Source organism: Corythoichthys intestinalis, chromosome 15 (assembly GCF_030265065.1).
Source record: "Corythoichthys intestinalis isolate RoL2023-P3 chromosome 15, ASM3026506v1, whole genome shotgun sequence".
In the NCBI taxonomy this organism is placed as follows: Eukaryota; Metazoa; Chordata; class Actinopteri; order Syngnathiformes; family Syngnathidae; genus Corythoichthys; species Corythoichthys intestinalis.
In genome coordinates, this window is record NC_080409.1 from 8,344,426 (window position 1) to 8,839,585 (window position 495,160).

A 495,160-nucleotide genomic window follows, 5' to 3' on the forward strand; every position below is an offset into this window, starting at 1 on the left:
ACTCTTTCTCTTAAAGATCTGATCAATTTCCCGTTGCATTGCCCTTTTAACTCAACCAACTCAAACCATTTTTTGGTTCTATTTGAAGAGTGTTTTGAGTGATTGTCCTGTTGGAAGACTCATGACCTCTGAGGGAGACCCAGCTTTCTCACACAAACATTATGCTGCAAAAGTTTGCCATGTACATGGCATAAACTGAGTTTAAACGGCGGGTCCAGCCCCCCCGGTGGCCGAAAAGTGTCATTGCATGTAATTCACTTTCCTCTGTATATACCGTAAAAGTTGTAAAACAAACAACAAAAATGAATGAAATGAACCAGAATTTTTTTTTTTTAATATATATAATGGGTCAAAATGATTTTTCGAACAGATCATGTGACGAGCACCGTAGACGGTCATTTGCTTTAAATATTATTTAAAAAAAAATTTTTTTTTTTTTTTTAAATTAGGGGAGGGAAATTTTATTTTTCAAATGATTTTTTGATTTTGATTGAAGCAACTTTTTGGGGGATTGAATGATTTACACACAAATGTCACACAAAAAGGATTGCTCAAATCAAATATTTTTTTAAAATGAAAAATTAAGTGTTAAAATGCAAATATTTGAGTCTCATATTTTTTTCGCATTGAAAAACTTTTCTGATTGAAATTTTTTTTTGATTGAGGTGATTTTTCTTTTGAAAATATATTTTTTGTTTGAAGCAACTTATTTTTGATCGAATAATAAAGACACAAATGTCCTAGCCAAAATGCGGCCCAAACCCACATTACTTCAATCAAAAAAAGTTGCTTCAACCTAAAAAAATTGACTTCAATCAAAAAAAAAAAAAGCTTTCAAATGAAATTTTTTTTTAGTTTCAAATTTATTTTTGCATTCACATTTTTTTGACTGAAGTGACTTTTTTATTGAAAATACATATTTTGATTGAACTTTTTTTTTTTTAATCGCATAATGAAGACACAACTACCTCCATGTGGCTCTGCCCAGGTGATACAATTTTTGACTGGGGTAACTACATTGGCACGACACCGGCGGTCGTACCATATTCAATGGATTACGATCTTGTCCTAAGCAGCCCGATTTAGAATTCCTCTCAAGAATGACGGGAAACAAAAAAAACTCATTTTCAACTTATTATAAATAGTCCTGTAAGTTAATTTTATTGCTGACACTGCGTTTTGGAGTCATCAACAAGTTGTGCCTCCCCCTGCCCCAAAAGTCAAACTCCGCTTATGGTACACGGTCAAGTAGTTCAGTGCCAGTGGCAGCAACACAACCCCAAAAAATTAGGGAACCTCCGCCATGTTTGACTGTGGGGACCATGTTCTTTTCTTTGAAGGCTTCGTTTTTTTGCCTTTTCCCAAAAAGCTCTTGTCTCATCTGACCGGAGAACATTCTTCCAAAACGTTTTTGGCTTTCTCAGGCAAGTTTTGGCAAACTCCAGCCTGGCTTTTTTATGTCTCTGGATCAGAAGTGGGGTCTTCCTGGGTATCATACCATAGAGTCCCTTTTCATTCAGACACCGATGGATAGTACGGGTTGACAGTGTTGTACCCTCGGACTGCAGGACGGCTTGAACTTGTTTGGATGTTAGTCGAGGTTCTTTATCCACCATCCGCACAATCTTTCGTTTAAATCTCTAGTCAATTATTCTTTTCCGTCCACATCTGGGAAGGTTAGCCGCAGTGCCATGGGCTTTCTACTTATTGATGACACTGCGCACGATAGACACAGGAACATTCAGGTCTTTGGAGATGGGCTTGTAGCCTTGAGATTGCCCATGCTTCCTCGCAATTTTGCTTCTCAAGTCCTCAGACAGTTCTTTGGTCTTCTTTTTCTCCATGCTCAATGTGGTACACACAAGGAGACAGGACAGAGGTTGAGTCAACTTTAATCCACTTTAACTGGCTGCATATGTGTGATTCAGTTATTGCCACCACCTGTTATGTGCCACAGGTAAGTGACAGTTTCTGTTAATTACACAAATTAGAGAAGCATCACCATTTTTCAAAGGGTGCCAATACCTGTGTCCGGCCCATTTATGGAGTTTTGCGTAAGATAATGATTTTTTTTTTTCATTCTCTTTTGCGTTTTTTTCCATTGCAAGCAAAATAAATGAAGATATTACCACCAAAGCATTTGTAATTGCAATCATTTTCTGGGAGAAATTGAGCATTATCTGACAGAATTGCAGAGGTGCCAGCACTGTAGTACGACATTTTTCTCGTAACAACTGGACTTTTCTCATAGTAATAGTATGACTTTTTTCTCATACGATTACTACGTGAATCAAAGTCGTATTGTTTCTTTGGGCTAATGTAGGTGAATAAGGAAATGAGGCATAGCCTTCATATTTTGGCTCATCTACAAATTATAAGCAATAGATGGCTTTATATTGATACTTCGCCGTAGCTCCCAGCTAAGGTACATGTACGTAAAGTGCATAGCGGTTTACCCTACGTAACAATACGTTTTTTTTTTCTCGTACCAGTATGACTTTAATCTCGTAGTCATTTTTTTAGTTTTCTTATTTATTTGGCCTTAATCCTCCGTTGTAAATTGTGACCCGAGAAACAAAATGATTACAAGTCAGGAAGAAAATTTTATTTTTCCTTAACACTGTGATATCGGTCCCACCAGCGCCTCTGCTGTCATGACGACGCAGAACTTTAACCCATTAAAACTTTGATGTTTCTGGTAAAAGTACATCTTTATTTTTTTTAAAGAAAAGGCAGCATCACAGTAAGGCGCAAAATTCTATCCCAAAAAAAACAAAAAAGCATGAACGATAGAGGAGAAAAGCTGGTATATTTACAATAGAAGGCATGACTATGGGCACTTATACATTATGTACATATTAGTTTGAGTAGTTACAAGGCAGTGCTCACAACACAAAGCAATTGGGTTAGCGCGATGACTCGTTAGGTAGGAACAAAAAGAAAAACGTGAAAATTTAGTCTCCCTCCAAAATGACACTTATTCCTGCCTTTTCCTGATTAGGCAAGAAGGATCAGGTTATGACGCCTTCTTTTTCATTGTTAAAAAACAAAAACCAAAAAAAAAATCAAGTTTAACCCCTTGATGCCTGAATTTGCATTGAACAAATATGGGGGGGGGGAAACAACTAAATACATAAAAATAGGAATTATATATAATTACACTGAAAAATACAAAAAAAATTGGGAAAATCCTAAAAGATACATACATTTAAAAAAAATAAAATACTTGAAAATGTCATTTAAAAAGAATTCATTTTTAACATAGTTTTTCATTTATTTATTTTTAATTTTGGGGATTCACTCATTTTTATTTTTTATGACTCTTATTTTGATGTAATTATGTTCAGTTGTGTTCAAAATTATTCATCCCCCACACTAAAGTGGTTTTGCAAGTTTGACGTTTATAAAATGACATGTCAAATAGACAAATACCACTGAAAAAAGAAAATTATTGGGAATATTCCAAATAATAGCCTTTCACGTTAACAAAACTATTCAACCAAATACAAATATGTTTGTATTGTAATCTATACAAGGTGGTCCACATGATCCGCTCAGCTCCGATCCAGAACCACCCGAGTCCGGCCTCTCCAGTCCGTCAATTCTAAAATACGGATGTCCATTAGTCCGTCAACCAGCGGCTGGATTAAGCCCTGCTGTTTAGCACGCACCAAATAGGAAATAGAACGTCTGCAATGTCCGGTCTTTCTAAGTAAGTAATGTTTATAGAAGTATTGTGCATCTAATTTTTACTATATTTTATTACAACTTACACAAAACAAAATACAGCGAGCAGCAATAGTATTTGCACTTGTTGTGATTTTGCAAGTTTGCAACTTAGAAAATAAAGGTTCGAAATTTCAATCAAATGCATTTCCACTCATAGAGACATAATTTAAAAGAAAATCCTAGAAATCAAATTGTATGATTTTTAAAATAACCTATTTGTAATTTACTAGGGTTCATAAGTATTTGTACCCCTGAGAAAATCAGTGCTAATATTTAGTGCAGAAGCTTTTGTTTGCAATTACAGAGGTCAGACGCTTTCTGTAGTTCTTCACCAGGTTTTCTCAGATGGAAACAGGAATTTTGATCCATTCCTCCACACAAATCTTCTCGAGATCTGTCAGGTTTCTGGGTTGTCGTTAAGAAACAAAGTTTCAGCTCCATCAAAAGATTTTCTATTGGATTGAGGTCGAGACTGGCTAGGCCACTCCAGAACCTCGATATGCTTTTTGCGCAGCCACTCCTTGTTCAATTTGACTGTGTGCTTCGGATCATTGTCATGTTGGAAGATCCAGCCACGACTCATCTTCGGGTCTCTGATTGAGGGAAGGAGGTTGTGGCTCAAAATCTGACGATCGCCCTATCCCCTTTGCCGAAAAGCAACCCCAAAGCACAATGTTTAACCCCCATACTTCACAGTGGGGATGGTGTTCTTGGGATTGTACTCATCCCTCTTTTTTTCTCCACACATGATGTGTAAAGTTGCACCAAAAAGTTCTACTTTGGTCTCATCCGACCACATGACTTTCTCTTTTGACCACTCTGCATCATTCAGATGGTCCCTAGCAAACTTCAGACGGGCCTTCACATGTACTGGCTTCAACAGATTCTCAGCCGATTCTCAGGGGTACAAATACTTATGAACCCCAGTAAATTGCAAATAAATTATTAATTTTTAGATTATGTCTCTATAAGTGGATATGAATCTATGATTGCAATTTCAGACCTCTACCTATTTTCTAAGTGGCTGAACTTGCAAAATCACAAGGGGTGCAAATACTTCTGCTCCGCACTGTATATAGGTCAGCTGCATGGGATGTACAGTGCTTGTGTATTCCAAACAATAAAATATATTTTAAAATGACTAAAGGAAATGACATTCTTCCTAAAACTATTGTGGCGTCTTTAGGAATACTGTCAGCGCTGCAATGATGCGACGGCGCGACCCTCCATTCGTGGGTTACCGACATCACGATTGAGTGTGGAGAAAAATAAACAGTAAAAAATGAGCTAGACTTTTGTGTTGATTTACTGAGGCTAATTTCCGCTGCCAATTCTTGCAAGTGCTACACTATGTGTGCGTGCGTGCATTTGTAGGGGTGCGTCTGCAGGTTGTTGTGTGCCTTTGTGTGTGTTGAACGGAATTTAAAAGTAGCGGGCTCCGGGGTTAAGAACAGGTGTTGTCAAAAAGCTGATGAAACCCCCTGTAGATGCGGAAGGAAGCCTATTGAGCAGCAATCAAGCAGATTTTGAAGGACTGTGACAAATGGCTATTTTTGCAACATGGTAAAGTCCAAGGGATGGTCCAAAAAATTTCAGAGAGGAGGTCATTTCACTTCAAAAGCAATGATATAAAAAGATAGCAAAGAGGCTAAACATTTCAAGAGACAATTGGGAGCATAGTCCACAACTTTAAAGCTAAAGGCACAGTGGGCCACGCTACCTGGGCGTGGTAGGAGGTTACTGTCTGCAACTGCTGTGCGATACATGAGGTGAAAAATCCTCGGGTGACAGCTGAGGAACTACAGCAGGACATATCAGAGGGAGGTATTCAGGTTTCATCCCAGACAATAAGACACGCTGCGAAATGATGGCTCGCATGCAAGAACTCCCAGGTGCATCCCCCTGCTGACTCCAAAGCACAAGAAGAGTCGACTGTAGTTTGCAAAAAAACATGTGAACAAACCATTAAAGTTTTGTAGTACTGTTCTCTGGAGTGATGAGGCCAAAGTGCAACTTTTTGGTCCAATGGTTCAGCGGTGCGTGTGGAGGAGAAAGACTGATGCCTATAAAGCAAAGAACACCTTGCCTACTGTGAAGCATGGCGGGGGAGGGTGATGTCAGTCATGCTCTGAGGTTGTTTTGCTTCTTCAGGTACAGGGAATCTTCAGCGTGTGCAAGGCATTATGAATTCAGTTTACGAACAGGAAATCTTGGATGCAAATTTCATGCAAGACAATGATCCTAAGCATACCTTAACATCTACTACATCTTGGTTGCAAAAAAAGAAGGGCTGTTAGATTCTTGAGTGGCCATCGCAATCACCAGCCTTAAATCCCATTGAAAATCTCTGGTGGGAGCACGCAAGCCAAAAAAAGTTAATGAACTGGAGGCCTGTGAAGATACCTGTGGATCGCTGCAAGAAACTTGTGTCAAACTATGCTCCACGTCTAAAGGATGTTATACTAAGTACTAAGAGTGTGACAATATCTCGATACAGCGATATATCGCGATATTTTGCAACCCGATGGGTTATCGATATGCTCCCGCCAAGAATCGATACTTTTATTGAACATATTTGCCATACAATGGAGTATGGATGCTGTAAACTGCTCAATGTTTGTTGAGCAATTCCTTGGCGGTCCACAAGGGGCGCTCGGGAGTGGCGGTGAGGGTAAAGTGCGCACAAGTTGTCTAGAGAAGAAGAGAGGCAGCTCCAAGTGGGTTGAAAAAATAAAAAAGCTCCGTGAGAACGGTGGAGGAAAAAATGAGAAAAATATTGCCACAAATCACACATGGGGACACACTTTAGATTTTACACCAACAAGAAAGGAAGTAAGGTGAACAAGGACTTTGCTGTATGCAACAATTGTCTAACAAAAATAAGGTTCACTGGGAGCTGGTGACGAAGGGCACACCTGATTTCTTCCCTGCTTCGCATTCATCACTTGAGGTAAGAAAGTTTTGCAATGTAATTGACTTTTTAATTTACATGTATTATTTTGATGACATTTGGTGTTGAATGATATAAAATAAACCAGGACCCTAAACTGGATGAAAATGAATATCGAACAAGCCCACATGAATTTACCGATTTATTTGATAACCAATTTCCATCTAGTTTACTACACAAACTGTTATTACTGTCATTTTGATACAATAAGCTATAAAAATGGTTTGAATAGGTTCCAAGATATATAAAGTGATGTGCATGATAATTAATGTAGCCTACATATTAAAAATAGGTAATTATTGATGTAGCCTACATATTAAAAATAGGTAATTATTGAATTTTTAATTTCTATACATTCAATTCATATTTTTTTTAATTCAATACTTCCAACACACACAAAAAATCAGGAATTCAACTCAAACGCTAAGAAGTAGCTAATATTTTTGTTTTATTTTGTTGTTTTTAAGGTGAGGAAGACTGTGACTGAGCAAGTCTGACATCTTAAATGCTGAAGCAGATAGCGGAAGTGCTCAAACCAAGCAACAAAGTTCATATACGAAGAAAAGACCCACCAATTTTATCATTGCCCCACTCCAAGCTCAACTGCTGACACCTACGGCACTTTTTTTAAATTTATTTTTTTAAAGATTTAAAACTTTAAAGAAATTAAGGGTGCCATTCATCATGATCTCTCCAAGCGATATCAGTGGTGGTGGTTGGTTTCCTCTATATGTGCAGGGGCACAATTTGCAGTAGATTTATATTTTACAGCAATGTTGCACAGAAAAGGTGTCACTGTTTAATAAATGACCTAAACAGTATTTTTTCTATTTTCAAATATCTTTTTTTTTTTTTTCCCGTTTCAACAGTTGTATCGTAGAATGTCATGTATCTAATTTCTGACCAATGTATCGATAATCGCTGTATCGTGATATAATCGTTATCGTGAGCCTTGTATCGCGAATCGTATCGTATCGTGAGGTGCCCTGAGGTTCCCACTCCTACTAAGTACTTAAGTTCTCCATATCTAAGGGGTTGAATAATTTTGTCAACGAAGTAATCACAGAAAGACCATTGATTGGTATGGTATAAACATGTTTGTTGAAATTTCATTTGGATTTGTCCATTTGACATTATTTAATGTGATTATAAAAAAGATGAAAAAAAAAAAGTCAAACTTGCAAAGCCACTGATCTACTGTGGGGGTTGAATAATTTTGAACACAACTGTATTTCTCCCAAAGCGTTTTTTCTGTATCATTGTTCAATGCAAATTCAGTCATTAAGCACTATTTCACAAAAAACAAACAAACAAACAAACACAAAAACAACAAAGTGTCTCTATTGTGCTTGGAGCTTTTCAACATCTCAGTAGTGTTATTTATTTACTCCCCCCCTCCAAACACAATCTATTATTAATAAGTTTGTCTCTCATGTACAGGGCAAGACGTCCGTTCTGTTCGAAGCCCTTCAAAATAAACTCGTTTTCGGGCGCTTACACACTAGCACCATTTGGTCCATTCTAAATGGACCAGAGTTCGTTTTCCCAGATAGTCTGTTTCATTTTCTAAATGCGAACGCGCATCCGACCTTTGGTTCGGACCACACAAACGAACTCTGGTCCGCTCAAAAATCGTAAGTCGCGGTCCGCTTTAAGCGCACCTTGCTTCACTTGTGAATGCAACCGGAGCAGGGTGCGCTTTTTGCTACTTTATGTGCAGCTGTGATGCTCCAAGCTGTTACGCTACATACAGAGCATCCTTGGAGGCGAAAGTACAGCGCGCATATCATTCAAAATCAAAAAATGGCAAGATCACAGATTAACCATGGCCAAATGTTGTTGTGCTGAGCTAAGCAGTTGCATTTGCGAGAGCCACGGTCACGGCTAAGCAAACAAAACAAAGGATTCTAGTCCACTAATAAGTTGGTCATTCCTGTCATATATGCAGTGGTACCTCTACATACGAATGTAATTCGTTCCAGGACCTGGGTTGCATGTCGTGCAGGATTTTCCCATAAGAATACATTGTAATTTGATTAATTTGTTCCACAGCCCAAAAACCAATACCAAATCCTTAATAAATACTGCAGGTACAATTACAAAAAGCCATTACACATAGCAAAACAAATAAATTACAAATACAAATCGGAATAATAATAATGTAACGAATCGGGTTTTAATATTGCGGTTCTGTTTTGCATGCTGTTCCTGAACACAATCACGCGACTGTCGTGAGAAGATGTGCGGCAGAGATTTTACTTTTTCCATGTTCGGTTGTTGTTGGCGTCAACTTTAAGGACAGTATCCGTGTTCTGTTACACAATTTCTGAAATAAATGATTAAAAACCTGACGAAGCTGGTAACTTCCTTGCCAATGTTATCATAACTAGACCTGCAAGCAGGAGTGAATCGGCCCTCGCAGTTTGGCACAACTTGGACGTGATGCAACTGACAGGACGCTGCTCAGGGTGGTGGCAGATCGTCCCCCTCTCATCATCTCATGAGGAATTAACAAGTGCTTGAAACTCACCTCTATTGCTTTGTGGGCATGGCTGACAGATGTTTTTATATATCCTGAGTTGAGAAATACATTCACACACCTAGGTGAAGAACACCCTATTGAAGAGGGTCCTAAAAAGGAGGCGCTACGGAGCTGTTCAGCCATGACCTTATTCAAAACCAAAATGAATCTTGTAATTGACCCAGTTCAACCAAGTGTGCCAAATTCCATGGCTCTATAAACTGCGTAAGTCCCTGAAGAAATCTACATCCTTTTAATGGCAAACAAAGGGTCGTCACAGTGACAGACAGACTTTGGAGATGGGCCTTAAAATGGAGTATTACAAAAGGTTTTATAACTACAATGACCAAGCTGATAGCAACTGGACCAGTACAAGTAAAATGATTGACTTTCTGTTGCCACTGGTTGGCACTGTAGGGTTGATACAAATGACCCCTACAGGAACCTTCAGGGTACAACTTTCACCAAGCATGGGATGTGTGGTGCAGATATGTTGTATGTCCGCCAAGTTATGACTTCAAAATTTTTGGGTGAAAGAAAATGTCGACGGACTGTTTCACTTTCCTGTTTGGACTGCTATGCTTCAACGAAACCAAATTTTTCATCGCGCACCTGAACACATGTTTTAAAGCCTCCCTGATGCAGGTTTGAGGTCATTTGATTTTTTTCCCTTGGAGGAGCCCGTCTCAGGAAAAAGAGGCGTTTCCTGTTCCCTGGGGCGCCAGGCCTAATGGGTAATATTTCAATGCAGTCGTGTTCAGGCAGGGATAACCTCTCATACATGCCATATATGAAAAAGACAACCTTCGATCAATCACTGAGTTGTCATTTATTGAATTTGGCTCATTGCTCTCCGTTGGAAAAAAACTAAAAAGAGGCCGTTTTGAAAAATTCAAGGGGGCGTCATTGAGCCATTTTGTTGCGTTTTTTCATAAGGTTGCAAAACAATCTAAATTTACACCAAGATGCAAATATCTGCAAAGTTTGGTGAGTTTTTGAGCATGTTAAAGCCTCCAAATTGTCCATTAACATTTACCCACAATAATAATGCCTTGCATTCCAATAGGGCTCTCGCACCACTCTTTGCTCGGGCCCCAATAATGAGTCGTCCTGGAGATTGTAGACATATTCCGGCCGGATTGTCAAGCCAGCTCACTGACGTGCACACCTCATATTCTTCCATCATTTCCTTCTTAATTTCAATGGTAAGAGTCACCTTTTTTCAGCACCTGCACTAACCTTCTTGAGACCCATGATGATTTCTCTCATGAGCGCATCCGTCTTGCGGGAAAACAAAATTGCAACGCTGTCATAAATGGTCATATGTCGAGACAAATGACGAGTAAAATTTTACGACGAATGTCGAAAGGATTGGATGTCCATGCAATAGTATGTCGAGGTACCACTGTCTGTACTATTTCAAGTCTATATATTTAAAAAATAAAAAAACATTTTGGCAAATGCGTCCACTATTTTTTATTTTTGGTCTGGATGGGAAAAACTACAGTACACAAAAAGGAGGTGGCCAAAAGTATTGCAATCTCCCCAAAATTAAAAAAAAAAAAAAAAAAAAAAAAAAAAAAAAAAAAAAAAAACCCTCTCTTGAATCTTTGAAAATATCAAACCGTTTTTTCAGGTTCAAATGTTTGGATTCATTTTCTCCCCCGCCCCCACTTACAGATATATCTCAGTTTAAAACCTGGCTGTGGCGGCGTGGCCTCGACTGAAAGTTGTGATAAAAATCTGGAGGTTAAAAAAAAATAAAATAAAAAAATAAAAATAAAAATCAACCCTAAGTGGAAAAAAAAACAAGTGCGTTTTTGATGTTTTCAAAGATCGAAAAACATTTGAGATTGCAATACCTATGGCGAGCGAGGCGGAGGGTTTACGTCTCGTTTTCCGGCTTTTTAGGACGGCCTGCCAGCGTTTTTGAGCTGGCGGGGTCGGGCTGGGACGTCCTCGGCGTCGTGCTCCAGGCAGCGCAGCTGGCCGTCGGGTGGGCAGGCCCGCAGCGCCCCCTCCCGGTGGGCCTTGCAGAAGGAGTTTGGGCAGAGTTGGCAGAAGGCCTCAGAGTTCTTGCCGCAGACGTCGCAGTGGTGCCACGGGCAGTCCCAGCGACCTGATCGACCAGAACACATAACTCATACGTTCATTTGTTTCCATAGCCCGTTTTTATAGCATTATTGTACACTTTTTATCTACATTGTATTTTATTTTTTAACTGTATGTACATAGTTTGATGGTGACAAATTAATAAATGTCAGTTGTCAGAAGAACTATGGTGTGATTGATGTTACCGGAAAAAAGTAATATTTATCTTATTTTATCAATATGATGCATAATACATGTTTTTGTTTAGTTATTTGAGGATTTTGGAGGTATTTAGGGATATTTTAAGTGTTAATTCCAACTTGCGCGGAAATTTTTGGTTTCGTCTCCAGCGTAGGAACAGAGCTCGTTCGTAACCAGGGGACTACCTATACTGTACACTTTCAAACAAACCATTGCAACACCACTGTAATTAAACGAGTAATCGAAGCAGCAAAATTGATTTTGAGTTTTTTTTCCGAATTGAATAATTCAATTTAATCGAGTAATCTGTGCAGCACTAGCCACCAATGAGGTAAAATATATTTTTCCGTTCTTCGCAGATATTTACAGTCCCCCTCCCTTAAATTTTTTTTTTCTCTCCCATAGTTTCCCTACCCTTTCAGTTTTAAACATGTTACTGTCCCACCTAATTATTTTTAAACAAGAATAACATAGAAAAATACTTGTCTTTATTAAATGCTTCATTGAGTGAGTCCACTCAAATTCACTCAGGCTGCTAAAAGCACACACACCTAATGAGTTGGCACAGCACGCCACCGGTAGTGTTTAGCCCCTGGGTGTTATTTGTCCATTTTTTGGCTTTTTTCGTTTTTTTCTGTGTTTAAAAGGAAAAAAAGCATATGAAAAAATACACTAGGGAGCTGATATTTCCTGCAGGATACTAAATCATGTAGAAGTTCAAAATGGCACCATCCGGGAATTTCTAACTTATTGCAAACAGGCTGGGAAGATTTGCACTAAACTCTTGTTATTTTGCCATTTTTTGGCTCATTGACTCCCGTTATAAATCATGATTTTTGATATGCTGTAAACCTGATGTGTTATAATGCATTTTCCGTGATTATTGATGCAATCGCTTCTTTGGCGAGTCAAAAACATGCAAAAAGAGGAATTTGTGTGTTGTCACCCAAAAGTCACTAGTTGGAGCCATAGGCCAATACATGAATTTGCTTGCGAAACTCAATACAGATTGGTAAAAAATTAAAGCGATAAAAACGGTTGGCATTACAAAAAAATTGGTGTTTATGTGTCTGAGCTCACTTTCAGTCTATTTGGGCATGCATATTTGCAATTTTGCACGTGTGCACGAGACAATAAACCGGTACTTCCCGGAAATGCAAAAAAAAAAAAAAAAAAAAACAACAACAAAAAAAAACACGTGTTTATTGTTGTCGTTTGAACTTCAACTCTTATTGGTTGGGTGTTTGAATTTCTTTACTCTCATTGGTTCTGGGCATTTTGGGAGTCTCTGTTCTCGCGAGGATCACCATTTTGCATTTTTTCCAACACAACTGTGATCGATGGCGGCGAGAAGTATTTCACTGCAGAACACGATTCGGATGGTGTTAGAAAATCCTGATTCCGACGACGACCTTCGTTCGGACGCTTCTTCGGCGAGCCCAGAAGACATTGAAGAAATTCTTCCGGACTTTCGATGCCGGAGGAGGACGACTTTGATGACGAGAAATGGGAAATGGTTGACAATATAATGACGAGATGAAAGCGGGGAGCGGAAGGCGGGGGCACGGTGTTCTGCCAAAATATGCTACATCGGCGAAACGTCCTACATTAGTCGAATTTGACACCTAAAGTACTACCGTGCGCTCTAAACTCGTTTTGTTTAGATGCATACAGGAATAAGGTACTAAAAAAATGCCTGCAGAAAATACTTAAATGTAGTTATATCAAATAAGGACGGTTTAAACACGCTACGTGACTAATGTGGTCAACTGCTTCAAATCTAACACAAAAAAACACAATGGTTAAAAGTATGAGAGGGTAATACATGCAAAAAGTATCTTTGAGGCTGTGAAAAGGTTCTAAATAACTAAATAAAAACAAAAATAGTAATCGCCGCCTCTAACCGATGTGCGCATGCGTGTGAATGCATGCGCAAGCGCCCTGAGCATTTTCGCCGCGTAGTAAGGAACAGCCGAACACCGGACATGACCACGTTGAGGCGCATGCCGAAAATGACGGCGATCGAGGCGATGACGAAAGTGAGTAAGCACATGTTTTGCATATCAAGGTTTGTCTTGTAAAAGCTGATCAAAGATCAAAGCTGTTATTGTTGTGCGTGCTTGTGATTTGCAGGCCTGTGCCACATACTCCTGCTGCCGGCGCGTACTCAGGTGGCCAATGTGTGAGTTTTTTCACATGCTGGACATTTCGTTCTTCAGCGCATTTGTGCTGTTCACGGAGATCTACCCTGAGTGGAACGTGAAGAAAAGCTACAAGCGCCGACTATTTCTTGAGGAACTTGGCAAGGCTCTAATTCGGCCAGAAGTTCTAAAACGGGAACCACCGCCTTTTGCCGAAGGCTTGGGAGAGCAGCGAGCTGGACCCCCCGTCCAAGCGCAAACAATGTGGCCTTTGCACAAAGCCACTTCGGGCTTCGAACATAATAATAAATAATAATACATTTTATTTATAACGCACTTTACATTTAAAAAACAAATCTCAAAGTGCACATCATGAATTCTGTATATTGTTATTATGTTAACTGTTATATTGTATATGTGTTTTGTAAAATTGTTAACATAAATTCTATCAAATCAGTTGTTGTCACTTTGTCACAGTCTTGTTCTTAAAAAATCTACTTTTACTTTTTATTATCCAATGATGTAATTATGTAATATAAAATACTTTAGTTTGATTTATGTATACCCCATATAGCATAGTTAGTTTTGCTATTAGGATAATGCTATTATTGTCCATTGGAGGCAAAAAAAAAAAAAAAACCTTTATATGTGTAGATAGGTCTGATGCCACTGAATATTGTGAGTGGTTGAAAGTGAAAAAATATTCAGAAATGACTTAGTTATCACACTTCAAAGGAAAAGCCATTTTTTGGACAAAATCACAAGGGTTTAGTGTAAATGAGAAAACTGCAATTGTGTAAAAACTGGGCATGCATAAAAAATTTGGTTGTTACGACTTGTGGACTTATTCAAGCCTCTAACTATGTCATATGGAATATTCAAATTAGACTTTTGTTTTTTATATATATACAGCATAGTTACTTTTGCTATTAGGATAATGCTGCTATTATTGTCCATAGGGGGCATTAAAAAATAAAAAATATAAAAAACTATATATGTGTAGATAGGTCTGATGCCACTGAACATTTTGAGTGGTTGAAAGTGAAAAAATATTCAGAAATGACTCTTCACATTTCAAAGGAAAAGCCATTTTTTGGACAAAATCACAAGAGTTTAGTGTAAATGAGAAAACTGCAAATGTGTAAAAACTGGGCATGCATAAAAAATCGGTTGTTATGCCTTAAGGACTTATTCAAGCCTCTAACTATGTGATATGTAATATTCAAATTAGACTTTTGTTTTTTATATATATACAGCATAATTATTTTTGCTATTTGGATAATGCTACTATTATTGTCCATAGGGTTAGGGTTAGGTCTGATGGCACTGAACATTTTGAGTGGTTGAAAGTGAAAAAATATTCAGAAATGACTAAGTTATCACACTTCAAAGGAAAAGCCATTTTTTGGACAAAATCACAATAATTTAGTCAAAATAAAATAACGCCCAAGGGTTAACAAGCTCAACGATGATTGACACATGCGGCGTCTTTCAAGTTAGCGCTCCCACTCTTCTCTGGCAAGATCAAAGCTTCAACGCATGTCACTTAACTTTAACTGAAAAATGATGTGATCGGCTTGATTTCTGATCACGTGATCGGGACATCTAAAGCAACGAATACATTTTTAAAAAATGCAATAAAAATAAATGAATTAAAAGTTTAGTGGAACACTGGCGCTAGTATGCTTACCAAAGGGCCTCTTAGTGAGGTTGAGGCAGGAGAGGTGGAAGGCTTTGGTGCACGTCTTCTTTCCGCAGATGACCAGCTGCCCACCATCGCCACAGCGGAAACACTCGTCGTCTGACTTCTTCCCTTCCGTCCGCCGCTTCCTGTACTTGCGCTTGGGCCGCTTGGCCGCCTGACCGTTGGCGTTCTGCCGCCGGCCGAGAGGAGACTGTATTAGGGCAGGCCGGGCTTTTGTCGGCGGGTGCCACTTTTTACCTTGGGGCGATCTCCCAGGAAGCCGCTGCAGTTGGGGGCGCCACAGCGGCACACAGTCTTCTCGTTGCCCAAACAATCCAAGTTGTAGTTGAAAGTCAGCTCCGTACCTGCCCGCACCGAAACCACCCCCAAAAATTTGGATCGGCTGTCGACGACGGCAAAAGATGACAATGACGTACCTGATGGGATGTCGCAGACGGCAAATAGTCCGACGCGCGTGTCCCCGTTGACGGTCCACTTCTGCGTCTCGCAGTTGGGTTGACAGCTGTGGTTCATGAAGCGGGAGAAGTTCCCCTTTGGACCAGCGTCGATGATTCGGTCCTGGGAGGGAAACTGACCCTTAGCGATTTGGCTTGCCAACACAAAACACATTTGTAGTATTGACAACTGTGCTGATACGCTAGCTGTCACGTATCATTCCCAATGCAATACTGTGCTGTTGCTGTGGCTCCCGGCGGAAGTGCGACCGCTAAACGAGCGGCACGCCGGTGCGCCGAAGAGCGGCATGTTTAGAGACTGCGGTACAAACTAAAAATTCGCCGATCAATGGACTTTTTTTCAGGATTGACCGATATATTAGGATAACCGTTCTATTCACTGTTAGGATGATAATATTTCTCATAAAGGTTGACTGAAAAAAGTAGAATGGCTAACAAAATCGGCTTTTAAACAACAACGAGCTGAATTTTTTAAAAAATCAGGATTGGCCTTTGAGAATACGATACGAGCGGACCTCTCGTTCCCACAAACCTTGTCGATGGTGAGCATGTAGAAGTCTGTGATGTTGTTCTCGTGAGCGTGCTTGATCCTGGCCCGGCATTCGTCCTCGTCGATCAGCTCGCCAACGTACTCGTTGACGAACTCTCCCTGATGGGGGAACGTCTTGATATTTCAGTTAAAATGACTACAAGTTGGCATTTTAGTGGCATACAAAAGCTCCCCGCAATCAGATTTTTTTTAGCACCCACATTTCGTTCACCGATTCACAACATTCCAACGTTAACATGTTCCAAACGGACACTTTCGCTTGACCTTTTTGATGTCTCGCAGCGCGACGAGTCCCCAGCCCTTGCCGGGGGTCTTGATAATCTGGGTGTCCGGGTAGCGGCGCTCGCTAAAGTCCCGGTTGCAGCAGCGCTCGCCACTGGGACACACCTCCGGGTGGCACTCGTACTGAAGCATGCGGTTCAGGCACTCCGACTCGAAGCCACAAGGGCGCTCCACTGACGGCTTGCAGTTGCACTTTGGGATCTCCGACACGTCGGCGGCATACACCTGCACCTTGCCCACCGGTTTGTTCACCTGAAGGCCAAGAGAGGCCGGCATCAACTTAAAAACCAACTTGCGTAGCAAAGCCTGCTCGCTTAAATGCTATAAAAGGCTAACTTTTTTTGTTTTTTTTCAATGGTCTTAACAAATCGTTCAGACACATTCCCACAAAAAACTGCCAAATATACCTCTAAACTAAATTACGAATGCATAAAACAAACTTATTAGCTTCGACAAAAACCTACAACCTTCTGTTGGTATTAACAAGGAGCAGCCGGATTCAGCTACTGTATGTTAGACAAGTACCATCATATTCCCTGTTGCCACTAGAGGGCAGTGTACCCACCCAAATCAATAAAACTAAATGCAATACTTTCAAAAAAAAAAATTATTACACCACTGTAATTAAACGAGTCATCGAAACAGCAAAATTTGAGTGGAAGCTTTTTCCTAATGGAATTACTCAATTTAATCGATTCCGACAAGTGATAACGGCCATGCCGATAAGAATTCAAACAGAGAATATTTAGTTTTTTTTCTAAAAAGATTTAAAATATTTGCTATTGAGAGGCTCAAAAAATAGTTCATATTAAGTTTTGGCTTTTTGAGAATTTTTTTAGGACCCGGCAAGAGTCGGCACACCTTGATGAACTTGTACGGGGGCGGTTTCCGGTTTTTCTCCTGTGCTTCCTTGGCCTCCCGCTTCATCTTCACCTCCTTGAAACGAGCTTCGGCCTCAAGAAGAGCTGAATAAAGAAAAAAAAAAAAACTAGTAGAAATGACCTCCACACGAAAGATTCTTTCCCTCAGTCTTTGGCCTCGCAGTTCTTTACCAGTCTTGAAGACCTTCCCGATTCCGGTCCGTTGGTACTTGCTACCCCGGTCACCCTCCACGTAAGGGAAGACGCGGCCCTGGTGGGTCCAGAAGTAGTCCTTGGAGCCGAAGAAGAAGACTGGGAACTCTCCGATCTCGTGACGAAGGTGCTGGATGTTGGTGGGGATTTTGCTTGGGTGCTGGATCTCCGCGGGCCACCATCTGAGAGAAAAACATCCGTTAGGAGAAGTTTCGGACAGAAAACGATGGCGGCGGCGGCGGTCCGAGGCTCACCGGTACGTTCCTAGTTTGACCCAGATGATGTCTCTGTATTTGGGCTTCTTGCCGGCACGGCAGTCGTTGCAGAACCAGCTGCCGTCGGGCATGGCCATGTTGAGGCAGTCCGGGTGGAAGGCGGCCGGGCAAGACTCGCAACACAGCAGCTGACCTCCTGCCAGACAAAAGTCAAAAATGCTTTACGAAGAGTACAGTTAATTCACATGTTAAAACTATCATTTTAACTCAGTTGGAGTTCATATAGATTAATATGACTGTACATTAAAAGACCTCTTGAATTTATTATTATACATAATGCGATTCATCGCAATCAATCTCTCAGTTAATTATTTTAACTACACAATAACTCATCATCTACCGATTGCGCATTCGTCACTGTAGACGTCCAATTCATTTTCAGCCAATAAGTAAATAGCAGAGTTGATCAAATTATCTTTAAAAAGCCACTTGAGAAATAAGATAGTTATGACTTTATTTTATGTCGATGCATTGACTTTGATGGGAACGTCACCCCTACCGACACGGCCGATCGGTAGGGGCAATAAAAGGTCTTTTAATCCTTCAACCACCGTTGAAATGAGTTATCAATAGAAGACGTCCAACCCAGTTGAAGCGGGAGGGAAGAGTCGTTCATTCACAGCCATCCGTCCAGCTTTAAACGGATTGGATGTCTATCGCCGTTATTTTGTTTTTTTCCGACCTTTGGAGCAGACGAAGCACCAGCTGACGTTGACGTGACTGTGGTGGCTATATCCTTTCTTTGCGCTGAAGTGGTTGGTGCAGACGATGGCCGTGCCGGTGACGATCTGGCTGCCCGCCGCAACGCATTGGTCGCCCACGTGGTAGGCCACGGGGCATCGCAGGCATCGCATCAGGCGGCCTGCCGGAGAACGACGTCAGGCCGGACTGGGCAGAGTCAAGTCCAGCCCCCGGGTGATGGCGCGGCCTTACCTTTGGTGGACCTGTGCTGGGTGCGGCAGCCATAATGGCAGCTGAGGCAGGCGTGCAGCGGGCAACGGAAACCCTTGTTGTCAAAGACTGTGAGTGGGCTGAGGCGGGCGCACGCCTCATGGTAGAACTTCCCGCAGTGGGCCACGTAGCAGCGTCGCAGCTCGCCATCCAACCGCTTGCAGGCGAAACAGGAGCGAAGCCCTGGCAGAGTGGAGAAGGGATCTTCAGATGGGACCGAGAGGAGTCGACGGCACCTGGCCGGACGGTGCTTACCAGTGCTGCACGAGCGGCACTGTAGCTTGTCGCCGGGCCGGAAGCTCTCTCCTAGACAAAGAAGGTGGAACATTCCGCAACACTGACCTTCGCAGGGAACCAGGTCTTCACCGGACTGCTCGCACACCTGCGCCAAAAAGTCAATGTGTCTTAGTCTTTGTCTCCGACTGGCGCACAGCCCTCAATAGTATGCGACGCACCTGACAGACAAATTCTTTCTTGCGTTCGCCCTTCTTCATCTCGTCCAGGCTGTCGCTAGGAGAAGCTGGACATCCTTCACTACCGGAAACCTGGACAGAATGTGGCCATCCGTCTTTATCATATGTGGAAAATTCAAAAGTGGAAGAAAAGGGGGAGAAAAAAAAATCAAGCTCCCTCACGTAAGGTTCATGACAAAGGGACGAGCGCCTCTTTTTAGCGTTGAAGGGCTCCTGGAAGTTTTCTCCATCCCGCTTCCGCTTCCTTTTGCGTTTCGGTTCCGCTGCTTCTCGCTCATCTGGGGAAAGAAATGTGCTTTCAACCCTTTGTAGTAATAAACAGAAGAACAAGCTTCTGCTGTGAATTGGAATGAGTTTATCCATAGTAGACGTCCATCTACTAGGGATAAAAGGCATCTATAGCCGTCAGTGGCAGCCAATGCCAGGCAATGAGTAATTTTGGGCCATTTAAGGTAATTTACTAAAGATACACGATAATATCGGTGGCCGATAATTATCGGCCGATAATGGCAATTATGACGTCACACAGATAATCCAGATAATAAAAAATTCAACCGATAATGTAATCCGATAATTATATACTTGATTTAGCCTCCAAATGTGCACAACCGAAGAATTCAGCACGCCGCCTCCTCAACCCCTCCCCTCTCTGAAGCCCCTGAGGGAGGAGGGGTTGAGGAGGTGGAGTTACACGACAAGAAATAGTTGAATATTATGGCGGCTGTTATTAAAAAAACGACGCTCTCGCTATTTGCGAAACATGTACCGCAGAAGTTCCAAGAGGCCGAAAGAAAGTGTCCTCATTCAAAATCACTAACCCAGCATCCATTTAAAACTGCATCACAAAGATTTTTGGAACGAATGCCAGGCTGCTGCTGCTGCTAGCGGGAATGCTAAAGCTATTGTAAACACTAAGTTAAACTAGGGGCTTGTGACGATTCAGAGTCGGGTTGTTTGGGAAAGCAGCCCAAGGCGGGTGGTAAACTCGCATCTAAGGCTAAACACCGGCACGACTGGAGACCGATAGTCGGCAAGTAGCAGTCTTCCGACGGAGCCCGCCACTCTGGCCGGTCCGGCAGGCCGCCTCGCCATCGGTTCCCCGGCTTCAGGACCTCCGGCGAACACCCCGGTTTCTCGAGCGTTCCCTCACGGCGTGTGAGCAGAGCCAGGCCCCGAATACGCCACGGCAAACCGGCCGGTGCGGGCGGATTATCCGGTACGAACGTAGCCGCCGCCGAGACGAGACACGATTTTTTTTTTTTAACGAAATGACCCGAGAGCCAAAGCCCTGAATAAAAAAATAATGCAGTTTATACGACCACCATTCTTCATGAAAAACATGCCAATCACATTTTCACCACTACATTTGGAAAAGTGATGTCCAGTAAGCAAGCTTATCATGACGGCACAGTGTTTAGATGATAATTTAAACATGGAGAAAACGAAGTCAGCCCGTCAATAATACATACAGTATGTAAAATGACGAGCGGTCAGATGACTTTGTAACGCCGCCTTTATTTTCGGTTTAACAAAACTCAGGCACAAAACAACACGCACGGAGATGCGAGCTCCAACTGCATCCAAATAGTACTGCCGTTTATCAGTTTAGCTGCTGTAAAGCGAATGTCGCAACTCGTGAGTGCCGCAAATGTAAACAAAGCGCTGCAGAATGGGTACATGACATCTCGCTCTTTTGAGTTAATTATTTTCACAGTGTGCAACAAAGCATATAACATTAGCAATCACTTTTCAAATTAATTTAACTTATTTGTCTGCTCAATTACAGTCACAGTAGGGGTGGGCGATATGGCCTTAAACATGTATCACGATAAATGGAGCAGATTTATCTCGATAACGATAAATGACAATAAAGTCGTCCAAGCGGACTGTTATATAATTTGAAAATCTGAATCAATGCATGAAATACAGATTAACAGTTTCTTGTTGATTTAGTTACCAGCATTCAATTTGATATATTTAACAAATGTACATGCAGTCTAGACATTAGGTTTATACAAATGAGTTGTAAACAATAAGAATTCAAGTATGAGCATTTATAACAGAGTGTATGGCTTGAACAATGTACATTGTCAAAATCGATATGCCTGTGCAAACATGTCATTGTAACACAAATGACTTGCAGCTCGAACAGTACACTTCAAAAAGACAATTTATTGTTAATGGCTGCTGTGACATAATTATTCAATACAAGTGTTTACCTTATGGTTTCAGGGTCTCCCCCCAGTGCATTTTTTAATAAATGCACACATACATGAACCCCCAAACAGACAGACAGACAGACACACATTAAAGCTATATTGATCTTCTGCAAATGAAACACTTAAGATTTTATGATAGCAATAATGACACAGAATTAAGCACATACAGAAAAATAGCTGGGGCCATTTGTGCTTTATGCTGAATGCTTTACCATCACAAAAGCTATCAGAGAAATCACACACAGTCAGATACAAAATAACGCGACATAGTAATTGCTAGATGCAGTCCATGCCCAATCCACTCATTAAATTCAGCCGTTTCGACAAGGTTAGAGCCGCTATCCGACTCCATCACGTTCATTTGTAGCGTTAGCCGCTAGCGGCCGCTAGCGTTAGCGGCTAGCGTTAGCCTGTGGCCTGGCTACCGGTAGAAAGCACTGAAAGCACCATCTCCGGAAATTGTGAGAACAAGGGAGGACAGCTGGTGAAAGCCCGTCTGGATGCCACCAAGAGTCTATTAAATGTCGGGTGAAAGTTTGGCGAACCTCCCTTAAGCCACACTCCATCACGTTTTGCTTGTAGCATTAGCTGCTAGCGTTAGCTTACCGGGCTTCTGTTTGATTGGCTTCCTGATGATCACGTGACTCCCTACGTAAGTACATTCACTGCTTTCTTAAAGGGGAATGAGCATAGACGAACAACAGAGTCAAAGCGGGATGAAAAGACTATTTTCTTGTTTTATTAATTTACCGAATTTACCGACATGGTCAAAATTACGTCGGTCATCGTGAAGAATTTCGGTGACGGTAAATTTTCGGTTTACCGCCCAGCTCTAAGTCACAGTAGATAATCTAAACTTATTGGCACTTATTAACACTTATAATTTAAAATGAATGAATGAATTTAAATATGCACATTCCTGTTGTAATGAAATAACAATAATATTCTGTAGCCACAAATATTCAAAATCTTTTCTTCTTCCAAGTTTTTTTTAGGATTAAGTATAATAATGTATTGCTTAAAATAAGGCTGTTAAGATTATTTTCAGCTAGCTATTTTTCTTCCAAGAAATCTGAGAGAAATACACATGAAGTGCTGGCAGATAATTTCACTTATTTCCAATAGATTTACACTTAAAACTGACTAGTTTTAAGGAAGTGTGTTTTGCAGTGTATTAATGTTATGTTAGGAATGGCTTACTTTTAAAGGCATTTTTGTGCAACTTAGGTATTTACTCTGTAAGTAATTGTTGCCAAAAGTTTACCATTACACAATGTCAGACAATGTCATTATCTAGATGTTGGAATTGACGACTTGTTCATATTTTATGTTGGAAAAAAAAAAAAAAAAGCAATAAATTATATTTTTGCACAGTAATATTTTCTTTTGTTTAAAATTTTACATAAATCTTTTAATAGAATTATCGGCTTGACATTATCGGTTATCGGTAGGAATGAGGTAGCCTGGTACACCAGACTCAACGCTGTTCCAGCTATTGAGTCTGGCCACCCTTCCCACGGAAACAATTTCCAGGGCGGAGCAAGCCACAGCATACAGACAGCGGAGTGGACCAATCAGCGACGGGCAGACGTGACGTTAGTAAAATGGCGACTTCAGGATGACGGACTTGCGCGCGGAAGTAAACATATGAAGAGAGCGGCGTTTATTCGACATGGCTAGCGCGAGACAGATTGTTGTCAGTGACTCGTGTCGATGTGTTTTTGGTCATTTAAAACTGATTTTACCGTGGATTGGAACATATTCTCGGCTCTGCCGTTCACCGTCTGTGTTGCTGAAGGGACGACTTTCGACGCGCAAGAGTGACGTTGCTCGTGAAGAACACGTCACGCAAATAAACAAATCTGATTTGTCGATTGATTTTGTATCTGCTCGAAAAGGCCGTCAATGGGATGGGTCCCAGACTATTTCTCTCTGTTTGAAAAATACAGGGAGAATAGTCTGGCAGAGCCAGGCTAGGAATGAGGAGGAAATTATCGGTTATCGGTATCGGTTGAAAAATGTATTATCGTGCATCACTATAATTTACCTGTTGATTATCAGTTACTTCCTGTTGATTTTGGGGTATTTTATGGGTCACTTGCTGTTTATTTTGCGTTACAGAACAGAAATTGACCTGGGAATCACCCAAATGAATAGGCAGTGACTCAAACTCAACAGGAAATGACCTGTAAATGCCCTAAAATGAAAAGCAAGTGACCTGTAAATGCCCCGAAAATCTGACCGAATGACTATGAATGCTCTGGTTTTGAATGAATGAAGGTTCCCAGTCTAAATGGATTGGGCGTCGAGCACCGTCAATGGCAGCCTTTTTTTCTTTTTTTTAATTGACAACATTTTAAAACGATATCTCGATTCTTGACAGGAGCATACTGATAACCTTTTGGGACACAAAGTATCACGATATATCACCATTTCGATATTTTGTCACACCCCTACTAAAGACGCCTTTATAAAATACCTTTAGAAAATACTTAAACGTAGTAATATAAGATAAGGGTGGTTTAAATGTGCTACGTGACCATTGTGGTCAACAGATCAACAATAGGCTTTAAAGCTACCACAAGAAAACACAATGCTTCAAAGTATGAGAGGGAAACACATGCAAAAAGTATTTTGAGACAATAAAAGGTCAGAAAAGACTCAATAAAAACAGCATAGAAGGAATTGCAGAACACCGGTAGTGTTCGTCTAGTAACAGTGACAAACTACATCATCACCAGCATCCGTTGCACGTGTAAAGCATGGCGCCCTCCGTAGGTCAAAACATGTACTAAATACAGTGGTACCTCTACATACGATCGCTTCGACACACGAACTTTTCGACATCCGACGTAAAATTTGACTCGCCATTTGTTTCTACATCCGACGACATGCTCGAAATACGACGACAATGGCAGCACCGCAAACGAATGCACGGCGGATTTTCTTGTGTGACAAATCAACACATGTTTCAGAAAAGGTTGGTACAGGTGGTGAAACAAGGAAAAAGTTGAAGCTTACCTTCTAAATGAAGATGCAAATGACAGAAAAATATGAGCGTAGGGTGGGCATCCGTGAAATGGCTCAACAATACATCTCCACTTTCCTCCTCCGACCATCGTTCGCCAGTCTTTATAAGTTAAGCTGACAATTCTTATTGTGGTAACATCTCCAGAGAAATCGCCAGCTTCGCCACGTTTTCATCATTTCTTTCACAACTTATTCAACACAAAACGCCTGCTGTCTGCCACAATTGACGATGTTCTCAAGAAAGCATTGAAAGCGAAAGTAAACTTTCACCCGCTCCCCTCCCTCTTTGTCACGTCAGCGCCGCGGTGCCTTCAGGTACAGAAAAAAACGTCCGCCTTATTAGAACCCGTTTCGTTACACTATTACAGGAATTATTATTATTATTATTATATTATTAATCCGATTTTTAGTTATTATTTTTTTGTTTTGCTATATGTAATTGCCATTTGTAATAGTACCAGCAGTATTTTTTAAGGATTTAGTGCAGGTTTTTGGGCTGTGGAACGAATTAATGGAATTATAATGTATTCCTATGGGAAAATCCTGCTCGACATACGACCATTTCGACTTACAAACAAGCTCCTGGAACGGATTAACTTCGTATGTAGAGGTACCACTGTATTAGAGGTGTGCAGAATTTCCGATTTTTAGATTATTTGCAATTCGGCTGTGGAAGATTCGAGAACGATTCACAAACATCCAAATTCCGATTATTGAAATATGCCAAGTAAAGCGAAACTAAAACACAGTCAGCGCGGTCTTCGGGACGCAATGAGGAACGGACCGAGAGTAAACATCATGCTTGTCATTACCCGGGTAATAACAATGCTCAACTCACTGCTCTGGCTCAACTCATTCTGCTAGATAAAAAAAAATAATAATAATAATACCCGAGTGCTGCCGACAGCCACTACAAACTACATCCACATTATGCTATGATAGATATCACGTATAAAAAACTGGATGCAAAATGAAAGACTTGCCGGCGTTAGTAAACAGCCGCCATCTTAAAGCAGTAGACTTCCCTGGAAGGATGTTGTAGTGAACCTTCCAAGCGAACCTAATTAACTTTTTATCTAAAATACTCCTAAAAATCTGGCAAAATCTGGACTATTTTTAAAATAGTTTAAAAACTTTTACATGTCGAAAGTAGACAGAAGGGAAATTATGAAATAACAGGAGTGATTTTAACAACTTTAACAGTTGATTCACAACATTAAATCAATTGAATGTAGCTTAAAGCTGCTGATACAGAATGGGGATTTGAGTATTTTATTTACTGTTTTGAACTGTTAACGTGATACTGAAATACCGTAATTTCCCGAATATAAGGCGCACCCGTTTATAATGCGCACCCCAAATTTACTTGTAAAATCTAGGGAAAAATATTGTACCCGTTTATAACGCGCACCCTAATTTTAGCACCAATAAATAGAAGAATACAAGAAAACAGAGCTCGTGTACAGATCCAGAAATGTAATTTTACTGACTGGTGAAACACAGCACAAGCATAGCATATTGGTAGTTCAAAACATTACCATAAACTGACAATATGTACGGTAATAATACGATTTGACAACTTCTCCAGCTTACCAGAATCTAGGAGAAAACAAAACAGATGTGACTTTTCTTTTAAAGGCTGCTGTATAACTTGCTCGTTTCATCATGATGAATAAATGTTTCTTCCATGGATTGATACGGTAAAATGAAAGTGAGAACGTAAGTCGGAAATCCGTGAGAGCTCATCGCTATGACCACGACAGTATTAGGAACTATTGTTATTTGGGATTGAGTTTCCTGAGGGACAGTTATAGTTGACGGACACAGGAAGTCTGTGTGCTTACATTATGGTCAGAGTTGCGGAGCTGCAATAAACGTTGACTCAAATGAGTTCAAGAAACTAAATTCCGTGCTTTATGAAGAGTAAAAAAAGCAGAATTTAACACAGACGAAATCATTCGGCCGATTAGAGTGAAGTATTACCGAAACAAAATGGTGACGTCATGTACCGTAATGGTCGGCAACGGGTCGCCGCATACGTTTCTTCAACACAACGTGGCCGTGTCAATAAAAAAAATAATCGTATATATGTAATATATATATTTTTCTGTCTCCATCCATGTACCCGTTTATAATGCGCACCATGATTTTACAAGTTGATTTTGGGGAAAAAAAGTGCGTTATATTCGGGAAATTACGGTAGTCGTTTAAGCCTTAGACGCTTTTGGTACAATTTTGTAACTAATGTTCGAAACATTAAAAGTAGCTAATAGCTTGGGACGGGGGGGTCATCCATAATCGAATCGTAGCCTCTGAATCGTCATCGAATCGTTAGGTGCCCAAAGATTCCCACCTCTACTAAAAATTATAGATTTCGAAAGCAATGGCAATATTTAATGTGTTTCTAATAACATATTTTAGTAAAAGAGAACAATTGTGGCTTATTAGAGCCTACGAGTGTAATTCCGGGGCTCTCTTTAAATGAATGGAATTTCTATAAATAAAAACATAAAGGCCTACTTTTGTGCATTATTAGGGACCAAAGTCAGTTATTTCTCACAGAAATGCCCCAAAAGCACCAGAAAGCGACCCTGAAACGCCTAAATTGTAACAGGGAGTGACCTGAAAATGCCCCAAAATCAACACGAATTGACCAATATCAACAGGAAGTCACCGAGAATTGAACCAAAACCAACATAAAGGAAGTGACCCAAAACTGCCCCGAAATCAGTACCAAGTGAAGTGACCAAAATAAACAAAGTTACATGCCCCGAAATAGAGAGTAAGTGACCCATAAATTCCCCAAAATGAACAGGGAGTGACCTGGAATTGAACACAAATAAACATAAAGTGACCTGCAGGAGTTTGCTGACAAGCAGAAAAGAGCATCCCCAAGGAATTTCTTCAGAAACGTCTTTTTTTTTTTTATAGTTAATTTGTCATTTAAAAAGTTGCCACGGAGGACTGTGTGATAAAGTGATTTGAACTGTACCTGAAAGTAGTCGCTTCTTGGTTTCCTTGACTTCCCGGTCAGCCTTCCGCCTCCTCTTCTTGGGTTCCTGGCGAGTTCCCACCGACGTCCCGGCCTGTGATGGTTGATAAATCAAGCTCATGGTATGCCGTTCCTGACTTGATGTATGAAACGTTCAGCATCCTGGTGGTAAAACTCACATTTTTCCGCCTCTTTTTAGGGTGCTGGTCTACCGCTACGTCGAGCAAACTTGTCCTTTTGGAGTTTTGCTTTTGTCTTCTCTTCGCTAAAAATATCAAAATAATAAACATACGTGTTTGATTTACTTTATGAAAAGCAGTACTAACTAATGTTGGACTGGTACAAATACTTCACTTAAACTACGAAATCATTGGTATCGCATAGTACTAAGAAATAATGCTTATCTACCCTTTGAGATCTAATTCCCAACTGCCACTTGCCCTACTCAAGATGGCCGCCAGCTAGGCACGCTGCCACAAAAAAGGAGCCCTTATCACCCTTCCTAAGATGATTGAGATCCCATCATGTGGTGTCCAATCATCCTTCTACTCTGAATTTCAATGACTTTATCATCAATAGAAATCCAATCCATATGCCAGACGGCGGCCATGTTGGTAGGTGCGACAAAATGTCTTTTTGCGTTTGTGCCATTAATTGAATTGAGTTTGTCACTAGCAGACGTCCAATTTATTTGAAGTGGGAGGGCAAACAGCGAAAGAATATTCGTTCATTTGCTGCCATCTCCCCCCGCATCAAATGGATCATTTGACATAGTTTGATGTCAATAGCAGCCAGTGAGTGAAGCATTATCTGACATAATCTTGATAGTAATATCTTTACATCCAAGTCAGTATGGAGTCATTTAGTTAAAAAAGGCAAAATGTTTAGTTTAAAAAGGTATCAGTATCGGCCGTGTGTCGGAATCGGGAGCCAAATAATGGTATTGGTGCAACACTAGTGCTAAATTTAGAAATTAGGTACGACTTGTTTTGATAGAACCTGTATTTTCTTTTCAACTTCTCCACTGACCTGAAGCTGCTGCATCTCCCGATGTGGTTTTCTTGGTTGAACCCGTCAATGTTTTTCTCCGCCCGTCTGTCTTTAGGGAGGAACTGGGGGCTTTGAGTGTTCGCTTCTTTAGAGGTACCGTCACTTCCACGCAGAGGGAATCCTGATATTGGTCACACCCAAACAGATTGTATTTAAGCGACTGAGAAAAAGTCAAGTTCAAAAGTGTGTCCCGACCTGTGGTAGAGCATTGGCGTTTTTCTTCTCCCTCTTCTTCAGACGGTCCCCGTCGAGGCGTTTGGCCGCTCCGATCAGCAGCCGGGCCTCCGCTTCCGCGCCAGGCTCTGGCTTCAGTTTGTCCAGGATGCAGGGGTTGAGGCGGGGCCCGTCGCAGTCGTACGCAAAGGTGAAGTTGGCCAAGCGCTCGTCGGGCGACATGGCCAGCGCCTCCGTGGCCTGGATCACACCCATCTTCCACTGGGGCCGTAATTTACGGGGCACGGTTTGAAGGGTCTGTGGGGGACAAGCGCACGGTGTGAAATTTGATTTAAAAGAGAAATCAATTAACGGTAATGAGAGGCTACCCAATTAACTGAGAAATGTTTGCTCCAAAAAGCTACTTTTTTTTTAAATGAATGAGTCAAATACTATTAGGGGGGTAACGGCACACAAAAATCTCGGTTCGGTATGTACCTCGGTTTTGAGGTCACGGTTCGGTTCATTTTCACAGAAAACAAAATGTAAAATATAAATGTGCTAGTTGTTTATTACTAGCCTATAATAAGCTAGAATTCTGCTCAAAAAGTAGCGGGTATTTAAAGATAATCCAACAACAATTTGCCTTTCAGACCCCGCGTATTGGTCAGCTTTATTTCTGAAAGAAAGAAGATAAAAGAAGTCCTGTGCTAAAGAGAAAAGCAATCCCAATGAAGAAGATTTTAATTACAGGAGTTTTAGCTCATTTCACATTATTTTATTTAAATGGGCAATTATTTATTTTATTATGTTTATATTTTACAAATATGATGTAGTATTCATTTATATTGTATATTTTATGTTGTATAACTTTAGTTCCTATGTGAATATTAGTTCCTACTTGTTTTGCTGTGGTAGGAGGGTTTTGTATTGAACACGGGGCCGTGTTGGTGATTATTATAGCAGAGAAGACAGCAGTAGATCAACAAAGACAAGTCAACTGTGACCCGATCTACCACTCAAGAGATCTGATGGACTCAAAAAGTCAGTTACGATTGCATATTAGTTTGAAAATCGATTGGATCCACCGTATTTTTACACGAGTGACTTCCGGTCTGCCCGATCCTAGCTACCGGTAGTAGTATTGACGCAGGAGGGTCGCGTCTAGCGTCAAATAATAAACTCTGCCAATTCTTTTCGCGTGCGTCATGTTGAGCCGCTTCTGGGACGCATCTAACACGCGGCCGCACTGCGACTGGTGTGCATTGGCTGATTGACTTTAACGCCCGCATTTCACTGCGACTCGCGGCGGCCACGTTGTCGCGCCGTTGACATTTCTGGGTTATACTGTCCTACCGTGTTGGTCCTCATTATAGTAGACCAGTGCTTCTCAATTATTTTGTTACGCCCCCCCCAAGGAATACGTAAATGTTTCGCCCCCCCCAACTCTCTGCCACCACTGTAAATAGTATCATTTGTCTATAATATTACTATTATAAGTACGCCTCAGCCTAACATTGTGTCCTTTTTTTCTATTAAAGAAAAAAAGTAACATAGATCAACTTATAATAAAGTATAACTTTATTAACATTGTTTTGCTTGTAACAGAAAAGACTTAACGCGTATCAATTTGCCTGAAGTAAAAAAAAAAAAAATTAAAAAAAAGTCACATCCAAACTGTAAAAATACACTCAAGGTATATTTTTGACCATTTGATACTGAAAAATAAAATGTAATAAAATCAGTATATAATAACAAATTCAAATTGATTAGAAACATTTACTCTTCAAGACAACATGCCAAAAAAATTTGACCGAAAAAAACAAAACTGAATAGAAGGGGGAAAAAAAGTGTCTTTGGACAGAAGGAAAGTTTTTATTTTCGCTGATTCACCACAGTGCTCACTGGTTTACTGATATAACACTGACAAAGCGGGACGATTGTGACAATTGGCAATATTCGGCACGTTTTCGCTGAAAAACAATCAAGCGGCTTATCAATGAGATTGAGGTCTAATATCTTTACGTGGCGTCTTAACTGATTTGGCTTCAGACTCTCCGCTATAATCATTTTTAGACTCAGCAAACAGTGGTCTTTCCTCATTTCCCACTGTATTAAAAGTCAAAGCCAAAAGGCAAACGGCCCGAAAAAAGCGCATTCTCTGCGGCCGAGGGAGAACCATAGGTGAGGGCGGTGGTCGTGACGATCCCAAGCCGAAAACGGCACTTCTCGGCCAGACACGTGAGAACCGGTGTACCTACACCCGAGAAGACAGTGGGTCGCTGCGCGAGTCCAGCTGTACATGAGTCTCTTCCGTGTGCTCTTGCTTACCTTCAAAAATACCGCCACTGCCACCCACGGACTGGATGTGCAAGCACACTTTATTCCAGTACGGCCAAAAAAAAAAAAAAAAAAAAAAAAGCATGTTCCCTGAGGTCACTCGCGCCACCCCTGGCATCGCTCTGCGCCCCCCTGGGGGGGGGGGGCACCATTTGAGAAGTACTGTAGTAGACGGAGTAAATATAATCTACACAAAGAAACTGTAACCCGATCGACTCATAGCCTCGAAAAGTAAGGGTTACATTACGTCAGAAACTCGTTCGGTACGCCTCCGTTCCGTACCGAGCACCACGTACCGAAACGGTTCAATACAAATACATGTACCATTACACCCTTAAATACCATACTCTGGAAGAATTCAATTAACATATTTTTCGGACTATAAGCCACTACTTTTCCCCCCCGATATTCGTACCCTGAGACTTTTAAAACGAGGCGGATTGTGAAATTTGGCCAGCGCAGCTTCTCGTCAGGGGCGCTTCATAATCCGGAAATGGCGGTAATCCGTTCAAATCCCACCGCTAGTTTTTCCTTTCCATCTTTTACTTGTCAGGAAAGTCTCTTTACCTTTTTGTGGAGAACGCGTGAAGCCGGCTGCTTTTTGTGCAGACTGAGCTCCTGGTACTGGCTCTCCCGGGAAAAGGACACCATGTTCTTCTCAAAAATGTAGCCCCTCTCAGGAGAGTCTCCAAAGTACTGGACGTGGTAAAGGAGGCCCGATCTGCTTTTAGCTGTTGGAAAAGGACAGACGCGTATCAGAGGGAACGACTATTCGAAGTCCTTTTACCAAGGCACTCACCATTGGGTTTGACGTGGAGGTGGAGTTCAGGGTCGGTGGTGACAATGCAGGGCCACCAAGGGTACCCCGAAACCTTGGTCCAGACCACATCTCCGACAGAGAAACTGCTTGGCGAAAGCGGCGCGTCGACCGTCGGCTCGGAAACCACTTTCGGCTAGAAGGAAAAGGAGGTTCTTTCAAGCTAGTGCCATCATGGCCTACTCGTTACGATATTCAACTCCATAGCAAAACTCAATACAAGGGCTGAATGAGATTGGAAAAAACCGAAATTGCGATTTTTGTGGGGGGTTGCGATATATATACAGGCAGTCCCCGTGTGATTTCAACTTTACGATGCTGAAGTCTTCTTTTTTTTTTTTTTTTTTTTTTTTTTTTTAAAAACAATGTTGACTTTTGTTTTGTGATGCATGCTTTTATTTTGGCGCTTACACACGAGTAAGAGCGCATGTACACACGAAGAACAGCACATGCACGAGGAAGAGCAATTTGCTGCCACGAAGAAGGGGGGGGGGGGGGGGGGGGGGAAGCTGCAAGCCAGCGCTCACATTTGTTGCTTGTGAAGAATCCGCAGAGGCAACACCTGTATATAACACCTTGTGTACTGTTTATTGTGCGTTTTAAATTGTGATCGAATACTAGGGGCAAGTTGATGTGATTGTTTTTGATGACGTGCGGACGCTAACTGATACATGCTCGTCGTTTGTGTGGATTCTTATTGCTGTATCAGCAGCTAGTTATAAATGCAAATTTGAATTGCTGTTATTGAAGATGAAACGGATTTCATTTTTATTTTAGTTTCATTCTGCAAGTGTTGATGTCATGAGCAGCTGAATAAAGTCAACAAACAATACGGCCGTCTGACATCGCCATTTTGGAGCTTAGCTCGCTGTCTCTCAAGGACTTAGCTCCAGCATCTTGGCAAGGACAGCAAAATGACGTACAATACATGTTTTTGGATACTTAAATGTTGAAAATTAAATGATTATGATTAAATTTATTACTTAAATGATTTTGGGTACTTAAATGTTTATTCCGACTTACACCGAAATTCGGGTTACGTCGCCAGCGTAGGAACAGAACGCGTTCGTAACCCGGGGACTACCTGCATTGCGATATTAAAACTAGAAAAATTGAGCAGCTCTGTTTGGAAAGACTTTGGTTGACTCCGTTTGACCACATTTTATGTATTAGAGATGTTCCGTTCCGATCACATGATCGGCAATTGGGCCTATCGCGCTATTTTTCAGGGGATCGGGTTTTTAGTCTAAAAGAATATATTTATGTTTTTATGCTTCATGCTCTAACAGCACCACACTTCTCACCCTCCCTCTGAAAAGCAGGGCAACAAAACTGTTTTTCTTGGTCACCAGTGCAGCTGGTGTTTGGTACTTAAAGTTAACTATGATTGACAAGTTTGTAGCTTTGATCTGGCCAGAGACACCTCTGTAGCGCTACAATCAAAGGCAAAAATAATCATCATTAAGCTTGGTACACAGTCTGAAGTGTGCCTTGGCAACTCATTCATTGTGTAAGGGAGAGGCTGTTCTCAGCAGCGTGGGCGTCAAAGCAAACAAAAAAAAATTTGGCATCGGCAGATTCTCAAAATCAGGAGACTTGGATGCAAAAATATCAGGACATCCCTAGTATTCATGTAATACAGTTTAATTCAGGCCAAGTGGTTTATCTGTGAATAATGAAGATTGGTGTATATAAAGGGGATCTAGGAATCCCCGTCTCTGCACAATTGCTGCTTTTGAAAAAAAAATTAAAGTTTACATAAAAAAAAAAAAAAGAAAACAAAAAACAATCGCTCGTCCTGCGATGGGACTGTTGCGCTTGCTCAAAATGAACAGACAGTGGCCAAACCCAACATGCGCAGAAAGTGATACGGGAATGCCCCAAAATGATCAAAACGTAACCCAAAATGGGACAAAAATGCCCCATAATCAAAAGGGGCCGACACAGAAATGGCCCAAAATCAACAGACTGTGACCTAAAATGCCAAGGAAATGACCCGTAAATATCCTTAAATGAACAGGAATTGATCCATAAACAGGAAGAGAGCTGGAAATATCCCAAATGACTCTACAACAAGGAAGTAACCCAAAATTCATTCATTTTTTTCAATTGACAACAACATATCTCATTCATTTAAACTAGTGGCTCATCGACGGCGATAGGTGTCCAATTCATTCGGACCGGGAGAGCCGAATAAGGAATGTTATGAACTAATGTCCCAATCCGATCATGTGACCACGCCATTTTTCAGGGGGATTGGAATATGGTGAAATGGGTTGGGTTTTAAATTTTAAAAAATATTTCTCTTTTTCTGCTTCATGCTCGTACTCACTCTCCCTCCTGCTGCTTTTCTTGGTCCGCAGGCAGCTGGAGTTTGCTGGTTAAAGTTAACGATGATTGACAGGCGTTGAAACTTTGATCTTGCCAGAGAAGCTTGGGAGTAGAGCTGTGCCGACTAGTCGACGTCATCGATGACGTAAATGCGTCGACGGGCAAAACATACCGTCGACGGGTTAAAAAAAAAAAAAAAAAAAAAAAAAATCACATGCGGATAAAGTTTAGAATTGCGGGCGCTGGCGATGCAAGCGGTTGTTACTGGCACCCCCAAGGGGGCCGCTGTTATTTCAATGTGACCGTCATTGTCAGATTGAGCAAAGAGGAAGAAAGTGGGCAAGCGAGAGAGAGAGGGCGCGAGATCGGTGAGTTGGGAAAGTGCGCGGGTAGCGCGGAGTTGCCAACCCCCGCGTTTTTGTTATGGTCAATCAAAGTATCCATAAAGAGCCATCCGACGCCTCTCGGTGGTTTTATGCACGCCGCTACCTTCCTGAGGGGGAAATCGAACGAACCAACGACAAGGAGCCAAGTGAATCGCAGGTTCACTCCTCACTACGGCAAGGAGTTGAAAACACCGCCAATTACCAAAAAGGGCAAAATTCGTAACAGTGAAAGCGGCATAAAGCCAAAAAACGGACCAGAATAGCCAGAGCCTGAAATTATTTCAAGGAAAATATGGAGGGTGCCACTGTGTGTACTCTTTGCTAAGCTGAGCTCGCATACCACGGTGGCACGTCGGCTATGAACGAACACTTGAAACGCCGTCACCAAAGTGTAATTTCCGAAGACGACAAGAAACAACAAGCTAGCGGATTGTAAATCCATACAACTTTCTCATGATTTTTTTTTTTTTTTGGATGGAAGTTGCCTTTATGTGCGTCGTATCAGCGTGCATTTTTATTTAATGAAATAATTAATATATATATATTACATAATTAAAAAAAAAATTTTATTAAATTTATTAGGATCATGGAAGCTCCCACTTGAGGAAAATATATACATATATCCTGTATATACATAATATAATAAAAATATATTATGAAAAAAGCACCGGCGTGCTTACCGTAATCCATGACTGCACTAATGTTAGTTACTTTATATTATAAAGTATTACTGTGTATAAACATATAGTAGTATACTATAAAATTAATACTATATATTTAATTTTTGTTACTGTGAGTATGTGTGCCTTTCATTCAAAATAATTGTGGTAATATTTCAGTGTGCCCTCTACTTTATCTATTTTCAGGTTAAAACAAACAAAAGTTGAACAGTTTTTCCTCTCTCCCAAAAATGCGGAATGCACACCAGAAAAAGCATCCGAACTCACACAAAGTATTCTGAAAATGGTTGTCCGGGACATTGCATTTTATTTTAACATTTAGAACAATATAGACAATGACTTACCACAAAAAGAGTAAGAATTGTTTCGACTCCTGTTAAAAAGGTGAAGTCACAGTATTTCCGTTTACACTTTTTTTTGCACTAGTTAATGCCAGCAGCATTTGACCTCATTGTTTGTGATTTATTATTGATTTTTATGTTATTTATTAATACGTTAATAAAGAATTTAGGTGTTCCAAAATGTTTTTTGTGGATTAATAAGCTTCAACAAAAATTTCATTATTAAAATAGTAAAAACAAAAAAATATATAAATAAATGATTAGATTAGTCGACTAATCGTAAAAATAGTCGGTTGACTAATCAGGAGGAAATTAGTCGTTTGGGACAGCCCTACTTGGGAGGGCTACATTCAAGGCGCCACATGTGTCAATCATTGTTTAGCTTGTTAAACACTAGCTGTAGTGTGTGTGTTTGTGTGTGTGTAAGTGAGCAGCGTGAGCGGATTTGAGTGGACTCACTCAATGAAGTATTTAATAAAGCAAGCATTTTCTATGTTATTCTTGTTTAAAAATAATTCACATTATGAAGGTGGCACAGTGGGACGGCAACATGTTTAATACTTTTTTTTCTTTCTTTTTTTTTTTTTAAACAGTTTTTTTTCCGGTATCGGACTCTGATTTGGACTATCGGCAGATTCTCAAAATCAGGCAACTCTGTTGCAAAAACGTGATCGGGACATCCCTATTATGAACCAATGCCACTGCCAGTTAAAATTAATTTGGCACCTAACGCCGTCATTTAAATATAACGAATTAACAAAGAAAATGCCGTAATGATAATATTCTTCATTACTATCAAGAGTAGTCCATAATCCAATTTAACCAATGCCAATAAACTGAACACAACTGAATACTGATAATTCTGCAATCAAATATAATTCCAGAATGGCTACTTGGACACTTTTCCATATTTCGACAAGCTTGTCAGTTGTCACAAGTACTTGCCAAAAGTTCCAGAAGCTCGGTCGAGGTCGTCACGTGTCTTCTTCCAGTCCCGTCATCCATTTTGGGGGGACGTCCGGTTCTGGGCAAAGTGGCGGTGGTGCCGTATTTCCTCCACTTGGTAATGACGCCCTTGACCGTGTTCCAAGGGATATTTAGCGCCTTGGAAATTCTTTTGTAGCCTTCTCCTGACAGATATCTCTGGACAATCAGGTGCTTCTGATGCTGTGGAAGTTCTCTGCGGACCACGGCTTGTTGCGACTACAACGACGTTAGGAGACGCCCGTTATATCATCTGAATTTGATTTGGGATTTATCAGAGGTATGACGGCAAATGCAGTGGCGCTCATGTCACTCGTAGGCTGCCATTGACGGCGCTAGATGTCCAATCCATTTGGACAGGAGTCTGGCAGTGATGTTTTGGTCTCCCACAGGTCACTTCCTGTACATTTTTGGTCACTTTCTATTAATTAGGGGGCATTTTCAGGGCACTTCCTTGCTAACTCATTGTCCACCATTGACAGTGCTAGACGTTCAGTCCATTTTAACTGGGGGTGGGGGAGCCAAATAGATCGGACGTCCTGCCCCGTCAATGCCACTGAAACATGAGCATTCACAAGCAGCCCTTCCAGTTTAATAAATTTGACGTCTGTTGTTGTCCATGGCCAGCTATGAGCCAAATACTATGAAATATTAAAAAAGTATTTGAAATAAAAAAATAAAGACTTCAAAGTGTTGTTATTGAGGGTCATAACCAAGGGGTATTTGTTTTTTTTAATATACATTTTTAATTCATTAATTTTGATTTTATTAATATGTATATTAAAACATCAAAATAAGGTCTGCTATCATTTAAAGTCACTTATAGTATTTCATAGCACCTTTATTTTCTACCTGATGTCCACTTATTCTGGGTCATGTAGGCCAGTGTTTTTCAACCGGTGTGCCGCGAGAAATTATCAGAAATCGCATTTTTGCTAAACTTGTTAAATTCAAAAAGTCCCACACAGTGGCAGAGAAATTAATACTTCCTGCCTGCAAAGCCATTGTCAGTGAGATGCTCGGCCCTGATGCGGTTAAAGACATTGCTTCAGTCCCCCTGCCTGATCATTCTGAGCTTTTCAAGCCTGACTGCTATAAAAAATAAAAACAGACAGAGCTGTTGAAGAAAATTCCTGCCAGATGCTTTGTGTTCATCTAAACAGGCTCAAGTTTCCCACTGTGTAAGTATAAATACTGAGATTTTTTCATTAAATCAAATTACTGTACAAAAAGTAATATTGGAACATATTTAATTTGTGGTGTGCCGCAAATTTTTTTTCCAATGTAAAAACTTGCCATGACTCAGAAAAGGTTGAAAAACACTGATGTAGGCCACAAATGTTCACCAAATGTTGACAGTGTGGCCTAAGTGACCCAACATGTCTTCGTGTTTTTTTTTTTTTTTTTTTTTTTAAACAACCAAAAAGTCACATATGTCCAGAAGTAAAAACTAACCTCATCTGCTGCCTCCAGAAGAACAGATTCGGGGCTGCCGAGAGCATCTTCACGTGAGGCGGAGGAACCGAGATTGGGTTGATGTTTGGGAGGCCTACCCCGCCGCTTCTTCACTTCCCGCAGTCCCTCGGGCGCCGATGCCGCCCCTTCCGCCACGGCAGGACGCGACTCGAAGAGGGGGCGGGGCACGCTGGCTTTTAGTTCAGGCCGGCGGGCGCCGTCGGAGGCGGGGGCTTCGGCGCCCTGGACGACGGGCGGTTCGGGGGCGCAGGCGTCCCGCTCGCCATTGAGCACCAGTGACGTGAGGTCCTCGAGCCTCCGGTGGCCCGACATGGTCTGCAGCACGCCGTCCTGTAAGGTGGCGGCAAGCTGGGCAGCGGCCCGGTCCATGAGCAGGGACGGGTCGCCCCGGGGCTCGGGTGGCTGCTTGACGCTGACGGGCTCGGCCAGCTCGGGCATCGAAGGTAAAGAGCTCCCTTTGCCGTCCATTCTGTTGGTGCGCTCTGAACAAAATAGCAGAGGTTGGATCGAGTCAAACATCTGCAAGACTTCACATTCAAGTCTCCTCCAAGTGCTGTTGTCACCATACTTAACTCCACATCAATAGGTACTTGGAACACAATTTCAACACTGCTTAAATATATCATCACTAACTCCTTTAATGTTTTGTCATCGGCGGGCCATTGTCCCAAAACGGACAGGAAGTGATCAAAAAAGTATTGGAAATGAGCCGGGAATGCTCCAAAATCAACTGAAAGTGGCCTTTAAGTGTCCTAAAACAAACAGGAAGTTACTAATGAACAAGAAGCTACTCAGAAATGCCCTAAAATCAATATGAAATTATGTCAAATGTACAAGTGAGCCCAGAATGCCCCAAAATGCACAGGAAGTGATGCATAAAAATGCCCAAAATTCAATAAGAAGTGACTCAAAGTTCAAGATTAAAAACATTTTATTAAAAAAACATAAAAACCACGTGGAAATTATCAGAAGAACCTAGATTAAATGATATGAAAACGAACGTTTATTCGTTGAGACTCCTCCAACTTGACGGATTGGACATCTCTTGGCCCCGATGCCATGGTGGTGGGGGCTAAAAGTTATTTTCATGCTTCTGCTGTGAATTGAAACGAGTTCATCAATAGTAGACGTCCAATCCATTCGAAGTGAGAGGCATGGCAACGAATGAACCCTCCTACTTCAAATAGATTGGACGTATATCGCTGTCAATGGCAGCTAATGGGTTAAACATTGCAATTTACATCCAGACAAACTTCCATATGTCCAGCAGAGGAGGAGACTCAACCCCAGTTGGTCGACTCTTGCAGAAAGCTGAGTTAGCAGCTAGCTGCAGCGGTTCGGTGGTGGTGGTGGGGGTTCGGAGTGGGCCCAGAACCGCGTCAGGTGATGCCCAGTGAGCGCATCGCAGTCCATAAAAAGCCGCGGAAATGAGAACAGCTGACAATGTACGAGCACCCAATCCGTGACATTTATTACCCAGGTTGGCGTGTCATCGTGAATCGATTAGTCTTGCCTGGGGAGCGCGTAGCGATTGTTCCAACTTCATGTCACTCTTTCTACGTACTTTTTCCAAACACAAACTTTTGTAGACTGAGTGTACAATTTAAACATCTTTTGCAATAATGCTGTATATATGTTTGACATGTACGGTGGCATTTTGAACGACTAGCAACGCCAGCAATTAGACAAAGCCGCCAAACAAAGGACAAACCCGCCAATAACTCGAAATTTATACCGCAGCAATAACAACTAAACATGTTACTGACTAGAATTGGAGGTTGTTAAACGACTGCGGTTGTCTGGGATAAATGTTCGGCCTTGACGCGGTGAGGGGAGTCACTTTGTCGGCGCCATGACAGCTCATTTCGAAAAAATGCTAAGCGGCGAAGTTCATTGAAAACCTATTGAACAGTAGCAGCAACGATTAGCATCGGCTAACTAGCCGCCTCTCGCTTAAAATGGATGCTCGGGCCCCAGACAAGTGTACACTTTTCCCAGGGAAAAAAAAAGTCCACGGCCAGTCCGTCCTTGACAACGAGGCGAGCGGAGGGGTTTGAGTGTTTTACCTCCTGGCTGGACGACCCGGTGGCTGTTTACGAGGAAGCGGGAAGTTTATCCATGGCGTAAAACGCAGAATTTCATTCAAGTGGAGCTAAAGGCTTTTGCGGGGAACTCAAACTGTGAGGCCGACCAGCGCGAAAAATACTCGACTGTGATTGGTCGACATCACAACTACAAGACCGGTCCTTTCAACGACAAAATAAAATTAAATAAATAAATAAAACAAAACTAATCAAACCCTGTTGCATCACTTTATGCTTCATTTTTGGTAACCTTTTATTTTCTTTGTTATTTTTTTCGTTTTAAAAACATTCGCTAAAATTTAGTGTATGGAAACACTGCCCAACAACACGGAGGCAGCAGCCATGTTGTCTTCCTAAAAAAAAAAAAACTTCATCAGTTCCACAATGTCAGATTTTTTTAATTTAGCCGTTTTTCTCTCTAGCATATAATAGAATGTTACTTGAACACATTTTAGCCATGTACAACCGATGTTCATATTTGAATTCAATTCATTCAAACAGTCTTTTACAGTGTAATCTACGAAATTAAATTCAAAATATGTTGATAGGTCAGTAAAATGGGGTTTAAAGTGATTCTATCAATTAGAGAAGCCATAATACACTTAACTAGTCTTAGCTATAGTGAATTTGGTTACGTTTACAACAGTTTTGGTCTGGAAATAATAATTAAAAAACAAACAAACAGATATCTTATTTTTGCTTTATTTTGTTGAGTTGCAATCTCCTCTTCCGGTTGGCAGATTCCGGTAATCCCGCCTGTTATGACTCATACATCGTCGGTGTGAAAATTTGGAACGATAAACTAAGAAAAAAAAGACGAATCTGCAGCCTTAGACAAGATTATCTTTTTTTAAAGAAGGAAAAAAAACATACATGCATCGCAAACAGTCACATGGTATTAAAGGGAACAATGAAAATAAATTAATATTTTTTTTCCTACAATTCTTTACAAATACCGTCATGAAATGTATCTTTTTACATTGTCAGCAGCCGTAATCTGAACCCCACCACCGAAAAAAATTCAGTCTTTCATTTATCAACCTCACACACCAGATATGACTTTCGCCTCGATTTTCAAAATTTTTGAGTGACATGACAAGAGGTAATACTTGTACATAGTCAGAGAAGGCCCAGCTCTGGGAAATTCTTGCAGTCATATCTGGTTCTAGGCTTTATTATTTTTTAAGAAGTTGTTTTTTTTATTTGCGACCAAAATTCGCAAATATAGGTATATTTATTTTCTTTTATTAAGACGGACGGATATCACATAAATAAAAGTTGGTGGAATTGGCGGTGTAAATTACTGGCAGCCATTTTCCGTCAGAAGACTTCGCAACTAAAATACTCTTAACATCTTGAATTCTTTAGAGATTTAAAAACTGTATGGTTTATAACAAAGTGTAATAACGAGGCTATGATTCAGGCTGGATTTTAGAAAATTTTTAATATTATTTTGAATTCTTTCACTGCCATTGCTGATGATAGACGTTCAATCACGTGGCATCCAACCTTCCGTCTGCGATGAGTTTATCGCTAGTAAACGTCCAATCCAGTTGAAGTCCTGCGTGCTACCGCCGTCCTACGTCAAATGGATTGGACATTTATCACGGTCAATGGCAGCCAACGAGGTGAAATATAAAATTGGCTCTTCCTCTGGCAAAGATGCACCCTCCTGATCAACACAGGCTCAACTTCTTGAACCATATTTGGATGCATTGGAAACCATCGGAATTTTGAATTGATAGTTGTTAAATAAATGAATTTTTGCATAAAACGACTTGTTAGCAGACTCTATAGACTATATTGGTTTTGTGGACAAATGACTAAAGGAATAAACAAATGCAGTTCTCAAACATCGAAAGAAACTCGCATGGGAAATGATCATTTCCGAGCGACACGTGGATGTATCATCAGCAGCAACCTCCAGGATCCTGGGTCAGTTTTGCAAGTTTGGCCGTGTTCCCACCCAACTGGGTAATTTTCAAAGAGAAAAGTGCATTGGGCGGATTGATCAAATGCCGGTTGCATTGGGCAAAATTTGGCGCCTTTTGGAAGGAGCCGTAGTGATGAGTTTGAAAAGTTCGATTTGTTAGTCTCCACCTCAGCTACATTGCATCGTCTTTGCTCTAATTATATCTGGTATTTTAGCGCCTCACAGTGCGTGAAGCCGTAAACTGCAATCGTGTATACAGTCTTGTCAAAGTTCTATTTTGACAGTCATTTCTGTTGACAAACGTGTATTTTGACGCATAAAAATGAATAAATATATCATTAAAATAATATTAATTTTAAGAGGAACTACATCTCCCATAATTCTTATCGGCAGAATCGCATGCTTCCTTTCTACAATGTGTCTCACACTATTGATTTTTTTGGGGGGGTGGGGGGTTACAATATCAAAATATAAAAGGAAAAACATCTTATCTTGAATGGAAGGGCTGCTTTTTACTGGCCTTGGCGGGTTTTACATTAGAGGTGGGAACCTCTGGGTACCTCACGATACGATTTCCGATACAAGCCTCACGATAACGATTTCACGATATGGCGATGCATTGATTATCGATACAAAAAGTATTGGCACCCTGCAATTCTGTCAGATAATGCTCAATGTTTCCCAGAAAATGATTGCCAATTACAAATGCTTTGGTAGTAATAGCTTCACTTATTTTGCTTGCAATAAAAAAACGCATAAGAGAATGGACATTTAAAAAAAAAAAAAAAAAAATCTTTATCATTTTACACAAAACCCCGGAAATGGGCCCGACAAAAGTATTGGCACCCTCAGCCTAATACTTGGTAGCACAACCTAAATAAACACAAAATAAGTGCGAACAAACGCTTCCGGTATCCACCAACGAGATTTTTACAATAATCTGCTGGAATTTTAGACCATTCTTCTTTGGCCAACAGCTCCAGGTCTCTGAGATTTGAAGGGTGCCTTCTCCAAACTGCCATTTTAGGATCTCTCCGCAGGTGTTCTATGGGATTCAGGTCAGGAAACATTGCTGGCCACTTTAGAAGTCTCCAGTGCTTTCTATCAAACCATTTTCTAGTGCTTTTTCAAGTGTTTTGAGTCATTGTCCTGCTGGAAATCCATGACCTCTGAGGAAGACCCAGCTTTCTCACACTGGTCCCTACATTATGCTGCAAAATTTGTCGATAGTCTTCAGACTTCATAATGCCATGCACCCGGTCAAGCAGTCCAGTGCCAGAGGTAGCAAAGGAAACCCCAAAACATCAGGGAACCTCCGCCATGTTTGACTGTGGGGACCGTGTTCTTTTCTTTGAAGGCATCGTTTTTTTCCCTTGTAAACTCTTATGTTGATGCCTTTTCCCAAAAAGCTCTACTTTTGTCTCATCTGACCAGGGAACATTGTTCCAAAACGTTTTGGCTTTCTCAGGTAGGTTTTGGCAAACTCCAGCCTGGGTTTTTTTATGTCTGTGGGTCAGTAGTGGGGTCTTCACAGGTATCCTACCATAAAGTTCCTTTTCATTCAGACTCCGACGGACAGTACGGGTTGACACTGTTGTACCCTCGGACTGTTGGACAGCTTGAACTTGTTTGGATGTTAGTCGAGGTTCTTTATCCATCATCCGTACAATCTTTTGTTGAAATCTCTCTTCAACTTTTCTTTTCCGTCCACATCTATTGAGGTTAGCCACAGTGCCATGGGCTTTACACTTATTGATGACACTGCGCAGTGCGCACGGTAGACACAGGAACATTCAGGTCTTTGGAGATGGACTTGTAGCCTTGAGATTGCCTATGCTTCCTCACAATTTTGCTTCTCAAGTCCTCAGGGAGTTCTTTGGTCTTCTTTCTTTTCTCCATGCTCAATATGGTACACACAAAGACACAGGACAGAGGTTGAGTCAACTTTAATCCATTTTAACTGGCTGCAAGTGTGATTTAGTTATTGCCACCACCTGCCATGTGCCACATGTAAGTAACAGATGCTGTTAATTACACAAATTAGAGAAGCATAACGTGATTTTTCCAAGGGTGCCAATACTTTTGTCCGGCCCATTTTGGAGTTTTGTGTAAAATGATAATTATTTCATTTTTTTTCCATTCTTTTTTTTTGTTTTTTTTATTGCAAGCAAAATAAAAGAAGGTACTACTGCCAAGTCATTTGTAATTGCCATCATTTTCTGGGAGAAATTGAGCATTATCTGACAGAATTGCAGGGGTGCCAATACTTTTGGCCAGCACTGTATATGGGTCAGGAAATCATTTTACAATAATCTACAATAAAACAAATGCAACAGAAAAACAAGCTCTTCTCATCCTTCAGCTGTGAATTTAAACGGGTTTGACACTAGTAGATGTCCAATCCATTTGAAGTGGGAGGGTGTCAGCGAATGAACATTCGCTGCCATCCCTCCCACTTCAAATGGATCGGACGTGTATGGCCGTCAATGGCGGCCGATGAGTAAATTTTGGGGCATTTCAGGTTATTTGCTGTTGATTTTCAATCACTTGCTGTTGATTTTTAGGACATTTATAGGTCACATCCTGTTGTTTTATTGAGCATTTATATGTCACTTGCTGCTGATTTTGTGTTACAGAACAAGAAGTGACTTGAGAATATCCCCAAATAAATAGGTAGTGATGGAAACTCAAATGGGAGTGACCTGTAAATACCCTAAAATGAATAGAAAGTGACTTGTAAATGCTCTGAAAATCAATAGAAAGTGATTTGTAAATGCTCTGAAAATCAGAAAGACTGGTTGCGAATGCTCTGGTCTGGTCCGAGTTTAAATGGATTGAGTGTCTACCACCGTCAATGGCAGCCATTGAGGTAACAGAGACACTACAGGTAGTCTCCGGGATTATGACGTACCTGGTTTATGTGATTTCGACTTTACGTCCCAAAAATGCATGCAGAAATCCTTCGCTTGCATCTGCAAAGCTCAACCCTCTCCTACCGGTTGTTGCTCAGTGTCAGTGAGTCAGCTGTGCTACACAATGGCTGGAGGAGGTGAAACTCCTGAACTTTTTCCCCCATCGAAGAAAGCAAAATCGCTGGTATGGGAATACCTCGGCTACAGAAAACTTGCAGACGGCCACGGTTTAGAGGAGGACTGCCAACCGACATGATACGATTTGCGATACAAAGCTTACTATAACGATGATCTCACGTTATGGCGATACAACGATGATCAATACATTGGTCGGGAAATCGTCCTAAGATACAGAGCAACTAATAAAAATAAAAACAAGCTTCTTCTGTGAACTGGAGTGAGTTTATCACTAGTAGACGTCCAATCCGTTTTAACTGGGAGGGTGGCAGCAAATAGACGGTCGTTCATTCGCTGCCATCCCTCCCACTTCAAACGAATTGAACGTCTGTGGCCGTCAGTGGCAGCTAATGCCAGGCCATGAGGTAATTTTGGGGCGTTTCAGGTCATTATTGGACATGTGTTGATTACGTATGAAAACATCAAGGTTTTAAAACCGCAAAAAAAAATCGTCATACCGTCCCTACGGTATTATCGAAGAAAACAACATCGCTGGTATGGTAATACCTCGGCTACAGAAAAGTTACAGATGGTCGCAGCTTAGAGGAGGAGTGCCAACCGACATGTAAAACATGTTTGCGGAGGCCGGCCGCCGAGGAGGCAATACCTCTAATATGATTTTGCATTCATACAAAATTAAAGGTTAGTAAACACTGTCATGAACGTTTGCCACCAGCTACAAGAGTTAACTTCAGTGTGTTTAATGTGTCTAGCGGTGGTATTTCTTTCTCTCCAGCAAATGTCTGTGTTGAGAAAGAGAGTCTGTGTATAGTCTAAACATGATACAAGTCATACACACGTGCTTTTATGGAAAATAATTGAATTATTTTTGTACTGATGGTAATAATGTTGAGCTGTGGCTGTGGGTCTAGGCTTAAGGACTGCATTTATTTTCATTTTATTTCGAATATATTTATATGTTTTCATTTATTTTAACTTTACATTATATTTATGTTTCAATTTGCTAATATGTTTTGAAAAATAAAAATCCTGTTTTTGTTTTAATTAATCATTTATTTATTTATTTTTTAATTTTTAATTTAAAAAAAAAAAAAAAAAAAAAAACATATCCAGACACGGCGCTCCCTATACGCATAACACGCACTGCGCGTAGGGCACCAACTCGGCCTGAAGGGGCACCAAAAAAAAAAAAAATTTGTAAAAAAATCCTAAAAAATAGTAATTGTAATAATAACAACAATATATAGTATTTAAAATAAAACTTTTTAAAGCCTGATAAATGCAAGTAATACAAATATAAGTAATATAGGCTCATTATTTACACAAAAAAAGAATCTCCTGTGCGGCTCTCTCGTCAGTCTACCTTTGGTGCCCCCCCCTCCCCCCATTCCCTAGTGGTTTGCTCCATTATGCTTCAGTCGCAAATTTGGCAGAAGTTTATTCTTGAAAGGAAATGTCATCGAAAAGACAAGAGTCGGGGGCGGAAAAAAGGAAGAGGAAAAAGCAGCGAGATGATGCCCGCGCATCACTTGTAGGTAAGAATGTTTTTTTTTTTTTTTTTTTTTTTTAAATAATTGTTTATTTATTATCAGCTACGTTTACATGACTACAATAAAAACTAAATGTCTTGAATTTGGAAAAAAAAACACATTTTATTTAACACTAAAGTTGGGTTCGGTGAATGTACATATGAAACTGGTGGGGTTCTGTAGCACCAACAAGGTTAAGAATCACTGCTCTAAGTCATTCATTATGGTATTTGCTTTGAGAATATTTGTAATAAAAATATATTTAGATTGTAAAAGATGGCCTTCAGTACATCTCTTATAGATGATATCAGCCTATTCATTATTGCTCAATACACTGTATGTTTACATAAATATATTTTCATCTTATATTAATGCAGAAAATGCACAAATTGGTGTGTAAAGATTCACCAGAATGCAGGAAATTACGTAGTTGATACTCTAAATGTCTATGTGTCCCCATTGGCGGATCTACTATTCAGGCGAAGTAGGCGATCGCCTTAGGCCCCCAACCAGTAGGGGGCTCCCAACCAGCTGCCCTTGCGAGCAAGGTCTTGGGCCACGGGAGCCAGCAGCACCCCCAACAATTCGTCATGTATAATTATGTCAGCATACCAAACAAACAAATAACAAAACAAACAAAAAAGCCATTTGAATGCTGCATTTATCTCTCCCCCATACACACGCACTACAATGGACTGTTCCACGACGACAGACTGAGTATCAGTCGCTGAGCTTCATTTAGCACCGTTTAGCTTCGTTTAGCTCCGTTCAGCATCGCTTAGCTCCGCTTAGCTGTTCGTTAGCTTCACTTAGCTCTCCCGCGTTTTTTATGCCACTAACCTCGCTATTTTTACAGCTCACTTGCTACTTTGCACGTCGGCTATCGTTTATTTCGAACACATGAGCGAACGTGCTCTCTATGACAGCCAAAGTGCAGTGAGGGAGAAGTTGAGAACAGGCTGCTAATGCTCTTTTAACTTTCTTCTTCTTCACAGCGAACATAAAATACAAGGCAGCACACCCTGTGGCGAAACAATAACACAATAACACTCAACAGCTGGTTAACAGCATTTGCTAACGAAAAAAATACCCCAAAACATCTATTAGTGACACCACAAGCAATGACGAAGAATGTTTTTTTAACGAAGTGTAAAGCTTTTGGTTAGCGGTTTAGCGACGTACCTCCGGTGAACATTTCAAAATAAAAGCACGTCATGTTCGTCATATAAATAACGATTTCTGGAGTTAATCCCACATACTCCAGAATTAATATTGTAATATGAAGAGTAAATACTACAGAATACAGATTCTACACTAAGAATAGCTTTCAAATGACACTCGTTATGACAAATATGATTGGCAATGAATAATTATTATAATTATTATACCACTATTAAATATAATAGTATACTATAATAATAATGCTAGAATTTTTTTAAAGAATTGCTTTGAATAATGTTGGAAAGGCAAAGTCAGTGTTCTGAATCTGTTTACTTTCCATTCTTTTGCACTAGTAATGCTATTAGCATTTAACCTCATTCTTTATTTGTGATTAATTATTGTTATTTACATGATTATTTGTACTTTAATAAAGAATTTAAGTGTTCCAATTAGGGCTGTCAAATGATTAAAATTTTTAATCGATTTAATCACTGCTTAAAAATTCATTAATCGTAATTAATCGCAATTCAAACCATCTCTAAAATATGCCATATTTTTCTGTAAATTATTGTTGGAATGGAAAGATAAGACACAAGACGGATATATACATACAACATACTGTACATAAGTACTGTATTTGTTTATTATAACAATAAATCCACAAATGGCATTATTAACATTCTTTCTGTTAAAGTGATCCACGGATAGAAAGACTTGTAGTTCTTAAAAGATAAATGTTATAGTTACAAGTTCTAGTAATTTTATATTAAAACTAGGGCTGTCAAAATTATCGCGTTAACTGGTGTTAATTAATTTTTTAAATTAATCACGTTAAAATATTTGACGCAATTCACGCAGATGGCCCGCTCAGACAGATTTAAATGACGGTACAGTGAAACGCTCCCTTTTTAATTGTGTTTTATGGAGTTTTGCCGCCCTCTGCTGGCGCTTGGGTGCGACTGATTTTATAGGCTTCAGCACACATGAGCATTGCGTAAGTAATTATTGACATCAACAATGGCGGGTTACTAGTTTATTTTTTGATTGAAAATTTTACAAATTTTATTAAAACGAAAACATTAAGAGGGGTTTTAATATAACATTTCTATAACTTGTACTAACATTTTTCAAGTCTTTCTAGCCATGGATCGCTTTAACAGAATGTTAATAATGTTAATGCCATCTTGTTGATTTATTGTTATAATAAACAAATACAGTCCTTACGTACCGTATGTTGAATGCATACTGTATATCCATCTTGTGTCTTATCTTTCCATTCCAACAATAATTTACAGAAAAATATGGCATATTTTATAGATGGTTTGAATTGCGATTAATTGCGATTAATTACAATTAATTGATTTTTAAGCTGTAATTAACTCGATTAAAATTTTTAATCGTTTGACAGCCCTAATTAAAACCCCTCTTCATGTTTTCGTTTTAATAAAATTTGTAAAAATCCCTGGCAGCGCCCCTGGTATCACGATATATATCACCATTTCGATGTTATGGCACACCCCTATTTTACATTGCGATTGGACTGGAAAGTGTCTTACCTATCTGGCAACCCTGGCTGGGTGTGTGCTGTGCACTCGCTCGCTCACTCACTTACTCACTCAGTCAGAGTCAGTCAGTCAGCAGAGAGGGCGAAAACACCAGCAACATCTCCACGGGACGGGACGGGAGTCCAGCTGTGCCTGTCAACTGTCACCTTCTCTGGAAACTTCTCCCTTTGCTCGAGAATGAGAAAGTAACCCGAGCTAGTTCCTGAAGAGGACCTCCATTCAGGGGCGGACTGCCAAAGTGCCAGATCGGGTAAGTTAGCTCTCCTCGGCGCCTCGTCGCACCGCGGTTTTCGCAGTTTTTGCGGCGAGCACGCTTCGAAATGCTGGAAATGCGACCTTTTCAGCCCGGCTACGCATTTCCTAGCTTACTGGCGGTCTCGTCTCGTGCCATCGTTTTGATTGCGCACGCTAGCCAGCTAACATTAGCAAGTGAAGTTAGCTCGGGGGGTGGGAGCGCGTGCACGAGTTTGACTGATGCTCCTCGTAATCTGTCATGCTGCCAGGTTGTTTTTCTTTGCTTGTCATTTTATGGGGCTTGAAACAAGGCGACATAAACCGTTCGGATGGGTGTGATGAAAGACATTCCGTAATAGCTTTGCTGTTTTGCTTTGGGGTTTTTTTGTAGGTCGATCCCTCATCCAGTCAGCCCTGCTCGGCTGTGAGTCGGTCACATCATTCGCCTTTCCTCCCGAGAGCCTCGCTGGAGATGCAGACCTTCCTAAAAGGCCGGAGAGTCGGCTACTGGCTCAGCGAAAAGAAGATGAAGAAGCTGAATTTTCAAGCTTTTGCGGATTTGTGCAGGTAGGAGACAGAATTTGGAGTGTCAAATTCCAACACCGTCATACCTGCTGGCTTCCAAATTGTCCAAAATAGCAATTGAAAAGTTGTCAGTTAAAGTGCGTATGACACCAAAAAGCATGTTTATTTCATATTTCACGCGGTGTTTAATGCTCCTGAATGAAATGGACCGTTTGGATGTGTGGTGAAGCGATCGTTTTAAATATTCAATTTTTGAATCCCGCGCCATGACAATGAGTGACTTCCGGCTTCAGTCTTGGGTTTAGGACGAATGCGAATGTGACCCGGGTCAGCATCTCCCAATACAGCATTGCTTTATAGCGTGCAGATGGACTGCGGATTCAGCTGATTTTGCGGATTAATTCATTTATTTTTCATATCACGTCAGCCAAACGGCTGCAAAAAATTGTTGCTGCACCAGGGAGAGGCGTGTGAGCCTTTTTGGGTTTCAAAAGTTTCCCGTTCACCGCGTATATTGGTCAAAACAAGCCCTACTACTGTGGTACCATTGGACGTACGAGGAAGTGAGGAAACATCGTATTTTGTATTATGTCAAATACTGGGATCCTGGCACACGTTTTAATACGGAGGTGGCTTGCATTTTGTGGTTGATTGTCCACCAAAAATGCCACTCAGCCGACAACCAGCGGCTTGTCGCACACCTCCCCGCCGGGAGAGCGCTATACTAGGCTTATTACCCTCTTCGTGTGCCCGGTGTTCTGTCAAATTTTCAAACCCATCAGAAATTGCAACTTTGTGTTAAAAAAGGGCGCAAATACAGTGATTACAAAGTAAACACTACAAACTTTATTTGAATAAAGGACTATTTTCTTACGTTTGATCATGGACGGAAATGTAGAAAAGTTCTCCTCAGACACATCCTGCCATGTTAGCTGCACAACAACTGTACGCCGCTCTCTGTTTACGTCTTTGCCGTGTAGTAAAGCATGATTTTACGCCATAAATGTGTTGACCATGTGGCAGCTATGCGCTCCACCGGCGTCAGCCGGTTTGTCCGGCGGTACTCTCCAGCTGCTTCCCCGTCAAGCTCTCCTGTAGCAGGGGAATGAGCTGTAACTTGCTCGCCGCCGGGCGGGTTGCCGATCGACGAAGACAATCGACAACCCCGCCGCCGTGTGATATGACCCGGGCTAGTTTTGTGGAATTTTTCGCTTCGAAATGGGAAAATAAGACTTTGAGACGTCAATCGTTTCGGGTTAGCATACCGGTTAGCTGTCACACCTCTTGGTTTGTTTACATTCTCTGAAGCCGGGGCAGGGAAATGACAAAAGCCTGACTAACTACGGTGGCATAAAATATTGTTCGGGAGGTGCAACAGTAAAGGTGAAGTCGACAGTTTTGACCATTATGGAGTAATTTTGCCATGTCGTACTGAATAAATGCATTTTTATTATTTCATATTTCGTTTAGCACAAGACTGTTATTTGTCATGACCATACCATTTATTTAGCAATTGTGGAAAAATACTTCGATAAAAAGAATATCCTGTAAAAATATTGGAGAAGACAGACTGAAACAATGAGATTTTGTGGCTCTCTTTGTCGCATTTTCTTCGTTCTGAATAATTCCCCCTCAATGGGTTGAATTCTAAATCAGATGAAACCATGACCCTGCTGACGTCATCCTCCTGTTGGGGACACTAGAGCCCTATAATGAAAGGCATAGCTAAACGGCGGATTAAAAGACTAATTTATCATCATCTGCGCTTTGCCAAATATTTGTATGTAGTCGGATCGTCTCAAAATATGATTTTAATTCGCATAATAATGCTCTTTGAGACTTTTTTTTATCCTGTCGTACGTACATTAAGATATATAACCCTGAAGTGAATACTTTTGTTCATTCCAAAGAAATTTTTTATACTTTCGAGCACTTATTGTTTTCGCCAATAATGTCGATAATGAAAATATTTCGTCGACGAACCATTTTTTTCATGTCGATGACGAGCTAAAAATGTGTCCTGGAAGACTAAAACATAACGAGACCAATGCCACTTTTTGTCTGATGAGACGAAAAAGTGTCATAGTTTTTGTCAGATATTAACGATGCGTAACATTTTGCTATTGGATGTGGAGTGCGTATGCCCTCATCGTAGCAGTGTTCGGGTCGTGGTTGGCTCATGTGACATGTCTTGCGCCCCCCTTGCACCCTGACATTGTTTAGGATTCTTGGCTGCGCTCCAGGCTCGCTTGTTTTGAAACACATGGAAAGATTTGTTTTCTTGTCGTGGCAAGCGAGCATATGGAGTGTTGCTTTAGCCTTTAAAGGTCTGTTGTGAGAGACTATCACATAGTAACCTCTGTGAAGTTGGCCTCCCTTCAGACAAAAATTTGTATAAAAATTATGGCTGCAGATATCGATTATTTTAGTAGTCGATTAATCTGTCAACTAGTTGGTTCAAATAATCGAGTAATCGGATTATGAACATTTAGTGTAATGCAGAATAAATTTTAGGAGATGTCAAACAAAGGCTTGCACTTTCAAAAGGGCATTAAATGAGAACACAAAATAAGATTCCGAAGTGTCTCTTCAAACTATGCAGAATTGTACTTTCATTTAAAAATGGAAATACTTGAGTATAGCCTTAAACATATTAAGAAAATTAATAAATGAGTATCTAAGTACAACAAAAGAACACTTGTCTATCTTGCACAGCAAAGGTTCGCTAGCTTAAGTGCTATAAAATGCTAACTTATTTTTATATTTTATTTTACAATACTCTCAACAAATCGTTCAAACATAAACTCTCAACAAATCGTTTAAAGATGTTGCCACAGCTAAATATACCTGTAAACTAAATTACAAATGAATAAAAAACATATTAGCTTATTTTGGTCTTAACAGGGAGCACCTGGATTTAGCCATGTTAAATGGGTTATGCCATATTCACTGTTGCCACTAGAGGGCAGCGTATCCACCAAAATCAATAAAACTACATGCAAACATTTTCAAAACAAACCATTACAACCCCACTCAAATTAAACGAATACTCGAAGCAGCAAAATTTGATTCGAAGCTTTTTTCTAATCGAATTACTCGAGTTAATTAACTGTTGCAGCACAAATAGTGCCCCCCCCCCCCGTTGTCGAAAGAGTTGGTACGCTCCGTCAGCCCCGGCAGTCAGGATATGGAAGCGCTGTGAGTGACATAAACACTCGAAATGAATATTTCAACATCTATAAAATAATAGCAGCTAAGGGTGTAATGGTAAATGTATTTGTATTTAACCGTTTCGGTACGTGGTGCTCGGTTTGGAACGGAGGCGTACCGAACGAGTTTCTGACGTCATGTAACCCTTACTTTTCGAGGCTGTGAGTCGATCGGGTTACAGTTTCTTTGTGTAGATTAAATGTACTCAGTCTTCTGTACTATAATGAGGACCAACATGGTAGGACAGTATAACCCAGAAACGTCAACGGCGCGACAACGTGGCCGCCGCGAGAACGCAGTGAAACGCGGGCGTAAAGTCAGTCAGCCAATGCACACCAGTTGCAGTGCGGCCGTGTGTTAGACGCGTCCCAGAAGGGGCTCAACACTACGCACGCGAAAAGAACGGCAGAGTTTATTAATTGACGCAAAACGCGACCCTCCTGCATCAATACTACTACCGGTAGCTGGGATCGGGCAGACCGGAAGTCATTTGTGTAAAAATACGGTGGATCCGGTCGATTTTCAAGCTAATATGCAATCGTAACCCACTTTTTGAGTCCATCAGATCTCGAGTGGTAGATCAGGGCACAGTTGACTTGTCCTTGTTGATTTACTACTGTCTTCTCTGCTATAATAATAACGGCCCAGTGTTCAATACAAAACCCTCCTACTACAACAAAACAAGTAGGAACTAATATTCACATAGGAACTAAAGTTATACAACATAAAATATACAATATAAATGAATACTACATCACATTTGTAAAATATAAACACATAATAAAATAAATAATAGCCCATTTAAATAAAATAAATTGAAATGAGCTAAAACACCTGTAATTAAATAATAAGAATAATACACAGATCCTGCTTTACACAATTAAATTTATTAATTTCTGTGTAGTGCTTTAACTTGAGAAAATCCACTAATAAAGCTTTTGAAAACCGTTCATAAGAAAAAAAAAAGATTCATTGAGGCATTTCATTTGTAAAATACATTTTAAAATCTTTGTCATTGGGATTGCTTTTCTCTTTAGCACAGGACTTCTTACACGGGGTCTGAAAGGCAAATTGTTGTTGGATTATCTTTAAATTAGGGATGTCCCGATCCAGGTTTTTGCACATCCGATCTGATACCGCTATTGTTTTGCACTTCCGATCTGATACCGATACTGGCTGATACCGGCCTATCTGAGCATGTGTTAAAGTTTAAAGTTATTTATCCTCCTTACTTAGTTGTCAGACTCATGTTGAAAAATATTTTAGTACTCTTGATAACAACTAGCCAGCTGAATTAGGTGAGTTTGAATAACACACAACGGTTGGTAACAAGAAACTGACCTGTTTATTCAGTGACAAACACAAAACATTATAAATAACAAACAGAAATGGCATAGTCAGTCAGTAAAACGTGCAAATAATATTGTAAACTGTCTTAAAAAAGCAAAACACACAAACAACCTCAGTGGAAAATCCCACAAACCCCCCAAGCTATTAGATGCTTTTAATGTTTCGTGCATTAGTTACAAAAATTGTATAAAAAGCCTCTCAGGTTTAAATAAACGACTATTTCAGTATCAAGTTAACATTTTAAAACAGTAAATAAAATACTCAAGTCCCCATTCTGTATCAGCAGCTTTAAACTACATTCAATTAATTTAATTTTGCGAATCAACTGTTAAAGTTGTTAAAATTGCTCCCGTTATTCCATAATTTCCCTTCTGTCTACTTTCGACATGTGAAAGTTTTAAAACTGTTTTGAAGATAGATTCAAGTCATGATTTTGCCGATTTAGGAGTATTTTAGATAAAAAGTTAATTAGGTTCGCTTGGAAGGTTCACAACAGCCTACAAGGGAAGTCTCCTGCTTTAAGATGGCGGCTGTTTACTAACGCAACTAGTTTTCAATACTTCAGTGTTCCTAACGCTGTCAAGTCTGTCATTTTGCATCTAATTCTATATACATATTATATCTATTATCTACAGTAAAACGATGTTGACGTAGTTTGTAGCGGCTGTAGGCAGCAGTCAGGTATTCTTGTGTTTTTTTTATCCAACGGCATGAGTTGAGCTAAAGCCATTAGTTGAGTATTGGCATTACCCGGGTCTTACCCGGGTCTATGACAAGCATGATGTTTACTCTCGGGACGCAATGTGGTCCGTTTCTCATTGCGTCCCGAAGACCGCGCTGTGTATTAGTTCCGCTTTACTTGACATATTTCAATAATCGGAATTTGGATGTTTGTGAATCGTTCTCGAATCTTCCACGGCCGAATCGCTCAAGGATGTAATGACGGCTGGGCATGTTGTACCGTGGTTCTAAGTGTTGGATGGTGCGTCTTTACTCACGAAAGAAAATGGCTCGTCATCCAGAATGAATTCTTCGGCAATGACTCTTGTTATTCCCTGGGCTTTGGGACTGTCGAGGGCCAGTTTGTCACGCATAGCAAAAGTTTCTGCCAGTTTTAGTTGCGTTTCTTTTTGTCTTCGGTTTTCTTAACATACTCCTTATATTGTTTGTGGTGGTATTTCGCTAAATGCTTGATTAGGTTGGTTGTATTAAAACTTCTTACAGCTTTACCACCACGCTTGACTTTATTGTGGCATATGTTGCACTCTGCCTCTTCGTCTTTGTCGTCCTTTAAGGTGAAATGATCCCACACTGCTGACATTTTTACCGATAGTCTTTCGGTAAATTGGGAGACGGTAATGTAAATGTAGTGTGTTGAAGGTGTGCCGTAAAATGCGGATCAGATTTTGGGGAAACCGAAGCAAAAACTTGAATGGATTATGTAAATCGGTGCACTGAAAACCCGGACCGGACTTAAAAAAAAAAAAACTGGATCGGAAGTGTGGATCGGAATTTTTCCGTGTTGGCCGATTCAATACCGATGCGCATTTTTTTGCCCATAGCGGCGTCCGATCCGATCCAAATATCGGCTCGGGACATCTCTACTATAAATACCCGCTACTTTTTGAGCAGAATTCTAGCTTTGTATAGGCTAATGTTCCTATTGTTGAAAGGTGTGTAATAAACAACTAGCACATTTATATTTTGCATTTTGTTTTATTACTGTACCGAAAATGAACCGAACCATGACCTCAAAACCGAGGTACGTACCGAACCGAAATTTTGCGGTTCCGTTCCACCATAGATGGCAAATTAAGAGCATAATATCTACAAAACCGTTGTAGCACGCACAAACAAATTTTTTTACAGCACAAGGCAGCACAAATGAAACACAAATGATTGACAAGATTTTTAGCTATTTTTAATCAAAATGGAGGGCTTGTTGACCTCAGATTGACGTATAAAAGAATTGTAAATATCTTTATAACAGTGCAGCACAAACAGAACTTTTTAGAGCACAAACATAGCAGAAAAGATTGACATGATTTTTATATAAATTTGTGTGTGGTATGGGGCCAACTTCGCAGAGGTCACACACTCAATGTACCTCGTCGCGTCAGCATAGCATTCTCGTTCGTGTTAGGTTTAGCTTGCCTGGCACTGCCAGACTATTCTCCCTGTATTTTTCAAACACTGTGAGAAATAGTCTGGGACCCAGCCCATTAACGGCCTCTCGAGCAAGTACAAAATCAACCGTCCAATCAGATTCGTTTATTTGCGTGACATGTTCTTAACGGGTAACGTCACTCTTGCGCGCCGAAAGTCGTCTCTACAACAATACAGATGGCGAATGGGAGAGCCAAGAATATGTTCCAATCCGAGGTAAAACCAGTTTTAAATGACCAAAACCACATCGACACAAGTCATTGACAACAGTCAACATGGCTCGCGCTAGCCATGTTGAATAAACTTCTCCATTCTCCGCTCACGCTAATTACTTGTCACTTTAACAACGTCACGTCTGCTCGTCGCTGATTGGTCCACTCCGCTGTCTGTTTGCTGTGGCTTGCTCCGCCCTCGGAATTTGATCCACCGGATGGTCGCCAGACTCAATTGCTGGAACAGCGGTGAGTCTGGTATACCAGGCAAAGGTTTAGCATTTAGCGTGGCGAGCGTCGTCTTAAACTCTCGGACAAGTCTTTTTACATACAGGCTGTGCTTGTAGACGCTACATAATGTGCTCGTCTGTCAATGTTTATTCCAAAATATTGGAAGCCTTTATTTATTTATTTTTCGAGTAAAAGTTTTGAATTTCACAAAAACATTTTGAGTCATCGTCAGCTAAACTACACAAAATTTGTCAGTGATTTTGTCACCTAGAACTAGACGAAGACGTACCCATTTTGAAAAGGCTAAAATATGACTAGGACTTAAAAGTATTTTTGGCCAAAAGACGAAAATTAAAAGGTCTACCAAAACAACAGTTTTTAACACTTAACTTTAACCTTTTATAGTGATTTAATTTGGTCATTTAAAAAAAAAAAACTTTAAATAGTAGCAAATATTATTGTATATACCTGTATATTTTTCATCATTATTATGTTTCTATATCATTTTTATAGAATAATACGATGTTTAAAACTGAAAAAAATTGAAATGAATACAAACAACAATTCACACTGGTTACGGCGCCAAGTGACACTCTAAAGTTGCATTTTTTTTCATTGCATTTAACTCATTGCATGCCGTTGATGACAATAAGGGCATAAGACGTTCCCAGTTCTCGGTCAAAGTTGATCTGACCTTTTACGCCGTCAATTGCAGCTAATGAGTGCCCTGTAAGGGTTTAAAAAAATAAAATAAAATGTTAATTGGTGCATTCAGTGGCATTTGCATGTTTTTTTTTTGTGCTCGTGTGATCTTTCCTACTCCATTCTCAAAACATGCTTTTAAAATTTCCGCCTCTTGTAGGTGTGAATGCTCGTCGGTCTAGATTTGCAATGCAGTTCGGTGGCAACCAGTTGAGCAATTTACTAATTATGCAAAACTATTTTGATAACTGATTATTTGTTCAGAGACCTTGTTGAACTTAAACTTGTCCAAATCCTCCTTAGACTGATTTTCTTTTTTGGTTTAATTTTGAAATTAAAAAGAAATTACTGCAAATATTTGCTTTTACTTTGCAAATAATTGATCAACTATTTTGCCTATTACCTGACACGTTATGGACCTAAACAATAATTCATTGAGTGAGTGGATAGCTCGTCCGCCTCATAATTCTGAGATCAAGGGTTCAATACCGACCTTGCCTGCGTGGGTATTCTACGGCTACGCCAGTTTCCTCCCACGTTCCAAAAACATGGATGATCCAACACTCCAAATTAGTTTTAGTACTTGTTTGTCTCATTGTGCCCTGCGATTGGCTGGCAACCAATTCAGGGTGTGTACCCTGCCTACTGCCTGTAGTTGGCTGGAATAGGCTCCGGCACCCCCGCGACATTAGTGAGAATGAACAGAACGGAAGATGAATGAATGAATGTGATGCAACAATTAGTAAATATAATGGACATCAGGGGCGTCACAAAATATCGACCTGGTGATATACCGTGATACTTTGTATTCCAAAAGGTTATCGATATGCTCCTGCCAAGAATTGAGATATCGTTTCTAATAAAAAGGAACCAACAAGTTGCTACCAAAATCCGACTTTCACTATAGCAGTGTGTCAGTTAACCAGAGGTGGGTAGAGTAGCCAAAATTTTTACTCAAGTAAGAGTAGTATGACTTGAAAATAATATTACTCAAGTAAGAGTAAAAGTAGCCATCCAAAAATGCACTAGTACAAGTAAAAAAGTATCCAGTTAAAAGAATACTTAAGTAATGAGTAACATTTTGAGTAACTGCTTATTTTTGTTAGATTTTTTTATTTTAAACAATGGTATTTTTTTTTCTTAGCACAAACGTATTTACCGGTATATGAACTGTTGTTCAAATGTTACTGTACAAGAGCCCATTACATAACACAATCAAGCCAAAGGAAAAAAAAATCTTTAAATTAAAGAGAGAGAGAAAAAAGACCGTAATGAAGCATTATTCGTCCATGGAGCATGAGTGCCCTGCCATCTAGTGGAGAAAATAGTTGGTAGTTTGAATTGTGAATACTGTTCTTTCATACGTACTATTATGAATTTAAAAGGATCATATCTGTGGTTTTCCGTGGCCAATCTGTGCCAAATAAAAACTGGGAGAAAGTTTTTAATCCGCGCTTTTATTCATGTTGAGAGCAGGGCTCCAGGTCAAATACTTCATTTGTTACAGTGCTTTAAAAACACGTGATCGAACAGGCTTGCGTGATCATAGAACGCAAGCTAGCGTCTGATTAGTGTAATGGAGTCATGTAATTAGTAGTAGCGCTACCCCTGGCTATAGCATCGCTAGCAAAAAAATAAAATAAAATAAATCGAATAAAAAGGAAAAATGTAACGACTCTTAGTGTAGCCAAAGTAGCGGAGTAAGAGTAGCGTTTTTAAGTAAAAGTAAAAAGTACGGCTTGGTAAAACTACTCTTAGAAGTACATTATTCTCAAAAAGTTACTCAAGTACATGTAACGGAGTTAATGTAACGCGTTACTACTAGGGTTGGGCATCGTTTGAAATTGAACGATTCCGGTTCCGATTCCGGTTCAATGCTTCGATTCCGGTTCCGAACGATTCTGGATTAGATTCTTTTAGAAGGCAGGGTAAAAAAAAAAAAAATAAATAAATAAAAAAAAATGCCAGGGTAAAAAAATCTTTAGTTTAAAATTGTATAAGTTTATATTAATGTCTTCTCGATATTTTAAAAATTATATAAATTTTAAATTTATTATAAATATTTATATGAATTTAAAATGTATTATTATTATTTATTATTAATACAATTGATTTGAAATCTATGAATTATATGAACTTCTCACAGGGTTATTTTCAACTTGTATATAAATGTCAGTCTTTGAACTCGAATGTGATGAAATTTCTTTCCACAGGAAGTACTTTCACAAAGATGTTTATTTTTCAAAAGCTCACGGAGAAAACATTTACTTACCGTATTGGCCCGAATATAAGGCGGCCCTGATTACAAGACGACCCCCTCTTTTTCATGGCTCAAGTCTGAAAAAACACTTTTTGAACACCAAAGTAATTTTTATACAGAAAATAATTACAGTACATCCGAAACAAATGATTATAACAATATATTTGAGAGAAAAAGCATATTATTTTGCCTCATTCAAATCTTAATATATGAACATTTAAATATGTAAACTAAAGTGCAATCACATTCGTAAATGGTTTTTGAAATGTAAATAAACCAATCTATTGTGATTAAACAACAGGATTGCAATAACTGCATTAACCATCAAAGTGAAGTTTAACTGTAACTGTAGTCTTGAAACAAATCTGAATAAAGAAAAACATTGCAATAAAATGATGCAAACTGGTTAAACCTGAGAGTAGCTGAGATCTGTCATGACAGAACATCGCTTCAATGATATCTGGCGCCATCTAGCGTCGTGAATGGGTATAACGTCTAGACCGTGAATATAAGATGACCCCCTCTTTTTCAGTCTTATTTCAATGCAATAAACACCGTCTTATATTCAGGCCACTACAGTATATTCTTTTGCCACACATACCTTAGCTGGGAGCTACAACGAAGCATTAGTATAACTTCTTCTATTGATTATAATTTGATGTAGATGAGGCAAAATAATAAGGTTTCATTATTTGTAAAACCGATTCTGTTGTGTTTACAGACACATGAAAATTTTATGTTGTGACAATACCAGTTAGGTCAGTGCACTGTAGTGGTGTGTACATATAATGCGGAGAAGAAGAGAGGAGAGCGCCTGGCTAGGATGCTTTGTGATGTGAAGCTATGTTTTCACTACTACGAGTTCATTAAAAAAGTAATCTAATGTTTCATATGGCTGCTTCTTTCTAAATAAGCAACATAACAGATTCCAAAACAAAAATCCTTTTAATACTGTTGATTTTAACGGAGGCGTCTACTGCTTTAAGATGGTGGCTGTTTACTAACGCCAGCGAGTCTGTCATTTCGCATCTAGTTCTCTTTATATGTTCTAACGCCGCCGAGTCTGTCATTTGCATCTAGTTCTATTTACATGTGATATCGATAATAGCCCACGTAATAATACGATTTATTCTCATACTATTCCATCCATCCATCATCTACTGCTTAATCCGGGGTTGGGTCGCTGGGACAGCAGAAAACAGACATAATGTATTGTTTTTAGGGCTGTCAAACGATTAAAATTTTTAATCGAGTTAATTACAGCTTGAAAATGAATTAATCGTAATTAATCGCAATTTAAACCATCTATAAAATATGCCATATTTTTCTGTAAATTATTGTTGGAATGGAAAGATAAGACACAAGACGGATATATATATTCATTATACGGTACATAAGTACTGTATTAATTTATTAGAACAATAAATCAACAAGATGGCATTAACATTATTAACATTCTCTTAAAGCAATCCATGGATAGAAAGACTTGTAGTTCTTAAAAGATAAATGTTAGTATAAGTTATAGAAATTTTATATTAAAACCACTCTTAATGTTTTCATTTTATAAAAATTTGTAAAATTTTCAATCAAAAAATAAACTAATAGCTCGCCATTGTTGATGTCAATAATTACACCATGCTCACTCATGGTGTTGAAAGCCATAAAATCAGTTTGACCCAAGCGCCAGCAGAGGGCGCTAAACACCAAAAAACAACTAACAAGCGGACATTACACTCTGCTGTCATTTTAATCTGGTTGAGCGGGGCATATGCGTTAATTGGGTCAAATATTTTAACGTGATTAATTAAAAAAAAAAAAAAAAACCGCCCGTTAACGCGATCATTTTTACAGCCCTAATTGTTTTACTTACCTGTTTCTGACGGCGCAGCGTGTCAACTACGTAGCACTCAGCTAGCTTTGCACTTGGCACTTAGGCTATATTCCATGAAGCCGGTTGTGCATAATTAGTCATGCAGCAACCTTCGGATGATATAGTTTTGTTGCAAATGTTGCACTGAGCTGACTGGTCTTTTTTAAAAAAATTTTTATGTAAAGTCAAGCCAAACCTTTGAGCACCACAGCCACACAGTGTCCATGGCTGTCATCAAGCAATGCACAAACACGTGCTTCTTGTGGCTTCTTCTTGGTGGTTTTCGGAAGCATTTTTTTCCCGCTTGGCGGTCAGGGCATCGAAACATGGAATTTAAAAATTCGAACGGTTTTGGGAGAACCGGAGTGTTAGAATCGCGTCCCATCGATGCTCAGTGCTCGATGCCCGACCCTAGTTACTACCCACCTCTGCAGTTAACTCTATGGCTGCCATTGATGGTGCTTGACGCCCAATCCATTTAGATTGGGAGAGGCGAATGAACGTCCATTCTGTCGAAACCAGAGCATTCACAGTCACTCTTTCCAATTTTCAGGCCATTTACAGGTCACTTTTTGTTCACTTTTAAGGCATTTGCAGGTCAATTCGTGTTGAGTTTCAGTCACTGCCTAATCATTTGAGAGATTCCCGGGTCACTTCCTGTTCTGTAACACAAATTCAACTGGAAGTGACCTATAAAATGCTCCAAAATCAATAGGAAGTGACTGAAAATCAACAGGTAAAGAACTGAAATGCCCCAAAATTGCCTAATTGGCTTGCACTGGCTGCCACTGACGGCCATAGACGTTCAATTTGTTTGAAGTGGGAGGGATGGTAGCCTGCCACCCTCCCAATTCAAATGGATTGGACGTCTACTAGTGATAAACGCATTCCAATTCACAGAAGAAGCTTGTTTTTCTGTTTATTAGTTGCTCTGTATCTTCGGATGATTTCCAGACCAATGTATTGATAATCATTGTTTCACCATATCGTGAGGTCATCGTAAGCTCTGTATTACGAATCGTATCGTATCGTATCGTGAGGTACCCAGAGGTTCCCACCCTTAATGGACATATTCATCGATATCAAAACAACCATGAGTTTTAACACTTACTCATCACACTAGAAATAGGTTAAGGGTCCACTGAGTCCCACTGATGTCCTCGCAACTTTAAAAGTTTCATTTTGAAAAATGATATAATAATGTGTCGACGCACGCCTCCTGTTAGAGCAGAACATTTTTTTGAGGTTTGCATGAATGCACAGGTGGAATACTAGAGTTGGCAAAGGTTGTGTTTGTTATGTCTTAAGTGGAAGCTTGTTGAGACATGGCACTCAGCGCAAGGGAACTGTGTGTGTGTGTGTGTGTGTGTGTGTGTGTGTGTGTGTGTGTCGAGTGCTTAAGACAGAAACGACCATATGTGTGAATATCATGGAAATTGTCTTTACTTCTTCAACTATAACATTTTTCAGTATACAGTCTTATGAAAATGTATCTGAACCTTTTGGAATTTTTCACATTTCTGCATAAAATCACCATCAAATGTGATCTGATCTTTGTCAAAATCACACAGATGAAAATACAGTGTCTGCTTTAACTAAAACCACCCAAACATGTATTGGTTTTCATATTTTAATGAGGATAGCATGCAAACAATGACAGAAGGGGGGAAAATAAGTAAGTGCCTAAGGAGATTTAAAGAGCAATTGAAACCAATTTTTACCCAAAAATTTAGGTCAGGTGTGTGCCCAATCACTGATGAGTGGTTTAAAGCTGCCCTGCCCACTTTAAAACACACACCTGGTAAGAAATGCCTTGATGAGAAGCATTGTCTGATGTGCATCATGGCTCGGTCAAAAGAGATGTCTGAAGACCTGCGTTCAACGATTGTTGATTTATATAAAGCTGGGAAAGGATACAAAACAATCTCTAAAAGTCTGGACGTTCATCAATCGAGAGAGTTTGGCACTGTTGCTTCTCTCCCAAGGAGTGACCGTCCACCAAAGATGATGCCAAGAGTTTAGCGCAGAATACTCAGAAAGCTTTAAAAAAAAAAAAAAAAAAAAAAAAAAAGAACCCTAGAGTGTCTGCTAAAGACTTACAGAAATCACTGGCACAGTCCGATATCTTTGTGCATACATCGACTATATGTAAAACTATGGCCAAGAATGGTGTTCATGGGAGGATTCCACGGAGGAAGCCACTGCTGTCTAAAAAAACATAGCTGCTCGTTTAATGTTCGCAAAAAGGCACTTGGACACTCCACATAAGTTTTGGCAAAATATTTTGTGGACTGATGAAACCAAAGTTGAATTGTTTGGGAGTAACACACAGCAACATGTATGGAGGAAGAATGGAACAGCTCACCTACATCAACACCTCATCCCCACCGTGAAGCATGGTGGAGGGAGCATCATGATTTGGGGCTGTTTTGCTACCTTAGGGCCTGGACAACTTGCAATCATTAATGGAAGAATTAATTCAAAGGTTTATCAGGATGTTTTGCAGGAAAACCTGAGGCCGTCTGTCAGATATTTGAAGCTAAAGAGGATGGATGCTGCAACAAGACAATGATCCAAAACACAGAAAAATCAACTTCAGAATGGTTTCAGAAGATGTTCTGGAGTGGCTAAGTCAAAGTCCAGACTTGAACTCAGTTGAGTTGCTGTGGCATGACCTAAAGACAGCAATTCATGCCAGACATCCCAGGAATCTAGCAGAACTACATCAGTTTTGTAGAGAAGAATGGGCCAGGTTTAGTCCTGATAGATGTGCCAGACTGATCTGCAGCTACAGGAAGCGTCTGGTTGAAGTTATTGCTGCCAAAGGAGGGGGGGGCACAAAATATTAAATACGATGGTTCACTAACTTACTTTTGCCCCCTCTGTCATTGTTTGCATACTATCCTCATTAAAATATGAAAACCTTTAAATGTTTGGGTGGTTTTAGTTAAAGCAGACACTGTTTTTTAATCTGTGTGATTTTAACAACAATCAGATCATATTTGATGGTGATTTTATGCAGAAATGTGAGAAATTCCAAAAGGTTCAGATACTTTTTAAAACCACTGTATACTAATAAATGTTATAGTTGAAGAAATAAAAATTGTTTCCATAATATTCACACATATGGTCATTTTTTTTCATACCACTGTAAGTGGTTATATGATAGGTAGCTGGCCGGGCGTTTTTATTAAAAAATGTTCATGCCTGGCCATAATTATGATTTTTTTGGTCTTTCCCTCCCACTTCAAGTGATTGCTGTTCATAATCTGCAAAATCCTGGATTTTAAAATTCTATTTATATGTGTCATCTAAAAAATCCACATTTCTATTGACTCTCTTGAAGCAACCGAATGCGCTACTGTGATTGCAGGCTTGTTGTCTAAAGAACAGGAACATTCATTGAACTATTGCACAACTGTTCAAAGGGGCGTTTTTCTCATCATTGCATTAGAATCTAGGAAAGGGTTTTGTTTGAATCAGTGAAAGGTAGGTGGCCTTGGGGACGACTCCTGAAGTATTCCTGATTTTTGTGCCCGATGCTGCAATGCGAGCTGTAAGAAATGCCTGTTATCTTATCCATCGTCAACAGTATAAAGAGTTATGTAAGTTGTCAGAAGTAGGGCGTGATTTTCTCGAGCATTGTGATAAGATTACCTACAATTTATTACATAGTTAGAACTTAGAAAATGCAATGGTTTTTCAACTACTACTAATACATATGCTGAACTCCGGTTAAATACAGGGATTTAAACGGTTAGCCCTTATGCCTGAAAGCAATTTCCCAGGTCGACTGACGCGGACATAAACCAATCACGTCCTAGTATAATGTCCGGGACTTACCTGGGACGCGGCATTTGTGAAAGTAGCCGTTTAATTCCCGGGTTACAGCACAAAGGGTGATGATGTAAATATCATGGCGGGCCGATCGCCATTTCTTTTTTTTTCGCAATAAGACGAAAAGCGGTAAACAAAAATCACAATCATCAACATGGCAAACTGGAAAATAGCAAAATTAAACTGGAAACATAACGAAATGAAATTGCTACTGGATCTTAGAGCCAGGGACGGGACAGTCCATCGTCCATATTTGGAGATGTGTGGTATATTTTGCTGTCAATGCAGAGCAAAAATGACGTAATGTCCGAGTTATAAAAAGAAAAAGTTGATTTTTGGTCACTTACTTTTCCATTTGGGGCATTTACAGGTCACTTCCTGTTCATTTTGGAGCATTTCACGTAATTTCCTGCTGATTTTCAGTCACTTCCTGTTCATTTTGGGGCATTTACAGGACACTTCCTGTTAATTGTGGGTTACTGAAAAGGACGTGACTCAAAAATGTTCTTTTAGGGGCATTTACAGGTCACTTCCTGTTAATTTTGGCTCATTTCACATCATTTCCTGCTGGTTTTCGGTCACTTCCTGTTGATTTTGGGGCATTTATGGGTAACTCTCTATTGATTTTGGGGCATTTGCAGCTCACTTCCTTTTGATTGTAGTTTACTGAAACAGAAGTGACACAAGAATGTTCCTTTCAGAGCATTTCACTGCTGATTTTCGGTCACTTCTCATGGTTTTCCCTAAGATTTTTTGAAGCCGTGGTGGTGGGCTGTATCGGATTCGGACAGCCTCACCATGTCGCGCCACGGCGAAATTGCGTCATATCATGACAAATGAGAATTTTTTTTTTCACGTTTTTTTTTTTCCCCAAGAAGGACCATAACAAAGATATATACATTCGTTAATTCGCTGCCACCCTCCCACTTCAAATGGATTGGACGTCTATGGCAGTCAGTGGCAGATATTTTTTGGGCATTTCAGGTCATTACTAGACATGTGTCGATTACCATTTTCAAGGTATACCATGGTATGACAACATTAAGGTTTTAAAACTGCAAAAAAAATTGTCATACCGTCCCTACGGTATTATCGAAGAAAACAACATCGCTGGTATGGAAATACCTCGGCTACAGAAAAGTTACAGATGATCGGAGCTTAGAAGAGGAGTGCCAACAGACATGTAAAACATGTTTGCGGAGGCCGGCCGCCGAGGAGGCAATACCTCTAATATGATTTTGCATTCATACAAAATTAAAGGTTAGTAAACACTGTCATGAACGTTTCCCACCAGCTACGAGAGTTACCTCCAAAATTAAAAAACAAATAAATAAATAAAATAAAACAAAAAAATAAAAAATAAAATAAAATATTTTTTTAAAAAAATATTTTAAAAAATAAAAGTAATAAAATAAATGGAAAAGAGCGTTAACTCCAAAAATCGCGAATTTTTTTCGTCATACCGCCCCTACGCTATTATCGAATATCTATGGCCGTCAGTGGCAGCAAATGAATTTATTTGGGGGTAATTCAGGTCATTTCCTGTTGAGTTTTGGTCATTCCCTTTTCCCTTTGAGGCATTTACAGGTCACTTCCTGTTGATTTTGGGTTACTGAGAAAGAAAGTTACTTCCTATTCATTTGGGTACATTCTTGAGTGTCTCAAATTGAACATGACCTAACCTATTATTGCCCTAAAATGAACCTGTAAATGCCCACAAGACATGCTCTGGTTTCAGTGCTATTGGCGGCACTCAATGTCCAAACCAGTCAAAATGATTTGGACGGCCAGTGAGCTAACGTATTCTAATGGAAGATTTTGGTAGCAAGATGTTGGTTCCTTTTTTTTCTTTTAAAATATCGATTCTTGGTGGGAACATATTGTAACCTTTTGGCTACAAAGTATATCGATATCGATCACCTCTTTGATATATTGTCACAACCCTAGCAGAATGAATGCTGCTCGATCTAGTTTTTACAGGGGCAAGAGGGTGGTTGCCTCACAAAGTGACCTGATTGAGCCACTGCAGATTACAACACTGTAATCCTCAAAACATTTTTAATCTCTTCAAAACTGCCGCCAGCTCCCGCTCTAGATCCAACCTCGGTTTACCACGGAGGGTTAAGAAAGAGTGAGAATAAGACGAGAAAGAATGAATTTGAAGGGAATCCCCCACTCCCCTGACATGCGATTGCCTCTGCTTAGGGACGCCGTTTACCGTAGTTCTCTTTTTTTACTGACATTTATTTCCCCCGTCACTGTTTGAGAAATGAAAAGTCATTTTCAAGAGGAAGGAAAAGATGGAAGTCAGAGTTGGTAGGGCCCCCATGTGCCGACATCAGCTGCATTTTGTATTATCAGGAGGTCGTTACTCAACTATTTCTGGAGTTGCCGTCTTGTAATATGCAGGTTTCAGCCAAACAATGACGTCATGTTCATTTTGTGATGAGAGAATGGCACATTTTCTGAATTCTTTCCTAGAAAACACACACAAAAAAAGCGGCACAATGAAACCCCCCGCAGGTGGTTTGTCCCTGTTTTCGTCATGTGGCAATAGAATCTGGCCGCTCAGGTGCAAGCCACTTAAGCTTAAAGTGGCGTCATTGCGTGCGGCCGTTTGAAAACCTCCCCCAGCTCATAACTAGTTTGTAAAATAGCTGATCCATTAAGGCTGAGCTGCCCGCCCAAAATTCTGGTTGCCAAATTTTCAGGACGCAAAACACAACATGAAGTGCTTTCACTATTTCATTTGACTTTCTGTCAGCCAACCAATGAGTCCAATGGACTCACATACAGTGTGTGCTTTCAATAATTTGTTATTATTCCATTTGCCAGAGGATAACCACCTGTAGTTAAGTTAGTTGATCATCCACCAAGCTCAAAACACGTGACCGTAACCAGTTCGTTAGGATGCAGATTTACCTGAAAAACGTCTGAAGTTAAAACACAGTGCAGCCCTGAAAAGGCCCATCAATGGACTTTCGGTTCACTAAGAAACTATATCCTCTGGAATATTTCAACTAGAACTAACTCTAATGGGCTCAAACTGTGTACATCATAAAACATTTTTTAATCCGATTTGAACAATTAACTTGAAGCTGAAGAACAAAAAAAAACAAATCACTCACTGGACCCTCTGAAGTCATTTGACTTCATGGGCAATATGATTGGACCCAGGAAAAAACACTTCCTATTCACTTCAGTTCAAATTGAACTCCAGCACCCCCAAAATCACTATTTTTATTCCCTTTAGCTAGCATTGACCCACAAAAATAATCAATCAGCGCTCAATCGGCGGTCAATTTTTGGACCAAAAGTTTCACCTCCGTGAAGTTGTCCCCCGAACAGACGCAAATTTCTACAAAGATGATGTCAATCGTTTGTGCTATGTTTGTGCGGTAAAACGCTTTATTTGTGCTGCTATCATTTTTAAGATATTTACAATTATTTTATAGGTCAATATGAGGTCAACCAGCCCCACATTTTGATTAAAAATGGTGTCAATCGTTATGCTTTGTTTGTGCTGGTTTGTGCTGTAAAAAAAGTTTCGTTTGTGCTGCTATCGTTTTTTAGATACAAGTGGTCCCCGGGTTATAATGTACCCAACTTAAGTGATTTCAACTTTACGATGTGCGTCTCATCAGCTGTTTTTTCTCCAGTCGGTTTTATTTTTTTTTTGTCGCATAAACAATACCTTATTGTACCTCAGAGTATCTTATGTTATACTTTACTTTATAAATATGACGTGTTCTGTCATCACTTAACGTGAGGTTGTTCAGTTTGACAGACATCAAACAAGGCCATTGTGCTTTTTGAAGCTTTTTACTTCCTTCACTTTTGACAATTTGTAAAGCTGTAACACACAGATGTACACTTATGTTCAAAACGACACAAATTTTAACAGTAAAACACTTGACACAAAACAATTGGTGTTCAAACATCCATCTAAGTTGGCTTAATTTTCCTAATAAAAGTCTGCTATCTAAGGCAAGGCAAGGCAAATTAATTTTTATAGCACAATTCAACACAAGGCAATTCAAAGGGCTTTACATCACATGAAGGTCATAAAAATCACATTAAATCAAAAGAACGTGAAAATTATTTGTGAAAATCACATTAAATTGAAATCAGAAATAGAAATAAAGCAGAAAAAGAATAAAAAGCAATTAGCTAACGTATTTACAATTCTCATAGCAAATCGCTCACACATAACTCCACAAACTGTAGCTCTAAACTTAATTACAAATGCATACACAAACATATATTAGCGGAAACAACTTACAGCCTTAGGTGGGCTAAACCAGAGCGCAGCTGTCCTTTATCCATGACAGACAAGAGTCTGCTCCTCAGTCATAAGCCAGTCCAGCCAGACCCAATGCTGCCACCAGAGGGCAGTGTATCCTCCATCACTAAACAAAATAAAATACTTTTACTTTAAGATAAATCTTAGTACGATTTATAAAAATTTGATATTAAAACCCCATCTTATTATTTTCGTTTCAATAAAATTTGTAAAATTATTTTAACCAGTAAGTTGCCATTGTTGTAGACATAGCAGGGCGGTGACGTCACATGGCCACGCAGCCGGAATTCCACATGTCAATCTAAAAAAAAAAACAAAAAAAACGAATCACTCTTCAATTATGTAAGGGAATGATTTAGGGCTGTCCCAAACGACTAATTTTCTCCCGATTAGTCAGCCGACTATTTTTACGATTAGTCGACTAATCTAATAATTAAAAAAAATTTTTTTTTTTTTTTTTTTTTACTAATTTAGCAATGAAATTTTTGTTGACGCTTATCAATTCACAAAAAACATATTGGAACACTCAAATTATTTATTAAAGTACAAATAAACACGTAAATAACAATAATAAATCACAAATAAACTATGAGTTCAAATGCTGATAGAATTAACTAGTGTAGCATCCCGATTGAAAAGATGGTCTCTTAAACTGATGGTTTACAACTTTTATTCCATCCTTGATGTAAACACACTGTAAGAGCTACGGTGCACACAAATAAAGCAACACAATTAGAAATTAACAAAAACTTTTCACCTTTTTCCTTTTAAACCTTATTTATATATCAATGAATTGCCTATATGAATTGCCTTTACCTTAATTTATTACTTTATCATTGACAATCTCTCCCTTGAGTGCAATCACTGTATATACTGTATATATTTATGACCTTTTAATCTTATATAATTTTCTATACCATAAAATAAACCTTTCAATTAGCATTAAGAACAATACTAATAGCACTTATAGGCCCATTGTCAATGAAACATTATTATTTAGTAAAGCGACAGCACCCTCTGGTGTACAAAAAAAAAAATTAACAACTGCGTGAAGGCGCTTGAGGTGTTTATTCACGGCCGACGTGCAGCCGAGCTTGGCATTGAAGAGACAGGACAGAAGAGTGTACTCTCCTTTGTTTCTTTGAAATAAGTCAATGTTTTGGACACTCTGGTGCGCTTTTTTGGCTTTGTGCCGCTTTCCCCGCTTGCAAACAGAGCATCCGACATTCTAACTTTCCACGCATATATTTTTTTAACCCTTCATTAACCGTCGACGGGATGTTGTCCTCGTCGACGGATTTACGTCATCGATGACGTCGACTATGTCGACTAGTCGGGACAGCTCTAGAATGATTTAAGGCACAAGGTGTCAATGGCGAGTTTTAAATTAATTAGGAATCAAGCCGATGAGTGTGTTTTGTCCCTTGACTGACGCTGTAGTTTTCCTTTAATCCACAGTGGGGTGTAAGGCAGAGAGAAAGGAGAGTGGACACAGGCATTCAGATTCGTAGCTCGTGCCGTTTGTTGGCTTAAGCTTTGGCAACTCCTTCACAACAAACATAAGTATCATGTATTGAAAATACAACAAAAATAATAGATTTTATTAACAGACTCAATGTCCAAATCACAACAACACAACACAAGCAAGAGATTAAAAACAAGGTAATAAAAACAATTAAACAATAACAAATGGACTTCTGTACATGACACTAGGTCTCCTTGCGACGAACTTTTCATATTCATAATATTCATATCTCTCAAAACATAATGTCCACAAAAAGAAAAGTGCTTCAATCTGTATTAATGAAGCCTTATTCTCACACAGTTAAACAACAATGCAAAGACAACTGGCATTCACAAATTCACAATCAAAATAGATATGCAAAATACACATAAGACTTACTCAGACTATGGTCAAACTCTATTTAAACATTTTAGTAACTCGTTTAGCTCAAGAAATACACTGTATGGCAATATTTTTCAGTCACAATATAAAAACTATGATGGCGGGAGTCATTATCAGGAGTCTTGTTTGTTGTGAAGACAACACTTAAGTGAACGTAAATCACAATGGACCCAGACTAAACAGGAAACTACGGCGTCAGTCGAGGGACAAAACGCACTCATTGGCTTGATCTTTTAGTAATTTAAAACTCGCCATTGACACCTTGTGGTGTATTTAAATCCCTACCTTACCTAGTTAAAGAGTGAACTGTGAAGTACGGCACCGTGGCCATGTGACGTCACCGCCCTGCGTCGTGAACAACAATGGCGAGCTACTAGTTTATTTATTTAATTTTACAGCGCGTACCAACTCTTTCAATAACAGAGGGGTGTCCTAACAACTAGTGCAAACGTAGTACAAACAAATGGTACCCCTTTGGGTCCATTTTGCAGTAAATGGGGGATTAGAAAATATTAAATTAGATGTCATGTCATGCAGACCCCCATTTATTGCAAAATGGACCCGAAACGGTGCCACGTTTATGCTACGTTTGTGCTCCTTTGTGCTGTAAAAAAATTTGTTTGTGCTGCTATCGTTTTATCGATATTGAGATGTCAATTTCAAATGAAGACGTCACTCGCAGCTATTCCATATCCAACTCCCGCGGCTGACGGAGCGTACCAACTCTCCCAATAACAGATGGGTGTGCCAAAAACTAACGAGAACGTAGCACAAACAAATGGCACCACAGAGAAATAAGACATCTAATTGCCATAAATGAGTTTGACACTAAGTGACTGTAGCCACTACAGAAAAGGGCAAAGTCCCTGTCATATTTTGGTCGTTGAAGGAAACTGATCAGGCGCATTTAGTGTGGAATTACCATAACAGGCGCTCTTTGTTATCTCTATGGGGTTACTTCAGGCTACTGACACACCCACATACATTTGTAACCTGTCTACATGTAGTGTCAGGCAGCTGCACCTTTTACCCTACGCCAAAGTCAAGAGTTGATAGATACCATCTATGACAATCAAATCTTGCCTGCTCCTTCACATTCTCGTGCCGTCCCGCCGGATTCTTTTGGTTCGTTCTGGACGACCTCCATATCTAAGTGCTTGAAATGAGCCAGCAGCTGCAGTATTAAATGTCTACATTGTTGTGTAGTGGCGAATAGCCGTGCTTCTGTTGTCATGGGGATGTAACCCAAAAAAAATTACTAGGATGTACAAGGCTGAGCACGAAAAGTTTTTTTTTTTGTTTTTTGGTCCTTGTGTAAAAATACTGGAGGCATAAGTTTTTATTTATTTACTTTCCTGTCCTTTACAACCGTAATTTCCGGACTACTTTTTTCCTTCATTCTAAATCCTACAGCTTATAGTCCAATGCGGCTTAGTTGTTGATTTTTTGGGGGTTTATAGGTAACACTTTATTTGACAGCGGCATCATATGACTGTCATAATTATGACATGACACTATCATGGGCATTACTGAATGCTTATGACAGATGTCATTAAGTGTCATCCGGCAAATTATGTTGCTAACTCCATTTATGTCCAGCTTGGATCTTTTACATCCATTCACAAGTGCGATAATTTGCCAAATGACACAAAGTGATATCTGTCATAAGCATTTTCTCATGCTCATGACGGTGTCATGTCATAATTATGATTGTCTAATGAGTCTTATGGCACCACTGTCAATTAAACTGTTACCAAATACCATAACTAGCAATTGATGAAACAACCGGAACAGTACCCGAAGAAATAATTAGCACAGAACATGAATTTTGATTGTTATTTACATCTGTAGGGCTGCAATGCGTGCTAGGAGGCATGTTGGACAACAACAGTGTTGACAGCAGGTGGCGGCAGAGGTTGACTGTCTCTCCCAAGGGAGCAGTGATGGCCAAATGAAGCTTCTTGAAGCAAGGAAGCCAATTGGTTGAAGGCTTCATGGTGGCTAATTTCCTGTAGTCTTATGACAGTTGTATGATGCCGCTGTCAAATAAAGTGTTAGTGGTTAATATCTTTCGGTGTAAATATCCCATAATACAATGAGGACAGCTGCGGTTTATAGTCCAGTGCAGCTTATCTATGAACAAATGCTGTTTTCGTGCCAAATTTTGTGGGTGGCGGCTTATAGTCTTATAATGCGAAAATTATGGTAATTTATACACAGCTTTGATGTGGCTTGTCTAGTGATATAATTATTTGTCAAAATTCTTCCCTTATAGTTATCATAACGACAAAGCTTTTCTATAACAATAATATACAGAACCAGGAAACACTTGACCCGGCTGTATTGATCCATAGTGAGACATCACCCAACATATCTCTTTATCGATAGTACTAATGCATCCACCAAATTCCACATGATCATCAACTATCTTCATATGACCAGTTATGTGTTATTGACTGGGCTTTTATCTCACTCATACTTTGCCTTGTTTGTTTTGCAGGAAAAGAGGGATAGAGGTTATTCAGGTAAGTTGATATATATTATATTTGATGTTGTTGTTATAAGAGATTTGCCCTGCCAGCAAGAAAAAGTTCAGTGTTGTTGCATTGATACCGATACTAGCGTAAGTACCGATACGGCATTAATATGACGTCATCGGTATCGGCGGGTTGCTAAGAAATAAGGCGCTGAGCCTGCGCAAAATGTACTCTGTGAGATCTAGTTTACAACACTAACAGAGATGGCCGCCATAAAAAAAGGAGCACTTGTTGCCCTTCCCAATATGATGATAGGCGTCCAGTCATCCTTCTGCTGTAAATTGAAATGAGTTTATCGCGAGTAGACATCCAGTCCGTTTGAAGTAACGTTCGTCCATTCGCTGCCAACCCTCCTACCTCTAATGGATTGGATGTCTAGCACTGTCAATGCCCACCAAGCAGTGTCTGACGAAGCCATGATAGCAATATTTAAGTGAGTATGTAGTAATGAAAATGGATTTTTTTTTTCCCCAAAAGATGTGGTATCAGTACAGTGAGGACATTGGCCGATATCACACAGGCAATTATTGGCTTTTGTTTTTGTCTACGATGACGACAACAACAATTTTTTTTCGACAAACAATTTTTTTCTGGCGATGACGATCTAAAAATGTGTCTTAGGAGACGAAAACATAACGAGACAAATGTCAGTTTTCGTTTCATGAGATGAAAGTTGTTTCCGTTATATGTTCACAACGTGTGACATTTTACCGGTGTTCTCTTCAGCCTTGCTTGTTTTGAAACACATGATAAGGTTTGTTTTCTTACCTTGGCAAGGGAGAATATGCAATGTTGCTTTAAGTTTTGAATGTCTGTGCTGAGTTATCATCACAACCTCCTTGAAGTTGGCCCCCCATCAGACACGAATTTATAGAAAAATGATGTGAATCGTTTGAACTATGTTTGTGCTGGAAAAAGTTTTGTTTGTGCTGCTATCGTTTTTGAGATATTTACAATTCTGTCATAGGACAATTTGAGGTCAACCAGCCCCCTATTTGAATAAAAAATGGCTAAAAATGGCTTCAATCGTTTTTGCTTTGTTTGTGCTGTAAACATTTTTGTTTGTGCTGCAATGGTTTGTAGATATTATGCTTTCAATTTGTAGTGATGACGTCACGCAGCCCCCCCATCTACGGCGGAACGGAAAGCAATGGTGCCATTTGTTAATGCTAGGTTTGTGCTGTAAAAATCTTTGTGCTGCTATCACTTTATAGATATTGACATATTAATTTCACGTGATGACGTCACTCGCAGCCGTTCCGTATCCTAACTCCAGTGGCTCATGGAGCGTACCAACTTTCTCAATAACAGAGAGGTGTCCTAACAACTAGCGCAAATATAACACAACAAATGGCACCATTTCGGGTCCATTTTGCAGTAAATGGGATACTGCGAGTGACAACATCACTTGAAATTAATATCTCATGTCTGCCATTTACGGCAAAATGGACCCAAAGTGGTGCAATTTGTTTGTGCTAGTTGTTGGGACACCCCTCTGTTAAGAAAGAGTTGGTATGCTCCGTCGCCCGCGAGAGTTAGGATACGGAAGAGCTGCGGGTGAAGATATCACTCGAAATTAATATCTCAATATCTATGAAACGATAGCAGAACAAACAAAACTTTTAACAGCACAAACGAGCACAAACCTAGCACAAATGATTGACATTATTTTAATATAAATTTGATGGGGGGCCAACTTCACGGAGGTATCGTCACAAACTAAATGTAACTCGTAGCATTTGGTCTAAAAGACAGACAAAAATTAAAACGACACACATTCTAACGTCAATTTAAGCGTGATCACTTTGACGTTCTCATAAGGCAAGACAAAAGAAAGCAATTCCTTCTGGCTAAGAACAATGGTCCTTGCAGGTTTTTAATCTTCAATCTTTCGGAACACTTGCCCTTTTTTTCTCACAGTATCGTAAAAGAACATTGTAATTACACAACTAATAATGTGGCTTCATAAAACACAAAAAAGAAGGCACACATACCGACCAATGAGCTCTGCCAAAAACAAACTGGATGGCATCTCTTTGTTTTGTTTAGCCCAACACGGAACTGAACTCATCACAATAAAAACTGTAAAACGATCTTATTAAAATGTAACATTTGTCACACTTGTGGCATCAAACCTATCAAGCTAAAATGTATCAAATAAGGACGTGACACCAAGCCTTTTTCCTGGCTTCGCAGCAATATATGCTTGTGTAAGTTGCTGTCAATGTTAAATCTTTTCTGCGACGCGCTCTACAAATGGCTGAGCTTTGATTTAACACACTTTAAACACCTGGGGCTGTGTGTAAAAATCATTTCTATTCTAAGTGTGAAAAAACAGGTTTTTTTCATGCCGTTGCTGCGCATGGAAATTTCAGTTGTTGACATTCGTTTAAAGAGTAAGGCGCTTTTATACATCTTTGAAAGCAGGCCAGCAAGCCAGTCAGCTTTGTTCTCCTGGGCACAATTCTCTTCTCGCGGTGTTGTGAAAAGCAGGCACTTGCTATTCAGGTTTTTCTCCTTTTTTGATTCTGGTACTTTTTTGTTTTTCTTTTTTTTCCATTAGCACATCTATTCACTTGCACTTTAAACCGTGTTGATTCATGTTAGAAGAAATGACGTCCAAAGACGGGAGTCGATTTTGGTTTGTGCATACCTATTTTTTTAGGTAGGTAGGTTTAAGTAGGGACAAACCACCGTTTGTCCCTACCGTTTGTCCCTAATAGGAAATGAATAGAAATTGTGTACGAAGGAGATGTTTACAGAGCTAAACCTACCAATTCTCTCCGAAAATGATGTGCCTGGTGCCAAATTGACTGGCAAAGATGTGGAAGAACATAAAAATGTTCAGTTAAAGAGATGGCTTTAGTGTCGAAGGCTGAAAAAGACTAAAAAAACGAGCCGACCTAAGCATAGCTTTAGCTTTTTTATCGACGCGACTGACAATGACATTCTCCTGTTTCAACAAGCTATCCTTTACCATCAGCCCTGTCCTTCTTATATATCCTCTGGTTGTCCTACGTCTCTTACCGTTCTTGGGGGTAATTTAGTTAGCTTTGTGTAGCGATCGCAAATGCTACTCAGTGACAGCCAACGAACACTTTTAATTTTTTCATTGATAACACATCTTAATTCTATAATTTATTTACACTTCCCCCTTACTAAAGTTTTTTTTATATATATATATATATATATAACAGAAATGGTAACAGTGGCAGTAAGATACCATTGTAATTCTTTTAAGGTCATTCATTGTCAGACAGAAGCAATAGGGCACAACGTTACGCTAAAAAAATAAGTTAAAAATATAAAAATGGCTTACCTCTTTGTCCTCTGAAAGACCATGCCAACCCAACATAATGTTTACTGCATATGAAATGTGAATGGATTCACCTAGCTGGTGTTAAAGTCCGCGCAAGTTGATTCGGTCTTCACATTTTTTCCTCCCGAGTTTTTAGTTTCCGGAAACGTATGAAGAAAACATCTTTCATGTGTCGTAATGTCTAGAGTCGTTTCTACAAGTTCCAAAAAAGCAATGCGTGATCGGTATGTTCGTTTTTGAAAGATTACCGGAGAAATGTAGCACAAATTACGTTGCGTCTATGCGAGGGCGGGTCTATAATGTCCCACTTCGGCTTTACTTCCGCTTTACGATGCGAAGTCACGGTCTAAAAATAGCCTGCGTGCGGTACGCCATTAATTAGGTTCATATTGGTGAGAAATTAAGCCCTGATCCCCGTTCACCTAATCAGTTTGGTTTTATTAATTTCCTGTTCCCAGCAAAAAGTGTACATGCAGGTTATGCTGTTATATTGTCCCCACCAATATTAAGACCAAACCTATGTCCTTGTAATGGAGCCATTTCAAGGTGTAGAGGGAAATTCTAATTGCCGTGTAAAGAGTTTTACTAGTTTCGGTGATTTTAGCTTAGCTTTAGCTTAGACCATTTAGCTTAGCAAGGAGAGGTATAAGAGACCTTTTTCGAGTGTCTCAGAGCTCGTGAAACTTGGGGGGAAAAAGCGCATTAATTAAGGGTTCGTCAGCCGTGATTGCATATATCCGTCTGCTGTAACAGCCCTGCATTTTCTGCTATTGAATGCGTTGTTGACACATTAGCGCGGCGGCACTCTGACCCGCCGCTCAGCGCAAATTCATTCAAACTTGCCTGTTGCAATATGCAATAATTCCATTTATCGCACAATAAATAAAAATGAAGGCGGTCATTTTTCCGCTGCGATTTATCGCATCGCGTGCACGTGTGTGCGCGCGTGCGGCAGACATGCTGTTAAAAGTTCGTATCCTGCGCGAAATGCATCTTCGTTCCAGGTCCGGCAAAAAATAGAGCCGGACCTAATCTTTCCAATTATACCCTATTGTTCAAGGTATACTCGCCGCGTCAGTGCTCTGGATTGACTGTGGACCATCTCCAGCGTGCCGGTGTTGTTGACGTGTGGGCGCTCCCGTCAGGGGTGACATTTCACGCGGGGCGGCTATTTTTTGGCACAACAACGGATATTTACAACGAAGTCCGCCAAAATATAGTTATCGACTTGGCTGCTACGAACAACCTCGCTTTGACAACGGACAGCTGAATGGACATTAACATTGAGTCACAAATTAAGAACACTGTGCTTCAAACTCGTCCCGTTTATGAAAGTCGATTGTCATATGCTGGTGTTGTGCAGTAATGAGCAGACGTGACTTCTGTGACGTTTGCTAACTTTTTTTTTAATGCGCACACACACTAGATATCATGAAATGGCAAACTAGATGTGCTACTTCCCATGCCATTGGCTACGTGAGCCCAGAGTGATTATGGGACACATAGTCCATATACTACATCGATGAATTATAAACCGCCATGATGAATGGAAGTTTAGAAGGCCAAATCAATCCAGACCAGTGACTGTAGATAATGCTGCAAATATTGTTATTTCAGTTCGTGACACAGATGGATTCGAGCCACAAATAGGACATCTTGCTCATGTAGTTAAACCTAGCCGCTAAGAGAGCTGTAGCAAAATAAATTATCGCACACTAAAATTCTTTATCGCGACAGGCCTAATCGTATTAAAACGTTCTAAATTTGCAGTGTGAAAGTTGGTACGTCAATACAGATATATTTTTGCATTGATCATTAGCCTATCAATTAATTCGGTTCAAATTGGTGGTGAGAATTGTAGCCCTGACCCCCGTTCACCCAATCTGTTGGGTCTTATGACGGTAATGTCCGTCCCCAGCAAAAGTGTACATGCAGGTTATGCTGTTATATTGTCCCTACCAATATTGAGACCAAACCTACGCCCTTGTAATGGATCCATTTCAAGGAGTAGGGGGAAATTCTACTTGCCGTGTAAAGAGATGTACTAGTTTCGATGAGAAGGTGAATATTTTTTTGTTGTTGCTGTCCGTGAACTCCCATTTCCACACAAACGCACATTGAGGTACCGATTAGCTCAGCAAGGAGAAGTATGAGAGTAATTTTTCGAGTGTCCCCGAGCTCGTGAAACTTGGATAAAAAGAGCGCATTTATCAAGGTTTCGTCAGCCGTGATTGCGTATATCCGTCCGCTGAAACAGCCTGTGGCCTATACTACGAACGGAGTTCAACCTCCCCAGAAGTAATCCTGCTTACCAGCGGGTAACCGGAGTTGACAAAACCTGGTTATCTAGTTTGTGGTCAATTGGTGCTACGACGCTGATTATGAGGTCGATTAGTCGAACCTGTGTCACCCCAGTCAGAGTTAGTGCGTGTTCAAATAAAAGGGGGCGGAGATCAGAGTCAAACACTACTTGTGACGATGGCCCGGGCACCTTACTTCACGGAGGAGGAATGCGCGATAATCATGCGGAGTTATGAGGAATTAAAATCCACCTGCACCGCGAAATCCAACACCGCTTCAGCTGGTATAGCGAGACTGGTTTGTTGGCAGCGGATTACAGATCGTGTGATTTGTGAATGCGTCAATATGCCGGTTTACTTATGTCCATGAAAAGAAATAAAGCCTGCTGTCAGGACAATAAAATAAGATTTGGTACGTTAACTGTAAGAAATAATTTATCGTGCATCACTACATGAAGCAGGATGATTGTATGTTTAGTCGCGCTGACTATGAATATGTATGTCCTACGAACATCTTCAGAGTAGATTGTTCCTCAAAAAATCCAGCCCGGCCCGAGCCCGATCAATTAACTTGATTTGCAGGCCTGAGCTCCCCCCCCACCCCCGAAATTTATTTGAATCTCTTAGAGTTGGCAGGAAAAAAAACCGCACGTTTTCTCAATGTTTAAATAGTCTACATATTTTTATGATTATTATAAATGCATTTACAGAACGAAATAACGATGGAAAAGTTTATTAAATATATTTATTGTATGAGAGCAAAGCTCCACATTCGTTTACATTCAGCCGGCACAAGTTTCAGTATAGCATTTTCAACAATCAATTTGAAGCGTTTCCATACCCCACTCTGAATCGCACGGCATACAGTGTTCTTACTCAGATATTCAGCGTCACCGATGGAAAACATTTACTGTCCGCTGACGAAAGAGCGCAAGGACAGGCACACAATTACAAATTCTTTGGTAGTAATATCTTCATTTATTTTGCTTGCAATGAACAAACACAAAAGAGCATTGTCTTTTATGTTTTTTTTGTGATTTTGTTTTTTTTTTTTAAATCATTATCATTTTACACAAAACTCCAAAAATGGGCCAGACAAAAGTATCGGCACCCTTTGAAAAATCATGTGATGCTTCTCTAATTTGTATAATTAACAGCACCTGTTACTTACCTGTGGCACATAACAGGTAGTGGCAATAACTAAATCACACTTGCAACCAGTTAAAATGGATTAAAGTTGACTCAACCTCTGTCCTGTGTCCTTGTGTGTGTACCACATTGAGCATGGAGAAAAGAAGACCAAAGAACTGTCTGAGAACCTGAGAAGCAAAATTGTGAGGAAGCATGGGGAATCTCAAGGCTACAAGTCCATCTCCAAAGACCTGTGTCTACCGTGCGCAGTGTCGTCAATAAGTGTAAAGCTATTAATAAGCTAATAAGTGTAAAGTTTTGTTTGCCAAAACTTACCTGAGTAAGCCAAAAACGTTTTGGAAGAATGTTCTCTGGTGAGATGAGAGAAAAGTAGAGCTTTTTGGGAAAAGGCATCAACATAGAGTTACAGGAAAAAAACGAGGCCTTCAAAGAAAAGAACATGTCAGAACTGTCAAGCATGGCAGATGTTCCCAGATGTTTTGGGGTTGCTTTGCTGCCTCTGGCACTGGATTGCTTGACCGTGTGCATGGCATTATGAAGTCTGAAGACTACCAACAAATTTAGCAGCATAATGTAGGGCCCAGTGTAAGAAAGCTGGGTCTCCCTCAGAGGTCATGGATCTTCCAGCAGAACAATGACCCAAAACACACTTCAAAAAGCACTAGAAAATGGTTTGAGAGAAAGTACTGGAGACTTCTAAAGTGGCCAGCAATGAGTCCAGACCTGAATCCCATAGAACACCCGTGGAGAGACCTGAAAATGGCAGTTTGGAGAAGGCACCCTTCAAATCTCAGAGACCTGGTGCAGTTGGCTAAATAAGAATGGTCTAAAATTTCCAGCAGAACATTGTTAGAAACTCATTGATGGATACCGGAAGCAGTTGTTCACAGTTATTTTGTCTAAAGGTTGTGCTAGCAAATATTAGGCTGAGGGTGCCAATACTTTTGTCCGGCCCATTTTTTTGAGTTTTGTATAAAATTATAATGATTTAATTTTTTTTCCCTTTCTCTTTTGTGTTTTTTCATTGCAAGCAAAATAAATGAAGATATTACTACCAAAGCATTTGTAATTGCAGTCATTTTATATGAGAAATTGAGCATTATCTGACAGAATTGTAGGCGTGCCAATACTTTTGGTCAGCACTGTACACAAACATATATTAGCTGAAACAACTTACAGCCCTATGTGGGCCTAACCAGAGCGCAGCTATTCTTTATCCATGTCCGACGTCTCAGTCTCCTTCTCACTCGTACAAGGCGACAGTCCAGCAAGACCCAACGCCGCAACTAGAGGGCAGAGTATCCTCCATCATTAAACAAAATACAATACTGCGCTCACCTAATGTGACGTGTGCGAGTGCTGACGTTATCGGCGTGGGAACTTTCCATTGATATGGATGCGGAACAAGCCCCCCCATCCCCTTTCAATTGGATCCTTCCACTTTGGAGCCCGGATTCAGTGGTTTGTGTCTTCGCCTTCCGTTTTTGCTGACACCATATGAAGGCGAGGCCATTCCGCAACACAGTCATTGCGTCTTGGCGTCGCAGAGTCGCCATGTAAACTGACCCTTAGTCATTTATAAATGGCTTCATTTTCGTCGACGAATACTCAAGCAGTTTTGCTCTAGTTTTCGTTGACGAATTCTGAAATTAACAACGTTGTTTATCAGTAATATTACACTGCATACGTTTTGAAAAATGTATGCAAACTATTATCATCAAAACCAAAAAATCTGTGTAAACTCCAATGATTAAAAACCAGATGTACCAAACTGCTACCAAATTATGTCCAAACCACCGAACGTGTGTAGCACTTCTTCCCATAATAATACACACTCAGCAGGAAATCAAGTACATTATTTTCAAAGAATTATACCCACCTATAAACCACAGGCTGTAAACGTTAAGAAGATGCTCATTAGCTAATTTAGTGTGTGATGATCACTCAGCACAGACATTTTAAGGCTAAAGCAACATTGCATAATCTCTCTTGCCAAGATAAGAAAACAAATCTTACCATGTGTTTCAAAACAAACAAGTCTGGAGCAGAGCCTAGCTTGAAGGTCACCTTAAACACCAGTGCTGGGGAGGGGTGGCGGGATGCAGGACATGTCACATAAGTAACACAACTAAACACGGCGAGGATGTAAGTTGACTAACTAGAGGGTGAATTATTAGAAAATGGAAGACATACAAGACCACTGATAATCTCTCTTGATCTGGGGCTCCATGCAAGATCTCACGCCGTGGCATCAAAATGATAACAAGAACGGAGAGCAAAAATCACAGAACCACATGTGGGGACCTTGTGAATGACCTACAGAGAGCTGGGACCACAGTAACAAAGGCTATTATCAGTAACAATGCGCCGCCAGGGACTCAAATCCTGCACTGCCAGACGTGTCCCCCTGCTGAAGCCAGTACACGTCCAGGCACGTCTGCGGTTCGCTAGAGAGCATTTGGATGATCCAGAAGAGGACTGGGAGAATGTGTTATGGTCAGATGAAACCAAAATATAAAGTTTTGGTAGAAACGCACGTTCTCGTGTTCGGAGGAGAAAGAATACTGAATTGCATCCACAGAACACCATACCCACTGTGAAGCATGGAGGTGGAAACATCATACTTTTGGGCTGTTTTTCTGCAAAGGGACCAGGACGACTGATCTGTGTATAGGAAAGAATGAATGGGGCCATGTATCAAGAGATTTTGAGTGAAAATCTCCTTCCATCAGCAAGGGCATTGAAGATGAGACGTGGCTGGGTCTTTCAGCATGACAATGATCCCAAACACACCGCCAGGGCAACAAAGTAGTGGCTTCGTAAGAAGCATTTCAAGGTCCTGGAGTGGCCTAGCCAGTCTTCAGATCTCAACCCCATAGAAAATCTGTGGACAGAGTTGAAAGTCCGTGTTGCCCAACGACAGCCCCAAAACATCACTGCTCTAGAGGAGATCTGCATGGAGGACTGGGCCAAAATACCAGTAACAGTGTGTGAAAAGCTTGTGAAGAGTTACAGAAAACGTTTGGCCTCCGTTATTGCCAACAAAGCGTACATAACAAAGTATTGAGATGAACTTTTGGTATTGACCAAATACTTATTTTCCACCATGATTTGCAAATAAATTCTTTAAAAATCAAACAATGTGATTTTCTGTTTTTTTCCCCACATTCTGTCTCTCATGGTTGAGGTTCACCCATGCTGACAATTACAGGCCTCTCTAATATTTTCAAGTGGGAGAACTTACATAATTAGTGGTTGACTAAATACTTATTTGCCCCACTGTACCTGACTTACGTGATTTCGACTTTACGACGCCGCAGTCTCGTTTTTTCTTTTTTTTTATATAATGTTGACTTTTGGTTTGTGATGCGTACTTTTATCTTGGCGAGGGAAGCGTACAGCAGGTAGTACCAATGGCACGCGAGTAAGAGCGCGTGTACACACGAAGAAGAGCACACGGGCAGGCGCACACACAAGTATTTGTTCCAACGAAGAATTCGCGCAGCAGAGTAAGAGAGAGGCGAAAACCTGTGTGCAAATTTGTTGCTTGTGAAACATCCACGGAGGCAACACCTGTGTATAACACTGTTTGTACTGTTTATCGTGCGTTTTCTATTGTGGTCGAATACTTGGGGCAAGTTGATGTGATTGTTTTTGATGATGTGCGCTAACTGATACATGCTAATTGTACTTGTGGATTTTTATTGCTGAATCAGAAGCCAGTTATAAACGCAAATTTGAATTGCTGTTATTGAAGATGAAACGGATTTAATTTTTAGTTTCATTCCGCAAATGTTGATGTCATGAGCAGCTGAATAATGTCAGAAAACCACACGGACGTCTGTCATCGTCATTTCGGAGCTTAGCTCACTGTCTAGCTAGGACTTAGCTTCAACATCTTGGCGAGGACGGTACAATGACGGTATTTAGGGGTACTTAAAGGATTAATTCCAATTTACGCGGAAATTTGGTTGACATCGCCAGCGTAGGAACGGAACTCATTTGTAACCCGGGGACTACCTGTACACATACAATAAGCAAGTGTCACGCGTTGTGGGCATATGACAGAAACTAATTGTCACATTTTCGTCTCGTCAGACAAAAAGTGGCAATCGTCTTGTTATGTTGCAGTCATCTAAGACAGTGTTTTTCAACCAGTGTGCCGGGAGAGATCGTCAGATGTGCCGCGACAAATTATCCAATATCGCTTTTTTTATCTTCTGTGTGCGTTTTTATGACGTCGAGCGGAGTTGCAGTAGGAAGGAAGGAGTAGGTAGAAAGTTCTCGGTCGTGTGCAAATTAGCGAGGTTTTGCGCATGTCTCGTTCAAAAACTGCTCGGTTTTCTAGCCGTTAGCCACCTTGCTGTCCGCGACAATGTGGATCCCAGCATGTCTACTGTACATCATTTGATTTGACTCATTAAGTGACAATATACACAAAACTGTTCTTTCCATTTTATCCATATGTGACGACCATCAATCCTCACCCTTTGTTTTATTCCAACACATTGTCGAGGACAGCAAGGTGGCTAATGGCTGGAATTCCGAGCAGTTATTGAACGCGACACGGCCAGCACTCCAACAGCGCCATTGTGTCATGCAAGCTTAAACATAATCTTCAAACGAAACACCCGTCGCTTCAAACTATGGACTATTTTGTTCGCCTTCGCCAAAACACAGAGAAACAGGCTACTTTTTTGAGAAAAAATACAAAGTTAAATGAGAAAGCCCTCAAAGCCAATTAGCCTGTTGCACAATCCAAAAAGTACCACATTGTGGCAGGGACATTAATACTACCTGTCTGCAAAGCCATTGTTAGCGAGATACTCGGTCCAGATGTGGTTCAAGACATTGCTAAAGTCCTCCTGTCTGATAATTCTGAGTTTCTCAAGCCTAACTGCTATAAAAAATTAAAACAGCGAGACTGAGAGCTGTTGAAAGAGATTCCTGCCAGGATATCGGCTTTGTGTTCATCTAAACCAGGGGTGGGCAAACTGGTCCTCGAGGGCCGCAGTGGGTCCTGGTCTTTGTTCCAACTGACCCAGCACAGATAGTTTAACCAATGCGGTTTCAGCAGAAATGAGAAGCACCTGACTGCAATCGACTGATTGCACTTCAGATTGGTGAAAAGGTGTCCTCTTAATGGTGCAACAAAAACCTGCACCCACTGTGGCCCTTTGTGGAATAGTTTGCCCACCCCTGATCTAAACCATAGGCGGAGTTTGACTTTTGGGGCAGGGGAGCTTAGTGCGGGAAGTTGCTAGTCAAATGAAAGAGAATTTTTTTTTTTTTTTTTGGGTACCGTCAGTTGCGGAACACCCAGTTAGAAGTTGGTCACTGGATAATCCCAATACTATATAAGCATGCTTTTACTCCCACTGTGCTTTCAGTTACTCAGACACTCACAGCAGCTCACAGATCCTTAAACAGCTCTGCGTTTATTTATCCTGCTTGCAAAAAAGAAAAAAATTGTCTGCGCCAATTAAAAAAGCTACACAGATACCCATTGACACCAGTGTTTGCACTATCTGTAATGTACTCAATGCCAGTCAGCGCCCTGTACTGTCACGGCCACATCACAAGGGAAGATAATGACAGGCATTGTAATTCCTCAGCCCTGTTATACAAGTCTGTGTACAGAGCTGTCTTCTCCTATTTCCCTGGTGAATGATGTGCTCTACAAGTTTTTTTTTAATCAATGCTGCATTTTCTTTCCCTTTTTGTGGCTTTGTGCACAACTGTGACTTAAGGGGTGATGATAAATGTCCTTGCTATATAAAAACTCCCTGGAGGAGAAGAAAATACAATTTTATTTACGCAACCTTGTCTGGGAGGTCAGACTGACTAATCCCAGTAATAACAAGTCAGTCTTGTATATTTTTGGATGAATTAATTGTATTTGTGACTAGATGCCTGGTGACTAGTTCAGACCAGACCTGTTGTAGAAAATATATGCATAGAACTCAGAGGTGGGTGGTAGGTATTACATTACATTATTACGCATTACATTTATTTGCGTAGCTTTTTGAGAAAAATGTACTTCTTAGAGTAGTTTTACCACACAATACTTTTTACTTCAGAAGATTTGTGAAGAAGAAACACTACTCTTACTCTGCTACTTTGGGCTACGCTACAGTCATTACATTTTTCCTCTTTATTCTACATATTGACTTCATTTTTTCTAGAGATGCTGAGAGTGGCTGTCTCAGTTTCACCAATACCATACCAATCAGAGGTAACAATGTTTTTCTCCACTAGAGGCCACTTATGCTTTTTGGACGGGTGATGTTTCATAGTGTTGTTCTGTTCTGAATTTGATGGTTTTTGTGTCATCTTTTTGCTTAACATGGTCATGCAATAGGTTTTAGCACAGTATAATAATAACAGTTCATTTGGATAAGTTGTGCTGAAAAAATACTATTAATTAGAACTACCAAGGGTGGATCAGTTGATACAAATAACTTTTGTTACCAGTGAAGGGTCATCTGACTCTAATCAGCATATCTTTTGTGAACATTGAGGTCCTCATTAGTGATTCCCATTCACACTCGAAAACCACAGGGCTGGACTGCTCCAATTAGCATCTTGATTGTTTGCAGGTCAGGACTGCCTTGGCTTTGTTGGACAGTGGACCGCCCAGGCAGGCAATCGAGCGGACAACCTTTTTACTGTATGTTTTAGTGTTTGATGACTGCTCAGTATAGTTGTCTAATGTGATCGAATTTTGCACGATTTGACAAAATTGGGAAGATATCGAAGCACTTTTTTTTTTTTTTTTTTTGCTGGGGATTTGTTGTGGAGGACTGTCTGACATTACAGCTTTGAGAAAGAACTGCTGTCTCAATCTCTCTGAATATTTAGTTGCGCTGTTTCTTGTATGTGGGGCTATAATTGTCATATTGCTGATGATGGATGGCTGATGATGCACAACACAAGTCATTTTTTGCACAAAAAAGCTTTTTATTCAATAAAGAAACATATGTGAAAAGCACAACAAAAGAAGCTATATACTAGGGATGGTGTAGTAAAAAACAAAACCATTTTAATGTGGTGATATATGACACTTAGCCCTTTTCCTGGAGCTAGGTGTTGTAGGTTGTTGCCGAAACAATTTTTCCTTCTGCACCTTTTTTGCGCCCACATGAGAGTGAGCCAATTTCTTTGCAAGACCCACCAAGAAGTCCACCCTTCTCTCTTGCCTTCCGGTGCATGCCTGATACAACATACAGTGGGGAGAACAAGTATTTGATACACTGCCAATGGGTTTTCCCATTGGCAGTGTATCAAATACTTGTTCTCCCCACTGTAAATGCATTCAGTGCTGCCATGTCAATCATATTATAGAACAACGGCGACTGGCCATCTCCCTGTTTGACAAAGCCAAGGGAGGCCTGGATTTGCAAATATTCAAGATGCTAACTGCAACTATCCAGAGTAACCCCCCCCCCCCCTTCACACCAAGACAGCAACTCCACAGGGGTGTGTAGGGGAGTCGTCTGCTTGATTGTTTGTTTGAGTGGTCTTTTGTTTGACAAAGCCAAGTAGTCAGTTTGGTATCGGAGTCATCTGACGGCGTTCTGGTCTTGCTTTATTGCCAAAAAAACCCCTGTGACTTCCAGTGTTAGTTAAAAAAAAACAATCATTATAAGCAGTTACTCACAATGTTACTCATTACTTTAGTATTATTTTCAATGAATGATTTTTTACTTGTACTTTAATACATTTTTGGATGACTACTTTTACTTGAGTAATATTATTTAGAAGTAGCGCTACTCTTACCGAGTCAAATTTTTGGCCACTCTGCCCACCTCTGATAGAATCAAAACATTCTTCAATCTCTGGTTAAATTTGTCACCACTGCATATTTATAAGCTGTACAGGCCTTTTTAGTTATGAACATTTTTAAATGTGAAATAAACGCAATACAACAAATAAAGTGATTAAAAATGAAAACAGTTATGTAACTTTGATGGTAAAATAACACTTCCACTTGGGAGGTGAGTCACGAGATGCAGCTTGCTTGTAATTGTAAAGTCCTTTCTTACTATTCTACCTTTATTGCTGTACTTTATTGAATGGCACTTGACGGCCTCACGTGAGTCTTTATTTACTTCTATGGTTGTCTTCACATTTGTGAACCGTTCCTTGAAACCAGACACTCGGGTCAATAATTTAAATATCAAGGTTTGCAAAACTGCAAGTAAACATTAAATTGCAAATCTGTTTAAAAGTGTTTGTGTCATCACAGTGAAAGTTTCTGGAGGTAAGCGTTTATGTGTAAATATTTTGGGCAATATATGTATATATCTATATATCGGTTTTTAATCATAAAACGCAGTCGTGCTGCGAAGATAAATCGATTAACTCGAGTAATTCAATTAAAAAAAGCTTTGAATCAAATTTTGCTGTTTCGACGATTCGTTTGATTACCGTAATTTTCGGACTATAAGCTGCTACTTTTTCCCCTCATTTTGAATCCTGCTGCTTGTAGTCCAGTGCAGCTTATTTGTTGATTTATTGCGTTAATAGATAGCATTTCATTTGACAACGGTGTCATAAGACTGCCATATAACCGTCATACTTATGACATGACACTATCATGGGCATTAATGAATGCATATGACAGATGTCATTAACTGTCATCTGGCAAATTATATCACTAACTCCATTTATGTCCAGCTGGGATCTTTTACATCCATTCAAAAGTGAGATAATTTGCCGGATGACATGGCAGTGTCATGTCATAATTATCATGGTCTTATGACAGTCTTATGGCGCCACTGTCAAATAAAGTGTTACCAAATACCATAACTAGCAAATAATCAAACAACTGGAACAGTAACTGAAGAAAAAATTAGCACAGAACATGGATTGTTAGTTACTGTACACATGCAGCGCTGCAATGCATGCTAGGAGGCATGTTGGACAACAACAGTGTTGACAGCAGGTGGCAGCAGAGGTTGACTGTCTCCCTCAAGGGAGCAGTGATGGCCAAATGAAGCTTGTAGAAGCAATGAAGCTTTGCAGCCAATTGGTTCAACGTTTCATGGTGGTTCATTTTGTCTTATGATGCCGCTGTCAAAAAAAAGTGTTACCAGTAAATATCTTTTGGTGTAAATATCCCATAATACAATGAGGACGGCTGCGGCTTATAGTCCAGTGCGGCTTATCTATGAACAAATGCCGTTTTTGTGGCAAATTTGGTGGGTGGCGGCTCATAGTCAGGTGCACCTTATAGTCCGAAAATAACGGTAGTGTGGCGTTGTAATGGTTTGTTTTGAATGTGGTTGCATTTAGTTTCATTCATTTTGGTGGATATACTGCCCTCTAGTGGCAACAGTGAATATGAAATACAGTAACTCATCTAACATGGCTGGATCCAGCTGCTCCCTGTTAAGACCAACATAAGGTTGTAAGTTTTTTGAGCTCATATGATTGTTTATGAATTCGTAATTTTAGATTAAGGGTGTATTTAGCAGTTTTTTGAGGGCATATGTGTTTGAATAACTTGTTAAGAGCATTTTATAGCATTCATGCTAACTGGACTTTTGCGATGCAAGCTAGCCAATAGTTCTTGTACTTTGATCGTCATTTATTAATTGTTTTTATACCGTTTGAGGCTAAGCTCAGGTAGTTAAATTTTTGCTCTTGTGTAATGAAAGTCTAATTCTGCATAGTTTGAAAAAACAATCGGGAATTTTATTTTGTACTAGCATTTAATGCTCTTTTGAAAGTGCAATCTTAGCAAGTCTTTGTTTTACATCTCCTAAAATTGATTCTGCAACACATTAAATGTTCCTAATCCGATTACTTGATTGTTCGAACTAACTAATTGATAAATTAATTTGCTACTCAAATAATCGATAGCTGCAGCCTTAATACACAGTTTGACATTTTGCGAACGATCGCTGTCAGGCCTCCCAGTTGGATGGATTGGATGTCCGTGGCAGCCGATGAGTTAAAGGAAACCTTACAAAAAGACGTTAAACTCTCTAGAGATTTGATGTTGACGTCCTCCTGTGCGAAAGGAAGTTTTATTTAAAAGGAAAAAAATGGAACCCTTGGGACTATATTTTCTATTTTCTAGTTTGCACGTGGGAAAAGCCTACTCTTTTTATGACATACAACCAGGATTGTCACAACTGAAAACAGAGCCTTTCTTTGTTGTTTTTGCACTGTTACGTCATTGTCCCCTCAGGCTGGCGCTAGTCATTCATCCATTATTCCATTTTACGCCGCCTGCGATTTTTCACCAGCTAATCAATACTGCTCCCAAGGCCTATCGTGATACAAACCTGTACATTAGCCTGTCTGCATCTCAGTGCACTTGCTTTAGAAAGCCAGTTGCAATAGATCAATTTCTTTCGACCTGCCTGCCCAAAGAATGTTACTGAGTTACTGGTTTTATTATACAGCAAAACTGTTAAGAAATGCAAAGGTCATTTCATATGTCAACACTATAATGACTTTGCGGTTGAGGCACGAACAAGAGTTCATCTTAAGTGGATATTTGCAGGCTTCATGAGATAACGGTCAGTATTACAAAGATGATGTTACCCAGGCGCTTATTAATAATTAGCATGTACAAAGATGGATATTTTTAGTGTTGCTAAGTATCTGTACCGATGCCGCACTAAAAAAAACGGCCTCCTTAAAATCACTAATGACCTCTTTCATGCCTCAGACTCTGGCCTCCTTTCGATCCTCAATCTTCTTGATCTCACTGCCACGTTTGATACCGTCAACTATTCCATCCTACTCTCACTGACTCGCCTGGTTACAGTCCTGTCTTTCATATAGACAGCAATATATTTACATCAACAACTGGTCCTCCTCAACATGACCCAGGGAGTCCCTCAGGGATCTGTGCTCGGTCCCCTCCTCTTCATCCTCTACCTCCTCCCTATTGGTCAAATCGTCCGTCGCCACAACCTACGTTTTCACTGCTATACTGATGATGTCCAATTATACATCTCCACAAACTCCCATCACCCCTTAACTTATTGCCTGCTATTGACAAGGTAAACTTTCTAAAACCCAACTGCAACAAATCAGATACAGTGGTATCTCAACATACGATCTCTTCGACACACGATCTTTTCGACATCCACGTAAAATTTGACTCGTCATTTGTTTCTACATCTGACGATTTATGACAGTGTATGGTTTCTTTGTTTTACCGCAAGAAGGACGCACGTCGGATTTTCTTGTGAGAGAAATCAACACAGGTTCCAAGAAGATACGTGTCGGAGGTAAAAAAAAGGAAAAAGGTAATGCTTACCATTAAAATGAAGATGGAAATGATAGAAAAATATGAGCGTGTGGTACGCATCCGTGAAATGGCTCGACAATATGGCCTTAGAATGTCTACGAACTCACGGTCCTCCTCCGACCTCCGTTCGCAATCTTTATAAGTTAAAGTGTAGAGGTGTGCATCGGCACTGCCCTCACGATTCGATTCGATTACGATTCGGAGGGCCATGATTCGATTCGATTCAGAGGGCTACGATTCGATTCGGCAATGCATCGCGATGCATTAAAGCTTGGGATGTATTAAAATTCTAAAGCAAAGCATATTTTTCATGGATCATGAGGCAACACAAGCGGTCAGACATTAAACAACTTTTTATTGGCTCTTGTGTCACTCCTGGTTGAAGTCAAATGAAAATAGTATACTTTCAGATATACGTATATTTAAAAAAAACAAAAACAACAAAAAAACAGATCACAGCATTTAATTAGTGCTTTGAATGAGACCAGGGCTTTCTCTTTTTTTTTTTACACTCAGTAACAGCCTTTCACACATACAGTAAGTGCAACATCTGAACTCCTGCGCAAAATCAGTAATAACAGTCACTGTATTTTAGTCACAACGACCCATCAATAAAAATATTCAAGTAAATATTAAAGAAAACGACGAAGAAAATATTGTAGTGCAGCAGCATCTTTATCGCAAAATGTCAATCATTTACGTGCGGGTTGGGTTGGACTTCTCTCTCGCTAACTTTTAAAAAATATATATATATATTTGTAAACTAAAACGATGTATGGATGTCAAACTAAGGAATATTTGTTAATAAAATGAATACATTGAAAAAAACAGAGAAAAGGCGCTTTGGTAATCCCAAACATGAGCCGCAGTTGAACCAGTGCATAGGTTGCGCACATGAACGCCGTGGCCCCGCCCTCCTTTTAATCTTCCCCTCGCGCTCTAGTGCTCTCCACGAGTCTGCAAATCTGCATCCTGGTATTTCCTTTTCGAATTTCGATATAGAGCACCAAGAGGTGAAAAGCAAACTAAAGACGGGGGGATTGAAAAGGCAAGAATCCACGAGTGGTTTGTGGAAAGGATTTAAATTGATAGTGAAAGATGCATACAGAAAATTGTGTCGGCCTTGCCGAATGCAACAAATGTGGCGCACGCTTTGCTCTCGTACGAGAGCAGAAAGACTGGCACCTTCACGCTGAGCAGGCATTTTAAAAACTGTACTGGTCTAAAAGATGATATTAGTCACACATCGTTATTATCATTTGTTTCGAAGGCTGCACCTCTTCGTGCTAAGCAGGACATCGTGGAGTTCGTGCATGGTGTTCCTTAAAATGTTATTATTTGTTTTGTTTCAGTGCTCCTTAAGGGAGCTTGTTCTTTTGTGTGTTCTGATGCGAGTCATTAAAATAAAGAATGTTATTTAAAAGTTTTTTAGTTTATTTTTGTATATGCAGCTGTTCCTCTCCTTGTCAGAGAGGCGCGTCCATGCATGTGAGCACAATATCCCAAACAGAAATATATTTAACATACATTTCCAGCGTTATTTCGTTGTGTACGTGCGTTTATTATGATCATTAAAATATGTAGACTTTTTAAACATTAAGAAAACTCGTTTTTTTCTGCCAACTCGAAGAATTTAAAATAAATGTCTGTTGCTGCATTTTGCCAAGTAAATGAGCATGAACTATCCAACTGATAGAACAGACACAGAAATATAAACGATATAAATGTTTATTGAATATGCATCTTACAGTCTTGTTTATCTGGGAGAATTTGTTACAAAAGACAGGTTTTAATTTGTCATTATGCACATAAGCATCGTCCCAATTGTGATCACACAAAACGCAACCACGCATTGCATCCCCGCATTTGCTCCTCCTGCTGAGTCCTCACAAATAAAACGGGCTCGGGCCTACAAATGAAACGTACATTTTCGGGGGGTTTTCGGGCTCGAGCCTACAAATAAAACGGAAAATTTCGCGCTCTCGGCCTTCAATACACGCGGGCCGGGTTGGGTCGGGCTGGATTTTTTTAGGCCCGAACTAAGCTCTAATCGAGAGAGCAGAGAGATAGGACATAACATAACAATGGCTGAAGCGGAGAAAGTGGGAGCGAGAAAGATTATTGATGCACCTAACACATTGAAAGCAGACATCTGGAGACATTTTGGCTTCTACGAGGTTGGTGGGAAACTTGACCAGAGTTATGCGGTGTTTAAAAAATGAAACATGAGAATAATCATACAAATGGGGAAACCAAATCCGTTGCATCACCGGAACTGCGCAGGGAAGGTTTTTGAACGTATTTATATATTTCAAAATGCGCTGAATCGATTCGGCTTGTTGCCAGCATCGAATCAAATCGTCCATTCCCCGCATCAGGATGCATCGCCGCATCGATTATTGTTGACACCCTTACTAAAGTGCCTATGACAGGATTAAAAAAGTGTTAAATAGCATTATTATGTGAATTAGAATCATATTTTGAGACAATTCGACTATATACAACAATTTGGCAAAAAGCAGATGACGAGACATTAGTCTTTTAATCTGCCGTTTAGCCACGCCTGTCATTATAGCGCTCTAGCGTCCCCAGCTTTCCATTGGAAGGGAAGATTCAGAACGAGGAAAGTAAGACACAGAGCAGCAAAATGTCATCATTGTTTCAATCTCTACTCCAATATTTTTACAGGATATTCTTTTTATCCAAATATTTCCCCCCCCAATTGGTAAACAAATGGTATGGTCATGACAAATAACAGTCTTGTGCTAAATGGAATATGAACTATTAAAATTGCATTTATTCAGTATGACATGGCAAAATTACTAATTACTGTCGACTTCTTGCACCTCCCGAATGATATTTAATGCCACTGGAGTTAGTCTGGCTTTTGTCATTTCCCTGCCCCGGCTTCGTAAAGCGTAAACAAACCAGGAGGCGTGACAGCTAGTCGACATGCTAACCCTAACCGAGCGGCGTTTCCACGTTTTATTCTCACCTTTTGAAGTGAAAAATCACACAAAACTAGCCTGGCTCATATCACACGGTGGTGGGGTTGTCTATTGTCTGCGCCGATCGGCAATTGCAAGGCTTTGCGTAAATTTTGATAATTTTGCAATATTGCGAAAAAATGTAGCAAAATTACTCAGTGCCGCCCCCCTGAATTTTTCAAAAAGGCCTCTCCTATTAGGTTTTTTCAACGTAGAGTGATGAAATTTGGGAAGTTGATACCTTGTGCAAAACTGCTCCAAAAAGTCTCTTGCACCAATGTTCCAAACTCAACAGGAAATCGGGTATTTTGGATTGAATGTGAAATTTTTATCGATTTACAGGGTGCACATTTGAGACCTTGGCGTCTAGGGAGTTAATTGGATCCTCCTAAAAATTGGTGAGACTGTGCAGGAGACATATGAGATCTTAATTGATCAAAATGGGGAGTTTTCATTGACGGGCCTGACCTGGGCGGGGTGCCAAAGTCGGCCATTTTTATGGCAACACGCCATATTAGGTAAATGACTAATAACTCCCTGATACAAGGTATCTTTTTCATAGCTGCCATGTATGAAAGGTATCCCAGCCTGAACACGACTGCATTGAAAAATTTCTCCATTAGGCCTGGCACCCCCTAGTGGGAACAGGAAACTGGCCTGTTTTTAAGAAACAGGCTCCTCTTCCAAGGGAAAGAAATCAATTGACCTCAAATCTGCATCAGAGGAGCCTTAAGGCATGTATTCAGGTGCCTGATAAAAAAATACTAAGGTTACGTTGAAGCTGACGTCAGGAAACAGGAAAGTGAAAATGACCGTTGCCATTTTGTCTCGCCACAAACTTTGAACATTAATAAATTGGCAGATATAAAACATATCCGCGCCAAACTTCCAGTGCTTGGTGAGAGTTGTACCCTGAAGGGTATTGCAGGGGTCATTTGCATCAACCCTAAAGCGCCAACTAGTGGCAACAGAAAGTCACTCATTTTGCTTATACATGTCCAGTTCTTTTCAGGTTGGTCATTGTAGTTTCAAGACCTTTTGTAATACTAACATTTTAAGGCCCATGTCCACATGTCTCTGTCTGTTGCCATGACGACCCTTTGTTCGCCATTAAAAGGAAGTATATTTTTTAGGGACTTAGGCAGCTTATAGTGCCACGGAATTTGGCACACTTAGTCGAATAGGCCCAATTAGAAGATTAGTTTTGGTTTTTATAAAAGGCGTGGCTGCACACCTAAGTAGCGCCTCCTTTTTTGTAGTACTCTCTCCAATAGGGTTTTTTTCTCCGATGTGTGTAAATGTATTTCTAATCCCCAAAAAGGAGGCGAGTTTCGAGCATGTTAGGTTCTCATTAGATGATTAGAGGAGGACAATCTGCGTGCCGTCCGAGTTTGCGTGAGGTCCGAGTTGCGCCAAACTGCGAGGGCCCGTTCAGTCCTGCTTGCAGGCCTAGTTATTAGTATTATTCTATTATTATTATTCCGATTTTCATTTATAATTTATTTGTTTTGCTATATGTAATTGCCATTTGTACTAGTACAAGCAGCAGAGGTTGCGCTAGACTTTTTCGTTGTCTGTCAGTTTGACTGACAGGGTCATAAAAATCCGGTCATAATCTATTTTTACCCGTCACTTAAATTTTAAAAATGATGATAATGACAAATTGTGGTGACCCTATGTTTGGCATAATTCACCTTCCGTACTTGTGTGTCCATTTGGCCGAGCGCGTTACCGGTGTAGGTTCAAGCGCCTACACCGGCTACGACAGTCACGTGACAGAGACACTTAAGAGCCGTGCGCGGTCCCTCACTATCCACTCGCTCTCGCTATATGATTGGCCGAAGAGTCGAAATGCTCTCCCGTGAAATGCCTGTTTAAAAATGTTCCCGTTGTTACTTCTTGCGTTCGCTTATAAGTGCCCATTTAAAAAGGAAAAGCGATGGATGATACTACACACAGAGCGTATTATTAACAAATGTTAAAGTTGTATAATCATATAGCGAGAATAAGAAACGTCACTGAGGCCCCAGTAGGTAGGTAGCCTACCATATGTAGCATATGGAACAATGAAATTAACATTTCACCTGCTGTGGCCTGAACGTAGTCTCACACTTTCCTCCTGGTGTGCATGGACTTGAATTGCGTGCCCGCTTGTGCAGTCCCTGTTTTTTCACCTCTTTTATCAACACCATCGTCGTTTTGGGGCTTTTTGAAGAAACTTCGGACACTCAGTTGCCTTGACATTTTTTCAGAGTAAGGCCAACGACGTCATGCATCAAGAGAGACAATAGCTAATTAATATGCTCACTCGCCACCCTGTGGTCTGGGGTGTGAATTGCAACCGGTCAAAATGACGGATGGAGTTTTTTTCGTCACCGTTTTTAAAAATCTGTCAACGACGGAAAATATTCGGTTAACGCGACCCCTGACAAGCAGTATTTATTAAGGATTTAGTGTAGGTTTTCTGGCTGTGGAACGAATTAATGGAATTATAATGTATTCTTATGGGAAAATCCTACTCGACATACGACCATTTCGACTTACAAACAATGTCCTGGAACGAATTAACTTCGTATGTAGAGGTACCACTGTACGTCAATAGTCGGTCCAAAGTCTCTTATCCAAACAGCCGAAGACTTCCATCTGACCATTAAAAAAGGAATGGGAGTGTCGTTCGTTCGCTGCCACCATTTAAAGTGGAATTCAAATGATTTGGACATCTAGCGCCATCAGTGGCAGACAATGTGTTAAGCTGCGTCTGACCAAGCCACGAAAGCGATTACATTACATTCAAGCAACTATGCAGTCATTTGGTATCAAAAGAAACACTTTTAAATATTTTGTAAACTGCAAACGAGTTAGGACAGAAATGGTGCCTCATCTGGCTGCACTCCATTTTGGATGAATAATGAGAGGCTTTTTCTATTGTACAACAAGGTGAGCTCATACTTTGCGTAGGCATATGTTATTCAGCTTAACGAAATGACCTTTACCTTGATACCTTTCAGACTGTACGTTTAGTCTGTCATCATCATTCAAGCTTTGTCAAAGTTTGTGCCGGAGATCAAATCGGGAATGAGACATTTCTTTGCCGACAAAAAGATTCACGGCAAGGTCTGTCAAATTACTAGCGGCTTTTCCCATCGGCGTCATACTGGCAATAGTTTACTTTGTTGCGTTTTATGTTCAGCAAGGTTATGTTGAAAATGTGGTCCTCCTGTGACCTATGTCTCCAGTGTTTTGGCAAAATGTTTTATTTCCCAGGAGCGTAGCTACATCAAAGCTGAAAATATATTAGCCTTGACCTAGCCCCCTCAAGATCCAGTGTGTTTTCTGTCCTGTCCATCACGACCATAGTGCTCTCTTAGCCCTGGATCGCGTCCCAGGGGGTCCGCAGGGACGTCAGTTGACATTTCTGCTTTTAGCAGTGCATCAATGACTTTACCGCTGGGTTTTTGGTGGGAGCTTCAAAGCAGGCTCATTCTGTTGGCGCACAGGATGAGTTTAATTCACACCGATGTGTCTTTGCCTGTAGACAAAGAGATTATTTCGGGGGAACTTCACCTCTATTTGGCATTAAACCAGCACTGGTATAAAGAGGATCATTGAAGAAAACACGTTGTTGTTCTGTCTTTACTTCACGATTGCCAACAAGACAAGGCCTCAGAAAACGATATCAGACACAACACTAGAAAATGCAATTACTGGAGAAATTGCGATGCTAGCTTTGCTGTGACGGTTGGTGTAATGCGTAATTTCCTTTTGATTTATAGGCATATTGGCCAAAGATCGACAGATACGGATATTTCAGTACCGATACCGAGTTATGGAGCCGATATTAATTTGCAGTTAAAGTGTAAAAATCGCCTTAAAATTTGAATAATGCAAACACTGAACTTCATTGAAATGCCTAAAGCATGTTTATTGAATCACACAAATAGAAAATAATAGCGAATAATAGAGCCTGCCGTATACAGTGGTATGAAAAAGTATCAGAATATTTTAGAATTACTCACATTTCAGCATAAAATCACAATTAAATGTGATCTGATCTTTGTCAAAATGACACAGATGAAAAAACAGTGTCTGCTTTAACTAAAACCACCCAAACATTTATAGATTTTCACATTTTAATGAGGATAGTATACAAACAATGGCAGCAGGGGGAAAATAAATAAGTGAACCATCACATTTAATATTTTGTGCCCCCCCCCCCCACCCACCCACCCACCCATTTGGCAGCAATAACTTCAACCAGACACTTCATATAGCTGAAGATCAGTCTGGCACATCGATCACGACTAATCTTGGCCCATTCTTCTATACAAAACTGCTGTAGTTCAGTCATATTCCTGGGATGTCTGGCATGAATTGCTACATGCCATAGCATCTTATTGGGGTTCATGTCTGGACTTTGATTAGGCCACTCCAGAGCGTTTATTTTGTTCTTCTGAAACCATTCTGAAGTTGATTTTCTTCTGTGTTTTGGATCATTGTCTTGTTGCAGCATCCATCCTCTTTGTAGCTTCATCTATCTGACAGACGGCGTCAGGTTTTCCTGCAAAACATCCTGATAAACTTTTGAATTCATTCTTCATCAAAAACGGCATCAAAACAGCCCCAAATCATGATGTTCCCTCCACCATACTTCAACGGTGGGGATGAGGTGTTGATGTTGGTGAGCTGTTCCATTTTCCTCCACACATGACGTGGGTTACTCCCAAACAATTCAACCTTGGTTTCATCGGACCCCAAAATATTTTGCCAAAACTTTTGTGGGGTGTCCTAGTGCCTTTTTGCGAACATTTAATGAGCAACAATGTTCTCTTTTAGACAGCAGTGGCTTCCTTTGTGGAGTCCTCCCATGAACACTATTCTTGGCCACAGTTTTACATATAGTCGATGCGTGCACAGAAATATTGGACTGTTCGGGTGATTTCTGTAAGTCTTTAGCAGACACTCTAGGGTTCTTTTTTACCTCTCTGAGTATTCTGCGCTGAACTCTTGTCGTCATCTTTGGTGGACGCCCACTCCTTGGGAGAGAAGCAACAGTGCCAAACTCTCTCCATTTGAACTTCTCTGACTGTCGATTGATGAACATCCAAACTTTTAAAGATGGTTTTGTATCCTTTCCCAGCTTCATACAAATCAAAAATCCTTGATCGCAGGTCTTCAGACAGTTCTTCTGACCAAGCCATGATGCAAATCAGACAATGCTTCTCATCAAGACATTTCTTACCAGGTGTGTGTTTTATAGTGGGTAGGGCAGCTTTTAACCACTCATAAGTGATTGGGCACACACCTGACTTAAAATATTTGGTAAAAATTGGTTTCAATTGCTCTTTAAGTCTCTTTAGGCAGAAGTTTCAGTTACTTATATTTCCCCTTCTGTCATTGTTTGCATGCTATCCTCATTAAAATATGAAAACAACATTTAAAGCAGACACTGTTTTCATCTGTGTGATTTTGACAAAGATCAGATCACACTTGATGGTGATTTTATGCAGAAATGTGAGAAATTCCAAATGGTTCAGATACATTTTTATACCACTGTATCAGTGGTAGTCGTTCCCCAACCCAGAGGTTGTGGGTTCAATTCCCCGCCCTGATGACATCGTCTAAGTATCCTTGAGGACAATCCTAAACCCCAAGTTGCTCCTGCGGGTGCGTCACCAGTGGCAGATGAGGATGTAGTGTGAAGCGCTTTGAGGGTGTAACTTCTTTTGAAGGAAATCAATATTTGTGCATAGACTTCATAATGTATTGACGGGACACGGGGCGTGTGGCTGATAAATAGGGGCCTGCATTGTTGGAGAGGCCGTCAAAGCTGACCGAGCGGAATCACAGACAAAGACCTTTTTTTGTTGAAAATTTCTTGTGAATAAATGCTTAAATCCCTGAATTATTTTTAGATATGGACGTAAAACAGTGTCGATTCTTGGTTAAAAGCAAAACAAAACAAAAAAACGTGCAGTTCGCATTTATTTTACGTAAATATGTCGAAGTACAATGCTAGTCTGTTAATAAATGTAGCTAGCGGTCGCCTTATGTAAACAGAGCTTTTCCGGTGAAAATTCTTCTGAAGAAATGCTTAAATCCCCAAATTCTTTATCCATATGGACATAAAAGAGTCTCAATTCTTAGATAAAGGCAAAAAAAAAAAAAAGTGTAGTTGGCATTTGGTTTACATAAATACGTCGAAATACAGTGCTAGTCTGTTAATAAATGTAGCTAGCGGCCGCCTTATGTAAACTTAGCTTTTCTGGTGAAATTTCTTGTGAATAAATGCTTAAATCCCCCAATTTTTATAGATATGGATGTAAAAGAGTCCTGATTCTTGGTTAAAAGCATAAAAAACATGCAGTTAGCATTTATTTTACATGAATACGTCGAAATACAATGCTAGTCTGTTAGTGAATGTAGGTAGCGACCGCCTTATGTAAACAGCTTTTCCGGTGAAAATTCTTGTGAAAAAAATCCCAAATTCTTTATTGATTTTATTGAGTTTTTTTCACGTTTTCTAAATGCATGCATGGCACGAAAAATCTAATAATTACTTTGATTCCTCGAACAAATCGCTCCTGAGACAATCCTTCCTGTTTGTATGCGGTACATCTTTTGTACTTTTTCAACAGAAATCCGGCATTAGATCGCTGCGTGCGTGTTTGTGAATATGTCCTCTTGATGTGGGCGGCCTCTTACTTGAATGCGACGCGCAGTGCATGACATATCTGACCCCTCAATACCATTATGAAGTCTACAGTATGATTTATGAATGGATGTTTTTTGTGTCATTCAAATGAATGGTTGGTGAATTAGAGATCAATGGAAATTTTTGCATATTAGAACAAATAGGGACGTTTTTGGATTTTTTTTTTTGCCGAACCGTTCGTTTAAAAAAACAAACAAAAAAAAACTATACATCTTTTGAGCCCCTTAGCGTCCTACGTTTTTTGCTCTGTAAATTGGATTTGGACAAAATTGTAGGAAAAGGAGTGTTTTTAAATTTCCTTTTTTCTTAAAAAAATAAATAAATAAAAAATTTGCCTATTCGGTGCTGGGATGGTGTCGGTGTGTAAAACACTGGCTGGGAAGAAAAACCGCTGAGGGATAAAAATAGAATATTACAGATTGCATGTAATGTAAAGCTACTATCAACAATATCACATACAATATAACTCAATGCATTTCCACCTCCTGGGTGAGAGAGAGGCCTCCCTAGTCAGTGTCCGCCATACTGTATATCTTGTTCTGATTCGGGCATCGTCAAAACAGTTTGTTTTATTCCTGGGAGGGAATTAATTCCCAGGTGGCATGCATACCTTGTTGAGCGAACGGTTCTATTCACGTGACGGTACCGAGCCGACATGTCTCAACCATTGCTCATAATCCACTCGCCAAAATATCTGCAAAGTAATTCAGTTAAAGGTTTTTTCACATTGTTCCCACTATTTTTAGTAAGAAGCTATCTAATTTGATCCCGCTATTTATTATCGTATATTTGTTCTATGGTCCTGTTAGATGATACTCTGCCAGAAAAAGCATAAGCAGGGGAGTAGGAGGTTTTTCACTTGCATTTGTACAGTATGTCACCAGCATAGTCATGTAAAAATATGTACTTACATAAGCGCGTTTACAAATCTATGGACGGGTGGGGGGAGCTAATAAAAGAAAGCATCAATTATTGACACCGGCCCATCCAAGAAATTTGTTTTCCATCATTGCGAAAACACTGGGAGCTGTTCCTGCTTGTTTTGTGGCAGTTGGAGTCTTATCATTTCTCAACCTTTCATACCAAAGAAGGTTCTTCTGGCTCCAAACAGCTCTTCAATTTCAATTTGGCCAAAGTTGATACTGCTTTCAAGTAAACCACGGATGGTCCTTCATTGTTCAAGCAAATTTCTCCATCCTGTCTTGTTGTCGTTTCTAAAATGAACACCTACTGTATGTTCAGTTGACACTGAAGCTCTATTTCGCTCTGTTTTGATCTGCTCGTCTCGGTCCAATCAAACTGGGATCCTTCATGTGACAACTTGTTGACAAGTAAATACAGGAGACCCTCACTTTCGCTCATTTCTGATGCTTATGAGTATTATACATCTTGTCTTCCTGAAGTAGGGGGAATGCCATGTTTGAACATCCCTCGTCGCCAGGAGTGCGTGACAATAAGGCTGGGAAAGTACCTTGTAGTTTGAACTTTTCTGACACACCTCACGTACTGCAGTGTGGTTTTGACAGTTTTCTACATTACCATTCAGAAGCTGAAAACCAAGTGCTCGCCGAGAAGTAAACCTAGTGCATTGCAGTGAAAAATGGACCAGAACATGTTTATGGCGGAAAACACAGACAAGGGTAAAAAAAGCAGTTTCTGCTCTTGCACCCCTCTTTACAATAAATTGCTGTATTTTAAGCCAAAAGAACTGTTGTGTTCAATAGAACAATATGTCTATATGCTGCCATAGCAGATTCATGGCGCAATAAGCCCCGGAACTATTTTTTTTGTCCGTTTTACCCTGGAGACCCGTTTCCAGATGTCATGCAACCGCTTTTGTTTCATCCAGCCATAAAAAGAAGCTTAGTAATTATATTATTCGGAATGTCCGTCATTTTTAGCTTAGAATCATTAATTGATGTCTAATATTTAGTTTTTAAAATTATATATTATATATATTTTAGATGATAAATAATCGATCCAAAAAAAGAAAAATTGGGGGGGGGGGGGAAGTTTAAAAGGGTAAATACATTAAAAAGAAAATCTCGACCACTCCTCGATGTCTGTGATTTCTGCATCGCGACCCTTGTTAAATGACCATGTTTCACCCATAAAATCCGCAAAAAATCCGGCTGTGGCCATTCACAGCTGTGTCTTGACACTCGGTGATACATGCTACATCGAGTTTTTGGACCGAAAGGAAGTAAGTAGACGATAATATCGCGTTAAAATCATGGCGTCTTTAATTATGCTCTCGCTTGCTCTCACCTTCAGTTAGGGTTTTGCTGTTTACATTTTTTTTTTTTTTTTTTTTTTTTAAATGCCCCTCCTGTTCAACATTTTTCTTACCCCAGAAAACTGAGATTTTAAGCTTTCCATTGATACGTGCAAATACGACATTTTTAAAATTTGGCCAGATGGGGGCTCTCCAAGCGGAACTTCGAGTCACCTGAGTGTTTTCCACCATATGCCATAGTTGTCCGATAATATCAACCATCCGAAACTCTAGTTGATGGGGCTTTGTGAGGATAAGACCCATCTAATGAAATTCCTCAGCTTTATTCTTATCTATTTATTGATGGGACTTTGCAAGGCAAAGGCAAATAACAGGAAGGGACCTGATATCAACAGGTAGTGTCCCTGAAATGCCCCAAATCAACAAAAAGTGATTTGGTATCAACAGGAAATGTGCCCAAATCAACAGGAAGTGATCTATATCAACAGGAAGTGTCCCCAAATGATCAGGAAGTGACCTGATATGAGTACGTGTCCCCAAAAATGTCCCCAAATCGACAGGAAGTGACCTGTATCATCATGGAGTGTTCCCAAAATGTCCCCAAATCAATAACAAGGGACCTGAGATCAACAGAACGCGTCCCTGAAATGTCCCCAAATCAACAAAAAGTGACCTGATATGAACAGGAAGTGACCCCTGAAATGTCCCCACATCAACCGGAGGTGACTTGATATCAAGAGTACGTGTCTCCGAAATGTCCCCAAATCAACAGGAACTGTGCCTAAAATGTCCCTAAATTACCAGAAAGTGACCTGATATCAACGGGAACTGTCCCCCGAAATGTCCCCAAATCAATAAGAAGTGACCTGACATCAACAGAACGTGTCCCCGAAATGTCCCCAAATCAACAGAAAGTGACCTGATATCAACAGGACGTGTCCCCGAAATGTCCCCAAATCAATGGGAAGTGACCTAATATCCACAGGAAGTGTCCCTGAAATGTCCCCAAATCAACAGGAAGTGACCTGTATCATCATGGAGTGTTCCCAAAATGTCCCCAAATCAATAACAAGGGACCTGAGAGCAACAGAACGCGTCCCTGAAATGTCCCCAAATCAACAAAAAGTGACCTGATATGAACAGGAAGTGACCCCCGAAATGTCCCCAAATCAACTGAAAGTGACCTGATATCAATAGGAAGAGACCCCGAAATGTCCCCAAATCAACAGCAAGTGCCCTGATATCAACAGGAAGCGTTCCCAAAATGTCCCCAAATAACAAGTGACATGAGATCAACAGGACGTGTCCCCAAAATGTCCCCAAATCAATAGGAAGTGTCCTGTTAACAACAGGAAGTTGACCTGATATCAACAGGAAGTTACCCCAAAACACCTCAAAAACCCCTGAGCGCGTCTTAGATTGGATTCTAGCACAGCAAAGCGCCCATTGCAATTTCTCCAGAAATTGCCGTTATGGCGGAAAACACTCAGGTGAATTGAAGTTCTACTCTGAGACTCCCAATTTGGCCAAATTTCAAAATTGTCCTATATGCATGTGTGATACATCCCTGGAAAGCTTAAAATCTCAATTTTCTGGGGGAAGAAAAATTTTGAACAGGAGGGCATTTTAAAAAAAATTAAACCCCGAAACCTTAACTCAGGTGATTGTAAGAGACGGCATAATTAAAGACACCATGATTGTAACGAGATATTATCGTGTACTTACCTTGTTTCGATCCAAATACTCTGTGTAGCGTGTCTCACCGAGTGTCAGGACACAGCTGTGAATGGCCACAGCTGGCCTTTTTGGGGATTTTATGGGTGAAACGCGGTAATATAACAGGGGTCGCAATGCAGAAATCGCAGACATTAAGGAGTGGTCGAGATTTTCTTTTTCAAATATTTACCTTTTTAAACTTTTTTCTTTATCAATTTTTCTTTGTTTGGATTGATTATTTATCATCTAAAATATCAGAGAAAATGCAACAGTAACAAAATTAAACTACAAATGGAAGCGATGGTTATGACGTACATATCCGCGACCTATTTACAGACACTATTCTTTTCATTGTTACGTAACTTGTTTAAAAGTTTAAAATATGCGAGTTAATAATTTCTTTTTTTTTTTTTTTTTAAATAACTAAATATTAGACATCAATTAATGATTCTAAGGTAAAAATGATAGACATTTCGAATAATAAATATGATTACTTACCTTCTTTTTATGGCTGGGTTTATATAAAAGCGGTTGCTCGGTGTCCGTAAACGGGGGTCTCCAGGGTAAAACCGACAAATTAAAAATAGTTCGGGGGCTTAATGCGCCATGAAACTGCTATGGTAGCATCTAGACATATTCTATGAAACACAAGTTTTTTTGGCTTATAATACAGCAGTTTATTTTAAAGACGGGTGCAAGAGCAGAAACTGCTATTTCAGCCTTGTCTATGTTTTCTGCCATATATAATATAGTATATCTAGTATGAATATAGTACTTCAGGAAAATGTGTTACGTCAATCAGTATGACTGTCCGGAACTATCATTTGATGTTCGTTGTGAAGTCAGTTAAGTCAAAATAAAATGTCATCAAACGATGTTTTACACCTAGGTGAAGGAACATAATGAGTCAGCCATCACCTCTTACAATCATTAACTTAGATAGCGCTCCTTTGAACGTTGGCGCACCTTCGACTAACAAAAATGACGCAGCGTTTTACGATCTGGCATCGATCGCCTCCTGTGTGATCAAGGCGTCGACGCGGCTGTCTGACCTTGCTCACTCAATTTATGCCTCTGTTTCATTTTTAAATTTTAGTCTGCATGAAATACCTGGTCTTCACCTTGACCTAAGTCATGCTCGTTTTATCAGTCACTTTAAGTTTTTGTTTTTTTAGTGCTATTATATAAAGCAGCCAAGGTTTCAAATCACGTTGATGGAAAAAGTACACTTTTCACATTTAATGTTCACATTGAATGCATCGTTAACGCTCTACAGCAGACATGTCCAAAGTCCGGCCCGGGGGCCAAATGCGGCCCGTGGTCAAATTTCATCCGGCTCCCAGCCTCTGTCATAAAATCAATAACGTCTGGCCCGAACACAGACTTAATGAATTGGTCAGCAGTACTGCAATCAGCATATGAAGTAGCTTACACACAAAATGCTGCCCCTCATTTACCCACCAAATGGCAGCAGCAAATTTAACCCTTTATTGCCAAATGTATCACGTCTGATACAACTAAAATTTCATGATTTTGAGATTAATTTAGAATTTTGACATTTCTTTTTGGGAAAAAAAAAAGTGATGGATGCAAGTCATAACATGCATCTGCAGGTTCCATGAGAAAAAAAACACATGATTTAGCATGGGTTATAGATATAGAGCGCTTATTACACATATTCATTTTGACTTTTCTTTTTAGAAATTTGAAAAAAAGGTTTCATTAGGACCTTATTTTTCAAATTTAGGGATTCTCTGATAATTGCTTCATGTTGGAGGTATTTAAGGGCTAAGCAACATTACTCCGTGTGACCCATTACTTCCATTTTCTAAAATGGTGACAATCAATCAACAACAAAAAAAAGAAAGTTGACTGTGACAGCCGACGCTTTAAGGATAGGTGGAAATTAGACTATTCCTTCACTAAAATACGCAAAAACTGTGTCTGCCTCATTTGCAAAGAGATGTCGCTGTTTTTAAAGATTTCAATGTGAGGCGATATTATCAAACAAGACACGCTGACATGTACGACAAGATTACAGGGAAGATACGCAGCGAGAATTTGAAGCAACTTGAAGCTAGTTTAATGTCACAGCAGCAGTATTTCGCAAGAGCCACAGAGTCGAAAGAGAAAAAAACAATTAAGCAAATGTGGCACACTGAATGGCTTGCTAAAATTTGCTTAAATATATTGTTCTACGTAAAAGACGTCAGCCAAGGTCGGCCCTCCACATTTTTACCACACCAAATCTGGCCCCCATTGCAAAAAGTTTGGACACCCCTGCTCTACAGTAATCTGAAGAATCCCAACAAATTCTGAATGTGGCCTAGTTGTATTTTCTAGCTTTTCTAAGTGATCTGACAGATTGGACACTTGTCAAAACAAACTAGTTTGGCCCTGTGTGAACTTTTCTTCATTCGAGTGCTTGTCAGCTGAAATCTCTCTGCAAAAGTTACGATTTAGGTGCGTGCCTGTGTAGTCCTACTGAGCTTTTACAGTGGGGCAAATAAGTATTTAGTCAACCACTAATTGTGCAAGTTCTCCCACTTGAAAATATTAGAGAGGCCTGTAATTGTCAACATGGGTAAAGCTCAACCATAAGAGACAATGTGGGGAAAAAAAACAGAAAATTACATTGTTTGATTTTTAAAGAATTTATTTGAAAATCATGGTGGAAAATAAGTATTTGGTCAATACCAAAAGTTCATCTCAATACTTTGTTATGTACCCTTTGTTGGCAATAACGGACGCCAAATGTTTTCTGTAACTCTTCACAAGCTTTTCACACACTGTTGCTGGTATTTTGCCCCATTCCTCCATGCAGATCTCTAGATCAGTGATGTTTTGGGGCTGTCCCTCCACAGATTTTCTATGGGGTTGAGATCTGGTGACTGGCCAGGCCACTCCAGGACCTTGAAATGCTTCTTACGAAGCCACTTCTTTGTTGCCCTGGCTGTGTGTTTGGGATCATTGTCATGCTGAAAGACCCAGCCACGTCTCATCTTCAATGCCCTTGCAGATGGAAGGGGATTTTCACTCAAAATCTCTCGATACGTGGCCCCATTCATTCTTTCCTTTACACAATTCAGTCGTCCTGGTCCCTTTGCAGAAAAACAGCCCCAAAGCATGATGTTTCCACCCCCATGCTTCACAGTGGGTATGGTGTTCTTTTGATGCAATTCAGTATTCTTTCTCCTCCAAACACAAAAACCTGTGTTTCTACCAAAAAGTTCCATTTTGGTTTTATCTGACCATAACACATTCTCCCAGTCCTCTTCTGGATCATCCAAATGTTCTCTAGCGAACTGCAGACGGGCGTGGACGTGTACTGTCTTCAGCAGGGGGACACGTCTGGCAGTGCAGGATTTGAGTCCCTGGCGGCGCATTGTGTTACTGATAGTAGCCTTTGTTACTGTGGTCCCAGCTCTCTGTAGGTCATTCACTAGGTCCCCGCATATGGTTCTGGGATTTTTGCTCCCCTGTCTTGTTATCATTTTGACGCCACGGGGTGAGATCTTGCATGGAGATCCAGATCGAGGGAGATTATCAGTGGTCTTGTATGTCTTCCATTTTCTAAGAATTGCTCCCACAGCTGATCTCTTTACACCAGGGGTGGGCAAACTATTCCACAAAGGGCCGCTGTGGGTGCGGGCTTTTGCTGCAACCCATCAAGAGGACACCTTTTCACCAATCTGGTGTGTTATGAGTGCAATCAGTTGATTGCAGTCAGGTGCTTCCTATTTCCATTGAAACCTAATTGGTTAAAAGCTCTGTGCTGGATCAGTTGGAACAAAGACCAGGACCCACTGCGGCCCTCGAGGACCGGTTTGCCCACCCCTGCTTTACACCAAGCGTTTTACCTATTGCAGATTCAGTCTTCCCAGCCTGGTGCAGGTCTACAATTTTGTCTCTGGTGTCCTTCAACAGCTCTTTGGTCTGAGCCATAGTGGAGTTTGGAGTGTGACTGACTGAGATTTTGGACAGGTGTCTTTTATACCGATAATGAGTTAAAACAAGTGCCATTAATACAGGTAACGAGTGGGGCCTTGTTAGACCTCGTTAGACCTCTTAGAAGAAGTTAGACCTCATTGACAGCCAGAAATCTTGCTTGTTTATAGGTGACCAAATACTTATTTTCCACTGTAATTAATTTGGAAATAAATTCTTTAAAAATCAAACAATGTGATCAGTTTTTTTTGTCCACATTCTGTCTCTCATGGTTGAGGTTTACCTATGTTGACAATTACAGGCCTCTCTAATCTTTTCAAGTAGGAGAACTTGCACAATTGGTGGTCGAATAAATAATTATTTGCTCCACTGTATATCTATATTAGAATTGGATTTTCTACTTGTGAAGCACTTGGTCAGTGCAAACAATTTCTTGACCGGAATAAATCTGAAACAAAAGCAAATTTGATATAACTTGACTATGCTGTGCATCTAAGGAATGCCTGGCCCCCGCTTAGGGGTGACAGATAGTCTGTACCGTGACATCAAGACTAAATTGTGATGGTGAAATCCAAAGCAAATACAACTTGAATTGTGCTAGTTACAAAAACGGTGCCTTATAATTCATTGGAAGCAACACAGCCTACGGTTGCTATACTAACATTACATATTAGGATGAAGCTAGTGAACTTTTGTTAGATTAGTTCAACAATTGGGATCAAAATAAACGGTTTATGTGTCATCTTTACAGCAAACCTCAACTGACGCAGGCCTTCTTTTTTGGCATATTATGCTAATAAGAGATTGAGCTCAGGTTAGGGCTGGACAATGTGGCCTTAAGTACTTACAATGGTAAATTGAGCAGATTTACCTCGATAATGATAAATGATGATAAAGTCGCCTACGCGGACTGTTATATAATTTGAAAATCTGAATCAATGCATGAAATAAAAATTAACCATTTCTCATTGATGTATTTACCAGCTTTCAATTTAACATATTTAACAATTATACATTAGATGTAAACGTTAAGGATATAAAAAATTCTTGTAAACAAGTATTGAAGTATAAACATTAAAAATGGCTTGTATGACTTGAACAATGTACAACATTTTAAATATTGCCGTAGACTTCATAATGTATTGACGGGACACGGGGCACGGAGCCGATAAATAGGGGGCCTGCATTGTTGGCGAGGCCGTCAAAGCTGACTGAGTGGAATCGCAGACAAAGAGCTTTTTTCGTTGAAAATTCTTGTGAATAAATGCTTAAATCCCTGAATTCTTTATACATATGGACGTAAAACAGTCCCGATTCTTAGTTAAAAGCAAAAAAAAAACAAAACAAAACAAAAAAAAAGTGCAGTTCGCATTTATTTTACTTGAATATTTCGAAGTACAATGCTAGTCTGTTAGTAAATGTAGCTAGTGGCAGCCTTATGTAAACAGAGCTTTTAAAGTGAAAATTCTTGTAAATAAATGCTTAAATCCCCGAATTCTTTATAGATATGGACGTAAACCTGTCTCGATTCTTGGTTAAAAGCAAAAAAAAAACAAAAAAACATGCAGTTAGCATTTATTTTCCGTAAATCTGTCGAAGTACAATGCTAATCTGTTAGTGAATGTAGCTAGCGGCTGCCTTATGTAAACAGAGCTTTTCTGGTGAAAATTCTTGTGAATTAAATCCCTGAATTCTTTATAGATATGGACGTAAAACAGTCTCGATTCTTGGTTAAAAGCAAGAAAAACATGCAGTTCGCATTATTTATGTAAAATACATGCTAACTATGGCGCCAATGCAGTAGTGGATAATTTCTCCCATTGCTTTTTTTCACAACGTTTCAAAATGCACGCATGGTACGAAAAATGTAATAATTACCTTGAATCCTCGAACAAATCACTCTTGAGACAATCCTTCCTGTTCGTATGCAGTACAGCTTTCGTACTTTTTCAACAGAAATCCGCCGTTAGATCGCTGCGTGAGTGTGTTTGTGAATAGCTCCTCTTGATGTGGGCGGCCCCCTACTTGAATGTGAGGCGCAGTGCATGACCGATCTGACCCATCAATACCATTATGAAGTCTATGATATTGCTATGGCCACTGTGCAGAAATGCCATTGTAACATAAATGGATTACAGCAAGAGGGGCTTGAACAGTGCACTTCAAACAGAGGATCGTGTATCAGAAAACTTGTTAATGGCTGCTGTGACATGATCAGTCAACACAAGTGTTTACTTCAAGTTCCTTCTGTGGAAAAACTAGCATGTTAACCATTTCCAGTTTGTTTGTTTTTTTTCCGAAATGCACGCACACAACACACACACACACACATTAAGCTATACTGCTGTAACGATTATGCCAATGAAACATTTTATGATGGCAGTTATGACCCCGAATAAAGCAAGCACATACACAAAAATAGTTGTAGCCATTAAACGGTCATATTGTAGGCCACACTCTTGGATGATACTTTATGCTGAGCTGATTGTAAATGGTAAATTGTACCATCATAAAAGCAATCGGAGAAGTCACAGATACAGATACAAAATAATGCGACATACTGATTGCTAGGTACAGTCATGAACTCATTGACTTCAGCCGCTTTGACAATGTTAGAGCCGCTGTTGGTGGTGATGTTGACTTTATTTCCCACGCAGAGAGCATTTGTTTCCGGACCTGAGCAATCATTTTATCCGTGTGATCGTCTGAGAAATAGGCAGTATCCAGCACTCGGGGTGTGCAAGCTCCCACTTGTTGTCTTTGAAATGGACCGTCAAACTGATGTAGGGCTCCATGGTTCGTCGTCCTTCTCGAATCCAAAATACAACCGACGTTGAGTTCTTTTTTTTGGCACCAACACTACGTGCGTCGAGTAATGCTATACTCGAAATGCCTGTGGCCTGGCTACCGGTTGCCGTTTCACTATTATCAGACTCAATCACGTTCACTTGTAGCGTTAGCGTACCGGTTGATAGCAACATGCTTCTGTTTGTTTGATTTTCTGATTGCCATGTGACTTGACACGTAAGCACATTGGCTATACTTTCTTAAAGGGGAAAGAGCATAGCCGAACAACACATAGTCAGAGCGGGCTAAAAAGACTTATATTTTTTTCGTTTCGTGAAAAAAACAAAACAAAACAAAACAAAAAACGAATTTAATGACATGGTCAGTCATCATGAAACATCTCGGTAACGGTAAATTTTCAGTAATCCACCCGGCTGTAGATCAGGTTCTAATGAATACTTTATAAAGTGGTTTAGAGCAGTTTGTAGAGGCGTGCGAATTTTCCGATTTTTAAATTATTCGCGATTCGGCCGTGGAAGATTTGAGAATGATTCACAAACATCTGAATTCTGATTATTTTTTTATACTAGGTAAAGGTGGGAATCTTTGGGTACCTAATGATTAGATTACGATTCAGAGGCTGCGATTCGATTATAAATCGATTATTGATGTCACCCAAACCCCCCCTAATAATGTTTTGTACATTAGTTCCAAAATAGTATAAAAATCCTATTAGGCTAAACCAAACTAATATTTAAGTATCAAGTTAACAGTTAAAAACATTACATAAAATACTCCATTCTGTATCAGCAGCTTTAAACTACATTCAATTCATTTAATGATGTGAATCAACCGTTAAAGTTGATAAAATTGCTCCCGTTATTCCATAATTTCCCTTCTGTCTACTTAGAACATGTCAAAAATTTAAAACTGTTTCATTATTTAAATATAGATTCAAGTCAAGATTTTGCTGATTTAGGAGTATTTCAGATAAAAAGTTAATTAGGTTCGCTTCAACAGAGCCTTCTAGAGAAGGCTACTGCTTTAAGATGGCGGCTGTTTACAACGCGGCAACTACTAAACGGCAACCCTGTCGTTTCACATCTAGTTCTTTTTATATATTCTAACACCACAGTCGTCTGTCATTTAGCATCTAGTTCTGCATATATGTGATATCTACTATAGCCCTATGTTTGTAGCAACTAGCAACTGGGCGTTGTTTGAACCAGCTGTCGGCCGCAGTCAGGTATTTTTGTTTTTTTTTTATCTGGCGGCATGAGTTGAACATGATATTTGCTCTCAGTCCGTTCCTCATTGCGTCCTGAAGACCGTGCTGACTGTGTTTTAGTTCTACTTTACCTGGTATAATTCAATAATCGGAATTTGGATGTTTGTGAATTGTCCTCGAATCTTCCATGGCCGAATCGCGAATAATCTAAGAATCGGAAATTTAGATAAAAAAAAACAATAATACCTGACTGCGGCCTACAGCCGCTACAACAACATAGTGCTACGGTAGAGATCACATATACAGTGGGGAAAACAAGTATTTGATACACTGCCAATTGGTTTTCCCATTGACTGTGTATCGAATACTTGTTCTCCCCACTGAATATGGAACTAGATGCAAAATGACAGACAACGGCGGTGTTAGAACATGTATAGAGAACTAGATGCGAAATGACAGACTTGCCGGCGTTAGTACACAGCCGCCATCTTAAAGCGGTAGACTTCTCTGTTGTAGCAAACCTAATTAACTTTTTATCTAAAATACTGTACTCCTAAATTGGCAAAGTCTTGACTTGGGGTGCATCAATAATCGAATCGTAGCCTCTAAATTGTAATTGAACTGTTGGGTGCCCCAAGATTCCCAGCTTTTGCAGTTTGAGTTGAATGTTTTGATTAGTGTGTAGAAAGGCTGAAAATCTATTCATATTATTCCTATTTATTGCAGATTGTTTGGAACACGGACTCAATTTTTATAGGAAGGCTGAAAATGTATTCATATTATCCCTATTTATTGCAGATTTTCTGGAACATAGACTCAATTTTTAGTGGGTTTCCTAGTTATTTACCAAATGTTTTTTTTTAAAGTGTACAATAACACATGATGTTGCTTGTGCGGACCTTGCAGACCAGAGATGGTTGTATAATAAGGGATCCATCTGTCTGGTCCCATTGCAGTCACATTGGCAGATATCTGATTCGTATTGTAATTTATCTACATTTAGTAGAGGCACCATCCTGATATGAAGATATTCGCTCTCATGCTTTATTTTTTTTTTTTTTTAAATCTCTTCACGCTGCAACTCATTGAAATTGTGACAGACAGGCACAAAAAATGAGCATGTAGTGTAAATTTAGTTTTAGTTAAATGCACATTTGAAATTTTAATCCAGTTTTCCAATGTTCTCCATAGTTGGACCTGAACCAACCCCTGGAAGAGCAGGGTCCTCTGGACGTCATCATCCACAAACTGACGGACCTGATCCTGGAGGCTGACCAAAATGATTCTCAGGCCGTGGTGCTGGTGCAAAGAGTGCAGGTATTGTTCACTGCTAATCCACTATCAAGTGTATTTATGAGCCACAAAAGGCGAGCACGTTGACGACCTTGTTTCATCTTTGTGATGTCCCTCACTGTTCTTGTTTTTCTCAAGTTGCATAGCAGGTCACTGCTCCTTCATGTATTCTGTGGTCTTCTTTGAAATATTTCTTTAGCTGCTAGTGAAAACAAACAAAAAAAAGACTTGTTGTTAAATAACTCACTATCTATATGTGGAAGGCTCAGTCTCAGACAAGCCATGATCAGCGTCTGGCAACTTTAACCCCTCAAAGGGCAGTCATTTAACTCATTGCCAGCCATTGACGGCGTCCAATCCATTTTGACGGTGAGCTCGGTCAATAGCACTGAAAGATGAGCATTCATAGCCTGCCATCCCGAATAAATACAATGAAAGTTAGACTTATCGGGGTCCATAACCAGAGTGTTTCTGTTTTAAATTCATTTTAAAGTGATTAATTTCATATTTTATGGATTTTTTAAATGGTATTTATTAGTGTTGCACTGATACCATTTTTTGGCCCCGATACCGATACCTGGCTGTGCAGTATCGGCCGATACCGATACCATACCGATACCACCCCGTTTATATATATATATATATATATATATATATATATATATATATATATATATATATGTATACACACACATACTTTTTTTTTCTTAATTTTTTTTTTTCCTCCAAAGAGCTACGTAATTGGATGTGAAATCATTGCTATCAAGGCTTTGCCAGGCTGTTGCTTACCTTTGCAAAATAGGAAAAAGTACACTAAACCCTAGTAGACAATAGTTGAATAAACCTTTGGCTCTCAAAGGCCAAAATAGTGCTAAATTTGTGAAATTAATAAAACATGTATAATACTAGCCCAACAGTAAGAAAGTAAAAATAAATTCATAATAATAAACTCTGAATGAACTGAATAAACTTTTTTAAACCTCTCAAAGTCCAAACAGTGCAACTTTCATGAAATTATTGTCACAATCTGCTGCTGGTTAGGTTGTGTTTGTTGCTGGGCTGGTAGTGGGGGCGTTCCTGACATCGCACTTGAATCCAATGCAGGCTCATCAACGCAGCATTTAAGCACGGGTGATCTCAGAGAAGGCTGCCGAGATATTTGCCTTGCTGATCGCTATTTGACATCTGGCATAATAATCTCGCTACATTTGCTTGTTACGCCCCTGCATTGGGTTTTTCTGTTAGTGTGCTGCTCTCGTTTGTAACCGCTGCCTATTGTCTTAGTTAACCTTCGAGTTTGTCAGTCGACCTGCTGTCACGGACTCCTTTTGTTATTTCTACTATCCCGCGATCGCGTGTTATTTTTTGTTTGCAATCATTAAACCCTTTTATGTATCCCCCGCTTCGAGGTTCAACCTTGTTTCCGCATTTGCGGACGCTAACAATTATAAGTAATAATAATTGACCACAGCATCCCGTCTCTCCTTTTTTTCGGGAGGTGGGAGTCCCTTATTTCTATTTCTGAAAGGTGGCAACCCTACTTTGGAAACACTTCCCAAATTACTGCGGCATTTCTTTCAGTAAAAGACAATAAAAGTAAAGTAGACAAAGTGAACTGACCAGAGATTGTTGCTCCGGTCCAGCGGCCTTCTTCCTCTGGATAGCAGTCCTGCTCTTGCAGGCTCAAACTCGTAGTGTTCGTTCACGTTTCGTCTTCAAATGTTTTATCAAGTTCGAGGTATTGAAACTGGCCGATTTAACTCCACATCTCCAAACTTTCAGGCCGCAAATCTTGCATGCAGCCATTGATTTTAATCGACGGGATTTCTATTTGGAAATATTTCCCGACCGCCGCCATATTTCCTGTTTTGTTTTTCGTCCATATGAAAAAGCCCCCTTTTGATTGGTCAGGAGTGGCTATTGGCCCGCTCTCATTGGTCTGGAGCAGGCCAATAGCGATAGCTGCTTGGTGTTCACGTGTCATCACACAACACAGAGACAGAGTGTAGTGAGTGCCAGGAGGAGAAAAAGGCTGTGGTCAAATGTTATAATAATGGACCGGTAAATGGTATCGGTGCCGTCTTTGTTGGTACTCGCCGATACCGATACCACCATTTCGGGCCGGATCGGCACCCCCTGCCGATACTAGTATCGGTATCTGTGCATCTTTAGTATTTATGAATAAATATTACAAGAAAAATAATGATGAAGAAGTTATGACTGTTTAAAATTTGTTGTAAGACCAAATGCCGAGGGTCTTTTCATTCCTGTTTGGACCCCTCCGCTTCAACAAAAATTCAATACTTTTCATCAGATACCTAAACACATGTCTTTAGGCTCCCCTGATGCAGGTTTGAGGTCAATTGATTTTTTTCCCGAGGAGGAGGAGCCTTTCTTGTAAAAAAGCGTTTCCTGTTCCCACTAGGGGGCGCCAGGCCTAGTGGTTAATATTTCAATGCAGTCGTGTTCAGGCCAGGATACCGCTCATGCATCCCAGATATGAAAAATTGCACCTTGTATCAGGAAGTTATTAGTCATTTACTGAATTTGGCGTATTGCCAAAAAACGCCCGACTGTGGTACCCTGCCCAGGTCAGGCCTGTGAATGAAAACTCACCGATTGATAACTTAACATCTCATATGTCTCATGAACAGTCGCACCAATTTTGAGGAGGATCCAACTAATTGCCTAGGCGCAATGGTCTCAAACGTGCACGCTGTTTATCGACATTCAATCCAAAACCCGATTTCCTTTTGGGTTTGGAATATGGGTGCAAGAGACTTTTTGGAGCACTTTTGCACAATATTTCCAAATTTCATTGTGCTACGTTGAAAAAAAAACTAAAAAGACTTTAAAACTTTTTTAAAATTTCATGGAGGGGCCACTGAGCCATTCTGTTACGTTTTTTTGGCAACATTGCAAAATTATTGAGATTTACGCAAAGGCGCGTACATTTGCAAATTTTGGTGAGTTTTCGAGCATGTCGGGCCTAAAAAAACAAATATATAACTGTCATTTTTTGACCATTAGACACACCCACACCCCCCAAATTTTACAAGAAATCTGTATATATATATATATATATATATATATATATATATATTTATAAAATAAATAAACTGTATACTACGGTTCAAAAGTTTGGGCTCAAAGCGACCCCAAACTTGAACCGTAGTATACATAATGAAAAATGGCGTATGATACACTACGGTTCAAAAGTTTGGGGTGTACTGTTGACTGCTAGGGTGAGTGGCTGTTCATCTCAAGCTCGGGTTCTCTAACAGAGGCCTGGGAGCTTGAGGGTGCTGCGCAGTGTCCTGTTCCTAGGACTGCGCTTTTCTGGACGGAGATGTCTGATGTTTCGCCACGCATCTGCTGGAGCCATTTCTCCATTGTGGGGGACACAGTGCCCCTAATGCTCCTATGACCACAGACACCACTGTTGCTTTCTGGTCCTTCAAGCCGGATACACACACACACACACGCACGCACACATACAGTATATATATATATACAGTATATTTATATAATATAAAAAAGCTGCACTGGCTACAGGTGTCCACATTGTATTTAGGGATATTTACATATTTAAAAATCCATATATGTGTAAGTCACACTGGACTAAAAAACACAGGATTCAAAAGTAGCGGCTTATAGTTTGAAAATGACCAACGTTCATTCCCGGTTCAAATGGATCGGACGTCTACTGGTGTTTAAATTGGCAACAGAAGGATGAAAAGAGACACGATTCATTCCAAATGGAGTTTTCATTTTCACTTAAACCTGCTGTGACTTTAGTCATTGAGTGTTTTCATGATTACATGGACTGTGTTGACAAGACAATCCTGCTGGGCATCAATTGAAGTGGAGCAAACAGTCCTGTTGTTGGTCTATTTATCTGAACGCAACATTAATCAGCGATGGCTGGAGTGTTTCTTTTGTTTTGACCCTAAACGGCCTTTTGTTTGGTGGCTGCCGTAAGCCTGTTTAGTCAGACGACTGATGATGAAAGTGGTCAAATGATTGACCTCAGCCTTAGATTTGATCCTCTCGCCAAACCAGATCAGCTGCCGGAAAACAAAGGCATTTTCTAACCACTCGTTTTTTTGGTTTTGTTATTTTTACACTGCCTTCTTTGTCTGTGCTAAATGCATTTTATACCTGAAAGAAACAGGAAGTACTTGTGTTCTTTTAAACTTCTGGAAGATTACTGTGGCTTTAAATTTGGCTGTGGGATGTTTGACTTATATTATGAGCCTACTTCATCATTCTTTTACATCTGTGCCAATCCTGCAGATAAATTCTGATCTACATTAGAGCTGTCCCGACTAGTCGACAATGTCGACGTCATCGATGACGTAAATGCGTTGACGGGCAAAACATACCGTCGACGGGTATTGACGGGTTAAAAAAAAATTACATGCGGATAAAGTTTAGAATGGCGGGCGCTCGCGGTTGTTACTAACACCCCCATGGGGGCCGCTGTTATTTCAATATGACCGGCATTGTCAGATTGAGCAAAGAGGAAGAAAGTGGGCGAGCGAGAGAGAGGGAGCGAAACGGAGTGAGATCGGTGAGTTTGGATTGGAAAATGCGCAGGTAGCGCGGAGTTCAGTGGCTACAGCCCCTGCGTTTTTGTTTAGGACAATAAAAGTATCCATAAATAGCCATCCGACGCCTCTCGGTGTTTTTATGCATGCCGCCGCCTTCCTGAGAAGGACATGGGCCGAAGCGACGACAACGAGCCAAGTGAATCGCCGGTTCACTCCACACTATGTCAAGGAGTTGAAAACACCGCCAATTACCAAAAAGGGCAGAATTGGTGACACATGAAAGTGGCATAAAGCCAAAAAAGCGGACCAGAATAGCCAGAGCCTGGAATAATTTCAAGGAAAATATGGAGGGTGCCACTGTGTGTACTCTTTGCTAAGCTGAGCTCGCATACCACGGTAGCACGTCGGCTATCAACGAACACTTGAAGCGCCGTCACCCAAGTATAATTTTCCAAGACAACAAGAAACAACAGGCTAGCGGATTGTAAGTCCATACAACTGTCAAACGATTTTTTAAAATGTAAGTTACCTTTTATGTGCGTCATACCAACGTACATTTTTATTTAAGAAAATAATTAATGTATATAATTATATATATATATATAATTATATATACATGTATATATATATATATATATATTTTTAAATTATTATTACATTTATTAGGATCATGGAAGCTCCCACTTGGGGAAAATATATACATACATCCTGTATATACATAATATAATGAAAATATGTATGGAAACGGCACTGGCCTGCTTACTGTAATCCATGACTGCACTAATGTTAGTCACTTTATATTATAAAGTATCATTGTGTATATACATATAGTAGTATACTATAAAATTAATACTATATATTTTGTTACTGTGAGTATGTGTGCATCTCATTCAAAATAGTTGTGGTAATATTTCAGTGTGCCCTCTACTTTTTCTATTTTCAGGTTAAAACAAACAAAAGTTGAACAGTTTTTCCCCTCCCCCAAAAATGCGGAATGCACACCAGAAAAAGCATCTGAACTCACACAAAGTACAGTATTCTGAAAATGGTTGTCCGAGACATTGCAATTCATTTTAACATTTAGAACAATATAGACACTTGCCACGTTTACATGAAGCCAGATATTCCAATTACAATCGGAATATTTGTTCAAACTGAATAAATGTGTTCCATATAAACACCTCATTCGGAATGAACAGGCCCAAACCGAATGGAAGTTCATTCCGATTCACAGGGGTGGAATATTCCTTTTCCCAAACCGATTAGAAGTAAAATTATATCATGTAAACAGGGAAGCGGAATGGTGTCTGGTTGCGTTCTTTCTGCGCATGCTCCGTACTGACGTCACTCGGTGACGTAAGTAACGTCACTTGCAACATGGCTTCCAAGCACATGCACAGCGCACCCACACAACTTTTTAAATGAACGGCGTATCATTCTGAAGTTTTGTTTCCACTCGAAAAGTTAAAACAGCAGCTGATCTGACGATCGATCTCCATGTTTTGCAACGTGACGCTTTGTTTTGATTAATCTGCGCATGTCAGACGGCAGTTGTCAAACGTCGTTTCGGACATGTAAACGCTGGATCGGAATAGATGAAGTGACATGTAAACAGCTGATGTGAAATTTCCATTCGGAATGATTTGAATCGGTATGAATAAAAGTCAGCATGTAAACGTGGCTAATGACATACCACAAAAAGAGTAAGAATTGGTTTGACTCCTGTTAAAGAGGTGAAGTCTCAGTGTTTCCGTTTACTTTTTTTTTTGCACTAGTTAATGCCAGCATCATTTGACCTCATTGTTTGTGATTTATTATTGATTTATTATTATTATTATTTATTATATTGATTTATGTTATTTATTTATACGCTAATAAAGAATGTAGGTGTTCCAAAATGTTTTTTGTGAATAAATAAGCTTCAACAAAAATTTCATTATTAAAGTAGTAAAGAAAAATATTTAAAAATTATTAGATTAGTCGAAGAATCGTAAAAATAGTCGGCTGACTAATTGGGAGGAAATTAGTCGTTTGGGACAGCCCTACTACAGTATACTATACTATTAATGCTAGGTATTTTTTTAAGAATTGTTTTGAATCATGTTGGAAAGGAGAAGTCAATGTTCTGAATCTGTTTACATTCCATTCTTTTGCACAAGTTAATTCTATCAGCATTTGAAGTCATTGTTTATTTGTGATTTATTATAGTTATTTATCTGATTATTTGTACTTCAATAAAGAATTTAAGTGTTCCAAAATGTTTTTGTGAATTGATAAGAGTCAACAGAAATTTCATTGCTAAATTAGTTAAAAAAAAAAAAAAAATTTTTTTAAATTATAAGATTAGTCGACTAATCGTAAAAATAGTCGGCTGACTAATCGGGAGAAAATTAGTCGTTTAGGACCGCCCTAATCTACATTATAACAATTCTGTCGCAAGCGTGCATTGGGCACATTTCATTTTAGGTCAGCCTGTGATGTCGGTCAGCGCTCTTTTAAAAGCGCTGTGTGTCAAGGCGCGGCGGCCTGTTTGTTGAACACGCGCATCCAGCCGATGGGGTTTGCGTGTTGGGAAAGAACACACCGGGGTGAGATGGAAGCGAGGACGGACGGAATGCCATTACATAAAACTGGCGACCTAGCGCAGGCCTGACGGTCGAGCGATGATGTAATCCGAGGAGAGCGGCTGGCATACGTCTCATTTTCTGTCGAGGGTCCCTTTGATGGAATGCCGGTGTTTAGATGACATCTCTGCATGTGTTTTACGTTGACATTCCATTTCTATCTCAACGTGCTCTCGTTCACTCAAATTTTTCTTTCGGTCCAGCTTTATTTGGTGGGTAGGAGCGGGAAGAGTTGTTATTTTTAAAGCAATAATAAATGGCCTCAAATGTGCAAAAAATGTCATATGAAATAAATCAATACTCAAATAATTGTCTCAGGTGTCGTCATAAATTTGAAAAAAGTCGTACAGGTAGTTCTCATGTTACGTGTTAAGTGATTTCGTCCTCCATTTTGGCTCCAGTATTTTATTTTTTGTCGCGTAAATAATACCTTATTGTACCTGACAGTGTCTTATTTTTTACTTTGTTAATATAATGCGTTCTGTCCTCACTAAACGGGAAGTTGTTCAGCTTGACAGACAGAAAACAAGGCAATTGTGGTTTTTGAAGCTTTTGAATTCCTTTTGAAAATTTGTAAAGCTATAACACACATATGTACGCTTATGTACAAAACGACACGCATTTTAACAATAAAACACTTGACACAAAACAATTGGTGTTCAAACGCCCATCTAGTCTGATCAATATTTAAATTTAGTAGATTAAATTAGGCTAATTTGCCTGACAAGAGTCCGCTATCTTAACTCGTTCATAACCTGGGGACTACAGTACTTGTACATTATATTTTGCGATTGGTAGCAAGAGATGGCCTGGAATGAATCCAACTTGCTAAAAATATGATGGAAATATTTTGAATGGGCTCTTTTTTCCCCCCAGTTTAAAATTTGGTCTACTTCAACCACAAAGTCCGTTGCAAACAATGTCAAAGATGGCGCCGTATTTCGCTCAGGAAACTTGTCAATAAGATCGTAGACATATTATGTAGGGCTGTCCCAAACGACTAATTTTCTCCCGATTAGTCAGCCGACTATTTTTACGATTAGTCGACTAATCTAATAATTAAATTTTTTTTTTTTTTTTAACTAATTTAGCAATGAAATTTTTGTTGACGCTTATCAATTCACAAAAAACATATTGGAACACTCAAATCATTTATTAAAGTACAAATAAACACGTAAATAACAATAATAAATCACAAATAAACAATGAGTTCAAATGCTGATAGAATTAACTAGTGTAGCATCCCGATTGAAAAGATGGTCTCTTAAACTGATGGTTTACAACTTTTATTCCATCCTTGATGTAAACACACCGTAAAGGCTACGGTGCACACAAATAAAGCAACACAATTAGAAATTAACAAAAACTTTTCACCTTTTTACTTTTAAACCTTATTTATATATCAATGAAATGCCTACATGAATTACCATTACCTTATCATTGACAATCTCTCCCTTGAGTGCAATCACTGTATATACTGTATATATTTATGACCTTTTAACCTTATATAATTTTCTATAACATAAAATTAACCATAACATGAAATAAACCTTTCAATTAGCATTAAGAACAATACTAATAGCACTTATAGGCCCATTGTCAATGAAACATTATTATTTAGTAAGGCGACAGCACCCTCTGGTGTACAAAAAATGAAGAAAAAAAAAATTACAAACTGCGTGAAGGCGCTTGAGGTGTTTATTCACGGCCGACGTGCAGCCAAGCTTGGCACTAAAGAGACAGGACAGAAGAGCGTACTCTCCTTTGTTTCTTTGAAATAAGTCGATGTTTTGGACACTCTGGTGCGCTTTTTTTGGCTTTGTGCCGCTTTCCCCGCTTGCAAACAGAGCATCCGAAATTCTAACTTTCCACGCATATATTTTTTTAACCCTTCATTAACCGTCGACGGGATGTTGTGCTCGTCGACGGATTTACGTCATCGATTACGTCGACTATGTCGACTAGTCGGGACAGCTCTAATATTATGGCCGTATTGTCGAGCCAGTCCACTGACGCGCACACTACGCTCATATTTTTCTATCATTTCCATCTTAATTTCAATGGTAAGCAATCATCACCGTTTTCCTTTTTTCACCACCTGTTCAAACCTGCATGTTGATATCCATCACAAGAAAATCTGTCATCTTGCGGGAAACAATGAAATTGCAATGCTATCGTAAATCGTTGTATTTTGAGCATGTCATCATATGTCGAGACAAATGACGAGTCCAATTTTACATCGGATTTCAAAAGGATTGTATGATTGAAAAGTGTCTATGCTCTCCAGGACTACATCGACGCTCACCCCGAGACCATTGTTCTCGACCCGCTGCCGGCTATCAGGACTCTCTTGGACCGCTGCAAGTCTTACCAGCTAATCCACAGGATAGAAAGCTGTATGCAAGGTGAGAAGAGTTGCCTACCGTAAGTCAAATTAATTTAACGAAATGTCCGTGAGGATCTCGATTCCTCCCAAATATCATTTTGGTGGCCGTTTTATACAACAGACAATTGAAGACGGCGGGCATTGTTCTTGCTAAAGCGGGGGTCAGCAACCCGCGGTTCTAAAGCCATATGCAGCTCTTTAGCGCGGAGCTTTTTCAAAAATGTTTGAAAATGGAAAAAGATGGGAGAGGGAAATATATTTTTAGTTTTAATATGGTTTCTGTAGGAGGAAAAACATGACACAAACATTCTTATAATTCATTAATATTGTAATGAAGTTAAACTTGAGGTGGCATTGGCATTCTCCATAGGACGCACTACAGGGAAAATAAACATTTACTGTATTTTCCGCACTATAGGCACATTAGAGTATAGGGTGCACCTTCAATGAATGGCCCGTTTTAAAACAGTTTTCATGTATAGGACACACTGCATTATAAGGCGCAGTAGTAGTAGTGGTTGGCGTTGCGTTATACGTCCACAAGATGGAGCTAAGCTAAATGGAATCAGGGTTATTGATATTGTGGCGGCATGCCACACTAAAATAAAAGCCGCCACGCCTGGCAAAAGAGATGTTTTCTTTTTGTAAAAATTATTATTATTTAAAGATTTTTAAGGCTGTTTCAAACTAGCAGCTGCGTAGTGTGACGGGTCAGCGGCACACTATTCATTGTGTATTGCAATGTCCATTATTATTCGAGGGCCCCTTAAAAGACTAGCTGTGACGTAGAAGGAAGTGAGAAGGAGAATGGGCGAGCTGGCGAGAGATAGCGGTTGCATGTAGTGGCAGCCCGCTGTTATTTTGTAATTGTTTTTCTTTATTATTTTTACCACAATGAAGTGGGTGAGCCAATACAGACTTCTCTCCTTCTTTGCATTGCAGTACTTTGGATCGGACATTTCGGCGAAAGTGAGTGGTGGACAGCCATCTTTAACGGAAGGCCAAGTTTGAATGAATTTGCGCCGAGATTTTCAGAGCGCCGCCGCACTAACTTTGACATTGAGGGGCAGGCGTACTTAATCTGTGCTATCCGGCTGTTTTGGCCGACACAATCACGTCTGACGAAACCATGATAAATGTGCTTTTTTCAAGTTCTGCGAGCTCTGGGACACTCCAAAAATGACTGTCATGCCTCTCCTTGCTAGGTTAATGGTACTTCGAGGTGCGTTTGCGTGTAAATGTAGTTCACGGACAACAACAAAAAAAAAACACCTTCACCTTCTCACCGTAACTAGTAAAACTTTACACGGCTATTAGAATTACCCCCTTACTCCTTGAAATGGCTCCGTTGACAGAAGACCATTATTGTTGTGGTAATGTATTAGGGCTCTTTAGCGCTGCCCTAGTGGGTCCCTGGAGCTTTTTTAAAGATTTTTGAGAATAGAAAAAAATGGGGGATGGAAATATATATACAGTATATACAGTATACACAGTATTGTATATTTTTATTGTATTATGTATATACAGGATATACTGTATGTATATATTTTCCCCAAGTGGAAGCTTCCATGATCCTAATAAATTTAATAATAAAAATATATATATATACAGTACTGTGCATATATATATATATATATATATATATAAATATATATATATTTTTTAATATGGTTTCTGTAGGCGGACAAACATGACACAAACATTCTTTCAAATTTTAATATCGTAATTAAGTGAAACTTTAGGTGGCATCGTACAACAGAGTAGTGAAATGGTGTTGCAATCTCTATTGGATCCACTGCAGGGAAAATAAACATTTAATCATGAAGGCTATTTATGTATTTGAAGCCAACTTAGTCATTTTAATAGTAGGCTAATATCGATATACATATACCTATATATACCCGATATACAAAGGGTAACGTAGCTGTAATCAGCTATGCACCCGTAATCAGCTATGCATTTTACATACATGTACCATAGCTGAGAGCTACAAAATTAGCTTGAATGAAATATTTCAAATATATCTTTGCTATGGTTCTTCTTGGGGGGCAAAAACATGGGGGGAAAAAATTCGCCGTGGCATGACATAGTGAGGCTATCTGACTCCGATGCAGCCTACCACCACAGCTTCAAAAAATCCTAGGGGAAACCCTGGGAATGTCATACCATGATTTACAAGTATTGATCTATGTATAAGGCACATCAGATTATAAGGCACACTGTTGGCTTTTGAGAAATTTGAAGGCTTTCAGGTGCGCTTTCTTGTGCGGAAAATACGCTAATCATAATGGCTCATTATGTATTTGTAGCCAGCTTAATCATTTCTACAATAAATACATACAGCATGTGTTGCATTCATCATTATAAGGCTTATATAAGGCTTTCAATTTTTTTTTGCAGCTCCAGACATATTTGTTTTTTGTTTTTTTGCCCCAATATAGCTCTTTCAAAATTTTGGGTTGCTGACCCCTGTGCTAAAGAAAGCCACGGTTCCATAAGGCCTCCCCAAACAATGAGGAATGCTGTCACGTTAGCTGCACAAGCTCTGTCTTCGCTCTCCCTTTCCACCACTGACACCTGGTTAACGTACGAGCGCATCATCGGCTCGAAATATGCCCTCGCTGTTTCCAAGCAGATGTTTCATCCTCGCCTGCCGGGCTAAAGGCTCGCAACATAACTCGTGCGTTTCTCCTAAGGAGGACAAATACGTCTTCCGTTTCCCGCCGCTCGAGGCGGGCTTCGTAAATTTGCCGCGGACAGTTCAGAACCCGCCTCCGTCCTTTTGCTTTACAGTCCTATTGAGTCAGCAGTGAGCCTTTTGACCGCAAGCTGTGAACAGCCGTAAACACACCTGTGACTCACGCACATTTCCTGTCGCGCCGTAAATGGATTTTAATCATCGGTGATCGGCGGCGAGTGCTGCAATCGAAGATGTTTCGCATGTCTGGTGTTACCTAAAATAGAAGCTCAACAAGATGTCTTTTCCTCCAAACATTCACGTCGGATGTTATGTAAGGAGGAATCACCGTCCACTTCTGTATACCGGGTTTGAAGAGGAACATGCCCCCACACCCCCCGCCAGCCCGGCTTCCGTCAATGCTGGCGCTGGCCCCGCATGCCAAACCTCCTTGACAACTGCGGTTTGCTTTAGACACAAACACTGAAAGAAAGACTTTATAATCTGACACCACACGATCAGCAGGCCTGGTTGGAAAACAGCATGCAAAGGCAGGTTGTGTTTTAGGCCCACAATAAACATTTTTTTCGTTTTTGTTTTTCAAAATATTATTTATTGACTTTAACCTTGTCCTTTTCATCTGCTTAAATGCAGAGAATAGGCAATCTGAGTGTCTTTATAGGCTGAAAAAGTTTTTAATTTGCCAAATGGGAGTTTGGTGTATTCCTATTGTGATTGTGTATACTATGTTGTTTATTGAAAAAATCCAATAGGGCAGAAAAGGGCTTTGGGTAGAGTTGTCTGATAACATTGGTCACCTTATAATATCGGCTGATGAAAGAATTTGGGAAATACAGTGGTACCTCGACATACGATCGCTTCGACACACGATCTTTTCGACATCCAACGTAAAATTTGACACGCCATTTGTTTCTACATCCGACGAAATGCTTGAAATACAACGATTCATGACACCATCACAAATTTCATTGTTTTCCCGCATTTTCTTGTGAGGGAAATCAACATAAGTTCCAAGAATGTTAAAGCAGGTGGTGAAAAGAGGGAAAAAAAGGTGAAGCTTACCATTGGAAATGAAGATAGAATGATAGAAAAATATGAGCGTGGGGTGCACGTCCGTGAACCGCTTGATAATCCTTCTCCGACCTCTGTTCGCCAGTCTTTATAAGTTAAGGTGACAATTATTATTCTGGGACCATCGCCAAATAGATCGCCAGCCTCGTATGGTTTTTAATAATTTTTTTCAGATTTGTGCAACACAACACGCCAACTGATAGCATTAGCAGCAACAGGACGTGAAAAGAGTCAACTGCAATCTCTCATTCTGCCGTCAGCCCCGCGGTGCGTTCAGGTACACCACGCAAAATACAGCCGCCACATTAGAACCCGATTTGTTACATTATTACAGGTATTATCATTTCGTATTATTTTATTATTATTCCGATTTTTATTCATAATGTATTGCTTTTTGCAATAGTAACAGCAGTATTTATTAAGGATTTTGTAAGCGCTGGACTGGTGTGACTAGAAGAATGGATACCACTCCAGATCGTCCGATTAGAACAATAATGATGCCCGTCCCGAAGTAATCAGACCAAAACTTTCTCTTCATCAACGCGTTGCCTTTTTATTTTCTTTCCATGAGACCGTAGGTCTTTGGTGACCAAATTATGCCTGATCAGAAAAACAACAAATTGCAACTCGCCACCAGGGGGATTCAAAACATGAAACATGCAAACAACCTGGCATTTTAAACAGATTTAGTGTAGGTTTTCCGGCTGTGGAGCGAATTAATGGAATTATAATGTATTCTTATGGGATGGGAAAATCCTGCTCGACATATGACCACTTCGACTTACAAACAAGCTCTTGGAATGAATTAACTTCGCATGTAGAGTTACCACTGTAACTATCGCTTCTGCACTAGTATGTATGCATGGTTATAAAATAATGTAAGCAGCTGTGCTTAGACCGACCTCTAGTTGTCTCCAAACTAAGATGCTTTGGATTTTTTTTTAACTGAGGGAAAGACCCTAATCACTCTTGATGCTCAAATAAAATGAAAAATTATGAATCATAAACTAGTTACCAGTTTTGTTAATCTTACTTTGAAAAGTAATTCGTTACAGTTACAAATTACTTCACCCAAAAAGTATTTGCGTCAGTAACTCGGTTACCTCCAGGCATGAAAATCTCTCACCTTTTGGAGTCAAAAAGGGTGACCTTCGTGAATTGTCTGACCCATTTTCATGCCTGTACCTCATTGTAAGACCAAACAGTTACTCAGCAAAGTAACTGACATTACTTTTCATGTTCTACACGTTATTACATAATACATTCTATAACTTTCACATCAAAGATGTTTGTTATATTAACTGATTGAATTGGGAAAAAAAATGTAGGTCTCACTTTGTTTTTTAAATTTCACCAATACAACAGTGTAATGGTATACGGACTTTATCTTTTTAATGCTGCAAGGGGGAAAAAGCCTTTTTGACCCCTGTACTGAACCATGACTTGTGTGTATCGTCACACACCTAATTTATAAATATACTGTAGATATATTTTTCAATATGCAGATGAGATTCTGAATCTCTCCTATCTTTGCTCTAGTTGTTTTGACTAAAAAATATCACACAATGTTCATGGATACGGCATTCAAGAAAAGTTTAGGGCAAGTGACTATTTTTGGTAATAAAAGAACAAATTATTCATTGATATATTCTAGCATCTAGGGACAACGCCAACTTGGTTGTGTAAATGCCCACCAGCAGGAAAATAGAACATTATTTTAAATTAATTGTACCTACCTGGACGCCACCAACTCTATGGTTTAAAAAAAAAAAAAAAAAAAAAAGTTCCCCGAGAGTTTAAGATGACGCTCGCCCCGCTAAATGGTAATGCTAACGAGAACGCGAACGCTATGCTAACGCTCCGAGCCACCTAGCCAATCATCATTGTATTTGCAACAGTGTCAAAACCGCCTTTCCTCCACTCCCCTCCCGCTCTGCTCTCCCCTAGGAAGCTGTGACAAAATCAGACAACTCACGTTTCATTCAACCGAACGGTAGTAATGGTAACGGCGCTGCAAAGATGGGAAAAGTAAATAATTAGATTACTCACTACTGAAAAAAATAACGCCGTTATACTCTAACACAGTTATTGACAACGCTGCTCGTCACATATAACTACTGAGTCACCTGAAAGAAATAGTCTCTAGGAAAAGTAATAAAACACGTCATTCTAATAAAAAATCTGTGCAAAAAGCCCATCAAAATGGATCTTGGGAATTGGCATGCCTGTATTTGTAATGCTTTGGTCGCTCCCTAGTGGCTCTTTGAGGTGGCTTTTATTTAATGACAGCAGGCATGAAAATCTCTCACCTTTTGGCGAAATTCACCGTTTTGAAGTCAAAAAGGATGACCGACGTGAATTGTGTGGATCCGAGGAGATTTTTGGGGGGGGTCAGTTGTAGACATGTGCCGGTTACCTTCACGGTTTACCATGCTTTGAAAAAGTCGCGGTTACAAAATCACTAAAATTTTCCGTCATACAGTTGTACGTATCCGTTATTTTTCATGTGTCAATAATACAGTCAGAAGTGGCTTGGCGAGGCAGCGCTTACCCCTTCACCTGTTTGATGCTGCGTGTGTCAGTGACGCTAATCCAGCAAACCCAAAAACAAACACTCCAAACACAAGGCGTACTTTTCTTCAATTTATTGAGCTCTCAAATCGTGGTAACTGAAATATACCAAATGAATACATTTAAAACGTAGTACAATCGTATTTTCAACGTGTGAGTAGCTTCAACAGTTTAGCTTCATGAAAAAGTTCGCCAAAAATAAAAACACACATTTTCCTTTCAAATTCAATACACAAAGTTACTAAAAACTTACAAAGACGAATGATAGGCAAGGCTTAGCTAGGGGAGCAACTTCATTGAGGTTAATCACAGCCGCTGAGAGATAAACAAGTTTGAATGCAGGGGGGAAAAAAAGAGAGCGTCAAAGATCGGTAATTGCGACAGATGATCTTGTCCTAAGCACAAATTCACGTTCGCTGGATGAGGAGAGGTGTCACTCCCAATTTTTTTTTAGATGAATGCATTTGCCAGCATATTGAATTTGGTGAGTAATGGTTTCAATCGTTTTCATATTTTGCGGTATGACAGCTAGCCAAATCTCCGGTGAAAAAATAGCTCCCGTTAAGTTAGCGTCAAGCTTGTGTATTTAATGGTAATATAAAAGCAGTGTTGTCAGTAACGCGTTATGTGAGTAATGCGGAACTGTAATCTGATTACTTTCAGGAAAGAGCAATCTAACGCGTTCATTTTTCTAAATCAGTAATCTAATTAAAGTTACTTTCCTTGATGCCTGTGCGTTACTATTTTGCTATTGCTCCATAATGTATGTAGAAAGAAGAATACTGTAGTCATGGGAGTGACATCACATGTCACATTTTCTAATCGGGGATGGGATAAAAACGGGTCACGTGTATTACCATGATGCATGAGCCGTGAGCTCTGGGAGTTTGCGGCCAAAACGACGTAGCCTTGCTACCTCGCCGGGATACAATGAAATAGGCAGGAGACATACTACAAACAACTGCATTTGCACACTAGAAACACAGCCATTACTTTACATTTTTGTCCAGTAAAGATGACAAAAATATCTCCGTGCGCTGCGAACTTTGCGCTGGCTCAAAAAGACTGTCGACCGCTAAAAGCATCCAATTCAAGCACCACTTGGAATTACTGCACAACAGATAACAAGACAGCCAGGACTTTTTGATACTGCTCGTGCTCAATCCTCGGTTCAAGCTCAGTTGTTGTTGAAGGTTTTGAAAGCTTAGGTTTAAAGAAATTTTAAATATCCATCTTCCCTCCTCAGCTGTAGTTTTGGCTAAGCAAAGCAAACGGCTGTCTCTAAGGTGCTATCGTCACATGATCCGTTCGAAAAATAATTTGGACCCATTATGAAATACTTTGAACGATTCTTGTTCATTTCATTCATCTTTGTTGTTTGTTTAATTGCACTAAAACTTTTATAGACAACATTTTAATGGCCATATTAAATGGTCTTTATTTTAAAGGGGAAGTTCAGAATTTTTTACATTAGGCTTAATCTTTGAGTTAGCCGGGGTTTAATTCGTCGTTGGAGTTGATTTGAACAAATTCTGTGCAGTTTGCTTGTTATTTGTTAGTTTCAGGGCTCCGGAGTGGCTAAGCTAGCGCGAGTCAATGGTGGTTGAAATCAACTCCTTCAACTAATTAAACCCCCGCTAACTCGAATAATAAGCCTTATGTGAAAAATTTAAATTTTCAAATTCACCTCATGTAGGACGTTTTGCCGACGGAGGACATTTTTGCAGAACGCCGGAACCTATTTCCTCCACACCCTACTCACCTTTTTAACCCCTGACCCATTTTCATGCCTGTGACAGACATTTTGTCTTATTTCAGTTAATAATAATTACTTGGGACCTAATTTTTTCACTTTTTCTATCACATCAATTGTTCTTATTTTTCACCGAATGTTTCACTTTTGGAAAACCATGCAGTTGTTACATTTATCATGAGTAAAGCATCCAGCGGGCAATGTTAAGTAAGACAGCTCCCACAAACATTGCACCACACCTTCCCGTTGGTGGCTGACCCAGGCAGAGCATTTGGCTTTCATTGTGATAAACACAAAGACACGCTCCATTCAAACGCCGGATGTAGTGGGAAAAAGAACAAAAGTTTTACTGCATACAAGCAGACAGGAGTGTCTCAACAGTGATTGGGTCAAGGATTTAAGGTAATTATGCATGCACTTTGAAACGTCAGCAAAAAATGCATGGAAAAAAGTTAGCGTAACTTCAGCTCAAAATATTTATGTAAAATGAATGATGACTGCCTGTTTTTTTGCTTTTAACCAAGAATCTATACTGTTCTATGTTCATATCTATAGAATTCAGGGATGTAAGCATTCATTTACAAGAATTTTCAGCTTAAAAACCTCTTTGTTTTGTGATGGCTTCCACGTTGGATTTAGACATTAGCGCAATTTTAGCTCGAAATATTTACGTAACATGAATGATAACTGCCTGTTTTTTGCTTTTAACCAAGAATTTAGACTGTTCTAGGTTCATATTTATAGAAATTCTGGAACGTACGCATTTATTTACAATAATTTTCAACTTAAAAAGATCTTTGTTTTGTGATGGCCGCCATGTTGTATATATACACATGTAAGTTTACATTCAAATGATCAGGTGATTTTCGGCCAACCGCCTGTTTTTTGGCAAAAAAAAAAAAAAGTTAATTTTGACATTTCTGCGTCCATACACTGCTGGCCAAAAGTATTGGCACCCCTGCAATTCTGTCAAATAATGCTCAATTTCTCCCATAAAATGATATCTTCATTTATTTTGCTTGCAATGAAAAAACACAAAAGAGAATGGGGGGAAAAAAATCATTTTACACAAAACTCTAAAAATGGGCCAGACAAAAGAATTGGCACCCTTTGTAAAATCATGCGTTGCTTCTCTCATTTGTGTAATTATAACAGCACCTGTTACTTACCTGTGGCACATAACAGGTAGTGGCAATTACTAAATCACACTTGCAGCCAGTTAAAATGGATTAAACTTGACTCAACCTCTGCCCTGGTCCTTGTGTGTACCACGTTGAGCATGGAGAAAAGAAAGAAGACCAAAGAACTGTCTGAGAACTTGAAAAGTAAAATTGTGAGGAAGCATGGGCAATCTCAAGGCTACAAGTCCATCTCCAAAGACCTGAATGTTCCTTTGTCTAGTGTCCAGTGCGCGATGTCATCAATAAGTGTAAAGCCCATGGCACTGTGGCTAACCTCCCTAGATGTGGACGGAAAGGAAAAACTGACGAGAGATTTCAACAAAAGATTGTGCGGATGGTGGATAAAGAACCTCGACTAACATCCAAACAAGTTCAAGCTGTCCCGCAGTCCGAGGGTACAACAGTATCAACCCGTACTGTCTGTTGGCGTCTGAATGAAAAGGGACTCTATGGTAGGATACCCAGGAAGACCTCACGTCTGACCCAGAGACATACAAAAGCTAGGTTGGAGTTTGCCAAAACTTACTGATGCCCGGGATTGAACCCTTGATCTCGGAACTGTGAGGCAGATGTGCTAAGCACTCAGCCACCGTGCCGCCACATAAGTACTGTATCTGTTTATAATAACAACAAATCAACAAGATGGCATTAACATTATTAATTAACATTCTGTTAAAGCGATCCATGGATAGAAAGACTTGTAGTTCTTAAAAGATAAATGTGAGTACAAGTTATAGAAATTTTATATTAAAACCCCTCTTAATGTTTTTGTTTTAACAAAATTAGTAAAATTTTCAATCAAAAAATAAACTACTAGCTCGCCATTGTTGATGTCAATGATTACACAATGCTCATTTGGTGCTGAAACCCATAAAATCAGTCGCACCCAAGCGCCAGCAGAGGGCGACAAAACACGAAAAAACACAAGTAACAAGTGGACATTACGCTGTGCTGTCATTTTAATCTGTTTGAGCGGGGCATGAGCGTTAAATGCGTCAAATATTTTAACGTGATTAATTAAAAAAATTCATTACCACCCGTTAACGTGATAATTTTGACAGCCCTATGTAAAATATTAATAATTTTGTTTTCATTCTCTTTTGTGTTTTTTCATTGCAAGCAAGATAAATGAAGATGTTACAACCAAAGCATTTGTAATTGCAATCATTAAGCATTCATTATCTGACAGAATTGCAGGGCTGCCAATACTTTTGGCCAGCACTGTATGTAAAATGTATTTTACGACGCAAAGGAGAGTTTTCCCTTTTTCCACTTCCAAAGGACGACACATTTCCTCAGAAATGACTCTGAAACGAAAGTAAACCGGAGCGCTTGAGTAAGGAGCAAGGGTTTTTTGTTTTTTTTTAATGTAAAAGAGACAGAGTCCCATTTCCAGCTGTTTGAAACAGCGATGCGGAGTCTGTGCCTACAACAGCAAAGCCCCATCGTAATTTCTCCAGAAATTGCAGTTTTTCGTTGAAGATGGAAACTAATTTAATTTCATATTTATTTTAGTTTCATTCTGCAAGTGTTAGTGCCATGAGCAGTTGAATGAAGTCAACAAACCACACGGATGTCTGACATCGTCATTTCGGAGCTTAGCTCGCTGTCTAGCTAGGACTTTGCTTCAACATCTTGGCGAGGACAGTACAATGACGTATAATGTTTTTGGATAGTTATTTGAGATATAGGGTGTATTTTGGGGTACTTAAAGGGTTAATTCTGACTTACAGTGGGGCAAATAAGTATTTAGTCAACCACTAATTGTGCAAGTTCTCCCACTTGAAAATATTAGAGAGGCCTGTAATTGTCAACATGGGTAAACCTCAACCATGAGAGACAGAATGTGTGGGGAAAAAAACAGAAAATCACATTGTTTGATTTTTAAAGAATTTATTTGCAAATCATGGTGGAAAATAAGTATTTGGTCAATACCAAAAGTTCATCTCAATACTTTGTTATGTATCTTTTGTTGGCAATAACGGAGGACAAACGTTTTTTGTAACTCTTCACAAGCTTTTCACACACTGTTGCTGGTATTTTGGCCCATTCCTCCATGCAGATCTCCTCTAGAGCAGTGATGTTTTGGGGCTGTCATTGGGCAACACGGACTTTCAACTCCCTCCACAGATTGAGATCTGGAGACTGGCTAGGCCACTCCAGGACCTTAAAATGCTTTTTATGAAGCCACTCCTTTGTTGCCCTGGCTGTGTGTTTGGGATCATTGTCATGCTGATCTTCAGTGCCCTTGCTGATGGAAGGAGATTTTCACTCAAAATCTCTCGATATATGGCCCCATTCATTCTTTCCTTTACACAGATCAGTCGTCCTGGTCCATATGCAGAAAAACAGCCCCAAAGCATGATGTTTCCACCCCATGCTTCACAGTGGGTATAGTGTTCTTCGGATGCAATTCAGTATTCTTTCTCCTCCAAACAAGAGAACCTGTGTTTCTACCAAAAAGTTCTGTTTTGGTTTCATCTGACCATAACACATTCTGCCAGTCCTCTTCTGGATCATCCAAATGCTCTCTAGCGAACCGCAGACGGGCCTGGACGTGCGTTTTCTTCAGCAGGGGGACACGTCTGACAGTGCAGGATTTGAGTCCCTGGCGGCGCATTGTGTTACTGATAGTAGCCTTTGTTACTGTGGTCCCAGCTCTCTGTAGGTCATTCACTAGGTCCCCCTGTGTGGTTCTGGGATTTTTGCTCACCGTTCTTGTTATCATTTTGACGCCATGAGATGAGATCTTGCATGGAGCCTCAGATCGAGGGAGATTATCAGTGGTCTTGTATGTCTTCCATTTTCTAATAATTGCTCCTACAGTTGATTTCTTTACACCAAGCGTTTCACCTATTGCAGATTCAGTCTTCCCAGCCTGGTGCAGGTCTACAATTTTGTCTCTGGTATCCTTTGACAGCTCTTTGGTCTTGGCCATAGTGGAGTTTAGAGTGTGACTGACTGAAGTTGTGGACAGGTGTCTTTTATACCGATGAGTTAAAACAGGTGCCATTAATACAGGTAACAAGTGGAGCCTCATTAAACCTCGTTAGAAGTTAGACCTTTTTGACAGCCAGAAATCTTGCTTGTTTGTAGGTGACCAAACACTTATTTCCACTCTAATTTGGAAATAAATTCTTTAAAAATCAAACAGTGTAATTTTCTGTTATTTTTTTTCCCCACATTCTGTCTCTCATGGTTGAGGTTTACCCATGTTGACAATTACAGGCCTTTCTAATCTTTTCAAGTAGGAGAACTTGCACAATTGGTGGTTGACTAAATACTTATTTGCCCCACTGTACGCGGAAATTTGGGTTACATCACCAGAGTGGGAACAGAACTAGTTCGTAACCTGGGGACTACTTGTGTATTAAATATATAGCTTTCACAAATCAACTTTAAGGTCAAGGTAAAATCGTGACTTGAATGGTCGAAAGTGGTTTGGGATGATAACATCTACTGAAAAATAGGCCATAACACCCCTTTAAATATATTACAGCTGGTTTATTGACCTCTAATTTTAAATCTCAATCTTAAAATTGCTCAGCCCTACTCAAACGCGTATATCCTTTATCCTGTGCGAAAAATGTAGTTTTGCGAGTTTGTGCATTTCTTATTGTCTTGCAACGTAGGACAGGAAAGTAGCGCCATTGAGGTTTACGATGGGAATGTCTCGACATGGCACTTATTCATCTCGGAGGCACTTTTGATGAGGGTGACAGTTTGATGCGTGCGTCGCTAGGTTTTCCTGTTGCTATTTAGAGCCGCGTATGGCAGAAGAATATTTTCAAACATTGTGTTGAGTTTATCCTCCAATTAAAGACCGGAATCATTATCTGGATTGTTTATCGGCGTCCGCGCCTCACAAAGGATTAGGCCGACGTCTTCCGGCGGTTTACTGGGGCTCGGCTCGAAACCGGCGTCCGCACAGTGTTTGCCTTTCTCTTACCGCGACTATGATCAATTATTAATCTCTTGCATAAATGGGAAAACAGCTGTGCCGAAGCACTCACGGATTACGAGTTGAAGGCGAGACAATTTGTTGTGTTGAACAAATCCGAGTGTTTTATCCCCGGCGCTTTTTAAAAGCGGTTGACTTGACAACCGTTACAAACAGTCCCAGCTATGAAAACGGGACGAGTATACAAAAGGAAAGCGGAGATTCCACAGCGCAACACAAAACCGGGCGACGTCAGTCCATTACCGCGAATGCGCTAGCTTGGCTCATTCTTGCACTCGGTTTAAGTACAAGGCACGGACGGACGGGCGAAGGAGAGCATTTTATGATGAACTGATATCAAAAAAGGGCTCCGTTTAGCAGAAAATGCCCTTCGAGTGCTTCCTGCTATTGAAAAGTGTTCTGAGTCACGACTCTCTGGCCTTTAGCGAGCGCTTTTCTCCGGCGTTTCGGGACCGCGTGCTCCCTGCTGATAAGGACGAGGAAGTGGGCCGGGGAATGAATCCACTTTATCCATGCCATTTTTTGGGGGCTCTTTCCGTAATTCAATCTATTTCTACTGACGTAAGAGCCTCTATTACGATAATTTGATGAACAAGTGACTAGTAAGTTCTAGCTTTTGACTTGCTTCTGTTGCACTTGTGAAGTGGAAAGTTGGCGTACCTGGGCATGACGGTCTTCTGTCAGATAATGCTGTATTTGTCCCAGAAAATGATTGCAATTACAAATGCTTTGGTAGTAATATCTTCATTTATTTTGCTTGCAATGAAATAAACACAAAAGAGAATGAAAAAGAAAATCAATGATCATTTTACACATGATTATGTGTGTTTTGGGTCAATATCCTGCTGGAAGACACATGACCTCTGAGGGAGACCCAGCTTTCTCACACTTGGCCCTACATTATGCTGCAAAATTTGTTGGTAGTTTTCAGACTTCATAATGCCATGCACACAGTCAAGCAGTCCAGTGCCAGAGGTAGCAAAGCAACCCCAAAACATCAGGGAACCTCCGCCATGTTTGACTGTCGGGACCGTGTTTTTTTCTTTTTCTTGTCTTTGTTTTTTCTCCTGGAAACTCTATATTGATGCCTTTTCCCAAAAAGCTCTACTTTTGTCTCATCTGACAAGAGAACATTCTTCCAAAACATTTTTGACTTTTTCAGGTAAGTTTTGGCAAATTCCAACCTGGCTTTTTATGTCTTTGGGTCAGAAGTGGGGTCTTCCTGGGTATCCTACCAGAGAGTCCCTTTTCATTGGCCGACGGATAGTACGGGTTGACACTGTTGTACCCTTGGACTGCAGGACAGCTTGAACGTGTTTGGATGTTAGTTGTGTTTAATTATCCACCATCCACAGAATCTTTCGTTGAAATTTCTCGTCAATTTTTCTTTTCCGTCCATATCCAGGGAGGTTAGTCACTGTGCCATGGGCTTTACACTTATTGATGACACTGCGCATGTTAGACACAGGAAAATTCAGGTCTTTGGAGTTGGACTTGTAGCCTTGAGATTGCCCATGCTTCCTCACAATTTTGCTTCTCAAGTCTTCAGGCAGTTCTTTGGTCTTCTTTCTTTTCTCCATGCTTAATGTGGAACACACAAGGACACAGGACAGAGGTTGAGTCGATTTTAATCCATTTTAACTGGCTGCAAGTGTTATTTAGTTATTGCTACCACCTGTTATATGCCACAGGTAAGTAACAGGTGCTGTTAATTACACAAATTAGAGAAGCATCACATTTTTTCAAAGGGTGCCTATACTTTTGTCCGGCCCATTTTTGGAGTTTTGTGTACAACAATAATGATCCCCCCCCCCCCCCCCCCCCCCCGCCCCCCAATTCTCTTCTGTGTTTTTTCATTGCAAGTTAAGTAAATGAAGATATTACTACCAAAGCATTTGTAGTTGCAAATCATTTTCTGGGAAAAATTGAGCGTTTTCTGACAGAATTGCAGGGGTGCCAATTCTTTTGCCAACACTGTAATATGGCAACATAAATTATTCCATTAAAAAAGCTCCCACTTGTAGTCTGCCCAAGCGCTAAGTGTTAGCTGAGCTGTAGCATTACATTGTCTACACTTGTCTTGAGGGGTTGGCTCACCAGGTGGGGTGCGGGGGAGGGGAACATTGCTGCACACGTCAGAGCAGAGGGGGAGGTAGGGGAAAGGGGCGGAGGTATGTACCCGAAAGGGTTTAAACAGCCAGCACCGGCAGCCACTGGACCATTTCTCAAACATAGGTGAGTGGTTCAAAAAGCCACTCTGGTGTTTTAACCAAAGAATGACCATGGAACTTGATTAAAAGATCATTAAAGGGAAATTGACATCTATACCCCCCGCCCACAGCCACTTTAACAGATCAAATGTGGAGACTGACTAGATAGCTAACATGATACCTTTAGAATTCCAAATTGTATGCCGTTTGGCAGAGCTCTCACCAGATGAAAGAACAACCAAAAAAAAAAGCAGTGGAAATGTTTGGTGACTTTTCAAAAGGAATCTCCTGTAAACGTCGTCCTCGGCGCCGCTCGGTCTGATGCGTGTTTAGACGGAATGGAACTCACGGCCTCTTTTTTTTGCCCCTAAAATCTTTCTGTGCTGCACTCTTTACAACAAGAAACCATTTCTCCGAGTCTCCTTATTTGTTTCAGAGAAGTGATGGTATTAGGGAACTCAATGATGTCAAATGTAGGGCTTTTCCTTGAAAAGGAATGAAGTGTCGCTAGAAAAACATGGCGAGTAGGATGCAGATGAGTCATTGTTGCCTTTGTAGACTTCCTGCTCGGACTTGAACGCACAAAGCCCACTTACTGCTTTTGACAGCGATATAGCCTCCTAGTTCCAACGGATTGAACACTTACTAGTGACAAACTCATTGGAATTCACAATGAATGTTTCTTAGGTGAAAGTTTATTTGAACATACATTTTGGCTATAACTGTTAACGGCAGCCATGGAGCTAAAATCAAAGGCAAGGCTGTTTTTCACTTGCATTGGAGTAAACCAATCTTGTATGTATGAGAAACTAGAATCTTACAGATGTTTGCATCATTTACCCGCTTTTGAGTGAGTAAGCCATTGCTCAACCCTTTAGTCTCGTCTGGTGACTCTTGTCTCATGGCTTCCAGTATCTGACAGTCATCGTTAGTAGTGCACCTATCACAATTTTCTTGCTGTTCACTAATTCCTCATTTTTGCTGATCCTGATTATTTTTTTTCCATGAACAGCACCAGGTATTTTTCACATTCCAATCAACTTTGTTTCATTGCACAGTGATCCCTCGCTACTTCGCACTTCAAACTTTGTGCCCTCAGTCCATCGCGGATTTTTTTTTCAATTAAAAAAAAAGGGGGGAAAATGCAGATGAGCTGTCCCAATCCGATCTCATCCGAGTCTCACTCTCCCTCCTGCTGCTTTTCTTGGTACTGGAGTTGCTTCTTAAAGTTAATGATGACTGACGGACATTAAGGTTTGGTCTTGCCAGAGATTCTTGGAAGCTGAAACATCGAAGCGCCGCATGTGTCAGTCATCATTTAGCTTGTTAAACAGTTGCTGTGGCAACTCATTGTGTGTAATTGAGCAGCTTGAACGGATTTGAGTGGACTCACTCAATTAAGCATTTAATAAAGACAAGCATTTTTCTACGTTATGCTTGTTTAAAGATAATTCAGTGGGACAGTTATATGTTTAAAACGTGTTGTGATTATTACATTTGAAGTGCTTGAAAACCATTTATAAATATATATATATGGCGGAAAACACTCAGGTGACTTGAAATTCCGCTCTGAGACCCCCAATTTGGCCAAATTTCAAAATTGTCCTATATGCATGTGTGATACATCATTGGAAAGCTTAAAATTTCAATTTTCTGAACAGGAGGGCATTTTAAAAAAATTATTCACCGCCAAGCCACTAGAGGGGTATAGCGTTGGGTTTGTTGGATTTTGGGGGAGTCTTGACGACTTCTAGTTTTCTTCAGGTTACACTGCTATGCTAAAATGCTAACGGAGATAAAACGCCTGAATGTTGATCTTCAGCTCATCAACATTGAACAACAAATGTTGATCATACAAATGTTGAGGCACAGGTGACACAGAAGACTGTTTTGGAGGCGGCCTGTCACACTGTTGATGCCGTCACATTACGAATTCTAGCCTCGGGTGGAAGCCAGCAAGCTGTGGCGGCGAGTTTGGAACTGGCATCGAGCACTGTGTCCAGCGTTTTGTCTGAGGTCTGCAAAGAATTGTGGACAGCCCTCCAGCCGGTTTTCTTTCTTTTTTTTTTTTTTTTTTTTTTTGCCGTGTCCTACAACCAGCCAGTGGGAAGCCATAGCAAATTTCTGGCGCCTATGGAACTCCCAAAGTGCGTTTGTAAGCCTTGATGGTAAACATGTTATCATAAAAGCACCGAGGCACTCTAAATCAGTGATTATGTATCAAGTGTGTGAACTTTCTAGTTGAAAATTAAACATCAAACCTGTGCTTTATTCTTCATATACTTGAAGTGTGACACATGTAAATAAGTCACAGACTCACAGCAAACATATGTACACAATAAATGATGAAGTGCACCAACCAAAAATACGACATAAAGTGATAAAAATCTGGCAGTTTTGGCCGACTGGGTCACCGCTTCGTGTGGCCATTCGAATCCAAACACACACATAATTGTCTCTGCGGTTCTTCCATTTTTTAAATTCAATCGCTGGCTGACCTCCAGCTCCGTATTTTCAGCAATCTCCTCCGACTAATTGCTTGCCGTTTGGCAATCTTCATAATGTCTTCACGAGACATTGTAGAAGTTGTCGTACTTGCTCTTCGTTGATACTCTCGTCGGCTTGGTCCATTCTTGCGTGTAGCAAAATAATGTTTGACAATGGCGGTGATTTCGCGCTGAACCAGAAACAACAGTCTGAGCAGACCAATCACAGTCCATTTCCACCATGTCACACCCGTTGACGTGACGTCAATTCAGAAAATTGTGAAGGAACACGAAAAGCTACGGGGGGGGGGGGGTCTTAAATCTGGTCTTCCTTGATGGCGCAAGTGGCCTGCCGCGGAAGCATAACTTGGCCTCAAGTTTATCACTAGGAGACATCTAATGCATTTGAAGTGAGAGGGTGGCAGTGAATGAACCCCTCCCACTTTAAACGGGCCCCTCCCACATTTATGGTCATCAGTGGCAGCCAATGCCTGCAACAAGGTAATTTTGGGCCATTTCAGGTCATTCATTACCTGTTGATTTTCAGTCACTTCCTTTTGATTTTGGGGCAGTTTATGGGTCACTTCTTGTTGATTTTGGGTTACAGACTAGAAAGTGACTTGGGAATTTCCCAAATGAATAGGCAGTGACTCAAAATCAACAGGAAGTGACCTGTAAATGCCCTAAAATGAACAGAACGTGACCTGTAAATGCCCCGATAAACGGAAGAGTGACTGTGAATGCTCTGGTTTCGAATGAGGGGATGTTCTTCACCCTTCGTAGTGTTAATGGATTGGGCATTGAGCACCGTCCATGCCCGCCACAGAGTTTGGAAGATTTTGGTAGCAAGTATCACAATATATCACCATTTTGATATTTTATCAACAGCCATTATTATTATTATTATTATTATTCTATGAAATATTAACAAACCTTTTGATTTCATTTGACATCTAAAGTCAAGGCTCCATCCTGAGTTAACAGTGCATATCTACGTGTTTTTTCTTGTCACACGCCAGACGAGAGGATTCGCTCTCCTCCGTTCATGGTCCTCAACAGCGAGTGCAGCCCGGATGTGCTGGAGGTGATCAGGAAGCATGGACTCACATTTCCCTTCAGTAAGTATGCTTCATTCCACAATTGGAAGACATTTTATCTCCGGTCCTTCCAATTTGAAAGACCCCGCATGATAATTTTAAACCCTATTTACCCTAAATATATAATGGCATTGTTTATGACTGAGACAAATATGAAGAAAATAGTGCAGTCATTATATTGTTGGGCCCTCTTTCCCAAAACAGGTTGTAACAGGGGTGTTCAAACTTTTTGCAAAGGGGGGCAATTTTGGTGTGGTAAAAGTATGAAGGGCAGACTTTGCCTGATGTGCTTTACGTAGAACAATATATTCAAACCAATTTTAGCAAGCCGTTCTGGGTTTCACATTTGCTCTTTTCTTATAATTTCAACAATCTCTTCACTAACCTTGTTGGCGTACTCATTCGACTCTTGGGCTCTTGCGAAATACTGCTGCTGTGAAATTAAACTAGCTTCAATTTCCCCGTAATCGTGTCGTACATGACATCAGCGTTTCTCGTTTGGTAATGTCGCCTGACATTGAACTCTTTAAAAACACCTACCTATCCTTCAAGCATCGGCCCTCGAAGTAACTTTCCTTTTTTGTTGGTTGTCGCCCTTTTAAGAAAATTAGGGGTAAATGGTCACACGGGGTGATGTCACTTACAGTGCTACTGCCCTCTAGTGGGTAAATGATTAACAGCGTTTAGTGTCTAAGCTACTTCATAAATATAAAAAAAATAAATATAATAATTAATAATATAGTATGATAAATATATGGCGGAAAACACTCAGGTGACTTGAAGTTCCGCTCTGAGACCCCCAATTTGGCCAAATTGTCCTCCATGTAACATGTATCACCGAGTGTCAAGACACAGTTGTGAATGGCCACGGCCGGATTTTTGGGGGATTTCATGGGTGAAATATGGTAATATAACAAGGCTAGCGATGCAGAAATCGCAGACATCAAGGAGTGGTCGAGATTTTCATATATTTACCCTTTTAAAAGTTTTTTTTTTCCCCCCAATTTTTCTTCTTTCTCTTCTTTCTAACCTTCTTTTTATGGCTAGGTTAAAACAAAAGCGATTGGGCGACGTCTGTAAATATATATGGAAGAAAACACAGACAAGACTGAAAAAGCATTTTCTGCTCTTGCACCCCTCTTTAAAATTAACTGCTTTATTTTAAGCCAAAGGAACTGTTGAATTTGATAGAACAATATGTCTATATGCTGCAATAGCAGATTCATGGCGCATTAAGCCCCCGAACTATTTTTAATTTGTCCGTTTTACCCTGGAAACCCCCGTTTACAGACGTCGCGCAACCGCTTTTGTTTCAACCCAGCCATAAAAAGAACTTTAGTAATTATATTTACTATTTGAAATGTCTGTCATTTTTAGCTTAAAATCATTAATTGATGTCTAATATTTAGTTTAAAAAAAAACAACAACTTTGAAATATTATTCACTCGCATATTTCAAACTTTTAAACAAATTACGTCACAATGAAAACAATGGTGTCTGTAAAAAGGTCACGGATAACTACCTCATAACTATCCCTTAATTGTATTTTTTTTCTTACTTTCTCATTTTCCCCAATATGTTAGATGATAAATAATCGATATAAACGAAGAAAAATGGATTAAAAAAACGTTTAAAAGGGTAAATATATGGAAAAGAAAATCTCGACCACTCCTTAATGTCTGCGATTTCTGCATCGCGACCCTTGTTATATGACCATGTTTCACCCATAAAATCTCCTAAAAATCCGGCTGCTATAAATATATATATATTGTATGTTTAAAAAATTAAATTGAGTTTTTAAGCGCTTAGAATTTAATAATCATTGTTGTTAATCTTACTTTAAAAAAGTAATTAATTACAATTCCCAATTACTTCTCCCAAAAAGTAATTGCATTAGTAACTCTGAATGTATGAGTAATTAGTACTTACTTGGCAAAGTAACTGGTGTTAATTTTCATGTTTTTTTTTTTCCTCACAAGAAAAAAGAAAAACAGGTCACACAATGTGAAGTTCAAAGGGTTTTGGGGACAAGTTCTAGTTCTATAATATGTGATATCTACCGTAGCATCATGTGGGCGTAGTTTGTAGGCTATCGGCTATCGTCAGGTATTATTGGAGCCACCTAGCATCGCATTTGCTACGGCATCCCAACTCCCTTGCCTCCTCCCCACTCCTGCTCTGCTCTCTCGTCTCTGTGAGTCCGTGACTTTTCTTGCGTCATTCAACCAACATAGTAACGCATAGTAACGCACGCCTTTCCCACCTCAGTAACGGTAACAGCGTTGCCAAGATGGGAAAAGTATTTCATTACCGTAGATTACTCACTACTGAAAAAAAATTCTAACGCCGTTATTAACAACACTGGTAATAATTAATAAGTTTTAAACCTGTTACTGTCCCACAAAACTATTTTTAAACAAAATTTATTCTATTCTTTATTAAATGCTTCATTGAGTGAGTCCACTCAAATCTGCTCAAGCTGCTCACTTACACACAATGAGTTGGCACAGCAACTGTTTAACAAGTAAAATGAATATTGACGCATGTGGCGCTTTGAAGCTTCGGGTTTCAAGCATCTGTGGCAATCAAATATTAAAAGTCTGTCAATCATTGTTAACTTTAATAAGCTGCTCCAATGCAGAGAGTGAGGCTACTCGATCGGCTTGGGACAGCTCATCTGTATCTAAAAAAATAAATAAATAAAACATTTGATTGAAAAAAAAATCCGCGATGGACTGAGGGCGCGAAGTTTGAAGCTTTAAGTAGCTTGTCTGGCTTAAAAGGAGCTGTTTCGTACTTCCGAAACGTCAAAAAAAGACTGAGCTCCAACTTCAAGGTCTCGCCTTCTCTCCCTCCAGTGTTGTTTTCAGCGGCTATTTTTATTTTCGTTTTAGCCTTTTGGACGAAAAGGCTTGTGAGTCATATTTGAGTCATCTCTAAATAGTTTCATTTTCCTCGAAGAATATGTTTTTCGTTTGCAAAGATCCAAAGGTTTTAGTATGGGGAAAACAAAAAAGTTTTCCATAGTGTAAAGCGCTTTGAGCGCCTTGAAAGGTAGAAAAGCGCTATATAAGTGTAACACCATTTACCATTTACCAATTTGGACTGCATGTTTTTAAAAATGTATGCAAACTATTGTTATCAAAACCAGGTTCATACCAGCACTAAATCAGGAGCAGGTCTGTCTAAACTACTACCATTATTAAACTGCTAGCAAGCTATGTCCAAACCACCAAGCACAGCACTTCTTTCTATGATAGTACACACTCAGCAGGAAAACAGTACTTTATTTACGATGAATGATTTCCGCCAGAACGCCACAGACTGCTCGCCACGCTGAAGCTAATGTGAATGCTATGCTAACGCTACGGGGTACATTTAGTGTGCAAGATACATTTTTAACTTGTCATCGTCTTGAAAAATAGTTCATCAACCAAATATTTTCGTCATAGTTGTCGAAAACAACCACGCCTCCCTCCAACCTTTAGTTTCTGAGTAAACTTACATTCTCATTCACTAAGCTTGATAGTATACATTACAGTAGTTGCCACCCTCTTACGCCTGTCCCTACTTGGATTTGCTCCCCAGTTTGCAAAACTCGAGTGGCTCATGGAACCAACTCCCACGAGGTAAGTAGAAGGGGGGAAAAAATCCCACATTGCATTTGACTATTTTTACTCCAAATAAACAATCCTTTCAAATCCCCCAGATGGCCATTATTTTCAGCGAGGAGGACCTGAAGGACGTGAAGCCGCCCTGTGTCATCCAGAGCTTCATCAACCACAACGCGGTGCTCTACAAGGTGTTTGTGGTGGGGGACTCCTACACGGTAGTGGAGAGACCCTCTCTCAAGAATTTCCCAGCCGGGCCTGCGGGTAAGAAATGAGTTGACTCTGGGGCTACCACCGCTAGTCATCCAATCGGACTGAACGTCAAGCGCCGGCGCCGGCACTAAGACATGAGCGTTAAAGGAGCAATATGTAAGACCGGTGGCCAAAAATGTTACTGCAACCAGGATCCAAATATTGACTGGCACAGCATTACTTCTGCTTTGGGTTGCCAGATAAGTGCTAGGTCATTGAGAATCAAGTTGCTGTATTATACCAATGTTGCGTTTCAGTCAGAAACTACAAAATGCAATTTCTGAAGTATTGCGTGGGTAGTTTTGCTGTGCTGGTTGGCATACTTGTACTACAAGTACACGTAAGTACATGTACTTGTAGGACAAATACATGCAAGTACACGAGCTGGTAGTACTAGTACATGCAATTACACATGTTTGTAGTAGAAGTACACGCGTTTGTAGTACAAGTACATGCAAGCACAAGTGTTTGTAGCAATAATACACATACTTGTATTACACGTAAGTACACGTACGTTTCGCAAATGTAAGTACACCTACTTGTTGTACACGTAAGTACACGTACTTGTAGTACTAGTACATGTAAAAACACATACTTGTAGTACATGTAAGTACAGATACCTGTGTGTAGTGTAAGTACATATACGTGTACTACAAGAACACGTACTTGTACATGTAAGTGCATGTACACGCGCCTGTAGGACTAGTACACACAAGTCCACGTTTGTAGAAGTACACACGTTTGTAGTACAAATACAGGCGAGTACACATCTGTAGTATTAGTACACATACTTCTAGTACTTGTAAGTACACGTGCTTGTATTACACTTAAGTACACGTACTTGTCGAACACGTAAGTACACGTACATCTAGTACATGTAAGTGCATGTACTTGTATTTCATGTATAGTTCATCTACATGTACTTGTAGTACTTGTAAGTACACATACTTGACGTACTAATACATGTAAAAACATGTACTTGTAGTACTAGTACATTTACTTGTAGTACTAGTACATGTACTGCAAGTACATGTAAGTACACATTCCTGTAGTATAAGTACACATACTTGTACTACAAGCACACATACTTGTAATACATGTAAATACATGTACTTGTAACCGATGTACTCTACATATAGTATATGTAAGTACGCATACCTGTAGTGTAAGTGAACGTACTTGTAGGACGAGTACATGTACTGGTCCTACAAGTACTAGTGCATGCAAGTACACACGCTTGGAGTACTAATGGAGTACACGCAACTACAAATACACACGTTTGTAGTATTTGTACACATACCTGTAATACATGTAAGTAAACATACGTGTAGTACTACTACATGTAAAAACATGTACTTGTAGACGTTGTAGTACTAGCACATGTACTTGTAGTACATGTAAGTACACATACCTGTAGTGTAAGTAGACATAGTTGTAGTACTTGTATTACATGTAAGTACACGTACTTGTAGTAATAGTACACGTAAAAACATGTACTTTAGTACTAGTACATGTAAAGGTAAGTACTGCACGTACTTGTACATGTAAAAACACGTACTTGTAATACTAGTACATGTAGAACACGTAAATACACGTACTTGTCGTGCACGTAAGTACACGTAGTACTAGTACATGTAAAAGCATGTTTGTAGTACTAGTACATATCCTTATGGTACATGTAAGTTCGCTTACCTGTTTTGTAAGTCGACGTACTGGTACATGTAAGTGAATGTACTTGTAGTTAATGTAAATGTACTTGTAGCCGATGAACATGTAGTACATTATGTACATGTAAGTACACGTACTTGTAGTGCACACAATTGCACATACTTGTAGTACTTGTACATATAAAAGCATGTATTTGTAGTACTAGTACATATACTTATAATACATGTAAGTACGATTACCTGTTGTGTAAGTAAACATACTAGAACATGTAAGTATACGTACTTCTACATTAACATGTAAGTGAATGTCCTTGTAGTTCATGTACATGTAGTTGTAGTACACGTAAATACATCTGCTTGTAGCCGATGAACAAATAGTACATGTAAGTACACGTACTTGGAGTGCACGTAAGTGCACGTACTTGTAGTACAAGCGCACGACTATATGCACATCCTTGTACTGTATCCTTATTTTTGCAACCTTTGTTTACAAAGCTTACAGAGCATTGGCAACCTGGACATAGACAATGAATTTACCTTGTAATTGGCTGTTGTTGGAGGCCGGGACATTATTTATAAAGACAATGAAAACAACAACTTTTACGGACTGACAATTGAGTTTTTGAAATGGGAAAATCGTGGCTTCACCATTGACAAATGTGTTTTCTAATGTCTACTGAAATATTCGGGCCATTTTTTTGAATAAATGAAGTGCAAATTTGACATATTGCTCCTTTAACAGGTGAATACATTCAGAAGTGGTTTTCCCAAAAATTGGGTTTTGTCGCCATCTAGTGTCCAGAATTGATAAACACCTTCTATTTTCTTGTCTTTTCAGACAGGAAAGCCATTTTCTTCAACAGCCACAACGTTTCCAAACCCGAGTCGTCCTCGGATTTGACCTCGGTACGACCGGCGTCTGACTCTGCTTCGCCCGCCGATATCTTCTTTTGGTCGCTCACGATCTGACCGTGTGTTTTATAGAGGGACAACGTGGAAGGCATGTCTCCGCCTCCGAGCGACGACGTCATCCGAGAACTCTCCAGGTCTTTGCGGCAGGCGCTGGGCGTGTCCTTATTCGGCATCGACGTCATCATCAATAACCAAACCGGTCAGCACGCCGTCATCGACATCAACGCCTTTCCAGGTAGGTTCCCAAACCAGCCCTGACACACGCGAAAGTAGTGCTGTGCGATATGGACAAATCTCATACTGTGATACCGTACATTTTTATTTATTTGGTGAAAAATAATACAACAATTATGACACCAAATGTATCAAGTCGTTCTGCAACCTCAAACCATCAAGTGTAAAAACAAGCAGCATTGTAGTATACATACATATGCTCAAATGTAAAGATTATCTACTAACACTAGTGGTTTTGACTTTTAAGACGGCTGTATATTAAGTTAGCATAATATAATTAATATAATAGACGAATTCATATAGAATTGAAGTCACTGTATTACTAGCGGTCGGCAGGGTGAGGCTAAAGCGAAAATAAAATTTGGACTTTCTTTTTTAAAAAATTCTCTCATAAATTGCCAAGGTAACGGATCGGGACTCAAAATCAGGGGACTGGGACTCAGTTCCGGGTCCAGAAATACAGTATAGGATCGTGAACAATGTTCCCTCTAAGCTGCGCACGTGCTCAGCGCACAAGAAAATCTATGCAGCACACAAAATAAAATTCAACAGAAATGTACTGTAGCGTCACAAGGGCAACTGTCAGCGTTGCTGTGATGTGTTGGCATGGCACTCCGATCGGTGCGTTTAATACGGCAACGCGACGCTCCCGTTGGTGATGAAAAGTGAACTGATGTCCTGTGCTGATTTACTGAAGCAACTTTCCGCTGCCAATCTTTGCAAGCACTACAGTATTAATTTATATCTATTTTTAGAACTGATATAATCTCGTTAATTAGACAACAAAATTGTTTTTTGTACCATTTTTCAACGTAAGTCAATGTGCAACAGGTGTCTAGCCAACAATATGATACAGTTCACTTCACTTATGCTACGTAGCCAATACTAGCAGCGACTGTGTTTTCATATGTGCCCTGCCCATACACGCCGCGCAAGTTAGCTAGTTAACAACAGTGCAGCGAAGTTAAGTGACGCAAATGCTAACCCCTTAGCATGGCTCAAGTCAAAGTAAAAAAGAAAGGCAGTTCTTTTAAGATGAATGGCTGTCGGAGTATTGCAATTAGAAGAACATTTTTCTAAAATATAGTCGAATATTTTTTTCCATTTTGTTTTGAGAGTTAAAGACTAGTGTTAGGGTCATTTTTATGTTGTGAATGAAATATGTATGATTATGTGGTTAGACTCATATTTAGAATTTAAGTGATATACAAATTTATTTAGTAGTTTACCTGGCGCTGTGACACAACTGATTGGCAATAATTGTCAACACCTGGTGGCGACAGAAAAGATTAGCCGTGAACCAGGCTTGAAGCATTACAGTCTTTTGACAGTCACATTAATATTAAGTTCTGAATTCTTTTGTTTTTGTATCATATTAAACTTCACTAAAAGAAAGACATCAACATGAGGCTTGGATTCAACACTTTTATTTTAAGAAATGTGTCGCGTCTGAAAGAACTTCAGGGGTCACCGGCACTCAAAAGTAGTTAACAGATTAATGCGTCATATTATTGCATTTACGTTAAGTAAATATTACTATTTGTTTTTGTTAAGCCCTTATATTTAAAAGTTTATTTTTCACCTAAATCAAGAGAAAAAAATGCTTTCAAATTATGTTTTGAACAATATTCTTGAACTGAGAACATTTCTGACAATTTTTTTTCTAAAGATTAAATATACAGACGTTTTGATTAAAAGAAGTATGTTAAACTTGTTTTCAGCTAGCTATTTTTCTTATTTCAAGAAATTTGACTGAAATGTACTTGAACCACTAGCAGATAATGTTACTCATTTCTTGTAGATCTACACTGAAAACAAGGGAATTAAAGGTTTTTGGGTTAAAAAAAAAAAAAAAAAAAAATTTTAACAGTTGTAAGGAGGTGAGTTTTTGCAGTGCATATGTATTGGTTCAGGTGATACACCGTTCGATTCAAAACTTTGATTTGAAAAACTGCTAAAGAAACATTTTGAAAATTTCCATAATAAATGTTTGGATTTTATTAGTAAATTTAAATTGCAATATTTGAACTAGGGCTGTCAAACGATTAAAAACCATCACATTTAATATTTATACAAATCAAATATCCTTGATCGCAGGTGTTCAGACAGCTGTTTTGAACGAGCCATGATGCACATCAGAAAATGCTTCTTTTTCTTACCAGGTGTGTGTTTTATAGTGGACAGGGCAGATTTAAACCTCTGATCAATGATTGGGCACACACCTCACTTAAAATGTTAGGTCAAAATCGGTTTCAATTACTCTTTAAGTTGCTCTAGGCAGAGGGTTCACCTACTTATTTTCCCCCTCCTGTCATTGTTTTTATGCTATCTTCATCAAAATATGAAAACCTATAAATGTTTGGGTGGTTTAGTTAAAGCAGACTCGGTATTTTCATCTGTGTGATTTTGACAAATATGCCAAATTCCAAAAGGTTCAGATATTTTTTCATACCAAAATTAAACGTAAACTCATGAAAATTGTTGCTATAATGTATTATTTTAATAAGCTATGCTATGATCCAAGGTTTTGAAATGGTGTGATACTGGTGTGTGGCCGTAGCGTAAACATCTGATGTTGCTCACAGTGATCCGCAGTGTGCTCAGGAAGCTTGTGTGTCTGCTCAGACACATGAAAAATAGAGGGAACATTGATGGTGACAGTTATAAAAATGTATTCAAAAATATCTTGCAGATTTGCACTTTTCCAATGTGCGCTACGTTCACGCACTTAAAAATCATTGACCGTTGAAGTAGCTAGCGTTGACGGGGGCATGGTCAAGGTTGGGGTAGCTGTAGAACATGCGCCAGTGAACGCCCTCATTTCAAGACGCGGCTCCACCCGTCTCGCGAGCCGCAGACTTATGAGCGAGTCGGCGCTAGTCGAGCGCCCTCTGCTGGCCAAAATGCACATTGGAGTAACAGCTCTTTTTCCGGCATTCGTGACGATAAACATGTAAAATGCCGATAAAGTTTGATATGGTTTTTGGCGATACATCTCATATCGTACAGCACCACGTGAAAGTCGAAACAGGACTGAAGCGCCACACGCGTCCGTAGGTTACGAGGGCGTCCCGGAGTTCTTCGACGACCTGCTCGACCACATCGGCGCCGTGCTCCAGAGCCGTGCCGAGCCGCCCCCCGCGGCGGGCGACGCGGGACTGAAGGGCGGGCGTCATCAGCGCCTGGGCTGCAGCTCGCCCAATTTTCAGCAGCACTGCGTGTCCGCCATTGCCACCAAGGCCTCCTCGCAGTGACCCCCCTCCCCCTATTTTCTGGAAAAACAATGAATAATAATCATCATAATTGTGGTGTTAATGATAATATATCTAATCCTTTTCCTGTGTAGTTCTGGCAAATGACGGTGATTGGGTGTAAAACTTTTTTTTTTTTTTCCCTCTTTATTTTTTTGGCCTTTCTATTTTCTATGGTTGTTTTCGTCCAATGAGACTTTAACAGTACTGTAATGTGAATCTTTTGGGAAGTCATTTGTAATCTTTTGGCTGCAGTGAGGCATTTTCGGACTGGGAAAAGATGTGCCACTACATGTGCAATGTGTGTGTGGGTGCGTGTGTGCGTTCGTGTGGGTGTTCAACACCGTTGATGTGCGTTTTTGAACCAAGAGATAAGCTGTTGACCTTCTGAGTGCCATGGGGTTTTTGGACTTGAGGTGAGAAAAAAAACAGCTGATCTCCATCTGACCAAGGAAGACCGACGGATCCGACACATTCCTTTTCTTTTTTCGTTTCCTGCAGGATTCCTCACTTCTGTTTTTTTTCTTTTCTAATTAACGTGGACCCGTTCTGCGCTTTCCGAACGTCATTTATTCCGCTGATTGTTTTAGATCAAATGCGTTCAACGCAGATTTTTAACTCCTTGCCTGCCGTCGACAATGCGTTTGAAGGGGAAGTTCAGAATTTTTGACATTAGGCTTAATCTTCGAGTTGGCAGAGGTTGAATTAGTCGGTGGAGTTGATTTCAACAGATTCCGTGCAGTTTGTTAGTTACAGGTAGTCCCTGGGTTACGACGTACTCCACTTGCGCGTTCTCCAGTTTGTCTCCAGTCGTTTTTTGTCTTTTTTTGTCGCATAAACAGTACATTTTGGACAATTTGTAAAGCTTTAACACACATATGTACACTACTGTTCAAAACGACAAACATTTTAACAATAAAAAACTTGGCACAAAACAATTGGTGTTCAAACGTCCATCTAGTATGATCAATATTTAAATTTAGTAGATTCAATTAGCCTAATTTGCCTAACAAAAGTCCGGTAGCTTGAATGCTACAAATGCTAACACATTTACATCAATAATCGATTTATAATCGCCATTGACGCATATGGAAGTCGATGCCATTGACGCCCATGGAAGTCCCAATTTCCCCATTCATTTCCAATGGCATTAACATTAAATTGATGCCAATTTAGTCAGATGCAATTGATGGCCATGTATATCAATTCTATTGATGCCAATGTACTTGGATTCCATTGACGCATATGGATGTCGATGCCATTGACGGCCATGGACGTCCAAATTTCCCATTCATTTTCAATGGCATTTACTTTGTTTAATGCCATTGATGGCCATGTTTGCTGATTCTATTGATGCTCATGTGCTTGGATTCCATTGACGTAAATGTAAGTCGATGTCATTGACGGCCATGGACGTCCAAATCACCCATTCATTTTCAATGCCCGAAAAAAATGACCAGACATCAATAGGACGTGTCCCTAAATTTCCTTAAATGACCTGATATGACTGGGACACCCCCCCCCCCCCAAATGACCTGATATGACCAGGACACGCCCCCCAAATGACCTAATATGACCAGGACACACCCCCAAATGTCCCCAAATTATCTCATATGACCAGGACACACCCCCAAATGTCCCCAAATTATCTCATATGACCAGGACACGCCTTCCAAATGTCTCCAAATTACCTAATATGACCTGGACATGTCCCCAAACCGACCGGGGTGGGGCTAAGATCTGTATTTCCACACAGCAAAAACCCAGAGTATTTTCTCCAGAAATTGCAGTTTCTGGTTTGACTATGTTAGCTCTGTTAATATCGTATTTTTTTATTGGCATGCTAAGACAGGACCACTGACCTGCGCTAGCCAAGCCACTCCAGAGCCCTGAAACTAATAACTGCACAGAGTTTGTTGAAATCAACTCCACCGCTAACTCGGAGATAAAGCTTAATGTAAAAAATTCTGAACTTCCACTTTAATCCATTAAGTCTGGGAGGTCATTCATTTGCGCTTCTCGGTCTAAAAGGATTGGCCGTCGATGGCAGCCAATGATTAAAAAAAAAAAAAAAAATGATGCTTGCTTGATTTGATTGTTTTTTTAAATGATTTTTCTTTGATATGAGATTTTATTAACAGCAAGGGTGTTTTTATATAAATGACAGCATGTGAACAAATGTAAGAATTGGAGAATTAGTGTTAAAAGGGATGGATGAGCGCAAAACTGCCAAAGTGTGCAAACTGGTCTTCCTCTAAGTCCGCTTCCTAACACCTGGGCATTTCTCGCTCATCCCAGTCTACCTTTCATTAGTAATAGTTGATGACGGCGGATCTTGCAGGATATGCCGACATCACGTCATCTCACCAGCATTTTCCACCATCCATGCTAGGAAATCCAGTAGCAAAAGACGACAAATACAGCTGGAAGGTGGCTTAGAGGAAGTGACATTTTGTGTGTCGCGCTTGTACATGACAAATAATCTGTGCGGTCACATGTACCCTATTCATTGTTGCCAGATAGGGCGGCTTTTAAAGCCGGGAGAAAAATGCATTGGGCGGGTTAATTAAACTACTTTTGACAAAATTTAGTGGTTTTGGCGGGAATTGTTCTGATTAGTTTTAACATAAATGCCTACACATTGAAGTTTAACTACATTACTTTCTTACAGCAGCATCTTATTTGCGCTAATTATTAGAGTTGTCCGATCATATTGGCCACCTGATAAAAGCATTTGAAATATCGGGGAAAATATCTAGTGGTTTTGCGCCAGTATGTATACTGGCTTATAAATTAACGTGCAACTACAGTATGGAGTCAGATAGCTGTGAAAAAAAATTCGTACTCGTATTTACGAGTTCGTGTTCGTATTTACGCATTTTTAACCACAAAATTCTGACGTCGGATTTTTTTTGCAGTGTGTGAATACAACTCTTTACGAGGACTACGAAACTCGTCTTTGGATGAATTCAAGTTTACGGCTACGACTCAAAAGCATTGAAATGACATCACATTGATCCCAGGGAAAACTAATAAATCTTCGAGTCCTCTAACTGCGGATGCGCCAAGACAAAAACAGTTGCCTGCTACAGGAGTAACTGTAAATCTATGAACTGTACATCTTTTAATAAAGTACCATTACAAGACAAACAAAAAATACGTTATTGAATTTACCAGTGATTCATCACTTTCACCTGACAGGTTAGCTCCGCGCACAACACTGCAGTCAACCATTTTATTTTGGCGCATGTGTCGTTAGAGGATGCGAGGATAGATTCGTTTTGCGTGAGAACCTATACGTGACGTCATTTTAACGCTTATGAGTCGTAGCCGTGAACTTGAATTCATCCAAAGACAAGATCAGCAGGGCCGAGAACCAAAAGTGGTATGCCATGTGGCAAAGGGATTTTGCCATGTGGCAGTTTTTTTGCCATGTGGCAATTTTTTTTTTGCCATGTGGCAATTTTTATTTTTGACATGAGGCAAAAAAGTTTTTGCCATGTGGCATTTTTTTTTTTTTGCCATTTGGCAATTTTTTTTTGCCATGTGGTAAAATGGATATGGCATTTTTTGGGGGTGTTTTGCAGGCCATGCACGTCCATGCCATTGACAGCCATGCATGTCCAAATTTTCTACTCATGGTAAAATACCGCATGTTTTTCTGCCATTTAAAATGAATATTTGATGAAAATTTTGACGTGCATAGCCGTCAATGGCATAGCCTGACTTGGGTGTCTGTTGAATGTCAATGCGCTGTAGTGGTAAGTGGATGGCCAAAAATCACAGCCACACGTTTTTGTGCCATTTAAAATTAATGGAAAATTTGGACATGCATGGCTGTCAATGGCATGGATGTGCATGGCCTGCAAAACTGCCCTATACAAAAAAAAAAGAAGCGCCATATAACCCCCCCCCCCCCCCCCCCAAAAAAAAAAATATATATACATATATATAATATGGCGGAAAACACTCCGGTGAGTTGAAATTCCGCTCTGAGACCCCCAATTTGCCCAAATTTCAAAATTGTCCTTTAAGCATGTGTGATACAGTACATCATTGGAAAGCCTAAAATCTCAATTTTCTGGGGGAAGAAAAATTTTGAACAGGAGGGCATTTAAAAAATAATAAACAGCAAAACCCTAACTGGAGGTGAGAGCATGCGAGAGCATAATTAAAGACGCCATGATTTTAACGAGATATTATCGTATTCTTACCTCTTTTCGATCCAAAATCTCCATGTAGCATGTATCACCAAGTGCCAAGACAGCTGTGACTGGCCACAGCTGGATTTTGGGGGGATTTTATGGGTGAAACATGGTCATATAACAAGGGTCGCAGTGCAGAAATCAGACATCAAGGACTGATCGAGATGTTCATTTTCATATATTTACCCTTATAAACATTTTTTTTTTTTTTTTTTAATATTTCTTTGTTTGGATCGATTATTTATCATCTAAAATATTGGGGGAAATGCGACAGTAACCGAAAAATACAATTAAGCGATAGTTAAGTGGAAGATATCCGTTACTTTTTTACAGACGCCAGTTTTTTCATTTTGACGTAATTTGTTTAAAAGTTTAAAATATGCGAGTGAATAATTTTTAAAAGTTTTTTCTTTTGAACTAAATATTAGACATTAATTTATGATTCTAAGGTAAAATGACAGACATTTCGAATAATACGATTACTTACCTTCTTTTTATGGCTAGGTTGAAACAAAAGCGGTTGCGCGACATCTGTAAACAGGGGTTTCCAGGGTAAAACGGACTAATTAAAAATAGTTCGGAGGCTTATTGCACCATGAATCTGCTATAGCAGGATATCGACATTGTTCTATCAAACACAACAGTTCTTATGGCTTAAAATACAGCAGTTTATTTTAAAGAGGGGTGCTAGAGCAGAAACAGCTTTTTCAGCCTTGCGCGTGTTTTCCGCCATATATATAACTACTGTGTCACCAAAAACAAATAGTCACTAAGAAAATGAAGCACATCATCATAATTAAAAATAAATCTTGGGAATTGTCATTCCATTGGTATGATTTGTAATGCTTGTGTCGCCCCATAGTGGCACTTTAGGGTCACTTTTATTTGATTTAGGACATTTTGGCTCATTTCAATCTATTTGATTTATATGGGAGATTATTTTAGCACTTTTTTTTTTTTTTTTTTAAATTAACCTGTTCTCTTTTTAACAGTGTTTATTTTATTAAAAAAAAAAAAAAAACGAAGTTTTTACAATCATGATTAGAGAATCTAGTGGATCATCCCAATGCAATTGGCGACAATCTGTCAAGTCCGCGACCACATGTATCGGTATTGTGTTTTTGGAGTCGGACAGCATTGGTTTCTCGGTTAAAAAGTAATTATCGGACAACTCTACTAATTATACTGTGTGTGGCATTTTAGCACGTGAAGCTACGAACTGTTTTATTTCCGATTTGGAGGTACACCGTCAAAATAATTCCAATAATATTCTGGTATGTTTTGAGTCGTTTACTGGTGACAGGATTTCCTTCGTAATAGAAATATTTTTTTTCCGGAATGCACTTCAAATCGACTCTGGAAAACATTCAATTGTACTTCCAGTCAGTGATTTCTGTTGACACGCGTGTATTTGTCATGTTTTATAATGAACACTGTATACGCTTAATTATTGTGTTTACGGAAATGTAAATCATACAATAGTTTGAAACTTTTCTAATAAGAACTCCATCTCCCATGCTGCTTTTCGGGAAAACCGCAATCATTCCTTGTCTCCAACTGTTGATTTTTTTGTTATGAGATCAAAATACAGATTGAATAGTTTAAGGTGAGCATCTTATCTTGAACATTGTCATTTTTATTGGGCTGGGCCGGTTTCTATCTGGCAACCCATTGTGATCAGCAAGCCTGCTTTGCACCTTCAAAATGTTTACTCCTTGGGTGTCATGTATATACGCCTAAGCTCGCTTGCGTACAGTGCGTTGTTTGATATCGTCTTGAAAAGAAATCCATGATTTTTTTTTTTTTTTAATCAGTCAACCCACAGAGGTGAAATAAAAGGGGAAATTTCACTTTGGTGCTTTTTGAACTCATTCCTGCCATGGATAAGGACACATGTCCAATTCATTTTAACTGGGAGGAAGTGCCAATGACGGTGCTAGACGTCTTTTTCGGAATGACGTCCAATTCATTATGACTGGGACTCGGGTGGATGTCCAATTTATAATGACTGGGAACTTCCCAGTCATTATAAATTGGACATCTTACGCCAGGGGTCCCCAAACTTTTTCCTGTGAGGGCCACATAACGTTTCCCTTCTCTGATGAGGGGCCGGGGTCAGTTTGTAACAGAAAAAGTGTGACGATTGCAGGAGTGTCTAAATGTAAAAATGTATTGTTTTTCAGAAAGCCACAATCAAATAACCCTTTCTGGATTCTTCACAGAACAAAAGTAAATAATAATATAATATTATATATTAATAACACTATTAATTAAATAGATAATAACCAAATAACCCTCTCTGGGTTCTTCACAGAAAAAAGCCAGGAAATAAAAAACACTATGGGGGGGAGCTCCCTGGTATTGTTCGGGGGGCTGGACCAAATATGGCTGTATCCGGCCCGCGGGCCGTAGTTTGGGGACCCCTGTCTTACGCCGTCAATGGCAGCTAATAAGTTCATGTGATTTTGCAATGGAGTTATCAAATATTTAGACCGCACCTCCCTACAGCTCAAGTTTTTGTATAACTTCGCCATAGACTTCATAACCTATTGACATGACACAGGAAAGTAGGGGCCTATTTTCAGAACTTCAGATATTTTGAAAACCAAAGCTGCTACCGACCTAAAACCAAAACAGGCACCTACCTTAGCCCCATGAGCTACCTGAGTCTCCATGAGCAGCGGCATCAAAAAAATTCAAAGTCGTTCCCTAACAAAATCCCAATTAATTATTTTTTATATAACAAAACTTCACCGAAAAAATCCCCAAATGCAGAGACAATCACCTATATTTTCAGGATCAATAGCAATATTTAACATCAAGTTTTTGCCCAAAATACCAACGTATTTTTCTTTTATGTACTGCATGTTTTCAACAGCTAATAAATCACTCAATTTTTCACATCACAAACTACTTAACCTAATACTTGAGGAAAGCATGCAGAATCAGTAATAACATATACATAGATTACTAATAAATTCTATATACACTCACAACTTTTTATAAAATACAATAGCCCTTTATTATCATTATACAGTTGTAGGATGAAATTGTGGAGCATTTCTGTTTGCAGTGCATGATAAGTTAAAATCTCAAAAGTGACTTGCAAGTATAAAATCTAAATAAACAAATATAAAATGCAAATGAGATAGGTCTATGTTAAGGCAGTGCAAATAATCGGAGTGAAGTAGAAGCAGTTGGACAGTTAAGGCTTTGAATATTGCAGGTGAGTAAGTATTGCACATAGAATATTGTATATAAATGAATATTGGACTATGCCTTTGAGCATTTCCCTTTGCAGTGCGTGATAAGTCAAAATCTCAAAAGTGACTTGCAAGTATAAAATCTAAATAAACATAAAATGCGTATGAGATAGCCATTCTTTATAGATACGGACGTAAAACAGTCTCGATTCATGGTTAAAAGAAACCGTGCAGGAAGTATTTATTTTACGTAAATATGGTGAATGTGCAGCTCGTCTTTAAGTTCACTGCGGCGCCGCCTTACCCCAAGTCCACAGCAAAGAGCTTTTTATGTTGAAATTCTTTAGAATAAATGTTTAAATCCCTGCATTCTTTGTAGATATAGACATAAAACAGTCTCGATTCTTGGTTAAAAGCAAAAAAAAAAAAAAAAAAAAAAAAAAAAACAGGCAGTTTTAATTTCCTTTACTTAAATTTGTCAAAGAATGATGCTAGCTCTGTTAGTTCTTTGTTATGATACGGAGGCTGCCACAATTGCTTTTTCCGTTCAAAATTCTTGTGAATAAATGCTTTAATCACTGAATTCTTTGTCGATATGGACATAAAACTGTCTCGATTCTTTGTTAAAAGAGCAAAAAAACGGGCAGTTACGCATCTATTTTACGTAAAGGCTATATGTCGAAGAATGACGCCAATGCTGTAGCGTGTAATTTCATGCATGGTACGAAAAATATAATATTTACCTTGAATCCTCGAACAAATCACTCCTGAGACGATCCTTTCTGTTTGTATGTGGTACAGCTTTCGTAAAAATCCAAGCTTGAATCCAGCTTAGACATGAGCGTGTGCAGTCTTTGCCTGACTATACTAAATGAAGCTCCGCCCCCTCTGATAAGGCGTGACGCAAAGAATGACGAAGTGTCAGGTCAATCGGTAATGAAGTCTATGTTTTCGCACTATAAGGCGCACCTGACTATAAGCCACCACCCACCAAATTTGACACAAAAACGACATTTGTTCATAGATAAGCCGCACTGAATTTATAAGCCACAGCTGTCGTCACTGTATTATGGGATATTTACACCAAAAGATATTAAGCGGTAACACTTGGTTTGACAGCGGCATCATACGACTGTCATAAGACCATATGAACCACCATGGCTGCAAAGCTTCATTGCCATCTGGCCATCACTGCTCCCTTGGGGGAGCAAGTCAACCTCTGCTGCCACCTGCTGTCAACACGGTTGTTGTCCAACATTCCTCCAAGCATGCATTGCAGTGCTACATATGTAAATAACAATCAAAATTCACGTTCTGTTAATTGTTTCTTCAGTTACTGTTCCGGTTGTTTCATTGCAAGTTATGGTATTTGGTAACACTTTATTTGACAGTGGGGCCATTAGGCTGTCATTAGATTAGACAGTCATAATTATGACAGGACACTGTGATGAACATTAATGAATGCTTATAACAGATGTTATTTACACTACCGTTCAAAAGTTTGGGGTCACTTAGAAATGTCCTCCTTTTTGAAAGAAAAGCAGTTATTTTCATAGGAAATAACATTAAACTAATCAGAAAAACACTATATACATTATTAATGTGGTAAATGACTTTTCTAGCTGGAAATGTCCGGTTTTAATGCAATATCTACGTAGTTTTGTAAAGAGGCCCATTTTCAGCAAACATCACTCCAGTGTTCTAATGGTACTTTGTGCTTGCTAGTTGCCTTAGAAGGATAATAGATGATTAGAAAACCTTGTGCAATTATGTTGGCACAGCTCAAAACAGTTTAGGTGGTTACTTAGAGAAGCTATAAAACTCATCTTCCTTTGAGGTAGGTGGGTATCTGGAGCATTACCTTTGTGGGTTTGATTAAACTCGCAAAATGGCCAGAAAAAGACAACTTTCATGTGAAACTTGTCAATCTGTTCTTAGAAATGAAGGCTATTCCATAAGAGAAATTGCCAAGAAATTGAAGATTTCCTCTAATGCTGTGCCCTTCGGAGAGCAGCACAAACAACATCTAACCAGAGTAGAAAGAGAAGCGGGAGGCCCCGCTGCACAACCGAGCAAGAAGACAAGTACACACAGTGGGGCAAATAACTATTTAGTCAACCACTGATTGTGCAAGTTCTAACACTTGAAAATATTAGAGAGGCCTGTAATTGTCAACATCGGTAAACCTCAACCATGAGAGACTGAGACGTTGTTTGATTTTCAAATAATTTATTTGCAAATCATGGTGGAAAGTAAGTATTTGGTCAATACTAAAAGTTCATCTCAATACTTTGTTATGTACCTTTTGTTGGCAATAACAGAGGCCAAACATTTTCTGTCACTCTACACAAGCTTTTCACACACTGTTGTTGGTATTTTGGCCCATTCCTCCATGCAGATCTCCTCTAGAGCAATGTTGTTTTGGGGCTGTCATTGGGCAACACGGACTTTCAACTCTCTCCACAGATTTTCTATGGGGTTGAAATCTGGAAACTGGATAGGCCACTCCAGGACCTTGAAATGCTTCTTACGAAGCCACTCCTTTATTGCCCTGGCTGTGTGTTGGGGATCATTGCCATGCTGAAAGACCCAACCACGTCTCATCTTCAATGCCCTTGCTGATTTTCACTCATAATCTCTTGATACATGGCCCCATTCATTCTTTCCTTTACACAGATCAGTCGTCCTTGTCCCTTTGCAGAAAAACAGCCCCAAAGCATGATGTTTCCACCCCCATGCTTCACAGTGGGTATGGTGTTCTTTGGATGCAATTCAGTATTCTTTCTCCTCCAAACAGGAGAACCTGTGTTTCTACCAAACAGTTCTATTTTGGTTTCATCTGACCATAACACATTCTGCCAGTCCTCTTCTGGATCATCCAAATGCTCTCTAGCGAACTGCAGACGGGCCTGGACATGTACTGACTTCAGCAAGGGGACACGTCTGGCAGTGCAGGATTTGAGTTCCTGGCAGCGCATTGTGTTACTGATAGTAGCCTTTGTTACTGTGGTCCCAGCTCTCTGTAGGTCTTTCACTAGGTCCCCCTGTGTGGTTCTGGGATTTTTGCTCACCGTTCTTGTTATCATTTTGACGCCACGGGGTAAGATCTTGCATGGAGCCCCAGATTGAGGGAGATTATCAGTGGTCTTGTATGTCTTCCATTTCCTAATAATTGCTCCCACAGTTGATTTCTTTACACCAAGCGTTTTACCTATTGCATATTCAGTCTTCCCAGCCTGGTGCAGGTCTACAATTTTGTCTCCGGTGTCCTTTGACAGCTCTTTGGTCTTGGCCAAAGTGGAGTTTGAAGTGTGACTGACTGAGATTGTGGACAGGTGTCTTTTATACCGATAATGAGTTAAAACAGGTGCCATTAATACATGTAACGAGGAGCCTCGTTAGAAGAAGTTAGACCTCATTGACAGCCAGAAATCTTGCTTGTTTGTAGATGACCAAATACTTATTTTCCGCTCTAATTTGGAAATAAATTCTTTAAAAATTAAACTATGTGATTTTCTGTTTTTTTCCCCCCACATTTTGTCTCTCATGGTTGAGGTTTACCCATGTTGACAATTACAGGCCTATCTAATCTTTTCAAGTAGGAGAACTTGCACAATTGGTGGTTGACTAAATACTTATTGCCCCACTGTAAGTCTGTAGTTTGAGAAATAGATGCCTCGCAGGTCCTCATCTAGCAGCTTCAATAAATAGTACCCGTAAAACGTCAGTGTCAATGTCGACAGTGAGGAGACGACTCCGGGATGCCGGTTTTCAGGGCAGCGTGGCAAAGGAAAAAGCTTTATCTGAGACTGGATTATAAAAGGAAACAATATGTGCAAAAGTACACAGATATTGGACTGAGGAAGATTGGGAAAACGTGTTATGGACAGATGAATCAAAGTTTGAGTTGTTTGGACTTTGGATCAAAGAAAAGAACATTTGTGACACACTAAACAACTGAAAAGAATGCCAAAGGTCTGTAATGCTGTAATTGCTGCAAGTGGAGCATTCTTTGGCGAAAGCAAAGTTTGAAGGACAAAATTAAGGATAAAACCTTCTCAATGTCTTGACTATACTATATTTTGCAACTCATTTGATGAATAAAAGTGTGAATTTTCATGGAAAACACAAAATTGTCTGGGTGACCCCAAACTTTTGAACGGTAGTGTAGTGTCACGAATGGAGTTAGTGACATAATTTGCCAGACGAGAATTATGCCAGTGAGTAGTGCCCATGATAGTGTCATGTCATAATTATGACGGTCTTATGACACCACTGTCAAATAAGGTGTTACCTATTAAACCCCCCCCAAAAAAAATCAACAAATAAGCCACACCGGACTGTAAGCTGTTGGTTTCTAAATGAAGGGAAAAAAGTAGCGGTTTATAGTCCGAAAATTACGGTAACTACCGTTGGCGTGTATACCAGGGCCGTCACTAGGTTTTAAGAACAGAGGGGGGCTTGGCTCCCATGAGATGCACAGGTTGTAAGTTAACGTAGCGTACAAGCTCAAAATTTCACAGTTTATATTATAACTGTATTACATATACAATATAATATATATATATATTGTATATATAATGTATATACTATATAATATATGGCGGAAAACACAGGCAATGCTGAAAAAGCAGTTTCTGCTCTTGCACCCCTCTTGAAAATAAACCCCTGTATTTTAAGCCAAAAGAACTCTTGTGTTTGATAGAACAATATGTCAATATGCTGCCATAGCAGATTCCTGGTGCATTAAGGCCCTGAACTATTATTTATTTATTTATTATTCGAAATGTCTGTCATTTTAAGCTTAGAATCATTAATTGATGCCTAATATTTAGTTTAACCCTTAAAGACCTGCAACATGAAGCAATTATCAGAGAATCCCAAAATTTGAAAAATAAGGTCCTAATGAAACCTTTTTTTTTCAAATTTGTAAAAAGAAATGTCAAAATGAATATGTGTAATAAGCGCTCTAATATCTATAACCCTAGCTAAATCCCGTTTTTTTTCCCCTCATGGAACCTGCAGATGCATGTGTTGACTTGCATCCTCCCCCCCCAAAAAGAAATGTAAAAATTCTGAATTACTCTGAAAATCATGAAATTTTAGGTGTATCAAATGTGATACATTTTGCAATAAAGGGTTAAAAAAAACTTAAATGATTCACTCGCATATTTTAAACTTAAAACAAATTACGTCACAATGAAAAAATTGTGTCTGTAAATAAATCACGGATATTTACCTTATAACTATCGCTTAATTGTATTTTTTTTTTTTGTTACTGTTGCATTTTCCCCCAATATTTTAGATGATAAATAATCCATCCAAACAAAGAAAAAAAAAACCTTTAAAAGGGTAAATACTGTATATGAAAAAGAAAATCTCAACCACTCATTGATGTCTGCATCGCGACCCTTGTTATATTACCATGTTTCACCCATAAAATCCCCCCAAAATTTGGCTGTGGCAATTTACAGATGTATCTAGACACTCGGTGATACATGCTACATGGAGTTTTTGGATTGAAAAGAGGTAAGTATGCGATATCTCAATAAAATCATGGCTTCTTTAATTCTGCTCTTTAAAAAACAAAACAAAAAAAAAAGCCCTCCTGTTCAAAATTTTTCTTCCCCCAGAAAATTGAGATTTTAAGCTTTCCAATGATGATATAGGGCAATTTTGAAATTCGGCCAAACTGAGGGTCTCGGAGCGGAACTTCGAGTGTTTTCCGCAATATATCAATTTTCTCCATCTAACACTGTCCTCTGCATCCTCTGCTCTCACACCAACCACCTTCATGTCTTCTAACTACGTCCATAAACCTCCTCTTTGGTCATCCTCTAGATCTCTTGCCGGGCATATGGAAATTCAGCATCCTTTAGCAAATACAGGTAAGTCCCCAGGTTACAAACGGGTTCCATTCCTACGCTGGTGGCGTAAACCAAATTGCCGCGTAAGTTGGAATTAACGCTATCCAAAAAGTCCAAAAGTATTGTATTTTGTTTAATGATGGAGGATACACAGCCCTCCGGTGGCAGCGTTGGGTCTGGCTGGACTGTCGCCTTATGATTGAGGAGCAGACTTGTCTGACATGGATAAAGGACAGCTGCACTCTGGTTAGGCCCACATAAGTCTGTAAGTTGTTTCAGCTAATATGTTTATGTAGCATTTGTAATTACATTTACAGCTACAGTTTGTGGCGTTACGTGTAAGCAACTTGCAATGAGAATTGTAAATATATTAGCATTTGTCGCATTTAAGCTAGTAGACTTTTGTTAGGCTAATTTCATCTACCGAATTTACATATTGATCAGACTCGATGGACGTTTTAACACCAATTATTTTGTGTAAAGTGTTTTATTGTTAAAATGCGTGTCGTAAGTGTACATATAGGTGTTACAGCTTTACAAATTGTCAAACGTGAAGGAGGTGAAACGCTTCAAAAGGCACAATTGCCTTGTTTGATGTCTGTAAAGCTGAACAAGTTCACATTTAGTGAGGACAGAACACGTCATAAAGTAAAAAAATAAGATACAGTGAGTGTGAGGTAAAATAAGGTACCGTTTATTCGACAAAAAAACCCCCGACTAGAAACAAAATGGCAGACGAGTGTCGTAGAGTTGAAATTGCGTATATCAACTACGCCATAACCCAGGGACTACCTGTGTACTCACTATCTCTCTTGTGAACATGCCCGAACCATCTCATTCTGGCCCATTGGCGTCGTTAGGGGTGTTTTACGGGGGCTTCAGCCCCCCTCAAATATATTTTCCTAAAAAAAATAAATAAATAAAAAAAATACAAAAAATGCTGACATATTCACCATGAAGATGCCAAAATATTAATTTAAATCAATAATCATATAACCTCTCATTATTAACTTAAATATGATCATACATACTTCAAAGAGTAAGGTGGAGAGCCCCTTCAGTGCGTCGCTATCCAATCCATTCCACTTTTGCATATAGCGAACACCCACATCGCTGAAAACCCAGTGTTTTCCCTGTGACCTAGCTAGCAGTCGGTATTAACTCCCCCCCCCTCCTTCCCATTAGGGCGTTTTCTTTATTTTCATGACTATTTAATGTGTTTAATAAGTTATGTAATAAGTGTGATATGTAAAAATATTTGGGAACAAACAATTACTCTGTTGTGAGTGAAAGTCATGGCATTAGCCTCTGATTAAATGTATATATTATATAAACTATCGGTCTTTGTTAGCTGTTTGTGAAGTTTTGTGTTTGTACGCTTCGTTCACTTACATTCGTAAGTACATTCGTTCCCTTTTCCACACTATCCATTACTCTGGACTAGAGGTGTGCAAAATTTCCGATTCTTAGATTATTCGAGAACGATTCACAAACATCCAAATTCCAATTATTGAAATATGCCAAGTAAAGCGGAAGTACAACACACTCAGCGCGCCGCGCGGTCTTCGGGACAATAAGGAACGGAGCAAGAGTAGCTAAACATCATGCTTCTCATTACCCGGCCCCTCGGGTAATGCCAATGCTCAACTCATGCCACGAAATTTAAAAAAAACACAACAACATACCTGACTGCTGCCGAAAAGCTGCTACAATGTACATCCACATAATGTTACGGTAGATATCATTTATATAGGACAAGATGCAATATAGATTCGGTAGCGTTAGCAGCACACCTACAAAAAGCTTGATGCGGGCGTTAGTAAACGGCCGCCATCTTAAAGCAGTACACTTCCCTGCAAGGCTGTTGTAGCTAACCTTCCAAGTAAACCTAATTAACTTTTTATCTAAAATACTCCTAAATCGGTAAAATATTGACTTGAATCTATTTTTAAAATAGTTTTAAAACTTTCACATGTCTAAAGTAGACAAAAGGGAAATTATGGAATAACGGGAGCAATTTTAACAACTTTAACGGTTGATTCACAACATTAAATTAATTGAATGTAGTTTAAAGCTGCTGATACAGAATGGGGACTGGAGGTTTTTGTTTACTGTTATTTTTGTATATTTTTTTACTGCTATATGTTAACTTGATACTGAAATAGTAGTTTGTTCAAAAATACTCTCAGGCTAAACCAATTTTGGAACTAATGTACAAAACATTAAAAAAAAAATAATAATAAAAATTAAAAAAAAAAAAAGGGGGGGGGGTGCATCAATAATCGTTTTATAATCGAATCGGAGCCTCTGAATCGTAATCGAATCGTTAGGTGCCCAAAGATTCCCAGCTCTACTCTGGACTGTTGAGACTAAATACTTCAACTCCTGCACGTTGTTGGTCTTTTCTCCCTGTAGCCTCACTCTTCCACTTGAGTCCCTCTCATTTACACACAGATACTCAGTCTTGCTACAGCTAAGCTTCATTCCCCTCCTTTCCAGGCAAAACCTCCACACCTCTAGTGGTGGAGGGACTATTATTAGTAGAGGTGTGACAAAATATCGAAATGGTGATATATATAACGCGATTAGCAGTGCAACGGTTTGCGGTTCAAAGCCAAACCGTACGGTTCGCCCTGTATGGTTCAATACGCCTTTATGAACCGCGCTTTTTCGGTTTTGCAATTAATTTATTCCGAACGCTTGTGGAATGAATATGTCGAGCTCTGTGTGCCTGTGTGTGACGTGAAGCACAGCTGTGGAGAAATTCGCTGTCAAGCACCTGTGTTATAGAAGCAGAGAAACGCCCTGTCTCGCTTACGAGCGAAGTGAAAGTGAAACAAGAAAGAAAACAAAACGCTATGGCAAGCGGAGGAGTGGAGAGACAGAATTTTGAGGAAGCACCGGCCTCTTTTAAATCTGCGGTGTGGCAACGTTTCGGTTTCCCCGTGGACTACAATGCGGAGGGCGAGAAAATATTGAAAAAATAAAACAATTTGCAAGCATTGCTCAGCGCTTGTTCCCTATGCTAATGGCAACACTTATAACATGACTCCAGCACCTCAGCCGGCATCGCCCACGGATATCACTTTCTCAGAGCAGGACTACCCCGAAGAGGACACCAGTGAAAACACACGGCGGGCTTCGTTAATTTATTTGCAACGCTTGACCCGCGTTACATTGTTCCCTCGCGGACATATTTCTCCAACAACGTATTTCCCGACATTTATGAAATGGCACGCAAAGCCATCGAAGATGACTTCGCTAAAGCACATCATTTGGCCGTGACCACTGATAGTTGGACGTCCCGTGCTACAGAGTGCTACTACCGAACAGTGACGGTCCACTATAATTCATACCTGTCAAGTTGCATGGTCTTGGCGTAATACGTACGAGTGAGTACTGATTTTTAAATGTGTACGTTTTTCGTGCTTTACGTTTTTTTTCCCTCCGTTCGGATTTTGTCACCCTTTTCGGCAACGAGACAATGTGCGTTTAGACGTTGGTTGAACGACGCCAGAAAAGTCAGAGACAGATGCAAGGCTTGGTGGCTCCAATATTTCTTGACTGTAGCCGACAGCCTACAATCTATGCCTAGATATCTCATGCATATAGAACTACATGCGAAATGACAGACTCTGTAGCATTAGTAACCAGCCGCCATTTTAGAGCAGAAAATTTGCAGAAAGGCTCTGTTGTAGTGAACCTTCCAAGCGAAACTAAGTAACTTTTTATCTAAAATACTCCTAAATCGGCAAAATCTTGATTTGAGTATCTTTAAAGGATGAAAAATTTTCACATGTCGAAAGTAGACAAAAGGGAACTAATGCAAAAACGGGAGCAATTTTATCAACTTTAACGGTTGATTCACAACATTAAATGACCTCCAAACATAGCAGAGGTTACTATGTTTTTGTTGTTTTGTTTTTGTTTTAAAAATTGGGGGGGGGGGGAACATGTAAGGTAACACCAGTTACTTTGCCAATTAACTTTTTTACTACTGTGTGTGTATTTCAGTAGTTAGTCACTACACTAGCCAAAGAGCTAAGAGACATTTTAACAGTCGAAACTGTTTACATTTTAAGTGTTTATTTAACTTTCTTAAAAGCAAAATAAAGGCAGTTTAAAAAAAAAAAAAAAAAAAGCAAAAGGCAAACCTTAACGTGATCCCAAAACCGAGGTTCAAACCGAACCGTGGGCTAACTGAACCGTTGCACCCCTAATCGTGATACTTTGTATCCCAAAAGGTTATTGATATGCTCCTGCAAGAACCAAGATATCATTTTAAAAAGGTGTCAATGTCTCAAAGAAAAAAATAAAATAAAATAAAATAAAAAAAAAAAAGGGAACCAACAAGTTGCTACCAAAATCTTCCACCATAATAGTGTCTCAGTTACCCTAAGGCTGCCTTGACGGTGCTCGACACCCAATCCATTTAGACTGGGAACGTTCGTTCAATCGAAACCAGAGCATTCAGTCATTGTCAGATTTCCAGGGCATTTACAGGTCACTTGCTGTTGAGTTTGAGTCACTGCCTATTCATTTGGGTGATTCCCAGGTCTGTAACACTAAAATGAACAGGAAGTGACCCATAAAATACCCCAAAATCAACAGGAAGTAACTAAAAAATCAACTGGTAAATGACCTTAAATGGCCCAAAATTACCTCATTGCCTGGCATTGGCTGCTACTGACGGCCATAGACGTTCAATCCGTTTGAAGTGGGCGGGATGGCAGCGAATGAACGAATTATTATGTCCTAATTATTAGTGTGTTATTATTGACTATCCACTGATGATTATAATACGTGAATTAGCTAAGCTCCTGTACTCAACTCTGCATAAAGTGGGGAAACACAGCTGATGCTCCAGAAGCAAGTCACCCCAGATAGATAGTGGTAAACGTGCAAACTCTATAAACAACCAGGACCTTCAGATTGTATTTCAGACTAACTAGCTAGCAGCAGCTAAGTAGCAGCCTTATTTTAGAGCTGGGATGTAACTTTGGACTGAAAAACAACAAGGTAAGACATGCGCAGAGATTGACAAATAAAAACCTGGCTTGCACACTACAAACACTGAGCATTTGATTTAATTACATGGGACTTTCTGCTGTTAGCTGGAGCTAACTGTTACTACCAGCAGTGATAAAAACTCAACTTTCTTGAAAAACCTTCTTATGTCCATCTATTCAAGCTCTGCTCTGTGTGCATCAGAGGTACACACACACGTGTCCCCAACACTTGTACAGACAAGGTCACAGGGAAAACGCAGACTGAATTTTCAGTGATGTAGGCGTTCTATATATGAACAAGTGGAATGGATTGGATAACGATGCACTGTAGGGGCTCTCTTCCTTACTCTATGAAATGAGGGGAAACTGACATTTATGATCATATTTAAGTTAATAATGACAGGTTATATGATTAATTTAAACTGATATTCTGGCAACTTCATAGTGAATATGTCAGCATTTTTTGTATTTTTTTTACTGGGGCCTTAAGAATATTAAAGAAGGGCTGAATCATCCTACAATGTAATATACTATAACATAAACCTCATTACAAATGCATACACAAACATATTAGCTGAAACAACTTACAGCCTTGCGTGTGCCAAACTAGAGCGCAGCTGTCCTTTATCCATGTCAGACGAGTCTGCTCCTCAGTCATACAAGATGAGTCCAGCCAGCCCCAACGCTGCCACCAGAGGGCAGTGTATCCTCCATCATTAACCCAAATACAATACTTTTGGACTTTTTGGATAGTTGTTTTCAGATTTAGAGGTATTTAAAGGGTTAATTCCGACTTACGCGGAAATGTGTTGCCAGCGAAGGAACGGAACTCGATCGTAACCCTTTGTGCATCCACACATCGCGATGACAATGTTCAAACGATATATCGTTTAGGCCTACTTCGGACCATTTTTAGGTCAACCACGTCTAAAGGATTTATCAACTATCAAAATAGTTGTCGATGAATGGCGGCAGTCCTAATGGACAGATGTGGCCTGTGAAAAAGAGGAATTTGAGGCATCCGTCCAATCTCAACTAGCTAATCCTGTCACAAAACAAAAAAAAAAAAAGTCCAAATCTCATTACGAAGAGGGGAAAAAAAGAAAAAAAAAGTTTTCAAAGTTCATAGGTGGTCATCAAATGAGATCAAGCATCACAGAGCTTTGGGAACGTAATTTATAAAAATAAAATATTTTCCATAATCTTCTGTACATATTAAAATTGAAGACAGAAACCATCTTACGTACATAAATACAAGGATATTTACAAGAGGGTGAAGAAGTCGACGCTAATGTGCTTGTGGGTGACGATCTGACGTGTTGCCCGACTGTGCCAGGAAGGCGGAGAGTGTGCGCATTTTCTCCAGGATGTGCGCGGGAAACTTCTCGGTTTGCTCGTACCTAGACCCGACACGCAGGAGACACTAGGTCAGTATCGGACGCGGCGCACCTTGACGTGCCGTTCGTCACCTGGTGACGCTTCCCTCGGGAGAGGTGTACAGGATGAGCCCGTCCGTGAGCTGGAGCCGACTGCCGTCCAGGAACGCCAAACTAAATCCGCCACCTGCGGGCATCTGAGGAGACAATACGCGCATTAGAACGAGCGGCTCTGGCACGCGGTCCCTTGCCGACGGCGTCGATTACCGACGAGGCGTAGGCCACGCCTTCGATGAAAATTTCCTTGCCGGCGTTCCGCAGGACATCCTGACAGGCGGAGGAGCATTTACTCAGGATGGCCGAGGTGTACCCGGAGGTCTCGTCGTAGATCATCTGTGCGCGCGAACGTGTTTAAAAATGGAGATGAACGCGCATTCGTCGTACGAGGCCGGGATGCTACTCACTGAGGGAGTGATATGCGGAGGCCGTGGAGGAGAAACTCGACAAGGATGGGAGGGAAGCAATGATAACTGTGGAGAGCTGCGGGGCGCGGGCCTCCTAAAAGAGAATGCAGATGCATCACAATGTGAGCATTTTGCTTGTACTAGCATTTGTGCCTGAAAATAATTTGTTGCGAGTAGAGGGAAAAAAAGATCAGTCTTCCTTAAAGCGAAACACTACCGCTTTTGTCCACCGGCGCCGCTAAAATTGACCAAAACTGAAAAGTTAACTAGTGTTGCTTTAATTCGCATTTTGCTCCTGTAAAATATAAGAGATCTGAAGATGTCTTGATCCCCAATTTTTTACCTTACAACCATCATTAAGTTATTTTAGAGCTGGCAATTCTTACAAGTGCTGTGGGCCTTCAAATCAGGCTGATGATTGGAGGCGTGGCCAATAATCATACACAAAGTATTCACAGAGGTAAAATTCAACTTCGCCTCATCATTTGGAGCATATGAAACAGCGGAATTTCAATCGTGGTACAGAGGCAATCTTGAAAATTGAGTGCCATTTTTAAGATATTTTAACCAAGAAGGTAGAGGAAATTGACGATAAAAATGCTGCAGGATATGTTTTCTGGGCCTGACAGATAGTCCAAAGATATTCCGACAGCCAGTGTTTGCAGCAACATTGCTAGCAAGATTTACAGATTCCCGATCAGATTGGCTCAAATGCTTCCCTTGGCTAACGCTAGAAGACAAGCTTTTGTTATGTATAGTTATGGTCAAAAGTTTACATACACTTGTGAAGAACATAATGTCATGGCTCTCTTGAGTTTACAGTTATTTCTACAACTCTGATTTTTCTCTGATAGAGTGATTGGAACAAAAAACATTCATGAAGTTTGGTTCTTTTATGAGATTATGGGTGAACATAAAAAAGAGATCAAATCTGCTGGGTCAAAAATATACATACAGCAGCGCTAATATTTGGCAGCATGTCCCTTGGCCATTTTCACTTCAATTAGGCGCTTTTGGTAGCCATCCACAAGCTTCTGGCAAGCTTCTGGTTAAATCTTTGACCACTCCTCTTGACAGAATTGTTGCAGTTCAGTTAAATTTGATGGCTTTCTGACATGGACTTGTTTCTTCAGTATTGTCCACAAGTTCTCAATGGGGTTTAAGTCAGGACTTTGGGAAGGCCATTCGAAAGCCTTAAATCTAGCCTGATTAACCATTCCATTACCACTTTTGATGTGTGTTTGGGGTCATTGTCCTGTTGGAACACCCAACTGCGCCCAAGACCCAAGCTAATGACTTTAGGTTATCTTGAAGAATTTGAAGGTAATCCTCCTTCTTCATTATCCCATTTACTCTCTGTAAAGCACCAGTTCCATTGGCAGCAAAACAGCCCCACAGCATAATACTACCACCACCGTGCTTGACGGTAGGCATGGTGTACTTGGGGTTAAAGGCCTCACCTTTTCTCCTCCAAACATATTGCTGGGCATTGTGGCCAAACAGCTCGATTTTTGTTTGGTCTGACCACAGAACTTTCCTCCAGAAGGTCTTATCTTTGTCCATGTGATCAGCAGCAAACTTCAGTCGAGCCTTAAGGTGCCGCTTTTGGAGCAAGGGCTTCCTTCTTGCATGGCAGCCTCTCAGTCCATGGAGATGCAAAACACGCTTGACTGTGGACACTGACACCTATGTTCCAGCAGCTTCTAATTCTTGGCAGATCTGCTTTTTGGTGATTCTCGGTTGAATCTTCACCCTCCTGACCAATTTTCTCTCAGCAGCAGGTGATAGCTTGAGTTTTCTTCCTGATCGTGGCAGTGACAAAACAGTGCCATGCACTTTATACTTACAAACAATTGTTTGCACTGTTGCTCTTGGGCCCTGCAGCTGCTTTGAAATGGCTCCAAGTGACTTTCCTGACTTGTTCAAGTCAATGATTCGCTTTTTCAGATCCATGCTGAGCTCCTTTGACTTTCCCATTGTAGCGTTTGTGGGCGTTTGCATCCAATAAGCCCTATTTAAATGGCCTCAGAGAAGTCAAAATTGCTAATTCGTGTTACTGTATGTATATTTTTGACCCAGCAGATTTGAACACTTTTTCTGTTAACCCATAATAAAGTCATAAAAGAACCAAACTTCATGAATGTTTTTTGTGACAAAGAAGTATCTGTTCCAATCACTATCGGAGAAAAATCAGAGTTGTAGTAATAACTGGAAACTCTAGAGAGCCATGACATTATGTTCTTCACAAGTATGTAAACTTTTGACCACAACTGTAAATATTGCGAAGGGTAGAAGAAAACTGCGGTCAAGCCAGAGGGCGTTTGTGCTTGCGTGGTCAAATGAGCGCACCCTAAAATTGGCACACCCGCGTAATCCAAGCATTACGTTGAATGCATTCCAGCCAATCAGCTAGGCCAGGGTTCACTAAATCCGGACCTCGGTGACACTTTTCCTGTCGTGTTTTCCATGTGTCCCTCCTCCAACACACCTGAATCAAAATAATCAGGATCATCATCAGGCTTCCGGAGAGGCTGCTGATGACAATCATTTGATTCAGGTATGTTAGGGGAGAGAGACGTGGAAAACACGACAGGAAAAGTGGCATCGAGGTCCGGATTTAGTGAACCCTGAGCTCGGCAGTTGACTTGTGTTCGCGTTGTTCCCAACTCTTAAAAAACACTCTAAAATATACAACCATAGACTTCATAATGTATTGAAGGGACACGGGGCGCAGGGCCGATTCATAGGTGGCCTACAGTGGGACAAATAAGTATTTAGTCAACCACCAATTGTGCAAGTTCTCCTACTTGAAAAGATTAGAGAGGCCTGTAATTGTCAACATGGGTAAACTTCAACCATGAGAGACAGAATGTGGAAAAAATAAACAGAAAATCACATTGTTTGATTTTTAAAGATTTCCAAATTGAGTCACCTACAAACAAGCATGATTTCTAGCTGTCAAAGAGGTCTAACTTCTTCTAACGAGGCTCCAGTCGTTATCTGTATTAATGGCACCTGTTTTGACTCATTATTAAGGGTGTAACGGTACACGTATTCGTATTGAACAGTTTCGGTACTTGGTGGTCGGTTCGGAACGGAGGCGTACCGAACGAGTTTCTGACGTAATGTAACCCTTACTTTTTGAGGCTGCGAGTCGATCGGTTTACAGTTTCTTTGTGTAGATTATATTTACTCCGTATTCTCTACTATAATGAGGACCAACACGGTAGGACAGTAAGAAACGTTAACGGCGCGACAACGTGGCCGCCGCGAAAACGCAGTGAAACGCTGCCGTTAAAGTCAATCAGCCAATGCACACCAGCCGCTTTGCGGCCGTGTGTTAGACGCGTCCCAGAAGCGGCTCAACGCGATGCACGGGAAAAGAACGGCAGAGTTTATTATTTGACCCTCCTGCGTCAATACTACTAGCTAGCAGACCGGAAGTCACGCGTGTAAAAATACGGTGGATCCGGTTGATTTTCAAACTAATATGCAGTCGTAACTTACTTTTTGAGTCAATCAGATCTCTTGAGTGGTAGATCGGGGCACAGTTGACTTGTCTTTGTTGATTTACTGCTGTCTTCTCTGCTATAATAATAACCAACACGGCCCCGTGTTCAATACAAAACCCTCCTACTACAACAAAAAAAGTAGGAACTAATATTCACATAGGAACTAAAGCTATACAACATAAAATATACAATATAAATGACTACTACATCACATTTGTAAAATACAAACACATAATAAAATAACTAATAGCCCAATTAAATAAAATAAATTGAAATGAGCTAAAACACCTGTAATTAAATAATAAGAATAATAGACAGATCCTGCACACAATTAAATTTATTAATTTCTGTGTGGCGCTTTAACTTGAGAAAATCCAAAAATAAAGCTTTTGAAAACCGTTCATTAGGGGAAAAAAATTCATTGAGGCATTTCATTTGTAAAATACAAGTTAAAATCTTCATTGGGATTGCTTTTCTCTTTAGCACTGGACTTCTTTTTTCTTCTTTCTTTCTGAAAGAAAGCTGACCAATACGCGGGGTCTGAAAGGCAAATTGTTGTTAGATTATTATCTTTAAATACCCACTACTTTTTGAGCAGAATTCAAGCTTTGTATAGGCTACTGTTCCTATTGTTGAAAGCACACAAGTGTGTAATAAACAACTAGCACATTTATATTTTGCATTTTGTTTTCTTACTGTACCGAAAATGAACCGAACCGTGACCTCAAAACCGAGGTACATACCGAACCGAGAATTTTGTGTACCGTTACACCCCTACTCATTATCGGTATAAAAGACACCTGTCCACACCTGTCAGTCACACTGCAAACTCCACTATGGCCAAGACCAAAAAGCTGTCAAAGGACACCAGAGACAAAATTGTAGACCTGCACCAGGCTGGGAAGACTGAATATGCAATAGGTAAAACGCTTGGTGTAAAGAAATCAACTGTGGGAAATTTTTTTAGAAAACGGAAGACATACAAGACCACTGATAATCTCCTTCGATCTGGGGCTCCATGCAAAATCTCACCCCGTGTCGTCAAAATGATAACAACAACTGTGAGCTAAAATCCCAGAACCACACGGGGGGACCAAGTGAATGACCTACAGAGAGCTGGGACCATAGTAACAAAGGCTACTATCAGTAACATAATGTGCCGCCAGGGACTCAAATCCTGCACTGCCAGACGTGTCCCCCTGCTGAAGAAAGTACACGTCCAGGGCCGTCTCCGGTTCGCTAGAGCGTATCTGGATGAGCCAGAAGAGGACTGGGAGAATGTGTTATGGTCAGATAAAACCAAAATAGAACTTTTTAGTAGAAACACAGGTTCTCGTGTTTGGAGGAGAAAGAACACTGAATTGCATCTGAAGAACACCATACCCACTGTGAAGGATGGGGGTGAAAACATCATGCTTTGGGGCTGTTTTTCCTGCAAAGGGACCAGGACAACTGATCTGTGTAAAGGAAAGAATGAATGGGGCCATGTATTGAGAGATTTTTTGAGTGAAAATCTCCTTCCATCAGCAAGGGCATTGAAGATGAGACGTGGCCGGTTCTTTCAGCATGACAACGATCCCAAACACACAGACAAGGAGTGGCTTCGTAAGAAGCATTTCAAGGTCCTGGAGTGGCCTAGCCAGTCTCCAGATCTCAACCCCGTAGAAAATCTGTGGAGGGAGTTGAAAGTCCGTGTTGCTCAACGACAGCCCCAAAACATCACTGCTCTAGATATCTGCATGGAGGCCGAAATACTACCAACAGTGTGTGAAAAGCTTGTGAAGAAAACGTTGGCCTCCGTTATTGCCAACACAGGGTACATATCAAAGTATTGAGATGAACTTTTGGTATTGACCAAATACTTATTTTCCAACATGATTTGCAAATAAATTCTTTAAAAATCAAACAATGTGATTTTCTGGGTTTTTTTTCCACATTCTGTCTCTCATGGTTGAGGTTTACCCATGTTGACAATTACAGGCCTCTCTAATATTTTCAAGTGGGAGAACTTGCACAATTAATGGTTGACTAAATACTTAGTTGCCCCACTATCTCTGTCAAATCTGACCGAGAGGAAACACAAAGAGCTTTTTCTGTTGAAAATTCTTGTGAATAAATTCTTAAATCCCTGAATTCTTTATAGATATGGATGTAAAACAGTCCAGATTCTTGGTTAAAAGCAAAAACAAAAACATGCAGGTAGCATTTATTTTACGCAACTATTGCGAACAATGAGGCTAGTCAGTAAGGAAATTAGCGGCCGCCATATGTAAACAAAGAGCTTTTTCCGTTGAAAATTCTTATGAATAAATGCTTAAATCCCTGACTTCTTTATAGACCCTACTCACGTGACGTCACAGCCACGCCCCCGTGCCATGTTGTCCGGATACTAGTCATGTTAATGCATTAGCGCTTCGTAAATTCCTCCTAATATGGCGTGTTTTTCTGCTCGTTAACATTAAACAATCAAAATGGTGAAGTCGTGTGTGGCGGTCGGTTGCAAAAAAAGAGAAGATAGACGGAGAGACTTGAATTTTTACCGTATTCCGAGAGACCCCGAAGAGGAGACCGCGATTGACTGCTGCAATTCGACGAGAAAACTGGGCTCCAAACGACTACCACAGATTATGTAGTAGTCATTTTATATCTGGTAAGATGCATTTAATATATATTTAGAGGGTTTTGGGCTGACAACCACAATTAAGATCATTGCTAGGCTAATCGCCGACAACATACACGTATGTATGTAGTGAGTGCTATCGCTAAACCATATAAACATTAAAAGCCCTAGCTCCATTGACAAATGACATGAAATACATTAGACTTGACAGTGGATGTTAGCAAGAACAAAAGATTTTGAATTGAAAATTTCGTAACTCACCTTCCGAGCACAAGATTCCTGCCGAATTTTCGTGTACGAGGACGTGTTTCACCCAACCAGCAACGTAGCATTTATAAGCCTCCAAGCTCTTAAAGTTTTTCAAACTTTCGTGAGAATAGGCTGATTTTGTGTGGACAAGATAGTTGTAAATATCAGGATATCAGATGTCAGGCGAAGCCAGTGGGTCGAAAAACATCGATTTAGGCATCAAATACGGATCTGGCGAATGGATAAACTGAAGCTTTTCCACGTAACGCCTTTTATGCAACGGATCCAATGAGTTTACAGCGTCAGATAACACCGGGGCTTCCATGAATTGCTCTATAACTTGCTCGACTAATTGAAAACAATGAGAATAGGTCTGAAAAAGAGGTACAATATGGCGGCCGGAAACAGCGACACGCCCATTTTGTGACGTAGGTGAGTAGGGTCTATAGACCCTACCCACCGACGTCACAAAACCACGTGCTCGCTGTATGGTTCCGCCCACTTGTCCGTCATTTTGTCTCTGTATTAGCATTGGTTTCAATTGATCGAGGAATTTAAAATGCATTTCATGGAAGACCCGGTGCTTTCTGATGCCGTAAACTCACTGGATGTGTTGCATAAAAGGCGTTATGTGGAAAAGCTTCGTTCTATACAGTCGCCAGATCCATATTTGATGCCCAAATCGATGTTTTTCGACCCACTGTCTTCGCCCTGTCTGCCTGACATCTGCTACGCTGATATTTACAATTATCTTGTCCACACAAAATCAGCCTATTCTCACGAAAATTTGAAAAACTTCAAGAGCTTGGAGGCTTATAAATACTTCGTTGCTGGTTGGGTGAAACAGGTCCTCGTCCACGAAAATTCGGCAGGAATCTATCTTGTGCTTGGAAAGGTGAGTTATGACTACTACATAGTCTGTGGTGATTTTTTGGTGCCCAGTTTTCACGTCGAATTGCAGCCGTCCATTTCGCTCTCCTCTTTGGATCCCTCGGAATACGGTAAAACTTCAAGTCTCTCCTTCCATCTTCTCTGTTAGTGCAACCAACAGCCACACACGCCTTCACCATTTTGATTATTAATGTTAAGGAGCAGAAAAACACGCCGTAAATAGGAGGAATGTACGTAGCCGTAACAGGTTAACACTATGCTTTGACGGACAATTGGGCGGTACCATTCAGGAGAGCGGAGTTGTGACGTCACGTGGGTAGGGTTTATAGATATGGATGTAAAACAGTCCCGATTCTTGGAACAAAGCAAAAAAAAAAAAAAAAAAAAAAAAAAAAAAAAAAAAATTGCAGGTCGCATTTATTTTACATAAATATTACAAAGTATAATGCCAATGCTGTAGCGGCTAATTTGTCCCATTGATTTTTTTCACATTTCAAAATGCATGCATGGTACGAAAATTACCTTGTCTCCTCGAACAAATCACTTCTGAGACCATTCTCCCTGTTTGTATGCAGTACAGATGTCATACTTTTTCAACCTAAATCCGGCATTAGATCGCTGCATGTGACCGACTGCTAATAAATGAAGCGGAGTGTTGGGCAGCCCACCTCGGGAAGGTGTGACGCAGTGAATGGGGTATGTGTCATGTCAATACATGATGAAGTCTATGATATAACGCCACCATTGTTGAGCTTTACTTCAATCTTGGACTCAACTAGCGCCTGAGCCTAGCCTCAAACAATATATATATATATATATATATATATATATATATATGTATTTAAAAAAATGATGTTCTTAGTACAACAAAAGAACTTTTCTAGGAGGTGTTGATGGAAAGAGACTCACGAAAGAGTCAAAATGGTCACAACGACCCCCGTTTGATTGACTTGTCAAAAAGGAGACACGGATGAGCCAGAAACAAAGTCCCTTTAAGCGACGTGACATACAGTACCTTCCGCAGGTGATGGGGAATAAAGTCACTTTCTCATTCCCGGTGTTGCGCAGCCCCTCCACCTGCTTGATGGTGGCCTCCAGCATCAGACACGAGACGTGGCCCTCGTTCGACAGCCGGGCGTAGACGCTGCACTCGGCGCTCAAGCCGATCAGGCCCGCCTCGTCCTTCACCGTGTGCGACCTGCCGTTCTTCTCTACCACGCGGAGCAACTCCGACGTTTTGTGACTCTTTGTGCCTGCGCCGCGGGAGAAATTAGTTAAGCGACGTCGCCCGTGAACGGAGAGCGCGCCGGAGCCTCACCGTCATAAAAGCAGACCTCCAGGTCGGCGTCGGGGGAGTTCTCCATCAACATGACCTTTCCATACGAGGTGTAAATGCTCACTTTGGGTGTCTTTGACTTGACCAGCTGCACAAACTTGGCGGCGTACTGGTATTTTTTCCAGTATTTTTCTAACAGATGGAAAAGGCAAAGTCAAAACTAGCAGGGGCAGTCAGGGAAGGATCATACAGTATTTAATTGCTGTACGACGAACGTGACTTCTCACCCGGAAGATTCCCGTAGCTGCAAATGAGAGTATTTTCCGTTGGAGACGTCGGGCGGTCCAGCACCGCAAAGCTTTTACCTCTGCCGGGCTGCTCGATTGTCACCTGCGAGATAGCCGAGGTTTCATTGAGCAACGCACTAACACTGGGGTTTCTACAGCTGTCAACACAACAAGTGAAATTTAAAGTGACACTAAATAGGATTTTTTCCCCTGACAATTTTATGGTTTGCACAGGCATTTACGTTGAAAGTGGCCGCAAAAAAACCAAAACAAACAAAAACTTATAAAAGAGCCCCCCCCCCACCCACCCCCCCACCCCCAAGGCTCGCAACAGCTCGCTGATATTCAATTTTAAGTTGTATGTCATGTTAAGACATAAAATTACATGCAGCCAATGGTCAGTTACCATTTTAATATTTGAACAATATCCACATTTTTTATGTAAATGGAGGCTAATATTTTAGCTGGATTGCGCTGCTAACTTCAGGATGTTAGGTACCTCACTGCACTCCAAGAATTTTATTACAATACTTTGTTTTTGAGTGTTAAGTGCACATAATAAACATAGAGGGACAGTATGTCAGTTTTTGTAGGTAGGTATTTGTTAAGGATGCAACAATAGTCTGTTTTATATTGAACCGTTCGATACGCCCTCTTCGATTCAATACGCAAAAACATTCAATCCAAATGAAAAGCTCCCAAAATGTATTTTCCGAACTTTTTTTTTTTTGTCCGGCGCGCAGGCCAAGCTGTCCACTATGCCTTGAAAAAAAGAAAGCTCCTCCCCGCTAGCAGCCCCCCTTACCCCAAACTGGACGGGAGCTGCTTTTGTTTATGGCACGCGAGGATCGTTGCTAGCGAGGAAAGACAAAAGCTTAAGGAGGCGGCTTCAACGTTGTACAGATCCGCTGTACAATAAGTGTCAAATTAAGTGCTGTACTTCAGACTCGTCCTGTTTTTGATTGTCATATGCTGGTGTTGTGCAGTAATGAGCAGACGTGACTTCTGTGGCGTTTGTTAACTTTTTTAATGCTCCGACAACACTCGCGCACACATTAGATATCATCGTATGGCATTCTAGATGGGCTATGTTAGATCCCATGCCATTGGCTGCATGAGCCCAGAGTGATCATGGGACACGTAGTCCATACACTACATTGATGAATTAAAAACCGCCGTGAATGAATGGAAGTTAAGCTGGCCAAATCAATTCATACCAGTGACTATAGATAATGCTGCAAATAATGTTAATTCAGTAGGTGACACAGATGGACTCTGACCACAAATAGAATATTTTGCTCATGTGGTAAACCTAGCTGCCAAGACTCACTAACAGGCTGACCCCCCACCTCTTCAATCTCTGCAGCAATGCTGACAGCACTCCTGTAACGAGTCACATGACATTTTGGAGGGAAAATGCGAGCAGTACTCAATTTGGATATTTAGGGATGTACTTTTTTTTTTCCAAAGGGGTGTACTCACTTTTGTTGCCAGGGGTTTAGATATTAACGGCTATATTTTGAGTTATTTTGAGGGGAAAATAAAATTAACTATTATATTAGTTGCACAAAGACTAGTTTTCATTGTGTCAAAGTGTCATTTTGTCAGTGTTTTCCCATGAAAACAAATATCTGCAGAAATGCGAGGGGTGTACTCACTTTTGTGATACACTGTATACAGCAATCTTCATCATTCACAAATTAATTCCCTTAGCATTGAATAAACGCTATTATATGAATTAGTGCTGCAACGATTAATCGATTAACTCGAGTATTCGATTAGAAAAAAAAAGATTCGAATTAAATTTTGCTGCTTCGAGTTTTCGTTTAATTGAAGTGGGATTGTAATGGTTTTGTTTTGAAAGTGTTTGAATTTAGTTTTATTGATTTGGCTGGTTACAATGCCCTCTTGTCTGCCTCATTTCACATGCCTGAATCCAGCTGCTCCCTGTTAAAACCAACATAAGCAAAGTTTTTGTTTGAGGTATTTTTTTTTGTTTGTTTTGAATGCATTCATAATTTAATTTATAGGTATCTGTAGCTTTTTTTTGTGGGCATATGTGTTTGAACCATTTATTAAGAGCATGGTAAAAAAAAAAAAAGTTAGCATTTTATAGCATTTAAGCTAGCGGACTTTTGCTATGTAAATTAGCCAATTGTTCTTTTGTTGTTTTTAGATCCTCGTTTATTTATTTTTTTATACCGTTTGAGGATGAACTCAGGTATTTTAATTTTTCATGTTCCTTATCCGATTACTCGATTATTCGAACTAACTAGTTCATCGATTAATCGACTACTAAAATAATTGATAGCTGCAGCCCTAATATGAATACAATGTGGTCATGGTGAGTCAACCAAAGTATCAGTCCAAATTCTTCTGGTTTTAGTATCACAAAAACTGCCAAAAGTCCCCCAAAAAGTCGCAATGTCAGTTTTCTCCAATATTGTTCAGCGCTAGTAGAAACCTTCATTGTTCTTTTACACCAAAATCTTTTTCTCGACAATAATGTTTTGGGTATTCAACAAATAAACACATTTAGAAATGACTAAGACGTGTCTGAGACTAATAATTATTTTCGTCTAACGACAAAAAACACAGCGTTTTTAATTAACTCACCACTGAACCATCAGGAGATATCCGAAGGACCTCCGTCACCCTCTCCTGTCCATTTTGGCATTTTAAGAACTCCATGCACACCTCCCCCGTGTCCAAGATGCTCACCTGTCGGGAGGACACGTTTCCTTCAGTAAAGTGAACTTATCAAAAACGACGTCACGAAGTCAGAAAGTGCTTACGACGGCGTTTTTGGTCTTCTGTCTGATGGGCTTCAGTCTAGTGGTACACAGAGGCGGGACGAGCTCTCTCAACGTCTTCTTCTCCTTGACGTCTTTGACGGCGGGCGGCTGGGACCAGGGGTAGCCGTGAAGAGGTCGGAGGTGGGCTCCGGGTACCTTCTCTCCTTGGAAGACATCCGGGCCGGCGGCGAGGAAGCCGCGCAGGCTGCCGTGGGGGTCAGGGACCCGGCCCGCGGGCGTTTCAGTCCACGAGCCGTGTCCGGCGTCGCCGCTGCAGTGAGCGCTCCGGTCGACGGGCCTCCGACCGGAACCTGATGAGGAAAAGATTATATTTGAGAGGATTTGCTTGAGCTGCCACTATAAAGCGTGTATTTAAAGCTGCTGCTCTTTGGTGCCGAAGTTTATGAAGGTGAGCCCGGACGAGATTAGGTTTGTTTTGCCCTCAATATAGACTTTAATGCTGCAAAGATTAATTTATTAGATCGAGTATTTCGATTAGAAAAAAGCTTTGAATATAATTTTGGTGCTTCGAGGATTTGTTTAGAGTGACGTTGTCATGGTTTGTTTTGAAAGTTGCATTTAAATTTCTTGATTTGGGTCGATTCACTGCCCTCTAGTAACAATAGTGAATATGCCCTAACTCGACTAACATGGCTGAATCCTGCTGCTCTTCGTTAAGACCAACATAAGGCAGGGGCTCACAGTATAAATGGCCCGGACGTACTTTTAAAACAGTCAGGGCCACCAGAATGTTCCACCTGGCCAGTAAAAATAATGCGTCGTTTAAAAAAACAAAAAACAAAACCTTATTTCACATTCATTCCCAGTGGTTCCGTGTTAGAGCTGGGCGGTATACCGAAAATTTACCGTTACAGAAATTCTTCACGATAACCGACGTAATTTTGACCATAAAACAAGAAAATATAGTCTTTTCATCCTGCTTTGACTGTGTTGTTCGGCTACGTTCATGCCCCTTTAAGAAAGGTACCAGTGTGCTTACGTATGGAGTCACGTGGTTATCAGGTACTCAAACAAACAGAAGCCCGGTAGGCTAACGCTAGCGGCTAACGCTACAAGCAAACGTGATGAAGTCAGGCTTAAGGGAGCTTCACCAAACTTTCACCCGACATTAAGTACTAGTAGACTCTTGGTGTCCTCCAGACGGACTTTCACCCGCTTTCCTCCCTGGTTCTCACGATTTCAGGAGCGTGTGCTTTCAGTGCTTTCTACTGGTAGCCAGGCCACAGGCTAATGCTAGCGGCTACAAGTGAATGTGATGGATTCGGACAGCGACTCTAACCTTGTTCAAACGGCTGAACTCAGTCTTTTTGAGTGGATTGTGCACGGACTGCGTCTAGCAATTAGTATGTCACGTTTGATACGGAACGTGTGGGTTCATGTAGGCACACTCTTCGTGGTAGACAAAAACTCATAAGACTTGTGCTCTTTTGGGCGAAGCCGTCCAGACTCTTTATTGAACTGCCAACAACTCTACACAAAGAGCAAATGTCTACTGAGTTTTTGTTCTCCACCAAGAGTGTGCCTATATCAACCCACACGGTCCGCTAAAATATCTTTTATGATGTTAAAGCATTCATCATAAAATATAATCCAACAGTGACAGTTTAATGGCCACAGCTACTGTATTTTTCTGTATGTGCTTGCTTTATTCTGTTACATTGCTGCCATCCTAAAATCTTAAATGTTGGGGGATGCATGTGTGCATGGATGTATTAAAAAATGCTCCGATAAAAAAACCCTGAAACCTTGAAGTAAACACTTGTGTTGAGTAATTATGTCACAGAAGCCATTAACAATAAATTGTTTGAAGTGTACTGTCAAGCTGTAAGGCATTTGTGTTACAATGACATGTTTGCACACTCATCCTATTGATTTTTATAATGTACATTGTTCAAGTCATACAAGCTGGTATAAATGTTCATACTTGAATTCTTATTGTTCACAAGATTTTTTTTATATACTTAATGTTTAGACTGCATGTACAATCGTTAAATTTGTTAAATTGAAAGCTGGTAAATAAAGCAACGAGAAAGACAAGCTTAGTCTATGCGGCCAGCCGTTGCTCTTCGTGGGGCATAAATGTAGCTAGTTCGCTCGCACGCAACCGGATTACTGCTGATGATTTAATGTCAGTATCTTATTACCCACCTCCCATTATACTACAAAACGACACGTTTCTGAAACCCCCCAGCACCCGGCCAGGCACCGGTGGGAAAAGACCACTTAAGAAAGAGAAAGTCACCGGAGGAGTTGAGGGAAAGCGAAATCTAATATGAAAAGAAAAGGGAAAGTTTTAGCCACGCTGGAATTGGCTCGGTGAGAGGGCTAGCAATGAAGGTCACTAAACACATTGACTGGGTTAGACATCCCATCCATTTTGACTGGGAGGATTGGCAGCGAAGGAGCCCCAGGCAAAATGGATTGGAATTCTATCGCCGTCAATGTGTTAAGTGACCTCACAGGATTAAAAAGTAAGCAATAACCTTCATTATTGTGCCAGTCATTCACTTCCTCCGTATTCCGATATGGAAGGTTTGGCGGATGCGTCGTCTGTGTGGACAACAAGTACGCGGAGCTAGAAAAAAAAAAGGAATCCAATTCATCAACAGGGCTTCTATAGTTAATCAAAAGACCTCAAGAAATTTACTTGGCAGGCTGCTTGACAGGGGGCGAAGGTATCCGTCCGTGTTCAGAGAAGGGATGAGGAGCGGAGGCCGAGGGAAAGAGCGGTCTTCCGTAGCCAGTCGGAGATTCTTCAGAGTGCCACCGGTCCTGCTTGGAAAGACCCCGGATCGGTCCGGAGGAGCCGCAGCGATCTGACGAGTGTGCTCTACGTAAGAAGCCGGGGTGGGGCTGCTCGGTCCCTCCTTCATAAAGCGCTCCGCCCGTTCCCGCCCCTTCGTCGCGGAACCTGTGCAGCGGATGCGGCGGCTGCAGACGTCGCTCGCGACTGTGCTCTCCGTCCTCAAAATGAGTCAGACCGGGAACGGCCGCCGCGTGGTCGGGCAGGATCGGGCCGACGACCCGACCGGTCCTCCTCTGCGGACGGCTATTTCTTCCCGACGACGAGAAGGCGCAGCCCGTGGAGAAAGTATTGATGCCGCTGTCGGCGGAGCTGGAGTCGCCCCGGCCCAGCTCTTTGGACCAGGTCATAAAAGGATGGTCCAACACCTCCGACAGGCTGAGCCGACGGGCGGGGTCTTTCTGCAGCAGCTGTTGGATGAGATCCTGGGCCTGGGGGGAAACGTACCCAGGCATTTTGTACTGGCCGTTGACCACCCTGAACAGCGTGTCCTTGGCCGTGTCGGTGTCAAAAGGAGGGTGGCCCGTGAGGAAGGTGTAGAACATGCAGCCCAACGACCAGAGGTCCGACGCAAGGCCGTGAGCGCCTCGGTTGACCACCTCAGGGGAGATGTAGTTGGGAGTCCCGCACATGGTGAAGTGCTTCTCGTCGGGGTGCTCGAGTCGAGTGGCCAGGCCAAAGTCAGCGATCTTAACTTTCATGTTGTTGGTGAGCAGCAGGTTGGACAAACTCAAATCCCGATGCACGATGGCGTGAGTGTGCAAGTAGATCATTCCTTTAACTATCTGACGCATGAAGTCTCTCGCTGAGGACGGATACGAATACGAGAAACAATTAGAGTAGCGGTGAATGTAGTCTGCAGCCTTCACAGTTGGGCTGAGCGCAAAAGGATCACAATTATCAGATCGAACTTGGTTTTTTTTTTCGCTAACATTTTAACTGGTATTTTTAAAGTGTCTGGAATTAGAATATAAACACCAGCAAAGTCAATATTGACAAAATCAGCAGCACTCAATGACTGCCTCTTTCAAAACAATAGCTTTGCTGATAGAACAAGAGAAAAAAATTCTGACCTTCCTCCTCCGAAAATGGCATCTTGCGCTCCTTCATGTAGACGTGCATGGCCCCATGATGGCACAACTCCAACACCATGTAAACATAGTTATCATCTTCAAAGTAAGAGTACATCTAAAAAGCAAGCAAGAGGTACAATTCAGCTTGGAGAAATATTCAAAATAAGAAAACACTGGAAAACTAAAGTATCTCCATAAATCCATCCATGATCACAACAGTGTCTAGTTGAAGCGTTGGGTCGATAGCAAAGGCCTGCTTGCGACTAAGAGAAACAAAGTCCTACTTGAAGTGCGTACGACAGGATAAAAAAAAAAAAAAAGTCTTAAATAGCGTTATTATGTGAATTTGAATCATATTTTGAGACAATTTGACAATATACAACAATTTGGCAAAGCACAGATGGCGAGAAATTTGTCTTTTAATCCGCTGTTTAGCCACGCCTACCATTATAGGGCTCTAGCGTCCCCAACAGGTGGGTGACGTCGGCAGGGTAATGGTTTCATCAATTCAGCCCACTGAGGGGGAATTATTCAGAACGAGGAAAATGCGACGAAGAGAGCCGCAAAATGTCATTGTTCCAATCTCACTACTCCAATATTTTTACAGGATACATTATTTATCGAAGTATTTTTCCCCAATTGCGAAATAAATGGTATGGTCATGACAAATAACAGTCTTGTGCTAAATATATATATGAAATATGAAATAATAAAAATGCATTTATTCAGAACGACATGGCAAAATTATTCCATAATGGTCAAAATTGTCAACTTCACCTTTACTGTCACACCTCCCGAACAATATTTTATGCCACTGTATTTAGTCAGGCTTTTGTCATTTCTACGGGCAGGAGCGCTCACCGGGGAGCAGCTGGAGAGTACCGGCGGACAAACCGGCCAAGGTCGAAGGAGTGCGTAGCTGCCAAATGGTCAACAGGAATATGGCGTAAAATAATGCTTTACTACATGGCGAAGACATGAACAGAGAGCGGCTTGCAGTTGTTTTGCAGCCAACATGGGAGGATATGTCTGAGGAGAACTTCTCTACATGTCAGTCCATGATCAAACAAAAGTAAATAGTCCTTGATTTAAAGAAAGTTTGTAGTGTTTACTTTGTAATCGCTAAAATAAGCGAAATAATCCGCAAAATCAGCATGCTATTAAGCAATGCTGTATTGTGAGATGCTGACCCAGGTGACATCACATTCGCATTTGTCTAAAACCAGAGACTGAAGCCGGAAGTCACTCATTTTCATGGTGCGGTATTCAAAAATTGAATATATAAAATGATCGCTTCCACACACATTCAAGCTGTCCATTTCATTCAGGAGCATAAAACACTGTGTGAAATATGAAATAAACATGCTTTTTGGTGTCATACGCACTTTAAAGGTACTAAAGTTAGGTGTTTCTCCCACGTTTCTCGTTGTTTTATCCATTAATGAATGGCCACAGCCAGATTTTTGGGGAATTTTATGAGCGAAACATAGTAATATAACAAGGGTTGCGATGCAGAAATCGCAGACATCAAGGAGTGGTCGAGATGTTCTTTTTCATATATTTACCCTTTTAAAGGTTTTTTTTTCTTCCAATGTTTCTTTGTTCGGATTGATTATTTATCATCTAGCATATCAGAGAAAATGCGACAGTAGCCAAAAAAAAAAAAAAAAAAAAAAAAAAAAAAAAATTAAGTGATAGTTCTGAGGTAGATGTCCTTGACTTTTTTATAGACACCATTTTTTTCAATGTGACGTAATTTGTTTAAAAGTTTAAAATATGCGAGTTAATCATTTTTTAAAGTCGTTTTTTTAAACGAAATATTAGACATCAATTAATGATTCTAAGCTAAAAATGACAGACATTTTGAATAATAAATATAATTACCTTTGTTTTATGGCTGGGTTGAAACAAAAGCTGTTGCGCGACGTCTGTAAACGGGGATTTCCAGGGTAAAACGGACAAATTTAAAATAGTTTAGGGCACCCGAGGACCAGGGTTGCTGACCCCTGACATAATCTTTTCAAACCTAAGCTTTCAAAAGCAACAACAACTATTGAGAAAGAGCCAAGGATTGAAAATGTGGCCCATGAAACGCCAGAGACCACTGTCAAAATAGTGAGCGGAGTTTAAATTTGCCCCACAAAAGACGCTAATTGTACAAAAGAGCCACCACCGGTGTCTTGCCAACGTAGTTAGTTACCCCTGTCAAAAATTGTATCCCCTGACTGCGGGAGACACATTTATGTCTACTTAAACAATTAATTGAAACCAGAAAAGAACAACAGTTATATATCTTGGACATCAACGTTTATCAACCCGGAAAAACTCCATACAGGACTTAAATTACAGTAATAACAGTTATAGGTCATCCTACAAGTAAAACTGTGAAACATTGCCTTTTTCTACATTCAGTATGTATGTTACGTTATACGACAGATTTTTTTTTTTTTTTGGATGGGCCAACCTTGTAGATAACTACATCACCAAAACACAGACATCAAGGAAATCAGTTCAGCGGAGTGGCTCCATCCGGGGGATACAATTTTTGACGGGGGTAAGTAATTATTATACGTTTTCTTGTAAGTTAATTTTATTGCCGACACTGCGTTTCGGGTTCATCAACATGTTGTGCCCCCCCTGCCTTAAAAGTCAAACTCCGCCTATAGGTACGTGCGCTGTCTATAAACACATAACATAAGTTTTGTCACTTTAAAACGTTACACAGGTGGAAAAAAACTTAAAGTTCAGTATACATACTCTGGACAGAGATGCGTCTGATACCAGGAGGTCAAGGAATGCCTCAGCAGATGCAACAAAGTAGGTGCAGCGGTACTTTACTGATCTACCACTGAGAAGAACCGAAAACCCACTTATTTACTGGCAGAACGACCAGAATATGTACCCTCATTTATTCCATTTAGCAAAATATTTTGTATGCACACCAGCATTATCTGTTCCCTGTGAGTATTTTCTAAATGTGGAGAAGTTGTAAGAAAAAAAAAAAAAGAAATGGACTCAATCCAAAAATTGTGCAGACAATAATGTACCTCAGTAAAAATCTTTGAATGTTCCCCATCCCGCATAATGACCATGGTTACAAAAGTTACACAAAAATCTCGGTTCGGTACGTACCTCGGTCTTGAGGTCACATTTCGGTTCATTTTTGGTACAGTAAGAAAACAAAATGCAAAATATAAATGTGTTAGTTTATTACACACCTTTGTGCTTTCAACAATAGGAACATTAGCTAGAAAATACAAAGAAATACAAAGCTAGAATTCTGCTAAAAAATGAGCGGGTATTTAAAGATACGGTAATCCAACAACAATTTGCCTTTCAGACCCCGCGTATTGGTCAGCTTTCTTTCTGAAACAAAGAAAAGAGAAGTCCTGTGCTAAAGAGAAAAGCAATCCAAATGACAAAGAATTTAACATGTATTTTACAAATGAAATGTCTCAATGAATCATTTTTTTTCTAATGAACGGTTTCCAAACGCTTTATTGGTGGATTTTCTCAAGTTAAAGCGCCACACAGAAATTAATAAATTTAATTGTGTAAGCAGGATCTGTGTATTATTCTTATTATTTAACTACAGGTGTTTTAGTTCATTTCAATTTATTTTATATAAATGGGCTATTATTTATTTTATTATGTGTGTGTATTTTACAAATGTGATGTAGTATTCATTTATATTGTATATTTTATGTTGTATAACTTTAGTTCCTATGTGAATATTAGTTCCTACTTTTTTTGTTGTAGGAGGGTTTTGTATTGAACATGGGGCCGTGTTGGTTATTATTATAGCAGAGAAGACAGCAGTAAATCAACAAAGACAAGTCAACTGTGCCCCAATCTACCACTCAAGAGATCTGATGGACTCAAAAAGTGCGTTACGATTAGTTTGAAAATCAACCGGATCCACCGTATTTTTAAACGAGTGACTTCCGGTCTGCCCGATCCTAGCTACTGGTAGTAGTATTGACGCAGGAGGGTCGCTTCTCGCGTCAAATAATAAACTCTGCCGTTCTTTTCGTGTGCGTCGTGTTGAGCCGCTTCTGGGACGCGTTTAACACGCGGCCGCAATGCGACTGGTGTGCATTGGTTGATTGACTTTAACGCCCGCGTTTCACTGCGTTCTCGCGGCGACAACGTTGTCGCGCCGTTGACGTTTCTGGGTTATACTATTCTACCGTGTTTGTCCTCATTATAGTAGACAAGACTGAGTATATATAATCTACACAAAGAAACTGTAACCCAATCGACTCAAAGCCTCGAAAAGTAAGGGTTACGCCTCCGTTCCGAACAGAGCACCACCCTTAATAGTTACACAAGCACACTGCATCCCCCCCCACATCGCTCACATTATTGATACAAAACAACTTCATAAGTCTTTATTTGTATATAGTCTCCCCTTAAAATATTCACCAAAACCATATTTGGACAAATATTTACTTTTTTTCCCTTGAACATTCCCTCAGGATGCTGGCCACCAATGTTGTTTTTCACAGGCCTTTGAATTTGGTCTTTTGGACAACAATACTTATTAGTCTTACTCATATTTTAGTCATTTCAAAATGTGTTTGCTTTCGTCTAATTTTTGTTGACGAAAACTCGAGACTAATTTCGTCCCGTTTTAGTCGACGTTAACTGAAAATGTTTAAAAAAAATATTTACTCTTTACAAAAATAAAGATTTCCAACTATTTTGAATGGACATTGGCATACGAGCACATATTGTAGCTTCTACAAGGATAACACCAACTTGGTGATAATACACACTCGGCAGGAAAACAGTATTATTTTCAATTAATTATACCCATCTGGACGTCACAAACTATGTAAAAAAAAAAAAAAAAAAAGTTGTCGAGAGTTTAGGATGATACTTGCCATTAGCATTTGCCTAATGCTAACGTGAGCATAGCATAACGTTGAACGCGAATGCTATGCTAACGCTACGGGTTACATTTAGTGTGTCATGATCACTCAGCATAGACCTTTAAATGCTCATGCAACATTGCATATTCTCTCTGGCAAAGACAAGAAAACAAATCTTACCGTGTGTGCAAGCCTGGAGACTGGAGAGCAGCTGCAACACCTTGTGAACATGTGACGGAAACTATGGCGCATTTTCGTCTCGTCAGAAGAAAACTGGCATTAGTCACGTTATGCTTTAGTCTCCCAAAACACGTTTTTAGCTCGTTATTGTCTCGTCATCGTCACGAAATAATTGTTTGTTGACGAAATATTTTCGTTATAGTCATCGTTGATGAAAACAACACTGCTGGCCACCACTGCTAAAATTGGCTACATCCTTAGTCAAATGGATGTTCAATTCTGTCCCTGAAGAGGAATTAAAAATCAATATAGTGGAATGAGAATTTGGTTAAGTATTTTATGTTTTCTACAAAAAAAAAACAACCAACCAACCAAACAAACAAACAAAAAAACCAAAATAAAGTGACCGGCGATTATTGTAAGAGGATGACGAAATAGCACATCAAAATCAGCTTTCCTTTATGCTAACACTTCAAAGGAAAGACTCCTTATCAGCCCCTGCAGTTCCAGCTTTTGCCAGGAGATGCCACTGGTAATGACGTGCCTTTGACCCGAATCGTCGCGTCCCAGCATAGCATATGTTCGTTGCTGATGTCACTGGTTGTATTTCAGATGAGCATTTTGGAAAGATAAAAGTTGTCAACGGATGGTGGTGATGTAGTACAACGGAGTATTAGGGCCAAATAAAGAAAAAAAAGAACTGCGAGATTAAAATCGTACTAATGCTACGAGAAAAAAGTCGTATTATTACGTAACGGGAATGTAGCCGTTTCCGTACATGTAAATTAGCTGTGAGCTACGAGGAAATATCCATATAAATCCTTCTATTGATTATAATTCGATGTACTAGTAGATGAGGCAAAGTATTAAGAATTTCCTGATTTGTAAAACCGATTCTAAAACAAAGAAGCCGGTACTGCCTGCAGCAAAAATAAAAACTGTCCCTCTGTCCAATGACACTATCGTTTTTTTCTATTAATTTTTGTTTTTGAGTAAAATTTTTCGGCATATTGTCCTCATGAGTAAATCTTATCCTTTTTTTGGGCGTGCCCGTTCAGACTGCCTTTGTTTATTGAGCCCGTTCAGGTATCACGCATGCGCACTAATTCACAGTCGGACAAGTGCTGCAAAAACTGACCCGCATGCGCAGAAGCATCAAAACAAATAACTGCACTGTGCGTGCATGACGCACACACATAAAACTTATGTGTGTGTCCAAGTCAGTTTGCCCCGACTTGGCCATGTGCAATACTGAAATAGTGCTCATTTGGCGCACAGTAACAAACCGAGCATTATTGTAGTTTTTTTAAGACAGTGGTCACGCCCGCCTCCAGCGTAGTACAAGCCGTGTTCAAGCTAGGCGCTAACGCTAATGAACAGCCACATCGCTGCAGTCTTGCGTGCTGCTCTCACTCTTTGCCGACATAATTGCTGCATTAATTCCGATTTGGGAGACTTGACAGTTCAGACCGCCGTCAGATTCTGGAAAAATGTGGCCCAGATCAGATTTAAACCACATACGAAAGGGACCTAGATCGGATTTGAAATGGTCCACCTCTATACGACTTGTCCCGTTCAGACTAGGGCTGCAGCTATCTATTATTTTAATAGTCGACTAACTGATTAACCATTAGTTTGAATAATCGGGTAGGGAACATGAAAAATTAAATTACCTGAGCCAGGGGTCGCGTTAACCGAGTATTTTCCGTCGTTGACCGGTTTTTTAAAACGGTGACGGAAAAAACTGAAGTCCATCTGTCATTTTCACACCCCAGACCACAGGGTGGCCAGTGAGCATATTAATTAGCTATTGTCTCTCTTGATGCATGACGTCGTTGGCCTTACTCGGAAAAATGTCAAGGCAACTGAGTGTCCGAAGTTTCTTCAAAAAGCCCCAAAACGACGATGGTGTTGATAAAAGAGGTGAAAAAAGAGGGACTGATGCAGTGGCGGATGAAGGATGACAACGAATCAAGTGAATCGCCGGTTCACTCCTCACAGCGGCGAGCAGTTGAAAAGGCCACCAATTACCAAGAAGGGCAGAATTGGTAACACTGTGAAAGCGGCATAAAGCCAAAAAAGCGGACCAGACTAGCCAGAGCCTGAAATTATTTCAAGGAAAATATGGAGGGTGCCACCACTGTGTGTACTCTTTTTGCTAAGCTGAGCTCGCATACCACGGTAGCACGTCGGCTATGAACGAACACTTGACGCGCCGTCACCCAGGTGTATTTCGGAAGACAACAGGAAACAACAAGCTAGCGAAATGTAAGTCCATACAACTTTCTAACGATTTTTTAAAAATTGAAGTTATGTTTATGTGCGTCGTATCAACGTGCATTTTTACTTAATAATAATAATAATAATAATAATAAATTTAAAAAAAAAATATATATATATAATGGAATTATATAATATTTTATTATTATTAAATGTATTAGGATCATGGAAGGTCCCACTTGGGGGGGTATATATATCCTGTATATACATAATAAAAATATATATGGAAACACAGCACTGGCGTGCTTACTGTAATCCATGACTGCACTAATGTTAGTTACTTTATATTATAAAGTATTATTGTATTATTGTGTATATACTAGGGCTGTCAAACGATTAAAATTTTTAATCGAGTTAATTACAGCTTAAAAATTAATTAATCGTAATTAATCGCAATTAATCGCAATTCAAACCATCTCTAAAATATGCCATATTTTTATGTAAATTATTGTTGGAATGGAAAGATAAGACACATGACTGATATATACATACAACATACTGTACATCAGTACTGTATTTGTTTATTGTAACAATAAATCCACAAATGGCATTATTAACATTCTTTCTGCTAAAGTGATCCACGGATAGATAGACTTGTAGTTCTTAAACGATAAATGTTATAGTTACAAGTTAGAGTAATTTTATATTAAAACCCTTCTTCCTATTTTCGTTTTAATAAAATTTGTAAAATTTTCAATCAAAAGTAGAGTTAATATAATAATAAGAAGAATAAAAATAGAGTGAAAAGTTTTACGTGTATTTTGCATTGCTAAATTGATATGGAATGCCAGTTTATTTAGCATTGTTGTTTAACTGTGTGTCAGAATAGGGCCTCATTACTATAGACTGAAGTACTTTTTTTTTTGAGAACATTTTTTTTTTTTTTGAGAGATAGGAATATTATTTTTGTTGTGCTTTCACTAAACGATACTTATGTTTGTTGTGAAGGAGAAGCTTTTGCCAATAAACGGCGCGTCTGTGTCCACTCGCCTTTACTGTATAACATACAGTGGTGAGAACAAGTATTTGATACACTGCCAAAACCCATTGGCAGTGTATCAAATACTTGTTCTCACCACTGTATCTGTACATATCTTACCCAAAATAAAACAAGAGACACATAATTGCCACTAAAAGAAAGAAAACTTACCGAAATATGTGTGGAGCACAAATAGCAATTTGCATTGCATTGTGAATACAGCATAAACGTCTCACAACTACTAATTCTCCCACGTTTAGAAGACACAACATGAGTACGGAACGGCGCTGCCCCCAAGCGGCCGGTGGCATTCTCTTCACTCTTAATGTCCATAAACAGCCTCATTGTAATGTTTGAGGCAATATGCCAGCAGGTGTGTTAATTGCGTCAAATATTTTAACGTGATTAATTTAAAAAATTAATTAACGCCCGTTAACGCAATAGTTTTGACAGCCCTAGTTTATACATATAGTGACTGCATCAAGATATAGTCATTTTAAAAATTTAAGTGACGGGTAAAAATAGATTATGACCGGATTTTTATGACCCTGTCAGTCAAAATGACAGACAACGAAAAAGTCTAGCGCAACCTCTGACCTGAACTAAGCCTCAAACAGTATAATAAATAAATGAGGATCTATGTACAACAAAAGAACAATTGGCTAACGTACATAGCAAAAGTCTGCTAATTTAAATCCTATAAACTAACTTTTTTTTTTACAGTGCTCTTAACAAATGGTTCAGACACATATTCCCACAAAAATAGGCTAAATAAACCTACAAATTAAATTACGAATGCATTAAAAAAACAAAAAAACATTAGCTCAAACAAAAACAGCTTATTTTGGTCTTAACAGGGAGCACCTGGATTCAGCCATGTGAAATGAGGTAGACTAGAAGGCAGTGTATCCACCCAAATCAATAAAACTAAATGCAAACGCTTTCAAAATAAATCATTACAACGCCACAAAATTTAAACGAATACTCGAAGCAGCAAAATTTAATTCAAATCTTTTTTTCTCATCGAGTACTCGAGTTAATCGATTAATCGTTGCAGCACTATGTTCAGACGATCAAGTTAATGCCTCACTCGAGTCGGAAAAAGGCGAAAAAAACGGATTCGTGCATTAAGAAGTATTATCGTCCAAAAGACTAAGACAAAAATTAAAAGGGCTACCAAAAACAACACTGGTTCAGGCCTAGTACATACAGGCAACCAAATACTTCCTCTAGCAACTGAGTATTCAAGAGTACCGAGAACAGCTCTGCGTGATGTAACCATGGCAGCACTTACAGAAAGGGACTACTTTACTTCACCAACAGCCAATGAACACTTGAACTGCACTGGAACTAACTTGAAACACTTAAATAACGGACGCGTGTGTGCTTACCTCGAGTATGGAAGGGTGTTTTAAGCGGCAGTGAATGTCTACTTCGCTAGCCACACGCTGGCGCATCTTCGCTTTTTGCAAGAACTTCATTTCAATCTGAAACAAAAAAAGACCATGCCACAAAACAGGTAGGTGAGAGGGAGTGGTCAATCTGTCGCACATAAGCTCACCTTTTCATGAACGGTAATGCCGATAACATGTCATTTATCAAACTCATTCTTACCATTTTGATGGCAACCTCCAGACCCGTCTTTTTGGATTTTGCCCGGTAAACGCTGCCGTACGAGCCTTTCCCGAGGAGGTTGAGTACATCAAAATCCTGCAGAGAAGTCAAACAAGACCATGAAACATAATTAGCTTGAAAAGTTCACGCCGATCCAATACGATATTGATTCTTTGGACGACAATGCGATATTTGCTGCTATTACAAAGGCTGCCACGAAAAACCCAATCCAAGAAATGTTGCCACCAAGAATTGATATATCATTTTAAAAAGATGTCCCCGTTTAATAAAGCAACCTGCAAGTTGCTACCAAAATATTCCACTGGAATAGTGTATACTCATTGGCCGCCATTGACGGCGCTAGACGTCCAATTCATCAAAAGTAATTGGACGGCTAGCGGCGTCAATGGCACTCAACATGAGCTTTCAAAGCAAGTCTTCTCAGTTCGTCTGTCAAGGAGTTAAGAAAGACACTCAGTTGTTTAAAGGAAAGTTGCAATCATAGAATATTGTTGTAGAAATATTCTCATAGTCTGTGAGGAAGACAAACGTTAGTGACTAGACATGTGCTGATTACCAGTTTCAAGGTATACCGTGGTATGAAAACGTCACGGTTTCAAAATCGCAAACATTTTCTGTCATAAGTCCCCAGGGTATTAGCTATTTTTTATGTCCCAAAAATACAGGGAGAAATCCCTTGCTTGCAGGTGCAAGGCTCAACCCTCACCCACCGATTGTTGCTCAGTGTCAGCTGTGCTGCACGATGGCTAGAGGAGGTGAAACTCCTGAACTCCCCCCCCCCCAGCGTAGAAAACGAAATCGCTGGTGCTATAATACTTCGGCTACAGAAAAGTTACAGACTGCCGCGGCTTAGAGGAAGGCCAACAGACATATAAACATGTTTGCAGAGGTGGCTGCCGAGGAGGCAACACCTTCAGTAGAGCATAAACGAATTCTCGAGCAACTCGAGTTTAAAAACTGATCCGAGTAATTTTATTCACCGAGAGGAATCGTTTAATCTTGACAGCTCTAAGTATCACGTTTTGCCCGGACTACTTTTAATGTGGGACAACGCGCGCGACGTTATGTGTGTAGAGGAAGAAACAATAAAAAAATACCTTACTGCAGCCGAAAGCCGCTACAAACTACGCCGACGTTGCTAAAAACTACTCCCGCATGATGCTACGGTGGTAGCAGGTAGCCTCTGATAAGTCTAATAGATATCACATGTATTTAGAACTAGATGCGAAATGACTGACTCGGCCGAGTCTGGGCGGCGTTAGTAAACAGCCGCCATCTTAAAGCAGTAGACTTCTCAGCGCTACTAAATATAACGTTAATGTCACTCGCTCACGTAACGTTAGCCCTGCGGAGGGCTAGGTTTCTATTAATTATGACCACTGTCGATACGTGGCTAACGTGTCTTACATACAGGCTTTATTTAATCTATGAAAGCATAGCGCTGTAGAGTGATGGGGGTGTAAAATAAAAATGCTGTCAATTTTAGCTCAATAGTCATTGCTGGATAAAACACCAAGTAGCACTTGTCCCGAATGTGCTCCAATACAGCAGGTATCATAGATTTATTTTGAACACTGCAAAAACCCAAAATCCTATCAGGACTTAATGTTTAGACTAACTTCAAACTTAACTAGAACTTAAAAATAGCTCGACACAAATGGAAATTCAACTGAAACACGTGGGAAAGATACCTAGCTTGTAAGTGGTGTGTGTTATCAAGCGTAACTACATTTTTAGGTAAGAAATATGTTTGTTTGTTTTTTTTTTAATAAGATCTAGAAGTTTTTTTGAATGAAAGCAGTGAATTAGTCTTTTTTTTTTTATTGTAGTCACATTTGAGATGCAATTGTTGGCTGTTTTCAACAATGTACATCGAAAATAAAGACATTGAGTGAAAATGGTTCAATATTAGATGAAATGTCTTTTTTTGTCATGTATATTTCTAATTGCTCTTTACCCCCCCAAAAAAGTTTTATCCGATTACTTGATTAATCGATAGAATTTTCAGTCGATTACTCCATTACTAAAATATTCGATAGCTGCAACCCTACTCCAGTATGATTTCACATTTATACACAATTAAAGGTTAGTAAACAATGTCATGAACGTTTCCCTCCAGCGGTGGTAAAATATGTTTTTTTTCTCTCTGGCCACTGTATGTGTTGAGAAAAACAGTGTGTGTATAATGTAAACATGTTACAAGTCATACACACGGGCATTTTATGGAAAATATATATATATTTTTTTTTTCTGATGGTAATGTTGAGCTGTGGCGTAAGGTCAGGCTCATCTAAAGGACTGCTTTTAAAGTTTATTTAGAATATTTCAGTTATTTTATTTCAATTTATTTTAAACTAACATACTTATTTTCCAGTTTGCTAATGTTTTGAAAGATAAAAAATCCTGTTCAATGGGGAAAACTTGTGTTTTTATTTTTAATTAAATAATTAAATTATGTTTTTTTTTCTGATGGTCTTAATGTTTAGCTGTGGTTGTGGGTTGAGGCTCACCTAAAGGACTATATGTATTTTAATTTTATTTAGAATATTTGATCATTTTTTTTCTCATTTATTTTAACTTTATGCTTACATTCCAATTTGCTGTTTTGAAAAATAAAAATCCTGTTCAATGGAAAAAGTTTTTTTTTTGTTTTTTTGTGTGTGTGTTTTTTTTTTAAACCAAATATCTCAAAGTAACACATTTCAGAGCTGTAATTGCAATACCGCGATACCGTGAGATTTTGGCTTAAGGTTATCATACCATCAGAATATCATACCAGCACATGCCTAGTTAGGTCAAAGACAAATCTATGTTTAATCCACCACTAGTTTTTTTTAAACCTCCTGGTGTTCAAAAACTCAGGTGAATATACATTTTAAAATTATATATTAATTATCGGTTATCGATATCGGTTTCAAAAAATGGATATCGTGCACCCCCTAGGTACAATCAAAAGCCATCTCCTTAACCTTACGAAAAATTTCTCTCGGTTTCTAATCAGAGCATTTAAAAAAATGAAAGCACAGTACCTCAATATTGATCTCCCGAGTGAATCTATATTCGTCATCTTTACTACAGCTGGGGGAATAGTTGAGAAACCTGCAATAAGTGCCGTCCCCGTTTAACAACATCCCGAAAACGAACGGCACGCAAGACGAAGGCAGGCGCCGAAACAAATGCCATTGGCGGCACTTGGAAACCAACAAGACCTGACGCCGTCAGATGGCCAACCACAACATGCAATTATCCCGGCTTGTTTCCCGCGACCCAAGCCACTCAGAGCCGTCTCCAAGCAGCCGGAATTAAGTGTTAGGGGTATCATAATTGCTGGATTTTATGTTCCATCATCGGGATTAATATGTGCTATAGTATTTTGTGAGAGCTAATATACAAAACATACGCCCGCTTTTATATGAAGTAAATTTCCGATTGCTTTACGGCAGTACACTTTGAGGTTTTGATGCACTTTTATTGAATAAGATTGAGAATTCAACAGACCACTGTGAAGTTGGGCCCCCCATTAGACGCAAATGTATATAAAATGCTGTCAATCGTTTGTGATGCTATCTTATTTGTGCAAGCGAGCTTATCGGCGAACTCTGTTCGAGCTAGCATAACACTCACGTTAATTGTGTCACCGATTTGGACGCTCATCGTGCCTTCTTTCGACGTTTTCGACGCATGTAGAAAATGGTCAAAGTAATCCGTTCATCCGATAGTCGTCCAAGTGCTTCTCAAAGAGCAAACAGCGAACGGTGTTGAATTCCCCTCCGAAACATTGCCCTTTCCTCCATTTTGAAAATTCGCGCCGTGCGTCTGCCTGCCTACGTCACACGGGCCCGCCCAGTAATGCGAAGGGGAGAGTTTTGAAACGTTTTTTCCTCATGCTGCATTCGATGAAAATGGGAAGCCGGAGATTTCCTTGGAACGCCACTCGAACTGGGGGGGACCTGGTCGTGAAGTCAGGATAAAAAAAGTTCGGAAAAAGGCGCTGACGGTCGAAAAGCAGACCGGCAATGGTAAAACAAATTACACGATTGTAAAAATACATTTATCAGTATCTATTTATTAATTTATTTACTAAACACAATTACCCGTAACACGATATGATTTTTTACTGATTTTGCGTGAGGATATGCTGCTCTCACTTTGCATGAAGTTATCCGATAATTTGTACTAAAGATATTCCGTTATTTATAGAAATAAAAAAGATTATAGCAATATATCTGTATTTGATCGCTTATGAGAAGGCATATTTACTGGAGGTCAAAATGTATGTTGATGACCAAAATAAAAAAAAACTTGTCGCGATTAGTTTTCTTTGCTGTTTACATATTTGGAACGCTCTGAAGTCGCATCTGGTACCATTCGAGTGGGATAATTCCGATTTCCCACCTTCCTCGAATGCAGCATTTTTAAAATAACACCAGCGGCCATCTTGCGTCGGGGATGATGTGATTCCGTTTCTGGTTTCACCGTAATTCGCTGAATTCTTGATAGATTTACAAAAGGTTTGCTGATAACAAACATTATTAACGTGGCTATGATTCAGGCTGGATGTTGAAAAACCTTTTTTAATTATTTTTACTCGTTCACTGCCACATGAAATCCATTTCAACTGAGTGACCATGTGTCACAGCCATTGACGGCACTAGACGTCCAATCCAATTTGCTGTTAGAACTCCCTGGCAAAATAGATTGGATGTCTAACGCTGTAACTATCCAGTATCTTCTCTTATACATATAAAACAAAGTTTGAAAATCAGTTGAAAATGGAGAGACCTTTATTTAAAGGACACGCTCCAATATTACATTAATCGAAGAACACTGACGCAAAATAGCCGACAAGTGACGACGCTTGTCCCCGTTCTGCTCTTAGCCTGCATCAAATATCTGAAAAAACAACACAAATGTCAGTGGGCTGAATGCACAAGGTGGTCCAACGTACAACCCCTGGCAAAAAGTATGGCATCAACAGTCTCGGACGAGCACTCAGACATTTTATTATGTAGAACAAACTCCAATAAAAAGCTTGAAAAATAATGTTAATTCAAAAGTGCAACTCTTTAGCATTCAGAAACACTAAACAAAATGAATAAAAAACATTGTGGTGGTCAGTAAATGTTACTTTTATAGAGCAAGTGCAGGGAAATATAGAATCACTCCATTCTGAGGAAAATATATGGAATCATGAGATACAAACAAACAAACAAACAAATAACAATCAAAACACATCTCTAGTATTTATTTAGTTGCAACACTTCTGGCTTTTATGACAGCTTGCAATCTCTGAGGCATGGACTTGATGAGTGACAAACAGTACTCTTCATCAATTTGGTGCCAACTCTTTGATTGCAGTTGTCAGATCATCCTTTCCATGGACCATTTTTTTTCCATTTCCAAGCATATCATCAAGGATTGAGGGAATTTTGATGTTTTCTTCAGACATCTTTGTAAATCTCACTGGAACGGCACCAAACAAAAGTTCCGGCATCTTCACCTTGTCTAATGCAGATTCTTGACTCATCACTGAAAATAACCTTCATCCAGTAATTCGCAGTCCATGATTGCTTCTCATTAGCCCATTGCAGTCTTGTTCTTTCCTGTTTAAGAGTCAATGATGGTTTCCTTTTAGCTTTCCTGTATGAAAATCCCATGTCCTTTAGCCGATTTTGCACAGTTCTGTCACATACCTTGACTCCAGCTTCCTCCCATTTCTTCATTTGTCCTGTTATACATGTTCTGGTTTCAAGACATATGGCCTTTAGTTGTTTGTCATGACGTTTGGATGTATTCCTTGGTCAACCAGTACGCTCAACTTTAACAACCTGCCATGCTCTGTGTACTTGGTCCAGATTTTTCATACAGCTGACTGTGAACAGCCCACATCTTTGGCAACCATACGTGTAGTGTTACCTTCTTCAATAAGTTTGATAATCCTCTCCTTGGTCTCAAGAGACATCTCTCTTGTTGGAGCCATGATTTTTGTGAATCCACTTGGTCCAACAGCCCTCCAAGGTGTGATAACTGCACTGTTTTTAACTGCTGACTAACGACCAGATCTGAGGCAGGGGCCCAATTAAGGAAAGGAAATTGACTGGGTGTGTGTATTTTCTAGTGATTCCATATTTTCTTCTTCAGAATGGAGTGATTCCATATTTATTTCCCCGCACTTGCTCTATAAAAGTAACATTAACTGACCACCACAATGTTTTTTTATTCATTTTATTTAGTGTTTCTGAACGCCAAGGAATTGCACTTTTAAACTAATTCATTATTTTTTCAAGCTTTTTATCTGAGTATGTTCTACATAATAAAACATCTGAGTGAGTGCTCGTCCGAGACTGTTGATTCCATACTGTTTGCTGGGGGTTGTATTGACTCTGCTTTTAACAATACCAAACATAAGCTTTCATTCCAGCCACTTAAAATATAACTTCACAATAGACGACTTGTTTTCACAGGTGAATGTGTTTATTTTTCAAACTTTAAGTCCTAAATGGAAACTTGCAAGAAAATCAACAGTAGGTAGCTCATCACTCCTACAAAGACTATAGGTCAGCCCATGTTACGATTGGGAACGTGTTCATTCTTAAATATAATAATGGCTTTTATTAAAATAGAATTTAAATTTTGCCCACTTTACCATATACTGTAGTCCCAAATGAATGACATACAAATATATACTTTAGAATTAGTACTAGCGCACACAAGTTTGGTAACAGCTGTTGTCTACTCTAGTTCTGCTGGGGCGAGGGTGTCACATTCTACAGTAGAGGACACAAAGGCAACGCTTCCTGTAAAGGAAAGGTGAAACATTTCAATCTATTGCATGGGTTCTTATTTCATAGTCAAATAGCTTTTGAGAACAGAAGCACGTCATAGTCACACATAAGGATGAACGTAAGAGTGCAAACCGATAATATGGAGATGAACAAAGCCACTCGTTTCACCCGTGTGGCTGACGTGGTCCCAGGTAACTGTAACACTATCCCTACTGTCTACTCGGTCGTCGTCGTAGTGACGGACGCAATCCTCTTAGTCCACTTCCATCTCCTTTGCCGTATGTTTGCTGTGCTGGCTTCCCTTGGCGTCCCCCGTCCCATCTGGGCCTTGCTTGGTGGCTGGCCCGTTGTTAGGAGCGCTGTTAGGATTTTGGTCGATCACCTCATGCGTCTCCGCTACTGTGGGCTTGGATTTGTTGATCACCGCAGCACATACGTCCTGCACTTCCTGCAAGCGTTGAGCGCGTTGAAGTCAGCGTGAGGAGTGATCGTGGGAAGAATTAATCGCACGTACCTGTATTTTAGCAATGATATCTGCTACTTTGACAGCTGGATCTTGAGTGGCGGCCAGTTTACTCTGAATATTTATCTTGCTGTTCATCCACACCATGCTATCGTTCAAACACTTCTCCACAGTGTGGACATCTTCTGCGGCCAAATGGAGATAACGCTCATCCTGTGGAATAGAATAGAAAAGAATAGGTCTTTATTGTTATTGTCAACAACAAAATGAACACTCACTGGCACTCCAGTATAAACTCATAGAGGGATTTCAAAGAAAGAAAATATATGCTCTAGGCAGGGCTTATAAATGAGTGATTATAGCTGGCTTGGACTGAAATATGTGCTACAAGAGAAATAGTGCAATGAGGTCCTACGTTAGCAGCGACATTTGTGCAACAACAATATAAAATATGAATAAAATTTTCCTATATATACAGAAAGAGGTCCGAGTAACGTGCAGGTTTTTTCACATTTTAGTATGGGTAACATTCACAAGTTAAAGAGCGTTGATGGGGAGTTCATATGGATGCTCCCAACAAAGTTTCGTTGTGCTTTTTTGTAACAATGACAATAAATATTCTGAATCTGAATCTTGTGTTTTTTTAGGGTAGTGATGGCTCTGGAAAAGAGATGTCTCTCAGCCTGTTAGTCCTTGTTTTGTGGGGATCTGTAGCGTCTGCTGGAGGGCAGCGGGTCAAAGAAGTGGTGGCCGGGGTGAGACAGGTCCTGAATAATGTTATCTTTGTAGGGTTCTCCTGTCTGCAGCTATGCACCTAGTATACCACACCGTGATGCTCCAGTATGCTCTCCACAGCGGCTCTGTAGAAGGATGCCAGCACCTTCTGTTCCATATGTTTTTTCTTGAGCACTCTCAAGAAGTGGGAGTTGCTGCTGGGCCTTTCCTAACACTGCTCTGGTGTTGGCAGACCAGGAGAGGTCATCAGAGATGTTTGGAGATTGAAGGAATGGACTCTTTTCTACACAGTCCCCATTGATGGTGAGTGGCAATTGCACACAAATATCAAACAGCGCTCTGCACGGTGGAAGCGCAACAGCAACAACAAACAATATTATGGCTATAATGCAAGCTGTTTGAAGTTCGCTGGGCAATATTTTAAACTATCCTAATCATCTTCATTTTCAACCTCGAATTGAATTTAAGAACATTTCGCTGTTTTTGAAAAGAAAAAAATCGCTGCTTTTGCGCCATGTTAATGCGTCCTCTGTCAACAGTTAACTTTTCCGTTCCAATAACGCCTTATTCAACGTGACCTGGTGATAATCAAGGTGTCAGGTGGTGACCATGTTATCAACAGAAAAAAAACTTTCAACATATTCAATCCCTAAATACTGTATTGGTTAAATGTGTTCTATTTATTGATTTGTTTTTAATAAAAAATGAATAGCAAAACACTTTTTTTTCTTCCCCAACACCAGGAGGTGCTGCAGCACCCAACTTCCCTGCCACTGGCCAAAGGGCCCACAAGCCTTCCACTGGCTAACTCAGAACCTACAGTCTTTACAGCCCATATACATGATAATCACACCCATAGCATATGCATGCCCTATACTGGCTAACACTTATAGGCATCAATAAGTCTGCAATGAATACATGAAATTAATCAGGGACTCGTGGATCAATATGTATACATGCCTAGACTTTACCTACCACATTGCATTCCGATTGGCTACTCCTCTGTTATTAGAGGACCATTCTAGTTAGTGTCCTCACCAAAAAAAATGGAGAACAACAAGAGCAAACCGACTAAGATCTTGAACTGTCTAAAAAGATCACCTTCTGTTTGTAGGCATCCACAAACTTCATGTAGAATTGTAGCCTCTTGCCAAGCTCCTCAAAAGCCTTTGGCCGGTCCTCGTGCTCTTTGTGTCGTTCTTGAATAGGTTGACCAAGACTCTGCAGACAATAAGCCCCCCCCATACGATAAATACACACACTATCCACTTGATATAATACATCTATTTACAATTGCTTCCATGTAAAAAAGCAAAGTGATATTAAACAAACCTTGAGGGCATCCAGCTTTTCCACATATACATTTTTAGATTGGTCCTCCCCTTCTTCATACAGCCAGTTCTCCGTGTCCTCCAGAAGCAGCGTCAACCTGTTGCTATCCTACGAGTGGCACACACGTGTGAAGGATCAACATTGCAATCATAGGCGGAGTTTGAGTTTTGTGGAAGGAGGGGCAAAATTGATTGATGAAAACATTCTTGTCAAATGCTTTTGCTCTCGCCCGATGTTATGCAGTGTCGGCAATAAAATTAAATTACTATTTATATATATGGTGGAAAACACAGACAAGACTGAAAAAGCAGTTTCTGCTCTTGCACCCTTATTAAAAATAAACTGATGTATTTTAAGCCAAAAGAACTGTTGAGTTTAAAAGAACAATATAAGGCTGTAGCTATCGATTATTTTTGTAGTTGATTAAGCGATAAACTAGTTAGTTCGAATAATCAAGTAATCGGGTATGCAACATAAAAAATTACAATACCTGAGCCTCAAACGGAATGAAAAAAAACAAACAAAAAAAGATCTATGTAAAAGAAAAGAACAATTGGCTAACTTACATAGCAAAAATCCGCTAGCTTAAATGCTATAAAATGCAATTAAAAAAAATAATTTTTTTTTACAATGCTCTTGACTAATGGTTCAGATACATGTTCCCACAAAAAACGGCTAAATAGACCAATAAACTACTTTAAGAATGCATTAAAAAAAACAGTTGCTCAAACAAAAACTTAGCTTATGTTGGGCTTAACAAGGAGCGGCTGGATTCAGCCATGTGAAATGAGGCAGACTAGAGGGCAGTGTATAAAACTAAATGCAAACACTTTCAAATCAAACCATTACAACGCAACTTCAATTAAACGAATCATCAAAGCAGCAAAATTTAATGCAAATCTTTTTTTCTAATCGAATACTCGAGTTGATCGATTAATCGTTGCAGCACTAGAACAATATGTCTATATGCTGCCATAGCAGATTAATGGCGCATTGAGCCCCCAAACTATTTTTAATTTGTCCGTTTCGCCCAGTAAACCCCCGTTTACAGACGTCGCGCAACCGCTTTGGTTTCAACCCAGCCATCAAACGAAGGTAATTAATTATATTTATTATTCAAAATGTCTGTCTTTTTTTTAGCATAGAATCACTAATTGATGTCTAATACTTCATAAAAAAAAAAAAAAACCAACTTAAAAAAATTATTCACTCGCATATTTTAACTTTTAAACAAATTACGTCACAATGAAAAAAATGGTGTCTGCAAAAAAGTCACGGATATCTACCTCATAACTATCGCTTAATTTGTTGTTGTTGTTACTGTCGCATTTTCTCAGATATGTGAGATGATAAATAATCGTTTTAAGCTTTCCAGTGATGTATCACACATGCATATAAGACAATTTTGAAATTTGGTCAAATTGGGGGTCTCAGAGCGGAACTTCAAGTCACCTGAGTGTTTTCCGTTTTTTTATATATATATATATATATATATATATATATATATATATATATATATATATATATTAGAGCTGTCCCGACTAGTCGACATAGTCGACGTCATCGATGACGTAAATCCGTCGACGAGCACAACATCCCGTCGACGGTTAATGAAGGGTTAAAAAATATATATATGTGTGGAAAGTTCAGAATGTCGGATGCTCTGTATGCAAGCGGGGAAAGCGGCACAAAGCCAAAAAAGCGCACCAGAGTGTCCAAAACATTGACTTATTTCAAAGAAACAACGGAGGGTACACTCTTCTGTCCTGTCTCTTCAATTCCAAGCTTGGCTGCACGTAGGCCGTGAATAAACACCTCAAGCGCCGTCACCGTTTGTCTTTTTTTTTTTTTCATTTTTTGTACACCAGAGGGTGCTGTCGCCTTACTGAATAATAATGTTTCATTGACAATGGGCCTATAAGTACTATTAGTATTGTCCTTAAAGTGCCTGTGACACGAAAAAGCATGTTTATTTCATAATACACGCGGTATTTTATGCTCCTGAATGATATGGACCGCTTGGATGTGTGTGGAAGAGATCGCTATATTTATTTAGTTTTTTGAATCCCGCGCCAGGAAAATGAGTGACTTCCGGCTTCGGTCTTGCATTAAAGAGCATACGACAGCAGAAAAAAAGTCTTAAATGGCATTATTATGTGAATTAGAATCATATTTTGAGACGATTCGACCATATACAACAATTTAGCAAAGCGCAGATGACGAGAAATTAGTCTTTTAATCTGCCGGTTAGCCACGCCTACAATTATAGGGCTTTAGCGTCCCCAACAGGTGGATGACGTCAGCGGTAGACTAGGCTCATCGGTTTTACTATTCAGCCCATTGAGGGGGAATTGTTCAGAACGAGGAAAACGAGACGAAGAGAGCTGCAAAATGTCATTGTTTCAGTCTCTCTACTCCCAATAATTTTACAGGATATTCTTTTTATCCAAGTATTTTCCCCAACAGCTATATAAATGGCTTGAGAAGGACCAGTCAGCCCGTCGAGGGGGAACTATTCACAATGAGGAAAATGCGACGAAGAGAGCGGCAAAATGTCATTGTTTCTGTCTCTTTACTTCAATATTTTTACAGGATATTCTTTTTACCCAAGTACTTTCCCCAATTGCTAAATAAATGGCATGGTCATGACAAATAACTTGTGCTAAATGGAATATAAAATAATAAAAATCATTTATTCAAGACGACATGGCAAAATTACTCCATAATGGTCAAAACAGTCGACTTTACCTTTACTGTCACACCTGCCGAACGATATTTTATGACACCTAAATCGGACATATGTCATTTCCCTTCCCCGGCTTCGGAGAATGTAAACAGACCAGAAGGAGTGACAGCTAGCCGACATGCTAACCCGAACCGAGGGATGTTTCAAAGTCTTCGAAGTGGAAAATCACACATAACTAGCCTGGATTATTTGACATGACGACCCGGTTGTCGAGTTTCTTTGCGGATCGGCAAACCGCCCGGCGGAGAGCAATTTACAGTTCGTTCCCTGGAGGAGGGTGGCTGGAATTGTTGTGTAGCTAACGTGCTAACAGCAAACTGCTAATGAGCGTGAGGATAGCTTTTTACATGCCTATCAATGATCAAACGTTAAGTAGTCCTTTATTTAAAGGAATTTTATAGTGTTTACTTTGTAATCACTGTATTCGTATTTGACATAATACAAAACAAGATGTTTACTCACTTCCTTGTAAGTCCAATGGTCCCACAGTAAATATCCACGGTGAATGGGAACCTTTTGAAACTCCAAAAAGGCGCATACGCCTCTCCCGCATACAGAATGATTTTTCTGCAGCCGTTTGGCTGGCGTGATGCAAAAAATAAAAGTATTAATCCGCAAAATCAGCTGAATCCTTCGTCCTCATACACAACAGTACACTGTAGCGTGAAGAGGACGTCTTCTACCGTACACGTCACAGCGCCCTCCTCCTCAATGCGAGACCGAAGCCGGAAGTCACTCATTTTCCTGGCGCGGGATTCAAAAAACTAAATAAATATAGCGATCGCTTCCACACACATCCAAGCGGTCCATATCATTCAGGAGCATAAAATACCGCGTGTATTATGAAATAAACATGCTTTTTCGTGTCACAAGCACTTTAAGGAGGGCGCTGTGACGTGTACGGTAGAAGACGTCCTCTTCACGCTACAGTGTATTGTTGTGTATGAGGACGAAGGATTCAGCTGATTTTGCGGATTAATACGTTTATTTTTCGCATCACGCCAGCCAAACGGCTGCGGAAAAATCATTCTGTATGAGGGAGAGGCGTATGCGCCTTTTTGGAGTTTCAAAAGGTTCCCATTCACCGTGGATATTTACTGTGGGACCATTGGACTTACGATGAAGTGAGTAAACATCTTGTTTTGTATTATGTCAAATACGAATACAGCGATTACAAAGTAAACACTACAAACTTCCTTTAAATGAAGGACTACTTACGTTTGATCATTGATAGGCATGTAAAAAGCTCTCCTAATGCATTAGCAGCAGCACGTTAGCTGCGTTAGCTCCAGCCACCCTCCTCCGGGGAACGAACTGTAAATTGCTCTCCGCCGGGCGGTTTGCCGATCCACTAAGACATTCGACAACCGGGTCGTCATGTCAAATAATCCAGGATAGCTATGTGTGATTTTCCGCTTTGAAGACTTTGAAACATCACTCGGTTCGGGTTAGCATGTCGGCTAGCTGTCACGCCTTCTGGTTTGTTTACATTCTCCGAAGCCGGGGAAGGGAAATGACATATGTCCGATTTAGGTGTCATAAAATATCGTTCGGGAGGTGCGACAGTAAAGGTGAAGTCGACAGTTTTGACCATTATGGAGTAATTTTGCCATGTCGTCCTGAATAAATGCATTTTTATTATTTCATATTCCATTCAGCACAAGACTGTTATTTGTCATGACCATGCCATTTATTTAGCAATTGGGGAAAATACTTGGATAAAAAGAGTATCCTGTAAAAATATTAAAATAAAGAGACAGAAACAATGACATTTTGCCGCTCTCTTCGTCGCGTTTTCCTCGTTGTGAATAGTTCCCCCTCAACGGGCTGACTGGTCCTTTTCAAGCCGTTTATATAGCTATTGGGGAAAAATACTTGGGTAAAAAGTATATCCTGTAAAAATATTGGAGTAGAGAGACTGAAACAATGACATTTTGCGGCTTTCTTCGTCGCGTTTTCCTCGTTCTGAATAATTTCCCCTCAATGGGCTGAATAGTAAAATCGATGAGCCAAGTCTACCGCTGACGTCATCCACCTGTTGGGGACGCTAAAGCCCTATAATGGTAGGCGTGGCTAACCAGCAGATTAAAAGACTAATTTCTCGTCATCTGTGCTTTGCTAAATTGTTGTATATAGTCGAATCGTCTCAAAATATGATTGTAATTCACATAATAATGACATTTTAGACTTTTTTTCTCGTGTCATATGCTCTTTAATGCTAACTGAAAGGTTTATTTCATGTTATGGTTTATTTTATGGTATAGAAAATTATATAAGGTTAAAAAGTCATAAATATATACAGTATATACAGTGATTGCACTCAAGGGCGAGATTGTCAATGATAAGATATTAAATTAAGGTAAAGGCAATTCATTGATATATAAATAAGGTTTAAAAGGAAAAAGGTGAAAAGTTTGTGTTAATTTGTAATTGTGTTGTTTTATTTGTGTGCACCATAGCTCTTACGGTGTGATTACATCAAGGATGGAATAAAAGTTGTAAACCATCAGTTTAAGAGACCACCTTTTCAATCGGGATGCTACACGAGTTAATTCTATCAGCATTTGAACTCATTGTTTATTTGTGATTTATTATTATTTATGTGTTGTACTTTAATAAATAATTTAAGTGTTCCAATATGTTTTTTGTGAATTGATAAGCGTCAACAAAAATTTCATTGCTAAATTAGTAAACAAGAAAAAACAAAAAAAAATTTTTTTTTAAATTATTAGATTAGTCGACTAATCATAAAAATAGTCGGCTGACTAATCGGGAGAAAATTAGTCGTTTGGGACAGCCCTAATATATATATATATATACATATATATATATATATATATATAATGACACTGTTCATGTTTCAATCCTCGGTTCAAGCTCAGTTGTTGTTGAAGCTCTTGAAAGCTTAGGTTTAAAGAAATTTTAAATATACATCTTGCCTCCTCCAGAGTAGTTTTGGCTAAGCAAAGCAAAGGACCGTCTCTTACGTGCTTGTCACATGATCTGTTTGAAAAATAATTCATTTGAATTAATTAATTTAATTAATTTGTTGTTTGTTTTATTGCTTTACAACTTTAATAGACAACATTTTTTCGGCCGGGACTTTATTTTAAAGGGGAAGTTCAGAATTTTTGACATTATGTTTAATCTTCGAGTTAGCGGGGGTTCAATAAGTGGGTGGAGTTGATTTCAACAAATTTCGTGCAGTTTGTCAGTTATTTTTCAGTTTCAGGGCTCCTGAGTGGCTAAACTAGCGCAAGTCAATGGTGCCTGCTTAGCATGCCAATAAAAAAAAAACAATATTAACAGATCTAAAATAGTCCAATAAATTAAAAATGCAGACCATTGTTCGAAATACTCATGCGGCCAAAACAATGTCACACCAAACTGCCGTAATTCATTTCATTCTGCAGGACTATTTTTTTAGATAAATAATGCGACCACAATAGAGAGGAGTGCTTCAGCCACTTGTGCTCAGTTGCTGGGCTGTCCCTTTTACTTCCACAAACAAAAATCAGCAGTGAAAAAAACTATGTGATATAACTCTGCCCTGCTTGCCTAGAAAGCATGTTCCCTGCAGAGCTGCTGGACTATAAACGGCTCTGTTCATGCTATAATTATTGACATCTAATGGTAAATTTTAACAACTTTATCCTGAAAACATAGTCAACACTATTGATTGCGTGGGTCACCGGAGATTTTCATTCTTAGCAGGCACCGTTGACTTGCACTAGCCCTGAAACTAACAAATAACTGACAAACTGCACGGAATTTGTTGAAATCAATTTCACTGACGAATTAAACCCCCCCCCACATGAAGGCTGATTTATGCTTCTGCGAAGCGGTGACGGCGGAACTAAGCCCTAAACGCAGACCTGATTGACGGCCCTGCGCCGTCGCCTGACATGCACCTCCAAAATATCCTGACTACGCCTCACGCGCATCACGTAAATGTCGAAGGACTGTAATTGGTCCGCTCAGAACGTTGTTTCTGGTTCAGCACAACAACACCGCCGTTTGCAAATATTTGCAAACGTCTTGTGTGTTGCCTATGCTTCAACATTTGTATTAACAACATTTGTTGTTTAATATTGATTAACTGCAGCTGCAAATACAAACGTTCCATCTCCATTGCCATCGCTGTCAATGACTGGAGGAAAATTAAAGGAATTAGACAAGAGTCCCCCAAAACCGTACAAAGACACAGCCACATCCCTCTAGTGGCATGGCTGTAAATTACAGAGCAACGCATTCTCTTGATGCAGAACTTCAAATGTGCAATGACGCGTGGGGTCTACGCCGTTGCTCCACCGTTACCGGAACGCAGAAACATAAATTAGCCTTAAAGTGCCTGTGACAGCATGAAAAAAAAATCTTAAATAGCATTATCATGCGAATTGGAATCGTACGTAAAGCGTAGATGACGAGAAATTATTAATCTGCCGTTTACACTCGCCTGTCATTATAGCGCTCTAGCCTCCTCAGCTGGATGATGACATCGACAGGGTCATGATTTCATCTGATTTAGAATTCAGCCCATTGAGGGGGCAAGATTCAGAACATGGAAAATATGACTGAGAAGAGCCAAATGTCATGAATGTTTCAATCTCTCTACTCCAATATTTTTACAGGATATTCTTTTTATCTAAGTATTTTTCCCCAATTGCTAAATAAATGGTATGGTCATAACAAATAACAGTCGTGTGCTAAATGGAATATAAAATATTAAAAATGCATTTATTCAGTACGACAGGACAAAATTACTGTGTAATGGTTAAACTGGCAACGTCTTCCTTTCTCGAACGGTATTTTATGCCAGGAGTTAGTCCGACTTTTGTCATTTCCCTGCCCCGGCTTCGGAGATGGAGGAAAGACCGTCGTTCTGCTGCGACCATGGCAGCGCTCGTCGCTGGGAATGAACGCCGAAAATAGCCCATTCTCGTTGGACAAACCGGTTTACGTCGGAGCGGGGTGCTGCTAGTGGCCAAGCCGAGGAAAGCGCATTCTTGGCGGGCACGCGAATGGGACCGAGCGGGCTGGATTGGCCAGCCAAACCAGCCAACATCAGAGCGGGGTGCTGCTCGTGGCCAAGCCGAGGAAAGCTCATTCTTGGCGGGCACGCCTTTATCGGCCGGCGACCATGGTGTGCTACACGCCGCCAGTCGTTGGCCGTGTGACAGGGAGTATTTTCACTCACAAAATGCAAGCCACCTTCTTATTAAAACGTGTGCCATGATCCCAGTATTTGACAAAATACAAAACACTTAGTTTCCTCACTTCCTCGCCGGTCCAATGGTCCCACAGTTGTCGGAGTTGTTTTGGCCATTATCTGTGGTGAACGGGAACTTTTTGAAACCCAAAAAGGCTAACACGCCTCTTCCTGGAGCAGCAACAAAAGCCTGCAACACATTGGGCTGGCGTGATGCGAAAAATAAAACGAAATAATCCGCAAAATCAGCTGAATCCCAAGTCGTTCTCCATACTGTAGTATGGGCTGTAAACTGAAGATGAATATCCGTCTGACGTCACATTCGCATTCTTTGTCAATCCAGGTAGGCACTCATTTAAATGGCAATTTAAATTTAAAAAATTGAATAAATATATTGATCACTTCCACACACATCCAAGCGGTGTCCATTTCATTTAGGAGCATAAAATACCACGTGAAATATGAAATAAACATGCTTTTTGCTGTCATAGGCACTTTGAGTAAAAAATTCTGAACATCCCCTTTAAATTCAATTTTCGGAAAGTCAATTACATGCAATGCCATTTTTCGGCCACCGGTGGGCAGTGCCCCACTTGCACCCCCTAAATCTCCATCTATGGGTCCTATGCCAATTTTGCCAAGTATGCAAACCAAATCAGCACTTACTTCCTCGGTGATATACTTTTCATAGATGCCACAAAGTTTGTTCCGGAGATCGTAGACATATTCTTCCACAGAATTCTTCGCATCATTAGCCTCTTTCACCTGTTTGTCTTGCACGATCATATGACGCTGTGACCAAAACAAAACCAATATTATACTTTGACTAAAAATAAAAAGATAATATCCAATATTATCAAGTGCAAACGGGACATTCCAGAGTTGTAGGACATTCGGCCTTTAAAATCTTTGAAAACCAAACCTTCACTATGGGATTTTCTGCTATATAGTCATAGGTAATAAACTATCAAAGGCTTGAATAGCTCCGCTTACAGGTCAATTGTAAAATTTAGATTGCACCATTTATTTGGTGTTTACAATACTCGGTATAATCACAGCAAGGTTACAGGGTTGCACATCTCTACTAATGTTTGTTTTCTCTCGGGACCAAAATCTAGCTGATTCGTTAGCTGTTACTGCTGAGCAAGAGGATAAGCTTATGTCAAATAATTGTCTTATTTAAATCATGTGTAACAGGGCTGCATGAGATGGAGTGAGATATTCAATTAATATTCTTTCTGATATTTCAAGTCCAGTGTATGTGATTGGCTGCTTTCTTTTCTTCTACCTAGGTTTTGGTAACAGGTGTTCTAAAACTAATTGTATTTCTAGTATTTTGAAGATGTTAATCAAAACAAATGTTCCCACATTTGAAAGAGACAGCAAAGAAACAAATAATAATACTATAGTTGTCCAACTTTTTAACCGATGTTGTCTGACTCCAAAAATCTGATACCGATATATGCGGTGGTGGACTTAACATATTTTTGCTAATTGTATAATGATGCTCCACTAGATGTTTTAATTGTGATAAATTTAAGAACATTCTGGGAAAAATAAGAAAACAACTTAAACTAAGGTGATAGAAAAAGTGCCAAAATAATGTCTCATATCAACAAAATGAATTGAAATGAGCCAAAACGTCAATCAAACAATAAAAGGAATCAATTTACAAATATATCACGTTTATGCTAGTTACGCCAAAAAGCTACGAGGGGACAACAAAGCAATACAAATAAAGACAGGCAAACAAAGAGCATGACAGTACAATGACAATTCCCAGGATGCATTTTGCTGGGCTTTTGCACAGGTTTTTAGTTATCACGATGTTTTTTCTTAGTGACTAATACTTTCTGGTGACTAGGGATGGGAATCGAAATCCGATTCCAATTCAGAACCGGTTCCTTGTGTTTCGAGGCCTCGACATCACAATGAAAAAGTCTGAACGATCCCTTTAACGATTCCTAAAGACGCATATTGCGTTGTGACTTGTCTTGTTGTCCAGACGCATCAAACTAGCATGGCTCCAAGAACCACCCGATCCAAACTTTGGCTACACTTCACCAGGAAAGAGGGTGAAAATGAAAGGTTACGATGGTTTAGCACGAGCATTGCAGCCGTAAAACATAACAATGACAGCACGTAGGTTCAAACGCTCGAAAGTGTCTTTACTTCACGAGGAAAAATTACAACAAAACGACTTGCAGTCTTGCAAGGTGGAGATAACTGCATCGGGAGGGAAGGGGGAGATAACTGCATCGGGAGGGAATAACACTGCACTGTCCTCACAGAGACGCTAAGGCTTAGTCCTGGCTATACAGCTAAACTCCCAAATGAGGATACAGAAGACGTTGGTATAATTTGCTGACTTTATTCAACCATCACTTGAAGAGTGAAACTAAAAATAGAAATGAAACAAATCAATTTCGTCCCCAATAACAAACAGGTTTGCATCAACGTAAATCAGCGATGATTAGCTGCTAATACGGTTAGCATGCGTTCGCTAGCATTAGCACATCGTTCAATCTACTACACAACTGGATTTAAGTGTCCGATCGCGAGTGGAAGCACACAGCAACAACACAAAAGACGATACATACAGGTGTTGCCTCTGTAGATATTTTACAAACATTAAAAAAGAACGTAGGCTCGTAGCAGTGTTTCCCCTCTCTCACTAACTCGCCCACTCGCTTGGACGCGGCATTTCTTCTTCACGTGGAAGCGCGCTCTTCTTCACGTGAGGAAGCGCAAGGGCGCCCCCACTTGAGCGTGAAAGCGCCATAAAAACTAATGCATTTCAATATACTGGTAAATAATACACTTTAACAGGGGTCCCCAAACTACGGCCTGCGGGCCGGATACAGCCCACCCCCACATTTGGTCCGGCCCCTGAACAATACCAGAGAGCATTTTGAATTTTTTTTTCTTTTCTTAATAGTGTTATTTATTTTCTGGCCTTTTTCTGTGAAGAACTCAAATAGATAATAACCAAATAACCCTCTCTGATTAATAGTGTTTTTATATTAATTATTATATTATTTTTATTTTATTTACTTTTGTTCTGTAAAGAATCCAGAAAGGGTTATTTGATTGCGGCTTTCTGAAAAGCAATAATTTTTTACATTTCGGCACTCCTGCAATCGTCACACTTTTTCTGTGTTCTGTTCAAACTGACCCCGGCCCCTCATCAGTTAAAAGTTATGTGGCCCTCACAGGAAAAAGTTTGGGGACCCCTGCTTTAACACATATTGGCAACGGCAGAACAACGACCTATATGCCAATATTCATTCATTCATTCATTTTCATATTTTTTATTTCTATTAGAAAAATGTTTCAGTAAAATGTTACACATTCTTGTGCATTTGCCACTTATTGCCACAGTTAATATTGAGGCTTTGGGCCTCTTTTGACCTCGTTGTGAGTTTGTAAGGTTGTGACTTCTGATTAAACTCGATGCCAATCGAAATGTTTCTTCTTCTTTTTCCCCAAATTAGAATCGGTAAGAGAATCAATAAAGAATCAAATCGTTAAGCAATATCGATAATGGAATCAGAATCGTAAAAATCCTATCAATTCCCATCCCTACTGGTGACACTGTAGTGACATGTAATGAGTTGATAATTCATGATTTTCCATTTTATTTGTGCACCATGGGTGATTAGGGTTTTCCCCTCAGTTAACTAATCCCAAGCATCTTGGTTTGGAGACATCTAGAGCCCACTCTAAGCACAGCTGCTGCACTATCCTGTGACCGGCCCATGCATAAAGGCTGCAGGTTAGTACATTAATTTATAATCCATCATACACAGTACTGCAAACCTGATCCTGATATTTATCGATAAAAAGCAAATAATTCTTTTTAGAATTTATTTTTTTAGATTCGGTCTCAGGAAGAATACATTTGCAAAAAAAAAAAGGGCAATTTTTAGTATGTTGCATGTGCATGATCTAAAATTTAAAGTAAAATTTCCACCAATTCTACAATGCAGCCACAAAATCTTCATCAACAGAAGGGGAGTGGAGAGACTCACCTCAAAATTGACAAAGTTGCAAAGCACCTCGCTGTCAAGCTGTCGAATATTGCTGGCCACAATGGGTAGGTCGGCACTCTTCACCTTGACTTTGGCCTTGCTCCCTGCTACTGCTGCAGACTCCTGCTTCTCCCCAACGCACTCCTGCAACACAAAATACACTTATAGCTGCACTTGTGTGTTGTGCTGAGGAGTAAAATAGTAGGACATTATAGACATAGGTGTGTTTTTTTGTGACTGTTGGCAGGAAAACATTGTGGTCCGTCCCACTAACCCTATTGGTGCAAGCGTCTTCATTTTGCGGGTCCCCCTGGTTTTGCACTTCTTGGTCGACCTGCATTTTGATCTGGGAAATATAATTCTCGTATCAATGACAAATAGCAGCCTTCCGTGTTTGTCTTACTGTATATTGGGTAAAAATGAGTGTCAAAACCATTACTAGTATTGGTACCGATACGGCATAAAAATGACGCCATGAGTGTTGGGGAGTATTAAGAAATAACATGAAGATTCTGGGCAATATGTACTGTTAGAGATGAGTTCGTTCATTCGCTGCCACTCCTCCCACTTCGAATAGATTGGACATAATTGAACCATCAACGGCAGCCAGTGAGTTAAGCCAACGGCAGTGGCACTGAGAGATTAGCATTCACAGCTGACCCTTCCAGTATAAATGAATTAGACTTCTATCGTTGTCAATGGCAGGAAATTAGTTCATTTTGCGTCAGTTCCGTGTCGTTTTAAGAAACGGGTCACTTCCTGTCAATTTTGGATCATTTCCTGCTGAATATTTTGGGCTGCTTCCTGATGATTTGGGGGCATTTCCAACTGACTTCCTGTTGATTTGGTGTCACTCCCTGTTGGTTTTGAGGCATTTCTGGCTCACTTCCTTGTTAACTCATTGGCAGCCATTGACCGTGCTAGACGTGGTTGGATTGAAATAAAACTGCGTCTGATTTAGTTTTTTTTTTACTCTTTATGCATGCTTATAATTAATCAAATTACAGGTAGTTTTCAGGTTACGAACGAGTTTCATTCCTACTCTGGCAACGTAACCTGAATTTGCTTGAATCCGAATGAACCCTTTAAGTATCCATAAATCTCAAAATAACTATCCAAAAAGTCTAAAAGTAATGTATTTTGCTTAATGCCCTCTGGTGGCAGTGTTGGGTCTGGCTGGACTGTCACACTGTATGACTGAGGCGCAGACTCAGACGTTTGACATGGATAAAGCATACACTACTGGCCAAAAGTATTGTCACCCCTGGAAAGGTGTCCCCACTGTGGAGCAAATACAGAAAAAATTTGAAGTACTACAGCAGAAACTGGCTATTTCCACCAGAAGGCTACACGATTGAGTTTGCGTAGTCATACACTGCTGGCCAAAAGTATTGGCACCCCTGCAATTCTGTCAGATTATGCTAAATTTCTCCCAGAAAATGATTGCAATTACAAATGCTTTGGTAGTAATATTTTCATGTATGTTGCTTGCGATGAAAAAACAAAGACAATTAAAAAAAAATTGAATCATTATCATTTTACACAAAAATCCAAAAATGGGCCAGACAAAACTATTGGTACCCTCAACCTAATACTTGGTAGCACAACCTTTAGACAAAATAACTGCGAACAACCGTTCGGGTATCCATCAATGAGTTTCTTAAAATGCTTGGCTGGAATTTTAGACCATTCTTCTTTGGCCAACTGCTCCAGGTCGCTGAGATTTGAAGGGTGCCTTCTCCAAACAGCCATTTTCAGATCTCTCCACAGGTGTTCTATGGGATTCAGGTCTGGACTCATTGCTGGCCACTATAGAAGTCTCCGGTGCTTTCTCTTAGGCCATTTTCTAGTGCTATTTGAAGTGTGTTTTGGGTCATTGTCCTGCTGGAAGACCCATGACCTCTGAGGGAGACCCTGTGTTCTTTTCTTTGAAGGCCTAGTTTTTTTCCTGTAAACTCTATGTTGATGCCTTTTCCCAAAAAGCTCTACTTTTGTCTCACCTGACCAGAGAACATTCTCCCAAAACGTTTTTGGCTTTCTCTGGTAAGTTTTGGCAAACTTCAGCCCGGCTTTTTTATGTCTCTGGGTCAGAAGTAGGGTCTTCCTGGGTATCCTACCATAGAGTCCCTTTTCATTCAGACGCCGACGGATAGTACGGGTTTACACTGTTGTACCCTGGGACTGCAGGACAGCTTGAACTTGTTTGGATGTTAGTCGAGATTCTTTATCCACCATCCGCACAATCTTTCGTTGAAATCTCTCGTCAATTTTTGTTTTCCGTCCACATCTAGGGAGTTTAGCCACAGTGCCATGGGCTTTACACTTATTGATGACACTGCGCATCGTGGAGACAGGAACATTCAGGTCTTTGGAGATGGACTTGTAGCCTTGAGATTGCCAATGCTTCCTCACCAATTTTGCTTCTCAAGTCCTCAGACAGTTCTTTGGTCTTCTTTCTTTTCTCCATGCTCAATGTGGTACACGCAAGGACACAGGACAGAGGTTGAGTCAACTTTAATCCATTTTAACTGGGTGCACGTTTGATTTATTTATCGACACAACCTGTTATGTGCCATAGGTATCATATGATTTTTCAAAGGGCGCTAATACTTTTGTCTGGCATTGAATTGAGCATTATCTGACAGAATTGCAGGGTTGCCAATACTTTTGGCCAGCAGTGTAGCTGTGCTCTGGTTTAGCCCACATCCAGCTGTAAGTTGTTTCAGCTCATATATTTGTGTGCATACATTTGTTATTAAGTTTAGAGCTGCAGTTTATGGAGTTACGTGTGAGCGATTTACTATGAGAACTGTAAATACGTCAGCATTTGTAGCATTTAAGAGTGGACTTTTGTTAGGCAAATTAGGCTGATTTCATCTACTCAATTTACATATTGATCAGACTAGATTGATGTTTGAACACCAATTGTTTTGTTTCAAGTGTTTTATTGTTAAAATGTGTGTCGTTTTGAACATAAGCGTACACGTGTGTTACAGCTTTACAAATTGTCTAACGTGAAGGAAGCAAAAAGCTTTAAAAAGCACAATTGCCTTGTTTGCTGTTTGTCACGCTGGACAACTTCACATTTCGAGAAGACAGAGCACATCATATTAATAATAAAGTAAAGTAAAAATAAGATACTGTGAGGTACAATAAGACTCTGGCATCATAAAGTCGAAATCGCGTAAATCGTGTACAGCGTAACCAGGAGACTACCTGTTTTGACATATATACTGTACCATTAGTGATAAACACTTTGATTTAAATATAATCGATAATCTCTTAATCAACATTAGCTGGATGATCGCATTTTTTAGTAGACGTCCACTCAGCAGAACCATAAGCACGCTGCCTGACAACGTCAAACAGAAGACAGAATATGTTGTCCACTTAATATTTTCTCAAAATAAACTCCTAAGGGTTTTACTTCCGTGGGAATGCGTCTAGGACTTGTACCCAGAGTCAGGGTACAATAAATCGTTAAGATCAGCAAATTAACAGGTCACGACGCCTCCAGACGGGAAACGAGAACTGGGATGACGCCGTCGTCTCCACGAGACAAGCAGAAAAACGAATGCTAATTTTGCCAGGCCTTCGTAGTATATTAGATACCCACTGGTTCGGGAACTTTACTGGTACTTCCGTTATCAGCCAGAGTTCTGTACTTCTCATTTACAATATCCCTGGAATAAATACACTCAGATCAAATTACTTCATCAGGTCTGTGAGTCTTTTAATGAATCTATTATTAATTAGTAAATACTCCCGCTATGGGTAATTAACGAACACACAGAAAAGATAAATAATAGTTTCCTTTGACATCTACTGGGGTCTTGTGGGCCTTAAAGGACGCAATTTATAACAACTTCCAATTCATTTTGACAGGGAGGGTGCGAATGAACAAATGTAACTGTACACATTTGACACTCGAGTTAAGCAATGACTAACCACATCATGATAGAATTACTTTACATTCAAGTGAGTAGCAGAAATTTAGGATTAAAAGAAAAATACAGTATACTAGTATATATGGCGGAAAACACTCAGGTGACTTGAAGTTCTGCTCTGAGACCCCCAATTTGGCCAAACTTCAAAATAGTCCAACATGCATGTCTGATACATCATTTGAAAGCTTAAAATCTCAATTTTCGGGGGGGAAGAAAAATTTTGAACAGTAAGGGATTAAAAAAAATAAAAAATAAATCAATTTAAACCCCTAAACCCTAACTCGAGGTGAGAGCATGAGAGAGCATAATTAAAGACACCATGATTTTAACGAGCTATTACCGCGTACTTACCTTGTTTCGATCCAAAAACTCAGTTTAGCTTGTCTTACCGAGTGTCAAGACACAGCTGTGAATGGCCACAGCTGGACTTTTGGGGGATTTTATGGGTGAAACACGGTAATATAACAAGGGTCGCAATGAAGAAATCGCAGACATCAAGGAGTGGACGAGATTTTTTTTTCAAATATTTACCCTTTGAAACGTTTTTTTTTTCTTCAATTTTTCTTTGTTCAGATCGACTATTTATCATCTAAAATATCAGGGAAAATGCGACAGTAACAAAAAAATACAATTAAGCGATAGTTATCAGGTAGTTTATCCGTAACCTATTTACAGACACTATTTTTTTCATTGTGACGTAATTTGTTTGTAAGTTTAAAATATGCGAGTGAATAATTTTAGATAATTTTTTTTTTGTTTTACTAAATATTAATGGAATGAATGAATTAATGGAATGCATTAATTCCTCATATCAGGTTGCCATCACGTCTTTCAACAAAGGCAAACTGAAGGTCAGTAGCGACATACAACCTTTTCGACTTACAAACAAGGTCCTGGTCCCTGGAGCGAATTAACTTTAACGAACTTATTTTAATGGCTGGGTTGAAACAAAGGCGGTTGCGCAGTGTCTGTAAACGGGGGTCTCCAGGGTAAAATTGACAAATTAAAAATAGTTCGGGGGCTTAATGCACCATGAAACTGCTATGGCAGCATATAGACATATTGTTCTATCGAACACAATGGTTCTTTTGGCTTAAAATACAGCAATTTATTTTAAAGAGGCGTGCAAGAGCAGAAACTGCTTTTTCAGCCTTGTCTGTGTTTTCTGCAATATATTTTAAGCATTTTTTTCCCAAAAATAACTATGTATTGGCCCAGAATGGATGCAACACTAGTAAAAATGTTGAAACCCTCCTACCTGCTCCTCCGCTCTGCCTTCATTTTGCAAAATTGGCTCGGCATCCATCTGCATGTCCTCCCCCTCTCCTTTCTGCTTCTCAATCAAAGAGGCGCTGGACACACTGAAGATGCCGTGGACATTAAAGCGCACCTTGACCTTCACTTTGGAGCTGTCTCCGTCTGCCTGCGGCACCACATTCTGGACTGAAAAGCATCCTGGCAACAGGAGGGGAAAAATTGTCTTTGAATCAGAAATAGATCACTTCAACTCAAGGTTTTAGCGCTAGCTAGTTCCTTACCTATCCTACAGTCAGGATGTGGAAGCTCTTGATGGCAGCTGTAAAAGGCTTCGAGGTCAAAAGGCTCCTTCTTGTGGAAGGTGATCACTTTGGAAAAGGGGGCAGCATGATTCTTACCGAACACCTCACATTCTCTACAACAAAAAGATAATTTCGAACGTTCCATGTTAAGACCAATCGTGCCAAACACGTCAAGTGTGTCAACAAGAAGAGATTTTATGATGTTCAAATGTGACGAAAGCTTTCATTTTGAAGCACGTTCGCTATCATGGAATCCGTGTTGACTGGGCGACTTTTTATGAACACAGACCGGAGTAAAATCTGGAAGCGTGTGAACTACAGTATTGTAATAAATACAGCAACTTCTCCTTACCCGAGTCCATCTTCTGTTGGTGATTTCCAGCGCAGAGTAATAGGGAAGGGAACAACATCAGTGATGGAGAACTCACGAACTTTAAAGGCTGGAGACAAGATTGCGCACTGCAACGACAGCGGAATCAAAAGATTAATACGAAACGTCAGGTACTTCACAAAGAAGAGACAAAATATATAACTAGACAATGCAATTTCTGTAAAAATTGCGATGTTAATTTTGGTGTGACGTTTGCTATATTGGGTCACTTTCTGTTCATTTTGGTGAGGTCACTTTCCACTGATCTGGGATCTGCTTTGGGTTTGTATTGGGCAACTTCATATTGATCTGGGGTCATTTCAGGGTCACTTCCTGTTGTCATTGGGTTGTTGAAGGGAGCTTCCTGTTGATATTGAGACACTTGGGTTGGAAATCAATAGGACTGAATTGAAATTTTTGTGCAATTAAAATGAACGGCGGCCAAATAAGGCCATTGGAAATAAATGGCAAATATTGCCTATTAGAAATGAATGGGTATGTTTTGGGAAAATTTGGGCCAAACCGTACGTTTTTGGCAAAAACCTCTGTGGCACTTTAGCGTTCTGAATTTTTTGTTTAGACAAAAACTGTAGGACAAGTAGTGTTTTGAAATCTCACTTTTTCAAAAAAACAAAACAAAACAAAACATGTCTTTGAGCGAATGGTCAATTTTTTCGTGTGTCAAACGAAAATTGGTGTTTGAACGATGTTGGGTTTTGGCTGGGTGGCGCGCCGATGAAAAAAAGGAATACAGTGGTATGAAAAAGTATCTGAACCTTTTGGAATTTGTCACATTTCTGCATAAAATCCCTATCAAATGTGATCTGATCTTTGTCAAAATCACTGAAAATGAAAAAACTCTGCTTTAACTAAAACCACCCAAACATTTATAGGTTTTTGATTTTAATGAGGATAGTATGCAAACAACGGCAGAAGGGGGAAAAATAAGTAAGTGAACTAATATTTTGTAGTAATATTTTGTGGCCCACCCTTTGGCAGCAATAATTTCAACCAGACGCTTCCTGTAGCTGCAGATCAGTCTGGCACGTCGACCAGGACTAATCTTGGACCATTCTTCTCTACAAAACTGCTGTAGTTCAGTCAGATTCCTGGGATGTCCGGCATGAATCGCTGTCTTTAAGCCATGCCACGGCAACTCAATAGGGTTCAAGTCTGGACTTTGACTTGGCCACTCCAGAACGTGTATTTTGTTCTTCTGAAACCATTCTGAACTTGATTTACTTCGTTGTTTTGGAATATTGTCTTGGTGCAGCAGCAATCTTCTTTTTAGCTTTAACTGTCTGACAGGTGTTCCTGCAAAACATCCTGATAAACTTTTGAATTCATTCTTCCATTAATGATATCAAGTTTTCCAGGCCCTGAGGAAGCAAAACAGCCCCAAATCATGATGCTCCCTTCACCATGCCTCACGGTGGAAATGAGGTGATGAAGTTGGTGAGCTATTCAATTTTTCCTCCACACATGACATTGTGTATTACTCCCAAACAATTTCACTTTGGTTTCATCAGCCCACAAAATATTTTGCCAAGACCTCTGTGGAGTGTCCAAGTGCCTTTTTGCGAACATTAAACGAGCAACAAAGTATTTTTTAGACAGCATGGGTGTCCTCCGCGGAGTCCTCCCATGAACACCATTGTTGGCCATAGTTTTACATATAGTTGATGTGTGAACCGAGATATTGGACTGTGCCAGTAATTTCTGTAAGTCTTTAGCAGACACTCTAGGGTTCTTTTTTACCTCTCTGAGTATTCTGCGCGGAACTCTTGGCGTCATCTTTGGTGGACAGCCACTCCATGGCAGGAAACAACAGTGCCAAACTCTCTCCATTTGTAGACAATTTCTCCGATTGTCGATTGATGAACATCAAGACTTTTAGAGATGGTTTTGTATCCTTTCCCAGCTTTATACGAATCAACAATCCTTGATCGCAGGTCTTCAGACAGCTCTTTTGACCGAGTCATGATGCACATCAGACAATGCTTCTCATCAAGAATATTCTTGCCCGGTGTGTGTTTTATAATGGGCAGGGCAGCTTCAAACCACTCATCAGTGATTGGGCACACCCCTGACTTAAAATGTTTGGTAAACATTGGTTTCAATTGCAAAGTCTCCTTAGGCAGAGGGTTCACTTACTTAGTTTTCCCCCTTCTGTCATTGTTTGCATGCTATCCTATCCTCATTAAAATATGAAAACCTATAAATGTTTGGACGGTTTTAGCTTAAGCAGACACTTTTTTTTTCATTTGTGTGGTTTTGACAAAGATCAGATCAAATTTGATAGTGATTTTATACAGAAATGTGAGAAATTCCAAAAAGGTTCAGATACTTTTTCATACCACTGTATCATAACATGGTAGCGTTTGCATTATATGCAAAGCTACCCTCAATGAGCACCTGAAGGGCGGAGCCTCTGGCGACAGCTTCGTCAGCATTGAGCGTGGTGCTGACATCTTTGCCGAAGAATTTAGCGATCCGGTCCTTGATGGCCGGCATTCTCGTCGCGCCTCCTACTATTTCCACGGAGTAGATGTCGTCCCGGCTCAGCTCTGCCGCACAACACGTTGGCTTAACATTACCTAAGATAGGTGAGCGGATGTAATCAGACGGGAGGTACGTACTTGAATGTTCCAGGGCGTCCTTCAGCGGCATCTCTACCCGCATTAAAAATTGCGCGCACATCTCTTCAAAATGGCCCCTGCGGATGGGAAATCAGGTCAAAATCCCTTCAAATGCTATTGAGCCAAATGAGGATGTCTTCGTTGGGACCTGTTCATCCTGCTGGAAACGTCAATGTCGTTCATGAAGCACTCGATGTTGAGGGGCAGGTCCGAGGAGTTGGCGCTCATCAGCTTCTTGAGCTTCTCGCATTCTTGATGCAGACGCAGCACGGCCCGCGGGTTGTCTCTTACGTGCAGCTTGTACTTGACTTTGAACTCCTCGCAGAAGTAATTCACCAAGGCTTCGTCAAAATTACGGCCGCCCAGGTAGGGGTCAAATGCCGTGGCCAGTACCTGCATGGTGACCGAGCAGCGCCTTCAGGCAAAGGTTTGGGAGGAGAACCCAGAGTAGGTTACTGACCTTTAGTTTGCCCTTGTTGAAAGACGTGATGGCGACCTGATAAGAGGAATGTCCCATATCCACAAACACAACATTGCGAGGCTTCTCCTCTGGAGTGGGGAGGTCCTGTTTGTAGATCCCATAGGCTAATGCAACTGTCAAATACAGTACAATTACAGCTAGTCAACGGATTACAAACGAGTTCCGTTCCTACGCTGGCCACATACCCCAAAGTTCCGACTAAGTCAGATTGAACCCTTAAGTACCCTTAAATACCCCCTAAATCTCAAAATAACTATAAAAAACCTGTATTACACACTGCTGGCAAAATGTATTGGCAATTTGGTCTCATCTGACCAGAGAACATTCTTCCAAAACATTTTTGGCTTTCTCAGGTAAGTTTTGGCAAACTCCTCTCTGGCTTTTTTATGTCTCTGGATCAGAAGTGGGGTCTTCCTGGGTATCCTACCATAGAGTACCTTTTCATTCAGATGCCGACGGACAGTACGGGTTGACATTGTTGTACCCTGGGACTGCAGGACAGCTTGAACTTGTTCGGATGTTAGTTGAGGTTCTTTATCCACCATCCGCACAATCTTACAGTGAAATCTCTCGTCAATTTTTGTTTTTCTCCAAATCTAGGGAAGTTAGCGACAGTACCATGGGCTTTACACTTATTGATGACACTGCGCACGGTAGATACAGGAACATTCAGGTCTTTGGAGATGGACTTGTAGCCTTGAGATTTGCTTTGCTTCCTCACAATTTTGCTCCTCAAGTCCTCAGATAGTTCTTTGGTCTTCTTTCTTTTCTCCATGCTCAATGCGGTACACACAAGGGCACAGGACAGAGGTTGCGTCAATTTTAATCCATTTTAACTGGCTGCACGTGTGATTTAGTTATTGCCACCACCTGTTTTGTGCCACAGGTAAGTAACAGGTGCTGTTAATTACACAAATTAAGAGAAGCATCACGTTTTTTCTAAAGGTGCCAATACTTTTGTCCAGCCCATTGTTGGAGTTTTGCGTAAAATTATAATGATTTATTTTTTTTCCCATTCTCTTTTGTGTTTTTTTCATTGCAAACAAAATAAATGAAGATATTACTACCAAAGCATTTGTAATTTCAATCACTTTCTGGGAGAAATTGAACATAATCTGACAGAATTGGAGGGGTGCCAATATTTTTGGCCAGCAGTGTAAATCTATAGTCTATGCCATTCCCCTGCCAGACATGCCCACCCATTTCAGTCAGTCGCCAGTCGCGAGGTGGTCAGCAATAAACAAGGGACTGACCTGCGGTGGTGTCATTTATTAGCCTTAAACAGTTAAGCCCCGCAATTTGTGTTGCATCCAACACAGATCGCCGTTCACTGTCTGTAAAAAAGCAGGGGACCTGTGGTACACGGAGCACAAACAAACGGGTTTCAATTTTCCACACTTGTAATGATCGACCGCAGCATTGTTTGCATCGCTCACAGACACCACGCAGTCCACCACGGGTTTCTTCAGAGCGCCCTCGGACGTTTCTTTCAGCTTGCTGAGCAGCATTCCTGTTATCTGCTGCACTGTGAAAACTTTATCCTCGTCCAAATACCGCACCTGAGAAATACAATGGCCATTAGTCTCACGAGTTATGTGTTGTTATCTCGATGGAGATTTTTTTTTAATTCGATAATAATAATAGTAATTATTTAGTAAACATTATGATGCTCAGTGTTGATACTTTGCACATGTCCACGCAGCAAATCTATCACAATTGTGAACAAACTGACATCATCGAAATAACAGAATGAACTTCTACAAATTCTTCACCTTAACTCCAGTGGTTCCATCAGGCAGTTTATGCAAACTGTAAGGTACTTTGCTCTTTTCCGCTTGCACGAAGGGGTCGTCAAACGCTCTGCCGTGGAATCTTTTAAAGCCGTGAACTGTGTTTTTGAAGTTTGTTATCATCTGGGGGGGGATACATCATGAAATCATTTCATTAGAGTCACTTTGAATAAGTACGGGAGTGTCCTTACTTGGCTCTTGGCTGCGTTTCCAATGATGCGGTTTTTGGCGGCAAAAGACACACAAGCCCTTGATGAGGATGAAGAGAGACAAGTGCATCAGCGGATGAAGTCAACTATGGAGAAATAATCCGGCTAAGATAAGTGGCTGGCGGAGAACAAATGTAATTGACTGCGTGACAGCGGAGAGCCGCTTTTCCATTCCGATGTCACATACTGAGGCGGGATTGTTCACCTTCAAAAACCTTGTGTTCTAAGCAATGTATCATCATTATTTTTCATGGGAGGCATTGGGAATAACATGATCCGCTCCCCATGCAATCACAGGGCACAGTGATGTTCATGCTTACATTAACAGTATTTTAGGTGTCCATGTGTCCAAACCATGTTTCGTGCTGAATTGACAAATTTGCCTATTTGTGTCACTTTAAATTAAAAAAAAAAGAACTTGGAAAAACTCCAAATGTATTAAATTCTTTAACAATGGTGCTGTGGAAGACAGGTATAATATGATATGTATCGTCAAACATGTACGTCACCAGACATATTTCACTTGGACACATGCCCCAGTATTGATCTGCAGTGTCCCCAGTATCAATTTCACCGATTAAATTGATAATAATAATGATAATGAAATATTTTGAAGTTTACATGAAAAAGTATCTGAACCTTTTGGAATTTCTCACGTTTCTGCAAAAAATCACCATCAAATGTGATCTGATCTTTGTCAAAATCACAGAGATGGAAATACAGAGTCTGCTTTAGGTAAAGCCACCCATACATTTATAGGTTTTCAAATCTTAATGAGGATGGCGTTCAAACAATGGGGGGAAAATAATTAACTGAACCCTCTGTCTAAGGACACTTGAAGGGCAATTGGAACCAATTTTTACCTAACATTTTAAGTCAGGTGTGTGCCCAATCACTGATGAGTGGTTTGAAGCTGCCCTGACCACTATAAAAAACACACACCTGGTAAAAATGTCTTGATTAGAAGCATTGTCTGATGTGCATCACGGCTCGGTCAAAACAGCTATCTGAAGACCTTTGCTCAAGGACTGTTGATTTGTAAAAAGCTGGGAAAGGATACAAAACATCCTCTAAAGTCTGAATTTTCATCAATCGACAGTCAGACAAGTTGGCACTGTTGCTTCTCTCCCACCAAAGAAGACGCCAAGAGTTTAGCGCAGAATACTCAGAGAGGTAAAAAAAGAACCCTAGAGTGTCTGCTAAAGACTTACAGAAATTACTGACACCTTCCAATATCTCGGTGCACACGTCAACTAGATTTAAAACTATGGCCAAGAATGGTGCTCATGGGAGGACTCTGTGGAGGACGCCCCTGCTGTCTAAAAAATTAGATTGTTGCTCGTTTAATGTTCGCAAAAAGGCACTTGGACACTCCACAGAAGTCTTGGCAAAATATTTTGTGGACTGATGAAACCAAAGTGGAATTGTGTGGGAGTAACACACAAGGTCATCTATGTAGAAAAAATGGAACAGCTCACCAACCATCAACACCTCATCCCCACCGTGAAGCATTGTGGAGGGAGCATCATGATTTGGGGCTGTTTTGCTCCATCAGGGTCTGGACAATTTGCAAAACAGCCCATCAGGGTCTGGACAATTTGCAATCATTCTTGGAAGAATGAATTCAAAAGTTTATCAGGATATTTTACAGGTAAGCCTGAGGCCCTCTGTCAGATAGTTGAAGCTAAAAAGAAGATGGATGTTGCAACAAGACAATGATCCAAAACACAGAAGTAAATCAACTTTGGAATGGTTTCAGAAGGAAAAAATACACGTTCTGGAGTGGCCAAGTCAAAGTCCAGACTTGAACCCCATTGAGTTGCTTATAAAATATTAAATGTGATGGTGAACTTACTTATTTTTCCCCCTTCTGTCATTGTTTGCATAGTTAAAATATGAAAATCTATAAAGGTTTGGGTGGTTTTGGTTAAAGCAGACACTGTTTTTTCATCTATGTGATTTTGACAAAGATCAGATCACATTTGATGGTGATTTTATGCAGAAATGTGAGAAATTCAAAAAGGTTCAGATACTTTCTCATACCACTGTCGCATAATCTACAGAATGCGCCTATTTAATATGGTATGTTACTCATATTACTCTATTCACTCCATTTACACAATCTGCACATGGCTCCTTAATATATGGTAATTTATGCACTTAAGTTTGGAATATGAGTTGATACTTCTGCGAAGCACCTTGGGGAGATATGCTGCGTTCATGTGCATCGGGAGACCAAAGTTCCCAAGTTGGAAAACTGTTCTGATGTGTTGTGAAGTCGTAATGTGGGGTAAAAACATGGTTGTTACAAAGACGGGTAGCCTATATTAATGGTCCAACGATGCATCACAAGTTGAGTGACTACTTGGCGCGTTTTATAGACCCCATGTAATTAAGAATCGTTTTTTCGATTACTCCAACAAGACTTGAATGCAAAATCAATATCATATAACAATAACATCTTCCCACCTGCTTTACAGGTAAGTGCTAGATACACTGCCCATCCCAGTTGATGTTTGTTTGGTCGCCTATTCCCATGAATTGTGAATCTAAATGCTTCAACTTTATTCTTTACGTATCAGGCAGTTAACTGCGGCAAACTACTCTGGTCGCAAATTTAAGTAGCAGATTAGCTGCCGTCCTTTAGCTAACTGGCTATGAATACAACGACAATTAAATGTGATTAGAGTGAAAGGCTTAATATGATATGTGGTATTTGAATTGTATCAATAGATACTATTATTAATGCTATTTGTTTATATGACCAAGATGAATCAATCTGTATGAATGAATTGCCTATCTTGGGGATATAACCTCTAACAATTTTGCATGTGTGTTCATCATAATTTTCAGCTGTTTTTTTTTCTAACAAGCATTTTATTTGTTACTGCAGTCCTTGTAATCTGTAACAAGATGTATTATTTTTATGTCTATTTGACTCAAACAGCATTACTCTTGCAAATGGATATTAAAAAGTTATTTGCTCGCAGCAAGGATAAATCAGCAAGAAGGAATGAGAGAGGTAAGCTAGGTAACCCGCACAGGCAACATAAACCACTTTTACATCACAACCTAATTGAGAAACACTGATTAAGTGCATAACACTTAAAGTAATATATCCCCATTTCTCTCTTGACATAGTCAAGCAGCAGAGTGTAGGTATCAACAAAGGATGTCCCAATTTTGAATACTGATGGTTGAAAAACAAAAAAAGTCATTTTTTTTCTTTTTAATAAAGACTCGCATTTTGGTTTGATTATATCTAGTTAAAAGCGCTATTTCTGACTTTTTATGATAGACAAGTGCTAAAAAAAAATTTTGCTCGCTCGCCAGTGCCCTAGTCGTGTGTCTAGTGACCAGTGTTGTTAATAACGGCGTTACAATATAACTGCGTTACTAACGGCGTTATTTTTTTCAGCAATGAGTAATCTAATTAATTACTTTTCTCATCTTGGCAACGCCGTTACCGTTACTGAGGCGGGAAAGGCGTGCGTTACTATGCGTTACTAAGTTGGTTGAATAAAAAAAGTCTGAGAGAAACGGACTCACGGGGACGAGAGCAGAGCAGCAGTGGGGAAGACGCCGTTGCAACCGCGATGCTAGGTGGCTCCAATAATACCTGACTGTAGCCATAGCCGACAAACTACGCCCACATGACACGGTAGATATCATATTATAGAACTAGATGCAAAACTGACACAGCTGCATTGCCAACATGTTTTAAGGACTACATGCGTTAGTAAACAGCCGCTATCTTAAAGCAGTAGACCCTTTTAGGAAGGCCCTGATGTAGAGACCCTTCCTAGCGAACCTAAGTAACTTTTTTTTTTTTTTTTAAATCTAAAATGCTTCTAAATCGGCAAAATCTTAACTTAAATCTATCTTTAAATGATGAAACAGTTTTAAAACTTACACGTTTAAAGTAGACAGAAGGGAACTAATGCAATAACGGGAGCAATTTTAACAACTTTAACGGTTGATTCACAACTTGAAATTACTTCCACACATAGCAAAGGTTACTAGCTAGTTATCGCAATACCCTTGTGTCTAGTTAAGTGGAGGGTAAAGAATTGGGCTAGGGCCAATTGTCCCCCAAATCCTTTAAACTTCACATTGTGTGACCTGTTTTTTTTTTTTTTGTTTGTTTGCTTTTTTTTTTTTTTTTTTTTTGTATTTTTTTTGAGAAAAAAAAAAATTATCACTAGTTACTTTGCCAAGTAACTAATTACTCTTACATTCAGGTAACTGAGTTACTAACGCAATTACTTTTTGGGAGAAGTAATTTGTAACTGTAATTAATTACTATTTTAAAGTAAAATTAACAACACTGCTAGTGACGCCCCTGAAGTCAAATTGATGTAAAACGACATACCAGCATGAGGTTATCCTATTGCCAATATGGTGATGTTGAGCAGCAAGTACATATACATGCCTGCATCCCTTATCACTCACAGTATAGCACATCATGTATACATAATGTGACCTCTTGATGTCCCCCAAAATAACATTCACCTCTCAACATCCAGAGAGACCGAAATAATAGCAGTTCATTAAATCAAATGGCATTCAAACTCAAGGTTTTAAAATGAAACTAAAATGATCACATTACCACAAACTAGTGCTGCAACGATTAATCGATTACCTCGAGTAATTTGATTAAAGAAAAAAATGATTCGAATTAAATTTTGCTGCTTCGAGTATTCGTTTAATTAAAGTGGCGTTGTAATGGTTTGTTTTGAAAGTGTTTGCATTTAGTTTTATTGATTTGGGTGGATACACTGCTCTCTAGTGGCAACAGTGAATATGGCATAAATCATTTAACATGGTTAAATCCAGCTGCTTCTTGATAAGACCAAGATAAGTTTTTGTTTGAGCTTTTTTTTAATGCATTCGTAATTTAGTTTATAGGTATATTTAGCCGTTTTTTGTGAGAATATGTGTTTGAACCATTTGTTAAGAGCATTGTTAAAAAAAGTTAGCATTTTATAGCATTTAAGCTGGCAGACTTTTGCTATGTATGTTTGAAGCTCTGCTCAGGTATTTTAATTTCTCATATTCCTTATTCGATTACTCTATTAATCGAATTAACAAGTTGATCGATTAATCGACTACTAAAATAATCGATAGCTGCAGCCCTATGACAAACTAAATAATAAGAATAATACATTTTATTTGAAGGTGCCTTTCGAAGGTGCCTTTCTGGCACTCAAGGTAGCCGTACAATCATTTAAAAAAACAATTAGACGTATTAAAGACTAAAAATAGTCAAAATAATTAAGTATAGAACGTTTAAAACAATACAAATACTAATAGATGAAAAAAATTAGCAGAACAGTAAAACACAAAGAAATCAGGGATTATTATGGATATGCAAGTCTAAACAGGTGAGTTTTGAGTTAAGATTAAAAAAGGGGGAGTGAGTCGGTGCTCCTAAGGTTGGGTGGTAGTGAATTCCAAAGCTGAGCGGCTGAATGCTCTGCTCCCCATGGTGCTAAGGTGAGCGGGAGGGGGGGGGCAAGTGTATGGAGGTAGAGGACCTGAGGGCACGGGAGGGAATTGTAGTATGGAGGAGGTCGGAAAGGTACAGAGTGGCAGGTTGCGGATGGACTTGAATGTGAGGAGGAGAACTTTGAACTGGATGCGAAAGTGGACCGGAAGCCAATAGAGCTGGTGGAGAACTGGAGTGATGTGGTGGGATTATGATGCGAGCGGCTGAATTCTGGACCTGTTGCAGTTTATGGAGGGTATTTTGAGGGAGGCCAAAGTAAATTGTACAACTATCAAGTCATGAAACAATTTTATCAGCAACTGAAGAAATAATGATCTCAGAACATTAAATTTAAATGCTACATTTCACATCCGGTGGCCGCGTGGTTGGCATGTCTGCCTCACATTTCTGAGATCAAAGGTTCAATCCCGGGCCCTGGCCTTCCTGTGTGGAGTTTGCATGTTCTCTCCGTCCCTGCATGGGTTTTCTCCGGGGACTCCGGTTTCCTCCCACATCCCAAAAACGTGTAGTAGGCTGATCAAACACCTTAAATTGTCCGTAGGACAATGACGTGCATGGTTGTACGTCTCCTTGTGCCCTGATTATGTTGTCCTGGGCCTCAGGACCATAGGGGCCCCTGAATGATCCTTAATTTATTTTACTTTACATTCCATTTTTATTGAAATCAATGTCTGATTAGATATTATGTTCTACTCGATATATACTTAAAAACAGATTCGCTGCTCAGCCTTCGCCGCGTACAGACGCACTCTGAAGCTATTTTACAGTTTTGATCTATGTCCCATGCCTGAATGTGCGTCTTTAGTTGTATGGGGGATGGGAAACTGATAAGCATATGCTTCATCTCGTCCGCCTTTGTCGTCTTCTTCGGTTCCCTCGGGCAAATCATATCACATTTTGTAATTGTCAATGACTGTCAATGATACCGATGATGACGACAATATAATTCCATTAAAAAAAAAATAAAAAAAAATTAAAATATTAAATATTTAAAATACCGGTATATATTTTTTCCTTTTTATTCACGACCCCCCACCCCCACCCCGCTGTCTTAGCAGAAAATGGTTTGACCCAGCTTTGGTGCACTCAAGGCTACACTACGTACGTGCCCTGAAGCGGGAAATTCAAATCTGGCCTTGTTATAATCTCTAAACATGGCGAGTCGTCATAAATCGAGTGCGCTGAAAGGAAACGAAAAAAAGAAAAAGAAATAAAGATCATACATGTGAACAAGAAAAAATGATTAAGTTTTTAAAAGGGGGACAAGAAGCCAGAGGAGTAGGGCTAGAGTTGGCTGTGGACGGTGATGTCGGTAAGTGAACAACCGCCGCAAACACTGAACGTTTGCATTCACCATGACCAAAGCCTGATTCAAGTCTACCACCGGCCAATTGTAGCCTATTGAGCTGCTGTATGACAAGACATGCTGCCAGCGTTGAGCCGAGGAGAGAGAAGGTGATGGGAGATCAGGGATATGCTAGTATGTTAGTCTGTGTAGAGCAGGTGCGCGAGGCTGAACAGACTCGGGGTCCGGCGGCTGGATTTATGTTGGGTTAACAACCCAACCATGCTCTCCATTGAGCGTGAGCTTGCTCAAAAACTGGATTTCACTCATGTTATAAATGACTTTGCTGTCAAAAAATCTAAGCACATCACTGTTAGAGGGCTAGATAACCCCAGGGATATGAAGGGGGCGGGCACAGCATGTTTAGTTATACTCTTTTGTTGCTTAGCAGGCAGGCATAGCACTCTCAGTTGTATTGTACTGTAACCTACATGGGACAATAGATGGAAATTGTTTGTTTATATTGTGTCACATCACATTACGGTCTGTTAAATTTAACTTTCAATCTCAAATTAAATAATTTGAAAATATACACTGTCATTGCTTGCAAAGCGTTAAAAGACAAGCCGGTGGCAGGGTTGAGGTGGGGTGGGGCCCTATAATGGTCTCTTGTCCCGGGCCCCTGCAAGTCTGTTTGCAACCCTGGCTATCGTGATATAAAAGATTTTTTTCCCATATCGCACACCACTACTGAATGGAACCATTTCATTTTGTACTTTGAAAAAAATATGACGCACATGAGTACAGTATTACTACAGTGGTTATTCTTACACCACCCTTACATAAAGGCAAGATAAGTTAGTTTGATTGGAAATAATCAGATTGCTTTCACCGCCAAGTCTATCACCATTTGGACTTCTGAGTAAAATGGGTAAAAGGCCTTCCCATTTTGAGCCATGCAGCATCCCTGGCTGCAGCCAGCACCAGCATCCCTCGTCACAGCGTCGTCATAAAAAGCGAACACATTGCGTAACAAACACAAAACAGGACCATTTTTTCCCCGCGCGATGACGCGTCTTTTTTTTTTTTTCCATTTCATGACTGTCATACTTACGGCGTGCATCTGTCACTGTATTCGTTGGCGATGGTTTCAATACCACCGCTCCTGGCCACGGCGATGTAGCAGTTCAGGAAACCCACATCAATGCCGACCACTGACATGATGGAAGCTCTTATTTACCCCACTGGCAAACTTATCCTTTTGCACTTGCCACCTTTGAGAACCAGACGATATTACCTTACTCTCGTAAGATTAAAAAAAAAAAAAAAAAAAAAAAAAAAAGGAATATAGGAGCCTGAAAATCAACACGTCCGCCAACTACAAGTGCGCTCAGTAAATTACGCTCTGTTATGTAATTCGGTCTGTTTATAGCTAACTCATCCGGCGTAATCCTGAGGGCAACGGTGAACAGAGCGGATTCTCCCACTCCGAGGCGACCGTAAACATCATCATAGGATCTAAGAGCCTGCCGCGTTTACAACCCGCCTTCTCGCGTCACCGATTGGCGTATCATTCCGATTGCTCTTACGTGATTGGTGCGTGCGGCGGTCTTTCACAGAACAGTCTAGAACTCGCTGGAAATGAGAACCTTTGAAACGTCACAACGGGGCTTCGATGACGAAGAAAATTAGTGATGTTCAATTTTTCTTTTTTTTTGTTTTGCTTAATTGGAGCAGTGTTGCCTTTTTGCGCTGTATATTACTGTTATTGTAACTATATATAAAGGTCAATGACGTGACTGTATATATTTTACTGTTGAACTTGTACCACAGGTGTGGTCTCATGTAAATGTACATTTCAAAATGCATATAACATACATATAACAATTGCAATACATAGCTTCATAGTTTACTCATATTTGCAAATTGTCTTCTGTGTTTACATTAGTTCATTCATTTAGGTATTGAATAACGTGGTTGTTTGGCGAAGCTACATCTAAGCTGATAACGCCAAAAGTAACGGCATGACAATTGTATTTATTTGCTAGTCTTTTTTGTTATTTTAATTAATTTTATTTTTAATTACATATTTCTTCACCTGGTACCTGGTTTATATCCGCACTCGGGGTGAACAGGAAGTGTTTGTCAAATCATTGCAGCTAGTCATTTACTTCCAGTGAGTAGGCGAATAACTCGCTCGGTTTTGAAGGCATTTTGCCACAATGGGACTGTTCGGAAGAACAGCGGAGAGACCACCGAAAGATTTGGTAAGCACCGACCGCTAAAACAAAGCAGATGACATTAACAAATTGCCGTTTGAAGTCAAAACGAGGTAGCGCTAATTTAGCTATGCTAACGTTAGCTCAGAAAATCACGGAGAAAACCTTCTCAAACGCGTTAAATCTTTGGCAGGTACACGCTTGTTTGCATTCTTTGCGTAATTGGTGCTCGAAACGCAATGAAATTAGTTTTCGGTCAATAATAAGGGCTTTTCACGCTGCGTCGTAGTTAGCAAAACTAGCATTGAAACTAGGCTGCTGTCACTGTCCTCCATGTAAACAAACGGACAAAATAAAGACGAAAACACATTGATGAAAGATAGAAAGGGCTAACTGACGGACAGTTTTTCAATTGAAACCCTTCTGTGAATCAAAGCCTGTCTTGAAGCCTTATTTTGAAACCCTAATGATTCCCTGGAAACCTTATTTTGGAAGTCTAGCTCTTGCTTGAGACTTCAGGAGTATTTTACTATGAGCATTTGCAAAAATAAGCTGTTGTATGATTGTAATCAATATCAGTGTACTGTAAGCAATTTAACATAAAGATTGTGAAACATATCGAAATGTTGTATCCAGATTTGATATTTGATTGCAAAACTGCTCAGTTGTTTGTTTTTAAACAACTACAGGTCACCAGAAATGTGTTCCGATGGGGTAAATTTGATTTTGCACTACTCTTGAGTAGGCATGTGCCGCTATGAGATTCTGATGGTATGACAACCTTAAGCAAAAATATCATGGTATCATGGTATTGCAAGTACAGCTCTAAAATGTTTTGAGTTTTTGAGAAAAAAAACTTTTCCATTTAGCATGATTTTTATTTTTCAAAACAACATATATTAGCAAATTGGAATATAAGTATAATGTTGGGTTGAATAAAGTAAAAAAGTACAAAAATAAATGAAATATTCTGAATAAAATTAAATTGGCATGCTAATCAGCTTCGTCATTTGCCTCGTTAAAAGCTTAATTTACAGTTTTACCACTGCTAGACACACTACACACGCTGGAGTTAACTATCGTAGCTAGTCGGAAACGTTCATGTCAGCGTTAACTAGAGGTGGGAATCTTTGGGCACCTAACGATTCGTTTACGATTACATTCAGAGGCTACGATTCGATTATAAATAGATTATTGAAGCACCCCAAGCCAGCTATTAGCTGCTCTTAATGTTTCGTACATTAGTTATAAAAATTGTACAAAAATCCTCTCAGGCTTCAATAAACAACTATTTCAGTGTCAAGTTAACAGTTCAAAACAGTAAATAAAATATTCAAGACCCCATTCTGTATCAGCAGTCCCATTCTGTATCAGTAGCTTTAGACTACATTCAATTAATTTAATTTTGTGAATCAACCATTAAAGTTGTTAAAATTTCTCCCGCTATTCCATAATTTCCCTTCTGTGTACTTTCGACATGTGAAAGTTTTAAAACCTGTTTTAAAGATAGATTCAAGTCAAGATTTTGCCGATTCAGGAGTGTTTTAGAATAAAAGTTAATTAGGTTCGCTTGGAATGGTTGCTACAACAGCCTTCCAGGGAAGCTGCTTTAAGACGGCGGCTGTTTACTAACGCCGGCAAATCTGTCATTTCGCATCTAGTTTTCTATAAATGTGCTGCTAATGCAGGCGAGGCCGTCATTTCACATCTAGTTCATCATACATGTGATATCTACCGTAGCATTATGTGGGCGTAGTTTGTAGCGCCTGTTGGCTGCAGTCATGTATTTTTTTTTTTTTTTTTTTTAATCTCGCCGGCGTTAGTAAACAGCCGCCCTCTTAAAGCAGTATACTTCTCTAGAAGGCTGTTGTAACAAACCTTATTAACTTTTTATCTAAAATACTCATGAATCAGCAAAATCTTGATTTGAATCTATCTTTAAATGATGAAACCGTTTATAACTTGTCGAAAGTAGACAGAAGGGAAATTATGGAATAACGGGAGCAATTTTAACCACTTTAATGATTGATTAACAACATTAACTTAATTGAATGTATTTTAAAGCTGCTGATACTGAATGGGGACTTGAGTATTTTATTTACTGTTTTGAACTGTTAACTTGATACTGAAATAGTAGTTTATTTAAGCCTGAGAGGATTTTGTTACAATTTTTGTCACTAATGTACGAAACATTAAAAGCAGCTGATAGCTGGAGGGCATCAATAATCGATTTATAATTGAATCGTACCCTCTGAAGCGTAATCGAATCGTTAGGTGCCCCACGATTCCCACCTTTTGGGCGTAGCATGTCAGTTAGCTAAATTTAATTTACCCAGCTGGGCAGCAGCGACAACCATATTAGTTGAGTTGTCTGTAACAACAAAAACGTCTTTTTTTGCGATGTTCCATTCATTTACAGCACCGCTTAGCAGCTCAGCCGTATTAGCACCCGTGTGGTTTTCATGCATTGGACGTAACGGCGAGTCTGTCTACATTCAACAGCGATTGCATGATTTCTACTTTTTTCTGCTTGTAGAGAGCCAGTGTGCTGTTTCAGTGAAATGGCGTCAGAATGGGATGACATACCTCGGCTCTATTGCTTTCAACATTCTTCAAAATCCCCTGTTTTCTAGAAGATTTTCTAGTCGAATCCAATTGTGGAATTGCCACACGTCTGCTTTGAAATTTTTGGGAGCATGTCTGATATCACGGAGAAGTTGGTTGGTGTTACGTCCCACTGACGGCTCGCGAAGGGTGGAACATAAAACGAGCCGCACGTTTACAAGTGGACACAATTTATTTACACAAGTCTAAATCACAAGTAACAATGAATACAAAATGCGGAAGAAGCTTTCGTTCAGGGTAAGCCCAGGCCAAAACAACAAACAAAAGGAATCTACACTTAAACCCCACCCGCTAACTAAACCCTGATCGAAAATAGGAAATGACAAAACGACAGCCACTACCCTGGCTTCCTAAAATAAACAGGAGAAAACAGGTTGAACAGAAATGGCAGCTTACCCCTACTGCTTTGGTGCTCTTATTTACAGTGGTGAACAAAAACGATCCAATAATGGCAAAACACAAAAGACTTGACCGAAAAAGTGGGAGTCTATCAAACAAGCGATCGAGTGCGAAGGCGAATGGATGGCGAGCAAACAGCTGGCGAGGAGGAACGCGGCCCGAATGCTGTCAATGCGACCCCCCCAGAGCGTTGACAGCGGCTGGTTTTTGAAGTTTGTGGCGTCCTTCAGTGACCAATCAGCAGCGACCACGATGTCTACCCATTCCGTGTTGATCAGCACACGTCAAGCTGGGAGGGGAGGCAGCCAGCCGGCGTAGGCGACGATCAGCCGACTGGAGGCTTCTCCAAATAAAACAACAGTTTAGGGCTGTCACAGTTGGTTAGGTCAGCCATGCTTTTTGCTGTTTTGTATCTACGAAACGTGAGTTATGGATGTTTACTCTTGGTCTGTACCTCATGGCGTCTGGAAGACCGTGCTGTGTTTTAGTTCGATTTACTTGGCATATTTAAAAAATCAGAAATTGGATGTTTGCGAATCATTCTGGAATCTTCTACGGCCGAATCGTGAATAATCTTGGAGGATATTTTTACATTTTTCTTGTTAACTCAATGGCTACCCTTGACGGCACTGGCCAGCCAACCCATTTGAAGTGGGAGGGTGGCAGCGAATGAACCAACCCCCCCAGTTAAAATTGAATCGACGTCTACCAGTGATAAACTCATTCAAAGAGTTTTGAGTTTTTAAGGACCACATGATTGGAAGTCTGTCATCGTCAATGGCGAAAGAGAAAGAGGGAAAAAAAAGAGAGTTCACTGAAAAAACATCTTTTAGTATTTGTGCGGTATCGAAAATGCCATCGAGCTTTTTTTTTTTATTTTCGATATATTGAGATGAAAATTTTAGTGTTGTGGCAACAGTAATTTATACCCACTTTTGGCCTGCTGTCATTCTAGATAAATGAGTGGACCCAGAAAATAAGAAAGGAATCAAGAACGATCGACAGACAAATTCGAGGTAAGAAAATGGCGTCATTTACACAATGTTAATCTAATTGTGCAACGCTTAAATTTGTACGTATCATCATCAATCGGTGTATTTAAATGCCGTCTAGGGAGCATTCCTTACATTTGGTAGTATCAATCTAGCCCAGTGGTGTCCAAACTATTCCACATAGGGCCGCAGTGGGTGCTAGATTTCATTCCTACAAAATAAGACCACACCTTTTCACCAATCTGGTGTCTCAAAAGTTTAATCAGTTGATTGCAGTCAGGTGCTGCTTGTTTTAGAACAAACTTCATTGGTTAAACTGTCTGTGCTCGATTGGTAAGAAGAAAAACCAGGACCCACAGCGGCCCATGCGTACAAGTTTGGACACCCATGATCTAGCCTGAATAAACTCATAAATTCAATTTTGTTTCAGATATTCAAAGGGAAGAGGAAAAAGTCAAGCGATCCATCAAAGATGCTGCCAAAAAGGGTCAGAGGGACGTTTGCGTGATCCTTGCCAAAGAGATGATTCAGTCCAAACGAGCAGTCACCAAGCTCTACTCTTCTAAAGCCCACCTCAACTCTGTCACACTCAGTATGAAGAATCAGCTTTGTAAGTTTTGCTTCGCAGTTCAACTCAATTTGATCTACGGGCGCTTTCACACTAGCACTGTTTGGTCTGTTTTAAACACACCAGAGTTCTTTTTGTCAGATAGTCCGCTTCGATTTGTTAATGTGAAAGCGCATTCGAACGATAGATCAGACCAAACAACCGAACTTTGGTCCGCTCAAAAATCATGGGTCTCGGTCTGTCATGAAGTGCCAGCGGCAGCGTAAAAAAAATCTTAAATAGCATTAGTATTTGAATTAGAATCATATTTTGAGACGATTTGACTATATACAACAATTTGGGAAAGCACAGATAATGAGAAATTAGTCTTTTAATCTGCCGTTTAGCCCCAAACTGTCATTATAGCGCTCTAGCGTCCCCAGCTGGAGGATAATGTCGGCAGGGTCACGATTTCATCTGATTTAGAATTCAGCCCATTTAGGGGGAATTATTCAGAACGAGGAAAATGCGACGAATAGAGCCGCAAAATGTTATTGTTTCAATCTGTCTACTCCAATATTTTTACAGAATATTCTTTTATCAAAGTCTTTTTCCCCAATTGCTAAATAAATGGTATAATCATGACAAGACTTGTGCTAAATGGAATATGAAATATTAAAAATGCATTTATTCAGTACGACATGGCAAAATTACACCATGATGGTCAAAACTGTCGACTTCTTGCACCTCTCCAACGATATTTTAGGCCACTGGAGTTGTCCGGCTTTTGTCATTTCCCTGCCCCGGCTTAGGAGAGCTTAAACAAACCAGGAGGCGTGACAGCTAGCCAACATGCTAACCCGAACAGAGCGACGTTTTGAAGTTTTATTCTCGCCTTTTGAAGCGAAAAATCACACAAAACTACCCGGGATCATGTCACACGGTGGCAAGGTTGTTGATTGTCTTCAAGGATTGGCAACCCCGCTGGCAGCGAGCAAGTTACAGCTCATCGTTCCCCTGCTGCGGGCAGGATGTTTGTCGGGGAAGCAGCTGGAGAATGACCGCCGGACAAACGTCAGAGGAGCGCGTAGCTGCCCTAGCCAAACCCGAGGACAGTGGTCTATTGCCGGGCACACGAAGAGGGCAGAGGGGGCTGGAAGTCTGGACGATATGGAAAACCGCACGAGCATAAGCCAAGTATAGTGCACTCCCGGCGAGCATGCTAAGAGGACCGATGGAGGTGTGCGACAAGCTGCCGGTCATGGGCCGAGTGGCATTCTGGGTGGACAAGGAGCATTGTCAGCCACAAAATACAAGCCACCTCCGTATTAAAACGTGTGCCATGAATCTCCCAGTATTTGACATAACATAAAACACGAAGTTTACTCACTTCTTCGTAAGTCCAATGGTCCCACAGTTGTCGGACTTGTTTTGGCCAATCTCGGGGGGAAAAGGAACTTTTTGAAACCCAAAAAGGCTGACTCGCCTCACCCTGGTGCAGCAACAAAACCCTGAAGCACATTTGGCTGGTGTGATGTGAAAAATAAACGAATTAATCCGCAAAATCAGCTGAATCCGCAGTCCATCTGCATGCTAAAACGCAATGCTGTAATGTGACATGCTGACCCGGGTGACGTTACATTCGCATTCGTCCTCAACCCGAGACTGGAGCCAGAAGTCACTCATTTTCATAGCGTGGGATTCAGAAAATTGAATCAATAAAACGATCGCTTCCGTTCACATCCAAGTGGTCCATTTCATTCAAGAGCATCAAATATTGCGTGAAAGATGAAGTAAACATGCTTTTTGCTTCCATAGGCACTTTAAGCACACCCTGCTTCACTTGCGAATACAACTGGAGCAGGGTGCGCTTTTGCTACTTCATGTACAGCGTGGAGCTGTGATGTCCTAAGCTGTGACGGTACACGCAGGGCATCCTTAGAAGCAGAAGTACAGCACGGACGCAATTCAAAATCAACAATGGCGAGATGACAGACGATTAGCCACGGTCAAATATTGTTGTGCTGCACTAGGCAGTTGCATTTGATACACAGAATCTGGTTTAATGTGGAGATTGTGTTTTGCATTCTGTTGGTGAAGAGTGACGGTTAGGTGTGAGAGTGACTGGCCACACCAGGAATAGCCTCTCTGGCAGCAGTTTCCTGAGTCTCGCTCTCCTGGAAGTAGCGACAATTTGACAGTCCAAAAAGTCAAGAAAGTGAGAGCGATGCCGCGCCTGTGTGACTTCGGGTACCACGCGGTTCCCTTTTGTTTGCATTTTTTATATACTCCAGTTCGCTCGGCATTGAGCATTGAGGGTGCGACCCCAATGCTCAGCGAGCGGTGACTTGCTATGCTATGCTGCATTTTTTTAAAAATTTGAATTACATGCATACAAACTTCTGCTTCATAAAACAGTCAGTTGACAAAAAAAAAGTCACATACAGATGCTCGGTTATATTATAAATACAAAATAAAAGACTGTAATAACAAAAAAAAAACAAAATACAACATCAGTTGTATTGGACATGTACAGTTTAACATGTAAAAATATGCTGTGCTACATTACGTGGCCCTCCCATCCCAGGAAGGCGGTATTTCCTCTTCTATTTGTCCAATCAGTGAGTACGCCTTTCGTCCACGTGATGCTACACGAAAAGTTCTGTTGATGCAGTGTGAATGCTGAACTTTTTCAACAACTCATTTGCAAGGGTTGCTGCGAGGTAGCTCTCCAACTGGACCCTGGTCCTCTTTGTCTAGTGTGAAACCACCCTAAATGGCTGCAAAGTGAACATATTATGTAGGTTTTTTTTTCCCCTAGCTTTGCTGCGTGTTGCTGGCTCTCTGCAGAAGAGCACAGAGGTGATGAAAGCCATGCAGAATCTCATTAAAGTCCCTGAGATACAAGCTACCATGCGGGAGCTATCAAAGGAGATGATGAAGGTCTGGCGCAGTAGTTACCGATACACAATCTCACAAATTGCGGCCTTAACGCTAGTACAAAATTTGCAATAGTTATTGTTTTTTTTCCCCCAGGCTGGGATTATTGAAGAAATGTTGGAGGACACATTTGAGAGCGTGGAAGATGGCGAGGACATGGAAGAGGAGGTTGAGGAGGAAGTGGACAGGATCCTATTTGAGATCACAGCAGGTGATGATGACACGTCTGCTTTATTGGGGCTGCTGTCATGTTTCAGTGCCACTAGACGTTCAATGCAGTTTGAATGGGTCGCTCCTCAGACAAAATGGATTGGACGTCTATAACTCTGCGAATGGCAGGCATTGAGTTAAATAAATGTAAAGCCACATTTTGTCCCGCGTCATCGCGTTGCTCGTTGTACGCCCGTCGTCGAATGCTGTTTTGTGTTCACACCAACCTTTACGTTGACATCAGTTTGCGTCATGAAAATGCATCAAAACACATAACAAATACATGTTACAATTAGAATATTGCTCAATAAACATAAAATTAGAGTTGTGCACAATGTAAGAAAACAAAGAATAAAAGTTAATACACTCACATATGTCTGTCGAAACACCTCATGGCCTGAGGGGCAAATGAAAAGATGCTGGGATGCACACATACCCATACAGTAGCCAATTGAATCCCAGGAAGATGCTAGGCAATACCCAATGGCAGAGCAGCTATAAGTATGTTACGTCTAGTAGCAGCCCGTACTGTATTTTTGCCTTCCGTATCCTGCAATTTCTTTTTTAACAAGAGGCAATATTGTCATGTAACCTGAAAATTCTGTATGGAGAGACGTTCAGAAGTAAAGGTACCACTGTATTTCAGTGATATAATCATATTGAAAAACAATCATAACTGGCAATGTATTTTTAATACGCAAACAAAATTGACAGAACACAAAAATTTCATACAAATAGGCAACGTACACAGAGAAGAGCAAGAAAACAAACGAACATCATTTTCAACATGTTTTTTACTCAAGCTTCAATCAAACTTCTTATCTCCCACACTCTGTTGTCTTCCTGTATGGTAATGACAACCTACAGTCCCTCGACCAATGAGATGAACGGGATTGTCGTTGTTATGTCAGCTCATTGGTCAGAAAACTTGGGGAGTGTGTTCCCCTACATACTCTTGAAAAGCACCATAACAGTATTCGTTCGTTCTACAAATGATACTACCACCATTTTCGATTTTCATGACAATACAGGACAGAGCGCGTACCTTGTAAGCTCAATACGGGACGCGTACTTTTGTTTCTGAATACGAGATGATCCCGTTTTTCAATGGACGGTTGGCAACGCTAGCATCTGCGGACCGGGTACTTCTGGTCGTTTTGCTCAGATTAGTCTATAGGGAATAATGTAATGACTTTAATCATTTTATTACTTTTATTCTCCTAATATGACTTCAGTCTCCTAATATTACGCCAAAAGTAGTTTTGTGTTGGTAAAAGTCTGTCTGTGAAACCAAACCACTTCCAGTTCACGTAAAAAATAAGCAACAAAACGTCTTTAATCTTATAATAGAATCTCATAATTTGTATGTATGACTTCATTCTCCTAATATTTTAAGTATTTTTGTATTCCTACTTTTGCTTTTTTTTCCCGAATTTCGTTGACTGAATGTCAAGGAAGGTTCTGGGCCAGCTCCGGCAACTCAAGTCACGTGAATGAGAAAACATATTTGATTGGCCGCTTCCTCGTAGTCTCTAAAATCTGTCGCAGAAAGATCAACTCGGCCATGTGCTCCGTGGTGCGGAATTTCAACGCGTGACTAGTCTTGTCGAGCATGGTGACATTGCGTCACGTGTTGCTCGTCGCGAGGCATTCCGTCGCATTTGAACGCACGATGACATTGACTTTGAGGATAAAATGCTTCCGGCCTGAACGCCGCGCAAGTGTGTAAAAATAATAATAATTTGTTCAGGAAAAATTGATTAAATGTTTGAGTTTTGATACTTTGTTAGGTGCCCTCGGTAAAGCGCCCAGCAAAGTCACGGACGCCCTGCCCGAGATGCCTCAAGGCGCCACCGCAGCTTCAGACAACGAATCGGAGGAAGACATCGAAGACATGCAGTCCAGATTGGCTGCTCTCAGGAGCTAAAGCGGGGTTTGTTTCATTCCCTTTTTGCAGTACTGAGCAATCCTCTCTTTGGCTTGCTCTCATTTTGTCATCTGGGGTTATTTTTGTGCTAGGCTCATTCATGTCAGGATTTTTTCTTTTCTTTTATCAGTGGTAACTCTCGCTAAGTTTACAATCCAAAGTCAATTTAGAAGGTTTAAGAAAGTGTAAATAATGTAAGTATGAAAAGCCTATTGTGCCTATAGTGCTTCATCTTACTTCTCTTCTGTCCTATGTTATGGACATCATGCTATTGTTGGCTATAAATTGGGTTTTTGAAATGTTCAAATCACTACTACTAGTGCTTGTAAACCAAAACACTAGTTGATTTTTAACAGACTTCTGTATAGTCGCTGTGTGTCTTTACTATATCATATACACTTCTCCCTCCAACTAAATCTTGGTGCGTTAACCCTCGGCATGTCCAAAGTTTGTTTCATTAATGTGGGTAAAAAGTGTAAAAGCGCTGATTTTGTAGGTTGGTACAGGGAAACTGTATTGTGGAAGTGCAATGTGTGTATATTTCTTTTTATGTACATGGGGTGGAAAAAGAAGAGAATAAACTTTTTAAGGACAACAGGACTGTTTCTGAAATGAGTAAAATTTGAATCAGCATTTTTCCCACGTTAACAATTGGGATCAATACAGTATACAGTGCTACTTCAAGATTCATTAGTTCCGGAGTGGCTTTCGTATCATGTTTTTTTTTTTTCGTATCATGAATCACGTTTTACATGTAAATCGCCTAATTTGTTCAAGCACTTCAGATTAAATACGATCCAAATATATTTGAATAATTCAATGTACCTAGCCTAACTGTTAATACATGTGAAAACGTGACTGGGAGTCGAAATGGATTGGACGTCTAGCACAGTCTAGCACAGTCAATGGCAGCCAAAGAAGTGACCCCGAATCTACAGGAAGTCACCTAGAAATGCCCCAAAATCAACCAGGATGATGCCCAGATATGCCCAAAAAATCAAGAAGAAATGATGCAAAACTTACAGTAAGTGACACAAACTGAACTCCTTGCCTGCCATTGACAATGATAGGTGTCCAATTCACTGATTCTAAGGACTGGCTGTGAATTCTCATCCTCCAGCGCCATTGACGGCGGTCAACGTCCGATCCATTTTGACTGGGAGGGGCGAACGAACAGGTCCCCCACCTCCGTGAAGTTAGCCCACCAACAGATGCAAATGTATCTAAAAATGATGTCAATCGTTTGTGCAACGTTGTGCTGTAAATTTTTTTCGTTTGTGCTGCTATCATTTTTCAGATATTTGCATTTCTTTTATGGGCCAATCTGAGGTCAACCAGCCAATTTTGATTAAAAATGGCGTCAGTCGTTTAGGCTTTGTTTGTGCTGTAAAAAGTTTTGTTTGAGCTGCTATCGTTTTGAGATATTCAGATATCAATTTTGAGTGATGACGTCACACAGCCCCCTATTTATTGCAAAATGGACCCGAAATGGTGCCCTTTGTTTGTGCTACTTTTGTGCAAGTTGTAAGGCCATCCCTATGTTATTGACAAAGTTGATACGCTCCGTCAGCTGGGACAGAGGGGCTGCGAATGACATCATCCCTCGAAATTTAATATCTCAATATTTATAAAGCAATATCAGCACAAACGAATGGCACCACTGCGGTTCATTTCCGCCGTAAATGGGGCGTCATCACTCGAAATTAATATCTCAATATCTGAAAAACGATAGCGACACAAATGAAAATTTTTACAGCACAAACGAAGCATGAACAATTGACACAGTTTTTAGCCAGTTTTTATCAAAACGGGGGGCTGGTTGACCTCAGATACACCTATTTACAGTTCTTCTATAGCAGAGGTGGGCAAACCGGTCCTCGAGGGCCGCAGTGGGTCCTGGTCTTTGTTCAAACTTATTAAGAACAGACAGTTTAGCCAATGAGGAATCAGTGGAAACAAGAAGCACCTGACTGAAATCTACTGATTGCACTTGTAAGAAACCGGATTGGTGAAAGGCTGTCCTCATGATGGGTATGAACAAAAACCCGCACCCACGGCGGCCCATTGTGGAATAGTTTGCCCACCCCTGTTCTATAGCAAAAACGATAGAAGCACAAACCAAACTTTTTACAACACAAACAAGCACAAACGATTGACATTTTAATGTAAATTTGCGTCTAGTGGGGGGGCCAACTTCACGAAGGTCTTGCACCTCGCCAGTCAAAATCAACTGGAAGTCAAGCACCATCAATGGCAGCCAGCGAGGTAACGTATTTGGCCAAAAATAAACTATGAGATCTAACGGCCATAAATTTGCGCCAGCGGTGCAACTAAATATTGAGCAGCGAATGTGCCGCATATTGGCACGAGCACAAGGAATGCCCAGATCAATCCCGGTCCCAGTCAAAATTACTCCCACTATCCTTTTTTTTTTTTTTTTTTTTTTTTTTTTTTTTTTTTAATTTTTTTTTTTTTTTTTTAAACTTAACCTTTAAATTGTTCATTAGGAAAGTCAATCGATTTTTGCCAATGAATTTGATTACCAATTTTTGCTGGCAGCATTGAGCAGTCCCGTTTGGGTCCTGAGGTTAGTGTGTCATGTGAGGCTTTGCGCATGCCAGTGATTAGAGCAAGAGAGAGAGAGTTCACGGCTCCACTCAGGTTTGGTTGCTGAATCAATAATATTAACAAGTGTCGCAAATTGGATTCTCTTGTGTGTCATTAGATCCAGTTTGCCTCCGTCAGAGGTGTGTAAATGAAGCCAATTGTATTGTCTGTATTCTTTGTTTATGAGATGTTATGGCTTAGCACAGAGCGCTAAGCTAGTTAGCGATCATGCTAATCAATGTCTTAAGTGTGTTTGTTTTGTGTTTTGAAGAAGCTTATTAGCACTTGAATTATTGTTATAGCAAAGTCTTGTTTCTTTTAATGAAAAAAAAAACACATAAACCCATTCATATAACAGTCAACACAAACTAAAACTAAATTGTCATACAATAGTGCTTTGAAATTGGATTTTTGATTTATTTATGACCACATTTTTGATAAAGAAAATGACTTAATTACAGTCTGTGTCCTCCTCATTCGATTTTGTTGCATAGTTTGTTTCAAGAAAATAAATGATTCATTGACACTGAGCTTTGCCTACAAGAAAATATTGTCAATCAAAAGCACTTTTATTTTTTTTTCATGTGTTATGTACTTCATTTATATAAGTACATGTAAGGCCGAGACTTGAGTGGAACAACACTTCTTCATTCAGTGTGCTTCCCATTACATGTGCACACGATTTATCACTTTGATGTCTTTTTACTGTAATACCACCCTCACAGGGAGCGCACAGCTATGGCAACAGCAGTGTGACATAAATATGAATGTTTGAACTTTTGTCTTATTTATGTAGAGAAATTCTTATGTTTTATACTCAGAATTTTGACTAAAAAGTTTAACACATTTTATGCACTTAAAACAGTACATTTGTAGAATACAGTCAGGTCAGAAAGCTCTAAGAAAATATTATTTTTGAAGGTAATAGTCATCCATTTCGTCTCCATTGAAACTTACAACATGACTAAAACAACGTCAAGTGAAACTGACGGTAATTGAAAAAAAATGTCATTTATCTGATTAGATGATTGCCTAATTAATCGTCCAATTAATAAAAATTTAAAAAATCGCTAGTTGCAGCCGTATCACTAACGTACTAAAAACGCAGCAAAGATGCTACGGAAAAAAGTGTCTGCTGGGTTAGGGCCTGTTGGGACGTAGGGGAGGGGGGGCACCATTTTTCATTTCGCATACCCTAACAAAAATGGGTAGTTGTGCCCCTGTGGCCCGCCAACCAAAATGAATTTGACTCCCCTGGTTGAGTTGGAAAAAATACTGAAGGCTTCTTGTGCGTCGCAACAGCGCCTCATGTGGTCGAATGGAAAACTTGCATGACGTCGCTGTGCGCGTGCAGAGCGTGCTCGTGCTGGGCGCTTGACTCGCCTGCCTGCCTGCCTGCCTGTCATCATCATCATCGGCATCGGGACGGGAGGGAGGAGGAGGAAACTCCTCCTTGGCAGCAGACAGCGCGGTTTGTCGCCTCTCCGGCGCAATGGTCTCCTGGATCATCTCCAGACTTGTGGTGTAAGTCATTAATATTTTTAATCAGTTCTCGAAGGAGCGTGACGATCATTGCTTTTGGAAGGGCGACGCTCGATCGGCGTTTTTGTATTGTTAATGTAATGTTATTTTATGGTGTGACTGAAAAAAATAACACAAATGCAACTACGGCTCGTGAAGAATGCTGGAGGTGGTTCTGTTTATTTTCAAGAGGCATTTAATAGCTGCCTGAGAGTATCTTTTTTTTGGGGGGGTGGGGGGGGGGGGGGTCGAAACCTTAGCAAAATAAGCGACTCAATATGTGACTGGGCGGCAACTCTGTTGATGTCCTACATTGGCGTCTGAAAAAGACAAAAAGGGATGGGTCACCCCTCTCAGGTTACAGCCAGTCATGTTATTCAAGGCATGAAAAGAATAAATCTAGACTTGTGCATAGAAATATACACCCCTTCTCCCCATCCCAAAACATACATAGACAAATCTGGTATAACCGAAACGTACGTCTGAACCGAGCGCCATTACGCGTAAGAGGCCGAGCCAAGTCGGACAAAATAAGCCAATTAAATTTACATGAGTCTTCATTCACAATGGCCTAAAGCGTCTGTGTATGTACACTAAACAAAATGGTGACAAGTGCATTCTATTTGTGCTTGAGCGCATGTGGGTCAGTAATTTGATCGGGCTCGGCTCGGCTCGCCCTCAGCTGTTGGCCGACGTACTCTCCTTTAGCCGGGTCGCAGGTGGCTCCACACCTAACTTTGTCTCCCGTAAACAACAACATGGCGTACCTAAATTTGCTTTCTCATTGGACCTTCTCAAAAGCGTTGTAATGCAAGTTGACGTCATTGTGACATAGAGACGTGCATGGATTTGGTTATAGATTGAGTCATGAAGGTGTAAACGTGAATAATAATAATCATGATCATATTTGTTCCATTATATCTTCCATATACACTAACGACAATGTTGACCTTTGCAGAATGAATACACATGTACAATGGATTGATATCTCCCAGTTATGTCAACATGTAAATTTTCCACTCTGGCTGTCGTTGACGGCAATAGATGTGCAATCCTGCTGCCCTTAACTCTTTACCTGCATTCATCAGCAACCCTCGGCTGTAGAGCACCATGCAAACAGAGCCAAACATGACACAAACATTCTTCTAATGCATTAATGTAATGAAGTTAAACTTGAGGCGGCATTGTACACTAGAGTAATTATGTGGTGCGCCATTCTCTATAGGATGCATTGCAGGGAAAAAACAAACAAACGTATTTTCCGCACTAAAAGGCACATCCATAGACTTCATAACCTATTGACATGACACGAGAAACGGGGCCGATTCGTACGGGATCTATTTTCAAAAACTTAAAATTCAAATATTTTCAAAACCAAAGCTGCTACCGACCTAAAACCAAAACTGGCACCTACCTTAACCATCTACAGTGTATCAGAAAAGTGAGTACACCCCTCGCATTACTGCAGATATATACGTATATCTTTTCATGGGACAACACTGACAAAATGACACTTAGACGCAATGAAAAGTAGTCGGTGTGCAGCTTATATAATAGAGTTAATTTATTTACCCCTCAAAATAACTCAAATTATAGCCATTAATACAGTGTATCACAAAAGTGAGTACACCCCTCGCATTTCTGCAGCTATTTAAGTATATCTTTTCATGGGACAACGCTGACAAAATGACACTTTGACACAATGAAAAGTGGTCTGTGTGCAGCTTATATAAATTTATTTCCCCGTCAAAATAACTCAAAATATGGACATTAATATCTAAACCCCTGGAAACAAAAGTGAGTACACCGCTTTGAAAAAACATACAGTACATCCCTAAATGTCCAAATTGAGCACTGTTTGTCGTTTTCCGTCCAAAATGTCATGCGACTCGTTACAGGAGTGCTGTCAGCACTGCTGCAGAGATTGAAGAGGTGGGGGGTCAGCCTGTTAGTGCTCAGAACATACGCAGCACTCTACATCAAATTGGTGTGCATGGCTGTCGCCCCAGGAGGAAGCCTCTTCTGAAGACGGTACACAAGAAAGTCCGCCCGTCTCATCAGATCATAGGACATGGTTCCAGTAATCCATGTGCTTTGTTGACATATCTTTAGCAAACTGTTTGCCGGCTTTCTTATGTACCGTCTTAAGAAGAGGCTTCCTCCTGGGGTTTTTAGGTATATTGTCGAAGTACAATTCTACTGTGTTAGCGAATGAGGCTAGCGGCCGCCTGGCGTAAACAGCTTTTCTGGGGAAAATTCTTGTGAATAAATGCTTAAATCCCTGAATTCGTTAAAGCTATGGATGTAAAACAGTCTCTATTCTTGGTTAAAAGCAAAAGAAACCGTGCAGGTAGTATGTATTTTACGTAAATATGGCGAATGTGCGGCTTGTCTTTAAGCCGTCTCCATGTGTAAACAAAGAAGAAAATTCTTGCGAAAATGCTTCAATCACTGAATTCTTTATAGATATGGACGTAGAACTGTCTCGATTCTTTGTTGAAAGTGCTAAAAACTGGGCAGTTACGCATCTATTTTACATATTTATGTCGAAGAATGACGCCAGTGCCGTAGCGGTTCCCATTTTCCCATTGATTTTTTTTCACAATGTTTCAAAATGCATGCATGGTACAAAAAATATAATATTTACCTTGAATCCTCGAACAAATCACTCCTGAGACAATCCTTCCTGTTTGTATGCGGTACAGCTTTCGTAGTTCTTCCAAAATCCAAGCTTAAACCCAGCTTTGACATGACCGTGTGCCGCCTTCGACTATTACTAAATGACGATTCAAGCTCGGCCCCCTATGGTAAGGCGTCGCACAAAGAATGACGAAGTGTCACGTCAATAGTAAGGAAGTCGATGGCGCATCAGAGTATAAGGCGCACCTTCAATGAATGGCCTATTTTATAACCGTTTCATGTATAGGGCACACTGCATTATCAGGCGCAGCAGCAGTAGTAGTAGTTGTTGGAATTGCGTTTTGCAGCCACAAGATGGAGCTGAGCGAAATGGAAAGTCATTCTTTGATTAACCAATATTGATCCATATACAGTGGGGAGAACAAGTATTTGATACACAGTCAATGGGAAAACCCATTGGCAGTGTATCAAATATAAGGCACATCGGATTATAAGGCGCACTGTCAGTTTATGAGAAGATTGAAGTCTTTCAGGTGCACCTTATAGTACGAAAAATACGGTAATTATGAACGCTCATTATGTATTTGTAGCCAACTTAGTCATTTTGATAGTAGGCTAATATACCTAATATAGATACATACAGCATTTGTTGCCTTCATTATTAGGCGTTTATAAGACTTGCAATTTTTTGTTGCTCCAGTCATATATATTTTTTTTTCTTCTCCAATATTGCTCTTTCAACATTTTGAGTTGCCAACCCCTGATTTAGACAGACCGTGAGTGCTCATCTTTCAGAGCCATTGACGATGCTTGACGTCCAATCCATTTTGACTGGGTGACTTGTTATAGACATGCTGCTGCCAAGAATAGAGATATCATTTTAAAAAGGTGTCCGTATTTAAAAACAACAACAAAAAAGGGAACCAACTTGTTGCTACCAAAATCCTACACTATAATAGTGTCTAAATCAGGGGTCAGCAACCTTTTTGGTGTGGAGTGCCACTTTCAAATTTTCTTGTCAATCAGTGTGCCACCCCAAGATTAATGACACGCATCTGAATTTTTATATCCGGCAGAGCTGTAATTTTACTCCAAATAAAAAAAACATGGACATACATTTAATTTGTATAACTACCATTCGTCTTCATCAATTAAATAAAAACTAATGCATATTGTAGAAAATATCAAAACTTGAAAATAAGTGCAACAGTAATAACAGCTGTACAGCTGTACCATTTTATGCAAACATATCACACACACACACACACCCCAGCACGCAAAGGGGAACAGGTGTGATTCTCAGTGCAGGTCTCCCACAGTACAGAGAGCCTTCAAAGTCAGAACAGCCGACTCTTACATTTTGTCTTGTTCACTAGCTTAAACAGTGAATTATATGCACAATTTTATATTTTATATTACACATATAAAAGATGCCCACTTTAATGTGTTCCTTGGCCCTGTTTTCTATGAATTTTCATGTTTTGTCTCGTAGTGGCGTTTGACACTTGTTGTGCGACACACACCACTCTCGAGGCATAATGCACAAAAAGAGCTACCGGAAGTAACCAGGCAACCAGTTGTTACCGGTATCCCCAAGGAGCCGCTGTCCCCTACAATATGATCGGCTTACTAGTTAAGCGTAGAAGAGGAATTGGGCGTCTGTGCGAGAAAAAGAGAGGGAGGAGCAAAGGAAGGTGTTGAGAGAGAGCGGAGAGCGCCGTGAAAAGGAGAGAAGAGGCTGTGTCCCCCGCTGGTTTTTGTTTTGTTTAATAAAAGTCTCCAGTAAAACGCCATCCAACGCGTCACAGTGTTTTTATACACATTGCCACCTCTCCGAAGTAAGCACCGGACGAATCGACGGCAACGAGCCACGTTAATCGCCGGTTCACTCCATACTAAAGTGCAAGCATCGCTTCACCCGCTGCCCTGACCTGACAGCTGGCAATCGGGGTCCAACCGGAGTGTTGCGATGCGCCGGGACAGGGGTGTACAGTCCCGTATCTTAAGCGACCGGCCTCCGCGCCGGGGCGAGTGTGTGACATCGGGATCTCAATTCAAAGCCCGGCTCGGACGCCGGCGATTCGCCGGCTGTCTACTCGCTTACTAGCCCGCCGGCCTCCACGCTGGGGCTTGGAGTAACAGCACTAAAAAGTGCAGATTGGTGACAATGTGTACTTCCGCCAGCTCTCTGACTGGTTGGCTTCGTGACACGTTAGTAGCGGGTGCTGAACTGAGCGCGCAGAATTGAGTGCGCAGAGGGGGGAAAAAAACGACGAGCGCAGGAATCGAGAAATTGAAGAGCTGGAAGTGTGCTCAAAATCCATAATTGTTGCAAATAACGCTATAGGCAGAGGGGTCGGGAGGGACGCTCCTGTAAAGCCCTAAATAACAGGGCGTGCAACTAAAAATGTCTTAATTTCAGGTAAAAAAAAAAAAATGATAATAATATTTTGCCATGCGCTCGCGTGTCACTGGTTAACCCATCGCGTGCCAGCGCTGACACGCGTGTCATAGGTTGCCGACCCCTGGTCTAAATCAACTCTACGGCTGCCATTGACGGCGCTCGACGCCTAATCCATTTAGACCGGGAGGGGCGAATTAACGTTCGTTCATTTGAAACCAGAGCATTCAGTCACTCTTTCCGATTTTTGGGGCATTTACAGGTCACTTTCTGTTGAGTTTGAGTCATTTGGGAGATTCCTGGGTCACTTGTTGTTCTGTAACCCAAAATCAACAGGAAGTGCCCCATAAAATGTCCTATAATCTAAAGAAAGTAACTGAAAATTAAAAGGTAATGACCTGAAATGCCCCAGAATTCCCTCGTTGCCTGGCGTTGGCTGCCACTGACGGCCATAGATGTTCAATTCGTTTGAAGTCGGAAGGATGGCAGCGAAAGAACATTCTCCACCCTCCCAGTTCAAATGGATTAGATGTCTACCAGTGAAAAAATCATTCCAATTAACAGCAGAAGCTTGTTTTTCTGTTCATTAGTTGTTTTATAGAATATCCTAGCATGATTTCCTGACAAATGTATCGATAATCGTTGTATGGCCATATCGTGAGATTGTTATGGTGAGCTTTGTATGGCAAATTGTATCGTATCGTGAGGTTCCAAGAGATTCCCACCCCTAGAGCGCATACTGCACATTCAATTAATCCTCCCTCTCCCAGTCAAAATGGATTGGACGTCCTGAGGCATCAATGGGAGCCAATTCGTTAAAGGCTACATATATATATACGGCGGAAAACACTCAGGTGACTTGAAGTTCCGCTCTCAGACCCCCAATTTGGCCAAATTTTAAAAATGTCCTATATGCATGTGTGATACATCATTGGAAAGCTTAAAATCTCAATTTTCTGGGGGAAGAAAAATTTTGAACATGAGGGCATTTTTAAAAATATATACAGTATTTTTTTTAAAACAGCAAAACCCTAACTGGAGGTGAGAGCACGCGAGAGCATAATTAAAGTAGCCATGATTTTAAAGAGATATTATTGCGTACTTACCTCTTTTTGACCCAAAAACTCCATGTTGCATGTATCACAGAGTATCAAGACACAGCTGTGAATGGCCACAATTTTTGGGGGGATTTTATGGGTGAAACATGGTAATATAACAAGGGTCGCGATGCAGAAATTGCAGTCGTCAAGGAGTGGTCGAGATTTTCTTTTTCATATATTTACCCTTTTAAACGTTATTTTTGAATTTTTCTTTGTTTGAATCGATTATTTATCATCTAACATATCGAGGAAAATGCGACAGTAACAAAAAAAAATACAATGAAGCGATAGTTATGAGTTTTTAATTTTTTAAAGTCGTTTTTTTTTTTTTTTTTTACTAAATATTAAACATCAATTAATGATTCTAAGCTAAATGACAGACATTTTGAAGAATAAATAATTAATTACCTTTGGTTTACGGCTGGGTTGAAACAAAAGCGGTTGCGCGACGTCTGTAAACGGGGGTTCCCAGGGTAAAACGAACAAATTAAAAATAGTTTGGGGGCTTAATACGCCATGAATCTGCTATGGCAGCATATAGACATATTGTTCTATCAAACACAACAGTTGTTTTGGCTTAAAATACTGCAGTTTCTTTTAAAGAGGAGTGCAAGAGCAGAAACTGCTTTTTCAGTCTTGTCTGTGTTTTCCGCCATACGTAAATATCCATTTTCTTTTACAAACGACCACAACATATTCTCTGAATATCTCACACAAACCTGCGCTGGGAGTAAATGAGTTATTATTGATGTTTTTCTTCCAGACTGGTTTTTGGTACGCTATATCCCGCCTACTCGTCATATAAAGCCGTCAAGTCAAAAGATGTAAAAGAATATGTAAGTATATTTTTCCTTTTTATTACACCACCCACTCATATTTGCAAACTCCTAATTGAGATCAAATAATCTAATTTGAACTGGTCTGAAAGGGATTTTGTCACTTACCGTTTCAACTGTTAATATTGGCACTTTTATCAACATGTTTACATTTAGTCAGGTTTTATATGCGTTGTTTGGTTTGCATTTGCGTTTGTCTATGACATTTTAAAATGGTATTGATTGTTAGGCCATTGTTAGGCTAAATATTTCGTGTTTTTGTTCACGTGTGTTTAGTGACTGTGAACAGGAATTGATGAGATTAAGTGCCCACCAATAACTGTATTGATCTGTAAAAAATTAAAATATTAAGGGTTACAGACATTTTGATTGTTTGCAAGAGTCTCGCCTTTTTTATTTTGCCAAATGCTATAGTCGGAAACAGTGGGAAACACATCAATGCAATAATGAAGATACCTGAACTTGGATTTAAATACCTTAAAGTGCCTATGACAGCATAAGAAAATCTAAAATAGCATTATTATGTGAATTACAATCCTATTTTGAGACTATTCAACTATATACAACAATATGGCAAAGCGTAGATGACGAGAAATTAGTCTTTTGATCTGCCGTTTACACCTGCCTGTCATTATAGCGCTCTAGCATCCCCAGCTGGATGATGAAGTCGGTAGGGTCACGATTTCATCTGATTTAGAATTCAGCCCATTGAAGTGGGAATATTCAGAACGAGGAAAATACGACAGAGAGAAGCAAAATGTCATGAATGTTTCAATCTCGCTACTCCAATAATTTTACAGGATTAATATTACAGGAAGTATTTTCCCCAATTGCTAAATAAATGCTATGGTCATGAAAAATAACAGTCATGTGCTAGATGGAATATGAAATATTAAAAATGCATTTATTCAGTACGACAGGGCAAAATTACTCCATAATGGTCAAAACCGGCAACTTCTTCCTCTCCCGAATGGTATTTTATACCACTGGAGTTAGTCCGAATTTTGACATTTGCCTGCCCCGGCTTCGGAGACGGAGGAAAGAGCGTTGTTCTGCTGCGGCCACGGCAGTGCTCTTTGCCGGGAATGAACGCCGAAAATAGCCCGGTGGACAAATTCCGGCCAACGTCGAAGCGGGGTGCTGCTCGTGGCCAAGCCGAGGAAAGCGAATTCTTGGTGGGCACACGAATGGGACCAAGCGGGCTGGATCGGCCAGCCAAACCGGCCGACGTTGGAACGAGGTGGTGCTCGTTGCCAAGCCGAGGAAAGCGCATTCTCGGTGGGCACGTCTTTATCGGCTGGCGACCATGGTGTGGGACAAGCCGTCGGCCGTGTGGCCTTCTCGGTGGGCAGGGAGTATTTCCAGTTCACCCACAAAATGCAAGCCACCTCCTTATTAAAAGGTGTGCCATAATCCCAGTATTTGACCATAGACTTCATAAACCATTAAACCATCATAATGGTTTAATGGTTTATGAAGTCTATGATTTGACATAATATAAAACACGTAGCCTACTCACCAGACAATGGTCCCACAGTTGTCGGACTTGTTTTGGCTATTATCAGCGGTGAACGTGAACTTTTTGAAACCCAAAAAATCTCACACGCCTCTCCCTGGTGCAGCAACAAAAGTCTGGAGCACACTGGGCTGGCGTGATGTGAAAAATAAACGAAATAATCCGCAAAATCAGCTGAATCCGCAGTCTTTCTGCATACTGTAGTATTGGCTGTATACTGAAGATGTTTATCCTGCTGATGTCACATTCACGTTCTTCGTAAATCCAGGAAGTCACACCTTTTTAATGGCGCGGGATTCAAAAAATTGAATGAATATATTGATCCACACACATCCAAGCGGTCCATTTCATTCAGGGGCATAAAATACCACGTGAAAAATAAAATAAACATGCTTTTTGCTGTCATAGGCACTTTAACGTTACTGTACCTTGCTAACGTGATGTTAGCCCTGCAGAAGGCTAGGTTTCTATTCATTATGACTACTGTCGATGCGTGGCCAACGTGTCTTTAATACAGACTTTATTTAATCTGTAAAAACACAGCGCTAGAGTGATGGGGTGTAAAATAAAAACATAATAAAGTTAACTGTCAATTTTAGCTCAGTAATAATTGATGGATAAAACACCAAGTAGCACTGGTGCCTAATGTTCCCCGATACAGCAGGTAGCATACATTTATTTTGAACACTGCAAAAATTCTAAATCTTATCAGGACTTCCAATTTAGACTAACTTAAAACCTAACTAAAACTTAAAAATAGCTTGACACAAATAGAGAATCAATTGAAATGTGGGGAAAACACCTAACTTTTAAGTGATGAGTGTTATCAAGCGTAATGACATTTTTAGATAAGAAATAAGAATTTTTTTTAAGGTTTTTGAGTGAAAGCATTGAATTTGTTTTTATTTTTCTAGTCACATCTGAGATGCAATTGATTGCTGTTTTCAACATAGTTCAGCACATCTAAAACAAAATGGTTCAATATTAGGTGAAATGTCTTGTTTTCTCATGTACAGTATATTTATTATTGCTTTTACCTAAAAAAATGTTTTATCCGATTACATGATTAATCGATGGAATTTTACTCGATTACAAAAATATTCGATAGCTGCAGCCCTAGTTTGATCTTAAAGTGATTTGTGCCAGAGGAGGGGGGCATAATAACATAATATTGCTTGGTTGTTGTCTACATGCTTGGTAGGGGTCAACTATTTCAAGCATGTACCTTGCTTGGTCGAGGCCCTTAAGTGTTTTGTAGGATTTTCTAGTCTACCCATTGACTCACAGGAAGCCAGAGTCATGATTTCATAGGATGTAATTTGCTTGCATTTGTAAGGAAAAGCAACCTGGATTAGCTGCGGTTTCCAGATTGATTTTTTGTTGTTGAGACCATTGCAATAATCCAGTCAACTAAAAATGAAAGCGTGGATACGTTTTTCCATGTCTTGTTTGGATTTACCTCATTCACTGCTGGGCAGAAGTATTGGCACCCCTGCAATTCTGTCAGATAATTAATTACAAATGCCTTGGTAGTAATATGTTCATTTATTTTGCTTGCAATGAAAAAACACAAAAGATAATGAAAAAAAAAAAATCATTATGATTTTACACAAAACTCCCAAAATGGGCCGAACAAAAGTATTGGCACATTCAGCCTAATACTTGGTAGCACAACCTTTCGACAAAATAACTGCGAACAACCGCTTCCGGTATCCATCAATGAGTTTCTTACAATGCTTTACTGGAATTTTAGACCTATGTTCTTTGGCCAAATGCTCCAGGTCTCTGAGATTTGAAGGGTGCCTTCTCCAATCTCCAGACTGCAATTTTCAGATCTCTCCACAGGTGTTTAATAGGATTCAGGTCTGGACTCATTGCTGGCCACTTTAGAAGTTTCCAGTGCTTTCTCTCAAGCCATTTTCTAGTGCGTTTTGAAGTGTGTTTTGGGTCATTGTCCTGCTGGAAGACCCGTGACCTCTGAGGGAGACCCAGCTTTCTTACTCAGGGCCCTACATTATCCTGCAAAATTTGTTGGTAGTCTTCAGACTTCATAATGCCATGCACACAATCAAGCAGTCCAGTGCCAGAGGCAGCAAAGCAACCCCAAAATATCAGGGAACCTCCGCCAAGTTTGACTGTGGGGACCATGTTCGTTTTTGTTGAAGGCCTCGTTTTTTTCCCTGTAAACTCTATGTTCATGCCTTTTCCCGAAAAGCTCTACTTTGTCTCATCTGACCAGAGAACATTCTTCTAAAATGTATTTGGCGTTCTCAGGTAAGTTTTGGCAAACTCCAACCTGGCTTTTGTATGTCTCCGGGTCTACCTGGGTATCCTACCATACAGTCCCTTTTCATTTAGACGCCGATGGATAGTACGGGTTGACACTGTTGTACCCTCGGACTGCAGGACAGGATGTTAGTCGAGGTTCTTTATCCACCATCCGCACAATTTTTCGTTAAAAACTCGCCAATTTTTCATTTCCGTCCACATCTAGGGAGGTTAGCCACAGTGCCATGGGGTTTACACTTATTGATGACACTGCGCACGGTAGACACAGGAACATTCAGGTCTTTGGAGATGGACTTGTAGCCTTGAGATAGCACATGCTTCCTCAGAATTTTGCTTCTCAAGTCCTCACAGTTCTTTGGTCTTCTTTCCTTTCTTCATGCTCAATGTAGTACACACTAGGACACAGGACAGAGGTTAAGTTAACTTTAATCCATTTTAACTGGCCGCAAGTGTGATTTAGTTATTGCCACCACCTGTTATGTGCCACAGGTAGTAAGTAACAGGTGCTGTTAATTACACAAATTAGAGAAGCATCACATGATTTTTCAAAGGGTGCCAATACTTTTGTCTGGCCCATTTTGGAGTTTTGTGTGAAATGATAATGATTTTTTTTTCCCCATTCTCTTTTGTGTTAAGATATTACTACCAAAGCATTTGTAATTGCATGAATATTCTGGGAGAAATTGAGCATTATCTGACAGATAATGTAGCAGCAGTGTATATGTGGTGTCAATTTCAGAATCTTATCTCTTGTCTTTTTTTTTTTTTTTTTTAGGTGAAATGGATGATGTATTGGATTATATTTGCCCTATTCACATCTGTAGAAGTATTTACAGATATGTTTCTATGCTGGTAAGTAGTACTTTGACATGTTCCTCATGTACACCTGCACAGTGTAATGGTCATAGTTTGGCGTCATCATCATCATCCAACAACTATAATAAATAAAGCCTTTGTTGAATGAATACAATTGAAAGTGATTGTGACCAGTAGACTCTTGACTGTGTTTGTGTGTCATCACATTCATTCCAGGCTTCCTTTCTACTATGAACTGAAGATAGCCTTTGTGGTGTGGTTATTGTCGCCTTACACTAAAGGCTCCAGTGTGCTCTACAGGAAATTTGTTCATCCCACTCTTTCCTCTAAAGAAAAGGTGAACTTTGCCCTTTGGTTTTTGCCTCGTGTAGTCTAAGAAAAGCGAAGGAGAAAAACACCATCCTCGACTTAATGATCCCCTCCGTTAACCACATTTCAAGAACAAGCGCGGCTTTGTGCTAATTCACTTTTGTTGTGTCGCTAAGTGTCCTTTTCCCTTCGTCTGCGATGGAATGTCGCGCGTGATCCGATGCGCCTCGATCTAGTGGCTACACGCAAGTTGACGCGTGTTTTTGTTTTGTGGATCATCCCAGGATATTGACGACTACATCCACCAAGCCAAGGACAAAAGTTACGACACGCTGGTGCATTATGGGAGAAAGGGGCTTAACGTGGCCGCCACCGCTGCAGTCATGGCTGCGACAAAGGTAATGCCGACTCTGGACATTTTTGCTTTTGTTCTCAGATGAAAACAGTTGAAGTCAGGGTGTCATGCTTAAACACGAGTCTAAATTGTTTAAGACTTTTCTGAAAACGCCTTGTTGCAAGCAAACGTCTAATACTCTGTTGGTTGTTTGCACAGGTGAGTGATTCTCATGAAAACTATTCATTATGGTAATGAAGGACATTTTACCAAAACTAGCTTAAAAAAGCAGAATGCTATGATAAGTCTTGTCATTTTTTTCATCAACAGTTTAAGCTCCCTAATATTTTATTTACAGTCAAATATCTCAGTGATTATTGTCTAAAAATATGTTATGCACATTATGTTAATGATCACCTACATGGGGTACATGGGGAAGTTGCCATATAAACTTAACTATTAACAATTTCAAAAAAGGCCAAACAATCATACCTTGTAGCCATCGCTTGTCTTTTCTTTGTGGTGCGTTATGGGTCAGAATAGCTTTATTTTAAAGAAAAAAACTCAACGAAGACAGTGCAACAGTAATGAAAACTGCATTTTAAGTAGGGTTGGGCATCGTTTGAATTTGAACGGTTCTGATTCCACGTTTCGATCTTGGTTCCAAACGATTCTCGATTCCGATTCTTTTACTAGGCAGGAAAAAAAAAATTGCATAGTGTATATTAATTTCTTAACTTCTCGATTATTTTTTAAATTATATGAACTTTCAATCAACTTTGCAATGAATTTATCACAAGGCTATTTTTAACTTGTATATAAATATCAGTCTTTGAACTTGAATATAACGGTTTCTTTCCACAGGAATGCACTTTCACAAAGATGTTTATTTTTCAAAAGCTCATGGAGAAAACATTTAGGCTACGTTCATACTACAGGTCTTAATGCACGAATCCGATTTTTTGTCATATCCGTGTTTTTGGCGTGCCCGTTCAGACTGCCTTTATCCATTGAGACCGTTCAAGTATTACGCATGCGCACTAATTCGCAGTCCGACACCCGCTAAGCAAGAAGACCAGAACCATCAAAACAAATGACAGACGTCATCCGTCATTCCAGGGATATCATATTTTGCTTTTCAAAAGGTGGACACAAATAACAGACATAAATAATCCCCGTTTCGGCAAATATTCAAAGTTTATATGGATCGATAGCATGCACGCACTGTCCGTGCACGTCACACACACATACGGGCAGTTTGTCCCGACTCTCGGCCGTGGAGGCAATGTTGAAATATTGCTCACTTGGAACAGAGAGAAAACTGAGCATTCTCAGGCTTATCCTCAACCCATTTTTATTTTTTATGACTGTTGTCAAGCTCAGCTCTTCCTCAAAAGCCGTGTTCACTGCAAGCTAGGCGCTAATAACGCACAGGTGCATCGCTACGGTAACGACTCTCTCGCTATTTGATGACGTAATTGCTGCATTAAATCCGATTTGCGGGACTGGACAGTACAGACCGCCGCGACAGTCTGGAAAAATGTGGCCCAGATCGGATTTAGACCACATACGAAAGTGACCCAGATCGGATTTGAAATGGTCCCGTTCTATGCGACTTGTCACGTTCAGACCGTCAAGTTAATGCCTCACTCGAGTCGGAAAAACACGAAAAAATCAGATTCGTGCATTAAGACCTGTAGTATGAACGTAGCCTTATACATATTCTTTTGCCTATGTTTTAGCCTATGTTAGCAATGGGTACAGCATAAAATCACAAACAGTTTTTGTTGAGGAAAATGATCATATCTGCCTTCTCAGGCAGTAAATGTGAGCGTTTTGGACAGATAATGTCTACTGCAGTGGAGAACACACGTTCACTGGGTGTAACTGAAGCTTGAACACATAACAGCTGGTGACTGGTGCTCACTGCAGTGTATATAAATAAATGTCACTTATCACTAGTGAAGCACGTTATAAAAAAGAATCCTAATGATGCACGTTGATACAACGGGGTATTAGGGCCAAATTAATAATTTTTAAAAAAGGACTACGAGATTAGTCATACTATTGCTATGAGAAAGTCGCAAATATGTGGCGTGGCTCAATGGTGGAGTAGTTGTCCCCCAACCCAGAGGTTGTGGGTTCAATTCTCCGCCCTGATGAACTCGCCTAAGTGTCCTTGAGCAAGATACTGAACCCCACGTTGCTCCTGGTACTGCGTCACCAGTAGGTGGATGGCGAGATAGTGTAAAGTGCTTTGAGCACCTTGAAAGGTGGAAAAGCGCTATATAAGTATAACACCATTTACCATGACCAAATATTAAGTAGGGGTAAGGCAGCTGTGAGCCGCTAAGCACTTTACATACTGTACATGTACCTTAGCTGGGAGCTGCGATGAAGTATTAGTATAAATTCTTCTATTGATTATAATTTGATGGTCTTTTAATACTGTTGATTTTTGATTATAATTTGATGGTCTTTTAATACTGTTGATTTTAATGGAGGCCTGCAACGCGCAAAGTGTGTAGCTGCTTATATAGCTACATTAGCCCGACTTAATAATACGACTTATTCCGCACTATTCCATCCATCCATCCATCCATCCATCCATCCATCCATCCATCCATCCATCCATCCATCCATCCATCCATCCATCCATCCATCCATCCATCCATCCATCCATCCATCCATCCATCCACCCACCCACCCACCACTTAATCCGGGGATGGGTCGCTGGGTCAGCAGAAGACAGACGTAATTTAGTGTTTTACTTACCTGGTTCTGACTGGTTAGAGGTCAGGTGCAGCGTGTCAAATACGTGGCACTCATCTACGCACTACTCGGCATTTGTATTCCATGAAGCCGGAGGTGTTTAATCATATTGGTCGTGCAGCCACTTTTGCATGAAGTTGTTAAGTTGAGCCAAACTTTTGAGCGCCGCCGCACAGTAACTACAATTGAAATCAAATTGCAATGCACAAACACACACTTCATGTTGCTTCTTCTTTGTGGTGTTCGGCAGCTATATTTTTTTTACGGTCTGCGGTCAGGGTATCAAAACTTCGAATCGAACTAAAAAATTCCAACGGTTCCGGGAGAAACCGGAGTCTTAGTCCTGGATCCCATTGATGCTCGATGCCCAACCCTAATGCTAAGGCTGCAACAAATAATCGATTAAATCGATTAATTAGTTGCCAATGAATTTGATAATCGATTTTTGCCGGCATGTATGAGCAGTCCTGTTTGGGTCCTTGTTTTTGTGTCATGTGAGGCTGCGCGCGCCCCAGTGATTAAAGCGAGAGTTAAACATTACACTCAGGTTTGGTTGCTGAATCAATTATATTACGAATTGTCGAGAGTTTGATTGTCTTTCCTGTTGTTAAATCCAATGTGCCTCCATCTGAGGTGAGTTAATGAAACCAATTGTATTGTTTGTATTCTTTGTTGTTAAGACGTTACTACTTAACACGGAGTGCTAAGCTAGTTAGCGATTATGCTAAACAGTGTCTTAAGTGTCCATTTGTATTGTGTTTTGAAGAAGCATATTAGCACTTGAGTTATTGTTAAACAGTTAAGTTGTCTCATTCCTCTTTACCACACTCATAAACCCATCTCCTTTCAACACAAACTCACATTCAAACTATAAATGGTCATACAGGAGAGTGTGCTTTGGAATTGGATTTGGATTGTATTTATGAACAACTGATAAAGAAAACTGATTCATTACAGTCTGCCTCCTCCACATTCGATTTTGTTGTTTAGTTAAAAGAAAATAAGTCAGTCATTGACACAATATATATCAGCACTTTACACACAAGAAAACAAAATGTCAATCAGTAGAACTTTTTTTTTAATGTGTTATGTACTTCCTTAACCTAAGTATATGTAAGGCTGAGTGAGACGTGAGTGGAACAACACTTCTTTATTCAGTGTGCTTCTCATCACATGTGCACACGACTCATCACTTTGATGTCTTTTTACTGTAATACCACCCCCACAGGGAGCGCATACCACACCCACAGGGAGTGCACAACTATGGCAACAGCAGTGTGACATAAATATGTTACAGAATGAACAGGACTTTTGTCTTATTTATGTACTGAGTATTTCTTTTATGTTTTACACTCAGAACCTTTATTAAAAACTTTAACAACTTGTATGTACTTAAAACAGTACAGTTGGAGACTACATTTAAGTCAGTGAGCTGTCGTAAAATATTGTTCTTGAAGGAAATAGTCATCCATTTTGTCTTCTTTGTTACTTACAATATGCCTAAAATAACTTCTTAAATTTTGAAGGTAATTTAAAAAAATGACATTGATCCGATTAATCGAATCGCCCCATTAATCGGTTATAAAAAATAATCGTTAGTTGCAATCCTACTGCATGCTTGGACACTATTTTTGATAAAAAGTAAGAAACCATGATAGCTCATAATAAGCTAAATGATACAATTTTAAACAAATGTTTATATTAAATGAAATGTATTGAATATTTCTGATGCGCTACTGAGGTGAAAACATCAAAGGTTGTCAGGCACGCATTACAGTCATGAATTTACGTCTCTAAAATTAGTTCAAAAACATAACAAATTCTATACATAACAATCTTTCAACTAAAAATGAACTATTTCAGCTTTTCACGACTATATCCCTAAAATCTTCAAAGACATAGTTTATCTTCACTTGGTGAGCTGCAGTCAAGAGGTCTGAATGTTGATTCTGAAATTAGTCAAAGTATATATGTTTGACGCAAAGTCTGCTAGGTTCGGCTGTAGTGACCCTGAAGATGAAGTGCTATCGAAGATGGATTGCCTTTCCTGTAAATTTTGCTCCAAATTGTATGGCTGCGTTGGTGTTCAACCGCTTTATTTTACTGGACAATAAGACAAAACCTTATGAAAACATACATTTGAAATGGAAAGGTTAGTAGCCTGAATTAGACATGACCTTCTCTCCAGCGACTCATTCCGCTTTGCTCTCCTCATTGTGGTCTAGGGCCAAGGAGTTCTGACGGACAGGTTGAGAAGTTTCAGCATGCAAGATCTCGCGGCGTACGAGTCGGACACAGCCGCTTCCACACAGCCGACGAGAGCAGAAGCGGCGGCTCAGCACCGGGCCCGGACCATGATGCGAAGCAAGTCTGAGAGCTACAATAAAGGTGAATGCAAGAGTGGGGAAACGGCGACCTATATTTGGCCTGCCAGAGCATTTAAACTTAATTTAAAAAAATAATAAAATACTGTATATAACCTGGAAAAACCTTCCAGAGTCAAAAATACAAGAACAAGACGTCTTGTTAAGTCATGTCAGTTTTCTGCTTAACGTAGATTCATAGCCATAGATATGGTTGAGTTGACTCTTCTTTACAATCCTCCCACCTCCCCCCAGCAAGCCCACCTTCCTGTTTTGAACAGGCCAGCGCGTCCTGTGATAATGTTCACGTGCTCCATTGCTGGAGGGATTTGTTCCTTATGTAATATCATGTGAACACTGTTTTTTCTTTGATTCCACTGTCCTGTTTTTTTTTTTCACGCGCTATTCATTTGTTGCTATATTAAAACGGAACAGGAAAACGGTACAGTGATCCCTCACTACTTCGCGCTTCAAACTTTGCGCCCTCAGTCTATCGCGGATTTTTTTCAACTGAAAAAAATAAAAAATAGTTTTTTATTTAAAAATTTTAAGATATATGCATGTATAGGTACATGTACAAATCGTTTTCTTTTGTATATGGTTGAAAACACAGACAAGGCTGAAAAAGCAGTTTCTGCTCTTACACAACAACACGAGGAAACCTAGGTCAAATGTGCTAAAAATGTATTGAACCGTCTGTTGGCTTTAGAAAAACTCTTACTGACAAAAACATGAGGAGCCTTGTACTCTTTTTGCTCAGATGTCAGCCCGCGGCCGCTATATCAACAAAACCGACGCGCTCATGGACTAAGGGGTGTGCCATCTTAGGCACCTTACGATTCGATTCGATTACGATTCAGAGTGTTACGATTCAATTATTGAGCGATGATCACGGTTATCACGATTATCAATGCATCGTACATTACTTAATTAAGTAGCCAAACAAATTTATGTCCATTATTTATTTAAAATATCCTAATGATTCAACAGGAACGATGGAAACATGCCCATACAACAAAAAGCTGCCTTTAAGCTGCTTTTTTATTTCTATTTTTTACAAGAAAGTACAAAAACATTAACAATTTTAAAGGCAGTACCTTTTTCTCTCAGCAATACAATACAATTTACACAGGTGGAATGAATTCCACATTTTCTGTCTTTAGAAAAAGGACTTCTTTTAACCAATATACTTTGTTTTCACAGATTTCTGTTCTATTTCGCATGTTTGTAGTGATGTACTTAATCATGGTTTTACACGTTCTACATTAAATACACGTTAGCGAATTACCTATTTAGCTGTTAACATCTCAAAAACAACAATAATAAACGCTAAACAGTACAAGAGGGTTCGTATACTCGCCTCTTATAGACGCACACGGGTCTTAGCAACACACTCTGGACATTTTTCAATTGACATGACTTGAAACTACTGCTGGACATCTGAAAGACAAGGAGCAACAAACTATCGCTCTTCCCCTCTCGCTCTAAAAAATAACTTGCGCACAGAAGCGCGACCTGCCTGTCTCATACACAAATTTATTGTCCAGTCTTTTGAAAAGGAGTAAAACTTCCGTCAAATCATAACGTTGTGCGTGAGAGTTAAAGATGTCCAGACGTGTCTTCAATTTCGTTCCGCTACGAGCAGCTGTCATAAAGTTGTCAGGGAAAATCATCGTTTTTGAACCTTAATGAATCGTAATCGGATCGTCACATGTCAAATCGCGATGCTTCTAATAATCAACTTTTTAGAACTCCCTTACTGTGGACATCATCATACTGCATCCAAATTGAAACGTCATCAACAATAGGCCAATAGGAGAGCGGATTTCCATTACTAAGCATGATGGGAAATATTATGACCAATAGAACAGCAGGATCTCATGGCGCGACATTTATAGCAGGAAGTACATACATATCTTTCACAGTATTGTGTGTCATAACCTGAAATTTCTTTCTTAACACGAGGCAATATTTTCTCATTTAAACGTGTCGGAACCTGAAAATAATGTTTGTAGAGCCGTTCGTAAGTAGATGTACCACTTACCACTGTAATTAGACTGAAAAAACTGCAAAAAATAACTCAGTGATAAATGCCATTACACTGTAACGCCGTGATTAACAACACTGTTACATGTACTACGTTCAGAGTTTTGGCAGCATCTAGCGAGACCATGAAAACAACAATGAGGCAAGTCTCGAATCGATGATATAATTTTTTCAGTTTTTTCATTTTTCAGTGGGTATTTGGTTGTACTGTACGTGCGTTTTTCGCGAACACATTCTCACTTATCAACTTTCCACGCTAAGATATTTGCATTTCTTCTATGAACATTTAACAATTAAACATTCAAACGGGGAAACTGCAAAAAATGAAAATACAACCGAGTAGGGGATAGCTACTTTTTTACCACAACGTACAAATGGGTGTCTTTTCACAACTGTTTGCCATTGCCTTTACACTGATGGGCAAAAGTTTTAGCACCCCTGCAATTCTGTCAGATAATGCTCAATTTCTCCCAGAAAATGCTTTGGTCGTAATATCATTTATTTTGCTTGCAATGAAAAAACAAAAATGAGAATGAAAAAAATTTTTTTAAATAATTTGCATTTTACAAAAAAGTCCAAAAATTGGACAGACAAAAGTATTGGCACCCTTTGAAAAATCATGTGATGCTTCTGTAATTTGTTTAATTAACAGCACCTGTTACTTACCTGTGGCACATAACAGGTGGTGGCAATAACTAAATCACACATGCAGCCAGTTAAAATGGATTAAAGTTCACTCAACCTCTGTCCTGTGTCCTTTTGTGTACCACATTGAGCATGGAGAAAAGAAAGAAGACCAAAGAACTGTCTGAGGACTTGAGAAGCAAAATTGTGAGGAAGCATGGGCAATCTCAAGGCTTCAAGTCCATCTCCAAAGACCTGAATGTTCCTGTGTCTACCGTGAGCAGTGTCATCAATTTCATCAATAAGTGTGAAGCCCATGGCACTTTGGCTAACCTCCATAGATGTGGACGGAAAAGAAAAATGGATGAGAGATTTCAACGAAAGATTGTGCGGATGGTGGATAAAGAATCTTGACTAACATCCAAACAAGTTCAAGGTGTCCTGCAGTCCGAGGGTTTAACAGTGTCAACCTGTACTGTCTGCCGGCGTCTGAATGAAAAGGGACTCTATGGTAGGATACCCAGGAAAACCCCACTTCTGACCCAGAGACCTAAAAAAGCCAAGTTAGAGTTTGCCAAAACTTACATGAGAAAGCCAAAAATGTTTTGAAATAATTGTCTCTGATCAGATGAGACAAAAGTAGAGCTTTTTGGGAAAAGGCATCAGCATAGAGTTTACAGGGGAAAAAATGAGGCTTTCAAAGAAAAGAACACAGTCCCCACAGTCAAACATGGCAGCGGTTCCCTGATGTTTTGGGGTTGCTTTGATGCCTCTGGTACTGGACTGCTTGACTGTGTACATGGCATTATGAACTCTGAAGACTACCAAGAAATTTTGCAGCATAATGTAGGGCTCAGTGTGAGAAAGCTGGGTCTCCCTCAGAGGTCATGGGTCTTCCAGTTGGACAATGACCCAAAACACACTTCAAAACGCACTAGAAAATGGTTTGAGAGAAAGCACTGGAGACTTCTAAAGTGGCCGGCAATGAGTCCAGACCTGAATCCCATAGAACACCTGTTGAGAGATCTGAAAATGGCAGTTTGGAGAAGGCACCCTTCAAATCTCAGAGACCTGGAGCAGTTGGCCATAGAAAAATGGTCTAAAATTCTAGCAGAGCATTGTAAGAATCTCATTGATGGATACCGGAAGTGGTTGTTCGTAGATATTTTTCTCAAGGTTGTGCTACCAAGTATTAGGCTGAAGGAGCCAATACTTTTGTCCAGCCCATTTTTGGAGTTTTGTGTAAAATGATAATGATTTTTTTTTCATTCTCTTTTGTGTTTTTTTCATTGCAAGCAAAAAAATTGAAGATATTACTACCAAAGCATTTGTAATTGCAATCCTTTTCTGGGAGAAATTGAGCATCATCTGACAGAATTGCAGGGGTGCCAACACTTTTGGCCAGCAGTGTATAGTAAGGGTGATTATCTTGGGATTTGCTGCCAATAAGAAAGTTACTTTCAGATGTCCTCCAAGACTATTCTTAGTCGGTCGCTAAATGTCAGCAGTGGGTTCACTCCTTCAGCTCAATGTCATGAACTCTTTCAATGCCACTGACCGTGGACGGGGTGGCTCATTTTATCTTTCTGCTTCTGATTTAAATGAGTTGATCCCTTTTAGACGCTCAATCCATCTGAAGTGATGGCGAATGCTAATTCGCTGATGCCCTTCCACTTCAAATGGGTTGGGCGTCTAGCGCTTTCTATCTGACATCCACCCTTGCCTAAAGAGGGAATAGAATCTTAATTTTTATCCCTAATTTCCAAATGGATCAGTCGGTTACTTAAGAACTGATGATTCACCCTCCCTCCACCCCTTTTATAGATTTTGACATGACAGACTTTGAGGTGTTGGCATTAGACCAAAGAGAGCCAGAGGAGTCGCTGACACCTGATCCCTCCCCACCCTCCACGCCGTCTCCCGCTCCTCCGGCTTCAGAGGAGCCTGCAGAGGGAGCGGGAGGCGCGCAGGGGGCTCCCAACTCTCCTCAGCTCGGGCTCATGAAAAGAAAAGCTCCCGAGGTACCCGTTCTGCCCGCTCGCAATGAGTGCTCAGCTGCTGCCTGCCTGCCTGCCATTAACACGGTCCCGTGCCCACCCAGTGGCTTATTTTTGTTTGAAACTGCTGTGTCACTAAATGATGACCCTCGTGCTTTAGTGCACCCACAGCTGTTGTTCAGTGTGTGACTGCATTCGGAAAGGTGGCGTTTCACTCATTCGCTGCCATTAACAGCAGGAAAAGCCCAGTCTATTTGAACCGGGAGGTGTGGCAACGATGGAGTTAAAGTCCAAATACAAAGGTGTAATGTGAGTAAGGGCATTGCACCACATAAGTGATTTAAAGTGCGTATGACACCAAAAAGCATGTTTATTTCATATTTCACACGGTGTTTTATGCTCCTGAATGAAAAGGACCGCTTGGATGTGTGTGGAAGCGATCGTTTCATATATTCAATTTTTGAATCCCGCGCCATGAAAATGAGTGACTTCCGGCTCCAGTCTTAAGTTGAGAAAAAGGGCGCTGTGACGTGTACGGTAGAAGGACTCCTCTTCACTATCCAGCAGTACTGTTGTATGAGAAGGACTTAAGGATTCAGCTGATTTTGCGAGTTTATTCGTTTATTTTTCGCATCACGCCAGCCAAACGGCTGCAGAAAAATGTTGCTGCACCAGGGAGAGGCGTGTGAGCCTTTTTGGGGTTTCAAAAGGTTCCCATTCACCGGTGAATACTGGCCAAAACAAGCCCAACTACTGTAGGACCATTGGACTTCCGAGGAAGTGAGTAAACATTGTGTTTCGTATTACGTCAAATACTGGGATCATTTTAATACGTAGGTGGCTTGCATTTTGTGGCTGACATGCTCCTTGTCCATTCGACCGACGACCGGATGCTTGTTGCACCCCCCCACCCCCGGGAGAGCACTATACTCGGTTTATTACCCTCTTCCTGTGCCCGGTGTTCTGTCAAATTTTCAACCCCATCAGAAATTGCAACTTTGCGTTAAAAATGGCCGCGAATACAGCGATTACAAAGTAACACTACAAACTTTCTTTAAATAAAGGACTATTTACTTACGTTTCATTACGGATGGGCATGTAGAAAAGATCTCCTAAGACACATTCTGTCTGTCATGTTAGCTGCACAACAACTGCACACCGCTCTTTGTTTACGTCGTCGCGGTGTAGTAAAGCATTATTTTTTATTATATTCGTGTTGACCATGTGGCAGCTACGCGTTCCTCCGACGTCGGCCGGTTTCTCCGGCGGTACTCTCCAGCTGCTTCCCCGGCGAGCTCTCCTGTCCGTAGTAGCAGGGGAACGAGCTGTAACTTGCTCTCCGCCGGGCGGGTTGCCAATCGGCGAAGACATTCGACAACTCCGCCGCAATGTGATATGATCCGGGCTAGTTTTGTGAGATTTTTTCGCTTCGAAAAGCGAAAATAAGACTTTGAGACGTCACTCGGTTCGGGTTAGCATGTTGGCTAGCTGTCACGGCTCTTGGTTTGTTTACATTCTCCGAAGCCGTGGGGCAGGGAAATGACAAAAGCCTGACTAACTACTGTGGCATAATATAGCGTTTGGGAGGTGCGACAGTAAAGGGGAAGTCGACAGTTTTGACCATTATGGAATAATTTTGCCATGTCGTACTGAATGAATGCATTTTTATTTTATCACATTCCATTCAGCGCAAGACTGTTATTTGTGTTGACCATACTATTTATTTAGCAATTGGGGAAAAATACGTCGATAAAAAGAAATCTTTTAAAAATATTGGAGTAGAGAGACTGAAACAATGACATTTTGCGGCTCTGTTCGTCACATTTTTCTCGTTATGAATAATTCCCCCTCAATGGACAGCATACTAAATCAGATGAAACCATTCTCCCGTGGCGTGGCTACACGGTGGATTAAAAGACTAATTTCTCGTTATCTGCGCTTTGGCAAATTGTTATATATAGTCGAATCGTCTCAAAATATGATTCTAATTCACATAGTAATGTATTTAAGACTTTTTTTTTATCCTGTCGTACGCACTTTAAGTTTTCATAATTCAACAGAATGATCTGTAATAATTGTAAGAGTGAAAAGTGTCTTAACCCTTTCATGCACGAATTATGATTTTTTAATTTTTTTTTGGAAATGTTTTTTATCGGAGATGCTTTGCAAACTTGCGGCCCACGGGGCAATATTTTTGGCCCCCCTTTGACAGCCAATTGTTGTATTGGTGTTGCCTGCACCTATTTTGCAATAGGCAATGAAAAAATTCAAAATAATAATTTTAAAGAGATCCACGTATAGAAAGACTTGTATTTCTTAAAAGATGAAGTTAAAATAATTTGATATTAAAACCCCTCTTGATATTTTTGTTTTTATACAATTTGTAAAATTAGTTTAACTAGTAGGCCGCCATTGATATTGACGTCGCAGGGCGGTTGTTAGGTTTTGTGTTGGTTTTTTCCTAGTGTGACTTGTCCTTGTGATTACCCATTGATTTCACCTGTTGTGTCTGCTCCTAGTGAGTCCTCCTGTATTACCCAGCTGTTCCTCGTTGTCTCGTTACCCCGTGTCTGCATGTGTGTGTATATAAGCACCCAGTTAATTTTCACTCCTTGTTGCGTCATTGTCAATGTCAGAGTCTCGGTCAAAGTCTATGTCAATGCCCATGTGCTCGTCAGTGTTCTCAGGTTTTCTCCGTCCATGTCCTTGTGTTCCTCAACGTAAGTTTTTTATATCGAGCCTTTTGTTAGTGACCTGAGTTTTGTTTGTTTCTGTGATTTTTGGATCGCCGAAATATTGGTTGATACTTTGTTTTTTTGTTGGCCTTAATTAAATCATTTTGCACTGCCGGTCTGCCTCCCTGCTTACTTTTCCCTGCATTTGGGTCCACACAACCTGTCTGCCCGCGTATTCCTAACAGCGGTGACGTCACTGGGTTACGCTGCCGGGCTTCTAGAGTATGACTCAAATGACATAAACATATCTGTTCAACCCTTTCAATTTGAACCTGAGAGAAACAGTAATGAGCAAAAAAAATCTGAATTGTCTGTTCATTATTTCTGGGGTCAGGCATTGTAAGTTAGCATGGAAGATGTTTTGAACCTCCGGATCAGAGCGAATAAAATAAAATAAGCCTCTTCAACTCTTTCCTTTCTCTTAAAGATCTGATCAATTTTCCGTTGCTTTGCAGTCTTTTTATCACATTCACTAAGGTTGTCCTTTTTTTGTTGTCCCAGAAACATGAACATTTGAACCAACCAGAGCTAACTATCCATGCTGATCACATGTCAGTAGGTCAGCCAATTGAACGGACAACTGAGTCCAAGCATTGTGGTTCACTGTGCGCATGCGCACATCGACACGAGTTGACAGTCTCGTCGGACTAAAATACACAAGCTGGGAAAATTCTGTGGGACATCTTGGTATAGATAAATTATATCGGTGGAAATGGATGACACTAAACAAGCAATTTAAGGCTTATTGTAAACACTTGTGTATGTAAATCTGACGTTAGTAGATTGTTTTCTTCTTGGAGATGTCTATGTGGCAGCCTGGCAGTTTTTTGTTTTCTGGGTCAAGGCACCGTTCCACAATCAAATTTTATACTGGAACGGCGTTCCGGCCCCCTTTACCCCTGTTCTTAAGTCTGTTAAACACATCAAGCCAATAATGAAGATGCCTGAACTTGGATTTAAATACCTTAAAGTGCCTATGACAGCAAAATCTTAAATAGCATTATTATGTGAATTACAATCATATTTTGAGATGATTCGACTATATACAACAATTTGGCAAAGCGCAGATGACAAGAAATTAGTTTTTTAATTTGTCGTTAAGCCCTGCCTGTCATTTTGGCGCTCTCGCGTCCCCAGCTGGAGGATGATGTCGGCAGGGTCAAAATTTCATCTGATTTAGAATTCAGCCCATTGAGGGGGAATTATTCAGAACGAGGAAAATGCGACGAAGAGAGCTGCAAAATGTCATTGTTTCAATCTCTCTATTCTAATATTTTTACAGGGTATTCTTTTTATCTAAGTATGTTTCCCCAATTGCAAAAAATGGTATGGTCATGACAAATAACAGTCTTGTGCTAAATTGACTACGAAATTTTAAAAATGCATTTATTCAGTACGACGAGGCAAAATTACTCCATAATGGTCAAAACTGTCAACTTCTTGCACCTCCCGAACAATATTTTATGCCACCAGAGTTAGTCCGGCTTTTCTCATTTCCCTGCTCCGGCTTCGGAGAGCGTAAACAAACCAGGAGGCGTGACAGCTAGCCGACATGCTAACATGAACCGAGTGTGGTTTCCGTGTCTTATTCTCGCCTTTCGATGCGAAAAATTGCACAAAACTACCCCGGATTATATCACACGGCGGCAGGGATGTCGATTGTCTTCACCGATCGGCAAACCACCCAGAGGCGAGCAAGTTACAGCTCGTCGTTCCCCTGCTGAGGGCAGGAGTGCACGTTGCCTGGGAAGCAGCTGGAGAATGACCGCCGGACAAGGAGCGTGTAGCTGCCCGAGCCCAACCCGAGGATAGTGGTCTATTGCCGGGCACATGAAGAGGGCAGAGGGGGCTGGAAGTATGGATGATATGGAGAACCGCATAAGCAGTGTATAGCGCTCTCCCAGCGGGCACACAAAGAGGACCGAGGGGGGTGTGCGACAAGCCTTTGGTCCTCGGCCGAGTGGCCTTCACGGTGGACAAGGAGCATTGTCAGCCACAGAATGCAAGCCAACACCTTCTTTAAACCATGATTCCAGTATTTGACATAATATAAAACACGTTGCTTACTCACTTCCTTGTTGGTCCAATGGTCCCACAGTTGTCGGACTTGTTTTGGCCATTATCTGCGATGAACGGGATCTCCCTGGTGCAGCAACAAAACCCTGCATCACATTTGGGTGGCGTGATGCGAAAAATAAACAAATTAAGCTGAAACCGCAGTCCATCTGCATGCTACAAAGCAATGCTGTATTCCAGGTGATGTCACATTAGCATTCCTCCTCAATACAGAAAGTTATTCATTTTCATGGTGTAGTATTAAAAAAATTGAATATGGCGGAAAACACTCAGGTGACTTGAAGTTCTGCACTAAGACTCCCAATTTGGCCAAATTTCAAAATTGTCCTATATGCATGTGTGATACATCATTGGAAAGCTTGAAATCTCAATTTTCTGGGGGAAGAAAAATTTTCAACAGGAGGGCATTTTTGAAAAAAAAAATTTTTTTTTAAACAGCAAAACCCTATCTGGAGGTGAGAGGACGCGAGAGCAGAATTACAGACGCCATGACTTTAACGACATATTATCGCGGACTTACCTTGTTTCGATCCAAAAACTCCATGTAGCATGTATCATTGAGTGTCAAGACACAGCTGTGAATGGCCACAGCCAGATTTTTCAGGGATTTTATGGGTGAAACATGGTAATATAACAAGGGCCGCGATGCAGAAATCGCAGACATCAAGGAGCGGTCGAGATTTTTATTTTCATATATTTAGCCATTTAAACTTTTTTTTTCTTCAATTTTTCTTTGTTTGGATCGATTATTTATCACCTAAAATATCGGGGACAGTATCGAAAAAAAATACTATTAAGTGATAGTTATGAGGTAGATATCCAGGACTTTTTTACGGACGCCAATTCTTTTATTGTGACGTAATTTAAAAGTTTAAAATATGCAAGTGAATAATTCTTTAAAGTCATTTTTTAAACTAAATACTAGACATCAATTAATGATTCTAAGCTAAAAATGACAGACATTTTGAATAATAAATACGATTACTTAATGTCTTTTTTATGGCTAGGTTGAAACAAAAGCGGTTGGGCGACGTCTGTAAACGGGGGTTTCCGGGGTAAAACGGACAAATTAAAAATAGTTCGGGACTTAATGCGCCATGAATCTGCTATGGCAGTATATAGACATATTGTTCTATCAAACACAACAGTTCTTTTGGCTTAAAATACAGCAGTTTATTTTAAAGATGGGTGCAAGAGCAGAAACTGCTTTTTCAGCCTTGTCTGTGTTTTCCGCCATATGTAAATCGATCGCTTCCACACACATCCAAGCGGTCCATTCCATTCAGGAGCATAAAATACTGCGTGAAATATGAAATAAACATGCTTTTTGCCGTCGTAGGCACTTTAATACTATATGAAAGTCGAATTGCAAAAACTAGATAAAATCTGTTCATTAATGTCCTTCAATCTTCACAGGACGGTCATTGTACTCACTTCAATGTACGTGTGAATGATCTCGGCGCTGGAAGTGAAAATAATTCTTGGAAAAACAAGTATTTTTCTCAACAAAGTGATCATATTTGTCTGTCTTCCCTGCAGCCTCCTCTTAGAGTCTTAAGGCCTCTGACCAGATCCAGGAGCGCCGCGTGTTCAAGCACTGAAGCCATGTGAGCGCGTGGGCGGGCCTCGTACTTCGACGCCTCCGGCATCCTCCGGCTTGCTGCGGCACGTAAATTTTTTTGGGGTGGGGTGGGGGAAGGAGGAACCTTACGTGACTGAAGCGGCTTTGCTTTGGAATTCGGTATTACCAAAGTCACCTGTGACGGCCTGTCTATATGAAAGAGTTACAGTGAGGACAACGAGCGCGAGATCTATGCCGATCAAACAGGCGTTATTCTATGTACAGTGTGTATTTTTTTCCCCCTCCGTCAAGTGTGATTGGGCACTCGCATGTGTGTCTGGCCACGCGTTATTAGTTGTTGTGCTCCAGAATGTACTGCAGCTTGCTTGTGAACAATAAGTGTCCGTCGCACGGCTGCCGCGGTGAACGTTTTAAAAGCGGAAAAATCGGACGCAAGTCCAAAAAAACGCAACTTCTTGAAAAGTCGAGCAGCCGTGTTGACCTCTGTTAAAGCCTTAATAAAAAGAGACGGTGAAGTCTCACGTGGCGATAAGTACAGTAACTGGGACAGATGAGTCATCTCATGATTGAAGTGTCTTAAGATTTTGTCAGTCAGTTTTAGCTTGGAGTTCATGGAGAAATATGGCATCACAGCTGTAAAATGAAGGCTTTTTGGAAAACTGAGACACGGACTGTCCGAATACTTCTGGGCATAACGGCAGTATTTTTTTAGCTATTGTGTTCATGAATGCATTTTGCACTATGTTATGGGCCGCCGTTTGTAAAGCAGCACATGCTCAAAATTACGACAACATTTTCTCACATTTAGCGCCAGACAGTGTTTAAAACGTGGTGTGAAATTTTTAGTCACTTTTTTTGCACATTTACAACATTAGCAACTTAAATATTTTTAAACAAGAAGTTTTGGACCTGATTGTTTAAATCCAGAACTAAATATTTAATTTAAATCTAAATTTAAATCTGGAGACCGGAAGTAACACAATAAAAGCTGGAACACACAAAATACTCTTTATATAGTTTCTCCTAAATATATATTTTACCTATGTATTGTTATTATCACGATGACTCATGTCCAAGAGCAGACTGCCACCGTTGAGTTGATTTTATTCATTTTCAGACAACGTAAACAGACAATCTAAGCTGCTCCACCAGCTTTTATTGTGTTACTTCCGGTCTCCAGTCATGCGAATTTGCATATTAAGCTAAATATTTAGTTCTGATCGTTTCCTGATTTAACATTTAGGATATAGGATATAAGTTTAAGATTTAAATTAAATATTTAGTTCTGGATTTAAACAATCAGGTCCAAAACTTCTTATTTAAAAATAAATATTTAAGTTGCTAAATAATGTTGTAAGTGTGCAAAAAAAAAAAAATAAAAAAAAAAAAAGACAAAAAATTTCACACCCTTTTAAACACTGTGTGGCACTAAACGTGAGAAAATGTAATTTTGAGCATGTATTGCTTTAGAAACGGCACCCCATACTATGTAATAGATTTAAATCACATTCACTCACTTCTACAAATGGACCCCTCCCAAAAAAATATACGGAAGCGCAGAGCTGTGTACTCAGTAGTGAGTAATCTAATTACTTTTCTCATCTTTGCAACGCCGTTACCGTTACTGCTGAGCCTTGTAGCTGCAAGCGAGGGATTTTTCCCTGCATGTATGGTACATAAAAAATAGCTAATACCATATGGACGGTATGACGGAAAATTTTTGCAGTTTTGAAACCATGACGTTTTCATACCACGTTATCCATTGAAACCAGTTATTGGCACATGCCTAGTTCAGATAATTATATTAATTATATAATAAGATCATTAATCATTATTTGTAAATAGTCAACCTTTTGGAATTCATGTAAGCCATATATTGCCAAAAAAAATACTTTTTTTTTCCTCAAGATGCTGTCCATTTCTGCTAAAATTGGCTACATCCTTAAATGGATCACTCAATTCTGCCCCTGAAATAAAATTATTCATCAATATAATGTAATGAGAATTTCGTTCAGTATTTGTTATCTAAAAAAAAGAAGAAAAAAAAAAAAGTGACTTATTCTTTTATTTTCAGAGGATGACAAAATGGCACATCAAAATCAGCTTTCCTGTGTGCATCAAACTTGAAACTCCAAAGCAGGGGTCCCCAAACTTTTTCCTGTGAGGGCCACATAACTTTTCCCTTCTCGGATGAGGGGCCGGGTCAGTTTGTAACAGAAAAAGTGTGACGATTGCAGGAGTGCCTAAATGTAAAAATTTATTGTTTTTCAGAAAGCCACAATCAAATAACCCTTTCTGAATTCTTCACGGAACAAAGTAAATAAAATAATAAATATATATATAATATAACATATAATATAATATACAGTGGGGAGAACAAGTATTTGATACACTGCCAATGGGTTTTCCCATTGACTGTGTATCAAATACTTGTTCTCCCCACTGTATATAGGGCTGTCAAAATTATCGCGTTAACGGGCGGTAATTAATTTTTTAAATTAATCTTGTTAAAATATTTGACTCATTTAACGCACACAGATTAAAATGTCAGCACAGTGTCATGTTCATTTGTTACTTGTGTTTTTTGGTGTTTTGTCACCCTCTGCTGGCACTTGGGTGCGACTGATTTTATGGGTTTCAGCACCATGAGCATTGTGTAATTATTGACATCAACAATGGCAAGCTACTAGTTTATTTTTTGTTATAAAATTTTACAAATTTTATTAAAACGAAAACATTAAGAGGGGTTGTAATATAACATTTCTATAACTTGTACTAACATTTATCTTTTAAGAACTACAAGTCTTTCTATCCATGGATCGCTTTAACAGAATGTTAATCATGTTAATGCCATCTTGTTGATTTATTATAATAAACAAATACAGTACTTATGTACAGTATGTAGAATGTATATATCTGTCTTGTGTCTTATCTTTCCAAGGTGGAAAAGCGCTATATAACTATAACACCATTTCCCATTTCCCATTCCAACAATAATTTACAGAAAAATATGGCATATTTTATAGATGGTTTGAATTGCGATTAATTACAATTAATTAATTTTTAAGGCGTGATTAACTCGATTAAAAATTTTAATCGTTTGACAGCCCAAAATATAATATAATATAATATAATATAATATAATATAATATAATATAATAATAATAACACTATTAATTAAATAGATAATAACCAAATAACCCTCTCTAGGTTTCCCCACAGAGAAAAAGCCAGGAAATAAATAACACTATTGAAAAAAAAAAAAAAAAAAATTGTTCAGGGGGCCGGACCAAGTGTGGAGGCGGACCGTATCCGGCCCGCGGGCAATAGTTTGGGGACCCCTGCTCCAAAGGAAAGATGCATTGAAAGGCCCTGCAGTTTTAGTTCTTGCCAGTAGAGGTCACTGGTAATGAAGCTTCATGTACAGAACCTATTTTCAAAGCAAATTGCCCAAGTGGTTCAAAGGTTCTCAAAGGCTTCATTGGACTCAGCAGGTGCAGGAAAAATGTTGCGTTTAAGGAACACGGAAAGTCAGATTTATTCCACTCAGATGGTACCAGTTGCGACCTCAAAGCTTTCCAAGTGAATGTTAACAACAAAGATGGTTGATCGTAACAAGTTGTTTATTTTGGCCATTAAAAACCTCCATCAAACCTGCCTTCTCGTAAACGTTCAAGTAGAGGAGGAAAAAATAACGGCTGCGATAAATAGCATACACTTTAAACTGCCTACTTTCGTTACATCCTTGCTGAAAGTCTATGGCGGAAAACACAGACGAGACTGAAAAAGCAGTTTCTGCTCTTGCACTCCTCTTTAAAAGAAACTGCTGTATTTTAAGCCAAAACAACTGTTGTTTGGCAGATCAATATGTCTATATGCTGCAATGGCAGATTCATGGCGCATTAAGTCCCCAAATTATTTTTGATTTGTCCGTTTTACCCTGAAAACCCCCGTTTACAGACGTCGCGCAACCGCTTTTGTTTCAACCTAGCTATAAAAAGAAGGTAATTAATTATATTATTCAAAATGTCTGTCATTTTTAGCTTAGAATCATTAACTGATGTCTAATATTTAGTTTAAAAAAAAAAAAAAAAGTCTTTAAAAAATTATTCACTCACTTATTTTAAACTTTTAAACAAATTACGTCACAATAAAAAATTTGGCGTCTGTAAAAAAAGTCACGGATATCTACCTCATAAGTATCGTTTAATTTTTTTTTGTTGTTGTTCCTGTCGCATTTTCCCCGATATGTTAGATGATAAATAATCAATCCAACCAAAGAAAAATTGAAAATTAACGTTTAAAAGGATAACTATATGAAAAAGAAAATCTCAACCACTCCCTGTTGTCTGCGATTTCTGCATCGCGACGCTTGTTATATCAATATATATATTTAGTTTAAAAAAAAAAAAACGACTTTAAAAAATTATTCACTTGCATATTTTAAGCTTTTAAACAAATTACGTCACAATAAAAAAATTGGCGTCCGTAAAAAAATCCCCGGATATCTACCTCAGAACTATCGCTTTATATATTTTTTTCGTTACTGTCACATTTTCCCCGATATTTTAGGTGATAAATAATCGATCCAAACAAAGAAAAATTGGAAAAAAAAAAGTTTAAAAGGGTAAATATATGAAAATAAAAATCTCGACCGCTCCTTGATGTCTGCGATTTCTGCATCGCGGCCCTTGTTATATTACGATGTTTCACCCATAAAATCCCCCCAAAATCTGGCTGTGGCCATTCACAGCTGTGTCTTTACACTCGGTGATACATGCTACATGGAGTTTTTGTCTCGAAACAAGGTACAGTAAGTACGCGATAATATCTCGTTAAAATCGTGGCGTCTTTAATTCTGCTCTCACCCTCAGTTAGGGTTTTGCTGTTTAATTGTTTTTTTTTAAATACCCTCTTGTTCAAAATTTTTCTTCCCCAAGAAAATTGAGATTTTAAGCTTACCAATGATGTATCACACGTCCATATCGGACAATTTTGAAATTTGGCCAAATTGGGGGTCTCAGAGCGGAACTTCAAGTCACCCGTTTTCCGCCCTATATAAAAAAATATTTATGAATTATTTGAGCTAATAAAATTCACTGTATGAGAAAAAAATATACAGGGCATCTCAAAGAAGCTTCCTTTAACTTCATAATTGTGTCATCAATACATTGTCTTGGGTGCCATTTTGTCGAGTGATGCCATGATACTTTTTTCCCCCTGATTTAGCAACTAGGATTTCCCAGTTCGAGTGGCGTTCCAACATTTTTCATGGTCGGAGGTTGCTTTCCTCAAATGCAGCATGCTTATGACAATGTGACGGAGAGGCACTTCCGTAGCTGAGTACAACTGCGCATGCCCAAACCCTGAAGAACTATGAGGAAACCCCATGTTTTTAGCATTTAGCCTTCGCCACTAACTAGTCATTGAAATGAGGTTATCAGTACGTTAGAACGAGGTTAACATTGCATTAAAACAAGGTTAGCGATACGTTAAAACAAGGTTAGCAATAGATTGAAATGAGTTGTCAATGCGTTGAAATAAGAAAGCCCTGGTAGAAATGTTTCTCTAACACTGGCAGCTCTGCTCTTCCGTATCAGTAAATTAGAATATTGCTCGAAAGTTATTTGTCAAGGTGTCCAGTAATTCAGTTTGGAAGCATATTTGTGTTTTGCTCCAAATAGTATGTTTGTGACAAATCAAGCCGGCAGCAAAAGGCCCTTCTGCTACCAAACTCCTAGACTAGCATTGAAGTTTTCCAATTCGTTCATTTGCTCCCACCCTTTTACATCAAACGGATTGGACGTCTATTGCCGTCAGTGGCAGCCAATTAGTTAACTTTTGGGGCACATCACGTCATTTCCTGTTGATTTTCAGTCACTTCCGGTTGACTTTGGGACATTTACAGGTCACTTTCTGTTGGATTACTGAAAAAGAACTGACTCAAGAATGTCCTATTGGATTACTGAAAAAGAACTGACTCAAGAATGTCCTCAATTGGATAGGAAGTGACCTGTAAATGCCTACAATAGTGTAAAAATGAATTGGATGTCTAGTGCTGTCAATGGCGGCCAGTGAGCTTACTTAAACACTATTTTAATGTAATATTTTGGTAGCAACCTGTTGGTTTCTCTCTTTTTTTTTTTTTATACAATGACACCTTTTTAAAACGATATACCGATTCTTAATGGGAGCATATACAGTAAGGAAAATAAGTATTTGAACGCCCTGCGATTTTGTAAATTCTCCGTCTTAGAAATGATGGGCGGGTTTTAAATGTTCATGGTAGGTGCTTGTCCTCTGTGAGAGACAATCTAAACTGGGAAAAAAATCCAGAAATCACATTGTATGTTTTTTTTAAACAATTTAATTGTATTATACTGCTGCAAATAAGTATTTAAACACGTGTCTATTAGCTCGAATTTTAAGCCTCAAAGACCTGTTAGTCACCTTTAAAAAAAACAACTCCACTTATTCTCCTACAGTAGTATGAAAAGTATCTGAACCTTTTGGAATTTGTCACATTTCTGCATAAAATCACCATCAAATGTGATCTGATCTTTGTCAAAATCACACAGATGAAAAAACTGTCTGCTTGAACTAAAACCACTAGGCATTTATAGGTTTTCATATTTTAATGAGGATGGCATGCAAACAATGACAGAAAGGGGAAAAATAAGTAAGTGAACCCTCTGCCTAAGGAGACTTAAAGAGCAATTGAAAGCTATTTTTACCAAACATTTTAAGTCAGGAGTGTGCCCAATCACTGATGAGTAGTTTAAAGCTGCCCTGCCCAATATAAAAAACACACCTGGTAAGAAAAGTCGAAAGGGCTGTCTGAAGACCTGCGATTGTTGATTTGTATAAAGCTGCGAAAGGATACAAAACCATCTCTAAAAGTCTGGATGTTCATCAATCCACAGTCAGAGAAGTTGTCTATAAATGGTGAGAGTGTGGCACTGTTGCTTCTCTCCCAAGGAGTGGCCGTCCACCAAAGATGACGGCAAGAGAACCCTAAAGTGTCTGCTATATCCTTACAGAACTTACTGGCACAGTCCAATATCTCTGTACACACATCAACTATATGTAAAACTATGACCAAGAATGGTGTTCAGGGGAGGACTCCACAAAGGAAGCCACTGCTGTCTAAAAGAAAACATTATTGCCCATTTAATGTTCGCAAAAAGGCACTTGGACACTCCGCAGAAGTTTTGGCAAAATATTTTGTTGACTGATAAAACCGAAGTTGAATTGTTTGGGAGGAAGACACCACGTCATGTGTGGAGGAAAAATGGAACAGCTCACCAACATCAACACCTCATCCCCACTGTGAAGCATGGTGGAGGGAGCATCATGATTTGGGGCTGTTTTGCTAACTCAGGGCCTGGATAACTTGCAGTCATTAGGGGAAGAATAAAGAATTCCAAAGTTTATCAGGATGTTTCGCAGGAAAACCTGAGGCCATCTGTCAGACAGTTGAAGCTAAAAAGATGATGGATGCTGCAACAAGACAATGATCCAAAACACAGAAGTAAATCAACTTCAGAATGGTTTCAGAAGAACAAAATACACGTTCTGGAGCGGCCAAGTTAAAGTCCAGTCTTGAATCCTATTGAGATGCTGTGACATGACCTAAAGACAGCGATTCATGCCAGACATCCCAGGAATCTGACAGAACTACAGCAGTTTTGTAGGGAAGAATGGGCCAAGATTAGTCCTGATTAGTCCTCCAAAATATTAAATGTGATGGTTCACCTAATTAGTCTTTCCCCCTTCTGTCATTGTTTGCATACTACCCTCATTAAAATATGAAAACTTATAAATGTTTGGATGGTTTTAGTTAAAGCAGGCAGTTTTTTTTTCAACTGTGTGATTTTGACAAATATCAGATCACATTTGATGGTGATTTTATGCAGAAATGCAAGAAATTCGAAAAGGTTCATTGTTTTTCATACCACTGTAAATAAGTCGAGTGGAGGTGAATTTATGAGTCTGACTTTTTGACCTGTTTGAGGCGGTTTATCTGCATATAAACACCTCTCCAGCCCATACAATCAGGAAGAGTCCAATAACTAACATGGTCAAGACCAAAGAGCTGTCCAAAGACAGAATTGTAGACCTCTACAAGGCTGGAAAGGGTTACGGGGCAATACCCAAGCAGCATGGTGATATAAGATCCACAGTTGGAGCAATTGGAAGAAGCTAAACATTGCCTGTCAATCTCCCTCGGACTAGGGATCCATGCAAGATTGTAGGGTCTCAGTGATCCTAAGAATGGTGAGGAATCAGCCGAGAACTACACAGGAGGAGCTGGCATTTCCAAGGTTACTGTTGTAAATACACTAAGACATCATGGTTTATAATCATGTTGGCACATTCAGCAAGTAAAAAGGGATAAATGTAAGTCTGAACATAATGATAATAATTAGCTTAATAATAGTAGGGTAAATTCTATCCTTACAACATATGGGAAGACAATCTAAATTACATATACTAGTATAACTGAACTCATTACAAAATGCAAACAAGGTTCCTTAAAAGTTGGTGGGGACAATTTGAGCATCCTGAAAAGATGGTAGTGTTATGTCCCTACGCAAACCTACGCCCTTGCATTTGGATGATCCAGATGAGTCATGGGAGAAAGTCATGTGGTCATATGAGATCAAAATGGAACCTTTTGGTGTTAATTCCATGGTCATAGGAGATCAAAATGGAAGCTTGTGGTGTTAATTCCACTCATAGTGTTTGGAGGAAGAATAATAATGAGTACCATCCTAAGAACACCATCCCTACTGTGAAGCATAGGGGTTTTAGCATCATGCTTTGGGGCTGTTTTTCTGCGCATGGGACTTGACGACTACACTGTATTAAGGAGAGGATGACCAGGGCAAAGTATTGTGAGATTTGGGAGGGAATAACCTCCTTCCCTCAGTTAGGGCATTTAAAATGGGTCATGACTCGGTCTTCCAACATGACAATGGTCCAAAGCAGACAGCCAGAATAACCAAGGGGTGGCTTTGTAAAAAGCAGGTTCTGGAGGGACCTAGCCAGTCTCCAGACCTAAACCCAATAGAAACTCTTTGGCGGAAGCTCAAACTTTGGGTTTCTCAGTGACAGCCCGGAAACCTGATTGATCTAGAGAAGATCTGTGTGGAGCAGTGGTGCAAAATCCCTGCTGCATTCTGTGCAAACCTGGTGAAAAGTTAAAGGAAGCGTTCGACCTCTGTAATTGTAATCAAAGGCTATTGTACCAAATATTAACACTGATTTTCTCAGGTGTTCAAATACTTATTTGCAGCAGTACAATACAAATTGTTTAAAAAAAATCATACACAGATTTCTGGATTTTTTTTTTTTAAGTTTCTCACAGTGGACAAGCACCTACCATGAAAAAAAAATCAAACCCGCCAATCATTTCTATGTGGGAGAACTTCCAAATTATAGGCCGCAAACTGCAGGTGCGCATCAGACACCAGCAGTTTCGGCGTGCTAAAATTGATAATGCAGGAGTTAGTTGAGCTTTTCTTCAATCTTGGACTCAACTATAAAGATATGACTACATTACATGCACGTCATCACCATTACATTGTCTCGGAACATCAGATTGTTTCCGGTGCGCAGCAGATAGTTTCTAGTGAGCACCAAATGGTTTAAATTTATTTCTGTTGATGTCCCTTTACCGTAGATTTGTCTCTGGGTTGCAGAGGTATATGAGACAGTGAATCAGGGCTGGGATTGCTAGTGTTTTAAGGTATATGTACACTTACATGTTTTATGACGTTGTCCCTGATGACGCTCATCGTGTTTTGTCTTCACTTGATGTGACTGAGCCATGGCAACATTTGAGTATCACTGTCACTTGTTGATGATTGCACAGTAGTAATGTCATCACTGCATCTTTTATGCTGAAACAATAGCTTCTCAGGTACAATAGTCTTGTTTACACGCCGTTCACTAGGATGTTGTAGATACATCCGTTGTTCACATGAAGTATTCATTTCATAGATGTGACTTTAATACTGGGAAAAAAGGTATTTCAGCATTAGTAATAGAGTTGTCCGATAATGACTTTTATAACCAATGTTGTCCAACTTCAGAAATCCGATACTGATATATGTGGTGGTGGACTTCACATATTATTGCTAATTGTACTGTGATGCTCCACTGGATGCTTTAATTGTGATAAATGTAACAACTTCAAGGTTTTTCAAATAAACATTGTGGAAAATAAGAACTTCTGAATTCATAGTGCCAAAATGATGTCCCATATAAATACAATAAATTGAAAGGAGCCAAAATGTCCGTCATTAAAAACAAGGAATAATTCCCAATAAATAAATCACATTTACACTAAAGAGCCACTAGGGCGTCTAAAGCGTTACAAATACAGGAATGACAATTCCCATGATGCGTTTTGCTGGGCTATTTCACAGATTTTTAATTCCAATTATAATGATGACAATTTTATAACTTTTCTTAGTGACTATTTCCTTCTGGTGACAGTAGGTTTATGTGATGAGTTTATAATTATTTTATTTGCAAACGAGTGATTCCCTCAGTTACCAAATCCCAAGCATATTAGTTAAAGGGAACCACGGACAGAAAAAAAAACATGTAGTTCTTAAAAGATAAATGTTAGTACGAGTAATAATAATTTGATATTAAAACCCCTCTTAATGTAGTAGCTCGCCATTGTTGTTGATGTTGCAGGCCGGTGACGTCAAGGCCATGCTGCCGTACTTAACAGTCACTAACGATGTAACGTAGTGATTTAAATACACCACAAGGTGTCAATGGCGAGTTTTACATCAATAAACCATCAAGCCAATGAGTGCGTTTAGGCTCTCGACTGACGCCGCAGCTCCGTTTCTTTTTTTTTTTTTTTAGACTGGGTCTATTGTGATTCACGTTCATTTGAGAGTTGTCTTCACAAGACTCCCGTAAAATGGCTCGCAGCATCAAAGTTTGTTTATTGTGGCTAAATATTACCATCCAGTGTATTTGTTAAGCTAAAGGAGATGCTAAAATGTTTAAATATAGTTTGGCCAAAGTCTGACCAAAGTCTGAGTAAGTTTTATGTGTATTTTGCGCATCTATTTTGATTGTGAATGCCAGTTCTCTTTGCATTGTTAACTGTGTGAGAATAGGGTTTCAGTAATACAGATTGAAGCACTTTTCTTCTTGGTGACATTTTTTGAGAGATATGAGTTTGTTTTGTAGTATTTTCACTATCTGATACTTTATTGTGTTGTGAAAAAGTTGCCTAAGTTTATGCCAAAAAACGGCGCAGTCCGAGTTACGAATCTGAATGTCTGTGTCCACTCTTTCGCTCTCCCACTGTGGATTAAAGAAACTACAGCGTCAGTTAAGGGAAAAAAATGCACTCATTGGCTTGATCCCTAATTAATGTAAAACTCGCCATTGTCTTCTTGTGGCGTATTTAAAGCACTACCTTACATAATTATAGAGTGCCATGTTTTTTTTTTTGTTTGTTTTTTTTTTTAAAAGAGTGACAGGTGAAATTCTGCCAGCGTGGCTATGTGTGACGTCTCCGCCCTGCGATGTCAACAACAATGGCGACCAACTAATTTTACAAATTGTATAAAAACTAAAACATCAAGAGCGGTTTCAATATCAGATAATAATAACTTGTACTAACATTTATCTTTTAAGAACTACAAGTATTTCTATCCGTGGATCCCTTTGAGACAATTAGAGGCCACTCTAAGCAAAGTCGCTGTGACCAGCCCATACACAAAGGCTGCAGTTTTGTATTATTATTTTTTTAACATTTAATTTATAACCCAGCATATATACTGGCGCAAAACCAATATTGTCCAAAATGATTTTAAATGCTTTTCTCGGCCGTTGTTATCGGGTGGATTTTGTTGGACAACTTTAATTAGTAGTATTACAAGAAATTTCCTTATGTAAGCAGTGGGAAAATTTGTGCTCAGATCAAACTTTTCGCATGGCAATTCTTCATTTAGTTTTGCATTCAATTTAAAAAACTAATACCAGAAGTTTTTTCATTTTTTAGATAAAAACACCAAAGCGTTTAACCCAAAAATGTTCAAACAACCCAAAATAAACATGTTTGAGCGTTCCATTATACGTGTTCATAAATGGACAATACAGAGAAAGTTGCCCCAGCCCTGCTTCAGATAAATTTCCCAAGTGAATTCATGTAAATTAATTTGTAAATGATGATGATAATTAAATGCTTCCACTTTGCAGGGTATCTTTTTGTTCTGGCAGGCCAGAATAACAAATGACTTTTAAATTGCTGTGCACTACATGTAGTAGCAGTGATGTCATATGGTTTATTGTTGCTAAAAATCACTTTACAACCATTAAACATGAAGCAAATGTTTTATGTGACTGACCTCATTATTGTTTCGATAATGGACTACTAAAAAAAAAAAAAAAAATTTGATATTGACACAAAAGAAGATGGCAAACATTGAATTAATACTTGAGGTTGACTCTGTCATGGTACTTCAAGTATGGATCGTCCACGTACCAGTTCCTCCTTCTCCAAAAGCCAGTTGTCATTTTATCTAACAGTTTACTCTGTGTTTTGTTACAAAAGACATGCTCCCTCAGCCGCTTTCGTCTGGCCGCGCTCTTCTTCCACAGTTTCTTCTTGTATCCGGCCTGTATGTACAGCATACGAGGGGATTCAAAGAGATTCACTGCTTTTTTCGAGCAAATACTACAAGAATAAAACGGTACCTTGCGTCGAATCCATAGCCCGCAATGCAGCCTCATGAAGCGTTCTGTGACAGACCTGACAGACTTCCTCTTCCCCTTCTTAATGCTGTAGTATGTCAGGCTTCTGTTGGGCTGCTGACTCGCGGGGGGAATAAAAGCGGACACCCTGCAAAACAGAAACTACTACATTATGGAGAACTAACTGTTTGCATTACTCTTAGCACACTTAATATGATTAATCAGGGAATAGTATCGTTTCTGGTATTTACTGTTTGTATTACTCTAACACACCCAATATAAAATAAAAAGCACTTATACCATAGTTTAAGGAAAACAAGCAGAATATAGGGCATAAAAGATACACGACGCCTTCTTATCACGGAAGCCCAACGTGTGCATCATGAGCAAGATTGACGCACCAACTCTCATAATCAGTTCTCCCGGACAGTCCAGAACAAATGGCAGGACGCTCTATCCCAACACAAGGAGCACCTCAGAACGCCCGATATCCAACTGATAACACAACTGACAAGACTCCAGGAGCCCCTTAGACACTGAGGTGGCAAAATCCACAAACCTCGTTGCCCGGACAACAGAAATTCCCGAATCCTCCTGTCCAATCCACAAACAGACAATAATCCCAAACACACCCTTCTTCCTGCCCACGGCCTGCCCTGCGAGAGCCTTCAAAAGACAATGTTTAACTAAGCGTCGGCATTTTTTCCCGGGAAACTTTCGTTGACTTCTGATATGGTGACCTTGGAACGAGTTTGCCTCCTCACCAGAGTCTGTTTCGCCTTTCTGTTTGATTGCTGTCGATCCGAATAAATTGTCAACTTGTTCTCGGTGAGCCTTCTTTAAACCTTTCAAAATGGAGTCAGTACAAAGGGTTAAGACTAAGATGAAAGTGCGGAGTTTGGCCTTCTGGCTGGATTGTCGGATTCCTGCCGGCCTGGGCTGTTGGAGCAGTGCCAGCACAGGTCCGGCAGTTCCGGCAGTCTGGCTAGAGGGTCAGATTCCTTCAATATTATGGAAAACTAAAGCTGTGTTCGGAATCCATTTCGAAAAATAATAATTCATTATTAATGATATTGTGCTAACTTAATATACAGCAGCTATAAGTCAAAACCACTACTTAGTGGTATTGGTGCATAATCAGAAATCTTTATATTTGGCGGAAAACACAGACAAGGCCTAAGAACGCAGTTTCTGCTCTTGCTACCCTCTTTAAGATAAACTTCTGTATTCCAAGCCAAAAGAACTGTTGTGTTTGATAGAACAATATGTCTATATGCTTCCATAGCAGTTTCATGGCTCATTATGCCCCCAAACTATTTTTAATTTGTCCGTTTTACCCTGGTGACCCCCGTTTACAGACACCGTGCAACCACTTTTGTTTCAACCCAGCCATAAAAAGAAGTAATAGAGCTGGGAATCTTTGGGCATCTAACGATTCGATTACGATTCAGAGGCTCTGATTCGATTATAAAACGATTATTAATGCACCCCCTCCTTTTTTTTTTTTTTTTTTTAATGTTTTGTACATTAGTTCCAAAATTGTTCAAAAATACTCTCAGGCTAAACCAAACTACTATTTTAGTATCAAGTTAACATATAGCAGTAAAAAAATATACAAAAATAACAGTAAATAAAAAACTCTAGTCCCCATTCTATATCAGCACCTTTAAACTACATTCAATTATTTTAATGTTGTGAATCAACCGTTAAAGTTGTTAAAATTGCTCCCGTCATTCCATAATTTGTCTTTTGTCGACTTTCGACATGTGAAAGTTTTAAAACTATTTTAAAGATAGATTCAAGTCAATATTTTACCGATTTAGGAGTATTTTAGATAAAAAGTTAATTAGGTTTGCTTGGAAGGTTCGCTACAACAGCCTTGCAGGGAAGTGTACTGCTTTAAGATGGCGGCCGTTTACTACGCCCGCATCTAGCTTTTTGTAGCTGTGCTGCTAACGCTACCGAATTCATATTGCATCTAGTCTTATATAAATGATATCTACCGTAACATTATGTGGATGTACTTTGTAGCAGCTTTTCGGCAGCAGTCAGGTATGTTGTTTTGTTTTTTTATCTCGTGGCATGAGTTGAGCTAGAGCCGTGAGTTGAGCATTGGCATTACCCAAGGGGCCGGTAATGAGAAGCATGATGTTTAGCTACTCTCGCTCCGTTCCTCATTGTCCCGAAAACCGCGCGGCGCGCTGAGTGTGTTTTACTTCCGCTTTACTTTGCATATTTCAATAATTGGAATTTGGATATTTGTGAATCGTTCTCGAATCTTCCATGGCCGAATCGCGAATAATCTAAGAATCGGAAATTTTGCACACCTCTAGTAGGTAATAATATTTATTATTAGAAATCCTCATTCATTCATTCATTTTCCATGCCGCTTCTCCTCACGAGGGTCGCGGAGGTGCTGGAGCCTATCCCAGCTAACTACGGGCAGCAGGCAGGGGACACCCTGAACTGGTTGCCAGCCAATTGCAGATTATTAGAAATGTCTATCATTTTTGGCTTAGAATAATTAATTGATGTCTAATATTTAGTTTAAAAAATTGTAAAAACCAAACAACTTTAAAAAATTCACTCAAATATTTTAAACTTTTAACAAATTACTTCACACAGCAAAACCTGTCTGTATAAAGGTCGCGGACATCTACCCCATAACTATTGCTTAATTGTTATTTTTTTTGTCACTGACGCATTTCCCCCAATATTTTAGATGATAAATATCGATCTAAACAAAGAAAAAATTATAAAGTTTAAAAGGGTAAATATTTGAAAAAGAAAATCTTGACCACTCCTTGATATCTGCAATTTCTGCATCATGACCTTGTTATATAACAGTGTTTTACACATAAAATCCCCAAAAAGTCTGGCTGTGGCCATTCACAGCTGTGTTTTGACACTTGGTGAGACATGCTACATAAGCCTGTCGCAATATGCAATAATTCCATTTATCGCGCAATATATAAAAATGAAGGCGGTCATTTTTCCGCTGCGATTTATCGCCTCGCGTGCACGTGTGTGTGCGCGTGCGGCAGACGTGCTGTTAAAAGTTCGTTACCAACTGCGCAAAATGCATCTTCGTTCCAGGTCCGGCTAAAACTAGCGCCGGAGCCAATCGTTCCCATTATATCCTATTGTTCAACGTATACCGGCCGCGTCAATGCTCCGGAGTGACTGTGGACCATCTATGGCGCGCCGGTGTTGTTGACGTGTGGGCGCTCCCGTCAGGAGTGACATTTCACGCGGGGCGGCTATTTTTCGGCACAACGCTGGATATTTACAACGAAGTCCGCCAAAACATTGTTACTGACTTGGCTGCTACGAATAACCTCACTTTGACCACGAACCCTATGGCAACCGTCTGTCTCAGAAGACAATGGTGAATGCGCCGTGTAAAAGTGTCATTAGATGGCTGAGCTGCAGCCTCGGGTGTGGCTGTAGAGCCCAATCCTTGAGTGGCAGATCTTATTGCAGGTGACGCATGTGAAGACAGAGTCGTCTGGTGATAGTATGTCACTTCTCTCACGTCTGCGTGCTCGTCTGTCTGCCCACTGAACCTCTCTCTTCTCCTCAGCTGTCTTGATGGCAAGCCTGGTGGTGGCTCGCCAACTGCTGCGGTCTTCTGCAAGTGATTCAAGGCAAGCTGGAACAATGCCACCCACTTTCAGGTCCCGCTTGCACACGTCTTTGTATCGTAGTGATGGCCTTCCTGTTGGTCTGGAGCCAGTGGCAAGTTCACCGTACAAGATGTCCTTGGGTAGTCTGCCATCTTTCATGCGGGTGACGTGGCCAAGCCAGCGCAGACGTCGTTGGGTGAGCAGGGCAAACATGCTGAGCATTCCTGCCCTTTTCAAAATGTCATTGTTGGAAATGTGGTCCTGCCATGAGATACCAAGAATCCTCCTGAGACAGCGTTGATGAAAGGTGTTAAGCCTGCGTTCCTGACGGGCGTATGGAGTCCAGCTCTCGCTACCATACAGTAGAGTACTCAGCACACAAGCGTGATACACGAGGATCTTAGTCTTGATGGTGAGCTTGGAGTTCTCCCACACTCTCTTGGACAGACGAGCCGTTGCTGCTGATGCCTTTCCAATTCTAGAGTCAAGTTCTTTGTCCAGGCTGAGGCTGTTTGAGATGTTGGAGCCCAGATACGTGAAGTTATCCACAACGTCGAGAGTGCTGTCGCCAATGGATATGGAGGGGGAGGTGGTTACATCTTGGCACATGATTTTTGTCTTTTTGATGCTGATTGTCAAGCCGAACTCAGAGCAGGCATGCGCAAAGCGGTCGATTAGTTTCTGAAGGGCAGCCTCAGTGTGTGCTGTCAGGGCTGCATCATCAGCAAACAGCATCTCACGTATAAGTACTTTGTGTATCTTTGTCTTGGCACGAAGGCGCGCGAGGTTGAACAGACTGCCGTCACTTCTGGTGTGTAGGTAAACCCCATCAACAGATTGCTTGTAGGCGTAGCGAAGCAGCAGCGAGAACAGGATACCAAAAAGTGTCGGAGCAAGAACGCAGCCCTGCTTAACTCCACTCTTTATGGGAAAGGGGTCTGAGGAGGAGCCATTATGCTGGATGGTGCCTTTCATATTCTCATGGAAGGAAGTGATCAGCCTCAGGAGCTTGGGGGGACATCCAATTCTCTGCAGGAGGGTGAACAGCCCTGACCTGCTAACCAGATCGAACGCCTTTGTCAGATCGATGTAGGCTATGTAGAGGGGGCGTCTCTGCTCACGGCACTTCTCTTGCAGCTGTCTGAGGGAGAATATCATGTCGATCGTTGATCTCTCTGCGCGAAAACCACACTGTGCCTCAGGGTATACACGGTCTGCTAGCCTCTGCAAACGGTTCAGTATGACACGGGTGAAAGTCTTCCCGACTATACTGAGGAGGGAAATGCCACGATAGTTGTTGCAGTCACTACGATCGCCTTTGTTCTTGTACAGTGTGATAATGTTGGCATCACGCATGTCTTGAGGCACTGTCCCTTCCTCCCAGCATTGAAGCAGCAGTCCATGGAGATGTACAAGAAGACTGCCCTGCTTGCCCACTTTGATGATCTCGGGAACAGCTAAATGAAATTAAGAGCGCTGTGCTTCAAACTCGTCCTGTATATGAAAGCCGTCATATGCTGGTGTTGTGTAATGAGCAGACGTGACTTCAGCGGCGTTTGCTAACTTTTTTAATGCGCGGTTGCGCGCACACACTAGATATCATGAAATGGCAAACTAGATGTGCTACGTCCCATGCCATTGGCTACGTGAGCCCAGAGTGATTATGGGACATGTAGTCCATATACTACATCGATGAATTCTAAACTGTCATTTGTCACATGAGGTTAAGAAGGCCAAATCAATCCATACCAGTGACTATAGATAATGTTGCAAATATTTTTAATTCAGTACGTGACACAGATGGATTCGGACCATAAATAGGATGTCTTGCTCATGTAGTAAACCTAGCTACTAAGAGAGCTGTAGCAATCAACGGTGTGCCCTGCCTCACTTTACAAACAGTAAAGATTGTTCTCAGCACTTTTATACAAATTTTTTTCATATCAGTAAGAAGTAAGCACGTAAATGTTATGCACTAAAATGCACGTTTATATGATGGCAATTTAATTTTTGCTCGTTAGCAAAAAAAACAACAAAAAAATGAAACAAAAAATACAATTGTTTTTTTTTTTTTTTTACAGAGCATTAAATGTATTGAATCGGATCGAAAATCGTGTCCCCGTATCAAAATTCGTACCGAACCATGACTTAACTGTATCATTGCATCCCTATGGAACACCATTGCAGAAGCTATGACGGGAAAAGTTTTCATTTTCCTAAATGCTTAAGTTATTAAGTGCAATTTATTTTAAAAAAATTTTTAAACACATTTTATTTATTCTGTGTTTCTGTGCGGTATCAATATTGTTGTTTTTTACTTAAGAGGCATGGTCTATTGTTTTTAGTTGTGATTTCTTGAAAAGTATATTTGAATTTAAGAGTAAATATTTATCGCGTTTAAGTGGGTGTACTTGATCTATTAATATATACTGTATTCGCACTGTGTTATTGTAAATTGGTTAAAAAAAATTGGGGGGGCGCAATAATATCGCATATCGCAATAATTTATGAGAATAATTATCGCACACTAAAATTTGTTATCGCTACAGGCCTAATGCTACATAGAATTTTTGGATCGAAACAAGATAAGTATGCGATAATATCTCGTTAAAATCAGTGTCTTTAATTATGCTCTCTCTTACAATCACCTCGAGTTACCGGAAAGCCACAAAAAGACGTACATTGCAGTCTAACGCTAGCACAAGAATTAAGGACATAGCAGGTTAACTGACTAGCGTGCTGTCCATTATCTTTGCTTATTATGGGATGATATCAATGTATTAGATACACTACCATTCAAAGGTTTGGGGTCACCCAGACAATTTTGTGTTTTCCTTCAAAAATCACACTTTAATCTTGCAAAAGAGTTGCAAAATGAATAGAAAATATTGTCAAGACATTGACAAGGTTAGAAATAAGGATTTTTATTTCAAATAATATTTTTTTCCTTAAAGCTTTTTTCAAAGAATGCTCCCTTTGCAACAATTACAGCTTTGCAGACCAATGACATACTAGCTGTTAATTTGTAGAGGTAATCTGGAGAAACTTCTCTCAACGCTTCCAGAAGCACCTCCAACAAGTTGGATTGGCTTGATGGGCACTTCTTGCGTAGCATACGGTGACGCTGCTCCCACATCAGCTCAATGGGGTTAAGATTTGTTGACTGTGCTGGCCACTCCATTACAGATAGAATACCAGCTGCCTGCTTCTTTCCTAAATAGTTCTGGCATAATTTGGAGGTGTTCTTTGGGTCATTGCCATGTTGTTGGATGAAATTGGCCCCAATCAAGCGTTGTCCACAGGGTATGGCATGGCGTTGCAAAATGGAGTGATAGCCTTCCTTATTAAAAATCCCATTGACCTTGTACAAATCTCCCACTTTACCAGCACCAAAGCAACCCCAGACCATCACATTACCTTCACCATGGTTGACGGATGATATCAGGCACTCTTCCAGCATCTTTTCAGTTGTTCTGCATCTCACAAATGTTCTGCTCTTTGATCCAAACACCTCAAACTATGATTTGTCTGTCCATAATATTTTTCCAATCGTCCTCTATCCAAAGTCTGTGTTCTTTTGCCAGTATTAATCATTTGCCTTCGAAGAGCGCGCCTCACAATCTGTCGTCGTCCAGGTACGCTGTCATTGTCAAGAGGACACGTCCGCGGAGGAGTGCTGTTTATTTAAAGCTTGGATAATCGGAAAGCTGGGGTTAAGCAAGATCTAACTCTTAGACGACCAGGTTTGACGTGTGGCATGTTGCCATGGCAACATTCCCCGGTTTCAACATATCGATCTTTTGTAGTCCTGCATAGCTGCGAAGTTAGGCTGCACGTAATGAAGTTACTCTCAAAGTTACCCTGCCACGCCAGAAAACGGGCTTTGTAGTACAGGCCACTGAATAGTTAGACATTTTTATTTATTGTGTATGTTTATGTTCAAATATTGCAATTTAAGTTTGCTCATAAAGACCTGACATTTATTAGGGAAGTTTTCAAAATGTTTTGTAGTTTTTGAAAATATAAATTTGAATCGAACGGTGTATCACCTAGGAGTGGGAACCTCAGGTCACCTCACGATACGATACGATTCGCGATACAAGGCTCACGATACGATTGTATCACGATACAACGATTATCGATGTATTGGTCAGAAAATCGATATGCGATTTTCTCCGATACACCTTTTAAAACAAGATATGTCACAATGGAAAAAAAAACCTCTTTATTGGGTCCTTTTTTTTTTTAACTGTGACGCCTTTTCTGTGCCATGTCCACAAAACAGAATGACAAAAATGTTTACTCCAAAAATATAAATAAAATATCTTCAGAAATTGTCACTCAAAAAGTGCATTTGTAAACAAACAAGACTGTAGAGCCTAAACACTGATACTGAGCACAACAATAAACAAGCTCAAGTTATACAGGAAAAATAGCTTCAGAAATTATGTAATTCAAAAAGTGCACTTGTAAACATTTAACTGATTGTAGAACAAAAACACTGATGTTACATTAAACATTTTCCACGAACATTACGCTCTGAAGACTTGACTAAGACATGTCCATGTTTTTTTTTTGAGAAAGACCAACTGGTCAACATGTTCAGGTGTGAGGACGCTTCTCTGAGCATTGATGAGGTCACCAGCAGTTGAAAACACTCTCTCAGCTGCTACACTCGTCCCAGGAATACACAAATACATTTGTGCCAGCTTAGAGAGAAGAGGGTAGGCATTCCTTTGACATTTCCACCACAACAGTGGATCCTCAGTGAGTGGAAGACAACGAACATCTTGGTATTGTTTGATCTCTTTTTGAGCAATGTATGTGGCTGATTCTGACTGGGTTGATGGGTTGTTATTGAAAGTCAGTCCCAACAGGTCCACCAGAGCTGACTTCCTCCTTTTTGGGCTTGGAGAGTGGCAGTCCTCCTTGTCCTCTGGTGTGTGAGGCAAGTCCGCAACTGTAGCTTGTGGTTGCTCCCCAAGACTCTGTTCATCTTTATTCAGAGCTGCAGCCTTGGACAGTAGTTTTGCATATGTGTCTTGCACTTCTTGAGGTGACAGAAACAGCAAAGATTTGAATCTTGGATCAAGTGATGACGAGATGTACAGCAGGTCTTTTTCCTCTAAAGACTGATATCTCTTGGAGAGATCATTTTGAATGGCACACTTAATATCTCGAACCAGAGGTGAATCTTTAACAGTGCTGGTGGTATCAGCTAGCAGTTGCGCGTGGAGTGGGGCAATTATAGAAATGGTGGGTCTCTTTTCTTCGCACATGACGTTTGTTGCCACAAGCATGGGTTTGAGCGCTTTCACCATATCTTCAGCATTCGAGATGTCAGGCTCAGTCAGTGAGCAGTCGGTCACATTCTTCCTCACCTTAAAAACAACAATAAAACAAAAATATTTAGCTACTTAGTAGCTTTTGAGTTGCAATTGTGTTTTTCTGTGTGTGTTGGAATTATTGAGTTTATTGAAAAAAATATTAATCTAATATATAGAATTTAAAAATACAATAATTATTTTAATATGTAAGCTACATTAATAATAACAATACATTTTATTTGAAGGCGCCTTTCTGGCACTAGAGGTCGCCGTACAATCATTTAAAATACAATTAGACAAATTAAAGACTAAAAACTGTAAAATAAGTATAGGACGTTTAAAACAAAAATAGAAATACTAATAGATGACTAATAGATGCAGGAAATAAATTATCAGAACAGTAAAACAAAGAAATCTGGGATTATTATAGATATGAGAGTCTGAACAGGTGTTTTGAGTTTGGATTGAAAGAAGGGGAGTCACTCTGTGTTCCTGAGATCAGGTGGTAGTGAATTCCAAAGCATTAATATTAATACGTACAATTGTACATCATCTTATATCACTTGGAAGTTATCAAAACCTTTTTATAGCTTATTGTATCAAAATGACAGTAATAGGAAGTAAGTATTAGTAAATATAGATGGAAAGTGGTTCCCTAATAATATCAAATAAATCATTAAATTGATGTAGGCTTTTTTGATATTTATATTTCCGTCCAATTTAGACCCTGGTTTATTTAATAGTTATTCAATACCAAAAGTGATTAAAAAATACATGTCAAATTAGGTAATCATTTAGATTGCAAAACTTACTTCGGGTGATAAAAGTGAAGCAGTGATGGCAGGTTGTTGCTCAAGAAATCTGTTGACCATTTCGTAGGCGCTATTCCATCGTACAGGCATGTCCGTAATAAGCTTGTGTGGGGGCAAGCCAAGTAGTGTTTGGTGCTTCTTCAGGGAATTTGCGCCCACTGTGCTCCTGTGAAAATAGTTTGCGATCCTTCTAATCTTGGCTAGAAGCCTCGCGACTGTTGGAACCTTCAGAGCATGTTGTGATGCGAGATTTAGTACGTATGCAAAACACCGTACATGCTGGAAACCAGTTATATCCATTGCCACAATCATATTTGCGGCATTATCCGTCACCACGACGGGGCTTTTCACGTCTATCTTCCACTCGTCCACAGCTAGCTTCAGTATTTCTGCGATGTGGGCGCCAGTGTGTGTTTCGTGCATTTCACGGGTTTGAAGCACATATGATTTGATTTCCCAGTCATTGATGAAATGCGCAGTGATCGTTATGAAAGACACTGTCGCCCTGGAGGTCCAGCCATCGCAAGTAAGACCTATTCTTTCTGCTGACTCGAGGGCATTCATAACTTTAGCCCTGGTCCTGTCGTACAACGCTGGAATAGTTTTTTCGGTGAAATGTTTCCGACTGGGAATTTCATAGCGGGGCTCAAGAGTGCGCAACATAGCGCGAAAGCCTTCATTTTCGACGACGCTGTATGGCCGTAGGTCCTTGCAAATATACATTGATATGCTGTGCGTGATTGCCTTTGCCCTGGGAGAATTGAAAGGGAGTTTTGCTTTAAATAAATCCCCCACGCTGGTCTGACCAGAAGGCGGGTTAGACTCTTTTTGGTTCACTAAATCAGGGTGATGCCGCTGCAAATGGCTGTGCATATTCGTTGTGTTTCCAGTGTACCTGATTTTCGTGAAACATTTTTTGCACACAGTGAAGTCCTTGTCCAGCTTTGTTCCATCCTTATCGGTATAAAATCCAAAGTGTGCCCACACTTGTGATTTGTAGGATGCGGGGGCATCTTTTAACTTATTTTTCTCGCTTTTGTCTTCCGCCATTTCTTTAACTTTCGTTTTTAAGTTTTAAGTCTTGTATCTTCTTCTTTGGACAGCGTTCGCGCACTTTACCTTCACCGCCACTATGGGCGCCTCTAGCGGACCGCCAAAGAATTGCTCAACAAAAATACTGTAGTCTGGCCAGTGAGTGAAATAAAAGTATCGATACTTGGCGGGAGCGTATCGATAACCCATCGGGTTGCAAAGTATCGCGATATATCGTTGTATCGAGATATTGTCACACTCTTAGTATCACCTGAACCCAAGGGCGTAGGTTTGCATAGGGACGGTAGGGACAGAACACTGGGAACTTTTCAGGATGCTCAAATTGTCCCCACCAACTTTTAAGCAACCTTAATTGCATTATATAGTGACTCATAGACTTCATAATATATAAGTATATATTATGAAGTCTATGGATGACTTCAGTTATATAGGTAATTGAAATTGTCTCCCCATATGTTGTAAGGATAGAATTCACCCTACCATTATTAAGTGAATTATTTTCATTATGTTCAGACTTACATTTACCCCTTTTCACTGCTGAGTGTGCCAGTCCATTTTTTCCCCCTCAAATGCACGTTTGATTGCCTGATGACTTGACAACCCCCCACCCCACACACACACAGCCCATTGCCTCCTCCTCCGCCCCCTTCAAAGCAGCTGCAGCCACTATATTTGATGCAAAAAGAGGTCAATTTTGTGGAGGTGGGGAACACACCACTAATTTTGCTACTGACCTGTGTCAGGATTAGCATAACACTAAACGGTGTGAATTTGCTAACCTGCAAAACCTGCTTAGAGAGAAGTGTCTTGTGACTATAGTGTGACTCAGGGGTCGCGTTAACCGAATATTTTCCGTCGTTGACCGGTTTTTTAAAACGGTGACGGAAAAAACTGAAGTCCATCCGTTATTTTGACAGGTTGCAATTCACACCCACAGGGTGGCAAGTGAGCATATTAATTAGCTATTGTCTCTCTTGATGCATGACGTCGTTGGCCTTACTCGGAAAAATGTTAAGGCAACTGAGTGTTTGCCTTGCACGGCCAGACTGTTCTCCCTGTATTTTTCAAACACTGAGAGAAAAGTCTGGGACACAGCCTCTCGAGAAGGTACAAAATCAATCGACAAATCAGATTTGTTTATTTGCGTGACGTGTTCTTCACGAGCAACGTCACTCTTGCGCGCCGAAAGTCGTCTCTAGAACAACACGGATGGCGAACGGGAGGGCCGAGAATATGTTCCAATCCGCGGTAAATTCAGTTTTAAATAAGCTAAAACACAACGAGTCATTGACAAGTCTGTCTCTCGCTAGCCATGTTGAATAAACTCCATTCTCCTCGTATGTTTACTTCCGCGCGCAAGTCCCTTGTCCTGCCCTTGTCGCTTTGCTAGCGGCACGTCTGCCCGTCGCTGATTGGTGAACTCCGCTGTTTGCCTCTTGTTAAGTGTAGAAAAGGCTACAAAGTTATGTGATTGTTTGCTTAAGATGTTCACAGTTGCTCGTTCAATGCCTTCAGCATCATTTGATTCCCACATTTGGCTGACGTAAATAGGTGAAAAATTGGATTGCGCATGCAACGTACCAGAATGCGGATGTCAATAGTAAGAAAGTCACGGGTGGATGCACGACATGAGCGTGCGTCTAATTGTGTGTTTGTTCATTGCTGTGCGTAAATGCAAATTGAGTATCACAAGCAGCATTCATATTTACGTAGACAATTTGTTATGATTACCTTTTGCTGTTGTTATGATAGTTCGTCCGATTGTTTTGCGTGGTAGTCCGTTAGCGTGTTGCTATGCTGCGATTCTAAAATAGCGACAAGTTGCGGCATAGCGCACCGGAAGTAGAGTGAATCCGCCTTCACAATAAGTGCCCGAAACCGGAAGTGCTTAGCTGGAGCGTAGAAAATAGTTCAAGCTTAACTTCGAATATTCCATCTACATGTTTAAATGTAATTAAGTTGAATTTAAGCAATGTATATTTATTTATTGTTTCTTTTCATGTCTTTTGTACAGATAAACCACACACACAGATACACACATATATACCCACAAACACCTACTCAAGAATATAACCATTTCCACATCTACATGGACAGTTGGGATGAATGGACTGTATAAAGTTGATTTAAGAGGATTTGCATTAAAGAAAAAGAAATCCAGCCACCTGTCCAAGTGCCGTGATTGCCTCTACTTTGAGTGGGCCTTAAAGAGCATATGACACGAGAAAAAAAGTCTTAAATGTCATTATTATGTGAATTAGAATCATATTTTGAGACGATTCGACTATACAGTATACAACAATTTAGAAAAGCACAGATGACGAGAAATTAGTCTTTTAATCTGCCGGTTAGCCACGCCTACCATTATAGGGCTTTAGCGTCCCCAACAGGTGGATGACGTCAGCGGTAGACTGTGCTCATCGGTTTTACTATTCAGCCCATTGAGGGGGAATTATTCAGAACGTGGAAAACGCGACGAAGAGAGCCGCAAAATGTCATTGTTTCAGTCTCTCTACTCCAATATTTTTACAGGATATTCTTTTTATCCAAGTATTTTTCCCCAATAGCTATATAAATGGCTTGAGAAGGACCAGTCAGCCCGTCGAGGGGGAACTATTCACAACGAGGAAAACGCGACGAAGAGAGCGACAAAATGTCATTGTTTCTGTCTCTTTACTTCAGTATTTTTACAGGATATTCTTTTTATCCAGTATTTTCCCCAATTGCTAAATAAATGGCATGTTCATGACAAATAACAGTCTTGTGCTGAATGGAATATGAAATAATAAAAATGCATTTATTCAGGACGACATGGCAAAATTACTCCATAATGGTCAAAACTGTCGACTTCACCTTTACTGTCGCACCTCCCGAACGATATTTTATGACACCTAAATCGGACATATGTCATTTCCCTTCCCCGGCTTCGGAGAATGTAAACAAACCAGAAGCCGTGACAGCTAGCCGACATGCTAACCCGAACCGAGTGATGTTTCAAAGTCTTCGAAGTGGAAAATCACACATAACTATCCTGGATTATTTGACATGACGACCCGGTTGTCGATTGTCTTAGTGGATCGGCAAACCGCCCGGCGGAGAGCAATTTACAGTTCGTTCCCCGGAGGAGGGTGGCTGGATTTGTTGTGCAGCTAACGTGCTGCTGCTAATGACCATTAGGAGAGCTTTTTACATGCCTATCAATGATCAAACGTAAGTAGTCCTTCATTTAAAGGAAGTTTGTAGTGTTTACTTTGTAATCGCTGTATTCGTATTTGACATAATACAAAACAAGATGTTCACTATCTTCCTCGTCAGTCCAATGGTCCCACAGTAAATATCCACGGTGAATGGGAACCTTTTGAAACTCCAAAAAGGCGCATACGCCTCTCCCTCATACAGAATGATTTTTCTGCAGCCGTTTGGCTGGCGTGATGCGAAAAATAAACGTATTAATCCGTAAAATCAGCTGAATCCTTCGTCCTCAAACACAACAGTACACTGTAGCGTGAAGAGGACGTCCTCTACCGTACACGTCACAGCGCCCTCCTCCTCAATGCAAGACCGAAGCCGGAAGTCACTCATTTTCATGGCGCGGGATTCAAAAAACTAAATAAAAATAGCGATCGCTTCCACAAACATCCAAGTGGCCCATATCATTCAGGGGCATAAAATACCGCGTGTAGTATGAAATAAACATGCTTTTTCGTGTCACAGGCACTTTAAGTGGTGTTTGGCCAACACACTGACGTGAACACAGCTAAAATCAACCCGAATCAGCGAGAATCCAGTTTTCTCCACTACATTAAGCTTATTCGGACAGAATATTAATTAAAAATGAATGAAAACTAAATACTATAGAACAGTGGTCTCAAACCGGTCCTCAAAGGGCCGCAGGGGGTACTGGATTTCATTCCAACCAAACGAGACAAATACCTTTTCACCAATCTGGTTTCTTACAAGTGTAATCAGTTGATTGCAATCAGGTGCTGCTTATGTTAGTAGAAACCTCATTGGTTGAACTGTTTGTGCTGGATCTGTTGGAACAAAAACCAGGACCCACTGCGGCCCTTTGTGGAGTCGGTTTGAGACCGCTGCTATAGAATATGTCATTATTATCATTTTAAAAATGTAAGTGACTGGTAAAAATAGATTATGCCGTATTTTTATGACACTGTCAGTCAAAATGACAGACAACGAAAAAGTCTAGCGCAACCTCTGGTGTGACTATATGTTTTTTGTAGTGTTAATATTAATTAAACCGTGAGAAATGTAGTGGATCAAGGGTTATCCTTTTCTGCCCAATTTTCATTTCATTTTATTTATGTGGTTTCAAAGCAGCCCAAAGGAGCTTTCCTTTTTTTTTTGCTGAGTTTGGCTTGTGGACAAAAGCAATAGTGTCTTACCTGAAGGAAGGCTTAATTTGTATTTATTTTTGTTATTCCCGGACTAAGAGGTTTTTTCAGTTATATTTAACTTATATTTTTATAAATTATGTTATATGAATTTCTCAACAATGTCAGTGGTCTTAAGACAAATGTTTATCTTTTGCATTCCTGAATAGTTAAGAGATTATTAACACGTTTGTATATATTGTGTGTTTTAATATAATTTGAGCTATGTTCAAATATTGAAATATAAATTTGTTAATTAAATCCAAACATTTATTCATAAAGTTTTCAAACTGTTTCTTTGGTAGTTTTTTAAAACAAAGGTTTGAATGGAACAATGTATCACCTCAATACATATCAAAGTTAGTATAAGTCAATACAGATGTATTTTGCATTGATTATTTAGCCTATCAATTCATTAGGTTTATATTAGGGCTGTCAGAATTATCGCGTTAACGCGCGGTAATTAATTTTTTCAATTAATCACGTTAAAATATTTGACGCAATTAAGGCACATGTCCAGCACTGTCCCATGTCAGACAGTATTCTGCCTTTTGGTAAGTTTTACAGCAAGGTTTTTTGTGCTGTCTAACAGCGAACTCTTGTGGTCGCTTTGCGACATGGTTTATTGCTTTCTTGCCAGTTCAATATGGCTGCATGACGTCTCGGGCTGACGCCTACGTTGTAATGTTGTGATTATATGATCCTTGGAGAAGATTTGTCCGTAAGTATGGTTGTTGTAAAGAATGTACATATTATGTTAGTAAGCGAAATGTTATATTTTTTGTATGAGACGCTTTTTGTTAATGTCTAGTGAACCTGAATAGCGTGCTAAGCTAACGTTGTTGCTAATGCAATGCTTGTGTACTTTTTTTTTGTAGTTTCACTACGGTCTAAAGAGAACAATGGTTTGAGGCCATTTTACTAATAGATCAGATGAAAAAGGAAGAAGTCTGATTATTAAGGCGTCGTTCACTAGCTGTCTAGCTGTGGAAAAAGTAGACGCTTCGGAGTGAGGACAGCATAGACAGATTTAAATGACAGTAGAGTGAAATGCCCACTACAGTCCTTATATACCGTATGTTGAATGTACAGTGCCTTGCAAAAGTATTCGGCCCCCTTGAACCTTGCAACCTTTCGCCACATTTCAGGCTTCAAACATAAAGATATAAAATTTTAATTTTTTGTCAAGAATCAACAACAAGTGGGACACAATCGTGAAGTGGAACAAAATTTATTGGATAATTTAAACTTTTTTAACAAATAAAAAACTGAAAAGAGGGGCGTGCAATATTATTCGGCCCCCTTGCGTTAATACTTTGTAGCGCCACCTTTTGCTCCAATTACAGCTGCAAGTCGCTTGGGGTATGTTTCTATCAGTTTTGCACATCGAGAGACTGACATTCTTGCCCATTCTTCCTTGCAAAACAGCTGGAGCTCAGTGAGGTTGGATGGAGAGTGTTTGTGAACAGCAGTCTTCAGCTCTTTCCACAGATTCTCGATTGGATTCAGGTCTGGACTTTGACTTGGCCATTCTAACACCTGGATACGTTTATTTTTGAACCATTCCATTGTAGATTTGGCTTTATGGTTTGGATCATTGTCCTGTTGGAAGATAAATCTCCGTCCCAGTCTCAGGTCTTGTGCAGATACCAACAGGTTTTCTTCCAGAATGTTCCTCTATTTGGCTGCATCCATCTTCCCGTCAATTTGAACCATCTTCCCTGTCCCTGCTGAAGAAAAGCAGGCCCAAACCATGATGCTGCCACCACCATGTTTGACAGTGGGGATGGTGTGTTCAGGGTGATGAGCTGTGTTGCTTTTACGCCAAACATATCGTTTTGCATTGTGGCCAAAAAGTTCAATTTTGGTTTCATCTGACCAGAGCACCTTCTTCCACATGTTTGGTGTGTCTCCCAGGTGGCTTGTGGCAAACTTTAAACGAGACTTTTTATGGATATCTTTGAGAAATGGCTTTCTTCTTGCCACTCTTCCATAAAGGCCAGATTTGTGCAGTGTACGACTGATTGTTGTCCTATAGACAGACTCTCCCACCTCAGCTGTAGATCTCTGCAGTTCATCCAGAGTGATCATGGTCCTCTTGGCTGCATCTCTGATCAGTTTTCTCCTTGTTTGAGAAGAAAGTTTGGAAGGACGGCCGGGTCTTGGTAGATTTGCAGTGGTCTGATGCTCCTTCCATTTCAATATGATGGCTTGCACAGTGCTCCTTGAGATGTTTAAAGCTTGGGAAATGTTTTTGTATCCCAATCCGGCTTTAAACTTCTCCATAACAGTATCTCGGACCTGCCTGGTGTGTTCCTTGGTTTTCATAATGCTCTCTGCACTTTAAACAGAACCGTGAGACTATCACAGAGCAGGTGCATTTATAAGGAGACTTGATTACACACAGGTGGATTCTATTTATCATCATCGGTCATTTAGGACAACATTGGATCATTCAGAGATCCTCACTGAACTTCTGGAGTGAGTTTGCTTCCTTGAAAGTAAAGGGGCCGAATAATATTGCACGGCCCACTTTTCAGTTTTTTATTTGTTAAAAAAGTTTAAATTATCCAATAAATGTTGTTCCACTTCACGATTGTGTCCCACTTGTTGTTGACTCTTGACAAAAAAATTAAATTTCATATCTTTATGTTTGAAGCCTGAAATGTGGCGAAAGGTTGCAAGATTCAAGGGGGCCGAATACTTTTGCAAGGCACTGTATATATCCATCTTGTGTCTTATCTTTCCATTCCAACAATTTATTTTACAGAATATATATATAATTTACAGAAAAATATGGCATATTTTATAGATGGTTTGAATTGCGATTAATTGCGATTAATTACGATTAATTAATTTTTAAGCTGTAATTAACTCGATTAAAAATTTTAATCGTTTGACAGCCCTAGTTTATATTTGTGAGAAATGTAGCCCTGACTCTCATTCACCCGATCTGTTTGGTCTTATTAATGTCCCGTCCCCAGCAAAAAGTGTACATGCAGATTATGCCTGAACCAATACATATGAAAGTTAGTGAGCTTTTATCTGAAATAAAAAGACTGTCAGTCTTTACCGTTGAAGGAGACCGCATCCGGCTAGTCGACAGGCTGTAGCGGGCAGAGGAGCGCGTACGGCCGGGACTGCGGGTACACCGAAGGGATGAACGGCCTTGGCGAAGGCCGAAAGTCGAGCAGCGTTCGCCGTCCGGACGCACAGAGCGACGGATAGCGGCGATTTCATCAACCCTGCCCAAGTCAAGCGCAAGGACAACAATAAGTCAACGAGACGGAACACGCTGCAAAGAATGTTTTCCCTACAAGAAGACCAGTATTGCATTACTAGACACTTTAGGACACCACGAAGTAAATAACATCCCTGGTAAAATTTGGCACAAATAAGTCGAAATGTCAAATTGCATACCCGTCAGCTTCCTCGCCAACAGAGCCGCCATGTTGTCTGTGGATGATGACGTCACTACGGGGCTCTATCAGGACAAACCTCAATATGACGATGCTGGAGATTTTTCAGCGGCCGCTAGGGGGTACTGTCTACTTTTATTGGTGCGACGCCAACTAGTTAGGAGAGAGGTGTCGTCTCTGCTGTTATTCATTGTACTCCGCACATATTCCACCTGTAAGTTCATTTTTGTCTTGTTTCAATCACATGCATCAAACAAATGACTTCAGATGCAGTCTCTTTGTCATTCTAAGGTGATATTTTGATTTCCAAAAAGAGGACACAAATACATACCTGTCAACATAAGCGGATTTTGCGGGGGGGCAGGCCCCCCTTGTTGACAGAAAAGTGTCATTGCATGTAATTGACTTTCCTATTTATGATTTTAAAATTAAGAAATTTTCGGTAAAATATTGTCTATAAAAGTTGTAAAGCAATAAAACAAACAGCAAAAATGAATGAAATGAACAAAATAAAAATTATAACTGGTCAAAATTATTTTTCAAACAGATCATGTGACGATTTTCATGATATGAGCAAATCGATTAGTTTGATTAGTAACGTCTGCTCGTCACAGCACACGGAGGTCAGAGATTCGCAGCGAGCTCGAGACAGCTGATAAACATCCCGCTAGTGGACAGTTAATGTTGATGATGCCTCTCTTCTGTTCTCTAACTAAAGATCTGTCAGTCAAACCTTTGAGTAAGTTGTCTTATACAAGAAACCCATAAAGTAACAAAACTAGCACCTTAGACGATCATTTGCTTCGCGTAGCTTAGGGTGACCAAACGTCCTCTTTTGCCAGGACAAGTCCTACTTTCACGTAGTATCCTCGCCGTCCGGGCAGGTTTTATAAATTCATAAAAATGTCCGGTTTTTATGATTTCTCACGGGACCAATTTGAAGAGAATCCCTCTGGCCGCTGGGTGGCAGCGCCTGCCTGCGATGACATGACTCCGAGTAGTAGGGAGGGAAGAAGTAGGTCTTCTCGTTTTTGTTGGCAGTTTACCCCTATCACGAGGCATTACCGCCATCTACTGGGTTGACGAATACGTATATAATGCCAACTGGTGACTTCTGTCAGAGCTTTGACTGTAAAATGCTGTTTAGTGTCGCATCGTTCCGCTGCTGATGATTGTAAACTTTTATAGCAAAGTTTGATTTTTGCCACTGCTAGCTATCAGTAAGCTAAACCGCGCTAGGCATTATGGGAAACGTAGTTTTGAACTGCTACGTTTGGAAACATGCTGATTGAATAGTTTGTCAGTTTATTTCGGTTTTTGTTTGTGAGCAATCTAGAACATTGAATGAGAATATCAACTGAATGGGAATAACAATTTGTCAAGGACAATTGTCGTGATAGTAATTTATAAAAATGTTTAGTTGGCACATAGCCTACTGTGTGTATGTGTATTGACTGGACTACATTTCTATGGGTCTGCATTATATATATATCTCTTTTTAAAAGTCTTTTTTTTTTTTCAAACTGCATTTTTCCATCCAGAGTGAGGGGCAAACTATAAATATATTAAAGTGATATAGGCATCTTTGAGTGAACTTTGAGTAAAATTCAAGTATCTTGAGGCCTCTTTTTTGGAAATCAAAATATGGTCACCCTAGCTTAGCTAAAACCACCTGAGAAATGAAGAGGCAAGATGGATATAGCCTACGTAATTTTTTCAAACCTATGCTTTCAAAAGCAACAACAACTACTGAGCAAGAACCAAGGATTGAAAATGTGGACCATGAAAAGCCAGAGAGCACCGCCAAAATGGTAAGTGGAGTTTCAATTTGCCCCACTAAAGACGCTAATTGTACAACAATTTTTGCACCCTTATAATATTTTGCTCCCACAGCTGTTGTGGCGGTGAATAAGCCCTCTTTCACATTCAGTTGGATTCTCAATGTTATCCACAGGTGCTAAGTAAACAGTAACATTGTAAACATACGTGTTCCACACGAATATGGCGTAAATTGATGCTTAACTACACGGCGAAGACATAAACAGGGATAAAACGGCGTGCAGTTGTCGTGTATAGCTAACATGGCAGAATGTGTCTGAGAACTTTTCTACATGTCAGTCCATGATCAAACGTAAGTAAATGTTCCTTTATTTAAAAAAAGCTTGTGGTGTTTACGTTGTAACCGCTGTATTTGCAGCCATTTATAACACAAAGTTGCCATTTCTGATGGGGTGCAAATTTGACAGGACACCTGTTCACACCGGCGGGCGTAGCATATTCAATGGATGACGATCTTGGTGAAAAGTATAGCTGTCCTATGCAGCCTGATTTACAATTCTCCTCAAAAATGATGGGAAAAAAACCCCACTTATTTTAATTTATTATTATATTATTCTTGGAAGTTAATTTTATTGCTGAAACTGCGTTTCGGGTCGTTCATCAACATTTTATGCCCCCCTACCCCAAAAGTCAAACTCCGCCTATGCCTGTCAACCCGAGGCTGTTGGCAATCTTACAAATAGTGATGTATGCCCTTACAAATTGGTGACTAATCTTACAACGTTGTATAGAGCGTGCAATATGAAACAAAAATAAAACTCAAATTTTAGAATAATATGAATTTATTGGTATTATTGTAACATATAACCTGATGCAATCAAAGAAAAATCAATATCTTAAGCTACATCATGATTACTAAAATTTAACAATGACTTTTGTTATAATTGTATGTAGCATTTTTGGCAATTTCTATCATGTCTTTTGATGGCTGCACTTCAGCTCGCAATTCAGTTTGACTTGAAGGCAAGGGCGTAGGTTTGGTCTCAGCATTGGTAAGGATGATAGAGCAGCATAACCTGCATGAACGCTTTTTGCTGGGGACGGGACATTCGTAATGACGCAAAAATAAATCTGCATTGATTTATACTAACTTTTATGTGTATTGGTTCAGCCTTTGTTTTCAAAAACTACAAAAGAAACATTTTGAAAACTTCCAGAAAAAATTTAAGGTTTTAAATTTTAAAATTTTAAAAGCAAATTTAAATTGCAATATTTCAACATAACTTAAATTATACTCATATTAACATATAACATAAATACATGCTTGTTAATCATCTCTTAACGATCCAGGAATGAAATAAAAATAATCATCTCTTAATGATTCAGGAGTTAAAACAAAATAAACATGTGTCTTCAGACCACTCAACATTGTCTAAATAAAGAAATTAAATATAACTCAAAAACGTATTTGTCAGGGAAGAACAAAAATAAATATGGAGCTTTCCTTCAGGTAAAACACTACAGCTTTTGTCCACAAGCACAGCCAAACTCAACAAAAAAAATGAAAGCTCCTATGGGCTGCTTTAAGACCACATAAATAAGATAAAAAGTAAAATGCGGGAGAAGGGGGAAGACCTCGGTTCACTACATATTTCACAGTTAACAGTAGAAAACACATACAGGAGGACCCCTCTTTTTAAGCAGCTTCCTACTCGAGTTTTGCAGGTTAGCAAGTTCAAACAGTTTAATGTTATGCTAACTTTGATGCAGGTCAGACTTTCAAAAGCAAAATTAGTGGTGTGTTCCTCACTTCCACAACATTGATGTCTTTTTACATTTCTTACAGTGGCTGCTACTGGCTGGGGAAAAAAATTCTAATATCCCTGATATCTAATGTTTTTGTGTGTCTGTATGTTGGGGGGGTCAAGTCATCAGCCAATCAAATAAGCGTATTGGAGGGAAAAAAATGGACTGGCACATTCAGCAAGTGAAAAGAGGTACACGTACTGTAAGTCTAAACATAATGAAAACAATTCACTTAATCACGGTGAGGTCAATTTCAACACTTAAAATATATGGGAAGACAATCTAAATGACATATAACTGAAGTCATTATATAACTTAAATAAGGTTGCTTAAAAGTTGGTGGAGACAATTTGAGCATCCTGAAAAGTTGGTAGTGTTTTGTCCCTACCGTCCCTATGCAAACCTACGCCCTTGCTTGAAGGTAGTTCGTTAGTGTGTCCAATTATAAATTAAAAAGGTCAATTGATAAAATTAACTTACCGATGCAATCTTTCAATCTGGGAACATTTCTTTAGCTAATTCTGAGAAGTGATCAGCAAAAGTTGCGGGCAAATAATGTTCGGCAACAAATTGGCCGAATAAAATCTCCGCTTTCGTCACTTTTCATTCTGCAGACTTCATCTTTATGACCAGTGTTGTTAATCTTACTTATAAAAAGTAATTAATTACAGTTACAAATTCTCCCAAAAAGTAATTGAGTTAGTAACTTAGTTACCTGAATGTAAGAGTAATTAGTTATTTGGCAAAGTTACTGGTGTTACCGTTCATGTTTTTTTTTTTTTTTTTTAATTTAGAAAAAAAAAACAAAAAAAAAACATAGTAACGTTTGCTGTTTGGAAGTCATTTAATGTTGTGAATCAACCGTTAAAGGTGTTAAAAATTTCCCGTTTTTGCATTAGTTGCCTTCTGTCTACTTTCAACATGTAAAAGTTTTAATACTGTTCCATCATTTAAAGATAGATTCAAGTCAAGATTTTGCCGATCTAGGAATATTTTAGATAAAAAGTTACTTAGATTCGCTGGAAAGGTTCACTACAACACAGCCTTTCTGAGAAGTCTACTGCTTTAAAATGGCAGGTGTTTACTAACACCGCCGAGTCTGTCATTTTGCATGTACTTCTATATGCATGTGATATTTAGGCGTAGATTGTAGGCTGTCGGCTACAGTCAGGAAATATTGGAGCCACCTAGCCTGGCATCGCGTTTGCTACAGCGTCACAATAAACGCTCTTCTCTCTCCTTGTCTCTGACTTTTCCCGCGTCATTCAACCAAGGTAGTAACGCACATTGTCCCGTTGCCGAAACGATGACAAAATCCGAACGGAGAAAAAAATAACGTATTGCGCGAAAAACGTAAAGATTTTGAACGTACGGCATACACGTTTAAAAATCAGTGCTCACTTGTGCAAATTACGCCAAAACCGTACAATTTGACGGGTATGCAAATAACAGATGTAAATAATCCGTTTAATCTTGTATTTTAAACTGATAGCGTGCGTGCATGACGCACACACATACGGTCAATTTGCCTCGACCCTCGGTAATGTAAGCAATCTTGAAATTAGTGCTGCAACGATTAATCAATTAACTCGAGTAATTTGATTAGAAAAAAAAGCATTGAATCAAATTTTGCTGCTTCAAGGATTCGTTTAATTAGAGTGGTGTTGTAATGGTTTGTTTTGAAAGAGTTTGCTTTTTTTTTTTTTTTGGTTTGGATAATAACCCTGTCCTCTAGTAGCAACAGTGAATGTGACATAACTCATTTAACATGGCTGAATCAAGGTGCTCCCTGTTAAGACCAACATAAGGTAGGTTTTGTTTGCGCTAATGTTTTTTTTTTAATGCATTCGTAATTTAGAAGTCTCCAGTGCTTCCTCTCAAACCATTTTTTAGTGCTTTTTGAAGTGTGTTTTGGTTCATTGTCCTGCTGGAAGACCCATGACCGCCGAGGGAGACCCAGCTTTCTTACACTGGGCCCTATGCTGCAAAATTTGTTAGGTCTTCAGACTTCATAATGCCATGCACACGGTCAAGCAGTCCAGTGCCAGAGGCAGCAAAGCGACCCCAAAACAACAGGGAACCTCCGCCATGTTTGACTATTGGGACCATGTTCTTTTTCCTGTAAACTCTATGTTGATGCCGTTTCCTAAAAAGCTGTACTTTTGTCTCATCTGACCAGAGAACATTATTCCCAAACGTTTTTGGCTTTTTCAGTTAATTTTGGGCAAACTCCAGCCTGGCTTTTTTATGTCTCTGGGTTAAAAGTGGGGTTTTCTTGGGTATCCTACCATAGAGTCCTTTGTCATTCAGATGCCGACGGATTGTACGGGTTGACACGGTGGTACCCTTGGACTGCAGGACAGCTTGAACTTGTTTGGATGTTAGTCGAGGTTCTTGATCCACCATCTGCACAATCTTTCATTGAAATCGTCCATTTTTCTTTTCCGTCCACATCTAGTGAGGTTAGCCACAGTGCCATGGGCTTCACACTTATTGATGAAATTGATGACACTGCTCACGGTAGACACAGGAACATTCAGGTCTTTGGAGATGGACTTGTAGCCTTGAGCTTTCCCATGCTTCCTTACAATTTTGCTTCTCAAGTCCTCAGACAGTTCTTTGGTCTTCTTTCTTTTCTCCATGCTCAATGTGGTACACACAAGGACACAGGAGAACGTGAGTCAACTTTAATCCATTTTAACTGGCAGCAAGTGTGATTTAGGTATTGCCACCACCTGTTTTGTGCCACAGGTAAGTAGCAGGTGCAGTTAATTATACAAATTAGAGAAGCATCACATGATTTTTCAAAGGGTGCCAATACTTTTGTCAGGCCCATTTTTGGAGTTTTGTATGAAATGATAATGATTTAAAAAAAAACAAAGATAAAAAAATAAAGATTACTACCAAAGCATTTGTAATTGCAATCATGGAAAATCAGAAATTCAGCATTATCTGACAGAATTGCAGGGGTGCTAATACTTTTGGCCAGCACTGTAGCTACGATTAAAATATTTGACATCCAATGAGTAAATCAAAAGGAAATCATCATGCTGCACGAGACTTCTAAAATATGTGCATTGGTTGCATACACGTGCTCGTAACAAGTGCAACTAATAAGCGTCATGAATGTCACGCTGTCGAGGCTTTGATACGACCGCGTTGGAAGCAGTTTGATCAAATAAACTTAATGCTGTCACAAGGCTCAGAAAATACTCTAATAAGAACAACACTGTGCACTAAAAACTATGTTGACACTGAAGAGCTTTATCCCATGATAGAGCAAGTGACTCCGGTATTTTTGGTCATTCAAAAAACTGAAATATTAGCAATTTATGTATTTAATCGTTATTGTCTTTAAAAAAACATTGAAATACATTTATAAATTAATGAAATATTAATAAAAGCTAAATTCATAAATTAAAATGAATACGAAAAGAAATACACACTGGTTATGGTTCCAAGTAGCATGCTAAATTTTTTTTTTTTCATTTAACTTATTGCATGCCTTTGACAATGATAGACGTCCAATTAGTTTAAATCAGGAAGAATGGCTGCAAATGCTGGTTTCAGTGCCACTGAGGGTGCTCGACGTCCAATCCATTTTATACGGAATAGAAGCCAATGAGTTAAATGAGCCTCTGACGTGATAAAAAAAAAAGACTAAAATGTTAGGTTGGAAGTTGTTTATTCTTTGCTAAAACGTACAAATATTCATCTTTTATCCAAAAACAAACAGAGAATGACATTGAAATGCATTGCTGTATTGTTAAACATGCTGTAGTTGTGCGACAGTCTGCAGAGAAACGCATGAAGAAAAGCAATTCTTCCATATTTTTTATATTTTTATTTTTTAAAAAGTGCTTTTTTTTTGTTATATTACAAAGAAAATGCTCCCAACACGTCCTTGGCAGACATCTGCTTTTCCGGCAAGATGCTCCTAATCCGATAAACTCGCTTACAAAAGGACAGTGTTTGACAACTGTTAACCTATTAAAAGTAGAACGTCTCCGACAAGAGCTGAAACGAGTTTCGGAAGTGCGCTCCACGTCGTCAGGTGGCCGAGAAGTATCAGGCCCACGGCAAAGTCCAAACACTTGGCAAGAAGTAAAACGCACCACTGCAAATTGTCGCAACACAAACGCCGGCTCCAAACGCTTTTTAAAAGAAAAAAAAAAGCACGAATGCAATTTATGCAAACAGCCACGGTACGAACCCCATTTGCCACAAAATGAACCCCAATTTCCCGCAACACAAATGCAAATGGCTCGTGACTGCAAAAAGCCACAGCACAAAAGCAGGCCTGTACGCTAAGCTTTTTCATCGGGAGCACAGGTGCTCGCAAATTTAAAAAAATAGGAACACAGATTTTTTTTTTTGGATTGCTAACGCACTTTTGTTATAAACAGCAAATATTGTACACATACACGTACTGTATTGGTATCTAAAGACAAAAAGCATTGTTGTCCCATTTCTTATAGTCAAGTCGTCGAGCACGCTTGGTTGAATTCATCCAGCAATTTACAAATGGCGTTTGGTCAAACGCCTCTAGACTAAGCATGTGCCGATATGAGACTGACAATATAATAACCTTAAACAAAAATATCATGGTTTCATGGTATTGCAATTACAGCTCTAAAATGTTTTGAGATTTCTGGCTTGCAAAAAAAAAAAAAAAAAAAAAATTCCATTCAACAGTGTTATTATTTTTCAAAACAACATATTAGCAAATTGGAATATGAGTATAATGTTAAGTTAAATAAAAATAATAATAATAATAAATAAATAAATATTCTATATTAATTCAAATTGGCATGCTAATTAGCCATGTTATCAGCTTCGTTAACAAGCTTACGTTACAGTATGTTTCACCACAGCTAGACACACTACACACGCTAGAGTTAACTCTTGTAGCTAGTGGGAAATGTTCATGACAGTGTGTACTAACCTTTAATTTTGTATAAATGCGAAATCATATTGGAATTATTGCCGTCTCTGGTAGCCACCCCCCGCAAACATGTTTTGCATGTCAGTTGGCCCACCTAAGCCAAACTCAAATTAGTTGAAAAGCTTGCAAGGAGAAGGAGGGGAAACTATACAGCTTCCGCAATCCTTCTGCTTAGACCCTCCTTCGCCTCTCTTTTATTTGGGATGGCCCTAGCAACAGACGTCTTGCCCTAAAAGGTAAAAAGCAAGCTGGCGTCACCCCTTGTCTTTGTTAGGCTATGTGTGTGCATGTAGGTGGAATTTAAGATATTGGCATATCTTCGGACTAGATACTGTCAGTCCCAGAAAGCATCTCCTCCCACATTTCTCACGCCAATTTCCTCTCAAAGCTCTTCTATTTTACAGGAGCAAAATGCGAATGAAAGCAACTTAACTTTGCAGTTTTGGTCGATTTTAGTGATGCCGGTGGACAAAAGCGGTAGTGTTTTGCCTTAAGGACGACTGCGTTTCCCATGAGGACCAGCGCGCACCCGCACAGTGTCGTCAAATACAGATGGTCACCTGTAGATGGATTAAACAACATTTCTTTTTCCAGCGGCTGTGTGAAAGAGGAAAAGTAAAACGGTAATGAAACCAGTTGTGGCTTAACAATAGCATATGACGGTTAGCAACTGTTGTGTTACACCAGCGAGTGAAAGCCGGGCCAATGTTTATTCCGTATATCTTGGTAGACTCATTCATTTTCCTCCTCAGACAAAATATTTGTCTCTATTGCTCTGCCATCTTTGCAGAATTCGCGCAAAAGCGTTAGCATCGACTTCCTGCTGGTCGCAAAATGTACATTTGTGAGCTCTTTCCTGTAACTGTCATTTTCAAGTTCTGCTGGGAGCTGTCGCCCTTATGTCTACTTCCGTCAAATTTAGTCTACCTTCGTTTCATCTTCTTTATTCGTGCTGTGGCTTCTTGCAGTTGTGTTGCGGGCCATTTGCATTTGTTTTGCGAGCAATTGGGGTTCGTGTTGTGGCAATTGGGGTTTTTGCTTTGGCCAATTTGCATTCATGCTTTGGCATCCTGGGATCGTGTTGTGGCAATTTGCATTCGTGCCACCGTAGCTTTTGGTCTATCTTTCTTTGGTTCACCAGCCGGCATACACGGGCTCCCCATCACAGGGAATTCCGTAGTAGCGACCTTGAGGCCTCTCTTTGCGTAATAGCGGCGCTCGGGACATGCTAAGCTCCCGGTCGGTGTCTCTCATTTTCCGTAGGACCATTAGAATGATGAGGAGTAGAGCCACTGGAAGCAAAAAAAAAAGTGATTCCATGAACATTCGCGGAAGGGCTCATTAGTTTGACGCACATGATTCTTATTTGGGAAAATCACAAGACTGGATGCCTCTTAGTTGGAAAACTTACCCCCTCCTCCAATAACTAATAAAGCGATGGTGACCGGGGCCAGTTCACATGTGTCGCCCGCTTTGCGAAAGAAAGTCTCCATGCAGTAGCCCGGAGCTGAGCTCCCCTCTGGACAGAAGGCGTCGCTGGGACAATGAATGGGGTTCACGTCTGGACTCTGGAAACAAAACAAAGCCAAACCTTTGACAGCTCATTTCAGAATTGGAGGAAATTTGATACGTACAACCAGTGGTGGATGAAGTACTCCAAAGTACAAATACAGGGGCAAAAAATGACGTACCGTAATTTTCAGAGTCTAAGGCGCACCTGACTATAAGCCACCACCCATCAAATTAGACACGAAAACAGCATTTGTTCATTAATAAGCCACACTGGACTATAAAATGCAGCTGTCCTCACTGTATTATGGGATATTTACACCAAAAAATATTAACTGGTAACACTTTATTTGACGGCTCAGAGGTTGCGCTAGACTTTTTCGTTGTCTGTCATTTTGACTGACAGTGTCACAAAAATCCGGTCATAATCTATTTTTACCCGTCACTTACATTTTTAAAATGATAATAATGACATATTCAATAGTATTTAGTTTTCATTCATTTTTAATTAATATTCTGTCCGAACAAGCTTAACAAGGGGCAAACAGACAGCGGAGTGCACCAATCAGCGACGGGCAGACATGCCGTTAGCAAAGCGACGAGGGCAGGACGAGGGACTTGCGCGCGGAAGTAAACATACGAGGAGAACGGCGTTTATTCAACATGGCTAGCGCAAGACAGACTGTTGTCAATGTCTCGTGTCGATGTGTTTTAGCTCATTTAAAACTGAATTTACCGCGGATTGGAACATATTCTCGGCTCTCCAGCCATCCGTGTTGTTGTACAGACGACTTTCGGTGCGCAAGAGTGACGTTGCTCGTGAAGAACACGTCACGCAAATAAACAAATCTGATTTGTCAATTGATTTTGTACCTACTCGAGAGGCTGTGTCCCAGACTTTTCTCTCAGTGTTTGAAAAATACAGGGAGAACAGTCTGGCCGTGCCAGGCAAACAATCAGTTGCCTTGACATTTTTCAGAGTAAGGCCAACGACGTCATGCATCAAGAGAGACAATAGCTAATTAATATGCTCACTCGCCACCCTGTGGTCTGGGGTGTGAATTGCAACCTGTCAAAATGACGGATGGACTTCAGTTTTTTCCGTATTATATTATATTCGGTTAACGCGACCCCTGGGCGGCATCATAAGACTGTCATAAGGCCAAATGAAACGCCATGAAGCTCTGAACCAATTGGCTGCAAAGCTTCATTGCTTCAAGAAGCTTCATTTGGCCGTCACTGCTCCCTTGGGGGAAACAGTCATCCTCTGCTGCCATCTGCTGTCAACACTGTTGTCATCCAACATACCTCCTAGCATGCATTGCGGGGCTACAGTCAAAATTCATGTTCTGTACTAATTATTTCTTCAGTTACTGCTCCAGTTGTTTCGTTAATTACTAGTTATGGTATTTGGTAACACTTTATTTGACAGCGGCGCCATATGTTTGTCATAATACAATCATAATTATGACATGGCATTGTCATCAGCATTACTGAATACTGCTAACAGATGTCATTTAGTGTCATCGGGAAATTATCTCATGTTTGAATGGATGTAAACGATCCAAACTGGATATGAATGGAGTCAGTGACATATTTTGCCGGATGACATTTGTCATAAGCATTTAGCATGACAGTCTTATGACACTGCTGTCAAATAAAAGGTTACCTAATAACCCAAATAAATCAATAAACAAGCTGCACTGGACTATAAGTCGCAGGATTCAAAATTAGGGAAAAAAGTAGCAGCTTGTAGTCCGAAAATTATGGAAAGATAAAAGTACAGGTATCTAAAAAAAATACTCAAGTAAAAGCACTGGCTCTAACTTTTACTTGAAAACTAAAAAGTAAAAGTATTTTCTCCCGATGTAAAAATGTAATATACGTACACTGCTGGCCAAAAGTATTGGCACCCATGCAATTCTGTCAGATAATGAAAAATCATGTGATGCTTCTCTAATTTGTGTAATTAACAGCACTTGTTACTTACCTGTGGCACATAACAGGTGGTGGCAATAACTAAATCACACTTGCACCCAGTTAAAATGGATTAAAGTTGACTCTGTTCTGTGTCCTTGTGTGTACCACATTGAGCACGGAGAAAAGAAACAAGATCAAAGAACTGTCTGAGGACTTAAGAAGCAAAATTGTGAGGAAGCATGGGCAATCTCAAGGCTACAAGTCCATCTCCTAAGACCTGAATGTTCCTGTGTCTACCGTGGGCAATGTCATCAATAGGTGTAAAGCTCATCGCACTGTGGCTAACTTCCCTAGATGTGGACGGAAAAGAAAAATTGACTAGAGATTTCAATGAAAGATTGTGCGGACGGTGGATAAAGAACCTCGACTAACATCCAAACAAGTTCAAGCTGTCCTGCAGTCCAAGGATTTAACAGTAGCCACGTTTACATGCTGACTTTTATTCATACCGATTCAAATCATTCCGAATGGAAATTTCACATCAGCTGTTTACATGTCACTTCATCTATTCCGATCCAGCGTTTACATGTGACTGCCTTTATTCCGAAAGGACGTTTGACAACTGCCGTCTGACATGCGCAGATTAATCAAAACAAAGCGTCACGTTGCAAAACATGGAGATCGATCGTCAGATCAGCTGCTGTTTTAACTTTTCGAGTGGAAACAAAACTTCAGAATGATACGCCGTTCATTTAAAAAGTTGTGTGGGTGCGCTGTGCGTGTGCTTGGAAGCCATGTTGCAAGTGACGTTACTTACGTCACCAAGTGACGTCACCACGTCAGTACTGAGCATGCGCAGAAAGAACGCAACCAGAAACCATTCCGCTTCCCTGTTTACATGATATAATTTTACTTCTAATCGGTTTGGGAAAAGGAATATTCCACCCCTGTGAATCACATTTATTCGGTTTGAACAAATATTCCGATTGTAACTGGAATATTTGGCTCCATGTAAACGTGGCAAGTGTCAACCCGTACTATCCGCCGGCGTCTGAATGAAAAGGGACTCTACGGTAGAATACCCAGGAAGACCCAGAGACATAAAAAAACCCAGGCTGGAGTTTGCCAAAACTTACATGAGAAAGCCAAAAATGTTTTTGAAGAATGTTCTCTGGTCAGATGAGACAAAAGTAGAACTTTTTGGGAAAAGGCATCAACATAGAGTTTAAAGAAAATAAAAACGAGGCCTTCAAAGAAAAGAACACGGTCCCTGATGTTTTGGGGTTGCTTTGCTGCCTCTGGCACTGGATTGCTTGACCGTGTGCATGGCATTATGAAGTCTGAAGACTACCAACATATTTTGCGACATAATGTAGGGCCCAATGTGAGAAAGCTGGGTCTCCCTCAGAGGTCATGTGTCTTCCAGCAGGACAATGACCTAAAACACACTTCAAAAAGCACTAGAAAATGTTCTGAGACAAAGCACTGGAGACTTCTAAAGTGGCCAGCAATGAGTCCAGACCTGAATCCCATAGAACACCTGTGGAGAGATTTGAAATTTGCAGTTTGGAGAAGGCACCTTTCAAATCTCAGAGACCTGGAGCAGTTGACCAAAGAAGAATGGTCTAAAATTCCAGCAGAGCATTGGAAGGAACTCATTGATGGATACCGGAAGCGGTTGTTCGCAGTTACTTTGTCTAAAGGTTGTGCTACCAAGTATTAAGCTGAGGGTTCCAATAGTTTTGTCCGGCCCATTTTTAGAGTTTTGTGTAATGATAATGATTTTTTTTCCCCATTCTCGTTTGTGTTTTTTCATTGCAAGCAAAATAAATGACGATACTACTACCAAAGCATTTGTAATTGCAATCATTATCTGGGAAAAATTGAGCATTATATGACAGAATTGCAGGGGTGCCATTACTTTTGGCCAGCAGTGTACGTGATGCGTATGTACTCTAAAAATGACTCATTGCCCGCCTTTGAAAACAACAGATGCCCAATTCATTTAAACTTTGAGGACTGGCTGTGAATGCTTATATTTCAGTGGCATTGACTGTGCCAGTCCATTTGGACTGGGAGGACATCTAGCGCCGTCAATGGCAGCCAATGAGTCAACAAGTATCAGTTGGGCTTTAGTTCACCCAGAAGTGAGGACAACGACTGTATAAAAATGGAAGAACGGAATTGGAAATTGTGCAGTCATCATGTCGTGGCCTGTTTACAATGAGTCCAAGGGGTAAATGAGAAAGTACTGACTGGACAGTAATGGTTTTCCGGGCAGACGTCGCAGCTTTCTTGGCCCCAGTGGATCTGGAAGGAGCCACTGCTGCAGATCTGACACATTGTCTGATGGGGAGCCTTATGCATGCCTGTCCAAAAACAGACGTCACGTTTGAACACCTGCGACGGTTTACTAACTAGATCAGCTCTTAGACAAACCCGGCCGACACGGAGTGCACTCTTTTGCTGCGGCCTGTAGCGCCTCTGAACCGCCGGGACACGTCTGGCATTGGGAGCAACCGGAGGAGCTGTCGGAGAGAAAAAGATGTGTTTTGACTAAAGTTTGATTTAATCCCACAACAGAACATGGCATGATTCCCACTCCACTGTGAAAGCATGTGACGCTCAAATTGATTTTTCAAAGAGAGATCTTCACGCCAATTATAAATGTCTCGCTGAGACTTACTTGCAAAAAGTTCCTCTTGAGCACGGTGCGCACGATGTGGAACTGTGCAGCGAGGAGAAGAAACCTGAAAGTAACGCAGTCCCGCTTATTTTCAACTATTTTGTGTTATTCCAAGTGAGGGTACTTTAATGAATCCAATTTAGTTAATAAATTAGAAAGCTGTCCAGAGGTGGGTCATAGACCATAATATATTGACGGGGCGCGGTGACGATTAATAAGGGGCCTATCTCCGTCAAAACTGACCGAGTGGAAAAAAGAGATATCCTCGGTCGCAGGCATAATGAGTTCTTCACCAATAATAAAAGGTCTCTTGACTTTAGCAAGACACTTCGCCACGAGGTATGATGCTCTCGGTGCATTCACTTTTGTTGCCTCGTTTTTTTACCTTTTAGCCACATATTATGTACAACTGACTTTGTTTTAAGCGCTTGTTCTGGCTCAGCAGGTGTCCTTTTTCCCGTAAAAACGCTGTCCAAAGACGTCGCCGCCCACAGAACACAGCCGGCAGCAGCTAACGTTACAGTTTACACCAGACCAACGTATGCACACGCAGCAGCAATATTAATTCAGAAGAAATATAACAAAATATTAATAAAATGAATGGGTTTACTTTAGAGCAGACATGTCCAAAGTCCGGCCTGGGGGCCAAATGCGGCCCGTGGTCAAATTTCATCTGGCCCCCAGCCTCTGTCATAAAATCAATAACGTCTGGCCCGCACACAGACTTAATGAATTGGTCAGCAGTACTGCTAACAGCATATGAAGTAGCTTACACACTAAATGCTGCTCCTCATTTACCCACTAAAAGGCAACAGCACTCTAAGCAACATTACCCTGTGTTATATACCCTATATTCCCCATTTCTAAAATGGCGACAATCAACAAAAAAAATGAAAGTTGACTGTGACGGCCGACGCTTCAAGTATAGGTGGAAATTGGACTACTGTATTTCTTCTATAAAATATGCAACAACTGTGTCTGTGTCATTTGCAAAGAGACAGTCGCTGTTTTTAAGGAGTTCAATGTGAGGCGATATTACCAAACAAGACACGCTGACATGTACAACAAGATTACAGGGAAGATACGTAGCGAGAAATTGAAGCAACCTGAAGCTAGTTTAATTTTACAGCAGCAGTATTTCGCAAGAGCCCGAGAGTCAAAAGAGAACGCCACAATGTCTAGTTGCGAGATTGTTGAAATAATTAATTTAGGGCTGTCAAACGATTAAAATGATTAATCGAGTTAATCACAGCTTAAAAAATAATTATCTATAAAATATGCCATATTTTTCTGTAAATTATTGTTGGAATGAAAAGATAAGACACAAGACGGATATATACATTCAACATACTGTACATAAGGACTGTATTTGTTTATTATAACAATAAATCAACAAGACGGCATTAACATTATTAACATTCTGTTAAAGCGATCCATGGATAGAAAGACTTGTGTTCTTAAAAGATAAATGTTAGTACAAGTTATAGAAATTTTATATTAAAACCCCTCTTAATGTTTTCGTTTTAAATGAAATTTGTAAAATTTTCAATCAAAAATGAAACTAGTAGCTAGCCATTGTTGATGTCAATAATTGCTCAATGCTCATGGTGCTGAAACCCATTAAATCAGTTGCACCCAAGCGCCAGCAGAGGGCGACATAACACCTAAAACACAAGTAACAAGTGGACATGACACTGTGCTGTCATTTTAATCTGTTTGAGCGGGGCATGTGCGTTAATTGCGTCAAATATTTTACGTGATTAATTGAAAAAATTAATTACCGCCCGTTAACGCGATAATTTTGATAGCCCTAAATTAATTTCGAAAAAAAAAAAATAAAGCACACAGAATGGCTTGCTAAAATTTGCTTAAATATATTGTTCTACGTAAAGGACGTCAGCCAAGGTCGGCCCTCCACATTTTTACCACACCAAATCTGGCCCCCTTTGCAAAAAGTTTGGACACCCCTGGTTTACACTGACGCTGGGCTATTATAGGTGTGCAAACACCCCGGTAATGCCGGCCAACCACTAGAGGGCGACGTACGCAAATCTCTACTCGGATTAGTCAAGGGCAGACCAGAACATTATGACCAATTATCCATCCAAAGAGCGTGTTTGCCCTCTAGTGGAGAAAAAACCTTGTTACCGCTGCATGGTATAATGGAGTCATGCGTTTATTGTTGTGCAATCTCATTGGTGTAACTGGTTGAGCTACTGTCAGCATCTCTGGCAAAAATAAAGTCAATATGTAGAATAAAGAGGAAAAATATAACGACTCTGGTGTAGCCCAAAGTAGCGGATTAAGAGTAGTGTTTCTTCTTCACAAATCTACTCAAGTAAAAAGTATTTTGTGGTAAGACTACTCTAATAAGTACATTTTTCTAAAAAAAAAAAAAAAAACTCAAGTAAATGTAACGGCGTAAACGCGTTACAACCCACCTCTGCAGCTGACTCATCTTTTGGAAATTTGAATGCTGAAACAGGGATACGAAGTCTATTTTGTACATCATATAGGTGTCAGTTCTACCACAATGTATCGCTATTAATGGATACCACAGATTGAAAGACATGTAGTTCTTAAAAGATAAATTTTAGAACGAGTTATATCATTTAATATAAAAATTTTAAATCGCTGTTAATTTAAAAAAATAAAAATAAAATTTGTTGTTGACGTCGCAGGGCGGTGACGTCACATGGGTACGCTGCCATACTCCCACAGTGTCACTCTTTAACTATGTAAGGTAGTGATTCAAATACACCACAATGTGTCAATGGCGAGTTTTAAATTCATTAGAAATCAAGCCAATGAGTGCGTTTTGTACCTTGACTGACACCGTAGTTTCCGTTTTAGTGATGGTCCATTGTGGCTTACGTTCATTTGTATGTTGTCTTCACAACATACAAGACTCCTGATAATGGCTCCCAGCATCATAGTTTGTATATTGTGATTAAATATTGCCATGTATTATGTGTGTATCTGTTGACCTAAACGGGTTGCTAAAATGTTTAAATAGAGTTTGACCAAAGTCTGAGTAAGTTTCTTGTGTATTTTGCATATGTATTTGATTGTCCGCCCTGCGACGTCAACAACAATGGTGACCTACTAGTTAAAATAATTTTAATAATTTTAATTTTATTGAAACGAAAACATTAAGAGGAGTTTTAATATCAAATTATTATAACTCGTACTAAAATTTATCTTTTAAGAACTTCTTTCTAACCGTGGTACCTTTTAATAAATGAATTTTGAGGTGATTGTAATTAAGTTATTTTTGGTCTTACCTGGGGAGCAACTTTCACAGCTGTCGGCACCAGTGTTGTTGTTGAAAGATCCAGGGAGGCACGGGTGACACAGTGGGCTCCCAGTGAAACTGCAGGAACATTAATAACGATGTCTATTTTCTTAGTTTAATTTTTTTTTTTTTTAAATCAATACCCCATATACAAATAGTCCCAGGGTTGTGACCTACTCAGCTTACGTAATTTCGACTTTACGACGAATTTGAATTTTGTCTCCAGTCATTTGTTTTTGTTGCATAAACAGTACCTCATTATACCTCACATTATCTTATTTTTTACTTTACTTTATTAATATGACGTGTTCTGGCCTCACTAAATGTGAAGTTGTTCAGCTTTACAGACATCAAACAAGGCAATTGTGCCTTTTGAAGCTTTTTACTTCCAATTGACTTGACAATTTGTAACGCGGTAAAACCTATATGTACACTTATGTTCAAAACGACACGCATATTAACAATAAAACACTTGCCACAAAATAATTGGTGTTCAAACATCCATCTAGTCTGATCAATATGTAAATTTGGTAGATTAAATTAGCCTAACAAAAGTCTGCTAGCTTAAATGCGACAAATGCTAATACTAGTATATTAACAATTCTCATAGCAAATTGCTGACACGTAACGCCACCAACTGTAGCTGTAAATGTAATTACAAATGCATACATAAACATATATTAGCTGAAACAACTTACAGCCTAATGTCGGCCAAAACAGCGCAGCTATCCTTTATCCATGCCAGACATCTGAGTCTGCTTCTCAGTCATACAAGGTGACAGTCCAGCCAGAACCAACGCTGCCACCAGAGGGCAGTGTATCATCTATCATTAAACAAAATACAATACAGTGGTACCTTGACATACGATTGCTTCGACACACAATCTTTTCCGACATCCAATGTAAAATTTGACTCGCCATTTGTTTCAACATCCGACGAAATGCTCTAAATATGACAAGTTTCCCCCTTCTTAGGGGTCATTAAACTTAAACTGAACTGATCTATGACAGCACCTTAGTTTCTTTGGTTTCCGGCTAGACGGACGCACAGCAGATTTTCTTGTGAGAGAAATCAATATGGGTTCCAACAATGTTAGCGCAGGTGGTGAAAAAAAAAAAAAAAACGGAAAAATGAGATGCTAACCACTGACATGAAGATGGATATAATTGAAAAATTTGTGCACCCATCCATGATGTGGCTCAACAATACAACCGTAGACGGTCTATGATCTCAGCGGTCTTCCTCTGTTCGCCAGTCGAAAGTCTTAAGGTTCGTCAGGTCTCTAATCATTTATTCCATCAACTTGTGCAACACAACACGTCTAGTGTCTCCCGCAGCAAGTAAACAAAGTGAAAGTAAAAAGGCTCACTCTTTCAAGTGAGCTACGCGATGCGTTCAGGTACAGTACAACATGCAAACACATTCGCCACATTAAAACCCGGTTTGTTACATTATTACAGGTATTATTATTATTATTGTGATTTTTATCCATAATTTATTGGTTTTGCTCTTTGTAATTGGTATTTGCAATCGTAACATCAGTATTTATTAATAATTTAGTGTAGGTTTTCGGGCTGTGGAACAAATCAATGGAATTATAATGTATTCGTATGGGAAAATTTTGTTCGGCATACGACCATTTCGACTTACAAACAAGGTCCTGGAACTAATTAACTTCATATGTAGAGGTACCACTGTACTTTTGTACTTTTTGGATAGTTATTTTGAGATTTAGGGCTACTTAATTAATCAATTCCGATTTACGCTGAAATCGGAGTTACGTCGCCAGAGTAGGAACGGAACTCGTTCGTAACCCGGGACTACCTGTACTCATGTTTTAGAATGAAAAATAGACCACATTCAACATCTATTCAAAAGCTCTCATTAGCGTAACTCATTCACTGCTCGCAAAGTGCAAGTATGTGCAAAAGAGTGAAATTGATATTGAAAACACCTATTAACGTCCAATCTGTTTCAAGTGGAAGGGGCTGGAAGCCATCATTCCATTGTACATATGTATTTCACTTTTTTTTTAACTGTTTAAACTGAATTTATTCAACATTTCAAGTCAATTGGACTGAAGTACGTATACAACTCCTAGCAAAAAGTATGGAATCACTAGTGCCGGACGAGCACTCTCTCAGACATTTTATCATGTAGAACAAACTGCTGATTACACCCTCTGTTGGTAATCCAGAAAAAAGCAATACGGATTATTCATAAAGGGAAATACACGGCACATACACACGAGTTATTCATCAAATCCAATTTATTGAAGCTGTATGATTTAATAAATTTCAAAATGGGACAGATGATGTAGAAAGCCTCAACTAATAGCCTCCCGTATAACCTGCAAAATTGGTTCCAGGCTAGGGAATCGAAATACGATTTGAGGGGAGAAAATGTGTTTAAACTTAACTATGCTAGAACAATGCTAAAATCAGGGGTGAAAGTGGGCCGGAATGCACCGGATCAGCGTTCCGCCAAGAAATACGATGGCGGAACGCCGTTCCGGCATACGGTGCTTTGATCCCGAAAATATGACGGCAACTGTCAAAACCTAATGTTTAAAAAAAAAAAAAACTGCCACACACGCATCTCCAATAAGAACAATCTACTAATATCAGATTTACATACACAAGTGTTAACAATACAAGCCTAATAAAGAGCTTGCTTAGCGTCATCCGTTTTCACTGATTTTTATTATTCATTTATTATTATTCATCAAAAAAAATGAAATTTTATATTTTATTTGTAGGCCCAAGCCCGAGAAAACCCCCCTCAAAATTCTATGTATTATTTGTGAGGAGGAGAGGGAAGAGATGCTCCAGTCAGACCTGGACAGATCACTGCTTGCTGCTTGGAAAAACGGACTGGTTGCGTTTTGCGTGATCACATTTGGTGATAATGCCTGCGCATTAAAGCCTGTCTTTTGTAACGAATTGTCAGTTGGCAGAAAAAAAACGCAACTTTTCTTAATGTTTAAATAGTCTACATATTTTTATGATCATTTTAAATGCATTTGCACAATGAAATAACGCTGGTAAAGTTTGTAAAATGTAAATAAACAGATGCGGTTTTGCATCGCAGAGGAGAAAGAGTAAAAAGAGGGCGAATGGCACGCTCTGGCTCTGCAATGACCATACAGCGCCTTGTCTTTTTTATCCAAATTATTTATTTGATAAGTATTCCTTTGTTTAACATCCATACATCGCTTTGGTATACGTATATAAATATATATTTATTTAAAAAATTTAGCGAGAACCCCGACCCGAACGTAATGATTGACATTTTAATTTCGTTATGTTTTCGGTTTAATTTAGCCATTTCCAGCTTGCCATGTTTATAGCCCTGCTTTCACACACACCAGGAGAAAACCAACGCAGGCATGGTGAGAACATGCAAACTCCACACTGGAAGGCCGGAGCCCGGGATTGAACCCTTGGTATCAGAACTGTGAGGGGAACGTGCTAACCACTGTGAAACCTGTTGTGTTTTATTGTGTGTTATATTTATAACTGTGCCAAAAGTTCTTGCATTCTGGTGGTTTTAGGAGGTTTAAGCCGCCCCCCACACACACACACACAAAAAGGGCTCTGTGCCGAACTTTATGTTAGGGAGTTCCGGCAAGAAATTCTAGCCACTTTCACCCCTGGCCAAAATCATTTTCGGTCCCTTACTCCGGTGCTCATCTTTGGAATGAATTAGATTCTACAGTGACCAGCTCAGGGTCATTGGCTGTTTTTAAGACGAGATATAAAAATTTTTTATTAAATGATTATGTTGCTGAGTCAAGCTAACTCTAGATCATAATACGAATTGTACAATAGGTAACTAATGTCTGGGTGGCAAGTCAAACTTGTAAACAAAACCAATTGTACCCAAAACATAGGATGGTATATATAAAAAAAAAAAAAAAAAAAGGTGACTCAAAGCCAATGCAAACAGAACTCATCCAGACGTCACAAGGTCAAATAATCTTTTGGATGTAAATGCACAGAAAATTGACTTCAAATAGTAGTATTTTGACATTCTGTAACGACATGGAACTGGCCAATTGGCCACTCAGTGCCCTGGCCAAGATCTTTCTACAATGCGGCCAAAACCTGGACAACATGCCTGCTTAGGATATACCCTAAAGTCTGGATATGTGGAGCATAGCTGGGGTAGATGGCTGCCGCTGTGTCTGACCACACTCGAAGTGGAATGACATCGAGGATGTTCTTTTTGCTGTGCTGCTGGCTGCTATTCTTCTGCAGGGGCTTAGAGTACACTTGATTCGTTGGAACATCATCAAAGTGTTGGATAGCCAATAGAGATCGGTATGGCCTGTGATGAAATATTACAGGTGAAGAATTACCTGCCGTCATCCAACACTGCCACAGCTTGAATGGCGTTGTAACTTACTACGAGGCTGCGCAACCTCGAGATGAATGTTCGTTAGGAGGCAGCAAGGAATGAAAACTGCGACGAGGATTAAGTCGACGAAACGGGTGTGGTGGACACGGCCTGCCATCGGTCCTCAGCTATTCCCTATCTTCTGGATCAAATCAACTGAATAAACTAACCACTAAATTATGAACTAATCTACTGGGTCTAATCAACATAACGATCACATGGACACGATCGACAATGGACTATTGGGAAAATGAATAATCAAGGGGTACGGTTAAATTAAAAAAAAAAAAAAACCTTGTAATCACTACCCAATCTGAATGTCAAAAATTGTTATACGATATTTTCTGCATTCTATGGTACAATGGGGGTGGGTCTCGATAAGCTTCGGCTTCTCCCGTCTGTCCTTTTCTTTTCAGGTTGAGTTAATTGTAAACACATATAAATGCTGTATGTTGATGGATTTGTCATGCCTGAAGGGAAAATAAAGAAAGAAAGAAGAAGAAACAGATAAAAAGCTTGAAAAAATAATGAATTAGTTCAAAAGTGCAACTCTTTAGCATTCAGAAACACTAAAAGAAATGAATAAAAAACATTGTGGTGGTCAGTAAATGTTACTTTTATAGAGCAAGTGCTTGACGAGTATTCACCTTGTCAAGAGTCAAGAATCTGCATAGGACACCTTGTCCAATGCAGATTCTTGACTCTTGACAAGGTGATGATGCTGGAACTTTGGTTTGGTGCTGTTCCAGTGAGATTTACAACGATGACTGCCTGAAGAAAACATCAAAATTCCCTCAGTCTTTGATGATATGGGGCTGCATGTCAGGCAAAGGCACTGGGGAGGTGGCTGTGGTTAAATCTTCAATAAATGCCCAAGTTTACATTGAAATTTTAGACAGCTTTCTTATCCCTTCAATTGAAAATATGTTTGCCATATTCCAAGATGAAAATGCATCATGCCACAGAGCTAAAACTATGTTAAAGCATCCCTTGGAGAAAGACTCATCCAGTCAATGTCATGGCCTGCAAATAGCTCAACCCTATTGGAAACCTGTGGTGGAAATGAAAAAAAATGGTCCACAGCAAAGCTCCGACGTGCAAGGATGATCTGGTAACTGCAATCAAAGAGAGTTGGCACCAAATTGATGAAGAATACTCATCAAGTCCATGCCTCAGCAAGCTGTGTGTTTTGATTGTTATTTCTTTGTTGGTTTCTCATGATTCCATTTTTTCCCCTCAGAATGGAGTGATTCCATATATATTTCCCTGCACTTGCTTTATAAAAGTAACATTAACTGACCACCACAATGTTTTTTTTTTTTCATTTCTTTTAGTGTTTCTGAATGCTAAAGAGTTGCACTTTTGGACTAATTTATTATTTTTTAAAGCCTTTTATCTGAGTTTGTTCTGCATGATAAAATGTCTTGAGTGAGTGCTCGTGCGAGACTGGTGATTCCATACTTTTTGCTAGGGGTTGTAGATATAATATGTTCTTCCAGAAGGATTTGTGAATGTGGGTTATTTGAATGAGAACGCAACATGTAGATCAGTGTTTTTCAACCTTTTTCGACTCACGGCACATTTTTACATTGAAAAAAATCTCGCGGTACACCACAAACCAAAAATGTTCCAAAATTATTTTCTGTACAGTATATTCAATTATAAAATAATTTCTCAGTATGTGTACTTACGCAGTGTGAAACTTGAGCCTGTTTAGATGAACACAAAGTCGATATCCTTATTCTTCAACAGCTCTCAGTCTTTGTTTTTATTTATTTATTTATTTTTATAGCAGTTAGGCTTGAAAAAGCTCAGAATTATCAGGACTTGAGCAATGTCTTTAACCACATCAGGGCCGAGCATCTCGCAGACAATGGCTTTGTAGGCAGGTAGTATTAATGTCTCTGTCACGGTGTCGGACTTTTTGAATTTAGCAACAAGTTAACTCGCTTTGAGGGCTTTCTCATTTTCCTTCGTAGTTTTTATATTACAAAAAAAAAGTTGCCTGTTTCTCTGTGTTTTCACAAAGGCGAACAAAATAGTCCATCGACTTGTTTTGCAGCGATGGGTGTTTCGTTTGGAAATGACGTTTAAACTTGCTTGGCCCCATGGCGCTGTGCTGCTCATGTCGCGTTCAAGAACTGCTCGGATTTTTAGCCATTAGCTACCTTGCTGTTCTCAACAATGTGTTGTAATATAACACAGGGGGAGGATTGATGGTCGGCACATATGGATAAAATAGAAAGGACACTTTCGAGTATATAGACACATGACGAGTCTAACCAAATAATGTGCAGTAGACATGTTGGGTCCACATTGTCGCGGACAGCAAGGTCGTTGAAGGCTAGAAATCCGAGCAGTTTTTGAACACGACACGAGCAAACTTCGCTCATCTGCACATGGCCGAGAACTTTCTACCTACTCCTTCCTTCCTACTGCAACTCCGCCCGACGATGTAAAAAAAATATTGTAATAGCCCCGAATGGGGAAATAGAAAGGAGAGGAGTCAGTGATGACTCTCCCACTTTATTGTGGCAACAATGGAAAATAATAAACAAAATAACAGCGGCATCCGCAACATGCGACCACTAACTTGCTCTCACGCCGTTTGTTCTACCTCCCTCCTTGCTTGCTTCCTGCTACGTCACCACTCTGCAGTCTGATGGCCCCCTCAAGGACACACAAGCACAGTTACGGACATTACAATATATTAGGGGTGTCAAACGATTAAAATTTTTAATCGAGTTAATTACAGCTTAAAAATTAATTAATCGTAATTAATTGCAATTAATCGCAATTCAAACCATCAATAAAATATGCCATATTTTTCTGTAAATTATTGTTGGAATGGAAAGATAAGACACAAGATGGATATATACATTCAACATACGGTAGATAAGTACTGTATTAGTTTATTATAACAACAAATCAACAAGATGGCATTACCATTATTAACATTCTGTTAAAGCGATCCATGGATAGAAAGACTTATAGTTCTTAAAAGATAAATGTTAGTACAAGTTATAGAAATTTTATATTAAAACCCCTCTTCATGTTTTCGTTTTAATAAAATTTGTAAAATTTTCAATCAAAAAATAAACTAGTAGCCCGCCATTGTTGATGTCAATAATTACTTACGCAATGCTCATGGGTGCTGAGGCCTTGCCTAGTACACCAGACTCACCGCTGTTCCAGCTATTGAGTCTGGCCACCATTCAGTGGATACAATTTCCAGGGCGGAGCAAGCCACAGCAAACAGACAGCGGAGTGGACCAATCAGCGACGGGCAGACGTGACGTTAGTAAAACGACAAGGGCAGGACGAGGGACTTGCACGCGGAAGTAAACATACGAGGAGAGCGGAGTTTATTCAACATGGCTAGCGCGAGACAGACTGTTGTCAATGACTCGTGTCGATGTGTTTTTGGTCATTTAAAACTCATTTTACCGTGGATTGGAACAGATTCTCGGCTCTCCTGTTCACCATCTGTGTTGTTGTGGAGACGACTTTCGACGCGTAAGAGTAACGTGGCTCGTTAAGAACACGTCCCGCAAATAAACGAATCTGATTTGTCGATTGATTTTGTACCTGCTCGAGAGGCCGTTAATGGGCTGGTTCCCAGACTTTTCTCTCAGTGTTTGAAAAACACAGGGAGAACAGTCGGGCCATGCCAGGCAAGCTGAAGCCTATAAAATCAGTCGCACCCAAGCGCCAGCAGAGGGCGGCAAAACTCAGAAAAACACAACAAGACACCTTTCACTGTGCTGTCATTTTAATCTGAGCGGGGCATTTGTGCGTTAATTGCATCAAATATTTTAACGGGATTAATTAAAAAAATTAATTACCGCTCGTTAACGCGATAACTTTGACAGCCCTACAATATGTATGTATGTATGTATATATATACAGTGCCTTGCAAAAGTATTCGGCCCCCTTGAATCTTGCAACCTTTCGCCACATTTCAGGCTTCAAACATAAAGATATGAAATTTAATTTTTTTGTCAAGAATCAACAACAAGTGGGACACAATCGTGAAGTGGAACAACATTTATTGGATAATTTAAACTTTTTTAACAAATAAAAAACTGAAAAGTGGGGCGTGCAATATTATTCGGCCCCTTTACTTTCAGTGCAGCAAACTCACTCCAGAAGTTCAGTGAGGATCTCTGAATGATCCAATGTTTTCCTAAATGACCGATGATGATAAATAGAATCCACCTATGTGTAATCAAGTCTCCGTATAAATGCACCTGCTCTGTGATAGTCTCAGGGTTCTGTTGAAAGTGCAGAGAGCATTATGAAAACCAAGGAACACACCAGGCAGGTCCGAGATACTGTTGTGGAGAAGTTTAAAGCTGGATTTGGATACAAAAAGATTTCCCAAGCTTTAAACATCTCAAGGAGCACTGTGCAAGCCATCATATTGAAATGGAAGGAGCATCAGACCACTGCAAATCTACCAAGACCCGGCCGTCCTTCCAAACTTTCTTCTCAAACAAGGAGAAAACTGATCAGAGATGCAGCCAAGAGGCCCATGATCACTCTGGACTGCAGAGATCTACAGCTGAGGTGGGAGAGTCTGTCCATAGGACAACAATCAGTCGTACACTGCACAAATCTGGCCTTTATGGAAGAGTGGCAAGAAGAAAGCCATTCTCAAAGATATCCATAAAAAGTCTCGTTTAAAGTTTGCCACAAGCCACCTAGGAGACACACCAAACATGTGGAAGAAGGTGCTCTGGTCAGATGAAACCAAAATTGAACTTTTTGGCCACAATGCAAAACGATATGTTTGGCGTAAAAGCAACACAGCTCATCACCCTGAACACGCCATCCCCACTGTCAAACATGGTGGTGGCAGCATCATGGTTTGGGCCTGCTTTTCTTTAGCAGGGACAGGGAAGATGGTTAAAATTGATGGGAAGATGGATGCAGCCAAATACAGGAACATTCTGGAAGAAAACCTGTTGGTATCTGCACAAGGCCTGAGACTGGGACGGAGATTTATCTTCCAACAGGACAATGATCCAAAACATAAAGCCAAATCTACAATGGAATGGTTCAAAAATAAACGTATCCAGGTGTTAGAATGGCCAAGTCAAAGTCCAGACCTGAATCCAATCGAGAATCTGTGGAAAGAGCTGAAGACTGCTGTTCACAAACACTCTCCATCCAACCTCACTGAGCTCGAGCTGTTTTGCAAGGAAGAATGGGCAAGAATGTCAGTCTCTCGATGTGCAAAACTGATAGAAACATACCCCAAGCGACTTGCAGCTGTAATTGGAGCAAAAGGTGGCGCTACAAAGTATTAACGCAAGGGGGCCGAATAATATTGCACGCCCCTCTTTTCAGTTTTTTATTTGTTAAAAAAGTTTAAATTATCCAATAAATTTTGTTCCACTTCACGATTGTGTCCCACTTGTTGTTGATTCTTGACAAAAAAATAACATTTTATATCTTTATGTTTGAAGCCTGAAATGTGGCGAAAGGTTGCAAGGTTCAAGGGGGCCGAATACTTTTGCAAGGCACTGTATATATGTATGTATGCGACATTAGATAATTTCTCGCGGCACACCTGACGATCTCTCACGGCACACTCGTGTGCCACGGCACACAGGTTGAAAAACACTGATGTAGATAACTGAACTAAACAGTCTGGCTGGCTATGCTATTGCCAGTGCACTCTTTTGAAGACATTGCAATTGAGGCAAGGTGTAGGGTAACTAAACAACACACAACTTCTCTTTTTCAAGTGCTAATGACTTGGAAATGGAACTTTTACCCCCAAATTCATTCAGGTTAACACAAGTTAACATTCTTAAAACAAATTACAAATACTCAAAGTAACAAATTACTGATGAAAACTTTAAAATTTGAGTTGTCCTTACATAATCCTCAGTTTCTCGTCTCCAACTTGTTCAAAATGCTGCTGCTCGATTTTTAACAGATACACCTAGACGTGAACATATTACCCCCGTGCTATCATCGCTCCACTGGCTTCCAGTCCATTTTAGAATTGATTTTAAACTTTTACTGTTTGTTTTTAATTCTATTAACGGCCAGGCTCCTTCTTACTTATCAGAAATTTTAACCATCCGTAACTCTGGCAGGAGTCTTCGCTCTACCGGCCAACTTCATTTGCAAGTCCCAAGGTCCAAACTCAAACAGTGGGGAGACCGATCTTTTGCGGTTGCTGCACCCAGGTTATGGAATAGTCTTCCCCCGGAGATCCGCACCACTACAAATTTGGGCCTTTTTAAATCTCGTTTAAAGACACACCTTTTTAGACTCGCCTTTCCCCAAGATTAGTTTAGCCTGGTTTTATTTCTTTAGGGTTTTTAATGTTTTTGGATTTTATCTGTTTTATTGTTTTGTTTGCTGTCTGACTAATCGTGATGCGATGTTTCGTTTCTTTTTTCTTTTCTTTTCTTCCTAATGTCATTGTATAATACTTTCCTGCCTTTTATTTACTATGTGCCATGTTTGTCTTTGTTGTAAAGCACTTTGGGGACCTTTCGGGTTTTGTAAAGGGCTATATAAATAAATTTGATTTGATTTGATAACTTATTAGGAGTTCAACTCATAAATCAAAGCGTGACTTTAACGAACACTAATATTATCCTTATAAAAGGAGGCTATTAGAGAAATGAAAGTATTGTCTTGTAAATACTTTGGTGCTTCTGTGTGAGTATAAACAGAAAATAGAAAAGTACTTTGTGTAGAAGCCTTGTCGACAGGGCAGGCACTGCTGCTGTCCAGCCAGTGGCTGATAAAAGCCAACGGTGCATGGTAGACAGGCTCCTGGAAATAGACACAGCCCAGGCTCGGAGCAGCACACGCACAGCAGGGTGCCTAAGAATACAGTCAAATACACCAGCATCAGTTGTAAGGACCTCCACGAAAAAATAACAACTCACCGTTGTCGTACTGTGAACCCGGTGCACAGGGCTCGCAGTTGGAAGTGTTGAATGCTGAGCAGCTGGGGGTGGTGCTGCTGAGAGCGGGAGTTGGCGTCACAGCGGTGGCGTTCTCTACCAGAGAAGTGATGAGGGCAGCGGGAGTGGGTGTTGTCTGGCTCATCACCATGCCTGCAACCACAGGGATGCTGGAAGTCACTCACTGCAGGGGGTGCTGAGGATCTTATTTTGTTTTTCCCATCCGAAAAGAGCCATTTCAGTCCAAATTTGTCATGGCAGTATACACATATGCTGGATAGTTTACATACTACTACTAGGCTACTTCAAAGACAGTGTTCTATTTCACCTACTTTGTGTGTTGGAGTTTTTGTATTGGAAATAAAATCGCCCGTGTATTAAAATGCAAATCCCCGCAGCTAGACGGTGCAATGACACACAAACACATTTGAGAACTAAAAGGTCCAGTAAGCCCCGGTTTCACACCCACTTTTCACAACACTCAAATTGCACACGAATATCCAACAGCGCTCTCCATAGCGGAAGCGCAACAACAACACAAACAATAATTTGGCTACATTGCAAGCTATGTGAAGTTCTCCACTGTCTTAATAAACAACTAACTTATCCTCTCTGGGCACTATTATAAACTATTATAATCTTAATTTTAGAACGCGAATTGAATTTGAGAAAATCTCGCTGTTTTTGTAAAGAAAAAAATCGCAATTTTTTTTTGCGCCATGTTAACACCTCCTCTGTCAACAATTAACTTTTCTGTTCCAATAGGGCTTATCCAAGTTGACCTGGTAGCAAACAAGGTGTCAGGTTGTGAGCATGTTATTGACAAAAAAAAAAAGACTTTTTCAACATATATATTTACAGAACAGATACAGGACGCCTTCTGACCACGGAAGCCCAACGCGCACGTCATGCAGCTGACTGAGCAAGATTAACGCTGACAACCAGGTCTGCACCACCAAATCCCGCAATCAGCTCTTCCGGACAGTCCAGAACAAATGGCGGCACATCTTGTCTTGCCACAAGGAACAGCCGATACGCAGGAACTCACAACTGAGATGCGAACATTCAGCACTCACGTCACGCTGAGGATGGCAAAATCTTCAACTCTCTTTGCCCTGACAACAGTAATGCCCAAAATTCTCCCGCCCAACCCACAACAGAGAATAAGCCTAAACAACGCCCAAACACACCCTTCTTCCGGACCACAGCCCCTTCACCAGACCGTTTAAAAGACAATGTTTAACTGTATCATTTTTCTCAGGAATCTTTTGTTGACTTTAGATATGGTGACCCTGGATCCAGTTTGTCTCTCTATGCTGTATGATTGCTGCAGACTTTGAATAAATTGTCAACCTGTGTTCCGAAGCCTTTTCCCAGCTTTTAAAATTGAGTCAGTTCAAGGGGTTAAGACTAAGGTGAACGCGCAGAGTTTGGCTTTTTGGCTGGGTTGTCGGAATTCCACCAGCCCGGGTCGTTGGAATTTCCCTAGCGCTGTTGTGCAGCTGGTGTGATTCCGGCAATCTGGCTTGAAGGCCAGATTCCTTCATCCTCCTACAAGGGAGTGCTGCAGCACCCTTAGCACCCCACTTCCTGCGCCACTGTGCAATCATTGTTGTTTTCATCAACGATTATGATAAAGAGATAAAAATGATTCTCCGACGACTGTAACATAACGAGACAATTGCCAGTTTTTGTCTGACGAGATTAGAACGAGACAAAAAAGCCACATTGTTTTGTTTGCATTGGCTTGTTCGTTCGAAATAGTTGGAAACCTCTATTTATGTATTTTTGGACTTTAACCCTTGAATTTTTCAAGGCAAAAAAGTTGTCTAATAGTTTTTGCCAAAAATGTACGGTTCGGCCAAAATTTTCCAAAAACATACCCATTCATTTCTAATGGCCAAAATTTCTCATTGATTTCCAATGACCTTATTCCCCAGCCATTTATTTCCAATGGCACAAAAGCCTTTCCATTTACTCCTATTGATTTCTAACTCAGACTTTCTAAACACCCAAAAACATATCTGAATTGGTGGTTGTGATTTTTGACCAAAAACCTTCCATTAAAGCCCGTTGACATTCGAGTGGGACTCCGATGCCATGGACACCCATGTACGTCCATGCAATTGACAGCTTTGTACCTCCATGCCAATGACGCCCATGCACCCGTTATCGTTTGGAAGTGACCCAAGTGAACCATCCAGCAAAACTACCGTAATTTCCGGACTATAAGCTGCTACTTTTTCCCCCCATTTTGAATTCTTTGACAGCGGCGTCATAAGACTGCCATAAGACCGGCATAATTATGACATGACATTATAATAGGCATCAATGAATTCTTACGACGGATGCCATCAAGTATCATGCAGCAACTATGTCAGTAATTCTATTTATGTCCAGCTCTGATCGTTTACATCCACTCAAAGAGGAGATAATTTGCCGGATGACACAAAATGACATCTGTCATAAGCATTCATTAATGCTCATGGCAGTGCCATGTCAAATAAAGGGTTACCAAAGTCCATAACTAGCAATTAATGGAACAACTAGAACAGTAACTGAAGAAACAGCACAGAACATGAATTTTGATTTGTTATTTACATCGGTAGCGCTGCAATGCATGCTAGGAGGCAAGTTGGATGACAACAGCATTGACAGCAGGTGGCAACCGATGGTTGACTGTCTCCCCCAAGAGAGCAGTGATGGCCAAATGAAGCTTATTGAGGCAATGAAGCTTTGCAGCCAGTTGGTTCAAAGCTTTATGGTGGTTCATTTGGTCTTATGACAGTCTTATGATGCCGATGTCAAATAAAGTGTTACCGGTTGATATCTTTTGGTGTAAATATCCCATAATACAGTGAGGACAGCTGCGGTTTATAGTCCAGTGCGGGTTATCAATGAACAAATGCTGTTTTCGTGTTGTGGGTGGCGGCTTATATTCAGAAATGAAATGTTCTTCTTCTGTGATTTGAGTCACATTTGGAGCAACACCCTCAATGATAAGGCCAATCAGAAATTTTTAATCCTCTCACATAATGTAATATATCCTCTGCTTAACAACTAGAAAATAAATGGTACACTCACACCACCTGAATCTTACTCTAGTCTACATCCTTACATCTTCCATGATTCAAATATGTTTGTTTTCCTGTTCCGTGCAGCCAGCAGGTATAATATAAGCGCATCAGCCAGACAAGAGGGCACATTGTGTGAATAATCACATTAGCCATGTGCTTGAGTGGGAGCCATCTTCCTCAAGAAAAGAAGTTACTCAGAGAGCGGAAGGATCATGTGATTAGGAGTCAGCGTTGGATTGTCAACAATTCTGAAAATGTGAATCTATATTCATAACTAAGACTAAAAAAACAAGGCACTCAGATAAGATAAGATAAAAAGACCTTTGTTGATCCCAGATGGCTGGCATTAAGTGAGTCCAATCCAACTGACCACCCCTCCAGTGAAAATGGATTGGACGTCTGGTGCCGTCAATGGCAGCCAATGAGTCAACATTGAGGGATTTCACCTTTGGTGATGTTTGACTCTTAACCTGCTTTGTTCAATGTATCATAATGACGTCACTGTGATTGTAAAGCCTAAAAAAATATTCTTTCTAACTTAAAGAATTACAATGCAACAATTCGAACACAACATAAATCATAAGCCACATAGATCATGCATCCGAATGTTCACATCATAATACATGATTAAAAACAAGAATGTATTGTACCAATTCTTGCATGCAAAACAACACTCACCAATGAAGCAAAAGGCAAAGATGAGTGGCAGAGGGGCCATCCTCCTCTTGATGGTCCACAACTCTTCTCCTCTCCTCTTCAAAGTTCATCTACAGCATCATCTGGTCCCTGACAAATCTCTGACAACTGTGTTATTTCCCTCTAGTGAAGCTCGCTCGAGTCCTCTCGACGGCATCATATGACAAAATACACATCATGTGATTTTGCTTTAGCAGGGGAAAAAGGGGGAGGAAATCCGGCTGAATGGAGTTTTTAAGAAAGGCTTCCAGCAGGAGTGCTAATGTGCGAGAACAAATCCATTGGAGGTGCATTTTAACACACGTTATGGTTTCCCAGCAGTTTGATCCAAGACTATATGCGGTATGAGCAAACACACACACCCAAAAAAAAAGCTTTCTGCACGCAGTGAAGCAATTCTGTAACACTTTATTTGAACATTTCTTATGACAGTGTCACAAGACTGTTGTAAATGATATTTGAAACGATCAAAAGCACGAAACTCATTTTAAAAAAAGGTTTTTCGAAGCTTTTTTTGATTCATATTGCAAATAATTATTCAGCTTACGAACGATAATACCATACGGACTATAAAAGATATGTCATTCCCGCTTGCAGAACATTTTAAAATGTGCGTACTGTCCTCGCTACGACATTGGTGCTCAGTCTCTTTTTTTTTTTTTTTTTTTTTTTTTTTTTTTTTTTTAAACCTGTCCTGTTCAGCTGTTTGACACAGAGAATGGAAGTCTAAGTGTCTGGTTGATCTGAAAAGTTTTAATGTTTCAAATTGAGAGTATGACATACTCCCATTGTGATCATTCAGTAATCGTGTGAATCTCATATGAGTGTAAGCCCGTCGGCAACCGACCCTACGCTGCCCCATCGCCAATCCCAACACCGGGGCCACCCACCCGAGCGTACCCAATCACATCCAGCCATGCGTGAGCCCCACCAAAAACGCGACAGCCACGCAGACGAGCGGAGACACCCAAACAGCTCTACTTTTGTCCCATCTGACTAAAGAACATTCTTCCGAAACGTTTTTGGCTTTCTCAGATAAGTTTTGGCAAACTCCAGCCTGGCTTTTTTATATCTCTGGGTTAGAAGTGGGGTCTTCCTGGGTATCCTACCATAGAGTCCCTTTTCATTCAGACGCCGACGAATAGTACAGGTTGACAGTTGACACTGTTGTAGCCTCGGACTGGAGGACAGCTTGAACTTGTTTGGATGTTAGTCGAGGTTCTTTATCCACCATCCGCACAATCTTTCAATGAAATTTCTCGTCAATTTTTCTTTCCATCCACATCTAGGGAGGTTAGCCACAGTGCCATGGGCTTTACACTTATTGATGACCAGTGTTGGGCACGTTACTTTAAAAAAGTAATTAGTTACATTACTCACTACTTCTTCCAAAAAGTAACTGAGTTAGTAACTGAATTACTCTATAGTAAAAGTAACTAGTTACCAGGGAAAGTAACTATTTCCGTTACTTTAAAAAGAACTTGTTGTATGTCAAAGAATTAGAAATTTTCTGAGCAGTATTCGAGTCAGTGGAATAGAGAAGAACAGACAGGTAGTTAACTTGTTAGGTGCGCAGCAGATTTGAATTGCTTGCCACAGATGTCGACAAAAGCTTTGCCCCGGGACATAAATTACACATTACATGCAGGTTCTTTCCTTTAATTTCGACAAACTTGAAATAGTGTCTATATCTCCACCTCTTAAAGGACCATTTTTCTTCTGAATGGTCTGCCATCCCGACCCTGTGCATCTGTTTTGCGTATGTGTGTTTGCCGCACGTGCTGTTCCGGTTTGCTTGTGAAATCACCGGCTCTGATTGGCTTACCACGACACATGACTCTAACCCTCAGCCAATCACAATCACTTCCATCGCATCTCTCGAGGGGCTGCATTTAGGTAGGCTCGTTTCCCGACAATTCACGTCAACTTCAAAGCACCTGCCGTCCTCAAGATGGGAGCAGAATTATTGCTGGCTGACAGTGGGAGATGGGAACGAGGCTAGCATCAAGTGTAGCAAACACAGAAACGTTACCAAACTTTGGAAAGCATTGTCTAATTGAATGAGCAGGGACAAATAGCTTGGAGTCAGAAGTACGTGCGCTATTCTCGAACCTGAACACACCCCAAGTCTTGGTTGACAAATCAACAGAGCAGAGAGTCGACTCGACACGGCTGGTAGTTTTTTCAATTTATTAAGAGTAAGTAACGCACCGCTTTTGACCGTCGGTAACGGTAACGGCGTTGTAACGGCGGAAAAAGTAATTAGTTAGATTACCCCGTTACTGAAAACGGCGTTACTCCCAACACTGTTGATGACACTGTGCACGGTAGACACAGGAACATTCAGGTCTGTGGAGATGGACTTGTAGCCTTGAGATTGCCCATGCATCCTAACAATTTTGTTTCTCAAGTCCTCGGACAGTTCCTTGGTCTTTTCTTTTCTCCGTGCTCAGTGTGGTACACACAAGGACACAGGACAGAGGTTGAGTCAACTTTAATCCATTTTAACTGGCTACAAGTGTGATTCAGTTATTGCCACCACCTGTTATGTGCCAGAGGTAAGTAACAGGTGCTGTTAATTATACAAATTAGAGATTCGTCACATGACTTTTCAAAGGGTGTCAATACTTTTGTCTGGCCCATTTTTGGAGTTTTGTGTAAAATGATATTTAAAAAAAATTTTTTTGGGGGTGTTTTTTCACTGTAAGCAAAATAAATTAAAATAATCCTACCAAAGATTTTGTAATTGCAATCATTTTCTTGAGAACAGAGGTGGAGTCTGTTGTAAATAAAATGCTCTTAATCCCAAGAGTTGTTCAGTGTGTATTACCAGGGTTAAATACACTAGCACTTTCAGTTCTAATAGTGAAAAAAAAGTTTAAATAGAAGACATTCCGAATATTTTATTTGTCATTGTGTTTATTTTGCCAAGAAATCGTAATCGATATGGGAAAATCAGGTTTGAGAGAAAATAATCAGGATTTTCTTTTTAGGCAAAATGGAACAGCCCTAATTCGAATGATAGGTCAAAATAGTATTGGCACTGATAAAATGTCTCTTTCTGGAAATATTCGCTTTTATTTATGTTTTTTTCCTCCATTATTTGACATCAGAACAATGAAATCCTTTGTTTTTTAATTTATGACAGTTTTAGTTTATGACAGTATGAAAGTTTCTTTCCACTGGAATACACATGATAAAGTTGATGTCTTTCTTCTTATAACTCAAAAATAACATGAAATTCAATTGAATTTATTTCTTGTGTGCCCTCCTCTTTGGGAAATGTGAGAGTCTTTCTTCTGGACGTAGTGTTCTAAGCTCTGCTCCAAATCATCCCAGTTGATCTTTTTCAGTCCATCCTATCAAAACACAGCATAAAACGACACGATTTGCCGTGACCGTAACAATCTCAACAATAACACCAAGCAGACCGCAACGAGTGTTTATTGTTGCGGATTTCACACTCACTTTGCCGTGGGTCTCGATGGTTCCGTTGGGGTTGGCTGCCGCCTGCTTTGACGGTTTGGTGATATTGCTTTCATTTTTTTTCAGTTTTTGACACTCCTTCTTCACCTCTTCAATCTTCTTTTGCATCGCCAAGACGTTCTTGTCCTGTACTACGATCCTCTGTAATTGCAGCTCGGCGTTCCTCTCATCCGCTTTCCTGCAGCACACCAAATGTACCTGGTTTCCTCAGAAAAGTCTTAAGTTAAGGAGCCGAGGATCGGTCCTATTTGTCTGACCTGAGTGAATTGGCTATTGCCATGGCTCTACTGTGGAGGTTGATATTCTCCATGTCTTCTAGCAGCAGTTTTTTCTTCTTCTGCTTCTCTTTCTGGATGAGGTCTCGTTTCTTCTGCTGTTCGATCACCTCCGCTTCCTTCATGAGGTACAGACGCTCCTTCAGCTCGGCGTGGGACATCTCGACGAGCAGCTCGTGACCTGCAATCTGACACACAGGTGGCAAACTCAAAACCGCATCATTTTGTGTAGCGCCGCGAAAGTAAAGTACAGTATTTTCGGACTATAAGTCGCACCTGAGTATAAGTCGCACCAGCCATAAAATGCCCAACGAAGAGGAAAAAAACATATATAAGTCGCACCTGAGTATAAGTCGCATTTTTGGGGGAAATTTACTTGATAAAATCCAACACATAGAACAGATATGCCATCTTGAAAGGCAATTTAAAATAAAAATATAATAGAGAACAACATGCTGGATAAGTTTACAGTATGACATTACATGATACATGAACAACGAAATGCGAACGTGGCCGGTATGTTAACGTAACATAGCTATTAAGAATTATTCAGATAACTATAGTGTAAAGAACATGCTAACACATTTACCAAACCATCAGTGTCACTCCAAAAAAACAAAATAACGTAAAATGATACAATAATCTGTTAATAATTTCACACATAAATTGCTCCTGAGTATAAGTCGCACCCCCAGCCAAACTATGAAAAAAACTGCGACCGAAAAATACGGGTATGAGCTTAAACTTTAAGTTCCTTGCTAAAATCCAATTTTAAAAAATATAATGTTGTACGATAATTTCGATCGCTAAAAGCATTTTGAAATAATATCGGTTTTACGTCAGTATGTATGCTGGGTTATAAATTCACGTACAAGCCTGCAGCATTTGCAGCTTTAATTTCTGGAGAAATTACTATGGAGCTTTGCTGTGGTAGATAAAGATCTTAGCCCCGCCCAGGGTGATTTAGGAACATTTCGGGGACAATATCAGGTCACAGGAGACTTCCTGTTGATATCAGGTCATTTCCTGTTGATTTGGGGACATTTGGGGGACATGTCCTACTGAAATTAGGTCACTTCCTGTTGATTTGGGGAAATTTGGGGGACATGTCCTATTGATATCTGGTCATTTCCTGTTGATTTGGGGACAAAGTTTTTTTTTTGCCATTTAAAATGAATTGGAAATTTGGACGTACATGGCCGTCAATGGAATCCAAGTACAATGGCATCAACAGAATCATCATACATGGGGTACATGGATGTCAATGAATTGTCATTGCTTTTGGAATTGAATGGGAAGTTTGGACGTACATGGCCGTCAATGGCATCGACTTACATATGCATCAGTGTAATTGGCATGAATAGAATCGACTTAAATGGCCATCAATGTCATTGACCTGCAAGATCCTCATTGGCATTTGTGTATATGGCCGTCATTGCAAAGTAGATAGCATTGGAAATGAATGGGAAATTTGAATGCAAAAGGCTGTCAATTGCATTGTATTAGAGATTAATGGAACAGTTTTTGGCAAATTTTGGGGGAACCGTATGTTTTTTTCCCCCAAATTCTGTATACAAATTTTATGCCCCTCACCGTCTAGGAATTTTTTTATGTCCAAATTCTTTAATTTGGTTTAAAAATTGTAAGACAAGTAGCGTTTAAACAAAATCGGTGTTTACAAGTCAACTGAAAAATTTTCGAGGTCGTTCGAAAAACTTAAAGCAAAAATTCCGGTTGTTTCGATATTTGAAGTCTAACGCTGTTATTAACAAGACTGGTTATATACAGGCATTGCCTCTGTGGATGCCTCACAAGCAACAAATGTGCGCGCAGTTAACTATCCCCTCTCTCTCTCACTTGTCCAGCCCATTTCTTCGTGGGTGTAAATGCGCTCATCCTCGTGTGTGCACGTACGTTCTTCTTCGTGTGTACATGCGCTTATACTTGTGTGCGGAAGTACTACCTGCTCTATGATTACTGCCCCAAAATAAAAGCATACATCTAGACCTGTCCCGACTAGTCGATGACGTAATGCGTCGACGAGCACATCACATCGACGGTTAATAAAGGGTTAAAAAAATATACAGTACTGTGCAAAAGTTTTAGGCAGGACACCTGCCTAAAACTTTTGCACAGTACTGTATATATATTTTTTTAATTATTAAATTTATTAGGATTATGGAAGCTTCCACTTGGGGAAAATATATACATACAGTATATCTTGTAAAGACATAATATAATAAAAATATACAGTACTGTGCAAAGGTTTTAGGCAGGTGTCCTGCCTAAAACTTTTGCACAGTACTGTATATGCGTGGAAAGTTGAGAATGTCGGACGCTAGGTATGCAAGCGGGGAAAGCGGCACAAGGCCCAAAAAAGCGCACCAGATTGTCCAAAACATTGATTTAATTCAACGCAACAAAGGAGGGTACACTGTTCTGTCCTGTCTCTTCAATATCTAGCTTGGCTGCTCGTCGGCTGTGAATGAACACCCAAAGCGCCGTCACCCAGTTGTGATTTTGGAAGACGGCAGGAGACAACAAGCTGGCAGATCGTAAGTCCATCTAAATAAATAACGACATGTTTTATTGAAGTTGCTAAGCCTGTCGAGATATGCAATGAGTCCATTTATCGCACGGTAAATAAAAATGAGGGCGGTAATTTTCACGGCTACGTTTTATCGCCGCGTGCGCGTGTGCGTGCATACATTTGTGTGTGCGTGTTGATGGCATATGAGACTCCATTTCTTTTCACAGATGTTTATTGGTCATCAACACGCCATAGAATTAAAGTTCAGACATACAAAATAAGGAAACACATCTGTATTAAACACTGTAAACGTTAGCAATGCTACATTGAGGCTAATGGGGAAAAAAGACAACCTACTTTAGCCTGCTTTAAAACATTGGCAGTCTTCTCCAAAACGCAAACTTGCGGTTAAAGGGTGACACTTCAAACATGATAAATCGCTGGTTAACAGCATTTGCAAATGAAAAAAAAAAAAATCTATTACTAACACCACATGCAATGACGAAAAGTGCCTTTTTTCCCCTCTGAGTGCAAAGCTTACGGTTAGCGGTTTAGCGAACGTACTTCCGGTGAACATTTCAAATTAAAAGCATGTCGTGTTCGTGAAATAAATAACGATTTCGCGAGTTAATCCCACATACTTCAGAATTCAGATTCTACACTAAGAATAGTGTTAAAATGACACCCTTTATGAAAAATCTGACTGGTAATGAATAATTATTATAATTATTATAATACTATTATATATAATAGTATACTATAATATTAATGCAATGTTTTTTTGTTTTTCTTTAAGAATTGTTTTGAATCATGTTGGAAAGGCGAAGTCAATGATCTGAATCTGTTATTAGCTATCAGCATTTGACCTCATTGTTTATTTGTGATGTATTCTTGTTATTTACGTGTTTATTTGTACTTTAATAAAGTGTTCCAAAATGTTTTTGAATTAATTACCATCAACAAAAATTTCAGTGCTATATTAGTAAATAAAAAAATATTAGATTAGTCGATTTATCGAAAAAGTACATCAGCTGTGTCGCAACCCGGGGACTACCTGTATTTATGAAAATGGTAATTATTTCAAAATGTTGTTTTTATCTAAACTGCGTATGACACCAAAATACATGTTTATTTCATATTTCACGCAGTGTTTCATGCTCCTGAATGAAATGGACTGCTTGGATGTGTGTGGAAGCGATCGTTTTATATATTCAATTTTTGAATCCCGCGCCATGAAAATGAGTGACTTCTCCATTCTCGGGTTTAGGACAAATGCGAATGTGATGTCACCCAGGTCAGCATCTAACAATACAGCATTGCTTTATAGCATGCAGATGGACTGCGGATTCAGCTGATTTTGCGGATTAATTCATTTATTTTTTGCATCACGCCAGCCAAACGGCTGCAGGCTTTTGTAGCTGCACCAGGGAGAAGCGTGTGAGCCTTTTTGGGTTTCAGAAAGTTCCCGTTCACCTCGAGATCGGCCAAAACAAGTGTGCGACAACTGTTGGATCATTGGACTTATGAGGAAGTAGGTAAATATCGTGTTCTGTATTATGTCAAATACTGGGATCATGGCACACGCTTTAATGCGGAGGTGGCTTGTATTTTTTGGCCAACATGCGCCTTGTGCACCGACAATGCCACTCGGCCAACGACCGGCGGCTTGTCGCACACCCCCTCGCCAGGAGAGCGCTATACTCGGCTTATTGCCCTCTTCGTGTGCCCAGTGTTCTGTCAAATTTTCCACCCCATCAGAAAGTGTGTGAAACTTTGTGCTAAAAATGGCTGCCAATACAGCAATTACAAAGTAAACACTACAAACTTTAAAAAAAAAAAAAAGGAATATTTACTTTTGTTTACTCATGGACAGACATGTAGAAAAGTTCTCCTCAGACACATTCTGCCTTTTTAGCTGCACACAACAGCTGCACGCCACTCTCTCTGTTTACGTCTTCGCCGTGTTCTTAAGCATTAATTTATGCCATATTCATGTTGACTATATGTAGCAGCTACACGCTCCTTCAACATCGGCCGTTTTGGTCATTTTCCAGCTGCTTCCCTGGCAAACGATCTTTCCTGCCCGCAGCAGGGGAATGAGTCCGACGAGCTGTAACTTGCTCGCAGCCGGGCAGGTTGAAGATCGGTGAAGACAATCGACAACCCCGCCACCGTGTGCCATGATACGGGTTAGTTTTGTGTGATTTTTCGCTTCGAAAGCTGAGAATAGACACATCACTCGGTTCGGGTTAGCATGTCGGCTAGCTGTCATGCCTCCTGATTTTTTTACGCTCTCCGCAGCTTGGGCAGGGAAATAACAAAAGCCGGACTAACTCCGGAGGCATAAAATATCGTTTGGGAGGTGCAAGAAGTGGATAGTTTTGACCATTATGGAGTAATTTTGCCATGTCGTAATGAAAAAATGCATTTTTAACAGGTATCTCATATTCCATTTAGCACAAGACTGTTATTTGTCATGACCATACCATTTATTTATTGGAGTAGAGAGACTGAAACAATGACATTTTGCGGGTCTCTTCGTCGCATTTTCTTCGCTCTGAACAATTCCCTTTCAATGGGCTGAATTGTAATTCAGATGAAACCATGACCCTGCCGATATGATCCTCCTGTTGGGGACGCTAGAGCCCTATAATGGTAGGTGTGGCTAAACGGCAGATAAAAAGACTAATTTTTTGTCATCTACACTTTGTCAAATTGTTATATATAGTCGAATCGTCTCAAAACATGATTCTAATTCACATAATAATGCTATTTAAGACTTTTAAGGTGGCGTTAGTCGTAAAAAAAAGTTCCATACAGCACCTTATATACCAAACTTCCTTTTTACTCACCTGTGTGTTATCAAACATGTTGCACCGAAGATTCGGGAAACATTCCATAGCATGGATTTCACTGATGAGCTCCAACTTCTTGGTGAGCGCGTCCTTCGCTTTCTCTTGTGATTGCCGAACAATTTCTTGGTGGTGCGCAACAAACTCTTTGACTGTGGTGTTTCAATCACATGCATTAGTCAGAATGACTTTTACAATAGTAAGAAAACAGTGTAAAGCAAAGCCAATTGTGTACCAGCACTCTGTTTGGCTTTCTTAAACCTGTCAGTAGCTTTTTGGGCGTTACTGTGACCCTCTATCACGAGCTGCACCAACTCTTTCTTTTCTTTTTCTTCATCCAACTTTTTCTGTATAGTTTGCTGAGTTCGCTTAACTGTCTGCAATAAAGACAACTCTGGTTTAATATGGAATATCTTCAAACCCATTTGGCGGTGTTTGTTATGTTTACCCACCTCGTCTCTTATGATCCGAGCAGCCTTTTTCTTGCGTTCTGTTATTTGTGCGCGGGCCAAAACTGCCTCCCATTGGCTGAGAAGGACACTGGCGTGCTTCTGCTCCATTTTTTCCAACCTGGTCTGATGGTCTTTCTCACGCATTTCCCTTTCCCTTTGTATAAGGGCTGAAGGCTCATGTGCTCCTTCCACCAGATTCTCTATTCTATATAAACCGGGAAGAAATTCATCCTAGGTTGACAACAATCGAAAATTGGATGAACTCATGCACTGCACCAGGGGTATCAAACGTGCAGGCGGCGGGCGCTTATTGTGTGACAAGCACGTTGTTGCTCATTCCAACTCTAAATACAGAATCACATGCTTTAATTTTGACGTCGGTGCCGTAAAACTGGAGATTTTTTGTTTTGTGTGATCGAGTGTGTGCACGACTGCACTTGGCTCACGTCTGAATCCGCCGTCACATTTGTTCGTTCTCCCCCATCCGCCCAAAATCAACAGTAAGGGAGCAATGAACCTGAATCGGCCTATAAATGCTCTTAAAGCAAAAGGAAATTATCCAAAATACACAGGAAGTCACCCCAGAATGCCTCAAAATGTACAGGAAGTGACCTAAAATCAATAGGAAGGGACCAATGAACCGGAAGTCGCCCAGAAATGCTCTTAAATCAAAAGGAAATGATACAAAATATACAGGACGTCACCCCAGAATGCCCCAAAATATACAGGAAGTGACCTGAAATGAACAGGAAGCAACCTGGAATTTCTCCAAAATCAACAGGCACGGACCAATGAACTGACGGCGACCTAGAGATGGCCTTAAATAAAAAGGGAATGCCCCAAAATTTACAGGAAGTGACCCGAAATCAACAGGGAGTAATCTTGAAATGCCCCAAAATCAACAGAATAGGAATCGGGCCGTAAATGCTCTTAAATCAAAAGGAAATTATCCAAAATATACAGGAAGTCACCCCAGAATGCCCCAAAATGTACATGAAGTAACCTGGAATTTCTCCAAAATCAACAGGAACGGACCAATGAACCGACGGTGACCTGGAGATAGCTTTAAATCAAAAGGAAATATCCTAAAATGTACAGTGACCCAAAATGAACAGGAAGTAACCTGGAAATGCCCCAAAATCAATAGGAAGTGACCAATGAGCCACAATCGACCCGTAAATCAAAAGGAAATGATCCAAAATAAAGTTACCCCCGGAATGCCCCAAAATATCCAGAAAGCGACCCGAAATGAAGAGGAAGTAAACAGGAATTTCTACAAAATCAACCAGAAGTGATCACTCAAACGGAGGCAGCCTGGAAAAGCCCTTAAATCAAAAGGAAATTCCCCAAAAGGTACAGGAAGTGACCTAAAATGAACAGGAAATAACCTGGAAATCCCCTCAAATCAATAGGAAGGGACCAATGAATCGGAAGCGGCCCAGAAATGCCCTTCAATCAAAAGGAAATGATCCAAAATATACAGGACGGGACCTGAGAATGCCCCAAAATGTTCAGCAAGTGAAACAAAATGTATAGGAAGTGAGCCGTAAGCACCTAAAAATACAAGGAAATGACCCAAAATGAAGGCTTTGGCTTCCATTGACAACGGTAGACGTCCAAGTTACTTAAACTGCAAGGACTCGCTTTGACTCCACTTATTTCAGTGCCACTGACACTGCGAGACGTCCAATCTGTTTTGACTGGGAGGGGCCAATGAACGAAAATGTTCCCAGATATTGATTAGCACAATTAAGGTTCCCCTTTAAAACGGAATTTTTCAACCCAAAAAATTCCAATTGCACATTCAATTCTCATTGTTACTGATGAACACCCATAAGAAGCTCTCCATTGACTTTGACTGACTTTCAACAAATCGACAAGAGGTGAAACGGAAATGCTACAAAATGAATACGAAGTGAGCCAAAATTCCACTGAAGTTTAATAAAGGGTACCACAGACTTATACTTGTAGGCTCTAATAAGCCACAATTGTTCTATTTTACTAAAATATTTTATTCGAAACACATAAAATATTGCCATTGATTTAAAAATCTATAATTTTTAGTACATCTACATGACCTACGGAGGGCGCCATGTTTTATGCGTGCAATGGACAGGGGTGATGACGCGGTTGGGTTGTACTTGGAGAATAGTTGTGCTTTACATTAGCGAAGCTTGTATGAAGACTGGCCTGATTTTCTCACATTCTGCTAGTCACGTTTTTTTTTTTTTTTTTTTTTAGAGCTGTGGGATCAGTTCCCGACGTCGTACTGCATCCAATTCCAGCTCATCAGTAGTGTCTTTAAACCGATCCTAGGCGGGTTGCAAAGATATTAACTTGCTAGCATTTGACAGTTTGTTTTCTCGATCCCTTTGTTGCTAGTTGCATCCTTGCCTTGGTTTTTCGTTCATCTGCCTCTCGCTGCGGTTTTCCCTCGGTTTTTTCTTTTCCCGACCTACTGTCATGGACCCTTTTTTTGACTCTCTTTTCGCGACCGTGTGTTTTTTTTTGTATGTGTTCAATAAATCCTTGTACACAATCCCTCTATTATTGCTGTCTGCTTTGGGGTCAAACTTTGCTTCCGCATTCGCAGACCATAACAGATTTGTAGGTTTTCATCTGAAGACTTGAGTTACCGATTGCAGCCAATAGAACGATAAACAATACACATACTATTAATGTAGAAAAAAATAACATGGTCCTTTTGGTGTTAATGTTACTAAACAATGTTTTCTTGAACGCTACCTGCATGCAGCGAACGTACTTTAAGTACAAATAAAATCCACGAGTCTTTTGATATCTCAATGTGCAAAATAAGTCGTCATTATCATCTGTAAATGTATGTCCAAATTCCCCATTCATTTTCACTGGCAAGAAAAAATAGGGCCTTGTGATTTTTGACCATTTACCATGACAGCCCATTGACATTAAACTGGCGCCCAAATAAGTCGATGCCATTGACAACCGTGCACGTCTATGCCATTGACGACCATATATGTCCAAATTTCCAATTCATTTTCAATGGCAAAAAAACCTGTGTGGTTGGTATGTTTGACCAAAAACTTACCATTACAACCCATTGACATTCAATTGGCGCCCAAATAAGTCGATGCCATTGACAGCCGTGCAACAGGACGTCTCCCTAAAGTGTCCCCAAATCAACAGGAAGTGACCTGTATCAATAGGACGTGTCCCCGAAATGTCCCCAAATCAACAGGAATAGAATGTATCCCCGAAAAGTCCCCAAAATCAACAGGAAGTGACCTGATATCAACAGGACGTGTCCCCGAAATGTCCTCAAATAAACTGGGCGGTTCTTAGATCTGGATCTACCACAGCAAAGCCCCACCGTAATTTCTGCTGAAATTGCAGTTTGTAGTTATATTGGAATAAGTTTGATCACGCAGTAGTTTACCGCGAAGATCTGCAAATAAAAACTGGAGTTCTTGACAGCTGTCACAGTCACTAGACGAACTTGTCACATGAACACTACCGGTTTTGTTCTACTCTCGTCTCTTTCCTGTTCATTTTGCTTTTGCTGCTCGTTTTGTGAAATATCGACAGTGCTGTCCTGCTCATTAATGTTCCTCTCGGGTTCAAATTGAAAGGGCTGAACAGATGACATGTTTATGCTAGAGCCGTGGTTCTTAACCCGGGTTCGGTCGAAACCCAGAGGTTCGGTGAGTCAGTCTGAGGGGTTCGGTGAAGGTTAAGGCCCTATTTTTGGATGCTGACTAAATCTAGGCAAAGTGGTGTTTTAGACCAGGTTTTGGTTTTTGCTTTAATCCAATTTTTTCAACTGCTAGTCCTAGAGAAACTGGTTTGCTCAGTGGACGGTTGACTCTTAGTTCATATGAGGATGTACAACAGACCTACAGGTAACTGCGTTTACATAAAAAAAAAAACAAAAAAAAAACATTTGCGTCATGAAAATAGTATGTGAGGCAAGGATGTGATAGAATGAGAATGTCAACATGAAAACAAAAATAGAAACAGTGTGAAATAGATTTTAATTTCATTTTACGATGTGAAAAAACAAATCAAAGGGCAAAATTATTTTAAAGTAAATTCACAGTGTTTATTGGATTTGGGAAGAGATTCATGTTTATTTTTTCTTAACATAATGACTTTGCATACAAATTTTGCATGGGGTTCTTCATTAAATTTGAAATAATTTGACATGTAAACATGACAGAAACTACACAGTTAAGGTTAATGCAACCAAGCAGGTTTAATGTTTAACAATAAAAGCTATATTCCCCCAAATTTGAATGAAAAATTCTAAGATGCGCATTGGGGCAGTCTTGTTTTAGTGGTCTGATGATGCTGCAGGCATAAAGATTAAAAACATACATTTTGGCCTTTTTAAAAACATGCTGTCTAAATGACAATAAATTTGAATGGAAATTCACTTGGGTTTTAGCTTGCTAGCTTAGATATATCGATTTTGAGTTTGAAAAAAAAAAAAAAAAAAGATTTTTCTAATTCCAAAGGGTTCGGCACATCTCACTCACGGGGTTCTGTACCTAAGAACCACTGTGCTAGAGTCATACTCTCAAAAGCCCTGCAGCGCAACCCAATGACGTCACCAACCAAGTGCATTGCTTCGTCAACACTGATGGCAACCTACTAGTTAAACTAATTTTATAAATTTTATAGAAACGAAAAACATCACGTGGGGTTTTAATATCAAATTATGATAACTAGGGCTGTCAAAATTATCGCGTTAATGGGAGGTAAATAATTTTTTAAATTAATCACGTTAAAATATTTGATGCAATTAACGCACATGCCGCGCTCAAACAGATTAAAATGACAGCAGTGTGATATCTACTTGTTACTTGTGTTTGTGTTTTGTCGCCCTCTGCTGGCGCTTGGGTGCAACTAATTTTATGGGTTTCAGCACAATGAGCATTGTGTAATTATTGACATCAACAATGGCGAGCTACTAGTTTATTTTTTGATTGAAAATTTTACAAATTTTATTAAAACGAAAACATTAAGAGGGGTTTTAATATAAAATTTCTATAACTTGTACTAAGATTTATCTTTTAAGAACTACAAGTCTTTCTATCCATGGATCGCTTTAACAGAATGTTAATGTTAATGCCATCTTGCTGATTTATTGTTATAATAAACAAATATATAACTGATGTACAGCATATTGAATGTATATATTCGTCTTGTCTTAGCTTTCCATTCCAACAAAAATTTACAGAAAAATATGGCATTTCTTATAGATGGTTTGAATTGCGATGAATTACTATTAATTAATTTTTAAGCTGTGATTTACTCGATTAAAAATTTTAATCGTTTGACAGCCATAATGATGACTCATACTAACATTTATCTTTTAAGAACTACAAGCCTTTCTATCCGTGGTTCCCTTTAACGGTAATGAATACATTCCCATGCCATTTCTGATGTGTGTTCCCGACTTACATTTGCAGCTTGTCCGCCAAGTGGCGGTCATGTAGTACTCTTCGCCTCAGCATTGCTGCAGTGTTGAGTTTGATTGGACGGACGTCTTTAGAACTCTGGAACGTGTCAAGAAAATTCATATTTCACTAAATACTTGCGCCATGATTCACGCATGGTCAAATAGCTTCTCACCTTAGGAATAGGAGGAGGAGGGGTCTTGGACGGTAATGAGTCAAGCCTGGAGTCCAAATCTTCCGTAATGTACCGCGATCTCTGCATTCCAAATGAACGTGTTGTAAACGATCGATAATGCTCAAAATGACAACTTTAGCACTACTCTCATTGTTTTTGCCGTAACGTTTGCCGTGAATGCTGCTAATCATAATCATGGAAAACAAGTAAAATAATGAAAAAAAAATATACAAAAACTGTGCGCTATATCAGCAACTTGAGACCGTGTAAAAGTTACAACAATTTCTCACATCACCTAAATTTTGCAATGTGGGTCCGATTCCCCGCACTGGTGACCTTGTCTAAATATCCTTTAGCAAGATACAGTGGGATGAAAAAGTATCTGAACCTTGTGGAATTTCTCACATTTCTGCATAAAATCACCATCAAATGTGATCTAATCTTTGTCAAAATCACACAAAGGAAAATACAGCATCTGCTTTAGCTAAAACCACTCAAACAGGTTTTCATATTTTAATGATGATAGGATGCAAACAATGACAGAAGGGGCAAAAATAAGTGAACCCTAAGGAGATTTTAATTGAAGAGACTTAAATTGCAATTGAAACAAATTTTTACCAAACATTTTAAGTCACGTGTGTGCCCAATCACTAATGAGTGGTTTAAAGTTGCCCTGCCCACTATAAAACACACACCTGGTAAGAGATGTCTTGATGAGAAGCATTGTCTGATGTGCATCATGGCTTGGTCAAAAGAGCAGTCTGAAGACCTGCGATCAAGGATTGTTGATTTGTATAAAGCTGGGAAAGGATAGAAAACCACATCTAAGAGTCTGGATGTTCCTCAATCGACAGTCAGAGAAGTTGTCTACAAATGTAGAGTTTGGCACTGTTGCTTTTCTCCTAAGGAGTGGCCGTCCACCAAAGATGACGCCAAGAGTTCAGCGCAGAATACTCAGAGAGGTAAAAAAGAACCCTAGACCATCTGCTAAAGACTTCCAGAAATCACTGGCACAGTTCAATATCTATGTGCACACATCAACTATACAGTATGTAAAACTGGCCAACAATAGTGTTCATGGGAGGACTCCACAGAGGAAGTCACTGCTGTCTAAAAAAAACATTGTTGCTTGTTTAATGTTTGCAAAAAGGCACTTGGACACTCCACAGACGTTTTGGCAAAATATTTTGTGGACTGATGAAACCAAAGTTGAATTGGTTGGGAGTAACACACAACATCATGTGTGGAGGAAAGATGGAACAGCTCACCAACATTAACACCTCATCCCCACTGTGACGCATGGTGGAGGAAGCATGATGATTTGGGGCTGTTTTGCTATTTCAGGGCCTGGACAACTTGCGATCATTAATGAAAGAATGAATTCAAACGTTTATCAGGATGTTTTGAAGGAAAACCTGAGGCCGTCTGTCAGACAGTTGAAGCTAAAAAGGGGATGGATGCTGCAACAAGACAATGATCCAAAACACTAAAGTAAATCAACTTCAGAATGGTTTCAGAAGAACAAAATACACGTTCTGGAGTGGATAAGTCAAAGTCCAGACTTCAACCCCATTGAGATGCTGGGGCATGACCTAAAGACAGCGATTCATGCCAGACATCCCAGGAATCTGAATGAACGACAGCAGTTTTGTCGAGAAGACAAAATGAATGATCGATGTGCCAAACTAATCTGCAGGTACAGGAAGCGTCTGGTTGAAGTTATTGCTGCTAAGTGGGGACCACAAAATATTAAATTTAATGGTTCACTTACCTATTTTCTACCTTCTGTCATTGTTTGCATACTCTCATCATTAAAATGTGAAAACCTATAAATGTTTGGGTGGTTTTAGTTGAATCAGACAGTTTCTGTGTGATTTTGACAAAGATCAGATCACATTTGATGGTGATTTTATGTAGAAATGTGACAAATTCCAAAAGGTTCAGCTACTTTTTCAAACCACTGTATAAAAACACAAATTTCCAAGAGTCTCTCAATTAAAAATAAAGTTAAACAATATCTTGACGAGAACGCGCTCCACACTTTATACAGATTTTTGATTCTCCAATACTTCTGATATTGTGTTGAAGTCTGGGGGTACACCTATCAGAGCACGATAAATCCTTTAGTTACCTTACAGAAATGTGCCGTGCGGAACATCTATAAGGTCGGGTTTCTGGAGCACACACACAATTTGTTTATTCACTTAAAGCTGCTGAAATTTAACGATCTCGTGAAGTATACGGTATGTGTATGCATTTGTACTTAAGTTTAGAGCTACAGTTTGTGGAGTTACGCATGAGTGATTTGCTATAAGAAATGTAAATACGCTTGCATTCTTAGCATTTAAGATAGTGGACTTTTGTTAAGCAAATTAGGCTAATTTAATATCCTAAATTTCAATATTGATCAGATTACATAGACGTTTGAATACCAGTTGTTTTGTGTCAAGTGTTTTATTGTCAAAATGTGTGTCGTTTTGAACATAAGTGTACATACTAGTATGTTAAAGTTTTACAAATTGTCAAAAATGAAGGACGTCAAGAGCTTCAAAAAGCACTAGTCTTGTTTGCTGTCTGTCAAGTTGAACAACACAGAACACAGACAGAACACGTCACATTAATAGTAAGTAAAAAAATAAGATACTGTGAGGTACAATAAGGTACTGTTACACGACTAAAGAAAAAAAAAGAAAAAAAAAAGACAGGAGACAGAAATGGCGGACGAGACTCTGGCGTTTATTACGTCATAACCTGGGTACTACCTGTACAAATAAATTTGAATTGCATTAAATTTAAAAAAAAATATTTGACCTAAGCCTATCATCCATCTCATCACTTGATTGATACGCAGGACAGCCAGTCAAATGACGTCTAAATTAATAATTTTTGACCCACACTCAGGTTACTGTGCATGCTCGTTAGAATTGTTGTGCATACAGTAAACATTTAGGCTTTCCTTATTAGTCACCATAAATTCAGTTTCATCAGCCTTTCCTTTGTCCTAGGCCATATGGCTCCCACGTTGTCTATGTATTCTATTCTATGTTCTATGTTGCTTTCCTGCTTTTATTTTTAGCCAAGCTAAATGTACATAAACCTTGGTTCAAAGGTAACATTTTCTTGATCCTTTCGAGCCAGGACACATCACATCTGGATGATGCCAGCCATTGAGAACTATCACAGTCTAAGTTTTGGCCATGGCGACTTCACTGTGACATTTGTCACTGAGAAGAAGGGATTTTTCTGGTTTGTTGACGTCCATGGATTGACGCGATTCCAAAGTACAGTAGAAGAAGAAGCGGGAGGTAGGTTTAGCTTTTGGTGTATGAATGTGTGTGTGAAATGGTTTAAAACGGAAGTTCAGAATTTAGAATTTAGCTTCATTTTCGAATTAGCAGGGGCTTATTGAGTCGGTGGAGTTGATTAAAAAAATTACTATGAAGTTTGTTAGTTATTTATTAGTTTCAGGGCTTCAGAGTGTTTAAGTTAGCGCTAGTCAATGGTCCAATCTTAGCATGCCATTAAAAATTGATATTAACCTATAACATAGTCAAATACCGTATTGGCCCAAATATAAGACGGTGTTTTTTGCATTGAAATAAGAGTGAAAAAAAGGGTGTCGTCTTATATTTGCGGTCTAGACATTATACCCATTCACGACGCTAGATGGCACCAAATATCATTGAAGCGATGTTCTGTCATGACAGATCTCAGCTTCTCTCAAGTTTAACCGGTAGGCAATTTTTTTATTGCAGTTTTTCCTTATTCAGATTTGTTTCAAGACTATAGTTATAGTTAGACTTCACTTTGATGGTTAATGCAGTTATTGCAATTTTGTTGTTTTATCACAATAGATTGGTTTATTTACATTTAAAAAACCAGAAGCCATTCAGCAAGATGGCTGATTGCGATAAGTTGGTTTTTATTTTGGCCATCAAAAGACATTTTGATCTTCAGCAAACCTGCCTTCTCATAAGCGATCAAATAGTGGAGGAAAAACGACAGCTAATGTAAATGGCATACTGTAAACTGAATTCTTTTGTTGTACTGTTGACGGTGTGCTTTTGTCGAGTGACGTCAGATTGAAGCAACTCGTGAAGTCTGGGTACTTTTTTCTGACTTTCCGACTAGGGCTTCCAATTTCGAGTGATGTTCCAATGAATCTTTAGCGGAGGTTTGAAAACCGGGTATGTTGTCCTGGGCCTCAGGACCTTAGGAGCCCCTGAATGACCCTTAATTTATTTTACTTTACATTCACATATTTCGTTTTTATTTAAATCATTGTCTGATTAAATATGTTCAACTCGATATATACTTAAAAACTTTTACATATTAAATATTTCAAATATATATTTTTTCCTTTTTTTCCACTTAACTTCCCCCACCCCACCCCCTCTGTCTTAGCAGAGAATGGTTTGACTCCGCTCTGGCGCACTCAAGGCTACACTACATACGTGCCCTGAAGCAGGAAATTCAAATCTGTCATCGTTACAAACTGTAAACATGGCGAGTCTTCATAAATCGGGCGCGCAGAAAAGAAAAAAGAAAAAGAGATGAAGATCATTGAGGTGAATGACAAAAGTTTTTAACAGGGGGACAAGAAGCCAGAGAATTAGGGCTAGAGTTGGCTGTGGAAGGTGATGTTGGAAAGTGAACAACAGCCGCTAACACTCAACGTTTAAATTCGCGACCGACTGCTTGTAGCCTATTGAGCTGTGGTATGACAAGACATTCTGCTCGCGTTGAGCCGAGGAGAGAGAAGGGTATGGGAGATCAGGGATATATGTTAGTCTGTGGGGAGCAGGTGCGCGAGACTGAAAAGACTTGGCTCCGGCGGCTGGATTTATCTTAGGTTTACAATCCACTGTGTATTATTATCAGGGGTGCACATAAGTGGTCCACAAGCGCGCATGCGCACTGGACGTAGACAAACGCGCTGGCCCTCGACGGCTTCCATACGCTTTTGCGTACCGATGGCTGACCACTGTATTTGCGGCGGACACGAGAAAACCACTTCTCAAAATGTCAAAGAGGCAGGCCCCACTGAGTAATTATTTCCGTGTTCCCCCACCCCCGTCAAAAGACAGACAGACTACAGACATCACCGGAGCTACCGCAAAAAAGGACTTTTGCTGAAAAGTGGCTGCAGGAGGTACCATGGCTAGAAGCAAATGATGCTCGCACGGAAATGTGGTACAAAATTTGCCGCGAGAATCCCAATGTCGCTGATAAGAGCAGCGCATTTTATGTAGGGTCAAAGAATTTCAGCCATCCAAACTTTGAAAAGCACGAAATAAACAGAGAGCATGTGGCAATTAAGCAAACTATCGATGTCAGACAGGACCCCACTCGCCCTATGGACAAGTGGCTGAATAAACTTAATGAAGAACAGCGCCATGCACTGACAAACGTGTTTTTGCTCACATTTCACAAAGCCCAACATGCACGTTCAATGAGCTCTTGTGAGGAGGACATCCCACTTTTACAAAGGCTTGGAGTTAATGTGGGAGCCGCATAATGCCCTTTATTTTGAATTAGTGCTTTTATGTTTATTTCTTTACATTTCACTTCAAAGTAATGGCAATTTTGTTGTGCCAGTTGATGTTAATCAAGCATTAATTGTTTATATAATTAATTAAAGGTAATTGGCTCTAAGTAAAGCTTGTCATAATTTTATCGCATCAGGTGGGTCGGCTCTCAAGCTCAATGAGGACCAAGTAACTTCTCCAGGTCCTCCTCTGAGAACCTGGGCAAAAAAAATATGTGCACCCCTGATTATTATTATTATTACCCCAGGGATGTGGAGGGGGCATCCACAGATTGTTTAGTTATACTGTTTCGTTGCTTAGCAGGCAGGCATAGCACTCTTAGTTGTATTGTATTGTAGCCTACATGGGGCATTACATGGAAATTGTTTGTTTGTTTATATGGTGTCACATCACATTACGATCTGTTAAATTTAGCTGTCCATCACAGATTAAATAATTTGAAAATTTACACTGTCATTGCTTGCAAAGCGTTAAAAATACTGCGTATGTTGTAGTGACAAGCCGGTGGCAAGGGTGAACTAAAACTACTGAAATGCAAAGAAAACTGTTTTGGCACAGTTCTTTAACACATACAAAAACTGATTTTCATTCAAAATTGTATTTTTTCAATGATTTGCAAAATAAAAATTAACAAAAACATTAATAACCCCAAACTCCATCTCCTAATTTTTATTTTCCCTCATTTCCTCACATACTAAATGCCAAATCTAAATTTTAACTATTTAAGAACACATGATGTATATTAAAATGGAAGTTAATGTCAACATTTACTTTTGCTTTTTTTTTTTTTTTTTTTTTAAATAATAACGATATAAGTAACATACATTCAGAAAAATACTATTGACTGATATTATGCAGAGTGAAATGGAATATATTTTGAAGATCGCACAAACATTGACTTTTTTAAATAATAAGGAATTGAATAAGTAGCCTAACATAAATGAACAAATATAAGTCCAAAGTGCACTTTGACAGCTAAGATGTTCTGAACCTCCCCATCAGAGCAAATAAAACTAAATATGATAAATAAGCCTCCTACACTCTTTCCTTGCTCTTAAAGATTTGATCCATTTCCTGTTGCATCGCCCTTTTTTGTCGCATCAATTCAAAAAACTTTTTGTTGTTGTTGTTGCTGTTCCAGAAAAGATGTGCTAGCTAGCTAACTATCTCTGCTGATCACATGTCAGTATGTCAGCCAATTGAACAGATAAATGAGTCCAGGCGTTTTGCTTTGCTGTGTGCATTCGCACATTGACGTGACTCATCATCAACAGACTCGGATAACTGCAGCACTAAGGGAAACCTCCATGCCGTCCGTGGAATAAAATAAATAATAAATATTGGTGGAAACGGATTACGCTACACAAGCACTTTATTATGCTTGTTATTAACACTTGTGTATGTAAATCTGATGTTGGTAGATTGTTTTCTTCTTGGAGATGAAATGCATGTGTGGCAGCTCAGCATTTAAAAAAAAAAAATGTACATAACGTTTTGACAGTTGCTGTCATATTTTTGGAATCGAAGCACCGTGTACTGGAACAGCATTCCGGCCCTGAATCTTACACCTGAACTGCGTTCCTGCCCTGAATCTTATACTGGAACAGCGTTTCTGACCGTTCTGGCCCACTTTCACCCCTGGTTATAACTAGTTCATAGATCATCAATTGTTAATAAATTATTAATTATTATTATTATTATTATTTTGCTTTCTTAAGTTTTTGTTAACAGTGTGCTGTGATGTATGGACAGAAAAATGTCCCTCATAAATACAGTTTATTCTGTGTTTAGCACAAAAAGCGTCCCAATTTCATTTGTTTGTACAATACTGTTGTGTTTTGTTATTCTGTCATATGATAGCTCAGTAAGTATGATTGTATGTATTAAACAAAATTTCAACATTTCATCTGTGGTGTTTCTGTGGTGAAGTAAAGCACACAGAGAGATGTATGGACGGAACGGTGTAGAAAGTTTAGTTGATGGTTTGTAAACTATGGTTAGTAAACTATGAACAACTGATCTGGAAAGTGTGGGTTAATATATTAAGTATTAGTTATATGCTTACGTATGTTATTGGGACTTTATTTGAAAGTTGCACTTATTATTGTTTACTAACAATTAAGACATAAGGAGTAGTTGCAACTTTAGAATAGCGTCCCAATAACAAACTATCAACAGATATTCAAAAAGACATTAGATAGTAAGTTACTAATAGCTTGTTAATGGTATACTACTATTTTATGAGGTGTAGGTATAAATCATTGACATAGAGCTTACAAGTTATTTATTACTCATTCATCATCAGTTTATTTATGATATATTAACTATCTCAAAGGCATCATTATAAATGCTTAACAAACTTCACAATTAACAAATCAAAAATATATCATTTATTAACAGTTTCCTAATGATGTATTAACTTGTTATAACAGATAGTTATTATAAAGTGTTGCCAAATTTGTTTTTTAATATAGATTGCAGGAGGTTGTCTCCCTGAAAAGTAGACCTTGGAGCAAAAAATTGTGTGCACCTACGGTGTACATGATCCTTTGTGGAAAACTAAATTGGCTTATGCTCTTATAGTGTATGTATAGACAAATGTTTCCATGTAAATTGGTTCATACCCTTGAGCATTCAGCATCTATGGGTCTTGCAAATCCAAATTGTGCAATATTGAGCTCATGCAGCAGCTCCTTCAGCCAATAAGAAAAAGATAAGATGTCAGGGCAATTAACCAAAGCCTTTCATTTATTGATCTGTTTTAAATGGCTGTACCTCAGCCAAGAGATGGTTCCTTCCCTTGACGTCTTCTAAGATCTGGATCAATTTGGGAGTCCTGTAAGTACTGCTGGGTACCTGGCAACATTATAGTAGTGGCTTAGTCATATCTTCCGTTTTTGTTTTTAGGAGGAAATCCATGGGCGTTCACATGAACGAAATTGTATTATTGCAAAGAGGGCTGACTTTTGTGAGTTTTTCCGGCAGGGGGCTCAGTTGAGGCTCACGTGCGGTGGAAGGTTTAGGTTTAACAAAAGAGAACTCCATCAGGTCAGTGGTTTTGGCTGGCGCTTTCCTCAACCGCATTCCTCCAGATGCATTGGCAGCAAGCTTCTCCATGAGGGACTCGATGGCAGTACGTTTCCTAAAGGAAGTACAGTTTTACATCACACGCCTTGAAATTTACAAGGGCATAGGTTCGATCTCAACAGTGGTTGGGATGATATAACAGCATAACCTCCATGTACACTTTTTGCAGGGGACATTAATAAGACCAAACAGATTATTGAACCGGGGTCAGGGCTACATTCCTCACAAATATGAACCAAATTAATTGATAGGCTGGATGATCAATGCAAAATAAATCTGTATTGACTTATACTAACTTTCATGTGTATTGGGTCAGGTGATGCAACGTTCAATTCAAACCTTTGTTTTCAAAAACTACTAAAGAAACATTTTGAATTGCAAGTCCCTTTATCAAAAAAACGGGGAGCTATCAAAGAATGTGTCCACTTCTGTGGGACACTGCAGCATCCCTAGAAACAAACTAAAGTATTGTAATATAAAAGTGATTTGGGGAAAAAAAAAAAACTGAGATATCCAAGGACCGATCTACATCTGAGGCACACTATACCCCAAGACTCAAATCAAAGTACTCTCATTAAATTTTTATGTGTGATTTCATTTCACAGATATTTTTTGTCATGTCAATTTATGTTCATGTCAGTGTCCCCCTGGAGTGGACCAAATCTCTCCGTTTTTTTTTTTTTTTTAAATAAAGGCACTTGCACTCTAAAGCCAGCGCGTTGCATTACCGTAATGCACATAATGCGAACAATTAAGCCTGTCGCAATATGCAATAATTCCATTTATTGCTCGGTAAAGAAAAATGAAGACGGTAATTTTATCGCCATGTGTGCACGTGCGTGCGCGCGTGCGGCAGACGTGCTGTTAAAAGTTCGGCTTCCTACTAACTACACAAAATGCATCTTCGATCCGAGTCCGGCAAAAAATAGCACCGGAGCCAATCCGTTCCCATTATATCCTATTGTTCAACGTATAGCGGCTGCGTCAGTGCTTCGGATTGACTGCGGATCATCTCAGGCGTGCCAGAACCCGGCCGGATGGTTTAGGCTATTTTCTATTTTTGCCGGAGACGCATTCATCAAAATGGGCGGAGCCGTGCTTGGAGTCAACAGCCCAGTTGCTTATTCACAGTTTAACCAGCGAGCATGGACGAAGAGCGCTCGTGCATTGAGGTGGAAAGTCACAAAGTGATTTATGATGCATCATATTATAAGGACAACATTAAAAAGGAAGCTGTGTTTGGTGTCCTATTATGTGTTTTTTTTTTTTATGGCAATGATATCAGACACATGACGTACTGACAACTTCGTTTTTTATTAACACACGGAGCTAACAATACTTCCTCAACCTGAGGCTCTCGGCAGGCTGTTTCTCTCTCACTGCCGCGTCACATGAACAAAACAACATCACCGTTGCGTGCGCTTCAGGGTGCCTCGGAAAACATTAAATCAGAATATTACAGATGGAACGCCATAGCAGAAGCTATGAGGGGAAACGTTTTCATTTGCCTAAATGCATTAGTTATTAAGTGCAATTTTATTTTTTTCTTGAAAAAGACATTTAATTTATTCTGTGTTTCTGTGCGGTATCAATATTGTTGTCTTTTACTTTGAAGAGGCATGGTCTATTGTTTTTAGTTGTGATTTCTTAAAAAGTATATTTGAATTTAAACATTTATGGCGTTTAAAAGGGTGGACTTGATCTATTAATATATACTGTATTCTCACTGCGGTATTGCAAATTGGTTTAAAAAAAAATTGGGGGGGGCGCAATAATATCACATATCGCAATAATTTGAGATGAATTATCGCACACTAAAATTTGTTATTACGACTGGCCTACGAACAATGATTCAAATGAGGGACGGCTAGCTTGACTTCGTTGTTCCTTGTGGAGGCTGGCCTGACCGCAGTAGTTTTGCAGGTTAGCAAGTTCACACAATTTAGTGTTAAGCTAACTCTGATGTAGGTCGGACTTTCAGGAGCAAAATTAATGGTGTTTCCCCCACGTCCACATGAATCTGTTGGCGCAATGTGAGGGCGTGTTTGTCTGTGTGGCGGGGGTTGGAGTGAGCAAGTCATCAGCCAATCAAGTGAAATGGGATAAAGTGAAATGTAAGTGAAATGGGATAAATGTAGGTCTAAACATAAATGAAATAATTCACTTTATAATGATAAGGTCTATTCTATCCTTACAACATATGGGAAGACAATCTAAATTACCTACATACAGTAACTAGACTCATCATATAATGCAGTCGTTCTCAAATAGTGGGGCAGGCCCCCCCAGGGGCGCTGAGCGATCCCGGGTGGGAGCGCATGTGCCCTCGGGGAACATATGTTTTTGCCGTACTAGAATAAAGTGAAATTGCACATCCACTCAGTGGATAGCAGTGGCACTCTCATTTTCACAGTGTTGTTTGAACCAAACAAGAGCACACAGCATAGAGCAATGGAGATATGAAGAGCTAAGAGAAGGAACTATGACAAAGCATATATGGTGTTTGGCTTCACTTTTAACAGTGGGAGAAGAGGAAAGGCCAATATGTTTATTGTGTCTAAAAATGTTGGCAGCGGACAGTATGAAGCCAAATCAATTAAGACCTCACTTAAAGACATTAGACTCCAATCATTTTGATAAGCCGCTGGGCTTTTTCAGCAAAAACATGCCGAATAATGCTAACAATCATCCTGCTTTTTGAGTGTTACATCAGTAAACCAGCGAGCACTGGTAGCATCATATAAGGTGGCATACCAAGCTGCTTAGTGCAAAAATAACCTCAAACCATAGCAGCCAAAATAAAAATTCCCTCTGTCCAATGACACTGTCGTTTTTGTTTTATTAATTTTTGTTTTTTCTGTCAAATTTTTTGGCATATTGTACTTTTGAGCTTTTTTTTTTTTTGCTAATCAGCAGTGCTGCAACGATTCATCAATTAACTCAAGTATTCGATTAGAAAAAAAAGATTCAAATTAAATTTTGCTGCTTCGAGTATTCGTTCAATTAAAGTGGCGTTGTAATGGTTTGTTTTGAAAGTGTTTGCATTTAGTTTTATTGATTTGGGTGGATACAATGCCCTCTAGTCTGCCTCATTTCTGCTCCCTGTTAAGACCAACATTAGTTTTTGTTTGAGCTAATGTTTTTTTAATGCATTCGTAATTTAGTTTATAGGTATATTTAGCCGTTTTTGTGGGAATATGTGTCTGTACCATTTGTTAAGAGCATCGTAAAAAAAAAAAAAAAAATGTTAGCATTTAAGCTAGCGGACATTTGCTATGTAAGTTAGCCAATTGCTCTTTTCTTGTACAGATCATCATTTGTTTAATTTTTTCGGACTGTTTGAGGCTCAGCTCAGGTATTTTAATTTTTTTATGTTCCTTATCCGATTACTCGATGATTCGAACTAAGTAGTTCAACCATTAATCAACTCCTAAAATAATCAATAGCGGCAGTCCTACCAATCAGTGTGAATTTACTGTTATTTATGGATTTCAATGAATTTGATTTTTCAGTATCAAGTGGTCAAAAAAATGTATCGAGTGTGTTGTTTGGGTGTGACTTTTTTTTTTTTTAAATTCAGGCAAAGATGCGCGTTGTCTTTTCCGGTACGAACAAAAATGTTAAAGATTAACTTTATTGTAACTTAATCAATATTGTTTGTTTATGTGAACAAGGACAATGCTATGCAGAGGTGTACTTATAATATATATATATTTTTTTTACATTTAATATTTTTTGGGGACAAACTTATATAGCCTATTTACAGTGTCAACAGAGAGTTGGAGGGGCGCGAAACGTTGGCGTCTTCCTGAGGGGGCGTAACAGAAAATAATTGAGAAGCACTGATATAATGCAAATAAGACTGCTTAAAAGTTGGTAGGGATAATTTGAGCATCCTGAAAAGTTGGTAGTGTTATGTCCCTTCCGTCCCTATGTAATCCTACGCCCTTGCTTGAAAACATTCCATGTTATGAATTCCCACCTGAGCAGAGGGTCAATCCAATGATCCTTCACATATGCAACATCGTAGACTTGATTCCACTCATCTTGTATCCAAGTGGTGAGGTTCATGAAAAAGAAACTCAGGAACTAAAAGCAAGCAAATCATATCAAATTGGGGTCAAAACATTAATTTTTTTACGCAACGCCATTCTTACAATGTGCATGTTTTTAATGTCCAATGATTTGACGATGTTGCTGAAAGACGGAAGTCCAAGCTCATCAAAGTGGAAAATGGTGAGGTAACAGATCACTGAAAACGGCAGAAATACATCCACGGTTACACTTACAGTATTTGAAAAGGCACAATTTTGAAACTTACTGACAAAATGGTTGTGATAACGTTTGGATATGAGTTTGCCACCCTGGCCAAAGAAAGGATTGATGACTATGTCCAGTAACTTCTTGTGTTCGATGCATCCAGAGACCAAATCGAGAATGAACTTCATAGACTCGGGTTCCATGTTCTATAAAGTATATCCAACAATAATGACATACATTCAGCGGTTGGTCACTTCATCTATTCAAATGTATGTTCTTCCAATGTTGGCATTTTGAGATTCTTATATTAGTGGTATTTTATACAGATTCCACTTATATTGCAGTAGTACAGCACATCATGTCACATTGTCTCTCCTATGTCTGCAGTTGTCTAAAAAGAGCGATGTGAAATGTATGGGCCCCAAGGGTTTCCAATCCGGCACCCTGGCGGGGTTGTTCTGCCTGACAGGCACATTGTAGCTCATTCGTATTGTACATACAAAATCACATGCTTTTATTTTGACACTGGTGCCATAAAACTGAAGATTTTTGTGATCAAGTGTGTGCATTCCTGCACTTGGCTGGCTTTCGTGTTCGCGGTTACAGCTTCTGAAGCAATGAAGCTTTGCAGCCAATTTGAACCCATTGGCTACAAAGCTTCATTGCTTCAGAAGCTTCATTTGGCCATCACTGCTCCTTTGGGGGAGAGAGTCAACCTCTTCTGCCACCTGCTGTCAACACTGTTGTCGTCAAACATGCCTCCTAGCATGCATTGCAGCACTACAGATGTAAATAACAATCAAAATTCATGTTTTGTGCTAATTATTTCTTTAGTTACTCTTTTAGTTGTTTCATTAATTGCTAGTTGTGGTATTTGTTAACACTATTTGAAAGTGGCGCCGTAAGATTGTCATAAGACAATCATAACTATGACATGTCATAAGCATTAACGAATGCCTATAACAGATGTTATTTAGTGTCTCCCGGCAAATGATCTCACTTTTGAATGTATGTAAAAAATCCGAGCTTGACATAAATGGAGTTAGTGACATAATTTGCCAAATGACACTTAATGACATCTGTCATAAGCATTCAGTAATGCCCATGATAGTGTCATGTCATTATTATGGCGGTCTTATGTCACCACTGTCAAATGAAGTGTTATCTAAGATCCCAAATAAATCAACAAATACTGGACTGTCTCAGGAAATTAGAATACACAATATTCTATTTAATATTGTGTATTCTAATTTCCTGAGACAGTCCAGTAAGTCGCACAGGACTCGCAGCATTCAAAATGAGGGGGAAAAGTAGCTGCTTATGGTCCAAAAATTCCGTTGTCTGAAAATATACGAGTACATAAGTAAATTTAAAGCAAGTACTTTTGTACTTTTACTTGTCATTTTTTTGCACCTGCATCTGTACATTTACTTACAGTGGGGGAAATAAGTATTTAGTCAACCACCAATTGTGCAAGTTCTCCTACTTGAAAAGATTAGAGAGGCCTGTAATTGTCAACATGGGTAAATCTCAACCATGAGAGACAGAATGTGGAAAAAAAAACAGAAAATCACATTGTTTGATTTTTAAAGAATTTATTTCCAAATTAGAGTGGAAAATAAGTATTGGCCACCTACAAACAAGCAAGATTTCTGGCTGTAAAAGAAGTCTAACTTCTAACTAGGTCTAACGAGGCTCCACTCGTTACCTGTATTAAAGGCACCTGTTTTAACTCATTATCGGTATAAAACACACCTGTCCACAAACTCAGTCAGTCACACTACAAACTCCACTATGGCCAAAACCAAAGAGCTGTCGAAGGACACCAGAGACAACATTGTAGAACTGCACCGGGCTGGAAAGACTGAATCTGCAATAGGTAAAACGCTTGGTGTAAAGAAATCAACTGTGGGAGCAATTACAGTATTAGAAAATGGAAGACACAAGACCACTGATAATCTCCCTCAATCTGGGGCTCCATGCAAGATCTCACTCTGTGGCGTCAAAATGATAACAAGAACGGTGAGCAAAATCCCAGAACCACACGAGGGGACCTAGTGAATGACCTACAGAGAGCTGGGACCACAGTAACAAAGGCTACTATCAGTAACACAATGCGCCGCCAGGGAATTAAATCCTCCACTGCCAGACGGGTCCCCTACTGAAGAAAGTACACGTCCAGGCCCGTCTGCGGTTCGCTGGAGAGCATTTGGATGATCCAGAAGAGGACTGGGAGAATGTGTTATGGTCAGATGAAACCAAAATAGAACTTATTGGTAGAAACACAGGTTCTCGTGTTTGGAGGAGAAAGAATACTGAATTGCATCCTAAGAACACCATACGCACTGTGAAGCATGGTGGTGGAAACATCACGCTTTGGGGCTGTGTTTCTGCAAAGGGACCAGGACGACTGATCTGTGTAAAGGAAAGAATGAATGGGGCCATGTATCGAGAGATTTTGAGTGAAAATGTCCTTCAATCAGCAAGGGCATTGAAGACAAGACGTGTCTGGCCCTTTCAGCATGACAATGATCCCAAACACACAGCCAGGGCAACAAAGGAGTGGCTTTGTAAGAAGCCTTTCAAGGTCCTGGAGTGGCCTAGCCAGTCTCCAGATCTCAACCCCATAGAAAATCTGTGGAGGGAGTTGAAGGTACATGTTGCCCAACGACAGCCCCAAAACATCACTGCTCTAGAGGAGATCTGCATGGAGGAATGGGCCAAAATACCAGCAACAGTGTGTGAAAAGCTTGTGAAGTTACAGAAAACGTTTGGCCTCTGTTATTGCCAACAAAGGGTACATAACAAAGTATTGAGATGAACTTTTGGTATTGACAAAATACTTATTTTCCACCATGATTTGCAAATAAATTCTTTAGAAAAATCAATGTGATTTTCTGTTTTTTTTCCCCACATTCTGTCTCTCATGGTTGAGCTTTACCCGTGTTGACAATTCCAGGCCTCTAATATAACTTGCACAATTAGTGGTTGACTAAATACTTATTTGCCCCACTGTATACATATATAAGTAAATTTAAAGCAAATACTTTTGTACTTTTACTTGTCATTTTTTTGCACCTGCATCTGTACATTTACTTAAGTAGGATAAATTGAGTGCTTTATCCATCACTGTCTAACTGTTTTGCTTAGTTGAAGTTGACTCGCACTAGGTATGAAGAAGTAGAACAGACCGATGGGCAGCGCGGACTCACATTTTGACCTGTTTAAAAAACAACCCAGATAGCTGGCCGACGTTGCATAAACGTTGATTTTCTATCAAAATCATCAGTATGGTTGACATAAAAATTTTCAACGTCAAGTGACGTTGAATCAACGTTATTCTAAGGTATGTCAGGCGATGGTTGGGTCACCATTGTTTTATAGTTGATGAACTAATATTGAGAACTAGTTGATTTATGATTGACCGGGAAATATGATTGAAAAGCGATTGAATTATGAATGAACGAGCATTTAGGTCAAAAACATAACATTGATACAACGTTGTTCCGTTATTACTAATAATCGAAATGACGTTTAGGTTTTGTAAGGATTTCAACGTTGAAACAACATGAATTGATAGAGGTGCACGATAATTATCGGTCCAATAATAGGAATTATGACGTCATCCCAATAAATCCGATAACATTGTATATTATCGGGCCTATTAATAATATTTTTGGAATGGTGTCGGATTGGGATGGGTGCGTTTGTTTCCACTCCTATTTTGCCAGTATGCAAAGTTTTATTACTGTTCTAGAGGCCGTATTTTCCTTCACTGAGTTACAAACCTTCCTACGGCAATTAGCAAATGTTTCCATTTTACAGTGTTATGTTTACAAGTTCTTGAGAGTCCTTTTGGTTATTGATAAGCTTGCTCTTCTATAATTGCCAGGTTAAGAAAGTTGTTTCATGGACCAAGAAGATAAAAGTCTCTCTGTTGCACCATATGTTTTATCTGCTGACAAAGTGTAACACCTGTTGGGTTTATGTTTGTTTTAGATCAGTGTTCATTGTTCAGGGGAACACATTGTCACACACATATTTATTTGGAAAAAAATAATATGGGCACTTTATTTGAAGTCAAAACTGTTGTTGTCTTTGTTTTGTTCATTATAATAATGTTCATGTCATAATTAAAATTCTTCGCTCAAAGACAAATCTATGCTGAATCCACCACTAGTATTTTTGACCTACAGGTGTTCAAAAACTCAGGTGAATATACATTGAAAAATTACATATATATTATCGGTTATCGTATCGGTATCAGCCTTGACAGGAACAGGTAGTTATCGATATTCGTATCGGTTTCAAAAAATGGATATCGTGCAACCCTATTAATTGAGGGGTGCAAAAGTGACGTCGATTCAATGATACAAGATCGACAGCGGAATGTTGATCCAACATCTTTTCAACGTCAATCCACTATCTGGGAACTTTGGGAAGCTGTCAAAATCAGAAGAAAGTTGAATGGGAAGCCGCTTATAAATTAGCTGAGATATACAGTATTGGTTTCGAATTTGGATTAAAAAAAAAAAAAAAAAAAAATGATCTAATTCGGAAGGGTTCCATTAATGCATAAGAGAAACTCGTGGGGTTCGGTACCTTTAGAAAGGTTAAGAACCACTGATTTAGAAAGAAACTCAGATGTGAAATTTGCAATCTAAACTGACTTCAGAACAAGTGACATCATCAATGCATTCAATCAATTTTTGTTGCATTCTTATAAGTGCATACCTGCAGGCCCTTAGCTGCATGTTCCATAAAGTCATCCAGATTGGTTCTCCCGGCAGTAAATTTGTCGAGCAGCAAAATTGCCACTTTCACAAGTTCCCCTTTGCTATTCGCCATGCTGCAGAATGTGCACAATATCAACACGAAACGTGCCAGATTCCTCAACAGTTAGAATAGCATACAACGTCAACACATATGTTTATATTACACGCGTAAACACTGACGGGATGTATCGATGTGTAGATAATATTAAGTACAATCAAATTATGACGTAATAAATTTGACGTCATGCAAAACGGTGCAGTGGCTTGCGTTCAATAGTAAATTTTGGCGAAACTTGGCATTCCTAAAGCGAATTCTTCCACTCGCGGCAAGTCAGTGGGTGCTCACTTTTGTTTGCCAGTGTAAAAACTGAGCGTTTTATTTTTATTTTTGGAAATGAAATGACACGCGTGCACGTTGACGTAACGGCGTCGCACGAATGAATCATGACATAAGAAAGTTAGACGTGCGTCGCGTCAATTTGACAATTAAATGTTCGGTCAGTGGTTGAGTCAGGACTGAAACGTCATAATGATTGATCAGCTCTGGTATGTTTAAAACTGTAATACAATTAGCATGAAAGACATTGAAGAAGAAGGTAAGACTTTTGCTACCTGAGACGTATGTTCATTTTCCTGAAGGCTTCATTTTTCCACTCCAAGTGATGATACTTGTAGTTTTTCTTGCTCGGTGATGCTGGCCAGGGTTGCCAGATGGGAAGGAGTTTCAAGCCCAATGACAACCTCAATTGTATTTTCGTTTCAAAATCAATAAACGACCTAATTAATAAATGAGCATATGGCGGAAAACACTCAGGTGACTTGAAGTTCTGCTCTGAGACCCCCAGTTTGCCCAAACTCAAAATTGTCCGATATGCATGTGTGATACATCATTGGAAAGCTTAAAATCTCAATTTTCTGGGGGAAGAAAAAAAAAATGAACAGGAGGGCATTAAAAAAAACAATATATATATATATATATATATATATATATATATATATATATATATATATATATATATATATATATATATATATATATATATATATATATTTTTTTTTTTTTTTTAACAGGAAAACCATAACTGGAGGTGAGAGCATAGTTATAGACGCCACGATTTTAACGAGATTTTATTGCGCACTTACCTCTTTTAGATCCAAAAATCCATGAAGAATGTCAAGAAGACACAGCTGTGAATGGCCACAGCCGGATTTTTGGGGGGATTTTATGGGTGAAACCAAGGGCGTAGTTTTGGTCTTTACATTGGTAGGGACGATATGGCATAACCTGCATGTACACCTTTTGCTGGGAACGGGACATCTTAATGATCAATGCAAAATAAATCTTTATTGACTTACACTTTTATGTGTACTGGTTTAGCCTACACCGTTGAATTCAAACCTTTTGTTTAAAAAAAACAAAAAAACAAAAAAAAAAACAAAGAAACATTTAGAAATTTTCTTCATTTCATTTTGTTAATCATCTCTTAACTAACTTAACTACTGAAACTGATTTTTCAGCCTTGTCTGTGTTTTCCGCCACATGCATAAGTATTTTTTAATTATACTTTGAGTGGAAAAAAGTGAAAAAACATTACTTATATGCAGTGTTGTTAATCTTACTGAAAAAAAGTAATTAATTATAGTTACAAATTACTTCTCCCAAAAAGTAATTGCGTTAGTAACTCAATTACCTGAATGTAAGAGTAATTAGTTACTTGGCAAAGTAATTGGTGATAATTACTTTTTTTTTTTTTCTCAAAAAAAAAAAAAAAAAAAAAAAACATTGGCCACACTATGTGAAGTTTTTTGTGAAGGTTTTTGGTACAATTGGCCCGAGCCCAATTCTTTACCCTAATTTACCCTTTACCCTGAATCAACTGTTAAAAGTTGTTAAAATTGCTCCCATTATTGCATTAGTTCCCTTCTCTCTACTTTCGACATATGAAAATTTTAAAACTGTTTCATCATTTAAAGATAGATTCAAGTCAAGATTTTGCCGATTTAGAAGTATTTTAGATAAAAAGTTACTTAGGTTCGCTAGGAAGGTTCTCTACAACAGAGCCGTCCTAAAAGGTCTACTGCTTTAAGATGGCGGCTGTCTACTAACTCATTTAGTGCCATGTCTGTCATTTTGCATCTAGTTATATCTATGTACAGTACATGTGATATCTACCATGTCTACCATATCTACCATAACATGCGGGCGTAGTTTGTAGGCTATCGACTACAACATGTATTATTGGAGCTACCTAGCATCGCGTTTGCTCGGCGTCACAACTTTCTTGCCTCCTCCCTACTCCTGCTCTGCTCTGTCGTCTCGGTGAGTCCGTCTCCCTCAGACTTTTCGACCAATATAGTAACGCATAGTAACGCATGCCTTTCCGTCCTCAGTAACGGTAACGGCGTTGCCAAGATGAGAAAAGGAATTCATTAGATTACCCACTACTGAAAAAAATAACGCCGTTAGTAACGCCGTTATATTGTAACGCCGTTATTAGCAACACTGCTTATATGTATCTCTTTCCAATGTTAAATCTGAATAAATACATTGGACGCACACAAAAACAGAAGAAAAAAAATCTACTACGCGGTTTTTCACGTATCGCGGCGGGTTCTGGTCCCCATTAACCGCGAAAAATGATGGATCACTATATATGTATGTTTTGATGCGTCATTTCACTCATTCACTGCTGTTGAACAGATGGCTGATTCATTCAAACAGGGAGGAGTGGCTGTGAATACTAATCTTTCAGTGCCATTGACGGCACTAGTGTCCATTCCATTTGGACGTCACTTCGCCCCTCCCAGTTCAAATGGGACGTCTAGTGCTGTCAATGTTAGCCATCGAGTTCAATGACACAATGCAATTTCCAATGTCCTCCTTTATGCAGTAGCATTCAGGTTATCATTATAATTTTTTTTTATAAATAACTAGTAACTTTTTAACTATAAAAAGATTTTAAAGAAAAAACATTATTTTTATAATGTATTTAAAAAAACAAAACAAACAAGTGTGTTGGTCAAGTTTTTATTAACATACAGTATTTGGAGTGTAAAGGGGCATTAAGCCCTAACTTCTAATGACTGACTGGCACTTTTCTGCCACATTGCTTTCCTGGAGGATTATTCCAAGTCGTGGCGATCTTCCGACAAGATCTCGGCTCCATGTTCAATATTTTCAAATTGTTCTTCAAGTGGATGAGAAGCAATAAAAGATGGAATGACGAGCTCTCCTCACCCACATTGTCATGTATATACTGGTCATTGCCATGTAACCCTAATAGAACCCAAGTTTCGGACATGTGTAAAGACTATTTTGGACACATTTCTTTTTTGAGTTGTTTCTTCTGAGATACAACTTGAGAGTCTCCTCTCTCAATGTATTCCTGTAAATTGTTTTCCAGGTCTTCCCAGTTTATCTTCTTCAATCCAGCCTGTTTAAACAAGGACAGTGACAAGTTTGCCGTATGAGCAAAGTAACAACATTCCCTTTTGGGCACTTTCTACTCACTTTTTGAAATTGTGTTTTTAAGAGTGTTTGTTGCCCTTGACTTTCCCCTCCTGCTTTGTTTTCCACCGCCTCCTTATTGCGGAGAAAATTCATCACTTTTTGATATTCTTGCTTTTTCTCTTCAAACTTCTTTTGCAGAACCAAGGCTGTCTCCTCCCGAGTTTGTTGCACTTTAAGAATGGCTTTCCTTTTCTCTTCTTTCCTGCAATGTTAAAACACAACAATTTAGGTATGTAAGTAAGTCAACTTTATTTTTACAGCATTTTTTGCAGACAAATTCACAAAGTGTTTCACATAACAAATACAAAATTATATCAGTCTTTTCCTGCTTTGCACCGGCCAGACTCTCCCCGAGCTACTTTACTTTAGCCTTGCTCAGACTGGCAGCGGCAGTCAAAATCCGATTTTTAGCCCATCCAGATTGAAACTGGATGGCTCTTTTGTAGTCTGAACAGTCACAAAGCAGAGAAATCTGATTTTTGCGAGACGAATTACAACCACATAGGCTGCGTTTAGACTGCAGGCATACCTGATTCCAATAGGATTCCTCCTCAAATCTGATTTTTAGTGCTGACTGTTCACACTATTTGTAGCAAGTGTCCAAATCAGATCTGGGCCTGTGTCAGGAAAGTTCACTTTTGAACCCCAAGACAAGCATCAATAGATAGCTCAAATAAGAGAAAAGAATCAGACTCAGCCAAGGATTGCCTGCTTCGAAGACTTTATGAACAAGATATATATATCCGGGATATAAATGTGGCACAGTCAAAGGCTGTGATCTCGCAGAAGTACAATAAGGTAGTATACGACAAGACTCTATATGCTTTGTTGAAAGGGCGTTACTTACGATGAAACAACACCTACTATGAAAACAGAAGTGAAACTTATTACAGCCCAACTCTGGTGATTTTCCACGAAAAAACATTTCGAGTTACGACCTTGAGCACTGGCTTTAGCTGGTACAAGAGGGAATCAAAATCAGATAAGGCAGTCAACAGATACCCATTGTGTATGTTCAAAGAAATACAGTGGGGCAAATAAGTATTTAGTCAACCACTAATTGTGTAAGTTCTCCTACTTGAAAAGATTAGAGAGGCCTGTAATTGTCCACATGGGTAAACCTAAACCATGAGAGACAGAATGTGGAAAAAAAAACAGAAAATCACATTGTTTGATTTTTAACAAATTTATTTGCAAATCATGGTGGAAAATAAGTATTATGTCAATACCAAAAGTCATCTCAATACTTTGTTATGTACCCTTTGTTGGCAATAACGGATGCCAAACATTTTCTGTAACTCTTCACAACCTTTTCACACACTGTTGCTGGTATTTTGGCCCATTCCTCCATGCAGATCTCCTCTGGAGCACTGATGTTTTGGGGCTGTCGTTGGGCAACACGGACTTTCAACTCCCTCCACAGATTTTCTATGGGGTTGAGATCTGGAGACTGGCTAGGCCACTCCAGGACCTTGAAATGCTTCTTACGAAGCTACTCATTTGTTGCCCTGGCTGTGTGATTGGGATCATTGTCATGCTGAAAGACCCAGGCACGTCTCATCTTCAATGCCCTAGTTGATGGAAGGAGATTTTCACTCAAAATCTCTCGATACATGGCCCCATTCATTCTTTCCTTTACACATATCAGTCGCCCTGGTCCCTTTGCAGAAAAACAGCCCCAAAGCATGATGTTTCCACCCCCATGCCTCACAGTGGTCCCCCAAGTCACACAGGCGTAGAATTGCTCTCAATTTCGTGACTTTTTGGACTGTCAAATTGTTGCCACTTCCAGGAGAGCGAGACTCACAAAACTTTGCCTGTCTATGCCACTCTCACTCTTACACGGTACGCTCGGCAACAGCATGCAAAACACAACCGCCACAGTAGAACCCGATTCGGTGTATCAAATGCAACTGCTTAAGCGCAGCACAATCTATCATCTGTCATCTTGCCATTGTTGATTTTGAATACCATGAGCACTGGAAATCATCTGTTTCCAAGGATGCATCACTGCTCGACGCTGTGATGTTGTACATAAAGTAGCAAAAGTGGACCCTGCTCTGGTTGCATTTACAAGCAAAGCAGGGTGCACTTAAAGAGGACAGAGACCTACGATTTCTGAGCGGACCAGAGTGTGTTCGTTTGGTACGAACTAGAGTTCAAATGCGCGTTCACATTTACAAAACGAAGCGGACTATCTGAGAAAAAGAACTCTGGTCTGTTTAAAACGGACCAAACAGTGCTAGTGTGAAAGCGCCCTTACTTAAAATACTGTGAACAGTCAACCCTACAAAACAGATTTGAGGAAGAATCCCATTGGAGTCTGCAGTCTGAACGCAGCCTCAAGGCTGAGTTATCCTTCTGCGGCAGACCTACGCCGCCATGGCAGACCCGATTTACGCCCTTTCGCTGTAGGCTGACGTGCATCTCCACAATTTTCTGACTGGTCGATGCGTCAACACCTGGTGACGTGGCTCAAATTGACTGTGATTGGTCCACTTAGACTGTTGTTTCCGTTTTAGCGCGAAATCACTGCCATTTTCAAACATTGTTTTGCTACAAGTAAAAATGGACCAAGCCGACGAGAGTATCATCGAAGAGCAAGTAAGACAACTTCTACAATATCTTGTCAAGACATTATAAAGATTTCCAATATTGCAAGGTCAGTGATTGCATAAAAAAAATGGAAGAACCACCGAGACAAGAATGTGTGTGTTCGGAAGTGAATGACAACCTGAAGTGGTGACACAGTCGGCCAAACACCGCCAGCTTTTTACCACTTTGTCATATTTTTGGTTGGTGCACCTCATCATTTATCGAGTACATATGTTTGCTGTGAATCTGTGACTTATTTACATTTCACACTTCAAGTAAATGAAGAGTAAAGCACAGGTTTGGTGTCAAAAGAGTTGTTTTGATGTTTAATTTTGAATACATCATCACTGATTGAGAGTTCCTCTGTGCTTTTTATGATAACGGATGGGGGGAAGAAGTAAAGGAGTCGATGATGGCTTTCCCCACTTTATTGTGGCAACAATAAAATAAATTACAAAATAATAGCGGGCTGCCGCAACATGCGACCGCTGACTTTCGCTTTCTCCCGTTCTTTCCACTCGCTTCGCGCTACGTCACCGCTCCCGAGTCTGATCGCCTCTTAAAGGACCAACACTTAGTTACGGACATTACAGTATGATTAACATTTGTTGTTCAAAGTTGATGAGCTAACCGGAAGAAAACTAGATGAGGTCGACAAGTGTCCCCCCAAACTGTCCAAACACAATGCCACACCTCTCTAGTGGCTTGGTGGTGAATTACAGAGCAACGCATTCCTTTGCCGCAGAACTATCGAGTATGCTCATTGACACCGTAGAAGCTTCGCCATCACCGCAACGCAGAAGCATAACTCAGGCTTCAGGGGGAGCCTGGACACCCTGTGGATTGAAACCCGTTTTGGCCGCTTGTATCTTGGATCTTGTGATTTGGGTCACAGGCTGTTGCAGAAGCAACAACACAACAACAGATAGGTGGCATCGAAGTTCGGATTTGGTGAACCCTGATCTAAAGCCTTTAGAAACTGGGCGGATCTTATCCAGAGGAGCTTCTTAACTACTTAAAAAACTTCAACCCCAGAGATAGAAGAGTCCGCCTCAGAGTTCTCCTTCCTCATGAAAAGGCATGCTTGTTGGTGGAGGTCTTCCGTATTCGGCCCATCAACTCAAATTCCGAGTTGAAGTCAAGTTGCTATATACTCCAAAATTGCGTGGGCTTGAAGTTATCAAGACACCCAAGTACTGCTTAATACTAGGACTAGCGCTTTCAAATGTCTCAGTTGTTTGAGAGTTCGAGTGTGCATTTCTAGTAATGACCATTTCATACATCCAGGCTTTTCTTCCATCGCATGAAGCTGACCTGAATGTAGCAGCCATTCCCATGACTCTACTTCTGAGATTGATGTTGTCCATCTCTTCCCACAGCAGCTGCTTCTTCTTATGTTTCTCCTCCAGGATGCAGTTTCGTTTTTTCTGCTGCTCAATTATGTCTGCTTCCTTCATGAGAATCAGACGCTCCTTTACCTCGGCGCAGGACATTTCTTCCAGGAGATCATGGCCTGCTAACTGATAAAAGAGGTAAAATTGTTAACATTTTATTTTCTTTCACTCACTTTTGAATGGATGTAAAAGTTCCGAGCTGGACATTAATGGAGTTTGTGACAAAAGTTGTCGGATGAGACTTCATGACATCTGTCATACGCATTTATTAGTGCCCATGTCAGTAGCCACGTTTACATGCTGACTTTTATTCATACCGATTCAAATCATTCCGAATGGAAATTTCAGATCAGCTGTTTACATGTCACTTCATCTATTCCAATCCAGCGTTTACATGTGACTGCCTTTATTCCGAAAGGACGTTTGACAACTGCCGTCTGACATGCGCAGATTAATCAAAACAAAGCGTCACGTTGCAAAACATGGAGATCAATCGTCAGAGTGCTGCTGTTTAAACTTTAACCCACTTGTTGTGTTTGTGGGGTCGTATCCGCTTCTGCTGTTTTGCTCTTTTGCCTTGTAGTAGCTGGTTTTCCACCGGTTTCTAATCTGGTCAACGCTCCGGTCTATTCCGGCTTCGTGTAACCTCTCGTGAACTTTTTAAAATAGTTCACTGTTCCTCGTTTTACGCCAGTCTAAGCGACAATTATATTCAATTCTTTTAAAGTTTGAATTAAATACAATCTTTCCGCCGGACTCCAATTAGGTGCGCTGTGCTTGGAAGCCATGTTGCAAGTGACGTTACTTACGTCATAAAGTGACGTCGCCACATCAGTACGGCGCATGTGCAGAAAGAACGCAAATAGACACCATTCCGCTTCCCTGTTTACATGATATAATTTTACTTTAATCGGTTTGGGAAAAGGAATATTCCACCCCTGTGAATCGGAATGAAATTCCATTCGGTTTGGGCCTGTTCATTCCGAATGAGGTGTTTATATGGAACACATTTATTCGGTTTGAACAAATATTCCGATTGTAATTGGAATATTTCGCTCCATGTAAACGTGGCAAGTGTCATGTCATAATTATGATTATCATAAAGTGCCTATGACAGCAAAAAGCATGTTTATTTTAGGGTTGGGAATCTCTCGCATGAAGCCGATTCGATATGTATCTAGATACACAGGTTACGCTTCGATTAAAAAACGATACATTTTTTAGGCCGAGCGATTCGATACGATTCGATAGTTTAAGAACGATACGGTTCGATACAAAGTGAAAACGATACGATAGTAAACATTTGTTGTGTGTGTTCGTACAGTATTTTAAAAATAAAAAAATACCAAATTTTTAATAGCAAAATTAAACAACAAAATTTCATACCAATGTTGTTTTATTTTTTATGAGAAAAAAAAAATAAGGCTTACTATATGACCGTCATTTTGTTGGATGGGATTGATAATAAAATAAAACTCCAGTGACAGACAACAATAAAGTGCAGAAATTGAATTACTGTATTTCCTGGTGTTTTTAACACAATAGGTCAGTAATTTAATTGCAAACTTTCAACGTAAACATCTTACATGCTAAAAATATTATATGCAGCAGCTCTTGAAAAAAAGAATTAAACCTGTTAGTGTTATCATAAATAAATAATAAATTATGCTTTACCACTGGTATAACTGGGGGAATAAAAACATGGCATTTTAGACGACAGTTCTATATTCATTACTTTAACCTTATACACAGCAAAGTCATTCACTTATGCCTGTGCTTCCACATTTTTTTATTCCTCATCACTGTCTATATCTCTTTTGAAGGGCAGATTTTTCTGGAGGAAGATCAACTGATCCACATGTTCATGTTTAAGTAGACTGCGTTTCGTGGAAACAATATCTCCAGCTGATCGTGCTGCCCTTTCCACCATTGTAGTGGGTTATTTTTCAGGGTTAAAACCCCCGATCTCTGTACCGCTTCACACTTCACACTAGCTCTGTCCCATGCGAACAGATCTGGCTGCCTTCGTCATTCAAAGTCCGACTTTTGTTTTCCTGGGTGCGTTGAAAATCAATCGCTGCACGTCGCTGGCGTGGTGCGCAAACTGTCTATTGTTTTAGCATGTTGCTTCATTGCCACTACTAGTTTCGTTTTGGGTTGTGAAGAAAACGCTACGGAGCGTGCGTTACAGTGGTTTTGTTAGCTCTTGCGTTGTTATGACACGCCCGTGACGATCGGGTAATGACGATGACTACTAGCGGTTCTGCCGAAATGAATGGGAAGTTGAGGCAACCACGACGGTGGTCACAATATAAGTGCGCTGTGTGGTGAATGACACAAGCGCAGCATGTGAGGTAAAAGCTAAATTATTATCATATTATGCAATGGATTGAACTAGGCATTAGAAGCCGATTTTTGTGCTCGCGAAAGCCGAATTCTATCCCTACTATCGGTTCATTGAATATTTAATGGCTAATTACTGTCGAATGGTAAGTTTACTATTGATACAGCTGTATCTCTCACCTGTAAAACCGGATATCCGGTCGTATCGGTTTATCGTTCTCAAGCTTAATTTCATATTTCACGCAGTATTTTATGCTCCTGAATGAAATAGACCGCCTGGGTGTGTGTGGAAGCGATCGATTTATTTATTAAATTTTTGAATCCCGCGTCATGAAAATGAGTGACTTTCTGGATTGAGGAAGAATTCGAATGTGACGTCAACCGGGTTACCATCTCACAATACACCCCTTACTATATAGCATGCAGAAGGACTGCGGATTCAGCTGATTTTGCCAATTAATTTGTTTATTTTTGGCATCACGCCAGCCCAGTGTGCTGCAGGCTTTTGTTGTTGCACCAGGGAGAGGCGTGTGAGCCTTTTCGGGTTTCAAAAAGGTCCCGTTCACCGCTGAGAATGGCCAAAACAAGTCCGACAACTGTGGGACCATTGGACCGACGAGGAAGTGAGTAAACTACGTGTTTTGTATTATGTCAAATACTGGGATCATGGCACACATTTTAATTAGGAGGTGGCTTGCATTTTGTGGCTGGCAATGCTCCCTGTCCACCGAGACGGACCAGCAGAACGACAAGACGTAACTTGCTCGCCACCAGTGGCTGGCCGATCAGTGAAGACAATCAACCCCGCCGCCGTAAGTCAGGGTAGTTTTGTGTGATTTTTTCATTTTCGAAAGGCGAGAAAAAGGGTTGGAAAAGCCGCTCGGTTTGTGTTAGCACGTCGGCTAGCTGTCATGCCTCCTGTTTTGATAACGCTCTTTCCTCCATGGACCGTCTCTGAAGTCGGGGCAGGGAAATGACAAAAGCCGGACTAACTCCGGTGGCATAAAATACCGTTAGGGAGGTTAAGAAGTCAGCAGTTTTGACCATTATGCAGTAATTTTGCCCTGTCGCACTGAATAAATGCATTTTTAATATTTCATATTCCATTTAGCACAAGACTGTTATTTGTCATGATCATACCATTTATTTAGCAATTGGGGAAAAATACTTAGATAAAAAGAATATCCAATAAAAATATCCGAGTAGAGAGATTGAAGCAATGATGACATTTTGCTGCTCTCTGTCGCATTTTCCTTGTTCTGAATCTTCCCCCTCAATGGGCTGAATTCTAAATCAGCTAAAATTGTTACCCTGCCGACGTCATCATCCTGCTGGGGACGCTAGAGCGTTATAATGACAGGCGGGGCAAAACGGCTGATTAAAAGACTAATTTCTCGTCATCTACTCCTTGAGAAATTGTTGTATAGGCTGTAGTTGAATCGTCTCAAAATATGATTTTAATTCACATAATAATGCTATTTAAGATTTTTTTTTTTTATGCTGTCACATGCACTTCAAGGCGCCACTGTCAAATAAAGTGTTGAACCCAAATGAATCAACAAATGAGATACACTGGATTCAAGTTTACATTAAAGAGCCACTAGGGGGCGACCAAAGCATTAAAAATACAGGCACGCCACCATAGGACATGCCAATGCAATGACAATTTCAAGATGCATTTTGCTTTGCTTTTTGCACAGGTTAATTTTTCCATTTATTGCTCAGTTTATTTGTGCACCTTTTCCTCAGTTAACAAATCCCAATAATCTTGATTTAGATTTAGAGACATCTACCTGTAGAGGTCACTCTGTAAGCACAGCTGTGCTAAACTGTGACCAGCCAACATACAAAGGCTGCAGGCTTGCACATTAATTTCTAACCCAGTATACATTCTAATGCAAAACCGATGCAGATACGTCCCGATAATATTATCAATGCATATACTGGACTGTCTCAGAAAATTAGAATACACAATATTCTAATTTTCTGAGACAGTCCTGTACATTAATCCACCATTTAAAGCAGGGGTGTCCAAACTTTTTGCAAAGGGGACCAGATTTGGCGTGGTAAAAATGTGGGGGGCCGACCTTGGCTGACGTCCTTTACATAGAACAATATACAGGACTGTCTCAGAAAATTAGAATACACAATATTCTAATTTTCTGAGACAGTCCAGTATAAGCCCATATCGGATCATTCTAGAATCAAGCTACTGTCAGCGATATGAATTGGGCTGTCCTCAAACTCACCTCTGTGTCATCCACAAATTTGAGTCTAATGAGAGGAACAGATTTGATTGTGTTCTGTTCACGGATGGCTTTCATCTTCTTGTGGACTTCTGCCTGCTCTTCCTCTCGGCCTTGAAGATAGAGCTTTTGATTTTGCTTCGAGATTTGCTTTACTGTTGTGATAGAACCCAATTTTTAGTGTTTAAAAGGAAACCCTCTTCATTAGTGCTTTTCCAGTTTCTTACCGACACTTTGCTTGAATTTCTTCACCTCCTCTCTAGCCTTTTGGGGTTTGGTTTTAAAGTTGCCTGACAACACTCGCACTTTGTCTCTAATTTTCTTTTCCTCCTGAATTCTTCTCTGTGTAATTTTCAGTTTCATCTGTGATGACTGTAAGAAATCAGAAAACATGTGATGCTTTGATATACCATTAGAATAAGCATGTAACAATTTCTTTCTTTATAAACCCACCTCTTCTTTTTTGAGTCGAGCAGCCTTCTTTTTACATTCTGTTGCTTTTGTGCGGTCTATAGCAACGTCAAAACGGTTCATGAGTGTCGTTGCACGCCTCTGATCCCTTATTGCAGTTTTCTCTTGATGGTCTTTGTCACGCATGGCTTTTTGCCACTGAAGAAAAGCAGAGGGCTCATATGCACCTTCCACCAGATTCTCCATCCTTTCAACAAAGAGAAAAGTATATCTGAAATTGTCATATTTGAAAATAACTCATGTAGGGCCTATATCTACTCATTGAAGTTTGTGAAGCGATACCTCGCCAGCTCTTCTTCCACCTGGTGGTTATAGAGCGCCCTCTGCCGCATTATTGTTGCAATGTTGAGTTTCACGGGCCACGTGTTCTACCACAAGAGAGTATGTGTGTATGTTCATTATTATGCAGACAATTTATTGCCCGCTAAATATGGATGACCAAACTCGCCAAAATTAAACATAAATAAATGTGAAATAAAAAACGACTGTAAATACAAAAAAAAAAAAAGAAATTAGATATAAAAATATTAGGGCTGTCAAACGATTAAAATTTTTAATCGAGTTAATTACAGCTTAAAAATTAATTAATCGTAATTAATCGCAATTAATCGGAATTCAAACCATTTATAAAATATGCCATATTTTTCTGTGAATTATATATATATTCTGTAAAATAAATTGTTGGAATGGAAAGATAAGACACTAGATGGATATATACATTCAACATACGGTACATAAGGACTGTAGTAGGCATTTCACTCTACTGTCATTTAAATCTGTCCATGCTGTCCTCACTCCGAAGCGTCTACTTTTTCCAAAGCTAGACAGCTAGTGAATGACGCCTTAATAATCAGACTTCTTCCTTTTTCATCTGATTTATTAATAAAATGGCCTCAAACCATTGTCCTCTTTAGACCTTCTTAAAACAACCAAAAAAAAGTACACAAGCATTGCATTAGCACAGTGCTTCTCAATTATTTTCTGTCACGCCCCCCCAAGGAAGACGTAAATGTTTCGCGCCCCCCCAAACTCTCTGCCGCCACTGTAAATAGTATCATTTGTCTATAAAATTACTATTATAAATACGCATCTGCCTAACATTGTGTCCTTTTTTTCTAATAAAGAAAAAAAGTAACATAGATCAACTTATAATAAAGTATAACTTTATTATAAACATTGTTTTGTTTGTAACAGAGAAGACTTGATGTGCATCAATTTGCCTGAATTAAAAAAAAAATTCACATCCAAACTAAAAAATACACTCAAGGTACATTTTTGACCATTTGATACAGAAATATAAAATGTAATAAAATCAGTAAATAATACCAAATTAAAATTGATTAGAAACATTCACTCATGAGGACAATGTGCCAAAAAATTTGACCGAAAAAACAAATCTGAAAAAAAAGGGGGGGGGGGTGTCCTTGGACAGGACAGTTTTTATTTTTGCTGCTCACAGTATTTACCTCCTTTGCAATGATGTGGAGTTATTTTTCAATTAACATGCTAACAATGCTCACTGGCTTACTGATATAACACTGACAAAGCAGGACGATTGTTGGCAATATTCGGCACGTTTTCACTGAAAAAATCAAGCGGCTTAACAATGAGATTGGGGTCTAATGTCTTTAAGTGGCGTCTTAATTGATTTGGCTTCTTGCTGTCTGCTATAATTATTTTTAGACACAGTAAACAGTGGTCTTTCATCATCACTCACTGTATTAAAAGTCAAAGCTAAAAGGCAAACGGCACGAAAAAAGCGCATTCACGGCGGCCGAGGTAGAACCGTAGGTGAGGGCAGTCGTCGTGACGATCCCAAGCCGAAAATGGCACTTCTCAGGCGGCGACGTGAGAACCGGACAAGACAGTGGGTCGCTGCGTGAGTGAGTCCGGTCGGAAAACGGCTTTCGAAAACGGCGGTGGCACACTGCTCTTCATATCTGTTGTCTGTGTGTGCTGAGTGCTCTTCCTTAGTTCAAAAATACTGCGCGCATTCTGAAAATGAGAGCGCCACTGCCACCTACTGAGTGGATGTGCAAGTACACTTTATTCCAGTACGGCAAAAAAAAAACAAAAAAAAAACACATAAAACATGTTCCCCGAGGTCACATGCGCCCCCCTTGGCATTGCTCTGCGCCCCCCCAGGGGGGCGCGCCCCACTATTTGAGAAGTACTGCATTAGCAACAACGTTAGCTTAGCACGCTATACAGGTTAACTAAACATAAACAAAAAGCGTCTCATACAAAAAATATAACATTTCGCTTACTAACATAATATGTACATTCTTTACAACAACCATACTTACGGACAAATCTTGTCCAAGGATCATATAAGCACAACAGAGACAACAAAGTACAAATAAAAACGACTATAAATACAAAAACAAATGTTTATAAAAAATAAATACAAAAAATGTGTGAATACATAAAAGAATATATATATTGAATTAAATATCAGTCAGTAAATAAAAGTGCTTTGCTCTCGTATTTTTTTTTCATTGTCAGTGGATATTCACAAGACAAAACTAATTCAAATGACGGGTAGTCTTATGTGTCTAGAGTCTCTAGACTCTAGAACTATTCACCAATTAGTCGGTCAACATGCAAGTGCAGCGATCGAGCGACCAGCTAATGGCTGCCTATACGGAGCACCTAAAGGGGCATCGACAGAAATATAATAAATTTAAACCATCTGGTGCTCACCAGATAGTATATAATGCGCACTAGAAACTATCTGGTGTGCATGAGGAAACCTTCTAGTGCGCACCTGAAAGTTTCCTTTTATAGGTCACAAACTTCAGGCGTGCATCGGACATCAGCAGTTTCGGCGTACTACAAATGATAATACATGATTTTGTTGAGCTTTACTTCAATCTTGGACTCACCTATGAAGATATTACTGCATTACCAATATCTGGTGAGATGGTTTAAATTAATTTTATTTCTGTCCATAGACTTCATAATTATATTGACGGGACAGATTCCCCAGACACTGCGGCAACCCTTTTCGTAGGGGTCCGTCCCTCACTCCGCTTCAGTCATTCACAATCGGTCTTAGTTCTTCTCAAACACATGCAGCGACCTAATGCCGGATTTAGGTTGAAAAAGTACAAAAGCTGTACCGCATACGAACAGGAAGGATTGTCTCAGGAGTGATTTGTTTAAGGATTAAAGGTAATTGTTATATTTTTCGTACCATGCATGCATTTTGAAACGTTGTGTAAAAATCATTGGGAGAAATTAGCTCCTACAGCATTGGTGTTATACTTCGCTATATTTACGTAACATAAACGCTAACTGCCTGGTTTTTTGCTTTTAACCAAGAATCGAGACTGTTTTACGTCCATATCTATTAAGAATTCACGGATTTAAGCATTTATTCACAAGATTTTCAACGTAAAAAGCTCTTTGTGGTGATAAGGCGGCGCCACAGTGGCTTAAAGACTAGCAGCACTTTCGACATATTTACGTAAAACAAAATGCCAACTGCCCGTTTTTTTTTTTGCTTTTAACCAAGAATTGATACCGTTTATTACGTCCATATCTATACAGAATTCATGGGATTTAGGCATTTATTCACAAGAATTACAACATAAAAAGCTCTTTGTGGTGATAAGGTGGCGCCACAGTTGCTTAAAGACTAGCAGCATATTCGACATATTTACGTAAAATAAATGCTAACTGCCCGTTTTATTGCTTTTAACCTCGAATCGAGAATGTTTTACATCCATATCTATAAAGAATTCAGGGATTTAAGCATTTTTTACAAGAATTTTCGACGTAAAAAGCTGTTTGCCTGTGTTTCCACTCGGTCAGCTTTGACGGAGATAGTCCCCCTATGAATTGTCCCCGCGGGGCCCCCGTGTCCCGTCAATACATTATGAAGTCTATGTTCTGTCAGTGTCCCTTTAGGGGGCTCTGTATGCCTGTACACGACCAAGTAAAAGAAACTACAGAACCGGTAACAAGCTACTCATCACTAAATCTAACGGGTAGTCAATGCCAGCTGTTGCAGTCAACAATTAGTATTAGCGGTTAGCATTTGCAGTTAATGTCAGCTAGGGTGACCATTCTGTATTTTGATTTCTAAAAAGAGGACACTTGGCTCGGCTTCGAGATATTTAAATTTTACTGGAAGTTCACTCAAAGATGCCTTATCACTTTAATATATTTTAAGTGTGCCTACTCCGTCTGGATAGAAAAATTCAATTAAAAAAAAAAAAAAAAAAGAATAAGATAATAATAATAGCTATATAACCAAAGACGCAAATTCAAATTCACAGAGGTTACCTAACAGGCTTTTTTATTCCTAAAATAATAATGTAAATAACACTGGAATTAAACAGTGATTTTAAAAAATGCCTCTTCTGTAATGGCGAACACAATAATAGCTGTCTTTCCCATTCTTACTTGACAAATAAATATTCTGAAACAATGTTCTAAATAATACCGCTTCTGTAGAAAATCCAGATTTAACAAAAAGCTCATTTCTCTTTCCAGTGAAACAATGTAAATTAAACCATAGCCTCAAGTCTACCACTACAATTGTCGTTGTCAAATTGTTATTCCCACTCAATTATTATTCCCATTCAATGTTCTTGATTGCATACAAACAATAACCGAAATAAACTGACAAACAATTCAACCAGCATGTTTTCAAACGCAGCAGATGAAAACCACGTACATATCCCATGATACCTAACGCGGCTTACCTCACTGACAGCTAGCACCGGTAGCCCAGGCAAAAATCAAACATTGCTATCGAAGTTTACAATCATCGGTGGCACAACGATGCGACACCAAACGGGATTTTACAGATCAAAGCTCCAACAGAAATCAACAGTTGTCACAAGTGTACAAGTGTACATACCGATAGCCTATGAGCTCCTGTCGTCATGACTGGCGAAGGTTTGTTTGTGAATGAGAATTGACAGTTGACGCCATGATAAAGCTGCGCACACAAGCGCAAATTTGTATCCAAAGTAGAATAATGGTATTTTCGACTTAATTGCACTTTTAGGTACATGGGCATTTGATTATATACGTATTGAGCACAAGTCTTAACAACTGGGCAGGCTCTTTGGGTACACGTCACAGGCAGCACAGTACTGTAGTATTCTGTGAAAATCGTCAGTCAAAAAAAACAGACATTTTCATCAATTTATAAAACCCCTCCGGACGCCCTGGACAGAATGTAAAAAGTGGACATGTCCGGGCAAAAGAGGACGTTTGGTCACTCTGATGTTAGCGAATACCATAAGTAGTATCGTCCATGTTAGCGTACCGCTATCATCTACATAACCAACCAAGAGGCAAATAGTTTAACCAGGCACACATTATTACACACAAATAACGTATTTATTTTTCCATATTTATTTTTCAATTGATTTTTGGTTTTAAATCTCATTTCTTATTTTTGTGGTCGATTTTCTTTTCACATTTATTCATTTATGTTTAATTTCGGCAGCTTTGGTCCTGCATACACTAAAGCTACCATTCTTACCTTAGTCATCGGAACAGGAGGACTTTTAAAAATGGAATTGAACTTGAGTTTGGAGTCCAACTCTTCCTTGATCTTGGCCATCGCCCTCTGTATTATACAATCTGATGGTCAGTGATTTTCCCCAATGGACGAAATTCGGAAGCTAATCCATACCTTTGTCTGTTCAGACTTTTGTGGTTTTGCACATTTGAAGGGCGACATATTAGCCTCGTCCAGCAGTTCCTTTAGTCAAAAACAGGCAGGATGTCAAAGTTTGAATTGATTTTTTTGATCATGCTAAAATGTGGATTACATCTCCTTTTTGTTGGTTCCTTTGCTTGAGCACGTGTAATGTTTGAACTTCTTTTGGCAACGTGTACATGCTGTTTGGTACCTACAAAATAAAACACAAATTCATCAATTTAAAACTCAACCATCTGTTTTCATTGTGGTTTAGAAACTTGAATGTACTAAATCAGAGGTTGGGAGTAACGCATTACATTTACTCTGTTACATTTACTTGAGTAACTTTCGGAGACAAATTTACTTTTCAGAGTAGTTTTAGCACGCCATACTTTTTACGTTTACTTGAGTAGATTTGTGAAGAAGAAACTCTGCTAATTTGAGTTACATTTCACCTCTTTGTTATACATAGTAGCAGTGGCGTGCACACATAGATGCCAGGTGGTGCTCAGGCACTGGCCCATGCCTTCTTGACTGAGCAAGTTCCCTTATCAAGGTTATTAAGTCATGACGATTGTTATGTTAGTAATGCATGTGCCCTCCCAAGCGCCGCCGCCTGGATCACTGTGAGAGCGCCCTATGTCCTCCAAATGTGCAAACACACACCCTCATGTGAGGTGCGTACCGCCCGTCATTTCTCAACATGGATTGCGTAGCACGGACACAAACTTACGAAGGCGGCACATTATTTGCATCAGGAGCTGCACGAACAATAGCTGCCATTCACGCCCCCGCTCGCAGCCCCTACGCAGAAGTAACACATAATGAGTCGAATCTGGAGTGTATGTGTGTGCCCCCTAAACCTCAGTCGTTTATTTTTCTCGTGAAGTAGCCTTTGTCTCTGTGCAATTCTCAAAATTAGCCGACTGCCCAGTCCCACCTTATAACCAAGCTGGGCTAGTCGCTTGCTACAAATCAGTAATAAATGTGGTGAGTTATTTAGTTATTGCCACCACTTGTTATGTGGCACAGGTATGTAACAGGTGCTGTTAATTACACAAATTAGAGAAGCATCATACGATTTTTCAAAGGGTGCCAATACTTTTGTCTGGCCCATTTGTAGAGTTTTGTGTAAAATGATAATGATTTAATTTTTTCCCCATTCTCTTTTGTGTTTTTCCATTACAAGCAAAATAAGGAAGATATTAGTACCAAAGCATTTGTAATTGCAATCATTTTCTGGTAGAAATTGAGATTATCTGACAGAATTGCAGGAGTGCCAATAATTATGGCCAGCACTGTATACGCTACAAAAGGTGCCCCCCGTCTCCTCAAGCCTTTGATAATCAAATTAGGGGAAGTCACAAACAACCCCCATAAATGTTCCTTCTTGACCAATGGCTTAAATGGTTGAAATAAATGCCCAATGGATTGTAAAACGTGATATACATATGTATTGGAGTCAGATTCTGAAATGTGTGTGCCTCATAATTAAAGCAAAACAGGAACAAACGCGCGGCGTTGTGGGTACGAGTTCCAGAGACAACGGCAACACTATACAGTCACAAGCTTGCAGTCGGAAGTCCTATTATTCCTCTGGCATGTTCAATCAAGTGGCGTCTTTAAAGCGCCCCAAGCAAACTATTTAGAGCACTGCCGTCAACATGACTCAAAAGTGCGGATTTCAAGCTCTCCCCGTTTTTATTTGGTACCGATAGACCACGGAAAATCTGAGATATGGTTGTTTTCATTTCATTTGATGAGATCAGATGTTTCATTTTCATGTTTTTTTAACGTACTATGTTCATGTAATAGGGTATAATACAGTATAACAACAACAGTTCATATAGATGATGCGGTGCTGAGGAAAGAAATATTCCATTGTTTAAAAAAATATCACAGTCTAAGCAGTTACTTACAATGTTCTTTATCCCAGATACTTTTTTAGTTGTACTTGAGTCTATTTTCGGATGACTACTTTTACTTGAGTAATATTATCTTGAAGTAACGCTACTCTTCTACGAGTCAGATTTTTGGCTACTCTCCCAACCTCTGTAGTGAATACAATTTCTCTTAATAATGGCTTCTTACTGGTACGTATTTTTCTGGCAGAGGGCTGGGTGCAGGCTGAGGTCGAGATGGGACTTTACGATTACAAAAGGAAAATTCCACAGGCTTCGTCGTTTTGGAAGGAGTTTTGGGCTCTCTGACGCTAAGTTTCCTTAGGAGCGTCATGATCTCCGAGCGCCTCCTAAATGGAAAAAGACTTTAAAAACTGTTGAATCATTTCAAAAGTTTTAATGGATTCTTTTTTTTGGACCTTAACAATGGGTCAATCCAATGGTCCTTAAGATATTGGGCATCATAGATAGAATTCAACTCATTTTGAATCCAAGTGGTGAGATTACTAAAGAAGAACATCAGGAACTGCAAACACAGTACACATGAATACACTTTATACAGTAGAGGCAGTGCAGAAATATTCTTACAGTGAGCATATTCTCAGAGTTCAGAGATCTGACGACGGTCTTGTAAGCTGCAGGTCCGAGGTCATCGAAGTGGAATATAGTGAGATAACACATCGCTGAAAGCAATGTAAACACAAAGCAAGGTAAGTTTTAAAAAAAAAAAAAAAAAAAAGATTTTTTTTCTTTCAAAAAACCCCAAAACAGATGATCCGTTAACTTACTGGCAAATTGGCTACGAAAATGTTTTTGTGTTTTTCCTTCATGGCATAAGTAAGGATTGATGATCACGTCCAGCGCTTTCTTTTGCTCAATACATCCTGAGACAACAACGATCACAAACTCCCTATGCTGAAGTTCCATATCCTGGAATACAATTGCAAAAAAGTATCATTTTAAGGTCAATCATGTTACATTACATTTTGAGTTCAATGTAAAACGCAAGGACATCTATCTACTTAAGTACATTAGGGTGAGTCTCATGAAGCTAACCTAAATTATAAAAGATTTTAGGGATATAGTCATGATGACCTGAAATACTTTTTTAGTTGAGAGATGGTTATGTCTATTATGTGGCCCAGTCAACCATTTGTTACCAAAGGATTTTTAAAAATTAATTTTAGATTCGTAAATTCATGACATAATGGTCTGGGGGACCACCATGGATTCCGGGGGGATGACGGCGGCCCTCTTGCTGTTGCTGCGGGAAGAGGGATGGGCTGCGCTGGCTCACTCCCCCCGATTGGCTGGGGAAGTGCCGTGGTCCTGGGGCGGCTCCCGTGCAGCATTTCTACTTGTCTGGAGGACTATCGCATGTCTGATGGGATTCACGCATGACTAGGTGCAATTAGTCACACTGACGTAGAGAAACTCGGTGTCAGGATTACCGATCAGGCAGCATAGAATAGGATACCACATATCCACACTCACAAGGGATTCACACAAATACTGGGTTCTACACCTCACACGGCGGATTTGAGCACACTTCACCCAATTATGAATCTTTCTCCTTGGTCATCAGGCCCCCCACATGATGTCAAGCGGGAATACAAATAGCAAACGATAGCACCAACATATTCATAGTTAGTGTAGGCATTCAATGTATTTCTTGTTGTTGTTTGTGCTTCTTCTGTTTCTCTCTCCTCTCATTTTTTCTATCCCCCATAAACCCTTCCTGTTGGCTGCTTTCTCCTAATAAATGAAACACATTGAATAATCGTCGTATTGAGTTCATTTTTTCTACTTATAGATCAGTTGAATTTTTCTTTAATCCCAGACAATAGTTGTAGGTGGTTTAATTACCTGACATGTTTCGGCAAACACTTCCCTCTTCACCAGAGACTCTGATGAAGGCGTAAGTGTTCACTGTATTTGCTACTGGGCCACACAGAAGTAATAAATAATTTATTCCCAACCGCATTCCGTCCTGTGCCCCTCGATAATGAAGTATGACGTCGGTGCATCAGATTTGTTGCTGGAAATAATTAAGCCCACACTCTAGTGAAGATCACTTGAAAAATAGAGGTCCTTGGACAGATTTTTTGAAGGGGAAAAGGCCACTTGACGATCCAGAAGAGGAGCCTACAGCCTCCAAGAAAACAAAAACTTCTTTTCACAGACAATACCAGGAATCCTACCTAAAATATAGGTTTGCCTCATCAGGTGTTACTCAGGAGCTAAGTCTACTCTGTATAATATGTGACCAAAACCTAGAAAACAAGGCAATGAAGACTTCAAAGTTGCTTCAGCACATAGAGACTAAGCACCCTGGAATAATAGATAAGCCTTTAGAATTTTTTGAAAGCAGAAACAAAGAGAGAAACAAAAGTTTTTGGAGAGGCCACTGTTTGTTTTTAGCCTAGTCGTGTTATTTTATATCTAACTGTATCTAACTGTATTTTTCTGACACACATTGCCAGTCCATGCAAAAAAGGCTAACCATCACATCGGTCTGTGCTGCAAAAAAGGTTGGAGACCACTGATTTAGCAGATTATGATAAGCTATCATGGTTTCTTACAGTGTTTTTTTCTTCAAAGATGACGATAATGAGCTAAAAACGGTTCTTGGGAGACTAAAACATAACGTCACGAATGCTAGTTTTCGCATGACGAGACGAGAACGAAACCATAATGTGCCTTAGTTTCCGTCACGTTCACAATGTGACATTTAATGTGTAGTTAGCCTGCAACGTAGCTGTCTGGTTGTGTCACTCACGTGACGTGCTGCACCCCTCCCCCCTCCAACTCATACACTAGTGTCCTCTCCAGTCTCCCAATTGCTTGTTTTGAGACACAGTCTTCTTATCGTGGCAACAGAGAATATGCAATGTTGCTTTATCCTTTAAAGGTCTGTGCTGAGTGATCATCACACACTAAATGTAACTCGTAGCGTTACATAGCATTCACGTTCTCATTAGGTTATTGGTAATGGCGAGCGTCCTCTTAAAATCACAGAAAACCTTATTTACATACAGTTCGCGGCGTCTAGGTGGGTATAATTAATTGAAAATAATGTACCGTTTTCTTGCTGAGCGTGTATTATCCCGTGATAGATTTGTAGATGCTTGTAGATGTTATAATATGTGCTCGTGTGTCAGTGTTCATTACAAATACCTTCCAAAATTTTATTACTTTTTGGGGTTAAACTTTTGAATTTTACAGACAAAAGTATTTAGCAAACTAGATGTAACTTGTCTGAGTTTGTGTCAACAAAACTAGACGAAGAGAAACACATTTTGAAATGACTAAATATGACTCATAAGTAATATTGTCTAAAAGACTAAGACAAAAATTAAAAGGGCTTCCAAAAACAACACTTTTTTTTTTTTTTACTTTGTATTAAAAATATTGGGGGGAAATCTAGTGGACAAGCATGCAGCTTTCATTGCTATTGCACCGTGTTTAGGGTCCTGTCTTAATCACAGTGTATTTTTGAATCCCATAATGCACCAGAAAGAAGGCAAGACAAAAGATGGCTACAAGGTAAAATTGGCTTTTTTGAAATGTTGTTAACAGTTTAAGTTTAGATGCTAACTTCTCCATGTGTAATATTCCATGCCATTAATGAATGAGATATTTTACTATAAATAAAATATTAGAGCGCTCAACATGTTTATGAAAAAAAATGACTGAGTAATCATAGCGTTCTGCTATTTTAAACTAGCTAATGTCCTTCATTTTTCAAAATTGCATAGCTTTCATGAGAATCAGCCATTAGTAATATATTTTGGCACAATGAAGAGTACGTACTGGTAAAAACATTTTAAATCCTAGGATCTCAAATTTATGCAGTGCTACAATTTTTTCCAAATTTTCTATTTATTAATAAGTACCAAAACTGTGATTTGCAACAACCAAACTCAGTGACCATTTAAAATCTTATCATATTGACTTACCTTCAGATTTTTGGAAGCATCTTCAATAAAGTCGTCCAGAGTCTGTTTGCTTGCAGCAAACTGATCAATCAGAGCACTGGCTTTCTTGAGGAGTGATCCATAGCTTTCTTCCATTTTACACCCAGGCAACTGCAAAAACGTTATGAAAATATTCTCATCTTCTGTGCTTCAGTTACATAGGCTAGATGTCAAACAATGAATATTTACATTAGGCCTATATACACTCGTGCTGTTATTTTTCACAAGACTACATTGAATTTAACCGTCTTTTAGTCTTGGTTTCCACACGTTGCCTTGGTGACAGGTCGCGTGGCGACAAACGCGTAAACATGAATCTCAAAGAATGCGGAAGGCCATTATTCCCTCGAAAATGACCAATTTTTATTTTTATTTTTGCAGTATGATCATTTTATCTTAATACGAGGGTTTTTGGATTTGCAGGGTGTCAACATTCTGGTTCTTTGTTAACTGCTTTGACAGTCGATGCTGCCATAACAAATATGACGTCATGTGTAGTGACGTCGGTGTTATCCGTGTGCTGCCTTCCATGTTCATCGGAATTTATAAAGTTAAAAAATCCTATAAAAAATCCTATATAATCCAAAGGAATTTATGTTCTCAAGTTTAATTGTTGGAAGCTCACTTCACTTTAGGGGGCCTTTAGGAGAGAAAAGCTGATTACTATAAACACGACCGCATGCAGAAGCTCACAAAGTATCGTCTGTCTGCCTAAATCTGATTAAACTAATCTGATTTTTCTTGATCCTATACTGTACACAAAAACATATTTTCCGTGTAGTCTTCTCACATCGCAAATAAAAAATCACATAGGTTGAACAGGAAAAAATAGCATGTGAGCCCGGGCGCTCATACGCATCACACCGACACATTTTTAAACCTTTGTATGGCTGACATTGACGGAGCTAGACGTCCAGTCCACCTGGACTGGGAGAGGGCGAATGAACTACTTTTTCAGTAAATGGATTGAATGTCTAGCGACATCAGTGGCACTGAAACCTGAGCATTCATAGGCAATCTTCACAGTTTCAATAAAATTAGACATCAGTGGTGGGCAATGAGTTGAATACTATGAGTGTTAGGGGGTATAATCAGATTGTATTTCTGTGTTTTATTTTAACTATTTTTGTTTTTATCAACATTAAAAAAATATATATAAAAAACATAAATATCATTAGAATTTACATGAGTAGCTATACCAAATTTGATGTCCACGTATGTGGAAGCCAACTTTAGGTTAAGTTTATTTGGGTTATGGGTTTAGGCAGGGGTGAAAGTGGGCCAGAACGGTCAGGAACGCAGTTCCGGTATAAGATTCAGGGCCAGAACGCAGTTCCGGTATAAGATTCAGGGCTGGAATGCTGTTACGGTACACGGTGGTTTGATTCCGAAAATATGACGGCAACTGTCAAAACGCTACTTAAAAAATAAATAAATAAATGCTAAGCTGCCACACATGCATTTCATCTCCAAGAAGAAAAAAATCTACCAACATCAGATTTACATACACAAGTTTTAACAACAAGCATAATAAAGTGCTTGTGTAGCGTAATCCGTTTCCACCAATATTTATTATTTGTTTTATTCCACGGACGGCATGGAGGTTTCCCATCTCCTGCAGTTATCTGAGTCTGACGATGATGAGTCACGTCAATGTGCGGAAGCACGCAACAAAGCAAAATGCCTGGACTCATTTATTGGTTCAATTGGCTGACATACTGACATGTGATCAGTAAAGATCGTTAGCTCTGATTGGTTCAAATGTGCATGTTTTCTGGAACAGCAAAAAAAAAATGTTGTTGAATTGATGTGACAAAAAAAGGGCAAAGTACCATAAAACGCATCAAATCTTTAGAGCAACAAACGAGTTGAGGAGGCTTATTTATCATATTTAGTTTTATTTGCTCTGATGGGGAGGTTCATATAAGTCATTTGTACTTATTTTTCTGAATGTATGTTACTTATCTTTATTATTAAAACAAAGTAAATGTTTACATTAGATTCCATTTTAAAATACATCCTATGTTCTTAAGTACTTAAAATTGAGATTTGGCATTTAGTATGTGAGGAAATGAGGGAAAATAAAAATGAGCAGATGGAGGTTGGGGTTATTGCTGTTTTTGTTAACTTTTATTTTGCAAATCATCGAAAGAATACAATTTTGAATGAAAATCAGTTTTTGTTTGTGTTATAGAAATAACTGTGCTAAAGCAGTTTTCTTTGCATTTCAGTAGTTTAAGAAGTTTGACCACCCCCCTGCCCCCCCTCCAAATGAAAGAAAAAAATTAATAAATGAATAAGATTTCTGGCTCCGTGGCGACCTTCAAGTCGGGGAGTTCCAGCAAGAAATTCTATCCACTTTCACCCCTGGATTTAGGTTAAATTTTGTTTTATTGACCGAAAATAGTCGATTGCCCTGTACATTGTTTCCCAAATCTACTAGGTTGTTGTGATGTCCGATTTTATGTTTGCGCACTTGAATGCATCACTTCCTGTGAAAGTGGGAGGTGAATGTTGTCAACGTGACTGTCATCAACTAAGGTCGGACGTGCGCGAAGCGGCGGCGGCGGCGGCGCAGAGTCAGACGTCGGTCAGTGCACTCGCTGCGTGCTCGGGAATAGTTAGGAAGTGGCAGCCAGAGCCAGAACCAGGACGGGGGAGACAGGCGACCAACCCCGCAGGACGACAAAATGAGGAAACAAGTCGTTGTCTCTGGATATCCCCGCCGTCTCTCTGTCTTCAGGGCCATTTTGTAGCATTTAGGATAACTTCTCTGTTAGATTCTATTTTTACCGTCTCGCCAGCCACCGTCGCTAGCTAGCTTAGCAGCCGAGCGAGGCTGTCAGGACGCACAGGTACCACCGCTGACGAAGACGAGCGCTCGGTGACAAAAGGAAGGTGGCGAGGTAACGATGAACCGCTTTCGAAAGTGGCTATACAAGCCCAAGGTAAGTTCCGTGCAATTTGCATGTCATGTCAATCTGTGTTTTTGCTGTTTTGTTTGGATTTCCCGAGTGGCGGTTCAGTGCGGTTCCGTTCGGCTAGCCCACAACATCACTCGTATCACGCATCTGCTAATGTTAGCCGGCCGGTGTAGTGTTGACGTTGACATATTGCAGCCGGAGACCCCCCCCCCCCCCCCCCCGCCCCAACATGGTTGTTTTTGTTGACCCCTTTTGTTCAAGAGCCACACTGGGGTAAACATGTTTGTGTGAATCCCCAAATCCCCTCCTACACTTTTTAATTGTCTCACGTATTAGTGGACTAATGCTTTTAAAACCTTTAGATGGGCAAACTTGACCTCAAGTCAACGTTTGGTTTGATTTTAAAAGGACTGATGCAGGCAGTGGTGTTTCCTGGATGCCAGGTTTAGGTGGGCATTAGTCTTACCTGGGGGTAAAAGCTACAATGCTCAATTAGGTGGAAATCCAGCGTAGGGCTACTGCAACCTAAACATGTTTTGTTTCCTCCTTAAGATGACTGTTGTTGTGATTTGGTCTAAACAAAAGTTGATTTTATTTTATTTGACTTAGAACACATCAATAACTGAACAGTATGGATATGCAGGTGAAAATGTTTTTTTTAAGGTAACCTATTGTGGTTCATCGGTTTGATCATTATTATTATAGTTATTCTTTGTTCCGCAGCCCCTTTGAGCTCAACTTGACCCCCTTAGAATGCTAGGTGCAATCTTAGATACCGTATAAAGACAAATTCCAAATACACTGTGTAGCGCCCCCTAGCAGTCATTCTTTGTCACGCCGATGCTTTGAGCCCTACTTTGACCCCGTCAGAACGCTTCAAAACTCACCTAACTCAACAGCCAGGTGAACGTTGGTGAAAACTTTGATCAAATGTAAAAAAAAAAAAAAAATATGCGTAAATGTGTGTAGCGTCCCTAGGAACAAAACCAACATTTAATTTCTTTTATTTCATTTATTTATTTTTTAAGGTGAAAGAGGAGGTAACAACACAAAGGTTAAAACTCAGAACGCATCAGTACAATATGAATGGGATACCAAACGCGGTGTCCAGACTGCCGTTAGTACTGCATCCAGTTTTCTTTGGGTGGGTAGAGCGCGTCTGTGGGTGGGCACTACCCCCCCCCCCCCCCCCCCCCCGGCAACGCCCCTGGATGCAGGGTTGTTTCTGGCAGCCCTTTTAATCGTTGAAGTCTTTTGGACGATAATACTTATTATTAGTCTTAGTCACTTCAAAATGTGTTTGTCTTTGTTTATTTTTAGTCTACGTTTACTCAATATTTTCGTCTGTAAAATTCGAAAGTTTCCCTTAAAGAATAAATTGATAAAAAAAAAAAGGTTTCCAAGTTCCAACTACAGGTAGTCCCAGGTTTATTAACGAGTTCCGTTCTGACTAGATCTGAAACGAATACTCGAGCAACTCGAGTAACTCGAGTTTAAAAACTGATCCGAGTAATTTTATCCACCTCGAGGAATCGTTTAATTTTGCCAGCTCTAAGCATCACGTTTTGCCTAGACTACTTTTAACGCGGGACAACACGCTGACGTCACGTGCGTAGAGGAAGAAGCAATAAAAAAAAAAAAAAAAAAACTTACCGCAGCCGACAGCCGCTACAAAATACGCCGATGTTGCTAAATACTACGCCCGCAGGATGCTAGTGTGCTAGCAGGTAGTGTCCGATGCGTCTCATAGATATCGCATGCATTTAGGACTAGATGCGAATGACAGACTCAACCGCGTCTGGGCAGCGTTAGAAAACAGCCGCCATCCTTAAGCAGTAGACTTCTCATGGCTAATAAATATAACGTTACTGTCACTCGCTCACGTAATGTTAGCCCTTCGGAGTGCTAGGTTTCTATTGATTATGACCACTGTCGATGCGTGGCTAACGTATCTTACATACAGGCTTTATTTAATCTGTAAAAACACTGCGCTGTAGAGTGATGAGTGTGTAAAATTAAAACATAATAAAGCTAACTGTCAGTTTTAGCTCAGTAGTCATTGCTGAATAAAACATCAAGTAGCACTGGTCCCTAATGTGCTCCAATACAGCAGGTATCATACATTTATTTTGAACCTCTGCAAAAACTCAAAATCCTATCAGTACTTACAGTTTAGACTAACTTAAAACTTAACTAGAACTTAAAAATAGCTTGACACAAATGGAAATTAATTTGAAACACGTGGGTTATTTAATGATGGAGGATACACTGCCCTGTAGTGGCAGCATTGGGTCTGGCTGTACTGTCTCCTTGTATGACTGAGAAGCTGACTTGACGTCTCACATGGATAAAAGATAGCTGTGCTCCGGTTTGGCCCACATAAGGATATAAGTTGTTGTTGATCACACATTTGTTTCCATGTTTTTACTGAACACAACAATGTAAAGGTCAACATGTGAGTTGGCAAAAATATTTGAACCTTTGGATTTAATAACTGGTGCCTCCTTTGGCAGCAGTAACTTCCATCAAACATTTACTTTAGTTTCAGATCAGACCTGCATAACAGTCAGGAGGAATGTTGAAACATTCACCTTTATAAGAAGGGTCAATAAACATCTTAAAAGGAGGGTGAATAATAAGGCTTTTAGAAATGATTTCGTAAACCCTTCAAACTTCTGTGAGTGATGCATTGTTGGCATGTATGATAAGTGCTTCTAAACTAGGTTTCCCATATTTATTCTTGCAACAGTACAATGAGCGCTTGTTTACGTCAAGGTATATCCGCTGGATATTTTTGTTTTACCGCCGTTGCTTTGTCTTTTCACAAAATGTCACAATAAGTCACTCAGCCGTCATAACATGACGATGGTAGGAATTCCCGAAAATATTTGAACTGTACGGCAACTTTGGTTCCAATTCCGAATCTTAAAAACCTTTGTAGCAATGATAAATGAGGAAATGTTGTCCAAGTTCTCCCATTTTTAACCTATAGTGTGAATGAATGACCGCTTTTTTAAGAAGCATTAGTTTAATGAGTAATTTTTAGACTTTAGTGTATTTAAATCCTGCTTTGATGACGATTTTTTTGGTCCACACTTCTACTTGTGCTCTTCTAAATCTGCATTTCTTTTGGTGTCAGGGGTTATTGGATTTGCTGTAATTCTTCAGATCCTGCAAGCAAAGCAGGTCAGGGGTACTTTGTTAAGCTGCAGCACATTTGATAGGTGTAGAAAAAAAAGTAGGAAATATCAACTGCTTAATGCAGGCCTTTGAATGCACAGGTATGTAGCAGGGATATCGATATATAATTTATATATGCTGTATTATCACTGCATTTTCCCAGAAAGTGTTTCTTCACCAGAGGTCGATTAAGAATTATCTACGTGGTCTACTGCTTTACAGTAATTCTTAGCTTGTTCTATTTATAGTGACTGCTGTGTGAGTAACAGTTCTATTGAAAGTCTTGTGCAACACTTGTATGGTACATTGATGTAATCTACCCACTTTAGGAGCACAGACGAACATTTGCGTAAAAATATCTAACCAAACAAATGAAAACTTGTTTTACCTGACTAAAAATCGAATGATTAAATAATATTTAAAATTAAAGTTAGGCAGGGTACTCGCCAGTTTAATTCTCAGCATGCATTAAATTCAGTGGAATGAGTCCACACAGCATGAAATAAGTCCACATGCTCAAGATTAGTATTTCACATCATCATAATCTGTAAATCATTGCTCAGTTTCGAGGAAACATGCTTCGGATATTCTGCACAACATGAGAGCAGGGTCATTCAATGTTTTACATGTTCGCCCATCAATGTAAATTGTGTTTTTTATTTTTGCCCAAAATAGCAACTTAATTTTTTTTTAAAAATAAAATGTTTCTATATACAATCACCATTTATTTAGGTTGAATTCTGTTATTGTGTAGAGATACAAAATCCAACATGGCGGCAGTCACAAAACAAAAGAGCTTTTCAAGTTTAAAATTCTTGTAAATACAGTGGGGAGAACAAGTATTTGATACACTGCCAATGGGTTTTCCAATTGGCAGTGTATCAAATACTTGTTCTCCCCACTGCAAATGCTTAAATCGCGGAATTTCTATAGATATGAACGTAAAACAGTCTAGCTTCTTGGTTAAAACCAAAAATCGGGCAGTTATTATTCATTTTACGTAAATATTTCAAGCCAAGTTACGGAATTGTGTCATCTAACATGGCGGCCGTCATAAAACAAAGAACTTTTTAAGTTTAAAATTCTTGTAACTGAATGCTTAATTCGTGGAATTTGTATAGATATGAACATAAAACGGTCTAGATTGTTGGTTAAAAGCAAAAAATGAGCAGTTATCATTCATTTTACGTAAATATTTCAAGGCAAAGTTACACTAATTTTATCCATCGATTTTTTAATTTTTTTTTTCACAACGTTTAAAAGTGCATGCATGGTGCTCAACGTTTAAAAGTGCATGCTATTTAATACAATAATTACCTTGACTCCTCAACCAAATCACTCTCTCACTCCTGCCTGCCGGTATGCAGTAAAAACTTCGTCCTATTTCCACCTAAATCTGGGATTAGAACGCAGCGTGTGTTTGAGTTTATCACAGTGAAAGCCAACTCAATGTTCTGCCTGGGTCAGCCCCCTTCGGGAAAGCGTGGCACAATGTCTGTGGGAGCCGTCTTGTCAACTGATGGCGGAATCTATGGCTAGGCTATTTAGTCTAGGCTTCAACATACCCACAACTGTAGTTACAGTTATCATTTTATTTGTTGAATAATGCAGACTGATGAAACAAGGGCGTATTAACACCAAGAAAGACCATAGTTCGCTTTCTTTGGTCCGCACTAGAATTCATTTGGTCAGGACATTTTTGATACAGTTCCTTTTCACATTGCAATTCAATTCTACCTAACGAACCTACGCTTGTGCAAAAATTGTTCAATTACTGGCCAAAACGATCCTGGCTGGGTAACGATTTAACAAGGAAGTAAACATTCACGAAGATCCAGATTGATTTGTTTTATGTAATTACAAGCGTTTGCGGGAAATTTGGAGCATCAGAGGCCTTTGATGCACGTTCATTTTACAAGGACAGTAGATATTCCGCTCCTCATTGCTCAACATCGAATCCCGACTCATACGGTATTAGCCGATGTACTGCCAACCGCAGACTGTGATGCTAACCAAACAACATTTCCTTGCTACGGAAGCCTGTTAAGGGCAAAAAGGTGTTTGATTTCAGATATGGTCCAGACCACAAGCATTAATTCAAGAAGTTGTCAGCTACCTCTCTGGTTTGTTCTTTTTTGTTGTTCGAAAAAAAACACATTTGCCTTTGAACCAATCAGAACTAACTGTCCTTGCTGATCACATGTTAGCTTGACAGCCAGTAGCGTACCGCACGTAACACGTCACCTTTGCTCATTAATATTCAGAACGTTAGCAACTGTTGCTGGGGGGGTCTAACTCCCGTTTGCCCTTCATGCTAGATGCATGTAAATAGTGTACGAACGAGATTTTACTGAACTAAACCTACCAATTCTGTCCAAAAATGATGTCCCTGGTGCCAAATTCACTGGTGAAGATGTGGAAGAACATACAAATGTTCAGTTAAAGAGATGGCTTGAGTGTCGAGGGCTGAAAAGACAGGGAAAAAGAGCCGACCTGATCCAGAGATAGCTTTTTTATCGACAACTTTTTCTTGTGTGCATTGCCTTACACCACTGACAATGACACCCTCCTGTTTCAACAAGCTATCCTTTACCACCATACGTCCTGTCTTTCTTAGATTTTATATCCTCTGGTTGTCTTACGTCTCTGACCGTTCCTGGGGGTAATTTACATTGCTATTTTTGTGTAGCGATCTCAAATGCTGCTCAGTGACAGCCAACTAACACTTTTAAGTTTTTCATTAAAAACACATCTTAATTCTCTTATTTCATTTACATTTCCCCCTTACTAAAGTTGTTTCTTTACAACAGGAAAGGGAAAGCTGTTAAATCTTGAGCCAACCTGTTGGCATGAGCAGGCTACAAAAAGACCAAAGCCAAACATGGCCAATTTATTTAAATATCCGTATTTTAGGAAAAAAAAAGGCCTACATGACCGTTGTGATAGATAAATAACATTTTTTTCAGGTCATTCATTGTCAGACAGAAGCAGCACGTCAAAACGCCAAGCTAAAAAAGTAAGTAAAAATGGCTTACCTCTTTTGGGCAGGCAATGGATTAAGATTGTCATCTGTAGGGCCATGGCCCCCAACAAAATGTTGACTAATATGAAGGTAAATGGCTTCACCTTGCTGGCGTTAAACTGGTCTTTTGGACGTCCGCACAAGTTGATCCCTTGTTCACATTTTTTCCCCTCAGAGTTTTTGGCTTCGGGAAACGTATGAAGAAAACATCCTTCATATGTGGACGGTCGTAATGTCTAGAGTAGTTTCTAGCAGCAGTGTTTAATCGGCGTTTTCTTTTTTGAAAGATTACCGGCAGAAAACAAGCAATACTAACATGAGTTGTATGCGAGCGTGCTTGTATGTTGACCCCCTTCCGGTTTACGATGGTGACGTCACGCAGCCTTGCAGTCTAAAAATAGTATTCGTGCACTATTGGTTTGCTGTGTGCATTGACGCGACTCGTCAGACTCCGATACACTGAGATGGAGCCGCTGGGCAGAACGCCGTGGAATAAATACATAATAGATATTGTTGCAAATGATTACGCTGCACAAGGACTTTATTAGGCTTTCAGGCTTGTTGTTAACACTTGTGTTTTAGTAGATCGTTTTCTTCTTGTAGGTGCGTGCATGGAAGCTGTGGGGATCTAAGCACAGCACCAGACCGTTCCGGCCCTTAATCTTTTACTGGTACGATGTACAGGACCGTTCCGATCCACTTTCATCCATGGTTGTAACCCTGTTTCATACGTTGTCCTTTGGTCAGCACAGTAACAATGTTGCCTCTTTTTGCACATCCTATTCAGTCAGAACATCAGTATGATGTTGTTGTTGTTGCTACAACCTGCAAGTGGAAGAAGTGAGGCCAGGCGAAGCAATTAGCGGCCGCTCTCTGTAGAGGAGCTTCTGTTGGCACACAGTCGATGGAGGAGGGAACAGCAAACTGCTGAGCAGCGGCTTCATATTTAGCCCACTTTCTGTTGCTCTTTCTGCATGTCTCATTCTGCTTAGCTGCCTGCCCGCCGCGCACTCATTGATTTGGTGTCACTTGTCTGAATTTAGGGCGGCCGGTGACCCCTGCGCAAAGGGGATTTGAAGGCTTTTTGAAATTCATTGCAGATTCTGGGGAAATTGGAGCCCGCTGAGCTAGGTGTGGGGAAACAATGATTGAGAGGAAGTGCCTGTGGGGGATGTGAGATTTCAAGGTACAACACAGATGTGGCTTCTGCCAGGGAGGCAGCAGTCATTACATATCGCATCTGTCATTAGCATTAATTACTGCAATCCCCAATGAAAGGCTTTTTTTTTGTTTGTTTCTTTCACTCTTCAGTAAAACTAAATTTCAGTTGGATATCAATCAATCAAATTATAGTATCAGTAAGGGTGAAAACATTGACATTCCTATATTGAGTAGAATAATGCCTCTGGGTGGAGTTGTCGTAGCAGTGGTCACGTGATTCTTCAGAACGCAAACTACATGAGACTGAATTAACAGATCATTGAATATTTAAGATGCGATTCATTATAATGCCCATCCTTAGTTATCAATACTCGCACAACTCAAGTCCACTTTATTTTTATAGTGCTTTCACGACAGCCACAGTTCTTTACAGAACAGCAGATGCAAAAAAAAAAATAAAAAGGAAAAAAGACAACACTAAGCCATCAGAATCAGCAGATTTATATTGCTGCTGGTTGCCTGGCAGTTTGTTCATACTGTAAGTACACCAAAGGCAAATAAAAACATTTTCGAATGCCATTTCAGGAAAATATATTTAGTAAAAAAATCTATAGTATGTGAGTTGATAGTATACACACAAACATGCGTGCAAAGACACCAAGGAAACACAGTCAGTCATGTGCAAGTACAGTAAATGTTAGTGAGTCCTTTTTTGTTGTCAGCATGATTGTTGAAAAGAGTGTATTTATTCAATTATTGCTGTTTTTGTTAGCACTAGGGGTGCAACGGTACACAAAAATCTCGGTTCAGTACGTACCTCGGTTTTGAGGTCACGGTTCGGTTTATTTTCGGTAAGAAAACAAAATGCAAAATATAAATGTGCTAGTTGTTTACTACACACCTTTGTGCTTTCAACAATAGGAACATAAGCCTATACAAAGCTAGAATTCTGCTCAAAAAGTGGCGGGTATTTAAAGATAATCCAACAACAATTTGCCTTTCAGACCCCGCGTATTGGTCAGCTTTCTTTCTGATGGAATAAGAAAAAAAGAAATCCTGTGCTAAAGAGAAAAGCAATCCCAACGACAAATATTTTAACATGTATTTTACAAATGAAATGCCTCAGTGAAACATTTTTTTTTCTTATGAACGGTTTTCAAAAGCTTTATTGGTGGATTTTCTCCAAGTTAAAGCGCCACACAGAAATTAATAAATTTAATTGTGTAAGCAGGATCTGTGTATTATTCTTATTATTTAATTACAGGTGTTTTAGCTCATTTCAATTTATTTTATTTAAATGGGCTATTATTTATTTTATTATGTGTTAATATTTTACAAATGTGATAGAGTATTCATTTATATTGTATATTTTATGTTGTATAACTTTAGTTCCTATGTGAATATTAGTTCCTACTTGTTTTGTTGTGGTAGTAGGGTTTTGTATTGAACACGGGGCTGTGTTGGTTATTATTATAGCAGAGAAGACAGCAGTAAATCAACAAAGACAAGTCAACTGTGCCCCGATCTACCACTCAAAAAGTGGACTCAAAAAGTGGGTTACGATTGTATATTAGTTTGAAAATCGACCGGATCCACCGTATTTTTACACGAGTGACTTCCGGTCTGCCTGATCCTAGCTACCGGTAGGAATATTGACGCAGTAGGGTTGTGTCTCGCGTCAAATAATAAACTCTGCCGTTCTTTTCGCGTGCGTCGTGTTGAGCCGCTTCTGGGACGCATCTAACACGCAGCTGCACTGCAACTGGTGCGGTTCAATACAAATACATGTATCGTTACACACTTAGTTAGCACACTAGCATTCGTCACTGTCTGTGTTAGACTCGACAGTAGTTGTTGGTGCTGGTCTTTTTGAAAATATCGTAAATACCTTGAAATATTTTTCTTCTCACTCTGGTTGTCTTACGCCTCTGACCGTTCTTAAGGGGCAATTTACATTGCTATTTTTTTTGTAGCGATCGCAAATGCTACTCAGTGACAGCCAAAGAACGATTTTAATTTAAATAATAAATCTTAATTCGATGAGTTATTTACATTTCCCCCTTACAAAAATTGTTTTTTACAACAGAAAAGGTAACAGTGGCAGTCGGATACCATTTTAAATTTTTTCAGGTCATTCCTTGTCAGACAGAAGCAGCACGGCAAAACACCATGCTAAAAAATAAGTAAAAATATCAAAATAGCTTACCTCTTCGTCCTCTGTAGGACCATGGCCTTCAACAAAATGTTTACTGCATATGAAATGTGAATGGCTTCACCTTGCTGGCGTTAAAGTGTTCTTTTGGACGTCCGCGCAAGTTGATCCATTCTTCACGTTTTTTCCTCCAAGTTTTTGGTTTCGGGAAACATATGAAGAAAACATCCTTTATTATGTCGTAATATCTAGAGTCATTTATACAAGTTCCATGGCAGCAGTGTTTGATCGGCATGTTCTTTTTTGAAAGATGACTGGAGAAAAATAGCGGAAATAACATGGATTGTATGTGAGAGCGTGTCTATAATGTCCCACTTCCGCGTCACGGTTTAAAAATAGCATTCGTGCGGTAGGCTATTAAGACGTCAAGTAAGACCCCAATCACATTGAGAAGCCACTTGATAGTTTTTTTTGCGAAAACGTGCCGAATATTGCCAACTATTGTCTCGCTTTGTCAGTGTCACATCAGTAAACCAACAGTACTGTTAGCATCATGTAACACTATGCACACCAGTTTGTTCAGTGCAATATAACCCCACACATAGCACAGGAGCTGATAGTGCCTGCAGCAAAAATAAAAACTGTCTCTCTGTCCAGTGACACTGTCGTTTTTTTCCAATTAATTTTTGTTTTTTTTCGGTCAAATGTTTGGTATACTAATTAATTTGAATTTTATTATTATTTCTTGAGTTTATTGAATTTTATTTTTCAGTATCAAATGGTCAAAAATGTACCTTGAGTGTATTTTAACAGTTTGGATGTGATTTTTTCTTTAAATTCAGGCAAATTGATGTGCTTGAAGTCTTTTCTGTTACAAACAAAACAATGTTAACAAAGCTATACATTATTGTAAGTTGATCTATATTACATTTTTCTTTAATAGTAAAAAGGGCACAATGTTATGCAGAGGTCTACTTAAAGGGATCCTCTATTTTTAAGACAAGTAATTCTTAAAACATAAATGTTAGTATGAGTTATAATAATTTGATATTAAAACCCCTCTCAATGTTCTTGTTTTAATAAAGTTTGTCAAATTATTTTAAGTGATAGGTCGACATCCTTATTACGTCGCAGTGCGTGACGTCACTTGCCCCGAATGCCGAAATTCCAGCTTGTCAGTGGTTAGCTTTCCCAACATGTCGTCAGTTCTACCCTTCCTATTTGAACCAGATCTGAAAAGTGAAGAGCAGGACAGCACTGTCGGTCGTTCACAAGACGAGTTTCAGGGAAAAATGCGTGCAGCAAATACCTGATAAGGCAAAAGTTGGGCAAAACTGGTGATGCGAGAGAGTCCTGTTGGGAGCGAGAGTGCATGCTGTTGGGATTCGGGAACTCCGATTTTATTAGCAGATATTCAAGGTAAGCATATTGCATTTTCAAACGTTTTCCCAATATAATTATGTAGATTGTTGGCATCCAGAGCTGTTGTGTGCTTTACATACAGTTCAGGCCAAAGAGCACACCTTGTGTAATCCAGGTCTTGTACATTGTAACGCGTGGTAGCTAAGATACGTGTATAAAAGTACCAGAAAAGGGAGAAGCTTCCACTTATGCACATTCATTCACAAAAAATAATATTTCCACCTTGACCACTCTTCACTCGGAAGCAAACACGCATTCCCTGACGAACTCCAACATTGTTGTAAGGTCCATGTCAGAGTCACTGTCGTCACTGTAGCGTGCCATAGTGCTTTAATTATTTAGTATGATTTGGGGAAAACTCCCACAAAGAATAGTCAACAAAAAACATAGCAATACTAATCCAAATCCGCGTTTTTTTACTCACTCGAAGATCCAGGAATTAGACCGATCCCATGGCAATATCGCAGCCGCGATTAGGCCGTCGATTCCACAAAATAGACTGATCCGAAAAGCCGCTGTGGGACCGACGAATAAAAATAAACGGACAGATCCAAAACCATTATTGCAGACGCGATGGGACCCTTACTTGACTGAGGATCCAGGAAAAATGTTCGGGCGCCAGTTGTAACACGTGGTGGGTAGGATACACGCATATAGGAACCAAAAAGGGGGAGAAGCTTCCACTTATGCACATTTATTCACTAAATATAATAATTCCACCTTTGCCACTCACTTCACTCCCCTTTTTTCCATTTGACTGGAAATTCAAAAGCAGCACATCGTGGCATTTTACTTCGCGAGTTTAGGCAGCAATAAGCAATTGTTGAACACGCTACACATTCGGAATGATACCAATTACGTCATCACTGCGAGCCCGCACACCATGGCGCCAACTAACGGTCAAAATATGGACTAAATATTATAAAATATTGCCTTTGATTGAACATTTTATGTGTTTCTAACAACATATTTTAGTACAAGAGAACAATTGTGGTTTATTAGACCCAACATGTATTTAAATCAGAGGATCACTTTAATAATTTGAAGGACAAATGATACAATTTACAGTGGCGGGAGATTGTCAGGCGGGCGCGAAACGTTTACGTCGGGGGGTGGGGGCGTAACAGAAAACAACTGAGAAGCACTGCATTAAGAACAGGGATTTTCATTTTTCCACTAAGAATTAAGTTTATGCAAATTTAGTCTGCACGTTTAAAGCCATAAATGTTATGCGTGGTGGCAAAGCACTACACAAGAGGGATGCACTGACAATACATGAAAGTGCGATGTAGCAATTTTTCTCTCCTCGCAAAATGCTACAAAGTGTCCTCCTCTTGGTTTTGTGAAAATGGCCACCTTGCTCTTCACTTTGTCACTGTTTACAAGAGTAAAAGGAATGTGGACAGATTTAGCCTCAATGTGAGTAGCTTTGGGTCATTCTCACACAAAGGAATCCCTGCAGCATAAATTTGCATTTAGCTCAATTGTTGAGGTTGTTTTGCACTCAGTCTTTATTAGGAGTACAATCGGAAATGTACAGTACCTTGGTATTTAGTAGCGGCACCCCCCGAGCTCTGGCCTCCAGCAAAAATTAGAGGATTTGTTTCAACTAATTTCCTATTTCAGAACAACCCCATATTATATCAGTTCAATGGCGACATCTGCTCTAGCTGATAAGTTGCAACAGTAGAGGCTCTTTGTCAGATTTCTTATCACTTCCTGAAGCGACAAAAACACTTTGATCAACTTTATAATCTAGAAACAGTTTTATATCTAAAGCCACACAGTTTCTCGCTCATTTTTAGTTTGAGCTTTTCCTACTTTCGCATCTCTTTTTGACTCATTGATTTTTTTTAAAATAGACTTCTCCGTTGAAACTGCAAGTCAGCCGAGACAGACAATTCTGAATTGTATAACCAGATTATTTGTTGCATAAGAGGTGTCTTCATGTGCCGCCATTCAACAATCAGGGCATCTGGGACACAAACAGAGGTCCAAATGTCACATCAGGACAGGCTCTAGCAAATGGGCGCAGATTAAGCCATCGTTTCAGATGGGTGGATCCCTCTTGATTACCGTGGTATAAAACGTCACAATTTCAAAACCGTGAAAATTTTCCGTCATACCGTCCCTATGGTATTAGCTATTTTTTATGTACCATAGATGCAAGGCTCAACCCTCTCCCACTGGTTGCTGCTTAATGTCAGTGAGTCAGCTGTGCTACACGATGGCTTGAGGAGGTAAAACTCCTGAAGTTTTCCCCGCATCAAAAGAAAACAAAATCGCTGGTTTCGGAATACTTCAGCTACAGAAAAGTTACAGACGGCCGCGGCTTAGAGGTGGAGGGTCAACCGACATGTAAATGTATGCTTGTGGAGGGTAGTTGCCGAGGAGGCAGTACCTCCAATGATTTTGCATTTATACAAAATTAAAGGTTAGTAAACACTGTCATGAACGTTTTTCACCAGCTAAGAGAGTTAACTCCAGCGTGTGTAGTGTGTCTAGCGGTGGTAAAACATGTGTTTTTTTCTCTCTGGCAACTGTCTGTGTTGAGAAAGAGTGTTTATAATGTGATACAAGCCATACACACGTGGTTTTTAAGGAAAATATTCAATTATTTTTCTTCTGATGGTAATAATGTTGGCTGTGGCTGTGGGTTTAGGCTCAACTAAAGCACTGTATTTATTTTAATTAGAATATTTAGTATTAAAAAATATATATTTTTTAATTTAACAACATTATACATATGTTCCAATTTGCTCATATGTTTTAAAAAATAAAATTCCTGTTCAATGAAAAAAAAGTTTATTTTATTTTATTTTATTTTAAACCCAGATATCTCAAAGTAACACATTTTAGAGTTGATAAGTTAGTAATTGCAATGCCGTGACACCGTGATATTTTGGTTTAAAGTTATCATCCCGTCAGAATCTCATATCGGAACATGCCTACTCTTGAGTAGGGGTGTGACAAAATATCGAAATGGTGATATATCGTGAAACTTTGTATCTCAATGGTTATAGATATTCTCCTGCCTAGAATCGATATTTGTTTTTAAAAGGTGAAAAAAAAGGAATGAACAAGTTGCTACCAATACCTTCCACTAGAATAGTGTCGCAACGCAATGGCTGCCACTGATGACACTAGATACCAATCCATTTATACTGGCAGGGGCAAATGGACGTCCCTTCATTGGAAGTATTCGCAGCCAGTCTTTCTAATTTTTGGGACATTTACAGGTCACTTCCTGTTCAGTTTGAGTCACTGACTATTCATATGGGGAGATTCCCAGGCCACTATGTTCTGTAACCCTAAGTTTACAGGAGGTGACCCAGAAAAGCCTCAAATCAACAGAAGGTGCTGCTGATTCATTTGGGACAAGTTACAGGTCACTACCATTTCTGTAACCCAAAATCAACAGAAAGTGACCTATAAATGCACCAAAATTAACAGGAAGTGACTAAAAAGCAACAGCAAATGATCTGAAGTTCCCCCAAATTAAACTAATTTGTTGCCATTGACCACCATATAGGTCCAATCCATTTTAAGTGCCAGCCTCTCAACTCAACCAAATTGGACGTCTTCTAGCGATAAACCCAGTTATGGTTATATCCTGACCCATATATCGATTAGGGGTGTGATCCTCGTGGTACCTCACGATACGGTACGCGATACAAAGCTCACAATAACGATGATCTCTCGATACGGTGATACAACGATTATCGATACGTTGGTGAGGAAATCATTCTACAAAACAATGAATAAACAGAAAAACAGGCTCTCCTAATCCTTCTGCTGTAACTTTATCACTAATAGACAATAGACATCCAATCCATTGGAACTGGGAGGGCGGCAGCGAATGAACCCCTTTCTCATCAAATAGGCCCCTCCCACTTCTATGGCCATCAGTGGCAGCCAATGCCAGGCAACGAGGTAATTGTGGGCAATATCAGGTCATTATCTGTTTTGATTTTCAGTCACTTATTGTTGATTTTAGGGCATTTCGGAGTCACTTCCTGTTGATTCTGGGTTACAGATCAGAAAGTGACTCGGGAATGAATAGGCAATGACATAAACTCAACAGGAAGTGGCCTGTAAATGCCCTAAAATGAACAGAAAGTGCCCTGTAAGTGCCCCAAAAATCGGAAAGAGTAACCGTGCTCTGATTTCGAATGAATGAATGTTCATCCAATCTTCCCTGTCTTAATGGATTGGGCGTCGAGTGCCGTGAATGGCAGCCATAGAGTTAACGGAGACCCTTTTTAAATATATATGTATATGTTAGGGGTGTAACGGTACACAAAAATCTCGGTTCGGTACGTACCTCTGTTTTGAGGTCACGGTTCGGTTCATTTTCGGTACAGTAAGAAAACAAAATGCAAAATATAAATGTGCTTGTTGTTTATTACACACCTTTGTGCTTTCAACAATAGGAACATTAGCCTATACAAAGCTAGAATTCTGCTCAAAAAGTAGCGGCTATTTAAAGATAATCCAACAACAATTTGCCTTTCAGACCCCGCGTATTGGTCAGCTTTCTTTCTGAAAGAAAGAAGAAAAATGAAGTCCCAATGACAAAGATTTTAACATGTATTTTACAAATGAAATGTAGTATTCATTTCTGTTGTATATTTTATGTTGTATAACTTTAGTTTCTATGTGAATATTAGTTCCTACTTGTTTTGTTGTGGTAGGAGGGTTTTGTATTGAACACGGGGCCATGTTGGTTATTATTATAGCAGAGAAGACAGCAGTAAATCAACAAAGACAAGTCAACTGTGCCCCGATCTACCACTCAAGAGATCTGATGGACTGAAAAAGTGGGTTACGATTGCATATTAGTTTGAAAATCGACCAGATCCACCGCATTTTTACACGAGTGACTTCCGGTCTGCCCGATCCTAGCTACCGGTAGTAGTATTGACGCAAGAGGGTCGCGTCGAATAATAAACTCTGCCATTCTTTTCGCGTGCGTCGTGTTGAGCCGTTTCTGGGACGCGTCTAACAAGCGGCCGCACAGCGACTGGTGTGCATTGGCTGATTGACTTTAACACCCGCGTTTCACTGCGTTCTCACGGCGGCCACGTTGTGACGCCATTGACGTTTCTGGGTTATACTGTCCTACCGTGTTGGTCCTCATCATAGTAGAGAAGACGGAGTAAATATAATCTACACAAAGAAACTGTAACCCGATCGACTCACAGCCTCAAAAAGTAAGAGTTACATTACGTCAGAAACTCATTTGGTACGCCGCCGTTCCGAACCGAGCACCACGTACCGAAACGGTTCAATACAAATAAATGTACCGTTACACCCTATATACAGTGGGGAGAACAAGTATTTGATACACAGTCAATGAGAAAACCCATTGGCAGTGTATCAAATACTTGTTCACCCCACTGTGTATATATATATATATATATATATATATATATATATACCGTAATTTCACGACTATAACACACACTTTTTTCCCCCCAAAATCAACTTGTAAAATAGTGCGCATTATGAACGGGTACAGGGATGGAGATAAAAATATAAATGTGTTCTGTATATATATATATATATATATATATATATATATATATATAGTGCCTTGCAAAAGTATTCGGCCCCCTTGAATCTTGCAACCTTTCGCCACATATCAGGCTTCAAACATAAAGATATGAAATTTAATTTTTTTTTCAAGAATCAACAACAAGTGGGACACAATCGTGAAGTGGAACAACATTTATTGGATAATTTAAATTTTTTTAACAAATAAAAAACTGAAAAGTGGGGCTCCAGAAGTTCAGTGAGGATCTCTGAATGATCCAATGTTGTCCTAAATGACCGATGATGATAAATAGAATCCACCTGTGTGTAATCAAGTCTCCGTATAAATGCACCTGCTCTGTGATAGTCTCAGGGTTCTGTTTAAAGTGCAGAGAGCATTATGAAAACCAAGGAACACACCAGGCAGGTCCGAGATACTGTTGTGGAGAGGTTTAAAGCCGGATTTGGATACAAAAAGATTTCCCAAGCTTTAAACATCACTGTGCAAGCCATCATATTGAAATGGAAGGAGCATCAGACCACTGCAAATCTACCAAGACCCGGCCGTCCTTCCAAACTTTCTTCTCAAACAAGGAGAAAACTGATCAGGGATGCAGCCAAGAGGCCCATGATCACTCTGGATGAACTGCAGAGATCTACAGCTGAGGTGGGAGAGTCTGTCCATAGGACAACAATCAGTCGTACACTGCACAAATCTGGCCATTATGGAAGAGTGGCAAGAAGAAAGCCATTTCTCAAAGATATCCATAAAAAGTCTCGTTTAAAGTTTGCCACAAGCCACCTGGGAGACACACCAAACATGTGGAAGAAGGTGCTCTGGTCAGATGAAACCAAAATGGAACTTTTTGGCCACAATGCAAAACGATATGTTTGGCGTAAAAGCAACACAGCTCATCACCCTGAACACACCATCCCCACTGTCAAACATGGTGGTGGCAGCATCGTAGTTTGGGCCTGCTTTTCTTCAGCAGGGACAGGGAAGATGGATGCAGCCAAATACAGGAACATTCTGGAAGAAAACCTGTTGGTATCTGCACAAGACCTGAGACTGGGACAGAGATTTATCTTCCAACAGGACAATGATCCAAAACATAAAGCCAAATCTACAATGGAATGGTTAAAAAATAAACGTATCCAGGTGTTAGAATGGCCAAGTCAAAGTCCAGACCTGAATCCAATCGAGAATCTGTGGAAAGAGCTGAAGACTGCTGTTCACAAACACTCTTCATCCAACCTCACTGAGCTCGTGCTTTTTTGCAAGGAAGAATGGGCAAGAATGTCAGTCTCTCGATGTGCAAAACTGATAGAAACATACCCTAAGCGACTTGCAGCTGTAATTGGAGCCAAAGGTGGCGCTACAAAGTATTAACGCAAGGGGGCCGAATAATATTGCACGCCCCACTTTTCAGTTTTTTATTTGTTAAAAAAGTTTAAATTATCCAATAAATTTTGTTCCACTTCACGATTGTGTCCCACTTGTTGTTGATTCTTGACAAAAAATTAAAATTTTATATCTTTATGTTTGAAGCCTGAAATGTGGCGAAAGGTTGCAAGGTTCAAGGGGGCCGAATACTTTTGCAAGGCACTGTGTATATATATATATATATATATATATATATATATATATATATAAAGACCGATTTTATTTTTAATTTTTTTTTTTTTTTTTATTGACACGCTCATTTTGTGTTGAAGAAACGTATGCGGCAATCCGTTGCCGACCATTACGGTACGTGACGTCACTATTTTGTTTCGGTCGTGGCGAGCTAGGGAAGGAGTCGGAGGCGGAGTATCAAACAACGGAGCTAATCCGCGTTGCTTTATTGACATTTAGGATGCAACAAAATACAGTAGCAATGTCTGTCTCACATGCAACCCGCGGAATATAACTATCTTTCCGGCTGTTCCCTCAACAAAATACCTCCTCCCGGGAACTATACAATGTGCCAACATAAGTTCCGCCGGTGAATTCGCCTGGTGCCCCTTATGTTCGGGAAATTAAGGTATATATATACATTAACACCTTTTTAAAACGATATCTATTTTTGGCATGAGCGTACCTTTTGGGATGCAAAATATCACGAAATATCACCATTTTGATATTTTGTCACACCCCTAGTATTGATAATTATCATATCGCCATATCATGAGATAAATTGTTATAATGAGAGGTTCCCACTCCTGCTCTTGAGTCAGTGGATTGAACTAAGTCTTGTTGTCTCATGTGGATCCAAATCTTCATCCTGCTCGTAAGAATAGAATTGAAAATGAGTGGTACTCCTGAACATTTTATAGTTAGACAAAACAATTGTGAATCATACAGCAGCTGTGGGCCATTCAACTAACATTGTTGGCCCAATGCATAGACATCATAATATATTGACGGGACACGGGGTGCTGGGCCGATTAATAAGGGGCCTATCTCCGTCAAAGCTGACCGAGTGGAAAAACAGACAAAGAGCTTTTTCCGTACAAAATTCTTGTGAATAAACGCTTAAATCTCTGAATTCTTTATAGATATGGACGTAAAACGGTCTCGATTTTTGGTTAAAAGCAAAAAAAAAAAAAAAAAACGGGCAGTTAGCATATATTTTACGTAACTACGTATGTCGAATGTGCTACTAGTCTTTAAGCCACTGTGGCGCCGCCTTATCACAACAAAGAGCTTTTTACGTTGAAATTCTTGTGAATAAATTCTTATTTCTCTGAATTCTTTATAGATATGGACATAAAACAGTCTCGATTCTTGGTTAGAAGCAAAAAAAAAAACCCAAAAAACGGGCAGTTAGCGTTTATTTTACGTTAATGTCGAATGTGCTGCTAGTCTTTAAGCCACTGTGGCGCCGCCTTATCTCAACAAAGAGCTTTTTATGTTGAATTTCTTGTGAATAAATGCTTAAATCCCTGAATTTATTATAGATATGGACGTAAAACGGTCTCAATTCTTGGTTAAAAGCAAAAGAAACGGTCAGTTAGCATTTATTTTACGTAAATATTGCGAATTATGAAGCCAATGCTGTAGCGGTTAATTTCTCCCATTGATTTTTTTTTCACAAAGTTTCAAAATGCATGCATGGTACGAAAAATATAATAATTACCTTGAATCCTCGAACAAATCACTGAGACAATCCTTCCTGTTTGTATCCGGTACAGCTTTTGTACTCATTCAACCTAAATCCGGTGTTGGATTGCTGCATGTTTTGAATAACTGCAACCGACTTCGACCGACGGAAGTGCAGTGTAGGACAGCCTCCTACTTGAAGACGTGGCGCAGTGTCTGGGGAAGTGTCCCGTCAATATCATTATCAAGTCTATGCCCAATGCTACATTCTGATAATGCATTTCGTATAGTTCGCGATTTGGCTCGCTTTTGCTTTGAACAGTTCTGGTTATTACATCATTAAATGAGTTGATGAGCCAATGCCCACACCCTCCCCCCAAAAATTGCATGGGATCTTTGGATGGCAGCCACAAGGCAGAGAATAGTACTTCGAATTGAATGCAGAGTGTAGAAATAAGTTTTTTCTTTTCTTCTCAAGCCCTTAAGTGGGTTCAGCGTGTACACGGTGGCAGCAACGATGATATTCAAGTGTCTGATAGCTCTCATCAGCTGCACGCTTTGAATGGAAATGAAGTGTAGAATCTGAAGACCTTGGAGAATGCCGATATGACAAAAATGCTGATGCTGTGCAGTGGCAGCCGCTCCAACAACCTCTACCCTTCAGTAATTTACAGATCACAAAAGAGCAGGAAGTACAGAATCCTTGTGAATTGTATTGATCTGAAATGAGTCCTGCATAGCTGTGGATTGCGTCATTGTCATGTCGTTCAACATTTCTCGATTGAGCCTGCTGAGCCATGTCCTTAATGCAACTTACAACGGTCTTTGGTGAAAATATTGGGATAGGAAAAAAAAAAATCACAGGTCCCCAACTGTGTATACTAGGGGTGTGACAAAATATCGAAATGGTGATATATCGTGAGACTTTGAATCCCAAAAGTTTATCAATGTGCTCATGCCAAGAGCAGAATTTTTTTTTTTTTTAAAGGAACCAACAAGTTGCAACCAAAACGTTTGTTAATTCGAAACCAGAGCATTCACAGTCACTCTTTCCGATTTTCGGGGCATTTACAGGTCACTTTCGTTCATTTTAGGGCATTTACAGGTCACTTATTGTTGAGTTTGAGTCACTGCTTATTCATTTGGGAACAGGAAGTGACCCATAAAATGCCCCAAAATCAACCTGTAATGGCGCAAAATTACCTTGTTGCCTGGCACTGACTGCCACTGATGGCTATAAAAGTGGGAGGGGCTCGTTTCAAGTGGGAGGGGTTAATTCGCTGCCACCCTCCCAGTTCAAATGGGTTCGACATGTACTAGTGATAAACAGCAGAAGGATGAAGATGGCTTGTTTTTCTTTTTATTAGGGGTGTAACGGTACACAAAAATCTCGGTTCGGTACGTACCTCGGTTTTGAGGTCACAGTTCGGTTCATTTTCGGTACTGTAAGAAAACAAAATGCAAAATATAAATATGCTAGTTGTTTATTATACACTTTTGTGCTTTCAACAATAGGAACATTAGCCTATACAAAGCAAGAATTCTGCTCAAAAATAGAAAATACAATATTCTGAAATGTAGATATTTTGAAAAACAAAATTAAAATAACTTTGGCTAAGACTTTTTCTTTAAAAAAAATATCTGATGTGCAAAATTGAACAGTTACAACACTGAACAGTTTCAAGTTTCTCATATTAACATTATGACCACAGCCTCGAAAAGTAAGGGTTTTTAGGGCTGTCAAACGATTACAACTTTTAATGGAGTTAATCACAGCTTAAAAATCAATTAATCGTAATTAATCGCAATTCAAACCATCTCTAAAATATGCCATAATTTTCTGTAAATTATTTTTGGAATGGAAAGATAAGACACAAGACGGTTATACAAATTCAACATACTGTACATAAGTACTGTATTTGTTGATTATAACAATAAATCCACAAGATGGCATTAACATTTACATTCTTGCTGTTGAAGACATTTTCTTTTCCTCTGCAAAAACAAACACACAACAGAGCCTTAGAACAGTAACAAAAACAGTATTATTTATAATGTGTGCAAAGTGTGTGTAGTGTACATATAAATGTGGCCCTCTTCCCTACTCATCCTCTAGCCCACAGGTGTCAAACCGATTCCAGAAAGGGCCAAGTGGGTGCAGGTTTGCTTTCCAACCAATGAAGAGGACACCTTTTCACCAATCAGATCTTTTACATGTGTAATCAGTTAAACTTTGTCAGTTGCTGCGTTTTTCAGCAGGAAGTTCATTGGTTAAACTCTCTTCACGGAATTGGTTGGAACAAAATCCAGCACCCACTTGGCCCTTTCTGGAATCGGTTTGACCCCAACAACCCAGCACAAGTAGCATACCAAACAGTGCCAGGCTATACTGCTAGTAGAAACTTAATATGGATGTCTGTAAGAGGATGACATTTTTTTTTTTTTTTTTTTTTTTGGAAAAGCCAAAATGCGTTGGCTGGAGGGCAATAGCTGGGTCAGCTACTTGAATATAATGACATCATTCTAACCCACAAAGAATTACGCTGAACAATAGAACACAGTAAACGGGGATTCTTTCATATTACTTAGCCTTCTTGTTGATTCTCCTTGCCGTGTTTATTACATTTACGATGATCATGACAAACAAAGTGACTTTTAGCCTGACCCCAGTCAAAATAAGCGAGTAAAGCAGCTCATATGTCTTTAGATTTGAGTCCATCTTGAACACTGTCCTTCTTTGACTTAGTATCTATCTCCCATGATACAGTGCTGAAGGAATGTTAGCACTTGTATGAGGAATGCAACAGCAGCAGGAGGAGGCTTGAAGACGACTTCTGTTTCAAATACCTCTATTCTTTCTCACTGCACACTGGCCTATATGCTTTCAAAAAAAAAAAAGAAAAATCCTCATCTTTCAAATTTGATTCTGGAGTTTCCTCGGTGGTCATCGTGATATTTGTGTCACAGACCTCCCATTGTTTTCAAGCGTCATCAACTGAAGCTCGCCTACTGACAGATATTAGCTATACATAACCGCCCCCAATCTGCCCTTTGGAAAAAAATGTTTCACCACACGGAGGGCTTTTGAGCATCCTTTAAAAAGTGTCTTTCTTCTTACGCAATGATGCGACAAGCAGCCCCGCTGCAGCTTATATAGCTGTATACCCTCCTTGCTGTTTGTTTCATTATTAATGAGCACGAGTGAAGGAACAGCATGGAGTATCATATTCAGGGAGAATGTCCACAAGGGAGAGGAGAGGATCACGCAACAGGAAGACCACTGCAAACTTCAGGCGAAAGGCACCTGTGAAAGACTTCTCCATTACAGTTGAATGTACTAATGTTCCATTCAATGTCGTAAAAAACACTTTCACTTCAGCGCAGTAAAATGAGACAAATGTCTCTCCCAGTCCGCCCAGTCATGGTGCCCTTTTAGCGCCGGATCTCTTGTATTATCATTTCTTTTCTCACCGCGTGTCTGCTGATACGTGTCGGCATGCGGTCGCCACTTTCAAATCCATTAACCTTTTGCTCTGTCTGAGCCCTCCCTTGATTTTGTGCATAGATTGTCCTTTGTACTCAGAATTGCATTTTGATTCTTTTCGAGTACAAGCGAAGTTAAGATCTGGCTATTACCTGGTGTAATGTCTTGTCACTCGACCAATAAGCCCAACGGCGCTGTTGGTCCCAACGCCTTCAGCGCATGGTGGGAGATAATGACACAAACGCTCTAGCAGGGTTAGGCTCACTAATTACGCCTACTCTTCTGGGAGCTTTCATGGATTAAAGCTGTTAACTCGCCCAGTGACAATGAATACTAAATATGTCATTTCCGTCGACCTAAATAAACTTTAAATAAAACTCTTGCATTGTCTTGAATTTGAAGATAACATATAAAACGGCGTGGTGAGCAGTCTGCCCTATATTGGTGTTTTTAATTGAACTCCTATACATCACTTGTATTTAGCTTATGTGTGCAAATTCAATGCATCATTGTAAATTAGCATATAACCCACTTTTGCTACTGAACAAACATATATGTGTGTCTTTATCTGACACGTTAGTTATTTAAGCAGACTTCTTATAATGGCGGAGGGAAGTAAATGTGGATTCATGTCTTTGGCAGCAATTAGTTCTTCTGTGAGGACTGGCTAGATGTGATGCTTGAATTGAACACTTATTACAATCCTAGTACTGAATTACAATGAATATGCATCGAATGCTAAATCATGATGGAATGCTAATAGACGAGCAAACTTCGGTAGCCGTTGTTTGCTATCTATTTCATCTTGCTATTTGTGCCTTGTAAGGCTACGTGTAGAAGTTTTATTCTTGTTTTGTTTCATATACATAAGTCAGTGATTCTTAACTGGGGTTCGGTGAGTAAGCCTCAGGGGTTCTGTGAAGGTTAAATGCAGACCCTTATTTTGTACGCTGACTAAATGTAGCCAAAGTGGCATTTTAGACCAGGTTTTGGATTGGTTTACTCTCAATTTAAGGCTTCATTCCATTTTTTTCAACTGCTACCCCTTTATCTAATGAAAGGAGAAATCGGTTTGCTCGGTGGAAGGTTGCCTCACATTTGGTATGAGAAAGTATAATAGACCTACAGACAGCGTGAACTGCGTAGATGATTTAAAAAAAAAAAAAAAAAGCGTCATTTTACACCATGAAATTAGTATGTGATGCAAAGATGTTACATTAGAGTGAGAATGTTGACATGAAACCAAAGAAAAGGAACAGTGTGAAACGAAATTAGTTTAATTTCATTTTCCAACGTGAAAATCAACAGCAAAAGGCAAAATTAATTGTAGTAAATTTGAAATCTTGGGAGAAATTAACAGGAATTCACTTACCTGTTGGCTTGCTAGGTTTTGAGTCGTAAAAAAATTGCTCTATTATGAAATTCAGAAGGGTTCGGGGAATGCACCTTTGAAACACGTGGTGTTCAGTACCTTCAGCAAGGTTTAGAACCACGGACATACAGTAAGTATTGTGTGTGGTGTGTATATTTTGTTCGTTTACATTTAAAGTCACATGTAATTATATTATTGCATTGCTGCGAGTGGGAAATCCTCGATTACAGTACATAATACCTTTTGTATGATGAATCATTTTTGTAATGTGAAGCGATAATATATATATATATATATATATATATATATATATATATATATATATATATATATATATATATATATATGTATGTATACACACACTGCTAAAAAAAAGAAAGAAAAAAAAAAGGGAACACTAACGTGCTGACAACAACATCACACAAAAATTATCAATGAAAATCAAATCTATCAGCCCATGGATGTCTGGATTTGGAGTTATACTCAAAATGAAAGTGGAAAAACACACTACAGGCTGATTCAACTTTCATGTAAACAAGTCAAAATGAGGCACAGTAGTGTATGTGATCTCCACATGCCTGGATGACCTCCCTGCAACGCCTGGGTATGCTCCTAATGAGACGACGGAGGGTGTCCTAGGGATTCTCCTCCCAGATCTGGACCAGGGCATCACTGAGCTCCTGGACAGTCTGAGGAGCAACCTGGCTTTGCAAGATGGCCCTAAACACAATGCCCCAGAGGTATTCTATTGGATTTAGGTCAGGCGAACATGGGGGCCAGTCAATGTTGTCAATTCCTTCTTCCTTCAGGAACTGTTGCATCCTACAGCCACATGAAGTTGGGCATTGTCATAGACCAGAAGGAACCCAGGTCCCACTGCACAAGCGTACCTTATGACAATGAGTCCAAGGATTTCATCCCGATACCTAATAGCAGTCAAGGTGCCATCTAACCTGTAGAGGTTTGTGTGTCCTTCCAGGGATATGCCGTCCCTGACCCACCACCACACTGGTCTGCTGAATGATGTTGCAGGCAGCATAACGTTCCCCATCCGACCCTTTCACGTCTGTCGCATGTGCTCAGGTTGAACCTGCTTTCATTGGTGAAGAGCACAGAGCCAGTGGCATAGTTGCAAATTCTGGTGGTCTATGGCAAATGCCAGTCAAGCTCTGTGGTGATTGGCAGTGAGCACAGGGCTCACTACAGGATGTCAGGCCGTCAAGCCATCCTCCTGGAACCCGTTTCTGATTGTTTGGTCAGAAAAATTCACACCAGTGGCCTGCTGGAGGTCATTCTGTAGGGCTCTGTCAGTGGTCATCCTGTTCCTCCTTGAACAAAGGAGTGGATACCGATCCTGCTGAGTGTTTAAGGATCTTCTACGGCCCTGTCCAACTCTCCTGGAGTAACTGTCCAGGAACTCAAGTGATGAGGTGGTCCAGATCTGGGTGGAAATTCCTCAGGAGAACATCCGCCAACTCATCAGGAGCATGCCCAGGTGTTGCAGGGAGGTCATACAAGCATGCATAGGCCAAACAGACTACTAAGCTTCATTTTGACTTGTTTAAAGGACATAACATCAAAGATGGATCAGCCTGTAATGTGTTTTTCCAATTTCATTTTTAGTATAAATCCAAATCCGGATCTCCATGGGTTGATACATTTCATTTTCATGGATAATTTTTGTCTGACTTTGTTGTCAGCACATTCCACTAGGGAAAGAACAAAGTACTTAATAAAAATATTTGATTCATTCAGATCTACAACGTGTTATGTTAGTGTTCCCTTTATTTTTTTGAGCAGCACATATACTGTATATATATTTATACGTATATGTATAATGTTCAGACGTGTGACTTCTTTTGTCAGAGTGGTTTGTTTTGATTCTTTGCAGAGGACGGACCCTCAGCTTCTGGCCCAGTTCTACTATGCTGATGATGAGCTTAACCAGGTGGCTGCTGAGCTTGACAGCCTCGACGGCAGGAAGGACCCTCAAAGATGTACGCTTCTGGTCAACCAGTTCCGCTCATGCCAGGTGAGTTTGGAGAACAAAGCTTTATTCAGGATTGCAAAATCCCACCAGGATTTTTTTGTGGCTGCCGCAGAGATGTTTTATTTCTCTGCAGAAGACGAGTTAGTTTTACACTCTGTACAGCAATCTTGTCACAGGCCACATTGTAGTCCTTTGGAGGGCCGTGATGAATGTGGCAAAGTATAACTCTACCTTCTCTCATATTATTAACTTGAGTACACCAGTACTTCTCAAATAGTGGGCCGTGCTCCTGCAGGGGGGCGCAAAGCATGTGACCTCGTGGAATAGACTTTTTTGCCATACTAGAATAACGTATAATTGCACATCCACCTAGTAGGTGGCAGTGGCGCTCTCATTTTCAGAGTGTGTGCAGTGTTTTTGCATTAAACAATAGCATACAACAAAGAGCAGGATATATGAATTACCCTAAAAGGTAAGACGAGATAAAATGACAAGGCATACGTAGCGTTTGGCTTCACTTTTAATTAGTGTTGCACTGATACCATTTTTTGGCCCTGATACTGATACCTGGCTGTGCAGTATTGGCCGATCCCGATACCATACTGATACCACTTTGTTTAAAATTTATATATACATTCAAAGTGAATCAAGTACAACTTTTTATTGCATACCTGGTATGGGTGACAATAGTTAAATAAACATTGGGTTTTAAAAGCCAAAATAGTGCTAAATTTGTGAAATTAAAACATGTATAATACTAGCCCAACAGTACGAAAGTAAAAATACAATGAATGAATCATGAATAAACTTTTTTAAACCCCGAGTTTTGGCTCTCAAAAGCCAAACAGTGCAACTTTCATGAAATTATAAGTAATAATAATTGACCACCTCATCTTGTCCCTCTATTAGCCTCCCTCTCTGTGCACCAACAGCAACACACACTTAGCTTAGCCTACTTTGCTTATTTGTACAGCACCTTTGAATAGGCTTGCCACCCGTCCTTTGAAATAAGGAATCATTCCTAATTGGGAATTAAGAGTTGCGTTCCGTATTGAACCAATACGGAATATTTATCATTACTGTAGATACATTTCTATATTTTAGGAGTTTTTGGGATGTCCCTTTTTTTTTCATCGCCTGTACGGCTTTGGGCGGGAGGAGGGCGTCGCTTATTTCTATTTCTGAAAAGTGGCAACCCTACTTTTGAAACAGGTCTCAAATTACTGTGGCATTTGTTTCAGTAAAAGACATTAAAAGTAAAGTACACAAAGTGAGCTGACCTTTCTCTTGGTAGCAGTTGCTGCTGTTGTAGCCTCAAACTCTTTGTGTTCGTTCACGTATCGTCTTCAAATGTTTTATCAGGTTCAAGGTATTGAAACTGGCCAATTTAACTCCACCTCTCGAAACTGTCAGGTCGCAAATCTTGCATGTAGCCATTATACTCGACAGATATTATAAGCTGAAATATTTCTAGACCAATGACATTTTCCTCTCGTAGTTTGTTTTTCCTACATATGAAAAAGCTGCCCCGGCATTGGTTAAGAGCGGCTATTGGCTCACTCTCATTGGTCTGGAGCAGGCCAATAGCAATAGCTGGACTGATAAATGGTATCGGTGCCCTCTTTGTTGGTTCTCGCCGATACCGATACCACCTTTTCGGGCCGTATCGGCCCCCTCTACCAATACCGGTATCGGTATCGATGCATCTTTACTTTTAAGACAGTGGGAGATGAGGAAAGACCGGTATATTTCATTTACTGTGTCCAAAAATGTTGGCAGCAGACAGCATGAAGCGAAATAAATGAAGACATCACATAAAGACATTAGACCCCAATCACATTAATAAGCTGCTTGAATTTTTTTCAGCGAAAACGTGCAGAATACTCCCAACAATCGTCCTGCTTTGCGAGTGCTACCTCAGTAAACTAGCGAGCACTGTTAGCATCATACAAGGTGACATACCAAATTGCTCAGTGCAAAAAAAACAACATACCTTGGCATAGGAGCTGATACTGCCTGCAACATTAGACATGGTCTCGATCATGCTGCAAAAATAAAACCTGTCCCTCTGTGTAATGACACTCTTTTTTTGTTTGGCATATTGTGCACTGAGTTAATGTTGCTAATCAATTTGACTTTATTATAATTTATTGACTTTATTAAAGTTTATTTTTCAGTATCAAATTTTCAAAAAATGTGCCTTGAGTGCAAGGGCGTAGCTTCGCATAGGAACGGTAGGGAAATAACACTCCCAACTTTTCTGGATGCTCATATTGTCCCCACCAACGTTTTGAGCAACCTTATTTGCATTATATAATAACTTCAGTTTTATAGGTCATTTAGATTGTCTTCCCATATGTTGTAAGGATACCATTGACCCGACCATTATTAAGTGCATTACAGTACTTTCATTACATTCGGACTTACATTCACCTCTTTTCACTTGCTCAATGTGCCAGTCCATTTTTTTCCCCTCAAACGCACGTTTGATTGGCTGATGAATTAACATACACACACGCATTCACAGCCTGAAGAAAATACAACATCCTTCGCCCCCTTCGAAGACGAGGGATATTAGAAGTTTTTTTTCCGCCAGCAGCAGCCACTGTAAGTAATCTAAAAAGACATCAATGTTGTGGAGGTGGGGAACAGACCACTAATTTTGCTACTGAAAGTCCGACCTGCATTTGACTTGGTATAACATTAATCTGTGTGAATTTCTCGAACTTGAGGATGAGGTTGCGCTGAGAGAAATACCCTCCTGTTTGTTTTCTACTGTTAACGTTAATTAAACTTTAAGAAATCTAGTTAACTAAAGATTACCCCTGTATAGATAGTTAAATAATGATTAAAAAGTTTGTATTTCTTGTGTATGTTAATATAGCAATTTAAATTTGCTAAGAAATTTCACATTCTGGAATTTTTCAAAATATTTCTTTAGTAATTTTTTTTACAACAAAAGTTTGAATCGAACGGTGTATCACCTGAACTAATACACATCAAAGTTAGTATTAGTCAATACCAGATTTATTTTGCACTGATCATTTAGGTTCATTTTGGTGAGAAATGTAGCCCTGACCCCCGTTCACCCAGTCTGTTTGGTTTTATAAATGTCCCGTCCCCAGCAAAAGTGTACATGCCCGTTATGCTGTTATATTGTCCCTCCCAATGTTGAGACCAAACTTACACCTTGCTTGAGTGTATGTTTTTTTTTTCTTCTTTTAATTCAGGCAAACTGATGCGCTTTAAGTCTTGTTACAAACAAAAACAATGTAAGTTGATCTATTTTTTTTCCCTTTAATGTTAACAGGGAACAATGTTATGCAGAGGTGTGCTTGTAATAATTTTATAGACAAATGATACCATTTTAAGTAGTGGCAGAAAGTTGGGGGGGTGCGAAACATTCACTTCTTCCTGGGCGGCGTAGCATAAAATAATTGAGAAGCACTGTACTACACAACAACTATACTTTGTTTTGAAATCAGATGTCTGTGTAAGGTTTTTGTTCTACAATGATTGATTTTATTATCAAAAGGGGGTTTATGACAAAATAATGTGTGCACTAGAACTTGTATCTTGATCTATTCAATCTGCAATTTTGTCACTTCAGCAAGACGTTGATGAACACAATTAGCTTTTTTTGGGTCTCGTAAAATTATTCGCCGAGGGCCTTTAGTTTAGCACCTGTGCTCTTTGAATGATATTTACTCTGAAAGGCTTATCAAGTTAAACAATAAAATGTTTGTGTACTTTGACCAATTTAAGCAGGAATAATGTTGAATTCAAATAATATTAACTCAACATCAATATGATTTGACACAGATGCATTAATGCACATTATTGTTAAGTATTACACAAACCACCTGGTCGGGCATTAGGTCTTGGCAGGAAATCTGAAAACAGACACACGCAACACTTTGGTCTAAAAATTGGCGTGGTGATCTCATTGTTACCTTATCTAGGTCAAATTTCCACATGGAGCACGTTGAGCTGATAACGTGCGATAAGAAGAGTTTTGTAAGCAATAAAAAGGGTCTTTAAAACAAGGAAACAAACTACTTTAGGTCACGTATTTCGTTAATAAATATCCAACGGTGGCTTCCATAGGGAGGGGCAGTTTATAACAGTGCCTTAGATTCGGGGCGTCGAACTTGTTCCACATTTATGGCAATTGGATCGTATGTGGGCCAGACTAGTTTATTTTCTTATTGGCCAAATTAGTTAACTTACTGGCTGCCATTGATGGCGCTCGACGTCCAACCCATTTTAAAGAGGAGGGGAACGTTTGCCCCTACCAGTCAATAATGGACTGAATTTCGAGCGCCGTCATTGGCACTAAAAGATGAGCATTTGCGGTCAATCCTCTCAGTTTAGGTCAATTGGACGTCTATCGCTGTCAGTGGAAGCCAAAGAGTTAATTTTGGGTCACTTCCTTGTAGTTTTAGGATACTTACGGGTCACTTCCTATGCAATATCGGATCACACATTTTTTGGTACACTTCCTGTTAGTTTTGGTGCATTTTTGGGTCACTTCATTGTAGTAATGCAACGATTAATCGATTAAATTGAGTAATTCGATTAGAAGAAAGCTTCAAATCAAATTCTGCTGCTTCAATGATTCGTTTAATTAAAGTGGCGTTGTAATGGTTTGTTTTGAAAGTGTTGCATTTAGTTTTATTGATTTGGGTGGATACACTACCCTCTAATGGCAACAGGGAATATGACATAACTCGTCTAACATGGCTGAATACAGCTGCTCCCTGGTAAGACCAGCATAAGGTAATTTTTGGTTTGAGCTAATATGTTCAGAATTAAATTTAGAGGTATTTTTATCAGGTTATTCTGTGGGAATATGTGTATGAACGATTTAAGACCTTTATAAAAATAAACAATAAGAACGTTCGCATTATATAGCATCCAAGCTAGCCGACTTTTGCTATGCAAGTTTGCCAATTGCTCTTTTGTTTTATTTAGATCACTTATTTATCTTTTATACCGTTTGAGGCGAAGCTCAGGTATTTTAATTTCATTTTAAATGTATCTATTGCTTATGTGAAATCAAAGTGCAACTCCGCATAATTTGAAGAAACACTCAGGTATTTATATTATATTCGCATTTAATGCTCTTTTGAAAGTGCAACTTTAGCAAGCCAAAAGAAATGTTATTACAAGAATGAACACTTTTTTCTTTGTTTTACATCTCCTAAAACTTATTCTGCGACACGTGAAATGTGCCTAATCCAATTGCTTGATTATTCAAACTAACTAATCGATAGATTAATCGATACCTAAAATCGATAGCTGCAGCCCTACATCATTGTTAGCTCATTGACCGGTGATGACTGTTCGAGACGTCCAATCCATTTAGACTGGGCGAATGAACGAATGTAACTGCAGACACAAAAGTGAGCCAAGTGCGTTAAATTACAAATCTATGGTTCAATTTCGAAATAAGAGAATGTGATTTTCTATGTACAGTATGAATGAGCTACAGCGTTCCTGTCAGGCAGAACAACCCCGCCAGGACGCTGGATTGTACCCCCTGGTGGGCGGTACATTGGACACCCCTGCTTAGATACAAGTCAGCCAAGATCTGAACTCTTAAACCCAGAACTAAACCCTGTGGGTGAAAATGTTGAATCTTTTTTTTGTGTTCGTATTACACGTGTGTCTCGGTCTTCACTGTGTCAATGTGCATTAGCTCTGGCCGTGGCCCAGATGTACGCACGATAGAGTTAGTGGTTAGAGTAGTCTTTGTGCGGTCACGGCTTAGAGGTACTTGGAGAGAGACAGAGAGAGAGCAAAGCTGCGCATGAGTAATGGATGCCATGCTGCATCATGCTGAGAGAGCTGCAGGTGGTTGGGAGGTCATCATGTGGCCTGTTGTGCTCCGGCAACCCTCCCAGTGCCACCGCACACGGGGGCAGTGCTTAATAAGGTCACCACTTGACCCCCTGCTGTTCTTTTACCTTCTACCTTTGCAGAGGTCTTTTTATTTGCTATAAGACTTTATTTTATTTTACATGATCTTCTAGATGTTTTCCCCCTCGACTTCTGAAAGCTTTTAAAGGATGAATTAGGCTGTGATACCCTACAGTAATACTGTCATTCCAAAGTACCCAAATTGAATCTGAAATCGAAGATATTGGAGGTGTTATTTGTTTCATTTCTGTCTCATGTAACTGGGAATATTTGTTTTGATCAACCCTGTTGTGCATATGATCAGAATAAGACAAAGTTTGTTTTCTTGATAGATGCAGAAGTTAGTTGTTTAGCTGTTAAGAAAAATCTCAAATTAGTACATATTTGCAACTGTTACTGTGATTATGCTAAATATTGTAAATATCCAATAAATCATGTCATAAACATTTTACCCTTAAATTGTAAGATGAGCCCAGGCCCGGAGTTGCTAATCGGGAGGATCTGGACAAATCCCGGTGGGCTGGCTGGCCACATTTTTAATACTACTGTATTTTTTTGTTTGTTATTTATTCATGGCAGTGAGTATTACTTACATGTTGTTACCGCTGTCCCTGTGGGCTGTCTTTAAAAAAAAAAAAAACTATCATATTGATTAGGTGTGTGACAAAATATCGAAATGGTGATATATCGTGATACTTTGTATCCCAAAAGATTGTCGATATGCTCCTGTCAAAAATCGAGATATCGTTTTAGAAAGGTTGATGGTTGACATTGACGGTGCTTTGACGCCCAATCCATTTAGACTGGTAACGTTCTTTCATTCAAAACCACCATTTACAGATCACTTGCTTTTCATTTTAGGGCATTTACAGGTCATTTCCTGTTGAGTTTGAGTCACTGCCTATAGACCCCACTCACCAACGTCACACAATGACGTGTCGCTGTATCCAGCCACCATATTGGCCGTCATTGTTTATCCGTATTCTCAATGGTTTCAATTTGTCGTGCAATTTATAGTGCAATTCGTGGAAGCCCCGGTGCTTTCAGACGCTGTAAACTCATTGGATGCGTTGCATAAAAGGCGTTATGTGGAAAAGCTTCAGTCTATCCATTCGCCAGATCCATATTTGATGGCTCAATCGATATTTTTCGACCCGCTGTCTTCGCCCTCTCTGCCTGACATCTGCTACCCTGATATCTACAACTATGTTGTCCACACAAAATCAGCCTATTCTCACGAAGGTTTGAAAACCTTTAAGAGCAGCACTCTAAGCAACATAACCCCGTGTGACCCTTTACTTCCAATTTTCTAAAATGGCGACAATCAATAAAAAAAAAAGTTGACTGCGATGGCCGACGCTTCAAGGATAGGTGGATATTGGACTATTTCTTCAATACAATACGCAACAACTGTGTCTGCCTCATTTGCAAAGAGACAGTCGCTGTGTTCAAAGAGTTCGATGTGACGCAATATTACCAAACAAGACATGCTGACATCTACGACAACATTACAAGGAAGATACGCAGCAAGAAATTATAGCAACTTGAAGCTAGTTTAATTTCACAGCAGCAGTATTTCGCAAAAGCCCGAGTGTCGAAAGAGAACGCCACAAAGGCGAGATTGTTGAAATTATGAATTTAAAAAATAATAATAAAGCAAATGTGACACACAGAAGGGCTTGCTAAAAATTGTTTAAATATATTGTTCTAGGTAAATCAGCCAAGGTAGCCCTCCACTCCACCAAATCTGGCCCCCTTTGCAAAAAGTTTGGACACCCCTGTTTAACTGATGATCCGTAGACGAGGCCAGCTTTTTTCACTTGGTACCAGCTAAATATTATTTTAAAAAATAATGATGGCGGAAGAAATAAACATCTTGAATTTGAAACTGTATGTTGTCGGCGATTAGCCTCGCAATGATCTTAATTGTGGTGGTCAGCCCAAAACCCTCTAAATATATATTAAATGCATCCTACCAGGTATAAAATGACTACTACATAGTCTGTGGTGATCGTTTGGTGCCCAGTTTTCTCGTCGAATTGCAGCAGTCCATCTCGCTCTCCTCTCCGGGTCTCTCGGAATATGGTAGAACTTTAAGTCTCTCCGTCTATCTTTTCTGTTACTGCAACCAACCGCCACACACGCCTTCACCATTTTGATTATTAATGTTAACGAGCAGAAAAACACGTCATACTAGGAGGAATTTACGTAGCGGTAATGCGTGAACACGACGAGTTGACGGACAATATGGCGCGGAGGCGTGGTTGTGACGTCATGTGAGTGGGGTCTATTCATTTGGGTGATTCCCAATTTCCCAGTTCACTTCCTGTTCTGTAACGCAAAATAAACAGCAAGTGACCCATAAAATACCCCAAAATCAACAGGAATTTACCGAAAATCAACAGGTAAATGACCTTAAATGGTCCAAAATTACTCATTCCCTGGCAATGGCTGCCACTGACAGCCATAGACGTTCAATCCGTTTGAAGTGGGAGGGATGGCATCGAATGAACGCGTCTACTAGTGATAAAACTCATTCAATTCACAGCAGAAGCTTGTTTATCTGTTTATTAGTTTTTTTGTAGAATATCCTAGTAATTTCCTGACCAATGTGTCGAAAATCGTTGTATCGCTATTAGGGCTGGGCGATATGGCCTTAAACATGTATCACGATAAATTGAGCAGATTAATCTCAATAACGATAAATGACGATAAATTCGCCCAAGCGGACTGTTATATAATTTGAAAATCTGAATCAATGCATGAAATATAGATTAACTATTTCTTGTTGATTTATTTACCAGCATTCAATTTGATATACTGTATTTAACAATTGTACATGCAGTCTAAACATTAAGTTTATAAAAATGTATTGTAAGCAATAAGAATTCAAGTATGAACATTTATAACAGCGTGTATGACTTGAACAATGTACATTGTCAAAATCAATATGCCTGTGCAAACATGTCATTGTAACACAAATGACTTGCAGCTTGAACAGTACACTTCAAAAAGACAACTTATTGTTAATGGCTGCTGTGACATAATTATTAAATACAACTGCTTACTTTATGGTTTAAGGCCCCCCCCCCCCCCCCCCCAGTGCATTTTTTAATAAATGCACGCACAATAAAAATAGCTGGGGCCATTTCTCGGTCATTATAAGTTTCGCCGTTGGATTGTACTTTATGCTGAATGCTTGACCATCACAAAAGCTATCAGAGGAATCACACACAGACAGATACAAAATAACGCCACATAGTAATTGCTAGATGCAGTCCGTGCCCAATCCACTCATTAAGTTCAGTCGTTTCGACAAGGTTAGAGCCGCTGTCCGACTCCATAACGTTCATTTGTAGCGTTAGCCGCTAGCTAGCGTTAGCCTGGCTACCAGTAGAAAGCACTGAAAGCACCATCTCCGGAAATCGTGAGAACAAAGGAGGACAGCGGGTGAAAGCCCGTCTGGATGCCACCAAGAGTCTACTAAATGTCGGTTGAAAGTTTGGTGAACCTCCCTTAAGCCACACTCCATCACGTTTTGCTTGTAGCGTTAGCTGCTAGCGTTAGCTTACCGGGCTTTTGTTTGATTGGCTTCCTGATGATCACGTGACTCCCTACGTAAGAACATTCACTGCTTTCTTAAAGGGGAATGAACATAGACGAACAACACAGAATCAAAGCGCGATGAAAACACTATTTTCTTGTTTTATTAATTTACCGAATTTACCGACATGTTCAAAATTACGTCGGTCATCGTTAAGAATTTCGGTGACGGTAAATTTTCGGTTTACCGCCCTGCTCTAATCGCTATATCGTCAGATCATCGTTATCGTGAGCTTTGTATCGCAAATCGTATCGTATCGTGAGGTATTAAGAGGTTCCCACTCCTAATATTTGTTACAGTATACAGTGCCCTCCATAATTATTGGCACCCCTGAAAAAGATGTGTTTTTTTAGTTTCTAATAATTTTTTTTTTTTTATTCAAATCATATGGGACCTTAATGGAAAAAAAGAGGAAAAACCCAACCTTCAATACAAGTGCATTCATTCAGTGGGGGAAAAAAATCCCACATAAAGAAAAAATTATTTGACATCAAATAATGTGTGTCACAATTATTAGCACTCCTGGTGTTAATACATTGTACAACCCCCTTTTTCCAACAAAACAAGGTCTGGGGACTGAGATGGCCATGGGAGGAGCTTTTGTTTGTGGTGAACGATTTCTGTGTAGATTTGGCCATATGTTTAGGGTCATTGTCTTGCTGAAAGACCCAGTGACGACCCAACTTCAGCTTTCGGGCAGAGGGCAACAGATTTTGATTTAAAATGTCCTGGTATTTCAAAGCATTCATGATGCCATGCACCCTAACAAGGTTCCCAGCGCCTATGGAAGCGAAACAGCCCCACAGCATCACTGACCCACCCCCATACTTCACAGTGGGTATGAGGTGCTTTTCAGCATGCGCATCTTTCGTGGCACGCCAGACCCACTTAGAGTGTTTGTTGCCAAAAAGCTCAATCTTGGTCTCATCTGACCAAAGCACACGGTCCCAGTTGAAGCCTGAGACCGTGTGTATTTTTGTGTGAGACCAAGATTGAGAAGACAGCAGTAAATCAACAAAGACAAGTCAACTGTGCCCCGATCTACCACTCGAGATCTGATGGACTCAAAAAGTGTGTGACGATTAGTTTGAAAATCGACCGGATCCACCGTATTTTTACACGAGTGACTTCCGGTCTGCCCGATCCTAGCTACTGGTAGTAGTATTGACGCAGGAGGGTGACGTCTCAAGTCAAATTATAAACTCTGCCGTTCTTTTTGCGTGTGTCGTGTTGAGCCGCTTCTGGGACGCGTCTAACACGCGGCCGCACTGCGACTGGTGTGCATTGGTATATTGACTTTAACGCCCGCGTTTCACTGCGTTCTCGCGGCGGCCACGTTGTCGCGCCGTTGACGTTTCTGAGTTATACTGTCCTACCGTGTTGGTCCTCATTATAGTAGAGAAGACGGAGTAAATATAATCTACACTAAGAAACTGTAACCCGATTGCCTCACAGCCTCGAAAATTAAGAGTTACATTACGTCAGAAACTTGTTCGGTACGCATCCGTTCCGAACCGAGCACCACGTGCCGAAACGGTTCAATACAAATACATGTACCGTTACACCCTTAGTGTACATATACTAGGAGTGGGAACTTCAGGGCACCTCATGATACGATACGATTTGCGATACAAGGCTCACGGTAACGATTATCTCACGATATCACGATGCAGCGATTATCGATATATTCGTCAGAAATTTAATACATGATATTCTATGATACAACTGTTGAAACAAAAAAAAAAAAGATATTTCAAAATAGAAAAAAAATACTGTTTAAGTCATTTATTAAACTGTGACACCTTTTCTGTGCAACGTTGCTGTAAAATATGAATCTACTACTGCAAATTGTTTACCTGCACATGTAGAGGAAATAAACCACAACCACTGATATCTCTTGGAGAGATCATGATGAATGGCACCCTTAATTTCTTTAAGGTTTTAAATCTTCAAAAAAAAAATTAACAGTGCTGTAGGTGTCAGTCAGCAGTTGAGCTTGGAGTGGGTAGATGATAAAATTGGTGGGTCTTTTCTTCGTATATGACCTTTGTTGCCAAAAGCATTGGTTTGAGCACTTCCACCATCAGCTTAAGCATTTGAGATGTCGGACTCAGTCAGTCACATTCTTCCTCACCTTAAAAACAACAAAATAAAACCAAAAAATATTAGCTACTTAATAGCTTTTGAGTTGAAATCCAAATTTTTTTTTTGTGTTTGAAGTATTGAGTGAATTAAAAAAATATGAATTGAATGTATAGAAATAAAAAATAATTACCTATTTTTAATATGTAGGCTACATTAATTATCATGCGCATCACCTTATTCATGGAAGCTATTCAAACCATTTTTATAGCTTATTGTATCAAAATGGCAGTAATAACAGTTTGTGTAGTAAACTAGATAGAAAGTGGTTCTCAAATAATATCAAATAAATTAATAAATCAGTAAATTCATGTAGGCTTGTTTGATATTCATTTTCATCCAGTTTAGGGTCCTGGTTTATTTTATATCACTCAACACCAAATGTCATCAAAATTATACATGTAAATTTAAAAAAAATCAATTACATGGCAAAACTTTCTTACCTCAAGTGATGAAAGCGAAGCAGTGAAGAAATCAGTGTCTGCTTCTTCACCAGCTGCCAGGGAACCTTATTTTTGTTAGACAATTCTTGCATACAAAGTCCTTTCTTGTTGGTGTAAAATCTAAAGTGTTTCTACATGTGTGATTTGTAGCAATACTTTTGTCACTTTTTCCTCCACCGTTCCCACGAAGCTTTTTTTTTTTTTTTTCCCCAACCCACTTGGAGCGTCCTCTCTTCTTCCCTAGACGACTTGTTCGCACTTTACCTTCACCGCCACTCTTGAGCGCCCCTAGTGGACCGCCAAGGAATTGCTCAACAAACATTGAGCAGTTTACAGCATCCAATGGACAATATGTCAAATAAAAGTATCGATACTTGGCGGGAGCATATCGATAACCAATCGGGTTGCAAAATATCACGATATATCACTGTATCGAGATAGTCACACTCTTAATATATATATATGATTTACATATATTTTTCAGACCTATCCTGATGTGTGTAGGCTAAAAAAATATGCAGCTCCGCCCGCTAATCAAAGTCTGTATTGAGCCAAATTTGCAAGTAGCTCAGTGCTGTGCTGGATATATATATTAGGGCTGTCAAATATAACGCGTTAACGGGCGGTAACAAATATTTTAAATTAATCACGTTAAAATATGTAATGCATTTAACGCATGCGCGGAATGACCCGCTCATGCATTGCCTCAAAGAGATTACAATGACGCACTTCAGAGCTAAGAGGCAGAGAAAGTGTCTTGTTTTGTGCTTTTTCTTAACAAAGGTATACCACACGCGACGTGCTGGCACTTTGTTTCTTTATTAGCACATTCAGCTTCAACATTAACACAGCTTACGGCTCTCGGCAGGCCGTAACTCTAACTCACTCCTGCGTGATGTGAGTAAACAACATGTTGGCGCCGCGTGCACTTCAAGGTCCCCGGATAATTCTATATCAGAGTATTACAAACGGCGAGTGGACACAGGTGTTCATTGGACCGCGCCGTTTATTGGCATAAGGTTCGGCAACTCCTTCACAACAAACATAAGTATCATTTAGTGAAAGCACAACAAAAATATAATCTCTCAAAAAAAATATTGTTCACAAAAAGAAAAGCGCTTCAATCTGTATTAATGATTTTAAGTGATGTGTGTTATCAAGCGCAATTACATTTTTAGGTAAGAAATATATATATTTTTTATGAGATCTAAAAGTTTTTTGAGTGAAAGCAGTGAATTAAGTCTTTTTTTTTTTTTTTAAGTCACATTTGAGACACAATTGTTGGCTGTTTTCAGCAATGTACATCGAAAATAAAGTCATTGATTGACTGAAAATGGTTCAATATTAGATTAAATGTCTTGTTTTCCCATCTATATTTATAATTTCTCTTTACCTAAAAAAAAAAAAAAAAGTTTTATCCGATTACTCGATTAATCGATAGAATTTTCAGTCGATTACTCGATTACTAAAATATTCGATAGCTGCAGCCCTAATATATAGTTGTTGGTTTTTTTTTTTTATAAGATCTAAAAGTTTTTTGAGTGAAAGCAGTGAGTTAGTCTTTTTTTATTCTAGTTACATCTGAAATGCAATTGTTGGCTGTTTTTAACAATGTCCATTGAAAGTAAAGACATTGATTGACTGAAAATGGTTAAATATTAGATGAAATGTCTTGTTTTCGCATGTACATTGATAATTGCTCTTCGCCTAAAAATGTTTTAGCCGATCACTCGATTAATCGATAGAATTTTCAGTCGTTTACTCGATTACGAAAATATTCGATAGCTGCAGACCTGGATATGACCCAAATAGCGAATTAACAACAGTTGTCTGTACTATTCATGGGGTTCGGCATACATTAGGACAGGTGAAAAGAAGAATTGCAAAAACATCTTTTGTCAAAAGAGGATTTGCAGATGGTTGTCATGTCACCAACGTCCCCTGCGATTTAGACACTCACAGACACTCCCAAGCTGTAAAGGACTCACCGGTCAAGCTTTCTGTCGCAAAGCTTTTTAATCTTCCTCCTGTGGCTTTGCACAGAAAGACGCAGTGCTGTGCCTGACAAGATTACAGTGCCGCCACAGTTGAGTGAAAAGCTCATTGTAAGTCATTGTTATGGCTCTTGTACATGCCAGCAGCACATAAGCTCTTGATTAGCTCTTGCGGCGTGACATCGTATTCTCACAGCTTGAATTATGGACCTCATTTGAGGGTCGTTTTTTTTTTTTAGTTGAAGGCCAGCGACCTTAATGGGGTAATACTGTCGTCAAAGTGCTTTCGTTCACTCCCCAATCAATGACCTCCAAAAGCTGTGTCATTAGCTCTCATGTTTTTGCTCAATACGCTTTTGTCACCGTGCGCCTCTGCAGGACAGCGTGCTGAATATCATCAATCAGATCATGGATGAATGTATTCCCTGCGACCGAGCCAACCGGGACTTCAGTGTCAAGTTCCCCGAGGAGATTCGTCATGACAACTTGGCGGGGCAGCTGTGGTTCGGTGCGGAGGTACAGTATTCCCTTGTCGGGGTCTGTCTGGAGCATTGTTGTTTTTGTCAACAATGACATAATGAAAATATTTCATCGACAAACTTTTTTTTTGATGACGATGACTAGCTAAAAGTGTCTCAGGAGACTAAAAATAATGAGACGAATGGTGGGTGGCCAGTGGTTAACTCAATCACCACCAAAGACTTATGAACAATGATGTTCTTTAAGCCAGGCTGCACTCCAGGCTTGCTTGTTTTGAAACACACGGTAAGATTTGTCTTCCTATCTTGGCAAGAATGAATATGCAATGTTGCTTTAGCGCAGTACTTCTCAAATAGTGGGGCACGCCGCCCCAGGGGGGCACAGAGAGATGCCAGGGATGGCGCATGAGACCTCATAGAGCATACAGTGGTGCCTCTACATACGAAGTTAATTCGTTCCAGGACCTTGTTTGTAAGTGGAAATGGTCGTATGTCGAGCAGGATTTTCCGATAAGAATATATTATAATTCCATTAATTCGTCCACAGCCTGAAAACCTACACTAAATTCTTAATAAATGCTGATGTTACTATTGCAAATATCAATTACAAAGAGCAAAACAAATAAATTATGAATAAAATAATAATATAATTATAGCAATAATAATAATAATAATACCTGTAATAATGTAATAAACCGGGTTCTAATATGGTGAATGTGTTTGCGTGGTGTACCTGAACGCATCGCGTGGCTGACTTGATAGAGTGAGCCTTTTTAATTTCACTTTTACTTGCTGCGGGGGACACTAGGCGTGTTGTGTTGCACAAGTTAATGGAATAAATGATTAGAAACCTGACGAAGCTTGCGATTTCTTTGCCAATGTTACAACAATAATTGCCACCTTAACTTATAAAGACTGGCCAACGGAGGAAGACGTCATAGACCATTCACGGCTTTATGGTTGAACAAACCATATCACGGATGCGCACCCCACGCTCATATTTTTCTATCATAGCTATTTTAATGTCAATAGTAACGGTAAGCATCACCTTTTTTCATCCACCTGCACGAACATTGTTGGAACCCATGTTAATTTCTCTCACAAGAAAATCTGCCATGCGTCCGTCTTGTGGGAAAACAAAACTACAGTGCTGTCATGGATCGTCGTATTTAAAGCATGTCGTCGGATGTAGAAAAAAATTGCGAGTCAAATTTTACGTCGGATGTCGAGAAGATTGTGTGTCGAAGCGATCGTTGAGGTACCACTGTACTTAGTTTTCTTTACTAGAAGAAAAAGTAATTACATATCCACTCAGTGGGTGGCAGTGGCGCTCTCATTTTCAGAGTGCGCAGTATTTTTTAACCAAACAAGAGCACACAGCAAAGAGCACTGGAGCATACAAGGTTGGCATACCAAGTTGCTCAGTGCAAAATAACCCCACACCATAGCAAAGGAGCTGATACTGCCTGCAGCATGAATAAAAACTGTCCCTCTGTCCAATGACGCTGTCATTTTTGTTCTATTAGTTTTTGTTTTTTCGGTCAAATTGTTTGGAATATTAATTAGTTAATGTTGCTAATCAATTTGACTTCATTATTATTTATTGATTTTATTAAATTTTATTGTTCTGTATCAAATGGTCAAAAAATGTATGTACCTTGAGTATTTTTACAGTTTGGATATGCCTTTTTTTTTTTTAATTCAGGCGTATTCAAGTGTACCTATGATAATAATTTTATAGATAAATGATGCTATTTACAGTGGTGGCAGAGAGTTTGGGGGGCGTGAAACGTTTACATCTTCCTGGGAGGGTGGGCGTAACAAAAAACAATTGAGAAGCACTGCTTTGGCCTATAAAGGTCTCTGCTGAGTGATCATCACACACTAAATGTAACTTGTATCATTAGCATAGCTTTCGCGTTAAATTAGCATTAGCTAACTAACTAAACCCTCTTAAACTGTTGTTTTCGGGCTTCCCATTGCAAGTCAAACCTTTGAAAGACCCACACAAAGTTGGCGGTTGTGCTTGTAGACGCTACAAAATGTGCTTGTCTGTCAATGTTCATTCCAAATTGTTGGATTTTTAAAATATATTTTTTGGGATTAAGAAATCTGAATTTTTACAGACGAAAAAATGTTGACTGAAACTAGAAGAAGACTAACACATTTTGAAATGACTAAAATATGACTAAGACAAATAAGTATTTCGTCCAAAAATTAAAAACACTGGTCTGGAAGAAGACTTAAAACACTGTTTTTTCCTGAAGTTTGCTACAAGGAAACGGGTGACGTGAGATTTTTAATTCTTTCCACTCCTGTGCAGTGCTTAGCTGCGGGCTCTATCATCATGAACAGGGAGATTGAGAGTATAGCGATGAGACCCTTAGCAAAGGACCTGACTCGCAGCCTGGAGGAGGTACGCAACATCACCCGAGACCAGGCCCTGCGAGACCTCAATTTCTACACGGACCGCATGAAGGACGCACTGCGACATTTCGACAGCCTTTTTGCTGAGTTTGAACTCAGGTAAATGAGGAGCGGACCTTCTTGGCAGTCGTAGCGCAAATAATAATTCACATTTGTCAACAACAAACCTTTGACTCAACAGCAAATGTCATCGTTTCCCTCTCTTGCATTGCAGCTACGTGTCAGCCATGGTGCCTGTCAAGTCTCCCAAAGAATACTATGTACAGCAGGAGGTGATTGTGCTCTTCTGTGAAACAGTGGAAAGGTAACCTTTGAAGACTTGAGAAAAAGACAACGTGAAGTATGAATGGCCTGTACGTGAAATTCAAAGTGCTTAAAGTACAGGTTGACCGATATTGGATTTTCAAATACTACTAATACTAATGATACAGGATGCTCGCCATTGTAAAGCTAATGCTAATGCGAATACTACGCTAAACGCTACATTTAGAGTGTAAGGATCACTCTAAAACACCTTAAAGGGATCCACGGATAGAAAGACTAAAACATAAATGTTAGTATAAGTTATTATAATTTCATATTGAAACCCCTCTTGATGTTTTCGTTTTTATACAATTAGTGAAATTATTTTAACTAGTAGGTCGCCATTGTTGTTGACGTGGCAGGGAGGCGACGTCACAGGGCCACGCTGCCAGAATTCCACCTGTCACTCTTTAAAAATAAAAAAAATAAAATAAAATAAAAAAACCTTTAATTATGTAAGATAGTGATTTAAACACGCCACAAGGTGTCAATGGCAAGTTTTAAATTGATTAAGGATCAATCCAGCCAATGAGTGCGTTTTTTTCCCTTGCCCTAAGAGTGACTGTGAACTACGGCAGCGTGGCCCTGTGACGTCACCGCCCTTCGACTTTAAGAACGGCGAGCTACTAGTTCATTTTTTTATTTAAAATTTTATTAAACTTATTAAAATGAAAACATTACAAGGAGTTTTAATATCAAATTATTATTACTCGTACAAACATTTATCTTTTAAGAACTCTTTATCCGTGGTTCCCTTTAAAAGGCTGAAGCAACATTGCATATTCTCTCATGCAAGATTAAAAAAAAAATCCTACAATATGTACAAAACAGGAACGCCTAATGCTTCCTGTAGAAGCCTGCCTTCCAGCTGATGCTGTGTCCTTCCGGGATCCTACCATCTGTCAGCGGCGGCCACAGTTACCCACACGGATGCCTGATCAAAATCCTTTTTTGTTCATCGGCCGATGGCGGTTATTGGAAAAAAGTCCATATATTGGTCGGGAGATACACCGACCGACCTCTTGTTTTAAGTGCGCAAATCGCAAATTTGTTAGTCCTCTGACTCCTCTGAAAATGGAGGAAATCATGTTTAAATACAAAACATGACGCCTCTTACTATGACCAGTTACCACTATGCCGTCATTTAAACATATGGTTGAACAGCTTAGTTAATGTACCTGTTCAATCTGTCGCTTATTAAAGCGACTATACAGGAGTTCACCGTAGGCCTGCACAATAAATAGTTTGAAGATCGCCATCACATTGTGTGCATCCGCAATAGTCCCATCGCAGGATGTGTGATTTTATTTTGTTTTTGTTATTTATTTATGTATTTTTGAACATGTAAGCTTTTGTAGGACTGCAGCTATTGATTATTTAGGTCATCGATTAATCCAGTGGTTCCCAAACCGTTCCTTAAGGACCCCTGTGGGTCCCGGTTTTTGTTCCTACCGATCGAGCACAGACCGTTTAACCAATGAGGTTTCTGCTAAAACAAGCAGCACCTGACCACAATCAACTGGTTACACTTGTAAAACACCAGATTGGTACACATGTGCCGTCCTGTTTTTTTTGGAAAGAAATCCAGCACCCACAGCGGCCCGATGTGGAATGGTTTGTGAACCCCTGGATTAATCTATCAATTAGTTAGTTCAAATAGTCGAGTCATCAGAGTACGAACATTTAATGTGTTGCAGAATCATTTTTTGGATATGTAAAACACAAATGAACACGTGTTTATGCTTGCAATAAGATTTATTTTCGCTTGCTGAAATGACACTTTCAAAAGAGCATCAAATATGAATACAAAATAAAATTCCCGAATGTTTCTTCAAACTCTTCAGAATTGCACTTTCATTCCACAAGAGCAATATTTGCATTTAAAAAATAAGCCTCAAATGATATAAAAAAAGTAATAATTGATTATCTAAGTACAACAAAAGAAAAATTGGCTAACTTACATTGCAAAAGTCCGCTAGTTTAAATGCTATAAAATGGAAACGTTTTTTTTACAGTGCTCTTAACAAATCGTTCAAACACACATACCCACAAAAAATGCTAAATGTACTTCTAACCAAATAACAAATTCATAAACAAACATATTAGCACAAACAAAAACATACTTTATATTGATCTTAACAGGGAGCAGCTGGATTCAGCCATGGTAGACAAGTTATGGCGTATTCACTTTTGCCACTAGAGGGAAGTGTATCCACCCATATTTATAAAACTAAATACAACTTTCAAAACAAACCATTACAACGGCAATCTAATCGAATCCTTTAAGTAGCAAAATTTGATTCGAAGCTTTGTTTTAATCGAATTACTCGAGTTAATCGATCAGTCGTTGTAGCACAGAACTTTTGTTTTGCTTCATAAGATCAAGTGTGCGGAGACATGGGCTCCTGGATCCCTTTCTTGCAGAAATCTTCATCATTCATAGATGAATTCCCTTAGTGGTATTATATGAACACAATGTGGTTATGGTGAGTCAAGCAAAGTCTTGCCAAACAAGTCATTTGATTAAAGTTGTTCTAGTTTTAATATCGCAATATATATCGCAAACCCCCACTAAATTTCAGTCTTTTCCAATATTGTTCAGTCCTACTACAAGGAGTCCAGACATTTGAACTAAGACTGCTCAAAAAAGCCTTTTTTCGTTCATTCAATAGAGAGGCTTCAGGTTGACCACTATGCGCGAACATGCACATGTGCTCGTACACGCGGCAGCAGCACTGTTCCACCGAGCCTCCGCCCAGTCTACGCTTAGCAAAAACACTTTTCTAACCCACTCACGACTTGCTACTAACTCCTTTTCCGTTTCTGGTGTTGATTTTATAGGCCAAACGCTCGTTGCTTTACATTTGTGCTCGTACAAGCATGTGTGCCATGCATGAGTTGCAGTTACACTTTAGGCCAGAGGTGGCAGTCATGAGTAAAAAGTCAAAAAGTCAACCAGCTTCGTAGGAATCGACTTGTAAACTCGCCAACAATTGTGGAGCGTTACATTCAACAGCGATTGTTATTGGCTGTGACCACTGGGCTGTGCTGTTGTATTATGTAGCGTTATATACTGTCAATATGTGTGTCGTCTTTTAGAGAATAGAAGCGATGCAGACAATTGTTAACATTTTAAAATAATTTTTGGGGAAACAAACTTTTGACTAATTAATTGCAAATATAATAAAAAGCTAAATACAACTGAGCTGTACTGAGGCAGTGATTCATGCTGCACTTAAAGAAGAACGGGTGTAGATAAAATACTAATTTCTTTTGTATCCCAGGGCGCTCAAACTGGGCTACCTCACACAAGACATGATTGATGACTATGAGCCTGCCTTGATGTTTACAATTCCCAGACTAGCCATTGTATGGTAAGTGTTGCACATCTTGGCCTCACTTCCAGCCGCGTTCCTCCTCCCAATCTTTGTTTTGTATCCATTTTTAGCGGGTTGGTCGTGTACTCAGAAGGACCTCTCGACCTTAACCGAAAAGCAGAGGACATGTCCGAGCTCTTCCGTCCTTTTCGTACTTTACTAAAGAAAATCAGGTATAGTCGACCCTTTATGGGCACTCTTTTAACTCGTTGACTTCCATTTTCGTCCATAAATGTCCCTTCCATCTTGACTTAGAGGGTTGGCAGCGATCATTTGCGCCAACCTCTCCTAGGCAAAATGGATTTTACATCCAGCACCATTGATGGTGCTGGAGCATGAGCGTTCACACTTTAGGAGTTAAATACCATAAATTAATTAATGTTAATGTTATTGGGGTCTGCAACCGGAGTGACATTTTAGTTTTTATTAACATTTTGTAAATATTTATTTTCAAATAAAAGAAAAAATATTGTAAGAAATACAATAATGATTGACACCTGGTTTCCACATATGTGGACATCACACTTTAGGTCATGTAGATGATGCAGGCCACACAGATGTTTTATTGTGGCCTACATTTCGCAAAATGTGTTGTCCATGTGTGTGGATGCTTTAATGATCATAAGATTTTCAAAATGTGCAAAAAAAGCCACTTGCACAGTATCCTAGTCCTTCTCAAAAAAATCGCATATTGTGATAAAGTTCTTTATTTTCCATAATGTAATGATAAAAATTAACTTTTCATATATTATGGATTTATCGCACACAACTGAAGTAGTTCAAGCCTTTTATTGTTTTAATATTGATGATTTTGGATTTTGGCAAAAAAGTAAAAGAATAAAAAAATCCCTAGCTAAAAAAAAAAAGCACATTTCAACCGATCCATAAAATAGGTGTTATTAATACAAAAAAAAGTCAACCTTTAAATAATTATGTTCTGTTATGCACTCAATACTTGATCAGGAATACTTTGGCAGAAATGACTGCTTTAATGCGGCGTGGCATAAAGACAATCAGCTTGTGGCAGTGCTGAGGTGTTTCGGAGGCCCAGCATGTTTCGAAGGCACCCTCAATGGGAAGGAAAAGTGTGGCGGAAAATGCTGCAGAACCAGAAGAGGTGACCGGACCCTGAGGAAGATTGTGGAGAAGGGCTGAGTCCAGATCATGGATGACCTGTGGAAGCAGAGGACTGAGTCTGGAGTAGAAACACCCAGAGCCACGCACACAGGCGTGTGCAGGAAATGGGCTAAAAAGTGCCGCATTCCCCAGGTCAAGACACTTTTGCACCAGAAACAGCGGCAGAAGCGACTGACTTGGGCTACAGAGAAGCAGCACTGGACTGTTGCTTAGTGGTCCAAAGTACTTTTTTGGGATGAAAGCAAAGGTTGCATGTCATTTGGAAATCATGGTGCCAGCGTCTGGAGGAAGACTGGGGAGAAGGAAATGCTAAATTGCCTGAAATCCAGTGTTAAGTACCCACAGTCAGTGATGGTCTAGGGTGCCATGTCAGCTGCTGGTGCTGGTCCACTATGTTTTATCAAAGTCAGGGTCAATGCTGCTAGCTATCAATAGATTTTGACCATAGTATTACTGTTCTCAAATGGCCTGCCAACTCTCCTGACCTGAACCCCATAGAGAATCTGTGAGGAGGAAGTTGAGAGATACCAGACCCAACACTGTGGATGAGCTGAAGGCTGCTATCGAAGCATCCTGGGCCTCCATAACACCTCAGCGGTGCCTCAGGGTGATTGCTTCCATGCCACGCGGCATTGAAGCAGTCATTCCAGCCAAAGGATTCCCAGAATCATCATTATTAAAACAATATACAGTAAGGCTTGAACTCCTTCAATTGTGTGTAATGAATCTAAAATATATGAGTTTGATTTTTATCAATTTATGGCAAATAATTAACTTCATCACAGTATTCTATTTTTTAGAAGGGATAGTACAGTAGGTTTAATGAATTTCACAGTGAATTTTTGTCCTCGAAAAATACTGCGGCGTTACAGCGACCTTTTGACATTTTTCCAGAGACCTGCTGCAGACTCTGACAGAGGTAGAGTTACTGATGCTGGAGAGGAATCTCTGTATCTCTCAGGAAGGAGAGTTACCGACAGGCCAGGAGCAGACGACAAGCAATGCACCAGCACACATTGAAGAGAATCAACCCTCCCGCAGCTCCAGTAATGTCACCTCCAAGACAGGCGGCGATGATGAGCAAAAGCATCTGTCTCTGTTTGTTTGCCCCAGCCACGAGGAGGATTTGGCTGAAGTGGAAAAAGGCTGGGAGGAGGTGGAATCCGAAAAAGGGGAACAAACTGAAGACCTGCTGTGCGAGGAGGCAGAAGAGGCCGAACTCGCTTGTTCCATGCAGTACGACGAGGAAGAACTGGAGCAGCTCAACATGATGGTGTACCGCGTAGGTGACGAGATGTCCACTTTGCTGTCGCCTCCCAGCCAGGGTCAGTCCCCGGCACGTGTTCCCAACAGAGGGGACGTAGGGAGCGCCAGTGGGGCTTCTAGCACTGAGGCCTCCCCTCTCAGGGTACTGAGGGGAAGAGGAAGGTACGGTATCTATTTAGAGGAGGAAGACAGAGTCTTCTACATGGAAGATCTGGAACCAGCAGGAGACTGTGTTACCAGCATCTCAAGAGAACGCCAGAACTGTGTTGCTTCGCCTTCCAAAACTCCAAAGTCTACTCACCTTTTGCAACGTAGCTCAGGTCTGCGGTCGGACACCATCGGCAACGGTTGGCTTCCTGAAGGATCCACGGAGCACCGCAGTAAGAACACGCGCTGTCTCAACGCAACGCGCCAGCCGTCATGTTCATCCGCTCCTGGCTCTGAACCGTTGCCTTACACCAACGGCTGGGAATTGGGCTTGGAGGGCCCTGTAAATGAAACGGCAGAAGTCATCGCCCACCGTATGGGTGGCATGAAACTTTCCGCCACAGTCATATTCAACCCTCGATCCCCCAGCTTGACTGAGCTGGCTGTGGATAAGATGCTGTTGCCTCGCCCCTCTGCCTCTGAGCTCGAACCGTGTGGCCCGTTGGTGGCCACTCACTGCTTGCTTAACTCTTGCGTATGCTGCGGGAGCTGCGAAGATGCCCACGAGGATGAGAGTACGGGACTCGGGTTAGGCCTGACTCTAAGAACAGATAAACCCTGTAAGACCGTGGCCCCCGGCGCCGTCATCCAGTCCTCTGCTTGCCGGCTGCCCCCGCGAGGAAGGAGGGAACTTTGCCAGCTGTCTCAGGCCTCTTCCCGTTGCTTGAACCAGCCCCTGGAAGAGGAAGGGAGTTGCCATCTGTGTGAGAAGTGCCTGACGGGTGAGCCGCAACCGGGGCATCGCACTCAGGGCTGCGGAAACGACGTAGGGGATGAGAATTACCAGCAGAGGACTGAAACGAGGCAACATGCAACTGGAGGCCCACTACGGGACAAAGACAGGCAAGGAATTAAGGAATCCAAGAGGGATACCAAAGAGGAGATCAGGAAGGCCTCCAGGTAAGTTTACCTCATAAATGTACATTGTCGAAGATTTCATTTCCTTGTATTTCATCCATTTGGAACTTTATGCAGGGTTTCCCCCAGTACCTCATAAGGCTCACGCCCCTCTCCCAGACTGGGCTAAAATAGTGCTGCAAAAGTATACATATTTTAACCACCTGCATGCATGCATGAATGAATGCATTTAATTTCAAGTGCCTTTCAGGGCACTCTAGGATGCAAAAGCACGCAACATAAGGAATTTGAGGGTATTCATCCATGATGATGAGGAAGAGTTTAACCAAAATTTTGGCCCCAAATTGCAGGTGCGACCTGTACGCCTGATATGCTGACCATTGCCCATATTAGGCTGTCGTAAAATTTTAAAAATAAATAAATAAAGACTTATGCATTAGCTACAGTACGTACGCTAACTATACAGACAAATTACACTCAAAATAACCTACAAATGTGAATATAAAATATCTTATACAACAACACAAATATGCACAATACTTGAGACAACCAGTACTTACTGTACAAACAAATCTTGCCCAATTTCAGGGCTTCCAATTCCATCTATGATGATGGGGAAGAGTTGCTGTTAGACGGTTAAGAAACAAAAACTAGAAACATAATATATTTACCACATTGGCATTGTCTGTGTTGTGTACTTAGTTGTTACTGTGTAACTAAACTGTTACTAAATAAGATAATCAGGGCTGTCAAAATTATCACGTTAACGGGCGGTAATTATTTTTTTAAATTAATCACGTTAAAATATTTGATGCAAGTAACGCACATGCCCCGCTCAAAAAGATTAAAATGACAGCACAGTGCAATGTCCACTTGTTACTTGTGTTTTTTGGAGTTTTGTCGCTCTCTGCTGGCGTTTGGGTGCGACTGATTTTATGGGCTTCAGCACCCATGAGCATTGTGTAATTATTGACATCAACAATGGCGGGCTACTAGTTAATTTTTTTGATTGAAAATTTTACAAATTTTATTAAAAAGAAAACATTAAGAGGGGTTTTAATACAACATTTCTATAACTTGTACTAACATTAATCTTTTAAGAACTACAAGTCTTTCTATCCATGGATCGCTTTAACAGAATGTTAATAATGTTGATGCCATCTTGTTGATTTATTGTTATAATAAACAAATACAGTACTTATGTACCGTATGTTGAATGTATGTATATATCCATCCTGTGTCTTATCTGTCCATTCCAAAAATAATTTACAGAAAAATATGGCATATTTTATAGATGGTTTGAATTGCGATTAATTACGATTAATTAATTTTTAAGCTCTAATTAACTCGATTAAAAATACCCCAAAATATATATATATATATATATACAGTGCCTTGCAAAAGTATTCGGCCCCCTTGAACCTTGCAACCTTTCGCCACATTTCAGGCTTCAAACATAAAGATATAAAATTTGAATTTTTTGTCAAGAATCAACAACAAGTGGGACACAATCGTGAAGTGGAACAAAATTTATAGGATAATTTAAACTTTTTTAACAAATAAAAAACTGAATAGTGGGGCGTGCAATATTATTCGGCCCCCTTGCGTTAATACTTTGTAGCGCCACCTTTTGCTCCAATTACAGCTGCAAGTCGCTTGGGGTATGTTTCTATCAGTTTTGCACATCGAGAGACTGACATTCATGCCCATTCTTCCTTGCAAAACAGCTCGAGCTCACTGAGGTTGGATGGAGAGTGTTTGTGAACAGCAATCTTCAGCTCTTTCCACAGATTCTCGATTGGATTCAGGTCTGGACTTTGACTTGGCCATTCTAACACCTGGATATGTTTATTTTTGAACCATTCCATTGTAGATTTGGCTTTATGTTTTGGATCATTGTCCTGTTGGAAGATAAATCTCCATCCCAGTCTCAGGTCTTGTGCAGATACCAACAGGTTTTCTTCCAGAATGTTCCTGTATTTGGCTGCATCCATCTTCCCGTCAATTTTAACCATCTTCCCTGTCCCTGCTGAAGAAAAGCAGGCCCAAACCATGATGCTGCCACCACCATGTTTGACAGTGGGGATGGTGTGTTCAGGGTGATGAGCTGTGTTGCTTTTACGCCAAACATATCGTTTTGCATTGTGGCCAAAAAGTTCAATTTTGGTTTCATCTGACCAGAGCACCTTCTTCCACATGTTTGGTGTGTCTCCCAGGTGGCTTGTGGCAAACTTTAAACGAGACTTTTTATGGATATCTTTGAGAAATGGCTTTCTTCTTGCCACTCTTCCATAAAGGCCAGATTTGTGCAGTGTACGACTGATTGTTATCCTATGGACACTCTCCCACCTCAGCTGTAGATCTCTGCAGTTCATCCAGAGTGATCATGGGCCTCTTGGCTGCATCTCTGATCAGTTTTCTCCTTGTTTGAGAAGAAAGTTTGGAAGGACGGCCGGGTCTTGGTAGATTTGCAGTGGTCTGATGCTCCTTCCATTTCAATATGATGGCTTGCACAGTGCTCCTTGAGATGTTTAAAGCTTGGGAAATCTTTTTGTATCCAAATCCGGCTTTAAACTTCTCCACAACAGTATCTCGGACCTGCCTGGTGTGTTCCTTGGTTTTCATAATGCTCTCTGCACTTTAAACAGAACCCTGAGACTATCACAGAGCAGGTGCATTTATACGGAGACTTGATTACACACAGGTGGATTCTATTTATCATCATCGGTCATTTAGGACAACATTGGATCATTCAGAGATCCTCACTGAACTTCTGGAGTGAGTTTGCTGCACTGAAAGTAAAGGGGCCGAATAATATTGCACGCCCCACTTTTCAGTTTTTTATTTGTTAAAAAAGTTTAAATTATCCAATAAATGTTGTTCCACTTCACGATTGTGTCCCACTTGTTGTTGATTCTTGACAAAAAAATTAAATTTCATATCTTTATGTTTGAAGCCTGAAATGTGGCGAAAGGTTGCAAGATTCAAGGGGGCCGAATACTTTTGCAAGGCACTGTGTATATATATATATATATATATATATATATATATATATATATATATATATACACAAAAAATAAATAATAAAATGTAAGTTTTATTTGTTTCAGTCATATTGGTATTAAAAATTGCTCCAAAAATCTCTCATATTGTGACCTCTTAGGGTCAACTTAAAATTCCTACTTTTTTAACCACAAACTAAGGTTGTGACCTTTAAACAAGTATATACGGTAATAATAATATTAGTCCTAACTTCAAAATTCCTGTCAATTTGAATATTTTTAATTATTTTCCCCTAAAACCAGTGGGCCGCCAGTGGGCCTCCTTACCACCAGTTTTCTGGGGGGGAAACCCTGCTACTGCTATTTTGGTTTTGTCTTTTTTTTTTTATTCCACCGTTCTTTGTTCTTTTTTTTTTTTTTTTTTTTTTTATGTTTTCCTTCCTAATGTTTCCAATATTTCCTGTCCTTTTTGTACTGTTGTTTTTAGTCTTCACAACTCCCCCCTCAGCTCTGTGTCAGGTAGTGACTGTGAGAGTGTGTCGGTCACCACATGTAGTCTTTCCAGCAGTGTTTACACTCCCAGGTAACTATCGGCAACATCATATGGTAGTACAGTAGTATTGAACTCCTTGGATGCCATTGATGGTGACAGACGAACCAGAGTTGCTCTAAAAATGAGCTGTTACTATGTTGACCTTTGCCAAATTCACATTTGAAACACTAGGAGAGCTGGCAGCAAGTGTTGATTCGCTGCCGAACCCCTCGCTTTCCGATTGGATTGGACGCCTATTGCCGTCAATGGCACTGAAATGTGATCATTCAATGCCAGACATCCCAATTAAAATGGATTTGATGTCTTGTCACTGTCAATGGAAGGCAATGAATTCATCCTTGGCCGTGTTTTCTTCCAGTCTCTGTGGTTTTTAGTTGTCTGAAATCTCAACATCTTCACTCAATGAAATATGGATGGATGATGTGAATAATGTAGGGACTGTTGAGGGATATGAAGGTCTTCCATTGCTTCCTGCAGCCCCGTCAGCAGCCTCACTCCCAGTTCAGGGACGTCAGAGGACCTGGACCACGAGGAGATCCGACTAGCTTTGCAAGATGCCAAGATGGCTGCCCGAAATAAGATTCGCTCACGCTTCCACAGCAGCAGTGACCTCATCCATCGTCTCTTTGTTTGTATATCGGGTAAGTTCCTGTACACACGCAATGAAAAAAAACTTGCTGTGTGTCTCTTAAGCTACTATTGTGAGGTTTGTGCTCAATGACTAACACGGTACACACAAAACGATACTAGCCTAAACCAGATGTCTGACATAGCACCGAGGCAAGAGGCAGTGTCATGCCACAATGCATCCAAATAGCGGCAAGGCAAAATGGAAGCAGCGAGGCTACTTATTTCATTTGATATGGGAGTTGCAAACTCTTTTTCATTGTTTTGAATTATTTTAAATACACATTGTAACAGTAGGAATCCATTAACCTATCAATCCACATGGTGTCCCTTAATTAAGAGTAGTGATATCAAGCTCGCAACGCTACTTACAATTAGGTAGCTTATATCCAATCATTTTTTTACCACCGCTTTTGTTTCAACCCAGCCATAAGTAGAAGGTAAGAAATTATATTATTCGAAATGTCTGTCATTTTTAGCTTTGAATCATTAATTGATGTCTAATATTTACTATACAAAAAAAAAAACACTTCAAAAGATTAAAAGTTTAAAATATGCGAAGAATAAACAAATTACGTCACAACAAAAAAAATGTGTGTATAAATAAGTCACAGATATCCACCTCATAACTATCGCTTAATTGTATATTTTTTTGTTAGTCGCATTTTCCCCAATATTTTAGAATGATAAATAATCGATCCAAACAAAGAAAAATTGAAGAAAAAAAAAATCGTTTAAAAGACTAAATATTTAAAAAAGAAAATCTCGACCACTCCTTGATGTCTGCGATTTCTGCATCGCGACCCTTGTTATATTAACATGTTTCACCCATAAAGTCCTCCAAAAATCTGGCTGTGGCCAATCACAGCTGTGTCTTGACACTCAGAGATACATGCTACATGGAGTTTTTGGATCAGAAAGAAGTAAGTATGTGATCATATCTCGTTAAAATCATGGCGTCTTTTATTATGCTCTCACTTCCTGTTAGAGTTTTGCTGTTATTTTTTTTTTTTTAATTTTTCTAAATGCCCTCCTGTTCAAAATGTTTCCAATGATGTATCACACATGCATAAAGGACAATTTTGAAATTTGGCCAAATAAGGGTTCTCAGAGCGAAACTCACCTGAGTGTTTTCCGCCATATACTGTATATCAACGGACCTCACGCTACAGCACAGGTGTCAAACCGGTCCTCAAAGAGCCGCAGTGGCTACTGGATTTCATTTCAACCAAACAAGATGAATACCTTTTCATTAATCTGGTGTCTTACAAGTGTAATCACTTGATTGCAGTCAGGTGCTGCTTATTTTAGCAGAAACCTCATTGGTTGAACTGTCTGTGCTGGATCTGTTGGAACAAAGACCAGGACCCACTGCGGCCCTTTGAGGAATCAGTTTGACACCCTTGCGCTACAGTATAAATGCCCATGATCACCTTAGAGAGATGTCCAAAAATTTGGCTTCATGCTAACTTTGATTGCAATGAAAAATACATGTCCTCTACATTACCCGAACCTTATTATTTGAACCCCCCCATCCCCATTGTGGCTCATAGGTGTTGCCGATCAGCTACAGACCAACTACGCCAGTGACCTTCGCAGCATCCTCAAGACACTGTTTGAAGTTATGGCAACCAAGTGTGAACAGGGAGACAACGATAAGTTAAAGAATGGTGGGGATCCTTTGTTTTGAACGTATACCGTGTGTGTGTGTGTGTGTGTGTGTGTGTGTGTGTGTGTGTGTGTGTACATACAGTATATACGATGCATAAGAAAAGGGGGGGGGCACTAAAGTTGAATGTGCGGAATACAAAATCACACAAAAAATATCAATGAAAATAAAATGTGTCAACCCATGGAGGTCTGGATTTAGAGTTATACTCAAAATGAAAGTCAAAAAACACTACAGGCTGATCTAACTTTTATGTAATGTCCTTTAGACAAGTCAAAATGAGGCTCAGTAGTCTGTGTGGCCTCTACTTGCCTGTATGACCTCCCTACAATGCCTGGGCATGCTCCTAATGACACGATGGAGGGTGTCCTGGGGGACCTCCTCCTAGGTCTGGACCAGGGCATCACTGAGCTCCTGGACAGTCTGAGGAACAACCTGGCGGCGCCATATGGACCGAAACATAATTTCCCAGCGGTGCTCTATTGGATTTAGGTCACGCGAACGTGGGACCCAGTCGATGTTATCAGTTCTTTCTTCCTTCAGGAATTGCTTGCATACTCCAGCCACATGAGGTTGAGCATTTTTGTGGATCAGGGGGAACCAAAATCCCACTGCACAGGCAAAGCTTATGACAATGGGTCCAAGGGTTTTATCCCGATACCTAATATCAGTCAGGATGCCATTATCTAACCTGTAGAGGTCTGTGTGTTCTTCCAGGAATATGCCTCCCCTGACCATCACTGACCCAGCATCACAACGGTCATACTAATGATGTTGCACTCAGCATAACGTTCTCCGCGGCATCTCCAGACGCTTTCACGTCTGTCGCATGTGCTCAAGTTGAATCGGCTTTCATCGGTGAAGAGCACAGAGCCAGTGGTATCGTTGCAAATTCTGGTGGTCTATGGTAAATGCCAATCGAGCTCTACGGTGCTGGGCAGTGAGCACGGGGCTCACCACAGGATGTTGGGCACTCAGGCCATCTTCATGGAGCCCATTTCTGATTGTTTGCTCAGAAACTTTCACACCAGTGGCCTTCTGGAGGTCATTTTGTAGGGCTCTGGCCGTGCTCATCCTGTTCCTCAATATACAAAGGAGCGGATACCGATCCGGCTGAGGGTTTAAGGACCTTCTATGGCCCTTTCCAGCTCACCTGGAGTAACTACCTATCTCCTGGAATCTCCTACAGCCCCCTATGTTCCTCCTGTTGCTTAGACTGTCCTGGAGCTCAGTGATGCCCTGGTCCACATATAGGAGGAGATTCCTCAGGAGAACATCCGCCGCGGCGCCGCCTCATCAGGAGCATGCCCAGTCGTTGTAGGGATGTCAAACAGGCACACACACTACTGAGCCTCATTTTGAATTGTTTAGAGGACATTCCATCAAAGTTGGATCAACCTGTAGTGTGTTTTTCCACTTTAATGTTGAGTATCCAGACTTCCATGGATTTATACATTTGATTTTTATTGAACATTTTTGTGTGACTTTGTTTTCAGCACATTCAACTCTGGAAAGAACAAAATATTTAATAAAAAAAAAATCATTCATTCAGATCTGCAACATGTTACGCTTTGTTTATTTTTGAGCAGTGTATATAATTGGGACTTAAGTAGTGGGGCAGAGCAGGGATGCCATTTATTCATTACTGTAACTGCCTTACCATACTAGCTAGCTTCTCTAACGTCATTAGCAACAGACAAGGCCTTTCACGGCAATCGAGTCCTCCGAGTGCTCAATGCAAATAACTAGCCCGTAGCCATGTGTCATGTGTCAGGTGGGTAGAGTAGCCAAAAATTTGACTCAGGGAAGAGTAGTATCACTGAAAAATATTACTCAAGTAAAAGTAGTCATTCAAAAAATGAACTCAAGTACAATTAAAAAAAAAAAAAAAAGAGTGAAAACTGCACCATAAAAAGGCCAGTTGGTTATTTCTCGCAGGGTGTAATTGAAGCATGGGTGTCGCCAGACATATTTCACTGGGGCACGTACCCCAGTCTTTCAAGTTTTAAATCGTTATTGCATAATCTACAGAATACGCCCATTTAATATGGTCATAGTCTATTCACGCCATATATACAATCTGAACATGTTTCCCTAATATGGTAATTTATGCACATAATTTTGGCTGTGATAGGCATACTGTATGAAATGATACTTCCACGAACGAAGCACCTTGGGGAGATATGCTGCATTCATGTGTATCAGGAGATCTGACTTCCCAAGTTGGAAAATCGTTCTTAAGTGTTGTAAAGCCGTAATGTGGGATAAAAACATGATTGCTACAAAGAAGTGTAGCCTATTTGAATGCTCAAACGATTCATCACAAGTTGAGTAACTGTTTAGCCATTTTTATAGAACAACACCATGTAATTGAGTCATTTTTTCGATTACTCCAACACGTGAATGCTGCATTAATATTACGGTACGTTTGCCAATCATACAGTCGCAAGTGCAAATGACATCTTCCCACCTGCTTTACAGGTTAGTGCCAGATAAACTGCCCATCCTTGTTATTCTTCTTTGCCTCTGTGTTGATGTTTCTTTGGTCGGCCATTCCCATCAATTGTCAATTAAAATGGTTCAACTTGACGTGTCAGGCAGTTAACTGCGGTAAACTACTCTGTTGGCAAATTGAAGTAGCAGATTAGCTGCCGTCTTTTAGCTAACTGGCTATGAATACAATGACAATTAAATGCGATTTGAGTGAGAAGCTCTCACTCGAGAGCTTTGTCTAATATTGTGCTAATCTGATATGTGGTATTTGAACTGTATTAATACTGATTCTATTCATCGCTATTTGTTTATATAACCTAAATGAATAGAATCCATCTGTAGGAATGAATTGCCTATCTTTGGGATATGACCTCTTGCCTATCTTTGGGATATGACCTCTAACAATTTTGTATGTGCGCCCATCATAATTTCCGGCTGTTTTACAAGAATTTTGTTTCTTACTGCAGTCCCTGTAATCTGGAACAAGATGTCTTATTTGTTTTCTATTTGAGGGAAATCGCATTACTCTTGCAAATGGATATTGGAAAGTTATTTGCTCACAGCAAGGATAAATAAGCATGGAGGAATGAGAGAGGTAAGCTAGGTAACCCACCTAAGCAACATAAACTACTTTTAGGTCACAACCTACAATTTGAGAAACACTGATGTATTGCAGAACACTTACAATGATATATTCCCATTTCTGTCTAGTCAAAGTAGAGCAGCAGAGTGTAGGAAGAGGGGAAGGAGTGATGGAAGTTGATGAGCATGAGCAGAGGTGAATTGACTACCAACAAGGGTTCTCTAAATTTTGATTTTGAATTCTGACTGCTGAAAAACAAAAAAATATCCCTTTTTTACAGGAACTTGTATTTTGGTTTGATTCCATGTAGTTTAAAGCACTATTTCTGACTTTTTATGATAGATAAGTGCTTAAAAAAAAAAAAAAAACTTGTCCACTCGCCTGTGCCCCAGTATTAGTTCTAGTGACACCCCTGAAATGAAGTGGAAAAAAGTTGCGTCTTGATGTCTGAAAATAACGGTAATTATGCACGGCTCAGTTTTCGTTTGTGTGGCTGTTTTGTCCATCAGGCCCCGTTCTCCGAAGTGCTGTACTAGAGGACTGCGCTCTCTGTCAAGAGACCATTTCATCGTCTGAATTGGCAGCCAAGGCCCGCGAGGGCCATTTTGAAGGTCAGCACTTCCACAGTTTACCCACTGAATGTAGTTGAAATGTCAGCTTTTCCTCTACGGTACTTACAATTTTAAGTTTGTTAAGTTCGATTAGGTTTAAGCAAGGGCATAGATTTTCAAAGGGATGGTAGGGACATAACACTACCAACTTTTCATGATGCTCAAATTGTCCCCAAAAACTTTTAAGCAACCTCATTTGCATTATATAATGAGTTCAGGTATATAGGTAATTTAGATCGTCTTCTCATAAGTTGTAAGGATAGAGTAGTATAGATCCTACCATTATTAAGTGAATTATTTTCATTATGTTCAGACTTATTTATCCCTTTTCACTTGCTCAATGTGCTGTCCATTTTTTCCCCTCAAACACTCGTTTGATTGGTTAATAAATTGTTTCAGCTAACATATGTAAGTTTAGAGCTGCAGTTTGTGGAGTTACGTGTGAGCGATTTGTTATGAGAACTGTAAATAGGTTAGCATTCATAGCATTTAAGCTAGCGAACTTTTGTTAGGCAAATTAAACTAATTTAATCTATTAAATTTACATATTGATCAGACTAGATGGACATTTGAACACGAATTGTTTTGTTTCAAGTGTTTTATTTTTAAAATGTGTGTCGTTTTGAACATAAGTGTACATATGTGTGTTACTGCCATACAAATTGTCAAAAGTGAAGGCTTCAAAAAGCACAATTGCCTTGTTTCCTGTCTGTAAGGCTGAACAACTTCACGTTTAGTGAGGACAGAACATGCCATATTCATTTAGTAAAGTAAAAAATAAGATACTGTGAGGTACAATGAGGTACTGTTCATGCGACAAAAAAAACAACAAACGACTGGAGACAAAATGGCAGACGATACTCCTGCGTCGTAAAGTCGAAATCACGTAAGTTGAGTACGTTGTAACTGGGGAACATTTGTATAGTGAATACAGATTTATTTTGCATTGATCATTTAGCCTGTCAATTAATTCGATTCATATCGGTGAGAAATGTAGCCCAGACCCCCGTTCAATAATCTGTTTGGTCTTATTAATGTTCTCCTCCCCAGCAAAAAGTGTACATGCAGGTTATGGTGTTATATCATCCCTACCAATTTTGAGACCAAACCTCCGCCCTTGCGTTTAATCAAGTTTAATCTTAAACTTGACTAATATCAAGTGTTATGTTTAGTGTTGATCTCAGAGGTTGAGCAGCGACGTCCCTTTATTTAGTACATAATATCTATCTATGCCAGTGGTGTCCAAACGATTCCACATAGGGCGGCAGTGGGTGCTGGATTTCATTCCTACAAAACAAGACGACATCTTTTCACCAATCTGGTGTCTCACAAGTGTAATCAGTTGATTGCAGTGAGGTGCTGCTTGTTTTAGCACAAACTTCATTGATTAAACTATCTGTGCTCGATTGGTAGGAACAAAAATCAGGACCCACAGCGGCCCTAGAGGACAGGTTTGGACACCCACGATCTATGCCATTGGATGGTTTCAAAGCATTTTTTTTTTTGCTTTTTTTTTCAATTTGATAAAGCCTTGACGCCAGCATAAAAATCACAATAAGGCAAGTTTTTCAGTCAACAGCACAAGAACAGTTCACTTACCAAAATCTGGGAATTTATGAATGCTGAAATTAGGGGTGGGAATCTCTTGGTACCTCACGATATGATTTGCGATGCTAAGCTTACGATAATGGTGATCTCATGATATGGGGATACAACGATTATCGATACATTGGTCAGGAAATCATTCAAAGATATTCTACAAAACGACTAATAAACAGAAAAACAAGCTATCTTAAATCCTTCTGCTGTGAATTCTAATGAGCTTATCACTAGTAGATGTGCAACCCTTTTGAACTCAAACGGAATGGACGTCTATGGCAGTCAATGGCAACCAATGAGTTTAATTTGTGGACATTTCAGGCGATTTGCTTTTGATTTTCAGTAACTTCCTGTTAATTTTGGGGCATTTCAAGGTCACCTCCTTTTGATTTTGGGGGCATTTATGGGTCACTTCCTGCTTATTTTGCTTTGCAGAACAGAAAGTGACCTGGGAATCTCCCCAAATGAACAGGCAGTGTCTCAAACTCTATAGGAAGTGACCTGTAAATGCCTTAAATTGCACAAAAATTAACCAGTGAATGCCCCAAAAATCAGAAAGACTAGCTGCAAATGCTCTGCGATTGAATTCATCTGCCCCTCTCGGTCTAAATAGATTGGGCGTCTATCACCGTCAAATACAGCCATAGAGTTAACAGAGAAGTTAGCAACTTGTTGGTTCCTTTTGTTTTTAAACATTGACACCTTTTTAAAATGATATACCGATTCTTGGCAGGAGACCATCGATAACCTTTTGGTATACAAAGTATCACCATATATCAACATTTTGATATTTTGTCACACCCCTAGTTGAAATGTGACTGTATTTGAACCATGTGACTTACCTGAACTTGGGCGGGCTCCCTCTTAGATCCTCCTGACTGGGTTCCTGATGAAGTGTGCAGCTCCTGCATTGCCTGCAAGGCTCCGTTCACTGTCATCCGTCGGAAGCATCACTGTAGGAGCTGTGGAAAGGTACCGTCTGTTCCTCTCTTCAGTGCGTCGCTCCCACAAACAAAAAGAAACCCACTCAATCACACAAATCGATCGTTTTACAGCGCCATTGTCAAATAAAAGCATGCGATTTTGTTTGCACCGTATGAATGAACAACCCCGCGGCCGCACATTTGACACTTCTGCCCTAACGTATATCGTGGCTTCCACTTCTCAGATCTTCTGCTCTCGCTGCTCTTCCCACTCGGCGCCGTTGCCACGATACGGCCAGATGAAACCCGTTCGGGTGTGCACGCACTGCTACATGTTTCACGTCACGCCTTTCTACAGTGACAAGGCCAACATTTGAAGCACATCGCGAGAGGAAAGGCTACGCAAAGATGCCGTCGGTCGACGTACCTGCGACGGGGTGGGGCGGAAACCCGGCAAATGGGCGAAAAAGGCTCTGATGCCGGTACGTGCTCATTCTTGACACGTGTCTGCGGAGGAAGCAATCAAACTTTGAACTGGCGTTGCGCAGCGCAACATGAAAACGGGCCACCCTATGAGTGGGATTGCTTTTCACGTATAAATGAATGGACTTCCTATTCTTCAGCGAGCTTCCTACATTCGTGCCAGAGCTCCCTTGGGACTCGGATTAGTCAAAGAATGTAAGTCATGAAAAGTATGTAAATACGGATCATTCTGGTCACAACCAATACCGCAATTTCTGCTGTTCGCACGGGAGCGCTTCACTCATATTTACACAATATTGAAAGCAGCGAATGTTCATTTTGGACTACACCGACACAAAAGTTTGCCTTTTTTCCTCCCATTTTTCTTGGTGCTTCTCTGCTCATTCATAGGATTAAAGGGATCTCAGAGTTATCATCAGGTGGTCTGAAGGGCCATCTTGTGGAGAGTGGACCACCTCTCTTCAGCACTGACCCAGAAGCCTTCTTCACCGGTGGTGACTCACAGACTACTAGGTCGCACACTGCTTTTGTCCTCCCCATTTTAGTGCAATATTACGACCAGGGGTGTCAAACTCATTTTGGTTCAAGGGCCAAATTCATGGCGATGAGATCTCACGTGGGTCAGATACTGTTTGGCCATAGTGAAGAAAATAAGTATTTAAACATCCTGCAATTCTGCAAGTTCTCCCACTTAGAAATCCACTAGAAATTAGAAATGTCCACTGTGAGAGAGATGATTTAAAAAGAAAAAGCCATAAATCACAATGCATGGTTTTTAACGATTATTTGTATGATACAGCTGCAAATAAGTTTTTGAACACCTGAGAAAACAAAAGTTTTTTGTTTTGTTTTTTTAAACCTGTCTTGTTCAGCTGTTTGACACGGAGAATGGAAGTCAAAGTGTCCAATTGTTCTGAGCAGTTTTAATGTTTCACATTGGAGTATGACATACTCCCATTGTGATCATTCAACATACCTTGTTTATTAAGACAAAACAGAGAACAGGAAGGGGTTATGGGGGAACAGAAGAAAAGAAAAACAAGAAAAGAAAAAAACAAAAACATCAAGAAATACATTGAACACCTACACTAACTATGAATATGTTGGTGCTATCGTCAGCTAGATGTATTTTCGGTTGACACCATGTGAGGGGGCTGTTGACCAGAGAAAGAAGTGGGAGGGGGGTCTATTAGATAAGTGATAGGGAGGGGAGGAATGTACACAATCAGCCTGTGATCTAGAACCTAGTTATTGTGTGAATCCCTTGTGAGTGTAAGCCAATTGTCAACCGACCCTAAGCTAGCCCATCGCCAGTCCCGGCACCAAGGCGCCCCACCCGAGCACGCCCAATCACACCCAGCCATGTACGAGCCCCATCAAACATTCGACAGCCACGCAGACAGAGACCCCGTGCGGGCGCCACCCAAGGGTCACGGCCCCAAGCCAGCCCGAGGAGGGAGGGCAGTGCAGCCCATCCCTCATCCTGCAGCTCAGCAAAGGGGCCATTGTCACCCCCCAGGGAACCAAGGTGGTCCCCCGGGCCACATGTGCCCCCATCAACCAGCCTTCATGGATAGGAAGAGGGGACGCACCAACCACCCACCCCCGTCCGGCCCACGAGCCACATCCGCAGCCTCCTAACCGACACGGCACACCACTGGACCTCCAACAGCCCACCAAGCCGAGGGCAAGGCCCCCCGCCGGAGAAGGCGACACCCAGCCGACACACCGGCGTCCAGCCAGCGACCTGTGACGGAGCGCAGGGCAGATACCCAGGCAGAGAAGAGAGGGGAAGGCAGAAGCAGGAGAATGCCGAGGAGCCGCGGGGCTACCCGGGATCGGAGCCCCAACCTCCCCCCACTCCCACGGCCAGCAGCCCAGGCAGAGGGGGGGCCACGCCCCGGGAGCCATGCCATAGAGAAAAAGTGTGGGACCCACCTACCACCCTAACACTGTGGCTGCCAGGTCCCCATCGTTCAGCCATCACCCAGCACTATGATGGGATTGTGTGGGGAGGATAGTGCGATGTATGCATTAAAATAGGAGAGCCCGGCTTGGGGCAGTGGGACCGCTGCATGGAATTTCTACCCAGCTGCCCGTCCCACCGCCCTTTGCTGGCGCTCCCCCATGGAGTATGATGTATGTGGTGCATTAAAAAAGGTGAGGGAAAGGCGTGGCCTGCTCTTGGGAGGTAACCGTGATGTCACCCGCCCAACAGGTCTCATCCATCCCACAACTTTGGTGTGTGATGCATTAAAATCAAGGGGGAGCCGGACCGGGACTGTATGGCCCTGTCCCAACTCTTCCAGGGAGGAATGAATAAATACCCGACCAACCCCGGGGAAGCGCGAGGGCCCCGACCAACCCCCGCCCCAGACCACCCCCAGCGCCCCCGCATCCAAACCACCCCTACCCCTGCCACCCGAGCACCCACCCTGCACCCCGAACAGGCGCCACGGCAAGCGCCAGAGACCAGGGGTTATCTCCCCCACCGGCAGCGGACAACAAACCCCACCCAAGGCCCCATGGGCCCCAAGAGGCCCTGCCAACGACCCCACAAATGTTAATATTTGGTACAGTAGCCTTTGTTTGCAATTACAGCGCTCAAACGTTTTCTGTAGTTTTTCACCAGATATACACACACTGCAGCAGGGATCTTGGCCCATTCATCAGACAGGTTTCTGGGCTGTCGCTGAGAAGCTCCCTCCAATGGTTTTCTATTGGATTTCGTTCTGGTGACCGGCTAGGCCGTGCTAGAACCTTGTTATGCTTCTTACGGAGCCACTCCCTGGTTTTCTTGGCTTTTTGCTTCAGGTCATTGTCATGTTGGAAGACCCAGCCACGACCCATCTTCAATGCTCTGACTGAGGGAAGGAGGTTGTTCCCCAAAATCTCACAACACAGGGCCCCAGTCATCCTCTCTTTAATACAGTGCACTCGTCCTGTCCCATGTGCAGAAAAACACCCCCAAAGCATGACGCTACCACCCTCATACTTCACAGTAGGGATGGTGTTCTTGAGACAGTACTCATAATTCTTCTTCATCCAAACACGGTTAGTGTAATTATGACCAAAAAGTTCTATTTTACTCTTATCTGACCACAAAACCTGCTCCCATGAGTCCTCTGCATCATCCAAATGGTCATAGGCAAACTTAAGACGGGCTTTGACATTTACGTGTTTAAGCAGGGGAACCTTCCGTGCCATGCATGATTTCAAACCACTACGTCTTACCAACAGTAACCTTGGAAACGGTGGTCTCAGCTCTTTTCAGGTCATTGACCAACTCCTGTCATGTAGTTCTGGTCTGATTCCTCACCTTTCTTAGGATCATTGAGACCCCACGAGGTAATGTCTTTATTGGGGCTCCACTCCGATTGACACTGTTTAGCTGCTTCCATTTTCTAATGATTGCTCCAACAGTGGACTTTTTTTCACCAAGCTGCTTCGCAATTGCTCTTTAGCCCTTTCCAGCCTTGTGGAGGTGAATAATTTTGTATCTGGTGTCTTTGGAGAGCTCTTTGGTGTTAACCATGTTACAAGTTTCAGCCCTACTGATTGTATGGGGTGGACAGGTTTCTTTATGCTGCTATCCACCTCAAGTGCATCTGATTCAAGATAATACATGGAGTGTAGTTGGAGTTTTAGTAGGCGGACTCACAGGGTCAGAATTCTAGCTGATAGACAGGTGTTCAAATACTGTACTTATTTGCAGCTGTATAACAAAATCGTTAAATAATCATGCATTGTGATTTCAGGCTTTTTCTTTTTAGATTATCCCTCTCACAGTGGACATGCAACTTCAATGAAAATTTCAGACTCCTCCATGATTTGTAAGTGGGAGAACTTGCAAAATAGCAGGGTGTTCAAATACTTATTTTCTCCACTGTTTTAACTCGCAGGCTGCCATCGAAGGCACTAGTCCATTCCATTTAGACTGGGAGTTTTACGTGGTTTTGACTACCAGTCTAGACAAATTGGACGTCTAGCGCCATCAATGGCACACAACTATGAGCTTTTACAGCTATTCCTTTCAGGTTATGTTAATTGGACATCTATTGTTGTCAGTGGAAGCCAAAGAGTTCATTTTCAGTCACTCCCTTGTCATTTTAAGGTACTTATGGATCACTTCCTGTACATTTTGGGGCAACTCGGGGTCACTTTCTGTACAGTTTGGCTCATTTCCCATCGATTTTAGCCTTTCTGGCTCGCTTCAGGATCAATGTTCTGGGGGCGTTTTGGAGTCACTTGCTTGTTAACTCATTGGCTGCCATTGATGGCATTAGACTTATAATCCATTTTGACTGGGAGGCGGTTAAAAAAAAAAAATTACAGCAGGGATGTCAAAATAAGAGCACGTGATACGACAATATACCTATCAGACAGAACAACCCTAAACAATCTTCCGTACATGAAAGTGGGCATTGTCATTTTGCTATAACTCTGCGCAGCTTCTCAGGCATTTCATAATCAGGAATATGATCGCTCTTATTGCCCTGAATATACAAGCTCACTTCGGAATGCTTTCTTTTATAAAGAACAAAAGCGGCATAGCCGTGTTATGTATCATGCAGTCATTTAAAGGCAGAGTATTCTATTATTTCAGAGCTTGGTCTTATTTTGTAAAATGACACTACATTTCCTTGATGGGAGCTGTGTACATTAAAAAAGGTTCTATCATTTGAAATTAAATGTGAACTGAAATAAATTACTTTTGGGGCAGTGATGGTTCGACTCATTTTAAGGGACTTCAAAATGTCATGTTATTCAGGGGCGGAGCTTAGGGGTGTGCTGCCGCACCCTGGCCTCAAAAGGGGCAGTTTGTGGGCATAAAGAGGGTGTGGTTGGGCGTGGGGAGGGTCATACAGAAAAAGGTAAGATACAGTCTTGTGAAAAAATTAGGACACCACATGAAATATTCAGTTCTTTATTAAGAAATGCTCACATATCAATGTCCGATCTTGGTTTTCTTTATCTCTGGAAAAGAAAGTGATTTAATTGCAGGTAAACAAAAAAAATTAACATTGTTTTACTCATTAAACCAATTATATCAACAAAAATGAATATTGTAAATGAGGAAAAAGTTAGGACACTACCACCTAATCGCTAGTGTTACGCCCTTTGGCTGAAATAACTTCAGTGAGACGCTTTTTGTAGCCATCTACCAGTCTTTGACGTCTGTTTGAAGAAAGTTTGCCCCACTCCTCAACGCAGAATATTTTCAGATCTGAGATGTTTGAGAGTTTTCTTGCATGTAGAGCCTGTTTCAAGTCATCCCACAGCGTCTCAATGGGATTAGGATCTGGGCTTTGACTCGACCATTCCAGGACTCATTTCTTCCTTTTCAGCCAGTCCTTGGTGGATTTACTAGTATGTTTTGTAGAGCTGGGAATCTTTGGGCACCTAACGATTCGATTACGATTACGATTCAAAGGCTCCGATTCGATTATAAAACGATTATTGATGCACCCCACTACTTTTTTTTAATTTTTTTTTTTTTTATGTTTTGTACATTAGTTCCAAAATTTTTCAGAAATACTCTCAGGCTAAACCAAACTACTATTTCAGTATCAAGTTAACATATAGCAGTAAAAAAATATACAAAAATAACAGTAAATAAAAAACTCTAGTCCCCATTCTATATCAGCAGCTTTAAACTACATTCAATTATTTTAATGTTGTGAATCAACCGTTAAAGTTGTTAAAATTGCTCCCGTCATTCCATAATTTCCCTTTTGTCTACTTTCGACATGTGAAAGTTTTAAAACTATTTTAAAGATAGATTCCAGTCAATATTTTACCGATTTAGGAGTATTTTAGATAAAAAGTTAATTAGGTTTGCTTGGAAGGTTCGCTACAACAGCCTTGCAGGGAAGTCTACTGCTTTAAGATGGCGGCCGTTTACTACACCCGCATCTAGCTTTTTGTAGATGTGCTGCTAACGCTACCGAATCTATGTTGCATCTAGTCCTATATAAATGATATCTAACGTAACATTATGTGGATGTACTTTGTAGCAGCTTTTCGGCAGCAGTCAGGTATGTTGTTGTTTTTTTTTATCTCGTGGCATGAGTTGAGCTAGAGCCGTGAGTTGAGCATTGGCATTACCCGAGGGGCCGGGTAATGAGAAGCATGATTTTTAGCTACTCTCGCTCCGTTCCTCATTGTTCCGAAGACCGCGCGGCGCGCTGAGTGTGTTGTACTTCCGCTTTACTTGCCATATTTCAATAATCGGAATTTGGATGTTTGTGAATCGTTCTCGAATCTTCCACGGCCGAATCGCGAATAATCTAAGAATCGGAAATTTTGCACACCTCTAATGTTTTGGGTCATTGTCATTTTGCAGGGTCCAGTTTCACCTCAGCTTTAATGTTTTCACAGATGATCTCACATGTTCCTCAAGCACCCTTCGATACACGATAGAATTCATGGTGGATTCTATCATGGTGAGCTGGCAAAGTCCTGCTGTAGCAAAGCATCCCCAAACCATGACACTTCCACCTCCATGCTTCACAGTTGGTATGAGGTTCTTTTCCTGGAATGCTGTATTGGGTTTAAGCAAAACATGTCCTCTGTTCTAGTGTCCAAATAATTCAATTTTAGATTCATCTCTCCAACTAGCATTTTTCTAGAAGTCCTGGTGTTTGTCTACATTCACTCTGGCACGCTCCACTTCTTGGCGAGCAAAGGTTTCCTCCTTGCACACCTCCCATGAAGGTGAAACTCTTAAAAGTCTCTTTCTGCTGGTAGAGTCATGCACTTTAACATCAACTGTAACATGAGCTTGCTGTAGGTCTCGTGATGACATTTTAGCATCTTTTGGTCTGGTCTCGGAGGTCTGGCTTGGACGGCCAGACATGGGCATGTTGGCAGTTGTTTTGACTGTCCTCCACTTGTAGACTATTTTCTGGATGGAATAACTGATTTTATATTGTTTGAGATCATTTGAAATCCCTTACTAGAGGGACAATTTTCTTTTTAAAGGCTTCAAACAGCTCCTTTGAACTTACCATAGTGTTTTCTCTCACTTCAGCGGTCAGGGGCACGCCAAACTAAATGTGAGGTTTAAATAAGGCAAACCTCCTTCAAAAACTGAGTAATGATGTTTTAATCATGTACACCTGATGTGATACCCCTGTGTGTGATTTTAGCCATTTTAAGTGGGATTGATTGTGGGGATGTCCTAATTTATTCAACAGAAACAGCATTTATTTAAAATTACATTTTACAGGCGGCACGGTGGCTGAGTGGTTAGCACGTCTGCCTCACAGTTCTGAGATCAAGAGTTCAATCCCGGGCTTCAGCCTTCCTGTGTGGAGTTTGCATGTGCTTCCCGTGCCTGCGTGGGTTTCCTCCGGGAACTCCGGTTTCCTCCCACATCCCAAAAACATGCATGGTAGGCTGATTGAACACTCTAAATTGTCAGTAGGTATGGGTGTTTGCGTGAAAGGTTGTATGTCTCCTTATGCCCTGCAATTGGCTGGCGACCAGTTCAGGGTGTCCCCTGCCTACTGCCCGTAGTTAGCTGGGATAGGCTCCAGCACCTCCGCGACCCTCGTGAGGAAAAGCGGCAAGGAAAATGAATGAATACATTTTACAGAAAGTTATAAAAAAAAATTTAAAAATCAGTTTTAATTGTTCAGTTTTATTTCTATTACTTGAATCTCTCAAGATTGTTAAAATTGATATTAAGTAATAAGTATCCACATGACCAAATATGTTAGAAAACACACAGGGTTCCATAGGGTGTCCTAATTTTTTCACATGACTGTAGTGTTAAAATATCTCTGGGCACTTTCACACTAGAACAGTGTTCTTTTTCTCAGCTTTAAGCGCACCCTGCTTCGCTTGTGAATGTAACTGGAGCAGGGTGCGCTTTGCTACTTTATGTGCAGTGACGCTCTAGGTTGTGATGGTACATGGAGCATCCTTGTAAGCTGAAGTACAGCACGGAAGCTATTCAAAATCAGCAATGCAAAGATGACAGTGGATTAGCCATTACTAAATGTTGTGCTGTGGTAAACAGTTACATTTGATACACAGAATCGGGTTCTAAATGTGGCGATAGTGTTTTGCATGCTGTTGCTGAATGTACCGTGTGAGTGACTGGCCAAGACAGGCGGAGCCTCTCGGCACGGCCGTTTTGTGAGTCTCGCTCTGCTGGAAGTGGCGACAATTTGACAGTCCAAAAAGTCACGAAAGTGAAAGCAATAGCTCGCCTGTGTGTCTTTGGGTCGAATTCAAACTTACATGCATACAAACATCTGCTTCACAAAACAGTTATCAAAAATTGACACATACAGATGAATGTTTATATTATCATTGCAAAATAAAAGTAATTAAAAAAAAACTATATACAATTCAACTTGTAAAAATAATGCTATGCTACATTATGTCCATGCGCCCTCCCCTCCCAGGAAGCAGGTATTTCCTCTTCTATTTGTCCAATAAATAAGTGCGCCTTTAATCCACGTGTTACTACTCTGAGAAGTTCGGTTGGCGCAGTGTGAATGCTGAACTTTTTCAACAACTTATTTGCAAGTATTACTGTGAGGTAGCTCTCCAACCAGACCCTGGTCGTCTTGGTCTAGTGTGAAACCGCCCTCTGTCACCCCCTGGTCATCTGGAGAGGCCCTCAACAAATTTTCCATTAACACCAACACTCAAGGTCCACTCAAGGGACAGGTTTTAACTCATCGCATCCAGGCCCTGTACAAATTTGTTCCGCCACCGGTGTGATTGACAACAATAAACCCAGGGGTGAAACTGGGCCGGAACGGTCAGTAACGTTGCTTTGATTCCGAAAATATGACAGCAACCAAGGGGCGCTGGAAGTCACGCACAGCAGGGGGTGCTGAGGATCTTATTTTGTTTTTCCTATCCAAATTTCTCATGCTCGCACCTTTTCTCCATACAATGGCAGTACACACCCATGCTGGATATTTTACCTACTACTACTAGGCTACTACAAAGACCGCGATCTATTTCACCTACAGTGTGTGTTAATGTTTTTGTATTGGAAATAAAAGCTCTCGTGTATTATAATGCACCTAGACAGCGTAATGACAAACAAACATTTGAAAACTATAAGGTTCAATAATCCTCGGTTGAAGACCCTCAACACAACATAAATTGCACACAAATATAGTTGTCTGTTTAATTGGCTGATAGACTGACACGTGAGCAATATGGATAGTTAGCTCTGATTGCTTGTGATTCACTTATGTGCAAAAAAAAAAGAGAGGTAACGACTTATAAAAACAGGATAATGCAACTTAATTTTTTTTTTCATATTTAAGAGAAAGAGTTGAACAACTTGATGAAAAGGCTGACGCAAATAAAGCTTGTAAAACAGCACCCAGGGATGATGAAGGTATCCCAGACTCACAGCAGGGGGAGGAGGAGCTAGAGACCCTGCTAGAAGAAACAGCTGAACCCTCCCAACAACATGCAGGTACAAATAATGCTGCTAGCCATACTGCCTACCCAGGTATGTGGAAAATTGAGCAATATGAACAGTTCAGACAAAGAATTGAATGGCTGTATGTGCAAAATGGTTATATAATCTATTTCACCTACAGTGTGTGTTAATGTTTTTGTATTGGAAATAAAAGCGCCCTTCATACACGGCAATTAAGCATAGCCCCCCCTTCCGGTGGCCGAAAATGTCATTGCATGCAATTGACTTTCCTATATATGAATTTAAAATGAAGACTTTGCCGGTAAAATGTTGTCTATAGAAGTTGTAAATCAACCAAACAACGAAAATGAATGATTTTTTTTTTTTTTTTAAGTATAATGGGTCAAAATTCTTTTTTGAACACATCATGTGACTAGCACTTTAGACACTGCCATTTGTTTTGCTTAGCCAAAACCAGCTGAGGACAGATTCTGGCTGGAATATTCAGTCAAACAGGATGCAGTGTCTACTTCTCCACTAAGTTCTCTAATATGATCCGAGCGTATATCTTGTAAGTTAATTTTTATTGCTGACACTGTGTTTCGGGGTCATCATGTTTTGCCCCTTCCCCGCCACAAAGGTCAAACTCCGCCTATGGCGTCTGTGTATTATAATCCACCTATGGCATCCGTGTATTATAATGCAATTCCTCTCAGATAGACCGCGCAATGTACAGTGTATATATGTATGTATAGGGCTGTCAAACGATTAAAATTTTTAATCGAGTTAATTACAGCTCTAAAATTAATTAATCGTAATTAATCGCAATTCAAACCGTCTATAAAATATGCCATATTTTTCTGTAAATTATATACATATTCTGTAAAATAAATGGTTGGAATGGAAAGATAAGACACAAGATGGATATATACATTCAACATACGGTACATAAGGACTGTAGTGGGCATTTCACTCTACTGTCATTTAAATCTGTCTATGCTGTCCTCACTCCGAAGCGTCTACTTTTTCCAAAGCTAGACAGCTAGTGAACGACGCCTTAATTATTCTTCTTCCTTTTTCATCTGATTTATTAATAAAATGGCCTCAAACCATTGTCCTCTTTAGACCGTCGTAAAACTACAAAATAAAAGTACACAAGCATTGCATTAGCAACAACGTTAGCTTAGCACGCTACACAGGTTCACTAAACATAAACAAAAAGTGTCTCATACAAAAAACATAACATTTCGCTTACTAACATAATATGTACATTCTTTACAACAACAATACTTACGGACAAATCTTGTCCAAGGATCATATAAGCACAACATTATCAGTCGTCATATATATATATATATATATATATATATATATATATATGTATGTATGTGTATGTATATGTATGTATATGTATGTATATGTATGTATATGTATGTATATGTATGTATATGTATATGTATGTATATGTATATATGTGTATATATATATGTATATGTATATATGTGTATATATATATATATATACACACACATATATATGTGTATATATATATATATGCACATATAAGGGCTGTCAAACGATTAAAATTTTTAATCGAGTTAATTACAGCTTAAAAATTAATTAATCGTAATTAATCGCAATTAATCGCAATTCAAACCATCTATATAATATGCCATATTTTTCTGTAAATTATTGTTGGAATGGAAAGATAAGACGCAAGATGGATATATATATTACACATGCGGTACATAAGGACTGTATTTGTTTATTATAACAATAAATCAACAAGATGGCATTAACATTATTAAAATTCTGTTAAAGTGATCCATGGATAGAAAGACTTGTAGTTCTTTGTGAAAAATGTTAGTACAAGTTATAGAAATTTTATATTAAAACCCCTCTTAATGTTTTCGTTTTAATCAAATTTGTAAAATTTTCAATCAAAAAATAAACTCGTAGCCCGCCACTGTTGATGGCAATAATTACTTACACTATAAAATCAGTCGCACCCAAGCGCCAGCAGAGGGCAGCAAAACTCCGCAAAACAATTAACAAGTGGGCCTTTCACTTTACTGTCATTTAAATCTGTCTAAGCTGGGCAAGTGCGTTAATTGCGTCAAATATTTTAACGTGATTAATTTAAAAAAATTAATTAACGCCCGTTAACGCGATAATTTTGACAGCACTAATATATATATATGGTGTAAAACACAGACAAGGCTGAAAAAGCAGTTTCTGCTCTTGCACCCCTCTTTAAAATAAACTGCTGTATTTTAAGACAAAACAAAGATTGTGTTTGATAGAACAATATGTCTACGTGCTGCCATAGCAGTTTCATGGCGCATTAAGCTCCCGAACTATTTTTACTTTGTCCGTTTTACCCTGTAGACCCCGGTTTACAGACACCGCACAACCACTTTTGTTTCAACCCAGCCATAAAAAGCAGGTAAGTAATTATTCGAAATGTCTGTCATTTTTAGCTTAGAATCATTAATTGAGTTATAATATTTAGTTTTTAAAAAAAAAATTAAAAATTATTCACTCGCATATTTCAAACTTTTAAACAAATTACGTCACAATAAAAAAAAAAATTGTCTGTAAATAAGGCATGGATATCTACCTCATAACTATCACTTAATTGTTTTTTTGTTACTGTCGCATTTTCCCCAATATTTTAGAATGATAATCGATCCACACAAAGAAAAACAGAAAAAAATCGCTTAAAAGGGTAAGTATATAAAAAACAAAATCTCGACCACTCTTTGGTGTCTGTGATTTCTGCATCCCGACCCTTATTTTATTACCATGTTTCACTCATAAAATCTCCCCAAAATCCGGCTGTGGCCATTCACAGCTGTGTCTTGACACTCGGTAATACACGCTACATGGAGTTTTTGGATCGAAACAAGGTAAGTACGCGACAATATCTCGTTGAAATAATGCTGTCATTAATTATGCTCTCACCTCCAGTTAGGGGTTCGCTGTTTTAAAAAAACAGCTTAAAGATGCTAACGTAAATTGGCCTATATGAGTGTTCCAATGGTAAACTACTAGCCAAGATTGTTTCTGGTTGGCACCAGATAGTTTCTAGTGCGCACCACATACTATTTGATACGCACCAGATAGTTTCTAGTGCGCACCACATGGTTGAAATTTATTTTATTTATCTCGATGTCCCCTTTCGGGGCTGAATATTTATATCAGGGAGTTCCGGCAAGAAATTGTAGCCACTTTCACCCCAGAATAAACCCTTCACAAAATCCATCTTTTAAAAAAGGCTCACCTGTGAAAAGACGACGGAATTTCATATCTTTACTTCGCATAATCCCCAATTAAGTAAGTGTTTTTCTAATCTGAACTACACGAGGGTTGAAGCACCGGCTGCTTTCAAACGAGTTCAAATCACTGCATGGGAACGGAGCAATACATATCCCTTCTTAAAATAAACGTTTGGGAACACTAGATCAGAAAAATAAACACAGTGTATATTTTCCCTCCTCCATATCTTTGTAACGAATAACGAATTAACTACTATATTCCATAAATTTACGCGTATAGCTGCAGCAAAGGACATCTGTATGGAAGAAATCCTCGTGCCTCAGTATCGACACAAGGTGGCAGCATTTCCTCTGGTTTTAGCACAGTGGTATCTGACGACTCCTTTGCATACTGCACACGGATTAAGGAAAAAAATACACTATGTCATAAATTGAATGGTGAATTTCTTTGCAAAAAAAATCTCAAACCTCGTTTTTATGGTTTTTTATTATTTTTAACAAATGAAATCTCATTTTGTAACTTTAGAGTGTAAATCACCAATTTAATGGCGATACAATTTTGGTTCCTTGTATCATGATACGATATTTGCCAATGGTCTGACACGATTCAGTTCATAGGCCAATGAAAATGCAAATATTTTTGCAAATTTTGTTTCTGAAACATTTCAGAAATGTGAATTAAAAGTGCTGTTCTTAACAAAACAACAAAAATGTTGAGCAATGGTTTGTGTTTAAATTGATTGGATTGGATTGTTGCTTAGCCCATCGACGTAGCGATCCGGATCGACTCCTAGTGACCATAATTAATCACTTGTTAAACAAAATACTTAATAAATCGTCATTTTTATGTCATCTTTTTTTGTTTGCTTGTTTGTTTTACTTGTCCTGTTGAGCTGCTTGACACTGTGAATACTGCAAACGAGAGAGGTAACTAAACTAGTTGACTATTTGAAATTGAATGCGATGAAAACAGGATAATGCAACTTAAAATTTTTCGGATATTTAAGACGGAGAGAGTTGTAGATGATGAAAAGGCTGATGCAAGTAAAGTTTGTAAAACAACACCCTGGGGATGATGAATGTAACGCAGACTCACAATGTCAATGAACAATGTCCAAATTGAGTACTGCTTGTCATTTTCCCTCCAAAATGTCATGTGACTCGTTACATGAGTGAAGAGGTGGGGGGCCAGCCTGTTAGTGCTCAAACCTTACTCTGCATCAAATTGGTGTGCATGGCTATCACCCCAGGAGGAAGCCTCATCTGAAGACAGTACACAAGAAAGCCCGGAAACAGTTTGCTGAAGACATGTCAACAAAGCACATGGATTACTGGAACCATGTCCTATGGTCTGATGAGACGGGCGGGCTTTCTTGTGTACCGTCTTCAGAAGAGGCTTCCTCCTGGGGTGACAGCTATGCACACCAATTTGATGTAGAGTGTGGCGTATGGTCTTAACACTAACAGGCTGACCCCCCCCCCCCAACACACACACACACACCTCTTCAATCTCTGCAGCAATGCTGACATTACTCCTGTAATGAGTCACATGACATTTTGGAGGGAAAATGACAAGCAGTACTCAATTTGGACATTTAGGGATGTACGTAGTTTCTACGGGATGTACTCACTTTTGTTTCCAGGGCTTTAGATATTAATGGCTATATTTTGAGTTATTTTGAGGAGAAAATAAATTAACTATTATATAAGCTGCACACAGACTACTTTTCATTGTGTCAAAGTGTCATTTTGTCAGTGTTGTCCCATGAAAACGTATACTTAAATATCTGCAGAAATGCGAGGGGTGTACTCAATTTTGTGATACACTGTAGTAGTGCGTTCGTTAGCTAATTTTATTTCCGGTTGTCACCATGTGGGGGGCCCGGTGACCGTGGAGACAAAGGAGTGGAAGAGAGTCAGACAGAGATGTAATTAGGTGGGATGGAGCATACACAAATCGGCAATGTGAAGTGTAGACCCAGTATAGACCCCAATCACCAACGTAACACAATGACGTGTCGCTGTATTGTGCCGCCATATTGTCCGTCATTGTGTGTCCGTATTCTCAATGCGCTTAATTTATCGCGCAATTTATAGTGCAATTCATGAAAGCCCCGGTGCTTTCAGACGCTGTAAACTCATTGGATGTGTTGCATAAAAGGCGTTATGTGGAAAAGCTTCGGTCGATCCATTCGCCAGATCCATATTTGATGCCTAAATCGATATTTTTCGACCCCCTGTCTTCGCCGTCTCTGCCTGACATCTGCTACCCTGATATCTACAACTATCTTGTCCACAGAAACTTAGCCTATTCTCACGAAACTTTGAAAAACTTTAAGAGCAGCACTCTAAGCAACATTACCCTGTGTGACCCTTTACTTCCAATTTTCTAAAATGGCGACAATCAATAAAAACAGTTGACTGTGGACTATTTCTTCAATAAAATACGCAACAACTGTGTCTGCCTCATTTGCAAAGAGACAGTCGCTGTTTTCAAAGAGTTCGATGTGATGCGATATTACCAAACAAGACACACTGACATGAACGACAACATTACAGGGAAGATACGCAGAGAGAAATAAAGCAACTTGAAGCTAGTTTAATTTTACAGCAGCAGTATTTCGCAAGAGCCCGAGTGTCGAAAGAGAACGCCACAAAGGCGAGATTGTTGAAATTATGAATTAAAAAAAAAATAATAATAAAGCAAATGTGACATGTGAAATGTGAACAAATGTGAATTTGTTTAAATATATTGTTCTACGTAAATCAGCCAAGGTAGCCCCCCACATTTTTACCACACCAAATCTGGCCCCCTTTGCAAAAAGTTTGGACACCCCTGTTTAACTGATGATCCGTAGACGAGGCCAGCTTCTTTCACTTGGTACCAGCTAAATATTATTCAAAAAATAATGATGGCGGAAGAAATAAACATCTTGAATTTGAAACTATGTTGTTGGCGATTAGCCTCGCAATGATCTTAATTGTGGTTGTCAGCCCAAAACCCTCTAAATATATATATTAAATGCATCTTACCAGGTATAAAATGACTACTACATAGTCTGTGGTGATCGTTTGGTGCCCAGTTTTCTCGTCGAATTGCAGCAGTCCATCTCGCTCTCCTCTTCGGGTCTCTCGGAATACGGTAGAACTTCAAGTCCAACCGCCACACACGCCTTCACCATTTTGATGATTAATGTTAACGAGCAGAAAAACACACCGCAATAGGAGGCATGTACGTAGCGGTAATGTGTAAACATGAGCTGACGGACAATATGGCGGCTCCAGTCGGGGGGGTGGAGTTGTGACGTCATGTGATTGGGGTCTATTTTGAATCACTTGTAAGTGTGGATATGTTGACATCCTATTCTATGCTGCCTGATTGCTAATCCTGGCACTGATAGTTTCTCTACTTGACCGTGTCTATTGCACCCAGTCATGCGTGAATCCCATCCAGGGCCGTTCCTGACCAATTTGGTACCCTAGGCAACATATTTGTTGGCTACCCCACCCCACACACTATTTTCCCCACATAAATTTAAACACTCACACTGAAAAAGACAACAACGAACAAGTGTAGAAATGAAAAGAAAAATGCTCTAATAACTATTCAAAAGCACCAATAAAAACACTTCAAAAACAAATGAATAAAATAAATTACAGTGTTATTACAATATGATTAACACCCACCCACACAAACCTATATAAAGACACAGAGAACACTTTAAAATGCAACTTTTTTTTCCCCACCCTGACCTATAACCTTACTCACCTTGTCTTCACTGATGCAAAAGCATCTATTGCACTTTCATATGACAGTTGTTTTGGAAGGTGTACTTCTTTCCTGGACTTGGTGGGCTTGGACTTGGTGCTGATGTGGATAATTTGGCTGTAAAAGATGGCCCAGGATGTACAGAGGTAGAAGGAAAATATTTCAGAAGAGCATCTACAAAGAGAAGAAAGTGGAATGTTACATTATATTAGTCAAATAGCTGTTGATTGTGAAACCAGCATGACATAACCATAATAGCGCCTAAATTCTTGCAGCTTACTGTACCTGTCTATTCAAGGGCGTAGGTTTGGTCTCAACATTGGTAGGGACGATATAGCAGCATAAACTGCATGTGCAGTTTTTGCTGAGGACGGGACATTAATTAGACCAAACAGGCAGGGGTCAGGGCTACATTTCTCACAAATATGAGATAAGCGAGGATGATCAATGCAAAATAAATCTGTATTGACTTAAACTAACTTTCATGCGTATTGGTTCTGGTGAAACACTGTCAATTCAATCCTTTGTTTTCAAAAACTACTAAAGAACCATTTGGAGTGTAAGTCCCTTTATTGAAAAAACGGGGATCTATCCAAGAAGGGTCGAATCAAAGAAAACGTTTTCAATGAAAAATTAAGTGTTCAAATGCAAATTTTTTAATCTAAAATATTTTTTCGCATTCAAAAACGTTTTCTATGATTGAATTTTTTCTTTTTTTTGATTGAAGTTATTTTTCTTTTTGAAAATATATTTTTTTTTGAAGCAACTTGTTTTTTGATTGAATAAAGACAAAAACGTCCTAGCCAAAATGTGGCCCCAAAACAAATCAATATTACTTCAATCAAAAAAGTTGCTTCAAACAAAAAAAAAAAAAAACGACTCCAATTAAAAAAAAAAAAATCTTTCACATGCATTTTTTTGAGTTTCAGATGTACTTTATCACTTTTTTGGGATTGAAAAGATATATTTCGATTGAAGCTTTTTTGTTGTTGTTGAAGCAACTTTTTTTTTTTTTTTTTTTTTTTTGATTGAATAATAAAGACACAAATCTACCTCCATATGGCTCTGCCCAGGGAAAACAATTTTTGACTAGGGTAACTACATTGGCACGACACCAGTGGGCGTACCATATTCAATGGATGATGATCTTGGCGAAAAATATAGCTGTCCTAAGCAGCCTGATTTAGAATTCCCCTCAAGAATGATGGGAAACAAAAAACACTAATTGTCAACTTATTATTATAAATATTCTTGTAAGTTAGTTTTATTGCTGACAATGCATTTTTGGGGTCATCAAAAGTCCCAAAAGTCAAACTCCGCCTATGCACATAATGCAAATAATGATCCAAATGAAGGATAGCGTGACTTCGTTGTTCCTTGCGGAGGCTGGCTTGACAGCAGTCGTTTTGCAAGTTAGCAAGTTCACACAGTTTAATGTTATGCCAACTCTGATGCAGGTCCAATTTTCAGTAGCAAAATTATTGGTGTGTTCCCCACCTCCACATCATTGACGTCTTTTTACATTAGTTACTGGCTGCTGCTGGCTGAAAAAAACTTCTAATAACCCTCCTCTTAAGGGGGCGGAGGAGGCTGCATGTTGTCGAGTGTTAATTTTATTGCTGACACTGCGTTTCAGGGTCATCAACATGTTGTGCCCCCCACTGCCGCAAAAGTCAAACTCCGGCTATGCATCAAGGGCATAGGTTTGGTCTCAACATTGGTAGGGACGCTATAACAGCATAACCTGCATATACACTTTTTGCTGGAGACGGGACATTAATAAGACCAAACAGATTGAGTGAACGGGGGTCAGGGTTACATTTCTCACAAATATGCTGATGTGTTGCCTATGCAAAAATGAAAAAGGTTTAAATTGTTATTTTCAAGTGAGAAAATAGGAGAAATCCCCCTTTCTTCATATAAACGAAATTTACAGTGGTTTTGTTTTTGTGTGTTATTTTTTTTGGGGGGGGGGGGTTAAAGAAATATCTGCATTGGCTGCAAAGAAAATTATTTTTAAATGAATGATGAAGAAAATATATTTTAATTAATGAATAAATGCACAGTTGAATTAAGGTTAACGGTAGAAAACACATACAGTACAGGAGGACACTTAAGCTGCTTCCTCCTCGACTTTTGCAGGTTAGCAAGTTCACACAGTTTAATCTTATGCTAACTGTGATGCAGGTCGGACTTTCAGTAGCAAAATTAGTGGCGTGCTCCCCACCTTCACAACATTGACGTCTACTTACAGTGGCTGCTGCTGCGGCTGGCCGGGAAAAAATTCTGATATCCCTTGTCTTTGAAGGGGGTGGAGGAGGCGGCATGTTGACATGTATTTCAGTGGGGGTTGTGTGAGTGTGTGTGTTTGTTTGTTCTTGTCATCAGCAGTGTTGGGCACATTACTTTTAAAAAGTAATTAGTTATACTTACTCACTACTTCTTCCAAAAAGTAACTGAGTTAGTAACTAAATTATTCTATAGTAAAAGTAACTAGATACCAGGGAAAGTAACTATTTCCATTACTTTAAAAAGAAGTTGTTGTATGTCAAAGAATTTGAAATTTTCTGAGCAATATTCAAGTCAGTTGAATAGAGAAGAACAGACAGGTAGTTGTGTTATAGAACCTTGTAATATTTATTGCACCTCACCAGCAACAGATTTATCCTACACTTAAAGTGCAACAAAAATAAACAGATTTGAATTGCTTACCACAGATGTCGACAAAAGCTTTGCCCCGGGACATAAATTACACTTTACATGTACGTTCTTTCCTTTAATTTCGACCAACTTGAAATAGTGTCTATAGCTCCACCTCGTAAAGGACAAATTTTCCTCTGAATGCTCTGCCATCATATCCCTCTGCATCTGTTTTGCGTGTGTGTTTGCCGCACGCGCTGTTCTGGTTTGTGTGTGAAAACACCGGCTCTGACGTTTGTTTAATTAAAAAAAAAAAAAAAAAACTATTAACAACAAATACACATATACAAATATAGGGCGAGACAATTCACATATAAACAAGCGGCTCTGAAGTACGTGCGCTATTAGGCTCGAGCGTTTACGTCACAGAATGGGGGATCACGTGAGATTTGACAACAACGCAGCCATATTGGAAGCAGGCCTGACTCGCGGGACATTAAACTTTAACTTGCCAGTTCGATAAAGAGACAAACTCGTTACTAAGGCGAAGAACAGATATGTGATCAAACTTAAGGATGTGAACAATGTTGACCCTTACGAGCAAGCCGAAGACAAATGGAGTAAAGATGTCAACGGGCTTCCACAACTACGTGAAATGGACATTCTGCTGTATTTATTGTTTGGTGTATGTCGCTAAACTCATCAGCGATTCCGAAATTACAAATTGCAACAAAGTTACGAACAGTTTTGCTGCGGATGGGTGCAGGACTTGCACATTATGACCGTATCAAACGGCAACTCCATCGTTCTTGCAAAGGTAGGCTATCTGTGTTTACTATTTTCATTGCCATGAACCTGAATGCACCCCAAGTCTTGGATGACAAATAAACAGAGCAGAGTGGACACGCTACAGCTGGTAGTTTCTTCAGTTTATTCAAAGTAAGTAACGCACCGCTTTTGACCGTCAGAAACGGTAACGGCGTTTTAACGGCGGAAAAAATAATTAGTTAGATTACCTCATTACTGGAAAAAATAACGCCGTTACGTAACAGCGTTATTTATAACGGCGTTATTCCCAACACTGGTCGTCAGTCAATCAAACGTGCGTTTGAGGGGAAAAACTGGACCGGTACATTCAGCAAGTGAAAAGGGGTAAATGCAAGTCTGAACATAATGAAAATACAGTAATTCACTTAATAATGGAAGAGTCAATTCTAGGGTTGTTCCGATCATGTTTTTTTGCTCCCGATCCGATCCCGATCGTTTTAGTTTGAGTATCTACCGATCCTGATATTTCCCGATCCGATTGCTTTTTTTTTACTCCCGATTCAATTCCAATCATTCCCGATAATTTTTCCCGATCATATACATTTTGGCAATGCATTAAGAAAAAAATGAGTACAACTCGGACGAATATTCAATGTTCACGATTCACGATTCAACATACAGTACATAAGTACTGTATTTGTTTATTATGACAATAAATCCTCAAGATGGCATTTACATTATTAACATTCTTTCTGTGAGAGGGATCCACGGATAGAAAGACTTGTAATTCTTAAAGGATAAATGTGATTTTGTATATTGTGACCAGGGGTCGCGTTAACCGAATATTTTCCGTCGTTGACCGGTTTTTTAAAACTGTGACGGAAAAAACTGAAGTCCATCTGTCATTTTGACAGGTTGCAATTCACACCCCAGACCACAGGGTGGCGAGTGAGCATATTAATTAGCTATTGTCGCTCTTGATGCATGACGTCGTTGGCCTTACTCGGAAAAATGTCAAGGCAACTGAGTGTCCGAAGTTTCTTCAAAAAGCCCCAAAACGACGATGGTGTTGATAAAAGAGGTGAAAAAAGAGGGACTGATGCAATGTAGGATGAAGGACAAACTGTTGAGATCCACGAATGTGGCGAACAAGATTGAACCCAAAAGCAGACAATAGAGGGGAAGCGTTCGGGGATTTATTAATCACAAATAAAACAAAACACGCGAACGCGGTAAAAAGGGAATAACAAAAAGGGTCCGTGACAAATAGGTCGACGGGGATCAAAAACACGAAAACCGAGCGGAGGGCAGAGCCAAAAGACAAACAAAAATACACTCAATACCTGCACAAGGTAGAGGATCACAAAACTAAGACGTCTGACGAACTAGAAGGCATATACCAAGCGACTCGAAAGCAGTACGTGTTAATGGCGACCAGCAAGAGAAATATCTCGGCGTTCTTCTCCCGGATAGTTTGCGTTTATATACTGTAGCTCAGGGGTCCCCAACGACCGGGAGGTCCGTGGCGCATTTGGTACCGGGCCGCGCAGAAATAATAAATAATTGATTAACGACTGCATTCTGGCCAATTGACTTTGGCCTGTGCCGCTTAACACACCAATATCCCTGTCTACTCTAGATATACAACTACAGGATAGGAGGTCGTCATAGAAATGCATTGATTGGGCTGTTAGCACTAAATCTCGTTTTGTATATCTATGCGTGCTTGGGCTCGATAATAACGTATGACGTAGGTCGTCGCCAATCACATTTCTTCCTGGAAATAATTAGCCCCCACACTAGAATGACTGAATAACAGACGTCTTTGGACAGACTTTTTACGGGGAAAAGGGAACCTGACGAGCCAGAAGATGTGCCTATAACCTCAAAGAAAACAAAATTTATGCTACTTCCCAATCACTAAAGACCCACGAACTGCGAAGGAGTGAATTCGTGACCCGTATGTGAATAAATCGAGTGATTCGAGCATGTCTGTGGAACAGGAATATCAGCTTGTAGAGATCGCAAATCACGGCGACTTAAACGTACATTTGAGACAACAACTCTACCGAAATTCTGGATTAAAGTCATTTCGGAATATCCTGACATCGCTAGGAGCGCGCTGAAATCTGTGCTACAATTTCCAACATCGTGTATTTGTGATGCTAGCTTCTCTCACTCTCCCATCTCGGGACTATCTCGTCTCAACGAAACAAACTCAGGCCTCCCACTGATTCAGCGGGTGAGTTGTATTTTTTCCCTGCACTTAACACGACGGGGCTAAAAACAAATGCTATTTTATATTTGCTGTACTTTTCTGCAGCACATTGCCGGTGTTCTGACAAAGTTGGCATGCACGTAACGTTAAAAAGAACCGCGAATGCAGCGATTCCTAAGTACACACTACAAATTTTCTTTAAAGAAAGGAATATTAACTTACGTTTGCCATGTTAGGCGCACACAACAACTGCACGTAGCCCTCTCACTTAACGACTTCGCCGTGTCGTTAAGCATTAATTTACGCCATTTCCGTGTTGCACATGTATGTTTGTGATGTAAATAGTTTTTTAGCACCATTGGATAACATTGAGAGTCCAACTGAATATAAGGGAGGGCTTTTTTCACCACCACAAAAGCTTTGGGAGCAAAATTTTTTAAGGGTGCAAAATTTGACAGGACACCAGTCCGTGAAAAAAAAAGGTTGGGGACCCCTGCTGTAGCTGACGAGCAGGGATCAGCTGCAGGTGCGACGTCGGCACGCCCCCACAGCCGGCTCTGCAACAAAAACAAATTCTGACAAGCAGCAGAACGCGACACAAACAAGCAATCAGCCCTCGGCAACTACTGAGCGAGCAAGCGGCATTTTATTTCATTTTTTCATTTCATTTTAAAAAATTTAATTGACGGGTAAAAATAGATTATGACCGGATTTTTATGACCCTGTCAGTCAAAATGACAGACAACGAAAAAGTGTAGCGCAACCTCTGATTGTGACTAAATATTGCCATCTAGTGTATTTGTTGAGCTTTCAGTAAATGATACTGTAGCCATCTGTTCTGCCCAAATGCATGATGGGAAGTGCACCCATGACTTGTGCGTAGTGGTACCAAATGATATATCTGCGTTGGGAAATAACATAAGGTGTTAAGAAAAAGATCAAGTACTACCTTGCTTCCCCACATTGCTTCCCACGATATTTCTAATCGCAGGGAGAGGGATTGTAAGGCTTTAGCCAATTAAAAAAAGGCTCCAATACAGGATATTCTTTTCATCCAAGTATTTTTCCCCAATAGCTATATAAATGGCTTGAGAAGGACCAGTCAGCCCGTCAAGGGGGAACTATTCACAACGAGGAAAACGCGACGAAGAGAGCGGCAAAATGTCAATGTTTCTGTCTCTTTACTTCAATATTTTTACAGGATATTCTTTTTATCCAAGTATTTTCCCCAATTGCTAAATAAATGGCATGGTCATGACAAATAACAGTCTTGTGCTGAACGAAATATGAAATAATAAAAATGCATTTATTCAGCACGACATGGCAAAATTACTCCATAATGGTCAAAACTGTCGACTTCACCTTTACTGTCGCACCTCCCGAACGATATTATATGACCACTAAATCGGACATATGTCATTTCCCTTCCCCGGCTTCAGAGAATGTAAACAAACCAGAAGGAGTGACAGCTAGCCGACATGCTAACCCGAACCGAGTGATGTTTCAAAGTCTTCGAAGCGGAAAATCACACATAACTAGCCTGGATTATTTGACATGACGACCCGGTTGTCGATTGTCTTCGCGGATCGGCAAACCACCCGGCGGAGAGCAATTTACAGTTCGTTCCCCGGAGGAGGGTGGCTGGAGTTGTTGTGCAGCTAACGTTCTGCTAATGAGCATGAGGAGAGCTTTTTACATGCCTATCAATGATCAAACGTAAGTAGTCCTTTATTTAAAGGAAGTTTGTAGTGTTTACTTTGTAATCGCTGTATTCGTATTTGACATAATACAAAACAAGATGTATACTCACTTCCTCGTAAGTCCAATGGTCCTACAGTAGTAGGGCTTGGCCAATATCCACGGTGAATGGGAACCTTTTGAAACTCCAAAAAGGCGCATACGCCTCTCCCTCATACAGAATGATTTTTCTGCAGCCGTTTGGCTGGCATGATGCGAAAAATAAACGCATTAATCCGCAAAATCAGCTGAATCCTTCGTCCTCATACACAACAGTACACCGTAGCGTGAAGAGGACGTCTTCTACCGTACACGTCACAGCGCCCTCCTCCTCAATGCAAGACCGAAGCCGGAAGTCACTCATTTTCATGGCGCGGGATTCAAAAAACTAAATAAAAATAGCGATCGCTTCCACACACATCCAAGCGGTCCATATCATTCAGGGGCATAAAATACTGCATGTATTATGAAATAAACATGCTTTTTGGTGTCGC

The 495,160-nt window shown here is 39.9% G+C and overlaps 12 protein-coding genes across 16 annotated transcripts; 4 read left to right on the forward strand and 8 right to left on the reverse strand.

Moving 5' to 3' along the window:
* Positions 1-10,782: 10,782 nt before the first annotated feature.
* nsd2 (nuclear receptor binding SET domain protein 2) lies at positions 10,783-40,412 on the reverse strand. Of its 2 annotated transcripts, XM_057860319.1 has the most exons (23): positions 40,263-40,412; positions 38,176-38,678; positions 36,682-36,939; positions 31,981-32,134; positions 31,749-31,912; positions 28,884-29,159; positions 28,668-28,809; positions 27,818-27,903; positions 27,639-27,732; positions 19,560-19,675; positions 19,380-19,469; positions 19,180-19,306; positions 18,907-19,107; positions 18,656-18,835; positions 17,953-18,109; positions 17,678-17,880; positions 17,487-17,590; positions 16,608-16,877; positions 16,326-16,442; positions 15,755-15,896; positions 15,576-15,682; positions 15,324-15,507; positions 10,783-11,319 (listed from the first exon to the last, which is right to left on the reverse strand). In XM_057860319.1, the coding sequence occupies exons 2-23, from the start codon at positions 38,662-38,664 to the stop codon at positions 11,108-11,110; spliced, it is 3,873 nt and encodes a 1,290-aa protein (XP_057716302.1). In that variant the 5' UTR covers positions 38,665-38,678; positions 40,263-40,412; the 3' UTR covers positions 10,783-11,107. The 2 variants fall into 2 exon arrangements, with proteins under 2 accessions (XP_057716302.1, XP_057716303.1); XM_057860320.1 differs by lacking the exon at positions 36,682-36,939.
* Positions 40,413-49,582: 9,170 nt separating this feature from the next.
* itpk1b (inositol-tetrakisphosphate 1-kinase b) lies at positions 49,583-158,214 on the forward strand. Of its 2 annotated transcripts, XM_057858564.1 has the most exons (11): positions 49,583-49,768; positions 50,144-50,319; positions 74,825-74,849; positions 115,710-115,835; positions 125,276-125,393; positions 144,325-144,423; positions 147,991-148,031; positions 148,112-148,277; positions 150,771-150,838; positions 150,917-151,079; positions 154,136-158,214. In XM_057858564.1, exons 2-11 carry the CDS (start codon positions 50,225-50,227, stop codon positions 154,330-154,332), a joined length of 1,098 nt encoding a protein of 365 aa, XP_057714547.1. In that variant the 5' UTR covers positions 49,583-49,768; positions 50,144-50,224; the 3' UTR covers positions 154,333-158,214. The 2 variants fall into 2 exon arrangements, with proteins under 2 accessions (XP_057714547.1, XP_057714548.1); XM_057858565.1 differs by lacking the exons at positions 49,583-49,768; positions 50,144-50,319 and adding an exon at positions 50,329-65,834.
* A 15,581-nt stretch (positions 158,215-173,795) lies between these two features.
* plk4 (polo-like kinase 4 (Drosophila)) lies at positions 173,796-203,762 on the reverse strand. The gene is made up of 15 exons (XM_057860475.1): positions 203,553-203,762; positions 199,908-200,003; positions 199,685-199,780; positions 189,981-190,095; positions 188,752-189,712; positions 188,588-188,679; positions 186,084-186,394; positions 185,905-186,009; positions 183,289-183,391; positions 183,044-183,193; positions 182,741-182,978; positions 174,454-174,547; positions 174,257-174,382; positions 174,083-174,186; positions 173,796-174,013 (listed from the first exon to the last, which is right to left on the reverse strand). The coding sequence occupies exons 1-15, from the start codon at positions 203,580-203,582 to the stop codon at positions 173,902-173,904; spliced, it is 2,733 nt and encodes a 910-aa protein (XP_057716458.1). The 5' UTR covers positions 203,583-203,762; the 3' UTR covers positions 173,796-173,901.
* Positions 203,763-206,274: 2,512 nt separating this feature from the next.
* hspa4l (heat shock protein 4 like) lies at positions 206,275-241,588 on the reverse strand. The gene is made up of 19 exons (XM_057858545.1): positions 240,133-241,588; positions 232,207-232,264; positions 231,998-232,138; positions 231,662-231,784; positions 231,479-231,578; positions 230,205-230,338; positions 229,893-230,137; positions 229,745-229,821; positions 229,521-229,672; positions 227,088-227,194; positions 226,715-226,848; positions 226,435-226,631; positions 221,504-221,575; positions 221,230-221,373; positions 217,865-217,990; positions 209,244-209,351; positions 209,013-209,132; positions 207,228-207,389; positions 206,275-207,161 (listed from the first exon to the last, which is right to left on the reverse strand). The coding sequence occupies exons 1-19, from the start codon at positions 240,237-240,239 to the stop codon at positions 206,967-206,969; spliced, it is 2,502 nt and encodes an 833-aa protein (XP_057714528.1). The 5' UTR covers positions 240,240-241,588; the 3' UTR covers positions 206,275-206,966.
* Positions 241,119-251,472, forward strand: chmp3 (charged multivesicular body protein 3). The gene is made up of 6 exons (XM_057858547.1): positions 241,119-241,285; positions 245,217-245,277; positions 245,684-245,863; positions 248,622-248,743; positions 248,837-248,951; positions 250,741-251,472. Exons 1-6 carry the CDS (start codon positions 241,241-241,243, stop codon positions 250,875-250,877), a joined length of 660 nt encoding a protein of 219 aa, XP_057714530.1. The 5' UTR covers positions 241,119-241,240; the 3' UTR covers positions 250,878-251,472.
* A 1,887-nt stretch (positions 251,473-253,359) lies between these two features.
* On the forward strand, positions 253,360-287,552 carry reep1 (receptor accessory protein 1). Its single transcript, XM_057858549.1, has 9 exons — positions 253,360-253,624; positions 254,787-255,008; positions 261,910-261,982; positions 266,563-266,639; positions 266,820-266,940; positions 267,197-267,310; positions 272,244-272,412; positions 276,876-277,072; positions 283,399-287,552. Exons 2-9 carry the CDS (start codon positions 254,977-254,979, stop codon positions 283,468-283,470), a joined length of 855 nt encoding a protein of 284 aa, XP_057714532.1. The 5' UTR covers positions 253,360-253,624; positions 254,787-254,976; the 3' UTR covers positions 283,471-287,552.
* mrpl35 (mitochondrial ribosomal protein L35) lies at positions 287,119-314,892 on the reverse strand. Its single transcript, XM_057858548.1, has 4 exons — positions 314,803-314,892; positions 314,456-314,627; positions 296,177-296,321; positions 287,119-296,098 (listed from the first exon to the last, which is right to left on the reverse strand). Exons 1-4 carry the CDS (start codon positions 314,831-314,833, stop codon positions 295,910-295,912), a joined length of 537 nt encoding a protein of 178 aa, XP_057714531.1. The 5' UTR covers positions 314,834-314,892; the 3' UTR covers positions 287,119-295,909.
* On the reverse strand, positions 304,285-306,065 carry LOC130930583 (E3 SUMO-protein ligase ZBED1-like). Its single transcript, XM_057858546.1, has 2 exons — positions 305,939-306,065; positions 304,285-305,180 (listed from the first exon to the last, which is right to left on the reverse strand). Exons 1-2 carry the CDS (start codon positions 306,026-306,028, stop codon positions 304,332-304,334), a joined length of 939 nt encoding a protein of 312 aa, XP_057714529.1. The 5' UTR covers positions 306,029-306,065; the 3' UTR covers positions 304,285-304,331.
* Positions 314,893-322,078: 7,186 nt separating the features above from the next.
* On the reverse strand, positions 322,079-347,989 carry si:dkey-21a6.5 (signal peptide, CUB and EGF-like domain-containing protein 1). The gene is made up of 9 exons (XM_057858624.1): positions 347,831-347,989; positions 344,058-344,228; positions 343,854-343,992; positions 332,731-332,819; positions 329,447-329,510; positions 329,200-329,288; positions 329,017-329,129; positions 324,743-324,899; positions 322,079-324,623 (listed from the first exon to the last, which is right to left on the reverse strand). Exons 1-9 carry the CDS (start codon positions 347,868-347,870, stop codon positions 324,466-324,468), a joined length of 1,020 nt encoding a protein of 339 aa, XP_057714607.1. The 5' UTR covers positions 347,871-347,989; the 3' UTR covers positions 322,079-324,465.
* Positions 347,990-350,928: 2,939 nt separating this feature from the next.
* On the reverse strand, positions 350,929-381,416 carry LOC130931335 (cilia- and flagella-associated protein 99-like). Of its 2 annotated transcripts, XM_057860051.1 has the most exons (16): positions 381,340-381,416; positions 380,687-380,801; positions 376,014-376,158; positions 375,850-375,944; positions 375,675-375,781; positions 371,570-371,747; positions 371,381-371,461; positions 371,230-371,298; positions 363,057-363,137; positions 362,886-362,980; positions 357,444-357,648; positions 357,227-357,368; positions 356,992-357,143; positions 351,592-351,797; positions 351,317-351,512; positions 350,929-351,207 (listed from the first exon to the last, which is right to left on the reverse strand). In XM_057860051.1, the coding sequence occupies exons 1-16, from the start codon at positions 381,354-381,356 to the stop codon at positions 351,091-351,093; spliced, it is 2,001 nt and encodes a 666-aa protein (XP_057716034.1). In that variant the 5' UTR covers positions 381,357-381,416; the 3' UTR covers positions 350,929-351,090. The 2 variants fall into 2 exon arrangements, with proteins under 2 accessions (XP_057716034.1, XP_057716035.1); XM_057860052.1 differs by lacking the exon at positions 380,687-380,801 and having other exon boundaries at positions 381,340-381,414.
* Positions 381,417-383,739: 2,323 nt separating this feature from the next.
* On the reverse strand, positions 383,740-405,265 carry LOC130930638 (cilia- and flagella-associated protein 99-like). The gene is made up of 16 exons (XM_057858621.1): positions 405,020-405,265; positions 404,813-404,941; positions 401,642-401,783; positions 401,442-401,536; positions 401,273-401,379; positions 401,044-401,203; positions 399,083-399,163; positions 398,944-399,012; positions 398,791-398,877; positions 393,570-393,655; positions 393,270-393,474; positions 393,044-393,188; positions 392,820-392,971; positions 388,148-388,353; positions 384,239-384,440; positions 383,740-384,161 (listed from the first exon to the last, which is right to left on the reverse strand). Exons 2-16 carry the CDS (start codon positions 404,924-404,926, stop codon positions 384,039-384,041), a joined length of 1,974 nt encoding a protein of 657 aa, XP_057714604.1. The 5' UTR covers positions 404,927-404,941; positions 405,020-405,265; the 3' UTR covers positions 383,740-384,038.
* A 2,072-nt stretch (positions 405,266-407,337) lies between these two features.
* zfyve28 (zinc finger, FYVE domain containing 28) lies at positions 407,338-481,586 on the forward strand. 2 transcript variants are annotated; one of them, XM_057858964.1, is made up of 14 exons: positions 407,338-407,778; positions 434,056-434,196; positions 448,638-448,775; positions 451,062-451,264; positions 451,380-451,469; positions 454,753-454,842; positions 454,917-455,018; positions 456,877-458,355; positions 461,803-461,898; positions 462,346-462,509; positions 464,049-464,165; positions 467,750-467,851; positions 470,319-470,422; positions 470,619-481,586. In XM_057858964.1, exons 1-14 carry the CDS (start codon positions 407,743-407,745, stop codon positions 470,748-470,750), a joined length of 2,994 nt encoding a protein of 997 aa, XP_057714947.1. In that variant the 5' UTR covers positions 407,338-407,742; the 3' UTR covers positions 470,751-481,586. The 2 variants fall into 2 exon arrangements, with proteins under 2 accessions (XP_057714947.1, XP_057714948.1); XM_057858965.1 differs by lacking the exon at positions 461,803-461,898.
* Positions 481,587-495,160: the final 13,574 nt, after the last annotated feature.

Excerpts from the sequence above, each read along its gene's own strand:
- nsd2 (XM_057860319.1), bottom strand. The coding sequence starts at position 38,664 with ATGGACGGCAAAGGGAGCTCTTTACCTTCGATGCCCGAGCTGGCCGAG. Across the intron at positions 18,110-18,655 it reads GTGCTTCGTCTGCTCCAAAG|GAGGTCAGCTGCTGTGTTGC; the intron begins GTCGGAAAAAAA and ends TTTGTCTGGCAG. Across the intron at positions 15,897-16,325 it reads ACATGCTCACCATCGACAAG|GACCGAATCATCGACGCTGG; the intron begins GTTTGTGGGAAC and ends TTTCCCTCCCAG.
- itpk1b (XM_057858564.1), top strand. The coding sequence starts at position 50,225 with ATGCAGACCTTCCTAAAAGGCCGGAGAGTCGGCTACTGGCTCAGCGAA. Across the intron at positions 125,394-144,324 it reads GATAGAAAGCTGTATGCAAG|ACGAGAGGATTCGCTCTCCT; the intron begins GTGAGAAGAGTT and ends GTCACACGCCAG. Across the intron at positions 144,424-147,990 it reads TGGACTCACATTTCCCTTCA|TTTGCAAAACTCGAGTGGCT; the intron begins GTAAGTATGCTT and ends TTTGCTCCCCAG.
- plk4 (XM_057860475.1), bottom strand. The coding sequence starts at position 203,582 with ATGAGCGTCCAAATCGGTGACACAATTAAC. Across the intron at positions 174,548-182,740 it reads TTCCCCATCACCTGCGGAAG|GAGGCCCGCGCCCCGCAGCT; the intron begins GTACTGTATGTC and ends ATTCTCTTTTAG. Across the intron at positions 174,383-174,453 it reads CTCCGCATATCACTCCCTCA|ATGATCTACGACGAGACCTC; the intron begins GTGAGTAGCATC and ends TCGCGCGCACAG.
- hspa4l (XM_057858545.1), bottom strand. The coding sequence starts at position 240,239 with ATGTCAGTGGTCGGCATTGATGTGGGTTTCCTGAACTGCTACATCGCC. Across the intron at positions 231,785-231,997 it reads ATGGAACCACTGGAGTTAAG|GTGCGGTATTTGGACGAGGA; the intron begins GTGAAGAATTTG and ends TGTATTTCTCAG. Across the intron at positions 221,576-226,434 it reads AAGGCAGAGCGGAGGAGCAG|ATCAAAATGCAGGTCGACCA; the intron begins GTAGGAGGGTTT and ends TATATTTCCCAG.
- chmp3 (XM_057858547.1), top strand. The coding sequence starts at position 241,241 with ATGGGACTGTTCGGAAGAACAGCGGAGAGACCACCGAAAGATTTG. Across the intron at positions 245,864-248,621 it reads CAGTATGAAGAATCAGCTTT|CTTTGCTGCGTGTTGCTGGC; the intron begins GTAAGTTTTGCT and ends TTTTTCCCCTAG. Across the intron at positions 248,744-248,836 it reads TATCAAAGGAGATGATGAAG|GCTGGGATTATTGAAGAAAT; the intron begins GTCTGGCGCAGT and ends TTTTTCCCCCAG.
- reep1 (XM_057858549.1), top strand. The coding sequence starts at position 254,977 with ATGGTCTCCTGGATCATCTCCAGACTTGTGGT. Across the intron at positions 255,009-261,909 it reads ATCATCTCCAGACTTGTGGT|ACTGGTTTTTGGTACGCTAT; the intron begins GTAAGTCATTAA and ends TTTTTCTTCCAG. Across the intron at positions 272,413-276,875 it reads GAGCTACAATAAAGGTGAAT|ATTTTGACATGACAGACTTT; the intron begins GCAAGAGTGGGG and ends CCCCTTTTATAG.
- LOC130930583 (XM_057858546.1), bottom strand. The coding sequence starts at position 306,028 with ATGCCTGTACGATGGAATAGCGCCTACGAAATGGTCAACAGATTTCTT. Across the intron at positions 305,181-305,938 it reads CTTCACTTTTATCACCCGAA|GTGAGGAAGAATGTGACCGA; the intron begins GTAAGTTTTGCA and ends GTTGTTTTTAAG.
- mrpl35 (XM_057858548.1), bottom strand. The coding sequence starts at position 314,833 with ATGGCGGCTCTGTTGGCGAGGAAGCTGACGG. Across the intron at positions 296,322-314,455 it reads GGATGCGGTCTCCTTCAACG|GGTGTCCGCTTTTATTCCCC; the intron begins GTAAAGACTGAC and ends TCTGTTTTGCAG. Across the intron at positions 296,099-296,176 it reads GGCTATGGATTCGACGCAAG|GCCGGATACAAGAAGAAACT; the intron begins GTACCGTTTTAT and ends CTGTACATACAG.
- si:dkey-21a6.5 (XM_057858624.1), bottom strand. The coding sequence starts at position 347,870 with ATGGCCCCTCTGCCACTCATCTTTGCCTTTTGCTTCATTG. Across the intron at positions 332,820-343,853 it reads CGACAAGGCTTCTACACAAA|TTTCACTGGGAGCCCACTGT; the intron begins GTACTTTTCTAT and ends ATGTTCCTGCAG. Across the intron at positions 329,289-329,446 it reads TCAAGAGGAACTTTTTGCAA|CTCCTCCGGTTGCTCCCAAT; the intron begins GTAAGTCTCAGC and ends TCTCTCCGACAG.
- LOC130931335 (XM_057860051.1), bottom strand. Across the intron at positions 375,782-375,849 it reads ACATTAAAAACATGCACATT|TTCCTGAGTTTCTTTTTCAT; the intron begins GTAAGAATGGCG and ends GCTTGCTTTTAG. Across the intron at positions 357,369-357,443 it reads CTCGGATCATAAGAGACGAG|ACAGTTAAGCGAACTCAGCA; the intron begins GTGGGTAAACAT and ends TCTTTATTGCAG.
- LOC130930638 (XM_057858621.1), bottom strand. The coding sequence starts at position 404,926 with ATGGAAGAAAGCTATGGATCACTCCTCAAGAAAGCCAGTGCTCTGATT. Across the intron at positions 401,204-401,272 it reads TGGATTGACCCATTGTTAAG|GAGGCGCTCGGAGATCATGA; the intron begins GTCCAAAAAAAA and ends TTTTCCATTTAG. Across the intron at positions 384,441-388,147 it reads GGAATGGCTGCTACATTCAG|GAAAGAAGAGAAAAGGAAAG; the intron begins GTCAGCTTCATG and ends TTAACATTGCAG.
- zfyve28 (XM_057858964.1), top strand. The coding sequence starts at position 407,743 with ATGAACCGCTTTCGAAAGTGGCTATACAAGCCCAAG. Across the intron at positions 451,470-454,752 it reads TTCTGTGAAACAGTGGAAAG|GGCGCTCAAACTGGGCTACC; the intron begins GTAACCTTTGAA and ends TTTGTATCCCAG. Across the intron at positions 467,852-470,318 it reads CCGCGAGGGCCATTTTGAAG|ATCCTCCTGACTGGGTTCCT; the intron begins GTCAGCACTTCC and ends GCTCCCTCTTAG.